This window comes from Microcaecilia unicolor, chromosome 4, assembly GCF_901765095.1.
Source record: "Microcaecilia unicolor chromosome 4, aMicUni1.1, whole genome shotgun sequence".
In the NCBI taxonomy this organism is placed as follows: domain Eukaryota; kingdom Metazoa; phylum Chordata; class Amphibia; order Gymnophiona; family Siphonopidae; genus Microcaecilia; species Microcaecilia unicolor.
The window spans coordinates 89,147,039-89,683,027 of NC_044034.1; the positions used below are offsets into that span (position 1 = coordinate 89,147,039).

Here is a 535,989-nt window from a genome sequence, read left to right on the forward strand (position 1 = left end):
ATAAGATTTTTTTTATAATGGTTAACACAGCATTTAAACAAAATACACAGCAATAGAAAAACCATACATACAGCTGTGTTGTAGATTTATGCCTGTCATTGAAATTGACAATACAAAAATTAAACCACTTAAATTTAAAAGGAAGGAGACTATTAAGCCCAATGAAGCAAACCACTGCAGATCTCCGCAGCAATGTGTGCTGTGTTTTTTCCTTTTTTCTATCCGTGCATACTTAATGTCAGATAACTTGCATGCTGGTAGTTTATTGCATCAGGAGTAAGGGAGGGGGTGTTTTTGTTTTGTTTTTTTTAGCATGTGCATTAGAATTTTGTGCGATGAAACTTAAGTATATTGTTTAATGCACATCTTATTGAGCCCTAAATTGAGAACCCTAACACTAGCCAAGGTGTTCAATTTATGGAGAGTAAGGTTTATGCATCACAGCACCACAACTATCAAATGCTCATATATGAAGTTTGGAAAGTTAGTCTAAGAATGTGAAGAGGTTTAGAATTTGCAGTCACTCAGGGATTTAAGTTTAATATTTTAGCTTTTTTTTCCCTTTCTTTCCTCTCCCCCCCCCCCCCCCCCCCCCCCCCCCCCCCCCACCCCCCCATTTATTTATTTATTACATGTAGGGCTCGTATAGCTCAATGGAGAGTTTCAAAAGGAAGGGTGATAAAAAGGCCCCCTGTACAAGCACCAGAGGTAGCTCAACCCAAGGAAGAGGTGCCAAAAGAACCACCAGTTCAGCCCTTCTGGATCACCCTACTTGAGGAGGATGAGCAAGGGCTATTCACAGAAAAAGTTAATAAGACAATTGCGGAATGCATTAAGCTGATTGACCAGGTATAATTTACCCACTGTTTACATAAGCAGATACAGTAGATGTGTGTCATTTCTGAATCACTATTATGTATACTGTCAAGATTTGAAAACTTTGTGTAGGACTTAGATTGGATGACAAAATGCATGTCATATATCCACACAGCTGTCCCATGCCCATCAATAATTTTTCTTATCCTGCCAGATCACTTCAGATGTGTGAGTTATATTCTCTTGCCAGCAGGTGAAGACACTACTGCTTTCCTAATAGCTGTTCGCAAGTTATCAAATTTAACTGTTTGCAGGGCTTCAGTAAAGAGATCTCTCTTCTCTCTGGCTGAAACTGGAGCAAAAGCCAGTAGCTCCTAGGTAACTTCAAACTCCAGGCCAATCGGAGCCCAGAACAAAAACATCTGAAAATAGCTAGCCACATCACCGCAGGCATTTCCTCTTTGTGCTGCTTATCTGCAATAGCTTAAAGCATAACATACACCTCCTGCTGGCCAAACTAGAGAAATACATTGCAGGAAAATATCAAAACAATTATCACAGGCTTTTAAAAAACCCACTGTCTTGTTACAATTATACAGACTCTATATTCTCTCTGAGTACTTGTGCTCCTCACTCCAGGCCTCAGAGGTGTGCCGCTAGGTCTTGGTGGCCACCAGCACCAGAGGTCTCAACCCTTTTGGAATGAATGAGATATTTTTCTTTTGTGTGTGGTTTGCCTCCATTAGGCTGTTCTACTTTGGTTTTATGTACATATAATGGTTTTTATATTTTCATGATTTTGTAATAAACTTAATTGCTTGTCTCCTGTCAGTTTGTAGTTTTCTATCAGTCCCAACCATGTTCTTCCTCAGGAAGTGAGTCGGAGGGGGGGGGGGGGGGGGGGGGGGGGGGGGGGCAGGATGCCAGGGGCACCATCTCACCATTCACCTCATGCAGCAGATTGCTTAGGCTGCCCCTACGTTAATCAGCTTGGATTTGGAGAAATCTCTATATTGTGATGCATTTTTCTCCTTGCTGGAAGAGTGTATATGTTTTTTGGAGGGGTGGGGGGAGGATTTCCTCTGCATGACCACATTGTATGCATGGTTATGTCCTTGTTCTTTCCTGCTTTCCAGGGATGTCCACAGGAAGAGGTACTTGCCACCTTGGAAAATCTGGTTCAGAGTGTTCCGGATGCAAAAAAACTTGCTAAATACTGGGTGTGTCGTGCACGTCTGGAGCAACAAACTGGTTCCATTGAGAATGTGATTTCAATTTGTGAGAGAGCAGTTCAGGCAGGTGCTCAGGTGAGGCTCTCATCTTTACTTTTGTGAACTTTAGACAGAATATCATCCTTTTTAGGATAATGCATCAAATATTTTAACCAGTAATAAAGCAGCTTTAACAGTGTCTAAAATAGTTTATTGGATGTTTAGACAATCCCATTTTGCCATTAAATATTTTAAATCTTTCCAAGTTAAAACATGAGGATTTTGTCCTAACAACTTCTGATGCATTTTCAGTTAGTTTTGGAGTTTAATACTATATGGTACATACCTATCCTCCTAATAGGCAGAAGAGTGTACTCATTTCCCAGGAGGTGTTTGACCACCTTAAAGTTGTCAGCATAACTAGTTAAGCTGTTTGGTTTCTCCCTAAAACCTAGGCCCATATCTGCAACATTCTACAGTTTGAACAAAGTAACTGGAACAGACCTGCTAATTTCTGTAACAGTGCAAACAATGTGCTTATTGCCTCATTCTCCATTTCATTGCTTTATTAAAAATAATTTAAAAAACCTAAACATGTGAAAATTCAAATCAAAAAGTTTCTTCTGCAGAAGCATGGTATTTATAAAAACCCATTAAACTGAAGGAGACCTGTCACAAAATGCCTAGAGTCCACCTGGGGGAGTTAACCCTGCGGCCATATAAAGGATCTGTCCCAACACTTCTCGGGTCAACTACCACCTTTGCACGTGCTCTACACTGGCATAACCCTTCCCACCTGCCTGCTGGGTCCCACTTGCCTCTGGGCTAGTCTCCCACTCTCAGGTTATTCTCTGGTGATTACTAGGACACTGGAACCACACTCTCAGGGGTCCCACAGTTCCCAGAAATCACCCACAGACCAAAACACAAACCACCAGGATTCTTAGTCCAATAAACTAAAAATGTATTGTCAGGAAATTGAACACTGAACCATATAAAACAGATGGAGAAGTAACAGGCAATAACAGTTTTATAATTGATCCATATTCAGTTACCTATCTAAGTAGTATCTGGGAAGTTTAGGAAATATAGCTTCTCACAGTTTATGAAATGTAACTGCTCACAGGGCCTCAGTAAAGAGGTCTTTCTCTCTCTACTTCCAAACTGAGACTAAAAAATTACCTCACAGCTTAGGTAGGAAAAAGGAAACTGCCAGTTCTGTAACAACTTTAGATACAAAAGACAGTCACATCTGCTGGCCAAAAAGGGACATGCACTTCCTAAAATAATGCAGGTCATAGGCTTGGAAATCCACAGTTTCACCACAAAGACCCTATTGTAAAATGATAAAGCTAGTCTTCATCTTGGGACATTTCTTCTTTCTTTTATGGTTTCCGGCATTTAAGTACAATAAAATAAAAAGAATGCCAGCTTGTAAATGCTAATGTGCATTAAATAGTCATACTGAATTTTGCACACTAAAAGCAGACTGGAAAAGACTAGTCTATGGGTCATTCCATGCCAAGTGGTCTAAAAATAAAAAAAAAACTTCCCACCATCATGTTCTCCAATTTTGTTCAAATTTTATCTGTTGTGCGAGTCAGGTGTTAAACGAAGTTTCCCAAAATTTGAGGTCTCTAACTGCAATAGTTGCAGATCTAGACCCCCTTTTCTGAAAGGTTGTCAGTCCATGAGCGTGCGACATTTACCAAAATGCCATTTTTGGGGTCTAATAAAATCCAAACACATTTAGAAGAATGGCTAAAAAATTCAAATCCTGTACAGTTTTTGATGCTAATTCCGATGAAATACATTTTAACTTATGGATGCAAAATCCAGTCAAACAAGTTGACTCAAAGTGTGCATCAAAATCGGTCGCAACTCATCTTTCTATATAAAAGGCAAAACCAACGTTCTATGAAGCCTCCAGCCGGAAGTGTGAAGGGGGCGAGATATCCGGTTTCCCTATGAGTGTCTGCCCCGCCCTCTCTGTAACACAATCAGTGAAGGAAAACAGCAGAGCACGAAATCAAATCGCTGGCTCTGTAACAGTGAAGGACTCAGAGGGGAGAGAGGCCAGAGGGTAGGGACACAAACACTCCCACATGCACACTGAAGAAAACATTGCTAGCCCCCGTTTCATTTGCATCAGAAATGGGGCTTTTTTACTAGTCGGAACATATTTGGACCAATATTCAGACCGCAACAACTTCCATGCAAACAAAGATACGGACTTGAAATTTTGAACAAGCATTCCTTGTCATCAAGCAGATGAATCCATTATGAGTGGGTTGTGTCCATCAACCAGCAGGAGGAGATAGCACTGAAAAACCATAGTGCCTCATGGCCAGCTAGCTCCATCTGCCTCTTCAGTATTCTCTATCTCCCCAGCAGGGTGGGTGCAGCTTGTTCAAGCTCCTTCAGAAATCTGCCTGGGGTGGCTCCTGTGCTGTTGCCAGTTGTAGCAGGGGTGTTGTGGCTGATGGTGCCCACTTTAAAGGCACATAGGTACGCCCTTTCCCTGCCTTACCCGGCCCCCGATGTGGATGTAGACACACAGGCAAGCCCTGTCCCTGTCTTTGCCCACGCTGTGGATGCAGGCACATAGGTTCGCCCTTTCACTGCCTTTCCCACGCTACTGATCCTCCGGCATGGAAAAAGTTGCCTCTTGCGCTGTTGCCTCTAACTTTCCTCACAGCGTCAACAACAACAAAAAAAAGTCGCTTTGCGCTGTAGCGCTGCGATCCAAGAAAAGACGTTTCCTTCACTTTGTGCAGCGGATCGGAGCTCTGTCGACTCGATCCGGAGAGGTAAGAGCATTTTGAAGCTCCTCCGGGGTGGGCCCGCGTTCGGGGCGATTTTGGCGCAAACTGCCATTTTGAATTTCCCGCCGTTTTCGGCTATGGCTGCGGAGGTTGTAAAGCGCTGTTCCCGTTGTGGCAAGCACAGATCAGCAGCAGGACTCTGTAAATCGTGCTCTTCTGATGTCAGAGCCGGCCTGAGCGAGGTTTCTTCCCGCTCTGTAGAGCTGGCAGCGGGCGCCATTTTGTAACAGCATGGCGCAACCCCCACTGAGGCGGAGGGGTGTGAGCCTGGAGGGGAGCCTCGAATAGAGGCTAATATGAGAGCCATTTCCCCTGGACTGGAACCGGGAGGCCAGGGTGAGCCATTCTCCCCTGAATTTGTTTTACTGCTGCATAAAGCATTTATGTTAAAAAGAGCTCTCCCGCAGGGGTCTCAATCGGCCCGGCTGCCTGTGTCCCCTCCAGTAGAGCCCGGCCTTGAATTACCGTCAGGTGCGTTTTCCCCTGACAGATGGCCGCAGGACAAGCGCAGAAGGGTGGATTCCCCTTCAGAGAGTGGCGCACCCCCGTTACCCCCCCCCCCCCCCCCCCCCCCCCCCCCCCGGTGGTCGGGATGTGAGGAATCTTAGGGGTCTGGAGAGCCAGAGGAAGGTGCAGGAATGCCACTGGATCCGGATGATCCTTCCGCGGTGAGGTTTTCCACCATGATGAGCTGCCAGCGCTGATTTCTACTGTGCTGCAGGCCCTCTCTATCGAAGATCCTGCGAGTGCTGAAGTCTCCTCTGCTAATCAGAGGATGACAAGTACTAAGAAGCCTGCTTGAGCCTTTCCTTTGCATGACTCCATCCAAGAGCTTATTTCAGCTCAATGGGCTGACTCCGAGGAGCCTTTGAAAGTTGCCAGGGCTATGGGGCAATTATACCCTCTAAGTGAGGAGAATTTGGCGCGCCTAGCTGTGCCTAAAGTGGATGCCCTAGTCACAGTTGTGACAAAGAGAACTACCCTCTCGGTTGAAGGAGGAGTTGCCCTGAAGGACATGCAGGACCGACGCCTTGAATCAGCCATAAAGCGGTCCTTTGAGATTTCAGGCCTGTCCTTACGGGCGTCTGCATGCAGCTGTTACGCTGCCCGAGCCTGCCTTGCTTACAACAGGCAGTGGAACAGCCCGGAGATGGAGTGGAGCCCCTTGCGGAGGTGGCACCGCGGATGGAGTCGGCCTTGTCTTTCTTGGCTGGTGCCCTTTATAATCTGGTCAGAGCTTCGGCTAAACAGATGGCTGTGGTGGTGGCGGCTCGCCGCCTGTTGTGGCTACAGCATTGGGCGGCCGACATGGCCTCTAAGCAAAGGTTGGTGAAGTTGCCCTTTCGAGGCCTTCTCCTATTTGGTGAGGAGCTGGAGAACATTGTTAAAGGCATGGGGGATGCTAAACCCCAGCGCTTACTACTACTACTACTACTACTGTTTAGCATTTCTATAGCGCTACAAGGCATATACAGCGCTGCACAAACATAGAAGAAAGACAGTCCCTGCTCAAAGAGCTTACAATCTAATAGACAAAAAATAAATAAAGTAAGCAAATCAAATCAATTAATGTGAACGGGAAGGAAGAGAGGAAATCTTGGCCGTTGCCTTCCTCCAAGGGTCAGGCGGTTCCCTCCTCTTACAGACCTCGCTTCAGAGAAACTCGAAGGTACTGCCCGGGGCGTTCTGCTGGGTTCACGTCTCGTGCCCGTTTTCAGCAGAGGAACTCCTTTCGCTCGGACAAGCGTTCTGCAGCAGCTGGCTCAAGGCCTGGAGTTCAAGGGCAACCCTCTTAATGATGGTGCGCCGGCCCTCTCCTCGCTCCCTGTTATAGAAGAACGACTTTCCCTCTTTCACGAGGAGTGGGCCAAGATTTCCTCAGATCAGTGGGTCTTGGACCTGATCAGAGATGGCTACAGAATAGAATTCAGTGCCTCGATAAGAGATGTTTGTGGAGTCCCGATGCGGTTCTGCCGCCAAACGGGCGGCGGTAGAGGAGACCTTACAAGGCTTGATTCACCTATGGGCGGTGTGCCCGGTGCCTCCGGCCGAGCTTGGCTCTGGCCATTACTCCATTTACTTTGTGGTACTGCGAAAAGGAGGGTCTTTTCGGCCAATTCTAGACTTAAAAGAAGTCAACAAGTCTCTGAGAGTGCGGCATTTTCACATGGAAACCCTGCGCTCCGTCATTGTGGCGGTACAGCCAGGAGAGTTTCTCACGTCTCTGGACCTGAAAGAAGCTTACTTGCACATACCAATTTGGCCCCCGCACCAGAGGTTTCTGCGTTTTGCGGTGATGGGAAAACATTTCCAGTTTTGGGCCTTGCCTTTTGGCCTCGCCACAGCTCCCCGAACCTTTTCAAAGGTAATGGTGGTAGTAGCTGCCTTTCTCAGGCAAGATGGTATCTGGGTTCACCCGTACCTAAACGACTGGCTCATCAGAGCAGACTCTGCAGAAGAGAGTCATCATGTTACAGCCAGAGTGGTCTCAGTACTGCAATCTCTGGGCTGGGTCGTCAATATAGCCAAAAGTCACCTGACCCCATCTCAATCTGTAGAATATTTGGGGGTCCAGTTCGACACAGCCTCGGGGTATGTATACCTACCCGAGCAAAGGCGGTGCAAGCTTCAGAAGCAGGTCCGTCTGCTCCTGAGGATGCCTCACCTGCGAGCTTGGGTCATTGTCCAGCTGTTGGGGTCGATGACGGCCACCTTAGAAGTGGTGCCATGGGCGAGAGCGCACCTGAGACCTCTGCAGTGTTCCCTGCTTCAACGATGGTCTCCAATATCTCAGGATTATCAATGCAGACTCACTTGGCTCCCTGCGGCCCGACTCAGTATAGAGTGATGGCTTTCAGACAGCATGCTGCGGCGAGGAATGCCGCTAGTGCTCCCCAATTGGTGCCTGGTGGTAACAGATGCCAGCCTGAAGGGCTGGGGTGCACATTGCCGGGGAAGGCATGCCGAGGGTGTCTGGACACCTGAGGAGTCAGTGTGGTCCATCAATCGCTTGGAGTTGAAAGCGATATTTCAGGCGCTTCTGGCCTTTCAATTGACCCTGGAAGGATTGGCTGTCAGAGTTCTGTCGGACAACACGACAGCGGTGTCCTACATAAATCGACAAGGAAGGCGGCACTCAGTGTCAAGCACTGGCCGCAGAGGCCGCTCAGATATGCCACTGGGCCGAACTACATCTGCAGTTTCTGTCAGCAGCTCACATTGCCGGTCACAGCAACGTGCAAGCCGATTATCTAAGCAGGAATCAAATCGACCCAGCGGAGTGGGAACTTGCAGACGAAGTATTTCTGCAGATCTGTGCCAAATGGGGGACAACCGTAGCGGATCTTATGGACTCAAGTGCGAATGCCAAAGTCCCGCGCTTTTACAGCAGACGGAGAGATCCTCGTTCGGCGGGGTTGGATGCCCTGGCTCAACCCTGGCCTCAGGGCCTCCTGTATGTGTTCCCTCCGTGGCCCTTGATAGGGCGAGTTCTCCTGTGGATTCGGCTACATCCAGGATAGGTGGTTCTCATCGCCCCGGATTGGCCCAGGAGGCGGACCTGCGGCGGATGCTGGTGGAGGCTCCCTGGCCGTTACCTCTGGTACCGAATCTGTTGTCACAGGGACCGGTAAAAATGGAGGGCACCTGCCGCTTTGGTCTTACGGCATGGCTATTGAGAGGGCTCAATTGAGAGATAAGGGCTATTCTAGTAAACTCATTTCCACTCTCCTACAGGCCCGCAAGTGTTCCATTTCCGTGGCTTATGCCAGGATTTGACGCCAATTTGAGGCTTGGTGCGCTTCTAAAGTGATCACACCCATGCGGGCTTCTGTCTCGCCGATACTTGACTTTTTGCAGGATGGTTTACAAAAAGGCTTGGCCTATAATTCCCGCCCGTGCGTGACCGTTCCCGCTCAGTCTTTTCTTTTCCGCGCTGGAGAGAGCCGTGTTCGTTTCTCTCTCTCTGTCAGCCCCGGAAACCGGACCGCGCCTTAGACGCGAGTTTTCTTCGTTTGTTTTTTCTTCGTTTGTTTTTTCTTTTGTTCTGTTGTCATTAAAAAAAAAAAAAAAAAGAAAAAAACTTTTTTACTCCCCTCATACTTTTAGCGGGGGGAACCTCGTTGTGGTCGATTTATTTTTCGGGTGTGCTTTTTACCGCCACCATCGACGACTTTGACTTCGCCGACGTGATTTTTCCGTCGATCTCCTCGAAGGTCCAGAGTGGATTTAAGAAGTGTGGTCGGTGCGGCCGGCATATCTTGCAGACCGACACTCGCGCTTGGTGCCTCCAGTGCCTCGGGCCGGAGCACGATACCAAGACGTGCACCTTGTGTCTCGGTTTACGGAAACGGACACAGGTGGCGAGGCCGAGGGGGATCTACCTCCTCCTCTTCTGTACCGCCGAGCACCGATGACGGGCACCGGAAGAAGGCTAAAAAGCCCCGTTATCGGTCGCCCATGGCGCATGTGGCTACCAGCGGCTCCAGAGATGACTCGACGCTGAGGAAGCAGCAGCGCCGGGAGGAGCGTTCCCCCTCGGTGGTAGAGGTATCGCTACGTCAGGGCACGAGCACTTCGGTGCCGTCTTCTGGACCCGAGCAGATTCTGGCACCGGCACCTCCACCGGCCCCCTCGCCTTTCCCGACAGCGGGCCTTGACGAGTGCCTCTGAGCCATCCTTCCGGGGATCCTGGAAGGGCTGATGCGCCAGGCCATTGATGGAGGCGCCGGCGTGCTCTAGCCCGGTGCCGAGGCCTTCGACGCCGCTTGCGGTGCCGGTCTCGACCGCCACGCAGGTGGAGTCCCCGTCGACGTTGATGGAGGGAGCTTCATCCCCGCCGGTGCGGGAGTCCACCGCTCGACGACGCCACCGAGAACTCGGTGCCTCGAAGTCGAGCCGGGCCCGGTTGAGGTCTGAGCTCAATTGCGAGGTTCAATTGACCTGGGTTCTTGTTTTGAGTGAGCCTGAGAGCTAGGGATTCCCCAGTCGTGAGAACAAGCAGCCTGCTTGTCCTCGGAGAAAGCGAATGATACATACCTGTAGCAGGTGTTCTCCGAGGACAGCAGGCTGATTGTTCTCACCTACCCTCCCTCCTCCGCTTGGAGTTGCGTTTACTCATTAATTTGCTTGCCATTCAACTGAGCGGGAACGGTCGCGCACGGGCGGGAAGACGGCCGCGCATGCGCGGTGGGCGTGCCCTGCGTGCGGGACCGCCCGCGAAGTTTTGTTCCGGTTGGTGGGGGCTGCCGTGGACGTCAACCCAGTCGTGAGAACAATCAGCCTGCTGTCCTCGGAGAACACCTGCTACAGGTATGTATCATTCGCTTTCAGCACTGCGTGCATGCGTCTGGTAGAGCTAAACAAATGCTAATAATAATAACCTGACCAAATATGTAAAATCTCGCACCAAGCAGGAGAGGTCTTTGTGCTAGAGTGAGAATAACCTGGATCCTACAATGTTCACATTTCATTCTGCACTTTGGTACATTTTACCATTTGCGCTGACAGTGCCAACTTTGAAGAGATCCTGCAGGGTGGTTATAGATGCTGGTTAGTTGCAAATCTGGCAGTATTATGTCCAGCACAAGCATCATGCTTGTTCAAAATTTCAAGTCCATATATTTGTTTGCATGGAAGTTGTTGCGGTCTGAATATTGGTCCAAATATGTTCCGATGAGTTGCGACCAATTTTGAAGCACACTTTGAGTCAACTTGTTTGACTGGATTTTGTATCCACAATGTTAAAATGTATTTCATCGGAATTAGCATCAAAAACTGTACAGGATTTGAGTTTTTTTAGCCATTCTTATAAATGTTTTTGGATTTTATTAGTCCCCAAAAATGGCATTTTGGTAAATGTTGCGCGCTCATGGACTGACAACCTTTCAGAAAAGGGGGTCTAGATCTGCAATTATTGCAGTTAGAGACCTCAAGTTTTGGGAAACTTCGTTTAACACTTGACTCGCGCAACAGATAAAATTTGAACAAAATTGGAGAACATGATGGTGGGAAGGTTTAGACCGCTTGGCATGGAATGACCCCTATTCAACTTACAAAAAATAAGAATCAGATTGGTCTTTCTCCGAGGACAAGCAGGCTGATATTCTCATGTGTGGGTGACGTCACGTCGGTCCCCGGAGGATTTTCAGCAAAAAATTTCTAGAAGTCTCTTCTGGAGCGTGGCGTTCGTACTGCGCATGCGTGCACGTAGTTTGCCGCCCGTCGCGCAATCACGCTCCTCAGTTTCTTCTTTTCCGCGTCTGAGGAGACACGGAGTTCTTTTGAGCGCTTCGCGTTTTTTCTACCTCTCGGAGTGAAGTTTCTTCTCTTTCTTCGGAAGAGCGTTTAATTTGTTCTATAGGAGAAAAAAATTTTTTTTTTACCTTATTTTCTAGTTTTTTTGCCTTTTTGATAAGTTTCCTTTATTTTTCGTTGTGACCGCTATTAGGCCGCTCAGTCGGGTTTTTTCTTTGTGTCTATTTTTCTGACACAATCGCATCTTTTGATTTCGCAAAGGCTATTTTCCCCACCATGTCATCGAAGACGCCCAGCGGCTTCAAACCATGCGCCCGCTGCAACCGGACCATCTCTGGTAATGATCCGCTCTCCTGGTGCCTTCAGTGTCTTGGGCCCGACCATCGCCCGTAGAGCTGTAAGTTGAGTCTTCAGATGAAGAAGCGCACCCAGCTCTCGAGGGAAGCTTAGAGAGAGAAGCTTTTTGGGTCCGGTACCACGGCGTTGACATCGAGGGCTGCGTTGGCGTCGGGAGACCGGGTAAAGGCTGCCAAAAGACCGATGCATGCTGGGAGTAGTGATACATTGAGTGGGTCTCCACCCGCCTCGGCGCCTCCTGCTTTGCAGGCCCCCCGGGACCAACCTGTCTCGGACCTGCCCCGAGGAGACGTGTGGATTCCACGTCTTCCTCACCGGTACCAAGGAGTCTCGATGACGGGCATCTGGCGAAGGTCAAGAAGCACCGTCATCGTTCTCCTTCTCGACATGGTACCGGGAGCTCCGGGTCGTCGAAGCATTCGGCACCCGAGAAGCGTCGACGCCGAGAGGATCGCTCTCCCTCTGTGATGGAGGTGTCGGCGCGACGGTCGTCTGGCAGTCCGGTACCGGCTCCCCAAACCCTGCAGATTCTGCCTCCGAAGCCCACACTGGCACCGCAGCCTTCCTTGACAGCTTCTCTTGATGAGTGCATCAAGGCTGTTTCCCAATTTTATGGAAGCAGTGCTGCACCAATTGCGTCCGGTACCGGCTCCCCAAACCCTGCAGATTCTGCCTCCGAAGCCCACACTGGCACCGCAGCCTTCCTTGACAGCTTCTCTTGATGAGTGCATCAAGGCTGTTTCCTAATTTTATGGAAGCAGTGCTGCACCAATTGCGTCCGGCACCGTTAGTGCCGGATGCTCCTGCGGCACCTAGCCTTTTCCCTGTGGTGAGGTCGCCTTCTCCGGCACCGCTTGTGGTACCGGAGTCGGCAGCCACCCGGGTCGACTCTCCATTGTCGTTGGTGGAGGAAGCTTCACTGGAGTCTTTAAGGGAGTCGACTTCTCGACACCGTCATTGAAGTCGTACTTCCTCGTCGAGACAGGCTCGGATCCGGGCTGCTCTTTCTGAGCTTTTGGCCCTATCTGATGATGATGACAGGCCTGGACTTTTCTCTGCCAAGGACTCTCTATGTCTTCCATCTGATTCAACTCCCTCACCTCAGAAGCAGCTCTCCCCTCTGGAAAGTTAAGTCTTTCTCCTCTTTTGTGCGGGAAATGTCTAAGGCTATTCCTTTCCCTGTGGAGACTGTGGATGAGCCCAGGGCTAAGATGCTCGAGGTCCTGGATTATCCATCTCCACCTAAGTCTTCCACCACAGTTCCTTTTCATGATACACTCAAGGAAGTGCTGATGAGGAATTGGGGGAAGCCTCTTTCATGCCCAACTGTTCCGAAAAAGGCTGAGTCCCAGTACCAGATCCACAGAGAAACCAGTTTCGTCCGGCCTCTGTTGCCTCATGATTCTGCGGTGGTGGATTCTGCTCTCAGAAGGGCCAAAAGTTCTAGGAACTTTGCCTCGGCGCCCCCGGGTTGGGAACACAGAACTTTGGACTCTTTGGGGAGGAAGGCGTATCAGGCTGGCATGCTCGCGTCCAAAATTCAATCATACCAGCTCTACATGAGCATTCATTTGCGGAACTCAGTGAGGCAGCTTGAGAGCTTGGTTGATGCGCTCCTGCCGGAGCAGGCTGAGCCTTTTCGCCAGGTGGTCAGGCAGCAGAAGGCGTGTCGCAAATTCCTGTCTAGGGGTATTTACGACACTTGTGATGTGACATCCAGATTCTCTGCTATGGGTATAGTGATGCGCAGACTCTTATGGCTGCGTGCCTCTAACCTGGAGGAACGAACTCAGCAGAAGATTGCGGATATCCCTTGCTGGGGGGGGGGGGGGGGGGGGGGGGGGAATCATCTTTTTGGTGAGAAAGTTGAAGAGCTGATCATCTCTATCAGCGTGATAACGCTATGGACTCTCTCTCCCGCCGGGCGCCTTCTGCATCTAGGAAATTTTTAGAGGGAAATCAGGTGCTCCCTACGCCTCTAGGGGCCGTAGGTACACCCCTACTTCCCGGCAGCCGGTTCAGGCTCAGCCCCAGTGCGCTCGTTCTCGTCAACAGCGTGCGCCAAAGTAGGCCCCTGCAGCTCCCCAGCAAAAACCAGGGACAGGCTTTTGACTGGCTCCAGTTGAGCATAGCCTCACTACTAGTATCCGTGCCGGACGACTTACCAGTAGGAGGGAGGTTAAAAATTTTTCAGCAAAGGTGGCCTCTTATAACCTCCAACCAGTGGGTTCTTCAAATAGTCCGGTTAGGGATACACCCTCAATCTGGAATCCAAACCTTTAAATTCCCACCGAGAGCTCAATCTTTCCGCTCTCAGCACAGGCAAGTACTTGCAGAGGAACTCTCCACCCTTCTCAGCGCCATTGCGGTCAAGCCCGTTCCACCAGGGCAGGAAGGGCTGGGATTCTATTCCAGGTACTTGTGCAAAAGAAAACAGGGGGATGCGTCCCATCCTAGACCTATGGGGCCTGAACAAATATCTGGTCCGAGAAAAGTTCAGGATGATTTCCCTGGGCACCCTTCTTCCCATGAATCAGGAAAACGATTGGCTATGCTCTCTGGACTTAAAGGATGCTTACACTCACATCTCGATACTTCCAGCTCACCGGAAGTTTGTAATCAATTACCCAAAGTCCCATCTAATGCCAGTTCAAAAATTGGAATTCATAGGGTCTCTGTTGTGCGCAAAGACAGCTTGTGCCTATCTTCCCGAGACAAGAGCGGACAACCTTCTGTCTCTGGTCTCCAGGGTTCAAGCGTCTCAGCAGATCACTGCTCGGCAGATGTTGAGACTGCTAAGGCACATGGCTTCCACGGTTCATGTAACTCCCATGGCACGCCTACACATGAGATCAGCTCAGTGGACCCTAGCTTCCCAGTGGTTTCAAGCTACAGGGGATCTAGAGGATGTGATCCAGCTGTCCACCGACTTTCGGAATTCCCTTCAGTGGTGGACAGTTCGGTCCAATCTGGTTTTGGGGCGCCCGTTCCAAATCCCTCAGCCACAAAAAGTGCTGATGACGGATGCATCCCTCCTAGGGTGGGGAGCGCATGTAGATGGGCTTCATACTCAAGGAGCTTGGTCCCTTCAGGAAAAGCGTATTCAGATCAACCTCCTGGAGTTGCGAGTGATCTGGAACGCCCTAAAGGCTTTCAGAGATCGGCTGTCCAATCAAAATATTCAAATTCAGACAGACAACCAGGTTGCCATGTACTACGTCAACAAGCAGGGGGGCACCGGATCTCGCCCTCTGTGTCAGGAAGCCGTCCAGATGTGGCTGTGGGCTCGCCAATACGGCATGTTTCTCCAAGCCTTTATCTATCAGGCGTAAACAACTGTCTGGCCGACAGACTGAGCAGGATAATGCAACCTCACGAGTGGTCGTTGAACATGACTGTAGCCCGAAAGATCTTCCGAGAGTGGGGCTTCCCCTCGGTGGATCTTTTTGCCACTCAATTCAATCACAAGGTCCCTCAGTTCTGTTCCAGACTACAGGCCCACGGCAGGCTAGCGTCGGATGCCTTTCTTCTTCATTGGGGGACAGGCCTTCTGTACGCGTATCCTCCCATACCTCTGGTGGGGAAGACTTTGCTGAAACTCGAGCAAGACCGAGGGTCCATGATTCTGATTGCGCCGTTTTGGCCCCCTCAGATCTGGTTCCCTCTTCTTCTGGAGTTATCTTCCGAAGAACCGTGGAGATTGGAGTGTTTTCCAACCCTCATTACTCAGAACGAGGGGGCGCTTCTACATCCTAGCCTCCAGTCTCTGGCTCTCACGGCCTGGATGTTAAGAGCTTAGAATTCGCCTCCTTGGGTCTTAGGGTGTCTCCCAAGTCTTGCTTGCTTCCAGGAAAGATTCCACTAAAAGGTGTTACTCTTTTAAATGGAAGAGGTTTGTCGTCTGGTGTGACAGCAGGGCCCTAAATCCTTTTTCTTGACCTACACAGACCCTGCTTGAATACCTTCTACACTTATCAGAGTCTGGTCTCAAAACCAACTCAGTAATAGTTCACCTTAGTGCGATTCGTGCTTATCATCGGGTAGAAGGTAAGCCTATCTCTGGACAGCCTTTAGTTGTTCGATTCATGAGAGGTTTGCTTTTGTCAAAGCCCCCTGTCAAGCCTCCTCCAGTGTCATGGGATCTCAATGTCGTTCTCACCCAGCTGATGAAACCCCCTTTCGAGACACTGAATTCCTGCCACCTGAAGTACTTGACCTGGAAGGTCATTTTCTTGGTGGCTGTTACTTCAGCTCCTAGGGTCAGTGAGCTTCAGGCTCTAGTGGTTCATGCTCCTTATCTTAAATTTCATCATAACAGAGTAGTCCTCCGCGCGCACCCTAGGTTACTGCCGAAGGTGGTGTCTGAGTTCCATCTGAACCAGTCGATTGTCTTGCCAACATTCTTTCCCCGTCCTCATACCCGTCCTGGCGAAAGCAAGCTGCACACTTTGGACTGCAAAAGAGCATTGGCCTTTTACGTGGAGCGGACAAGCCTCCACAGACAGTCCACCCAGTTGTTTGTTTCTTTTAATCCCAACAAGAGGGGAGTTGCTGTCGGGAAACGCACCATATCTAATTGGCTAGCAGATTGCATTTCCTTCACTTATGCCCAAGCTGGGCTGACTTTAGAGGGCCATGTCACGGCTCATAATTTTAGAGCCATGGCTGCGTCAGTGGCTTATCTCAGGTCAGCCACTATTGAAGAGATCTGCAAGGCTGCGACTTGGTCATCAGTCCACACATTCACATCTCATTACTGCCTTCAGCAGGACAGTCGACGCGACAGTCGGTTTGGGCAGTCGGTGCTGCAGAATCTGTTTGGGGTTTAGAATCCAACTCCACCCCCCCCCCCCCCCCCCCCCCAGGCCCATTTTTATTCTGTTCCAGGCTGCACTCTGTTAGCTGTTTCTGGTTTCAGGTCAATCTTTATTATGGCCTCGCCGTTGCGAGGTCCAATTGACCAATGGTTATTATTTTGAGTGAGCCTGGGGGCTAGGGATACCCCACACGTGTGAATATCAGCCTGCTTGTCCTCTGAGAAATCGAAGTTTCTTACCTGAAGCAGGTATTCTGCGAGGACAGCAGGCTGTATATTCTCACAAACCCTCCCACCTCCCCTTTGGAGTTGTCTTTCTTTCTATCTATTGGATTCAGCTGAGGAGCATGACCGCGCGACGGGTGGGAAACTACGTGCACGCACGCACAGTACGAACTCCATGCGCGGTGGAACGCTCCAGAAGAGACTTCTAGAGATTTTTTGCTGAAAATCCTCCGGGGGCCGACGTGACGTCACCCACACGTGAGAATATCCAGCCTGCTGTCCTCGGAGAATACCTGCTTCAGGTAAGAAACTTCGCTTTATTGCATACTAGCTAAAGGAGCCTGTCAAAAATGACACACTGATACAGTCTACTTCCTTGCCCTCCTCCCTCTACATTTGCCATCATCCTGCTGTTCCCCCTTTTTTTTAGCAGCTAGCAGGACCCAGCGCTGCACTACTTTTCAGGCACACCTGCCAGCAGCATAATTAATTACCACAGTAGCAATCACATGCGGTCTACGTTCTACCAGCTACCATTCACTGAGACCAAAATCATATATCTGCAGGTCAACCCCTCAGCTTTCCCTGCTGTGGCTGAAGATAACAGGGGCAGATAGCATGCTGCATATATGCTCTCTGCACATATACAGTGGCCCAACAAACTGGTTATATAAAAATAGCTGTACAGCTTGTAACACTTTTCAGTCTATAAGTAAGTTTTCCCAAGGACAAGCAGTCATGATATTGTCACATGTGGATGATGACATCCATGGAGCCCAGTGTGGACACTGCTATAGTGCACTGTCACTTTTAAAACTTGAGGCAATGCCCCTACTACACATGCACAGGTGTCTTACCCTTCTGACGCTCGAGCGTGGGACCAGCAATCTTGCTTTTTCTGCAGAGCAGAGAGGTTGGGTTTCTAATTAGTGTGTCAAATTTTTCTTTTTTTGGGACACTTTTTTTTTCTTTCATATTTCTTCTTTTTCTCTTAGTTAAATTTACCCTAAATAGGACTATCTCGGGCACTGACCCCTCCCCCCCCCCCCCCCCCCCCCCCCCCCCCCCATAGCTGGTGTGTTTAGTGCTTGGGTCTGGAGCACGGTCCTGTGACCGCTGTCTGCACATGAAAATAAGGACACTTATAACCTGCAGAAAAACAAACTTTGGTTCTGCTTAGAGCATGGCAGGGGACTTGGCACTGGATGCGGAACCTGAATCAATATCAGGTGCACCAATGCTGCATCGGGAATGCTTGGCATCAGACTCTGTACTGTGGCCGTGTAAGGATTCCACGTCCTCACTGTTGATACTGTGTGTTTCGAGGAACCTGCAGCATAATAAAACCTAAGAAGCGTCGGCATCTTCACAAAGGATGTGTCGATGCTACAGTGATCGCTCTCCTTTTCTTCAATTGATTACTCCTCAATGAGAGTATTTGGGGTCCTCGAGGTCTTCCACGTCTAGACAGGCTATGCTTCAGGCTGCCTCCACACCAGTTTCCCAGACGGTACCGACACCTCTGAAGGAGGAAATCCAGGCTATGCTCAAGGAAGAGCTATTGGGGCTACCGTTCGCAGTCTAATCAGACTTGCAGAGTGCTTGGCCAGCCTCAGCCCAGCCCGAGAATACATCGGAGCGGCAGTCACAGAAGAGGTCCCGCACACCAGCTCAGCATCGATTGTCGGGGGCAGCATGAACCTGACGAATGGATGCGTCAACACTGGCATAGGAAGTATTGCCTCAATGCTCTTCCACAAACTTCCCAAGAGGACCTCCCCTGGGAATTTGACCAAGATCTGCAGGACCTCTCAGCTCAGGAGTCCCATGGTATTCTGTCTTGAGCATTCTTTGCCACCTGAAAGACGTAAGTCTCCCCCAGAAAATATAACCTTTCCTGGTTTTGTCTGCGAGATGGCCCAGGCCATACCTTTCAGAGTGGAGACTGAGGAAGAACTCTCCTCCTAGACTATCAACAGCTCAGGTTGCGCCAAAGAAAATTGATACTATGTATAGACAGAAATGCACTGGGTTTGAAAAACCACAATTATTCAGTGTTCCTTAGTTGTGGAATCTGCATTAAAACACAGTCGCAGTGCAAGATCTCATGCTTCTGCTCCTCCAGGCAGAGAAGCTAGAACACTAGACTCTTTTGGCAGGTGAGCATTTCAAGCCTCTGTGTTAATCAACTGTATGTTAGATTATCAGCTTTATTCCTCAATTTATTTAGTCACTAATATAGAGTGCTCTCTCCTTTGCAGACTTCCTTCTTCCTTAAAAAGCCTCTGAGTTTCTTAAACTTCACAGGAAAACTGTATGGCCACAAATATCTGGCAAGGTAGGCCTTTGAAACCTTAGTGTCTTCTCGCATCTCTGCCTTGGGAGTAGCCATTTGATGCCTTTCCTAGCTCAGTCTCTCCAACCTCGAACCTGCAGACCAGGAATGCCTAGCTGATGTTTCTCATCATGGAGACAATTTGTTCGGTGACAAAGTTGAGGAGGTAGCTAATCTGATTTAAAAAAAAAAAAAAACAACATAAAAAAACATAGATACCATTAAAACTCTTTCTATGCCACAGCCTTCTGCTATATCTTCTAGAAGATTTTTGGGAGGGTTTCGGCAATTTTATTACTATACCTCTAAACACCGTTATAATCCTACTGCTGCTCCTCAGTAGCCTAGGTCCCAGTGCTCATGCCCAAGGCAGCAGCAGGCACAGAAATCACAGGCTGCTTCTCAGCATAAACAGCAACCAAGTTTTTTTACTCCTTCCTAGAGTTCATAGCCATCATCTGCTTACCTTGCCAAGCAATCTACTTATGGGAGGCAGGCTGATCCTATTTCGAGAAGTGGCCCCTCATAACGTCTGACCGTTGGGTACTTTGGATCATTCAGCGTGGTTATGCTCTGCTTTAGGAAAGACCTCCTGGCCATCCACCAAAAGAGTCTCGTTTCAACTACCTAAAAAAACAAAACATACTTCGGAGAAGCTCTCTGCCCTCCGGCATCTCGGAGACCTGGTGGAAGGAGGACAATCAACAGGTGTTATCAGGGTACAAATTATATCATAATGATAGAGTGGATCAAATGGGGGGGAGGGGTTGTGCTATAAAGAGGTAATTGAGTCAAACAAAATAAATATTCTACATGAAACAGATGGCAGCGTGGAATCCTTGTGGAAATTTCATATGTGAAGGGAAAGAGTATACCGGTAGGGCTGTATTACCGTCCACCAGGACAGAACAAACAGACGAAATGTTTATAGAAATTAGGAAAGCTGACAAATTGGGCAACATTATAATGGTGATTTCAATTACACTCACACAAGGAATCTAGAATTTAAACCACAAAAAAAAAATATATAGCAAATTCTGCATAGATAATCTGTACCAGAAGAACTGCAAATGTTCTAAAACTGGAGAAAACAACAGAAGATGTGCCCATTCGTAAGGTAAGCCTTCAATATAAGGGTGCTCACTATAATCATCGGTCATTAAAAAATCTCCACTGGTGAATATAGACAAAGTCCTTATGTAGTAATAACTCTTACTGCTACAGAATATAACTTGAAAATAATGCTCATTAACAAGACAACAGTTGCCAGTATACATATTGTTTCACAGTACTTACCTTGGAAAAATCAAAATTGTGTCACTCCTGTCCCGGGTTCCCTGTTTCGCAAGGATGGAGTCAGTCTTCCGGCACTGGGCACTTTTGTAAGTGTCCAGTGCCGGAAGACTGACTCTTTTATGTTTGTAATGTTGCAGTTGATCAAGAAGGCTAAAAGTGAATAGGAAGAAAAATTTGCAGCAGAGACAAAAACTCATAGCAACACTGTTCAGATACATCAGAAGCAGAAAACCTGTGAGGGAATCTGTGGGACCGCTATATCATGAAGGGGCACTCAGAGAGGACAAGGCCATAGCAGAGAAAATGAATGACTGAGGAGGCTCTTAAATAAACTGGATGGGCTGAAGATAGGACCCGAAGTGGTGAACTGGATTAGGAACTGGTTGACGGACAGACGCCAGAGGGTGGTGGTGAATGGAATTCGCTCGGAGGAGCGAAAGGTAAGTAGTGGAGTGCCTCAAGGATCGGTGCTGGGGCCGATTCTGTTCAATATATTTGTGAGTGACATTGCCGAAGGGTTAGAAGGTAAAGTTTGCCTATTTGCGGATGATACTAAGATCTGTAACAGAATGGACACCCCGGAGGGAATGGAAAACATGAAAAAGGACCTACGGAAGCTAGAAGAATGGTCTAAGGTTTGGCAATTAAAATTCAATGCGAAGAAATGCAAAGTGATGCACTTAGGAAGTAGAAATCCACGGGAGACGTATGTGTTAGGCGGGGAGAGTCTGATGGGTACGGACGGAGAGAGGGATCTTGGGGTGATAGTATCTGAGGATTTGAAGGCGACGAAACAGTGTGACAAGGCGGTGGCCGTAGCTAGAAGGTTGTTAGGCTGTATAAAGAGAGGTGTGACCAGCAGAAGAAAGGGGGTGTTGATGCCACTGTATGAGTCGTTGGTGAGGCCCCACCTGGAGTATTGTGTTCAGTTTTGGAGGCCGTATCTTGTTAAGGATGTAAAAAGAATTGAAGCAGTGCAAAGAAAAGCTACGAGAATGGTATAGGATTTGCATTACAAGACGTATGAGGAGAGACTTGCTGAACTAAACATGTATACTCTGGAGGAAAGGAGAAACAGGGGTGATATGATACAGACGTTCAAATATTTGAAAGGTATTAATCCGCAAACGAACCTTTTCCGGAGATGGGAAGGTGGTAGAATGAGAGGACATGAAATGAGATTGAAGGGGGGCAGACTCAAGAAAAATGTCAGGAAGTATTTTTTCACGGAGAGAGTAGTGGATGCTTGGAATGCCCTCCCGCGGGAGGTGGTGGAAATGAAAACGGTAACGGAATTCAAACATGCGTGGGATAAGCATAAAGGAATCCTGTGCCGAAGGAATGGATCCTCAGGAGCTTAGTCAAGATCGGGAGGCGGGGCTGGTGGTTGGGAGGCGGGGGATAGGGCTGGGCAGACTTATACGGTCTGTACCAGAGCCGGTGGTGGGAAGCGGGACTGGTGGTTGGGAGGCGGGGATAGTGCTGGACAGACTTGTACGGTCTGTGCCAGAGCCGGTGGTTGGGAGGCAGGGCTGGTGGTGGGGAGGTGAGGATAGTGCTGGGCAGACTTATACGGTCTGTGCCTGTGCCAGAGCCGGTGATTGGGAGGTGGGGCTGGTGGTTGGGAGGCGGGGATAGTGCAGGGCAGACTTATACGGTCTGTGCCAGAGTCGGTGGTTGGGAGGTGGGGCTGGTGGTTGGGAGTCGGGGATAGTGCGGGGCAGACTTATACGGTCTGTGCCAGAGCCGGTGATTGGGAGGTGGGGCTGGTGGTTGGGAGTCGGGGATAGTGCGGGGCAGACTTATACGGTCTGTGCCCTGAAGAGCACAGGTACAAATCAAAGTAGGGTATACACAAAAAGCAGCAAATATGAGTTATCTTGTTGGGCAGACTGGATGGACCGTGCAGGTCTTTTTCTGCCGTCATCTACTATGTTACTATTTGTTTCGGTCTTTACGGAAGAAGATGTAAGATCTACCTGTACCAGAAATGGTTTTCAAGGGTGACGATGTGGAGGAATTGAAAGAAACCTTGATGATCCTGGAAGACGTACTGAGCCAAATTGACAAGTTAAAGAGTGATAAATCACCTGGACTGGATGGTATACGCCCCAGGGTACTGAAATAATTCAAACATGAAATTGCTGGTCTGTTGTTTGTGATCTGTAACCTGTGAAGTTGTCCGTAACATCTGAAGATTGGAGGGTGGCCAATGTAATGCTGATTTTTAAAGGTTTCAGGGGTGATCGGGAAATTGCAGACTAGTAAGCCTGACTTCAGTGCCAGCCAAAATAGTGGAAACTATTATAAAAAATAAAACTATGGAACACACAAACATGTTTTAATGGGACAGAGTCGGTGTGGATTCAGCCAAGGTAAGTCTTGGCCTCACCAATTTGCTTCATTTCTTTGAAGGCATAAATAAAAGTGTATAAAAGGGGAATTGGTTGATGTAGTATATCGAGATTTTCAGAAAGCTTTTGACAAAGTTCCTCATGAGACTTCTGAGAAAATTAAAAAGTCATGGGATAGGAGGCAATGTCCTGTGGATTAGGTTAGTTAGTTGGACAGAAAACATGTAGGGTAGGTTTAAATGGCCATTTTTCTCAATGGAGAAGGATGAATAGTGGAGTGCCACAGGGATTTGTACTGGGACCGGTGCTGTTTAACATATTTATAAATGATCTGGAAAATGGAACAACAAGCCAGAGAATGTGGTAAAGGCAGTTAGCTTAGCAGAGTTTAAAAAAGGTTTGGACGGCTTTCTAAAAGAAAAGTCCATAGACCATTGTTAAATTGGACGGGGAAAATCCACTATTTCTGAGATAAGCAGTATAAAATGTTTTGTACTTTTTTGAGATCTTGCCAGGTATTTGTGACCTGGATTGGCCACTGTTGGAAACAGGATGCTGGGCTTGATGGACCTTTGGTCTGTCCCAGTATGGCAATACATATGTGCTTATGAGCGAGGTGATTACATTTGCAGATGACAAATTATTCAAAGTTGTCAAAACATGTGGACTGTGAAAAATTGCAGGAAGACCTTAGGAAACTGAAAGACTGGGCATCCAAATGACAGATGAAATTTAATGTGGACAAATGCATAGTAATGCACATTGGGAAGAATAATCCAAATCAGTTACCTGATGCTGGGGTCCATCTTAGCAATCAGCACTCAAGAAAAAGATCTAGGTGTTTTTGTAGACAATACACTGAAATCTTCTGTACAGTGTGTGGCTGCGGCAGCCAAAAAAGCAAATAGGATGCTAGGAATTAAGAAAAGGATGCAAAATAAGACCAAGAATATTATGTCTCTGTATCGCTCCATGGTGCGACCTCACCTTGAGTATTGCATTCAGTTCTGGTCACCGTATTTTAAAAAAGCTATAGCAGAATTAGAAAAGGTTCAAAGAAGAGTTACCAAAATGATAAAGGGGATGGAACTCCTCCCATACGAGGAAAAGCTAGAGGTTAGGGCTCTTCAGTTTGGAAAAGACGGCTGAGGGGGAGATATGATTGAGGACTATAAAATTCTGAGTGGTGTAGAACAGGTAAAAGTTAATCAATTTTTCACTCTTTTCAAAAAGTACAAGGACTAGGGGACGCTTGATGAAATTACATGATAATACTTTTAAAACAGGAGGAAATATTTTTTCATGCAAAGAATAGTTAAGCTCTGGAACTTGCTGCCAGAGATGTGGTAACAGCGGTTAGTGTATCTGGATTTTAAAAAGGTTTGGACAGGTTCCTGAAGGAAAAGTCCACAGTCCGCTATTGAGAGAGGCATGGGGGAAGCCACTGCTTGCCCTGGTTTTGGTAGTATGTAATGTTGCTGCTGTTTGGGTTTCTGCCAGGTACTTGTGACCTGGATTGGCCACTGCTGGAAGCAGGATGCTGGGCTAGGAGGACTGTTGGTCTGACCCAGTATAACTATTCTTATGTTATGCTATAAACCAGTTCCTCTGCCAGAGAGGGCTTGAGGGTTTTACTCCAGGTATTTTCTCAAACCAAAAAAGACAGTGGGAGTTCGACTGATTCTTAAGCTACTGGATTTAAAGAAATACCTGCTCAAAGGAAAATTTCTGCATGTTTTCCCCAGGATCACGTCTTCCCATGATCCAGCTCAACTGGATTTGCTTTCTAGACCTCAGGGAGGCATACAGCCAGAAATCTATTATCCCTGCTTACAGGAAGCTTCTACATTTCTACTGCGGGACTCTGCATTATCAAGAGTCTTGCCAGTTGGCTTGGCCTCAGCACCTTGGGTTTCCACAAAATGCCTGATAATAGTAGCTGTGACACTGTGCAGGTGGGGCATACCTGTCTTCCCCTACCTTGATGACTGATTAATCAGAGTGGCCTCCCAACAGTAGGTGCAGGTGTCCATTGTTTCCACCATACATCTCCTAGAACTCCTTAGCTTTGTGTAAATTACATCTTTAACCTGTTCAAACCTTAGAATTTATCAGGGCACTCCTGGATGCTGTTTATGGTCAAGCTTACCTACCACAATCAAGATTGGAAAATATTGTGCACCTCTCCGCTCAGATCTCCAGTTCCAATCAGATTTCTGCTTGCCAGCTGCTCTGCCTCCTTGGCCACATGACTTCAGCAATCCATGTAACACCATTAGCTTGACTCCATTTCTTAGTACCTCAGTGACCACTCTCCTCTCAGTGGTCTCAAGGCACAGAGGTGCTCTCAGCCTGAATTCAGGTCACTCAGACACTGTGCCACTCTTCTACAGTGGTGGATGGTTCCACAGAATCTAACCTGTGGGCTTCTGTTTCAGCCATATCCACATCAGAAAGTTCTCACTACAGATGTCTCCATGGTAGGTTGGGGTATTCACCTCAGTGGTCTTTGAATGTAAGGTTCATGGTCCCCACAGGAAAGCAAACATTGATCTCCTGGAATGCCCTCAAAACTTTCCAAGACTGCTGCCTCAGCTAGTTCTCATTTGCACGGACAACCAGATAGCGATGTATTACCTGAACATACAAGGGGGAACAGGTTCTTATTTCCTTTGTCAATGGGCAATCCAGATATGGACTTGGGCAAATTCTCGCAAAATCTCTATAAGGGCTATTTACATAGCAGGCAAGCAGAATGCTGTGGCGGACAAATTGAGCTGAATCATTTAACCTCACAAGTTGTCCTTGAGCATGTTGGTGGTTGTCGAATTTTCTAGCAGTGGGGAGCCCCAGCTATAGATCTCTTCATTTCTCCTCAGAACAACAAGCTTCCTCACTTCTGTTTCAGGCTGTACAGGTTTGAAAAGATTTCGGGACTGTTAAGAACTGGTCCCAAGATTTACGTCTTAGCACGGTAAAGTGATACCCCTGCTTGATAATCCTATTGGGCAAAACCTGAAGAAGCCTGTAACAAAGCGAAACGATATGGGCCCCGTTGTTTATTCAATTTAAGACTTATCCAACCAGAGGGGTTATTGCACTACTTCAGTGAAAGCTAAGTTTTGAAGTTTTCTCTGTCGTTTATCTATATTGTATTATCTAACAAATATTCAGCAAAAAGACTGATTGTTTTGATATATTTTCTTAAATGATTTTTTGTTCATAAGCAAACTAATATGGGTAAAACATAGCCCTATGAACGAGATAGGACCGCAGACCATACAATCTCTTGTAGATATTAGTCTTGCAGGTCAGACCTCGGTCAATCCTTGGTCTCTGAGGGCTTTACCTATATTCATTAAGAATTGCAAATCATTTTACCCTTTGGGTTTTCTTATTGCTGCTCTCTAGTATTGTGGTATCAGGCTGTACACTCCCAACCGTGTAGCTCTGGATGCCTTCCTGCTCCATTGGGGAACGGATCTTCTATACGCCTTTCCCCCACTTCCTTTCATTGGGAAAACTCTTCTTAAGCTCTGTCGAGACCAAGGAACCGTTATCTTAATTGCTTCCTATTGGCCCTGACAGATTTGGTTCCCTCTTCTCCTACAGTTATTGTCAAAGGAATCATTGAGGTTGGATCCCTTTCTGACCCTAATAATGCAGAACGAAGGGTCCCTCCTTCGTCCAGTCCCCCCACTCTCTCTAACCCTGACGGTGTGGTTCTTGACGACATAGATTTAACTCCTTTAAATCTTTCAGAAGATGTCTCTAGGCTACTCCTAGGTTCTAGAAAGCCCTCTATGCAGAAATGTTACTGTTTGTAATGGAGAAGATTTTCCCTCTGGTGTTTAGCCAGAGCACTTGATCCTGCTAGATGTTCTCTTCCTTCTGTTATGGAGTACCTACTCCAGCTCTCTAATTCTGGCCTCAAAACAACTCCCATCGGGATCCACTTGAGTGCCATTAGTGGTTTCCACTCAAGAGTTGGTGGTAATCCAGTTTCTGTCCATTCTTTGATAGTTTGATTCATGAAAGGTTTATTTCATACAAAACCACTTATGAAGCTGCCTCCGGTGGTATGGAATTTTAATGTCATCCTCGCAGCTCTCATGAATCCTCCATTTGAACCACTCCGTACCTGTTCTCTAAAGTTCCTTAGTTGGAAAGTACTATTCTTAATAGCACTTATTTCTGCCAGACGAGTAAACAAACTTCAGGCTCTTGTGGCAGACCCACCTTACACCAGGTTCGACCACAACAGAATTGTCCTCCAAACCTACCGTAAATTCCTTCCTAAAGTGGTATCAGAGTTTCACCTTAATCATTCCATTCTACTTCCTATTTTCTTCCTGAAGCCACACTCTCCTCTCATGTTGAAGAAGCAACACTGCATACCTTGGACTGCAAGCATGCGTTAGCATATTATCTGGAACATACTAAACCTCATATGAAGTCCTCCCAGCTTTTTGTATCCTTTGACCCTAACAGATTGGGGATTCCCATCACTAAACATACTATCTCAACTTGGCTGGTTGACTGTATGGTCATGCTGGGCTGACCCTTCATGGCCATGTCATTGTTCGCAATGTAAGAGCCATGGCAACTTCAGTAGCACATTTCTATTCTTCCTCCATTAAAGAAATTTGCAAGGTGGCAACATGGTCTATCCACATCTTCACTGCTCATTGCTGTCTAGAGTAAAATTCCAGGTGGGATAGCTGGTTTGGACAGGCAGTCCTGTGAAAATCTTACTACTTGACTGTCAACTGCGCCCTTTAGTCCTTTCTCTCCCCCCCCCCCCCCCCCCCCAACCCTTACTTTCTACTTCAGTTAGTTATAAAACTTGCCTGCTTGTCCTCGGAGAAATCTGCTATAGGTAACTAACTATGTTTTCTCTGATGACAAGCAGACATCATAATATTGCATCCCTCCTGCCTCCACTTGGAGTTGTTGTCTTAGCTTTTGTACTATAATGCTGGTTCTATGCTCAAGCATCAGGCAAGAAGATACCCTTGCATGCGAGATGGGGCACTGGCAGTGTTCACACTGGGCTCTGTGGATGATGGCAGCTACATATATGCCTGCTGTCCTCGGAGAACACCTGCTTTTTGGGTTTTTCTTTAAACTCGCATGTGTAGTGAGCTTTTTTTTTTTACTACACAAACAACTGAGTTTTTATATTTTATGCTTCAGACTTGGGCTGCCGTAGGAAACTAGGTATTCCTTGTCATCAAGCAGATGAAGCCATTACGTATGGGTTGTGTCCATCAACCAGCAGGGGGAGATAAAGAGCACTCAACTTTTCACAGTGCCTCATGGCCAGCCAGCTCCACTGCCTCTTCAGTATTCTCTATCTCCCCAAGCAGGGTGGCTGCAGCTTCTTCGAGCTCCATCAAAAATCTGCCTGGGGGTGGCTCCTGGCTTGCCAGTTGTTAGCCGGGGTGTTAGAGGCTATAGCAGCTTCACTTTGAAGGCACATAGGTTAGCCCTTTCCCTGCCTTACCCATGCCCCCGTGGATGTGGACATATTAGCTTGCTTTTCCCTGTCCTTTCCCACTCAGTGGATGCAGGCACATTGGTTCGCCTTTCCCTGCCTTTCCCACTCATCTGAGCCTCCGGAGTTCTTATTACCTCTGCTTTCCTCACAGCATTAAAAAAAAAAATGGAACAGAGGTTTTCCTTTCATTCTTCTATGGGACCGGAGCTGTGATACTCGGTCCGGTGAGGTAAGAGTGTTTTCTAACTCCTCCGGGGTGGGCCCGCGATCGGGGCGTTTTTTGCGCGAAACCGCCATTTTGAATTTTCCCGCCGTTTTCGGCGATGGCTGCAGAGAATGTAAAGCGCTGTTCCCGGTGTGGCAAGCGCAAATCAGCAGTGGGGCTATGTAAATCGTGCTGTACAGGTGTAAGAGCCGGCCCGAGCATGGCGAGCGATGATTCTTCCCGCTCAGAGCTGGTAGCGGACGCCATTTTGAATTCTCCGCATGGCGCGGCCTCCGTAGAGACGGAGAGCCCTGAGCTGGGGGGGGGGGGGGGGGGCCTCGAATTGAGGCTATTAAGGGAGCAGCTAGCCCCGGACGGGATCTGGGTGCCCAGGGCGAGTTTTTCTCCCCTGATTTTGTGGTGTTATTGCATAAAGCATACATGCTGAAAAGAGCTCTCCCTCAAGGGTCGTCTGAGGCCCCTTCTATTGTCTCCCCCGGTGGATTCTGGCCTGGGACTGAGGCTATTTTCCCTGATAATTGGCATAAAGAAAAGCGTAGAAGGGCTAATTCCCCTTCAGATTGTGGTGCACCTCCTACTCCCCCCTTCCCCCCCCCCCCCCCCCCCCCCCCCCCCGGTGGTCGGGCTGTGAGGATTCGGAGAGTTCTGGCAGGCCTTCGTGGTCTGAGGAGCCAGAGTCAGGTGCAGAATTACCACAGGATCTGGATGATCCCTCCGCGGTGAGGATTTTCCACTGTGATGAGCTGCCAGCGCTTATTTCAGATGTCCTACAGGTCCTTTCTATTGAAGAGCCTGACAGTGGCACGGCCTCCTCTGTGAATCCTAGGATAGCTAGTAACAAGCCTGCTCGAGCCTTTCCTTTGCATGAATCCATCCAAGAGCTTATTTCCGCTCAGTGGGCTGACCCCGAGGGACCTTTGAATGTTTCCAGGGCTATGGGGCAATTATACCCTCTGCCTGAGGAGCATTTGGCTCGCTTTGCAATGCCTAAAGTAGATGCCCTAGTCACTGTGGTGACAAAGAGAACTACCCTCCCTGTGGAAGGAGGAGTTGCCCTGAAGGATATACAAGACCGTAGGCTGGAAGCAGCACTTAAACGGTCCTTTGAAATTGTAGGTCTTACTGTTCGGGCGTCTGCATGCTGTTGTTATGCTGCTAGAGCCTGCATGGCGTGGTTGCAACAGGCAGTGGAACAGCCCGGAGATGGAGCGGAGCCCTTCTTGGATGTGGCTCCGCGGCTGGAGTCGGCCTTGTCCTTTTTGGCTGATGCCCTTTACGATATTGTCAGAGCTTCAGCTAAACAAATGGCAGTAGCAGTGGTGGCTCGCCGTCTTATTTGGTAAGACATTGGGCAGCGGACATGGCCTCTAAGCAAAGGTTCGTGAAGTTGCCCTTTCAAGGCCTTCTCCTATTTGGTGAGGAGTTGGAAAAAAATTTTTTGTTAAAGGCCTGGGAGATCCTAAACCCCAGCGCTTGCCTGAAGATAGGCCAAGGCCTTCCTCCAAGGGCCAGGCGGTCCACTCCTCTTATAGACCTCGCTTCCGTGAAGCTAGAAGGTCCCGCCCGGGGCGTTCTGCTGGGTTCACTTCTCATGCCCGTTTTTCAGCAGAGGAACTCCTTTCGCTCGGACAAGCATTCCGCAGCCACCGGCTCTAGGCCTGGAGTTCAGGGGCGACCCTCTCAATGATGGTGCGCCAGCCCCCTCCTCGCTTCCTGTCATCAGAGGACGTCTTTCCCTCTTTGCCGAGGAGTGGGCCAATATTTCCTCAGATCAGTGGGTTCTGGACCTGATCAGAGATGGCTACAGAATAGAATTCAACGCCCCAGTAAGAGACGTGTTTGTGGAGTCCCGATGCGGTTCTGCCGCCAAACGGGCGGCGGTAGAGGAGACTTTACAAGGTCTGATTCAGTTAGGGGCCGTGTCCCCGGTACTTCCCGCCGAACACGGCTACGGCCGATACTCCATCTACTTTGTAGTGCCGCGAAAAGGTGGGTCTTTTCGCCCTATTCTGGACTTAAAAGAATTAAACAAGTCTCTGAGAGTGCGGCATTTCCACATGGAAACCCTGCGCTCCGTCATTGCTGCGGTACAGCCAGGAGAGTTTCTCACGTCTCTAGACCTGAAAGAAGCTTACTTGCACATACCAATTTGGCCCCCGCACCAGAAGTTTCTGAGGTTTGCGGTGTTGGGAAAACATTTCCAGTTCCGGGCCTTGCCTTTTGGCCTCGCCACAGCTCCCCGAACCTTTTCGAAGGTAATGGTGGTAGTAGCTGCTTTGCTCAGGCGAGAAGGTATCAGGGTTCACCCATACCTAGACAACTGGCTCATCAGAGCAGACTCTGTAACAGAGAGCTATCAAGCTACAGCCAGAGTGGTCTCAGTAGTTCAGTCTCTAGGCTGGGTCGTCAATATGGCCAAAAGTCACCTGACCCCCTCACAATCTCTAGAATATTTGGGGGCCAGGTTCGACACAGACTCGGGCTATGTATACCTACCCGAGCTAAGGCAGTGCAAGCTTCAGAATCAGGTCCGTCTGCTCCTGAGGATGCCCCACCCACGAGCTTGGGACATTGTCCAGCTGCTGGGATCGATGACAGCCACGTTGGAAGTGGTGCCCTGGGCGAGAGCGCACCTGAGACCTCTACAGTATTCCCTACTTCAAAGATGGTCTCCAGTTTCTCAGGATTATCAATGCAGACTTTCTTGGTTCCCTGTGGCCCGACTCAGTATGGAGTGGTGGCTCTCAGACAGCATGCTGCGGCGAGGAATGCCGCTGGCGCTCCCCGATTGGTGTCTAGTAGTGACAAATGCCAGCCTGAAGGGCTGGGGCGCACATTGCAAGGGGAAGCATGCCCAGGGTCTCTGGACACCTGAGGAGTCGGAGTGGTCCATCAACCGCCTGGAGTTGAAAGCGGTGTTTCAGGCGCTTCTGGCCTTTCAAGTGACCCTGGAAGGATTAGCTGTCAGAGTGATGTCGGACAACACGACAGCAGTGGCCTACATAAATCGACAAGGCGGCACTCGGTGCAGAGCGCAGGCCGAACAGATTTGCCACTGGGCCGAGCTGCATCTTCAGTTTCTGTCGACAGCTCACATTGCAGGTCAGAGCAACGTGCAAGCCGATTATCTAAGCAGGCATCAGATCGATCCAGCCAAATGGGAACTAGCAGACGAAGTATTCCTGCAGATATGTGCCAAATGGGGCAAGCCCGTGATGGATCTTATGGCAACAAGTTCAAATGCCAAAGTCCCGTGCTTCTTCAGCAGACGGAGAGATCCTCGCTCGGCAGGGTTGGATGCCTTGACTCAGCCCTGGCCTTCGGGCCTACTATATGTGTTCCCTCCGTGGCCCTTGATAGGGTGCGTGCTCCTGCGGATTCGGCTGCACCCAGGAGAAGTGGTCCTCATCGCCCCGGATTGGCCCAGGAGGCCTTGGTATGCGGACCTCCAACAGATGCTAGTGGAGGCTCCCCTTCCTTTACCTCTGGTACCAAACCTGTTGTCACAGGGCCCGGTAGCCATTGAGGACGCCTGCTGCTTTGGTCTTATGGCATGGCGATTGAGAGGGCGCAATTGAGGGACAAAGGCTATTCAAACACAGTCATTTCCACTCTCCTGCAGGCCCGCAAGCGTTCCACTTCCGTGGCTTATGCCAGGATTTGGCGCCAGTTTGAGTCTTGGTGTGCTTCAAAAGCGATCACACCCATGCGGGCTCCTGTCTCGCCGATTCTGGATTTTTTGCAGGATGATGTACAAATAGGCTTGGCCTATAATTCCCTGCGGGTGCAAGTGGCAGCGTTGGCCTCCCTTCGTGGTAAGGTTGGAGGCGTGTCTGTAGCTGCTCATCCAGATATGGCACGGTTTCTTAGTGGGGTGCTTCGGCTCCGGCCTTCCGTGCGGGCACCCTGTCCAGCTTGGAACCTGGGGCTAGTTTTGAAGGCCTGCAGGCTTCTCCTTTTGAGCCGCTTCGGCGAGCATCGGAGAAAGATTTGACACTAAATGCCGTTTTTTCTTGTGGCCATTACTTCGGCGAGACGGGTGTCAGAGCTAAACCAGCCTATTTTCTTGCCCTCCTTTGATAAGGAGGAGTTTCCAGAATCTTTTGGGCAGTTGCACCTGTTGGATGTGCGCAGGACGCTGCTGCAGTATGTGCGAGTTACTATCTCTTTCAGGATCTATGATCATCTGTTTGTTTTGCTATCAGGTCCTCGCAGAGGGTCTCCAGCATCTAAAGCCACTATTGCCCGCTGGCTCAAAGAAACTATCTTTTCAGCTTATCTGCTTGCCGGCCGGTGTCCGCCTGTAGCCTTTAAGGCGCATTCTTACCAGAGCGATTTCTTCCTCTTGGGCTGAAACTGGAGCACTCTCTCGTCAAGAGATATGCAGTGCAGCAACATGGGCTTCTAAGCTCTCTTTTGCCTGACATTACAGGCTGGATGTGGCTGCTAGGAGGGATGAGCGTTTTGGAGCACAAGTGCTAGCGCGTGGTGTGACCTGTTCCCACCCTATATAGGGATTGCTTTGTTACATCCCATACTTAATGGCTTCATCTGCTTGATGACAAGGAAGGGAAAATTAGGTTCTTACCTTGGTAATTTTCTTTCCTTTAGTCATAGCAGATGAAGCCATGAGTCCTCCCTGTCTGTATGCTGTGAATCTGTTTCAGGTTCTGTTCTTGTTTCCTGAAGTTCCTTCCTTGGGAGAAAGTTGGAAAACAGTCTTCAGGATTCATGTTCACTTATAGGAGGATGAGTCCATTTCCTCCAGTTTATGTTTTGGGAGGATGAGTTTATTCCCTCCAGGAGGTTGCGTGTATCCCCTCCAGTTATACAATAAGGAGGACGAGTTTATTCCCTCCAGGAGGATGTGTTCATTCCCTCCTTTTGAGTTCATGCCCTTGTTAAGGGGCCATCGTTCGCGGTGAGGAAAGTTCATGTTATTCCCATTGCGGTTTGCCATACTGCTTTGGAAGCTTCAAATACTGAAGAGGCAGTGGAGCTGGCTGGCCATGAGGCACTGTGAAAAGTTGAGTGCTCTCTATCTCCCCCTGCTGGTTGATGGACACAACCCATATGTAATGGCTTCATCTGCTATGACTAAAGGAAAGAAAATTACCAAGGTAAGAACCTAATTTTCCCCATTTAGGTTAGACTGTGGCAAACATAGGCAGTGGAGTGGGGTGGGCACAGGGGCCATGGCCCCAACATAATTTTTCCCAGCTCGGCATTGGCATCCAGACTGCTAGGAGCAGTTGGTTTGTCTGCCCCCCTTCAACTAAAAAGAGATTCTGCCTGGTTTGTATTAAGTTTCAGCCAGTCTAGTGGCACAGTAGTAGTGCTATGCCATATGGAAGGTCCAAGTTGGAGTGTGCAAAGAAACTATTTGCATACCTTTTTTGTTGCCTTTTGATGTGGGCACCAGAAAATATTCAGTTTTGTTAAATTCATTTTCTTTTGGATTTCAGCCAGTAAAAGAGCTGCAGAACACTCTAGCTGATCTTTTAAAGAACAATCTTCTGAAATCTGAATCTGGTAAGTAAAATGTCTGTAGCCTGTTAGAAATAAGGATATGTAACCAGTTGCATGCTTTTATACAGATGTTTTCGCTTTTGAGTATTATCCTACTTTACCAAATTGAAAAACTTTAAACTAGCATCAATACTTTGACTTTTTTTGCCTAGCATTAGCTCCGGGTGTCTTCAAGAGAGACTCTAAGGCCTATGTCATCCACTTATTTTCTCTTTCTGTTGACTCGATAAAAGAAATTGCAACCAATGGAGGATTTGGTTTTCTCCAGAGCCAATATAGCTTTTTGAACTGTATACCATTATAAATAATTTGTACAGGTCATCATTGTGAATGAGAACTGGGCTTATTAAAGCTGCTAAATTTTACATGATTGCTTTCTCAACCAACACATTAGGAGAGTGTGCTGAAGAAGAGAAGAATTTGAATGATGAAGAGAGGGCAGAGGAAGTGAGAGAGCATGAAGTCCAAGAAGATTCAGAGCAGACGTCAAAAGCAAAATCTCAAAGCGGGAGGAGGAGAAGAAAAAGAGGTGGTCAAACCATGGAGCGGAAAGTAGAGTTGAAAGGTGCTAGTAAGAGAAGGGAGGAGGAAGATGTAGTAAAGGACTTCTCAGGCGACCATGTGTCTCCTGAAAAGGAAAATGAAGAATCAAGTGTGATCAAGTTTAGTGTGCATACCACACCGTACTTGCAAAGGTAAGGACTGTTTCTTTCATTAGTGCTTTTGCCTCTCAAAATGCTAAAATGTGAATGTAGTCAAGATGCTAGACCAATACTACTACTACTTAACATTTCTAGAGCGCTACTAGGGTTACGCAGCGCTGTACAATTTAACAAAGAGAGAGAGTCCCTGCTCAAAGAGCTTACAATCTAATAGACAATACACTGTTCTTTTGGCTGACTTAATCCATATTAAACTATTTCTGTTTAGTCACCTTGTGAAAATAGATGACTTGTTTGAGGAGAGGGAGATTTTCTCCTCCCCAGGCTTTTAGATGTCATAGGTCTACATTTAGGTCAGCTAGGGTATTTTTTGGCCCATTAAACCATGTTCATTTCTAGCAACCTCAACAGCCAGCTTATTGCTTCCCAAATCGGCTCTGTAGTCATAGCCAACTGGGTTTTCAGGCTATCCATAATTAACATAAGCGTTGCCATACTGGGGCAGATTGAAGGTCCATCAAACCCAGTATCATCTTTCCAGCAGTAAAAATAAAAGCAGTGTTGACCACATTAAAAAAAAAAAAAAATACAACACATAACAAAAAAACCCTGCAGTTTTTGACATGTATATCCCACATTATCCCAAGCAAACTCAGGTTCAATGTGCCTTATATTTGAAAATATAGTGAGACATAATAATAGTATTCAACTGTATCATGGGAGCAAGAAGATGGGCATTTAAAAGTCTGTCCTTTTAATGATTATGATTACAGCCATATGTATACATGCACACCAGGCATCTATATATTCCATATACAGCAGATATACAGATCAGTAGGAAGGACCCAAAGTAGTTCAAAAAAAGTAAAGTCAGAAACATTGTTTAACCACCCTTAATCCTTAATACTGGTAGCAAGCAATAATGAAATAGTGCTAAGCCCCTAGAACAGCTATCACAAAAGCATGCAAAACTGGGATCTCACACACACAGGGGCAGAGAGAGGAGAGCTGGCCCTTTTTCAGAGCTAATAGGCTACTGCCAAAAGGGAAAACTTACAAGGAGTCAGTCACAGGATACTGCTGCAAATTATAAGTGGGGGGGGGGGGGGGGGGAGCCCCAGCCAGTACACAGTGCTATCTATTACACAGACAATGCAATTAAATACAAATAATAATCATACAAAATATACTTCATAATGCACCTTCCCTCCATGAATATGGGGGCAGAACAGCAAATGCATGACCAAAACATCTGGGCAAGTATTACTGCTGTGCTGCTGACCCAGATATGCAATGCAATTTCAGATCTAATTTCACTGGTGGCAGTAAATATCAACTAGCTGAAATGAACAGTTTCAGATGTTAATAGGGGAAACAAATTATTTCATAGAAAAGGAGTAATACTTTTAAATGCAGTACTTCTGGTAGTATCCAACCAAATCTAAACCAGAGAACATACAGAGTTGGGATTCACCATGTCATGATGCTAGCTCTCCCTAGTCCCTACATCAGCTAGTGCAGAAGAATCTCCATCCAAGCATCACTCGTGAGCAACTGTATACATTCAAGAAAACAGGGCGGCTCCACCATCTATATCTGTGTCAAAGCTAAGGAAATAGTGCTTCCTTCCCACATTGTTATCCAATATCACCCCATTCTATGACTTGAAAATTAACACAGCTCTTGAATTAGCGAGCAGGAAATAAATTTTCTAACTAACAGAGCAATTTCCCCTAAATGAAACAGACACTTCACATTTTAAGAAACATGTGGCTCCCGTGTAAAACCTGAAGTTTCAGCTGGCCAGAAGCCCTGTTTCCTGTGTTTGCAACTACAACAAGAAACCCGGGATCGGGCTGGCACTTTGCCAACCTCTGTCTCTCCTGTCCTGTGGGTTGATCCACGCCATCTGCCGGGTGTTATGGTCGATGTGGAAGAGGCAGCTGTTGTAGTTCTTTGCTTCCTCCCTCCCAGCCAGCAGGCAGCGCCAGTTCTCCCACCAATCCAGATTTGGCTGCTGCGAGAGGGGGAGGGGAAAGCTGGGGCGACTGAATTTGCTGTTGCAAGTGCCGGTATCTGTGGCTGCATTTGCTGGTGCCGGTACCTGTGGCTGCCGCTTAACCACAGCATTGCCCCAGCCACCAGTGCTGCTGCTAAGAGTGGTGCTGCTTCCTTCTGACTGCCTGGCTCAATACAGGCTGCGGGCAGCCCTGAATGCTGCCAGCCTACACTACTATGGATGGGGAGGGGGGAGAAGAGATTTACGTGATCTTGATGAGTGAGTCGTCCTGTGTGAATGGGAATGGTGATGTCATGCTTAGTGGGCGGAGAGGGGACTATGCTCAGGGAGGACTACGGCTAGAGTTAGGAAGGATGGTAAAACAACAGTAAAAAGGTAAGCTTTCGATTTACTGCGGGAGCAGGGGTTATTACCGCTCCTACAGGGCAGGGAATTAACTGCTGTTTGCATCCACGGTAAAAAGCTGGTTTTTGTGTTCCCACAGTTTTTCCACGGTTTATTGTACTTACCCACTCCTGTGTCATTCTCTAGGTGGGTGGAAAATGGTGGGAAAAACCTGGGTGGTACTTGCCACCCTGTAGCAATGCCTATGACTGGGCATTAGCTTGTATGCCTTTCTATGCCTCCCCCACTCATAAGGAGACACCTTCCCCTTGCAATAGAGAGGGGCGTCCCTGTTAGTCATCACATAGAAGCAATGACTTAATATTCCTCTTAAGTAAAGGAAGGATACTTGAGGCCTTTGCTGCACCAGATTCCAATGTATGCAAACTCTATATTTTACCTGGTCATTTGTGTATTTGCTGAAAAATCGGGACAGGTTTGTGAAGCCCTGGCTTAGCTATTTTAGTTACACATGCAAAATGGACCACATCTTATGATACAAAGTAGTTGTTTGCCTAGGAAGTGCTGTACAGTGGTAGCTAGGACGGTCTCCTGGGATTTGAATTCAAAGCCTGAAAAGACCTTTAGTCTACTAGGCCAGTGTAAACTTTGTGATCATCACAAATCTAGCCCTACATTGAAAAAGTAGAAAATCTCAATGTTACCTCAGACTCCCGCCCGTCCCTGCTGGAATCTTACCCATCCCCACAAAAATTTAACCCATCCCTGTAAAATTTAATGGTACATAAAAGAAAATTCCAGTCAGCTCCCTCAGTCTCTGGATTTGAGCCACAGCACTGTAGGCAAGGAAGGACCGGAAGTTGGATCTTGGAACTCTCTGGTGCGCACATGTAAGATTTGTCTCTGATTCACTGGCATTGTGTGCTGAGAGGTCGCCACATGAACACGCCAGTAGGTCAGGTGACATCTGATTCTCGTGCCTGTGTCAGAGCTGAAGTCTGTGCACCAGCCTGGGAGCAAAGAGAATTAATAGTAACATAGTAAGTGACAGCAAATAGACCTGAACAGTCCATCCACTCTGCCCAATAGTCACACTCATTATCAATTCATCATTAAATCAACGAGTGTGATATTATATACTTGATTATGATATTTCTTTCGTGTTTCTGGAACAAAGACCACAGAAGTCTATCTGGCCCTATCCTTATGTTACAACTACTGGAATTGCTGTTGAAGCCCACTCCAGTCTTTTCATTTGTGGGACACAGACCGTAAAAGTCTGTCCAGCACTGTCCTCATATTCCAGCCACTGAAGTTGCTGTCTAAGCCCTTTCCAGCCCATCCTAAACCAGATTGCCATATACGAGACACAGACCATACAAGTCTGCCAGGTATCAGCCCTAGTTCATCACAGCCAGAGTCGCCATCTAAGCGTCACTTCCATATCATCAAGCTGATCAATCCATAGACTGGTGGGTTGTGTCCATCTACCAGCAGGTGGAGATAGAGAGCAAACTTTTGCCTCCCTATATGTGGTCATGTGCTGCCGGAAACTCCCCAGTATGTTCTCTATCTCAGCAGGTGGTGGTCACACACAGCAGCAGCTCTGGCTAGGCCTCCAAGCCTAATCCTTAGGTTTTGTTGAGGCCTGGGGTTGAGGGCTCTTTTGAGCAAGTGCAAACCTGGTGGTGCCAGGTCCCTCCTTTTCTCCCCCCTCCCGCTGGCTCCGTTTAAAAAAAAAAAAAAAAAAAAATTTTAAACGTCTTTAAAGGCGTTTAATTCGACGTTTCTTTAAACGTTCATTGCAGCTACTCACTGGGACACCAGTTCGTTACAGCTCGGAGCGGCAAGCAGGTAATTTTACCTTTTTATGGCGGGCAGGGGGTTCCCCGATTCTTCTCCTCGTGGCATATGGCGTCGGAGGGCGAGGGCGCAAAGGGTCGCTCCCCGGATCGCTGGAGCGCTTCTAGAGGGGATGCGGGGGTTTTACAACCTGATTCGCCCTTGATGGGTGACAGTTTAGTGACCGATGAATGTCCCGGTCGTTCCTCCGGCGTGGCGGTTTTTTCCCGCCATAAACGCCCATCCCCCGCTCCTCGCCTCCGCCATCTTGGCCGGCCACGCGGCTCGGACGGCTTCTTCGTGGGCCGCCCTTGAGGTTGGAGACATTAATGCCATGAACGCCCTTAATTTGGGCGACGGCACAAAGCGGCTAAAGTTAAGCGCCGTTCTTCCCGCGCGGCTCCTTCGCGGAGTTTCGCGCCGGACGCCATTTTGGATGCGTAGCATGTCTCTCCCCCGCTATTGCGAGCGCCGGTTGAGAGTGCGTCTAGGGCTGTTGCCCAGGCTGCGGAAGTGCACAGTCTGGGGGGTTTCTCCCCCGAGTTTGTTTTGCTGCTGCATCAGGCTTTCCTCATGCAAAACGCTGCCCCTGCTCCCTCTTCTGATAAAGAGGTTGAGGTTCCCAGAGGTAAACGCCCTCGGGTTGATTTCCAGGCCTTGGAGGACTTTGTCTCCTCCGATGTAGATGAGGGCAGCGTGTCTGAGGTCTCCCAACGGTCCTTTGCGGATTCCTTGGAGGAGATAGATCCCCGCTCGGATGGAGCGGATGACCCCTCTGCAGCGCGGCTTTTTAGCCCAGAGGATTTGCCCAACCTGTTGTTACAGGCCATGGACACTTTGAAGATTTCCTCTCCGGAGGACGTCTCTCCCTCAGCCCCTGTTGGCTCTGCCATTATGCTGGGGACGAAGCGCCCGCCTAGATCCTTCCACGTGCATGATGCCATGCACACCTTAATTGCGGCTCAATGGGATGTCCCGGAAACGAGCCTTAAAGTGGCTAGGGCTATGTCCCGCCTCTATCCTTTGGCTGTGAGTGAACGTGAGGCCTATCTGTGGCCTACCGTGGATTCTTTAATCACTGCGGTGACTAAGAAAACGGCGTTGCCGGTGGAAGGTGGCACGGCCCTAAAGGACGCCCAAGACAGAAGATTGGAGGCGGCCTTAAGGTCGTCCTTTGAGGCAGCTGCTTTAAGTTTGCAGGCCTCAGTTTGCGGCTCCTATGTGGCCAGGGCGTGCCTGACTAAGGTGCAGCGGGCTTCCCCCTCGGATCTTCCTTGAGGGCTGATTGGCCGGCCCTGGAATCGGGCTTAGCCTATTTGGCAGACTTGCTGTATGATGTCTTGAGAGCCTCAGCTAAAGGCATGGCTCAGACAGTCTCTGCGCGGCGGTGGCTTTGGCTGAAACATTGGTCTGCTGACCACGCCTCTAAATCCCGCCTGGCTAGATTGCCTTTTAAAGGCAAGCTGCTCTTTGGGGTCGAGCTGGACAAAATCGTGACCGATCTCGGCACGTCTAAGGGCAAGAAATTACCAGAGGTCAGGGCTCGGGCTAGTACTCGTCCCGGTACCTCCAGAGGACGGTTGCTGGAAGCCCGTCGGTACCGCCCGGGCAAGTCGGGTGGTTCCTCTGCCCCCTCTTCCTTCAAGAGGAATTTCTCCCCCAAGCAGCATTCCTTTCGCAGAGACCGCCGTCCCGGAGGTGCTCCCTCCGGTCCTCCGCCAGGGTCTCGTACCCAATGACCCAGTGCAGATTGGAGGACGGCTGTCCTCGTTTCTGGGCGAGTGGACCACTATAACTTCAGACGCGTGGGTGCTGGAAGTCATCAGAGACGGCTACAAGCTAGAGTTCTGCCAACCCTTAAGAGACGGGTTTGTACTCTCTCCCTGCAAGTCTCCGGTCAAGCTGTGGCAGTGCAGCAGACCTTGGACAACCTGATCCGCCTGGGTGCGGTCGTTCCGGTGCCAAAAAATCAGATTGGCAAGGGACGTTACTCCATTTACTTTGTGGTTCCAAAGAAAGGAGGTTCTGTCCGGCCTATCCTCGACCTCAAAGGGGTCAATCGGGCCTGGAAAGTGAGGCACTTTCGCATGGAGACTCTCCGCTCTGTTATAGCGGCAGTGAAGGCAGGAGAGTTCTTGGCTTCCTTGGACATCAAGGAAGCGTACCTGCATATTCCCATCTGGCCTCCTCTCCAACGCTTTCTGCGTTTTACAGTCCTGAGACGACACTTCCAGTTCAGAGCCCTCCCTTTCGGGTTGGCTACTGCTCCGCGGACCTTTTCCAAAGTAATGGTGGTCATCGCGGCCTTCCTGCGAAAGGAAGGGGTACAAGTCCATCCTTATCTGGACGACTGGTTGATCCGAGCCCCCTCTTATGCAGAGTGCGGCAAAGCTATGGACCGGGTAGTTGCTCTTGTGAGCTCCCTGGGATGGATCATCAACTGGAAGAAGAGCCAGCTGCGCCCGGCTCAGTCCCTGGAGTATCTGGGAGTTCGATTCGACACCCAAGTGGGCAGAGTGTTCCTGCCAGACAATCGGATTGTCAAGCTTCAGGCTCAGGTGGACTAGTTCCTAGTAGCCTCTCCTATTCGGGCTTGGGACTACGTGCAGCTGTTGGGCTCTATGACGGCCACGATGGAAGTAGTGCCCTGGGCCAGGGCTCATATGAGACCACTACAGCTATCTCTGCTGCTGCGCTGGACTCCGATGTCGGAGGATTATGCTGTGCGCCTTCCCGTGGACCCAGCAGTGCGCAAGGCGCTGAGCTGGTGGACGCAGACAGACAAGTTGTCTGCAGGATTGCCTCTGGTGACCCCGGAGTGGATTGTCGTCACTACAGACGCCTCTTTGATGGGCTGGGGAGCCCACTGCTTGGGAAGGACAGCGCAGGGGCTCTAGTCTCCTGCAGAGGCAAGTGGTCTATCAACCTCCTGGAACTCAGAGCCATTCGGTTGGTGTTATTGGAGTTCATCCCGGTACTGGTGTTGTAGCCTGTACGGGTCCTGTCGGACAATGCCACGGCTGTGGCCTATATCAACCGCCAGGGAGGTACCAAGAGCGCCCCTCTAGCCAAGGAGGCTATGAGTCTTTGGCAGTGGGCGGAAGCGAACCTGGAGCAGCTTTCAGCGGCCCACATTGCCGGAGTCATGAATGTCAAGGCGGACTTTCTCAGTCGCCATACCTTGGAGCCCGGAGAGTGGCAACTATCTGCTCAGGCGTTCTTGGACATCACGAAGCGCTGGGGCCAGCCGAGCCTAGATCTGATGGCGTCATCGGCCAATTGCCAAGTGCCGCGCTTTTTCAGCAGAGGACGGGACCCTCGATCCCTGGGAGTAGATGCTCTTCTCCAACAGTGGCCGACACAAGAGCTCCTCTATGTGTTCCCGCCCTGGCCCATGTTGGGCAGGGTGCTAGACCGGGTGGCAAAGCATCCCGGCAGGGTAATCCTGGTGGGTCCGGATTGGCCCAGACGTCCCTGGTATGCGGACTTGATCAGGCTCTCAGTCGACGATCCTCTGCGGCTGTCAGTGGAGCAGGGCCTGTTACATCAGGGTCCCGTGGTGATGGAGGATCCCTCTCCCTTTGGTCTTACGGCCTGGCTATTGAGCGGCAGCGTCTGAGGAAGAAGGGCTTCTCAGACAAGGTCATCGCCACTATGCTGAGAGCGAGGAAGCGCTCTACTTCTACTGCTTACGCCAGGGTTTGGCGTATCTTTGCAGCATGGTGTGAAGCAGGCTCACTTTCTCCCTTCACTGCTCCAATTTCTTCAGTGTTGGCGTTCCTGCAAGAAGGTCTGGAGAAAGGCCTGTCGCTCAGTTCCCTTAAAGTCCAGGTAGCGGCTCTGGCTTGCTTCAGGGGCCGCCTGAAGGGTGCTTCCCTGGCTTCGCAGCCAGATGTGGTGCGCTTTCTCAAGGGAGTTAATCACCTGCGCCCTCCTCTGCACTCAGTGGTGCCTGCGTGGAATCTCAACCTGGTGCTAAGAGCATTGCAGAAGCCGCCTTTTGAACCCTTGTCGAGGGCATCTCTGAAAGACCTGACGTTGAAAGCAGTCTTTTTGGTGGCTATCACTTCAGCCAGAAGAGTTTCCGAGCTCCAGGCGCTCTCATGTCGAGAGCCTTTTCTGCAGTTCACTGAGGCAGGAGTGACTATTCGCACAGTGCCTTCCTTCCTGCCCAAGATTGTTTCTCGCTTCCATGTGAATCAGCAGCTCTGTCTCCCTTCCTTTCGTAGGGAGGACTACCCAGAGGAGTACTCCGCTCTTGAATATCTGGATGTGAGACAAGTCATCATCAGATACTTGGAAGTGACCAATGATTTCCGGAAATCGGATCATCTGTTTGTCCTGTTTGCAGGTCCTCGTAAGGGTCTGCAGGCTGCTAAGCCTACAGTGGCAAGATGGGTCAAGGAAGCCATTGCAGCGGCTTATGTGGCCGCGGGGAAGGTGCCGCCTATCCAGCTGAAGGCTCACTCCACGAGAGCTCAGGCGGCCTCGATGGCAGAGGCCGGATCCGTCTCCTTGGAAGAGATATGCAAGGCGGCAACGGGGGCTTCGGCTCATACATTCTCCAAGCATTACCGTTTGACTGTGGCTGCACGGGCGGAGGCCCGGTTTGGAGCTTCAGTGTTGAGGTCAGGGATTTCTATGTCCCGCCCTGGGTGAGTACTGCTTCGGTACATCCCACCAGTCTATGGATTGATCAGCTTGATGATATGGAAGGTAAAATTATGTATAATCATACCTGATAATTTTCTTTCCATTAATCATAGCTGATCAATCCATAGCCCCTCCCAGATATCTGTACTGTTTATATTCTGGTTGAATTTTAGGTTCAAGTTTAGCCTTCAGTTACTTCAGGAGGACTTCGTGTTCAAGTTCTTCTTTCACTTGGATTCTTCAAGAGTTGAGACGAGTTTGTGTTACAGTGAGCTGCTGCATTCCTCTCCCCTCCGTTTTACGGGGCTGGATTGAGACATAAATTCTGCCGGCACTCCCTCCCGCTTCGTGCGGCTGTAGGGCAGCTTTGTACCCCTCCCGCTTCGGCGGTGTTAGGGTCAGTCAGCTCCTCCCGCGGTTGCGGTTGCAGGATAAGCCAGATCCCCCCGCATCGGCGGGTGTGGTGTCCCTCCCCCGCTCCGCGGGGATGAGCTGGACGGATTCCCCTCCCCCACTTGTGTGGGGATGAGCTGGGTTAATTCCCCTCCCCCGTTTCGGCGGTGGTGAGCTGGGCAGAGTGTCCCTTCGTGGGTGTAATTCTCTAAGTGCTGAGTCCTGCGGATGGAGCTTTGATATCGACATACTGAGGAGTTTCCGGCAGCACATGACCACATATAGGGAGGCAAAAGTTTGCTCTCTATCTCCACCTGCTGGTAGATGGACACAACCCACCAGTCTATGGATTGATCAGCTATGATTAATGGAAAGAAAATGATCAGGTATGATTATACATAATTTTACCTTGACACATCCACACACATGCAGCCATTTAAGGTTAGGTTTTATATAACTTCCATTTTCTAATTAGAGGTCCTTTGTGTTCATCCCATGCCTTTTTGAATTCCGTCATCATTTGTGACTCTACCACCTCCTTAATGGAAGACTTTCCACATTTGTGCTATTAAAGCAAGGAAGAAGAGGAGGAGACAGCACTCAAAGGACTTGGTATTCGGTAGATGAGAGGCTGGTGAAGGTGTAGCTTATATTTTCACAGGAATCCCGCTGACCTGCTTCCATCCCCGCGAGAACCCCGCAGGAACTGCCTCCGTCCCCGCAGGAACCCCGTTCCCGTGCAGCTCTCTAATTGGGACCTTCAAGGGTTCATTAAGGCCTGCCTTCCTTTATGAGGCTCAAATGGAACAAATCTATTTTTCTGTTGAAGATTACAAGGTCTCCATATGTTCACCGGAGATGGGGTGTGAAAGTTCTTCCTGCCCCTGTCCTCCCACCCCTCACTTCCTCCTCCATAGTTCATTGCACTTCCTTTTATGCACAAATTAAGTACTAGACATACTATAAAAAAATGTTTCATATATAGTATGAAATGACAGAAGCTCAAATTCTAGTTTGGAGAAGGCAGGCAGAAAGAAACTAGTTGGACTTTTAATGTTTCTTTATCTTCTAATCGAAAGGAAGGTTACATAAGTACATAAGTATTGCCATATTGGGAAAGACCAAAGGTCCATCAAACCCAGCATCCTGTTTCCAACAGTGGCCAATCCAGGTCACAAATACCTGGCAAGATCCCAAAAAAGTACAAAACATTTTATGCTGCTTACCCCAGAAATAGTGGATTTTCCCCAAGTCCATTTAATAATGGTCTATGGACTTTTCCTTTAGAAAGCCGTCCAAACGTTTATTAAACTCCGCTAAGCTAACCGCCTTTACCACATTTCTCTGGCAACGAATTCCAGAGTTTAATTACACGTTGAGTGAAGAAGAATTTTCTCCGATTCGTTTTAAATTTACTACATTGTAGCTTCATTGCATGCCCCCTAGTCCTAGGATTTTTGGAAAGCGTAAACAGACACTTCACATCTACCCGTTCCACTCCACTTATTATTTTATAGACCTCTATCATATCTCCCCTCAGCCGCCTTTTCTCCAAGCTGAAGAGCCCTAGCCCCTTTAGCCTTTCCTCATAGGAAGTCGTCCCATCCCCTTTATCATTTTCGTCGCCCTTCTCTGCACCTTTGTAATTCATGGAGCAATACAAGGGCATTATAACATCCTCATTTTTGTTTTCCATTCCTTTCCTAATAATATCTAACATTCTATTTGCTCTCTTAGCCGCAGCAGCACACTGAGCAGGAGGTTTCAAAGTATCATCGACGACGACACCTAGATCCCTTTCTTGATTTGTGACTCCTAACGTGGAACCTTGCATGACGTAGTTATAATTTGGGTTCCTGTTTCCCACATGCATCACCTTGCACTTGCTCTCATTAAACGTCATCTGCCATTTAGACGCCCAATCTCCCAGTCTCGTAAGGTCCTGTTCTAATTTTTCACAATCCTCCCGCGATTTAATGACTTTGAATAACTTTGTGTCATCAGCAAATTTAATTACCTCACTAGTTACTCCCATCTCTAGGTCATTTATAAATATGTTAAAAAGCAACGGTCCGAGCACAGACCCCTGGGGAACCCCACTAACTACCCTTCTCCATTGAGAATACTGACCATTTAACCCTACTCTCTGTTTTATATCTTTTAACCAGTTTTTAATCCACAATAGAACACTACCTCCTATCCCATGACTCTCCAATTTCCTCTGGAGTCTTTCATGAGGTACTTTGTCAAACGCCTTCTGAAAATCCAGATACACAATATCAACCGGCGCACCTTTATCCACATTTATTTATTTTATTTTTGTTACATTTGTACCCCCACCACGTTTGTTCAGCCCTTCAAAGAAATGTAGTAGATTGGTGAGGCAATTTCCCTTCACTCATGTTGACTTTGTCTCATTAATCCATGCTTTTGAATATGCTCTGTAATTTTGTTCTTAATAATAGTCTCTACCATTTTGCCCGGCACCGACGTCAGACTCGCCAGTCTATAATTTTCCGGATCTCCTCTGGATCCTTTTTTACAAATCGGCGTTACATTGGCCACCCTCCAATCTTTCAGTACCATGCTCGATTTTAAGAATAAATTACATATTTCTAACAGTAGCTCCACAAGCTCATTTTTCAGTTCTATCAGTACTCTGGGATGAATACCATCTGGTCCAGGAGATTTGCTACTCTTCAGTTTGTAAAACTGCCCCATTACATCCTCCAGGTTTACAGAGAATTCATTAAGTTTCTCTGACTCGTCAGCTTCGTACCATTTCCAGCACCGGTATCCCACCCAAATCTTTGAAGAAAAGACTAGACGAATTTCATATTCCATATAAAAAGTTTATTTACAATTGTACTGGATACCTTTTATGAGGTATGCAGGAAGCATGTTCAGACAAAGCAGTCAGAATGCTTAAGGTACAGATCTCTCATTGGTCTTATATAGCATTTTTCTTTGGCATCTGACTATACAACATCCCCGTGCAAGTCTCTGAATACCACAACGCTATTACTCATGTGCAGAACATGCTACATCTGTTTTCCCTTAGTGCTCCCCCTGCCAGACTTTCTGGAGCCGTGCCTTTGGCCGATGTTTTAATGCCCTTTTCTCATGCCTCAGGAGATTTAGTGTTGAAACAGCTTGCTCTGCATGTTCTTTGAAGCTTTCCACTTCTATTTTTTATGCTTTTATTCAACATCCTCCCTTTGAGGACTGATTGTTTCAGGCCTCACACATCTGTTTCAGCTCCAGTCTGTTTCCTTACCTCCCTTCTAAATCTCCTCCCCCCCTTGTTTGTGGCATTCAGTTTCTGCACGCTTTTTCAATATTTTTGGCTGACATATTAAAGTTCTATTCATTCTTGATTTCAGTTACCATTATCATTTTAAAAGCATCCTGGCACATCTTTGCAAACATGCTAATACACATGTTACACAGCATTAAACAGATTCAACTGTACTAGGGTACAAAATTTATATCTCTTGAGGTATATAATTTATAGGACAGTGAGCTTCATCAAAGGGGAATACACTGTCATTCATTCTTACTTTTCATTAGCTGATGTGGCATTAAAAATTACACAAATTAAAAGCATATTCCAAGGTGTTAACATTCATTGAATCAGTTGTTACATATCATTGAGTTAAAGTCTTATTGCAGCTTGTTTTATTGCCACACTTTTCTTTGGTGGCTGTGACATTTATACTCATTGTACTTCCTCCTATAGACCAATTACCTGGTACAACATTGTGCGTGGAATTGCACTTTATCAGGGGAATGTTTCCAGTTGTCATACTATTAATTAGACACCAAAATGATGTCTCTGGGTACTTGTCCATAAGCAAGGCTTGCTTATAAATAGTCTCATTTGTCCAATGAAGGTTTCCATCATCCCTTACACAGGTATTATTGGGATAACAGACATGAGTTTATCATTGTAGTCCCATATATCATAGCTGGTAAAGACAAGGATGATGTCAGTCAGTGGGCACATATGATACAATCAGTCAAATTCAACATCTTGGCCGCTGTAACAAGTCTATATGTGTTCATTGTCCATTAACAAACAACAACAAAACAACAACATCCCAATACCATCATGTTTAGGGACATGATGTTTGTTTATTCTTTGTCCATTTCAATATTATTAGTTCGTCGAATATCTGATAAGTGTATCCAAGAAGTATGACCTTCCAGACGGGCAGCGGTCTGAGTAAGGGCTGTGATAGCAAAAGGCCCTACATACACAGGATCCTTCCACGTTTTATGTGTAAAGTTCTTCCGTAGTACTAGATCACCTACTTTAAAAGCACAAACATCATTAGTAATCCCTGCCTGTGATGCTACATTTGTTCGGATCATATCACTTGTCAGGTTCAACATCGGTTGTAGCTTTTGCCAGTACTGAGTTGTATTATCAGTACTTGCTGCCTGCATCGGGAAGAAATGACGTCCTGTCTGAATTTGGAATGGGGACAATTTAGTACGCCCATTAGGTTGGGCCCTTATTGTCATTAATGCTAATGGCAATACATCAAGCCATGTATATAATTTTCCCACCATTTCTTTGAGAGATTTTAGTAAAACTCTCAATTTTGTTTTTAAAATGCCATTGTAGCGCTCCACCAAACCATTGGAGGTGGGGCGATACACTGATACTTTCCTGTGTGTTAAACCCATAATCGTTTCCATTTCTTTCAAAACACTGTTATTAAAATGTGTCCCGTTATCAGAAATTATTCTAGACGGACACCCATGTCTTGGCATAATATGAGTTACCAGGCATTGTATCACCTCATGTGCTGTCTCCCTTTTACATGGAAATGCTTCTATCCACCTTGAGAAAGCATCCACCCAAACTAACAAATATCTTTTTCCCTGCACTGGAACAATCATATCAGTGAAATCAATATACCATTCTTTTGCTGGGCCTTCTGGTATTGGAAGTGTCCCAGGCGATATTTTAGGACCTCGTTTAGGTATGTTAATATTGCATACCATGCAATTTTGCACAACCTGTTGAATCAAGTTATCAATTTTTAAAGTCCAAAATCTTTGCTCAAATTGTTGTTTCATTGTTTCCCTGTTCCAATGCATGGTTGCATGCCACCCAATCAATACCTTAATCGCCTGGCTCATTGGCATGCAAGGTAATCCTTCTTCCTCATTAAACCATTCACTTCCCAATTTCATACATCCTCTCCAACCATTTTTCACTTTCCTGTCCCTCTGGCTGCCACATTTCAATCTTATCTACATTCGTAAGTGGCCCTTCCTGTGTCTGTCTAGTATTATACAAAATCTTTTCACTTTGCTTAACCACCTCCGTTGCTGCTGCATCAGCCATTGCATTACCTTGTGCCTCAAAGGTTGGCCTTTCAGTGTGGGCCGGGGTCCACACAACTGCAGTTTTTCTACCTTCACGTTCCCTTCTTGCCAAAATTTCAAACAGCAATTTCCAATATGTGTAATGTTGTAGATTTTTACCTGCACTGGTTATCATCCCCCTACGCTGCCATTTTAATATATGATACTGTAGTGAACTTGCAACGTAACCACTATCAGTATATATAGTGACATTTTGAGTCATATCAGTGTGTTGTAAGGCCGTAATAACGGCTAAAAGTTCAGCATGCTGTGCAGTCTGGTCAGGAGGGGTTTTATATTGTACTTGCATTATCTTTCTTAGATTCTCATCCACCTGCACGCAGGCAAAGCCTGCAACAGTCCTTTCACAAGCTCCATCTGTAAACCATATTAACCCATCAGATAAGGGTTCAAAAGTAAGACAGTGAAATGTAGGGATTTCTATAGTATCGATCTCACCCTCTTGATCGACAGGAAAAAGCAGATCTATCTTATTTCTCTGTTCTTTAGTTAATGGTATTATTCTTATATCTAGTGGCTGTCAATGCCGTCTGGCTAGGGCTCAACAGCGTTTTAATCGTGTGGTTAGTATGTATTACAATAGGAACAAAAGGCATTTGTGCTCTCCATTTGCCTACTGCTGCCACAATAGCTGTCAATAACTTTGGTATCTCTTTCATTCCCTTTTCCACATGATTAAAAGAGCCTGATAAAAAAGCTACTGGTGCATTTACTTCATTGTTTTGATTAATCATAGCTGCCCAACTATTTCCCATGTCTTTTACCCACAAATGCACAGGTGATTGGATATCTATTACTGCTAAAGGTCCTGGGGATAACAGATCCCTCACAATCTTAGCCAGCACTATCTTATCCTGCTCTTCCAACACAATTAGTGTATTCTTTGGTGTGGCTGCGGGCAGTTTCAAATGTTTATAAAGTCTCATTACTTTTTGTGTATAATTTGGTATCCATTGTCTGCAGTAATTTAACATTCCCAAAACAGCACGTAACTGGGTAACTGTTTGCGGTACCGGAGTCTCATTTAAAATAGATATAACTTCCGGTATAATGACCTTATGTTCTGCTGAAACATTTTGTCCTAAAAAGGTGACAGTAGACTGAGCTATAACACATTTCTCCTTATTACATTTATATCCTAACTCTCCTAATAACAAAAATAATTTTCTAGTCCATTCTAGGCATTCTGCTTCAGTCTCAGCAGACAATAGAATATCATCTACATAGACAAACAATGACACCGTGTGGCCAAATCATACATTTCAGACGTAGCCAGAGTTTTCAAATCGGGATATTTGCCTTCCTCTGTGCTACCTTTCCCCTTTTCTTTTTTTCTTACTCGTTTTGCTTCTCTTTTCTGTTCCCTAGTCCCCACATCGCTGTCCTCATTATCCCCTCCCTTTTCACTTTCTGAATCACTGGGGGGATCATCAAGGGCAGAAAAGCCCTCCCACGGTTTGGGACGCTTTTGTTCCTTCTCCCATCCTTTATCCCTTACAGGGCATAAAGTCTCTCTCCTTGTATTACAGCCAGAATCATAAGGAGGAGGATTATTTCTTTTGTACATTTCTGCCTCTTGTTGTATCCTATCTACATCAGCATGAAAAAGATCTGCTGCTACAGAAAATAAATTCCAAATTGTAAGATGCTTCTCTAAGCTTTTCTTCTTTTTCTTATTCTCTTGTATATATTTCAGGAGAGATAATAATTTTGGACGATCAAACGATCCATACTGAGACCAGTTTGCATCATATTTGACCCATTTCTCATGTATTTTTTCAATCTGTTTTTTTTCTAACGGGAATAATTCTATGACATGCTGCAAAGGGGAGCATTTTTTTTGACTATCTAAATCTAAATACAAAGCATATACAGGAGGCTTTTCTTTCTTATCTGCCCCTTTCCCTTCCATTTTATTCTGACTATTAAAATTTCTCCTATAGAGCCACAACCTACAAAAATATACTAATGCACTTAAACAAAGAAAATATACAAAAAAGAAAACTACAAAGCTAAACAAATATACCACTAATAAGTCCACAATGTAAGCTTACTCACGCGTCTTCTTATTCTCTTTTTAGCAAGCCCAGGAGTCGTCACCTGTATGTCCACGTCAGTAGGTTGATCACTCCCAAATCAGTGGTACACAGTAATCAGGCTTAAACAACGCTTGCTCTCACAATCCAATCCTGTAAAAAACTTCGTTAACAACAAACACTTAATTTGTCATTCGTCTCGCCTTCTCTTTTCCGTGTGCGGCATAAATCTTCACTCCTGGCTGGCTCGCCACTTTGAAGAAAAGACTAGACGAATTTCATATTCCATATAAAAAGTTTATTTACAATTGTACTGGATACCTTTTATGAGGTATGCAGGAAGCATGTTCAGACAAAGCAGTCAGAATGCTTAAGGTACAGATCTCTCATTGGTCTTATATAGCATTTTTCTTTGGCATCTGACTATACAACATCCCCGTGCAAGTCTCTGAATACCACAACGCTATTACTCATGTGCAGAACATGCTACATCTGTTTTCCCTTAGTGCTCCCCCTGCCAGACTTTCTGGAGCCGTGCCTTTGGCCGATGTTTTAATGCCCTTTTCTCATGCCTCAGGAGATTTAGTGTTGAAACAGCTTGCTCTGCATGTTCTTTGAAGCTTTCCACTTCTATTTTTTATGCTTTTATTCAACATCTTCCTCAGTGAAGACCGAAGCAAAGAATTCATTTAATCTCTCTGCTACGACTTTGTCTTCCCTGATCACCCCTTTTACTCCTCGGTCATTTAGCGGTCCAACCGATTCTTTTGCCGGCTTCCTGCTTTTAATATACATAAAAACAATTTTTACTATGTGTTTTTGCCTCCAACGCAATCTTTTTTTCAAAGTCCCTCTTAGCCATCCTTATCAGCACTTTGCATTTGACTTGACATTCCTTATGCTGTTTCTTTAGCTAAAATTGGTTTATAGGAGCGTTGACAGCATACACCATTAGCATTTTTTTATTTTAATTAAAAAATGTATTTTACATTATTGCAGAGGTTCTAGGTGGATTACAATTCTTCATATACATAATACAATAAAAACAAACTAAAACAAATAAAGGCCTCTTAGACCTCTATGCCCTCATACAATCAAAGTTTCATACTCTGATCCTTTTTTTATGGATTTTTTCCTGAATTTCCTTCAATAAAACTCCCATCTCACCTTCCTGATAGTATACAAAATTTCCCTTCAAACCGCTTTATAAGCTTGTAGAAATAAAAATGTCTTCAATTCTGTCTTGAACTCACCCAAACCCTGGATCCCTCTCAACCTCATGGGCAAAGCATTCCACAATTGAGGTACTGCAATATAAAAGGTTGGACTACAATACTTGCCAGATTTAATCACATAATGTGATGGAACTTCTAACAAAAAATGTATTTGCTGACCTCAAAGATTATACAGGCTGATAAAGTTGAAGCTTGGCTGCAAGCATTTTAGATATTTGCCCAGTTTAAACTTAAAAAATTAAGATTCTCTGTACAAACTGTATTCTGTACTTAATGGGTATCCATTCTTAAAAATAGGAGAGAGGTGCTCAAAAAAATGGTTTACAGTCCATCAATACTTTTGCTACTGAGTTTTGGGCCACTTGGTTGGTTCTTCCTAACCCCCAACAATAGACTATCACAATAATCAAAACACAGTGAAATGATACTTTGAATAACCATCTGAAAATTATGCAACTTTAACTGCTCTTTCAGTCTCTTAACTAATCTTATTAATGTTCTGAACATGAGGACTCGTAGTCAATGTAGAGTCTACTATAACCCTTAAATTCTGTAGACTATTAACAGTGGGAATGCCCTCAGTTTCAAAAGCAAATACAGCTGGTACATCAGAACTGAAATAACTGGATAAGATCAGAATCTCTGTCTTGATGACATTCAGCTTTAGGTGATTCGCTTTCATCCAACTCATAAACCACATGTAGAGACTTAATTGATCAAAAGTCATTTTTATTGAATATTACAGGCACCAGAAACAATATTGTCAGCATAAATCCTGAACTGAACACCAAAACAATTCAACAATCTATATAATGGTAAAATTAAAATATTGAATAAAACTGCAGACAGACAAGACCCCTGAGGTACACCAGTTGAAATGTTTACATATTCTGAAATATCTGAACCCTAACTCACACAAAATTCTTTGTTGAAGGAAAGAAGAGAACCAACTCAACATACCTCCATGGTGTAGGGAATTGCAAATGAGATCTTTAAGATTAGTGCCTCAAGAGTTTTTAGTTTATTATTGATGCACAGTTACTAAAACCTGTATTGATTTTTGCCCCTTTGTAGTGTGAAGAAAAGGATTCAGTTTCAGGACAATGATTCTACCATTGGGGAACTTAAATTTTTGACTCCAGTGAGGCGGTCTCAACGTATTGAGCGCAATAGATGTCACCTGCCAAAAATGCTACAAGATCATGATCCTTGTGTGTCTTCAATTGAGGAACTATCGAAGTTGGGAGCTGAAACAGATGCCTTCATCTACAGACGGAACAGTGCACTAAAAGAAATGATCATAGTTGGTAACGAAAGATAAGAGAAACTTTTTTTTTTTTTTTTTTTTTGTAACCTGCACCTTGTATATTATTGTTTTGAAGATGTCTTTGAGCTTTCTTCCAGGGTGTTTCTTGTTGAAGAATTTTATGTTCTTTTAACAATGGTGGTCATAATGACACTTTTTAATTAAATATATATAGAAGTTTTTAAGCTCGTATTTAGTTGGCTGTAAATTAACTGTCTTGCAGCCAGGAAAAAATAATTAACCAATAAAAGCCTTTTATTCTACATATGTGTAATCCCCCATTAAAAATGGGGATTACTAAGTGGATCTGTGATGACTTTCCAGAGTTACTGGGGGGGGGGAGTGGTCTCTGAGGGGTTGGATTAGGATCCAGCCCAAGGGGGTGTGTTGTGGGAGAAGATACAGAGGGAAATGCATCTGGTTGATGATTAAAATAAAAAAAAAAAGTAAGTGAGAAGTGGACCAATAACTCCGTGATTGACAAATGGAGTTTGAGAGTTATAAAATAACATGTTGAGAAAAGTGCAGGGTCTTTGAGGAGAAGAGGGGGTGTCCCAGAGAGGCAAATAACCCAAAGCTAATCCTCAGAGGGAGCTATTGCCAAATACAGCAATAACTGGAACAGGAGGAGTGCTCCAGGTGGGTAAGGGGATCCTAGCCCAGGAGCCAGAGCAGGATAAAGCCTGTATGAAACCAGAGACTGACTCTGATGGAAGAAGGGCAGGCGAAGGAGTCTGGCCCTACAAGGAGAGAGCTTGTGACGGAGAGAACGGCCTTTCATTATTGAGGCCATGGGATGGATAAAGGACAGAAGGTCATGTACATAAGGAAAAATACTTAGCTATCTATGCATGTATTCCTGTGGGAGAATTCAGCCTGGATCTATCCCAGAGAGTTGGAGCTTTGAAGATGAAATGTAACTGCCAACTTCAGAATTTAGTAAACTTGTTTGATATAAAATGCAATCCTTGGTGTGGGGAGTATTCTTTGTGTATGAGTGGTCTATTTACTACTGGACTGGAAAGAGGGGGAAAAAACCCAGTGAGTCTTGCAACCCTACAACCTACTGGATCTTAAACCCAGCCCTGGCCCAAGCTCAAAGTGAAGAATTTGTTTGTGACCCAGGTCTAGGGGTGCCCGACACTGAGATGGAGCTAGTCTGTGCCCCAGAACGCTGTGCTGGGAGTGAGACCCGGGTTACATTACATATGCTTCTGTATTCCCTGTACTTATCAATTGTAAACTTGATGGGTTAACCCAATCTGCTAATTGAAACACTTTGAGATGTTCTGCCTCATCCAAACAGTGGTGTCTTCCCAGTTAAGAGGCAGACTTGGTGAGAGACAATTCACATGAGTCTTTTCACAACAAAGGAACTATCCTATTGCCTGTTTTCATCTTGGCACCCTTACTAAATTAAGCAAAGTCAATTTTGTTGTCCATTAAATTCTGCAAGCCAATATTTTTTCTTCAAAAGTTTGATATCAAATTCTTTATAGTTCAAAAGTGTTCTGTAATTTTCTTCTTTTGACTTATGATTTAACACTTCAACCTTTTAAGCATTTAGGTGGATCACAATCAGTCCAACACATACATTGGTCATGTGTGTAAAATAAGAATAAAACAAATCCTGGTACAGTACAGCCGCCCCCCCCCCCCCCCCCCCCCCCCCCCCACACTATCTCCTCTACTTAATATTTGGTCCTCAAACACCTGACTAAAAATCCAAGTAGAAATTTCAGAAGTGTGTAATCCTTTTTTTTTTTTTCAGGAAAAATATGTGAACCTTGTAGTTCTATTTCTAAGTACATTTTAAACATTGCTTGTACGCCCTCAAGCGTTATGCATTTGTACCTAAACTGCCTTCAGTGTATGGAGTTCTCATCGTGTTTTATCAGGGTATCCTGAATGCCTAACCAGTGTGTGGCCCTCAAGGACTGGAGGCTACCAGTGCCTGCTTACATAAAAACATAGGCCATATCGTCTTTATCTGCCTTCAATTTTCTATCTAGTCTGCCCATCCATGCCATCTACTATCCCTGTCTTACTTCATGGTCTGTTTCTAAGCACAAGCAAATGCTTGGTGCCATAGGGCTGTCAAATTACCCAGTTCCAGGAATGAGATACAAGCCTAGGTTGCTGATAGACGTATCTTAGGGCATTATGGTAGTTGGCAACACCAATTTCATTGGATAAAATTGGGGACTATAAATGCTTCACACTGCTTGGGATGAATGTAAGGTCAAAATAAAAACAATTCCTGGAATGTTAATTTTCTTGTGCCAAGAAATCTGTGTTGTGGTGGGTTGTTTTTTTTTTTAATTTCAGAATTTTCAATAAAATATTCTCAATTAATTGGTTGGAGATACTAGCAATCCATTAACCTCCTGTATACATACTCCATTTGCAATGAAAGGCAAGCCACAACTCTCATTACTGAAGGACCTGCATGGGTGAGGCAGTAAGCGTTATGTTTTATGATATAAGCAAATATCTTGTTTCTGCAGCACGAAATTCAAAATATACTGTAGTTTCCCTTTCTAACATTTTAACAAATTTGAAGACCTTTTTGATAGTCATTTCCTTTTTTCACATAAGCATTAACATTTGTTTTCAGGCTGCAGGCTTGCTTCTACAAAAATAAGCTCTACTTTCTTATTTACTCACGAAAACTTTTTAAGTCTTCTGTGCCAGTGCAGGTATTTCTGCATTCCAGTAAGTGACAGCTCTCTTCAATCCATTTTTATGTATTTTTCTTAATTGCATACACAGCCAAAATACAATAGAACATTACTCACAAGATGTACTGTGACCCTTCAGTACACTGACAATTATAAATACTAATCAAAACTAAAACCTCTCTGTCAAAAAATACTTCGACATTTTTCTTGAGTCTGCCCCCTTTCAACCTCAATTCATGTCCTCTAGTTCTACTGCCTTCCCGTCTCCAGAAAAGGTTCATTTGTGGTTTAATACTTTTCAAATATTTGAATGTCTGTATCATATAACCCATTTCTCTTTTCCTCCACACTGAACTGACTACCTGATTGGGAAATGTGGAGTACATATGCATGCATAAATAAATAAATGTCAGGCTACAGAGGGTTGGGGTGCAGGGTGAAGTAAAGACAGAAACTGGGCATGGGAAATATGGTACTCAAAATAATCTAAATTTATCATTCCCCTCTTATAGGGGTTTACATTCTAAGAAATATTGTATGGCTTTATTCTTTTATCAAGCTTCTCAAACTTGGAATTGTCAATCTTAGTGAAATCTCAGTCACATTATTTAACTTTGCAAGCTGTTAAAGACACATCTATTTAGAAAATATGTGCTTTCTAATTAGTTGTTGCTATGTTTTTCTTTACATTAATTTGATTATATTGTGAAGCTCCCAGTTTTATATTTCAACGGTTTTTATTGATGACTCGTCATACATAACTCACATTCCACATTCTGATTATACATAGATGTTTCCCAAGACAAGTAATTCGTTGAATCCGTACTTTACTAACAGTCATCAAATTTTTATCATTTTATCTCCTCCCCCCCTTCCCTTCCCTCTAAATATTCTTCAACTATTAATTAAGCAAGTTCCATGGAACCTACACAGAAACAGTGCAACCATTATCTCGTGTCAAGTGTTCAATCCCCCCCCCCCCCTTTTTACATTGTTATTCTCACTTCCGCTGTTTGCGAAGCATAGTCTTATAATCATCAATCAGTTTTGTAGACAATCATCAATCATCACCAATTCAGTAATGTCGATAGGTCACCAATTCTTCAATGCCTTAAACAAAAGAATCAAGTCTCCAGGTCTTCCCTAGAGGTTAGTATGTGTCCCATCCTTTAGACATTATTTATATATTCGTCCCATAATATCATTAATATTGATAGAAATTGCAGTCCCCTACTATATTCTTTGCCCCAATGATACCCTTCATCTCAGTAGCTCCCGTAGGCTCCCTTTATATCTCTTCCTTATCCCCCCCCACCCCCTCCCCCCTGATTCACCGCTCATGTCTGATTCCAACCTAATCAATTGCATCCCCTACAGTGTATTAAGGACCAAGCTTCTCCCTCTTTGAGACAAAGAGTCTATATATTTACCCCACAGTTTCAAGAATACAATTTTCCGTTTAGGCCCACGTTTGGCTTCTTTTGCTTCCCACATCATCAACTGATGAACCAGATTTCGCCAATGCCAAAACTCCGGCCCAGTATCAGATGTCCAATGCTGCAAGATACATTTCTTTGCCAGTAAGGTAAGTTTACAAAATAAGAGTGTCCCTTGATGTGCTCCTTCCCCAACCGACCCCGGCAGATTCAGCAACAGCTGCTGGGGCGATCCCACTATCCTATATCCTAATAATGTGGATAAGTAGTTAGATATTTTCCCCCAAAATGCTTTGATTTTCCTACAGCCCCAAAAGCCATGATAAAAGGTGTTTTCTGCATTCCCACAACGCCTACACCTCGATGTCTGTGTTCCTCCAAACTTTGCTAATTGTGCTTGTGACATATAGGCGCGATGGATAAAACGAAAGGCACATTCCCTATATTGCGCACCACCAATCACCCTTGGTATTCCTCTCAACTGCTTATTGATATCCCATGTCGTTAGATTAATTCCCAAATCTTTTTCCCAGCGCTCTTTCAATTGTTTCAGATTCCTAGTCTCTGCACACTCCCACAGCGCCCTATGTAACCCGGAAATGGAAGGGTCTGTTATGGAAATTTTTTCAAAAAAGTGTTTCACCTTAGCTCCCAGGTTCTGCACAAGGCGTTCCTTATTTAATGATCGAATAAAATGTTGCAATTGACAGTATGCAAATATGTCCTTCCAGTGTGCATTATCCGTATCTAACAATTGTTCCCGAGTTTTGATCTCTCCATTTTCATTCAAAACATCTCCTAAGGTGTTCAATCCCCGATCTTCCCAACTTCGAAATACCTGGTTTGTTATACCTGCTTCAAATAACGGGTTCCCTCTAATGCTTACAAGCTCAGTTATGCCTTTTCCTAGTTTCAATTTGTTCCCCATAAACCTCCATGCCCTCCTCAAGGGATACAACAACACGCTTTGCTTGTATCTATCAGGTATCTGAGATTTCTCCAATTGCAACAAGGTTTGCGGTTGGTAAGGTTCAAAGAGTGCTTCTTCTATTTCAAGTGGAGTATGGCAACTGGTTCCAAAAATCCAGTCTCTAATATGCCGTAGTAAGCAAGCCATATTATACAATTGCAAGTCTGGCAATCCTAGCCCTCCTTGTTCCCAGCCTCCCTGTAACCATGTATATTTCACCTTTGCCTTTTTATTTGCCCAGCAAAATTTCCCCACCAACTTGTAAAAGGCATTAAGATCCTTGCGCAGTAAGCATATTGGGATAGTTTGCATCACGTAGAGCCACCTGGGTAGAATTACCATGCGAATCAGACAGATGCGTCCTATTAACGGCAGCTGCAGAATACTCCAACTCTCTAATTGTTGTCTAGTTTGGGCTATTAACAACTTAATATTAGCTGAGTAAAGATCCGCTGTCCTGGGGGTTAACTGTATTCCTAAATATCGGAATGTACCTGTCGCCCATCTAAGGGGAAATCCACCTTGCCAAGCTTCTTTGTAGTCAAAGTTACTAGCCAGTGCCTCGGACTTTTCTAAATTTAATTTAAACCCTGAATAAGTTCCAAATTCTTCAAATATTTCTAGTAGGGCACGTAAAGACTCTACTGGGTTCGTAAGCATGACTAGCAAATCATCGGCAAAAGCGGCTAACTTGAATTCTTGATTATTGATTTTAACCCCTCGCACTGCAGGCATAGAGCAGATATCTCTAAGCAGGGGATCCAAATAGAGAGCAAACAACAAGGGTGAGAGTGGGCATCCCTGTCTAGTACCTCTCTCTATGGCAAATTCCCCGGAGCAGTTATCATTGACCATAATACGTGCTATCGGTTGGGCATATAAAGTTGTGATCGCCTCTACAAACCACCCTGCGAACCCATATGCTTTCAGTGTCTCAAACAGGTACCCCCACTGCACTCGGTCAAAAGCCTTCTCTGCATCGAAGCTGACCATTATTGCAGGTTCTGTTTCCATCCCTATTTTCTCCAAGGCTGCCAAGATCTTTCGTAAGTTTTTTGATACCGATCTCTCTTTAACAAACCCTACCTGCACCTCCTGCACAATATTCGGCAAAATTTTCCCCAATCGTTTAGCTAGTATCTTAGCAAATAATTTCATTTCACAATTCAATAATGATATTGGTCGATAGGACTCTGGCAAAGTTACATCTCTTTTAGGTTTAGGAATTAAAATAATTTGTGCCGTATTTAATTGCCCAGGTAAGTTACCCTCTTCCACCCATTCCGTAAAGACTTCTACTAGAATTGGTTCTATCTCTGCGCCCATCAACTTGTAAAACTCAACTCGCATTCCATCCGGTCCCGGCGCTTTCCCCATTTGGCTATTAGCAATTGCCCAGTGAACCTCCTCAACCGTAATAGGGGCATTTAACTCATTTCGTTCGTTATCTGAGAGTATTGGGTGTTTCACAGCATCCAGGTATAGATTACTCGGTAGACCTGTATCTTCTTCTGCCTGGTATAGTTTCTGGTAAAATTTTTTGAATATGTCTCGTATCTCCTTATCTGTGTGACATATTTTACCTGTTTCATCTTTTAGAGATGTGACTGTTCTCGAAGCTTGCTTACGAGCAATCAGTCGGGCCAGCATCTTCCCTCCCTTACTACCATGTCTGTACAGCTGAAATCTGTAGTAATCCTGAGATTTCTTCTCCCTCTCATGAATGAGAGAGTTCAGGGCCACTTGAGCCGACATAAGATCTGTTTTCAGCTGTACAGTTGGCCTCTCCCCATATATTTTCCTCAATTCCCTAATTTGCCTCTCTAGTCTTAATATTTCTTTATCTCTTGTTTTTTAAAATGGCTAACAAAACTAATGATCTCTCCCCTTATCACTGCCTTGGCAGCTTCCCAGAACATCATGGAGCTCGATGTAGTATGCTCATTGAAACGTTTGTATTCCTCCCAACTTTTCATCAGGTGTTCTCGAAATCCACTGTGATTGGTTAAATAGCTGGGAAATGTCCACTGTCTGTTCTTGTTTCCCCCTCCCTCTGGGTTCCATATCGCCCAGACCTCCGCGTGGTCTGAAATGCCATACGGTCCAATCTGAGTATCTTGTGTTTCTCCCATTAGGGAGTGAGACATCAGCAAATAGTCTATCCTAGACTGCGTATTATGAGCCCTAGACATGTGTGTATAATCTCTCTCCTGTGGGTGAAGGACCCTCCAAACATCTAATAGATCCAACAGGGAGCAAAGATTTGGCAGGCCCTTTGACATCCACCGGGATGGCGTGGGAGTAACAAGTGATTTATCTACCTGTGGATTCCAAACCATATTGAAATCCCCCCCCAGGATCAGCGGGACAGAGCCTTCTTTTGATAGATGTCCCAGCAGTTGCTGATAGAAATTATTATCTATTTGGTTCGGAGCATAGATACTTCCTAATATAATTTGTCTTCTAGCCATCTCTACCTTACAAAAAATGTACCTTCCTTCAGTATCTTTAACAATATTGCTAATATTCCCAGCTACTCCTTTTCGGATCAGAATAACCACTCCACCCTTCCTCCCCTTTGCAGATGACTCAATGTAATCCCCCACCCACCATTTTGCAAGCTTAGCATGTTCTGTGGAGTTCAAATGTGTCTCCTGTAAGAAAGCCACATCTGCTCGAATCCTCTGCAAATATCTTAGAATCTTGGATCTCTTCACAGGGGAACCTATCCCTCCCACATTCCATGTTACTATTTTAATCATAGCTGTCAAAATTTTTATTCCCAATCCATTTTACTATTATTTTATCTCCAGGGAAGCGCCACCCCAGCCCATGGCCCTCCCCACTTCCTTTATGCAACTGTGTGAATTCCCCAGCTTCAGCATGAGCGGATGAATCCCTCCCCCCCTCCCTCCCCTCCCTCTGCATCCCTATCCCCCCCATTTTACCCGTTCCTATGAACCGAGTCACTTTAACGCTTCCTCCAACATTCCCCTATATTCAATACTTATGTATTCATTACTCCTCAAGGTTATCTTATAATCTACCCATTCTATCTCCCCTTGGGGATTTTCCACAACAGCTTACATTCCCACATTCGATTGTCATGTATAATAATCACATATCTATACATTCAACTTTATAACAGTCTTATTATGCAAATCTCATGACTCCCCTATAACATGTATTATAAACAGTTAACTTGTTATATTTTTATCTGTGGATCAAGAATTTCTTATCCCTACGGATTGAGGTACACATCACCAACATAGTTCACCTGTGAGTCATCCTAACCTTCTCAACTCGCTAGTCTGTATTCCCTTGTGTTCCTTGTCCCAAATTTACTACAATGGGGGTTTCAGCTGGGCATCTTTTAACCGTTAACCCAATTGCCAAACCCCAGATATCTGTCAATTATGCCTGATCATATAAACACTCTACCCTTGTGTAGTGTCTCTTTGAACTACTTTATATTCTCTCTCCCATTATATAATGATCCCAGCATTAGTTCTATTTCAATGCCTTGCTGTCCCATTGATTAAAGATTAATCAGGTCATTTTGCCCCTTTAGCATTTCAATAGCCATCTATCAACATGTCTCCCTTATCTATTAACGTTGTCCTTATAGTCTTACACATTACACCCTGCCACATGGACAGGATCCCATTGTAGTTGGCTCTGATGAGCGTCAGCCGCAGAATTGCCATGTGGTGCGGCGTTATTCCTCTTTCTCTTCAGGTGTTATCCTCTTATTGCATTGTCAAAACTCCCCATTCCTTGTGCATTGCCAATCCTCTTGTATCACCACGGGCCACTTGTAACTTCTCATTAGAACTGAACAACAATTGTAATCCAAAATCCAACTGGTAACTTACTCTCCGGATCTACTGTAAATGAGTCCATTAATCAAATGTTCATTCATCTCCACTGCTTAGTATTTGTTTAACAAATTGCTGGGCTTCTTGAACCGAATTGCATATTTTAATATTGGATTGGTGAAAGATTTTCAGCCGTGCCGGGTATAATAAAGCAAATTTTATTTTGTGCTGTATAAGTTGGGAGCACACCGGGGCAAAATTCTTTCTTTGTGCGGCCACCGCCATCGAGTAATCCTGAAAGCATAGGATTTTGTGATTATTGTAGCTCAGCCCCGTTCCTCCTCTTACAGCTTGCATTATTGCGGTTTTCTGCACGAAGTTGAGTAGCCGGCAAATGACGACTCGCGGCCTAGTGGAGTTTGGTCGCATTGGCCCCACTCTGTGTGCCCTCTCAATTATGAGAGGGCCCATCTCTGCTGATAATTTGAGCTCCTTTACAAGCCAAGATTCCAAAAATGACCGAAGTTCTTTGTCTCCTAATTCCTCCGGAAGTCCAACAAAGCGTAAGTTGTTGCGCCGTGACCGATTTTCAAGGTCTTCAATTTTTTCGGCTTGCGTCTCCACCATTTTTATTAATTTGGAGCACTGCTGTTCCATGCTAGTTACTTGGTCCTCCAGGGTTCCCGTTCGCTGTTGGAACGATATCATATCTTGGCTTATCTGTGACATATCATTTTTAAGCCCTTCCAGCTTTACATCCAAGCCCTGCAATTTTTTATCCAATATTGCTTCTAGGGCTGTAGTCACTTCGCCAACAATTTCAGCGGCCCACGCCGAGCTAACCGATGTTCCGGGCGGGCTCGGCGGCGCCGCCATCTTGTCATCTCCTGCCTTAGTTTTTTCTTTGTCTCGACGCAAGGTTTTAGTCGCCATCGCCGCTCCTCAGCCCCCAGCTTTTTTTAAGTCAGATTCTAGCTATGTTTATAGTCTAGTTCAAATCCTCAATCTTTATCTTGAAGGGATTTGTCAGCGGGAAATGTGGAGAAAGCACGGAGCAGTGCGATCAGCAGCCGCTCGTGTGCATCGCGTCACGTGACTCTCCGAAGCTCCCAGTTTTGTAGACTGGTTTGATGTTTAATTGTAATCCACTCGACCTATTTTTTGGTGTTAAGAGGACTATAACGTTAACAGGGACACAGAAGAGGTCCTTACTGGCTCTGGAGGGAACATCCTATATAATAATTCTCACCTCCAACAGGATGTGCCTGGGACCGTGCCTGCCGGAAGTGGTCTGCTAGGCAGGCACGCACTGACCTCAGTAACATCAGTGACAGACAATTTGGCAAAGCAAAACAATCTGAGTGCTGGCCATTAGGACACAGGGTTGATAGGAGAGTTTTAAAAGACTGAAGGAACTGAAAGTGTTAAATGGGGGGAGGGGGGAGTTCTGAAAGACATGAACATTTGGGAAAGGAAAACAATCTGAATGCTGGCCATTAGGACACAGGGTAGATGGGAGAGTTTTAAAAGACTGAAGGAAACGAAAGTGTTAAACTGGAGAGGGGGGGGGAGTTGTGAACGACTGAAACACATGCAAATTTGGGACAGGAAAACAATCTCAATGCTGGCCATTAGCACACAGGGTACATAGCAGAATTTTAAAAGACTGAAGGAACCCCCAAAGTGTTGGGGGGGGGGGGGGGGGGGGGGGCAAGTTCTGAATGAATGAAAGAAATGAAAATTTACGACAGGAACACAATCTGAATGCCGGGCATTTGGACACAGGGTAGATAGGACACTTTAAAAAAAAAAAAAATGAAGGACGTGAATGTGTTACATCTTGGGGGAGGGGGGAGGAGGAAAGTGGTGGGGTATCCGGATACTGGGCGTTAGGGCCACGGGGGTACATAGACTTTTGAAAGCCTTAAGGAACCCAAAGTGTGGGAAGGAGGAGGAAAAGGAGGGGAGGGAACGGGGTGAGGGGCATTAGTAACAGGGGAGGGGGCCCTGCCACACACACTCATTCTCTCACACACACACAGTCACACACCCGCACATTCACTCTGGCTCTCTCAAACATACACACTCCCAGGAAAACCTTGCTAGCGCCCGTTTCATTCGTTCCAGAAATGGGCCTTTTTTTTTACTAGTAAGGACAAGAATGCAGAGGGGCAATACTGGACACAAGGGTAAGGGTTATGATGGATGGGACACAAAGAGATACTGATCATAAGGAGAGGATGAGGAGACATGTTGGACAAGACAGATAGGGACATACAGAAAATATACATGCTGGACATAGAGAGAGTAGAAATATCAAAAGGATAGGAGCCCCTGAAAAGAAAAGCAGAAGAGACCCTTGGACCAAGCCGTGCTCAGACAGCAATAGTGGAAGTATTTTTTTTCTGAATTTATTAATGGTGTGTTGTGAAAGTACATCCTCCCTCTATCTACCCTCCCTTCTTTGGTCTCCACTACCTTGGGCGCAGTGGTGTTATAGGAGGCCCATCTAGTCCTAGTTATGCCACTAACAATTGGAGATTTTATTTTGTGTGTGAGGTACCTACTGTGATGAGTATCTTCTAAGACTATTACTGACCCTTCAGAACATGTATGTGCCCAGTGAATTTATTGCTAAATTCATAACCTGCAAAGTACAAGAAGCTAAGTGGCGGCTATCTTTTGTAAAACCTTTTAATTAAATAGCAGTATGTGAACATTGAGGAGTTTCAGGGGCAACAAAGAGGTGTATCTATATAAATAATTCTCAGCTCTGAAGCTCACTCTGTGCCACTGAAGCCCCCCCCCCCCCCCCCCGTAGTGTTCGTAGGGTCTTGCCACCACTCATAGCCCCGCCCAACCCTGACGTTCTGAAGCCAGGGTTCATGGATTTGGAAGGGTGAAGCCTTCTGTCTATGCCCATCTGTTTCTGCGCTGCCCTCGCGTCACAACGTGATGATGTCGCGAGCGGGCTCCTGCCCTGGCGTCAAAACGTCATGACGTCGAGGGTGGGTAATCAGACGAAACGACACCTCCTCCAACGTTCGTTCGCAAGCTCACTGTGGCTTCACTCAACTTCACACGGCATCTTTACACACACGGAGGAAAAAAAAAACGTCCCAAAACGAACTGTGTTTCAAAGGTAACTTCGTTGCAGGACAAAAGGGAGCATTTGCGAGGTCGCCTTTGCTGCTAAACCACGCTGGCTCTCAGCGGACGATGGAGGCAGGGAGAGGAGAAGGGAGAGGGAGAGGGGGACCCTGGAACTGGGTGGGGGGGGGGAGAGGGACCTTGGCACTGGGTGGGGGGGGGAGAGGCCCACCATGGAACTGGGAGGGAGGCCGGAGGCCCACCCTGCCACTTCGAAGGCGGCCACCCTGGAACAGGGAGGGAGGGCGGACCCTGGAACAGGGAGCCCGGGCGGCCGGGCCACCCTAGAACTGGCAGCGCGGGAGGGACGGGGGAGGGCCACCCTGGAACTTGGAGGGAGGGAGGGAGGCAGGCACTCGGTCACACACACACATTCACTTTCTCTCTATCACACACACTCTTGCACACACTCTGTAAAACATACACACTCCCAGGAAAACCTTGCTAGCGCCTGTTTCATTTGTGTCTGAAACGGGCCTTTTTTCTTAGTGACTTCAGGTAAAATTATGTATCATACCTGATAATTTTCTTTCCATTAATCATAGCAGAGCAAGCCATAGACTGGTGGGTTGTGTCCATCTACCAGCAGGTGGAGATAGAGAGCAATCTTTTGCCTCTCTATATGTGGTCATGTGCTACCAGGAAATCTTCAGTATAGTTGATATCAAAGCTCCATCCGCAGGAATCACCAAACATACAGAATTACACCCACAAAGGGCCACTCCGCCACCCAACCACCGCCGGGGGGGGAGGGCACCCACACCTGCCGACGCGGGGGGAACTGGCATGTCCTACCGCAACTGCGGGAGGAGCTGGCTTAACCCATCACCACCAAAGCGAGAGGGAAACATCTACCCTACTACTTCACGAAGCGGAAGGGAGTACTGGCATAATTTAGTTATGAATCCAACCACCGTCGAAACGGGGGGAAAGAAGCAGCAGCTCACTGTAACAAAGTCGTCCCAACTCCAGGGAAATCCCAAGTGGAAGAACTTGAACTCGAAGTCCTCCTGAACAGGAACTGAAGTCTAAACTTGAACCTGAAATATAACTGAACTAGAACAAACAGTACAGATATCTGGGAGGGACTATGGATTGATCTGCTTGATGATATGGAAGGTAAAATTATGTATCATACCTGATAATTTTCTTTCCATTAATCATAGCAGATCAATCCATAGACTGGTGGGATGTACCCAAGCAGTACTCACCCAGGGCGGGATATGGAAATCCCAGAACGCAACCCTGAAGCCCCAAACTGGGCCTCGGCCCATGCTGCCACGTCCAAGCGATAATGCCGTGAGAAGGTATGAGCCGACACCCAAGTTGCTGATCTGCAAATCTCCTCCAAGGAAACGGACCTGGACTCTGCCATCGAAGCCGCCTATGCTCTAGTAGAATGAGCCTTCAGCTGGATAGGCGGCACCTTCCCTGCGGCCACATAAGCCGCCGCAATCGTTTCCTTGACCCAATGTGCCACGGTAGGCTTAGATGCCTGCAGACCCCTACGGGGGCCCATGAACAGGTGATCCGACTTCCGGAAATCGGTCACTTCCAAGTATCTGATGATAACTCATCTTAACATCCAGGCATCTGAGAGCACGATACTCCTCTGGATAATCCTCCCTACGGAAGGAGGGTAGACAAAGCTGCTGATTCACATGGAAGCGAGAAACAATCTTGGGCAGGAAGGAAGGCACTGGGCGAATAGACACTCCTGCCTCCATGAACCGCAGGAACGGCTTTCTACACGAGAGTGCCTGGAGCTCGGAAGCCCTCCTGGCTGAAGCGATTGCCACCAAAAAGATCGCTTGCAATGTCAGGTCCTTCAGAGACAGCCACGATAATGGCTCAAAGGGAGGCTTCTGCAAGGCCCGCAGCACCAGATTGAGATTCCATGAAGGCACTATCGAGTGCAGAGGAGGGGCGTAGGTGATTAACCCCTTTGAGAAAACGCACCACATCTGGCTGAGAAGCCAGGGAAGCACCCTTCAGGCGACTCCTGAAGCAAGCTAAAGCCGCTACCTGGACCTTAAGAGAGCTGAGTGACAGGCCTTTCTCCAGACCTTCTTGCAGGAACGCCAACACTGAAGCAATTGGCGCCGTGAAGGGCGACAGGGATCCTGCCTCGCACCATGATACAAAGGTACGCCATACCCTGGTGTACGTAGTAGAAGTAGAGCGCTTCCATGCTCTCAGCATAGTGGCGATGACCTTGGCCGAGAAGCCCTTCTTCACCCGCTTCCGCTCAAGAGCCAGGCCGTAAGACCAAAGGGGGAGGTCCTGTGCCACGCTGCTCTACGGGCACTGGGACCACCGCCCCAAGGCGGAGCAAGTTGTCCAGAGTCTGCTGAACTGCTGCCACTTTGAGGGGAGACTTGCAGGGAGAGTTCATGAACCCGTCTCTCAGGGACTGGCAGAACTCCAACTTGTAGCTGTCTCTGATGACTTCTAGAACCCAAGCGTCTAAAGTTACCCTGGTCCACTCACCCAGAAAAGAGGACAGCCTTCCTCCTATCTGCTGTGGGCCATGGACCAGGGCCCCGTCATTGGGTACGAGACCCTGGGGGAGGACCGGAGGAAGAACCTCCTGAGCGGCGGTCTCTGCGAAAGGAATGCTGCTTCGGGGAGAACCTCTGCTTGAAGGAGGAGGAGGAGCCCGACTTGCCCGGGCGATACCGACGGGCTTTTTGAAAACGGCCCTTAGAGGAACCTGGGCGAGCACTGCTGGCCCTTGCCTTGACCTCCGGCAACCTCTTGCCTTTCGAACTGCCGAGATCCGTCACGATCTTGTCCAGCTCATCCCCGAAGGGCAGCTTGCCCTTAAAAGGCAACTTGGCTAAGCGGGATTTGGAGGCATGGTCAGCTGACCAATGCTTAAGCCATAGCCATCGACGGGCAGAGACTGTCTGAGACATACCTTTAGCCGAGGCTCTCAAAACATCATACAGCAAGTCTGCCAAGTAAGCCAAGCCCGACTCCAGAACCGGCCAGTCCGCCCTCAAGGAAGGATCCGAGGGGGAGGCCCGCTGCACCACCGTCAGGCATGCCCTGGCCACATAGGAACCGCAAACCGAGGTCTGCAAACTCAAGGCGGCCGCTTCAAAGGCTAACTTCAAGGCCGCTTCCAGTTTCCTGTCATGTGAATCCTTAAGGCCAGAGCCACCTTCCACCAGCAAAGCTGTCTTTTTTGTCACAGCAATGATTAGAGAGTCCACTGCCGGCCAGCGCAAGGTCTCCTGTTCACCCTCTGCCAGAGGGTACAGACGAGTCATGGCCCTGGCTACCTTGAGGCTCACCTCTGGAGAAGCCCATTGAGCTGAAATTAGAGTTTTCATGGATGTGGAAGGTCCTGGAAGGGAAGCTTGGTTCCCAACATAATAGCGGAACCCGCTGAGGTGAAAGGAGGGCCTTCCTCCGGAGAGGAAATACTCAAGATGCTCATAGCCTGAACTAACAGGTTAGGCAATTCCTCTGAGCGAAAAAGCCGCGCTGCAGAGGGGTCATCTCCCCCATCAGGGCGAGGATCAGCCTCTTCCAAAGAATCCCCAAGGGACCCTTTTGGAGATCTCAGAAATGCTGCCCTCATCTACATCAGAGGAGACAGTCCCCCAAGACCTGAAGGTCCACCTGAGGGCGCTTGATCAGGGAAGCCTCTTCCCCCATCTGACAGGGGAGCAGGAGCAGCGTTTTGCAGTTGAAAGGCCTGATGCAGCAACAAAATAAATGCGGGAGAGAAACCCCCGTTTGTGCACCTCTGCAACCTGGGCCACAGCCCTAGAGGAACTCTCAACCTCCACTCCCTAGAGCGGGGGAGAGGGACGCTGCTCATCCAAAATGGCGTCCGGCGCGTCACTCTGCGAAGGAGCCGTGCGGGAAGCATGGCACTTAAACTTCGCCATCTTCTTACCACTGCCCAACTCAAAGGTGGCCATACCAGGGGCCGTCCGAGCTGCATGGGCGGCCGTTGGAAGGGCGGAGATCGGGGGATGGGCGCCTAAGGCGGGAAAGGCCGCCGATGCCCCAGTGGAGGAAAAACCAGCTGAATCAGCAAAGTCCAGAAGGGCGTCCAAAGAGGGCTTCTCTGCCTCCGTGCCCCGCGCTTCCCCACTAACCGCGGTCCGGGGATAGCTTTTTCGCGCCCTTACCATCCGACGCCATGATCCACTAGGTAAACGTTCGGGGAACCCCCCTACCTGCTAGGAAAAGGTAAAATTACCTGCTTCTTGCTCTGAGCTGCAACGAATTGTGTCCCAGTGAACTGCAACTAAAATCTTTTCTGCTTCAACATTATGCTTTTTTTTTTTTTAGGGAGCCAGCGGGAGGGGGGGAGAAAAGGAGGGACCTGGCACCTCCAGGTTTGCACTTGCTCAGGAAGAGCCTTCAACCCCAGGTACTCAATAAAGCCTAAGTAAATAGGGGTGGAGACCAAGCCAGAGCTGCTGTGACCACACACCTTTTAGATAGCGAGAATACTGAGGATTTCCTGGTAGCACATGACCACATCTAGAGAGGCAAAAAGATTGCTCTCTGTCTTCACCTGCTGGTAGATGGACACAACCCACCAGTCTATGGATTGATCTGCTTGCTGATATGGAATATTAATGAGGGAAACACCGATTTATAAGTTGCAGGGGGGCGCTAGAAACCCTTTCACCAGCCCTGATGGGGCAACATGCTTTATATCACTGAGCGTGCAGGTTTTCAACTTATCACCAGTTTAAGGGGCTGGAGCAGGAGCATGCATGCATGGCATGGGAGGTTAGAGATCAGGGACTGTCTCTTCATGTTCAAGTGTACAGCGCTGCGTACGTCTAGTAGGGCTATAGAAATGACAAATAGTAGAAGGGAAGGAATGGAAAAATAGCTTTGGTATTTTCTGGGATATATACGACAGTGGTAGAAAGATCACGGTGTAGATACTGAACGCTTTTTCATCAGTAGAAAAAAAGTATCTCCTCCCCCACAGGTAAGCAAAATCCCAAGAGTTCTGTGACGGATACATTTGGAATATATATGATTCATTGGGTTAGACTTTTTAATTTGTATATTACGGCTGTAGTAAAATGATAACGGGAGGAGCTCAGTTCCTAATCATATTCCTGCCGCTGTAAAACTTTAGGGCTGTGTGCTTCAGAGTCCAGAGGCTTTAGGACCTGGGAGAAAGAAGAGGGAGGGCAGACGAGCGAGGCTGGCCCTGCTGCTGCTAGTGCTAACCTTTGGCAGTGGTGTGTGTTAAGCAGGGAGCGAGTCCGCGGAATCGGGGAGATGCCAAGGGTAGTCCCGTTCGGTGAGTAGGAAGAATGAATGGCCAAGTGCCAGCCAGCTCGTAGTGTTTGCTTTGGATAAATGCAGCAACATGAGACGGAATTGTGACCAGTGAAATGCTGCACAGATATCTGGCTGATGACTGATCGCAGCTTCCTTTGTTCTCGTCCTAAACTGTGGTGGGTGACTACCGAATAACAGCGCCAGCCTAATCTGGTTTGACGAGGGCAGAGTGTGACATTCAAATCTGCGAGAAGGGAGGCCGGAGGGCACATCTTTCCCTGCTACCCCGGTTTCTCATATGAGCCTTGCCTGGTGAACGATGAGAGAGCACTGTAAAGGCATACATCGGAGCTGCAGGAAAAACATAATCATAGGTAATGTTCATCAGGAATAACAGACCGGTGTTGAGGAACAAAGCTCGCACGAACCCATCTTGGATTCTTCCCCTGAATCCCCTCCTCTAGGCACGTGACCTTAGCAACCAAGGAGGTTAGATTGATCGGCATGACATCAAAAAGCTGAAGTCAATTAGATTAGTCTCCCTTCCCCTCTCCGCGCAGTCGTCATCCCCTCTCACCCCAAGGAGGTTTAATAAACTGAAGTGGAAGTGAGTTTCTCCGAGGACAAGCAGGCTGCTTGTTCTCACTGATGGGTGACGTCCACGGCAGCCCCTCCAATCGGAAACTTCACTAGCAAAGTCCTTTGCTAGCCCTCGCGCGCCCGCGCGCACCGCGCATGCGCGGCCGTCTTCCCGCCCGAAACCGGCTCGAGCCGGCCAGTCTTCTTTTGTCCGCACTCGGTACGGTCGTGTTTTCGCCGTGTCGAGCCCCGGAAAGTCGACCTCGCGCGTCCAATTTGTTTTGAACGTGTTTTTTTTCCTTCGGGAAAGCTTTGTCCTAGTCGGGAAGTGCTCCGGAAACCCCCCGCCGGGTTTCGTGTAAATCCTCCCCGTACTTCCAGCTTTTTTGCCCCGGTAAGTTTTCTTTCGTCGTCGGGGTAGGCCTCTTTTCGGCCTCGGTCGAGATTTTTTCTCCCTCTAAATTTGGTGCTTCAAATTTCGCCATTTCGGCTTTTAATTTCGCCGGCGTGATTTTTCCGCCCATGACATCGAAGCCTTCCAGCGGCTTCAAGAAGTGCACCCAGTGCGCCCGGGTTATCTCGCTCACTGATCGACACTCGTCGTGTCTTCAGTGTCTGGGGGCCGAGCACCGCCCTCAGAACTGCAGTCTGTGTTCCCTGCTTCAAAGGCGGACTCAGGTAGCGAGACTAGCCCAGTGGAACGTGTTGTTCTCGGGCTCTTCGTCGGCATCGGCACCGGGATCTTCGAGTGCATCGACGTCGTCAGCGTCCAGACCATCTTCCTCGGCCGCCCCTGCATCGAGTGCATCGAGGCATCGGGCCTCTGCATCGGCGCCGAGACATCGGATAGCTGCATCGACGTCGGTGGTACCAGGACCTCGTCTGCTGATGTCGTCGGACGGTGGTGCATCGGGTGGAGTGCAGGTGAGGGCTGTCCATTCCCCTGCTGGTGGCGGTGAGCCCTCGGGTGGGTCTCCGCCTACCCTGAGGGCTCCTGCGGTACAGCCCCCCCGAGATCGACCTCCTTCAGTCTCGGCCCCGAGGAAGCGACGGATGGATTCGACGTCCTCCTCGTCGGTGCCGGGGAGCTCCGGTGACATGCTTCGGAAGAAATCGAAGAAGCATCGACATCGGTCTCCTCCCCGTGTCGGCACCGAGAGCTCTGGGTCGCCGAGGGATTCGGCACCCAGCAGGCATCGGCACCGAGAGGACCGCTCACCCTCTGTTCAGGAGGTGTCGATGCGCTCCGCTCTGGACAGCCCGGAACAGCCTCCACGCCCGGAACAGGTACTGACGTCGACGCCTGCATCGACCTCTCAGCCTTTCTCTGCAGCCGCTCTAAACGAGAGCCTCCGGGCCGTTCTCCCAGAGATTCTGGGAGAGCTGTTGCGCCCTACCCCTCCGGTACCGGCGGTGCTTGCGCCACCGGTACCGTCGAGCGTGGCGCCGGCTGGCCCATCGCCCAGGTTGAGGTCCCCGACGTCGGTACCGCGTGCGGTACCGACCGCGGCCACCTCCCAGGAAGGCTCCCCGACTACGTCGGCGGAGGGAGCTTCGCCGATGCGGGCGAGGGAGTCTACCTCTCGACGCCCCCATCGTGGACGGGGTTCCACGGAGTCGAGCAGGGCGAGGTTGCAGACACAGGTCCGTGAACTTGTGTCTGACACCGAGGGTGAGGCCTCGTGGGAGGAAGAGGAAGATCCCAGATATTTCTCTGACGAGGAGTCTGAGGGTCTTCCGTCTGATCCCACTCCCTCTCCTGAGAGACAGCTTTCTCCTCCCGAGAGTCTGTCTTTTGCCTCCTTTGTCCGGGAGATGTCTACGGCCATCCCCTTCCCGGTGGTTGTGGAGGACGAGCCCAGGGCTGAAATGTTTGAGCTCCTGGACTATCCTTCTCCACCTAAGGAAGCGTCCACTGTTCCCTTGCACCATGTCCTGAAGAAGACATTGCTTGCGAACTGGACCAAGCCATTAACTAATCCCCACATTCCCAAGAAGATCGAGTCCCAGTACCGGATCCATGGGGACCCAGAGCTGATGCGCACTCAGTTGCCTCATGACTCTGGAGTTGTGGATTTGGCCCTAAAGAAGGCTAAGAGTTCTAGGGAACATGCTTCGGCGCCCCCGGGCAAGGACGCTAGAACCTTAGACTCCTTTGGGAGGAAGGCCTACCATTCCTCTATGCTCGTGTCCAAGATCCAGTCTTACCAGCTCTACACGAGCATACACATGCGGAATAATGTGCGGCAGTTGGCGGGCTTGGTTGATGCTCTTCCCCCTGAGCAAGCCAAGCCTTTTCAGGAGCTGGCCAGAGGAGTTTATGACACTTTTGATGTTGCGTCCAGGGCCGCTGCTCAAGGTGTGGTGATGCGCAGGCTCTCATGGCTGCGTGCCGCCGACCTGGAGAATAGAATCCAGCAGCGGATTACGGACTTGCCTTGCCGGGCGGATAACATTTTTGGCGAAAAAGTCGAGCAGGTGGTAGAGTCTCTCCACCAGCGGGACACCGCATTCGACAAGTTCGCCCGCCGGCAGCCTTCAGCTTCTACCTCTACAGGTAGACGATTTTTCGGGGGAAGGAAGACTGTTCCCTATACTTCTGGCAAGCGTAGGTACAATCCTCCTTCCCGACAGCCTGCGGCCCAGGCTAAGCCCCAGCGCGCTCGCTCTCGTCAGCAGCGTGCGAATCAGCAAGGCCCCGCGGCTCCCCAGCAAAAGCAAGGGGCGAGCTTTTGACTGGCTCCAGCAGAGCATAGCCGACATCCAAGTGTCAGTGCCGGGCGACCTGCCTGTCGGAGGGAGGTTGAAAGCTTTTCACCAAAGGTGGCCTCTTATAACCTCCGATCAGTGGGTTCTCCAAATAGTCCGGCAAGGATACACCCTCAATTTGGCCTCTCAACCTCCAAATTGTCCACCGGGAGCTCAGTCCTACAGCTTCCAGCACAAGCAGGTACTTGCAGAGGAACTCTCCGCCCTTCTCAGCGCCAATGCGGTCGAGCCCGTGCCATCCGGGCAAGAAGGGCTGGGGTTCTATTCCAGGTACTTCCTTGTGGAAAAGAAAACAGGGGGGATGCGTCCCATCCTAGACCTAAGGGCCCTGAACAAATATCTCGTAAAAGAAAAGTTCAGGATGCTTTCCCTGGGCACCCTTCTCCCCATGATTCAGCAAAACGATTGGCTATGCTCTCTGGACTTGAAGGATGCCTACACACACATCCCGATACTGCCAGCTCACAGACAGTATCTGCGATTTCAGCTGGGCGCACGCCACTTCCAGTACTGTGTGCTACCCTTTGGGCTCGCCTCTGCGCCCAGGGTGTTCACAAAGTGCCTAGCTGTGGTAGCAGCGGCGCTTCGCAGGCTGGGGGTGCACGTGTTCCCATATCTCGACGATTGGCTGGTGAAGAACACATCCGAGGCAGGAGCCCTGCAGTCCATGCAGATGACTATTCGCCTCCTGGAGCTACTGGGGTTTGTGATAAATTACCCAAAGTCCCATCTTCTCCCAGTGCAGAAACTCGAATTCATCGGAGCCCTGCTGGATTCTCGGACGGCTCGCGCCTATCTCCCAGAGGCGAGGGCCAACAACTTGTTGTCCCTCGTCTCGCGGGTGCGAGCGTCCCAGCAGATCACAGCTCGGCAGATGTTGAGATTGCTGGGCCACATGGCTTCCACAGTTCATGTGACTCCCATGGCCCGCCTTCACATGAGATCTGCTCAATGGACCCTAGCCTCCCAGTGGTATCAGGCCGCCGGGGGTCTAGAGGACGTGATCCACCTGTCCACGAGTTTTCTCGAATCCCTGTATTGGTGGACGATTTGCTCCAATTTGACTCTGGGACGTCCCTTCCAAATTCCTCAGCCTCAAAAAGTGCTGACCACGGATGCGTCTCTCCTGGGATGGGGAGCTCATGTCGATGGGCTTCACACCCAAGGAAGGTGGTCCCTCCAAGAAAGCGATCTACAGATCAATCTTCTGGAGTTGCGAGCGATCTGGAACGCTCTGAAGGCTTTCAGAGATCGGCTGTCCCACCAAATTATCCAAATTCAGACAGACAATCAGGTTGCCATGTACTATGTCAACAAGCAGGGGGGCACCGGATCTCGCCCCCTGTGTCAGGAAGCCGTCAGCATGTGGCTCTGGGCTCGCCGTCAAGGCATGGTGCTCCAAGCCACATATCTGGCAGGCGTAAACAACAGTCTGGCCGACAGGTTGAGCAGGATTATGCAACCTCACGAGTGGTCGCTCAATTCCCGTGTGGTGCGACAGATCTTCCAGGCGTGGGGCACCCCCCTGGTGGATCTCTTCGCATCTCAAGTGAACCACAAGGTCCCTCAGTTCTGTTCCAGGCTTCAGGCCCACGGCAGACTGGCGTCGGATGCCTTCCTCCTGGATTGGGGGGAAGGTCTGCTGTATGCTTATCCTCCCATTCCTCTGGTGGGGAAGACTTTGTTGAAACTCAAGCAAGACCGAGGCACCATGATTCTGATTGCTCCCTTTTGGCCGCGTCAGATCTGGTTCCCTCTTCTTCTGGAGTTATCCTCCGAAGAACCGTGGAGATTGGAGTGTTTTCCGACCCTCATCACGCAGGACGAAGGGGCTCTGCTGCATCCCAACCTCCAGTCCCTGGCTCTCACGGCCTGGATGTTGAGGGCGTAGACTTTGCCTCTTTGGGTCTGCCAGAGGGTGTCTCCCGCATCTTGCTTGCTTCCAGGAAAGACTCCACTAAGAGAAGTTACTTCTTTCATTGGAGGAGGTTTGCCGTCTGGTGTGACAGCAAGGCCCTAGATCCTCGCTCTTGTCCTACACAGACCCTGCTTGAATACCTTCTCCACTTGTCTGAGTCTGGTCTGAAGACCAACTCCGTAAGGGTTCACCTTAGTGCAATCAGTGCATACCATTACCAAGTGGAAGGTAAGCCGATCTCAGGACAGCCTTTAGTTGTTCGCTTCATGAGAGGTTTGCTTTTGTCAAAGCCCCCTGTCAAGCCTCCTACAGTGTCATGGGATCTCAATGTCGTTCTCACCCAGCTGATGAAACCTCCTTTCGAGCCACTGAATTCCTGCCATCCGAAGTACTTGACCTGGAAGGTCATTTTCTTGGTGGCAGTTACCTCGGCTCGTAGAGTCAGTGAGCTTCAGGCCCTGGTAGCCCAGGCCCCTTACACCAAATTTCATCACAACAGAGTAGTCCTCCGCACTCACCCTAAGTTTCTGCCAAAGGTTGTGTCGGAGTTCCATCTGAACCAGTCAATTGTCTTGCCAACATTCTTTCCCCGTCCTCATTCCTGCCCTGCTGAACGTCAGCTGCACACATTGGACTGCAAGAGAGCATTGGCCTTCTATCTGGAGCGGACACAGCCCCACAGACAGTCCGCCCAATTGTTTGTTTCTTTTGATCCCAACAAGAGGGGAGTGGCTGTAGGGAAACGCACCATATCCAATTGGCTAGCAGATTGCATTTCCTTCACTTACGCCCAGGCTGGGCTGGCTCTTGAGGGTCATGTCACGGCTCATAATGTTAGAGCCATGGCAGCGTCGGTAGCCCACTTGAAGTCAGCCACCATGGAGGAAATTTGCAAAGCTGCGACGTGGTCATCTGTCCACACATTCACATCTCATTACTGCCTGCAGCAGGATACCCGACGTGACAGTCGGTTCGGGCAGTCAGTTCTTCAGAACCTGTTTGGGCTTTAGGATCCAACTCCACCCCCCGAGGGCCCTGTTTGTTCTGTTCCAGGCTACACTCTCAGTTAGTTGGTAAATTTTTTAGGTCAATCTCAGTTATGTCCTCGCCGTTGCGAGGCCCAATTGACCAATGTTGTTGTTTTGAGTGAGCCTGGGGGCTAGGGATACCCCATCAGTGAGAACAAGCAGCCTGCTTGTCCTCGGAGAAAGCGAATGCTACATACCTGTAGAAGGTATTCTCCGAGGACAGCAGGCTGATTGTTCTCACAAACCCGCCCGCCTCCCCTTTGGAGTTGTGTCTTCCCTTGAAGTGTATTGTCTTGCTACATACTGGACTGGCCGGCTCGAGCCGGTTTCGGGCGGGAAGACGGCCGCGCGAGGGCTAGCAAAGGACTTTGCTAGTGAAGTTTCCGATTGGAGGGGCTGCCGTGGACGTCACCCATCAGTGAGAACAATCAGCCTGCTGTCCTCGGAGAATACCTTCTACAGGTATGTAGCATTCGCTTTATCTAATCCACTGTAAGAAAGGAAGCCAATTAGGACAATCTGTTTCCCTTCCCAGCGCAGCCGTCATCCTCGTTCACTCAAAAAGCAAGCACGTATGAGCTGCTGCATCCACTTGTCGCTTTTTTTTTTTTTTTTTAATTGTTGGTCCATCTGTAAGAAGTCTAAAGCTGTTTCAGTTGGATAGGCAGTGACTTAAAAGGTGGAGTAAATTTTTTTTTTTACTTATTGGACAGCTTTTCAATTTATTCGAAAGCTTCCCATGTGTAGATATAAATATCGTGAAATAACAATTGAATATCACTAAAACAGCTTAAAAAATTATAGCTGATAGACTAAAAACTAAATAAATACACTGTATACAATACAGATGTCCAAATTTCAGTGAGAATATCCTGTTTCTTGATGGGTTCTTCTTAAATGTTGTTGTAATCTGCCTTGGGAAGCATGGTGTTGACGATGGAATATATTAATTAAAAGGAAGTAGAATTAAACTCTCCTTTCATTGGGGCACATGGCATCACATCTTCATCTGTTTTCTAGAAGTTTACCTTTTAGATACACAAATGGATTATTCTGTTGTTTGAGCATGTTTGAGGGACAAGTGGTTTCTAAGTCAAAATATTAAAAATATTTTCAAATCTCTCATTTGTTGAAACATAACTAAATGGGCAATAAGCCCCTAATGCAGACCATTGGTTTTCTTATATTTTGTTCTTGTAATGGCTTATACTGTTCCAGAACTAGACATACAGTGAGACAGAATAATAGAATTCAGTAACATCCAAAACTTTTTTTTTTTTTAATGTTTTAATCATCATTAAAAGCAAAACACGTTGGTTGATAAGCTTCATACAGAACAAGAAAAAACAGTAAACCATCCAACATGGCACAATAAAAACTTTTACAGAGAATATACCCCAAGAACCCTTCCCCTCCCGTACTCCCCTTCCTCCCTATAAGTCCACCTGTTTCCACCTGCCAAAATAACACAACAGATGTACAGGTCAGTAGGACTCAAAGCATTTCATAAGCACTGCCTCCACTGTAATCAAATCTCTCTCATGCATATTCATTGTTAATATCCTGACAAACCTGACTGCCTTGGTAACTCCAGGACCAGGTTATCCAAACTACCATAAGAGACAGACACGGTTGTATAATTAACATTATAATTTTATTTGTACTGGGGTAATAACTGCGAAAATGCTATTAAAAATTATATTACAAAGTATGAAGTTGACTTGGTTACCTTCTGCTGTATATTGACCAGTAGTAAATAATAGAATAAACAATATTAAGTGTATTTTTATAATATTCCACTGCATTCTTCAAAACAGAAGGAGCAAGTTCCCACAAACCATCTTTCCCTTTTGATCTAGGCACAGGAAAAAAAAAAGCTTTCAAATGCTCCCTGGTTTCAACCTAATACATGTTAAATGTGGGATATGAATGTCATAAATAGATAGAAACTCTGAATGTTGCGCACCTGATTCTTGTAACATGATGTCTGTTTTAGTGGCCCATTACCAGGAGAAAAAACTCTCTGCACGAATATAACACGTGCTAGGGTATCCCCGTAACCAGCCCCTCCAACTGACCACTGATTAAGATTTATAACAAATTACTACTCAACCTATGTGCAGGTGCAGCGAAGGGCGACTAAAATGATAGCAGGGATGGGACAACTTCCCTATGAAGAAAGACTAAGGAGGCTAGGGCTTTTCAGCTTGGAGAAGAGACGGCTGAGGGGAGACATGATAGAGGTATATAAAATAATGTGTGGAGTGGAACAGGTGGATGTGAAGCGTCTGTTCACGCTTTCCAAAAATACTAGGACTGGGGGGCATGCGATGAAACTACAGTGTAGTAAATTTAAAACAAATCGTAGAAAAATTTTCTTCACCCAACACATAATTAAACTCTGGAATTCATTGCTGGAGAACGTGGTGAAGTCGGTTAGCTTGGCAGAGTTTAAAAAGGGGTTAGATGGTTTCCTAAAGGACAAGTCCATAAACCACTACTAAATGGACTTGGGAAAAATCCACAATTCCAGGAATAACATGTATAGAATGTTTGTACGTTTGGGAAGCTTGCCAGGTGCCCTTGGCCTGGATTGGCCGCTGTCGTGGACAGGATGCTGGGCTCGATGGACCCGTGGTCTTTTCCCAGTGTGGCATTACTTATTTACTTATGTAAAGTTATTCCGTTATTATACTTCCCCTGTGTACATCCATATGCTGCACAAGCTGGCGTGTTTGAAAATATAAGTGAGATTAAATAAAAATGCTACCAATAATAAAGAACGACAAGATGGATGCAGCAGCTCATAGGTTTGCTAATATTTGAATACAATAATCTCTGTAATATTTGGTCAAATGTTTGGGTCTGAAAATTCCTGAAATATTAAAATTTAAAGAACAGGTTTCTTTGAAACATGTTATTTTGAATTTTATAGTCTTGGAACATCCATTATCTGAGGACAACAAAGCCTTATTTGACTTTTTAATTTCAGCAGCTCAAAAATGTGTAGTTAATCACTGGAAGGATAATACTCACTTATCTATTTACATGTGATGGAACTGGATTCTCATATAGAAAGTATGAACACATACTAGAATACAATTCTCATTCTAATGCCCGATGTTATCGTAAGTGGAAGACTTTGGACACCTTCCTTTCCAATAATGATTAGTCACCAAAGTTCTTTCAATATTCAATCATGCTGATATTTGTACCTAACTTATCTCCTTTTTTCTCATTGCTCATTTGTTTGCTTGCTTGTTATTCATTATTGTATTTGTATTTGTTGTATTTTTATAAATTGGAAATTCTCAATAAATATATAAAAAAAAAAAAGAAAATAATTCAAAATGCCATTCTGGGTAAGAGATTTCAAACTGGAGGGGAACAACTAGTGGGTGAGAGGACAGTGGAATAAATGCAAGATGGGGGTGGTGTGAAGGCAGAAGGGGAAGGGTGTTAGACACTGGGAAGAAGGGTAAGCCAGAGTGGGCAATTCAAGTGTGAAAAAGCGCACCATCACCTGCCCTCATGCACCACACACATACCCCACTCCTTGTAACCCACACCTACCCCACGTATTCAGACACCCCCCTTCGTCAAATTGCTTCTTATGCAATCATGTGCTTAGATATGCCCATCCATTTAGCAAAATGCACTTACTAGCAATGCTTCTAGTTTACACCTTGTTTAAATTTTGAACAAGGAAAAAAGGCAGTGTAATAGTTATTTTTATTTATTGGGATTTATTAACTGCCTTATGACGAGATTCACTTTGGCTTCTAGGTGACAGCAGGGTCTCACTGTGGTATTTACAGGGCTGAAAAACTACTTTAAAGCCTCATGTAATATGATTGCATTAAAAGTGACCATTAGATTTTTAATTCAAATTTGTTTTTACTTTTTGAATAATAAGCTAATTATATGCAAAAATCAGCAAACTAAATATTTGCACTACGGCAGAAGTAAAGCAAAGCAACCAGGTGGTAAACTTTAAGTAATGTGTTAAACCAGAAGTAAAGTTTACTTCCATTTTAACTTTAGCATTAAAATAGTAGTAAAGTTAAAGAAGTTAACTGAATCTTCATTTTAACTTTGGAAACTCACAGCCTTGGGGACTCAAGGAGACACTAGACCAGAGAGCACCTGAAGGACCATCACCAGCAGTACTCACCTGGTCTGGAGAGCTTTCATCCAGCTGCATTTTTCTTCTGCCCTTCTGGAAAATGGTGGTGGTTTGGCTGTTGTTCATGACATTTGCTTAACCTTAGGTGTTATGATTTTTTTTTGTTCAGTATGGGAAGAAGGTCATACAAAGGGCAGTTATGCTCGTTTTAAATACAGTTGTAAAATGAATTGGGAGATACAGTTTGGGTGATTGTTTTTTCCTTTACAGATTGGAATGTTTAGGAGCATGTGAAGTTGCTGCTGCAGGGAAGGGAAACATGGAGGGATACACAGTCCTGAGGGTGATTGGAGAAGGCACGTTTGGGAGAGCTCTTCTAGTCCACCATGAGAGAAGTGGTCAAGATTATGTCATGAAGGAAATAAGGCTCCCCAAGGTATCGTATGTATGTTGGAGTTGGTCCAGAAGGTGGCTGCTAAAGCTTTTGGGGACAGACTTTTAAGATCTAAACCTGTATATTCTGGAGGACAGATGGATAGTGGAGATATGACAGAGACACTGAAATACCTTCGAGGTAGTGCTGTCCGAAAAGTTTTCGATTCAATTTGCTCATATGAATTGATTTTTTTTTTTATTTTATTTGATTCAATTCAGTTCTTTAAGGCTAGAATGGAAATGAGTAGGTCAGGTGTGTGTTATTTATGTGACATCAATAGTGTTATTAACACATTTCACCTGAGTAAGGGACTCCCTGCTCCCTGGCAACCTTTTCCCACAATTGGCTTTAAAATAAACTTCTTGTAAAACTTGCATTATGAGTTATTTGTTAAGAGCTGTGGTGCTCAAACGTAAGCCAGCATTGGATATGCCCGATGGAAAACCAGGCAAGTCCTACCAGAAATACAAAGTTAACCCAGTTCGAGGCAAGAGACCTTTTGGCCAGTCCTGGTTTTAAGCATATATCCCAAAGCAATGTGGGATTTGTAGTCCCTGATTCTACCATTGAAATCATTGCTGTAAGTCCCACAGTGCTTCATGATGAGATTGGCAGAAATCCAGGGCTGGCCTAAAATCTCCCACCTGGAACTGGGTAACTTGGAAGCTCTGTAAAGATATTCTGTACCTGGTGTCATCACAGGAAGCTATCCTGCCACAAATGACAGAAAATCGTGGTACTGGGACCAGATGCAGCTCTGTAAAATGAAAATATGGACCTAAATGAGAGGTAGAAACTGTAAATTCTAACAGGCCTCCATTTCATTACACAGTAAAAGATGGCATTGAGAAACCCGTTGGCCCACCTAATTTGTGCTGACTTTCCACGCACAATTCCTATTCAGCTGGAGCAGTGTTACTGAAAAAGTCTCCAGTTCAACAAGAATTCACACTAATGGTCACATTTTGGAAAGCTCTGTGCACAGAATTATACAGAAGGGGTTCTGGAGTCCCAGTCTTTATCAGAAAGCTTGGCATACATCATACTGCTAAGCATGAATACAGTTTTGTACTTTGATCTTCTCTGGCAGCAAGCAGGAGCAACCAATGAGTGCACTGCTGCCACGGGCCCCATAGCCTTCCCTCTAATGTATTCCCGCCTCTGCAGAAACAGGAAGTCGTGTCACTGGGAAAGCTGTGCATCCGGCGTGAGCAGTGTTGCTACCAGTTTGTGCTCACTGCTGACGAAGAACAACAGTTTTAAAAGGTATGCACGGTGAATCAAGCTAATTAAAAAAAAACAAATTGATTCACCAAAAACAAATCTGCGAATTGATTCAAATCGCAAATTGGATAGCATTACTTCAAGGTACAAATACAAAAGAGGGTAGGCTCAGGAGAAATCTAAGGAAAAATGTCTATGGAAAGCCTAGTGAAGACAAGGACTGTAACTGATTCAAGAAAGCATGGAATGAGCATGGGGCCTCTGAGGGAGAGGACAGGATAGTGGAGCTGAGCAGTTCAATTGGCTGCATGATTTTATTTTCTGTGTTTCTATGTAAGCTGTAAAGATTGAAACTGTAGTTTCTCATGTTTCTGGCCTTGTTGAGTGGCAGCAGTACACTAGTGCTATAGTATAAACCCGTGTAACTGCATCCATGTAAAAGTGGGGTGGAGGAATGACCTAGAAATGTTAAGTAGTAGTAGTGGTGGTTAGAGCACCGAGCTGACGCTCGGAGAAGCCCAGTTCAAATCCTGCTGCTCCTTTTGACCTTGGGCAAGACACTGAACCCTCCATTTTCTCAGGTACAAACTTAGGAACCCTTTTACTAAACTTCAGTAAGCTCTAACACATGCTTACCATAGGCTAAAAAGCACTACAGTGCGCTCAGGCATCCCACAATAGTTTTCGCATTGGCGCACACTTCCCACATGCTAAAAAATATAAAAATACTTTTTATATTTTAACACTGGGGGTGTGTTTGGGGGCAGAGAGTAGGTATGCTCAGTACTAATCTTTTAGCACAGCTACATCACCATGCCAATTAGCACGTGGTTAGTGAGGGAGCCCTTACTGCCTAGAAAATAGATGTCAGTAAGGGCTTCCGTCCTAATGGCCACGTGCTAATTGGGAAATTAGCTCATGGCCATTAATGGGGGAATTAGGAAATGTGTCCATTTTACAGTCATGCTAAAAGTGGCCTCAGCACGTGGGAAACCCATGCACTAGTCATAGCATAGGCCACTTTGTAGCACAGCTTAGTAAAAGGGCTCCTTAGATTGTAAGCTCTCAGGGTACAGGGAAAAATGTGGAGGAGCATTTTCAATATGATGTCTAAATACAGCTTTGGACATTTTGCTACAAATATCTAAATTTCAAGTGAGGAGCATGACAAAACAGTGATTTTAAACCTATAAAAGTGCCGTGATTAAACCTTCACGTGCATTTCTCTAGTTTGGCCAGCAGGTGGTGCATGTTTTATGTTAAAGCTGTTGGAAAAGTGAGTGCCCTCTTTTAGTTTCACTCAGTGAAGAAGTGAATCTACAGTATACTTTTAAAACTTGTTGACTGGGCTCTGATTGGCCTGGAGTTTGAAATTACCCAGCAGTTGCTGGCTGTTGCTTCAGTTTCAGCCCAGGAGGAGAGAGAGAGTGAGAGAGCTCTTTGCTGAAGCCCTGTAAAAAAGCAGTTATATTTGATAACTGGTGAGAACAGCTATATGTCCTGATCTCTCCCAGGTACTTTCTAGGAAGTAAACAAATGTTTAGTGTTGATCCATATTTCAATTACCAGTTATTGTTTGCTGATTACACATTTGTTTTTGTTTATTGTTCAAGTGTGATAATAAACCTGTTTAGTTTGTTGTCTCTGCCTGTCTGGACTGATAAAGAATCCTGGTTGTTTGTGTGTTGGGTGTGTGAGTGCTTTCTGGGAACTGTGGGACCACTGGAAGTGTGGTCCCAGTAACCTAGAATTCACTGGGGATAATATGAGAGCGGGAGACTTTCCCAGAGGTGGTTGTGACCCAGTCGGTGGGAGGAGGGTGCAAGTGTAGAGCACAAGCGGCAGTGCAGGCAGACCTGAGCTGTGCTGGGGATAGACCCTCTAATTGGCTGCAGGGTAACCCCAGGCAGATGGCTAGGCGTTGCATGACAGGGCATATAGCCATTTTCAAAACAGAAAAATGTCTATCACTTTTTTTTTTGAAAATGGCTATTTGCTAGATGTTTTTGTGCTCTATGCATTTATCTTTTTGGTCCATTTTCAGAAAAAAAACGTCCACGTGCAAAATGCACAAAATCAAGCCATTGGGATGTAGGAGGAGCCAGCATTCTTAGTAGACTGGCCACACAGACATCCCAGGAGAGCAGTGGGGCATCCTAGGGGGCACTTCAGTGGATTTCAAATAAAAGCTCCCAGGTACACATGTCACCATTGCTCTCTTCCTTAGTGTCCCTCCGGACTGGTCCAGAATGTGACAGATGGGTTGTGTACACCTTCCAGCAGGTGGAGACTGAGAAAAACGTTGTGACTCTAGCCAGCCAATAAGAGCCCTTGCCAGCTAGAGAAAGATCCAGTAATCTCAGTCTCCAGCAGGTGGAAGGTGGTGAGCCCTTCAGTCTCAGTCTTTTCTATACTTTTTTCTCTTTTGGTTAACTTTTAAGTGTTGGTATGTCATCTGGTCATTTAGAGCACCTTTTTATGCCTTATTCATTATAAAAACAGGTCTAGTGCAAAACATCTTAGTTTTAGTCCTGGATAGTTTTGTTTTGTTCCATTATGGCAGAAAAACATCCTAAGTGTTAGGAACGCCCAAATCCCACCCTTAACATGCCCCGGGGACACCCTCTTGATTTGAACACACTTCTGATGGCCTTCAAAGAAAAAGTCTAAAAATTGATTTTGAAAATACCAACTTGGATGTTTTTGTGAGAAAAATGTCCAGAAGCACACATGCCACTTTGTGGATGTTTTTCTCTTTTGAAAAAGAAGCCCCTTGAGCTGCATTTAAATATTTAAAAAGTTAAATAAGAGAGCCCTTTCTATTCAGTCTGCAGGTGCCATCCAGAATTGCAGGCAGGAAGCTGTTCTTTTAGCTAAAATGAAGCACCCCAATATCGTTGCCTTCTTGGAGTCTTTCGAAGGTATGTACCATAGACCATTTTAGTTTCTCTTGTCTTCAGGTTTCAGAAATTAGACTGTTGTGGGTTTTGTTTGTGTTGTGGGAGTATTAGTGATTGGGCTCAAATTACAGATATTTAATTTACAGTAAGTTTTTTTTTGTATTTTTTAATGTGGTTAGTCTTTTCAAGGAACGTTTTTGAATTTTGCATTATGAGAACCAGGGGAGCCCAGTTCAAATCTCACTGCTGCTCCTTGTGATCTTGGGCAAATCACTTAACCGTTCATTGCCTCAGGTACCAACTCAGGTTGTAAACCCTCCAGGGACCAAAAAGTACCTACTATACCTGAATGTACAACAGTTCAATAGCTTTCAGGTACTAAATAAGAAATTAAGGGCCTCTTTTACCAAGCCACACTAGCGATGCCAGGAATACCTAGTGCGGTTTGGTAAAAGAGGCCTTAAATAAAATAAGTAGGTAAAATAATACATTTGAAAAGGAACATTTTGTTACAATTTCATTTCTGGTAATATGATAAAGAAACTCTGGCATGTGGACTGTGTGCCAGCCTGCTCCTCTTTTTTTATGAGAGGAAGAAGCTGTGACTTTTACTAAGGATTTTCTACATTCAGGTGAAGTCACAGACATTAAATAATCTGTCTTAACCAGTGATTCAGTATACCAGACAGAAAACTGTCTCATCATAGGTCTCTAGTTTGAAAAGTAAGTACTATTCCAGTGGTTCCCAAACCTGGTCCTGGAGGCACCCCAGCCATTTAGGTTTTCAGGATGTCCACAATAAAAATTCATGAGAGAGATTTGCATGTACTGCCTCACACCATGCAAATCTGTCTCATGAATATTCATTGTGGACATCCTGAAAACCTAAATGGCTGGGGTGCCTCCAGGACCAGGCTTGGGAATCACTGTACTATTCTAATTGAAAATGGGTTCTTGTTTTTTTTTTTTTTTTTGGGGGGGGGGGGTTCATACCATCTACTAGATGATAAAAACTACTGAAGAAGTATACAGGACAAAACAGAAAGAACCAAGCCACAACCCTCCCTCATCAGCCTCCCCCCACCTCACTAAACATTAACACTTCCTAGCTGTCCTTCATATACCATACCCCATAATTGAAAACCAACATATCCAAATACCAAAAAAACATTCTCCATACTCATCATAAAAGAAATATTAAAACTAATAAAACTCCCCTTCCTACTTCCAAACAGAGAGACCAGTCTACTCTTCAACACTCACATTGATGAATGTATTTGCTCCTAAATATAAAGTATTTTGCTAGGGACACTTATTTGCACCTCAGCACTAAGATTTTGGTTAACTCTTTCTGATGTGTGTCTGTCTGAGAGAGACCCTATTCCCCCCACAAAACTAAAATAGAAGGGTTGTTCTAGGAGAGCTATAAATGCATCCAGATCTTTCTCTTACAAGTCTTTTAATGTATTCAAAGAATCCTATTCTTTGCTTCTCACGACTACTGCAGACATCTTGGACCTTTTTGCTACTGGGAATTGTTTTCATGGCACCACAGAGTTTTGCTAGGGACTATGGGGTGGCTCCTACTCTTTGAGCATCACTTCACTGGCATGATGTCACTGCAATCATCAGTGGGGACCTGGGAAGTGGGCTTGCAATTTTTGAACAACTTCTTTAAAAGTCAAGTTTGATGGGCCCCGATTTAGCTCTCCTAGTCCATTTTATTTATTTATTTATTTTTTTAAGAAGAAGAGAAGGGAAAATAGGGACCCTCAGCAGATAGACTTTTAGGTTGCATTCTGCATGTCATTGTCAGCCTCAAAACTGTGTACATTCATGCTGTCCAAAGTGCAAATTAAACTCCTGTAGGAAGCAAATTTTAAAGCAGCAGGACCAGCTAGAGCCTGCCAAATGGATGTTTTTTTTGTGTTTTTAATCATTCCGTCTTTATTGAAATTTTATACACACCATTAACTTGGTCAAATACTATCAACTTATATAAAATGTGAACTTGTCAGCATAACACCAAAAGACACCAAGACATCAATTTTTACCCTTCTCTCCCCCCCCCCCCCCCCCCCCCCAGCTTCTAGTTAAGGCCTTTTTACATATTTCACTTATTGCAATCCATAACTAAGAAGTCAATGAGACAAACATGCCAGAGGCAGTTAAAGTAGGAGAACAATAACCATAATTTTATATTAATTTTACACTAAGAGGGAAAAAAAGTAAGGAGAATCTTGCTTCATTCCTTGGTAGGTGGTTTCTCCCTCTCTTCTTTGATTTTTGACTGTTTTGCAGTGTTGTGTCTAAGTAAATGTGACTAGTTACTGTACTTAAGTATAAATTTTGTTACTTTTAAGTACAGGATAACATTTGTTACTTTTACTGAAGTAATAATTTCACCAACATTTACTACTTTTACTCAGTTACATCTGATGTTTGCAGTTAAAAGTAAAAAGTAAATGTGGAAATGAGATGTAAATGATGATTCCACAGTAAACCAAATGAAGCAGCAAAACTGGGAATAGGATTTTGCTATTGCAAACCTCATCACATAAACATTGGATCATCTCATCTTAAATTTTGCTGTTCAGCGAATATAGCCTATAAGAACAGTGGAGTTGCCAGTGTTTGTTGAATTGGTTACTGGTCTTTAGCCAAACAGAACAGTGATGAGTTTTGTCACTTTAAAGTGGAGATGAAACTGGGGCTTTTAGCAATTCTTGGTGAACAGATATATGTCTCTACAATAACAGACTGCTGGTCATTCCATGGGTGACTGTCCATTGGACTGATAGTCTTTAGAGAAAAAGCCTGCTTATCTGGCCTTAAGACTACAGGGTTCCCACACATTTGACATTCTTGCATCAGTTCTCAAAGATATTCCAATAGAGTTTGCCGTCAAACAAAAAATTGTTAGAGAAACTTTGTGAAAGCCTTCTTTGAATTAGACAGCATGACAATGATCATGAAGATGGAAGTGAAGGTGTATGTGTTGAATTAGATAGCACTTCTTCTAATGCAGATAATAATGACAATAATGATGGTAAAGTACATGGAACTCAAGTGTTTCAGAGATTCCCTTGATTCAAATCTGCAGACGCAGTCAGAAGACATCGGTATTAATATTGTAATCTGGCCTGATTTGAAGGAACTTTTTATCAGACTGAACAATCCACTTTCTACTAGTGCTATTGTTGAAAACCTTTTCAGCTATGCTGGATTAATGACTCATAAGTACACTCGCATGAATGACAGTCATTTTCAAAAATGTAGATTTACTAAAAGCAAAGTGGATTGAATTGTAGGGCAGTAAAGTTGTTGGGATAAAAATGTTAACAATAGTTGCATTCATTGTAGTTGCGGTGCTTTTACTTTTTACTCAGAAAGTATTATATTAAGTAATAACTAAATTTTTAAATGTGTTTTTCACTCTATCTTTACTTAAGTGTTAAAATATACATTTATTTTTACTTTTACTTACCGTATTTTTCGGACTATAAGACGCACTTTTTTCCCCCCAAATTTGGGAGGAAAATGGGGAGTGCGTCTTATAGTCAGAAGGTAGAGATTTAGCAGGCCTCCAGCCCTCCGAGTTCGGGATCGCCCTCCCTAGGGTTACCTCCCCTTACTCACGCGATCTTCCCTGGTGGTCTAGTGACGTCGGGGCAGGAAAGAGCCCCCTCTTTCCTGCCCAGCGCGCTGCTCTGCATCCTCCTGTATGCTGCCTGTGAGGCTGTGACGGTCTCGGCAAGATTCAAAATGGCCGCTGAAAATTGAAGTCTCGCGAGGCCACTTCAATTCTCAGTGGCCATTTTGAATCTCGCCGAGACCGTCACAGCCTCACAGGCAGCATACAGGAGGATGCAGAGCAGCGCGCTGGGCAGGAAAGAGGGGGCTCTTTCCTGCCCCGAAGTCACTAGACCACCAGGGAAGATCGCGTGAGTAAGGGGAGAGGTGGTGACAGAGCTGGGGGGGGGGGAGGGGAGGTAACCCTAGGGAGGGCGATCCCGAACTTGGAGGGAGGGATTCGGACAAGACGCACCGGAGCACCTAGGATTTAGAGGAGGGAAAAAGTGTGTCTTATAGTCCGAATATTTTTTTCCTATTTCCCTCCTCTAAAACCTAGGTGCGTCTTATGGTCCAGTGCGTCTTATAGTCCGAAAAACACGGTAAGTATTCTGACCTAGTACTTGGAATAATACTGCTGTTTTGTATTTTCGTTGATGTTGAATTTCCCTGGCCTCAGTTCAGTTCTGTGAACTCAAGGTCTTGGACATTGTGCATCTTTCTCCTAAAATTGCTTAGCCAATCTCTGGAGCTCTCTCTTGTTGTCATTGCACTTCATCCAGTAGAAATTTGACTTTGTAGCACAGAAGGAGAAACATGGCCACAAATGGGAAAAACCGGAGCTGGTTACTGATGGCTATATTTAAAACGAGATGCTAAAAAATACATTTCTCAGAATTGGTAGAAATGACTTTTGAACAAATGTTAGGAGATGCACCAGAGGAAGAAGGGTTAAGGAGCCATATAATGCTTTACTGAGAGGTTAGGAAATGATCTACTATGTTCACTTGTGCAGCATGCATGCAAGGCCTAATTAACTGTGCTAAAGAAACACTAGGCCCCAAGTCTGAAGTGATCTCTCACATTAGTGCTGTTTGCCTGCAGCTGACGGTCACCTCCATATAGTGATGGAGTACTGCGATGGTGGGGACCTCCTGCAGACAGTTAAAAGGCAGGGAGGAAAGCTGTTTCCTGAAGAAAAGGTGAGAGCTAAACTTGGTAACTGGAAAATCTTGATTCCTGATTGTTAAGCATTTAACACTAGTAAAAAAGGCCTGTTTCTGAAAGAAATGAAACGGGCGCTAGCAAGGTTTTCCTCGGAGTGTGTGTATGTTTGAGAGAGTGTGTGTGAGAGTGACTGTGTGACAGTGGCGTAGCCAGAAGGCAATTTTTGGGTGGACCAACAGGTTGGATGGGTGGGCACTAGGGTTACCAACTTTCTGAAAGAGAAAAACCCACCACCTGATGCACCCGTGCTCTGCCTCACCCCATGCTCCACCCCTACTTTGCTCCCAATAACTTCAATGAGGGTAGCAGTGCAGGCCACACTGAAGCTAGAGGGAAGTCCAAAAGACTGCACTCTTCAGTCCCCATTGAGCCATGGTCCCCCAACACATTTATGCTTCTCCTGTATCAGGGTTTTTCAATTCTTTTGTGGCCACAACCCCATAATAGTGGCCAAATAAAATTATGTGACCCCCCCCTGGAGGTGCAGAACAATGTACCATAGACAGCCCACTCAAGTTGTGACCCCAAATGTGGGTTTTGTGACCCCATTTGGTATCCCAACCCACAGTTTCGGAAGCTCTGTCTTATATGGTATTGAAGCCAAATACATTCTGCATCCACAGAACCCCCTGGCCCTTCCCCAACAGTGGATGCAGAGCAGGGCTAGGACACTTCCCCATAAAACTCACCAAATACATATTTGTCTCTTGTGTAATCTCAATAACAGACGTGTAAAGTAATTCAAGCTACTCAGAACCTAGATCAAATCTATCATTCCAGCACTAGCTCCCAAAACAAGGATTCCACCTACGATATTTTAGCGCCCTAAATATTACAGTGATGCCCTAAAATATCAACATCTATTAGGAAAACTGAACAAGCCAAATTACTACAGAATGCTACATAGAAAATTCATACTATAAGAATACCTTGGTCACACACACAGAACACAAATGCCAAATACAGAATAGGTGACCACAAATATAAACATCAATTAAACCGAAATCCCAAGAAGCCAGCCTTTTCATGTAGTACAATACCAGAGAAATAGAAAGAGATGCATTTCCTCCTATACTCATAGGAGCTGACTCTGTGGGTGCTGTGGGTGCTTGAGCACCCCCAATATTGAGAAAATTCCTTGTATGTGTCCAGGGAGGGGTTATTTCCACTGGGCTTAGCACCCCCAATAATTTTGAAAAGTTAGCTCCTATGCCTATACTGTGCAAAAAATAAAGATGACACATGCCAGGGATGGTGTTAGAGGAGTGCAGCTAGAGCAACTGCCCTTGGCCACCTGGCCAGAGAGAGCCCCAAGCCTGCCAAAACTTGAAGAAGGTGCAGCCTGATAATGTGCTCTGGGGTCCCTCCTAGATTTCTGCCCTGGGCCCCAGCCATATCTAACATCACATCTGGCAAGATGTACATTTCAAATCTGACGTATTCTAATCACAAAATAGAAAATAAAAATATTTTTCTACCTTTTGTTGTTTGGTCATTTTTTTTTCTCCAAATAATGTTCATCCCAGGCTCTGGTTTCTGTTAACCACTGACTTCTCTTCTCTCGCTAGGGTCTTCTGTCCATTTGGCATTTCTTTTCTCTTCATGCTCACCATCCATCTTTGTGCCACTATCTTTCCCCATCCAGCTTCTCTCCCCTCCCTCTTTCCCCCCGCCCGCATTTGGCTTGCCTGCCCTCTTTCCTTTTCTCACTTGTTCTGTGTGTTTAGTATTTGACTCCCTGTTCTTTCATCCCTTGCCTTCAGTACCTCTTTCCTTTCCCTTCTCCCAGATTCAGCACCTCTCTTCCTTCCTGCCAGTCAGCCGCCACCTCCCATGAGTACAACACCTTTGTCCCTTCCCTCCAGACCCCCCCCCCCCCACAAGTCCAGTACCCCTCTCCCTTCTCTCCAGCCTACCTCCATGGGTCCAGCACTTTTCTCCCTTGCCTCCAGACCCCCCCACAAGTCCAGTACCCCTCTCCTTTCTTTCCAGCCTACCCCCATGGGTCCAGCACTTCTCTCCCTTCCCTCCAGCCCCTCCCCCAACAGCTCCAGCATCTCTTTCCTTCCAGCCCCTACCCCCACAGCTCCAGCTCCTCTCTCCTTACAGCCCCCCATATGTCCAGGACCCAGCCAGCCACTCCCACAGGGCAGCACTTCTCTCCCTTCCCTCCAGACCCCCCCCCCTAAGTTCAGTACCCCCCCTCCCTTCTCTCCAGCCTACCCCCATGGATCCAGCACTTCCCTCCAGCCCCTCCCCCAACAGCTCCAGCATCTCTTTCCTTCCAGCCCCTACCCCCACAGCTCCAGCTCCTCTCTCCTTACAGCCCCTTCATATGTCCAGGACCCAGCCAGCCACTCCCACAGGGCAGCACTTCTCTCCCTTCCCTCCAGCCCCTCCCCAACAGCTCCAGCATCTCTTTCCCTCCAGCCCCTCCCCCCCACAGCTCCAGCCCCTCTCTCCCTACAGCCCCCCCCCCCATATGTCCAGCACCCAGCCTGCCCCTCCCACAGGGCAGCACTTCTCTCCCTTCTCTCCAGACCCCCCCCCCCCCCCCCCCCCCGCCCGGAAGGTCATCTGTGTCTTTTTCCTTCCTTCTGTTGCTCCTTTCCCTGTGCTCCCACCTCGTTCCGCGAGTCCGGCACTTCAGTTTTCTTTTTCTCCCTGCTTCTGCCGCGGTGCTTCTGGCGTGCACTGCACAGCGATTCACAGATACGAGCTGGCTCCGAGGTTCCCTCTGCCGCGTGCGTCCTGCCCTAACAGGAAGTTGCATCGAAGAGGGCGGGATGCGGAAGAGCGAACCCTGAAGCCCACCCTGTGTGTGTGAATCGCCTGCGCACGCCAGTTAGAAGCACCGCGGCAGAAGCAGGGAGAAAAAAAACCTGAAGTGGCGGAACGAGGTGGGAGCACAGGGAAAGGAGCAACAGAAGGGAGGAAAAAGACACAGATGACCTTCCGGGGGGGGGGGTCTTAAGTTGGAAGCACCGCTACCGAATAAAAAACAAAACAATTGAAGGACTCGCTGTGGGAGCGGAGGGAAGGGAGCGAACCAGCTACGGATGCAACTTGGGGACAGCGAGTCAGTGCACCATTCCTGGGTGGGCCTTGGGCAGAAGTGGGTGGGCCTGAGCCCACCCAGGCCCACCCGTGGCTACGCCCCTGCTGTGTGAGAGAGCGAGAGAGTGAATGTGCGAGTGTGTGTGTGTGTGTGTGAGAGAGTGAGACTGGGTGTGAGTGTGTGTGAGATTGAGAGTGTGTGCCACCCCCCTCCCTCCCTCCCTCCCTTCGAGTTCCAGGGTTGTCCCTTCCCTTCCTTCGAGTTCCAGGGTCGTCCCCTCCCTCCCTTCGAGTTCCAGGGCCCCCCTTCCCTCCCTCCCTCCCTCCCTCCTCCTTTCTCCCTCCCAGTTCCAGGGTCGTCGTCCCTCCCTTCCTCCCTCCCTCCCTTCCAGTTCCAGGCCCCCTCCCTACGAAGTTTGAAAGTCATCTTGACTTACCTCTTTGGGGTTACAGCGGCCGCCAGCAGCAGTAAAAGGTTTGCAGGCTCGGCCTTTTTCTCTCTCTCAGCTGTGGTCCCGCCCTCATTTCCTATTTCTGCAAGGGCAGGACCACAGCTGAGACAGAGAAACAGGCCTAGGCTGCACGCCTTTTACCGCTGCTGGCGGCCGCCGTAACCCTGACTTGGTAAGTGAAGATGGAATGACCGGCACCGATACCTGAGCGGGAAGTGAGAGGGACGTGGGGTTGCGGAGGAGAGTGGCATTGATGCAGAGTCCGATGACAGCGAGACAGAGGCAACCACAGTAACATCTCCTGATGTCAGGCACGCAGGCTTCTACTGGGGGAGAGTGACGTCAGGAGATGGTTATGAATTCAGGTAGCCTCCTCGGAACGTTGGAGGAGCAAATTATTATATTAGATGGAATATACAAAATTGAGTGCTAATGGCCTTTCTTGCTAGTGACTGGGTATTTTTCTGGCTTCCGTATGGATTTGCATATAGAGTAAATGGCACCTTTTTGAAATCCAGTAAATAAAAGTTGTTAGAATTCACAATTCTATAGACTGTTTTGTTTTGGGTTTGTTTGTTTTTTTTTTTGTCAGATTTGAGAGAGATGCCTCCATCTGTGTTAAAAATACTTATTCAAGGTTGCATTGTGCTGTTTTCTTATATTTGGGAGGTGCCAATATCTCTTAAGATATATTTATTCCCATATTTTGGGGGATAACTTAATTGAGAAACTCTCTGTTCTCTTCTGCCTACTACCAGAAAAGAAAATCCCTCTTTATCTTTAGCATTAGAAGCCTTGTGAAGGTAGGTACAACCCCTCTGGATTGTGAAGATTTAATCCTAGATCTAGTAGTGGTTTGAACTTACTTACCAACAGGTTTCTTCTAGAACAATGTACTGCCACCAGAATTCTATATTATTGTGGTAGAAAGAAGGAACAGGACCCTCAATTTTTTTTCTCACCTGTTCATTCAATAGTGTTACTACATTAATGTTCAGCATTTTCTGTTACAGTTATTCTTCAGAGCCCCCCCCCCCCCCATTTTTTTTAACAGATACTTCATTGGTTTGTACAAATGTGCCTTGCTGTGCAACATATTCATGACCAACTAGTGCTGCATAGAGACATCAAGTCCAAGGTACGTAGGGTGCATGGCATGGGCTAAGCTGGATAGAATGAAAGGCTAGGCCTTTCCTGCTTTCCAGCCCTTCCCCCACCTCTCCAAAATGTTTTGGGTTTATATGTTGAATTATGGTACTTTGGCTGTCCTCACTATCTCAATGAGCTCTCCTCTCTGTCCCACAGCATCCCTGATGTTCTAACTTTAGGACACACACATATACTCTCTCTTTTATTTTCTTTGCTCTGTGTATGTTAATTGTTTGGCTTCTGTATTCTCTGCTTCCTTTAGGTCATATGGGTTCATGCCGTGCTTTTTGTTTTTTCAATGTAGAATGTATTTCTCACCCAGAGTGGAACTGTAAAATTGGGAGACTTTGGATCTGCGCGGCTTCTTCGCAGGTACGCAAATCTCCTTGGTAGCATCGACGGTATGGATTAAATGCTGGACTGTTACTGAAAAAGCCCTTTGCTGCTAGTAATGCAGTCAGCTGAATTTCCTTTTGTCCTTGTTCCCACTAGTTCGATGGCCTATGCTCGTACCTATGTTGGAACACCTTATTATGTGCCTCCAGAAATCTGGGAGAACCTGCCTTACAATAACAAAAGGTATATGACCTATGTATGTGTAACGTGGGGGAAGAGGTGAAGAGGGGGATGTGACAGACACCTTCAAAGACCTTTAAGTATAAAGAAGGGAAAAGAAACTGACCTGTTTGGAAGAAGTGAAATATTGTGTCAAAGAAAGTGACGTCAGCCTAGAGCAATGGTTCTCAAACGTGTCTTGGGGGACCACCAGCCAGTTGGGTTTTCAGCATACCTCTAATGAATATGCATGAGAGACATTTGCCTATAATGGAGGTGACAGGCATGCAAATATCTTTTATTCATATTTATTAGGGATATGCTGAAAACCCGACTGGTGGTAGTCCCGCAAGACAGGTTTGAGAACCATCAGCCTAGAGGACAGTAGACCCAGATGCAACTTTAAAATGGAAAGGATGCTGGCTAAACGGAATGGCCTTCTCATGGAGGTGATGAGGACAAACACAGGAACAGAATGTAAGAAAGTATGGAACAAGCACAGAGGATCTGTATAATGGTGGAAACCTGAATGTAAAGCAAGAGATCAGCTAAGGACTTTCAGGTATAAGACCAATAAGGCGTGAGTCGTGATAAGTTTATAGTTAGCCATGATAACAAAGTATTATTTATGAGAGACGTCCATGGGTATACGGAAAGCTTTGAAGACAAAGGGCAGTATTACCACAGATAAAAAGGGTCCTTGAAAGATGTAATCTTTTATTTAAAACCTGACGCGGCCATATTTCGCTCTCAGGGCTGATCAGAGGTATAATGATATAAATCCCAATGTCAAAAACAAGATGATTTTAATAATAGAATAAAACAGCAATATCAAAATGCCCTCATAATGTCTCTCACATAATATTACAGCATGAGTCAGTCTTTCCAAAAGCTTTGAAGACAAGGTATGTCACAGTGTTGAGGGAGATTTCAACATTTTAGACACATTTTTGCATTCATTGTATTTGTGCAAGCAGTTAAGATAACACAGATTTTCATGATGCATTTGTTCCAGTTCAGAGAGGAGTACTGTCCAGTGGGTTTCCATTTGAGACAAGTTAGTGACAGAATGTCTTAGGAGCCTTTTCAATATGCTGCATGAGATTAAAAGATGTGTAAGATCTGTGACTCCAAAGATATTAGCCTAAGAATCTCACAGGAGGACTGATTGCCTGCAAAATATTTATTTGCAAAACCACTTTCATCATCCCTCATACAAGCATCCAAAAAGTGGCACAAAGCGGCGGATGGACATTTTTTTGTCAAAAACGTCCAAACCACTATTTTTGAAACCCATTTTTTAAAAATCTTGTTTATTATCAACCAAATACACCCGTATACAAGCAAAGAAAGAAAGACAAAAACGTTATCAGTACATAGATATGCTTTCTACAAGTGATTTGTGCTTTTACAATCCCCCCTCTGCTTCCCACCCTCCTCCTTTGAAACCCATTTTTAAGATGCTTTTCTATTCAGTTCATCTGCAGTGCATCCAAATCACAATGGAGTGTGTTGGGGGCAGGATTTGGATGTTCCCAGAACTTGGACGTTTTTCTGCTATAACAGAACAAAGCAAAAATGTCCAAGGCTAGAAGTTAGTCCAAAGAAGAGCAGAACACATGTCTTAGTATAATAAATAGGCTTTATTTGTGCCACTCTGTAAAAAAGTCCCGACGGTGCCACATTTTGCCTCACTAGAGGCTGTGGCAGGGGCTAAAACAACTATCGCGGTCCCAAAAGGCACAAACACGCAATAGAGCTAAAATCCAATGAAAGCAGCAACAGTCAGCCTTGCAGCTTGCAGGGTAGATAGAAACACAGCAACCGTCTCCCTCATTCACGAGAACTCAATGATAGCGTCAGATGTTATGGCCAGTCCTATTACAGCAGCAAGCAGGTTCTTGGAGTAGCCTAGTGGTCAGTGCACTGTGGAGAAGGGAACCCAGGTCCCATATCCCACTCTAACTGTTAAACTTGTGGTAGAACGTTTGAGCTGTCTAAAACCCACCAAAAACCTACTGTACCCACATACAGGTGACACCTGCAGCCATAAGGACTATTGTTGTGGTGTACAGTGGGTACAGTAGGTTTTTGGTGGGTTTTGGAGGGTTCCCCATATAATATAAGGGGGTAATGATGAGACGTGTACCTAGGGCCTTTCCTGTGAAGTCCACTGCCGTGCCCCCTAGGCTGCCCCACTGCTCTGCTGAGATGTCTATGTGGTCAGTCTACTAAGTAATGCTGACCCCCCCCCCCCCCCAACACACACACAAGATCCCAATAGCTTTTTGTGTGTTTTTTCCTTGGATGCTGTTTGTTTGTTTGTTTTGAAAATGGTCACAAAAGAAAAACGCACTGAGCAGAAAACATCTACAAATGTCTAGGGAATGGCCATTTTTGAAGCAGAAAGATAGACCTTTTTCAGGTTCAAAAATCACTATGTTCCCCACTTGATTTTTTGAACATTTTCAGCAAAATGTCCAAAATTGGATTTAGACGTCATATTGAAAATGCCCCTTAAAAGTATCAACAGCAAATGGCTGCATAATGACAGTGTCTTCCTCTCAATTTTACTGTACAATGATTCAAGTACAGAACTATGCTATAAAACAGACAGTTTTCCTTTCATGTCCTGCTCTGTAAACTGGAAGTGGCAGGTTTTGTGATATTATTTTATAAGGATACATAAGTGTCTATGTTCTATTTATAAAGCAACCCCCTATTTTAATTTCCTAGTTAGGTCAACTGTTATAAAATTATCTCTAAAGGACTTTGATGTTTCACTTATATATACTGTTGTTTATCAACATTTGCTTATTTCTGATCCGATGAAGAAGGGTTATCTTCGAAAGCTAATCAAAAAAATATATTGTTAGTCCAATAAAAAAAGATATCATCTTATTTTCTTTTCTATGTTTTATTTTATTTCTATTGATTATCTCTAAAGGACAAAAGTAGGCTCCAGTTGATGAGCCTGTTGTACACAGTCTCTACAGATTTCACATTCCTTCTGATCTTCTCAAAGAGTTTTTGCAGAAATCCTGTGCAAATCTTTATACTACTGTGTCTATCTAGGCCCAGTAGGCACTGATCTATTTTTATCTCCATCTAGTGCAGGGGCGTAGCTAGGTGAGGGCATGGGCCCCCCACAGATTAAGCCCTGGCCCCCTCTACTTTGGACCCCCCCTCCCGCTGCCACCCTCCCCTGTCGCCGCCGCCAGGTACCTTTGCTGGAGTCAGAAACAGATCATCAGCGAAGGCGCTGGAGTCGACCGGCGCTGAAGAAGACTTCGGCTGGTGGGGGTTGAGGACCCCCGCCAGCAAAGGTATCTGGCAGCGACGGGGGAGGGTCGGCAGGGGTGGTCGGCGGCGGGAGAGGGGTCCAAAGTGGCTGGGGGAGGTGGGCTAAACTGTGCCCCCCACCTCAGGCTTTGGATCCCCCTCCCACCGAGGTCTGGCTACGCCCCTGATATTCTAGTGAATCCTTCTTCTCTGGTACTGAGCTAAGAGTGAGGGTTCTCTAGGTACCTAGGACTGGAGGAAAACAGATATCTTTATAAAGATGTTTTTCTGAAGCTGATAAAAAAGGGAACAATTGTGTTGATGGTTTCTCTACTCTAACAGGACTTGTGATTTTTAAATCTTCAGTGACATCTGGTCCTTAGGATGTGTTTTATATGAACTCTGCACTCTAAAGCATCCAGTAAGTGTGTCTTAAATCACAAACTAAAATGTTCTCCCACTTTGTTTGCCACTTTTCTGCAACCCCTCTACAAAATATTAATAGCAATGCTCAACTTTTTTTCCTGTTGAATTCACTTCTTGATCTGTCCAAGCTTTCTCCAAGGTACAGTAAAGCAGACATTTCTTTGAATGACAACGAATGTCTTACTGTAGATCGTTCTGCTAAGGTGCTCAGAGTGCCTCTGAGCTCTTAAGCTAACAGTTTATTTTTAAAAAGCATTTTTTAAGCTTAAACATCTTAGGCTTGTTTAATCCTATATTTTTTCTATTGACCATTTTGCTCTTTTAGTGTGATTTCTAATATTTTTGCAGTTGGGTTCTTGCAATTTATTGTATGCTGGTATTTTGACTGAAATAATGAGAAAAATTCAACTTATATAAACTACTGGTACTAAACTGATTTACGGGTCTAGGAAATTTGAGGGGCCCTTTTGCAAAGGTGCGCTGAAAAACGGCCTGCGGTAGTGTAGACGCGTGTTTTGGGTGCGTGCAGAATCATTTTTCAGCGCACCGGTAAAAAATGCCTTTTTAAAATTTTTGCCGAAAATGGACATGTGGCAAAATTAAAATTGCCACGCGTCCATTTTGGATCTGAGACCTTACTGTCAGCCATTGACCTAGCAGTAAGGTCTCACGCGGTAACCAGGGCGGTAATGGTCTACGCGCGTAAAATGCCGATTACCACCCGCGTGCCAGAAAATAAAAATATTTTCCGGCGTGCGTGGCAGACACGTGCCAAAAATGAAATAACCACAAGGGCCACGCGGTAGCCGGGTGGTAACTCAAAATTGATGTGCATTGGGTGGCCGTAGGTGCCTACGAGGCTTAGTAAAAGGGCCTCTGAGAGGGCAACTCTAGTATTGATGAAATTACACTAGCTCCCCTTTGAAGCTAGAATAATATTTAAATTGGCATGTTTTGCACATAAATAAGTTTTGATCAGGTATATGCATATTTAACAGCTAATTACACTGCCAAATCTCAGAAGATCTTGACTGACTGATCGCTACTTGCTAAGTTTCCAACCTCTAGAGGTATTCACTTCTAAAACGTTATTGGCAGTTCTTTTGTGTATTGGACTGTTTTGATTCGGAACAAACTTCCATATCTGTTAAACAACACTCTTATTTTTCCTTTTGTAAAAATTTGAAAATATTTATTTCAGAAATAGTTTGTTCATGTGTGTGCGCTCTATGTGTGCACAAGAGTGTTTTATAAAATCTGTACATAACATTGAAACTCACCCAAACTATATCCCTCAGGAACTCCTACGAGCATTGGCATACTTTTTACATACGTATGTATTTGCATAACTCAAGAGCTTTTTCTGCCTGTAAAACAGGCTTTGCATGTGGAAACAGGTTTATAAAATTACTTCAAATGTGACTCTGTACTATTCAGTAATCTTAAAGTACACATAGCCAGTAGTAACATATAGGGTCACTTAAACAATAATTTAATGGTAATATTTTTATCATAATTGTTTTTGCTGTTCATTTTATATTGTGGCAGCAGATATGTTGACAGAAATAACAGATTACCTTGTGCACATGTTGGCTGTGATGTCATAGATGACATCACATTCGTGTTCCAATTAGATCCCATTTCTTGTGAGGCGGTGTGTCAACATGGCTTCCTGACGTATGTATGTGCACCCTTGGGGAAGAGGTGAGAAGAGAGAGATGTGACAGAGACCTTATGGTCTTTAGCTGCAATACTAGCAGCTATCCACACAGGCAGTCTTCTGCCTGCATGACATCCCTGCATCGGGACCTTTGCTCTGATGCAACAAGAAGTTGTATCAGAGCAAAAATCCTGATACTGGCGGGAGACTGCCTATTTGGATTGCTCCTAGTACAGCTAGAGACTGTAAGAAGTAAGGAGGACTGTGATTGGGGAGGGGAGAAGAAGAGGGAGTGGGAGATGCAGGACTTGCATGGAGGACGGGGGGGGGGGGGGGATTCAAGACAGAGAGACATAAACTGAAGCAGGACTGTCATGGAGATGGGAGGACAGGAGAAATGAAGGAAAAGGCCCTGATGCCAGCAAAAAAATACTGAATTTTATACACATACCCCACATTCTATAAATGGCATTAAAAATTGTGTGTGCAAACTTGGGCATGTGCAGAGTTTAATTGAATAATACGCCAATTAGCACCAATAATTGGGCTTTAACAATAAATTATCGGTGCTAATTGGCATTAATTAAAATTTACCTGCACATTTTTAGGTACAAAAATGAATGGGCTGCAACGCATTTGCAACACCGGTAATTGCTAGCATGATTTAGTAAAAGAGGCTCCTAGTTAACACAACTGAACGTACTGCTGTCTGTAGATGTTCTGCTTGTACATACAATCTACATGTAAGTGACAAATGTTGGCCGCTGTCCTGGGGATTCTGTATAGGTTGCCCAAAGTTGGGTGTGCAAATTTGGCACAAATCCCAAATCCATGTATAAACTAACTAGTTAATGAGCTATTAACTACAGTACTATGTAAGCCACATTGAGCCTGCAAATAGGTGGGAAAATGTGGGATACAAATGTAACATAATATTAATAATTGGTGTTAATTGGCAGTCATTTGGGTTTACATGCAGATCTGCCCTGATCCCTATTCTGTCAAATGTACACTTAAATTTTGTAGTGTGGTCACTCGAAAGGGGGTGTGGACATGGGTGGGTCAGGAGTGTTCCCAGAATTTAGGATGATGTTATAGAATAGAGTCATTTACACGCCGAACTGCCATTAGCTGTGTGCTAAGCTAGTATTCTGTAAAGGATGCTTCGTGCAAAGTGCCCTTTGCAGAATACTAGTTTAGCCAGATCTTTCCGGCACAATTTATAGAATTCTCTCCATAATGTTAGTGCATTTTAAAAAAATGGCTTTGTTCTGCATTTAACATGTAAACTTAGAATATCAGGCCTGTTAAGTTTAATGCTCTATATTCAGATAAGTTGATGAAAAGGAATAACACAGGTCCTTATGCATAGTAACATGGAGAATAAACAAGTGAACTGTCCCCATCTTCTGGCCTTTCCTTTAGATGCTTTTAAATCGATTTTCCTGTTTAGTTCCAGGCAAATGGTTGGAAGAATCTCATTCTTAAGATTTGTCAGGGCTCCTACAGCCCACTTCCAGCACAGTACTCCTATGAGCTGCACTACCTCATGAAACAGATGTTCAAGAGAAGTCCTAAGCACCGTCCTTCAGTGACCACAATCCTCACCCGAGGCCACTTAGCAAGGCTCATCCGAAGATGCATGCCAGCAGAGGTATGGGATCAGGGAGCAGCAGAAACGTTTTTGATTGGAGGGAGGGAACAATCTCACTGCCCCTCCCCCCAAGCCCCTTAATTGCTGATGCCATGTTCAGCAAAATGTTGGGCTTCTTCCTATGTATGGAGCCACAGAGATGATCACAGCTGTCTATTTGTGCAAAGTTTCCTTTAACCAGGGGTTCTCAACCCAGACCTCAGGACACACGTAACCAGTCAGGTTTTCAGGATACGCACAATATGTATGAGGAGCTGGCTTTGTAGATGCTTGGGCACCCCCAATATTGAGCAAACTCCTTGACTATGTCTAGGAAAGAGTAGTCTCCATTGGGTTAACACTCCCAATCATTTTGAAAAGTTGGCTCCTATGACATTTATCTCATGCATATTCATTGTGATATCCTGAAAATCTGACTGGCTATCTGTTTCCCAAGGACTGGGTTGAGATCCCCCTGCTTTAAGCTAATGATTTGTACTTTTCTTAATAACCTCAAAGGGTTCAGTAGGTTGAAATGCTCCTAATGGGCCTATCATCCTAAATAAACTCTACCACTTTAAAAAAAATAATGGGCTTATTGACTGAGAGCACTTGCTGAGTATGTATATAAATTTGGCTGTATAGTTTGGATGTGAAGGAGTAGCCTAGTTAGAGCACCAGACTTGACATCCAGGAGTGCCCGGTTCAAATCCCACTGTTGCTTCTTGTGATCTTGGGCAGGTCACTTAACCTTCCATTGCCTCAGGTTCAAAATTAGATTGTGAGCCCTCCAGGTACAGGGAAATACCTAGTGTACCTGAATATAACTCACCTTGAGCTACTACTGAAAAAGGTGTGAGTAATATCCAAATAAATGTATTTATTTATTCAAAACTTACTATACTGCTTTAACTGGCAGGCAGAGCAAAGCAGTTTATACTTCTAAAAAATCACAAACAATAAAATAGGAAGAAAAAAAAGGAACTACAGTGTGTAATAGGTAATAACACATACCATTCATTATAAAACTGACAAGAATACACAACACATACTTCTAGGAAAAATAATAATAAATGTGTTTTTGACTCATCCCTCCCATTCTTCACAACCCTACAGCCAGGTATAAAATAACCTACTAGACATAGTGGCTGGCAATATGAACTGCCAAACTTGGAGCACAAAACTTTCAGCAGGAAAACCTGTCTAGGGGGAAAAGTAAAAACCAGCTGCTTTTTACATGTGCTGGAAATGCTTTGATTTAATTTTTGTTTTGGGAGGTATGTGACCAAGATCAACCTAGAAAAGCCAAAATGTCCCGATAGTTCCCCAAATTCTATATATAGCGTTCAAAATTGTGTGTGCAAATTTGGGCATCTGCGCAAGCCAATTAGTGCCAATAATCGGGCATAACAATTATTGGTGCTGATTGGCAACAAATTGAATTTACATGCACATCTTCTTAGTCAGGATTCTATAAAGATGCGTATGTAAATTTTTACGTGCAATCTGAAAGGGGTGTGGCCATGGGAGGGGCATGGGCAAATCAGGGGCATTCCTAGAATTTGAATGCCTAGTTTAGATTTACTGCAGGTTTCAGTGGGTGTAAATCCTTGTGCCCAAAATAGGGCGTGGATCAAGGCACTAAGCGCTATTCTATAAACAGTGCCCAACTTGAAGCACCATTTACAGCATAGGGCTTAGTTCTCATTTTTTTGGTGCCTAAATTTGAGTGCCATATACTGAATTTAGCCCAATATGTTTACCATCAAGTATAATGATTGATCAGTAAAGAGAGGCTGTATTTGGCTGGGGTGATGAAAGCTATTTCTTTACAGAACCACAAGTAATGAGAATATGTACTGTACATTTTGGGGGTAAATCTGTAAAGGGCACCTGAAATCTGGGCGCTAAACTAGCATTCTGTAACAGCAAATTTAGGCACTGTCACGTATGCTTGCTCTCTGGCAAATGTAAATGTGAGCACCTAAATGCAGCAGTTAGACGCCTGACAGTATTCAATAAAACACGTGCTGAAATAGTGGAACTCCCATGTAAATACCCCATTTGCAGTTACCTGCTAGAACACATGGAGGGGCATAATCGAAAGGGACGCCCAAGTTTTGCTGAGGACGTCCTCGCAAAACGACCCAATGGAGGGGCGGGGAAACCCATATTATCGAAACAAGATGAACGTCCATCTTTCATTTCGATAATATGGTCGAGGACGCCCAAATCTTGACATTTAGGTTGTCCTTTAGAGATGGTCATCCCTGGACTTGGTCGTTTCTGATTTTCGGCGATAATGGAAACCAAGGACGCCCATCTCAGAAACGATCAAATGCAAGCCCTTTGGTCGTGGGAGGAGCCAGCATTCATAGTGCATTGGTCCCCCTGACATGCCAGGACACCAGCTGGGCACCCTAGGGGGCACTGCAGTGGACTTCATAAATTGCTGCCAGGTACATAGCTCCCTTACCTTGTGTGCTGTACACCACTACTATAGCCCTTACGGATGAAGGAGGGGCACCTAGATGTGGGTACAGTGGGTTTTGGAGGGCTCACATTTACCACCACAAACGTAACGGAGGGGGGGATGGGCCTGGGTCCGCCTGCCTGAAGTGCACTGCAACCACTAAAACTGCTCCAGGGACCTGCATACTGCTGTGATGGACCTGACTATGACATTTGAGGCTGGCATAGAGGCTGGTACAAAATATTATTACAGATTTTTTTTAGGGTGGGAGGGGGTTAGTGACCACTGGGGGAGTAAGGGGAGGTCATCCCCGATTCTCTCCGGTGGTCATCTGGTCAGTTCGGGCACCTTTTTGTGCCTTGGTAGTAAGAAAAACAGGACCAGGTAAAGTCATCCAAGTGCTCGTCAGGGACGCCCATTTTTTTTCCATTATGGGTCGAGGACGCCCATGTGTTAGGCACGCCCAAGCCCTGCCTTCGCTACGCCTCCAACACGCCCCCGGGAACTTTGGTCGTCCCTGCGATGGAAAGCAGTTGGGGACATCCAAAATCAGCTTTTGATTATACCAATTTGGGCGACCCTGTGAGAAGGACGCCCATCTTCCGATTTGTGTCGAAAGATGGGCGTCCTTCTCTTTCGAAAATGAGCCTGTTAGGCACCCAGTTACAGAATAGCTCCTTAAGGTACTATGGAGCTTCAGTGCAGTTGTTCCCCCGTTTTGGTGCTTAATTACCACTAACTTCCAAAAGTTAGGTGCCTGATTGGTGCCTAACTTTTGGTGCACTATATAAAAGTACCCCCACCCCTTTGTGTGTAATGAGATTCTTTTAATTTATTTGTAATTTCTAAAATCTAGGCATGTGTAAATGAACATTTTGAAAGAATGTGGTTCATATAAATAATTTTCATAGCTCTGAAAATCAAAAGTTCATTTTCATCCTCTAGACCAAACCAAACTAACAAGTTATGTCCCCTTACCAGCAGAGGGAAGCTGAACTCTTCCAGTGACAACACTGGTATAAGAAGGGTGAAGCCTGGAACTGGTACAGCAGGATTTCTTCAATGTAGGCTTGGCTCCCCAGGGTACACTCCATGGGCTTGAAGTACAGTCCCTTGACCAATGTTGTCTCTGGCACCCAGGAATCACTCCATGGACCCAAGGGTGAGGGCACACATGAGACCACTCCAGTGGGCCTTATAGACATAGGGAAAGCCACTACTTATCCCTGGGATCAGTAGCATTGAGACTTGCTACTATATGGGATTCTGCAAAGTACTTGTGACCTTGATTGGCCACGGCTGGAAGCAAGATACTGGGTTAGATGAACCATCAGTCTGACATAGTATGGCTGTTCTATGGCTGTTATGTCACGTTGATCTCTCCAGTCACAGAAATTCAAGGTCCAGCTCCTGTTTTCATCATCCCTAAGGGATCATCTAGCTTGGTGGAACCTACCAGCCTACCTTCTAAAAGGAGTACCTATGAACCTCCAATATAATGCAAGCCTATGGGTTGGGAGGCCCATTGCCAGGACTGATTGTGCAGGAGCATTGGTTGATGTAAGAGGCATCATGGACTCTCAACTGCTTGGTGGTGAACGCCATTCACTTAGCTCTACCATGATTCCTTCTGCTGTTGTAAGGAAAGGTGATTTGGGTGATTTCCAACAAAGTGACTGCAGTGGTATGCCTCAGCAAGTAGGGCAAGACCTGAAGTGTTGGAATGCTGCAGGAGATCCGCTGGATTTGCATCTGAGCAGAGCTCAATCTTGTGATTTTTATCAGTTCACAATGTTGGTTGAGAATTTTTCAGGCAAATTTTTTTCAGCAGACATTCTCTGGACCCAGAAGATTGGGAGCTGAATCCCTCAGCCTTTTAGCTCCTGGTGGAACAATAAGGGTCCACACTCTTCAATTTAATGGCAACAAACAGGAATGTGAAATGCCCTCTCTTCTTCAGCCGTAGAAAGGTGCTTATATCAGCAGGGATCAAAACCCTGGCCAGATCGAGAGCCCCTGGGTGTGTTTCTGCTGTGGCCTCTAATTGGTCAAGCCCTGTAGAGAGGGCAAAACACCTGTTTCTAATAAGTTTAGTGGCTCTGGACTGGCCATCCTTGGTACACAGATCTGATTTGTCTGCTGGAAGAGCATGCAGCCTTGTAGTCAAGGGGCCCAACCATCCTGGTTCAGGATCTAGTTGTGCTGGAAGATCTGGGCCCCTTCTGGCTTATGACCTGGCCCTTGAGAGGCAGTACTTGAAATGTAAGGTGTATTTGGCGTCAGTCATTGTTATCTTGATGAAGGCTCACAGAAGTTTTACATCCTTGCCATGTGTCCATGTGTTTGGATTTTTGAGCATTGGTGTTCAGAACAAGGAGTATTTCCATAGTGTGCAGAGATGGTCTCCTTTCTGGGCTTTTGCAAAGAGATCTTGATAAGGGTTTGGCTCTCAACTCCCTCAAGGTTGAAGTTGCAGCTCTGTGTTTTTTTTCAAAGCTAAAGCGAATAGCTTTTGCTTTGTGGCTCAGACGGATGCTGTGTGTTTCTTTCAGGGCATGAAGCATATTTGTCTACTAATACAGGTTGTGCTACTGCAGAAGGACCTTATTTTAGTCCTCAATGTCCTGGCTAATCTGCCTTTTGAGCCCCTGTGGCAGGCTTCTCTCAAGGATCTTTCCTTGAAGGTGATTTTTGTTGCTTGGCTAGGTGAGTGTTTGAGTTGCAGGCCCTTTTGTGTAGGAATCTCTATTTATGAGTCATGGCTGATTTGGTTTCCATCATGAGAATCAGTTGATGTACATTTCTGGCATTCTTTGAGGAGGGGAAATCGGATACAGCTTGGATGCTTTATAAGCTGATGTTTGTAGGAATCTCTGCCCAGAGGGTTGTTTGAGCTATTTTCGAATGAGCTTGAAGCCCCACAGGAACTATCCTCTAGTTGAGAGTATACACTGCCTCTATTGCCACCTTATCCAGTGCACCAGAGAGGACTTAGTGGCTGCTTCTCTCTTGCATGGCCCATGAAACAAAACAAGTAGCCAGTTCCTTGAAGACTGTGTTACTCGGATAATCCTTTTTGGCATTCGACTGTTCTCTCAGCTCTTAGAACCCCAAGTTTTTCTTTTTGTTTATTACAGATCAGCAGACGGTTCTCTTAAAGGGGTTTCCAAAATTTTGTGTGTAACTTGTTTTTCATTGGCATTGGTATGCTGACAAGTTTCAGACTACATCACTCTTTATACCACGGGAAGAGCTCAGCTTCTCTGCCTCCATCTGCTGGTAGGAGGACATAACCATTGATCTGAATTGGTCTAACAAGAATCAAGGAATGGAATTAACAGATAAGACCAAGTTTCCCCTTCCTGTCAAGCGATATAAGTTGTGTTTGAGACAGGACATTACAGGATTTTAAATCCCAGGTACTGAAATAATCCAGATCAAAAGGTGGGATCTATAGTCTCCAAAACTCCTGTACTGTATAGCATCTTGGATTAGGCCTAGTTTGGCCCTTAGTAAGGTATCACAACTATTTAAAAAAAGTCCAGTTGGCTTAGGACCAAGAGCTGCTAGAACTTTCATGTTTCTCAAGGCGGGTCCTCCAAATCAGAGACATGATGAAGGAAGGCACACTGGTCCATTCCATCTGTTCAGGATGCAACATTCTCTTTGATCTAGCATGTCACAAACATGTTATCACTATAACTTAAGAAGATACAGCACATTTCAGAGAAATAGGTTAATAGCCAGTAATAGAACCACAGCCAATTCAATACACAAAGCAAATTATCTATCTATCTATCTATCTATCTATCTATCTATCTATCTATCTATCTATCTATCTATCTATCTATCTATCTATCTATCTATCTCCCTGCAGGTGCTATGGTTAACAAGCACATTTTAAAATATAAATAAACACCAGGCACAATAGGGATATGAAAGCTGAAACAATATATGGGATCAGAATAATATTTCCATCTCCAGCTGTGACTTTCATCAGTAATTTGTGCCACATTGTTGTAAAACTTTTGTCTCTGTTTTAGATCACAGTTGAGATAGAACAACAAGTGAAAAAGGAATTCAGAGGACAAAAGGACAAAATTCAAGTGAAAAAGGGTAATACAGCTTTTATGAGTCTCTTAGAAACAATTAATGCTATCTTCAGTGGGCCAATGATTGCAACAGAGAAGAATCATGTTTGTGATAGCTAACTTAAAGTTGCATTCATTCACATAGCTGAAGAAGGTTGAGCTTAATGAAATTAATTTTTTAGCTGACCCAAATGACCTGTGCTTGAGCACTTAATTATCTGCAGCATCCCAGAGGACATTTTAGAGACCCTGCATACTTCACTCCATGAAGTTCTCTGGCTAGAAATATTTTCAGAACCAAAACAAACACACTCATAAGTAACCTACAAATGGTGCAGACAAAGCAGAAGGAACAGTAGTAGAGGAAAAAGCCTTGGAACTGAAATATGCATGGCTAGCGTTCTATTTTTATTCTATCGTAGGCATAAAAAAACCTCCCACCTCTGGCCATCTTCCACTTTATTACAGAAAAATATTATTATGAAAAATATTTTATTGGATTTTTAACCTTTTTAAAAGATTCATATTTCTATATAATTGTCCAAGATACTGCTACCCTCTTAGAGTTCCTGCATGTTCAGTACTTTCAATATTTTACATGAAAAACTTATCTTATTCATTGTATCATGATACACTTCCTCAGAAGTCAATCAAAATTATAACTCATGATCCCGTTCTGCCAACAAGGCCCTTTTCATGAACAAACTTGCATCGCTTCATCAGGATATGAACGGACCATCAGCATACTGCAATAGAAATATTTTCAGACTTCTAGACAGCTGAAAACTTCAGATGGTTCGTTTTAGCTTGGCAAACTTGAATGATGTCTATGCGGGCCATCTAGGATCCTAGAATCTTCCAGACTTTTTCACAGGAAGTGCCTTCACTAGGCACTGATATGACATCATGTAACCATCATCATGCATGCATAATTTTTTTTATGGTAACTTCCGTGGAGAAATGCACTAGTTCTGATCTGCACCTGTGATTGGGGGAAGATAGGGTTTTTATGGATGCAGAGCATGTTTACGTTTCATTCATAAGAACTCAAAAATCAAAAAATACTGAAGAGCAAAAATATAATATGAAACCAATACTGCTTAATTTACCCTCAGCATTAACCAAGGAAATTGCCTGTAAATCACTTATTAAAGAAAGGAAACCTTAACTGCCAGGGACGCCTACAAAGATGGTCTTCCCTTAAGCAGCTTTTATCACAGGTTTCATCAATCCTCTGAAACAGGCCACAATAGAAAACAACTCCAACTCGGAGAAAAAACTATTGTAGCCAAAAAACAAGAGGAATTCATAAGAGCTTCCATACTGTGTCAGACAAATGGTCCCAGAGGGTCATGTGTGTAGTATGTCACATATGTGAGCATCATCCATCAGGTGTGTCCTGACAGAAAAGAGGTTGAGAACCACTGCCATAAACTAATGTGTATATGAGAGAGAGAGAGAGATTCTGATTTGCTTGGTCTTCTTTTTCCTTTCATATCACCATGTTCTCTGTTTCCCTCAACTAGACAGTCCTTTATATAATTCTCTCTTGCTGAAATTGGCATCCTGTTTTAGATTCAGGCTAAAAAGGACCTTTTGCAGTTGTACTTATCCTTTCTTCTTCCACAGACATTCCCTGTTGAATACGTACCAGCATGGCTGGCATTGATCATTTATGTGTAACTTTCAGAAGGTTTTTATTCTACTTTGCCTTGCCCAGTCAGGGAGTGACAAAACAGAACATGTCTATAAAAGTTTCCAAAAACATGGTGAGGCCAGGCTCAGTACTTTGCAGAATACATGTACCCCACACTTTGTTTAGTTCCCCATGTAACATTTATGTCAGCAGAAGACAAATGACCTGCTTTCATAGTTTAAAATCTCCTGGCGGCTAAGATGACGCTGGTCCACTCTTGGAAGGGCGACTGTAGTCGCTTCAGTGGGAAGCTGGTTTGCTGTTTGTGGGGAGCTGAGGAGACATGATAAGATCATGTCCTTTCTGAGAGGACGGAAACAATACGAGCAGCTATGGGAGCCTGTATCTATGGATCTTATGAACTGATGGTGGTTGGAGGTGACTTTTATTCCTTCTTCCGCCCCCCCCCCCCCCCAGATGACTACTAGGGGTCCTTTTATAAAGGCGCACTGAAAAATGGCTTGCGGTAGTATAGTCACGGGTTTTGGGTGCGCGCCGATCCATTTTTCAGTGCGCCTGTAGAAAAGGCCTTTTTAAAATTTTTGATGAAATTGGACATGCGGCAAAATGAAAATTGCCACGCGTCCATTTTGGGTCTGAGACCTTACCGCCAGTCATTGACCTAGCGGTAAAGACTCACACGGTAGCCAGGCGGTAATGACCTATGCGCGTCAAATGCTACTTGGCACGTGTCTGATATGCACGTTCGAAAATAAAAAATATTTTTTGGACACACGTATCGGATGTGCGCCAGAAATGAAATTACCGCAAGAGCCACATGGTAGCTGGGTGGTAACTCCATTTTGGCGTGCGTAGACGCTTACGCAGCTTAGTAAAAGGGCCCGCTAATCTTCTTTACTGTGTTTAATTTTTTCCTGAAGTTTTTACCTGTGTTTTTTGCTTGTACATGCCTCTAGATTTTGGTGCAGTGAGTTAGGTGGGTGATCTGGGGGGAGGGGGCGCGGTGGATGGTTGGAAGGAATTGGGTATTTTTGTATGGATATACTTGTTTGATTGGATTGTTTTCATATTGGTTTAATACTGAATAAAGATGACAGTTTAAAAATAGTCTAAAATGAGGGGAAACGAGTGTGACTCCAGCCTCTTGGCACCTTTCTCTCCCATCTGTTTTATTACTTTTCATTTCAAGCTATCATATTCTTTGTTTTAGAGACCCTTTTGGTTCCGTAGTCTATGCAGAGTTAGAAATAAACATTTCTGAATGTTTTGGGGGTGGTACTCTAAAGTTCAGGGTCCCCAACATTTCTAGGACCGGCAGGTTCACCCTGCAAGATTTCAGAAAGAAGTAGTGTTTCTAAGGGCGGGTTCTGACTGTCCACTAAATATTTCATGGATAGTCTGCACATGTACTGCTATTAAATGGCTTTATTTTCTTTTTAAATATTTCTGTTTATTGGGGTATCAAGAACATTGAAGTTAAGATTCAGGGAAATCAGCCTTCCTGTTCCTAGAATCCCAAAACCCCATGTTTCCAGAACTTAGACATATTTGCAAAGTCCAACGCTGATTGTTTGAAGCATGTTTAGAAGCAGCATGGTAATGCTTCCCTTTACTACTACTACTACTACTACTTAACATTTCTAAAGCGCTACTAGGGTTACCCAGCGCTGTACAATTTAACATAAAAGGACAGGCCCTGCTCTAAGAGCTTACAATCTAAAGGACAAGTGAGTAGACGATACGATGGGGGCAGTCAATTTGGGGCAGTCCGGATATCCTGAAGGTAAGAGTTAGGTGCCGAAGGCAGCATTGAAGAGGTGGGCTTTAACAGAGACTTGAAGATGGGCAGGGAGGGGGCTTGACGTACTGATATGGAGGGAAACTTATGAAAGCATATACATTTTTTTTGTACAGCACTAAGACTGGCTAATCATTTTATTTGTCTGAAAAGACAGGGAGACTTCTGCAAAAGACACAAATGTCCCAGGACCTAGAAAGCAACACTGGGACAGGGAGCCTCCCAGCACAGTTTTGAATGTTCTGCAAAATGCTTCTCTTCTTGCATCCAGCACAGCAGAGGAGGAGGAAGACAGTGAGGAGACACCAACAGGTAATAATATATTGGAACCCAGGGCTGCGGAGTCTGTACACCAAGTCTTCGACTGTCCGACTCATCTATTTTTCTACTGTCTGACTCCAACACCTACCGATATTAGGCTTTAAATTTTTTGTACTGTATCTAAAGTACTGGTGGAACCAAAAAAGAAAAACAAAATTCACCATAAAGTAGGGAGCCATGCAGCACATCCTGAGATATTACTGGAAGCATGACGGCACGTGCTCATATAGTTTCAGCTTAACTTTTCTGAAGTAGGTAGACGCTTTCTTCAAAACTGTGCGTGCTTGCTATTTAAGGTTTTGTTCTCTTGTATATCCTGGCAGCGTTAAGGTAGAGTGTTCCTCTTTCAGTAACATTTTCCCTACTGATACAGAGTGAAGCACTCACTCAGCTGTGAAGATCTGTTACCCCTGGTAGAATCCAAGGCCCTGAGCTGCCTGTGGCAGCCAGTTATGTTGATTTTTATAATGACATATGCAGAAGTTTGGGACCAAATGGTTTAAATTCTACAGTATTTTCCCAGTGTAAAATGTCTGCTTTGTTGTCCAAACAGAAACCCATAGTCGACAGGCTGTCTGCAGATAAAAATGGCTTGATCCACATTTTGCAGTCTACATAACAGGTTGAATCTCTGATTTAAAGATAACTGGATAATATTAGAGGGTTACCGAAACAGGGTTGTTGTTTTTTTTGTCCGAAAAAGAATCTGTGATTGAAATTCATTGCTCGGCTTTGGCCCAAACTGGACATTCCCCCACCCCAAGTGCCTGCCATCCACCCACTCACCCACCCTTAGCCCTCCCCGAACCTGACTTACACTTGCTGGTGGTCTAGTGGTGTAATTGGGGCAGGAGCAATCCACAGTCACTCCTTCGCATATTGCTCCACTGTCAAAATGGACGATTAGATATTGAAACCATTAGATCTTCTACTGAGCCATCATTGGGAAGGAATCACTAGGGGGCCCTTTTACTAAGCTGCGTAGGCGCCTACACGCAACCAACGTGCATCAATTTGGAGTTACCGCACGACTACTGCGTGGCCCTTGCGGTAATTTCATTTTTGACGCGCGTCTGAAAAATAACTTTTATTTTCTGACACGCGTCAAGTGGCATTCTGCACGTGTAGGTCATTGCCGCCCGGTTAACGCGTGAGACCTTACCGCTAAGTCAATGGCTGGCGGTAAGCTCTCAGACCCAAAATGGATGCACGCCAATTTTGGTTTTGCTGCACATCCATTTTCGGCTAAAATTTTAAAATGGCTTTTTTTTACAGGAACGCTGAAAAATGGATCTGCGTGCGCCCAAACTGCGCGCCTACACTACCGCAGGCCATTTTTCAGTGCATCTTAGTAAAAGGACCCCTTGATGTCTAGTAAATATAGGGTGGAGGGATTGCTTAGTGTACTGTTAAAAGCAGATATCAATACAAGCAAGCCAGTGTGATCTATGTTTATTAGAGCAAACACTTGGAAACTGGTTACAGAGTACAGGAAGTCGATCCCATGTCAGTGTAAAAAAAAAAAAACACAGCCAAAATACAGAAATCCCCACAGCACTCTGAACCCTGTAGTCCTGCTTGTAAAATTCTGAAACCAGAAAACTTAACCCAGCTCACGTGTCAGAGAGGGGCATAATCGAACGTGGACGCCCATCTCCATGGGTGACTATCTCCGAGGACGGGTCCGTGAAGGGGCGGGACATACCGTATTTTCGAAAAAGATGGGCGTCCATCTTTTGTTTCGATAATACGGTTGGTGCTAGGAAATTGCATCGGATTTGGGCGGATTTGAGCTGGGCGGTATCGGTTTTCAGCGATAATGGAAATCGAAGCCGCCCAGCTCAAAAACGAACAACTCCAAGGCATTTGGTCGTGGGAGGGGCCAGGATTCGTAGTGCACAGTTCCTCCCCACACGCCGGGGCACTTGTAAAAAGTAAAAAAAAAAAAATACCTCCCAAGTCCATAGCTCCCTTACCTTGGGTGCTGAGACCCCCAATTCCCCCCCAAAACCCACTCCCCACAACTCTACACCATTACCATAGCACTTATGGGTGAAGGGGAGCACCTAGATGTGGGTACAGTGGGTTTTGGGGGTGGTTTGGAGGGCTCCCATTTACCAGCACAAGAGTAACAGGTAGGGGGGGATGGGCCTGGGCCCACCTGCCTGAAGTCCACTGCACCCACTACCAACTGCTCCAGGGACCTGCATACTGCTGTGATGGAACTGTGACATTTGAGGCTGGCGTAGAGGCTGGAAAAAAAAGTTTTTAAATTTCTTTTTTTTTGTTGGGAGGGGTTTAGTGACCACTGGGGGAGTCATGGGAGGTCATCCCTGATTCCCTCTGGTGGTCATCTGGGCAGTTGGGGCACTTTTTGGGGACTTGTTCGTGAAGAAAAGGGTCCAAAAAAGTGGCCCAAATTCTCGCTACTGCCGCCCTTCTTTTTTCCATTATCGGCCGAGCGCGCCCATCTCTCCTCGGCCGATAAACACGCCCCAGTCCTGCCTTCACCACGCTTCCGACACCCCCCCGTCAACTTTGTTCGTTCCCGCAACAGAATGCAGTTGGAGGCGCCCAAAATCGGCTTTTGATTATACCGATTTGGGCGCCCATGAGAGAAAGGCGCCCATCTCCCGATTTGGGTCGAAATATGGGCGTCTTTCTCTTTCGAAAATAAGCTGGAGAGCCTCTTTTCAGTGTGTTATAACTAGAATGAGTAAAATGGGTATCGATGTCTCTGCTAGGTCTATTCTCTTTTTTTTTAAATTTGAGATGAGCAAATTAGGCATCATTGTTAGTCCTAGCCTCCATAATCTGGAAAGGAGGAGAAATTTTCAAATAAATTCACAAACAAGGAAAAAACACATCACAAATGAATAACATCGCCTCTATACTATACCTGCATTTCCATAGACCTGATCTTAATTTTTAAATAACCCTCTCCCCTTTAAAAGATAACGCAAAAAGAAAAACAAAGCCCTAATCTTGTACATAAGTATTGCCATACTGGGACAGACTGAAGGTCCATGAAGCCCAGCATTCTGTTTCCAGCAGTGGTCAATCCAGGTCACAAGTACTTGGCAAGATCCCAAAACAGTACAATACATTTTATGCTGCTTATATTAGAAATAAGCAGTGGATGTTCTCCAAGTCCATTTTAATAATGGTCTATGGACGTTTCCTTTAGGAAGCCATCCAAACCTTTTTTTAAACCTTGCTAAATAAGATTTTAAGACATTTGTAACATCTGTAAATGTAAGATATCAGATCTGACATCTGTGGACAGGATTCAAAGGCGTAAAAATTGTTGATTCCTATTGTACAATGCCTGCACAAAAAAGGAAGAACCTGCCAGCGCATGAGTTCTGAGATAATACTTGTTGTAAGAGGCTTATAAGTAAACATTTTGGATGTAGAACGCCATGGTTTCCAGTTTGTCATTATGGTGAAAGGTTACATTTTGTATGGCCATTTGATTAATATTAATATATGTGTCAATGTGCTGCTGATTCACAAATGTGTTATTTAGGTAGCTGCATTAGAAAGTACGGTGAAGAAAAGGCCCGGAGGCGTTGGGTCCGGGAGCCCCCAGAAACCTTGCTGAACATATTGGAGAATGCAGACATTAGCTTGGCGTTTCAGACCTACACTGTGTATAAACCAGGTAAATATTCAAGCATGTTCACTTGCAAGTCCAGAGTCTTATGAATAAAATCCCAAAGGATGGATAGACTTTGCTGTTGTTTATTGATAGCTTAAAGAACAAATATCATCCAATGGTACAATTAGTCATCTTTCCAACAAAACCCATTCCATAACCTTGGGTTCTTATTTGGTGCATTTTCCTCTGTTTAAACCACTTGTTCCCCCTCCCTCCCCACTCCAGAAGAAATCCTCGATCAATTAGATGTGACCTATGAGCTTCACTCAAACTGTCATAACATTTCCTCCACTCCCTCAAAAATTCATCCAGAACAGAGACTCTAGCATACCTCATCTGCAAACATGTATTCAGTCTGCTGAGCAGAAAGCTGGTGTAGCGCCAGAGTGATTTAGTTTATTGAACAGCTCACTGTTGGGCAGATGTTGAAGAAAATAGTTGTCCCAAAGCTTTTTTTAGGTAGAGTGCTATAGTTCAAACCTGCAGACTTGTGTCTGTTATGCTTAATGATCACTGAAGATGTGTGATATCTTTGTCCAGATTTTCTTGTTCATTTTCATTTAGGTACTGTCTCTTTTCAGTCCTAAGTTACTAACTTCAAACTCTGTGTTCTTCTATATGCTTTTATTACGGAGGAAAAAGCCTCAACAGACTCCCAGAGCTCAACTATATAGCTACTGTTATGTTGGAGTACTTGCTGTCATCATAGGCTCAAAAAACCTCCTTTACTCCTACTTTTTATTCACAGTCTATTTTTAACCAGACTATTGTCCACATTGAAGGTCAAAAAAACCACTTCCTATATAATAAAAAGCACCTCCAACGTTCTGAAGCTGTCAGCGTGGACAAAAACACTGAAGCATTCGTGCTTCTGTATCCATCTCCTGACACGATGACGTCTCCCACTTCCAGGAGCGTCAGCAGCGACAGTGCCCAATCAAACCATACTAGCGCCAGCAAACTCCAACACAGTAAAAAAAAAAAAAAAACGCCAAAGCACAAAAACGTCTTCAAACGAAGAAAGGAAAGGGGCATCAACATTGCCGGTAACAACGGATTAACCCACACACACACACAGATGCGACAACCCCCCCGCGTAAAATCCATCGCACATCCCAAGTCGCCAGAGGACCACATCAACCGGCCACAGCCACCCTCACCCACCCTCCTCCCCAAAACGCACTCGCAAACCTACCTCTCTTCTCCGACCTTGGAACACCACCCTCCACCTCCTCCTCCTCCCTCCCTCTCTTCAACAACTTGGGGTGTAGCTCAGCTGTTCTGCACATGCATCGCCCCCCCCTCCCAGGCGGACATCACGTACAATGCCAGAGACGGAGGAGGGGCGAAAGGAACAGAGTGCCGGCCGAAAATAAAGGAAGCAGGGAGGGAGCATTTGGAAGAGGGGAGGGAGGGGATGACCGAGACACTTGGAGCTCCAAACAGGCAGCCTAAATGGCTGTGGGGCAGGCACTCCAGTTGCAAAGACAACAGTAGCAGCGGCGGGAGAGAACATTTGCGGCTCCCGCCACTGCCGAAGGAGCTGCGGAATGACAATGTGGAGTGCGAGGAGCAGCGTTAACAGGTAGGCGTTATAAGGATCGAGCTTTATAATATGCATGTGACGGGAATATTCAGTTTAGGAGACTATGGTTCAAAATCTCTTTTGCCTTCATTTTCAGAACTATTTCTTTTTGGATGAAGGCTCTAGTCACAGCAATCTTTTTAAAAGGAGATGGAGGGGGTTGGAAGGAAGGGATGGATGGGGGGGGGGGGAGGTGGGAGGGACCCTGAACGTGGGAGGGTGGGACCCAGAATGTGGGAGGGAGGGAGGGACGGACGGACCCTGAATGGCGGAGGGAGAGGGGACACGACGACCCTGAATGGCGGAGGGAGAAGGGGAAACCCTGGGAGGGAGAGGGGGCCCCTGCCACTGACGCCCACTCTCATTCTCACACACACTCTCACACAGACAGTCTCACTCTATGTCACACACACACACACACTCGCACATTCACTCTGTCTCTCTCACACACACTCTCTCAAACATACACACTCCGAGGAAACCTTGCTAGCGCCCGTTTCATTTGAGTCAGAAATGGGCCTTTTTTACTAGTATCTTTATATTTGATTTATTGCTGCTTCCGTGTACTCTCGTTTCTCTTGTCACTCAGTCTTACTATGCCACGGCCGACTCTGGTCCAGGTTTTGGTGTTCCATACACTTCCTGCTTCAGGGTCCATGATACTGGCGATTCTCTGTCAACAGCAATACAACTTACAATCAATAATTTTTCTCATTTGCCACATATTGAGTTTGCTTAACGTACCTCACTGCTCAATAGTCCGTTCTACCGGAAGTGTCCTATTACTTCCTCTCCTCCTTTCATATGTTGTGTGGTATGACGTCATTTCTGTACTATTCCTACGGTACCTTATTACTTAGAAAAAAGGCTGTTGAGGCTTTTTCCTCCGTAATAAAAGCATATAGAAAAACACAGAGTTTGAAGTTAGTAACTTAGGATTGAAAAGAGATAGTACTTAGTAAGTTTATCCTAAGGAACGCTATACTAAGAGAGTTTAGGCATTTTCATTTAGGGTCCGCTTTAGTAAGGATCTCTGGAAGGATCTGTGTGGGTAAAGCAGAATAAATTGAGCCCTTTGTGATGCTTCACTGTTGTGCTTCAGGCACTGACCTGTGATTTCTGGAAACTTAGGAGCAAACTGTGGAGAAAATGAAAATTACTTCTGTTTGTCAGTGTTTTAAAAATATCTATGTTGTTACTACAGTTACTAACGTACTATCATTAATGCACATTATTATTATTAACTAGGTCGATAAAATAATGCGCATTACTGGTTTAGCATATGCTAATGTGATAGTGCATGTTAGTAACATTTTTGCTGTTACGTAAATTAAACTGAGAGAGACGAGGCTTGGGAAGTTTGACAAAATTCTGCACCCCATTCTGGCCCATCCCAAGCACTCTGTCATTATCTCCATCCTCTCTTTCCTTGTTCTGTCTTATTCCTGCTCCGATACTTACTCATTTGCTCATCCATTTTCCACTATCCCTGATATACCTACTGCTGCTTCTGGCTCCATGTACCTCTCAGTGAGTTTGATCTCTGTGGTGCCTTTACTTCTGTGCCGTTCTCACAAGAACACAACTTCCAAAAACAGCACAGGAGCTTATTATTTCTCTCTGGCTTTTCATTCTACTGATGCCTGATTTCGGAAACTTTTCCTGTGTTTCTCAGCTTACCAAGCGAGTAGACAGCAGCCAGCTTCCTATTGTTCCTTCCCTCCCTTGTTTTTCCCTCTTTTTCATGATAGTAACCTTTCCTTCTCCCGTTTCCCTCTTGTATTCCAATCTGTGTTATGCTATTTTGTGTTGCCCCCTTTCTTCTCCCCTAATTAATTTATACATTGTAAAAGCTTAGGTCTTTTATGCAGGTGTGCTGGTGTTTTTAGCGCGCATCAAAAATAGGCATGCGCTAAACGCCAAAGACACCCATAGGAATACATTGGCGTCTTTAGCGTTTAGCGCTTGCCTATTTTTAATGCGCGCTAAAAATGCCAGCGCACCTACGTAAAAGACCCCCTTAGATTTTTATTTTGAAAGTTTGCAGTATAACAAATAAATTGAACTTGATCTTGATCACTGAAGCTCTAAAATGCTGTGAGCTCTGCAGAGCCCAAAACGGTAGCAGCTCTACTGAGGACGGTACTCATGGTAGGAACAGGAGAGTATGACTGTCAGAGTGGGATAAAAACATACAAACATAGAAAAACAAAGGCAGATAAAGCCCATATGGCCTATCCAGCCTGTCCATCCATGCCATCTTCTATCCTTTTCTCTCTTTTAGAGATCTTATATACTTATTCCAACCTTTCTTGAATTTGGATACAGTGTTCGTCTCCACCACCTCCACTGCGAGGCTGTTCCACGAATTCACCACCCTTTCTGTGAAGAAGTTCCTCAGGTTACTTGAGTCTATCCTCTTTCACCCTCATTCCAGAGCTTCCTTTCAATTGAAAGAGACTCACCTCCTGTGTATTTATGCCATGGAGGTATTTAAACATCTCTATCATATCGCCCCTTTCCCACCTTTCTTCCAAAGTGTACCTATTGAGATAAATCCATCCTCATACACTTTATGACGAAGACCATCGACCATTTTAACATGGTTGGTTAAGTACTGCAGAAAATTAGCAGCTAACCCGCGTAGGTGCCTATGCGCGCCCAACGCACGCTAATTTGGAACTACCGCCCAGCTACCGCATGGCCCGGGCAGTAATCTCATTTTTTATGCCTGTCTTGTATGCGCGCTGGAAAATATATTGTATGCACACTGACAATTACTGCCCGGTTAACATGTGAGACCTTACCACTAAGTGAATTGCTGGCGGTAAGGTATCAGGCCCAAAATGAATGTGCGCCAATTTTAATTTTGCCGCATGTCCATTTTTGGCCATTAAAAAAAAAAGCCTTTTTTGCAGGAGTGCTGAAAAATGGACCTGTGCACGTCCAATACACATGTCTAGAACAGCACAGGCCATTTTTCGGCGGACCTTAGTAAAAGGACCCCCAAGTGATTTAACTGATGAACGGCCAGCTAAATCGCTTTGAATATCGGCCAGTGTATTTTAGAAGATTTGAATAGAAAATCTGAGCCAGCTGATTTAGGTATTGTGGCATTATGACTGTAGCATAGGCGCGTATCTGCGTGGGGCCACGGGGGCCTGGGCCCCCATAGATTTGGCCCTGGACCCCCCTGCCGACGACCCTCTCCACCCCCACCGCCAACCCGCCGTTGCCTATCTTTGCTGGCGGGGGACCCCAACCCCCCTCTCTTCCGTTGCAGCAAAGCTTCCTGTTCTGAGTCTGGACGTCAGACTCAGAATTTGAAACTGAAGGAAGCTTTGCTGCAATGGAAGAGAGGACCTCGGCTGGCGGGGGTTGGGGTCCCCCGCCAGCTTTGCAACGGAAGGACCTCGGCTGGTGGGGGTTGGGGTCCCCCGCCAGCTTTGCAACGGAAGGACCTCGGCTGGCGGGGGTTGGGGTCCCCGCCAGCAAAGGTAGGCGATGGCGGCGGAGGAGGGTTGGCGGCGGGAGGGGGTGGAGAAGGTTGTTGGCGGGAGGGGGTTCCGGCAATGGCGGGGGGGGGGGGGGTCGGTGGCGCCAGGGGGGGGGCTAAAATGTGCCCCCTCACTCTGGCTCTGGCCCCCCTCCCACCGAAGTCCAGATACGCCCCTGCTGTAGCATCATCAATTTTCATTGACTTAACCATTCCTGACAGTGGTGCCAAATTCTCCTGACAGTGGTGTCAAATTCTACACATATAATTAGGTTATTTTTAGTTATTTTAATTATTGGTGAGGGAAGACTTCCCTTGGCTAAATCCATGTTGACTTACTGGGCTAGATGGACCACTGGTCTGACCCAGTATGGCTACTCTTATGTTCTTATGGTTTATTTCAACTTTCTCTACCACCTTTCTTGAGGATATCACAGGGTGGTTCACAATTAAATTACAAATAATTCGAAAATAGAATATGAAAAGGAACACCAAAGATCATAGAAAAGACATCAAAATACATAGATATCAAAATACATAGATAAGGGGGCAAGCACAGATATGAGGAACAAAGTTTCAGAGTTTGCAGCAAGCTAGCTCAGGTACGGAGAAAGTGGATAGTCAGTCGCCACATGTACTAAAGGCTTGGTAGAAGAGGCATGCTTTCACCTGCTTCCTGAAGGAGAGGTAGTCTGGAGTTGGGTGATAAGATCAGAGAAGCTTCTTTGAGGGAGAGATTAGTGAGTTGTGTAAATAATGCATGAAGTTTGACTTTTGCCATTCCCCCAGTTCGTAGAAGGACAGAACTGAACAAAACAAGAGTGAGAATGAGATACACTTCGGGCTGAAAGGCTGGAAGAAACCACTAGATTTTTACATTTTGTTTTAACCGTTTGGCTGCCAAGTTCACTGAGCTTAGACATATCTGAACAATTTCAGATTTCATTAGAATTAATTACACAACGAAGGGATGAAAGAAAAATCGACTGTCTCCTAAGTTTTGACGATGTCTTAAGAGCATTTTCCAGGTTTTCCTTTGAGGATGTTAATGTTGTTTTCCTGTTGTTCTGCAAAGGCTCTGGTGATTGCTTGAAAGGTCCACTTTCTGCTGATACCAAAGCACCAGATGAGACAGATAGTGGTGAAGAAGACCCTGCCATTGATCCAGAGAGATTTGAGCCAAGGTCCGATGAAGAGGACACGTAAGTGCCAAATCAAGCTGCTGGAACAGAGACTGGAGGGTTTTTGTTTTGTACTTACAGTGCATGTGAGTAACAGCATGGTATCTTCCCTTGAAATATGGCAACTTCCAAGTACTACTTCAGTGTATACTGTTACCAGACACTTTAGGTACTAAAAGGAGGGAAGGGGAGAGTACAGAAAGGCAAAATAAAATGCTTACTGGTCAATATTCCACCAGCAGTGGTCACCTGGAGGAAACGGCTAGATTTTTGAATTTTATGTTAACTCTTTGGCTGCCTCCAATCCTGTTAGAGTCCATCTCTTCAATCACCTGGATCCTAAACTCTCCAATCCCTCACCATAGTAGAAGCCCCACCCACAACCTAAAATGCACTCTTTCCTGCCTCCACCTCGACCACCTCAACCACTCCATAACCCCTCTTCACCACTGGGATTTACCCAGGAGAGATTTAGTGGAATGTGGCTGAAGCAGTCCCCTTTCTGTTCCTGCCTCATTGGACCTGGCTCTGAAAATGGTGCCCCTAGTGTTAGTCTTGCAGTAATAATGTTGAGGGTCAGCACCCTAACCAGTTGTACAACAAGACTGGCACTACTACTACTACTACTACTTATCATTTCTATAGCGCTACTAGACGTACGTAGCGCTGTACACTTGAACATGAAGAGACAGTCCCTGCTCGACAGAGCTTACATTCTAATTAGGACAGACAAACAGGACAAACAAGAGATAAGGGAATATTAAGGTGAGGATGATAAAATAAGGGTTCTGAACAAGTGCACTAGGGGTACCTCCATTTTCAGAGCCGGAGTTGATGGGGCAGGATTGGAAAGGGAATCGCTCTAGCTCCATCCTACTAGATACCAGGGATTTCCCAAGATAAGTCCTGGTGGTGGAGGGGTTATGGAGAAGTCCGGGTGGGGAAGGGTGGGTTTTGGGATGTGGGCAGGGGCTTCCATAATAGAGATGCATTTTGTGCTGTTCTATCTAACAGCTTAGCTATGTCGGCACCTGTAGAACTTCTGGCCCTCCCCTGACCAACCTCATGACGCCCCTCTCCGGCCTGGCTCCAAGTTGGCCAATTAGTACCAGTATTTAGCAATATTGCCTGCCCACCCCGCTGAACACAAGTTAAGTGGGCAGGAGCCTCTCCTTCCTGCTTAAATTGCTTTAATATTCAGGCTGTGAAAAGTCAGCAAAGGAAGCAAAAAAAAAAAAAATCGAAACCTAAAAGTTAACTAAGTATGTAGAAAATAGAGGCAAAATGAGGAAAACTGAAAAACATTTTTTCATGCTTTTAAGAAAGCTTGGGTGCTAATGAAAATGTTTAACTTCTACCCTATTACTCTGCTGTAAAATTTATTTGGTAGTGAGTTTATAGTCACCACAACATGGGACACTATTCTATAGAAAATAACACTGCTGTTATGATTACTTTACCTGTTGCTGTTCTGGACATCAGATCTGCCCTGTGATTAACTTTTATGTACTCAGTATTTTTGTTTTTCCTTTCTTGGAGTTTAGTGGGACACATTGAGCTCTTTAACTGTGCTCATGTCGTCAGCATGGGACACACTATTCTGTATAAACAATGGGGTCAATATTTAAAGTATTTTAAGTGGACAGGCAATGCCCCTTGCCCACTTACATTGTGTTCATCAGCATTTAACTGGGCAGTGCCGATATACATCAGTACTCACCAGCCAAGTAAAATCTGGTCATTAGAAAAGGGGCTCGGGGGGTGGTCCTAGGGTGATATTCAGTGCCGATGCCCACATAACTAAGTGGGTAGATAGGACTGCTATGCAGGTACCGGTACTGAGTACTCATCAGCACCCACATAGCTTCTGAGTCATAGCCAGAATCTTATCTGTACTCCTCTCCCTACTCTCCCTCTCTGCCCTCCCCCCAAGCTGAGCAGCCCTACCAGAAGCTTCTCCCGGTAGCCTAAAAGTCTTTTGAAGCAGGAGTGCAGCCTACTCACTCCTACAAAATGGCTGCTGCAGCCTATAGTTGTAGTCTTACGGTACTCTGGGAATGCAAGTGCATGGGTGAATCTCTTCATAAAGGCGGTTATTAAATCCCAATAAATAAATAAATTCCAATACATAAAGTAGGTGCGGACTCTCCATGTGTATATTTTTTCCATAGATAAGCCATTATGCAGTTTTATAAACACTTTTTTCTGCATATAAAACAGACTTTACCTGAGGAAATAGCTTTACAAAATGAGACACTAATTGCATAGCTACTTGATCTACTCTCTTCAGGACTCTCCCATCTTTTGCTGAGTGAGGATTGTGTAATTAGTAAAGAATGAGGAGAATGTGAGATGTCATGGTACACTACTTTGACTAACAGGACTTTCAACAATGTTTTCCAGGGACTTCGAAGAGAAGGATGCGGATCCTCAAGACTGGGTGTCAGACTTGAAGAGAATGGTTGAGATACAATGAATGTTCTACATTTAACTTAAGGAATAAATGTTATAAAATGTGACTGGTTTAAAACAGGAGTGCCTGCCTTCTAGAAACTTATTAAAATGCAGTTTCTCATTCTCTGATGATATTGCTGAGCCCCTGCCAAATCGCAGTTGTTTTTGAAAGATAAGATATGTATAAGTAAATTATTTTCTTGATGAGTTACAGATGTCTTTCTTTTATAAACTGATTTGTCACGGAGAAGCAATGACAGGCAGAAAGTGAGGGTGGAATATTAGATCTTCCTGCCCTCCCCAACTCTGTGAGATTCATTATTTCTTTTTTTTTTTTGGGGGGGGGGGAGGGAGTTCACAAGGTTTGCCATCCTTGGTACATAGGGCATTTTAGAAGGGTTAGATGGCATTTATGTTTGTGCAAAGCTAGATTACACATGTAAATGGATTTGCATGTGTAAGCAGCGATTTTAGAAAAGCCACCATTTATATGTGTATATCCAGAACATGCACAGATTTCAAGGTGGGATCTGGGCATTGTGTGGGCAAACATTTAAAATATACAGTTGGTTCTCCTCCAACATGGATTCTAGATCACATACATTTCTTTTGGCTCTACTATTTCTGCTATTCATCAGTTAAATTGTGGTATTCCCTATGCTTTACTGTTCAATATATTTATTAACCCCTTGGCCATTTTTATTCAGTCTGTGGGACTAAACAACTACTACTTTGCGAATGATGATGTAGAGCTGGTCCACTACATAGATCCTAATCATGCGGTGGCCAAGAAAAGCAAAAAGGATACTAGGAATTATTAGGAAAGGGATGGTGAATAAGACCGAAAATACTATAATGCCTCTGTATCGCTCCATGGTGCCACTGCACCTTGAGTCTTGCGTTCAGTTCTGGTCACCATATCGCAAAAAAGATATAGCGGAATTAGACAAGGTTCAAAGAAGAGCGACCAAAATGATAAAGGGGATGGAACTCCTCCCATATGAGGAAAGGGTAAAGAGGCTAGGGCTATTCAACTTGGAAAAGAGATAGATTAGGGAAAATATGATTGAGGTCTATAAAATCTTGAGTGGTGTAGAACAAATAGAAGTAAATTAATTTTTTACTTGTTCCAAAAGTACAAAGACTAGGGGACACTCACGGAAGTTACATGGAAATACTTTTAAAACAAATAGAAGGAAATATTTTTTCACTCAACGAATAGTTAAGCTCTGGAACTCTTAACAGCGGTTAGTATGTCTGGGTTTAAAGAAGGTTTGCACAGGTTCCTGGAGGAAAAGTCCATAGTTTGCTATTGAGACAGACATGGGGAAGCAACTGCTTGCCCCAGGATTGGTAGGATGGAATGTTGCTACTAATTGGGTTTCTGCCAGGTACTTGTGACCTGACCTGGCTTGGCCACTGTTTGGAAACAGGATACTGGGCTAGATGGACCACTGGTCTGACCCAGTATGGCTACTCTTATGTTCTTATGGTTTATTTCAACTTTCTCTACCACCCTTCTTGAGAATATCACAGGGTGGTTCACAATTAAATTACAAATAATTCGAAAATAGAATATGAAAAGGAACACCAAAGATCATAGAAAAGACCACACTCATTTTAGAGAGAGAAAAAAACCCACCCCCACACACAAACACACACATATATAAGTGAGTCAGTGGATTCTCAACACATCACCACAGGTCGGTAAAAAATCACTAAATGCCTTTTGAAAAAGGTATGTTGTAAGGGCAGTATGAAATTTGAAATAGGAAAGTTCCAGTCACACAAAGAGCAGCAACACATTCCACAGGGATGGGACTAAGTAGGAAAAAGCACTTTTCCACGTCTGATCAAGGAAGATAGTACTAGGTGAAGGAATACTAAAATCTTGGTCATTCAAGGATCGAAGAAGTTTAGGAGGGGCATAAGAAGTGATAAGAGTTGCCAAATACGAGGAGGTACCAGCATGAAGTGCTTTGAAAGCAAGGGTCAAGATTTTAAACTGAATACGAAAGCTATAGGGAGCCAATGGTAAAGAACAAAAAGGGGCGTTATATGCTCAAAATGCTTGGAGTGAGCAAGAACTCAAAGGGCTATATTCTGAACAGTTTGTGTCACAGGGAAGTTGCTGGAAGACCAGCGTAAACAGCATTGCAGTAATCCAGTCGAGAAATTACAAAAGCATAAAGAAACATTTCTTGAGATGATTTATCAAGAAATGGTCGAATAATATGAAACTGACACAAATAATAAAAAAAGGCAACCTTAGTTAATGAAGCAGTCAGTTCTTTGAAGGATAGTTCTTGGTCCAGTATAATATCATGGTATCTTTGAGAAGAGACCAGGTTGATTGGTTGACTATTAATCTGAGGTGAAAGTGAGAGAGCTACAGGCTTCCCTGTAATCCAAATAGCCACCATCTTATTAAGATTAAGTGTAAGCCGATTTTCTTCCAACCAACGAAAATTTGTGAGAGGACGTGCTTTAACTTGGTGAGGTCTGGGGATAAAGAGTCAGTAGGGAAAACTATCATAATGTCATCAAGCATGCAGACTTGTCTTGAACCAGGGTAGCTAAGGGACTAAGAAATATATTGAACAAGAGTGTGGCCAAGGCAGAGCCCTGAGGAAGGAATAGAGAAAGTGTCTGCAACAGAATCCTGAAAGGCGACTGAGAAGGTACGAGAAAATAAAGAAGAAAACCAATGATAAACTGTCCCAGATATAGCCATAAGGGAGAGCCTAGAAAGAAGAAGAGTGTGATCCATGGTATTAAAGGCTGCCATCAGGTCAAGGGAAATCAGAATGGAAATGTCGCCATGCTGAATAGTAGAACAAAGGCCGTTAGAACAGTCAGAATAGTCTCAACTGTGGCAATTACGAAATCCTGATTGGTAGCAATGCAGCAGATGATGTTTATCCAAAAAATCAAAGAGCTTTACCTCTCGCCACTTGAACTCTCAGCAGCCATTTTGAAGCAGTGCCAGGAGCAAGACAAGTTTGCAGCTGCGCCAGATGGAAAACAGGGGGCTCTTTCCTGCCCCGAAGAGGCCACTAGACCACCATGGCACTACAATAAGGTAAAGGAGGGGAGGATAGGACACCCTGAGGCCCGCCTGCTCATCAGCCTGCCCGTTCGTCCGTTTGCAAATCCAGACAAACGGGCAAGCTGGAAAAACCCGCCCGGATACCTGGCAGTGTCCTCAAAAAAGACTTTTGCTTGCCTTGGTCATCTGGTGCTCCATCCAAGCGATTAAGGGCTGGCTCCTGGCAGGCAGGCTCTGCTATCACAACAGTGCAGGAATTGTCCTGGACATGATCAGTCAGACAGACTCTCTCTGCTGGTCCTCCTCTGAGCTCCGACTGACTCATCCAGGGCTGGCAGTGTCAAGCAGGCTCAGCTCAGATGATTTGCAGTTGTGCTGTGTGCAGGGGGCGCATCTTGCTTCCTCTTTGATTCTGCAAGGGTCCTTTCCCGACCTATCCTTTCTGGAACTGGCCAGATCTGAACCGAGTTACACTGACGGCTGGGCTGAGCATGATGAATCCTCCTGCTGTGCTGTGCAGGCAGTGCAGCAGTTACTATACGGTGCCGGGCTCTCAACACTGATACCGTGCTGCCCGCTGCCCACTGATCATGAGGGATGAATACGGGAGACCCTTGTTTACATGTATTTGCATGCAATTAGCGTTCAGAGCCAGCAAGTGCGTTATTACACAGGCTCACCGGCTCTGATCATCAGGTGGGAGCAAACGGGTGCTAGTATGGCGCTATTGGCCTCTAGTGCCCATGTTTGCTTCTGATCATCAGCCCATGAGTGTGGAAATATGGGGAGTAGGAGCTGGTTTGAAACACCTGGAGTCTTTGGGAGACAATTGAAAGGAACAGATTATGGAGCAGATGAGTGACAAAGGAGGGGGAACAAGTCTTAGAAGGAAATATGGGAGGGTAGAAACAGGGGCATAGCCAGACTTTGGCAGGAGGGTGGCCAGAGTCTGAGGTGAGGGGGCACATTTTAGCTCCCCCTGGCACCGCGGACCCCCGCCACCTTTAACCCCCCCGGCGCCTCTCCTGACCCCCCTTCCCGCCGCTGCCAAGCCTCCCCCGAGTCCCCCACCGCCATCAGGTACCTGTGCTGGGGGGGGGGGGGTCCTCAACCCCCGCCAGCCGAAGTCCTCCTCAGCTGGTCTCCGGGCCAGTGCATTGCTGCAGCTGATGTGGAAGCCTAGGATTCTGTTTCTTCTGTGTCAGTCATCCTGACGTCCTGCACGTTGAACATGCAGGAGGTCAGGATGACTCACACAGAAACAGAATCCTAGGCTTCCACATCAGCTGCAGCAACGCGCTGGCCTGGAGACCGGCTGAAGAGGACTTCGGCTGGCGGAGGTTGGGGACCCCCAGCAGCACAGGTACCCGGTGGTGGGGGAGTTTTAGCGGTGGTGGGAAGGGGGGGTCAAAAGGGTAGGCGGGGGCCAGGGCCGAATCTGGGGGGTCCCAGGCCCCACGTAGCTACGCCCCTGGGTAGAAATTAATGGAGGTGGTGAGAGCCTGGATAGAAAGCAAGACATAAGGCAGAATGGGGCGAGGGATGAGGCTGGAAATACGAAAAGGGATGAAAGGAGGGGGGGGGGGGTGAGGGAAGAGGAGGCTGGGGAAGGAATGAGAGGTGGAGAATCTAGGACTAGAAGTAAATGGAGGAAATGGAGAGCTGAGAGGTATAAAGAGGGAAACTGGTTAACAGAGGAGGAATGAAATCTTGCTATACCTAAAATTACAACCAATGAAGGGGGAGGGCAAGCTCAAACAGAAGGATCAATCTCAGTGAGAAGTAAAGGAGGAAGGTAAAGAGACTAAACAAAATGAAAATAAGATCCTGGAAAAGGCCTTAAGAGAAAACCAACAGGAGGAAGTGGTAAAGAGAAATCTAGATCATCTTAGATAGATTGAGGCACAAAAGGAAAAGTTGGTTCATGGCACCACAACCTCTTGGCCTAGGTCTGCAGGGATGCATAGAATTAATAGCATTGATACCTGCCATAGTAACTAGAAGATGATAATTGAGTGAAATGAGTTCTGGCTTAATGTCAAATTCATTATGTTTATGGTGTTTAATTTTGTGGTCTATGCTTGGGGAGAGAGAGAAAAACAGACAGAGATCTTTGCATATAGCAACTGCAATCAGTTGATTCACGGATTGTGGGTTAGTTTGTCCCAATAGTGTTAGGATCAGGGCTTTTTTTGAGGGGGGTACTGAGTACCAGCACCTTTTCCATTGTCTGCTAAAATTGATGGTTCCCAAGTTTAATGAAAGAGCTCAGGCTCTACACACCAAATCTGCCTTGTCATAGATTCTGTGTGACTGGTTGCAGGGGGCCTGGCTGTTGTGGGGTGGGTCCCTCAGAGATCACTCCACCCCCAAGGGTGGCTTGGCATTTGAGTTTCAGCACCTTTTTCATTAGAATACAATAGAAGAGTGGCCTAGTGGTTAGGGTGGTGGACTTTGGTCCTGAGGAACTGAGTTCGATTCCTGGCACAGGCAGCTCCTTGTGACTCTGGGCAAGTCACTTAACCCTCCATTGCTCCATGTAAGCTGCATTGAGCCTGCCATGAGTGGGAAAGTGCGGGGTACAAATGTAACAAAAAAAAAAAAATAATGTTGTGTATTAAGCTTGTATCACTTAAACAAGGCTGCAAATTTGCAACACTCTAAACTAAAATTTAGAGTCTAAAGAGGGGCTGTGCTTGTTTTGTTGCTGCCTTTTTTTTTTTAAGCTGAACTACACGTCCCGGTATGCAGCGGTGCGCCCCCGGCTTCCGGGAAACTCTGCCTCGTCAACAGCCGAAGTAGCCTGCCCTGCCCTCGGACTCTCCAGGTGAAGAGGGCACTGCTGCAGCCCTGGCAGCGCGCGCGCCCATCCGTTCAGAAGCCGAGCGCAGGTCTCCGTTCCACTCGGCCCCTGCATCTCACCGTCGCGCGTCTGTCAGGAAGAGAAAAGCTCGGAAGCGCGTGAGCTGTGTTTGAGCAGCGTTCTGTCTCCATGGTAACGGGGAGGCAGAGGCAGGCGGGCGGGGCCAGAGGGGGTGCGGGAGATTAATCTGTGCTATGTGTCCTGTTGTTAATTGCAAGGTTTTAGCGTATTGCATACATTTAAAGTTCAGATTGAGGTTAATTTTTAGAAATTTTCCTCTTCGCGTAATGTAGGCAATACGGATTCTAGTGGTTGGGAAAATGCAGTACCCTTGGTGCTGCACTGGGAGCAGGATAAGTTCAGCTTTACTTTTATAAGTAGAAACAATGTCTGCCTTTTGCTATTATTGCGTTTTCAATATGTTTGGAGATACAACATCGAAATCTTAAAAGGAGATCGGTTATTTTCATCGGCAGTGTTACAAGCTATTGCAAGTGTTGGACAGGAGTCTTGGAGATCAGATTCATCTGTTTTTCAGGTTAGATTTAATGAGTAGTTTGTCACAGAAATGAATGGAGGAGGATGCTTGGAGAAAAAGATGAGTTAATTTTCACTTCATAGAGAAATAGTGGGAATGAAAGAAAGAAGGCAGGGGAAAGAGTCAGAAAATAGAAGAGACCCAGGGAAAGATTTTCAAGGAGAATATGGAAAAAAAAAAGAGACCAGAACCAATCCCATTAGAATATTTTATTTATTTCTATCCCACATTTTCCCACCTATTTGCAGGCTCAATGTGGCTTACATAGTACCATTAACAGCGTTAGCCAATTCCGGTCTGAAACAAATACCAGGTATGAACAATACAAGGTGATATTGTGGTAGAATGAGGTACATGTATGGTAGGTACAATTGGGGGGGAACTTGGAGAGGAAGAGTCAGGTAATGTCCATTACGGTCTTTGGTTACATTGTGTCGCAGGTATCCAGGTATTTTTATGTTGGGTGGGTGGGGTATGCTCTTCTGAACAGGTCTGTCTTTAGTGCTTTCTGGAAATTTAGATGGTCGAACATAGTTTTTACTGCTTTTGGTAGTGCGTTCCATAGTTGTGCACTTAAATAGGAAAAGCTGGATGCATAGGTGGATTTGTATTTGAGTTCTTTGGTGCTTGGGTAGTGGAGGTTTAGGTATGATAAAAGGATAAAGCAATAAAAGTACAAAAAAAGGAGCATTTTATTTTTAGAGATTACAATATTTATTTATTAGGATTTATTTATCACCTTTTTGAAGAAATTCACTCAAGGGAAGGCCGTGTACATCAAGAATAAGTTAAACATAAGCAATAGACAATTACAGCAGTAAAAATATTCAAATAAAAATACAAAGTATGGCATAGTATGCTACAGTACAGTGCTAACACAATACACAATAAAACATTTTAAATAGCATAGGGTGTAAGCAAAGATGGAACATATAGATAGATAAGATAGAGTAACAGGAGTAAGAAAATGAGGGACTAGTTGTTAAAGAGAGTTGCAAATGAGGTCAGAAAGGTGCTTGAGCATTATCTTGGCTAGGGTAGTAGTGGATAAACATGTCCTGCTATAATATGTGCAGCCAGTGTCATTTACTTCTGTTAAAGGCCTGGTTGAAGAGCCAAGTTTTCACCTGCGTCCTGAAGTAGAGATAGTCTTGTGTTAAGTGAAGCATTTCAGGGAGTACATTCCAGATCATGGGGTCTACTCCAGAGAAGGCTTGCTTGCGGGTATCACATCTTGTGATGTCCTTTGGAGAGGGGGTTAGGGAAACTTCTTGGGATGACCTTAGTGACCTTGAAGGTGTGTAGATGGAGATCCTGTTCTTCAAGTACTCTGGGCCATTTCTTTTAAAGGCCTTGAAGCAGAGGCGTATCTGAACTTCGGCGTTAGGGGGGGGCCAGAGCCAGAGTGAGGGGGCACGTTATAGCCCCCCCTTCGCCGTCGTCATCATTGCCGACCCCCCCCCCCCGCTGCCGTCACCTACCTTTGCTGGCAGGGGACCCCAACCCCCGCCAGCCGAGGTCCGCTTCCTCCTGCCGCTGCCTTTAAAAATATTCCTTCAGCTGGCGGGGGACCCCAACCCCCGCCAGCCGAGCTGAGGTCTTTTAAGTTCTTCTTCGTCCTCCGTGCTGTTCAAAACTGCTGAATCCAGTTTCCGAGTCTGACGTCGCAGCACGTTGTACGTGCAGGTCGTCAGACTCAGAGCACGTACAACGTGCAGCGACGTCAGACTCGGAAACTGGATTCAGCAGCATTATTTTTGTGTACTTGTTTTGCTAAATAATTTTTGATACTTCACCTATGAGTGCTTTTGTTGGAAGACCGATTTACGACCCTACTCTTTTCTTTTCCTGTTGTGTCTACTGTAGAGGTTTGTTCGTTCCTCCACTCCGGTGACTTCTCTCCTCAGAAGTAGAAACAGCAAAACTGACCAAAGGCAACATAAATTAAAAAATCCACCATTCCAGGTTATTTAATTGAACTGAAAAAGGAAAAATCAACAGGAAAGATTCTGAATATAGCTTTCTCTGTTATAACTCACATTAACTAAAACAAATTTTGAGCAATTATTTTTATTTCTCTGTCTTGAGTGTTCTGGACCAGAGACTTAAAACAAATATTACAGTACATTATTGTATCACTCTTTAGTAAAAGGGCCCTATTGTTCCTGATGCTCTGTTGAGACATACTTTACCAAGGGCCCTGTTTACTAAACTGCGTTGTAGGCACGTTAGCATCTTTAACGTGTGTAAACCATGTACGCGCGTTAACCATGTCCATGCCTACAATATCCCTATAGGCACCTACATGGTTAGCACGCATTCTAATTGTAGGAACGTTAAAAATGCTAATGCACCTTAGTAAACAGAGCCCCAAGTCTCTCACTACTAGAGTCCCCCACGTAGACATACCTGAGTCTGTGAATAGAGGAAGGGGACACATGTCATTGTGTGACAATACAAATGCACACTTTTCAGCTTTTTTTTCTGCTATTTGCTATATTACTCCTGCAACAACAACAAAACAAAAAGTGTGTTGAGCTAGATGAGGTACATAGCGATGCTTGGTACAGTACAATATCAAAGGCTTGAGTTTTCCCAAAGTGTATCATATTATTTATCTAAACAGAAAAGTATCTGCTATATGGCAAGTCATTTTGTAGAAAATCTTTAGCATCATATCTATGTTAGTTGAATGTACTAATACATGCTTATTAGGTGTATCATTAGTATTATGCTAAGATTGTATTTTATCTCTGGTATTTGAATTCCAATGCTGTTAAATGTTTATATTTTTGATACTGTTTCACAGTGGTTCTATTATTAGGTTTCAATTTACTGTTTTCAAGTTTACCTTATTTATTATATCTATGTTTAATCTTGGTTATTTTACTATTGTTGCGCTGTTAATAAAATTGTAAGTTTTATATTAAACTGTACCTGCTGTACACCGCCTTGGCTGAAACTTCATAAAGGCTGTTAATAAATCCCAATAAATTAATAAACATCTAACATTGTGCATCTCACATAATTGTGGGATAATGTAATTTTGAAAAGGATACAATATTACGAGCCCAGGGGTAACATGACTGAGTGTTTTTCAGTTTTAAATGCTTGAGTAAATGGACAAAAGTGTGGTTGTAAGGAAACATTGTAAGTGGTTGTTAATTATTGTCTGGTTGAAGCAGCTTTTGTTTTTGCCTTTTTTAAATTTTCAGGTTGTGTTGGAAAGCTGAGTAATAATGGATAATTACGATATTATTAAGATGATAGGAGAAGGATCTTTTGGAAAAGCATTCCTGGTGAAAAGGAAATCTGATAACCATCAATGTGTTATCAAGGAAATCAACTTCACAAAGGTAAACGCAAGGAACTGTATGCAGTGAGTATCGCTGAGAGGAGGTGTATAAAATAGTCTACACTCAATTGACCTAGTTAAAGGTCATTTTCCAACCCACACTAATCCTGAATTCTGAAGTATACCCTAAGCTTGGTCAAAAGATTAAGGGGCCCTTTTACTAAACAGTGGTAAAAGGTAGCCTGCGATGGCGTCGGCCTATGGGATTGCTGTGCGCTGAGGCCACTTTTTACCGCTGCTGGTAGAAAAGCCTCTTTTAGAAAAGGGCCAGTAAATGGCTATGCGGTAATTATTATTATGTGGTAATTATGAAATTCTTGTGTGGCCATTTATTTCTGGTGCCCTTACTGCCTCCTATTTAGGAGAGGGCTCCGGCAGTAATTGGGCAGCGCTGCACACTGTCCAATTACTGCTGGGCACACCCCAAGTGCTAGAAAATACAAATGTAGTTTGTAGCACTGGAAATGGTGCGTGGGAAAACTGAAACTACTGCTGGGCTCCTGATATAAAAAGGATCTATCTATCTGATACTTAAAAGAAAATGGCTGCTAAAATGGCACTTAGGCAGTTATCCATCAGTATTCAGCGCCGGATAGCTGGCTATCCGGTACTAAATATCGCTGGTTAGCAGCTTAAAGATAGCCGGTTATATTGCACAATATAACAGACTATCCGCCGATTTTTAAAGGCAGGCTGGCCAAGTTCGGTGGCCATATTTGGCCACCGCAGTAGGTGGAATAACTTTGGCTGGTCTGACTTCAACGGGCCAGCGCTGAATATCAGCTTGGCCGGTTAAAGTCGGACTGGCCAAAGTTAAATCGGATATTCAGTGCCGGTCACCGGAAACAACCTGGCATTGAATATCCGGGTTTAGTGCAAACCGCGGGCGGTCTGAAAATCGGGTGGTATGTTCCTAACTTTGGGGTCCTTTTACTAAGCTGTGGTAAGCAGTAGCACATGCTTACTACAGCTTAAAAGGGCTTACAACAGGATGCACTCAGGTGTCCTGCAGTAAGTTCCTGATCTGCGCACACAAAACACATGCTAAAAGTTTTAATTTTATCACAGAGGGGGCATGTCTGGGGGCGAAGAGTAGGTGTTTCTGTGCTAATCAGTGCAGCTACATTACCACGCACTAACTGATTAGCACTGGATTAGCGCGTGAAACCTTACTGCCTACAAAATAGATGTTGGTAAGTGCTCACTCACTGATATTTTTTAATGGCTGCCCGCTAATGGCAACATTAGCTCATGCCCATTAATAGGAAAAACAGAAAATCGGCCATTTTACTGCTGTAAAAATGGCCTTAGCACATGGAAAAACCCACATAAGGGAGTTCTAAGGGCAAATTTACCACAGTTTGGTAAAAGGACCCCTTTGAGAGTTATGCTCATAAATTGGCCTCTTTGGAAATTTACTAGGGCTGAGTGCATAACTTTATTCATTAACCCCTGGATTCTATATAGCGTGACTTAAGTTGTGTGCGCAAATCTGGTTGTATTCTGGATTTGTGTGCACATCTTAGGGGGTCTTTTACTAAAGCTTAGCTCGAGCTATCTGCAGCAGGGCCCATAGGAATAAAATGGGCTCTGCTAAAGGTAACTCGAGCTAAGCTTTAGTAAAAGACCTCCTTAATAGTTAACAAGCCAATCAGCACTGTTAATTGCCAGTTAAGCAATTATTGACACTAATTGGCATTAATACGAATTTACATTCACAGCTGTGTAAGCATATTCTATAATGTGATGCGTGTAAATTCTAAATCACATAGTTGAAAAGAGGGCATGGCCATGAGTGTTCCTAAAATCTATATGCTTTGTTATAGAATACACCCGGTCCACGCCTAATTTAGGCATTGGCATTTACGGCAAAATAACTGCGACTACATTTAATTGCATGGATGTGTGCTCGATGTATTCTGTAATCCACATGGAATTTTAGGCTTATTCTATAAAGTATGCCTAGGAGTATTTGTTTTGTGCGGATTTTTCAGGCACCATATATAGAATCTAGTCCTAAACTCCTAAATTTTGGAGCATTAAAAGTGGGTAGTAACAGGGGAAAGATTTAGGGAGAGAAAAAAAGTTGGGAGCTTAACACTGATTTTCAGCACTAGAATCACAAATTTAGGCTCTTAAATCTAAGCAAATGAATGACAGGCCTAAAATTTTGAGCATAACTTTTAAGCTCCTAAATAAAGATGAATTTTCAGCTTAAAACTTTGGTTCATAGGGAGTCCTTTACCAAACTGTGGGAAAAGGGCCCTGCGATGGCAGTGGGGGCCATTTTCCCGTATGCCAGGGCTGTTTTTTCTGCAGCTGGTAAAAGCCCCCCCCCCCCCAAAAAAAAAAAAAAATGGCTACATGGTGAGATAAATCTTACCGCATGGCCATGCAGCGGGGAGTCCTTACCGCCAAAATAATTTACTTCAATAAAGGCTATTAGCCAATTTCTGGTAATCTAATACTAACTATAGTTTGACAATAGCCTATTCTACTCTAAGCAGTAGTACTGCTAGAAATGTAGATTTTTGCTAAATGGAAAAGAGCTCTCAGAAAGCAAAGTGATATACCTTGGTCTAAACACTGTGACAAAACGATGTTTGCAGATTTTGTCAGTGTTTGATTTCTATCATAGGGCTACTAATTCCACAAATTTTTAAGTGTCTTTTTTTCTGCAATTAAATTGTGACAATACTTTAAAAGTCGGGTGCTGTTTGAATCCAGCAAGCTGATCACTGCTTGAACTTTAATAGCTACAGTGGGGGAAATAAGTATTTGATCCCTTGCTGATTTTGTAAGTTTGCCCACTGACAAAGACATGAGCAGCCCATAATTGAAGGGTAGGTTATTGGTAACAGTGAGAGATAGCACATCACAAATTAAATCCGGAAAATCACATTGTGGAAAGTATATGAATTTATTTGCATTCTGCAGAGGGAAATAAGTATTTGATCCCCCACCAACCAGTAAGAGATCTGGCCCCTACAGACCAGGTAGATGCTCCAAATCAACTCGTTACCTGCATGACAGACAGCTGTCGGCAATGGTCACCTGTATGAAAGACACCTGTCCACAGACTCAGTGAATCAGTCAGACTCTAACCTCTACAAAATGGCCAAGAGCAAGGAGCTGTCTAAGGATGTCAGGGACAAGATCATACACCTGCACAAGGCTGGAATGGGCTACAAAACCATCAGTAAGACGCTGGGCGAGAAGGAGACAACTGTTGGTGCCATAGTAAGAAAATGGAAGAAGTACAAAATGACTGTCAATCGACAAAGATCTGGGGCTCCACGCAAAATCTCACCTCGTGGGGTATCCTTGATCATGAGGAAGGTTAGAAATCAGCCTACAACTACAAGGGGGGAACTTGTCAATGATCTCAAGGCAGCTGGGACCACTGTCACCACGAAAACCATTGGTAACACATTACGACATAACAGATTGCAATCCTGCAGTGCCCGCAAGGTCCCCCTGCTCCGGAAGGCACATGTGACGGCCCGTCTGAAGTTTGCCAGTGAACACCTGGATGATGCCGAGAGTGATTGGGAGAAGGTGCTGTGGTCAGATGAGACAAAAATTGAGCTCTTTGGCATGAACTCAACTCGCCGTGTTTGGAGGAAGAGAAATGCTGCCTATGACCCAAAGAACACCGTCCCCACTGTCAAGCATGGAGGTGGAAATGTTATGTTTTGGGGGTGTTTCTCTGCTAAGGGCACAGGACTACTTCACCACATCAATGGGAGAATGGATGGGGCCATGTACCGTACAATTCTGAGTGACAACCTCCTTCCCTCCGCCAGGGCCTTAAAAATGGGTCGTGGCTGGGTCTTCCAGCACGACAATGACCCAAAACATACAGCCAAGGCAACAAAGGAGTGGCTCAGGAAGAAGCACATTAGGGTCATGGAGTGGCCTAGCCAGTCACCAGACCTTAATTCCATTGAAAACTTATGGAGGGAGCTGAAGCTGCGAGTTGCCAAGCGACAGCCCAGAACTCTTAATGATTTAGAGATGATCTGCAAAGAGGAGTGGACCAAAATTCCTCCTGACATGTGTGCAAACCTCATCATCAACTACAGAAGACGTCTGACCGCTGTGCTTGCCAACAAGGGTTTTGCCACCAAGTATTAGGTCTTGTTTGCCAGAGGGATTAAATACTTATTTCCCTCTGCAGAATGCAAATAAATTCATATACTTTCCACAATGTGATTTTTCGGATTTAATTTGTGATGTGCTATCTCTCACTGTTACCAATAACCTACCCTTCAATTATGGGCTGCTCATGTCTTTGTCAGTGGGCAAACTTACAAAATCAGCAAGGGATCAAATACTTATTTCCCCCACTGTAAGTACTTCTATTTCCTGCAGATCAGAGATTTATGAGCTTGTTTCACATTGACTTAAATTCTTTGCAACTTGGTATTTTTACACAGCCATTTTGTTTAATATGACATGGACTTAAAAGTTAAATTCTGGGTCAGATCTTCCATTTCTTGGATTGGCTGTAGATGCCCTGGAGGTAGCATTCATGTACCCAGGGGGCAGGGAACCATAGTTATTGTGCAACGGTGACACCTACTGGCCATCTTTAAGGCCCATAAAGGCAGGGTTCTAAAAGAAGTCCAGGTGCATGTCTCCTGACTGAACATAATGATTGGGCTGTGTGTGTTGGGAGGAAGATATATAATATAGGAAAAATCCAAAGGTTATGGTGAATGTTCATGGTGCCATAGCCCAGTAGAGGCTGGAGCTGTTTCAGCTGGAAGTGCTACGAAGAAGAAAAGCTAGGCCAAATACTCCATGCACAGTACATATATATATATATAGTTGTTGCCCTTGATTAGTTAGCTACTTGAAGTAATTTTGTCTGTTCACCACGCTACTGCACATACTGTATGCATCATGGAAGTATGAGACTCATCCAAGTTCTTCCATCCCTGAAAAATGCATGATGGTTACTACAGATGAAATGTAATCAGACTGAAAACAATGTATTTTTTTTTAGATGCCATTAAAAGAAAAAGAAGCATCTCGTAAGGAGGTTACTCTGTTGGCCAAGATGAAGCACCCAAATATTGTTACTTTCTATGCTTCATTTGAAGGTTTGTTGTCTTGGAACCATTGAAGGCAAATCTGTACTTAATAAGCTAAAGTTATTGGAGACACACAAGACTTCCCTGTTGGATCAACTGATCCTAGGATGGTTTGAAGCTAGCAAGCAGCAAAATAAATGTGAAGGCCAGAGCTGCCACAGATGTCTTTGATCGTATTTCTAATTGTAACTTTCAAGATCCTAAGTAAGATGGATCTCAGTTACTTACAAGACCATCCATTTCAATATTTGCCAGGAGTGTCTGTGCAGCTTCCTTGCCTGACCAGTGGAGACTAGGCTGAGAGCCTTCTTTTTATAGAATTGCCCTCCACATGCTTCTATGCTAATCTATATATATAAAACTCACCCTCAACGTTCTGAAGACAGTGACGTCAGTGAAGCCAAGCCCTGACTTCCTTCAAAAAGGTTCGAAGGTTCATGATGGTGAAGCCACCAAAATCGCTCCGGGCCCCGCCCTCGAGGGCGGAGGAATGGCAGAACAACGAAGGGGTTGGCAGAGAGGGAGGCGGGGGGCGGGAATTGCTACGGGCTCCGCCCTCGCATCAAACGTCATGACGTGGAAGGCGGAGCTATGCCACAACAACAAAGGGATTGGCAGGGGGGGTGTTGCTGACGAAAGCCTTGCTAGCGCCCGTTTCATTTGCTCAGAAACGGGCCTCTTTTACTAGTTTCAAATAAATGTAAAACGTAGAAAAGAAATTTTCTGTACGGTAATTGTGGAGGGCATGCTGGCCACACCCCTAATAATAATTCAACAGGTTTTGCATTAAGTATACATTAATCTTTGCTCCTAACCTGCAGTAAGTGCAAAAATTAACCACACTTTACTAAACCCCTAAGAATATAATTTGTTTTTTAAAAATATTATCATCTTTTGTGGTGTTATTGTTGCACTATGCTTTTAAATTTTTATAATTCTTACCTTTAGGCTTTTATATGCTTGTGATTATTTTATCATGCATATTTTTATACTTTTTTTTTTGCATCCATTTGTTGACTATTTTTCTAAATGCGTTTCTGCCTTGAGCACTTGTTTGGATAGGCAGCTTACAAATACCAGAATTAAATTACTTTTATGTTCAATCATTTTTATTGCAACCATAACAAGAACACAACTCATATCCTATATCTAACATGGTTCTTCCTCAATTTCTAATAACAATACATTGTGGTCACATTGTACAGTTGTCATTTTGTATTATATTCTTCCCTCCCTTCCCCTCCCCCCCCCCCCATACTCCCTTTTCTAATACCTTTATTCCAGTCCTTTCTAAGGCACTTTCCTTTTCCTTTGTCTCTGACCTTAAATGTTCAAAAGATATCCTCTTGCTGTTGGCGTTAAGGTCTGCCAAAAAGCAGCCCATCTCTGCTGAAATTGTTGTCCTCTCGTTGTTTCCATGTTGGTTGTTTCTAATCTTTCCATTCGCATTAAGTGTATCATCTGGGCTCTCCATTGAGGCACCGTGGGTGCCTGTCTTGACAACCACTCCAACAAAATCACCTTTTTTGCTACTATTATGGCCCTTTTCACAAAATCCGTAAACCCTTTAGGTGCCCGTGCTGAAGAGTTTATATGATCGAATAATATCATGCAGTCCAGGTTCCACTGCACTCCCCACATCTGGGAAACTCTTCGTGACAGTATCCTCCAGAACTGGGTTATGTGTGAACATGTCCAAAACATGTGTCCTAGGGTTGCCCCCACCACATTGCATTTTGGGCATTCCCCCGCCGGGGACAACCCCATATGGAAAGCTCTCCGTGGTGCTATATGCATTCTCAGCGCCACCTTATATTGTATTTCCCAGCACCATGTAAAGCTGGTGGACCTTCTCATTGCTTTTATATGATTTGTAAAGCTTTCTATGGGTACCGTGATGCCTAGACCATGCCTGAGCCAATTGTATATAGTTTAGCTCTCTTGCCGTGTCTCTTATATGTCTATGATGTGCTGAAAGAGGGACTTTCTGCTGAGCAGTCAATGAGTATGCTGATGCAATCTCTTCCTGCACATCCTCAGCCAGGTTTTGCCATTTCAGGCTTTCAGTATAATGCTTCAATTGATGGTAATAAAACAAATCTGTGTTTGGTAGTCCATAAGTATGTTGTAAGTCCACAAATGATTGTAGTCGGCCCTCCTCTGTCAAGATCTGGTGTAGATAGCGAATCCCTTTCTGTCTCCATCTCTTAAAGGAATAATACATATCCCCTGGGGGAAAAGCTGGGTTTCCACAAATGGTGAGAAACGGCGTGGCCCTTGCCGAAAACCTGTGTAGTCCACATATCCACCGTCATACTTCCTGGCTGTTGGTAGAATTGATGTGCATACTAGTTCTTGTGGAGCAGGGCCTCCCGTTTCATGAAGTAAGTAGCTAAAGTGTACTTTCCCAGTAAGTTCTAGTTCAATTTGTGTTGCTGTAAAGTCCTGCGATGCTCTATACCAATCTGTGATATGTCTCATTCCACTAGCTATCGTGATTTGTCGTATGCTCAATAACCCCAAACCACCATATTCTGTTGGTGTTTGCAAAACAGTTAGGGGGGTTCTAGGCTTTTTCCCGTTCCATAAAAATTTTTGGAGCTGTCTATTAAGTCGTTTTTCATCCTTGCAGGAAAGGTACAACGGAAGAACCTGAAACACATATAGCCAGCGGGGTATGATTGTCATATTGTACAATGCTATACGGCCCATTAGGGAGAGGGGGTATCTTTGCCATGCCCTCAGACGATCAATTGTGTCACTCATTAATCTGTTCACATTCATTTCATACAACTTAGTCAGATCTTGCATAATGTATACTCCTAAATATTTAAGTGGCTCCCCTTTGTTCAATATTGTGAGTCCCCTTGTCCTTTCACCCGTCGCTTCTCCATGCACTAGTAGTGCCTTTGTTTTCTGTATGTTCATTTGAAATCCTGAATGTTCCCCGTACTCTTGTATTGCGCTTAACAGCCTAGGCAGTGATGTCTGTGTATGTTGTATCAGAACCAGTAAATCATCTGCAAATGCCAACGTCTTTATTGTTCCTCCCCCCAACTCTACCCCTTGAATCCCCTCTGTTTCTTGTATAATTCTAATTAGCGGTTCCAAAGACAAAATGAACAACAGTGGGGACAGGGGACATCCCTGACGTGTACCTCTTGCAATAGGAAATGCCTGTGTTTTGATCCCATTAATGAGTATCGCTGCTGAGGGGTCCGTGTATAGAAGTCGTAAGGCCTGCATAAACCACCCCTCGAAGCCCATCACCCGAAGAACTTTAAATAAGAAGTCCCATCGTAGCTTATCAAAAGCTTTTTCTGCGTCTATACTTACAGCCAGGGACTGGCTATCTTGTATCTGACAAGCCGCCATACCCAGTAATAACCTCCTAACATTCCCCACTATCTGTCGTGTTTTGACAAAGCCCACCTGTTCCACACTGATTAACCGAGGCAGTATCTGTGCTAGTCGGGAAGCCATAATTTTTGCTAGTAATTTAAGGTCCAAGTTTATTAATGATATCGGCCTGTATGAATCTAGGAGGTTCTCCTCCCTACCAGGCTTTTTGAGTACAATGATCAGCGCTTCATTCGACCACTTAGGAAACCGCCCTCTTTCTATTACCTGATCATAATAAGTGACCAAGGGGCCCGTGATCTTATCTTTTAATAATTTATAAAATTCTCCTGTCAGACCATCAGGCCCCGGAGCAGAGTGTAACTTTAATGTTTTCACCCCCTCCTGCAGTTCCTTCCCTGAAATAGGAGCATTTAGCAATTCTAGCTCCTGTTCGGTCAGAGTTGGCAATTTTACCTTTGCTAAATAGTTTTTTAGGGTCGCCCCATCTCCTCCCTCCGGGGCCCCATACAAGTTTGTAAAATGTTGCTGAAAGAGATCCGCTATCTTCGGTGTCTTATGTTGTATGTGACCGTGTCTGTCCTTCATTGCCGTTATCACTCCCTTGTCTCCCCAAGTTTTGACCAATCTAGCTAGCATGGGTCCCACCCTGTTCCCATATCTCTGAAGCTTGTATTTATTATAAATCATCCCTCTCGTTGCCCTTTCATGTAACAGGGAATTTAAGGACACCTGTATCACATGCATGTTCTCTCTATGTGCCTTCGTCGGTGACCTAATTAGTTTCTTCTTTGCTATTATCAATTTCTTTTCTAGGTCCAGGACTGCTTTAGAAATGTTCTTATTTCTTGCATGTATGTATGCCATTACCTCTCCCCTCAGTACCGCTTTCGCTGTTGCCCAAAACAGGGTAGGGTTGTCTTTATGTGATTCATTGAATTTTTCATACTCCTCCCATTTTACTTTTATATATTTCGCAAACTCTGGATTTTTAAACAAGTATGTTGGGAATCTCCATCCCCTCCCCTGCTGCTGATAGTATGGCGCCTCCAGGTCTAGCCATACCATCGCATGATCAGATATGTCTGCCACCCCTATCTCTACTGATCGCACCTCCGGGAACAGCGTGCGTGCCACTAATATATAATCTAGCCTTGAATAGGTCCCATGTGCCCTGGACAAGTGAGTAAAATCTTTCTGGCCCGGATGTAGTGCCCGCCAAGTATCCACTAATTCTAAACTTCTCATAAAATTGGACAAGGTTCTCGCCCTAGGCCCCCCCCTATGTGCCAGGCCTGGCACAGAGCAGTCCTCCACTGGTTGTGCAATCAAATTGAAATCTCCCATTATCATCAGTTTTAATGACCGGTATGGCCTACATAACTGCACCAAGTCATTATAAAAGTTCTGGTCTCCAGTAGTGGGCCCATATAATGCTAACAGTAGTATTTCTCTTCCCTGTAGCCATAAATGGATTAATACGTATTTCCCTTTGGGATCTGACATTAGCAATTCTGTTTTTGCAGCTATTCCTTTACGAATTAGGATTGCCACCCCTCCCTTGCGTCCATCTGCTGGGGAGGCGTGTACCTCCCCCACCCAATTCCTCTGCAGTTTGTTGTGTTCTTCTTCGGACAAGTGTGTTTCTTGCACACATGCTATATCGGTTTGCTTTCTATGTAGAGCGGTTAGAACTTTTGCACGTTTGATAGGTGATGAAATGCCACCTACATTCCATGTTGTAAATCTTACTGTCCTAACCGCCATTCACGATCTCACTATCTCTTTCCCTCGATAAATTATTTTGATGGAGGCCAGGCGCCCAGCCTCGCCCGTCCCCCCTTCGTATCTCCGCTCGTCTCTTTATGTAGGTCATTGTCTCTTGCTGTGTGTTTGTTTTGTGTGCCTGTTGGAAAAGGTTCCATATCTTAAGTGTCTTTGTCTGGATTTGTATTACTCGCTTACCCCCTCCTTCCCTTCCCTGCCCCCTCCCTCCCCCCTTACCTTCCCCTTTATACCCTTCTATTCCCTTTGATGGGATCTCCACTCCCCACAAAACACCCTCTTCTTCTCCCCTCTGCATCGAGGAAATCAGTAATCACCGTGATATTCCCCCCCCCCCCCCGGTCTCCCCCCCCCCCCCGCTTTCTTCATCACACTCATTTCACACTCTTATATATCATGTAACTGTTAACATTTAACTATGCAACTCAGTTTAGTTTACATCAAATTATCATTTAACTAGGCTGTATACCATTTATCATCACCTTATGCATTGTACCGCTCAGATGCTTGCAAGTCCTTTCTCTACTGCTAGTCATTTTTATCAGATATCCAAAATATTAGTTTCTAGGATCTTGCTCGTTATCGCCTTGTGAGGGATCCGCACAATCCAACTATTTGTGCACAACCTGCACTCCAGTTGTTTATGGTCTAAGGCGGCCATCTTCCCTTTGCCTCTCTTCAGCGGTTCTAAGGCACTCTCTCCGGAGATTCTGTTTTGATATGCATCGTGCGCTGAAAGTTGTCAGCTTCCCGGGCCGATGTAAAGGCATGCCATTTCCCTTTGGATAGAATTTTTAACGTTGCCGGGTATATTAGCATAAACTTATCTTTTTTGGCAAACAATGCGCTGCATATTGGGGTAAATTCTTTGCGACATTGTTGCAATGCCAGTGAATAGTCCTGAAAGATTTTGACCGGTTTGCCGTCATAGCACAAACTGTCCCTTTTTTGCTGTGCCCCTCTCAAAATTTCTACTTTATGTATAAAGTTATGTACCTTGGCTATAATTACTCGGGGCCGCATGTTGCCATCTTGCCTTCGCCCTAGCCGATGTGCACGTTCGAAGCATAATTTCCCCATGCTGTCTGTTAGCGCCAAGTCCGCACTCAGCCAACGTTCCAATACTGTGCTCAGTGATTGATCGGGCACTGTTTCAGGGAATCCTACTATTCTTATATTAGCGCGGCGGGACCTATTCTCCAAGTCATCGATAATTTGGCTTTGTTTTTGCACTGTTTTTTGAAGTTCTCGCACTGAGGCCTCCATGGCGTTTTCTCGCTCCTCTGTTTCCGCTACCCGCTTTTCTAGGTCTCCCGTGCGGCGCGCTGTTTCATCCAGTGCTTTCTCTATTATATTCATTTTCTCTGCTAATTGGGCAAACTGAGGCTCCACCACTCCGCGTATTGCCGCCGTGATCTGCTGCATCTGTGACTCACTGAACAGTTGCGGCTCCGGGTCAGGGCTCCGCGCCATCTTGGATTCCGCCTGCCCTCGCATCTTTGCTTGCTCTTTTTTCCCCGCTTTGCTTGACATTCCGGGCTCTGCTCTGGTGACAAAGGAATCCATAAAGCATTCGCTACTCTTGTGTGATGATTTTATTCTTCCTCTTTACATTTCTGCCCCGGGGGTTCACGGAGACCGGGAGAGGGCCCAAGAGCTAGAACAACCTGCTGCCGCTCCCCTCTAAGGCATCACGTGATCTCTGTTTGAAGTTTTTTAATAGTCTGTCATTAAATTACTTTTAAATTAAATTCTAATATATTTTGGTTCAGGGTGACGGTGGTGGCGTGTTATTTATTTATTTATGTTTTACAGTGTCCACTGCAAGTGGAAAAACTTATCTAGGAAGTGCTAATAGAGCACTGTGAAATTCTTGAGGTTTAAAATAGCCTTCTAATTGAGCAATTTCTTTACAGAGAAAAACAAGCTATGTATCGTGATGGAGTACTGTGACGGGGGTGATCTGATGAGAAGAATTAATATGCAGCGTGGCGTGCTGCTTAATGAGGATCAGGTAAAGGCCTGCTTTCTAAAGAATGCTGTATTACAAATGAAAATCAGTGCCTTGAGATGTGGAATACATTAAACTGGACTAACCTTTTCATATTTATAATTGTTTCCTTTTCTCTGGCAGACATCATTCCATTTTAATTATGATGTACTATTCACTGTTAATGTCATTTTTGTGGTAAAACTGCTAGTCTAGGGGCCCTTTTACTAAGCCAAGTAAGCATCTATGCGCACCTAACATGCGCCAAAATGCAGTTACCGCGTGGCTCTTGTGGTAATTTCATTTTTGGCATGCGTCAGATATGCGCAGCCAAAAAATAATTGTTATTTTTGGACGTGCATATCGGACACACCCAGGTCAATACTGCCCGGTTACCGTGTGAGACTTTACCGTTAGGTCAATGGCTGGCGGTAAGGTCGCAGATCCAAAATGAAAGTGCAACAATTTTGATTTTGCCGCAAGTCTATTTTCGGAAAAAAATGTTTAAAAAGCCTTTTTTTTACAGGTGCGCTGAAAAATGGGTCGGCACACACCCAAAACCCGGACCTACACTACCGCAAGCCATTTTTCAGCACACCTTAGTAAAAGGACCCCCTAGTTCTTTACTAAGTAAACCAATATAATTTACAGTGAGTGTTTTCCCCCCAGGTTCAAAATGGTATTAGTGGTGCTGCAAAGTGTTGTAACTAACTCATACTGTGTCCTGTAAACACAATTTAGCATTTCAGAAGAGAAAAACTGCTTTTCTGCAGGTCTGTGTAGTACTGCCTACTCTGTTTATAGGACAGCCTCTAAACTAGCAGCAGGGAGATATTTACTAGGTTCAGTCAAATAAATCAGTTTCCTTAATTATGTCATTTGATATGAGAAATCAGGGTAATACCCCTGATTCCTCCTGATTTGTCGTCTCTTCTGATCCCGTACCATCCTAGTCATTCTTTGAGATCTTTCTCTGCTAATCGTTTTGTCATTCCATCTATGACCCAGGTCTGGCATATCACTTCTCATGGAAAAGCTCTTTGCTGCTGTGCCCCTTCTTTATGGAATCATCTTCCTTCTGATTTAAGATGTATTGTTTCCAGACCTAAATTTAAGAAGGCTTTGAAGACTTGGTTTTTCACAAAGGCTTGTGATTCATTTGTTAATTAGTTTTTTTCCTCTCTTGCTTTCCCTGTGTATTTTTGCTTCATTTGTGTTGTGGTGTATTGTTTGTTTTTAGTCACGTTTTTATCAATTTTGGGTTTGTAAACCACCTTGATGTCCTTATGACAATATGATGGTATAACAAATGTTTAAATAAGTAAGCCCCGATTTTCAGCTGGTGGTGGTCAACGATTTTAAACAAGCCAACTATCGTGGGCTGAATTTGACTCGGTTATTCAATGCAAGGCCTAATCTGGGACCTGGCCTTAAATATCCAACCACTCTATTGCTCCTGAAAGTTATATCTGGCTCCCAGCAATGTTCGGTGCCAGCACCTGGATAGCTCCCTGGGTAAGTTAGCACTGCTATATATATGTGGTCCTACTTGCCAGGATAGTTATCTGACACTGAATATTGGTGGTGCTTGGATAACTTTGGGGATTGCCCTGATTCCGCCCCCGGCACTAACCAGATAGTGCTGTGGTGGTCTCTGCTAATATTTAGTGGTAATATCCAGTTAAGTCTCTCCTGTCCAGTTAAATAGTTATGAATATCTACACTAAGGTGTTATTTCTTTAGGTTTCCCTGACATAGCATCACGAGAAAGTCTGACTCAGCATGTATCTTTAATGCTCTAAGGGCCTCTTTTACTAAGATGCACTAGTGTTTTTAGCGTGTGCTAATATTTAGGGTGCGCTAAACTTTAGAGATGTCCATGCATTATGTTCTTTTCGTTTTTAATCTACTCTATATGTATATAAGAACTGTGTTCTATTATTTATTGTTTTTCATTGTATTATTTCATATACATGTGATATAATTTTGCTCCAATTTGATATTTTAGCAGGATTTGATGTGGTAGATCACACATTGCTACTCAAATGCCTGGATCAGATAGGACTAACAGGGACTGTGCTCAAATGGTTCTGTGAATTCCTTTCAAATCGAAGCTATTCTGTCAAGCAAAACAACCAACTTTCCAACTACTGGTCTTCTAACTGCAGGGTCCTTCAGGGATCTCCCCTCTCACTACCCTGTTCAATCTCTTTATGTCATCCCTTGCCTCAATACACCTGGGTCTTAATGAACTAGTATTATCATACGCGGATGACATCGTGCTTCTCTTACCAGTGACAGCATCAAACAAAGACCCAACTCAGTTGGTAGAGCATGGCATGACTGCTGTCAGCACATGGGCCATGACCAATAAGCTGAAATTGAATGCGCAAAAAACCAAGATCCTATGGTTCCAAAATCAGGGAGTTAAGGTCCCATCATCAATATCTTTGTCCAGTGGTCAAAGCTTTACAGTTGAGTCTGAAACCAGAGTACTAGGGGTCTTGCTTGATTCTTCATTCACCTTGTTTTCCCATCTTAACCAGCTATAGAAGAAAACACTATTCAAAATGAGATAGCTACGTCTAGTCAGATCATTCTTCGACCAAAAGGCCTTTGCACTACTAGTCCAAATGTTAGTCCTACCTCACTTGTATTACTGTAATGGTCTATTTCTTGACATTGTGTCAATATCAGAAAAAACTGCATATCATACAGTTTGCAGCTGCTAGACTACTATATACAGATTAAATAGATATACCAGTGTTTCAACTCATCTCAACAAACTGCACTGGCTCCCCATAGCAGAAAGACTCGGGGTCAAAGCTGCTTGTTTAGTTTGTCAAATCCTACAGGATTTCACCTCTAAACTGCTGACTAACACCGCTTTGCTATGTCTGGTCCAGTCTAACAGACTGAAAGAACAACCGATGCTAGCATCATCATTTCAAAAGACAACTCAATATCGTTCTTGGAGTTAAAATATGAAACACTCTACCTATTGCCATCAGAACAGAAAACAGCTAAGGAAGAGGCTAAAAACCTTTCTCTTCCCAAAGACCGCTTCATAATAATCCATTATCCAGCTTATTTCCGGCCGATAATGGAAAAAAGAAGGGCGCCAGAAGTGATAATTTGGGTCACTTTTTTGTACCCAAAAGTGCCCCAACTGCCCAGATGACCACCGGAGGGAATCGAGGATGATCTCCCCTGACTCCCACAGTGGTCACTAACCCCCTCCCACCAAAAAAAAGAACTTTCAAAACTTTTTTTCCAGCCTGAATGCCAGCCTCAAATGTCATACCCAGCTCCATCACAGCAGTATGCAAGTCCCTGGAGCAGTTGTTAGTGGGTGCAGTGGACTTCAGGCAGGTGGACCCAGGCCCATCCCCCCCTACCTGTTACACTTGTGCTGGTAAATGGGCGCCCTCCAAACCGCCCCCAAACCCACTGTACCCACATCTAGGTTCCCCTCTTCAGCCATAAGTGCTATGGTAATGGCGTAGAGTTGTGGGCAGTGGGTTTTGGGGGGATTTGAGGAGCTCAGTACCCAAGGGAAGGGAGCTATGGACTCCTAGGGTGCCCGGTTGGTGTCCTGGCATGTAAGGGGGACCAGTGCACTATGAATCCTGGCCCCTCCCACAACCAAATGCCTTGGATTTGTTTGTTTTTGAGCTGGGCAGCTTCGGTTTCCATTATCGCTGAAAACCGATACCGCCCAGCTGAAATCCGCCCAAATGCGATGCATTTGCCTGGTACAAACCGTATTATCGAAACAAAAGATGGATGCCCATCTTTTTCAAAAATACGGTCTGTCCCACCCCTTCGCATATCCGTCCTCGGAGATAGGTGCCCATGGAGATGGGCGTTTGCGTTCGATTATGCCCCTCCACGACTTCTACCTTCTAGTACCACCCACTATCCTTTTTTATAATATTTCTGATCTCTTACATTACATCAATGATATCTAATTTTCTCATACCTCACGCTAACACTATCTGCTTTTGTCTCACCTAGATTGTAAACTGCACTGAACCCTGGAAAGGGGATATTAGCAGTACACAAGAACTGATTTGAATTTGAATGTGTAGATTTGTAAAAAAAAAAAAAAAAAGTGCTTGTTTGGGCCAACCCTTTACAGGAGGGATTAAATGAATTCTTGCCTCTTATTCCCCCGCACTTATTTCCTCCTTCAGTCTGAAAATAAATAAGGATTGAGGGCTCTGTTGTTAATCCACCATATTGTATGTATATATATAGGTTTGCAAAATAGTAGCTGCACATGAGTAAATGGAGGAGTAGCCTAATGGTTGGAACAGTGCTGAGAGTCAGGGATTCCCAGTTCAAATCCCTCTGTGGCTCCTTGTAATAATGAGCAAGTCACTTACCCTTCTATTGTGTCAGGTATAAACGTAGATTGTGAGCCTTCTAGGGACAGTGAAATACCTAGGTTACCTGAATGTGACAAAAAAAAACCCCCAAAACAATTACCATTCTGTATTGCAATCACAAACTCTGAACAAAGTCTGGGTATTTGACTGGGGCCAGGGTTTTAAGAATATATTCAGGGTCTTTGTTACTTCTTATTTTTGTAGATTATGTTTCTTTTCTTTGAAGTCACCAAAATTCTGCATGCGGGCAAGGACCCCAATATTGAGTAACACTTATAACTGTGACGGAGAGGCTCCATTTTTTTCCATTGCACTTTTCCTTTGTTGTCCCTCTGGTTTGCTTCCTATAAATTCTACTTGAAACAGCAGTTGCCTTCATGCACTGACGGTGCATTTTTCCTCTCTTGAATGATAGATCCTCGGTTGGTTTGTGCAGATCTCCTTAGGACTGAAGCATATTCATGACAGGAAGGTCTTACACCGGGACATAAAGGCGCAGGTAGTAAACATGAGCCTGATTTCCTAAAGCTTTTCTCCTGTTCCGTGTCTGTTGTTAAATCCAGCACTGTCATCTACAGTTACTAACATGAGCTATCACCATTAACACACATTATTATATTGCAGGTCCTATTTTATCCATTGGGACCTAATTACTTAATGTGTAATTAACACATTAAGTAATTAGGGTAACATTAAGTAATTAGAGTAACGCATGTTAGTAATTCTAGCTCAGTGGTTCTCAACTCAGTCGTCAGGACACACCCAGTCATTCAGATTTTCAGGATACCCACAATGAATATGCACGTGATAAATATGCATTAAAGCCCGACCAAAACCAGGACCTGTGACCGAAATTGGCTGGCTGAAACGGAAGATGAAAACAAAACTGGCCCCAACCCCCTGAACAAAAAGTGCCTCCCCCTCGGCGGCAGCCCCTTCTGAGGTCTACCGTGACCTTGGTGGGTAGTGGGCACAGGAACGAGCCCCACTCACTCCTACACATGGCTGACTCCTTCAAAATGGCTTCCAGGACTTCCAGCGGCAGTCTCACAATACTGCCATGGGCGGTCCCTGCAGCCATATTGAGATTGCTCCTGCTTATGCCGGTTCCAATCTCCAGTCCTGGAAGCCATTTTGAAGGAGAAGTTATACTTGGCAGGAATGAGGGGGCTTCATTCCAGCCCCTGAAAACACCACTAGACCACCACGATTTCGTAAGGTAAGCCTGGGAAGGTCAGGTGGCCCGGGGGCGGAGTAGATTTTCATTTTCAGCCGAAAATTCACTGCCGATTTCAGGCTGGTTTAGGTGCAGAATTCAAAACCAAAATTCGGTCAGCCTCTAATCTGGATACACTGGTGATAAATATTCATGTGGATATCCTGAAAACCTGACTGGCTGGATGTGTCCTGAGGACTGAGTTGAGAACTTCTGCTCTAGTTGCTTGAGGGTACCAGCAGGAAACACCACCTTAACAGATGTTTCTTTCTTTGCAGAACATTTTTCTTTGCAATAATGGAATGTTGGCAAAACTGGGAGACTTTGGCATAGCAAGAGTTTTGAACAAGTAAGAATTCTTTTTGTCCTTTATGGCTCTGTTTTTCTCGTATGCAGAAATTTAATGTTTATTTTTTTAAAATTTGCCTGCATTTTATTGCAGGGTTTATATACTTCAGTTTCAGTTATTCCCTGTGAACCTGAGGCTTTTAAGAGGCGTCAGAAATGTATCAGGGGAATAAGGAGGGAGTCTGGAAGTTATTTGGATTCAATGACAAATACAGTCTTAAATTTTGTTATTTTGTTAATTTTTCATGTGATTGAGCTATATGACTAAGCATATCTACTCTGGACAATGATTTAGAGTTACTCACAGACCTGTACTACCTTTATAATGTAAGAAAACAATGTTGTGTGATAGCGTAAGACAATTTAATTATTGAAAACACGTGCTATTTAAAATGGAGTGCTTATGAAGAAAAAGAACCTATTAATTCCACACAGGGATAGACCAGTATGCTGAGACTCCCTTACTCTTACCCCTTACATTCCTAGAGATGAAGGAAGAATGGGCCTCATAGAAATTGGTTATATATAGAGAGCTTCCATCATAGGCCTCCAGGCCTATTTAACAGCATCAATTGATTTAGCAGTAAGGTCTCATGTACTATCCAGGCGGTAAGCATGCAGCACGTGCCAACTGCCATTTATCACCAGGTAGGTTCCCCGTGGTAGAAAATAGAAAATACTTTCTACTGTATGTTTTTGGCATGTGCCAAATTTGAAATTACCACCCAGGGCTCGCAGTAGTCAGGCAGTAATGCCAATTTGGCAAACGCTGGACGCGCGTAGGCCCTTACATGCCTTTGTAAAAGGGCCCCTATATTTGAATATGTGAGAGTGAACATGCAGATTAAAGGGCATAGTTATCAATGTGGGCTACCATTCAGATATGTTATTTTACCACTTAACTCATGATATTTTAGAACAGGTCCCTTTTATGCAATGAGACCTAATTATTAATAACCCGGGTACGCAGTCATCATTTCATGACATTTTTAACCTGAAATGAAGGGAAAAGAAACAACTTCCTGTGTGCTTAATAGTGTGTGCACACTGTTAATGACATTACTCTTGTAAGGAAAAACAATTAAAAAAAACCCAAATAAAACAAAAAATCCCATAAACAACATGGGAAAACGAAAATCTTTGGCCTGCACACCCCTATAAAATACCTTCCTCCTGTCTTCTGCCCCTTTTGGAGGCGGTAGAGGCAGAGGCATAGCTAGGTGGGTCACCAGCGGAGCGGCTACTCCCCCAAATGTACTTCCAACGGTGATGGTGCCTATATTTGCCACGATCTGTCGTGTTTAAATTAAACACCAGTGCCATCAACTGTCCACTCCCCCCCCACCCCCCCGTACCCTCAACCTGGCTATGCTTCTGGGTAGAGGCATGAGCTATCCTGTTCCACTTGTTTGTATTTTTCATAAGGCACTTGCTCACAGTAACTTTCTTTCTATGGTTACTTTCTCACGGCAGCACAATGGAACTCGCTCGGACATGTGTGGGAACACCATATTACCTTTCTCCTGAGATTTGTGAGAATCAACCCTATAACAATAAAACGTGAGTCTCCGCTTCTTGGTCCTCTCATTACCAACTCTTTTATCCACTGCTGCATGCTACATCTCAGTCTATGGTGCTCATTTTCAAAGCACATGGCTGTCTCAAAAGGCTGAAATGGATGTCCATGTGCTTGAAGCATCCAAATCTCAATCCTGCAAAGGCAGAACAGGCACGTCCAACATTGCAGTACGTCCAAATAGCAAAGGGGGCGAGTTTTGGGTTCGTTTTGGGAAGGACTAGGGAGGGCTAGAAATCCGGATATCCAACAGAAACTACGGAAGGGGAAGAAACATCCATGTCTAAAAAGAAGGACGTCCTTATTTAGACCTGTTTCTGGAACGTCCAGGTTACAGAAAGGTGCTCTGATTGAGCAGCTGTCCACTGGAGGGATTAAGGCATGAGACCACTTTAATCCCCCAGTGGTTGCTGTCCCCTTGAAAGTGACACCAGAAGGGGATACCAGGCTCTATGACAGCTTCAGGGGTTATGGGGATTCTTAATATAGCAGGAAGCAGGTGTGAAGAGTTGCCTAGTGGTTAGGGCAGTGGACTGTAAACCAAGGGACTCGGGTAAAAATCCCACTTCAGTTTTTTTTTTTTTAAATGAGTGCCCTCCAGAAACAGAAAAATACTTACTGTACCTAAATATATAAGACACCTGCAAACCTGAAGGCTATTGAAATGGTGTACATGCCCCCTTCCACATGTTTTAAGTCTGTGCTCAAAGTGCAAAATATTCAGGGTATGAGGGAAGGAGGTGTTCCAGATTCCAAAGGTGTACTCTTCAGCATTGATCTTGTTGTACCTCAAACTGGAATATATTTGTATGAACGTCAAAAATTTTTAAGGATATACTTGTGAGTGGATGAAAAATTAGGGGCATGATTTTATTATAGAATGAAATGATGGTGTCAGAAGACATTATAGAAGTATTTGAGGAATATCAGGGCATATATTTTTGGGATGTTTCAAGTTTTCAACTACCTGTCACCTGGTGAAACTTCCCCCATCATTCCTGACTTCTGTTCTGGGCCTCTCTCTAGCTCATGTAGCCCATGCCAATTGACTGCCAACTATGCTAAGTCTTCCAACCGCCTATGCAGAGCAAGACCACTACTTGGAGTTCAGTGCTTCTTTTTCTCTAACACCCCCATGTGTACAGGCTGACTAGGCAGGAGATAGTTTCTCTCATCCTGTGAAAAGGTGTTTTAGTCACAATTACATAAAAGGATTCTTTTCATGAAAAAAAGGACATTTGCTTAAAAATAAATAAAACCTGGTGGAATCACTTGAAAGAGCACAAAATAGGACTTGCTTTCTTGAAAGATGACTGATTGTAGTCCAATGAGACATTCCTTATAAGTATTTTTAATTTTATTTTAGAAAACTTTTATTCCACCAGACCTAAAACTTACACTTGGCAAAGAAAGGACTTAAAGGGCACAAAAGAATTAAACATATTTGTTTAGTGGCAACTAAGTGTGTTAGAGCCGCTAAATGGAAACAATCTTTGGGCCCAACTTTACAGGAATGGCTTTTGAGATTAAAGGTGGTTTGGAATTTGGAGCATGTGACTGATAGAAGAAATGGACTTTTTGATCCATTGCAGGAGGAATGGATTAATTTGGCTGAGTTGATTATTCATAGAGGGGGAGGGGTTAGGGGGTTGTTTAGTGGGAATTTGTTGAAGAAACAGTGGCAAGTGTCCAGCTATGGTGAAACATTTGGATATTGTGGTGGGAGGGGGAGTTGGGGGGTTCTTGTTAGAATTGTACTGTCTAGTCTTGGCAGGGGTTCCATTGTTGATTTCTCAGACAGTTATATTCTAGCCAGCGATACTTTGATCAGAACTCTTTCCATGCCCTTTTCTTGTCACTACTCGCTACCCGACTCATCTTCTACAATATCATCTTTTTTAGCTGCAATCATTTACTCTTGAAAAAGCTGCAGTCTCTCCAAAATACTGCTTTGAGACTCCTGTGTCACGCCCATCGCCATGATCATATTTCCCCCTTATTCAGGTCCCATCATTGGTTCTCCATCGAGCATCTCAGTCAATGGTGCTCATTTTTGAAGCACTTGGCTGTCTCAAAAGGCTGAAATGGACGTCCCTATGCTTGAAGCATCCAAATCTCAAACCTGCAAAGGCAGAATAGGCACGTCCAACATTGCAGAACGTCCAAATAGCAAGGGGGCGAGTTTTGGACTCCTTTTGGGAAGGACTAGGGAGGGCCAGAAATCTGAACATCCAACAGAAACTCATGATCACTTTTAAGACTTTTAGGCCTGGCTTACCACTGTACCTCTCTTCTCTTACTGGAGCAGAATTCCTACAGGCACACAGAAACATACACAAAAAAAGTAGGGGAAACTGACAGTTATCACTGGAGAACAACTAGAGGGATCCCACACAGGGTCCTCCACGAGGACTCTTCACCCAACAGGAGAATAACCAGAGGGTCCCTACACAGGGTCCCCACAAGGACCCCCCCCCCCATCCTGATAAAGGACTCCACGCCAAAACGCCCAATAGGAGAAAAATCAGAGGGTCCATACAGGGACCCAGTGCATAAACGCTCTATAGGTGAATAACTAGAGGGCATCTAAATAGGATCCACACCAGGACGTCCGATAGACAGTACCCCATGCCTAAATGCATCTCAAAGTGGCAAACCTAAGAACATGGACTTCTTACTACATGAAAATAATATGGATAACTGGGATACCAGTGGCATCACCAAATGAATGGAACAAAATCCCCATACACATCACTGACAAAGGAAGACCCCACTACCAACTGGAAGAACCAACATATAATCCTCACAACAACATAGAGACTAAACCAATAACCAACAACAAAAAGACAAGCCAGAGCAACACACAAGAAGACAAAAACAAAAAGACAAGCCAGAGCAGCACACAACAAGATCCCAACACTAAAACAGTCAGCCCGCACAAACAACTACAGAACATCAAACTCACTGCGATCAGTGATGACACATACACCAAGATACCCATATGATACATAAATACCCAGTCGACAGTCAACAAGACAGCTCTACTGGGAGACTGGATTGAAACGGAAAACCGAGGACTATTGCTCGTAATAGGAAACATGGCTACACCTAGAAAATGACCCAGTACTGCTGGCCTTAAGCCCACCAAGATACAAAACAACACACCTAAACAGAAACAAAAAGAAAGGAGGGGGAGTTGCAATTATATACAAATCCACTTTCACCGTTGAGCATGTCACTAAACATCTATCCCCAATGATTGAAATATTAGCATGCAAAATCACTGACACAACAGTCGTAGGCTAACTATGTATCTCACTGTTCTACTGACCTCCAGGTAGCTAGACAAACACCCAAGATGATTTCATGAACTTCATATCAAACACCTGCACAAACAACAGAATGTCCTATTAATCGGCAACATCAATCTGCACCTAGACAAACAGAATGACAATAACGCCAAAACCCTAATGAACTTTCTAAATCAATGGAACTTCACTATAGAAAAAGGCACCTCATCCCACACAAAAGGCCACCTATTGGACATACTAGCCCACAGACTACCAGCAAACAACTATCACATAATAGAAAACCACAAATGGGAAGAGGTACCATGGTCAAACCACAGCAAGCTAACTTTTACTTTGCAATTGAAAATGAACAGAAAGAAGAGAAAACCAAGATTATCACATGCAGTCACGACCAGAAGAAAAGTGGACAACCACACATTCTGGGGTGCTTCAGAACACTATGGAAACTGAGAATGATCAGACTGTTTTCCAAGACAGTCATTCAGGTTAATAGTACAATTGACGATACTATCACTGTTACAAGAAATTCTACCCACTTCTCCAGCAATTAATATGTTGGAAGAAATGAGTTATTTTGGGGAAAATAGCTCGAGAGCAACTCACTACTGTTTATAATTTAAGAGCAAGCGCTGTATTTATAAGTTTTAGGATATTAATTTCTCCACCAATCACCAAAGGTGATAATTGCAATAAATTAAATATATTAAGTATATATACTCAGAACACACAGAGACCGTATTTTTAGCTTCAAAAAAGGTTGATTTAATATACAATTGCACACGAGAGGTAGGTTTTAAAAGAGGAATCTTTTACAGGTAATCTGTGCATAAAATAGAACAAAGTAGCAGCTAGATCAACTTACAAGTCCTTGTTACAAGCATGCTGTGGTCCAGCTGATTGATGAGCACATGTTGAGGACAGGAGGCATCAGCGGAGCGGACCCCAAAGAGAGCAGCAGTTTCCAAGAGAGGCAGGTTTCCAGAGCGGCAGGTCCCAAGAGAGCGAGCTGGGCTGTTTCCAGGCCTTTTATAATGTTAGCAGAGAAGCATGGTGTGTGCATGTCTTGGATATTTTGCAAGGCATTATGGTTAATGTAGTCTCATGTCTGCACACGACCCCTGAGTTGGTCTCATGTCTTATGACATCACGAGACTTAGTCTGGATTTTGCTGGCAAATGTCTTTTGATGTCCTGTTCAGTCTCTGTGGCAGATACACATTACAAGTCCTTCCTTTCTGCACATGTCTGGAAGCTGATGGGAGGGGCAGGTATACCTTTGACAAGCAAATGTCCTGTTTATGGTCCACCCTTTGAAGTCTTTTGTCTTCAATGGATTCTCCAGACTCTCTGCCTCCTTGCATCCTCTGGTTAGGTCCAATCTTTGTTGTGTTGATAAAGCAGTCTTAAGTCTTTTGTTTTGAGGAATGAGAAAAGGCAAGGTGAGGCCCCAAAGGGAGAGGGAAGGGGGCTTTTGGAATGAGACTATTTTCTCTGCTGCAGTGTTTTTAAAAGATACACAAATATATTGCTGTATATATATCCAGCAAATATGCTACATATTTCAGTAATAAACTGATACCGTTACATTCCCTCTCTTGGCTCCGAGTGAAAATAAATTTTTAATATATTGGAATGAGGAGCCATAAAATGAACTATAAAAGCTAAAATTAAAAAAACAACTCTAACCTAGTACAGACTGGACCGTGCAGGTATTTTCCTGCCGTCATCTACTATGTCACATCACTATGAATCTTGGAATATGTCCTTAGCTGGAATATGACTGTTATAAGCAAAAAGACTCATCATTATTACTTTTGTTTGCTCATGACTTACATTTAGGTAGCTAGGGTTAAGTTTTCTGTGGTCAGTTTCATTAGGCTTCCATTCAGTCAGGTGGCAGAGTATGGCTTTGCTCTGGTTTAAAATAGGATTGCAAGTACACTTTATATGACTTCAGCCACACAAGCGTCATTTTGCTCTATTTCCAGAGACCATCTCCTTTTGTGTCACCTGCTCAGGGGCATAGGCTGCTCCCAAGTTTGTGCCACAGGATATCTTACCCAGTATGCTAGCCAGATCAATAGCATGAGAGTGCACAATTGACCAATTTACACCACCACAATGGGGTGGAACAATCTATTCAGTCATATTTTCAGCGTTTGACATTCCAAGGAAAAATATTCTATGAATGTTTCCTAACACTGTGAATGTTTCCCTATATTCTCTATTTCAGAGGCTAACTGAGGTATTCACAGCAGTGATACATAAGCAAGGGTGTAAATGTGGAGCTATTATACTACTGTTTCATTAGAAACAAGAAAGACATATGTATGCAATTATAATAATTTCCTAGGTTACTATTACACACAAAACAATTATTCCTATCATTCCTATGCAATAATATTTACTTAATCATTGACCAAATTAAAAAAAAACAGAGTCATGGTATAGTGCCATGAACTACCTTTCAGAGAGAAACTTTTTATTTTTCAGAGAGAAACCTTTTATGGGTAATGAGTGTGGTAAAAGGTTACCATATTTATCTGCTTTAGCAGTGTTTAATGTTGCACTTTAATAGACAACACTCATGTGTTTAATGTTGTAAAGAATTTAGAAAAGATATGTTAATTTTGCTTTGCACGCAGCCAATATTTCATTCCAGGGAGAGACATTGTGTGCGTCCTGGCTGTAATGTAGAATAAACTAAAAAGGTCAGAAACATTCCCTGTACTGATTGTACCTAATAGATCATGTAAAGAGAAACCTTCGCTCATATTTTCAAATATATACATGTGAATATATAACCTTAGATAGCAATTAGTAGAACTTATTATACGTGAGCCATAGCTTGAATGATTCTTTTCTATAGCTCGCCTGCCAGTGAAAATGGTCTCTCTTTTTTTTTCCTTTCTAGGACAATGTGAACTAATGGAGGGACTGTTAGTAGGGAGGGTCTATGAATGTCTGTTTATAGTTCTCTGTGTACCCCATAACATAAAACAAACATGTAACATGGAGACCACATGACAAACAAACAAGGAACTCTATTAGGCCTTTAGGTCTCCGATCGTCCATTCCAGATCCAGGATTGAGCTTAACCTGCAAATAAAGCACAAGAACACAAAAGCAACGTACGCGGCATCCATCTTGGGTTTGCCAAAGCATTTTCATTCATTTAGAACACAAAAGCATCATCTGTGGCATCCATCTTGGATTACCACAGCAGTTTCATTTACTATCTCATAAGTAGAACAACATAGATCTGTTTATTTTTAAAATATCCTAGCACCATAAAAATATTAATCTCGTAAGTAGAACAGAATCAGATCTATTTAAAATTAATAAAGCACAAAGAGCACCAAGAGCAGCACCTGCGGCATCCATCTGGATTACCACCGCAGTCTCATTCATTTAGAAATAAGCAACAATTAGCAAAATTATATATGGTTTTTATCTCAAGTAGAACAGCATAGATTCGTTTATTTTTAAAATATAAGTAGAACAGGATCGGATCTATTTATTTAGAAAAGTATCTGAGATAGCCATATATATATTAATTACTAGCACCATTAAATCTTAGATTTAATCTTAGATTTACACTCGAACTCTGAAAAAGACAGAAAAACATATTATACATTAATTTAGCAGGTCACATGGCTCTCCGGTTCTGGTGGGGGGGGGGGGGATCCCTCTCTTGTTCACAGTTCCTTCCCATAACCTTATATCATTGTATGCGAGCAGCAGCGTGCAGTGCAGACAGGCTTTACTTTCTTAAGCTTTAGTTTCTTTTCTATAAAAATAAGCATATCTTGTTAATTCACATTAAAGCACAATATTAAGTTTCAGCTCCAGCGGGAGTTACCTATTATAAGGAGGCATTTTTAAAACTTCTTACCCAGTATTTTAGTTTCAACTCCAGTGGGAGTCACTCATCAGAAAAAAGACATTTCTAAATCCTTAAACAAAATTATATCAAAAACAAATTACAACAGAAGCTATCACAGAGAGACATTTTAAATCTGACTTATTGCAAAGAGACATTACTAAATCTTAAATGTTCAAAAGAACAATAGAAGCTATATTTTTAATTAAAAGAACAATAGACGCAAATTTAAAATTAAAAGAACAATAGAAGCTACATCTTTAATTCTTATCAGTGTTACAAAGGGCCATTGCAAAAACTTTTTCTATTTTCCGGTCCAACATATTTTAAAAATAGCACCTGGATTTCCCTGCCATCTGCAGAGTGGGTCATGCTGTGGAGAAGTCCAGTCTAGGCTGGATGCGTCTCCTCATGTTTCTAGGAATTAATCTGCAGGAAGGGCTGACAGAATGTCAGTTTCTGGTCCAGCAGGACCTGCAGTTATAAGTTTCTGTTTATCTGGTGGCAAATTTCTCTTTTTATTGTTAGCTATCTGCAATATCTGCAAGGCTACATGAGAGTTTAAAATGTCACATGCTTGCTGGCGGTTTTCAGTAGCTACATACTGAGGAGCTGATTTCTTTATTAGAGGTTCCCTTCTATGGGAGCTTAGATCAGAATGCAGCCCAGGTGGTGCATCTGTGTGCTGAGGAGCTGAATCATGAGCATTTAAATTAGACTGCAGAACAGGTTGTGCATATATGTGCTGAGGTTTTGGATGCTGTGAGGGGGTCTGAGAACTAATGGTTCTAGTTAAACCTCCTGCTACAGGTGTGGACTGTGATACTGTTACCACAGCTGAAACATGCATGGCTGTAGCTGTATTTGGGTCTGGAGGAGCACATGGGAGACCCGTAATGGCTGACCCCTGCAAATGTGAATCCTGTACATGATCAATGTTCTCATCTATATGTGGCATCTGCAGTGTTAATTCCCTGATTAAATGCTTCAAGTCTGGAACCTGGCTGGCCTGCATTTCTAAAGCTAAAATTTGGGCTTTCATTTTATTTTCCTGAGCTGCCTGGCTTTGTACCTGCATTCTAAGGGCGTCTAATTGATCATTTAAGCAACTAGCCATTGTGATTAGAAAATCCTTTTCTGTGTTTACCTGCATGCATTCTCTCTCTTTGGCTAGTAATTTGTCGTTCAATTCTGCATGCTCTTTTAAGGCTTTCTCACACATGGCCCACATTAACCAAGTGCATGCAGAAATTCTCTTGCTCCCTTCCTTAATTGAATATAAATCACATTTTGTTTCAGTTACATTATGGGTCCAAGGATTAGGGCCAGAGGATTCTACGCATTGCTTAGGCAAAGTGGGGTTATCTATGTCCTTCTCAAAAGAAACTGCAAAATTGTTTTTTATTTTATGCCAGAGCATGCCTAAAGATTTGATTATGCAATACATAAAATACATGAGTGCATAAGTACCTAAATAAGACCAAACATCCATCCAGCACAGCATTCTAAATATTCTAAATGCCCTGAAAACCTTATCAGTTTATCAATCGGAAATTTAATTAATGAAACCTGACAAAAATATAATTTAAGAACACTGCTATTTCATTCTAATTGCACAGAATACCTGCCCCCGTTCTGCACCAATTAATATGTTACACTTGCTGCCCTCATTCTCCACCAATTAATATGTTACAAGAAATTCTACCCACTTCTCCAGCAATTAATATGTTGGAAGAAATGAGTTATTTTGGGGAAAATAGCTCGAGAGCAACTCGCTACTGTTTATAATTTAAGAGCAAGCGCTGTATTTATAAGTTTTAGGATATTAATTTCTCCACCAATCACCAAAGGTGATAATTGCAATAAATTAAATATATTAAGTATATATACTCAGAACACACAGAGACCGTATTTTTAGCTTCAAAAAAGGTTGATTTAATATACAATTGCACACGAGAGGTAGGTTTTAAAAGAGGAATCTTTTACAGGTAATCTGTGCATAAAATAGAACAAAGTAGCAGCTAGATCAACTTACAAGTCCTTGTTACAAGCATGCTGTGGTCCAGCTGATTGATGAGCACATGTTGAGGACAGGAGGCATCAGCGGAGCGGACCCCAAAGAGAGCAGCAGTTTCCAAGAGAGGCAGGTTTCCAGAGCGGCAGGTCCCAAGAGAGCGAGCTGGGCTGTTTCCAGGCCTTTTATAATGTTAGCAGAGAAGCATGGTGTGTGCATGTCTTGGATATTTTGCAAGGCATTATGGTTAATGTAGTCTCATGTCTGCACACGACCCCTGAGTTGGTCTCATGTCTTATGACATCACGAGACTTAGTCTGGATTTTGCTGGCAAATGTCTTTTGATGTCCTGTTCAGTCTCTGTGGCAGATACACATTACAAGTCCTTCCTTTCTGCACATGTCTGGAAGCTGATGGGAGGGGCAGGTATACCTTTGACAAGCAAATGTCCTGTTTATGGTCCACCCTTTGAAGTCTTTTGTCTTCAATGGATTCTCCAGACTCTCTGCCTCCTTGCATCCTCTGGTTAGGTCCAATCTTTGTTGTGTTGATAAAGCAGTCTTAAGTCTTTTGTTTTGAGGAATGAGAAAAGGCAAGGTGAGGCCCCAAAGGGAGAGGGAAGGGGGCTTTTGGAATGAGACTATTTTCTCTGCTGCAGTGTTTTTAAAAGATACACAAATATATTGCTGTATATATATCCAGCAAATATGCTACATATTTCAGTAATAAACTGATACCGTTACATCACAACTAGACTACTGCAATGCAGTATACGTTGGCTGCAAGGAAAGCACACTGAAATCACTTCAAACTGTCCAAAACAAGGCAGCAAGGCTAATTTTCAAGGTTGAACTACGAAAGAGCCACTCAAAACACTAGACTGGCTACCAATCAAGGCAAGACTGTTCTTCAAAGCAAGCACCATCATGTACAAAACATTATTCAGCCTGTCACCAGAGTACATACTAGACGTGATAGAACTAAAGAAATGCGAACCCAGAAACCAGAAGCTACCTACTTCTCCACCTACCAACTTGCAGAAACATAACCTACAAATCTATCTACATGGCCGGACTTAATTACCTGGATTCCAAATGGAGGAACTCAATGCCAAAGATCACAAGAAGCATCACGAACTATCTTCAATTCAGAAAAGAACTGAAAACATAACTTTTTAAAAATTCTACAACAAATAATTTAGCCATTAATGTCCAGTCTGATTACTAATCACAAACCATCATATAAATCCCAACCGAAATATAAACTGCACTTGTAAACCATCACTTTAAGTCACAACTAAATTGTATAATGTAAACAAATACTGTAACTTAACCAAGATGTAACTTGTTAAGCCACTTTGAACCGAAACTTGATAACAGTGGGATATAAGAATGCATAAATAAATAAAAATTCCATATTCCCCCTGCCGTACTCTTCGCTCTCTAAATGACCATAGACTTGTCTATCCTGGCCCTAGGTGTGCCACTCTGGAATCTACCAGATATCAAGCATTCTTCTTTGCTGTCCCAGCCATGTGGAACTCTTTGCCTCTTACTATTTGTTGTGAGCTATCCCTAAAAAAAATTAAAGGCTTTGGTTAAAACATAGCTCTTCCAACAAGCTTTTCCATCATCATCATCCTAGGTGTTGTGTCAGTTTTTGCTATCTCCTTATTTTCTCTTCCCTCCCTTCTGTTGTTGTAATGTTAATTAATGTCACGTGTGCGAAATTTCTCTTGTTCTTTCCTATCAACCATTGTAGTTCCTTTCTTTACTTTGACTACTGTTTCTATGAGTATTGTACACTGCTTTGAACTGCTCATTGGCAAAGGCAGTATAGCAAGTATCAGTAAATATCTTTGTAATATACATCCTTTGTATGTGCTTTACTGTTCAGGTTTATGAAGGAGGAGTGGGTTTTATATACCACCTTTTTCTGAATAAAAATTGATTGAATAATAAAAAATAAAGCTTATGCTTGGTAGATAACACATTTAATAACTGTGCTCCAGCAGTAATTCGTAAGTGGCATAGCTCATAACTATAAGGGGGGGGCATATATGTGGGCAAAGCATAGGCAGGAAATGGGCATGTCTCTCATTTATGTCTACAATTTATAGAATGCTAAAGATGTGTACACTGCTTGCCACACTTGGGACTGCCCATTTACACCTGCCATAGACCAGGCATAAGTGGATGTGCTTACATTTTGGCCGTTAATACAGATTTACACTAATGTTGTATAACAGAATCTAGGCACCCAGATATCATTGCACTGGATCAGGGCTCCTACATCTTTTTTCTTACATTTGTACCCTGCGCTTTCCCACTCATAGAAGGTTCAATGCGGCTTACATATTATATACAGGTACTTACTTGTGTTGGAATGTATTGTATTTTTACATGCATTGCCTGTCACCTATTATTTCTCTGTGATTACTCTGTGACCTCTGATGTGAATTACTTAGAGAGGTCACACAGCTATGCAACTTCCTGTGGGGGTTAGATGCAGCACATACAGCACATGGAGCACATGGAGCTCATGATCTCTCCTAACCTGAGAGGATCTATGGTGGTGTGAGCATCCATTACCATCTAAGCACATGGAAGGAGCTGATAATACAAATGTATAGTAATATGTATATAAAAGCCTGTCTGATTATAATCTAACTACAAACTGTGAGTAAACAGATGTTTTGTTACTTCAACTTTAAAGTGACTCAGCAGTGAATTATTCAGGGGTGTATGAGAGAGAGATGAAGAAAGAAATTAACATTTCTAAAGCTGAAGCTGTGTGTACTAAAATCTGCTAATTATTTACTACAAATAATCCAACAAAAGGGTTATGGGCCCAGGGCTCAGGAATTGAAAAAGAAGAGAAATATTACCAGGCAGAAAAAAAGGCCACATTTTTCTCTTAAGTTTTAAAGGAAAGATTCAGTCTGTCTCTCTCTCCCCCCACACAGCAGACAGAAGGCTAAGAAAATGGCTGAGGGAAGAAATTCACCATTTTTCTATTCTCTCAAGGTGCCTAGATTAACTGAGTTTAATTATCGGCAGTGGGAATTAAGATTCATATGTCTCCTTCGAGCAAAAAGATTAAATATATGCTTAGACCAAGACAGAACAGCTGAAAATATGGCTGAATGGGACAATGCAAACTATTATGTGAAGTGCATGCTTTTGGAAGCTCTCTCAGAGAAACAAGCCATATTAGTGGAGGGAAAAGATACACCAAAGGACATTTTATATAAACTGAGAACTATGTATGCAACTACATATGCAAAGCAGCAACCAATTTGGTTAGCAGAGTTGAATGAAACCAAATTAAGGGATAAAAGTAAATGTAATGATCACATTATGCATCTTATGTCTTCATTTCAAAAGCTAGAACTTTCTGGAATTCCCATGTGTGATGCATTGAAAAGAGCATTTCTTTTTACCTCACTATCAAAGAAGTTTGATGTTTTTAGGTCTGTAAATGAGGCCATTGAAGGGCAATCTTTTGAACAGGCAACATCAAAACTAAGGCAGGAATGCATAATAAATGATTCTGAGGAGATGTGTTCTCAAAGCAAGTCAGAGAGAAATGAAACAAATTTCTTGGCAAAGAACAGAGGAAGGCGGAGCTATGGGAAAACTCCACCCAAGGGCAAGCTGATTTGCTACTCATGTGGAAAGGAGGGACATGTATCTAAATGGTGTAAGGAAACACAAAACACTCCCTCTAGCTCACCTAAGCCAATGGAACTAAAGAATTTTCAAACCAGGAAATGTATGAAGGACAAAGATAAACACAAGGGCTTTCTAATGGCAGAAAAATCTTTGACTATGGTAAATAATAATTCAAATGAAAGTACTTGGATTTTGGATTCGGGGAGCACATGCCATTTAACCAATTCTAAAGATTTCTTTCAGGAAATGTGTCCAGAGGAAGGTATTCTTAAAACTGCAAACGCAGGGACTGCTAAGATCCAAGCAAAAGGAATTGGATTCTTAAAATGCAAAGTGTCTAATGAAGTTAAAGAAATTCCTGTAAGTGATGTCTTGTATATTCCCCAAGCAGTTTGCAATATGCTTAGTGTATCTACATTAGATAAGAAGGGATTTGTGATTCATTTTGAAAACAGTAAGTGCACAATCTCTAAAAATGATGAAGTGTATGCTGAAGCTTTTATGCATAATGATGTTTATAAGCTGAACATTTCAGGTGAAGCCTCACATATGGCGCAAGTAAGGAAGAATGATGGTAAATGTAGTCTGGAAATCTGGCACCGCCGCCTGGGACATCGTGATTCTAAGGTGATCCAGGATCTTTACAGTAAGCAACTGGCCACCGGCATTCAGATAAGTGCAGATGCTGGTAAAATTGAGAAATGCATAGACTGTGTTACTCAAAAAGGTATGAGACCCTCATTTCCTGCATACACAGGAAATAGGAGTAATAAAGTGCTGGACTTAATACACAGTGACTTATGTGGACCGTTTAATATCCCATCATTGGGAAATAACAGATTTGTGCTAATATTCTTGGATGATTTCTCTAGATATTGTGTGGCCTATTTGCTGAAAGAAAAAAGTCAAGTCACAGACATGCTGAAGAAATACGTAGCCATGGTGAGCAATAAATTTGAAAGAAAACCAAAGGTTCTTCAGACCGACAATGGTGGTGAGTTCACTTCACAAAGCATGCGCACATTTCTAGAACAAGAAGGCATTCAGCATATCACAACAGTAGCTTATACACCAGAGCAAAATTCTGTTGCAGAGAGAAAATTTAGGTCACTTGTGGAAATGACCAGATGTATGTTGTCAGATAGCAATCTCCCTAAAAGACTATGGGGGGAAGCCATTCTCACAGCAGTGTACCTACAAAACAGAATGCCAACTAAAGGCGCTGAGCGCACACCACATGAGACATGGCATGGTAGGAAGCCAAACCTGTCACACATAAGAACATTTGGAAGTACAGCATATGCTCATGTACCAAAGCAAAGAAGGCATAAGCTGGATTCCACAACAGAAAGGGGCATTTTAGTTGGCTATACTCCAGGACACAAAGGATATAGAATTTTGAATCTGAAAACTGGCATTGTTGGCATAAGACATGTTACATATTTTGATGAAAACAAAAGGGTTGATAAAGGCTGGATTATCCCAGATGAGCCTTATCATCCAGAATATGAAACTAGAACCATAATAGACATGCCAGTGTATATAAATGCCATACCAAGGCAGATGTCTGAAAGCAACTCACCTGTATCTAACGAGGAACAGGCAGAGGAAGCAGACACAGAAAGGATCATTGAAGAAGACAGTACAGTTGGAGAAGGGGAATCAATTGGAGAAGGACTCTCAGATTTAGAGGATGCGGAAAGGTCAGACCAACCTGTTGTCAGACGCTCATCCAGGGAAAACAAAGGTGTTCCACCCCCAAGACTGTCTTACCTAACAAAGTCAGCAGAAGCTCAAGAGCCCTTAACATGGGATGAGATTGAGAAAATGCCAGCAGAAGAAGCTGCTGAATGGCATAAAGCTGCACAAGAAGAAATTGATGCATTGGATAAAAATAATACTTGGATTCTTACAAAATTACCTCCTGGCAAGAAAGCTATAGGATGCAAATGGGTATTCAAGTTAAAAAGGAATGCACAAGGAAAAGTGGAAAGGTATAAAGCCAGATTAGTCGCAAAGGGATATCTTCAAAAATATGGAGAAGATTTTGATGAAGTGTTTGCACCTGTAGTGAAACACACGACAATCAGAACACTTCTGAGCATTGCAGTCTCAAAAGGCATGCAAGTCAAACACATTGATGTGAAAACAGCGTTTCTTCACGGAGATATAACTGAAGACTTGTACATGGAACAGCCAACAGGTTTCATAAATACAAAACAAAGACAGCTAGTGTGTAAATTAAACAAAGGTCTTTATGGATTAAAGCAAAGTGCAGAATGTTGGAATGATAAATTGCATGAAATATTGACAAATTTAGGATTTAAGCAAGGTGAAGCAGATAAATGTTTGTACACTAGGTGCACAAATGGACAATATGCATACATTTTGGCTTTTGTTGATGATCTGCTCATTGCAAGCGAAAGTGAGCAAGAGTACAAGGACATTGTAAAGTGTTTAAACCACAATGTTGAGATAAAAGAACTTGGTAATGTGTCATACTATCTTGGTATAGAAATTGAGAAACAAAATGATGGTTCTTATCTTCTAAGCCAGAAGCAGAAAATAAATGAGCTTATTGAAAGTTTAGGTATGCAAGATGCCCAAGTTGTAAGCACTCCCATGATCACTGATTTTCTGAAGGATGAAACAGTAAGAGAACCTTTACCAGATAACATCCAATATAGATCAGCCATAGGTAAGCTTTTATATCTAACTACCACATACAGGGCTGATATAGCAAATGCAGTAGGAATTTTGAGCAGAAGGGTCAGCTCACCTACCAAATCAGATTGGACTGCAGTTAAAAGGATGGTAAGGTATTTAAAGGGTACCATTGATTGTAAATTAAAGGTTTCAGCCAATAGTAATCCAAAACTAATATGTTACTGTGATTCAGATTGGGCAGGGGATCATTCTGATTATAAATCCACAAGTGGATATGTGTTTATGTATGGAAATGTACAAATTTCATGGGCCAGTCATAAACAAAGTATTGTGAGTTTGTCTTCTACAGAAGCTGAATACGTGGCCGTATCGGAAGCGTGCAGAGAACTGATGTGGATTGAAAAACTTTTGCTGGATTTTGGAATAGCTGAAAAGAGACCAATCCAGATAATGGAAGATAATCAGAGCTGCATCCGACTGTCACAGAATGACAAGGTTCAGTCACGCACCAAGCACATCGCAACGAAATACCACAACGTGCGAGAGTTGGCGAAAGAAGGGGTCATCAGTCTACACTATTGTCACACCAGTGAGATGACAGCTGACATCATGACCAAACCGTTACCCAGAGAACATTTTGTGAATTTGCGTATAAAGCTTGGACTTTGTATGAATAAATAATTGCATGACAGTTATGCATGAGAAGGGGTTTGTTGGAATGTATTGTATTTTTACATGCATTGCCTGTCACCTATTATTTCTCTGTGATTACTCTGTGACCTCTGATGTGAATTACTTAGAGAGGTCACACAGCTATGCAACTTCCTGTGGGGGTTAGATGCAGCACATACAGCACATGGAGCACATGGAGCTCATGATCTCTCCTAACCTGAGAGGATCTATGGTGGTGTGAGCATCCATTACCATCTAAGCACATGGAAGGAGCTGATAATACAAATGTATAGTAATATGTATATAAAAGCCTGTCTGATTATAATCTAACTACAAACTGTGAGTAAACAGATGTTTTGTTACTTCAACTTTAAAGTGACTCAGCAGTGAATTATTCAGGGGTGTATGAGAGAGAGATGAAGAAAGAAATTAACATTTCTAAAGCTGAAGCTGTGTGTACTAAAATCTGCTAATTATTTACTACAAATAATCCAACAACTTGTACCTGGGGCAATGGAGGGTTAAGTGACTTGCCCAGAGTCACAAGTAGCTGCCTGTGCCTGCAGTGGGAATCGAACCCAGTTCCCCAGGACCAAAGTCCACCACTCTAACCACTAGGCCACTCCTCCACTCCACTCCACTTTGTGTTCCTTTATAGAATTTCCCCCATTATGCATTAACCTTTTCTGTAAAACCATATAATATGCTTGGGGATGAAGCTTATGGAGGGGTGGGGGGAGGAATGTAGCATTCCAGAATACAGGGCCAATTTCAGAAAAAGAACATCCTATGGCATTGACTGTCAGGGTCAATGATGCATCATTGTACCCTAGGCCTTTGGAGAGTTTTCACAGCATTACAGCAATGTAACACACAGCTGGCATCTCACCTGACAGGAGAGAGCAGTGAGGTCGTTCTCTTGGAGTGGGCAGATCACCTCCACTGATCCCATTTCCTCATGCTTCCCTTCTTTATCTTCTTTTCCTTTCTTCTAAGCTCTCTTTTGCCAGATTTCAGTTTTCCCCTCATTCCTATGATGCTTAGCAACTTGTGCATTAGCTACAAATTTTCATATATCATCTAAATTTTTGACCTTTGGGAATATGGCAAGTCAGCCTGATCTTTTACCAGATATTGGTGTAATGACATGTTCTCTCCTACACCTATTCTATTCAAGACAATTAAATAAATACAGATTGGTTGATGTATTGTATAATGGCAGATCTTCAGATTTAACACATTCTGTTTTCTAAGAAGTCTTACATTTTCCAGTCTTTAGGATGTTGATTGCTTCTCACTAACAGCTTTATTGCTTTCTCTAACAGAGATATTTGGTCTTTGGGCTGCATCTTATATGAACTCTGCACTTTGAAGCATCCTGTGAGTATGCCAGTGGACAGAGTGTTGCGTAATGTGAGACAAAGAAATTTCATAGGGAATAGGAAAGGAAAAGGGAATGGGACTTGATATACCATCTTTCTGTGGTTTTTGCAACTACATTCAAAGCGGTTTACATAGTATATACAGGTACTTATTTGTACCTGGGGCAATGGAGGGTTAAGTGACTTGCCCAGAGTCACAAGGAGCTGCAGTGGAAATTGAACCCAGTTCCCCAGGATCAAAGAATCAAACCCAGTTCTCCAGGATGAAAGTCCGCTGCACTAACCACCAGCCTACTCCTCCACTGAAAACTCTGTGGAACAGAGGTTGTTACCAATTTGTTTGGAGAATTAGACATAGGAGTGGAACAATGCCAAAATTAAAGAATAAGGCTTGCAAATAAAACCAAATAACTATTGGACACCAAAAAGGCACCCGATTAGACATATTTTATTAAGATTATTATAAATAAAATACAAATCAGACATAGGCGTAGACTGGGGGGGCGGGGGGGGCAATGCCCCCCCAAACGACGACAAGGTGCCGCCGTGCCATTAGTTAAAAAAAAAAAAAACACATCCAGGCACGCGCTCCTCTCCATCCGCTTGGCTTCCCTGCCCTCTCTGTCTGCGTCCCGCCTTCCTCTGACGTCAGAGGAAGGCGGGACGCAGACAGAGAGGGCAGGGAAGCCAAGCGGACGGAGAGGAGCGTGTCCGTCTACCCCTCTCTCTTCCTCTCTCCCTCCGGCGCAGGCAGCAGTCTTTTTCAGCGTTCCTGGCAGCGGTAGCGATGTACACGCTGCCTTCGGCCCTGCCCCAAAGCCTTCTCTTCAAGTTCCTGTTCCCGCATAGGTGGGAACAGGAACTTGAAGAGAAAGCTTTGGGGCAGACCGAAGGCAGCGTGTACATCGCTACCGCTGCCAGGAACGCTGAAAAAGCTGAAGACTGTTGCCTGCGCCGGAGGAAGAGAGGGGGTAAACGGAGTCACGATCTTGGACCTCGCGGGGGGGGGGGGGGAGCAGTAGAAGGAAGATGGATGGAACTGGGAGGGGTGGGGAGCAGAGGGAAGATGGATGGTACTGGGAGGGGTGGGGAGCAGAGGGAAGGAGCAAGAGATGGATGGGACTGGGAGGGGTGGGGAGCCAGAGGGATGGACCAGGAGATGGACCAGGAGATGGATGGGATTGGGAGAGGTCAGGCACAGCAGAGGGAAGGAGCAGAAGATGGATGGGACGGAGGGATGGTGAGCAGAGAGAAGAAACAGAAGATGGATGGGACTGGGAGGGGTGGGGAGCAGAGGGAAGGAGCAAGAGATGGTTGGGACTGGGAGGGGTGGGGAGCAGAGGGATGGACCAGGAGATGGATGGGATTGGGAGAGGTCAGGCACAGCAGAGGGAAGGAGCAGAAGATGGATGGGACGGAGGGATGGTGAGCAGAGAGAAGGAACAGAAGATGGATGGGACTGGGAGGGGTGGGGAGCAGAGGGAAGGAGCAAGAGATGGTTGGGACTGGGAGGGGTGGGGAGCAGAGGGAAGGAGCAAGAGATGGATGGGACTGGGAGGGGTGGGGAGCAGAGGGATGGACCAGGAGATGGATGGGATTGGGAGAGGTCAGGCACAGCAGAGGGAAGGAGCAGAAGATGGATGGGACGGAGGGATGGTGAGCAGAGGGAAGGAACAGAAGATGGATGGGACTGGGAGGGGTGGGGAGCAGAGGGAAGGAGCAAGAAATGGATGGGACTGGGAGGGGTGGGGAGCAGAGGGAAGGAGCAAGAGATGGATGGGACTGGGAGGGTGGGGAGCAGAGGGAAGCCTACTGGAAAGAAGACCCTGCATAAAACAGAAGACACTGGGACCAAAGCGAATAGAAAAACTAAATGATCAGACAACAAAGGTAGATAAAAGTATTTTATTCATAATTTATTAATTGAAATGTGTCAGCTTTTTGAAATGTGCATCTGTGATATTTTGCCTGTAAATTTCAATTCCTTCCTCCATATTAGCATATTCATTTGCATATGTATATATGCAAATGATATGCTAATATGCTCCGCCCATTCTTTGCCCCCCCCCCCCCCCAAAAAAATGAAACAGTCAAACTACGCCTATGAAATCAGATTATATTTGCACAGAAATATTATATTTGCATGTCTAGGTTTCTCCTAAATTATCCTTGCAAGTACTACACTAGGACGTATACTGAGTGTTGAGTAATTGCTTTGTAGATCAGATAGTCGGGGAGCTCCTCAGATGATCATTCTGTACCCAAGCTTGTTTTAGTAGAATAACTTCTTCAAAGATCCTTTGTTTTTTTTCTCATGCTTTTTGTGGTTGATATTTCCTATTAATCACAGGTTATGAGCAGGCTTGTTGCATTTTCACCTACAAACATGTCTCCAGTTTGATTTGGGGAGAGCAGCCTTCTGAGCCTGCATGCACTAATGTACTTAGAAGAATTAATCTATGCTCTTTTGATGAAGTCAGTACTTTGTAGTTTTCATCTTGGTTCACAGCAGTTAGCATTAAGGGGATGTGCACAAGCAAAATAAATTTCAATTCATTTTCAGAATTTTCAGATATTTTCTCAGTTTTCAGGTGTTTCTTTTTGTTCATTTTATACCTTTGATTTAATAAAATAATTTTAACACAATTTAAAATGTACTCAAATTGACTTAACTTCCCCCCTGAATTAACAAATTATCAGTGTGGGCTACCGTTAAGACGTATTATTTTACTGTTAACCCCAGTTATTAGTAAGTAGGTCTCATTGTATAAAATTGGTGCTATGCTGAAATAACACAAGTTAGTGATAAAATGACATGTCTTAATGATAGCCCATGCTGATAACTATGCTGCTCATGGGCACTAAAATTAAGGCATGCTAATGAACTGAACACATGCAAATGAATAAACATCCCTATGGGCCATTTGGAAGTCCATTTGGGGGAGCGACCACTCCCATTGCGCCCCCCCCCCAGCTGCGCCTCTGATTCTAGTACAGAGCAAGAGGGGAACGGAGAGGTGGTTACCAAAAGTTTGAATGGAGTGTACAGGGAGGCTGGTAAGGAGTAATGAGAGTGGCCAGGTATGAAGGCACATCAACGTAAAGGGCTTTGTGAGCAATAGTGAGAGCCTTGTGCTGAATGCAGTACGGGACAGAAAGCCAGCGATGTTGCTTCAGTAAGGGAGTGACGTGATTATATCAGAAGGTATGGGCCAGAATTCGGACAGAGGTGTTCTGAATTAACTGAAGCTTCTTCAGAGCGATGGTCAGAAGCCCACTTAGATGATATTACTGTTGTCCAGTTTTGTGGCAACACGGGCATAAAGTAAAGCAGCACAGCTAATAACATCCAAATAAACACAGATAGAGAGGATGAGACGCAGGGAATAGAAACAAAATGGATGACTGAGGAAATCTGAGACTGAAAAGAAAGTGTAGCGTCCAAGACTACTCCAAGATATTTGAAAGAGTCAACCAGTGTGATGGGGGAACAACGCAAGGAAGGGCAACTGAGGGGTTGGACAGGTGGTCTGTCGCCCACAAGGCAACAGTCTTCTGCGGATTGAGAGACAGACGCTGCTGGGAAAGCCAACAGTGTATCCTCTCAATGCAAGCCTTAAAAGAGGAAGAGATTAGGGTTACATGGATCATGGGAGGGAGCTTGTGTGATAATGCCAGTGTTGGTGGCTGAAGCGTGACACTGACTTGAGTGCTGCTCTGGCAGCACATGCTGAGATCCACGCAGGAGACCTTTTTGGCTGGCGGGGCTTGGCATCCCTGCCACCAAAAGTATGTTTTAATGCTGGGGGGGGGGGGGGGGGGGGGGGGGGGTGCAGCTCAAAATGGCCTTCTCGCTACACCCGATACAGATAAGTGTTCTTGAATAACTGGCCCTAAGAATTTTCCTTTAGAAAACTTGGAGCCTGAAGTGTTATAACGTGTGCAGCATGTTTGCTATGGAATTTATTTTATGTGTAGAGTTCAACACGTGGTCACATGATGCTGCCTGACAAATCACACAGCTTGATTATTCTCAGCCATTTTGTAAGGCACCTCTGTGCAGTGCATAATATTTCCTTAATGACTACCTACTCATTCCAAAGTGTAATTCTATCATATGTTTCTTTGAAATGATGGAGAACCTTTTTTTTAAAACTTGGATATCTTAAGGTGCCAAATAACTATAAATACAAAGCTAGGAGTTTACTCAAAGTTAGGAGTTGTAGTTCTTGAGTGCCATATTGAGCATGTTTGCTATAAGCCTGCCATACAGACAAATCTGTTTTAATTAAGTTTTAAATGACTTGTTAATATTAAGCACCACTATTTCAATATCTTCCCATTTGACTGGATCCATTTCTTTTACTCTCAGTTCGAAGCTAAGAGTTTACGTCTGTTGGTACTGAAGATTTGCCAAGGACATTTTGCTGCTATCTCTCCAAAGTATTCTTATGACTTGCGCGTGTTAATTTCCCAGTTGTTCAAAATATCTCCAAGGGATCGGCCGTCTGTGACTTCCATATTAAAGAAACCCTTCCTACAGAGGCGCATAGCCAATCACTTAAGCCCAGAGGTAAGTCTTCTAATCCTTCCAACTGCACTGATTTCAGTTCATAACCTCTGGCTCCTGAAATTCCTTTTCTGTGTACAGGGCCTGCTCAATCCGGTAAGCGCGGCAGGGTGGCGCTGAGCTTTGGAGGCTCCAAAAGCCACTGCAAGCTGCGCTTACCTGTTGTGCCAGGCTAGTTTCTTCTCCCTTCCCTTCCCCATCTACTGCGTGTCATGTATCTCTCTCTGCTGCCCTCTCTTTCCTTGCCCTCCCCCATGCAGCACGTCTCTCCCTCCTTGACTCCCCCCTCCTCCGAGTCTAGTGCTTCTAGCCCTCTCTTCGCCCACAGTTCAGCACCTCTCTCTCTCTCCCTCCCTTCTGGCAGCATCAATGAAGTAAAAAGCAGAGCTGCGTTGACCAGCCCGAGGGACTTCCTTCAGCCATGTCACGCATGTCCGTTAGCATGCCGTAGTAAAAGGACCCGAGTTACTTGATTGTGACTTGGAAGCAATACTTGTTTAATAATTTTCACTGTGGTGATTTTGGATTACACATATATTTATTAGAAGATTGAGAAATATTAATGAAAATGGATTTTTTTCTTGGCCTGCAATTATTGTGAGCTGATTTGATAAGTTATGCTTCTTTTTGACTGAGGTCTTTTTCTGTACTTTTTTCCTTTCTTTTTCTTGGTGTTTAATTGTGCTCTCCTTATCCCAAATTGAATTTTGTTGGGTAATTGAAATCACCCATTATTATACTGTTGGCAAGTTTGCTAGCTTTTCTAATTTCTGTTAACATTTCTTCTCCTGTCTGATCGTTCTGGTCTGGCAGATGGTAGTACAGCCCTACGCGAGTATTCTTTCCCAGAATTTTTACTTTGACTCAATTCCCTCTTTAATATACATTGCAACCCACGTCCTCCAATTTATATCATTGCTATATAATTTATGCCCTGGTAACACAGTGTCCCATTGATTGTCTTCCTTCCATCAAGTCTCTCAGACAGGGGTGTAGTCAGACCTCACGGTGGGAGGGGACCAGAGCCCGAGGTTGGGTGCACATTTTGAGTGCCGCCACACCGCCCCCACCGCCATGCCACGCCTCGCTTCCTTGCCGCATCCCCTCACAAACAAATATCTTTGCTGGCAGGAGTCCCCAACCCTCGCCAGCCGAAGACTTCTTCAGTGCCGGTCGCCGGCGCATCCACGTTTGCTGCCTGCTCCCTGCTCTTCTTTCTTCTTGCTCCTCCTGTGCACACTGACGCTTGACCAGTGCTGAAGAAGGCTTCAGCTGGTGGGGGATGGGGACCTCCGCCAGCCAAACCAGGGGCCCGGATGAAATTTGCAGGGGCCCAGACCCCCGTGGCCTCCAGTAGCTACGCCCCTGCTCTGAGATACCTATTATATCTATCTCTTCAAAGGGGTTTAATTGAGCAGGAGAGGCTGAGCGAGCGAGCCACTGATATTCAGTGGCATTTAACTGGGTAGCGCTGCTGAATATTGCTGCTAACCAGCTGACCGGTTAGATTAGGGGTGTTCTGGGGGTGGAGTTTGGGCAGAACTACAACTTAACTGGTTAGCAGCGATATTTGGTCCACTAACTGATTAAGTAAACACATAAAGATAGGATAGTAAAAAGGCTGCCCTAACTTGGGGGTCCTTTTACTAAGCTACAGTGAGCACTAATGTGTTCCAACGCAGCTTAAAACGCCTTACCGTGGGGCATGCCCAGCACCCCACAATAATTTTAGCATCAGTATGCGTTCTGCATTAATTGGTTAGTGCAGCTAAGAAGAAAAGCCATACTGGGTCAGCACAAAGTGCCTAAGAGGGGCATAATCGAATGCGAACGCCCATCTCCATGGGCGTCTATCTCCGAGAACGGGTACATGAAGGGGCGGGACAAACCATATTTTCAAAAAAAATGAGCGTCCATCTTTTTTCCGATAATACGGTTTGTGCCAGCCAAATGCATTGGATTTGTGTGGATTTGAGCTGGGCGGTATCATTTTTCAGCGATAATGGAAACCAAAGGCGCCCAGCTCAAAAACGACCAAATCCAAGGCATTGGGTCGTGGGAGGGCCAGGATTCGTAGTGCACTGGTCCCCCTCACATGCCAGGACACCAACCGGGCACCCTAGGGGGCACTTGTAACAATTAAAAAAACAAAGTTAACTACCTCTGAAGTCCATAGCTCCCTTCCCTTGGGTGCTGGGCTCCCCAAAACCCACTGCCCACAACTCTACACCATTACCATAGCACTTATGGCTGAAGGGGGGCACCTAGATGTGGGTACAGTGGGTTTTGGGGGCGGTTTGGAGGGCTCCCATTTACCAGCACAAGTGTAACAGTTGGGGGGGGGGGGGGGATGGGCCTGGGTCCACCTGCCTGAAGTGCACTGCACCCACTAACAACTGCTCCAGGGACCTGCATACTGCTGTGATGGAGCTGGGTATGGCATTTGATAGTGGCATACAGGCTGGAAAAAAAAGTTCTTAAAAGTTTGTTATTTTATGGTGGGAGGGGTTTAGTGACCATTGGGGGAGTCAGGGGTGATCATCCCCTATTCCCTCCGGTGGTCATTTAGGGTACTTGTTCGTGAAAAAAAAGGGTCCAAAAAAAGTGACCCAAATTCACGCTAAAAACTCCTTTCTTTATTCGATTATTGGCCGAGTACGCCCATCTTTCCTCGGCCGATAACCACGCCCCAGTCCCGCCTTCACCATGCCTCTGACATGCCCCCGTCAACTTTGGCCGTTTCCGTGACAGATTGCATTTGAAGACGCCCAAAATCAGCTTTCAATTATACTGATTTGGGCACCCACGGGAGAAAGACGCCCATCTCCCGATTTGGGTCGAAATATGGGCATCTTTCTCTTTCGAAAATAAGGCGGTAAGTTTTATCCTCCGCCCTAAATCCATCCCTGTTACCACCTACTTTTTATTCTCTTAAATTTAAGAGTTTAATGAAATTTTGAGTATAAATTTTGGCACTCAGCCCTAGCAAACTTTTAAAGAGGCCAACCTCGGAGTGTAACTCTGAAAGTTAGGGGATATAGCCTTTGGATATTGGGCCCATTGTTCCTGAAGTTGCCTCTAAATGTTCTTTTCATGTCTTGCTAAGCATTCTTCTGCAATGTGTTTTACATTCAGTTGATCCAGGAAGAATTCAGTCATACTGTCATACACAGAAAGAAGCCTGGAACATCTAAGCCTGCTTTTCATTCTCCAGCAGCCCGGCCTGCACATGGTAAGACTTCAGAAGCAAAGGAGGACCAGCTCAGTGGCAGTGTCATTACAAGGCCCCTATTTTTTTTTCTTTTGGGTTTAGCTCACACCTTTTCAGTGGTAGTTCAAGGCAAGTATGACACCCTGAGCAAGGGTTGAGGGTTGGCCTGTGGAATAATACAGCTGGACAAAGGGTTATAAATGAAAACAAGTGTTTAATTGAATCCTGAGGCCTGTTACATTACAGGACCAGGAACAAAAGATAGAACCTCTCTGTAGTTCAATAATCAGTCTTAATTAAGCAGGCCTCAGGCTGGCAAGGCCTGAACACAGTCTGTTGATGTTAGGGTGGCAGATGTACTAAACCTTAATGAGCCTTTAACGACCCTCCAGCAAGGAAATTTTGATCTGTTGCATGCATCAAAGGGCTTTTACAGAGGAAGCTAGCAGCTAATGAAAACGGAATGCAGATGAGCAATTTGTGTACAAACCCCATTGAAACGAGATGCACTAACCTTTTCCGATTGCCTTTACGCAGGAAAAAGGCAGGAAATCTAACGAGAGGTCTGTACCTCTCGTTAGGACAGCTCTGTGCCAGGAAAAATCATAAAGTGAAAAAACAAACAAACTGTGAGCCAATCCCAGCGCATTAGCAGAGCTAAAAGCGCTGTGATTGGTCAAAAGGACGTAGCATTACATATGTCCAAGCTGTGTTTAAGCTTAAAGAAAACGTGTCATAAACCACATCAATGTAGTGTTTGCGTATCCAGAGCATGTTTGAGCCTTACCCAACAAAAATCAAAAAAAGAATTGGGAGGGGGCAAAGGCGCTCGTGAGGAGCGTCCTGTATGGCCGTCCTTGCCCCTCCCCCCCCACTTCCCCCTGCATTATAAATTAAAAAGCAAAACATACCGTTAGCAGCCCCGGAGAGAGACGCGCGACCGAAGCTGGGTGAGGACAGGCATCAGCTTTTCTTCTTGCCCATGCAGCGCCTTCGGACAGAGGAAAGAGGCGCTGCACGGGCCCGGTAAGAGGGAGGGGGGCCCGGTTGAGGGGGGGAATGGCGGTGACGACCCCAAGAGGGGGCGGGCACATGGCGGAGGATGTCGGGAGGCGGAGCTGAGGGGAGACAGAGTAGTGAGGAAGGGAGGGGGGCCGGGGCTGCTAACGGTATGTTTTGCTTTTTAATTTATAATGCAGGGGGAAGCGGGGGGGGGGGGCAAGGACGGCCATACAGGACGCTCCTCACGAGTGCCTTTGCCCCCTCCCAACCTTTTTTTTATTTTTGTTTTGATTTGGGAGCCATGTGCTTGTGTTTTGACTGTTTGTGGCATGCGCAGAGCAGCTAACATAACGCTTGGCTGCTCTGCGCATGATTTAGGGGCCGATTACCGACGTGTATTATGATTCTTTGATACATTGTACTTTTCAATACCGATCCGAGCATGTGTGACTTGTTGTTTTGGTGCATTCTTCGTTTTTTAAAAATCGTTAGGGACTTTAACGATTTAGATTTTTTAACGTTTGCTTGATGCATCTGCCTCTGAGTCTTTCTCAGTTCTTCTCCAGAGTACTAGGATCTGGCTCCAGCCAGACCTTGGAGCAAGGCTTGTCAGTCGCAAACAAGAAGCAAAAGCAGCTTACCTCAGCCAGGTCACAATTCTTAACCATAGGTGGTGGTGGTGGCATACACTGGGGCTTCAATTCCTTTTTCTGTCTGGGCCTCCTTGGTAGACATCGACACACAGTATATTAAAATGTATGCTAAAAGCCTATTAGTTACCCTGCAGGAATACAGGACTGTGCACTGATGTCTATAACAGGAACTCAATGCCAGAAAACTACCGCCAGGTCTGAGGCTGATGTAGAGCCCCCGTGATCAGCATCAGCCCCATCTCCTTCTCCTGTACCCCACTCTGGGCAGAATTTTTATGGCATCTACTGGCCCTCCCAGCTCCTGATGGGACTAGCTCCAGAACCAGGCAGCCTCCCTCCTACCCCCATCTGGACCAATTGGGCTCCTCTTCTCTCCTTCCCACATTAAAATTGTCTCCCTGGTTTTAGTGGCACCCCTCCTCCCCCCAGCCCAACCAGAATTTTAAAAAATAAAGAAAGAAATAAGTGCCTGGTGTTTAGTGGCACACATTCCATCCTGACCCCCTTTCCGGTTCCCCCCCCCCCCCAGACCCCCAAAACTTGAATGAGACAGGAGTGATGCCCACTCGCTCCTGCTTCCGGCACTGGCTGGGGCCAGTCTGTCGTATAAGGGAGATTTTTCAATATATGGCAGACTGGCCCTGCCTAGTGCATCTCAAGATAGGGCAGGGCACCACCATTTTAGAGATGATAGCACCAAAAGCAGGAGCAAGTGGGCATTACTTCTGTCTTTTTTTGAGGTATAGGGGTGTGGGGGGTCCCTACTCCCCACTAGACACCAAAGACTATTTCTATTTAATTCAGGGAGGGCTGAGGTTGAAACTTAATTTTTAGTAGGGAGGGGGTGTGGGCAAAGGGAGATAGGATCAATTTATTTTGCCAGTGGTTTCCTTTGTGTGTATGTGTGTATTCAGAGATCCATGAGTTTCCACCAACTCTCTCTCTCTGTGGACAATTAGAGATGGACAGAATTGATTGAAAGCAGGTTTAAGGGAGAAGTTATCAACATGTGCAACTTGATAAGATGGGTTATTTTACCACAAGTTGTGCTATCTTAGCAGAGGGTCTCCTTGCATAAAATGACACCCTGTGCTAAAATAGCACAAGTTAGTGGTAAAATAACTTGTCAACAGTAGCCTGCGTTGATTAACTTCCCCCCTTAAAGGTGAATTAATATTCCTATAGGGTCATTTTTATTGGCTACTATTGTTTGGGAATGAGAAAGGGACTTGATATACTGCCTTTCTGTGGTTTTTGCAGCTACATTCAAGGCGGTTTACATAGTATATACAGGTAGTTATTTGTTTCTGGGGCAATGGAGGGTTAAGTGACTTGCCCAGGGTCACAAGGAGCCGCAGTGGGAATTGAATCCAGTTCCCCAGGATCAAAGTCCTCTGCACTAACCACTAGGCCACTCCCTTTTTGAAAGCTGCTAAAAAGATTTACAGTTAAACTTTTTTTTTTTTGCTCCTGTTTTATCTGTGGCTGGGGTTATACAGGAAATGCAATACAAGAAAAACAATGTATTTTTCTTTGGGGTCCCTACCTTTGAGACAGACCACTATTCCTCAGATCATTGGAGGTGCTGGTGGTACTGAAGAGTTAGGGGCATGGTGAGGGAAAATTTGTAATCTGATATATAAAGTTCCAAATAAACATAAACTAGATCACCATGTTGGCCAAAGTGGTGTAGCATAGCAGAGGGGAACCAGGGGATTCTGAATTTGTCTGGCAATAGTTTTCAAATTTTCATAGACTGCTATATTGTCCTAGAGGCTGGTCCATTTTTTTTTTACTGCATCTAGGCAAAAGGGCCTTTTTTTTAAGGGGCCGGAAAATGGACGTGCACTAAAATTGAAACCAGTGTGTGTCCATTTTCAGCCAGATTCCTGAAGGAAAAGTCCATTGATCGTTATTAAATTTTGGGTTTTTGCCAGGTTCTTGGGGCCTGGATTGGCCGCTGTCGGAGACCGAGTGCTGGGCTTGATGGACCTTTGGTCTTTTCCCAGCGTGGCAGTGCTTATGTACTTATGTACTTATGTATGACCTTACCGCCACCCATTGAACTAGCGGTAAGGTCTCATGCGTTACTTTGTGTGGTAAGCATGCACCGTACACCAACTGCTGTTTACCCAGGGCCGTGCCTAGGGTCTCTGGCGCCCCCCTGCAGACTATCAGTTGGCGCCCCTACCCCCCGTGAAAATGATCACGCCCACGCCCCCCCCCCCCCCCCCCCCCCCGGTGAAAATGATCGCTCACCACTTGCCACACTGACAGGAATTGTCAGCAATATTCTTAGAAACAAATTGCTATACATTGCAAAATAAGATAGCAGATGTAAATTCTCAAAGTGGACATATTCCAAACGTTATTTAGACAAAAATTAAACTGAACCCCCAAGATGCCAGACTCTGCATACAATGCAACACCACAGAAACAGAAAATGTCCCCTAGTACTGTGCAAAATATAAAGACTGCAGATGTAAATTTGAAAAAAACTAACAAGAACCAATCACCACTTTACAAATTAACAAATAGAAATAAAACAAATATAGAAAATAAAATAATACCATTTTATTGGACTAATACATTTAGCTTTCAGAGGCCAAAACATCCTTCCTGAGGTCAATACAGTATAGTGCTGTTACAGTATCCTATCCTGACCTGAGGAAGGGGGTTTTGTTCTCCGAAAGTTAGTCAAAATGTATTAAAATTAGTCCAATAAAAAGATTACCTATTATAAACATTTATTAACACAGCTACAATACTACTGTATCCTAAAGCAAAAAAATAAAAGTAAATATTTTATTTACAGTTTGTTGTCTCTGGTTTCTGCTTTCCTCATCTTCTTTTCACTGTCTTCCTTCCTTCCATCCAGCATCTGTCTTTGTTCTCTCTCTGCCATCCAGTGTCTGCCCTCTCTGCTGTCCCCTTCATCCAATGTCTGCCCTCTCTCCCTGCTCCTTCCATCTACATCTGCCCTCTATCTCTGCCCCTTCCATCCACCATCTGCCCCTGTCTGCCCTCTCTCTCTCCCCCTTCCATTCACTGTCTGCCCTTTCTATCGCTTCCATCCACTGTCTGCCCTTTCTCTCTGTCCGCTCAATCCACCATTTGCCCTCCCTCTCCCATCCATCAAGGTCCCTCTCACTCCCCCTTCCATCTAGGATCTGTCCCCTCTCTCTGCCCCTTTTTTTCAGCCCCCAGTTCCAGCCCCACTATCCCACCAGTCCCCAGTTTCAGCCCTAGCCCTTTTCTCCCACCAGTCTTGAGCTTCGGCCCCCAGCCACTTCTCCCTGTCCCCTTTCAGCCCCCAGTTTCAAACGCAGCCCTTTTCTCTCACTAGTCCCGAGCTTCAGCCCCAGCCACTTCTCCCTGTCTTCTTTTCAGCCCCCAGTCCCAGTACTAGCCCCCTTATCCCACCTACCCTGCTTTTCAGCCCCCAGTTCCAGCTCCCTTCATCCACATGCCTTGCATTAGGGCCTCCCCTTTCAGCCCCAGACCCCATCTGGGCTCCCCACCCCATCCCCTTCTGCCATCTGGGCTCCCCACCCCATCCCCTTCTGCCATCTGGGCTCCCCTCCCCATCCCCTTCTGCCATCTGGGCTCCCCACCCCATCCCCTTCTGCCATCTGGGCTCCCCTCCCCATCCCCTCCCCTCCCCATCCCCTTCTGTCATCTGGGCTCCCCATCCCCTTCTGCCATCTGGGCTCCCCACCCCATCCCCTTCTGCCATCTGGGCTCCCCACCCCATCCCCTTCTGCCATCTGGGCTCCCCTCCCCATCCCCTTCTGTCATCTGGGCTCCCCATCCCCTTCTGCCATCTGGGCTCCCCACCCCATCCCCACCCCATCCCCTTCTGCCATCTGGGCTCCCCACCCCATCCCCTTCTGCCATCTGGGCTCCCCTCCCCATCCCCTTCTGTCATCTGGGCTCCCCATCCCCTTCTGCCAACTGGGCTCCCCACCCCATCCCCACCCCATCCCCTTCTGCCATCTGGGCTCCCCTCCCCATCCCCTTCTGTCATCTGGGCTCCCCATCCCCTTCTGCCATCTGGGCTCCCTTCCCCATCCCCTTCTGTCATCTGGGCTCCCCATCCCCTTCTGCCATCTGGGCTCCCCACCCCATCCCCTTCTGCCATCTGGGCTCCCCACCCCATCCCCTTCTGCCATCTGGGCTCCCCACCCCATCCCCTTCTGTCATCTGGGCTCCCCATCCCATCCCCTCCCCTCCCCTTCTGCCATCTGGGCACCCCTGATCCGACCCGACTACCAGCTCTGTCGAGATGACAGCGGGTGGGGGGGGGGTGCTCCGCTCCCGCTGCTCCCACCCTACCTTCTTTTAAAAAATAAATCAGTAAAGCGGCGTGGCAGGCAGCACAGCTTCGCGTCTGCCCTGCTTGTAAAACAAGTAGATCTCCTCGTTGGGCCTTCGCTCACTGGGTCCCGCCCTCCTCTGAGGTAACTTCCTATTTCTTCGAGGGCGGGACCCAGTGAGCGAAGGCCCGACGAGGAGATCTACTTGTTTTACAAGCAGGGCAGACGCGAAGCTGCGCTGCCTGCCACGCCGCTTTACTGATTTATTTTTTTTTTAAGAAGGTAGGGTGGGAGCAGCGGGAGCGGAGCACCTCCCACCCGCTGACACCCGGGGCGGACCGCCCCCACCGCGCTCTTGGTTCCCTCAGTGTCCGCTTTCTTCTGACGTCAGAAAAAGGCAGGACACTGAGGGAACCAATGAGTGCAAGGGAAGGGAGACGTCGGCAGCGCTTTCACCGACGCTGCTGCAGCCTGCGACCAGGTAATTTAAAGTCCTCGGCGGCGCGGGGCGAGGGTAAGCACCGCGGTGGCGCCCTCCAGAGGTGGGCGCCCCCCTGCGGCGCTTACCTTGCTTACCGCATCGGCACGGCCCTGTGTTTACCACTGGGTAAGCGGCCTGCGGTAGAAAATTATTTTCTACCGCGGGATTCAGCATGTGCCAAATTCAGAATTACCACCTGGCTCATGCTCTAGCCAGGTGGTAGTGCTGATTTGGCGTGCGCTGTATGCACACAGGTCCTCCTGTGCCTTTGTAAAAGGTCCCCCAAGTTAGGCAGATAAGGAGTACCTAGATGATAAGCCTTAAAAACCAGGCACAAAATTTTGAAACGGAAATGGAAATCAAGCGGTAGCCAATATAGGGAACGAAGTAATGGAGTGCCTGTAGATGCCTTAACTGTTCTTTGGTAATACCTGCGTAGAATTAGCCTTAACTGTTCTTTGGTAATACCTGCGTAGAATTAGCTCATGTCTTTTTTTTTTTTCCAGAAATAGCTTAAAGTGAATTACATTCAGAGATACCAAGTATTTCCATGTCCCTGGAGGGCTCACAATCTAACCTTGTACATGAAGCACTGGAGGGTTAAGTGACTTGCCCAAGATCACAAGGAACAGCAGTGGGATTTGAACCCTGGCTTCCGGTGTGCTCTAACCACCAAGTTACTCCTCCACTGATGTAAAGTGAATAAGCAGAAAGAGTTATCTTATACCCACCCATTGTGTTCCTCTACATTTTTGTCTAATTAGTTCTGAGAGCACAAAGAGGAAGAGAGCGGGCAAACCCTCCCTCAAGACGCAGGCCAGTAGCTCCTGTGAGGAAAAACGAATTGCCACATAGAAATGAATGGAAACCTCCTTCAAGAGCCCAGCCGCCCCCTGCCAAAGTAAGGATGCCTTGTATGCAGTCTTGTGACTGACCAGTCTCAAATACACAGCAGGTTTTAAAGTCTGGTTGGATCCAGCCCTTCGAGAATCACCAGCAGCACCAGGAGGCAAATCTTAATAACATGACATAATGTAACATAACAGTGTAGTTTTAGATACCATCCCAGCCTGGAGCTCAGGATGTTTCACAGTAAGACAAAGGTAACCTAACCATTACAAACTACAGAAAACTAATCAACTGGCTTCCCATTAGCCACCAAATGTTTCTAATACCTAAAAGTATTGGACACGTTACTATGCCACAACTGGGTCCCACCATATTTTTCTGTATTTCCTTTTTCATTTTTTATTATAGCTTGTTGGTCTTTTGTGTATAATAGAAACTCATTTATCCCTGATCTCTTTAGTGTTATGTAATTCATAGATTAGAAAAGAAAATGAAAGATTTCCTTATTCTGAGTGATTGTAGAGTACATGGGACCGGTGATAGAGACATACCTATAAAGGACATAGGGATTCATCTTATAAGTTCTATTGATATCTGCCAAGAAAAATAAGGTTTTCATTATTGAAGAAAGAGAGGTTCAGAAACTCCTTTTTTTCAGGGTGTGGCAGGAGTGGTACCAAGGGTATTAAGTGCCTTAGGCAAACTTTCAACCTATCAAGTCCCGCACTTCAATTAACTTTCAGGTTTTTAATTGTCCCTGCCCCCTCCCCAAAATATTTTGATAATTAGAAGCAACCATCATGATCATCCCACCCAGGGCTGGACCAATATAAATTGCACCGAAAATTATGCGCTGGGAAGATTTACGCTAAACTAGTATTGTGCAAAGGATCAACTTTTACAGAATATTAGCGTAGTGTGGATCTTGTGCCTGTTCGGGCTCGGCACTTATGCCTTCTGAAACCTGGTGTAAATGTTGTGCACAACTAATGGAGTTGGGTGCATAAATGACCATATTCTATAATATGATGCTTAATTTCTGGAAACGCCCCTGACCTACCTATGCCCCTCCCATGGCCACATCTCCTTTTGAGTCATACTATAACATTTAGGTGTGCACTCTATAGGGCAGATCTGTGTATAAACCCAAGTGAGTGCCAATTAACACCAATTATTGATAACAGCTCATTGACTAATTAGTTTGCATGTGGCCCTAGGATCTATGCCTAAATTTGAGCAACCTGTGTAGAATCCAGGGGTAAGTGGCAGAATTTAGAGGGGGGTGCAGCAGCGTGGGACTGGTGCGGCAAACAGCCTGTGCTGCTGGCCACTTGAAAAGTGTGAGCACATGACATGGGGTCTTCAGCACATCCCAGACCCCCTCTAACAGAAAGGGGTGCAGTATGCCTTTGAGCCCTCTGCTCCAGTTTTGGGGCTTTTAAGAAGTACAGCAGCAGAGGAGAGGAGGAAACAGATTTGATTACAAGCGTAAGTGAAAGGAAGATACGAGAGCGATACTAGACACGGTGGAGGGGTAGGGAAGGAAAGAGGAGATGCTGGAGATGGATAAGAGGGCTCAGAATCACAATCACTCACATGGGAAAAACATTCAGCATAAGGGGATCCTTCACATGCTCATCCTCAAATGTGGTATGTATCACTCAATGCAAAAAGTGTGAAGGGTATTGGAGAAACAAGCCAGATGCTAAAGATAAGGCTCAATTTACATAGATAGAATATTAAACATTCCAGTGCCAACCAGGATGCCACCTCTGTGGGGCAGTACTTTACAAAACCAGAACATTGCATCAATGATCTTATGGGAAGAATGCTAAAAGGAAATTTTAAGAAAATTCAGGAACGTAAGACCTTTGAAGTCAACATGATGAAATATTTTGACACCCACCAGACAGGACTTAACAAAGATCTAGGCTTTCTAACCCACTATAAACCATAAAATTCTACTGCTTTTTCACCCCCTTATCCATCTCTCCCTGTCTCTCACCCACCCAACTCTCCCCTGTTTCTCACCTAACCTACCCCTGTCTCTCACCCACCCAACTCTCCCCTGTTTCTCACCTAACCTACCCCTCCCTCTCCCTGTGAGAATGTCTTTGGAATGCTTTTGTGTTTCACTTATATATTCTGAGATTTGTCAACATTTGCTTATCTCTGATCTGAAGAAGAAGGGTTACATTCGAAAGCTAATCAAAAAATTATTAAGTTAGTCCAGTAAAAAAGGTGTCATCTTCTTTTCTCTGTTTTAATTTATTTCTATTTATTACCTTTAAAAATGGACTAACACGGCTACCACACCACTTTACTCAAGATGTCCATATATAAATCGTGGCTTACTAAAATTGCTATTTACGTGTAGAGATGCTTCTAAAATAAGGACCTTTATGTTTTGAATATCTGTCATTAACAAATTTTTCTGAACAAGAAGCCTGTGATGTGCAAGTTCCGTAAGTAACCAATTATGTACACTTAAACATAAACTCACCAAGGGTTCCTTTTACCAAGCTGCCGTAAGCACTAATGCATGCTTACCACAGCTTAAAATGCCATACTGTGCAGCACACTGAGGCATCCTACGATGCTTTACATATGTATATGTGCAACCCACACACTAAAATATATATATAAAAAAAATTTGTAGCCATAGGGGCATGTCTGGGGGCAGAGTGTGGGCATTTCTTTGCTCATCTGTTAGCACATTGGCATTGCTACATGCTGATGAGCACAGGAGTAACACATGAGACCCTACTGCCTACAAAATAGGTGGTGGTATGAGCTCATGCACTAATTTTTGTTAATGGCTTGCACTAATGGGAAATTGTCCATTTTCTGGCCACAGCAAAAAGTGGCCTTAAAGTGTAGGAAAGACCCGTGTAAAGGCCTACTAAGGCCACTTTTTGCCACAGCTTTGTAAAAGGGCCCCAAGTGATGGATTAATCATTTCAAAATGGACAATATCTGGTTTAATTCTTTGGTTAACATCATTTACCTGAACTTTTTACAGTTGCTCATGGGAAAATATTGAGTTACTACGGTGGGACTAGACAAAGATTGGCAGTAGGTGGGCTAGCTAGAGACTGATGCTGTGGAAACAATGGCATTTAGGGAAAGAAAGTATGATAAAATAAATTGCAGCGTCAAGATCACCGTATGGTTGGTTTATAGAGCACGGAGCTAATGATTTACTGCCCTCTGCTATTGTGTTTCCAGTATTGGCGCCCCAGGTTGGAGGCAGCAGAAAGGCCAGCAGTCGCCCAAGTCCATGGGCATTATGACCACTATTATGATCAGCTTAACAACATCCAGAAGCGACAGTATGGACTTGAACATCAACAGGTGTCTCAGATCAGCGACAGAGCTGAGGAATATTATAAGCAGAAAGAAGCTCGCACTCCAGCTCAGTGGTAGTTATACCCCTCTAACCTACTGTAAACCAGGGATGTAGCTACGTGGGGTCACAGGGGCCTGGGCCCCCCCAGATTTGACCCTGTCCCCCGCCGACCCTTTTGACCCCCCCTTCCCACCGCTGCTAACCCTCCCCCGCCGCCGCCATCGGGTACCTGTGCTGGCGGGGTTCCCCAACCCCCGCCAGCCGAAATCCTCTTCAGCCAGTCTCCGGGCCAGTGCGTTGCTGCCTGCAGCTAATGTGGAAGCCTAGGATTCTGTTTATGTCTGAGTCGTTCTGGCGTCCTCCACGTTGACGACTCACACAGAAGAAACAGAATCCTAGGCTTCCACATCAGCTGCAGCAACGTGCTGGCCCGGAGACTGGTTGGGGAGGACTTCGGCTGGCTGGGGTTGAGGATCCCCGTCAGCACAGGTATCTGGTGGTGGCGGGGGACTTGCGGGAGGGTTGGCGCAGCAGGAAGGGGGGATCGAAACGGGAGGGGCTCCGGGGGGGGTCAAAGGTGGCGGGTGGGGTCTGCGGCGCCCGGGGGGGGGGCTAAAATGTGCCCCCTCACCTCGGGCTCTGGCCCCTCCTCCCGCTGAAGTCTGGCTACACCCCTGCTGTAAACATTCAAGTCCCTGACAATTGTCTTTAGGAATGTGGACTCTAGCTCTATCAGCTTCATTCCGCCTCCCAACCCCTGTTCTCTACCATGGGTCCAATATCTTTTTCTACTTTCCTCCTCCCACCCCCTCAAGCCTTTTTCTCCTCTCCTCAGTGATTCTACAAACTTTGCGGTTGCTGACAGCTATTAGAACAGGCCTTCCTAATCTTTAGGCTTTCCATGTACCGTGTCCCTCCCACATGGCATAAGGATGTCCTATCAGAAGGAAAACCCCAGAATTGTCCAGAGGAAGGCCTGTTTTATTTGCTGCCAGCAACCGCAAAGGGGTAGAGTGGAGGAGTGGCCTAGTGGCTAGGGTGGTGGACTTTGGTCCTGGGGAACTGAGGAACTGAGTTCGATTCCCACTTCAGGCACAGGCAGCTCCTTGTGACTCTGGACAAGTCACTTAAGCCTCCATTGCCCCAGGTACAAATAAGTACCTGTATACAATATGTAAGCTGCATTGAGCCTGCCATGAGTGGGAAAGCGTGGGGTACAAATGTAACAAAAAAATAAATAAAATAAAAAGATAGTGAGGCAACGCCTATGACCTTGAGGGGATTCCTGCAGGATCCCCGCAGACTCCATGGCACACATGGGGAACAGCTGTGGCACACTGGTTGAAAAATTCTGGTTCCTTATTGTCTTCTCCAGACCATTCCTGACGAGTGGGTACTATGCACTCCTATCATCAGAGGGAGACTGAGAATTATTGAGCAGTTCTCAGTCTCCGCTCGGTTCTGGAATAGAGACTAGTCCTTTCAGCCTTTTTGGGTAGAGGAGTGTGGTAGCCGTGTTAGTTTTATGTTTTATTTTGTTTGATTTCTATTGATAGCCTTTTTGGGGTAACCAAAGGGGTGGGCGAGACGGAGGTTCCGGGAGCACTGGCCAGCAGAGGTAGGTGTGCTGTGCTTCCAGCGGGGACGCCTCGTTGCGGCCTAGTGGCCGCTCGGTCGGCTAGTTTTTTCGTGGTGTGATTTTAGCCACCATTGCCGACTTTGACTTCGCCGACGCGATTTTTCCGTCGATGTCCTCGAAGGTCCCGAGTGGATTTAAAAAGTGTGGTCGCTGCGGCCGGCCGATCTCGCAGACCGACACCCACGCTTGGTGCCTCCAGTGCCTCGGGCCGGAGCACAATCTCAAGTCGTGCGCGCTGTGTCTCGGTCTCCGGAAACGGACTCAGGTTGCGAGGCAAGTTCTGCGGGACCGTCTTTTTGGAACTTGCGCCGGCCCCTCGACGTCGACCTCGACGGCATCGGTATCGAAGGCCGGATCTTCGGTACCGGTATCGATGCCCGAGACATCGGCACCGATGGCAGCGACCCCAGGAGAACAGGTCCCGTCGGCCCGCCGGTCCGCCGGTGAGAGTGGGGTTGAGAGGCCGCGTGGGCAGTCGGCCCCGGTCACTCCCTCAGCTCGTGAGCCACGGGACCGAACCCTGTCGGACCCGGTACCTCGAGACCGAGGGGGATCGACCTCCTCCTCCTCCATGCCCTCCGGCGCCGGTGACGTGCACCGGAAAAAAGACAAGAAGCGCCGTCACCGGGAGCCCTCGGTGCACCCTGAAGGGGAGTCGACGCCGAAGCGTCATCGCAGAGAGGAGAGATCTCCGTCGGTGGTGGAGGTACCGACGCGTCGGGGTTCCGGCACCTCGGTGCCGTCTCCTGGCCCCCAGCAGCTTCTGGCACCGACACCCTTACCGGCCCCACCGCCTTTCCTGGCAGCGGGCCTGGACGAGTGCCTCAGAGCCATCCTTCCGGGGATCCTGGAAGGGCTGATGCGCCAGGCTGTGCCCCCCGGCGCCGATGACTGTGGCGCCGGCGAGCTCTAGCCCGGCGCCGGGGCTGTCGACACCGCCGCCGCTTGCGGTGCCGGTCTCGACCGCCACGCAGGTGGAGTCCCCGTCGATGTCGATGGAGGGAGCTCCGTCCCCGCCGGCGCGAGAGTCCACCGCTCGACGACACCGAGGCCTCGGTGCCTCGACGTCGAGCCGGGCCCGGTACCGGACTCAGCTACATGAGCTCATGTCCGATACCGAGGATGAGGACTCGTGGGGGGAAGAGGAAGACCCGAGATATTTCTCCTCAGAGGAGTCTACGGGCCTTCCCTCGGACCCCACGCCGTCACCGGAGAGGAAGCTCTCACCTCCTGAGAGTCTCTCCTTTGCCTCCTTTGTGCGGGATATGTCTATAAGCATTCCCTTTCCCGTGGTCTCTGTGGAAGAGCCGAGGGCCGAGATGCTCGAGGTCCTCGACTATCCATCACCACCTAGAGAGTCCTCCACGGTACCGCTGCACAATGTCCTGAAGGAGACGCTGCTTCGGAACTGGGTGCGACCACTAACTAACCCCACCATTCCCAAGAAAGCAGAGTCCCAGTACAGGATCCACTCTGACCCAGAGCTCATGCGGCCCCAGTTGCCCCATGACTCAGCGGTCGTGGATTCTGCTCTCAAGAGGGCACGGAGTTCGAGGGATACCGCCTCGGCGCCCCCGGGGCGGGAGTCTCGCACTCTGGACTCATTTGGGAGGAAGGCCTACCAATCCTCCATGCTCGTGACCCGCATCCAATCTTACCTGCTCTATATGAGCATCCACATGCGGACCAATGTGCAACAGCTGGCGGACCTGGTCGATAAGCTCCCGCCGGAGCAGTCCAGGCCATATCAGGAGGTGGTCAGGCAGCTGAAGGCGTGCAGAAAGTTCCTGTCCAGGGGGATTTTTGACACCTGTGACGTGGCATCTCGTGCTGCGGCCCAAGGTATAGTGATGCGCAGGCTCTCATGGCTGCGTGCCTCTGACCTGGACAACCGCACCCAGCAGAGACTGGCTGACGTCCCTTGCCGGGGGGATAATATTTTTGGCGAGAAGGTCGAGCAGATGGTTGACCAACTGCATCAGCGGGAAACCGCTCTCAACAAGCTCTCCCACCGGGCGCCTTCAGCACCCGCCCCCGCGGGCGGGCGTTTTTCCCGGGCTCGGCAGGCTGCACCCTATTCTTTTGCGAAGCGTAGGTACAACCAGCCGGCCCGAAGGCCTCGTCAGGCACAGGGACAGCCCCAGCGCGCTCGTTCCCGTCAACAGCGTGCGCCTAAGCAGCCCCCTGCGCCTCCACAGCAAAAGCCGGGGACGGGCTTTTGACTGGATCCACGGGAACATAGCCGCCCTACAAGTGTCCGTACCGGACGACCTGCCGGTCGGAGGGAGGTTAAAATTCTTTCACCAAAGGTGGCCTCTCATAACCTCCGACCAGTGGGTTCTCCAAATAGTGCGGTGCGGATACGCCCTGAATTTGACCTCCCTGCCTCCAAATTGTCCTCCGGGAGCTCAGTCTTTCAGCTCCCATCACAAGCAGGTACTTGCAGAGGAACTCTCCGCCCTTCTCAGCGCCAATGCGGTCGAGCCCGTACCACCCGGGCAGGAAGAGCAGGGATTCTATTCCAGGTACTTCCTTGTGGAAAAGAAAACAGGGGGGATGCGTCCCATCCTAGACCTGAGAGGCCTGAACAGATTCCTGGTCAAAGAAAAGTTCAGGATGCTTTCCTTGGGCACCCTTCTGCCAATTATTCAGAAAAACGATTGGCTATGTTCCCTGGATTTAAAGGACGCATACACTCACATCCCGATACTGCCAGCTCACAGACAGTATCTCAGATTCCGCCTGGGCGCACGGCACTTTCAGTATTGTGTGCTGCCCTTTGGGCTCGCCTCTGCCCCACGAGTGTTTACAAAGTGCCTCGTGGTGGTAGCGGCCTACCTACGCAAGCTGGGAGTGCACGTGTTCCCATATCTCGACGATTGGCTGGTCAAGAACACCTCGGAGGCAGGAGCCCTCCTGTCCATGCAGTGCACTATTCAGCTTCTGGAGCTGCTGGGGTTTGTGATAAATTACCCAAAGTCCCATCTCCAGCCAACCCAGTCTCTGGAATTCATAGGAGCTCTGCTGAATACCCAGACGGCTCAGGCCTACCTTCCCGAAGCGAGGGCCACCAATCTCCTGGCCCTGGCTTCGCAGACCAGAGCGTCTCAGCAGATCACAGCTCGGCAGATGTTGAGACTTCTGGGTCATATGGCCTCCACAGTTCATGTGACTCCCATGGCTCGTCTTCACATGAGATCTGCTCAATGGACCCTAGCTTCCCAGTGGTTCCAAGCCACCGGGAATCTAGAGGATGTCATCCGCCTCTCCACCAGTTGCCGCACTTCACTGCTCTGGTGGACCATACGGACCAATTTGACCCTGGGACGTCCATTCCAAATTCCGCAGCCCACGAAAGTGCTGACGACGGATGCATCTCGCCTGGGGTGGGGAGCCCATGTCGATGGGCTTCACACCCAGGGTCTGTGGTCCCTCCAGGAAAAGGATCTGCAGATCAACCTCCTGGAGCTCCGAGCAATCTGGAACGCACTGAAGGCTTTCAGAGATCGGCTGTCCTGCCAAATTATCCAAATTCGGACAGACAATCAGGTTGCAATGTATTACGTCAACAAGCAGGGGGGCACCGGATCTCGCCCCCTGTGTCAGGAAGCCGTCGGTATGTGGCGTTGGGCGTGTCGGTTCGGCATGCTTCTCCAAGCCACGTACCTGGCAGGCGTAAACAACAGTCTGGCCGACAGACTGAGCAGAGTCATGCAACCGCACGAGTGGTCGCTCCATTCCAGAGTGGTACGCAAGATCTTCCGAGAGTGGGGCACCCCCTCGGTGGATCTTTTCGCCTCTCAGACCAACCACAAGCTGCCTCTGTTCTGTTCCAGACTTCAGACACACGGCAGGCTAGCGTCAGATGCCTTTCTCCTTCATTGGGGGACCGGCCTCCTGTATGCTTATCCTCCCATACCTTTGGTGGGGAAGACCTTACTGAAGCTCAAGCAAGACCGCGGCACCATGATTCTGATAGCGCCCTTTTGGCCTCGTCAGATCTGGTTCCCTCTTCTTCTGGAGTTGTCCTCCGAAGAACCGTGGAGATTGGAGTGTTTTCCGACTCTCATTTCGCAGAACGACGGAGCGTTGCTGCACCCCAACCTTCAATCCCTGGCTCTCACGGCCTGGATGTTGAGGGCGTAGACTTCGCTGCGTTGGGTCTGTCTGAGGGTGTCTCCCGGGTCTTGCTTGCCTCTAGGAAGGATTCCACTAAAAAGAGTTACTTTTTCAAGTGGAGGAGGTTTGTCGTTTGGTGTGAGAGCAAGGCCCTAGAACCTCGTTCTTGCCCTGCACAGAACCTGCTTGAATACCTTCTGCACTTATCAGAGTCTGGCCTCAAGACCAACTCAGTAAGGAATCACCTTAGTGCGATTAGTGCTTACCATTATCGTGTGGAAGGTAAAGCCATCTCTGGAGAGCCTTTAGTCGTTCGATTCATGAGAGGCTTGCTTTTGTCAAAGCCCCCTATCAAGCCTCCTACTGTGTCATGGGATCTCAACGTCGTCCTCACCCAGCTGATGAAACCTCCTTTTGAGCCACTGAATACCTGCCATCTGAAGTACTTGACCTGGAAGGTCATTTTCTTGGTGGCAGTTACTTCAGCTCGTAGGGTCAGTGAGCTTCAAGCCCTAGTAGCTCATGCTCCATATACTAAATTTCATCACAACAGAGTAGTGCTCCGCACTCACCCAAAGTTCCTGCCGAAGGTGGTGTCGGAGTTCCATCTTAACCAGTCAATTGTCTTGCCAACATTCTTCCCCAGGCCGCATACCCGCCCTGCTGAACGTCAGTTGCACACATTGGACTGCAAGAGAGCATTGGCCTTCTACTTGGAGCGGACGCAGCCCAACAGACAGTCCGCCCAATTGTTTATTTCTTTCGACCCTAACAGGCTAGGGGTCGCTGTCGGGAAACGCACCATCTCCAATTGGCTAGCAGATTGCATTTCCTTCACTTACGCCCAGGCTGGGCTGACTCTTGAGGGTCATGTCACGGCTCATAGTGTCAGAGCCATGGCAGCGTCGGTGGCCCACTTGAAGTCAGCCACTATTGAAGAGATCTGCAAGGCTGCGACGTGGTCATCTGTCCACACATTCACATCTCATTACTGCCTCCAGCAGGATACCCGACGCGACAGTCGGTTCGGGCAGTCGGTGTTGCAGAATCTGTTTGGGGTGTAAATCCAACTCCACCCTCCAGGACCCGAATTTATTCTGGTCAGGCTGCACTCTCAGTTAGTTGTTCTTCGTAGGTCAATTTCTGTTGTACCCTCGCCGTTGCGAGGTTCAATTGACCTGGGTTATTGTTTTGAGTGAGCCTGAGAGCTAGGGATACCCCAGTCGTGAGAACAAGCAGCCTGCTTGTCCTCGGAGAAAGGGTATGATACATACCTGTAGCAGTTGTTCTCCGAGGACAGCAGGCTGATTGTTCTCACCTACCCTCCCTCCTCCCCTTTGGAGTTGTGTGTTTCATATTTTATTGCTTGTCATTCAACTGGCGGGAGCGGTCGCGCACGGGCGGGAAGGCGGCCGCGCATGCGCGGTGGGCGTGGCCTGCGTGCCGACCGTCCCGCGAAGCTTCTTCCGGTTGGTGGGGGCTGCCGCGGACGTCAACCCAGTCGTGAGAACAATCAGCCTGCTGTCCTCGGAGAACAACTGCTACAGGTATGTATCATACCCTTTACTTCACAAAAGGTTTCATGTTTATCAGAGCCTTTTGTAAAATATTGGATGTTCCAACCTGTACGTCTCAATTCCAATCATCACAACCTGTATAAAATACGCCTTTCTCCTTAAGACTGGATAAATCCTGGCTGACAATTTTTATCTTTATTTTATGTATATAATATTATCACAAGTATATACATTGTGACAAAATAAATAACACAATTGCTCGAATCCAGTAATATAACAACAAGAAATAGAGAGAGGATATACTGTTTATGAAATATCTTCCATTCAGACAAAATTGCAAGGTGCATAAAACAGAGATGCATAGGTGCAGCCACGAATGAGGTAGAAATTTTGCTGCTGGTATAAATTTCAAAAGCTCTTCTGAGTGGTCAATTTCTTTAAATGGGTTAGTTTTCAGCATACCGTGACAGTACCTTCTGTGCCATGATCTCTTCATCTCCCGTTCCCTCCAACTGCTCACCCTAACTGAAACCTGGCTCACCCCCGACGACTCTGCCTTAGTCGCGGCCTTATGCCATGGAGGTTATCTTTTCTCCCACACTCCCCGCCCAGTCAGCCGCGGAGGAGATGTCGGGTTACTACTTTCGCCCGCCTGTAGTTTTCAACCCCTCCCCCTACCGCAGTCTCACTGCTTCTCATCCTTTGAAGTTCACTCCATCTGTCTATTCTACCCGCTGCCACTCAGAGTTGCAGTCATTTACCGCTCCCCTGATAAGTCCCTCCCCTCCTTCCTTACCAACTTCGATGCATGGCTCTCCGTTTTTCTTGAACCCTCATCTCCGTCCCTCATTCTTGGAGACTTTAACATACACGCTGACGACCTATCCGACTCTTACACTTCTCAGTTCCTCACTCTGACATCCTCCTTCAACCTCCAGCTGAGCTCCACCACCCCTACTCACCAAACTGGCCAATGTCTTGACCTCGTCCTCTCCTCTACCTGCTCACCCTCCAACTTTTGCACCTCAGCTCTTCCTCTCTCAGATCATCACCTGATCACCTTCACACTTCATCACCCTCCCCCTCAGTCCCGCCCTACACTAACCACTACTTTCAGGAATCTCCAGACCGTCGACCCTCCCACCTTATCCTCTAGCATCTCTAATCTCCTCCCCTCCATCATGTCCTCCGAGTCTGTTGACAAGGCTGTCTCCGCTTACAATGCCACTGTCTCATCTGCTCTGGACACCCTTGCACCGTCCATCTCCAGCCCTGGTTGACCCCTTGCGTCCAATACCTTCGCTCCTGGGCCTGATCTGCTGAACGCCTCTGGAGGAAATCTCGCACCTATACCGACTTCATTCATTACAAATTCATGCTATCCTACTACTACTACTATTTAACATTTCTAGAGCGCTACAAGGTGTACGCAGCGCTGTACAAACAGAAGAAAGACAGTCCCTGCTCAAAGAGCTTATAATCAAATAGACAAAAAGTAAAGCATTTAAATTTAAAATATTTAAGCAGTCAAGCACAAGAGAACAGTCACAGAAGGACTGAAGATGTTGAAGGGTGGTCAGTGTGATTAGGTGTAACTCTGGTTGGAGTAGTGGAAGAAGGTGATAGAAGAATAGAAATGGGTGAGGTAAAAGTAATGAGTGGGTTGATAGGGAGGTTATATAAGACATGTTGTTGCAGGACTTACCACTATTGTTAGCAGAATCTGTGGTTCTTCAGAAGTCAAACACCACACACCAGAATGAGAGAGAAATCTTCTTTATTTGCCAGCAAACAAAGTAGGACATCAGCTCTAGCTCTCTTCTTCTCTTTCTCAGCTCTCTGTGTCTTGTGGCTTCTGTCTGTCCTCTTCAGCTCTCTTCTTCTCTGCTCCTTCTTCAGCTCTCTTCTTCTCAGCTCCTTCTTCTGACGTAAACTGCTTCTGCTCCCAGTTATATACAGTTTTAAACCCCTCTAGCCCCCCCTTACTTTCCAGATGGTAAGGAATAGATTGATTACCCTGTCTGAACTAATCATCTCTACACATATGTTCAAAACATATCAGTTACATAGGTTTGAGATATTTCCTAAACTGACCTATGACCTGGGGCCTCTCACGCTAGACAATGGGGCACCTATCTCTTGCATTTTATTATTATTCACATAATCCCAGTCATAGCTTAAACTGGGTTCATTTAGGGGCTAAGGGGCCAGTCTTGCTTAATGGCATGCAGTCCTACACTTTGCTATAATCCATCAAGGAAGTAAGTTGACTTTTTCTGACCTCTTTCACCTATTAGCTTCCTTCACAGAACTCGCTAGGACTGTGGATAATTCAAACCAGATAATGACCTTTTCAACTGCAATCTTACTTGAAAGTCAGACACTGATGTAACACTGAATTGAAAAGATATTCTACATAGAATTATTAATTACACAGAATAAAACATATTCTAAAATAAGCAGAAATCAGAATTCCTTATAAGACAAATTCTAAATCTATCAAGAACTTCTTAAATCTAACTATTTTCTTCTAAGCAGCGTTCAATCTAATCCTTTTAAAACTACAATATGCTTGGCTCATAATGGTATCCAGATGTGGTAAACTAATACCTTTGAACTAACATTAACCCCAAAAAGGGACAGTGAAAGTTCCATTTCTCTCTGACCTTTCTAACCTGTAGCCTAGCAAAAGCTAGACATTTGAATAATTAAAACCATATGGCATTCTTCAACTTTACAGAACTGAACCAAATTTTTAACATCATATAATTTCTCTGCCCATGCTGCCTCAATGTCACTCTAGGGGTGGGTGGGTAAAGGGGTAGGGTGGGCGGGACTAAGTCTAAAGCAGGAGAAGGTATTCTCTGCAGCCTATCTGTGAGATGGAAAATGCTCTCTGAAGCTGCTGCTGCTATAAGTTGTTAGTTTTCTCTCCCTGAAAGAGATCCAAGCCACACCCACGAAGTTCAAACTGTCAGTGGGGAGGGGGAGGGGAGGAAATGGCAGTGCTTGATTAACTAATTCCCTCAGCTCCAAGCCTCGTCGTCTCTTCGCCACCCTTAACTCCCTCCTCAAAGTGCCCTCCGCTCCCCCCCTCACTCTCTCCTCAATCACTGGCTGACTACTTCCGCGATAAGGTACAGAAATTTAACCTAGAATTCACTACCAAACCACCTCCTCCTCACCCTTTAACCCACTCCCTCAACCAACCAACCCAGGCCTCCTCCTCCTCTTTTCCTAATATCACCGAAGAGGAAACCGCCCACCTTCTTTCCTCCTCGAAATGCACCATCTGTTCCTCTGACTCCATCCCCACCAACTTACTTAACACCATCTCTCCTACTGTCACCCCCTCCATCTGTCATATCCTCAACCTCTCCCTCTTCACTTCAACTGTCCCCGACACCTTCAAGCATGCTGTAGTCACACCACTCCTCAAAAAAACCATCACTAGACCCTTCCTGTCCCTCCAACTACCGCCCCATCTCCCTCCTACCCTTCCTCTCCAAGATACTTGAACGCGCTGTTCACAGCCGCTACCTTGATTTTCTCTCTTCTCATGCCATCCTCTATCCGTTTCAATCCGGTTTTCGCCCTCTACACTCGACAGAAATGGCACTCACTAAAGTCTGTAATGACCTGTTCCTTGCCAAATCCAAAGGTCACTACTCCATCCTCATTCTCCTCGACCTATCCGCCGCTTTTGACACTGTCAATCATAATCTACTTCTTGCTGCTCTGTCCTCATTTGGGTTCCAGGGCTCTGTCCTCTCCTGGTTCTCCTCTTATCTCTCCCACCGTACCTTCAGCGTACACTCCTATGGATCTTCCTCCACCCCCATCCCGCTCTCTGTTGAAGTTACTCAAGGATCTGGCCTTGGACCCCTTCTTTTTTCACTCTACACCTCTTCCCTGGGCTCGCTGATCTTATCTCATGGTTTCCAATATCATCTCTATGCTGACGACACCCAGCTTTATCTCTCCACACCAGACATCACTGCGGAAACCCAGGCCAAAGTATCGGCCTGCTTATATGACATTGCTGTCTGGATGTCCAACCGCCACCTGAAACTGAACATGGCCAAGACAGAGCTTATTGTCTTTCCACCCAAACCCACTTCTCCTCTCCCTCCACTCTCTATCTCAGTCGATGGCACCCTCATCCTCCCCGTCTCATCTGCACGCAACCTCGGAGTCATCTTCGACTTCTCCCTCTCCTTCTCTGCGCATATCCAGCAGATAGCCAAGACTTCGCTTCTTTCTCTATAACATGAGCAAAATTTGCCCTTTCCTCTCTGAGCACACCACCCGAACTCTCGTCCACTCATTACCTCTCACCTTGACTACTGCAACCTGCTGCTCACTGGCCTCCCACTTAGCCATCTATCCCCCCTTCAATCCGTTCAGAACTCTGCCGCACGCCTTATCTTCCGCATGGACCGTTATGCTCATATCACCCCTCTCCTCAAGTCACTTCACTGGCTTCCGATCAGGTACCGCATACAGTTCAAGCTTCTCCTACTAACCTACAAATGCACTCAATCTGCAGCCCCTCATTACCTCTCTACCCTTATCTCCCCTTACGCTCCTACCCGAAACCTCCGCTCACAGGACAAATCCCTCCTCTCTGTACCCTTCTCCACCACCGCCAACTCCAGGCTCCGCCCTTTCTGCCTCGCCTCTCCCTATGCTTGGAATAAACTTCCTGAGTCCATACGCCAAGCCCCCACCCTGCCCATCTTCAAATTCTTGCTCAAAGCCCACCTCTTCAATGCCGCCTTCGGCACCTAACCATTTTACCTCTATTCAGGAAATTTAGACTGCCCCAATTTGATTGACCGCACTTTTTGTCCATTAGATTGTAAGCTCCTTTGAGCAGGGACTGTCCTTCTTTGTTAAACTGTACAGCGCTGCGTAACCCTAGTAGCGCTTTAGAAGTGTTAAGTAGTAGTAAGTAAGTAGTAAGCAGAGGTACATGATCTCAGTCTCTCAAATTTACTGCTAACGCTTGCATTGTGCCAAAGGGAGCTTCCTTCTGGAGTTCATAAGATGTTACATGTATATGCAATTTATGAAGGTGTGCTTGAAAATTCCTTTTAATCAAGATTGTGGCACCCAAAGCAATGAGAAATATTTCTGTATCTTTCTGCCACATTTTCTTGGTCTTTTCTTGGATTGCATTTCTTGGCATTTGAGGATCTTCTCTCTCACCGCACAATTCACAGAGTAATTGCTTGGGAATGAGGACTCTAAGATCAATGGTGTTCTGGTGTTTTTCTCTTTTACCATTACGTCTGGCTTCCTTGCATCCAGCTTTTTATTGGTTGGGATAGGTCTGTCCCAGGTTACCATATCTGTTCTGAAAATGGTAATTTAGCAATGTGGGGTCATCTTTCAGGCTTTCAGTGTGTAGAACAGAACATAAGTCAGGACCATACTGCCCTGACAAGCTGAAACACAGTAACAGTTGAGAATGTAAATATGAGAAAAGTCCAAAAAACTGATTTCTTTGACCCTGTGATGTAATTCTTGACCAAAGCTAATACAGTACTGTGTCCTGGCTCAACAGAGCTCTCATTTACTAAGAGATACTGGGTTTTGGATTTTTGCTACAGACTTGAAAAATGCATCCAATGTTAAATGTCTTCCATATTAAGAAATATGCAGTAACTACAAGACATCTGGTGAGTTAGTTTAGTTGTGACAAAAATTTGAGGGGTCCTTTTACTAAGGTGCGCTGAAAAATGGCCTGTGGTAGTGTAGACGCGTGTTTTGGGCACGTGCAGAATCATTTTTCAGCGCACCTGCAAAAAAATGCCTTTTTAAAATTTTTGCCGAAAATGTACGTGTATCAAAATGAAAATTGCCAGGCGTCCATTGTGGGTCTGAGACCTTACCACCAGCCATTGATCTAGCGGTAAAGTCTCATGCGGTAACTGGGAGGTAATGATCTACGCGAATCAAATGCCACTTGGCGCTTGCCCATTATGCGCTTCCAAAACTAAAAACGATTTTTCGGACGCGCATATTGGACACATGTCAAAAATGAAATTAACTGCATGAGCCACACGGTAGCCGGGCAGTAACTCCATTTTGGCGCACTTTGGAAATGCGCAGACGCTTATGTAGCTTAGTAAGAGGGCCCCCGAGTAACTGTGTTTTGGATTTTCATGGCAGCATACTGTAGGAAAGTAATTTTATAAATGTACATCTAGTTTCTGTATGCAGCCTTGGCTGGGTTTTTTAAGCGAATGTATGAAAATTATCCCAGGGAAGTACACACCTACAGTTTGGCTCACACAAATTTTGTGGGTCAGTTATTCACATGTTTGACTTTTCAAGTTATTATTATTATTTTTTTATTTGGATTTTTGCTCATACCTTTTCTGTAGTAGCTCAAGGTGAATTTCATTCAGGTACACTAGGTATTTCTCTGTCCCTGGAGGGCTCACAATCTAGATTTGTACCTGAGGCAATGGAGGGTTAAGTGACTTGCCCAAGATCACAAGGTGCAGCAATGGGGTTTGAACTGGCCATCTCTGGACGTCAAGATTGGTGCTCTAACCACTAGGCCATTCCTCCACTGTATTCAGTGAATACTGTTCACCAGCTCTACCTCTGGGACTGCCTCTGCCTAGGTGTGCAGGCGGTACGCACATAAATTTGCTCATATACCGAGGGGTAGTTTTATAAAACCTGTTAGCACGGGTAAAGCACTGTTATATTTGTGGAACTGCTTTTGAAAATGACCCTCCCTTTGACTATGTAGTGAAAGTACAGAAAAGTGTGGCTCTTCTGACCGTTTAACTTGCAGCTGAAGATTTTTATTTTCTACCAGGCCTGCAGATTTTCTTCAAAGACGATGGGAAGCTCAACAATATAAGATAAAAGTGGAAAAGCAAATGGTAAGTTAAGTTTTTTAATGGTTTTTATTCAGAATCAGAATAGCAATACAGCAATCTGTATAATAATATCGCAATACAAAGTTCACAATGAATTAAATGAAAAAAAAAAACGAACAATGACATATGAGTGAACAAAGCTTCATAATGCAGAAGATACAAAAGGAACTTAGGGGTGCTTTTACTAAGGTGCCCTGAAAAATGGCCTGCGGTAATGTAGGCGCGGGTTTTGGGCACGCGCAGAATCATTGTTCAGCACACCTGTAAAACAGGCCTTTTAAAAAATTTTGCCGAAAATGGATGTGTGGCAAAATGAAAAGTGCCACGCCTCCATTTTGGGTCTGAGACCTTACCGCCAGCCATTGATCTAGAGGTAAAGTCTCATGCGGTAACCGGGTGGTAATGACCTACGTGTGCCATAAAATACAAAATATTTTTCGGACGCGCATAGTGGATGCTTGCCAAAAATGAAATTACTGCAAGGGCCATGCGGTAGCCGGGCGGTAACTCAGAATTGGTGCACGTTGTGCGCGTGTAGGTGCTTGCGTGGCTTAGTAAATGGGCCCCTTAGGATCCCGATTTTATAAGCAACTTCTACCACCCAGTCCCTTTTTCCCCCTTGACTCTACATAAATACAGCTACGATAGCCTGTTGCCTGGACTCTTCTGACCCCAGGCCATCTTCCCTACCCTCCCATTAGCAAATGGTAAGTTAAAGCAATGGAATGAAATGTCTACAAATGGAGCAGGCATGAAGGCCTATTTTCAGTAGGTCTTTGAGATTGAGATTGAAACATCCAGGTTGGGACATGCTCGGTTCCCCCTGTGTTTTACAAAAGGCTCTGTCAAAGGTGCAGCCTCTTGTAAACTACCTAGGTGGGTACTGATAAATACACATTATTTGCTGGGACACCAAGCAAGGAGAACGATTGTACAAATCTACACATGACTAAACTAGTGCCTTTACTTGGGACATTATGCAGGTGGGTGTTGGCATACATACATGCATATTCCAGTTTTTCAGCAGACGGGAGAGGTGGTAGAACTAGAGGAAAAATGTCAGGAAGTATTTTTTTCACGGAGAGGGTGGTGGATACTTGGAATGTCTCCTCGTGGGAGGTGATGGATATGAAAGCGGTAACGGAATTCAAAAATGCGTGGGATAAACACAAAGGAATCCTGTTCAGTAGGAGTGGATCCACAGAAGCTTAGCGGAGATTGAGTGGCAACACCGGTAATTGGGAAGCAAAGCTAGTGCTGGGCAGATTTCTACAGTCTGTTCCCTGAAAAAGGCAAGGACAAATCAAGGTCAGGTATACATATAAAGTAGCTCATATGATGAGTTTATATTGTTGGGCAGACTGGATGGACCGTACAGGTCTTTATCTGACGTCATCCACTATGTTACTATGTTACATGTGTACCTGCTGGTGCCTTTGAGTCTTGATATTGGATTTTAAACACCTGCACATACAATAAAGAACAGGTGTGCAATAATTCTTTTCTTCCCAGTTAGTGAGATGGTGGTAGACACCACACAGGTTTGTGTTACTGCCTCCTGGTTCACTGCTGCAGACCCCAGATCTAAACAAGCAGGTCACCAGCACTTATATATCCCCCAGAGAAGGTACTAATGTAAAGTACATGCATACTTTTTTGCCCACCCAAACCACACCCGGAACACACCCACTTGAACAATGGCGTAGCCAGACAGCCAGTTTTGGGTGGGCCTGAGCCCAAAGTGGGTGGGCACAAAATTTTCTCTGCTCTGCCCTACCTCCACCTCAAAATATAAATATTTTAGCTAATGAGGATCCTCAAGCTCAGTCAGCTGAAGACTTTCTCTGAAGGTGGCCAGAACTCTCTCTTACCAAGCTTGGAAGGCAGCAGCAATGACCCTAAGCCACTGATGCTAGCACCCCACACATGCTTAGTTGTCGATGGCTCAAGGATGCTGTTGCCAGAGCTTGGTAGAAGGGAGTTCTGGTCGCCTTTGGAGGAAGTCCTTAGCTGGGGATGTATGGGAATCCTCACCAGCTATACAGCAAGGGTTAGGACTGGTGTTAGACCTGCTTGGGCCCAGGTCAGAAAATAAAGGAGGGCTCTCCTCCCCGATTTCCCTCTCCTCCTTGCCTCCCTTCCAATTTCCCACCTGCCATTACTATCACACCAACAGACCCTCACCAAACAAGGGATCACAAATTAGAAATAAAAATATTTAGACATAAAAACCAACTTTCTAAAATCGAGTTTTGTGACATACATTTGTAAATGCTGGTATTTAAATATGTAAATCACAAATAGGCCTTCTAAAATAAAGTCATAAATCTAGCTTTCTCCCCTAGCTGTGCTGAATACAGTGGAATTATTTTCCAGAGGAATGTAAAAACTCTTCTTTATATTATCTAAATAAGGATGCCAACAAATTTTGTTAGAAGACTAGAAAATAAATTAGGGAGATAGATAGACTGACTGATAGACTGACAAACATTTTCCCAAACAGTTCAGTATGTATGAAACTCTTTCATAATCAAACTGGTTCTGAGAGGCATTTAATGAGGCAGATTGAATTACCTCATAGAGTAGCATATTTCACAGCCTACTGCACACCATTGTTATGGCAATTGCTTCTTTTTTTGTCTATTTAAAATTTCTGAGAACAATTTTCCAGCCACGATTCTTAAACAGCCAGTTCTTTGCTAACAGGTCACAACGGTCTCATAATAATGACCCAGGTCATTTTATACCGGTCGTTAAAACGATGAGGCACTAAAAGAAAAAAAAGCTCTTATTTTAGGATTCTTAACCAAGGCATGATAATACCAAATCTTCCCTCACCCTCCTGGCAGGCCCGCCCAGCAGGTATTCCGATCGCAGGCTCAGCTTCGGCTCGTACACGCTGCCTGCCGGCTGCCGCTTAACAATCTTCTTGCAGCTACTAAGCGGCAGCGCTAATCTAACCCGGAAGCCCCTCCTCTGCAGAGGAGAGGCTTCCGGGTTAGCGCTGCCGCTTAGTAGCTGCAAGGAGATTATTAAGCGGCAGTCGGCAGGCAGCGTGTACGAGCCGAAGCTGAGCCTGCGATCAGAATACCTGCTGGGCGGGCCTGCAAGGAGGGTGAGGGAAGATGGGGTGAAAATTGGGGCACACCACGGGGGAAGGGACGATGATGGGGACCTGAGCCTGCAAGTGCGACCGGAATCGCTGTGCTGCTGCTGGGCAGGCCTGACCCCAAATTGGGTGGAGCCGGGCCCACCCGTGGCTACGCCCCTGCACTTGAATCTCTACATCCTGACCATCTCCACGTGGAAAAAGCAGCTTTCTAAAGTCACCATACACATGTACATTCAATCTATGTGTAAAAATGCCGCTGTTTCCACTTGAAGATGCTTCTAAAATGACTTCCTTAGTCTGTTAGGATGGCACATGGTAACCCCTGATATTGTTATATGGGTATAATGTAACTAAACTCTGGGTCATGGATCTGAACATGACCTCAGGGCTAGATTTAAATAATGGGTACTATAGGCATTGGGAGGGGGGTATCTTCTTTTGCTGCCCTCCCCTGATTGTCCGGGCCCAGATCCTCCATTCTCCCAACCTCCTCATTTAGCTTTGCCACTGAAACTTCATCATGGAGCCTGTGGGCCCCTGCAGACTGATAGGCCCTGTGGTGTCCTGCTCCCTCCTTCTGCACAAGCTTCTTATTACCATGGAAACCTGTGCAAGGGGCGGGGCATCGCAGGGGCTCTCAACCTATGAGAGCTCACAGGTCCTACGTTGAAGTTTATTCTTTATATTCTCTGATTTATACCACCTAATTTGAAAACCATGTCAAGGCAGTATACAATCTGTAACAAAATGACTGAAAGAGAAAAGAACTCCATAACAACAACAGGGAAGCCACAAATAATCAGAGACTCGGTCGAAACAGGGATTGTTCACCATTGCCCTCCCTTAACCATCCCACACTGGAAGAAAGGAGATGTTTGATCCCATGAATATAGTGCCCTAAACCTTTTGTGCGAAAGCTTGGAGCAGAGGGATAAAGGTAGGTTATTGCAAAGTTTGGATGCATGCTACAAAGAAAAAGGTACTATCTTGCTGGAGACAGAGTTGTTGCTACTGTTCAGGTGCAAGACCCAGATGGAGGCATGGCAGTGGTGGCAGCACTTCATCACCTATCAAAATGTAGCACAGAGGCTGCTGCCTACTTGGTTTCTCAACCATTCCATTTTTTTTTTTTTTTATCTGTAGGGGCTGCGTCCTTCCTCTGCTGATCATCATTATAACCAGATCCAGCAGCAGAAAGTGAATCCAGAGCAACCTCTTATAAGAAAGAATGAGGTTAAAGAACAGGTGAGAAGAGGGCTCATCCTTACCTTATATTAATGAATGGATAAACAGTAATTTATCATTGCAACATACTTGTGGTTTTTGAGCTGAGGTCTTAGAAAAGTTATGCTAATATGGCCTGATTAATATTTATTTATTCATTTCATTACATTTCTCTACCACATTTATGAAAACTACTCAAAGTGATTTACACTCAGCAATATATAAACAAAATACAATATTATATAATAGTATAAAACAAAAGTAAAATCAAATACATAATTTATAAAATCCACAAAACCAGTATCAGTAGGTATGCTTAGGGCCCTGTTTACTAAGCTGCGCTTATAGGTGTGCTAATGCTAGAGACACCCATAGGAATAAACGCTAGCGCACCATAGTAAACAGGGTCCTTATTCTAAAAAAAAATGAATTTTTGTGTCTCTGTAATAAACAAGCTGGAGCAGCATGGTGTTGTGAACCCTTATATACCTGTCACAAGGTTGTGCTTTTCGTTCCCTCTGCTTTTAGTAGAGCACCTCGCTCACCTGGGTTCCCAGAATATTTGGTGAAGAGTTTACTAAGAAATGTTCGAAGTCCTAGCAGTAATACAAACATCATTTTAACTGAGTTGTCTGACAAGCTGCAGAGGTACAGGGGACTGGCAGCAAGGCACGTCTTTCAATCTTCATGTTCCTGTAATAATTAGAATTCCTTGTGGAAATGTAGGTGCTCACATGGACAGGTCAGCCTGGCAAGCTGTGCAGAGGACCTGGGAAAGCCCTTATTAGTGATAACTATACATCAAGCTTCCAGTAAGCCTTCACAAAGCGGCGCTTACAACTGTAAATAGCAGTGGTATGCATCTATCAGTCTTCCAAGAAGGTCCGGGTAAAATAGAAATTAAGGCAGATAAAGACCATATGGCCTATCCAGTCTGCCCACCCATACCATCTATTATCCCTTCCTCTCTCATAGAGATCCCAAGTTTTCTTGAATTCAGATACAATCTTCCTCTCCACCACCTCCACCAGGAGGCTGTTCCATGTATCCACTACCCTTTCCATGAAGAAGTATTTCCTTAGATTAACCTTGAGTCTCTTCTCTTTCACCTTCATCCTATGTCCACTCATTCCAGAACTTCCATTCAATTGAAAGAGACTTGCCTCCTGTACATTTATTTCACGGAGGTATTTACCCTTTGTTTAAATGTCTCTATCATATCTCCCCTCTCCTGCCTTTCTTCTGAAGTATATATATTGAGATCTTTAAAATAACCTGCATGGGGTGGCATAAATGAATATGAGGAGGCCAGATATTTAGACAATAGCCTCTCTCATTTTAATGGCTGTGTGGACTATTAAATAATCTAGGTAAGAAGGCATGGAGGAGACTTGGGTGTTGGTCTTTTGAGAATCAAAGAGGCAGGTGAGAAGTCCTGAGCTGATCTGCAAGTTCAGGTATGGATAGTAAAGGCCAGCAGTGTGGCAGATTTTTGGACATGTTAGGGTAAGAAGTGGAGGGTGGCGGTTGAAGGGTCATGTGGAAGACATGGGTGGAGGGTTGTGGGTGCTGGATTTTGGGTATGTCCATCTACCCAAGTTGTTAAAATACAAGAGGAAGAATCTCAACTGTGTAAAGTAGATGAGACAATTGGTCTTTATCTGCCACCATTTACTATTGGGGTTCCTAAATTGATATGTTTGAAAACTGGAGCTGTGCACCTACATTTAGGTGTCTGGTTTTTTTTTTGTTACATTTGTACCCCGCGCTTTCCCACTCCACTGTAAACCTAATTTTAGGCACCTATATATGTGATGGAGGGCCAAAGAGATGTGTTTATGTTGGAGGTATAAGGTTAGATAGACTAGCTCTGATTTTGAGTTGGCTTTCCCTTCTTCAAGATGGTGAAAGTCTGAGGGGGGCAGACATTTGAGACTTTCCCAGGTACCCAGTATTAAAGATTGAGTTGGAAGCAGACACCACCTCTCTTACATGATCTCCTGTCCCTCTCACACTAAATTCAAACGTTAATTCAGGGGTCAAAGAAGCTCTCCAACATCTGGAATCTTCCTACCGTCCTGCTTTCTTAAAAATGTATCTCTATCACTCTTCTGTTTAATTTCTTGTCCTGCCCTAAAAGAAAACCCTCTGATGTAGAGCCAAGAGAAAGATAGATATTTACCTCCTATCTCAGTCTCTGCATTGCTCTGACGTGTTGTTTTGCCGTTCAGTTTATTTGGGTCTATTAGTTGCAGATACCACTGTAAAGAAACATTGCTTCCAGACGCATTCCAAGGCTTGAATGGCAGAGGCGGATGGCACCTGATAGAATAACCAATTTATCGGTTAGTCTATAAGATGCCACCTGCCTCTGTTATTGTTGCTACACCAGACTAACACGGCTACCCCTTTGAAAATTCCACGGTTTGTGTTTTTATTTTTTTAAGATCCTTCTCATTGTTTTAACAGGAATACCTGAAACAGTTAGAACAAATTCGAGAACAGTATCGCCAAGATGTGAAAGAAATGAAAGTCAAAGTATGCACGTCCAAGGTAAGAAACACTGCATTCATATTGCATGTGCTAAAAATAAGCATTTGCTAAATGCTAGAGATTCCTATATATTCCTATGGGCGTCACTAGCGTTTAGTGCATGCTGATGATTAGCGCGTGCTAAAAACGCTAACACGCCTTTGTAAAAGACCCCCTATAATTTTTCTAGCCTGCTGAGTAGCACTGTGGTATGCTGCAGTGTGGTGTTTATGAAAGAAAATAAAAAAGGGACCTTGAAAACTTTTGAAAACAAAGCACAGAATAAGATTTTTAATAAAACTTTGATGAAATATCGCACATCCAGGCTTTAATACATGGCTCGAAACCTGTTGTAAATGTGAAGATTTTAGATATATAGCTGGCTAGAGTAATACAGTATAAGTTCAAAAATCTAGACTTCTTGGGGATTGGTTGGGTCCGGATTTTCTGGATTCTCGGGCAGTATTTCTAAAATTCACATTTAAGAGATGAACAGACAAATTGTGTTGATTTATTCATTAACAAATACAGAACGCTTCATTTATTAAAATGGGTATATTTACAGAAAAAAACATATAAAGAAACTTAAATATTAGGTCTCATTGAATTAGACCACATTAGGAGAGGGGGACGAAGAATCAAAAACTAAGCCTTAATTACACAGATTCAGAGTACTCGTCTGCATCTCAATGTCAATGTCCTCTCTATAGTATTTCCCCTCCCTCCCATTTTCCCTTTTGCTGCTGTCTTCAATCGGCTTCATAAACGCAGCAGTAAAGATGCAGGCACAGGACCATTTCACTGCGTCGTTGCTAGGTTTGCCGGTCCTACCCCCTATGATGTAAAGTTCCTTCGTAATCCACAGATCTCTGACCCAACTGGAAGAATTGGACAGTCACCTGATCAATGATATTTTAAAGGTGACAATGAAGAGAGATGATACTGGGTTACTTGAGTCTACCAGTTGTGGATTGCAGTATTCCTTCTGCGAATCTGGAGAGAAGTAGATCATGTATGCCTTACGAACCCACCAGGGAAGCGCCAACACTGGATCTAATATTTACGAATGGGGAATGTGTCTTATATCTGGGTGGGTGCCCACTTGGGCAGCAATGATCCCCATAAGATATAACATAAACATTGCTATACTACGTCAGACCAAAGGTGTATCCAGCCCAGTATTCTGCTTCCAGGGCACAATTTTGGTATGACATAAAATCTAAGGCGAAGTCCAGTCATACCAAACTCAAAGTTCTGGATTTCAAACACATTGACCAGTAAAATAGAGAAGTACCTAAAGGAGTCGCTGGTGGGGTTTGAGGAGAATAACGGAAGTGGAAATACTATAAGCTAAACTGAAAAGGGCTATAAAAAGAGCAATAGTTCTTTAAATAAAAGAGAAAAAGGAAACCAACATGGTTTTCCAAGGAAATGATTGCAAAGTAAAAGCAAAAGAAGAGCATAGAAAAAATACCGTATAAAGAGAGAAATTAAAATATCAAAAGCACACAGAGGAAAAAATGACTGAAAATCTAAAGCCTGATGACAAGACATTTTTCAGTTATACCGGGGAGAGGAGGAAAGCCAGAGGTGGAATTGCAAGACTCAGATGTGCTGAGGACTGATATTTGGAGAATGATGAGGAAAAAATAGAAATGCTAAACAAATACGTCTGTTACAGGTTCATAGAAGAAAATCCTGGAGAAGGGGCACAGATGATTGACCAAGGTACAGATAGGAACATAGTAAATGGCACACCATTCACAGAAGAAAGTGTTTATGAATAACATGGACAAAGCCATGGGCTCAGGTGAGGTACATTCTGGGATACTGAGAGAGCTCTGAGAAGTTCTGGTGGGTCCCCTAAAGGATGTGTTTAACAGATCCTTACAGACAGAGGAGGTTCTACAGATCTGGAGAAGGGTTGATGGTGGTCCCTGTTCACAAAAGTGGTAACAGAGAAGAGATAGGAAAATGAGTAGTGGACTGTCTCAGGGATCAGTTCTGGGACCAATTCTGTTTAATGTTTTCGTGAATGATACTGCCAAAGAGTTAGAAGGAAAAGTATGTCTTTCTGTGGATGACACAAAACTTTGTAACAGTTTGGACAACACTGGAGGGAGTAGACAACATAAGAAGTGATCTCCAGATTTAGAAGCATGAGTTAGTGCTTGGCAGGAGTGCAGACCGATGCATTTTGAGTGCGAAATCCAAATGAGTTGTATACAATAGTAGGAGAGAGGCAGATGTGCATGGACCAGGAAAGGGAGGTGATCATGTCTGAGGATTTCAAAGTGTTCAAACAATGTAACAAGTCAGTAGCCAAAGCCAGAAGGATATTAAGTTGCATAAAGAGTGGCATAACCAGCAGAAGAAAAGAGATGTCAATGCTTCTGTTCAGGTCATTAGTGAAGCCCCACTTGGAATACGTTATTCAGTTTTGGAGGCCATATCTTGCTAAATATAGAACTTGAAGCAGTTCAGAGGAAGGTGACCAAAATGGTATAGAGTCTGCGCCAGAAGACGTATGAGAAGAGACTTGAAGACCTGAATATGATATCCTAGAAGAAAGGAGAGACAGGGGAGATATGATACAGATGTTTAAATCCTTGAAAGGTATTAATGAACAAATACAACTTTTCAAAGAAGAAGCCATTGAAGCAGAGGACATGAAATTAAGCTGCAAAGAGATAAACTTAAAAGCAGTATTAGGAAATACTTTCACAGAAAGGGTGGTGGATGCTGATTTTCACACTTCAAAAAGAAGTGCAGAGCAGTGTAACCACATGAAAAGTAGAGAGGGTAACCTGCACATTTTGTACAGAGCAGCAGGTATAACACTAGCACCTTCCTGGGCACACTAGATGAACCATACTGGCTTTATCTGCTGTCATTTACTATGTTACCTTACAACAGAATCTCAAATAGTATCTTTAATTGAGCAAGTAAGCTCTCTCCAAAGATTCAAGTATGTAACAATTTTCTTATGGCTGTTGTTCCCTTACATAAATCAAATCAAACAATATTCTGTAACATGTGAGCTGCTGTATTTCCTGTACTTCCCAGGCACTATCTAGTTAGTGATAAAATGTTTAGATAGTTTTATAATTGATCCTTATTCAGTTATGTGTTATTTTCCATCTGTTTTTGTAGTTCAATATTTTTTATGACAATAAACCTTATTTAGTTTATTGACTCTGCTTGTCTGGACTGACTAAGAATCCTAGTGGTTTGTGTGTTGGGTCTGTGAGTGCTTTCTAGAAACTATGGGACCACTGGGAGTGTGGCCCCAGTAACCTAGAAATCACTGGGGATAACTTAAGAACGGGAGACTCGCCCCAGAGGCAGTTGGAACCCAGTCAGTGGGAGGAGGATGCTAATGTAGAGAACATGCCCAGGTGCAGGCGGACCTGAGCTAAGTGGCTGCAGGGTTAGCCCCAGACAAGTGGCTAGGCGTTTTGTGACATTCATCTAGCCCAGTATCCTGCTTCCAACAATGGCCAATTCAGATCAGAAGTACCTGACCAAATCCCAAATTGTAGCAAGATTCATGCTACTGAGCCCAGGGTCAAGCAGTGGCTTCCCTATATCTATCTCAATAGTAGACCGTGGACTTTTCCTCCAGGAACTTGTCCAAACCTTTTTTAAACCCAAGTACACTACCCGCTGATGCCACATCCTCTGGCAATGAGTTCCAGAGCTTAACTATTCGTTGAGTGAAAAAATATTTCCTCCTGTTTGTTTTAAAAGTAGTATCATGTAACTTTCTTAAGTGTCCCCTAGTCTTTGTACTATTTGAAAGAGTAAAAAAAATCAATTTGTTTACCCGTTCTACACCACTCAGTATTTTGTGGATCTCTATCATATCTCCCCTCAGCATTCTCTTTTTCAAGCTGAAGAGACCTAACCTCTTAAGCCTTTCCTCATTTGAAAGGAGTTCCATCCCCCTGATCGTTTTGGTTGTTCTTCTTTGAACCTTTTCTAATTCTGCTATATCTTTTTAAAGATACAGTGACTAGAATTGCACACAATATTCAAGGTATGGTTTTCCACTTAGCCATTTCATTGGCTCTTCCTGGATATTCAGTTTTAGGAAATCTGATATTTACACATGCAGAGCCCTGAGTGATGCAGACATGCCAAGTCTCCTTCAGTGGGAACAGAGGCATAGCCAGGCTTAGTATTTTGGATGGGCCCAGAGGTAAGTTGGATGGGCCCTTCCACATGCAAGTGCCCCCCTCCCCCCCCCCCCCCCCACCATAACAACAAATATCTTCTTGGAGATATTTTTTAAAATACAGATTTTTTTCACCTACCCCACATCTGCACTCATGTCTCTGAACCCCGTCCTTCCCTGGTGTACCTTTCAGGCGTCTTCAGCGCTTGTAGGCTTCCATCTGCCACATCCCGCCCTCACTGACGTCATTATCTGTTTTCTGTCTGGTGGAATGTGGCAGATGGAAGCCTGTGGGGCTGGCGCAACCAGCAAGAATGAATTGCTGCAGGCGCCAAGGACGCCTGTATGGTACACCAGGGATGGGGTTCACAGACGGGAGCAAAGATGTCAGGACGCCGCAGAGGAGAGGGGGGAGAGAGCAGTGTGGTGCCACCGCTGGGTGGGCCTGTTCCCACCCAGGCCTACCCACAGCTATGCCACAGAGTGGAGGGCTATCTCCTATCAAAAATCAGGAAAATTCTGCAGAACATGGGTGACTTGGTAGCTAAGCTGTCAGTTTTTATATTGCCTGCACGCGATCACAAGCAGCTTCAAATCTTACAGCTCATGCTACTAACTGGGTTTCTGCCAGGTACTTGTGACCTGGATTGGCCACTGTTGGAAGCAGGATACTGGGCTAGATAGACCATTGGTCTGACGCAATATGGCTATTCTTATGTTCTTATATTTCTGCTGCAAGATTGAAAACCAGGATGCGTGGCCCATGAGATTTGAAACTGTTCAGGGTTGCAGCTCTAGCAGAGAAGTGTTGCAGAGGGGTGGAGTTGGGGAGGGCCATAGGCAGAATGGGGTGTGGCATGACCTGGGTTGGGAGGTGGGCCTAAAACTGCTCATTTTTGAATATCCTATATAATAATTCTCACCTCCAACGTTCTGACGCTGCCTGGGACCGTGGATCCCTGGAGGTGGTCTGCTTTCGTCGGTAGATCAGAGTGACGTCACTGCTGGAAGAATCAAATGAAGTGCCACTGATTGGCTGCGAGCCAGGCACTACTACTACTACTACTTAGCATTTCTATAGCGCTACTAGGGTTACGCAGCGCTGTACAAGTTAAAACATGGGGAAGGACAGTCCCTGCTCAAGAGAGCTTACAATCTAAAGGTAGGGGGAGGAGTAGGGAAACGCAGGAGAAGCAGCAGCGGCTGGACAGCGTTACTATTGGGGGCTGCGGGTGGCGAGGGGGTTGATGTGTCGGGGGGGAAGGGGCTTGGGTGATGCGCCGAGGGGGGGCAGGGGGGAGAGGAGGGGCGCTGGACATGGGTGGCTGGAGGGGGAGAGGAGAGTCGCTGGACATGGATGGCTCCAAGGGGGGCAGGGAAGAGGGGGGGTAGGGGCCTGGGTGATGCGCCGAGGGGGGGGTCGCTGGACATGGGTGGCTGGAGGGTCGCTGGACATGGATGGCTGCAGGGGGGGGCAGGAGAGGGGGGAGGGGCTTGGGTGATGCACCTAGGGGGGCAGGGGGGAAGAGGAGGGTCGCTGGACATGGGTCGCTGGACATGGGTGGCTGCAGGGGGGACAGGAAAGAGGGGGGTCCTGAGACCAGTCACTCACTCACTCTCTGTCTCTCACATACACTCTCTCTGACACACTCTCTATCTATCACACTCTCTCTGTCACACACACAAAAGTCTCTATCTCTTTGTCGCTCTCTGTCATACACAGTCTCACACACACTCTGTCGCTCTCTCTCATTCTCTCTCTGACACACACACTCCAACTCTCACACACACTCTTTCTGAAACATACACTCCGAGGAAAACCTTGCTAGCGCCCGTTTCATTTCTGACAGAAATGGGCCTTTTTCACTAGTCTCTTTATAAAATAGCTGTTCTTGCTGAATATGCTGCCAAATCCAAGGCTCTGTTTTCAGCAAGTCTTTTGTAAAATATTTTGCTAATTGTAAATGTCCCTTTTCTACCTAGATGCCCTATGGTAAATTGAGTATTTAATCTTTCAGGGGTGCGCATGTGAAAACATTATTTTATTTTGGGTTTCTTTTGTTTCTTTAATGTTATTTTATTTATTTATTAGGATTTATTTACAGCCTTTTTAATGGAATTATTGAAGGAATATGTTTTTAAAACATATTTCAATTTTTTTTTTCATTTTGTTTTAGTTTGCAAATAGAGAAAATGACATGAAAAAGAATTAATTTGATTTCAAAGCGGCTTAAAATGTTCACATTTCCTATGTCATTTCAAACAACTGCACATGCCTGTAATCTTTTTGGCACTGCACTGTTGTTCCTGTTCACCTTCATTGTATTCGAAAGTATTTTGAACAAGATTATTTTCATTTGCTTGTGCAATTCTTACTGTTAAGTATGCTGGATTACGTAATGTCATCCAGTGCCCCTTTTACAAAGGCGCGCTAGCATTTTTAGCGCATACTAAAAAATAACTGTGCGCTAAGTGTTAAAGACACCCATATATTCCTGTGGGCGTCTCTAGCATTTAGCGCATGCTAATCATTAGTGCGCCCTAATTACACTAGTGCACCTTTGTAAAAGACCCCCTCCTAGTTAGGTTGCTCTAAGCAACTATTTTTAAAAAAGCTTCAAACTATTCAAAACACATCTTTACACCTGTCATACACAACTGATAATATAACCGTTGCATTTATAAAAGCCTACTGACTCTCTATATCTGCCAGAATTGTGTTTTACTTTTTATTGTGTGGTATATAAGGTTGTTTTTGGTCTGGTCTCGCAGTACTTTGTTATCCACTTTATATTCTCAACTTTAATTAGACCAGTGAGAATGATAAGTCTATTTGCCTTTCCATCCTTAAAGGGTAAAAAAATAAATAAATAATTAAACTCTTTGAAAACTTACTATCATTTCAAGCAGCAAGATTAGATAAAATTATTATTAATCTTGTACTCTCCTAGAGATTATATATATTTTAGAAAATTGATTAAGCAGCACCACCAAGGGTGAAAGTGAGGAGAGTTCCAAATGACCGAGACAAACCAGGAGTAAGAGCATCCAAGAGTTTGTTTTGCCAAGAAATGCTGATACAAAGACCCTACACGGGCCGGGTTTCGGCACAAAACCTTCCTCAGGGATCTATTTCCTTTCAGATATGTCCAGACCAATGGGTTATATATCCAGCAGATGGAGCTTCATACAGGTCTTTGAGGTCACCGTTAACAACAATTCATACAGGCTGACTGCAGCAACCTCCACAGCTTAGAAAGCAGGCTATGAACCACTGAAGCCCAGGGTTTGAAATTCACTTCTTCCACTGACTTTTTATGACCTGCAAGTTTACTTTACCCTCTATTACCTCAAGCACAACTTAGATTGGGAGTCCATTTGAGCAGGGACATACCTCTTGTACCCGAATATGACTCGCCTTCAGTTCGGATTTGTAAAAGATGAATAATAAATCCAAGAAAACTTTCTTGCCTCTATGATTGCATTCGTGCCCATATAACGTGCAGAAAAAGTCACGTTGTTGATTGCACTCTGTAATTTATTTTAGGAGGTTCCAAAGATGAATCCAGAAGAAACATATGTAGTGAAACAAGGGAATGGGGGACAACCTGCTTTCTCAGACAGACCTGAAAGAGAGGAGTCTGGTCAGGTACCAAGATTTCATTTGGTTGCTGTGAGACAAAGAGGCATATTTTCAAAGCACTTAGATTTATACTTATCGAACTTTGTAAGTCTAAGGGGCTCTTTTACAAAGCTGCATAGGTGCCTACACGTGCCCAATGCACGTGGTTCTTGCGGTAATTTCATTTTTGATGCGCATCCGCTAGGTGCGCCAGAAAATATTTTTATTTTCTGGCATGCTGGCGGTAATCGTCATTCTACGCTCGTAGACAATTACCGTCCAGTTACCAAGTGAAACCTTACCGCTAGGTCAGTGGCTAGCAGTAAGGTCTCAGACCTAAAATGGACGCGTGGCAATTTTCATTTTTTACAGGTGCGCTGAAAAATTGATCTGCGCGTGCCCAAAACACACGTCTACACTACCGTAGGCCATTTTTCAGTGAGACTTTGTAAAAGGGCCCCTAACTGCTTTGAAAATGAGTCCCAAAGTGGCCTAGTGGTTAGAGTAATAGACTGTGAGCCAGGAAACCAGGGCTCAACTCTCATTTTCTCTCTGATATTCCTTGTGGCCTGTCACTATATCTTCTGCTTCTTCATTGTTCACTTATTGTAAGCTGTTTGGGGTAAGAAGTTTATACCAGAATCACTACTAATGCCATGAGCCACATTCAGCATTAGCCATAAAGTTGAACTAAAAATCCAAATGATTATTTTTAATTTAACGAAAAAGTGAGTTCAAATGTAGAGGAGATCCAAGAAACTTTATTGATAATCGGATAACGACCCGACATGGCCGTGTTTTGGCATCAAAGCCTGCATCAGGAGTCAAACAAATCCTTCAAACTTGGAAATTGAGCAGTCAACTAAGGAGTGCCACAGCGGCAATACTCCTTAGTTGACTGCTCAGTTTCCAAGTTTGAAGGATTCACTAGGTCATTGCAGAAAGAATACATTTAATATTGATCTGACATAGAGAGTATAACTCTCAAAAGTTAGACAGAAAAGAATAGAAGCTCTCGATTCTACTTGCTTAGTCATAGAGAAATGTGAATTTGTAGTCACCTATTATATGCTAGGCATAAAAATTGATAACACCTCTGAGAAATGAAAGGTCGTTCAAGGATAAAAAAGATTTTCAGTACTCTAGGCCAGATTCAAGTAATACAACCAACGCTCCTGAAAGAGGTACCTGTTGAGAAACTCATTCATTGTTCACAGCTACACTTAACATCGTCACACTGAGATAGTGAAGTGATACGTGTCAATTAAAACATATACTTCTAAATTTGTGGTGTGATAAGATGATTGAGCTTATGCGGGTGGAAAGTGCAAAGGATGTCCATGGAGAATTTCTTAGATAATGGCTGAAGAGCAGTGAAGACATTAGGTTTTATGGCAGACTGGGGGAGGAAATGGAGAACGTGAGTGTGGTGATGAATAGAATATGAAAGGATGGAAGTGATGAAGGAAAAAGTTGAGGCGGGGGAAATTAAGAAATAAAAAAAAATGACACAGTAGCGGATCACAATGTTTGCTGGTAATTTGGATAATGTAATAATTTTGTAAAACTGTGTTAAGTATTGTGAGGAGTTGTGGAGGGACATTTTTGATAGAACATCCAAGTCCAATTTTGGACATTTTGCAAAAAAACGTCCACATATCTAGTGCCAAATGTGGTTATTTTCAAATCAGAAAAAAATCTATCTTATTGGTTCAAAAATCACCCTATTTTAGACATTTTTGTGCGCAGTGCAGATTTTTTAAGGGCCATTTTCAAACAAAAACCATCCAAGGGAAAAACACACAAAAACAAATCATTGGGATGTCTGGAGGCCATCAGTCTTACTGGACTGGCCATACAGACACCCCAGCAGAGCAGTGCGGCAGCCTAGGGGGTACTACAGTGAACTTCACATAAAAGGTCCCAGGTACACCTCACATCATAACCCCCTTATATTGTATTGGTAAGGCCTCCAGGAATAGCAAAAAAATATTTTACCAAGACTACTATTTTTATTTCAAACCCTACCAATCTCAATTCCCAGGTCTGAGCTGAAGCGTTTACAGTGTGATATATCGGGGTTTATATGAGGGGGGAAAAAACGAGACTACATAGAACAGCGATGTGGAGATCGGTAGAAGCGGAAGGACGGGGAGTTCCAAATTTACTTTGGTATTATTAGGCAGCCCAATTAAAACTGATTTCAGCCTGGAGCCAGGAGATGCTCCCAGTAGTAGCAAATATGGATCAGGAATATGTAAGGGAATATGTTCTGGGGGCAGCTTTGTGGGCCTCCTTGTCCTCCAGGGCCTATGGTCAGCTCACAGATAACCCATTTGTGCAGCATCTTCTGAGATTGTGGAGCTCTCTTCGGACCAGATTTGGGCGGTCAGAACAATCTTCATATGCACGTTAGTTCAGAGCCCGGGTTCAATGCAGGATTTGGGCATCCTGTATTTAAAAGATGGGCAACCCAAGGTCTCATATACTTCAGGGACTTTATAGTTGTGGGTAAGTTGAGATCGTTTGAGGAAGTACGAGAAAAATATGCTATTCCTGCATCTGAGGCTTTTTACTACCTACAGGTTAAGCACTATATGTCTGAAAAGGGATGGTTGAGGGAGGATTTTGAACATTTTGAAAACATCTGGGCCCCTATGGGGAAAATAAAGGGTACTGTCTCTATCTTGTATTTTTATTAGGAGGGCTAAATTCCAGAAATTTATGAAACAATGGGAACAAGACTTTGTGGGGGAACTTACTGAGCATGAGTGGAAAGCTATATTTAGAGAAGTTAAAAAGGCTTCAATATGTGGGCAGACTTATACGGTCTGTGCCAGAGCCGGTGGTTGGGAGGCAGGGATAGTGCTTGGCAGACTTATACGGTCTGTGCCCTGAAAATGACAGATACAAATCATGGTAAGGTATACACAAAAAGTAGCACATATGAGTTTATCTTGTTGGGCAGACTGGATGGACCGTGCAGGTCTTTTTCTGCCGTCATCTACTATGTTATTATGTTCAATATGTGTACTTGTGAAAGAAAATGCATATAAAATATTAACACAATGGTACTACACCCCTGTAAAGCTACACACAATGTTTCCTGCATCTTCCAGTACTTGCTGGCGATGTGGTATAGAAAGGGGAACTTTTCTACACATGTGGTGCTCCTGTGAATTGCTACACATACGGGCAAACCTTTCTCTAGTGACCCAAAATGGTGTTTATTGGGTTTGGGAAACAGAAGGGGCCTGAAGTGGCAGAGACACTTTAAAAGAATGTGCTTGGCAGCGGCCAAGATGGTCATTGCTAACCATTGGAAACGGTCAGAGGGGCCAACCGAAGCTGATTGGCTCTTGAAGTTATCTGTGATTGGAGAGCTGGAAAGACTTACAGATAAGAGATTGGGACTTTACGATCTGACTTCCGACCTATGGACATGTTTTGTAGCGCTAACCCAATGTTCCTAAGGAGAAATTTAATGGGGATGGGTGGGAGTAGGAGGGAGGGGGGAGGGATAATTGTTATGGGGGAGATGGTTTAATAACCTCAGCTTATTGCATATAAGTGTGTTGGATTAAATATGCTAAGTTGTAATTAGCATATACTGTTTGGAAATTTTCCATATATTCAATAAAAATTTAACGTTAAAAAAAAAGAGCTTTGAAAATAGAATTTGGACGTTTTGCGAAAAAAAGTCCATCTGCTGCTTTGTGCTGGTGTTTTTGGATGTTTTTCTGTTTCATGTTTGTGCAATATGTGAGTGTTTATTTGCTTAATGGATCAGTAACATATCAAAACTAGATATTCTTCTTACAGTTAATGCTGTTTCACCTTCAGACCCTAAACACTTGAAACATTACTGTCTGAAAAATAAGCTTGCTGGTCTAGAGATTTTGCCAATGAGATAATTTCCAGCAAATTAGGGCTGCATTTCTGAAGTAGGCTGTGAAAACTGCAAGGCTGTTTATAGCTATTCTGCATGCTGTTTTAAATTCTTTAATGTGTAATTTGTATTTTGTATTTCTTATCTTTTCATTACTTTTTATTCTTTAGGGCTGCATTTTGGTTAAAATTTGTAATCACGATTAATCATGTGATTAAAGGTTTTGGGGTTTTTTCCCCAAGCTGTAGCTCCTTATGACTCTGGGAGTGCAGTGGGGGGAAAAAAGTGAATAATGTACTTTAATTGGGTGACTAATCACAATTAAAATTGTAATCAAAATACAGCCCTACAAATTATTAGTGAAATAATACAACAACACCATTTGCAAAACCAAGAAATCTACTTGTTTCTATTGAGATAGCAAGATGTTCAAATCTGTGCATAACCATGGTACATCAGCACCATGATACCAATTTTAGAAAATTAGTTCTTCTGCATTATGACTCAACAGAATGGATGTCCTATTGCAAAATATTCATGCACTATTACAGTTGAGGGTTTTTGTTTTCTCTCTCTTTCTCTGTCAAGGAAGTTGAGCAGAACTTAAGACAAATCATGTTACATAATCAGGAAGAAGTTAAAGCTCTGGAAAATAAACACAGAGTCAAGGTAATTGTCATCTTAATTCCTTCCCCCTTTTTGCTCTGTATGATACTAGACATGAGTGGAAGGATATTTTAGAAATTAGTTCACAGCATCACACAACCATTTGGCACTTCATTGGAAGAGGGTCTGCTTCACACTTTGGAAAGAGAGAATCGTAGAAACTAGGGCTGTACTGAATATTCATATTTAATTCGATTCAGGCCCTGCCTACATTATTGGTATTTGGCTGAGTAGTGATTGTAATTTGAATACAAATAATCCGGGGCTCCGCTGTACTAAATCCTACCGGAATAAACACTTGATTTCTGATTTCACATTGCTTCTTTTTTTATTTGTTATGTTAAAGCTCAATGCCCATTATTTGTATTCGGTATTTGTATTTTGCCAAATAATATTTTTCATATTTGGCTAAATAGTAAAATATGCTGAAAAATGACAGATAAAGACCATAGGGCCTATCCAGTCTGCCCATCCATGCCATCTACTCTCCCATCCTCTCCCTTAGAGATCCTATGTATTTGTCCCAAGCTTTCTTGAATTCAGATACAGTCTTCGTGTCCACCACCTCAACTGAAAGCCTGTTCCATGCATCCACCACACTTTCCGTTATTTATTTATTAGGATTTATTTACTTCCTTTTTGAAGGAATTCACTAAAGGCGGTGTACAGTAAGAATAGTTCAAACATGAGCAATAGGCAATTACAGCAGTAAAAATATTCAAATAACAATACAAAGTATGGCGTGGAGGGGCATAATCGAACGAAAACGTCTATCTCCATGGGCGTTTATCTCTCAGAACGGGTCCGTGAAGGGGCGGACCAAACCGTATTTTCGAAAAAAATAGACATCCATGTTTTATTCGACAATTTGTGAGCTGGGCGTTTTTGTTTTTCAGCGATAATGGAAAATGAAAGCGCCCAGCTCAAAAACGAATAAATCCAAGGCATTTGTTCGTGGGAGGGGCCAGGATTTGTAGTGCACTGGTCCCCCTCACATGCCAGGACACCAACCGGGCACCCTAGGGGGCACTTTTACAAAAACAAAAAAAAAGGTAAAAGAGGCCCCAGGTGCATGGCACCCTTCCCTTGTGTGTTGAGCCCCCCCAAATCCCCCTCAAAACCCACTGCCCACAAGTCTACACCATTACTATAGCCCTAAGGGGTGAAGGGGGGCACCTACATGTGGGTACAGTGGGTTTGGGGGGGTTGGACGACTAAGCATTAAGCAGCACAATTGTAACAGGTAGGGGGGGATGGGCCTGGGTCCACCTGCCTGAAGTCCACTGCACCCCCTAACAACTGCTCCAGGGACCTGCATACTGCTGCCAGGGAGGTGGGTATGACATTTGAGGGTGAAAATAAAAAGTTGTGAAACATTATTTTTTGTGGTGGGAGGGGGCTAGTGACCACTGGGGGAGTCAGGGGAGGTCATCCCCGATTCCCTCTGGTGGTAATCTGGTCATTTAGGGCACTTTTTGGGGCCTTATTCGTGTAAAAACAGGGTCCAGGAAACGTGCCCTAAATTCTAGCTACAAACGCATACTTTTTTTCCATTATTGGCGAAAGGCGCTCATCTCTGTTTGGGTGATAACCATGCCCCAGTCCCGCCTCCGACACGCCCCCGTCAACTTTGTACGCTTCCGCGATGGAGTGCAGTTGAAAACGTCCAAGTTCGGCTTTCGATTATACCGCGTTATTCGTTTTTGTGAGATAAACGTCCATCTCCCGATTTAGGTCGGAACTTGGGCGTTTTTCTCATTCGATTATAAGCAGGATAGTATACTACTTACAATGTCAACACAATACATAATAGAACATTTTAATTGACAGTAAAGGGTATAAGCAAAAATGGAACATATAGATAGGTAAGAGAGTAAGAAGAGTTAGAGAGTAAGGCAACTAATTTAAAGAAAGTTGCACATGAGGTCAGAGAGATGGTTAAATATTATCTCAGCTAGGGTAGATTACTCCTGAGTCTGTCCCCTTTCACCTTCATCCTATCATTTACGCAGCTGCATTTACACTAGCCATAGACCTGGCATAACAGTGAGCATGTAAATGCATAACTGGGAGCTCCACCCACACGTATATCCCCTTGAACTTATATGCTATAGCATTTACATGCTACCTTATAAAATAGCGGATAACCATGGGTGCTTACCCTTTAAACTGTTGTAAACTTTCAGGGGCCCTTTTACTAAGCTGTGGTAGGTTCGCATGCAGTGCGTGTCCAAATGAGACTACCGCCAAGCCAGCGCATCCTCCTGGCACTAATTTCTAATTTGGCGCGCGCTCATAACACGTGGATGAATTATTTATTTCCTCCTACATGCGTCGATTCCGGTGGTAATCGGCACTTGGTGCGTGCCAACCGGTCACCATGTGTGTAGCGCGTGAGCCTTTACCGCTAGATCAATGGGTGGCGTTAAGGACTCAGGCCGGTTTTGGGCGCAAGCTAGTTTCAGTTTTACCGCAGACCCTTTTCCAGTCCTATTAAAAAAAAACAAAAAACATTTTTTGTAGATGCAATAAAAACTGGCCCGGCGTGCGTCCAATACATGCGCCTACACTACCGCAGGCCACTTTTTACCGTGGCTTAGTAAAAGGGCCCATCAGTAACCTAACCATGTTTTTTTCAACCCCCTTAGCAGGTTAGGTTTTCAGGATTGCCACAATGAACAAATGCATAAGATAAATTTGCATCACTGGAGACCCATAGTATGCAAATGTGTCTTAAGCAGTGGTGTAGCCATGGGTGGAGGGGGCCCCACTTTGGGCTCAGGCCCCTTTAAACTTACAGCACCATATTTATGGTTGGCGGGAATGCTCAAGCCCCACCAGCCAAAGAGATTTGCCACTGGAGCCTCTGCCTGTGCTGCCTGAACAACAGGAAGTCGGCAGGGTGCTTCCACGCATGCTCAAGTTCATGCATTAAACTGAGCGTATGCAGAATTATTGGTGTCGGAGGCTATAGCACCAGCCAGCTTCCTCACTGCTCAGGCAGCACAGGTGGGGGCTCCAGCAGTGAATCTCTTCGACTGGCGCGGGGCTTGTGGCATCATTGTGGCGTCTGTCTTTGGGCACCGTTACACAATCTCTAGATCTATGTACAGCAGAGACACTGTTTTTGTATTTTCATGGATTTCTGATTATGTTAATAGATATTTAACTTTTTTTATTCAGGGCGGAGTCAAATTTGAAATAAATTTAGGCGGTCCCATTATTGAAGAAAACCCCAGCCTTGAATCTGAGGTAATAATCCAGCTCTAATAATAGCAGTCTGGCTTTGTAGCTCAGATCTTGTTTCTGTTGTATATTCATTGTAAGGGCTACTGAGAGACAGAGCTAGGCCTGGGGCAGGGCTCACACTGCTGCCGGCCCCTCCCCCAACTCAGGCCGCCGCTGCCCTGACTTCCCCCCCCATTCGTGCCACCACCGCCCCTGCCCTTGCCCTTCCACACACTCGGGCCGTTGCCGCCACCCTACCTTCCAGCGTCTACTCCTCCTTTGGTCTACGACTCTCCTGCTCCTGGGACCGGGTTATCGCGCTAACACAATCACCTGGGTCCCGACACATAGGAGCAGGAGAGAGGCAGACCCCGGTGCCAGCCCCCCCCCCCCCCCCTTCTCAGTGGCCCTGTTCATTGTTTCCCAGCACACACATTTGGCATCTGGATTCAGCTGAGGCAGTATCTAACAGATCCCAGCCAGCAGGGTTCAAAGCGCTTGAGCAGTTGGTTTTATTTTCTTGCCTTTCACTTTCTCGGCCTTCTCCCAGACAAGGCTTTGCTATTGCAGAGGGATCCAGGCGTCCTCTGAGGATTCAGAGCTGTTTAGACTGTTTAGATTGTTATCATGAGAGCAGTATGTTGCTTTTACTTGCCACTACCTGGAGATTCAGAATTCTGAACAAAGGACTTGAGTGCCTGCAAGGTGGGCCTATGTTTTTAGGGCCCTGCTCTTAATAGCAACGTCATTATCTCATTTCAATGACCTATTTCTTCTGTTAATCATTGCATTCCCCTTTTCCTATTTCTAAATCTCATGCCCAATGCAACAGGTACTGCTGCTAGGCCTGAGGACTGGACAGACGTTCCCTGCAAAATTTCCTGCAGTGCTGTGCTATGGCCATCAGGGGTCACTGCAGTAGAAGCACCTGTCTTCTTACCTCCTCATGCTCACTGTATCTCCTCCATGGTACTTTGCCAGCACCTTCAGACAGCAAATTTGAACACAACTTTCCTCTTGCACAGTGCTACTTTTCGTTTTCATTTATTTCAGGATGTGGATATACTTAATGACACGTTGACTTTTGAAGCTGGCAGGAAGCTGGAAGAGAGAGACTGGCAGAAGCTGTGGGAAGATCAGAGCGACAGAGGTTTGGAAAAAATTCTTTAACAGGCATCAGGTACTTAGGTCAGCAATTTCTGCAAATGTTTGAAAGTGTTCCCTTAAATAAGGGATGCCTGCCTGGATTCACTCTGCATATCCCAAGGCCAAATTATCTGTCCATTCCAGTGTGCAAATCTACTACTACTACTACTAATCATTTCTATAGCACTACTAATGTACACAGTGCTGTACACATTATATGCAGGTACTTTTCTCTGTCCATAGAGGGCTCATAATCTAAGTTTTTGTACCTGGGGCAGTAGAGGGCTAAGTGATTTGCCCAAGGTCACAAGGAGCTGCAGTGGGAATTGAACCCAGGTTACCAGGATCAAAACCTGCTGCACTAACCATTAGGCTACGCCATCATAAACAATCTGCAGTTGTTTAATCACTAGGAAAGGGGAAGGGTAATATCAAAGTAGGTTTATGACAAAACAGCCAATGAATTTCCTTTACATGATCTTATTTTCTTGTAGATATTGGCAACATGGAAGATGACGCTGAGGGAAACAGAAAGCATTGGAAAGCAGGAGCTCCTCAGACTCTCCTTCACTTCTTGGCTGGTGCAGACATTCTCTCTGCATGTCCTACCATGGCTGAGGAGGGGCCCAGTATGAATGCAGAGCCCTCACCGTCAGGTATAGGAAAATCATGGTTTGATTTGTTCAGGTTTAAAGGAGGTCTACTGGTTTTTGTTAAGGAGATATTATATACAGCTATCGTTCCCAGAGAGCAAAACACAATCCAATTCATAACCTCCCCCGAGTACAAATATTAAAGATAAGTACTCAGAAATGAAAGTTACCTTCATATTTTTCAGGTATGCAGGGGTTGAAGATGGTGGGGGGAGTGAAAATTGAGATTTACAATGGAACTTTGTTGTACAATGTTAAGTTAACGAGTGCAGTACATTTTCTTTAGTCACCTGCTATAAAACAGAAGGGGTTGAAATCTGGAGGAGGGAGAGAGAAGTAGTCCAACACCGCCCCCTTCTTCCACCTCAATCTCACTGTTTTTCCTCCTTTGAAGTCCACTCTATCCGCCTTTTCTCTCCTCTGCCTCTTTGAATAGCGGTCATTTATCGTCCCCCTGATAAGTCCCTTTCATCCTTTCTCAGTGATTTTGACGCCTGGCTTGCCTTCTTCCATGATCCTTCCTCCCCCTCTCTCATCCTTGGTGACTTTAATATTCCTGCTAATGATCCTTCCAACTCTTATATTTCCAAGTTACTCGCTTTAACGTCGTCCTTTAATCTCCAACTATGCTCCACCTCCCCCACTCATCAAAATGGTCACTGTCTTGATCTCATCTTCTCCTCCAACTGTTCACCTTCTAGTTTCCTTGCCTCTGATCATCCCTCCTCTGATTACCATCTTATAACTTTCACACTTAAATCTCCTCCCTCCCAGTCCCGTCCTATCCTATCTAATTTATCTAGGAATCTTCACGATATTGACCCTTCATCTCTATCCTCCCATGTTTCAAACCTCCTCTCTACTGTGGCACCATCCACGTCTGTCAACGAGGCTGTTTCTTCTTACAACAATACTCTATCCTCTGCCTTAGACACTCTTGCACCTTTGATGACCCGCCCTGTAAGGTGTACAAAACCCCAACCTTGGCTGACTTCTAATATCCGCTACCTACGTTCCTGTACCCGCTCCGCCGAACGCCTCTGGCGGAAATCTCGGGCCCTTGCTGATTTCTTACACTTTAAGTTCATGCTGACCTCCTTCCAATCTGCTCTTTTACGTGCCAAACAGGATTATTATATCCAACTGACCAACTCTCTTGGCTCTAATCCTCGACTTCTCTTCACCACATTGAACTCTCTCCTCAAGGTGCCCCTCCCCCAACTCCCCCTTCATTATCTCCTCAGACCCTTGCTGAATTCTTTCACAACAAGGTTCAAAGATAAACCTTGCTTTACCTCACCAGCTCTCCCTCCACTAGTCCGTTCCCCTCTCTCTCCTTCCCTCATTCCCTTTCCTCCTTTCCTGAAGTTACTATGAGGAAACTACACTTCTCCTTTCTTCCTCAAAATGTACCACCTGTTCCTCTGATCCCATTCCCACCCACCTTCTTAATGCCATCTCTCCTACTCTTATTCCTTTTATCTGTCACATTCTCAACCTCTCACTTTCCACTGCGACTGTCCCTGCTGCCTTTAAACATGCTGTGGTCACACCTCTCCTTAAGAAGCCTTCACTTGACCCTATTTGTCCCTCTAATTACCGACCCATCTCCCTCCTTCCTTTTCTCTCCAAATTACTTGAGCGTGCTGTTCACCGCCGCTGCCTTGATTTTCTCTCCTCACATGCTATTCTTGACCCATTACAATCTGGTTTTCGCCCTCTCCACTTAACCGAAACTGCGCTTACTAAAGTCTCCAATGACCTATTACTGGCTAAATCCAGAGGTCAATATTCCATCCTCATTCTTCTTGATCTTTCCGCTGCTTTTGACACTGTCGATCACAGCATACTTCTCGATACCCTGTCCTCACTTGGATTCCAGGGCTCTGTCCTTTCCTGGTTCTCTTCCTACCTCTCCCTCCGCACCTTTAGTGTTCACTCTGGTGGATCCTCTTCTACTTCTATCCCTCTGCCTGTCGGCGTACCTCAGGGTTCTGTTCTTGGTCCCCTCCTCTTTTCTATCTACACTTCTTCCCTTGGTTCATTAATCTCATCCCATGGCTTTTCCTACCATCTCTATGCTGATGACTCCCAAATCTACCTTTCTACCCCTGATATCTCACCTTGCATCCAAACCAAAGTTTCAGCGTGCTTGTCTGACATTGCTGCCTGGATGTCTCAACGCCACCTGAAATTAAATATGACCAAAACCGAGCTTCTCATTTTCCCCCCCAAACCCACCTCCCCGCTCCCCCCGTTTTCTATTTCTGTTGATGGCTCTCTCATTCTCCCTGTCTCCTCAGCTCGAAACCTTGGGGTCATCTTTGACTCTTCTCTCTCCTTCTCTACTCATATCCAGCAGACCGCCAAGACCTGTCGTTTCTTTCTTTACAACATCCGTAAAATCCGCCCCTTTCTTTCCGAGCACTCTACCAAAACCCTCATCCACACCCTTGTTACCTCTCGTTTAGACTACTGCAATCTGCTTCTTGCTGGCCTCCCACTTAGTCACCTCTCCTCTCTCCAGTCGGTTCAAAACTCTGCTGCCCGTCTCATCTTCCGCCAGGGTCGCTTTACTCATACTACCCCTCTCCTCAAGACCCTTCACTGGCTCCCTATCCGTTTTCGCATCCTGTTCAAACTTCTTCTACTAACCTATAAATGTATTCACTCTGCTGCTCCCCAGTATCTCTCCACACTCGTCCTTCCCTACACCCCTTCCCGTGCACTCCGCTCCATGGATAAATCCTTCTTATCTGTTCCCTTCTCCACTACTGCCAACTCCAGACTTCGCGCCTTCTGTCTCGCTGCACCCTACGCCTGGAATAAACTTCCTGAGCCCCTACGTCTTGCCCCATCCTTGGCCAACTTTAAATCTAGACTGAAAGCCCACCTCTTTAACATTGCTTTTGACTCGTAACCACTTGTAACCACTCGCCTCCACCTACCCTCCTCTCTTCCTTCCCGTTCACATTAATTGATTTGATTTGCTTACTTTATTTATTTTTTGTCTATTAGATTGTAAGCTCTTTGAGCAGGGACTGTCTTTCTTCTATGTTTGTGCAGCGCTGCGTATGCCTTGTAGCGCTATAGAAATGCTAAATAGTAGTAGTAGTAATAGTAGCTGTGCCCCTGGCGTAGAGGTACACTAGTTTTGACATATATAATGGATCACTTCAGGCTCTATCAGGATTTATTAATATTTGTTTTAGTTTTGTGTTTTTATGATTAATCTTTTTATTAAACACAACAAAGAAATAAAAACATTCACAACAATATTGGTTTATTAGATGTTATTTTATGTAGATGTTTTATTGGTTTATTAGATGTGTTTTTATATACAGTAAGATTTTGTTCATTTCTAAACAGCTTTGAATGGATTGTCCATGAATGATCAATGTTTTCAACTATAAAGCCCCTGAGAACTGGTGTTCTGTAGGGGTTCTGTACTGTCAGCTTTCATATTTAATTTGTTGGTGGCTTCGAGAGCTCAGTGTATGTTATTGGCTTTATGCCGATGAAGTCCAGTTTTTCTTTTTCTTTGACTCGACTATCCATGAAACAACAGTCAAGTTCCAGCATTGCGTTTCTTCTGTTGCATCCTGGATGTCTCATAATAATAGGTTTGCATAGAATATGAACAAGATGGACATTTTTTTTTTTCTTGAGCACTCACTATTCAGGTGTTCCAAGTGTTGTGCTCATGGATAACATCCCAGTAAAAGTCCTAAATGAAGTAAGAGTTTCAAATGTTCTTTTAGATTCTACTCTAACAAAGAAACCCAGATCCGTGCTACAGTTCATTTTTCTGTCTTTAAGCCTAGGATCTTTGGATGTCTCGAACAACTCCTTTTTGTTGAAGATTTTCGGTCAGTTCTTCAGTCTTTAGTGCAAAGTAATGAGAATAATGACCGGATTGTACTTTGTTACCTGTGTTATGCAGGGTGTCAGGTTGGTCTAAGAGAACCTCCAGGAAACAGGAAACAGTGGAATCCAGCAGCCCCAGGGACATTGCTGAATGCACTGGCAGAGGCAGAGCTGACTACAGACTCCCTTTTCCAGGCAGATGTCCTTGGTAATTTTTATCACCTATATAGTAACTAGACATGCAGAGTGTATGTTTATTTGTGTATTTTATTTGTTTTTCAGTGCTTACAGATACTCCTAATGCAGACAGGAGCCGAAACATGGCCATGTTGGTTTATATGATGGTTTTATTTCAATAAAAGTTTATTTGTCGCCATATTGTCAGACTATAGGGGATTACTAAGACGAACATGCAAGAACTCTCCAGACTTTCTCGGGGGAAACAGTTGTCCTTGAGTGGGAGTGAAGTCCAGCCCAGGGGGTGTGGGTATGGGATAAGTTGCAGAGGGAAATGTTTCTAGTTATTGATTATCAATAGAAATCAAACAAAATAAAACATGGAAAAGAAAATAAGATGATACCTTTTTTATTGGACATAACTTAATACATTTCTTGATTAGCTTTCGAAGGTTGCCCTTCTTCCTCAGATCGGAAATAAGCAAATGTGCTTATTTCCGATCTGACGAAGAAGGGCAACCTTCGAAAGCTAATCAAGAAATGTATTAAGTTATGTCCAATAAAAAAGGTATCATCTTATTTTCTTTTCCATGTTTTATTTTGTTTGATTTCTATTGATAACCTTAAGAGTGGACTAACACGGCTACCACACTCCTCTAGTTATTGATTGACAGCAGAGGTGGAGTTTGAAGGTAAGAACATAAGTGCTGCCATACTGGGACAGACTGAAAGTCCATCAAGCCCAGTATCCTGTTTCCAACAGTGGCCAATCCAGGTTACAAGTACCTCGCAAGATCTCAAAACAGTTCAATACATTTTATGCTGCTATAAGCAGTGGATTTTCCCCAAGTCCATTTTAATAATGGTCTATGGACTTTTCCTTTAGTAAGTTATCCAAACATTTTTAAAATCCTGATAAGCTAACTGCTTTTACCATATTCTCTGGTAACGGATTCCAGAGTTTAATTACACATTGAGTGAAGAAATATTTTCTCCGATTTGTTTTAAATTTACTGCTTTGTAGCTTCATTGTGTTCCCCCTAGTCCTAGTATTTTTGGAAAAAGTAAACAAACGATTCACGTCTACCTGTTCCACACCACTCATTATTTTGTAGACCTCTATCATATCTCCCCTCAGCCATCTTTTCTCCAAGCTGAAGAGCCCTAGCCACTTTAGCCTTTCCTCATTAGGAAGTCGCCCCATCCCCTTTATCATTTTCATCACCCTTCTCTGTACTTTTTATAATTCCACTATATCTTTCTTGAGATGTGGTGACCAGAATTGCACACAGTATTCGAGGTGCAATTGCACCATGGAGCAATACAAAGGCATTATAACGTCCTCATTTTGTTTTCCATTCATTTCCTAATAATACCTAGCATTCTATTTGCTTTCTTGGTCGCTGCCGCACACTGAGCAGAGGGTTTCAATGTATCATCAATGTTGAAACCTAGATCTCTTTCCTGGTCGGTGACTCAATGTGGAACCTTGCATCACTTTGCACTTGCTCACATTAAGCATCATCTGCCATTTGGATGCCCAGTTTCCCAGTCTCATAAGGTCCTCTTGTAATTTTTCACAATAGCCTTAAGATTTACCTTACTAGTTACTCCTATCTCTAGATCATTTATAAATATGTTAAAAAGCAGCGGTCTCAGCACAGACCCTTGCGGAACCCCATTATCCACCCTTCTCTGTTGAGAATACGAACCATTTCACCCTACTCTCTGTTTTCTATCTTTTAACTGGTTTTCAATCCACCAATGGAACACTACCTCCTATCCCATGACTCTCCAATTTTCTCTGGAGTCTTTCATGAGGTACTTTGTCAAATGCCTTTTGAAAATCCAGATACAAAATATCAGTCGGCTCACCTTTATCTACATGTTTGTTCACGCCTTCAAAGAACTATAATAGATTGGTAAGGCAAGATTTCCCTTCACTAAATCCATGCTGGCTTTTTGTCTTATTAATCCATGCTTTGGAATATGCTCTGTAATTTTGTTTTTTTATAATAGTCTCTACCATTTTGTTTGTTTGAGCACATAGTCTTTGGTTGCCTTCATCCCCACCAGGACCCTTGGAGGACAGGGGGTATCCTGGAAAGATACCCAAAGACTGAGTTAATGGGGAGTTATTGTCAGCCAAAGGCAGTAAGTGTCTGTGAGGAGTACACTGGGTGGGCAAGGGGAGCCCTGATCTTGAACAGGAACAGGGAAGAGCCAGTTCAAAGCCAGAGGGTGCAGCTCAGTGAAGTGCAAATCTGGATGAAAGGACAGACAGGTAGGTCTGATCCTAGTGGCATTGCTGATGACCACCAATGCTACCAGCACAGCCTTGGATTATACAGAACAAAAAGATGGGTGATGGACTGGAGGAATTGTATATATGTACATATTTCAGGATTGGTATAAGAAATCATTTATTTAGTGGATAAGGCTGTACCAAATAGTCTTGGATGGACAGAAATACCTCTTAAACCAAATGCTAACTGCAGAGGTGTAGCTAGGTTGGGCGCCAGGGGAGCAACTGCTCCCCCAAACAGACTTCGAATGGTACCGGCGCCTATTTTTCAGCAGTCCATCACATCTATGCAGTCTCCGCTCCCCTTGGTGTCACAACCTGGCTACACATCTGGATAACTGTACATAAGGATTTATGGATTTGGATTAACTGCCTGTTGCAGAGTTCAGTAAAGTTTGCATAAAAGATAATTCTTGGCATGGTGAGTATTTCTTGAGAGGGAGAGAGAGTGAAGAGCTTACTCCCAGACTGTTTGAGTGGTACTCAAGATAAAGCCCAGCAACATCCTATGGCCTCCTAGATCTTATCTTGCCCTGGCTTGCGCCGAAGCTCGAATGAGTAAGACCAGGGCTTTTTTTGTGCCGATACGCACCGGTACAGTGTACCGGCACCTTTTTTCAGTCCCCCAAACAGCTGTTTTGAAAAAATGGCGCCTATGCGCCTCGTGACAAATATTTTTTTTGCTCCCTTCCTCCCGATTCTTATTCTTTTCCAGTCTCTTCTGCCCATCTCTCCCATCCGCGTAGTCACTTTTTACTTCCCTGAAGCCTTCTCCCTCATGCGCAGCACTGCACCGGCGATTCCCAGTCAGCCTTCTGCCAGCGTCAGGGCCTCTCCTCAGGCGCGTCCCGCCTACTCTATTGCAACTTCCTGTTTTCCGCAGAGGTGGGACGCGCCTGAGGAGAGGCCCCAATGCTGGCAGAAGGCTGACTGGGAATCACCAGTGCTGCGGTGCTGCACAGGAGGGAGAAGGCTTCAGGGAAGTAAAAAGTGACGACGTAGACAGGAGACACGGGCAGAAGAGAAGGTAAAAGAGGCAATGCTCGGGGGGAGGGGCTGGAGAAGGGAGAAAGCTGCTTGGGGGGGCTGGAGAAGGGAGAAAGCTGCTCGGGGGGGGGGGGGGGGGTGCTGGAGAAGGGAGAAAGCGGCTCCGGGGGGTGCTGGAGAAGGGAGAAAGTGGCTGGGGGGGGGGGCTGGAGAAGGGAGAAAGCGGCCCCGGGGGGGCTGGAGAAGGGAGAAAGTGGCCCCGGGGGGGGGGGCTGGAGAAGGGAGAAAGCAGCCCCGGGGGGGGGGGGGGGCTGGAGAAGGGAGAAAGTGGCCCGGGGGAGGGCTGAAGAAGGGAGATAGCAGCTGGAGAAGGGAGAAAGTCGCCCTGGGGGGGGGGGCTGGAGAAGGGAGAAAGCGGCCCCGGGGGGAGGGCTTGAGAAGGGAGAAAGCGGCCCGGGGGGGGGGGGGCTGGAGAAGGGAGGAAGCTGCCCAGGGAGGTTTAATTGACCGGAGTGGAAGTGAGCCTATCTAGTCCACTTTAACAAGGGAGCCAATTTTAGTAATCTGGCTCCACCTCTCCCTCCCCCCAGCTGTCGTTGCCGTTCAGTTTAAAGCAAGCAAACTTATGATCTGCTGCATACACGTCGTTCTTTATTGTTGGTCCATCTGTAACATGGATGGGAGGGGAGTGCAGGGAAGAGGGGAGACATGCTGGACATGGATGTGAGTGGAGGGCAGGGGAGAGAGGAGAATCGCTGGACATGGAGGGGAGGGCAGGGGAGAGAGGAGACATACTGGACATAAATAGGAGGGGAGGTCAGGGAAGAGAGATTCGCATGGATGGAAGGGGAGGGCAGGGGAGAGGAGAATCATTGGACATGGATGAGAGGGGAGGGAAGGAGAGAGAGGAGAATCGCTGGACATGGATGGCAGGTGAGGACAGGGGACAGAGGAGAATCGCTGGACATGGATGGAGGGGAGGGAAGACAGGAAGGAGATGCTTATGGATGGGAGGGGAGGGCAGGGAAGAGAGGAGAAATGCTGGAAATGGATGGAGAGGAGAGCAGGAGACATGGATGGATGGAGGGGTTTGGGGGGAGAGAGGAGAAATGCTGGACTTTGGATGGCGGAGAGGGGAGAGAGAATTATTGCTTTATATGAATACAGGGGAGGGAAGAGAGGAGAAGTGCTGGACATGGATGGAGGGGGAGGAATGAAAAAAGAAGAAGATGCACATGGATGGAGATGAGGGAAAGGGAAGAGAGGAGAAAAACTGCACATGGATGGAGAAAATAGGCAAAAGCTGGATCCATGTTAAACCTCCTCCAGTCAATTCCACGGAGGAGGACACAGCTTTTACTTATGGATGTAGGGCAAGAAATGAAGAAGAAAGGAGGAAAGTAAAGAAATAAATGGAAAGGAAGCCCTGGAAACGGAGTTAAGAGAACAGATAGAGAGCAGCAGAATCAGAGACTGGGACCAATATGGATAGAAAAACAAAGTCACCAGACAACAAAGTTAGAAAAAATCATTTTATTTTCATTTTAGTGTTTGGAATATGTCCAATTTGAGAATTTACATCTGCTGACATATTTTGCACTGGGTATACTGGAGCTGTAACAGCTTACAGAAATGATTTATAATGAAAAAAAATCACGTTATTTTTTTCTCCTAAACTAGTATAATATTTTCAATGATGTCTGTTTATATGCGCCATGGCTGGTGAAAGGGGTGTGGCTAATGTGGGTGTGGCTATCATAGGGGTGGAGCCATATGTGGTGACCCCCACCCATAATGAGTACCGGCACCTTTTTTCTACAAAAAAAGCACTAAGACTGAACAGTGTGTGAGGAATGAATTGTGGAAAAAGGATTTATTTTTTCTCTCTTTTTGTGGCCCAGGTTGGGCAGAGAACTTTGCTGATCGGTGAGACCCGGGTTATATCTGTCTATTTGGTGCTCCCTTTTATCCACCTCCGTGTTTGTCAGCCTCTATTTTACTCTGATTGAGCATGTAGAGGACATTTTTCAAAGCAAGAGAGATGCAGATGACAGTGTTCTGATTTCATGAGTCATGACCATGCCATTATTGCACGGTAGCAACCATTTCCCCATGTTAGGGGGCATGGCTGCCATCCCCCAAGTGCTTGGAGTACCCCCAGCAGTTAACGTGGAGGTTTAGTAAATAGGCCTCTTAAGTTGCTTATTACAACTCACAGAGCCAATAGAAGTGTTATTATGGATCACCAAAATTAAATTATTTGCTGTAGTTTTCAATGACTTCTAAATTAAAGATGATATATTTCCTTGATGTTTTTAGAATGGCCAATTTGAATTTAGTAAGCCTTTGTTCATTTTCATTTAACAAGATGGGACGCTGTCGCCATGGCCTCCCAGAGTGAGCCCTAATAAGGAAGAGGATGAAACAGATGTGACCTCTGATACTGACGTGGATGAGGAAAGACTGGAACCCAGATCTGATGATGATGACACGTAAGTCAGTGACTGAAAAGCACCGAGATGTCTTATACTCAGACATGGAGAGCTATGTGAAAACTCAGAGCAGTTTATCCCTGCTATAGCTAGTCACATCAAACCTCATTTCCCTGTATGCATTTTTTTTTGCATCAAAATGCATTAACATGATGAGATTTTACAGACCTTCACTGACTCCTTCACTCTTCTCCTGACTCCTCCTGATCATCTCCTTCAAAGGTTCTCTTGCTTTGTTTCTTGTTCACATTGTCCTAATTTTAGATTTCTCTGTCTTCATTTCCTCCTCTTCCTGATTGTTTTCTTACTTCCACTTATCTTCTTCCCAAAGATGTGGCATTACTGACACATTCACTGTCATACTCATTCACAGGTGTGTAGGGTGTCAGGTATACTGAGAAATACAGGATAACAAATAGGGGCTTTTATTTCCTTGATTATACCACCTTTCTGAGGTACAACCAAAGCGGTTTACGTATTGGTGCTCATTTTTAAAGCACATAGACTTGCAAAGTTCTATAGTAATATATGTAATTTTGTAAGTCTGTGTGCTTTGAAAATGAGCCTCATACTTTCTATGTCCCCAGTGGGTCTTAAGTTTTTGTACCTAGGGCAATGGAGGGTTAGATGACTTGCTCAGGTTCACAGGAAGCCAAAATGAGAATTGTGACCCAGCTCCCAGCCCACTGCACGAACCATTAGGCTACTCCTCCACTCCATTTGTAGGTAAGAAAACTTTAGCGCAGTGGTTCTCAACCCAGTCCCTGGGATACACCCGGCCTATCAGGTTCTCAGGATACCCACAATGAATATGCATGAGATAAACTTGCATATAGTACAGGTAATGCATGCAAATTTATCTCATGTATATTCATTGTGGGCATCCTGAAAACCTGACTGGCTAGATATGTCCCAAAGACTGTTGAAAGCCTCTACTGTAGACCAATAATTTTTTTTTTTTTCTGCCCAGCAGTTTTCTCTTTTTGACTTCCAGCCCAATCAGCACCAGCTTTTTCTGGGCTACTGTGTCTTGAGCCTACATCTACAGATACCCAGGGATATTCCCTTTATTTTTACAGTGATGTGAAAAAGCCTCCCCCCACCGATACACACACATCAATTTCCCCATTATTGCATATGTCGTACTTATTTGCCCCCACCCTGTGTGAAGGCTCAGACTCTGCGATCTTGCTCGGGTCCCTGTTGCTCCCACCCTGTGTGAAGGCTCAGACTCTGCGATGAGCGTTCTTGCTCGGGTCTCTTTTGCCCCCACCCTGTGTGAAGGCTCATATTGTAATTTGCTTTAAAAGTTTGATATCCATGCAGAGCAGATGGGCAGACTAGTGGCTAGTGTAGTGGACTGTAAACCAAGGGACCCAGGTTTAAATCCCACTTTAACACTTTTATTTTTGTGAGCCCTCCAGGAACAGAACAATACCTACTGTACCTGAATGTACACCACTTCAATAGCTTTCAGGCTTGCAGGTGTCATATATGTAGGTACAGTAGGTATTTTTATATTTCTGGCGGGCTCACAAATAAAAAAAAAAGAGTCAAAGTGGGTTTTGAATTTGGATCCCTTGGTTTACAGTCCACTGCACTAACCACTAGGCTACTCCTCAGACCTGCTTCCTGCTGTGTTAAGAATGCCCATAATACCTGAAGCTATCATAGAGCCCGGTATCCCCTTCTGTTTTCACTTTCAGGGGACAGCAATCACAGGGGGGGGGGATTAAGGAGGTGCCGTGCCCTAATTTATTTATTTAATTGCATTTGTATCCCACATTTTCCCACCTATTTGCAGGCTCAATGTGGCTTTCAGAGTATAGTTATGACATAATCATCCCATTATATCAGATACATTTAGTGGTGTGCAAAGATTAAGTAAGGGAAGAGAGATGGCAGGTGTTAGTCAGGGTGGGAGGTAAGATAGTTTGTAAGGCTATGGGTTCTCTTTGTAAGCTTTATGGAAGAGATGTGTTTTCAGAGATTTGCGGAAGTTATTTATTTCGTCAATAGCTTTCAGGGATGTAGGTAATGCATTCCACAGCTGCGTGCTCATGTAAGAGAAGGTGGTGGCGTGTATTAGCTTGTATTTTAGTCCTTTGCAGCTGGAGAAGTGCAGATTAAGAAATTTGCGGGATGATCTTATGGCATTTCTGTGGACAGCTGCTTTATCAGAGCATCTATCTATAACCTGGATGTTTCTGAAACAGGTTTAAATAAGGACATCCTTCTTTTTAGACATGGATGTTTCTTCCCTTTCGGTAATTGCTATTGGACATCTAGATTTCAGCCCATTCCTAGTCTCGCACAGAACATGCCCCCTTGCTATTTGGACCTACTACAATGTTGGCCATCCTTATTCTGCCTTTTAAACTACTACTACTATTTAACATTTCTAAAGCGCTACCAGGGGTGCACAGCACTGTACAATTAACAAAGAAGGCCAGTCCCTGCTCAAAGGAGCTTACAATCTAAAGGACAAAAAGTGCAGTCAATCAAGATTAAGGCAGTCTAGATTTCCTGGATAGAGGTACAATGGTTAGGTGCCAAAAGCGACATTGAAGAGGTGGGCTTTGAGCAAGGATTGGGCTCAGGGAGTTTATTTTTAAAATTGGGATTTGGATGTGTCATGCACGTGGACGTCCATTTCAGCCTTTTGAGACATCCATATGCTTTGAAAATGTGCGCCGTAGTAAGATTCAGTATATAGTGAGTTTTAGATTCAACAAGCCTGTCTGCAGTCAGGTCTGGCTGTGTTCGCTCAGCTGAATCTAGTTATCAATTAAATGTGGTCATTTGATTGATTGAATAACTAAGGGGGTAGTTACGTTTTCATATTGGTGATATAGGTATTGGATAACTTTATTCCTTAAATAAAGTAATAATTTAAAAACTGTTATGTGTTTACTTACTCGGGTTCCCCTTGTTCAATGTTACATGTTCAGTGTGATACATATGCAATTATAGGGGAAATCAGGATGGAGTCAACACTTTTTCACATTACTGTATATCCCTTTTCAACTCCCTTAACCCAGTTATTTCAGCAGAAGTCTTGGATAGGACAGTGGTGAAGTGGGGCAGGCACACGGACTCCTTCTGGCACCCTGCAGTTGTGGGTCCTAGGGGTCACTCTTACACAATGAAAGGACTTCCTACTTCCACAGGGGCTGTGAATGTGAAGCACTCCCTGGAGATCGGTGCAGGGATAGAGAATTACATATCCCCTGTTGCTGTGTCTTCTGGCTGCTGAATAACACAACAAAAGATGGATAGAGCTGAAACGAGACCAGAGCTATGCCTGATGTATCCCAAGCAACACAGACTTCACACTGCAAGAATATCACATAAACCTGCTGTACTATAGATCAGATACTGCAAAACGCATATAGATTGCATGCACTAGTATTCCATGAACACTTTTATTTTTAATCTCAGTTTCCTCCTGCTTCATTGTGCTTTCAACTCACTTGGAACCAAGTCTAGGATTCTGCACTATGAACCTTCAATTGCAACTATCTGGAACTTTCCTCCCTCCCCCCCGTGGTGTGCTGGTAAATTTTTAACAACAGGCTCTCTCCCTGGTCCACCTCTGCGTCCCCCCCCCCCCCAAAAAAAAAAAATTTGCAGAGCTGGCTATAGCCGGGGGGGGGGGGGGGGCAATGAATTACTCTCTCCAGGAAAAAAAAATTAAATGATCCCAGGTTCCAATCTAATTCATGTTTAATATGGGATAAAATGCCATAAATAAGTAAATAAATATAAACTTTTAACGTTCAGCACCTGATTCTCAAAGTGGACATATTCCAAACACTATAATGAAAATAAAATTATTTTTTTCTACCTTTGTTGTCTGGTGACTTTGTTTCTCTGATCATGCTGGCCCAGTATCTGATTCTGCTGCTCTCTATCTGTTCCCTTGACTCCATTTCCAGGGCTTCCTTTCCTCTTTTCTTCTTCATTTCTGGTCCTCCGCAGACTTGACTGTACAGTGCATCCAGCTTCTGCCTATTTTCTCCATCCATGTGCAGTTTCTTTCCTCACTTCCTTTTCCCTCATCTAATCTCCTTCCTCTATCTTCCCTCCATGTCCAGCATTTCTTCTCTCTCCCTTCCCTCTCCTCCATCCATGTCCAGAATTTCTCTTGCCCTCCCCTCCATCCATGTCCTGAAACTCTCCTCTCTCCCCTGCCCCCCAATATCCATCCATACCCAGCAATTCTCTTCTCTCCCCTGCCCCTCTACCCATCCATGCCCAGCAATTCTCTTCTTTCCCCTGCCCCCCTCTATCCATTCATGCCCAGCAATTCTCTTCTCTCCCCTGCCCCCTCTACCCATCCATGCCCAGCAATTCTCTTCTCTCCCCTGCCCCTCTACCCATCCATGCCCAGCAATTTTCTTCTTTCCCCTGCCCCCCTCTATCCATTCATGCCCAGCAATTCTCTTCTCTCCCCTGCCCCCTCTACCCATCCATGCCCAGCAATTCTCCTCTCCCCTGCCCCCCTCTATCCATCCATGCCCAGCAATTCTCCTCTCCCATGCCCCCCTCTATCCATTCATGCCCAGCAATTCTCTTCTCTCCCCTGCCTTCCATGCCCAGCAATTCTCTTCTCTTCCCTGTTTGCTTCGTGATGAGTTCGTTCCCTCAGTCCCGTCTTCGCGGAAAAAGGAAATGACGTCATAAGACGGGACTAAGGGAACGAACTCATCACGAAGCAAACAGGGAAGGCTAGCGAGGGGCAGCAGGGCTTTAAATAACGTGGCTGCTTCAACGGAGGTAATAAAAAAAGATGGATGGGAGCAGGAGGGGAGGATGGGGGCGACGGAGACTCGCTGGACATGGATGGGAGCGGAGGTAAGTATGGCCTGTGGTGGCGCCCTCCTGCCATGCTTACCTCGTTCACTGGAGCCGGCTCGTCCTGGAGAACAACCGGCTTGCAAGATCTTGCAAAATGTAACAACCGGCTCTTGCGAGCCGGTGCGAGCCGGCTCCAGCACACCACTGCCTCCCCCCCCATCAAACAAATTTTTAAAAATATATATTTTCTTCCAACTTACATCTGGTCTAGTCTCCATCCAGGGGCTGTGTACTGAAGCTCTTCAAACTCTGCAATCATGGAACCTAAATCTAGTCACTGCTTGATGGTTGTGCATCTCTCCCCCACCATGGCCTTCATCGCCTGGGAAGTGGCGTTCCTAGGCCAGGAATTGAGCTTAGGTCCTCCTGCCTGGTGGTGCCCAGCACTTGCTGCTGAGTCACTGGACCAGCCACAACCTCTTCACTTGATAAAATACATAAAAGGGCTAAAATATCACCTGTGATGCCTGACCCTTCAAGTTTTATATCAGCTGAAACTGTAGTCATTTTATTTGAGTAAATCATAGAGGCTAGAATTTAGATGCTAGGATGTCTTGTAGCAATAGTTCATATGGCTCTGTGCCTTTGTTGTGTACGGAGACTTAAGTGACACTTTGACATTCATGCTAGGGTTTTTTTAGGGGGGGAGAAGGGAGAGTTTGCCCCAATAGTTTTTTTTCTCTTTCAGTTTTGGCACGAGCCTTCATTCACAACTATCCAGACAGTTTTCCTCAATGTTAATAGTTATTTCAGAAACAGTCTGGAGGTTGGGAGCCAAGGGAATGGGATTTGATTTACTGCCTTTCTGTGGTTACAATCAAAGTGGTTTACATATTATATACAGGTACTTATTTTGTACCTGGGGCAATGGAGGGTTAAGTGACTTGCTCAGAGTCATGAGGAGCTGTAGTGGGAATTGAACCTAGTTCCCCTGGTTCTCAGGCTGCTGCACCAGCCCTTGGGCTACTCCTCCACTTCTTGGTGCCAAGCACCAAGGCACCTTCTGGGACCCTGTAACATGGGCTCTAAATCTGGTCACCTTAATAGTGACCATAATTCCTTCCCCTTCTCTACTCCTACCCCCACCCAGAGCTTGTAAATTCTACCTCTGTAATATCCTCAGCCCCAGCTCACCCAGGGTATGCAAATCCTAATCTAGAGATCAGACTAGGCACCCTTCTCATGGCAAATGCACAGCTCTGCCAATGTTGCCCATGTTATTTTTGTTTGTTTTAGATGTCTGCATAGTTTGTGAGTTCAGATTGGGATATTGTAATTTTCCTGTATACAAGTCAATGGTGTCTCCTTAGCCTGTCTTTCAACTGAATGTGGGAAAAGCAGATGTCATATAATGTTCCAGCACAAAATGGCTGGTCCCTACTATCATACAGCCCAGCCTTGAAGTCACGTAACAGAAAAAAAAATGTACCAACTAAAAAAAACAAACCTTTACCGTCCAACCTAACAGGCATTTTCACCTAGCTGGAGGCTAAGGCTTCAGGTATTGAGATTCTATTCTTTATTCTTCCTTCACTTTTAGGAATTTTGAAGAATCTGAAGATGAGTTGAGGAATGATTTGGTTGAATCGCTAGAAGAAATTATCTCCTCTCAAAGAGAGGGAACGCAATCACAGGATGAACAGGAAACTTTCACACAGCCCACCGAAGATGGGGAGAAGCTTCCAGAACAGAGGGTGGAATCAGCACATGAAACACCTGTGAACACCAGTGAGAATGTACAGAATAACCCTGTTTCACCTAGCACCCAGATATGTGCTGTGGAGTAAAGGGTAGGAGTCACACTAAAAGCAAGGCTTAAGGGCACAGTGAACTGAAAAGCTGTATTTCTTTTATGGTGTTCTTTTATTTTAAAACAAAAGCTGCCAGTCTCCTTGGCTAGGCTTTGTGTGAGTAAATGACTTTTAGCAATGCCCATTGGATTCAGTGGACAACTTCAGTGGAGCTTCCGTTCCACCTCTGCCAAGGTTTCTCTTGAACTGTCTGTGGATGGATCCACCTCTTGGCCTCAGCTTAGCCCAGCTACATATAAATGCTCCTGAAGGCTGTGCACTGAGATACCTGCCAAGCTGTAGTCACTGAGGATTGTGTAGAAAACCCTCCTCCACCAAATAAATACAAACGTATTTGAATTTTACTGAAGAATTTAACAGGTTAGGAAAGAATGCTTCTTTTCCATCTCTGTCTTATGTTGCTTCAGTTCAGAAGTTTAAAACATCTTACTTTCCATACAAGGCCTTATTTGCCTTTAGAAGAAAAGGCAGTGAAGGCAAAAAGCGCAAATTGACAGAAGCCTTTTTACATAGTCAAGTGACTGTAATGCTGAATAAGCTGAAGTCAACAGGATCGGCATCTCCACAACACTGACTTTTTTTTCCACCAGCCTATGAGGTAGAGCCCTTTTAGTTTTAAGTTTTAAATGTATTCATTACTTGGACCACTGATTACAATGACTAATTAAAGCAAGGTTTTAGAGAGAGAGAGGGGAATTCTATTATTTTTATAAGAAAGTCACAAGAGAAGGAATGAGATGGGTTGCCATATGTTCCAGACCCCCAAACCATCCTGCAACCCTGCTACATGTCTGAGGTTAAGAAGCTAGAGTGAGAAGACTTCTATTTACATAAAACGTCCTTTAGCTGCAGAAGAAACAGGATTCCTGCTTCCCCACTGCGACATAGCTTTCTGCAAGCTTGAGCTACGTGGTACTAGAAGTTTGGGTTCATCCCACAGTTTCAAGTCTTGCAAGATTTGAAACTGCAAGAACAATCTGAACTTCTGGCACCGAGTGGCTCAAGCTTACAGAGAGCTGAGGTACGATGGAGAAGCAGGAATCCTGCTATAAGCATGGCAAGAATTGCCAAACTTCCGAGGGCCAGAAAAAAAAGCACGGTGGGTCGGACTCTGGCCCACAGGCCTTAGGTTGGATAAGCCTAATCTAGATCATTCTCCTACCCTATGGGCAGTCCAGAACCTAATAGTGTCTGGGACAGCCTGTACTTCAGCAGCAGTGGCCAGCATTTATTTTAATGACTAGTGCTGAAGTTACATTTGACCTGGATAGTCAGCACCAATATTCAGGTATAATGGCCAGAGCCACAATTATCTTTAGGTATCAGCAATATTCAATTTTTTTTTCCTTTTCTAGCTTAGCTAGGTAGTTAGCCAGAATCTTGCCAGTGTATCTGGGTAACTCCTTACTAATGACACTGAAAATAACAGAATGACCCTAGTCACTGCTAATTAACCAGGTACCTGCTACCTGGTACATGTCTTTGAATATTGGAAAATAATAAGAAACCTTTTTTGGGGGAGGAAAAAAGGCCAAAAAAAATGTTGCACTGCTTTAGTATAGGAGAACTTTGAGTTTACATCTGTTTAGCAAAGTGGGAAAAACAAGACTGAGGAAATCAATGCATATGAGATGGGCTATGTATGTTTAGTTTTGTACTAGTTCTGAGCTTTGGTTGAACACTTCCATCCTGGCACTACATGATATCACCCTTTTGTGCCTGGCTTATTCCTACTTGATAAGAGGAGGGGGAAGAAAAAGGGCCCTGGGCTGCTGTAGATCCATGGCTGCAAAACTCAGAAACGGAATCCCCTATTCTCCACAGAACTACCCTGTGTTAGAAGTGGTGGAAGCAGAAAAATGATCCTCTTATCTCTTCTTGCTCTCTATCTTACACCAAATCTTTTTCATTAGGAGGAGGAAGATGAGAGCAGCAGCAGTGCAGTATTTTGGCCACACCATTGTTGTCCTTTGCCGATGGGTACAGAGCATTGCACTTTAACATACTTAACACTCATGTGTTCTGGGATGATATGGCTTGAGGCACCACACTGCAGCTATCTTCCTTCTCTTAACTACATCAATGGGAATATAAGGAAAAGGAGGCGGAGAATGGCACATGGAGAGAAACTAAATCAAGAGAGTGGAGGTACTGCAGGAATGAGAGATCAGAAAGGAGCATAGGGTTTGTGTTCTCTCCTTACCCCACTCTGTTTTGTGCTCCACTTTTCTTCCCTTTGTAGTACTGACTACATAGTAAGTGATGGCAGATAAAGACCTGTATGGTCCATCCACTCTGCCCAACCGGATAAACTCATTACATCATATGTATACCTGATCTTGATTTGTCCTTGCCCTTTTTAAGGCATAGACTGTCGAAGTCTGCCTGGCACTAGACTTGTTCTAAAATTTCTGAAGTTGTTGTCAAAGCCCCTGCAAAGCTTCACCCAGCCCATCCACATCTATTCAGCCTCAATCAGGGCACAGACCATAGAAATCTACCCTGCACTGGCTTTCCTAACTAATCTCTGCTAAACTTCTTTGGGTCCATTCCTTCTAAAGAGGATTCACACATTTTTGAATTCCGTTACCATTTGCATCTCAATCGCTCTCTCAAAAAAGAGCACCAAACTGGATGCAGAAGAAATGTTAGCTTTTTAAGTTACCAGGCAGCCATGTTGCCAGCCCATGGCTCAAAACCCCTGACTTACATTCCCTCGAGTTGCTGAAAGAAGCTTCCTATGCATATACACAAAAACAGCAAACACGGAAGCTAAGGGGAAGACAGGTGGAAATGTAATGTATACCATAAAGCACATCTTCCCAACTTTGAGAGGAAATAGGCTGCACTCTACCAATACCGTCATCCACACTCTTGGCACCTCTCGTTTAGACTACTGCAATCTGCTTCTTGCTGGCCTCCCACTTAGTCACCTCTCCCCTCTCCCCTCTCCAACTGATTCAAAACTCTGCTGCCTGTCTCGTCTTCCGCCAGGGTCGTTTTACTCATACTACCCCTCTCCTCAAGTCGCTTCACTGGCTCCCTATCCGTTTTCGCATCCTGTTCAAACTTCTTCTACTAACCTATAAATGTACTCACTCTGCTGCTCCCCAGTATCTCTCCACACTCGTCCTTCCCTACACCCCTTCCCGTGCACTCCGCTCCATGGATAAATCCTTCTTATCTGTTCCCTTCTTCACTACTGCCAACTCCAGACTTCGCACCTTCTGTCTTGCTCCACCCTACGCCTGGAATAAACTTCCTGAGCCCCTACGTCTTGCCCCATCCTTGGCCACCTTTAAATCTAGACAAAGCCCACCTCTTTAACATTGCTTTTGACTCGTAACCACTTGCCTCCACCTACCCTCCTCTCCTCCTTCCTGTACACATTAATTGATTTGATTACTTTATTTTTTTGTCTATTAGATTGTAAGCTCTTTGAGCAGGGACTGTCTTTCTTCTGTGTTTGTGCAGCACTGCGTACGCCTTGTAGCGCTATAGAAATGCTAAATAGTAGTAGTAGCATATATATACTGTACTGTGTTATTCTCAAACTCATAAGTATTGCCATACTGGGAAAGGCCAAAAGCCCAGCATCCTGTTTCAAACAGTGGCCAATCCAGGTCACAAATACCTGGCAAGATCCCAAAAAAGTACAAAGCATTTTATACTGCTTACCCCAGAACTAGTGGATTTTCTCCAAGTTCATTTAATAATGGTCTATGGACTTTTCCTTTAGGAAGCCATCCAAACCTTTTTAAAACTGCGCTAAGCTAACCGCCTTTACCACATTCTCTGGCAACTCAAATCCTATCCTTTTATGTTTAACATTGTTCTAAGTATTTGAAAATTGTTGATGAAAAAAATATTTTTAATATAATATATACACAATTGGCATAGATTCTAGAACTAGGGATGTGACAGCAGCCTCTCATTACACATATGGATCAAAACCGATTTCCAGTACTGCTGCCGCCCAAGGATATATTTCCAGAAACTCATCCCTGAAAAAAGTTATTCACTAATTCTACAGCTTATTCCATCAATGTACCTGATAACCGCAACGGAGATTAAAATTTATGAAAATGTGGTTTAGAAATAGTTTCCCTCATCTCACTTCATACAAAATATTATTTTACATGGACATATATAAATAATATCTTCTTTCAGAGTGGTATTCTTTTTATATAAATAATTGTTCCACAGCAGACAGAAAATTGGTTTCAAATTCCTGATCTGAAAACCTGTCCACGGACTGGCGAGCATTCTGCCGGATGCATAATCTCTGTTGTGGAGACAGCGAGAGAATTTGAGCGATGGCTGCAGCATAGCTCTCTTCACTATCTGCCAGAAACCCAGTAGCACTGGCCTGATAAGGCACCACGATATCCAGTTTAGGACCTCCAGAATTGTGGGCCAGGATGATCGTCCCAGCTGCCATGCACTCAACAACACCTGCAGAGAAAGAAGAGAGCACACTGTCTTAAGCAAGTCCCTTCATGAGGAAATTCTTCCGTGGTCACTAAATTGCAGTTTACTTTTTAATTTCCTCCAACCTTAAAAAAACTACTAAAAGAATCTGAGGCCGACCCTTATTGACTGAAACTAAGGACCAAATCAGGGGCGTAGCCAGACTTCGGCGGGAGGGGGGGGTCCAGCGCCGAGGGGAGGGGGCACATTTTAGGCCCCCCCCCCGGCGCCCCTGCAGACACCAACAACTTTGACCCCCCTCTCCCGCCGCCAACCTACCATCGCTGTCTGCTACCTTTGCTGGCGGGGGACCCCAACCCCCGCCAGCCGAAGTCTTCCTTCTTCATTTTGTTTCCGAGTCTGACGTCACAGAAACAGAACGAAGCCTTGCGATCTGCAGGGTTGGGGTCCCCCGCCAGCAAAGGTAGAAGATGGCAATGGCAGCGGGAGGGGGGGATTAAGAGGGTCGTCAGCAGGGGGTCCAGGGCCCTGTGGCCCCATAGGAGCTATGCCCCTGGACCAAATAATCCGCTTCAGTCTTGTACAGACATGCCACAGCTGCTCTGAACTGGATTAAGCCAGTGCTGGTTGTTGATTTCCCCTGAAGTTAACTGTGCTAGCTTTTCCCTCTAAAAGCAAGAAAGACTGACATCCTCCTTACTTGGAAGCCCCTATAAGGTTCAAGTTTGGCTAACTCACCTGCAAGTCATTTGTAACTCTTAATTCCTTATGCACCTGTCCAGTACCCATGTTTTAATAATTCCCAAAATAAATGATGTTTCCATAATTTATGTCTTGACTAGATCGTCCCTGGTTGACGGAGCTTACAATCGCTTACATATTTGTATACAGCAGTGCATTTGACTAGTAAGCACTACAGAAAAAAAAAAGTCTGGCTATACTACTGCTCCTTATTTTTTACAAAGCTCTTTTTTAGGGAAATAGGAAACAAACCACTCCATGCTGTTGTGCCTCATTAAACACTGTAGTCCAATATGAATTAGAGATATCCACAATCAATGCAACTGGATGAAATCTTAATATAATAGTCAAAGAAATTTAAAAAAAAACACAACATTTTACAGAAATATAAACTTGTTATTAATCCACCAATCTATCCACAGCATTGTCCAGCATGAAAAATCCTCATCAACTCTTCCAAAAAGGAGAGACAGAAAGTAGAAATCTCACACACACATATAAAAGTGGATATTCTATAACATTCAAACTGCCATATCAGCTTCAAGGGCTTCTTCAGGGAGCATTATACTAAAACCAACATGAACAAATACAAGCAAAATCAATCAATCCAACCAGTATTGTATATTGCAAATTTATAAAAACTTACGATATCACAAGAGAGCACCGCTCATCCCACATACTGGGGCAACAGGGCAAAGATAATGCACGCACCAGTGATTTTTGCATCTTTGCCCTATTGCCCCAGTATATGGGATGAGTATGGCTGTCTTGTGACATCATAAGATTAATTGTTTTACTGATGGTGTTGACATTGTTGCTTGTATTAGTTTTAGCATGATGCTCCCTGAAGGCCATGGTGTGTGAAACCGGTTGGAGCTGATACGGCAGTTTGAATGTTATGGAACATCCACTTTTCCAAAAAAGTAGAGATAGAAAGACGTCTCACACAAATGTGTAAGAGTTTGTGAGAACTTTTCAGGCTGGAGAGACTTTCCATTGTCTTCAGAGAATCCAGAGATGTGGATTAATAAAGAGTTGTTTATATTTCTCTAAAACATTTTTTTTAAAATTTTGATAGAGTAAAATAAAAATATCACCGCACTGGAAAATAATTACAGCCCTTTCTTGGGTTGTTGGTTTCTATTTTTAATTGCTAGACTATTGCATTTTTGACCTGAATATAAAAACCAGATCAAAACTCCCCAAAAGCAAATTTAAATGAACAGGTGAATGGCAATAAGTAAAAATTAAACAGCCATTAAATTATTTTTAAGAGTATTTTTTTAAACATGAACAAGCCATCATATATTGTGTTTAAGCCAGAAAAGATTTAAGGATCATATATATGTGATTTGGCAAAACTTCCATCATGGCTTAAAGCATCATGTGTAATAGATGACACAAAAGATAACTCTTCACCATACTCACTAAAAGCTGTATTTCAGATTTATGATGAAGATTCCTCACTATGTGTGACTAAATTCTGGCTGACTGCAAGACATACACACTTGAGAAACATTGTCATTCTGATGTCAAAACTGGTTGCTTTGTTCATATAAACCACTCTCTAAAAAAAAAAAAAAAAAAAAAAAAAAAAAATGAATCCACGACCAACATACCAGACTTTGCATGATTCATGTGAACATTAGTCAAATACTAGAGGCTGGTAGTGGAATGTCAACTGCCACATGATATTCATAGAAAAGTTACTTATTTGGGCCCATGGACAAAATCAACCCAAGTGTTTAGGCCTGTCCATACTAATTAAACTTTTTAGTTTTGTATTTTGTTTTGCCTCTAAAAGAATTTCAAAGGATAGTAGATGAAATTTCAAACGTGTTGAGAAACTTTGTTACTTTGTTAACAAAGCTGTTCAATTGAACATTCTGAGGGCTGAAAACAGGATTTTGTTACCCACATGTGCAATGACTATGCATGAGATTTATTTACATGCATAAGAATGATTTATGTATTACAGCTATTTGAAAGCCATGGCTGCTTCAGTTCACAAGGAATGGTATTTAAAACTCCTACAACTCAACTGTAAATGGCTCTCAGTTACTAACTGGCTCAAATAAGATCCCTTGGGACTGTGTCCCCACAGGCAGAAGTATCGGAAGAAGAGAACAGAACACATAAGGGACCATCCACAGCCCCTGCTCAGCTTTCCTCAGTGCTTGTCCAATGCCTTCCTGAATTATGATACCATTCTTTCTGTAAAGAAAGATTTCCTTGGGGTGTAGGCTCAATTTTTCATCCTTACTGAAAGGCCCACCTTTGGAGACTTCTTTCCCTGAAAGAGCCCCCCCCCCCCCCCCATCTGTATTTTTATTTGATATGATTTAGCTGAGTAGGTTTTGACTAGTGATAAAGAGAAAACAAGCAGATAAAAGCAGCACAGCCTTGTGACATCACAGGCCATAGTAGCATAGCAGTTTAAGCAACAGTTTTGGTAGCTGTTTAGATTATTACAAAGTTTGCTATTAAACATAAAGGTAAGAGAACATGGATATTGAATTATGTATGGGAAGTTGTATGCTCATCTCAACTAATGAAACAACAACAAAACCCAACTTGGTTTAGTAGAAATATCTTAGCAATCAAGTTTTACTCCTGCCAGAATTCTGTGCAACTGCAGAACACAGAATTTGCGCAGAATTCCCTAGTCACACAAGATCTGCGCTATGCCTGAGGGGAGCTAGCTAACCAGCTGGTTCCCCCTCCGAGTTCATGGTGCTGGCTGGCCAGCTCCTCTGCTACCCCCCTCTTAGCCCATGGTGCTGGCTGGCTGATTGTCCTGCTGCCTCTCTGAGCCTACCTGAGCACAATTTGGTGGTCTAGTGGCCTCTTTGGGGACAGGAAAGAGCCCCACTCTTTCCTGCCCGCTGCTTCTTCAAAAGGGCTATTTGGAAAAAGTGGGGTTCTTTCCTGCCCTGAACAGGTACTCCCGATGCAGCTCTTCCTCCTCCAGTCCTCCTACCTCACGGGTGAGTGCAGGGGCAGCTGAAAAAAAAATACAGATGGCATATGGGAGCAGGGAGGGGGCTGTAATATACTTGAAGGCCCAAATTAGAAACCCAGGTTGCAGGCAAATATATCTGTAATATCTTATCTTTAGAAATGTGAACATATTAGGGCTTTTCTGATCCGGCCTTGGCACTGCATACAGCGTTTGGAATACCAAGCAACTGCCAACACACTGGCAAAAGGAACAGTGGTGCAGAGCACTATTGCCACTGCTACACTTGCGCCATTTCATTAGGCTGGATGTTTCAGGTAACTCTCTAAATGCTGTTCATTGTATGCATAATGTTCATTCATCTTAATTAACTGACCCTCCCAAAATGTTTTTGTTTTGTTTTGTTTTTTAAAGCCAGGGGGTAAACACTCATAGCACATGAAAAAAAAAAACCCAGACGCCCAAATTTTGATCATCAACAACTCTCAAAATCTAGTAGGCTCATGTGAGATTATATTATCACCTCAGCGGTGACTCGTTTCACAAGGGCCACCTTACCCTTGACTCACCTGCCTCTTCATAGGTTCAATTTTATTTAATATATTTATTCTCAAATGTACTAAGTTTTTTGAGCATATGTTCAAACATGTAGCTTTGTAAAATATCAAAAAGCACTTAGTTTAATGATGATGAATATGCTTTAATCTCCGGACCGTTAGCCAGAATATTCATCATTAAGCCAATACTTAACTGTTAGTGGCAAGATTCGGCCTGCTATCTGATTAAGTACACAGATAAGGCAGTGAAAAGGCTGTTCTAACTTTATCCGCTAAAGGGAAATGGGACTTGATATACTGCCTTTCTGAGGTTTTTGCAACTACATTCAAAGTGGTTTACATATATTCAGGTACTTATTTTGTACCAGGGGCAATGGAGGGTTAAGTGACTTGCCCAGAGTCACAAGGAGCTGCAGTGGGAATTGAACTCAGCTCCCCAGGATCAAAGTCCACTGCACTAACCACTAGGCTACCGTACATTGGTCTGAATATCAGCCGGTACACAGTTAGCTTCCAGGTGACTGCTATAACCTAAGTATTCAATGCCGGTGCCTGGACATAGCCCATCATTGACTAGTTGGGCTCAGTTCAGCCCACTGCTAAGAGGCTTAAAAACCACCGATTACCATGGGCTGAATTATTTATTAAATTTGCAGAAAAATCTCTTATTTTGATTTGCATCATGTAGAAGTTGTGTCTCACATAATTAATCCAGTGATGCCTAAACCTTTGCACAAAACTGTAAATATATACGTCATATCATTGACAAGAGCTGCTTCAACATATATAATCCACTTACCAATCCCAAAATGCTCATTCCACATGGTATGTAGACCAATAGTGGCGTCAGCAAGGTACCTCTTGAGCTCTTCAAAGGGAATGTTTATTTTAAATTCAACACTGACACCCAACTCTTTGCAAAGGTTTTTAAGCTGAGATACCCTCTGCTCATCTTCTTTGTTCCGACAGCCTCCAATTAAGATGAGCTTTATCTGTGCCTTCTGCTTGGCACTCTTCTCATTTAGAAAGGTGCTGAATGCTCGGATCTGCAGGGCATGGTCCTTTTCTGGCCTGAACTGACCCACAGATACAATGGAATGCTCAGTCCGAGACTCCTCATTTAGCTCAATATCAAGGAATGTCTGCACATCACAAGGTGGATATACAATACTAGTGCGATCTCCAGCCTTCCACAGGCACAGAATGTGGTTCAGGGTCCATGTAGAATTGACCATGATGATGTCACTACATGAACCAACCCACCCGTATATGTAAGCAAACATATAATAATAGGCCAGTTTCACTTTGCTAAGAATTGGATGGTTGGTAATGAAAGCAGAATTGTTAAAGCGGACATCTTGATTCCGCACCACAGAGAGCATGTCAGCACTTATGGTGGGATAGTGAATGTAACAACCCACACGGCAGTTTCCCAGATACTTAAAGAGAGGAAGTGTGAAAGCATAGCCCATGGAGTCAATGTATATGTCAGGAATACATTTTACAAGGGCCTCCCAGCCAAGGAAGATGGAACCAAGGCTCTGGCCTAGTAAGGTGAAGTGGGGGTAGAGCTGAGCTTCCACTAGGTAGCGCTTCTCTAGGAAAATGAACTTCACAGGTTGAGTCAGCTTTATATTAAATCTTCTGAATGCACCATTGATAATCTGCTCTCCGGTGACATCTTTATCACCCGTGTAAACAACGTAGGTGGCATCTTTGTACCTGTAAAAGATTAAAGAAGTATGACTGAGGCTCTCCTTTCCACAACAGGAAAACTCAATGGCTGTGGAAACAGAGACCTATTTTCAGGTTGCTAGATTCAACAGGTGAAGCACCAGGAAAGCATGTTTAGTTAAACACTTAAAATATTTGCTATTTTAAATTAAAGCATTTGGATGGATGCCATATAAACCTACAGTTTGGCTGATCCTTTTGGATTCCAAACTTCCATCTTCCTTTGTTACTCACAGTGTTACTCTGACCTTTGGGACATATTTCCATATGCATACTGTTCTGTCATGTAAATGGAAAGCTATATAGAAACCTTCTGAGAAATGATTGAACATTTGGTAAGGTTGTATCTTTCAGTTTTTCACTTTTGTGATTACCAAAGTCAGCTAGTTACAGAACCCTAAAACCAATGCAGTCTGATAGCGCTATAAAAATGATTTATAGTAGTAGCAGTAGGTGTAAATTAAAGAAACTTAATGGCAGAAAAGAAAACAACTTGACAGTGTATTAACAAAACACCAGGTGTATGCCAAAAATTCAGGTTTGCACCTCTCTACCTCTTCTCATATCCTCCTCTACCTCTCACCGTTCTATTATGCCCTACACTATGCTTTTCACTTTTCCACCATCCTCTCCTCTCCATTCCCCCCCCCCTTTTCTCCCTAGCCACCTGCTTCTCAACTGTCCTATATATGAAAACTGTGATATCAGCAGGTGTAGTTAGAGAGGTTTATTAACTCAGCAACCATCTGTAAAGGAGGCAATTAAAACTAAAAAGCACTCGCCGTCTCTTCAGTAACATCACCACATCATCGATCGACATGCCCCACCACTGACTGAAGAATCGAGGAGACCAATGCTTTTTCAATGGCATGGTTATTTTAAATTTACTGAAATCCAATTGTGCATACTTTGGCAATATTCCTGTCAGATGTATAAGTGTAACACCCTGCCTCCTGAAACCCTTGGCGTATTGGTGTGTGCCCTCAAGATATTTGAAATTATCGTTTGTAGTCTGACCGAGTGTTCAGAGTCACTCCGCCAAGGGGGAGGGGGGGGAATACATGAAACTAAGTTGCTCCTTCCAAAAAAAAAAAAAAAAAAAAAGACAGTGAAAGAGAGAAATATAACCAAATTTCTTTTTCAAAGGTTAAGGTAAATATTTCTTTTCTGTAACTCAATCAGGTAAGTATTTAATCTTTCTTAGTAACTTAGTACTAAGTAGTAGCCGCTGCATTGATTTTCTCTCCACTCATGCCATCCTCGATCCGCTCCAATCCGGCTTTTGCCCCCTACACTCGACAGAAACGGCACAAAGGTCTGCAATGACCTGTTCCTCGCCAAATCCAAAGGTCACTACTCCATCCTCATCCTCCTTGACCTATCCGCCACTTTTGACACTGTCAATCACAACCTACTTCTTGACACACTGTCCTCCTTTGGGTTCCAGGGCTCTGTCCTCTCCTGGTTCTCCTCCTATCTCTCCCATCGTATCTTCAGAGTACACTCTCATGGTTCGTCCTCCTTCTCCTCTATCCCGCTCTCTGTTGGAGTTCCTCAAGGCTCTGTCCTTGGGCCCCTTCTTTTTTCAATCTACACCTCTTCCTTAGGCTCCCTGATCTCTTCTCATGGTTTCTACTACCATCTTTATGCTGACGACACCCAGCTTTATCTCTCCACACCAGCAATCACTGCGGAAACCCAGGCCAAGGTATCGGCCTGCTTATCCGACATTGCTGCCTGGATGTCCAACCGCCACCTGAAACTGAACATGGCCAAGACTGAACGTATTGTTTTCCCACCCAAACCCACTTCTGCTCTCCCTTCACTCTCTATCTCAGTTGATAACACCCTCATCGTCCCCGTCTCATCTGCCCGCAACCTCGGTGTCATCTTCGACTCCTCCCTCTCCTTCTCTGCGCATATCCAGCAGATAGCCAAGACCTGTCGCTTCTTCCTCTATAACATTAGCAAAATTCGCCCCTTCCTCTCCGAGCACATCACCCGAACTCTCATCCACTCTCTCATTACCTCTCGCCTTGACTACTGCAACCTACTCCTCACCGGCCTCCCACTTAGCCATCTATCCCCCTTTCAGTCCATTCAGAACTCTGCCGCACGTCTTATCTTCCGCCTTAACCGATCTACTCATATCACTCCTCTCCTCAAGTCACTTCACTGGCTTCCGATCAAATACCGCATACAGTTCAAGCTTCTCCTACTCACCTACAAATGCACTCGATCTGCAGCCCCTCCTTACCTCTCTACCCTCATCTCCCCTTACGTCCCTACCCGTAACCTCCGTTCTCAAGACAAATCCCTCCTTTCAGTACCCTTCTCCACCACCGCCAACTCTAGGCTTCGCCCTTTCTGCCTCGCCTCACCCCATGCTTGGAACAAACTCCCTGAGCCCATACGCCGGGCCCCCTCCCTACCCATCTTCAAATCATTGCTCAAAGCCCACCTCTTCAATGTCGCCTTCGGCACCTAATCACTTCATCTCTTCTCAGGAAATCTCATCTACCCCAACTTGACATTTCGTCCTTTAGATTGTAAGCTCTTCTGAGCAGGGACCATCCTTATTCGTTAATTTGTACAGCGCTGCGTAACCCTAGTAGCGCTCTAGAAATGTTAAGTAGTAGTAATATATTTTTCTTTTTCAAATATTTGAACATAAATTTTGTGTGTGTGCTTATAAATATTTACTTATAGATTTCTTTTTGTTCTCTAACAGGATTAACACAAATACCCCTGAACAACTATCAGATAAGTTTATACTTCTCAACCTTAAAATGTATCAATCACCTACCTTTACAAACCCTCATATTTTTATTTCTTGTATTTAATAAGAATTTGATTCTTTGTGGGGGGGGGTTTTCTCGTATTTACAGGATCCCCTTAAGAGAATCCAGCAGATCTTCAGGTATGGCAATTTTCACAGTTACTTATCTGCAGCAGAACAAAATGTTCCCTAGAGAAGAGTCAAAATGCAGTATTCTTTCTTGTGTGGGGGCCCGTAGTACTCTTCAGGGGTAGATTCACTGTTTTCTTCTTCCTTACTTTACAGTCTTCTTCCTAAACCAATCTTAACCTTACCTCCCTATCACTGTTCACAGAACTACAATATGTGACCTTAGATGGTTAATAAAACTGTGTGGACAATTAAGCTAATTCAAATAAAAGTAATTCAAATATTCCCTTTCTTCCCGGCCTACTCTTTATTTTGGTTTCCCTAAACTAAATTGGCAAAAGAAAGGCTGGAGCAGTCACTCTGTCAACACACCCTTTAATATTTCAACACTCACACTCCTGAACATTTACATCATCCCTATTTCCACCATAGGTTCCATCCAACTCAGCAATCTAAACCCCACTTCCCTAAATTGTAGAACCTCCTTTAATTATCATTAGCATCAGCCTCACCCACCAGACCATTCACCTCATCCAAATCCACACCAACTCTTCCTTAAATTGCCTTTAGGCTTCAGTGTATGTCTCTAACTTACTACTTCCCTGTTTAACTCAGGAATTTCCTTCCAACCACTCTCAAACTGCTTCCTCTTTCTTTCTGTGTCAGACACTCTTATAACACATCCTGTCTTCTCAGCTGCTTCTGCCTCTCTCAGCAACTGATCAGCCCGCCATTGCCTAAGCAACGGAACCTCAGCTGGCACACCTGATGTCTCCTGACCAATGGCAGTGGCTCTATTGAACCCACATTTTTGTTTTTACTGATGCTTAGAATCCTGTCTAGCCCAACTGATTCTCCATTTTGGCCTTTAATTCCTTCATAAAAATGATGAAAAAGAACATTTTTCCAAATATTAAAGTGATTTTTTTTTACACTAAACTGCACCAAACTCGCTAACTCAATCATGTTATCACAATGCCCAAAGAATCATAGTTTTACTTTTTAAATCTAGCCATTTTTAGTGAACACCACACATTTCCTATATAATAATTCTCACCACCAACTTTCTAATGTGTCTGCCTGTGTCTGTGGCTCCTTCGGAGTTGCTGAGCTAGGCTCTGTAGCCAGGCTGACGTTACTCACAGCTGATTCCCAGGCAGGGGGAGGAGTAGGGAAACACGAGGAGCAAGTGGCAGGAAGCGGCGCATCAAACAACGACCCTCCTCTCCCCTGCCCCCCCCTCCAGCCACCCATGTCCTGCGACCCTCCGCTCCCCCTGCCCCGCGACCCTCCTCTCCCCCTGCCCCCCTTCCAGCCACCCATGTCCAACGACCCTCCTCTCCCCTGCCCCCCCTGCAGCCACCCATGTCCTGCGACCCTCCTCTCCCCCTGCAGCCACCCATGTCCAGCGACCCTACTCTCCCACTGCCCTCCCTCCAGCCACCCATGTCCAACGATCCTGCTCTCTCACCTGCCCCTCCTTCATCCACCCAGGTTGTGTAACCAATTCTTCGGGGCAGGCAGGAAAGATCCCCGGTCCTGCCTGCCCGCTGCTGACGCTCCCCCACTGCCGGATCGCTGTTCAAAATGGCCACCGAGACTTCTGCTGAAGTCTTGGAGGCTGCCCTTGTAAGTATTGGCGGCCATTTTGAACAGCGATCCGGCAGTGGGGGAGCGTCAGCACCAGCGCCAGCAGCGGGCAGGCAGGACCGGGGATCTTTCCTGCCTGCCCCGAAGAATTGGTTACACAACCTGGGTGGATGAAGGAGGGACAGGTGAGAGAGCAGGGTCGTTGGACATGGGTGGCTGGAGGGGGGGCAGGGGGGAGAGTAGGGTCGCTGGACATGGGTGGCTGCAGGGGGGGCCAGGGGGAGAGGAGGGTCGCAGGACATGGGTGGCTGGAGGGGGGGGGGCAGGGGAGAGGAGGGTCATTGTTTGATGCACCGCTCCCTGCCACTTGCTCCGCGTGTTTCCCTACTCCTCCCCCTGCCTGGGAATCAGCTGTGAGTGACGTCAGCCTGGGTGGCTGGAGGGGGGGCAGGGGAGAGGAGGGTCGCTGGACATGGGTGACTGGAGGGAGGGGGTGAGGGGGTTCTGAGACCAGAGAGGTGGGGGTGGAAGGGGGGCCTCAAACCATAAAGAGGGGGGAGGGGCACACACTCACTCACTGTCTCTCACATACACTGACACACTCTCTGTCTATCACACTCACTCTCTCTCTCTCAAACATACACTCCAAGGAAAACCTTGCTAGCGCCCATTTCATTTCTGACAGAAACGGGCCTTTTTTACTAGTTAATCAATAAAACCCCTTTAAAAATTCCTAAATCAATCCAAACATCCATTAAGAATTAAGTTAACCCTTTGAACTCACTCCATCGAATGTTTGACTTTAAACCCCAGTGACTACCCATTTTAAGCCCCCCTTGAAAAACTACAACTATCTTTTTCCCAAATTTTAACCCCCTCCCCAGTCAATGTTAGGAGACCATCAAAACTCCATAATTACAAAAAAATTGGAAATTTCATTAACCCCTTCCTTTTTATTAATATACGTCCCAAGGTCCACTATTTAAAATTAAACCAAATAAATTTTTGGGCCACCAGACCCCTTACCTGACTCCCTAGAGTCCCCTGACCTGGCAACCACCGTTGGTTCCGGTCCCAAAGGTCCTTAGCAAAAATTGGGACCAAAAATTAAAATAAAATAAAAACCACGAAAATCCCTGAAACTCCAGCTGGGCAGCTCCAAAAATCGAGGCCCAGGCTTCAGCGAGGCCCAACCGGAGCTCCAGGGATAGACTGAGCATTTGCAAACTTTGCACTCACTCAGTCACCCCTCCCTCCCGGCAGGCTAGGCTGAAAACCGGCCAATTTCCTGCTGGGTACCAGTCTGAACAACGTCATTCGCAGCCAGTGTGCCTTCGCGGCTGGACGCGTTTTGACAACGCTCCAACTCCGGAGCGTCCCAGGCCCCCTGACCACCAATGCCAGCTGCGGACTGGCCCAAAAATGGGCCTGAAGAGGCCCAGACCGTCCAGGCAGAAATGAAACAGCCCCGAACATCCGGAACAGCCCTCGAGCCCCCCCCCCCCCAAAAGACAGCTCTGGCCACCGAAGCACCCCTGCCACCCAAAACCACCTGAGATGGCCCGAAGTGGCCATAAGGAAATCTGGAGCCCAGGTACGTTTTCATTTACCCTAAAATAAATATTAACCCTTAGGGTTACATTAGGTCACCAAGGCATCCTTCTTTCTTCACAGTGATTTCACTAAGCTGAATTCTGCATTATAATCCAAGAATCTGCAGTCTTGTTGCAGCTGACCAAACTTGACCTCAGAGCAGCAAGGGAGGCAGAGAAATGGAGCAAATGCAGTCAATATTTCAGCAATTATGAACAGCACCAATACAGCAAATGCATAAGAACATAAATGTTGCCATCAGTGGCGTAGCCAGACAGCCAATTTTGGGTGGGGACAACAGTTTCTATCAGCCTCCACCCTTCCCGGCACCTTCCAACTCAAAATATAAAATACTTTATCTAATGAGGATCCCCAAGGTCTGTCAGCTGAAGACTTCCTCTGAAAGTGGCCAGAACATCCTTGTACCAAGCTTGGCAGGCAGCAGAAACATCCATGAGCCACTGATGCCAGCATCTCAAACATGCTTAGTCGATGGTGGCTCAATGATGCTGCTGCCAACTGCAGAGCTTGGTAGAAAAAAAAAAAAAAAAAAAGAGTTCTTCCTGTCTTTGGAGGTCCACAGCTGGTGATGCTTGGGGGATCCCTACTAGCTACAGCAAGGGTCAGGGCCGGTGTTAAGACATGTTAGGGCCCAGGTCAGAAAATAAAGGAGGCGGGACCCTCTGATCATCTCTCCTCCCTGCCTCCCCTCTGATCTCCCCACCTGCCAGTACTATCCCATCGACATACTCTCATCAAATACCGAACAAGGGATCACAAATTAGAAAAATAAAATACATAGACAAAAATTGAACTGGGAACCCCAAGAAGTTAAACAGCATGTACTATAACTGTGGAGAAATAAAAAGGGAAATGCATTTCCTTTTCTAGTGAACACAATACAAAAGACATTTGCTATGTATATTTCCTAAAGCTAACATATTTCAGTTAATAAATTAAAAATACAATGCTTTTGTCTACCTTTGTTGTCGAAACATTTTATTTTTTCCATCATGTTGGTTCCAGTTTCTCTTTTCCCGTCTGTTCTCTGCTAATCCTCCTTCAAGCAGTTGCTGTCCATTTGTCTTTTCTCCTCTCTCCTGTCTTGTTCCATTCCTAACTACACCTGGCTCTGAAATATTGGTCTTTTCTTTGTGGCTCTTTCTTCAATGCCTCTCTGTTCACTCGAATTTCACCCTCTCTCACCCTTCTCTTTTATACTTTTCAGCCAACTATCAAATTCTATATCCTACTCTCAGTCATTAGCTCTCCCATTCCCCATCTCACTCCTTCCACAGCCTTCCATCCCATTTTATCTTTAATCTACTCCCTATTAACACCTATTTAGTTGGCAGTAAGGGCTCATGTGCTAATCGTGCCTACTCCATGCCTCTCATGTAAAAAACAATTTCTATTTTCTAGCGCAAGGATTGGCGCATGCTGATCACAGCAATACAGCAGGACACCTCAGTGTGCCCCACGGTGGTGTTTTGCTGTGCAGCAGCCCTACTGCCCTTCAGTAAAAAGGCCCCTACAACAGATTTCATGCTGCTTATCCTAGAAATAAGCAATTCCAACCTCACTCATTCTTCCTACCCAAGTGAGATTTCTCTTTCTTCTGCCACTACACAGCAGCATGTAGTAGCAGTAGCATACTGCATAAACTACATAGCAGTATACAGAAATAAAGTTTAAAATAAAAAGTAGAATGCTTTATTTCTGTATACTTTGCTACCTAAAGAGGAAGAGCACTGGTCAGGGCTTTTTACCTAATGAGGTGTGGGCTGATGATGCTCATAACAAAAGCTGGAACGGTTCAAAGTGCTATGAAATGGGTGTCAAAGTATTCTCTGACTGCAGGTAGGGGATGCAAGGGCTCCCGAGTATTCAGCCAATATTTCTAAAGAATATGTGCACTATATACTTGTATAATCAGAGGGGACTGGAGCTGATGACCTGCTCTAAAATGGATAAATCCAAATACTTTGTCATTTGCATTACAGAATGCCCAAGGGAATGCTGCGATTTGATTCTCCAGTTCATTACTGCTGCCTGTGCCAGGTTCATCCAGGACTTTTGCTTTAGAGGTGGAGGTAAACAACCATATCCCAGGGACAGGATATGCCTGATGTTGGATTGCCCAACAACAACCTCGTGTGTCACGAAGATTAACACAGTGAAGACCGTCAAGACACAGGACTGGAGAGCTCAGGGAACCGGCATAAGCTCACAGAGCCTTTACCTCTGGGTTATCAATTCTAATCCAGATCAGGCTGTCAGTGTTTGAAAGTCATTGCCATCTGGATGCCACTGGATGGTTTAAGTGAAGTGAATGGGGAGATCTCAGTCTAGGTTCCAGGGGAAGAGAACTGCACTAACTGGCATTCTTGCTGCTGTCTCAGACAAGGCACACAGAGGTTAGATTACCTGCTCAGTCCTGGAGCAGAAGCACACTGGGACAGTAGTAAGGGAAAGTATGTGCTCTTTCAGGCTGCACCAAAGAGGGCTCTGATTTCCAGTATTGTCAATCTGGCTCCTTTCACAAGCACTAAATTCAATAGAAACTGTCAAATGTCCCATCACCACTGGGCCATATGCTCTTTGTCTTTATATGCAGATCTTGTGACTTTTTTCATTTATACAGTATGCTACACTCACCTAAACCATCCAGTGGCATCCAGATAGCAATGACTTTCAAACACTGACAGCCTGATCTGGATTAGAATTGATAACCCAGAGGTAAAGGCTCTGTGAGCTTGTGCCGCTCTCCTGAGCCATATGAAAAAGTGTCAAAAAGAATTAGATAGTCCGAATCCTCCCCAGCCTCCCCCTCCCCTTGGTATCGTGAACTAAAGTGGGTAGATACCTTTTCTGAAGGGCTCGTAATGCACACCACAGCACTCTCTCCCCTCCACCACCAGCGTCGCAGTATGGATGGAAGAAAGCAACCACTAATGGCCTTTTGCCATCTTTTGTTGTGGCTTTAGACTGTTCTTTCTTCTTCTGTTTTAGCCACAGTTGAATGCCCCAGATTAAGAAAAGACAAACAGCTGTACATACTACTAGTCCTGGGATGAACAAAGAAACCAGCAGCCTAAAACAGAAAGAAAAGGAAATGTATAGTTACTTCATATATTGTGTAAGTCTTCAAAACAAATAATAAAACACCCATAAACAAAGGTAGATTTTGTAATAACTTCAAAATACAGAGGTTTTGTCCATTTACTCCAGTCATCTACCAATTTCTCCATTTCTATATTCAGTTAAACTGATTCAAAATCCAGTTACAGCACAGTCTTGGTTATCTGACATAAACGGGATCGACCTGGTGTTGGATATGTGAAAAGTCAGATAATATGGAAAACAATACATAAACCCTTCAAACAACACATAAAGGAATACAGTTCCTGATTTTGAAAACTTCTTCTAAAACAAAATTTTTTTTAACAGAAATAAATGTGATGATATCACGGGGGGGGGGAGGTCTGTTGAATACACCGGATGGTCGGATTAGCAAAGGTCAGATAATTGAGATGTATTATCTGAGACACCATTTAGATTGTAAACCTTCTGGGCCAGAAAAATACCTACTGTATCCAAATGTAACTGACCTCAAGCTCAAGTTTCAAGAAGGGTGTGTTCAACTTCTGAATAAAATGCCAAGAAATTGCACCAAAAGAGACTTCCACAGACAGATATATTGAATTGGGAACAATGCAATATATGGAATATCTTTTCCCCATTAACCTAAAGTGGGCACTTCCAGCAATCCAAAATGCATTGCTTTTTCTAACTACAAAAATAAAGATCCTTCCTTGATACAACCCTGGTTTAATATTTACACTTCTAGGAAAACACAGTAATGTTCTAAAAATAAGAAGGCTATTTCTAAATGCCCAGGAAGATATTCTTTAACATAATAGATAATTGTTGGCCAGACATGAGAACATATGAAATGATACATTAGATCTACAAATGACAACTATGGTATTTAGCTTTTGATGGTTAAAGTACCACACAATCTCTTTGTACAGTTTATCTTAATACTTTATGATGGTTTCATACAAGGCAGGAGAAGATCCCGATACCATTATGAATACAAATGCAGATTTAAGGATCTCTCCTAGAGCTTCTGTACTCTGCAGCAGATGAAAGCAGTAATGGACTCAAGGTGAGCATCCACTAACTTCACAGACACCTGACTCAGTTAGGAATTACATCACAGGTATCCTGAACAGTAAAGGAATGGTGGATGTGTAGGACACCTGGACCTTTACATAGTAACATAGTAAAAATAAATGCAGGAAAAACACGATTCTTGCACTCTGGTTAGATAAGCATTTAAATTAGGCAACTTCAGGCCTTTGCCATCTTACACTATGATGCCCACATAGAAGGGGTAGCCTACCGGTTGAAGCAGTGGGCTAAGACAAGGAAAACCAGTTCAAATTCCACTGATGCTCCTTGTGACCTTGGGCAAACCACTTAATCCTCCACTACCTCAGCTACAAAATTAAGGGTAAAGATTCAGAATGATTTAACTAGGCAGGGAAGGCTGCTGCTTGTTTGACTCATGATGGGTAGGCCATCTCAGAGTTTCAGCCGCACTTACCCATACCAGTGATATTCAGTACCGGTGGCCTGAATAGCTAACTGGATATAGAGAACTGCAGTGGGGGTACAAATTCTGCCACTTAGCTATGCGGATATGCACTAAATATCAGCTGTACCCACATAATTTCTTGGCATCGTCAAAGGCCGAATACTGAACATCCCTGTCTAAATTAGTTGGCTGGTATCAGCATTTAAAGAAATGCTGACAGTCACCTGTTGAATATTAACCTATTAGATTGTAAGTAATCCTTCTAGGTAGGGTTACCATACGCTCGGTTTTACCCGGACATGTCCTCTTTTTTAAGACACGGCTAGTCATCCGAGCGGGTTTTGCCAGCCTGCCTATTTGTCCGGATTTGTGGCTGGGCGGACAGGTAGGCGGGCATGCTATCCTCCCCTCCTTTACCTTAGTGTGGTGCCCTGGTGATCCAGTGGCCTCTTTGGGGCAGAAAAGAGCCCCCTCTTTTCTGCCCGGCACGTCTGCAGACTATCTTGCTCCCGGCGCCGCTTCAAAATGGCTGCCAAGAGTTCAAGCAGTGACCTGAAGAGACTTCCGCAGAAGAGGGGGCTCTTTCCTGCTCCAAAGAGGCCACTAGACCACCAGGACACTACAAGGCACTACAATAAAATATAGGAGAGGAGTAGTGAATGGAATCATGTGGGTGGAGGGAGGCTAGAAAACTGGGGTGAGGATCTGCATGGGTGGAGAGAGAGGGACTCTGACTTTCTTTGAGGGGTCAAAGTGACAGGGGCAGGGGTGTGACATGGGTGGGGAACGTGCCCTCTTTTTCCATAGGGCAAATAAAGTAACCCTACTTCTAAGGATAGGAATACCTACTGTACCTGCCAACTGAACATAACTCGCTTTAAATCCAAACCCCCTTTGCCTTTACAAGACCAAACGCGAAATGCAAAACCCATTCCTGTCACTTACAAGAATAAACCCGCCAAACGCCACAGCAGCTGCTCACGTAAGCCGATCCGTGAAGGTACCCAGAAGCCTCGTGTGGGCTGCTGGAGTCACACACTCAAGGCCCTCGCCTGTCAAACCCCACACTTACCTCAACAAGGAACACAAGCACATCGCCATCTTTGACAACAATGCTTAACCTTTGTCCCAGGAAGTGATTCATTAGAGCCGGTAACTCACACCGAAGGAGGTTTCCTCCTTGCTCACACCTCTCACGCTGCCTATAGCGTCGGAATCTAACCTCTTTGGTAGGAACCTCATTCACACCAAGGAAGTTTAATAAACTTCCTTTTCATTCACACCAAGGCCTGAGGACGGAGTTAAAGTGATGACGTCACGCGCACCGCAGTCTCAGCATCCTGCCGATTGGCTGCATCCGTTACCTTGGCAAGTGGGCGTGTTTGTCTACTCCAGGGCGAAGTGCGGTTGGTTGAAGAACGAACCAATGAGGTGCTTGAGCCTTTGCAAATTGCAATTATTGTAAGTAATCAATAGAAATCAAACAAAATAAAACATGGAAAAGAAAATAAGATGATACCTTTTTTTATTGGACATAACTTAATACAATTCTTGATTAGCTTTCGAAGGTTGCCCTTCTTCGACGAAGGGCAACCTTCGAAAGCTAATCAAGAATTGTATTAAGTTATGTCCAATAAAAAAAGGTATCATCTTATTTTCTTTTCCTTGTTTTATTTTGTTTGATTTCTATTGATTACCTCTAAAAGTGGACTAACACGGCTACCACACCTCTCTACAATTATTATAAGAATCTTTTGTGAGAGAGAGGTTGGCGTGTTCTTTGTGCGCGCATCTTTGTGAAGGTGTTATGTGGCGTGGATCCAACCTTTAATCACAAGTGCCAGCGGCTACTGTAGTTTATGTGCATGTTCTGGGTAGCAACTGAAATGTGCTGCACTTTTTTGAACGATGGTAATATTTTAAATTTTTGGATTACAACACGGTAAAATCAAGCGTCCAAATAAAGAATGTATCTAAAATGCAACATAGCATGAGAAAAGACAACACAACAGGCATTCTACAAAGGCAGCAAATAAATCTGAAAATATATTGGAAAAAGAGAATATAAACAATGTATACACCTAAAACATCATAGGAGAATTTTAGAGAAGGGGATGAAGGGGGGGGGGGGGGGGGGGGGGGAAAGACCTGCATTTAGGCTAGGAAAGATCATGACTTGATGTTGCTTGGCTCTGGTTCAATCGAGTCCAGAGTCCATGCTCTGCTGAGTGACTACCCTCATGTTACAGAAGCAACAGTACAGTCGGTAGCTGCGACAGCAGGGAAGCTAACGGTAAAATTCATCTACTTTCCTATCATCTTTTAAGTATAGAATAGGCAGCAGAATGGGGTATCAGTTTACTCAACGTAGCAATATCATCAGAGAGAGAGAAAGTTGGGGCTGGATATTGATTGGTTTGGCCCCTCCAACCAAAAAGTTCTGCTGCTCCTGAAATACCGTACGTTTAGATTAAAATTTTACTTCAAATCGAATTGCGCTATTTGAACTGCGTCCTTTGAGTAATGAGCATAAGGTGGTCAGATAGCTTCATGTCATAAGGGGCATGCTGAGCCACACCTGGTATAAACCAATTGCACTGTATGTACATGGAATATCTATTCACATTAGACAAGGAGGTAGCTGGGGGGGATTGATAGCTTTCTGCTTTTCAAACTCTGGTGAAGGATTTCAGTTTGGTTTATTTAGCTTTGAAAGAGTAGTTCGGTTTTATACTCAGAATCCTAGCAGGATCCTTCTGAAGTTTATTGACCAGGGGCAATGGAACATCTTTTTGGTTGGAGAGTCCAAATAAACCAATTTTCAGCCCAACATTCAAGCTGTTTAGATGCTTTGCTGATCCTCTATTGGGTAAAATATTGGTGGGGTATTGGCTTCAGTAGCCCACCCGACCCATTCTGCTACCTATGTTGACTTGAGTGTGAGTTGGAACAGGAGTTATAATAATAGAGGTCATTGTACTTTGAAGGTCAAAGTTTGAACTGCCTGTTGTGAAGCAATACTTGTAAATCAATTTACTTGATTGGTTTCAGTGTGATCAAGATTTTAGGTTCTTTTTTTTTCTGTGTAGGTGAGGGTTCAGGAAAAGAAAGGGGGGTAGGGAGCAGCAATTGATTTTCATCTGCCCCTGAGCTAGAACTTGGTGGTGTTTCAAATAGAACTAAGAAGTAGTGTCAATTGATAACTATTATATATGTAATACAAGTCAGTTTTACATACAATATGTTTAAAATTATTATTTTCAAAGCAACATATTACAATCTCTACACTGGAATATATTGCCTTTTATTTCTGTTTTTCTCTGAGCATATATTTGACATTTTACAGTTCTCTTTCTTTCCTCTCCTAACTAGAGAGTTGCACAGGACGGGACAGAAAGCTAACCTGTCCCTGCTGGAATCTGACCCGTCCCCACTGGTCCACACAAATAATCTCCATCTTTTAGGTTCTTTTTTTTTCTCTCCTTGTTTGTTAAATCGCTTTGAACCTCTGCTTAGAGGGAGTTAGCAGTATACATGAAATACGTCACATCACATCCCCACCTGAACCCATAACCTTCAACAGTACTATTTTTTAAAGATTTTTTGAGTGTTAATGAAAATACAAACACAAACATATGCCACTGACAAGATGGTACTCTGGGGTTTGTTCTGTTAAGTCATCTGCTACATTGAACCAGGGGCTGTAATAGTACCATTTCTCCAGCAGCTTGGAGAAACTCAAAACTGCATCCTGTCCATGGCATGCAGCATCTACTCTTCCCTGAGTAGGGAAAAAAGTTATTCAGGTCCATGTCATACAAAATCTTAATTTGCTGTTCTTCTCCATAGAGGGAAGGAGCAGCACTACAGAAAAGTCGCTTTTCATACTTTATTTAGGAAGTTTTGTTTGCAAAGCAAACAAGGCCTTTTTGCAACTTTGTTAGGCCTGATGTGGGTCACGAAAAGGGGGATGGGGAGTAGCATGAGTAGTCTCAGTCAGAAGATCCCATGCAAGAGGAATAAGTATGATTCCAGTTGCAACAAATTGTAGAGATTATCTCCCAGGTGCAAGCACAGTAGCTTTCAATGCTTTTGAATAAGCTATGGGACACACCTTGATTTTTCGCCCTGGAGGAGGAATAGGAGGAACAGTCCAGTTTACTCTTGGCCAATAAGAAACCTAGACAGAAGGGTACAATCAGAGAAAGGTATACTAAGAGGCAGAGCTTTTAGGGGCCACCTTCCCTAGATAGAGGAAGAGGAGAGGAAGCTTCCAGAAGACACCGAGATGGTGTGGGAGGAGGAGAAGGAAGAGGAGGTGGAAGAAGAAGAAAAACTACTAATGGATACTACTTTTGGACAGTACTGCAGAGCATGATTCTTTCTAAATTAGATTATTGTAATTCGTTATACCTTGGTATGCCATCATCAAGTTTGCAGTCTCCACAAGTGGTTCAAAATGGTGCTGCACAATTGTACTCCGGAGCTTCAAGATATCACCACATATTTAGCCAAATTACGGTGGCTACCAGTTGAGCATTTTTTTTTAATTTGGCCCCATACCTATAGAACAACTTACCACCTAACATTAGAGCAGAACTTTCTCTTTCCTGGTTTAAGTCATTACTGAAGGCCCACTACTTTCAATAGCCTTCAGCATTTCTCCTGATTAGCCTTGCAGCCTTTGGCTGATGTGGGACTGCCAAGTATTGCCTTTAGTGCTGTATGACTCTGCTTGGTATGAATGCATTCTTCCTATTATTATTATTATAGTTCCTTTCTTTATCTGAATGGATCTTATCCTTGTGAGGGGGTTTATAGAACACTGTCCCTCACCCTTTAGAATAGTCTCTCAGGTAGTCTGAGCCACCTTAAAACCACTAGTCCCGCCCAGGGACGAAGTGAGATGAGAGTGGTGGAGCCAAAAGGACAGGAACCAGGAAGTATAAAAGGCAGGGCCAGAGTGGGGTTAAGGATGCCCAGGGAAGGAAGAACTGTAGCCCCAGCATACGCCTTTACAACATGCATATAAATACTGTGACCAATCTGTATTTAAATCAAAAGGAGGCCAACCTTTTGATTTGAAGACTTGGAAGCCTTGTTCTGAGGTATAGCTAGAGCCAGACATGGAAGCATAGAGAGAGAGGTTTACAGACTTTTTTGGGGGCTTGGCTAGGGTTACCATATGGCTCCAGAAAAAGGAGGACGGATTGAGCCAGCCGGGTTTTACTTCCATTGCTTTCCATTGAAAGCAATGGAAGTAAAACCCGGCTGGCGCAATTGCTTTCCATTGAAAGCAATGGAAGTAAAACCCGGCTGGCTCAATCCGTCCTCCTTTTTCTGGAGCCATATGGTAACCCTAGGCTTGGCATAGGGTTACCATTTTTTGTCCTCATAAAAAGAGGACACTTGCCCCGCCCCTTTCACACCCCCTGCCCCACCCCTTTCATGTCCTGCCCCGCCCCTTTCACGCACTCACCCCGCCCCTGATGCATATTGCCCTCCCCCAGTCACCCCCTCCTCCCCATCACCTTCCCTCCCCCGTCATCTCCACTCCCCCCACCCCCGTCACCTCCCCTCCCCCTTCCTCTACTATCCCTGGTGGTCTAGAGGTACCTCCTCGGGGCAGGAAAGAGCCCCCTCTTTCCTGCCTGGAGCTCTGCTGCAGGCTGCACTGCTTCCGGTGAGTCCAGCTCTTGGCGTTTCAAAATGGCCGTCGAGAGTTGAAGTCTCGCGAGGCTGCTTCAACTCTCAGCGGCCATTTTGAAACGCTGAGAGCCAGACTCACAGTATGCAGGGCAGCTAGCAGCAGCGCTCCGGGCAGGAAAGAGGGGGCTCTTTCCTGCCCCGAAGACGAAGAGGTACCTCTAGACCACCAGGGATAGTAGAGTAGAGTAGGGGAGAGGAGTCCCGAGCCAACCAGCCAGCTCGTTTGTCCAGAAATCCGGACAAATGGGCAGGCTGGCCAAATCCGTCCGGATGCCCAGACATGTCCTCAAAAAGAGGACATGTCTGGGTAAATCCGGACGTATGGTAACCCTAGCTTGGCAGTCACATGCCACAGACTGTGGTTTAGCCCTGTCAGCCACAGGCCCATGTTGAGAATTCTCATAGAATTAGAGACTTTATCTGAGCTGTGAAATAACAGGCAAAGTGCTTGCCTTATTTTTCAACCTTGTCTGGCTGTGTTATTTTGAAGGCCTACCCTCAACCCTCGCTCACAGTATCGCATGTGGTGTCAGGAGTGGGATTTGGAGCTTATTCTGCCCAAGAAAGCTAGATCCTTGACCTCTGGGACTCTGGGCCTATTGAAGATACCACGCCGGGACATCAGGCAAAAGGGGTTATCCCTGCCCTAGTTAGGGGGGAATGTATAGTTAGTGCCAAACAGGAGGTTTTATTTTTGTTTTCCTCATGCAGTGTGCATTTCTGGGCGAGGCTGCTACAGGAACACATGGAAAGGCTATCCAGGCCCTAGGGTAAGGCCAGCAGTAGCTGCAGCAAATAGTCCTTTCACACTGACTTTGACGCCTGGCTTTCCTTCTTTCTTGAACCTTCATCTCCTTCTCTTATTCTTGGGGATTTAACATTCGTGCTAATGATCCCTCTGACTCTTATCTTCTCAGTTTCTCGCTGTAACATCCTCTTTCAATCTTTAACTGTGTTCCACTATCCCCACTCACCAGAATGGCCACTGCCTTGATCTTATCTTATCTTCTTCTCAAACTGCTCACTCTCCAGTTTCTGTGTGTCAGCTCTTCCCCTCTCTGACCATCATCTGATAACTTTCACACTTAAACACCCTCTTCCCCAGTCCAATCCAATCTCAACCAATACATTTAGGAATCTTCAGGGTATTGACCCTACCACTCTGTCCTCCAGTGTTTCAAATCTCTGTTACCCAAGTCTGTCAATGAGGCTGTCTCAGAGTTTCAGCTGCATTTACCCATACCAGTGATACTCAGTACCGGTGGCCTGCATAGCTAACTGGATATAGAGGACTGCAGTGGGGGTACAAATTCTGCCAGTTAGCTATGTGGGGGCGTAGCCAGACTTCGGTGGGAGGGGAGTCTAGAACCCGAGGTGAGGGGGCACATTTTAGCCCCCCCCCCATCGCCGCTGACCCCCCCCTCCACTTTCCTCCCCTTTTGATCCCCCCTTCCCGCCGTTACCAACCCTCCCCCACCGTCAGGTACCCAGCTGAAGTCCTCTTCAGCGCCGGGTTCCGGGCCGGCATATTGCTGCAGCTGATCTGGAAGGATTCTGTTCTGAGTGAGTCGTCCTGCACATTCGTATGTGCGCACATAGGAACGTGCAGGATGACTTACTCAGAACAGAAATTCAATGCCAGATACTGCCCGGCATTGAATTTCTGGTTTGCCGCCTACTGTGGGAGGCAGCCCAGCTAACTCCCGTGGTCTGAATATTGGCTCCAGTGTCTTTTTGGACTTATCAACTAGGCATTCTGTTATGAAATCAAGCCCATGATGGGAATGTGGAGGGTAATTGTACAATGGGTTACCTATGCAAGAAGTCCAAAAAGAAACTTATTTTATAAAGATAACATAGATGCCTATTTGCCTTTCAACTTTAGGCTTTTAGAAGCAGCTCCTGTAGCGTGTAAATGCCCAAACACACATCTATACCTGCTTCAGAGCAGGCTAAGTGTATACCCTTACCCTATGCTTGTACTTGTATATTTTAAGAAATTCATGGGTACATCACAATTCTGTCCCTGCTCTGCCCAAACTAATCCCTCAGAAACCCCTACACTCAGGATACTTATTTTAGAAGCTCTATTTGTGTTTTGGACACCTGAAAACCGATATTTAATAGACTTTCATATTGCATGGATGTCAAGTATGCCCATATGGTACAGGGGAGTGGTCTGGGATGTTTTGGGCAGGACTAGGGAGGGGTCAAAAATGGACATCTAGCTCTGATTGTAGAAGGGGAAGGGATGTCTATGTTCAAAAAGATGGACGTCTATAATTAGACCTGGTACCTGGAACATCCAGGTTACAGAAAGGTGCTCTGATTGAGCAGTTCTCCACAGAATGTTGATAAATGAAGTCACAATAGGTATTTTTATGTCCCTGGAGCATTCACAACTAACAAAAATAAAGAAACAGATCTTAGAAAAAGCTGCAGTGGGACTTGAACAGTCAACCGCTGGATTTCTGCTTTGGCTTTTAGTTGGCTGTTTTAACCATTAAGCTATTCTTCCACATGGTTACTTGAGTTTCCATTTTATAATATGGATGTTCCTCTGCTGCCACACAGACATTTGCGTCCCTCATTTTACCCCAGTCATAATTTGGACATTTCAGTTTGTAAAATTATGCTCATGCTGGATGTTTCCAGCACTTGGATGTCCATCTCACATGTATTTTAAAACAAGTTGTATCCTGTACCAAAATACATGTGAGATAGAGGTCCATTTTTGAAGCACTGATTGGCACATCCACATTCTGAGTTGGACGTCCTTTCTAAAAATGTCCCTCTCAGTGTGCTTATAAATACATGCTGTCTTGTTTGTTTATATGCTCGTATACCATGGGTAACTTTACAAACGGCCTTTTCCACATGTAAGACCGCCTTTACTTGTGAACAAATCTTTATGAAATTATTCCCTTGGGTTACTGTTATGTTTTTGCTTGTAATTTTATTTTGCTGTGTTCTGTTTGAATTTCTCTTGCTCCTCTGTCACTGACTCAGAGACTGCATTTGGTTGATTGTAGCAATTGTTTCATCTTTCTTTATGGTCAGGCTGCTCCTGGTCAATGATTTATGGTCATTCCCAATATGATCATGTCACCTTTACTCAAAAGCCTGCACTGGCTACTAGTTTCTGGGTGAATCAATTTTTAGACTGCTTGTACTGTATTTAAAATCTTACAGGGGAATTGTTCTTCTCTTCTTTCACAGTTAATCTTGTTTATCTTGTTGGGCAGACTGGATGGACCGAACACTTCTTTATATGCAGTCATTTACTATGGGGTCCTTTTACTAAGTGCACTGAAAAATAGCTTGCGGTAGTGTAGGCGTGGGTTTTGGGCGCGCGACAATCCATTTTTCAGCACGCCTGTAAAAAAGGCCTTTTTAGTGTGGCAAAATCAAAATTGCTGCATGTCCATTTTGGGTCTGCAACCTTACCACCAGCCATTGACCGAGTGGTAATGTCTTACGCAGTAACTGGACGGTAATGACCTACGCGCGTCAAATGACACTTGGCGCGCATCTGATAAACGCGTCCAAAAAATTTTCAGCCGCGTGTATCAGACATGTGCCAAAAATGAAATTACCATAAGAGCCATGTGGTAGCCAGGCGGTAACTCCATTTTGACACGCGTTGGGCACGCGTAGACACGTACGCGGCTTAGTAAAAGGGGCCCTGTGTTAATAGCTTATCCAGCCTTTCGGAAGAATTCTCGTTTGTACTCTGCTCTTTTACTGGGGTTTCTGTCTGTTAAAAAAGTTTGTTCCAAAAAAGTTCTTGATGGCTCTTTTATTTATCAAGCTGGCAATCTTTGGAATTCTATACCTGAACAAATTCAAACCCTTTTTGGACATTTACAATTTCGTAAAGGATTGAAGACTTATCTTTTGAGTAAATATTTGGATAAATAATATAGTAGGGCTATCAGTATCTTTAATTGTGTGTATTGAACTTTATGTAACCCGCTTAGATTCTTTACTGATTGTAGCGGGATATAAATACCCAGAATAGAATGATGCTTTCTTAGCATACTTCTGTCTCCATGTAAAGTACCTTTCCATGTTTTTTTTATCCATAAAAAACTTAATGGAGACTATAATACATAATAGAATTATGCTGTTATACAATTAAAAATAAAACCACTTCTCCGCAGCACACTACACGGAACAAAAAGCCTTGATACTATTTTCCGCAAGTGTGACTTCAGCTGTGTGTGTGATATTTAAAGCAGATCTAGTTTTAGAAATTCAGGTTAGTGCAGGGCTCAGATTTCATGTATTGTCTGTTAACAATTGTATAATTTTTTTGATCTGGGAAAAGACCAGTGAAAGGCTGAGAAACTAAAGTTAAAATGAGTAAGTATAAGAAAAATCTAAGCAGCAGCTTTTTGTAAAATTTCACCCACTCTCATTCCCTCCTCCTGGGGATTTGGTGTGGGGGGGGGGGGGGGGAGAATGGTCTCTTTTGGCAAATCAATAAATGGAAAATAAAGTTTTTTTTTCTACCTTTGTTGTCTGGTTATTTTATTTTTCTTATTGAGTTGGTCCTAGTCTCAGGTTTCTGCTTTCTTTTAACTGTTTTGCCAGAGTCTCCTTGTCCATTTGGCACTTCTTTTCTCTCCATGTCCATTATACATTTTCTCGCTGCATCCCTATCTATCTGACCAAGCATCACCCCCTCTCTTCCCGCCATGTTGAGCATCTCTCATCTCTGTGTCTCTATTCCTCTCCCCCTACGTGCCAGCCTCTCTTGTTTGTTCGTTCTCTCTCTCTCTCTCTCTCTTTCTCTCTCTTCCTTCCCTCCTGTTTTTCTCTTCTGGCCAGCATCTTTCTTTCCTTGTCCTCCCCCCCCCCAAAGTCCAGCATTCCTTTCCCTCTCCACACCCTCTTTTTTCCTCACCTCCCGCATTGGATCTCTCTTCTCTACCTGTCCAGTACCTCTCCCTTCTTGCCCCCCCTATGCAGTATCTCTCTCCCTCCTTGCCCCTCGATGCAGCACCTTTCCTTCCTTATCCCCCAATGCAACACCTCTCTCCCTCCTTGCTTCCGTGATGCAGCACCTATCTCTCTCTCTTTGTCCCCTTATGCAGCATCTGTCCCTCCTTACCCCCCCCCCCATGCAGCATTTCTCCCTCCTTGGCCTCCTCCAATGCAGCACCTCCCACCTCAGCCCACTTCGATGCAGCACCTCTCTCCCTCCATGCTACCCCCCCCCTCACAAAGCCCTGGTGGTCTAGGGTACTAGGGTGGGCAGCAGCAGTCCTCAGTCACTGCTGTCTGTGCCATCTCCAAAGCTCAACATGATGGCTGTGACCTCTCACGGTAGTCTCAATAGAGTTCACGGCCACCATTTAGAACCGCGGAGCCAGCACAAGAAGCAGTGATTGGGGGAGCATTGCTACTCGATCACAATCCAAAGCCCCCTCTCACAAATTGGGGAAAGCCCTTGAGTCCACAGACTTACCCAAACTGTTCAGGTAGGTCCGGGGACTCAGGGTTTTCCCCAATGCATGAGAGGAGGGGTCTTGGCATGTGAGCTGGAGAATGGGGCCCGATGCATGTGTCTTGGTATGTCTGGATTCTTGGTTATGGGTTCTCTCCTCTTGTTGTTGGGCCCACTTCCCTTTTCCACCTGTGGCCCAAAGAGAATATCCCCAAACCTGCACTTAACTCTCTCTTTCCTGTGGGGTCCAGAGAGGAGGAGTTGTCTATTCACATGAAAAAGGAACTTGCACAAACCATGTGTCAGCCACTTTTATAGTGACTGCAGTAACAGCCATCACACAGACATTTTGCTCTTTTTATTCTTTCCATCCCAATGAAAGTTGGAAAGAATTATGCACTGGGGGTTGATAATGTCTTTCTATCTGGAGGCAAAATAACTTTGTAAAAATTAAACAGAATGAAATGAAATTTGGTATGAGGGGGAAAATGGTGAAAAGGCACATTGAGTTTGAAAAGAATCCATAGTGGAATGTATTGAACTTTTTGGGATCTTGCCAGGTATTTGTGACCTGGATTGGCCACTGTTGGAAACAGGATGCTGGGCTTGATGGACCTTTGGTCTGTCCCAGTATGGCAATACTTATGTACTTACGTGTGTATATATATATACATATACATCAGCCAAATAATAAAATGATTTAAGTTCAGTGCTGTTTAACAAAAGATTTCTGGGAATCTACAAAATACAGTGAATGATTACAAACAAGAGTATTAAAAAAATATAAACATTTGTTTCTATAACATTTACCAGTTTCAGTAAAAATAAATGTTTTTTAACATATGACAGAAGAATAAACTTTCAGGTTCTATTCTGAGAATAAAGGGCAATGTATTCCATAATTTTACAGCTTGATAGGAAAATGTGGACGAAAAAGATGCTTATATTTAATACATTTCTAACAGATGGATAATTCAAGGAATTTTGTTTTACAATTAATAGAGTGTGTGATAAGTTGGTTCATGTAAGATGGAAGTATTAATAATAGAAAATCCTCACAGTTAATTATTCAGTGTAATTTTTTAATTATTTTTCCACACTTAAAATAGAAGTGGATTAAAGAGGAAAAAGCCTCAGTGTGCCCAGACCTATTGAGCGGCATTTTCAATATGATGTCTAAGTCCAACTTTGGATGTTTTGCTATAAACATCCAACATTCAAGTGGGGAATATAGCCATTATCAAAACAGAAAAGCGTCTATCTTTTTTTTTTTTTCTGAAAATGGCTAGTTGCTAGATGTTCTTGTGCTCTGTGCATTTATCTTTTTGGTCCATTAAAAAAAAAAAAGTCCAAGTGAAAAATATACAAAATCAAGCCATTGGGATGTAGGAGGAGCCAGCATCTTAGTAGACTGGCCACACAGACATCCCAGGAGAGCAATGAGGCACCCAAGGGTCACTGCAGTGGACTTCAAATAAATGTTCCCAGGTAAACGTCTCACGGTTGCTCCATTATCATGTCTGCTGACCCATCAAACCCACCCAAAACCCATTACCCCCAATTGTACATCACTAGACTAGCCCTTATGGGTGAAGGGAGCACCTATAGTGGGCACAGTGGGTTCCTGGTGAGTTTTGGAGGGCTCAGGCACAGGAAAACAAAAAAAGATTTTAAGTGCTCCCAGGTTTCAACCTAATTCATATGTAATGTGGGATATTCATGTCATAAATAGATAGTAGATAGATGCTGTGGCCCTTTACCAGGAGAAAAAAAACCCAAACAAACTCTGTGCACGAATATAACAGTGCTAGGGTGTCCCTACAACCACCCCCTCCATATGACTCACTGATTAACATAATTTACTCTACCTATGAAAAGTTATTCCGTTATAACTTATTATACTTCCTCTGAGTACATCCGTATGCTGCACAAGCTGGCATGTTTGAAAATATTAGTGAGATTAGATAAAAATGCAAGCAACAATAAAGAACGACAACGTGGATGAAGCAGTTTATAGGTTTGATTTTGTATTGTGTCTACGCAGAACGACGATTGCGCGGGGAACGGGAAAACAGGGACCGACCCAATTGGCTTCAAACTTTTTGACGTCATCCCCTCTCCTGTTGTTAATCCAACCTCCTTGGTATCATTATAGGGGACAGGGCACCACTGGAGAAGGAAAGCTGTGGGAGTGGTTGTTAGTTAGTAAGTAAGTAAGTGATCTCAGGTATGAGTTTGACGGGGGGAAGGGGAAGGTGCTGTATCGCAGACACGGAGGAGGAGAGTGGCAGATAGAAGGAGAGATGGCAGATCGTGAAGAGGGAGGGGAGACCGATCCCTGGATCCTCCGAACCACAGCCCCGAATGCGCGTGAGGAGGGGTGTGAGACTGTGAGTACAGCCGAATGCGTGTGTCACTTGGTATCTTTGGAGCAGCAGCAGTTTCAAACTTTTCAAATCACGGAGACTGTTCTGAGTGTCTTGAAATACCACGGCCAGACCAAGATGTGGTATAACTCAGAAATGACCATTTTCAGGATCCATAGAAAACCAACGTTACAGAATTCTTCTCGGTGTAGAATGTACAACTGCTTATATTTGATGTTAAAATATTTTAATTTATTCTTTGATGTGCGGAGTGAGACGGTTGTTGTAGTATGGAGCAGTGCATTTTTGCACATTGTATATTACTGGTCTCTAGTGGAGTTTATTTCATATAATTAAAACGGAGCTACTCAAAGTCTCTAGTTCTGGTAGTATAGAAATGCATATCTTGTGTGTGCGTTTACTTTGTTGTGTGAAAATCCGTATTATGTGATCCACAAATAACAGCAGATACCTTTTTTTTTTTTTTAGTTACAATCAGGTGATTTGCTATGATGAATTATTATATAGCTTTTTTTCTGTCTTTCTTGTTTGATGGGGTGATAAAATGTGAAAGGAAAGGTTTCAGTTTCGTCTTTTATAATTAAAGTAAGCGCTTTGGACCGAAATGGGAAACAGTGGAAGACCAGGATAGATATTTGAGAGAGTCATTTTTTTGGACCCGTCTTGAGCATGATTCATGAAAAACTGCCAGCTGGAGCTAGGCACTTAGGACTTCTTTTACCAAACCATGCTAGTGATTCCTGCGCAGCAATGCTGGTGAAGCCCATTCAAAGGAGGTCCTTTTAGTAAGATGTGTTAACAGATAATTGTGTGCTAATGATTAGTGCACGCTAAATGATAAAACACCCATAGGAATATAATCACCTTATCATTTAGCATGCGCTAAATTCATTAGCGTACCTTACTAAAATGACCCCAAAGTGAATGGGCATTGTTTTGCTTTGCCACACCAGGATTGCTAGCGCAGTTTGGTAAAAGAGACCCTTAATGTAGACCCTGGAGTTTTACATTTAATTTTACCCCAACATGTGTGTGAAAATAGCTATGGGAATAATTGTCAGGGGTAGGTAAAAGTAAGACAGGATGGGGGCAGATTTACTTTCTGAAAAAATTAACAGAATGGGATCACACATAGCATGGGGGGGGGGGGGAATGGGGAAAAAGACACATCAAGTTTGAAAATAGGTGCGTTCAGACCAGGGGTTTCAAGAAATAAGGAGATCCCTGAAGATTGGCCTAAGTTATCCAGATAGGAGACTGAATAATGCCACTATCCAGATAAGTTCTGAGACTGTTCTGCCCCAGCACTATTTACATAGTACAGAGGTGGTCTGTAAGGATATTCAGGGGCACTATCCTGACAGTGGCACTGAATATTGGATATTTTGTGATTGCCACAGCCAAGTTTTTTAAAAAAATGTCGAGCATGGCGGCTAAATATTGACCTGATTGCAGTGGCATACCAAGGGTGGGGGCGGTCCTCCCCGGGTGCACGCCGCTGGGGGGGGGGTGCCGCGCGCTGGTCAGCGTCGTTGGTTTCCATGCTCCCTCTGCCCCGGAACAGGTTACTTCCTGTTCCGGGGCAGAGGGAGCATGGAAATCAACGACGCTGACCGGCGCGCGGCACCCCCCCCCCAGCGGTGTGCACCCAGGGGGGTTCTTTCACCGGGGGGGGTCGTACTGCACGGGGGGGGGGGGGGGCGCCGCACCCGGGGGGAACGCCACTGCCTGATTGCTTATTTTTGTATAATTTATTTATTTAATACATTTATATTCCACTTATTTGCAGGCTCAATGCGGCTTATACAATACCGTAGAGGTAGATTCCGGTTCAATAATACAAATACATAGTACAGTAGAAAGCATGTAACAAACATCAGTGTAAAACAACAAGGAAAGAAAAAGAGGGTAGTTATAGAAATCTAGTACGGTTCATATTTTGTGTCGCATGAAGTAGGAAGTTAATTTGGATCGGGGGGGGGGGGGGGGGGAGTAGGCCTTCTTAAACAAGTTGGTTTTCGGTAGTTTCCTGAAGTTAAGATGGTTATGGAACTCAGCAGTTAATATATTTATTTTTTACATGTAGAACTAAGGCACTTAGAGGGTCTTTTACTGAGGCACGCTCACGTTTGTAGCATGCGCTAAAATTGGGGCGCACTAATGTTAGAGACGCCTCTCTAACATTTAGCATGCTCACAATTTTAGCGCATGCTAAAAACGTGAGCGCACCTTAGTGAAAGATGCCCTTATATTTTTATATGTCATAAGTGTACTGAACAGTTATTTCAAATAAATCCAGCACTAGACATTGACCTGCAAGTATATGACAGTTCAGCTGAAAATGAGGGAGTGGAGTTGAAAATAAAAACCATCACCGTGGCAGTCCTTCTTTTTAAAATGCCTTCAGTTCTCAGAAAAAGAAAAAAAAAACAACTGCCAGTGTAATAAATTACTCTATTAACTAGGAGTAAGTAGAGATATCAATTTAAATTTAAACATAAACTTTATAAAATGGAACTATGGTATATCATCATCTGATTGCAGAAGATTAGCCACGTGAAACAACATACTGCTATTTACAAAGTAACATCTCAGATCTAATTTGAAGAAAATGTATTGCTGATTAAGAAAATTCTTCATATCTTTGAACCCTGTATTTGAACCCAAGAGAGAAATTACTTCCAGAAGTTGTTTGGAGTTTTTTTTTTTTTTCAATTTTTCCAAAATTTTCCATTCGAGTGGCCTAGTGGCTAGAGCACCGGTTTTGCAAGCCAGAGGTGGCCGGTTCAAATCCCACTGCTGCTCCTTGTGATCTTGGTCAAGTCACTTAACCCTCCATTGCCTCAGGTACAACCTTAGATTGTGAGCCCTCCTGGGACAGAGAAATATCCAGTGTACCTGATGTAACTCACCATGAGCTACTACTGAAAAAGGTGTGAGCAAAATGGGGGGGGGGGGGGGGAATTCTTAAGCTTCTGATCTTGGGAGAAAATGAGGAAAACTGCCTTTTTCCCCTTTGGATCTCCACTTCTGTAGGTGGAAGGCAAAGATAAGACAGGTGAGACGGAGGAGAAGAGCAAAATGGTAAGAGGGATCAGAGAAGAGGAAGAAAAGAGATTAAGGAAAGAAGGTGATGCTTAATGAAAGGTACTGGAAAGAAATAAGTAGAAGGAAAAACCAATTCCATTCCAAAGTTATGCAATTCAAATAGTTTTCAATTAGTTGTTTACAAAGAAGGAAAGTAGGTGTGGAAAATCTACCAACATCTTAATCATTCTTTATATCATTGGTCTGAAAACCTTCCCTTTTTTTAATGTGAAAAGTAAAAACATTTCAGAATATATTATAAATGGGGGGGGGGGGGGGACTTTTCTCAGAAAGTATGGAAAAAGCTATTTTACCCACCCACTCACCTTGTACGATAAAAAAAAAAAAAAAAAAAAAAAAAAAGCTTCCTTTAGAGGCTGACCAAATTGATAATGCTTCCAAAACTTTCAGCCAAAGTTGAAACTGCAGCCAAAACGTATTGCCTGGTTTCTGCTGAATACAAAACTGAACCCGAAAAGTAAAGTTTTGTTGTGCCCGCTGGGAATTGTCAGAGCTTGCAGTGGGCAGCACTCTGCTAAACCCACAGGAGATTACCCTCCAGTCTCAGGAACTGCAAGCACAGGCTGACAACAAGGAGAGCCATTTTAACAAGGACTTCTCAACAAGTCTGGCATGTTTTGATTCCCAAGTCCATGCAGATGTAATTAAGTATCCTCTGAGAAAGGAACTTTGTGAAAATGCGTAAAAAAAAAAATCATGATAACCAGCTTTTTATGCTTACCCAAACTATGCAAAAGTAATAAGAGAAGGTAGTATTGAAATGTTTCCTGTTTTGTATTTAGTTATAGAACTGATTGAGGACAAGCGTGTTTCTTACCAAAATAGGGTAAAGGAGTCCAGACACTGCTCAAGAACTATATGCTCTGAAAAATTACAATCTAGAGCAATACATTTCTCAAATTATTTTGTAATGTATAAACTTCATTCAATTGTAATATTTCCCTACTAACACTATAAGCTGACCACTACTACTACTACTACTTAACATTTCTAGAGCGCTACTAGGGTTACGCAGCGCTGTACAAGTTAACAAAGAAGGACGGTCCCTGCTTAAAGGACCTTACAATCTAAAGAACGAAATGTCAAGTTGGGGCAGTCTAGATTTCCTGAGTAGAGGTGTAGTGGTTAGGTGCCGAAGGCGACATTGAAGAGGTGGGCTTTGAGCAATGATTTGAAGATGGGCAGGGAGGGGGCCTGGCGTATGGGCTCAGGGAGTCCATTCCACGCATGGGGTGAGGCGAGGCAGAAAGGGCGGAGCCTGGAGTTGGCGGTGGTGGAGAAGGGTACTGAAAGGAGGGATTTGTCCTGAGAGCGGAGATTACAGGTAGGAACGTAAGGGGAGATGAGGGTTGAGAGGTAAGGAGGGGCTACAGATCGAGTGCATTTGTAGGTTAGTAGTAGAAGCTTGAACTGAATGCGGTAACTGATCGGAAGCCAATGAAGTGACTTGAGGAGAGGGGTGATATGAGTGTATCGGTCCAGGCGGAAGATAAGGCGTGCAGCAGAGTTCTGAACGGACTGAAGAGGGGGATAGATGGCTAAGTGGGAGTCCAGTGAGGAGTAGGTTGCAGTAGTCAAGGCGAGAGGTAATGAGAGAGTGAATGAGAGTTCGGGTGGTGTGCTCCAGTACTTGTGCTTGAAAGCAATCACTGCAGGTTCTTTTTCTGCACATCACCAGTAAAATACTGCACCATCATAGCCAACAAAGTTTGGAAATTTCTTTAGAATTAACTAAATAGTATCCAAGCCAGAATATATATAATACTATATTTCACCTCTAAGCAAAACAGCCTTTGCACACAAGGACCTCAGCTAATGAAAACTGAAACTTAAAGCCACATTTCTTTTATAGTGGCTGACTTTTCACCATATTTGGAGTGACAGCTGATGTTATATCTCCACAGAGAGGCTAATTAATAAGGGCCTGAACGTGCACCAAATTGGAGTTATCGTCCGTTACCGCATGGCCCTTGTGGTCATTTCAATTTTGGCGCGTGTCTACAAAATGTTTTATATTTTGTGACGCGCACCAAGTGGCATCTGACATGCGTAAGTCATTACTGCCCATATTCTTTACCGCTAGGTCTATGGCTGGTGGTAAGGTCTCAGACTCAAAATGGATGCGCGGCAATTTTCATTTTGCTGCACATCCATATTCGGTAAAAAGAAAAGAGGCCTTTTTTTACAGGCGTGCTAAAAAATGGATTGGCGCGCACCCAAAACTCTTGCCTACACTACCGCAACCAAACAAAGCAAACACTGGGCCCAGTGTTTGCTTTGTTTGGTTGTTCTTGTATACTGTATTCCCTCTCTTTTGTGACTCTACACTACCGCAAGCCATTTTTCAGCGTGCCTTTGTAAAAGGACCCCTAAGGATCTTATCACCCCAAATTTACAGACTTAAATTCCTGCTAAACGTTTGTGTCAAAAGCATTTATTTGGAGCACTCTATCATAAAAACTACTGTGCAAGATCATAACTGCATTACTTGGAATCACATTACACACACACACACACACACACGCACACTTCCCTCCCCCCCCCCCCCCCCCCCCACACTACTTTACAATCCCTGGTGGTCTAGTGCTGTGGTCCGACAAGGAGGGATATCCAGTCATTCTCGCATGTATCAGCTGTACTCTGAAAAGGGCTGCCACAACCTCTTGCGGCACTGTCTTGAGATTGCAGCTAGACTGTAAGGTCATGGCAACCATGGGCACCTTGTATAAGAGCTTCCACAGCTGCAAGTGCAGCCAGCCTCTACAAGTTAAATAAAATCCAACGGCGACCCACCAATTGTGAACTTTGGGGATCTGAGAGGATTTTCTCTTGGTCTCTCTCTGTGTCTCTCTCTCCAGTGGTTCCCCCCTTCCTAACTCACCTCCTTGCAGACATGGTCTTGGGCTTCTGATATCTTATCTCTTTTCCCTTGATTGTTGCCGGTAGCAGTAGTAATACTATAGTGATTACAGCAGGCTGCCTTGGAGCCTCAGCCTCCTTGTGATGTGTCCCACCTCCTCTGATGCAACTTCCTGTTCCACAGGGGTGGGATGCATCACAGCGTTGCAGGGAAGGTTGAGACAATGAGGCAGCCTGTTGTAATTGCTGCATTGCCACTACTTCTACTGGAAGTGATCAAGGCAAGTGAGAGAGATTGTCTGATTGTGGGAAGGGAGAAAAAGGGAGAATTGCTGGAACTGCACCGCACCGGAGTGGAGTGGAGAAGAGAGATAGATGCGGACTTGTGGCATGGAGAGAGAGAGAAAGGTGCTCTGCTGGACTGGGGGAGGGGCGGTGGTGGAAGGGATGGGATGGGCGGATAGACAAGAGGTGAAGGACCTGGGAGGGGAATTATACATGTGGACCAGCTGGAAGAAGGGAGTGAGATAAAGAGAAACTGGACATGGGGAAGGGAAGAGAGGGGAAGAACTGTTGGAACCAAGGAGGGAGAGAAATTGGACCATGAAGTGCTGGAGGGAATTGAGAGGGAGAGATACTGGCCCCAAAGTAGGGTACAGGAGGAAGAGAGGAGTAAGGGGAGGATCAAGGAGAGAGAGAAGGCATGCTGGGAGCATAGGAACAGGGACACAAAGGGGCAATTCTGGACAGAGGGGGTAGGGACACACAGGGACAATGCTGGACATACAGGGGGATAGAGACATGTGGGAAATACAGGACAGTCCAAGGTAGAATACAGAGGGGAGATGGGGAGGATACGGACACTAAAAAGGCAGATGCTGGATATGAAGAAAAGGATTGGGACAAGGACACAGAGGGGAGATGCTAGACAAGATGGATGATGGACATGGAGAAAGAGGAAGTGTCAAATGTACAGGAGACCCTGCAAAGACAGAAAAGAAACAGAGAAAAAGCAGACAAGAGACATTGGGACCCAAGCAAATCTATATATATAAAATTCACCCTCAACGTTCTATTTGCACTGACGTCATTGAAGCCAGGTTCGTAAGTTCGAAGCTCTGAAGCCACACAAAATCACAGTCTGTGGGCCCCGCCCTCGCATCAAACGTTATGACGTTGAGGGCGGAGCACATTCTCAGCTCCAACGTTGTACTGCACTGTAGCTCTGCTCCGCCCTCGCGTCAAAACGCGATGACGTCGAGGGCGGAGCACGTTACTTCGGCAGGTCAGTGGGGTGGGGGGGCCTTCGGCGGAGGCTGCAGGGGGGCCAGCGACACACGGAGACACAAAGGGACGGAGGGGAGCCTTGCTAGCGCCCGTTTCATTGCGATTTGAAACGGGCCTTCGTTACTAGTAGACAAATAAAATGCTCAGACAACAATTGTAGAAAAAGTATTTTGTTTTGAATTTATTAATTGGAATAAGTTAGCTTTGGGAAATTTACATCTCTTACTTTGCATGCCAATTTCTCTTTCTCTTGTATTGCTGTATGTAGAATCCGACCATGAGGTTTCCAGTTAATATTTTTGCCTTCATATCACTATTACTGGTCTGTGCACCCCTTGTTTTAATATTTGTTGAAGGGAGTGTCTCGGTTTTGCATGTGTGACCAAGGTGCGGTATTCTGCTAGTATGTAATTTCTGTATAGAGATTTGTAGCAGTCCTATCTGTTTTGTTTTCTCACTAGGTAGTGTGTTGGTGTTGTAATGCCTAATATAATATTTACAGTGCTGCCTTTTCACCCATAAGGTCATTGCTCTTTGAGTCCTGAGTGTGATTTGCATAAGCTTGTGCATAGTGCTTTGCAGTGGAGGGGATTGTGTGTTGACCTTACTGAGGTGACATCAAAACTTTAATATAATTTTAAATTGTCATAGCATCAGGTATGATCTGATGGCTGAGAGCAAGTGGGATGTGTAAAAGATAAGAGAAGCAGACTATTTTCAATCTGCTTTTAATTGCTTAGGAAACCTATATATTTCTACTGAAATTTGCACTGTAATTTTCTTGCCCAGGGATGTCGGGGGAGGGGGCACGAGTCCCTTGGGCCTGGCCTCCAAGGGGGGGCCTGGCACCAGGGTCTCTCTTTTTCTCCTGCTCCTGACGGGACCTGGGTGATCGTGTCCTGATGGGAACAGGAGAGAGAAATCTCTGGTGCCGGGCCCCCCATAGAGGCAGGGGAGGAGCAAACGCAGGATTGTCAGGCTTCCCCAGGCCCTGCCAGCAGAAGAAGTCTTTGTCCAGCGCTGTTCTTCACTCTGCCGCATTGCCTGCCCTGTGGCTGCTTTTCCCCTCATGTCACACTTGCTTGGTTTTGATGAGGGGAAAAGCAGCCACAGAGGCAGAGTGAAGAACAGTACTGGAGGAAGGCTTCTTCTGCTGTTGGCTTGGGATCCCTGCCAGCCGAGATATTTGGAGTAGTGGTGAGGGGGAGGGGCGGCTGCAGCAATCCTTGGGGGTGGCAGTGGTGGCCCTGCCCCGGGCCTGGCTCAGTCTCTTGGTGGCCCTGTTCTTGCACTTTATTTTTTGGCATTTGATGCATATTTAATATCTACAAACCGCACCAAAATCGCACAACCACCTGACACAGACATAGATGCCAAAACATGTCCCATGTTGGGTCTCACAATAAAGATCCACCTGCTATCTCAGTTCTGGAGGCCCTTAGTGCTGTTCTTCTTTTTTATTGTCCTGTATTGTGCGCTGTGGCTTCCCTTTCTTTTTGTTGCTTTGTGGTAAAATAACCCAAAATAACTTAACCCACATTGATAACTTCCTCCTTAAACACGAAACTGGTCCAGTACATCAAAATACTTGTCTCTAGGAACAGATAATAGATGTTTCAAGTTGTTTGGATATTTTCTGGGACCTGTTCACCACACTAACTCTTGTTCTATCTGTATAAAAATTTAGTCGAAGACATAGAAAGCGAGTTGGTTCCAGCAAGAGAAGCCTTTTGGTTCCTCGCAGGCCAGTCTATCTCAATTGGAATTGGAAGCATCCACCTCAATGGCTGCCCAGATTTCTTCAGCCACGAGGAGTGCGCCAGTTTTGGGCTCTAATTGTAAGCCTGGAGTCTAGTCAGCATTGGATCCAATGTTGAAGATGCATACGGGATCAGTGTTGTCCTTTTCTGTGCCGAGAGGCCTGGATGCTGAGCGCTGAAGCAATCCTAAGGAGCATCGGTGCTGGTCTTTGTAGCATGTGCAGGAAGTGCTGGGGCATCGGCAGTCCTGAAAGCACTGGCGTCAAGGGGATTGCTGCCTCTCCTGTGTAGAGGTGCCAGTGCACCAATCTCAAGGTGGCCAGATTCCCGCACGCGGGTTGGCCCAGTCAAATCCTCAGGCTATTACTGTACTGGCTCCCCAGGGTACCCCTGATGAATGTACCGGCCCATGATTAGGGAGGAGCTGGTGCAGATGTTTCAGCTGCACACTGCTCAGGCATTGAGGGCGCTTCCACCAATTGCAGCTTAGCCTCAACAACTTCCTGAGGCCCATGCTCTACCTGTAGAGTGCTCTTTGATGTCAGCAACTCACTGATTGCATCAACCCATGCAGTAGTATATTTGGCATCGGGTGAGAAGGTTTCCTTGCAATCTGCGCATGGGACTGTGCATCGGTGTCCTTCAGAGTATGGATGTGGTTCTTCTTTGCACATGCAGGCTCAGATTTCCAATTCCCAGCCTGAGTACTCTGGGGGCTCTCATTTGGACTGTCCATCGGGGTCGGATGAGGATCCACTTTACTTCTTGACAGAAGACTCCTGTGGCATTTTGACAGACTCTCCCCTCAAGACAGGTGTTCTTTGAGGACAGCAGGCCAAGTATTCTCACACGTGGGCAACATCATCCGACAGAACCTGGTGTGAACACTGCCTACCTAGAGCGTATAGCTTAAGAAAGTTCTGGCAGCGCCTCATCGCTTATATGTGGGTGCCTTCCCACCCATTGTGTGAGCACATTTACCTTGGTAAAATGACATAGTTGAAGGAATACAACTCCTAGGGGAGGTGGGAGGGTTTGTGAGAATACCTGCTGTCCTTGGAGAACATCCGTTACAAGTAAGTAACTTTGCTTTCTCCAAGGACAAGCAGGCCAAATGTATTCACATGTGGGACTCCTTAGCTACCAAACTTAGTATATGTAGATTGTGTCATTTAGCAGTCATCAATGCAGAGGAAGCACAAAAACTAAATGGAAGATACAAAAGACATCAAAATTGTGAAAAGGGAGCCTGGTTGACAAGTAGTTAAAACCTCCACAACTGTGAAACATGAATACATATTTGACACCAGAAATTCAAGATATGTGAGCAGGACCAAAACAAAACCAAATATGGCAAAAAGCCTTGGATATCAATAGCAAAAGTGATGCTGCAAGCTATGAAATTATGTAAATGTTTTTTTTTGTGTGTGTGTGTGTTTTAGGATATATTCATTGCTTTATCCCACCCTGCAGTATTTGTTTATTTACAGTATCTAAACGAAAGCAGAGCACAAACTCTGGAATCTTCACCATCTATAATATTATTGCAACACTTTTCAGTATAACGAATTATGGAAAGAACTTCGAAACTTGTCAAAGAATTTGCTTCATAATAAGAGTTCAGCACTGCTTTTTACTTCAGATAGATCTATGGAAAGCACCTGAAAGTGCTGTTTTCTTTAACATCTTACTGTGCCGTGCAGCGGTGCAGAATGAATTTTCCTGAAATAAAAGACTTTACCAAAGCTGCTTAGAGTAATCCCTACTTAATTAAACCTAGGAGTATAGGTACTGCTCCATTTCAATGTGCATGCACGTGCTACTGGTAGCATTATAGGTAAGCATATGTTTGCCTACAGAACAGAAGGTTTCCGTGACACAATATGGAAATAAATACATTGAAGATGAGGCAGTCTTTGTTTTTTTTTCTTCTTGATTCTCTACCAATCTGGATAGATAAGTATGCAAGTTGCCAAAAGTTGTTTTAGAAAGGTTGCATGACTTGTAAACATGTAAGTATCAGCTACATAAGAACATAAGCATTGCCATACCAGGTTAGACCAAAGGTCTATCAACAGTGATCAAATACAGGTCACATATACCTGGCAGAATCCCAAAAAGTAGCAATATTCCATGCTCCTTACCCCTTCCCCCCCCCCCCCCCCCCCCCCCCAGGAATAAGCAGTAGCTTTCCCTAGGTCTATCTTAATAGTTGATGGATTTTTCTTTCAGGAATATATCAAAATCTTTTTTTTTATTTTTTATTATTAAACTCTTCCAGGTTAACTGCTTTTACTACATCCTCTGGCAACAAGTTCCCTTTGCTCTGAGTGAAAAAAATTATTTCTCATATTTATTTTAAACATACTACTTTGTAACTTCATGCTATGTCTCTTAGTCTGTACTTTTTAAAAGAGTAGATAATCTTTTTGCCCTTACCTGTTCCATTTAGGATTTTGTAGATCTGTATTGCCTCTCTCCTCAGCTCTCTCTTCTCCTAGCAGAAGATCCCTAATCTCTTTAAGATTTCCTGATATGAGAATCTTTCCATCTCCTTTTTCATTTTGATCAACCTTTTTCTAATTCTGCTATATCTTTTCTAAAATGTGACAATCAGAACTGCACACAGTACTTCAAGGTGTGGCCTCACCATGGAGCATTAGAAGGTTTTAATTTAGTTAAACATTATTTTGAAATTGCATAAATGAAAACAAATTTTAAAGTTGAAAAGCAATAATAGAATTATGGAATATATGATACCAATCTGAAAATAACAGAAAAAAAAAGAAAATTCAGCCCATATTCTGTTGTTAAAGTCCACAAAGGAGGGCTGAGCATATTAAATAGGAGAACAAGAAGGATAAAAACATAACATTAAGAAGAAAGTTAACATCCAAAACGTAAAGCTAAGTACTACCAATTATAATGTAAAACTATGGTTATTCAATATGAGAGCGATTTGGAGGTATATCAGATTGGACTTGAGGGGTTTTATCACACAGAAACTTATATAAGTGAGAGAGTTAAAAAGATATATATACTTGACATTACTATACCAAATTGTACATTTACAAGGAGATTTCAGAAAGAAATGGGCTCTGATCTGGAGTTCCCTGATCTCAATAACAAAAATTGCTTCCTCCTCGTCTGGATCACTAGTGACATTTGGAAAATCCCAAATCTTATCCTATATAATAATTCTCGCCTCCAACAGGATGTGCCTGGGACCGTGCCTGCCGGAAGTGGTCTGCTATGCAGGCACGCACTGACCTCAGTAACATCAGTGACAGACAATTTGGCAAAGCAAAACAATCTGAGTGCTGGCCATTAGGACACAGGATTGATAGGAGAGTTTTTTAAAAGACTGAAGGAACCAAAAGTGTTCGGGGGGGGGGGGGGGGGGGCAAGTTCTGAATGAATGAAAGAAATGAACATTTATGAGAGGAACACAATCTGAATGCCGGGCATTTGGACACAGGGTACATAGGACACTTTAAAAAAAAAAAATGAATGACGTGAAAGTATTACATCTTGGGGGAGGGGTAAGGAGGAAAGCGGTGGGGTATCCGGATACTGGGCGTTAGGGCCATGGGGGTACAGAGACTTTTGAAAGCCTTAAGGAACCCAAAGTGTGGGAAGGAGGAGGAAAAGGAGGGGAGGGAACGGGGTGAGGGGCATTAGGAACAGGGGAGGGGGCCCTGTCACACACTCTCATTCTCACACACACACTGTCACACAGACAGTCTCACTCTGTCACACACCCGCACATTCACTCTGGCTCTCTCAAACATACACACTCCCAGGAAAACCTTGCTAGCGCCCGTTTCATTCGTTCCAGAAACGGGCCTTTTTTACTAGTTGTCTAAGAAAAGCAAACTCCAATGCCTGAAATAGATCTTCAATATCAAATGTCTCACTTTCGGTAGAAAAAGTTACTATCAAGGTTCATTAGGAAGCAACCTAAGATTAGCCAACACAGTAGAAGTTTCCAGGCTATCTTGATAAACAGCTGAGTTTTGTAAAAGAGACTTTTGTAGAGCCCTTAATATAATTGGAAGAGATTCTTTAATTCCAAAACTTTTAATCAGGTAAGTCTGTAAAGTTTCTCTTAGTGATTGCCTGGTTATTATTCTAAATGTCTCTAATGTTCTTTGTGTTGCCAGCACTTCTGAAGAACTAACTAATTGAAAAGATTCTAACTTTGCAACTCTCATATCTAAACAATCAATTTTCTTGTTACACTATTCATTTTGTAGCACAGTCAGAGACTTTGGTAGACAAAGCTGATATCTGCTTTTTATATTAAATATGTTCCTAATTTTTCATTTAGTAAAGTGATGTGGTAGCCATGTTAGTCCACTTTTAAAGGAAATGAATAGAAATAAAACAAAACCTAGTAAAAAAAAAATAAGACGATACCTTTTTTTATTGGACTAAGTACATTTTTTGATTAGCTTTCGAAGGTAATCCTTCTTCAGATCAGAAATAAGCAAATGTTGACAAATATCATAATATATAAGTGAAACACAAAAGCATTCCAATGATAGTCTCACAGGAAGTGAGTGGGGTGGGTTAGGTGAGAAACGGGGGGGGGGGGGGTGCTGGGTGAATGAGAGACAGGGAGAGATGGATGGTAGATAAGAGGGTGACAAAGCAGTAGAATTTTATGGTTTATAATGGGCTATTAAACCCAGATCTTGTCCTGTTTGGTGGGTGTCAAAAATATTTAATTATTTTAACTTCAAAGGTCTTATGTTCCTGGATTATCTTAGTTTCCTTTTAGTATTCTCACCATAAAATCATTGATGCAGTATTCTGGTCTTGTAAAGTGCTGTCCCACGGAGGTGACATCCTGGTTGTCATTGGCATTTTTCATATGCCTGTGCAGATTACTGTTTAATATACTATCGGCCTTATTTTCGAAAGTGATGGGCGCCCATATTTCGACCCAAATTGGGAGATGGGCGTCCATCTTGCAAAGGCGCCCAAATTGGTATAATCGAAAGCCGATCTTTGGGCGTCTTCAACAACTGCAATCTGTCGCGGAAACAGGCAAAGTTGACGGGGGCATGTCTGAGGCGTGTGGAAAGGCAGTATTGGAGCACGTTTATCGGCCGAGGAGAGATGGGCGCCCTCAGCTGATAATCGGAAAAAAAGCATTTTTAGCGCGAATTTAGGTCACTTTTTTTTAACCCTTTTTTTTCCACAAACAAGTCCCAAAAAGTGCCCTAAATGACCAGATGACCACCGGAGGGAATCGGGGATGACCACCCCTGACTCCCCCAGTGGTCACTAACACCCTCCCAAAAAAACCCCAACTTTAACAACTTTTTTTCCAGCCTGTATGCCAGCCTCAAATGCCATACCCAGCTCCATCACAGCAGTATGCAGGTCCCTGGAGCAGTTGTTAGTGGGTGCAGTGGACGTCAGCCAGGTGGACCCAGGCCCATCTCCCCCTACCTGTTACACTTGTGATGGTAAATGGGAGCCCTCCAAACCACCCCCAAAACCCACTGTACCCACATCTAGGTGCCCCCTTCAGCCATAAGGGCTATGGTAATGGTGTAGAGTTGTGGGCAGTGGGTTTTGGGGGGGATTTGAGGGGCTCAGCAACCAAAGAAAGGGAGCTATGGACTTGGGAGGTATTTTACTTTTTTTTTTTTTTTTTTTTTTAATTGCTACAAGTGCCCCCTAGGGTGCCCGGTTGGTGTCCTGGTATGTGAGGGGGACCAGTGCACTACGAATCTTGGCCCCTCCCACGACCCAATGCCTTGGATTTGTTTGTTTTTGAGCTGGGCGCCTTCGGTTTCCATTATCGCTGAAAAACGAAACCGCCCAGCTCAGATCCGCACAGATCCAATGCATTTGCCTGGCACAAACCGTATTATCGAAAAAAAAGATGGACGCCCATTTTTTTCGTAAATACGGTCTGTCCCACCCCTTCACGTACCCGTTCTCGGACATAGACGCCCATGGAGATGGGCATTCGTGTTTGATTATGCCCCTCTATTTGTACTGTAGTCCTACTACAGTTTATGTAAGCCACATTGAGCCTACAACTAGGGGGGAAATGTGGGATATAAGTGCATTAAATTAAACAAAAAGTTAAACCTTGTCTTTAGCATCTGGCTTGTTTCTCCAGTGTAGCACCCTTCTTCACACTTTTTACATTGAATGATATATATCACATTTGAAGATGAGCATGTGAAAGTTTCCTTTGTATTGGAGAAAAATTTTCTACTGCTTTATCACTCTTATCTGCCATACATCTCTCTCTGTCTATCATCCACCCAGCTCTCCCTGTTTCTCACCTAACCTACCTCTCCATTTTCCTGTGAGACTGTCATTGGAATGCCTCTGTGTTTCACTTTATATTCTGATATTTGTCAACATTTGCTTATTTCCAATCTGAAGAAGGTTATCTTCGAAAGCTAATCAAAAGATGTATTAAGTTAGTTCAATAAAAAAGGTATCATCTTATTTTCTTTTCTAGGTTTTGATTTATTTCTATTTACTAGATACAATAAACTAAAATCTCAAAATTGTATGGCTGTTGGTACAATGGTTAATCTTGCTCTTTTATCGTTTTAGGTCTTGCGGGAAACTGCTTGTGTACAAGAACAAACCATGCCAGAGAAATGTGGCTTCGACAATGCTGCCTATGAGGGTAGTCTAGATAGCTTATACCCTTTACCAGTAGACATGAGCACCACTGTGATCAGTATTGTGGGCATGACATGTCAATCTTGTGTTCAATCCATAGAGGGCAAAATTTTCAAAGTGACTGGCATAGCAAGTGTAAAAGTGTCCCTTGAGAAGAACAGTGCCGTGATAAAGTATCAACAGTCTGTAATCAATCCACAACAGATTTGCCAAGAAATTGAAGACATGGGCTTTGAAGCTAGCATAGAGGAAGACATGCTAACATCAGTATCTCAGAGGACTTCATCTGCCATTGGTGAAGCACTGGTTAAGATGAGAATAGAAGGCATGACATGCCAATCTTGTGTCAACACCATTGAAGGAAAGATTGGGAAGTTACAGGGTGTAGTGAAAATCAGAGTTTCCCTCAGTAGCCAGGAAGCAGTCATTGTTTATCAGCCAAATGTCATTCAAGCACATGATCTCAGGAATCACATAGACGACATGGGATTTGAGGCCACAATTAAGAGCAAACCAGACCCATTAAAGCTTGGAGCAATTGATGTAGAGCGTTTGCAGAGCACAAGCAAAAAGAGCAATCCTTCTGTCCTCAATCATAGCAACAATTACAATATCGAATCAAGGGCAAATACATTAAATAATGTTGTAGCTATAACACTGGGAGTGAAAGGAATGCACTGCAAGTCTTGTGTCCTTAACATCGAAGGAAATATATCTGACCTTCCTGGGGTTCAGTCTGTTAGAGTCTCTCTTGAGAATGAAAATGCCATTGTGCATTTAAATCCTGACATAATGACACCTGCCTCTTTAAAAGAAGCCATTGAGGCCCTTCCACCAGGTGACTTCAAAGTGTCTCTCCCTCTTGCATTGGAAGAAAATCATAGGCTGCCTACCTCAGATAACTTGTCCTCCTCAGCCTTATCCCATGCAGTTGAAAAAAACTTTGAAAAAGAAAGGCAAAGCACAACTTGCATAGCAGTGATCCGCATAGGTGGAATGACCTGCAATTCCTGTGTTCTCTCAATAGAAGGCATGATATCGCAAAGGAAAGGGGTACATTTAATAACAGTATCTTTAGCAGATGGAACTGGGACTGTCCACTACGATCCCACTACAACAGATGCAGAAGAATTACGAGCTGCTGTGGAAGACATGGGATTTGAAGCCTCCCTCATTACTGGTACAGATGAGTACTTAACTATTTTTGGTGTAGTTATTTCTAGTTACTATTTGCTTCTCTGTCTTGTAGATACATTAAGCAAAACACAACATTCAGATTAATTCCAAGTAAAGTCCCAGGGTACTAATTTTTTTTAAATCCTCTTGCTGTACAAACATACCTATTTTTTGATGTTAATTGCTTCTGGTCCTGAAAATCTGGTTCCTGAGAGTTGGATGGTATGTATAGTGAAGGGGTACATGCCACACTTTTTAAGGAACAGAATGTTTGTTTAGAACTAGCAAAACTAAGATCGGACAAAGCTATGGATCTCTATGAGATGCATCCTAGGATATCAATGGAGCTCAGAGAATTTACTACTACTACTTGACATTTCTATAGCGCTACTAGGGTTACGCAGCGCTGTACAATTTAATAAAAGAGGGCAGTCCCTGCTCAAAGGAGCTTACAATCTAGAGGACGAAATGACAAGTTGGGGTAGTCTAGGTTTCTTGAATAGTGGTTAGGTGCCAAAGGCGACACTGAAGAGGTGGGCTTTGAGCAAGGATTTGAAGATGGGCAGGGAAGGGGCCTGGCGTATGGGCTCAGGGAGTTTATTCCAAGCATGGGGTGAGGCGAGGCAGAAAGGGCGGAGCAAGTCCTGTCATTTCTGTGTTTCTCAGGTAAATTGTAAACTCTGTGGATTAGGGACTGTCTCTATATTATATATTTGACAGTTCAGCATATACCTACTATCACTAAAGAAATGCTATTTAGTAGTAGTAGCAGCAGCAGCAGCAGCAGTAATCTTAGTAGTAGGCCTGTTGATCTGTTCAATCAGTTTTTGCAGACAGGATTGATTCCACAGTATTGAAGGGCAGAACTGGTTCATTCATCTGGCAAACTAGGTGGCTGCCAAGTCCCCCAAATTTGGGATGTGGGCAGCCAAAAATTTCTGTTAACCTCTGGGATTATCCACCCACTTTTAAAGCACAGCAATATCGTGGTCTGGCATTTCCTGACTGTTGTGCATAACGAGATCAGCAGCACGGGCATTAGAAATGTTGGCTCATGAGTTTTAAAAATGCTTGTGGCACCAGCTTGGGTCCACTGGCAGAGCTCATCTCAACAGCTTCCAAGTAGAGAAGGAATCCTAGAGCTGCTGCCATTTGAAGGGGAAGAGAAAAAGGGGAATTAATGTTGGGTAAGTATGGGGATTGGAAATCGAGAGGATGCTGGGCAGATAAAGAGAGAGAGGGTGTTGGGCTGGTAGGGAGTAGAAAAAGAGAGCGGTTGGGCAGGTGGGGGGTGTGAGATAGGGATAAAGAGAATGGGTGGTGATGAGAGGATGCTGTGAGGGGAGTGGAGGGTAGAGAAAGAAAGGATGCTGGATATTTGGAAAGGGAGCAAATATGGGTAATGCTGGATGGGGAAAAGAGGAGAGATGTTAAACACTGGATGAAGGAAGGATCATGATGGGCTGGCAGGGTATGAAAAGAGTTAAGGAGATGTGGAAGAGAAGAGGAGGATGTTGTGTAAGGGGGGAGGGTGGAAGAAGATTCCCCTAGGATGCCTAACTACTCTTGTACCAACTCTAAAGAAGGGTGAATGTTACTGCATTTCATAAGAGTGATAGTAGGGAGAATATAGTAAATTACAGGCCAGTTAACTTATCCTCAGTGCTGGGTAAATTAATTGGAAACTGTTCTAAAATAAAGGATTGCAAAATGTTTGACTCCAGTGGAGTGCATAATCTGAGGTGTCGTGATTTACCAAAGAGAGATCACATCAGACAAATTTGATCAATTTCTTTGGGTGACTTGGACAATTACACCAAGGGCATGAGCTGGATGTGGTGCACACAGATTTAAAGTTTTTGATACTGTCCCACATAAAAGCTCATAAATAAACTGAGCAGTCTGGGGGGTAAGCCTCAAGGTAGTAGGGCAGATTAGACATAGAGTAAATGATGGAAAAGAGAGAGAGAGAGTGGTAGTGAATGGAATTTAGTGTGAGAAAAGAAGGGTAATTTGAGTTTCTCAGGCAGGACTGTTAGGAACAGTGCCCTGGGTAATCGGCACCCCACCCCCTTGCCACTGATTCCTCCTTCAGCTGGATATTTGGCATCTTCTCCCACTTTGGGTCACCTGGCTATTTGGCATCTTCTCCCACATTGAGACAGCCTCATGCTGCTTTTAGGCAGCCTGAAGAGTGCGCACAAATATCTGAAAGTGAGGGGAAGAGCCAGAAAGCTTCCTACAGCAGCTGAGTGGTGCAGAATAGGCTCCAAGGAGCACAGACACGCATGTCTGGGGGTAAGTGGAAGATGACAGAATGGGGACAGTGGTGCATAGCTAGCTTCATTCCCTCCGCCCCCCCCCCCCAATCTTCAGCATACCCTCCACTTGACACTCTAGGTGGGTACTCCTCCTACCTGCCCATAGTGATGGCTCTCTCATGAAGGATCTGTTCTGTGGTTTTTGTTAAACATTTTTGAGTGATAGAGGAGTGATTCAAGTGTGGCAAAAAAGTTAAAATGTACATTGAAGACACTGAGGAGCCCTGGGGAAGAGAGAGTCAGTCTGTGAATGGAGGGGAGGGGGGAGGTTAAAATAAAGATGGGAGAAGGGGCTCACTGTAGGTATGAGGGGGAAGGGGGTTCTGTGTGGCTCATGGCTTTTGGGTTGGAAGATGGGGGATGAGCACTAGGTCCTAGAGTGTACGTTTGAGGGTCAGCTTGGTCAAATTAATATTTTGTATGTGCTTTGATATTTCTATGCTATTTTTGATGAGATTCTTCATCTAGTATACATTACTCCTGGCTAAATTTATACAGTTTATAAATGTGCCGGTCAGTATTCAGCTGGCAGCAGTTAACGGTTTTATAAACATTTGTCTTCTGTGGGCAGATTTAGGCCCCAGTATTCAGTGCTGGCGCTATCCAGGTGTTGACATTGAATATTGGTGTCTGGATGCAATCAAGCCGCCAGCTGGGACCCATATAAGACACTTGAGGGATTGGGAGGGGGATTGGAATCGGAACCCACTGGGATGGGAGAGAGGGCAGGACAGTACCTGGAAGTTATTTGGGTGCTGGCTGATATTCAGTGCCAGCACCTGCAAAGCTAACCAGGCAAAGGTAGGACTGCTTTTTATGCGGCCCTACATGCACAGTTAGCTATTTGTGTGCTGGCATTGAATGTTGCCAGCACTTGCATAACTCCCAGTTCCGCCCCCTATAACATCACTGACCTGCCCGTTTGGGACATGAGCAGTGAGTGCCGATATTCAGTAGCACTCTCCAGTTAAATGCCTCTGAATATCAGTGGCTAGGCAGGCACAAGTGATTTAAATGAGAGGAAGCTCTCCTGCCCGTTTTAAATTGCTTTGACTGTCGACCCCATGTATACAAATAATTGCAAACAAAATTTAAGCCAGCCATTTGTACACTCAGGTTTAGCTGTTAAAAACTTTGTTGGCTAGTATTAGCTGAATAAATCTTTTTCCACCCCAACCATTCTTCTGGGGCCGCCCTTTTTTGGTCAACTTAATTTAACTGCGCTGCAGGGTGACATTTTAACCCCATGGGATCTAGCTGGCTAACTGTTTACTTTGACCAGCTAGACAGATCCCTTTGAAAATGTGCTTCTTAGCTTTCATTAAAATAAATTGACAGTATTAACAGATCATCTTTCAGGGCAGAGAAGTCTCTTTGTTAAAGCTCTTAATTAGAAAAACTAAGAATAGAGCAACAGTAAGCTCACCATGCGGATCAGTTGGCAATTAATGAATGGTATGTGGCAGCTTTTGAGGCTTTGCCAGCTTAAAAGGTATTTAAGAGTTCTGGGACAATGGCAGAGTCTGGCTAAGCAGCCGCACAGTATATATACATTGCAGGAAATAATTAGGTTTTTGGCAAGGACAGGTAATGAAATAGGGCAGAGCAAGTAATCCATTCATGAGTAAACATACTACCCATCAGTTCTTCATGTATAGGGGAAACTTAACAATCCTGTGTAATGCAGGAGTGGAGAGGGAGAAGTCTTGGGGGGGGGGGGCTCCTCAGCAAGGGCAGTCAGTAGTTACTGTTTTCAGGATATCTGTCATGAATATTCATCAGTTGTATGGGACAGAGAAATAATTGCATATATGTATGTAAATCACTTTGGTTGTACCACAGAGAAGCAATATATCAAATCAGTGACTCTTTACCCTTATGTAAAAGAACAATTTGGATAACTTGATTTAATTTGAAAACCGGACCTGTTTTTAGTCCTCCAGGAGTGGAGTTCAGAATCCTTGGTTTAAAGCATGTGTTGTTTTTCGCAGCTGTTTCAGAGATCCATTTCATAGGGACAAGATTGCCCTTGCTCACTGGGTTACTGCTTGATGGTTTGAAGGCATTTTCTTCTCTGGCATTCCAACTGCAACACAAAGCACTGCCTTTCCTGCCTTGTTTTTCATTCTGTTTATGAGGAGGAGACACTTGAACTGTAGGGAAAACATATCCAGTGAACCTAGTCTTATAGTGTCTTATGCAAATCCTGGATTTGGCAGCAAACCTAAACCGTAAAAGTTTTTTTTTTTTTTTTTTTTTTTTTTTTACAAGCAAGGGCTTGCCAAGTGCATGAACGGTGCTGGCCAGTTAACAGAGCCCAGTTGATCTCTGCTTAAGGAAGCCTTTAAGTCAACTTGTCTGGTCATACATATTGTATGAGTGCCTTAGAGCTGATTGTGGCATGTTTCATGTCCATCAGAAACCAGCACGGATAAACATAAGAAATGCCATAGAGGCATATTTTCAAAGCACTTTGGGAGGCTAAGTTCCATAGGTTTCTATGGAACTTTGGGAGGCTAAGTGCTTTGAAAATGAGCCTCACAGTGGCTTAGACCAAAGGCCCAGCATCGTCTTTCCAGCAGTGGCCACTCCAGGTCACAAATACTCACAGGATCCCAAACAATACATCTACTCGTTGTTCCTTAGACACAAGGACTAACAGTGATTTCCCAAAACTATGTGGCTGATAATGGTTTATGAACCTTTACTCCAGGAACTTGTGTAAACTCTTTTAGACTATGTTGCATCATGACTCAGCCCAAGGAGGTTTAATGGACAGGAGACGGTGTCGTGTGACAAGGCTGAAGCCATAGCCGCCATCTTGATACACTCAATACAAAGAAAACTATTGGACCATGCCAAGCCACACACATGCAGTCCTTATTTCTAATAAGCGTTTGCTATTGTTTTGGGTGATTCAATATGGCAGCAAGGTTCACCTACTGGCATCAGGCAAGATAATAGGCCAAGCACACGCCCGCCGTCTCCTGTCAATTAAAGACTCAGCCAGAATTCTCTGCCTCCAGCAGGCAGATAGCACCTCCCTGTGCACCTCTGCGACTGTTGCTCTGATGGTCTCTTGCCTTTCCTTTGGAAGGTTCAGTTGAGTTGGAGGGGTGGTAAGCTGAAAAGAGCTTCTTGGGGTGTAAACTTGGTGATTTCAGGTCCCTCCCTTTTCCCCCTGCCATCACAGCTTTTGTCTAACTTTCCATACTGAATTTCTCCTGCCTCCTTTTAAAAAAAAAAAAAGGAGAAACAAATTAGGGTGACTTTGCCCTCTAAGGGTGGGGAAGTTTTTTCATTGCATTGCTCATGTGCCTTTGACCTAAAATAGCCCAACAACCTACTTGGTGAATAGTAGTATTTTAATTTATGGCTGTTGAACTTGCTAAGCGCTGTTCTTAGTGTGGAAGCCAGTGAATAGCATTGGGGTAATACTCTACATAAAGCAGTAGCAGCAGGAATTAAACCTGGCTCCCCAGGTCTACAACTCACTGCACTAACCATTAGGCCACTCCTCCACTCTCATTCTTTCCACAGAAGTGGAGAAGTTTGACTTGTCTAAGGTAGATTCCCTGGTTACAGCTGTTAACAAAACAAAAACCTACTATTCCTGTTGAGGGGGCGAGGGGTCGCAGTCTTACAGATGTTCATGACTGTAAGCTAGAATCATCTTTAAAACTCTCATTTCGGGTGTCAGCTCTCAGTTTGCAAGCCACGATATGTGGTTCTTGTGCTGTGAGAGCATGCGTATCTTGGGCTCAATAACTTGCTTCTCCTCCAGATTTTCTTCCTTTTCTGGAAGCAGATCTACCTTACATAGTGGATGTCTAGTATGATCTGCTTAGAGCTTCAGCCAAACAAATAGCTATGGATATGGTTAAGACACTGGGCAACTGATGTGGCTTCTAAATCCCACTTGGCTAAATTATTGTTATGGTTAAGTTTATTTGATATACCACTATTCAAACATACAGCATAGTGGTTTAAAAACAAATTTGTTCTTTAGAAAGTTGAGACACTCCAATAGCAGACAGGACAAAGGGAAATTAAGGACAGCATCAGGCATTCAAAGATAAAAATGTTGTAATCTGTTATAGTTTAACCTTGGGCATATTTCCACATTCCAGTTTAACCTCTTCACAGGAGATTCCTCTGTTTTGCAGTACTGGGGCAACATTTTCAGTTCAAAGCCATGTCATTTGGCCTCTCCACAGCTCCAAGAACCTTTTCCAAAGTCATTGTTGGGTGGCTGTATTTCTCAAGAAAGAAAGAATACAGACTCCTCTTTATCTAGACCATTGGCTAATTTGAGCACCTTATTAGGAGAGCCTACAACTATCATCCTGAGTCATATCTCTTCTTTCCTCTCTGGATTGGGTAGTGAACTACAGTAAAAGACATTTGACATCATCCCAGTCTCTGGAATACCTGGGAGTCATGTTAGACACAAAAGAGGGGGAGGTTTTCTACCTTTTACCTCAGCAGTTGAAGATTCCAGGACAAATGCCCAGTGATCTTTCTCTACCAATTCCCAGAGCTTGGGACTATGTCCAAGTTTTATGTTTGATGGCAGCCACTCTAGAAATTACATAACATAGTAGATGACGGCAGAAAAAGACCTGCATGGTCCATCCAGTCTGCCCAACAAGATAAACTTATATGTGTATACCTTACCTTGATTTGTACCTGCCTTTTTCAGGGCACAGACCGTACAAGTCTGCCCAGCAGTATTTCCCGCCTCCCAACCACCAGTCCCGCCTCCCATCCCCGGCTCTGGCACAGACCATATAAGTCTGCCCTCCACTATCCTCGCCTCCCAACCACCAACCTCTCTTCCCCCACCTGCTCCGCCACCCAATTTTGGCTAAGCTTCTGAGGATCCATTCCTACTGCATAGGATTCCTTTATGCATATCCCACGCATGTTTGAATTCCGGTACCGTTTTCATCTCCACCACCTCCCGCGGGAGGGCATTCCAAGCATTCATCACCCTCTCCGTGAAAAAAATACTTCCTGACCTCTTTTTTGAGTCTGCCCCCCTTCAATCTCATTTCATGTCCTCTCGTTCTACCACCTTCCCATCTCCGGAAAAGATTTTTTTGTGGATTAATACCTTTCAAGTATTTGAACGTCTGTATCATATCACCCCTGTTCCTCCTTTCCTCCAGGGTATACATGTTCAGGTCAGCAAGTCTCTCTTCATAGTCTTGGAACGCAAATCCCATACCATTCTCGTAGCTTTTCTTTGCACCGCTTCCATTTTTTTAACATCCTTCGCAAGGTACGGCCTCCAAAACTGAACACAATACTCCAGGTGGGGCCTCACCAACGACTTGTACAGAGGCATCAACACTTCCTTTCTTCTGCTGATCACACGTCTCTCTATACAGCCTAGCAACCTTCTCGCTACACTGTTTCGTCGCCTTCAGATCCTCAGACACTATCACCCCAAGATACCTCTCCCCCTCAGTACCTATCAGACTCTCACCGCCTAACACATAAGTCTCTCGTGGGTTTCTACTCCCTAAATGTATCACTTTGCATTTCTTCGCATTGAATTTTAATTGCCAAACCTTAGACCATTCTTCTAGCTTCCTCAGATCCCTTTTCATGCTTTCCACTCCCTCCCGGGTGTCCACTCTGTTGCAAATCTTAGTATCATCCGCAAATAGGCAGAATTTACCTTCGAACCCTTCGGCAATGTCACTCACAAATATATTGAACAGAATCGGCCCCAGCACCGATCCCTGAGGCACTCCACTACTCACCTTTCCCTTCTCCGAGCGAACTCCATTTACCACCACCCTCCGTCGTCTGTCCGTCAACCAGTTCCTAATCCAGTTCACCACTTCGAGACCTATCTTCAGCCCATCTAGTTTATTTAAGAGCCTCCTGTGGGGAACCGTGTCAAAAGCATTTCTAAAATCTAAGTAGATTACGTCTATAGCACGTCGATGATTCAATTCTCCAGTTACCCAATCAAAGAATTCAATGAGATTCGTTTGGCACGATTTCCCTCTGGTAAAACCATGTTGTCTCGGATCTTGCAACTTATTGGCTTCCAGGAAATTCACTATCCTTTCCTTCAGCATCGCTTCCATTACTTTTCCAATAACCGTGTGTTCCAATACAGTGTGTTTTTTGTAAGAAAAAAGGTACCGGTACTTATACAGGGCAACCTTAGGGGTGGGGCTACTATAAATGCTCCACCCCTGATTATAGCCCTGCCCCTACAATAGCCACACCCCTGCAGTAGCCACACCCCCTTTACCAGTCATAGAACATATAAAAATGCATCTTTGAGAATATTACACCAGTCCGTAGAATACCAACACATCTATTACTGGAAAAACGCAACAAACAAGATTTTCCACACAGAAACTACATATCAGCAGAATACAGCACCTCAGTCATATATACACAGAACATAAATAGAGCCTCACCAAATACAAAATTAGTGACCACAAATTTATTTTGTGCAGCTGTTATTATGGATACATAGGTCAACGCATCCCATCATATAGGGCAAGCATAAAAGGGGAAACATGGAACTGAAATGACTACATATAAATCCAGAGTAATTTTGAATACACATACCTTTGGCCATTTTCACAAGAAGCTCCAAAGCTGAGCAATACCTTGAGTTGATTCAGGTGGTTCAATGTCTGAATTTTGCTAACGTTTGTGTCATAGTGTGTCAACTGCACCTTGTTGGCATTTGGTGTCTACTGCAAACTCGCCCAAAAAGTTTCTTGTTTAAAAAAGTGGAGTTAGAGAGTATGTAATTTTTGCCCACTACTCATATTATTGAATATGTCAAACATGTATTTTTTAAAATTGAAAATTCTAAAAGTAAAATATTAATAATTGCTTTGTCACATGAAGCTCCAAATCTGAGTCATACCAGGAATAGGTTCAGTGTCTTTGTTGCTTGCTTCTCGTGTCTATTGCAGAATGATGTCCACGAAGCATCCAAGACTGAACGTATTTTGTTGGATCAAACTGAGTTAGAGGAGGCCCAACTATTTTGATGAACATCAGTGCTGATATTGTGGTTACCAACAAAGATCTTGATGGAGTCACAATAAGGTTCATCTGTGAAAAGCCACGCTCACACTCACTTGAGGAAATTGGAATGGTGTCAAGAGTAAGCTTTTAAAGGCAATAATTTGTCTGGAATTGTTTTTTTTTGGTCAGATATTCTTGGAATCCGCGAATCATCTCCCTTTCATTCAGGTGGAACCTTTTGGATACATTTCTTATTCACTAAATGTTAAATGCTTCTGGATGTCCTCTGGCCACTGTTTGGGATCAAGCACTTTGGCCCATCTAGGTAGATCAGCTTCTTCATCGTCAAGCAGTCTCTCTTTGCTATAAAGAGTTTCAGGTTTTCATAAAATGCATCTGGACAGATTGGAGGGTCGTCTTTCCTATCTTTTTGGTAGAGGGCAGTCCCTTTGAATATGAGACTACTGGCAGCAGTAATTGATGTTTTGTAGTAAGGTCCAGGATTTTGTTTTCTCTCTCCAAAAATTAGAATGAGACTTTTTTTAAAAATTTTGTTGTTTGCTCTGTACAAATCCATATTACATTGTTGTAGATCTAGGTTTAATTCAGCTAGTTTTTGAAGTGCATCACACATTAATCCTAAGTCTAACAAAAAATTCTACAGATGTAATTTTCCTTTGTAGACCTTCATACATGCTTCTGTCTTTACTGTCTTCTTAGCTTCTTCAAAATGAAGCACCAATGCTTCATAGTCCTGCCATACTGCAGAAACAGATCAAAAACTAGATGCTACCCAGCGAGTGCTTAAAATCCAACCAGATTTCAAAAGCTGAATATCTAGTGTATTTGCACACAATTGTAATTCTGTACCATTTTTCGGCGAAGCATGGTACAGCACATATAGCTTATCAATGAATGATTTGAATCTATTTATTCCTGAAACAGCTTTTACAGCATCATGGACTGACAATTCTAATCTGTGATTAGCACAATGCCATATAAGAACTGAAGGAAATTTAGCAATTTCTTAACTCCACCATGAGCCCCCAACATTACATTTGCTCCATTGCAAGCAACAGAAACCAAATAATCCTGCAGGTATTCCTCTGTCATACCAATAGACTTGAGATGATGAAGCAAAGAGCTGAAAATTCCTTTTGCTGTTAATATGGTAATTCAATCAAATCAAGAAATAAATTTACTGGTGCAGGCATTCCGCAATCTGTGATAAATACCCGGACGTATACAATCAATTATTAATGATATTTTACATTTACAATTTTTTGAAACAAGTTTTTTTTCTCATTCCACTACTAATATGATGAACAATGTTGATGCATGCATTTGTAGAGTGAAGTATGTGGCCCATGTCAAGACCATTAAGTTCCTGTACATCTATTTCAGCTTCAAAATTATTAAAGGACTGGTTCTTCTTTACCACTTTGTAAGCTGTGCGAAAGATTTTGGCAGTTCTCTTTCTCACGACCAATAGATTTTATACATGCATTCTCTAGCACCTCTTTGTTGGCTTCTGCCACCAATTTCAAAGTAGCTTTATGAGATGAACTTTCCTCGTGGTCAAATAATTTCTTACGTAGGGATGTTAGCTGCTGCTGTCGTGTTTCACCAAAATAAGTGATTTCATTATTGGCCCACTCTTTTGATATTTTCATTCCCATCTTTTTCTCAACACCAAGAATTCCAACTTTTTGACATGGCTTACAACCAAGTTTTTTTTATTTTGTATAGAGAGCCAATCATATTTTTGGCAAATTCATTATTTTGTTCTAAAGTCCAACAAATAGGCTAATGATTTGTCATTATTTTGTTGTTCAATACAAGACGATGATGAGGCAAGTACTTCAGGCTCATTGATTTCATCTTCATTATCGACTAATTTCCTTTTAGTAGGTATAGGAGACGAAAAGTAACTTGTGATTTTTTTTTTCATTATAAACAATTTCTGTAAGCTGTTACAGCTCCAATACACCCAAAATGACACAAACCAGACTAGCACCCAGACCGGGAAATACTACTACTACTATTTAGCATTTCTATAGCGCTACAAGGCGTACAGCAGAACAGTCTTGTCAAATCTGAAACACATATGAAATCAAAATCTCAGAACCTAACAAACCTCATGTCATAAAGGCACTAAACTCTGATTCTGGACAAAAGGTTCAATTTTTGTTGGACAGTCCATAAAGACACTAACTTCCACTACTTAACAAAATACAATACACTCTATCCATTCCCATATGCCAGCATCATCTTTTCCCTTCAAAAAATATATAAACAGGATGGAGTCAGACCAAAGGCCAACTACTAAAATGGTCAGTCCTCTCTTAGTCATAAAAGGGGTCTTTTTACTAAAGCTTAACTTGAATTATCTGCATCAGGGCTCATTTTATTCTTATGGGTTCTGCTGCAGATAACTTGACCTAAGCTTTAGTAAAAGACCCCCCCCCCCCCAAAGTGTATGGGGACAGAGTTAAAGATCTAATATGTATACTTTGGGTGAAAGGCAGGAGAAACCTACGTGTTCAAGAGGCAAGTCTCTTTCAATTGAAAATAAGTTTTGGAAAGAGGGGGCATAGGACAAAGATGAAAGAGGATAGGCTCAGAAGAAGTAATCTTTGGACAGTGATGTGCTGGAGCCGGCTCACGAGTCAGTTGTTACATTTTTTAACATTTTGTGAGCTGGTTGTTCACGCAGTGCAAGTTGCTCGCTCTGCCTCCCACTCCCTGTTGAGCTCTCCCTCCCCCGAGCCACAGGGTCCTTGCACAGCCACCCTGTTGGTCTAGTGGATTCTTCTGGGCAGGAAAGCTCCCCAGTCATTCCTGCCCGCTGCCGGCGCTGACCTTCCTGCAGCCACATAGCTCTTTAAAAATGGCTGCTGAGACTTCTGCTGAAGTCTTGCCAGACCACCATTGTAAGTCTTGGCAGCCATTTTAAAGAAGATGCGGCTGCAGGAGGGTCAGCACCGGCAGTGGGCAGGAAAGACTGGGGATCTTTCCTGCCCAGAAGAATCCACTAAACCAACAGGGTGGCTGCTTTCAGGTATGTGCAGCCCCCCCCCCCCCCCCCACACACACACAAATTGCAGGGCTGGCTATACCCGGGGAGAGAGCCTGCAGTTTAAAATTTACCAGCACACCACTGCCTGTGGAATTACTTCAATGTGGAAAGGGTAGTAAATTTGTGGAACAGCCTCCCGGTGGAGTTGGTGGAGATTAAAACTGTGTCTGAATTCCAGAAAGCTTGGGACAAGTACACAGGATCTGTAAGGGACGGAAAGGGGGAGTAGAACACAGGATCTGTAAGGGACGGAAAGGGGGAGTAGATGGCATGGATGGGCAGACTGGGTGACTGAGAGAGGACAGAATCTAAGAAAACACAGGATCCTCAGCCCTGTTCTGTTCCAGCTCACAAAACTGGGCATCTAAAACGCAGATGAAATGTTATGTGAGCAATACTGTGATTTTCAGCTCCGCATACAGCAATGATCAAAACAGCAAATAGTACTTCTGGCAGAATTCTGTGCCAAAAACTTAAAAATCATGCACAAAAAATTCAAAATTCTGCACACATTTGCAAATTCTGCAAGTTTATTTGTCATTTTACATAGTTTATGTGGTAAATGATGGCAGATAAAGACCTGTATGGTCCATCCAGTCTGCCCAACAAGATAAATGTATTTTACAATTTATCCAATATTACAGCCCATCACTCTACATCAATACCATCCATATTTTCCCAGCCCCCCTAACATCCACTTTTTTTTTTTACAGCCCCTTCTTCCTTCCACATGCCATCCAATATCAGCCCTACCCAGTGGAACACCCGGGGCGGATCGCCAATGCGCCCCCCCCCCCCCCCAGCGAAATTACACCCTCCCCCGAGTGCATTTTTACCTGCTGGGGGGGTGCCGCGTGCCTGTTGGCCGAGTCCGCTCGTTCCCTCCCTGCTGCTCCCTCTGCCCCGGAACAGGAAGTAACCTGTTCCGTGCAGAGGGAGCAGCAGGGAGGGAACGAGCTGACTCGGCCAACAGGCACGCGGCGTGCACCCGGGGCAGACTGCCCCACCCCCCCCTTGGTACACCACTGGCCCTACCCTACCTCCCAGCCTTATCCATCCGCCATAGTGTGGCATCTCCCCCCCCCCCCCCCCACACTTACTGATATCCCCCTGTCTACACTCATCCAGCATAATTCCAACTTTGTCCCCTTCCCCCACCCCCATTCAGCCCCTCAACCATTCACATTCCTTCTGTTTTTACATTTTAGGACCATTCTTCTTACCTTGGTTATACTGGTGAACTGCAGTCACAGTAGCTGTTGTCAGTCTCTGTGAAGGCAGTAAGTTGTGCTGTGGAGGCACTGCAGCAGAGAATGTACAGGCAGTACCCCGTCAGAAAGAGATCCTCAGGGTTGGCCAGAGCTTGGGGTGGGGTCCGTGCCCACCACAGCAGACACTTGTCCTCTCAAGGAGCCTGGGGGTTGTAAAGGTCTAGGAGCTTAGCAGGGGATGTAGCAGCAGCAGTCTTGCCTTTGCTGGAACCTCGGGGGAGGGCCACCCACAGCAATCCTATCCTCTAAACCCTGGTGCTAAGCTGCTCTTAGGGGGCTGTGCTGGAGGAACTTGCTTGCTGCCCTGAATCAACCTCTCTGATTTGTCGCAGGGGGGGGGGACGGGGGCGTAGCAGCACAAACGGGTGCCCCACTGCCAGTGCTCAGCTATACCCTGCCTGTTGCAGGCATTTTTCTGACTTCGGAGCTGACGGAGGGAGCAGTTCTGCTGGTGAGTACTTGTTGACGGCGTCGGTTCTCTTATTATTATTATTATTATTTATTGCATTTGTATCCCACATTTTCCCACCTATTTGCAGGCTCAATGTGGCTTACAGAGTTTGGTTATGACATAATCATTCCATGTTATCAGATACAATTAGTATTGTACAAAGATTAAGTAAGGGAAGAGAGAAGGAAAGTGTTAGGCAGGATTGAAGGTGGACTTTATTACTGGGTGGATTAGTGAGGTAGTTTTGCGAGGTTATGGGTTCTCTTTGTAGGCCTCGTTGAAGAGATGTGTCTTCAATGATAGCTTTTAGGGCTGTAGGTAATGCATTCCACAACTGCGTGCTCATGTAGGAGAAGGTGGTGGCGTGTATCAGCTTGTATTTTAGTCCTTTGCAGCTGGGGAAGTGCAGATTGAGAAATTTGCGGAATGATCTTATGGCGTTTCTGGGAGGCAAGTCCACAAAGTTTAGCATATAGATTGGGGCGTCTGCGTGAATTATTTTGTGTACAATCGTGCAAATCTTGAACGCAATGCGTTCCTTGAGTGGGAGCCAGTGAAGTTTCTCTCTTAGGGGTTTTGCACTTTCATATTTAGTTTTTCCAAATTTCTGGGCTGTTTTTGAGTTTTTTGATAGTCTGTTCTTTGCAGCCAGCATATAGTGCGTTACAGTAGTCCAGATGACTTATTACCATTGACTGTACCAGGGTACGGAAGATATATCTCAGGAAGAAAGGTTTTACTCTTTTGAGTTTCCACATGGAGTGGAACATCTTTTTCGTTGTGTTCTTCACGTGAGCATCGAGTGTGAGGTTTCGGTCAATGGTAACTCCAAGAATTTTTAGATTTTGTGCAACGGGGAGAGAACAGTATGGTGTGGTTATGGTGGAGTAGTTGTTTTTGTTGTGTTGTGAGGTGAGTACAAGACATTGTGTTTTCTCTGCGTTGAGTTTCAGCTGGAATGCATCCGCCCAGGAGTGCATGATTTGGAGGCTTTGGTTGATGTCGGTGATTTCATTTAGATCATGTTTGAATGGGATGCAAATCGTGACATCGTCTGCATATATGTAGGGATTGAGGTTTTGATTGGCTAGAAGTTTGGCTAATGGTATCATCATTAGGTTGAAGAGAGTAGGTGATAGGGGGGATCCTTGGGGAACTCCACATTCAGGTATCCATGGGGGTGATATGTCCGCATTCGTTGTTACTTGGTATGATCTTGTGGTCAGGAATCCTTTGAACCATTTGAGAACTGTACCTCCTACTCCGAGTATTCTAGTATATGTAATAGTATTCCATGATTAACCATGTCGAAGGCATTGGACATGTTGAATTGTAGGAGGAGTATGTTGTTATCAGTTGCAATTGCTTGTTTGAATGAGTTCATTGCAGATACTGTAACAGGGGGTAGAAAGAGAAAAAAAAATAGAAAAGTTTTTTTTATTTATTTTTACCTGGGAAGGTCCGCCTAGGGGGGCTCCTGGCGTCGATGACTGGGAGCTGAAGAGAAGGGGGGGCGCTGTTGGAGGAGCAGTGCCGTTTTTGAGCTCCCGGGGACGATTGGGCATGGCCCCGGGAGTGGAGAGAGACACTGGGAGCGGGGAGTCCGCTGTTTGGGGCCGGGTTTGGGTCTGGCAGGTTGTTTTGGGCCCGTTGTTGTGTTCGGGGCTGGTCGTCGAATCGAGCGCTGGAGAGGGAGCGCTGGAGAAGGAGCGCTGGAGCGATGCGCTGTGGGCAGCGCGTTGGGGTTTTGCGGGCCGATTTCGGCCGAGGAGGGGGCCGTTTCGTGATTGGAGCCAGAGGAAGATGGCCGGCGATTCGAGGGAGTCGTGCGTGAGCGTGCATGAGGCAGCGCGCCTCATGCACGAATCGGGGGCGCGCGGTTTAGCGAGTAGGCCGAAGCCGGGGCCTAGATTTTGGGCCGGCTTCGGAGCTTTTTTTGTTTTGGTTCCGTTTTCGCGTAGGGACGTCCGGGACCAGAACCCAGGGAAGCCATCGAGTGAGGAGAACATCCCGGATCAGGTAAGGGGTTACTTGACCCAAAATGTTAATTGGTTGATTTTTAATTTACATAAATTGGGTTTTTTATTTTTAAAAAATCGGGGGTTTGACGGATTGGAAATATTTTTACATATTTGGGATCGGGGTATTTTTGTTTATTTTTGGGGTGGGTTAGTTTTTAAATTTAAATATTTTTAGGGGGTATTTTGGAGGGGTGCTAGTTTGAAGGGGTTAATAAAGGGGTAAAATTTTAAATTCGACGTGGCAGGTAGAGGGGAAGGGGATTGAATTTTTAGAGTGGTTTTAAATTATTTTGGGATTTTTGAGGGGGGTTTAGGAGAGATAATTGCGGGCGGACTGTAAAAAGTGGTATTTTTAAATTTTAAAAGCAGGATTTAATAGGGAATGGGAAGTTTAATTGGTGTAGAAATTTTGGGGTGATTCAGATATAGTTTTATAGGGTTTTTATTTAATTTTATTACTTTTCCATTAGTTTCTATGGGGTTAAAATGGGGATTTTGCACTGCTGGCCAGAATTCTGCTGGTCAGCAGTGGAGAGTGGAATGTTGGTTCTAGTCAGGGATTGGCTGGAAGGGTCTTGGAACGCAAGCCAAGGCTGGGTTGGAACGCAAGCCAAGGCTGGTTACCAAGGCAACCGGGGTGTTGCAGTTGGTGAGAGTGAGATTGTTGGTCAGAGAGAGTGGAGGTGTTGAGGAGGTGCTGGTAGTGAGGGGAGGGTTTTAAAGGTAAAAGTTAGGATTTTGGGGGAAATTTCTAGGGATTGTTGGTGAATGAAAGTAAGGTGTGTAAGGAGGGTGTGATTTCTAGTATAAGTTTTAAAATTTTGTTAGGTTTGTATGAACTGGGGTACAGGGTAGGAGTTAAGTGGAATTTGTTAATAAGGGGTTATTGGGGTAATAGTAATAGTAGCTTTAGGTGTATTTGGGTAAGGTTTTAGGGATAAATTTAAGGAATAATTCAAGGGAAGTAGAGTAATAGTTTAAGGAAAATTTACCAATGGGAATTTGAATAACTGTGATTGAGAATTGTGCAAGAGTAATTGTGTGAAAGGGACGGTCAATCTCTCTCTGAATAAGTAGGGAAAAGAAATCAATAGCATAGGCACTGGAAAGTAAGGGCCATTTATTTATATTGATTTTACTTAAATAGAGCCCACAGTTCCGCTGTTGACAGCACTCCCTGATAAAGATTATTAAAAGAAGAAAGTAGGAAGAGTAAGGTTTTCCTTCCAATTATTTTAATTAAGAGAGAGGTGAAGGAGGAAGACCAAAGAAAAAGTGAAGAAAACCAGACAACTCACGAGCTCCAACGCAAGCAAGGCCGGGAAGAAAAAGAAACAAAGCTTCGACAGCTAAGTAACTGTATACACTGAACAAGAAACATAATAGGAAAGAGACATACACAGAAACACATGAAAGAAAATAAAAAAAGAGATACTTACCCAAAGTTCATGGCAAAGAAAAGTGACTGAAAACCTGAAAAGAGAGCAAAGCAAAGAATCAAATTCTTGTCAGACTATACTCACGTGAAGGATACATAATAACATTTACATTTCCTAAGGAACAGATTGCAGAAAAAGACACTTATCTGAATGTGCGCTAGATACAAGTAGATGTTGGTATCTGTAGGAAGATAAAAAGTTATTAGTATATGTTTGGTTATAGAGTTTTAAGCAAAATTTGATTTACTGTACAAGAAAGTTGAGTTTATGTTCGTTTTAAATGCTTTAGTTATTAAATTAAACTTGTTTAAACAACTTGGGAAAATAAGTTTGTTCTCCTTGATCAGAAAAATCCTGAACTTTAGTTTTCATTCCTCTTCCGTCCTTTGAGGGCGGAAGACGAGGATAGTATCCTGCACTAGTCCCCTAATCCTGAGTGTGTTTTCTGACAGCAGCCACGACTATAATATCGCTGATTTGAGACCACATTTCTGGGAATTAACCCTGTCTGGGGGGGGGACTAAGTACAATACTAGTACCGTTTCGGTGCTGTGATTTGACCGAAATCCTGATTGGGACTCGTGCAGAACTGAGTGTTTATTTAGGTAATCAGAGAGTTGTTTTGTCACTATGCTCTCCATGAGTTTGGTTGTGAGCGGAATAGATGCTACTGGGCGATAGTTGTCCCGTGCGATTTGAGGCAGTGCACGAGGCAGGCAGGAGCAGGACCTGGATTCAGAACACGCACGCACCATTGCTCAGGTGACCTCTTCGTTGCTGTCGGGTGTGTGTTGTGGCTGGGCCTGCCTGCCGAAGCTGATAGGGTAAGGGTTGGTGACGTGACAAACTTCAATTCACCCGCCCCCACAGCGGAGCCGTTCAGCAGGAGACTTCGACTTCCGCGAGAGAGTTCTGTCAGCCCGAGAACAAGATTAAAAAGGTGCTGGTACGCCGTACTGGCACAAAGAAAGCGCTGGTTATATAGTAACAGTAGATGATGGCAGATAAAGACCTGTAGGGCCCATCCAGTCTGCCCAATAAGATAAGCTCATAGTATAGGGTATGATGTGATACTACATATGTATACTTGATCTTGATTTGTTTTTGCTATTTTCAGGGCACAGACCATAGAAATCTGCCCAACACTGGCTTTGCTTCCCAATTACTGGTGTTGCCATCTAATAACCACTAAGCTTGTTTGGTTCCATGCCTTCTATCCAGGATTTCTTTGTGTTTATCCCATGCTTTTTTGAATCATGTTGCCATTTACATCACCAAGGTGATAAATAGAAACATACAGAGCAGAACAGTTTCGGTCTTACGTGCACAGTGATTGTGAATGAAACCAGTGGTATTCTGACAAATATTTGCTAATCTCAAACAATACAAAATGCAAATATTATAAGCTTAAAAAAACTTAAGGGAAGATAAAAATGGGTTTTACCCTTAAGGAAAAAATCTAAAGAATATGTAAAAACAAGCAAAAGGAGTGAGTTATGAATGAATTGCTGTAAAAAAAATACAAACAGTAAAGCAAAAAGCTAAAGGAGCCAAAAACATAAAAGTAGTACTTACAGTAATGGCGCTCAGTGAAGGTGTTCTAGCAGCATTCCTTCTGTACTCGCTAAGCAATAGGATCTGCCATAGAGTTACCATGGTTAACATAGACAGGGGTCAGAGGTTGCTCTCCTTTTTTTTTTTTTTTTTTTTTAATATAATAAATGGAAAGCATAAAAACCCCCAAATAAGATAATGATTAAATTGAAAAATTAATCTCAGATGTGGACCTGTTTTTGTGATGCATATCTCAGTGTCGCCTAAACAACTGGAAGCTAAAAAAACATGATTGATCTTCCAAAATAAATGTTACAAAACCAAGGGTGTTTTCTGATTCTAAAGAATGTGTCCACCTAGAAACACTTTTTTGGGCCAAAAATATTGACGGGAGGGGAGAGGTGGCTTATGGGTTCCAGTGGTTTATTTTTTTGCGTTCTAGTGACGCAGGTGACTTCATCAAGTTCAGGAGAGATAATACCGAAGGCTTTTCTACATGGACTCATATCCATGATGTAAAAAAACACTATCAAAATGGTAAAAGAACATGAAAAGGAGGATGGGGGGGGGGGGGGCTGATGGGTCAAAAATGTAAAGTGCCATATTTAAACTATATTAAAACAGGGAAAATAAATTTGTGTGTATGTGTGTATATATATGTATGTACAGTGGTGGAAATAAGTATTTGATCCCTTGCTGATTTTGTAAGTTTGCCCACTGACAAAGACATGAGCAGCCCATAATTGAAGGGTAGGTTATTGGTAACCGTGAGAGATAGCACATCACAAATTAAATCCGGAAAATCACATTGTGGAAAGTATATGAATTTATTTGCATTCTGCAGAGGGAAATAAGTATTTAATCCCTCTGGCAAACAAGACCTAATACTTGGTGGCAAAACCCTTGTTGGCAAGCACAGCGGTCAGACGTCTTCTGTAGTTGATGATGAGGTTTGCACACATGTCAGGAGGAATTTTGGTCCACTCCTCTTTGCAGATCATCTCTAAATCATTAAGAGTTCTGGGCTGTCGCTTGGCAACTCGCAGCTTCAGCTCCCTCCATAAGTTTTCAATGGGATTAAGGTCTGGTGACTGGCTAGGCCACTCCATGACCCTAATGTGCTTCTTCCTGAGCCACTCCTTTGTTGCCTTGGCTGTATGTTTTGGGTCATTGTCGTGCTGGAAGACCCAGCCATGACCCATTTTTAAGGCCCTGGCGGAGGGAAGGAGGTTGTCACTCAGAATTGTACGGTACATGGCCCCATCCATTCTCCCATTGATGCGGTGAAGTAGTCCTGTGCCCTTAGCAGAGAAACACCCCCAAAACATAACATTTCCACCTCCATGCTTGACAGTGGGGACGGTGTTCTTTGGGTCATAGGTAGCATTTCTCTTCCTCCAAACACGGCGAGTTGAGTTCATGCCAAAGAGCTCAATTTTTGTCTCATCTGACCACAGCACCTTCTCCCAATCACTCTCGGCATCATCCAGGTGTTCACTGGCAAACTTCAGACGGGCCGTCACATGTGCCTTCCGGAGCAGGGGGACCTTGCGGGCACTGCAGGATTGCAATCCGTTATGTCGTAATGTGTTACCAATGGTTTTCGTGGTGACAGTGGTCCCAGCTGCCTTGAGATCATTGACAAGTTCCCCCCTTGTAGTTGTAGGCTGATTTCTAACCTTCCTCATGATCAAGGATACCCCACGAGGTGAGATTTTGCGTGGAGCCCCAGATCTTTGTCGATTGACAGTCATTTTGTACTTCTTCCATTTTCTTACTATGGCACCAACAGTTGTCTCCTTCTCGCCCAGCGTCTTACTGATGGTTTTGTAGCCCATTCCAGCCTTGTGCAGGTGTATGATCTTGTCCCTGACATCCTTAGACAGCTCCTTGCTCTTGGCCATTTTGTAGAGGTTAGAGTCTGACTGATTCACTGAGTCTGTGGACAGGTGTCTTTCATACAGGTGACCATTGCCGACAGCTGTCTGTCATGCAGGTAACGAGTTGATTTGGAGCATCTACCTGGTCTGTAGGGGCCAGATCTCTTACTGGTTGGTGGGGGATCAAATACTTATTTCCCTCTGCAGAATGCAAATAAATTCATATACTTTCCACAATGTGATTTTCCGGATTTAATTTGTGATGTGCTATCTCTCACTGTTACCAATAACCTACCCTTCAATTATGGGCTGCTCATGTCTTTGTCAGTGGGCAAACTTACAAAATCAGCAAGGGATCAAATACTTATTTCCACCACTGTATATATGCATATATATATGCATCATTACATAAATACATTATTTCTTAAAAAAAACTATTATGAACATAGATATTAAGATAAACCATATAGAAACAATAAAAAACTTGGGGCCCCTTTTACTAAGCTGTGTAAGGCGCTACGCGTGCCCAATGCGGGCCAAAATGGACTTACCGTCCAACTACAACGTGGCTCTTGCGGTAACTTCATTTTTGGCATGTGTCCGCAAAATATTTATTTTTGGACGCGTAGCGGACGCACGCCATGTGGCATCTGATGCGCGTAGGTCATTCTTTACCGTTAGGACTATGGCTGGCGGTAAGGTCTCGGATCCTAAATGGACATGCAGCAATTTTGATTTTGCCGCACGTCCATTTTCAGCAAAAATAAAAAAGGCATTTTTTGTAGGTGCGCTGAAAAATAATTTTGTGTGTGGCCAAAACCCACGCCTACACTACTGCAGGCCACTTTTTACTGCGCCTTTGTAAAAGGACCCCTTGATGTGTGTATCACATGCTAATATAAAGACAGATAAGTGGACATCCAGTTACAAAAAGAAGCTAAAAATGTGGGATGTCTGTATTCCAGGGGCATAGTTAGGTGGTGCCACGGGGGCATGGGCCCCCACACATTTAGCCCTGGCCCCCTCTACTTTCGACCCTCCCCGCCACCACCTGGTACCCTTGCTGGTGGGGGTCCCCAACCCCCGCCAGCTGAAGTCTTCTTCAGCGCCGGTCTCCGGCGCCTTCGCTGATCTGTTTCTGTGAGTCCTGACTCCTGATGTCAGGAGTCAGGACTCACAGAAACAGATCAGCAAAGGCGCCGGAGACCGGTGCTGAAGACTTCAGCTGTCGGGGGTTGGGGACCCCTGCCAGCAAAGGTACCTGGCGGTGGCGGGAGGGGGGAATTGAAAGTGGTGGTGGAGGGTTGGGGGGGGTCGAAAGTGGCGGAGGGGGGGGTTGGCAGCTGTGGGAGGTGGGCTAACTGTGCCCCCCCCCCACCTCGGGCTCTGGACCCCCCCTCCTGCCAAGGTCTGGCTACACCCCTGCTGTATTCATGTGCATGGTTATGACTTGAAAAGTGCTCTTTTCAATTCTCACAAAAAAGGTTGGAGATCCAGCTCTGCATTCAAGCCATTGGGTTCAGTTACATAAGTACATAAGTACATAAGTAGTGCCATACTGGGAAAGACCAAAGGTCCATCTAGCCCAGCATCCTGTCACCGACAGTGGCCAATCCAGGTCAAGGGCACCTGGTACGCTCCCCAAACGTAAAAACATTCCAGACAAGTTATACCTAAAAATGCGGAATTTTTCCAAGTCCATTTAATAGCGGTCTATGGACTTGTCCTTTAGGAATCTATCTAACCCCTTCTTTTTAAACTCCGTCAAGCTAACCGCCCGTACCACGTTCTCCGGCAACGAATTCCAGAGTCTAATTACACGTTGGGTGAAGAAAAATTTTCTCCGATTCGTTTTAAATTTACCACACTGTAGCTTCAACTCATGCCCTCTAGTCCTAGTATTTTTGGATAGCGTGAACAGTCGCTTCACATCCACCCGATCCATTCCACTCATTATTTTATACACTTCTATCATATCTCCCCTCAGCCGTCTCTTCTCCAAGCTAAAAGTTGTGTTAAGATTGTAAATAAGTCGTCGTCCTTGTAACAAAATCTGATCAATGTCCCTACTGTGCTGTTTTCTGTGTTTTACTAATGATGACATACTGTAAGCCATCTATAGTATGGTTGGATGAGTGCCAGTGTGTGACTAATGGTGCAGAAGTCACACCCTAGAGAGTTACAACTCCTGTGTTTTATAATTCTGGTTTTTATCACGGTACTATGTAAGCCACATTGAGCCTGCAAATAGGTGGGAAAATGTGGAATACAAATGCAACAAATAAATCATGCGCTTTGTATGTCCAAAGTATCAGCCCCATTAGGTATATCTGTGTTATCCAGTCACTAAAAGGTGCATGATATTTCATCATAGTACCAATTGTAACTCCACTTGTTATATATGTAATCATTTGCCCCTGTAAATTACTGTATGTTGGAAAAACAAAGCACACGTATTTATGTAATGACTTGTATTGATATATATTACATATACATAAATGTGCATTATATATATATATATATATATATATATATATATATATATATATATATATATAATTTTATTCATGTGCATGGTCTTTTTCCTGTTTTAATATGGTTTAACATATATGAACAACTTTACATTTTTGAGCCATCAGCCCCTCCCTCCTTTTTATGATCGTCCAGGGGCCCTTTTACTAAGGTGTGCTGAAAAATGGGCTGCGGTAGTGTAGGCACGTGTTTTGGGTGCACGCAGATCCATTTTTTCAGCACGCCTGTAAAAAAGGCCTTTTAAAAATATTTTTGCTGAAAATGGACGTGTGGCAAAATCTAAATTGGCGCATGTCCATTTTGGGTCTGAGACTTTACTACTAGCCATTGACTTAGCGGTAAGGTTTTACGCGGTAACCGTGCGGTAATTGTCTACACACGTAGGATGACTATTACTGCCCGCTTTATGCCACGCGCCAGAAAATAAAAATTATTTTCCGGCGCGCATAGTGGACGTGCGCCAAAAATGAAATTACCACAAGGGCCACACAGTAGCCAGGCAGTAACTCCAAATTGACGAGTGGCTTAGTAAAAGGGCCCCAATGTTTTCATAGTGTTTTTTTTAATAGTGTGGCTATGAATCCGTGGAGAAAAGCCTTCAGTATTATCTCTCTCAAACTTGATGATGTCACCTATGTCATTGGAATGCAAAACTCATGGCCACTGGAATGCATTAAGGCCCCTGTTTACAATACTAACTGTATGTGATACCCTAGAATGACAATGTTAATAAAACTATGTAAGCCACATTGAGTCTGCAAATAGGTGGGAAAATGTGGGATACAAATGCAATAAATAAATAAAGTTGCACTAGCGGCTGGCGTTGTGGTACTGCCAGTACAACTCATTCAGGGCCCTGTATACTAAGGCACGTTAGCATTTTCAGTGCACCTACAATTAGTGCGTGCGCTAACTGTGTAAGCAACTACAGGAATATTGTAGGTGCGTACATGGTTAACGCACGTTAAAATTGTTAACGCCTATAATGCAACTTAGTAAACAGGGCCCTCAGTTTGAATGGGCTGTGTCAGCGTGCCATGTGGCAGCCGCTAGCGTGGCTTTGTACATATAAGTACATAAGTAGTGCCACACTGGGGAAAAACCAAGGGTCCATCGAGCCCAGCATCCTGTCCACAACAGCGGCCAATCCAGGCCAAGGGCACCTGGCGAGCTTCCCAAACGTACAAACATTTTATACATGTTATTCCTGGAATTGTGGATTTTTCCCAAGTCCATTTAGTAGTGGTTTATGGACTTGTCCTTTAGGAAACAGTCTAACCCCTTTTTAAACTCTGCTAAGCTAACCGCCTTCACCACGTTCTCCGGCAACGAATTCCAGAGTTTAATTACGCATTGGGTGAAGAAAACTTTTCTCCGATTTGTTTTAAATTTACCAATAGAAATCAAACAACATAAAACATGGAAAAGAAAATAAGATGATACCTTTTTTATTGGACATAACTTAATACATTTCTTGATTAGCTTTCGAAGGTTGCCCTTCTTCGTCAGATCGGAAATAAGCAAATGTGTTAGCAGATAGTATATATAAGAGAAACATCAAAGCATTACTTTGACAGTCTGACAGAGTGGGAGGGTGGGGGGTATGCATGGGGACATCAAAGCATTTCATTGATATTCTAACAGGATGGGTGTTGGTAGGTGAGAGGAGGGTAATAAACAGAGAAATACAGCTTTATGGTTTATAATGGGTTAGAAAACCCAGATCCTTATTAAGTCCTGTTTGTTGGGTGTCAAAATATTCAATCATTCTTATTTCAAAGGTCTTACGTTCCTGTATTGTTTTAAAATTACCTTTCAGTATTCTTACTGTGAAATCACTGGTGCAGTGTTCTGGTCTTGTGAAGTGTTGGCCCACAGGGGTGGGGGTTTGACTGGCACCTGCTATTTTCATGTGATGTCTGTGCAGATTGAATCTTGTCTTATGCGTCTGACCTGTTTCTCCAATATAGCATCCTTCGTTACATTTTTTACACTGAATGATATATACCACATTGGAAGATGAGCATGTAAAATAGTCCTTTATGTTGAGTATTTTTCCTTTGTGAATGACTGTGGGGTCTTGTGAAATGTTTTGGCATAGTTTGCAGCTGGCTGTGTTACAGGGAAACATGCCCTTTTCTTTTTCCGTCTGTGTTGGAAGTTTACTTCTGATCAGTTTGTGTTTTAAATTTGGTGGCTGTCGGAAGGCCAGCACTGGTGGGGATGGGAATATCTCTTTTAAATTTACTACACTGTAGTTTCATCGCATGCCCCCTAGTCCTAGTATTTTTGGAAAGCATGAACAGATGCTTCACATCCACCTGTTCCACTCCACTCATTATTTTATATACCTCTATCATGTCTCCCCTCAGCCGTCTCTTCTCCAAGTTGAAAAGCCCTAGCCTTAGTCTTTCTAAGTCGTCCCATCCCTGCTATCATTTTAGTCGCCCTTCGCTGCACCTTTTCCAGTTCTACTATATCTTTCTTGAGATGCGGCAACCAGAATTGAACACAATACTCAAGGTGCGGTCGCACCATGGAGCGATACAACGGCATTATAACATTCTCACACCTGCTTTCCATACCTTTCCTAATAATACCCAACATTCTATTCGCTTTCCTAGCCGCAGCAGCACACTGAGCAGAAGGTTTCAGTGTATTATTGACGACAACACCCAGATCCCTTTCTTAGTCCGTAACTCCTAAATACAGGATGTGTGTTTTCTTGCATTCCTGTGTATTTTTTTTCTAAGTTCTCCCCATCAATATTTTTGGTCCTAAAAAGCGTTTCCAGGTGGTCACATTCTCCAGAATCAGAATATACCCTTGTTTTTTTGTAAAATTTGTTATTTTGAAGAACTTATCACGTTTTTTTAGGTGTTTAGGTGAGACTCACTGAGATATGCATCATAGACGGATCCACATCTCTGAGCTTTTCAATTTTATCATCTTACTAGGAAAAAATGCCCGTTTCTGAGTGCAATGAAACGGGCGCTAGCAAGGGGCCCCCTCCCTCCGTCCCTCCGAGCTACTTGCCTTGTTCGCTGTGGCGTTTCCGTTTCGGCCCTCGTCGAGTGTCCTAGCTCCGCCCTTGATGTCATGACGTTTTGACGCGAGGGCGGTGCAGACACTCCAGTGCACACCGGATATCTCGGGCGCCTCAACTTCCGTGGAGGCTTCAGAACGTTGGGGTTGCCTTTTATATAGAGAGATTTGGGGATTTTTAAATGCTTTCTGTTTGTTATATAATAAAAACAAAGAGAGCGACCTCTGACCCCTAAAGGCTGTCTATATGTTAACTGTGGCAACTCTATGGTAGATCCTATTGCTTAGTGAGTAGAGAAGAAATGCTGCTAGAACATCTTCATTGAGTACTGCTACTGTGAGTGCTACTTTTATGTTTTTGGCTCCTTTAGCTTTTTGTATTATTATTTTGTACTTTTTACAGCAATTATTCATAACTCACCCCTTTTGCTTGTTTTTACTTGTTCTTTAAGATGTTTTCTTAAGGATAAAAGCCTTTTAAGGTAAGTGCCCTTTCCAATGTGCGTTTCATTCTCATATCTAGTTTTTATTGTTGAAAAAGCTTTATGTAGCTTTTAAGGATAGGCAGTGACTTAAAAGGTGGAGTAAATTTTTTTTTTACTTATTGGACAGCTTTTCAATTTATTCGAAAACTTCCCATGTGTAGATATAAATATCGTGAAATAACTACTACTACTACTACTACTACTACTACTTAGCATTTCTATAGCGCTACTAGGGTTACGCAGCGCTGTACAAGTTAAAACATGGGGAAGGACAGTCCCTGCTCAAGAGAGCTTACAATCTAAAGGTAACAAACTATGTAGTCAGTGTATCATGAATGGGGAAGGTGGTTAGGCGCCAAAAGCAAGGGAGAAGAGATGGGTTTTGAGTAAGGACTTAAAGATGGGCAGGGAGGGCGCATGGCGTATGGGCTCGGGGAGTCTGTTCCAGGCATAAGGTGATGCGAGGCAGAAGGGACAGAGTCTGGAGTTAGCGGTGGTGGAGAAGGGTACAGATAGGAGTGATTTGTCCTGAGAGCGGAGGTTACGGGTGGGGACATAGGGGGAGAGGAGGGTGGAGAGGTAATGGGGGGCTGCAGATTGAATATCACTAAAACAGCTTAAAAAATTATAGCTGATAGACTAAAAACTAAATAAATACACTGTATACAATACAGATGTCCAAATTTCAGTGAGAATATCCTGTTTCTTGATGGGTTCTTCTTAAATGTTGTTGTAATCTGCCTTGGGAAGCATGGTGTTGACGATGGAATATATTGAAATTAAAAGGAAGTAGAATTAAACTCTCCTTTCATTGGGGCACATGGCATCACATCTTCATCTGTTTTCTATAGATACACAAATGGATTATTCTGTTGTTTGAGCATGTTTCAGGGACAAGTGGTTTCTAAGTCAAAATATTAAAAATATTTTCTGTCAAACAAATCTCTCATTTGTTGAAACATAACTAAATGGGCAATAAGCCCCTAATGCAGACCATTGGTTTTCTTATATTTTGTTCTTGTAATGGCTTATACCGTGCCAGAACTAGACATACAGTGAGACAGAATAATAGAATTCAGTAACATCCAAAACTTATTTTTTTTTATGTTTTAATCATCATTAAAAGCAAAACACGTTGGTTGATAAGCTTCATACAGAACAAGAAAAAACAGTAAACCATCCAACATGGCACAATAAAAACTTTTACAGAGAATATACCCCAAGAACCCTTCCCCTCCCGTACTCTCCTTCCTCCCTATAAGTCCACCTGTTTCCACCTGCCAAAATAACACAACAGATGTACAGATCAGTAGGACTCAAAGCATTTCATAAGCACTGCCTCCACTGTAAGCAAATCTCTCTCATGCATATTCATTGTTAATATCCTGACAAACCTGACTGCCTTGGTAACTCCAGGACCAGGTTATCCAAACTACCATAAGAGACAGACACGGTTGTATAATTAACATTATAATTTTATTTGTATTGGGGTAATAACTGAGAAAATGCTATTAAAAATTATATTACAAAGTATGAAGTTGACTTGGTTACCTTCTGCTGTATATTGACCAGTAGTAAATAATAGAATAAACAATATTAAGTGTATTTTTATAATATTCCACTGCATTCTTCAAAACAGAAGGAGCAAGTTCCCACAAACCATCTTTCCCTTTTGATCTAGGCACAGGAAAAAAAAAGCTTTCAAATGCTCCCTGGTTTCAACCTAATACATGTTAAATGTGGGATATGAATGTCATAAATAGATAGAAACTCTGAATGTTGTGCACCTGATTCTTATAACATGATGTCTGTATTAGTGGCCCATTACCAGGAGAAAAAACTCTCTGCACGAATATAACACGTGCTAGGGTATCCCCGTAACCAGCCCCTCCAACTGACCACTGATTAAGATTTATAACAAATTACTACTCTACCTATGTGCAGGTGCAGCGAAGGGCGACTAAAATGATAGCAGGGATAGGACAACTTCCCTATGAAGAAAGACTAAGGAGGCTAGGGCTTTTCAGCTTGGAGAAGAGACGGCTGAGGGGAGACATGATAGAGGTATATAAAATAATGTGTGGAGTGGAACAGGTGGATGTGAAGCGTCTGTTCACGCTTTCCAAAAATACTAGGACTGGGGGGCATGCGATGAAACTACAGTGTAGTAAATTTAAAACAAATTGGAGAAAAATTTTCTTCACCCAACACATAATTAAACTCTGGAATTCATTGCTGGAGAACGTGGTGAAGTCGGTTAGCTTGGCAGAGTTTAAAAAGGGGTTAGACGGTTTCCTAAAGGACAAGTCCATAAACCACTACTAAATGGACTTGGGAAAAATCCACAATTCCGAGAATAACATGTATAGAATGTTTGAACGTTTGGGAAGCTTGCCAGGTGCCCTTGGCCTGGATTGACAGCTGTCGTGGACAGGATGCTGGGCTCGATGGACCCTTGGTCTTTTCCCAGTGTGGCATTACTTATTTACTTATTTACTTATGTAAAGCTTATGAATTTGCACTTTGTATTGAGATTAGCAAATATTTGTCTGAATACCGCTGGTTGTATTCACAATCACTGTACATGTCAGACTGAAACACCTATTCTTGTTCTGTTTTTTTGCTCTGTAGGTTTCTATTTATCTCCTTAGTAGTATTTTGGTACACACTTCACATGTCAATTAATGGTAACGGTTTAATTTTCTTAATTTGGATCTTCCTTTGGAATGGATTGAAAATCTGTGTTCCAGTTTTCTGTTTTACACTCCCTTCTTTGTTATAATTACTCTTTTTACTGCCTTATTCAGCCACTCATCATCCTGGGTCTTCTCCTCAGGGGTGTAGGTATGTGGGGCCACGGGGGCCTGGGCCCCTGTAAATTTGGTCCTGGACCCCAACCCCCACCAGACGAGGTCCTCTTGCTTCCCGCCGAAGGCTTCGTTCTGTTTCTGACATCCTGCATGTTGTACGTGCAGGACGTCAGACTCACAGAAACAGAACAGAGCCTTGCACATCAAGGCTTCATTCTGTTTCAGTGAGTCTGACATCCTGCACGTGCAGGACGTCAGAAACAGGATGAAGCCTTGCGCGGGAAGCAAGAGGACCTCGGCTGGCAGGGATTGGGGTCCCTTGCCAGCAAAGGTAGGCGGCGGGAGAGGGTTGGCAGCGGGAGGGGGGTCGAGAGGGTCGTTGGCGGGGGGGGGGAGCAAAGTTGGTGGTGGCGGTGGCAGGGGGGCTTGGCCGGCAATGGCGGGGGGGAGGGGGGTCAAAATGTGCCCCCTCACCTGGGCTCTGGACCCCCCTCCCGCCGAAGTCTGGCCACGCCCCTGCTTCTCTCCTATGTGTTATTTTCTTCCTTGTGAAAACAGAAAAGTCTGGACACGATTTCAGCGAATCTGAACTATATTGTCAAGTGGCAAGCTGAACCCTAATAAACAATATATAAACATGTATCCATATACAATGTGATATCAATCTTTCTTTCTTTTTCTCGCAATCTTTTTTACTTTTTTCTTTTTAATCAAAATATGGAGAAAAAAGACCTCATCAGCCCTAGCATGACAATATTCTTATTCAGTGCATCGATCCATTTAATCGTCTGCTTACTTAGGACTCCATTATAATCCTTGGTCTTAAAAAAACTCCACTTTTTTATGATAAGAATATAATACTCAATTGTAATGTTTCAATCGTGATATTTTTCAACAACAATTTCAGCTTAATGTTACTTAGCTTTTGCTCTGCCCTCTCTGTTTCGCTATATATTATATTATATGCTTCATCGGGGGGGCCAAGTAACGGATGGCAAATTACGGTGTCTTTTAACATGGCGTCTCCTGTTCATATGTCGTTCACTACCGGTGCCATATGAGCAGGAGATGCCATGTTAAAAGACACCGTAATTTGCCATCCATTACTTGGCCCCCCTGGTGGACGTGGGGGGCAATTCCACTCCCTTTATTATTTTTGCTGCTCCTCTCTGAACCCTTTCTAATTTCTGCTACATCTTTTTCAGATAAAACCACCAGAACTACATGCAGTACTCGAGGTTCTGTTGCACCATGGATCAACATAGTCATTATGATTTTTGTGTTTTTATTTTCTGTTCCTTTCCTAATTTGGCCACTGAGCTGAGAATTTCAATGTACTGTCTTCAGTGACATCAAGATCTTCTTCCTGCCTTTGTATTACTCCATGGTACGACTGCACCTAGAATATTTTTGGTCACCATATCTCAAAAAAATATATAGCAGATACAGAGAAGGGTAACGAAAATGGTAAAGGGGATGGAACAACTTCCCTATGAGAAGAGGCTAGGGCTGTTCAGCTTGGAGAAGGAGATGATTGTGGGGAGATTAGAGGTCTATAAAATACTAAGGGCCTGATATTCTGCACTGTTTAACCGACCAGGAACAGCTCCAGTCAGTTAAATAGCACTTAGCCAGCTTAGTACTAATATTCAATGCGAGATAGCTGGTTATCTCCGCTGAATATTAGTGCTTAGTGCATAGCGGGTAACCAGCTGTGTCATGTGATATAGCCAGCTACCCATGAATATTCAAGTGCTGGCCAGCTAAATTTAGTGGGCAAATCGGACCGAATAAATAAGTCCTATTTTTGCCTTCTATTAACAACCGGCCAGTGCTGAATATTCAAATAGCCAGTTAAGTTACCGCCTGCCAAATAAAACCCTGGCTATTCAATGCTGGTCACTAGAAATGGCCCGGCATTGAATATCCGGGGTCAGCGCCACCGGCGGCAGCTAATTGTTCTACCTGCTGCCGACTGAATATCAGGGAGAAAGTGGAGTAGAATGGGTAGACGTGAATCGCTTGTTTACTCTTTCCAAAATTACAAGTACTAGGGGACATGCCATTATTAAGATGGATTTGGGAAAATCTATAGCTAATCCTGGGATAAGCAGCATAAAATCTCTTTTACTCTTTATCTTGTCGGGTGCTTGCGATCTGGATTGGCCAATGTTGGAAACAGGACACTGCGCTTGATGGACCTTCGGTCTGTCCCAGCATGACTTATGTTCTTACTAGCCGTTAAGCCCATTAAAACGGGCGAGATTTCCAGCTACCCTCCTCGCCGCCGCCCCCTGCACTGACCTGACAGTGCCTCTCACCTCCGTGTGAAAGCGCTGCAGGCAGCAGCAGATCGCTCTGCTGCTGCCTGCAGCACTTACACAGAGGTGAGAGGTGCTGTCAGGTCAGTGCAGGGGGCCCGATACGGAAGGGGGTGGGAGCGGCGGGGATGGGGGGGAGGGTGGAGGTTGGTGCACACGATGTTCGTTTCCAAGCGGCAGTGGGAGCGTCCGACAGTTCGACTCCGTTTCCCTCTCTGTTCCGCCCTCTGATGTCATCACGTCTTGACGCGAGGGTGGGACAGAGAGGGAAGTCTCTACTGCGCATTTGCAGGTGAGTCGGTCACTTGCCATTTATATGTTTGACTCCTAATACATAACTCAGCATTGTGTGCCCATAATTTGGAATACTCTTCATCCCAATGGATCAGATCAGACTCATGGATTATGCCCATCTACCAGAAGGTGGGGATAGAGAGAATGACAGAGTTCTGCCCGTACTGTACAGTTGCTCTTAGTATCTCTCCATCTCCAGGAAGTAGTAACAGCTAACTTGTGCAGTTCTGTGACTGACTGCTCCTGCTAGCTTCTGGAATATACAGTTTAAAATAAGCTGGGGGAATTAAGCTGGTAGCTTCAGGCTTATTTGGGTATATACTTAGTGGTGCTAGGTTCTTTTCCCATTCCCCCTTGCCATTTTACTTCTCCTGTACCTTAAAAAAAGGCTTTTTTTTTTTTTTTGCCACAGCAGCTCTTTGAACTATAAGGGGTGAAATTCAGGCTATCCAGTGAGCAATCTAGTAACACCAAGTTGGTTTTAGCAAATGACTCGGTCTCCTCAGATTTTCATTGTTTGGGGTGAATACCTCTTTTTAAGATCTTAACAGCAGAGCTGCCAAGAATCAGCAAAACACAGTTCCTGGTGTGGGATTCAGTGAACAGCTGGGCAGTGTACAATATGTATTCAATCAGTTTCTACCACTGAACCCTTGCAGGGTACAGGCTCCCTAATGGACTTTGCACAGCAGGAGGAGGTTTTGGCAGACTCAGACACTTTTTTTTTTTTCTTTGGGTCACATCTCAGCAGTGGCCATCTTGGATCTTTCAACATCCTGCTCTCCTTCACAACCTGCCAAATCCTCAGCATTCCTACCTTTAATACACACAGCCTGTTGCTCCTCCCAACCTTTCTTACCTTTCAGCCTTAGATCAGGGATATATAACAGCTCCATTTTCACTAGAATGTGTGTTGTAATTGCATCAAGCCTCAACCTTTTCCAGATTCAGCTCCTACTCTGTTTTTCAAGGAACAGGTTTCTAGGAGGCATTGGGTAGAAGGTTTCAAAGAGCTGGATGGGCTTTGTTTGGCTTCAGACCATGGTGAGGCTGTACTGTAACATTATGAGTTTAATTGTCAGAATTATTGAAATATGTAGCAGAATTATTGATTGTGCTGGATCAGATACAAACATAAAACAGCTTTAAACACTCATTGAGATCAGCTAGCCTGGCTTTCATCTCCCCCCTCCCTTTCCCTGGGAAACTTCTGATAGCAAAAGCTTGGCTAGGTGGTTACCTAAAGCCATTAACACCTCTACTACTCTTAACAACAGGACTATTCAAATACAAACAAGTAAAGATACTTCAAAGAGATTTTTTTTAAACTTCCTCCCTTCCTCTGATCAAAAAGCCTTCCTGAGGGTGAACAAAGGATCAAAGATAACCAGTAGACACAAGGAGACAGACAGACAGTGGAGGTGTGAATCCACACACCTATTGACAAAAGGAAAGTATAAACAAGAGGCCATTTGCTTGCTAAACCATCTGCTGGCTACCTCAGACAAATCTTATCAGATGTGTATCTGCCACAGAGGTCCAAACAGGAAGCCTTTTGCTTCAATATCCATTTGTCAGCAGAAGTCCAGACAGGAAGTCTTATGATGTCATAAAACATGAGACCAGGTACCATGATTCTTTGCAACTACCCAGGGTCCAGTGCAACCAGGAAGCAAGTGCTGAGATTCATGTGATCATGTCTTCCTGCAACTTGCAATGTATAAAAGGCAGGAGCTGTTCCACACAGACACAGATTTCTTCTCCTCTGCTGCAGCCCTGATCGTCTCCCTGCCACTGCTACAGAGACTCTCCCTCCTCCTGCAACCATGTGCTCATCGCCCAGCTTCTCTCTCTGCTTCAACAACAAATACTTTTTTGTAAGTTACCTTTTGATTTAAACCTGTTACCTTGTTGTTTTAAAGCACAAATTCTCTGTTCCAAGATCCATTTTAAAAGACTACCTCTTGCTGCAACATTGATTACATTAACTGTATTATAAATAAACCCCTTTTGAAGCTAAATATATGGTCTTTTCCTGTTCTTTGCACATGTTCTTAAACCTGGCAATGAGGGTTAATGTAAGTCAATAAATATAGCATTTAATTCCTCTTTAATCTTGCAATTGTAAATCTTATTACTGTATAGGTAATTGGTGGAGAATAATTAAAGGTATAAAATTTCCTTACATTCATTAAAAGCTGAAGCACGTGTTTTTATGCTCTGGGCAATTCCCCCTGTTTTTAAATATTTCTTGTAACAGTACTATCAGTATTGTAACCCGGGTTGCACGCCCCGCTAGCTCGCCTCTGGTTCAGACCCAGAGTCTGACCCGGGCTCACAAGCTAAAGTTCATTACGGTTTCACAGTGTCCACACACACACATGAGAAGTCTGCTGTCCTCGGAGAATACCTGATAAAGGTAAGTAGCTTTTCTTTCCTGATGGTCATGCTGTTTCAGAGGGAAGAAGTATGTCATACATTCAGTGACCACTTCCTTCCGCATCCTTGATCACACTAGGAAGAGGTTTCAGAAGAGTGATCTCCAAGATCTTTCTGCTCCACCAAGTCTTGTTTCTCATAGTGCTGTCTGAAAGGGAGAATCCAAAATCTCTTAAGTTGATGAGCAGTTACTTTTTCACATGGGGTATAGGGGTGATGGATAACTTTGTTCCTTAAGTTTTTAAATTATTATTTGTATTTACTCGGGTTCTTTGTCTAATATTACATTTGATTAAAAATCAGAAACCATTCAGTGTGACATATATGCTGTAATAGAGGAAATCAGGAGAGGGGGGTAAATATTTTTTTCACATAATGGTATGTGAAAAAAATGGTATGGTATTTGCCTTGCAAACCGTACAAGGAGAGGCTTGCTGACCTGAACATGTATACCTTAGAGGAAAGGAGAAACGGGGATGATGTAATACAGACGTTCAAATATTTGAAAGGTATTAATAAGCAAACGAACCTTTTCCGGAGACAGGAAGGTGGTAGAACTAGAGGACATGAATTGAGGTTGAAGGCGGGCAGACTCAGGGCTAATGTCAGGAAGTATTTTTTCACGGAGAAGGTGGTGGATATGTGGAATGCTCTCCCGCAGGAGGTGGTGGAGATGAAAACAGTAATGGAATTCAAACGTGTGGGATAAACACAAAGGAATCCTGTTTAGAAGGAATGGTTCCGCGGAATCTTGGCGGAGATTGGGTGGCGACGCTGGTAATTGGTAAACAAAATGGGAGCTGGGAAGACTTCTACGGTCTACGCCCTGATCATGACTGAATAGATAAGGGATGGGTTGGAGTGTAAATTTAAGGGGCTTCGATGTTAGTTTCAGAACTTAGTAGAAGAACAGTACTAGGCAGACTTCTACGGTCTGTGCCCTGAGAAAGGCAAGGACAAATCAAACTCGGGTATACATATAAAGTATCGCATACCATGTAAAATGAGTTTATCTTGGGCAGACTGGATGACTCGTACTGGTCTTTATCTGCCATCATTTACTATGTTACAGTTACAGTTCGCCAGCCATTGAGCTTGGGAGTGGGTAAATGATCCCGAATTGTAATCTGGGATATTGAGAGATTAGGAGGAACTGTATAGTGGTACTTCTCTCAGTCCAGGAGCAAGAGTCCTCGCTCTCTCACCAAAGAACATACTGCACTCCAGGGATTTCATTTAATGCAAATTAACTTTACTGGCAACTTTTGCAACTGGCGGTGAACACTTCAAACTCTTTCTATTTACAGCATCTTATACTGAATGCTGTTCCACCTGAGACCATTTATGACAGTCCCAGCCTCTCCAATTCACTCTGATATTTATATATTTACATCTTCACCTGTTCATTTGCCCATCCTATTAAGCCAGCAATAATCTCAAGGCTGTTCCTCCTACTCCTTTTATCAATCCAGCTCCCTCAGGCACACACCCTTCTTGACTGTCCTTCTGCCACCAATGCACCTCACAGGTCTGTACTCTGGCCTTGTTCTGGTTTCACTTCCATGCTGGATTCCCCTTGTCCACCTGATGCTTTGTTTTGTTCTCAGCTGTCACTTACAGGGGCAGCAACTACTACTTCCATCCCAAATTTATCCTGCACTCCAGTATCCCCCCAGTATTCCCAAGGGTCCTTGTGAGGGTATAGGCAACCGTTGACCTTATGCTCTTTTCAAACTCCACCCCTGCTGTCATTCACCACAGGGACCCACTTTATTTCTGCAACTTCTCTGCCAACCCCTCCCTTGGGCAGGCCTCTCAAACTCTCTCCAGCCCACTGGCAGGGACCTCCCTCCCCCCAGGGCCTCCAGAAAAATATACCACTGCAGTTCTAGTATTGCCCATATAATGGGGTATTACAGTAGCGTCTTGTTATTTATTATCTGCCACTTTGGAAGAAAGAAAACTTCCCAGTGCTGAAAGGGATGACCCTATAGCTGCCAGACTTTTTTGCAGGGAAGAACTAACTACCTTTATTACTAAAGGCCTGGAAATTTTCATATCTGTTCTTCTCCAGCTGTCGGTTTTACTGTATCAACTTCTATATGTCAGTAATTAAGAAGCCTCCTAAAACCTTTTATATCCATGAAGCAATGTAGAACTTTTTTCAGCACAATGGGATAATCCTGAATCCAGCTTTAGTGGCATGACATGTTGTGTGTCTATCCCATTCTTCATGATGAAGTAGATTCAAGTTGCCTAGAGTGCTGATAGCTGCAGTAACCAAAAGGACCACTCTTCTGGTAGAAGGTGGGGTGGCCCTGAAGGATTTTCATGACCACAAGCTGGAAGCCTTGTTGAAGCTCTCCTTTGAGGTGGCTGCCTTATGTATCCAGGCAACCATTTGTGATTCTTTTGCAAGAAGGCCATGCCTCTCGGTCCATTGAGCTGCTACCTCAGAGACTATGTCCAAATTTCTGCTTTTCTTGGAGGTGGGTTTATTTTCTTTTGCAGGCGTCTTATATAATTTTCTCAGAGTACCTGCTAAAGAAATGGCACTAGCAGTTTCTACTAGAAAATGACTGGTTAAGGCATAGGCAACAAATGCTGCTTCATAATCTAGATTAGCTGGGTTGCCATTTAGGGGCAAGCTCTTGTTTAGTGAGGATTTGGAGAAATTGGTTAAGTACTTAGAAGATTCAAAATCTCAATGTTTGCCCGAGGATAAAGTCAAAGGCCCCATATCAAGCTTCTTGGGCTCGTTTCAGCTTTCATGATACTAAGTGCTTATAGGCTAGGGAAATCTAACTCTAATTTCTTTCAAAGGTCACATGCTGAACACTGGCACTTTTCCTTTCAGGAAGACAAAAATAATTTTTCTTCAGTACCCAGAGCTTCAAATTCCTCCCACTCAACACAGTAATGGGGTTGTGATTCACTCCTTGGCCATGTTCATAAGGGGTCATCTGGTGAATCTTTATGAGGAATGGACCAAAAACCCATCAGACCAGTGGAGTTTATGTAACCCCGCCCCCTGAGACTCTCGGCTTAAAGAAGTGGGTCCCAGAATGCCTGGTGTTAAGTTATAGTCAAACCGAGTGCTTAGGACCACGCTGCCGAGAGCAGAGGGGAAGGTGCACATTTAAACTCAAATTCCACCCTCACACATGACGTATGAGGGGAAAAATTGAATCAATTTCAGTTAGCTTATTTTTCTTTACTTGGTAAAATCAGACACCAATGTTCATAAATGATGTTTATTCATTAAAATAAATGTTTAAAACAGCTAGCATATTAAATGTATTAACCACTTCTTTCTCCTAATCAGTGTATAAGTATACCACCATGGAATCAACAGAATTACTTTCATACCATGTTTTTACAGGATAATTTCAATAACAGATAACTGACTGGCATCAGATAAGTATATTTCTCTTTAGCAACAACCTATAATTTATATTCCCGTTGAACTTTTAACCTTTGTCTTCTTAAAAAAAACTGATTCTTTGTGAATCAATTATGTTCTTCCAGGATCTTCACTGTGCAGGATTTTGGATTCCAATGACTCATCATATTAGTGTGTCTTTCCTGTTAATCAAAAATCACTTAGCTGTGGAAGATTTTATTTGGTCCCTTAGACAGCGAAGAACAAAGCCTTTCTTGCGTGGGGGCCAGGAAACTTCTCGGAAGCCTGCTCTTCAGGATTTTTGTCTTCGCCCTACACCTCACTTAACAAAATAAAACAGGAGGCAACACCCTATCTCCCTATTTGTATAGAATCAATTATTCTATATGACATTTAAAAGTAATCAATAGAAAAACTGTGGGCAAGTCAACTATTTAAAAAAAATTAATTAAAATGTTCTTATCTTCCAGGCCTACACTTACTTTAAGTTCCCTATCTTCACAGGAGTTAACAGGACATCACACTGCTGCACTGTTTCTTACTCAGCCTTTCACAAACAGCACTTCACCCAACATTCCGTCTCACAAAACCCCATATGATCTATGCCCTATCCTCTTTAATATTAGCAGGCATATAGTTTCCCCTCTAACACTGAAATTAAAGTAACTTATTATTATTTTTTTTTTACAATTGTTTCAGTAACAAATCAGACACTGTTTGTCACTGTTTCCCTTTCAATTAAGTTCAACCAAGACACACTGTAACTTTCTCACACTATGAAATAAGTTACTCTTCCTTTTATTTTTTTGTTCAGAATGTTACCTTTAGATTGCAGTCACACATTCCTTCCAACCCCCAATACTCATTCAGTAGACTTTAATCTTACTTCTCCCTATTTGATCACTGCCATTCAGCCCTGTTCACTCTCTCTCCCCAGCAGCTTCAACTCCTCTCAGCAACTGATGACCTTCCAGCCGTTGCCAAGCCAACCGTCCCTCCACTTCGATACCTGACCCTCTCTTATCCAATGAAAATGCTTCTTTAGATCCCTATTTTTCTTCCACTGCATCATGGAATTTTACCTTACCCAACTGAAACTCCATTTTATTTATTCCTTTCCCATAGGAATTAATGAAAAAAAAGGCTATTTACTGAATTTTTAAAGCCAAACTTACACCAAAACATACCAAATTCACTAAATCAAATCTGCTCTAGCATGCCCGCCTTACTATGGCTTTACTTTTAAATTTAATTATTTTTTTATTTATCATTTATATATATATATATATACATTACAAGTTTCAACACTTGACAAGAAAATAATGCAAATGCCTATAATATCACAAGGAAAAAAATATTCACTTATAGGTAATAAATTCCTCATTAACATCATAAAAGTCCACAAATACTGGAGTCCAATGATCCAACTAAGGAGAACACAAAGGAAAATATTTTGAGAAACTTAAATCAAGACAGAAGCATTTACAAGCTAGGTACAACAACTTCTTGAGAAACCTTTTTTTGATATAATAAAGGAGGATAATTGAGAAGGCTCAAAATAAACATATTTTTCAGTTTGATACAAGACCAAGCACTTGCAAGGATACTTTAAATAAAAAGTTGCTCCAAGTTGCAAAGTTTCCTGTTTCAGTTGTAAAAATTTCTGTCTATGTTTTTTTGTCTCACGTGCCAGGTCTGGAAATATACGTACTAAAAGACCTTTAAATAATTTTCCTCTTACTTGAAAAAATTATTTTAATGTCCAGACCTTGTCTGTGAGTAACGCAAATGTTACTAATAAAGTGGATGGTAAAACTTGTTCCGAATCAGATGTTTCCAAAATAGCCGACACATCAAGCGCCTGATTATTCACTTGAGCTTGAGAATTTTTCTCCGTCTTTAAGGGAATGTAAAAGGCCTGTGACACTGGAGGAATACGGTCTTCAGTTATTTCAAAGATTTCTTTATAATAAGTCTTCAACATTTCCCTTGGGGAAATCATAGGATGAAAGGGAAAATTTATAAGACGCAAATTATTGCCTCGTGAAGCATTTTCCAAAAACTCTGACTTCCTCCTCAGGTTCACTAGGTCTTTAATCATCATAGTTTGTACTAATTGTGTCTGTTGAAGTTCCTTTTCCACTTTATTTACCTGTGTTACCAATGATTTTATTTCAGTGTCCATTTCTCTCACTTTCCCTTCAACCACAATTATATCTTCTTTCATTTGCTTTATTTGGGGGCATATCGCCTTACCCAACACTACTATCAACATCCAGAGACTGTCCAAGGTAGCATCCACAGGTTTTCGTTGAAAAAGAGTAAATAAAATATCTGCAGGCTCACCCCTTTGTTGAGATGTCTCCGCCTCAATTACTCCCCGTCCTTCCTCAGTAGATCTCAATGTGGCGTGTGCAGCTAATGCAACCAATTTTGGTGGCATAGCCTCCCACCCTATGGATCCCACTAACACTTCGGAATTCGGGTCCACTGGGGCCGACATCGGTGAACTGCTAAACGCCGGCTGAGGAGGCGGTTCTCTACCGTCAGGACTCAGGGTGGTTTCAAGCCCATTACTCCGTCCGCTATCTCCAGTCGCGGATTGAGTTTGCAGGCCTCTCTCCGACGGAATCGTCGAGCTTGCCGCTCTCTGCATATACTGAGTAATCAGTCCCGTTGAGGTTGGAGTTCTTTGCTGCTGGGAGGCAGCAGCCGCAGCAGCTCTTCCTCTCCTCTTCGGCATAGTAAAAGGAAAAAAAAATTTTTTAGGCAAACGCAGAGGAGCATTCAAATGCGTCTGTCTTAGTCGGCAGCCATCTTGGACTCCAAATTTAATTATTTTTAATGACCGCCCCACAATTACAGTGGGGGAAATAAGTATTTGATCCCTTGCTGATTTTGTAAGTGTGCCCACTGACAAAGACATGAGCAGCCCATAATTGAAGGGTAGGTTATTGGTAACAGTGAGAGATAGCACATTACAAATTAAATCCGGAAAATCACATTGTGGAAAGTATATGAATTTATTTGCATTCTGCAGAGGGAAATAAGTATTTGATCCCCCACCAACCAGTAAGAGATCTGGCCCCTACAGACCAGGTAGATGCTCCAAATCAACTCGTTACCTGCATGACAGACAGCTGTCGGCAATGGTCACCTATATGAAAGACACCTGTCCACAGACTCAGTGAATCAGTCAGACTCTAACCTCTACAAAATGGCCAAGAGCAAGGAGCTGTCTAAGGATGTCAGGGACAAGATCATACACCTGCACAAGGCTGGAATGGGCTACAAAACCATCAGTAAGACGCTGGGCGAGAAGAAGACAACTGTTGGTGCCATAGTAAGAAAATGGAAGAAGTACAAAATGACTGTCAATCGACAAAGATCTGGGGCTCCACGCAAAATCTCACCTCGTGGGGTATCCTTGATCATGTGGAAGGTTAGAAATCAGCCTACAACTACAAGGGGGGAACTTGTCAATGATCTCAAGGCAGCTGGGACCACTGTCACCACGAAAACCATTGGTAACACATTACGACATAACGGATTGCAATCCTGCAGTGCCCGCAAGGTCCCCCTGCTCCGGAAGGCACATGTGACGGCCCGTCTGAAGTTTGCCAGTGAACACCTGGATGATGCCGAGAGTGATTGGGAGAAGGTGCTGTGGTCAGATGAGACAAAAATTGAGCTCTTTGGCATGAACTCAACTCGCCGTGTTTGGAGGAAGAGAAATGCTGCCTATGACCCAAAGAACACCGTCCCCACTGTCAAGCATGGAGGTGGAAATGTTATGTTTTGGGGGTGTTTCTCTGCTAAGGGCACAGGACTACTTCACCGCATCAATGGGAGAATGGATGGGGCCATGTACCATACAATTCTGAGTGACAACCTCCTTCCCTCCGCCAGGGCCTTAAAAATGGGTCGTGGTTGGGTCTTCCAGCACGACAATGACCCAAAACATACAGCTAAGGCAACAAAGGAGTGGCTCAGGAAGAAGCACATTAGGGTCATGGAGTGGCCTAGCCAGTCACCAGACCTTAATCCCATTGAAAACTTATGGAGGGAGCTGAAGCTGCGAGTTGCCAAGCGACAGCCCAGAACTCTTAATGATTTAGAGATGATCTGCAAAGAGGAGTGGACCAAAATTCCTCCTGACATGTGTGCAAACCTCATCATCAACTACAGAAGACGTCTGACCGCTGTGCTTGCCAACAAGGGTTTTGCCACCAAGTATTAGGTCTTGTTTGCCAGAGGGATCAAATACTTATTTCCCTCTGCAGAATGCAAATAAATTCATATACTTTCCACAATGTGATTTTCCGGATTTAATTTGTGATGTGCTATCTCTCACTGTTACCAATAACCTACCCTTCAATTATGGGCTGCTCATGTCTTTGTCAGTGGGCAAACTTACAAAATCAGCAAGGGATCAAATACTTATTTCCCCCACTGTATCTCCCAGAAAACCCCTTTTAAAATCCCGGATTAAATTAAAACAAATATCAAAAGTTAAATTAATCCATTCTGAACCTGTACTGTTGAAGTTATAATTTTAACCCCCCCCCCCCAAAAGACCCCTTTCTAGCCCCTCCCCTGTGAAACCACTATTTAAAATTTTATTTTACAATATCCAATATCTAGGCATTCAGGTCACTGCTAGGATGGAGACTATCTTTCAGGCGAATTACCCCAGAAAGCTGAAGGAATTGTTTGAAGAATTGGATAGATGGGAGGGTATGACACTGTCATGGCTGGGGAGAGTACATGCCATAAAAATGATGCTTCTGCCCAAGTTATTATATCTATTTTTGGCCCTGCCAATACCGATCCCGCGTTCCTTCTTTCAGCAGCTGAACAGGAAAATGTTTGCATACATATGGTGGAAAAGGCCGCCGAGGGTCCGTAGGTCAATGATGTTTCAAACATCGTCCAGGGGAGGTATGGGGGGTCCCAAATTTCCACCTATATTATCAAGCAGCACAATTAAGGGTATTGGCAGATTGGTACCCGGAGAATAATAAGAAGTGGTTACATTGGGAGAGAACATGGATGGGTACGAGACACATGGGAGATATACTCTGGTCCCAGGAGAGCGATATAAGGGGTGCAATCCGCAGGGGCCCGGTGGGATTAAACCATTTACTGTCTACCTGGTTGCAGTTGAGAAGACGGGTATTCCCGGATAGGAAATATCTTTTACGAATGGCGATATGTAGAGCCCCGGGGTTCCCACTGGGAGAATCTGAGAGAGCGTACCAGGAGTGGGCACGTAAGGGGCTGTATAGGTTGGGGCAGGTGTGGGACCAGGGGAAGGTAAAGGAATTTGTGGAGCTGCAGGAAAAGTATGGTTTAGAGGAGAGAGATTTGGTGTATTATCATTGCTTAAGAAACTTCCTCCGCCGGTGTGCCAGGGAGGAGCTGGACCTGGTGGAAACAGTATTAGAGAGAGCAATAAGAGTGGGTGGAGGGAGAGGAAGTGTAACCAGACTCTATAGGGCACTGCTCTTGCTTGAATCTCCACAGGATTTCTATGTGGCTAGATGGGAGCGGGTGCTGCATAAAGCCTTCCCTCCAGATGATTGGATGCATATTTATAGATCTCTGCTGAAACCATCAATCGCACAACCACTAATTGAAAATGGGTATAAAATTCTATACTGGTGGTATTACACGCCGGAAAAACTTAAACAGATATATCCTAGCCTATCAGCAGAATGTTGGCGAGAGTGTGGGACACAAGGGACATTCATACACATATGGTGGGATTGTCCCAAGGTTCGCGAGTTCTGGGCTCAGGTACTACTCATGGTTTATACGATCATTAAGGTGGAGTACCCAGGCCGGGCAGAATACTGCCTGCTCCATCTTAGACCCCCGAAAGTGAAGGCGCACATGCACAAATTGGCTATTCAGTGCTTTGTGGCAGCAAAGATTACACTGGCCCAGGCATGGAAGCAGAAAGACACACCATCATTACAGTTGGTGGCTCGTAAAGTGGATTTTATATACCAGATGTCAAAATTAACAGCCATGAGAAGAGGACAGGTCACGTTGTTTCAGAAAATCTGGCAACCATATGAGCTTGTGAGAGAAGAGCTTCTATCCTCACCTTAGTGCGGGAGGGATGGAAGGGTGGGAGAGGTTGGGGGGATATATGACTGAGCCAATGAAACAATGTTAAGTTAAGCTTATGGAAGATGTATGATGTGTCATGATTATGGTTTGTTTTGCATTATAAAAATCTCAATAAAAATAATTTAAAAAAAAGTAGGGGTACAAGCTAGAGTTTTCACACGCTCTCGCAGATTTTTTTCTTGAAATCTACTTACAAAGCATCATCAAATACGCAGTTCACTTCACGCTGAACTCTGCATCTCAAATAGGAGTGGTACGACCAGTCACTCAACTTGAGTGAGGAATAGGAAGATGCTACATTTACTTTGTAGTACCCAAAACAAGAGGGTCCTTTTATCCGTACTTGATCTCAATCCTGTCAACCGAGCACTCAAGGTTCAGTATTTCAGCATAGAAACCTTGCACTCTGTTATAGCGGAAGTACAGCCTGGTGAGTTTCTGACCTCACTGGATCTCAAGGAGGCCTACTTTTACATAGAGCCCAACCGAAACCAGGATCTTCGGTTTCTGCTGGACTGAATCTGCGACTGAAATTGAGCATTTAGTTTTGGCAGAAACCCAAACTGAAAATGGTCCTGCCCTCCCAACAGCCCCCTCCTGGGCCTACTACTACTACTACTATTTAGCATTTTTATAGTGCTACAAGGCATACGCAGCGCTGCACAAACATAGAAGAAAGACAGTCCCTGCTCAAAGAGCTTACAATCTAATAGACAAAAATAAAGTAATCAAATCAATTAATGTGTACAGGAAGGAGGAGAGGAGGGTAGGTGGAGGCGAGTGGTTACGAGTCAAAAGCAATGTTAAAGAGTTGGGCTTTCAGTCTAGATTTAAAGGCGGCCAAGGATGGGGCAAGACGTAGGGGCTCAGGAAGTTTATTCCAGGCGTAGGGTGCAGCGAGACAGAAGGTGTGAAGTCTAGAGTTGGCAGTAGTGGAGAAGGGAACAGATAAGAAGGATTTATCCATGGAGCGGAGTGCACGGGAAGGGGTGTAGGGAAAGACGAGTGTGGAGAGATACTGGGGAGCAGCAGAGTGAGTACATTTATAGGTTAGTAGAAGAAGTTTGAACAGGATGCGAAAACGGATAGGGAGCCAGTGAAGCGACTTGAGGAGAGAGGGGTAGTATGAGTAAAGCGACCCTGGCGGAAGATGAGACGGGCAGCAGAGTTTTGAACCGATTGGAGAGGGGAGAGGTGACTAAGTGGGAGGCAAGCAAGAAGCAGATTGCAGTAGTCTAAACGAGAGGTGACAAGGGTGTGGATGAGGGTTTTGGGAGAGTGCTCGGAAAGAAAGGGGCAGATTTTACGGATGTTGTAAAGAAAGAAACGACAGGTCTTGGCGATCTGCTGGATATGATCAGAGAAAGAGAGAGAAGAGTCAAAGATGACCTCAAGGTTTCGAGCTGAAGACAGGGAGAATGAGAGAGCCATCAACAGAAATAGAAAACGGGGGGAGCGGGGAGGTGGGTTTGGGGGGAAAAATGAGAAGCTCGGTTTTGGTCATGTTTAATTTCCTTGTCGTTGGTGGGTTGTGGGCGCAGGAGATTGCCACAGGAGGTCCCAGAAACTATTTTGAGTTTGGTGGCTGCTGGGACCTCCTGCAGCAGTCTTGCAATGGTGCTGTGGGAAGACTCAACAGCCATTTCTACAGAGCATTGGCACCAGACAAGAACGATTGGGATTCGTTCTTGCCCCCAAAGAGGTCACTAGGCCACCAGGGCTTCTTCCAGTTTTCAGATAGGCTTGGGGAGGGCCTATGGGTGGGATGGGGAGGAGGAAAGAATTGTGTGTGTGTGTGGGGGGGGGGGGGGGGGGGGGGGGAAATCACACACAGTGATCATGGTGGGGGGGGGGGGGGGTAGTTTAAGTTTCAGCCAAAAATGCACTGACATTTTCGGCCAAAACATGAACCTGGATTTCAGACCAATTTTGATGCTGAATCCAAAACCAAAATTTGGTTGGTCCCTACTTTCACATCCCAATTTGGCCCCCTCATCAGCTCTTTCTGTACTTCTCGATTCAAGGAGATCACTACCAATTTCGAGCAATGCCGTTTGGCCTCTGCAGCAGAAGAACAAATGGCTAGGAATGTAAGGAGGGGCAGCAAGAATATTTCTATGTATATTATTGAAAGGAGGAAGACTGAAAGATGCTGCAAACCACTATGTGGAGAATGATGAGGAAAAAGCAAAAGTGCTAAACAAATACTTCTGTTTTCACAGACGAAAATCCTGGAGAAGGACCACAATTGACTGGCAAAGGTACATATGAGAATGGAGCGGATATAGCACCATTCACGTAAGGAAGAGTTTATGAGCAACTTGAAAATTTGAAGGTGGGCAAAGCCATGAGACCGGACAGGATCTATTCCAGGATATTGAGGGAGCTCAGCGAGGTTCTGACAGGTTGTCTTAAAGATTTGTTTAATAAATCTTTGGAAATGGGAAAGGTTCCATGGGATTAGATAAGAGCAGATGTGGTCCCTCTTCATAAAAGTCGTGACAGAGAAGAAGCTGGAAACTACAAGCCGGTTAGCCTCACTTTGGTTATTAGAAAAGTAATGGAACGATCCTGAAGAAAGGATAGTGAATTTCCTAGAATCCAATAAAGTTGCAAGATCCGAGACAACATGGTTTTACCAAAGGTAAATTGTGCCACATGAATCTCATTGAATTAAACTTGACAGGCTAAAGTTAAGACCCAAAATGGTGAACTGGGTTAGAAACTGGTTGACAGACAGATGCCAGAGGGTGGTGGTTAATGGAATTCATTCGTAGGAAGGAAAGGTGAGTATTGGAGTTCCTCAAGGATTGGTGCTGTGGCTGATTCTGCTCAATATATCTGTGAGTGACATTGCCAAAGGGTTAGAAAGTAAGGTTTGCCTTTTTGCGGATGATACCAAGATTCCCCGGAGGGAGTGGGAAAACATGAAAAAGGATCTGCAGAAGCTAGAAGAATGGTCTAGTATTTGGCAATTAAACTTCAATGCAAAGAAGTGCAAAGTAATGCACTTAGGGAGTAGAAATCCATGGGAGACTTATGTGTTAGGCAATGAGAGCCTGATATGCACAGACAGGGAGAGAGATCTTGGGGTGATAGATCTGAGGATTTGAAGGCGACGAAACAGTGTGACAAGGCGGTGGCCATAGCCAGAAGGATGCTAGGCTGTATAGAGAGAGGTGTAACCAGCAGAAGAAAGGAGGTGTTGATGCCCTTGTACAAGTTGTTGGTGAGACCCCACCTGGAGTATTGTGTTCAGTTTTGGAGGCCGTATCTAGCTAAAGATGTAAGAAGACAAGAACAATATGGAGCTTGCACGAAAAGGCGTATGAGAAGAGACTAGAAGACCTGAATATGTGTACCTTAGAGGAGAGGAGGGACAGAGGAGACATGATACAGACATTTAAATACTTGAAAGGTATTAATATAGAAACAAGTATTTTCAAGAGAAGGGAAAATGGTAAAACTAGAGGACATGAATTGAGGTTGCGGGGTGGTAGACTTAGGAATAATATCAGAAAATTGTTTTTCATGGAGAGGGTGGTCGATGCCTGGGATGCCCTCCCGAGGGAGGTGGTGGAGAAAAAAAAACTGTGATGGAATCAAAAAGGTGTGGGATGAACACAGAGGATCTCTAATTTAGAAAAGGAATGATATGCAACCCTTACATTTGGGTTTTTTTTTTTAAATATAGGTTTGCATTTTAAGTCGTGTTTAGATGGCAACTCTGGCTGCATCAACTAAGGCCACTGCTGGGTTGGCTTGTAAGGTCTGAGTACCATATATAGCAATTCGGTTTAAGATGGGCTGGAGAGAGTTTCAATGGAAACTCCAATTATTTGGAATGTGAGGACAGTGCCGGGCTGACTTTTATGGTCTGTGTCCTGCAAATGACAAGATGGATTCAGATAGGCTGGAGTAAGATTTGACAACAACTCCACTAATTGGAACATAAGAGCAGAGCCAGGTGGACTTCTACAGTGTATGCCCTAGAAACACCAAAGAAAGACCATGATTAAGTATATATCACGATCATTGTTGATTTAATTTTAGATTGATAATGAATATGACTGTTGGGCAGACTGGATGGATGGTTCAGGTCTTTATCTGCCATCACTTACTATGTTACTATCCTGCTTATTTTCAAACGAGAAGGCCGGCCATCTTCCGACACAAATTGGGAGATGGCCGGCCATCTCCTAAACCTGTCCAAATCGGTATGATCGAAAGCCAATTTTGGCCGGCTTCAACTTCTTTTCGTTGCAGGGCCAGCCAAAGTTCAAGGGGATGTGTCGGCTGGGTACCAAAGGCGGGACGGGGGCGTGGTTACGAGATGGCTGGCTTCGGCCGATAATGGAAAAAAGAAGGCCGGCTCTGACGAGCACTTGGCTGGCTTCACTTGGTCCATTTATTTTTAGGACCAAGCCTCAAAAAAGTGCCCCAACTGACCAAATGACCACCAGAGGGAATCGGGGATCACCTCCCCTTACTCCCCCAGTGGTCACCAACCCCCTCCCACCCAAAAAAAAAAATTTAAAACATTTTTTTGCCAGCCTCAAATGTCATACCCAGCTCCATGACAGCATTTTGCAGGTCCCTGGAGCAGTTTTTACTGGGTACTGCAGTGGACTTCAGGCAGGTGGACCCAGGCCCCCCCCACCTGTTACACTTGTGGTGGTAAATGGGAGCTCTCCAAAACCCACTGTACCCACATGTAGGTGCCCCCTTCACCCATAAGGGCTATGGTAGTGGTGTATAGTTGTGGGTTTGGGGGGCTCAGCACCCAAGGTAAGGGAGCTATGCACCTGGGAGCAATTTGTGAAGTCCACTGCAGTGCCCCCTAGGGTGCCCGGTTGGTGTCCTGGCATGTGAGGGGGACCACTGCACTATAAATGCTGGCTCCTCCCACGACCAAATGGCTTGGATTTGGCCGGGTTTGAGATGGCCGGCATTAGTTTCCATTTTTGGCGGAAACCAATGGCGGCAATCTCTAACGTTAGCCATCTAACGCCAGCCCAAATGTTAAGATTTGACCGGCCCCGACCGTATTATCGAAACAAATGAATAAATAATTATATTAATACTTTTAAGCGACTATTAAGACTCAATTTCCTAGAAATGAAGAAAAATTAGCGCATCAAGCGTACTAAATATATCATACTTTGACCTGAGTAAATGGCTACTTAATGGTGGCATTGCAAAACAAAAACATATCAATGTTGTAGAGCACAATTTTCTCTCTCAGATGATACTGTTCACAAGCTGATTCAGGCAGACTCTTTTTTAATAATTGGCTTTGAACTTTGGTATATTTTACCATTTGCGCTGACAGTGACAACTTTGAAGAGATCCTGCAGGGCAGTTATAGATGCTGGTTAGTTACAAATCTGGCAGTATTATGTCCAGCACAAGCATAATGCTTGCTCAAAATTTCAAGTCCGTATCTTTGTTTGCATGGAAGTTGTTGCGGTCTGAATATTGGTCCAAATATGTTCCGATGAGTCGTGACCAATTTTGTTTGACTGGATTTTGCATCCATAATGTTAAAATGTATTTCATTGGAATTAGCATAAAAAACTGTACAGGATTTGAATTTTTTAGCCATTCTTATAAATGTGTTTGGATTTTATTACACCCCTAAAATGGCATTTTGGTAAATTTCGTGCACTCATGGACTGACAACCTTTCAGAAAAGGGGGTCTAGATCTGCAACTATTGCAGTTAGAGACCTCAAATTTTAGGAAACTTTGTTTAACACCTGACTCATGCAACAGATAAAATTTGAACAAAATTGGAGACATGATGGTGGTAAGGTTTAGACCACTTGGCATGGAATGACCCTTTTGTGTATTTTGCTGGTAGGTCTATGAGGTCTGACATATATATCGGGGCCTCGCCATGAATAATTTTATGAACCAGGGTGCAGGTTTTGAATGTAATTCGATCTTTTAGAGGGAGCCAATGTAATTTTTTTTGAGAGGTTTGGCGCTTTTGTATTTCGCTTTACCAAATATGAGTCTGGCTGCAGTGCTTTGGGCAGTTTGGAGTTTCTTAATAATTTGTGCTTTGCAACCGGCATAGATGGAATTGCAGTAATCCAGATGGCTCAACACCATTGACTGCACCAAATTGTGGAATACCTCCCTTGGGAAGAATGGTTTTATTCATTTGAGTTTCCACATTGCGTGGAACATTTACTTTGTTACATTTTTTGTGTGACTTTCTAATGTGAGATTGTGATCAATTGTGACTCCCAGCAGTTTCAAAGTGTCTGAAACAGGAAGAGTAAGGTTTGGGGTATTTATATTGGTATGATTAATCTTGTTAAATTGCAATGAAAGAATAAGGCATTGAGTCTTTTCTGCGTTAAGCTTTAGTTGGAAAGCATCCGCCCATGAGTTCATTATTTGGAAGCTGTGATTGATTTTATTTGTGATTTCTGTTAAATCATTTTAAATGTGATTTAGATCGTGACATTGTCTGCATAGATGTATGGATTGAGGCCTTGGTTGAATAGTGACTTAGTCAGTGGAGCCATCATTAGGTTGAAGAGAGTTGGTGAAAGCGGCGATCCCTGAGGCACTCCACATTCAGGTTTCCATGATGATGATGTAGTTAACTTTGATGTCACTTGGTATGTTCTTGCAGTTAGGAAGCCATTAATCCATTTCAGCACATTTCCTCCAATACTGAAATATTCTAGAATGTTCAATAGAATATTATGATTGACCCTGTCGAACGCGCTGGACATATCAAATTGTAAGAGGAGAACCTTGTTGCCAGCTGCAATTATTTGTTTAAATTTAGTTGAGTGTTATTAGCACTGTTTCGGTGCTATGATTAGCACGAAATCCTGATTGAGATACATGTAGAATTGAGAAATTGTTTAGGTAATTGGTAAGTTGTTTGGTAACTAAACTTTCCATTAACGTAACTACAAGAGGGATGGATGCAACCAGGCAGTAATTAGTTATATCGTTTAATTTTTTCTTTAGGTCTTTAGGTATTGGGGTAAGTATATTTCCTTTATCCATTGGGAAATTTAAGTAGGAGGTGAGATCTGTTGTGAAACGTTGAGGGGCAGATTTTATTAGGTAACTAGGGCATGAGTCCAGTTTGCAATGGGACTTGGGCGAATCTGTTGATCGCTTGGGTGACGGTTTCCTCCATCAGTAAATCGAAGCTTGTCTAGATTCGGTCTGCTGGATATTCATCGATAATTGGATCCAAACAGTTAATGAATTTTTCATAGTCATTGTTGTTAAGTGGTAAGGTGGATCGTAGTTTATAATTTTCTCATTGAAGTAAGTAGCCAGATCATCTGCTGATGGGGTATCTGTATTAATTGTAGTAACCGGTGAGGTGTCCAAAAGTTTGTGTACGAGTTGGAATAATTTATGTATATGCCAAGGCAGGGCGCTTTTTCAGCCATAGATGGGAGACATCATCACAAGGGATGGTTTATGGTATGATCCTTGAGAGGTGGCACCTAGTATGAGGGGTTTGTTCCCCTCCCATGATCTCTACCCTGCTCAAAGCCCATAAGTCCTACACCTCCCTGGCTTTTGTCCATTTATGGCAAGTGTTTGGGTCCTGGTGTGCTCAACACTCGTCTCCCTGGAAGGCATGGATTCCTAACATTCCAGGGTTTTTTCCAGCAGGGATTTGAGCAGGGTCTGGCACTTCACTCTTTCAAGGTTCAGCTGACAGCCATTTCAAGCTTTGGGGGCAGACATTTGGGGTCTCCCTTTCTATGTGGGGGGACATTGTTGAAAGAGGTTGCTCATTTGCATCCACCAATGCTACCTTCTCTTCCCTCTTGGGATCTGAATTTGGTGCTTTCAATGCTCTTGGGGGTCTCCTTTATGAGCCCCCTGAGGGCAGCCTTGGTTAAGGACCTTACCTTAAAGGCAGTCTTTCTGGTCACGATCGCATTGGCCTGGAGAGTGTTGGAGCTCCAGGCTCTTTCATGCCAGGACCCTTACCTTTCCTTTTTGAAGGATTCAGTGACTATTTGCACCATTGCTTCCTTTATGCCCAAGGTGATTTCTTCATTTCATTTTAAGTAGAGGAGTGTGGTAGCCGTGTTAGTCCACTCTTAAGGTTATCAATAGAAATCAAACAAAATAAAACATGGAAAAGAAAATAAGATGATACCTTGTTACATGATACGCGACCCCCGGCATCAAGAAATGTATTAAGTTATGTCCAATAAAAAAGGTGGTATCTTATTTTCTTTTCCATGTTTTATTTTGTTTGATTTCTATTCATTTCATTTGAATCCCCTTTGTGGAGGGGAACATGGCATGAAGGCTTCATAAGCTGGACATCTGTAGGGGGGTTCTCTGTAACTTGCAGGTTTCTTTCTTGGACCATCTCTTTGTCCTGTTTCATGGACCCTGGAGGCTATTGTAAGGTGTGTCAAGCCACCTACATTTGTAGGAATAAGGCAGTGCCTTCCGGGATTCGAGCTCAAGCGACTTCCTGGGTGGAGGCCCAGACAGTTTCCCCAGAGGATGTCTGTAGGGTGGTCATCACTGCATTCTTTTGTGAAACGTCACAGGCTTGATGTGTAAGTCAGAGCTTGTTCGGACATTGCTAGAGCAATTATTCAGGGGGCTTTGTCTTATTGAGTCAGCTTGTTCAGGACAGTATGGCTCAGATGACTAGGAATGTGAAATTGTCATACCTATTAATTTTCTTTCCTTTAGTCAGGCCGTACTGTCCTGTGACCCGCCCACAGAAGACTTGGCCCTGGTCTTTTGGCTGATCTGCTTTCTCTCCAGGAAAATAAAACAAAATAAGGAAAAAAAAGATGAGTGCCACGGATGTGATGTTGAAGCTCATATTCCAAATAAGGCGGCAGTGCTTAAAGAGGCATGGGTGTACTGTACTGGAGGGACCTTCTGCTGCTTTGGCTGATGCATACTGGAGTTTTCCACTGAGCACCAGCAGGTTATACCAGTGAGCTCAATGGAAAAGATCAGTTTTCCCTACTTCCATTTGCTGGTAGAAGGGGATAACACCCGCTTGTTCAGGATGGTGTGGCCTGAACTAAAGTTAAGGAAATTTACAGGTATGGCATAATTTCACATTTCCCTGTAGCTATAAAGGACTTCAGATCATTCTGTGTCAATAGAAAAAAATCTTAATTGAATAGAATCCCAAGTCATTGGGTCCCTTCTTAGGTTTATTCTAGTAGGACTTAATGAATATCTATTGTCTAATTCTATTTATCTGTTTATAAGCTATATTTATTGTTATATTGTATTTTCTGTTCTAGATGCTACCTCTAGTGACCAACTTGGTTCTAAGGATCCCATCATAAAATCCAAAATTCAGCAATCATCACTCCAAAGGATAAACAGTGTTATTTCTAAATCATCTCAGCAGGATTACATTTTAGAGTTCCTTCCAAACAAAGCGCACCCAGATTCTCCTGCTTCTCCCACAGCAGTGGCCACAGAGAAATGTTTTATACAAATCACAGGCATGACATGTGCTTCCTGCGTTTCAAATATTGAAAGAAATCTTAAAAGAAAAGATGGTAAGCTGTCTCCTTTTTCACGCACAATATATTTGCACAATAAAAGAAAATAGGGTCTGTACCCAGTGGCAGTCAGTGTTTTTATAACTGCAGACCATCGCTGGTTAATTTAGACCTGAATATACACTGCTGGGCACTATCTGTGCACTGATGCTGAACATCCAGGTCAGTGGCAGTATCTGGAAGTTATGCAGGTATGGCTGATATTTAGGGGTCTTTTTACCAAGCGGCAGTAAAAGGGGCCCTGCAGTGGCATCAGCGTGCGGGCTTGTTGTGCGCTGAGGCCCCCTTTTTACCACCTCCAATAAAAGTTGTTTTGTTTTTTACTGAAAGGAAATGGCTGTGTGCTAAGCCAAGACATTGGCGTTTGGCCATTTCCTGGGGGAGCCCTTACCGCCTCCTATTTAGGAGGCAGTAGGGTCTCTGGTTTCGGCAATGTGGCAGTACAGCTACTGCCACTTAGTAAAAGGGTCCCCTAGTGATGTACCTGCATAGCTGACTGGGCAAAGATAGGACTGCTGTTTATGTGGTCCTATTTGCCTAGTTAGCTGCATGTGCATCGTCACTGAATATCGATGGTTTCTGCATAACTCCTGGCTCTGCCTATATTCTGTACCTGGATTGCTCCATCACTACCTGTACAGTGATGTGGTGGTCAGAAATGATATTACATATTAACATAGAGGCTGATATTCAGACCACAGGAGTTAGACTGGCTAACTCCCACAGTCGGCGCAAAGCGCGGATAGTCAATGCCGTGCAGTTTCCAGTGACCAGCATTGAATATCCGATTTATTTTTGGCTGGTTTGAAGATAACCAGCTATGGTGATATTCAGTCATAGCCGGTTATCGTCAGACTGGCCAAAGATGTACCACTGATTGATGCGGCCAAATATGGCTGCTAAACCTGGTTTAAAAATTGCCAGATAGCTGGTTATATCGAGTGATAACCAGCTAGCCGCTAACCAGGGATAATCAGTGGGGGATAGCAGGTTATCCCTCGCTGAATATTGGCAGATAGCCAGTTAAGCTCAATTTGTATTGTTTGAATATTTTTACTGCTGTAAATGCCTATTGCTCATGTTTGATCTATTCTTACTGTACTCCACCTTGAGTGCATTCCTTCAAAAAGGCGGTAATAAAATTCTTGCCACACTGTCCTCATTTGGGTTCCAGGGCTCTGTCCTATCCTGGTTCTCCTCTTATCTCTCCCACCATACCTTCAGAGTACACTCTCATAGTTCTTCCTTCACCCCCATCCCGCTCTCTGTTGGAGTTCCTCAGGGATCCGTCCTTGGACCCCTCCTTTTTTCAATCTACACCTCTTCCTTAGGCTCCCTGATCTCATCTCATGGTTTCCAATATCATCTTTATGCCGACGACACCCAGCTTTATCTCTCCACACCAGACATCACTGCGGAAACCCAGGCCAAAGTATCGGCCTGCTTATCCGACATTGCTGCCTGGATGTCCAACCGCCACCTGAAACTGAACATGGCCAAGACCGAGCTTATTGTCTGCCCACTCAAACCCACTTCTCCTCTCCCTCCACTCTCTATCTCAGTTGATAACACCCTCATCCTCCCCGTCTCATCTGCCCGCAACCTCGGAGTCATCTTCGACTCCTCCCTCTCCTTCTCTGCGCATATCCAGCAGATAACCAAGACCTGTCGCTTCTTCCTCTATAACATTAGCAAAATTCGCCCTTTCCTCTCTGAGCACACCACCCGAACTCTCATCCACTCTCTCATTATCTCTCACCTTGACTACTGCAATCTACTCCTCACTGGCCTCCCACTTAGCCATCTATCCCCCCTTCAGTCCATTCAGAACTCTGCTGCACGTCTTATCTTCTGCCTGGACCAATATACTCATATCACCCCTCTCCTCAAGTCACTTCACTGGCTTCCAATTAGATACCGCATACAGTTCAAGCTTCTCCTACTAACCTACAAATGCACTCAATCTGCGGCCCCCTCCCTACTTCTCTACCCTCATCTCCCCCTACGTTCCTACCTGTAACCTCTGCTCTCAAGACCAATCCCTCCTTTCACCCTTCTCCACCACTGCCAACTCCAGGCTCTGCCCTTTCTGCTTCACCTCACCCCATGCTTGGAATAAACTCCCTGAGCCCATTCGCCAGGCCCCCTCCCTGCCCATCTTCAAATCCTTGCTCAAAGCCCACCTCTTCAATGTCGCCTTCGGCACCTAACTTCCATACCTTTATCCAGGAAATCTAGACTGCCTCAACTTGACATTTTGTCCTTTAGATTGCAAGCTCCTTTGATCAGGGACTATCCTTCCTTGTTAAACTGTACAGCGCTGCGTAACCCTAGTAGCGCTCTAGAAATGTTAAGTAGTAGTAGTAGTAATCTTGATTTGTCCTTGCCATTTTCAGGGCATAGACTGTAGAAGTCTGCCTGGTACTGTCCTTGTTCTAAAACTTCTGAAATTGTCATCGAAGACCCTGAAAAGCTACTTTCCAACCCATCCAAATCTATTCAGCCACAATCAGCTGTACCGTCCTGTTAAATGCCACTGAATATCCCTTCCTGCTCAGTGAGACTTAACTGGACAGGAACCTGTTTTTCCCCGTTAAATTATTTTGAATATCAAGCCCAATGTTTTTCCTTTATGTAATACTCTTGTAATTCTCTATGTGGTTTATCTGTAATGGGTCCTTCCAGACTCATCTTATCTTCCATGTTTTCTGTCTACTGCTGTATCCCTTATCCTGCTCTTAGCTTTAGCCTGATTTTCCTTCGCCTTCTGTGCTTGTTCCATGTCTTTCAATCTGCTATAATTCCACCTCTGATATTAAGATATAGTTGCATTACTCCAGGAGCTGCCCTCCTCTAGTCTTATATCACTTCCCGTTGTTCTTGTATTTCTCTGTCAATAAACAGGATTATCAGAGATGCTAAGTTACTTAGTTCTGGGCTGAAGACTTTTAGGCCTGTCCTGGTTTTGAACTTACATCCCAAAGCAGTGTGGGATTTGTAGTGCCTGACCCTGCCCATTGAAATCAGTGCTGCAAGTCCCATAATGCCTCGGGACGGAGTGTTCAGAAATACAGGATTGTCTGGAACTGGTCACTTGGCACTTCTGGATTGAGTCATGCACACACCGTTGGATAGAGCTGAGATGGTACGGCTAGGGCACGGGGTTCTCAACCAAGTCCTTGGGACACTTAGACGGTCAGGTTTTCAGGATACCCACAATGGAGGCAGTGCATGCAAATTTATCTCGTACGTGTTCATTGTGGGTATCCTGAAAACCTGACTGGGTAGGTGTGTTCCGAGCACAGGGTTGAGAACCCCTTGGCTAGTTTAAAGTTCTGAGCATGCACAGCTATTCCCATGTGCAGCAGCCCCCTCAAGTCTCTTCAGTTTTGTTTTTGTTTTTTTCTGCTCTGCCAAACAGATGTGGAAACAAAGCTCTTCCTATTTTTTCATTCAAGAGTCATCTCTTGTTTTCTGAAATTTTTCAATGCTTTTCTTTTAGTTTGTATTATTTTTCTGAAAAAACATTTAAGAATTGTTTTAATTTGTTGTTTTTATTTTTGACACAGTGGTGCCATAGCACCGGCAAAGCCAGGCTTCATACCCTGCTCAACCTGTGGGAGACGGGTAACCAACAGTGACACCCAGAGGCTCTATGTTGTTCTGGGAGGGGTGGTAATGGAGTGATTATGACTGTTTAATTGTCAAAATCTCAGTGATGGTCTTAGGGACCTGAAAATTAATTGAGGGAATGCTACTCTTGCACCAGGCCTGACTGAGCCGTAGAACAGACCATTGAATTCATTTAAGTATTTATATACTGCTTAGACCTAAGCAGTTCACAGTTTTCTTTTTACAGGTACTGGGACTGTCCCTAGTAGGCTCACAGTCTATGTAGTACATTGTACCACTGTTGTACCTGGGGCAATGAAGGGTTAGTCAGCTTGCCCAGGGTCACACAGAGCTGCATAGGGAATTGAACTTGGTTCCCCAGGATCTCAACCCACTGCTGACCATCAGGCAGCAGCGGGAATTGAACCTAGTTCCCCAGGTTCACACCCCGCTACACTAACCATTAGGCCATTCCTCCACTCCTAAGTGCTTTTCCAAATCTGAGATTAGGGTGTGTTACATTCAGATACAGCATGCTATTGTAGTATACAGGCATAAGCCTAAAGATGTGTTAGGCATATTGAATAGCTTATCACTGTTTTAGTAACAGTTCTTGACAGTATGGCTAATTTCCTTTCAGATGTAACTCTGTGTCTACTATTGCAGGTATCATTTCCGTGCTGGTTGGACTAATAGCAGGTAAAGCAGAAGTAAAGTACAACTCGGACAACATTCAGCCACTTGAAATAGCACAGCTGATTGAAAACCTAGGATTTGGGGCGGCTGTCTTGGAAGATTCCCCAGCTTCAGATGGCAACATAGAACTCCTTGTGAGTACAGAGCATGCCAAGTAACTTTCTGGCTGTTATTCAAAGCAATTTAAGTGGACAGAAGAGGCTCCTGCCCGCTTAAATTGCCTGTTGCCGCCTAACCCCTGTTATTCAGTAGCCCTAAAGTGGGCAGTGGTGCTGAATATAGTTTCTGACAGGCCCCAGAAAAAATGGGTAGGTCAGGAGTGGCATAGGGGGCGATGTTAGGGAGGAGCCCGGTGTGATGCAGTACAGGCAATATTCAGTGCTGGCACCCGCATAGCTAAGCGGGCAATTTAGGACAGCTCAAAAGCTGTCCTAATTCGACTAGCTTAGCTATGCAGTCGCTGGCACTGAATATTGGTCGGAACCCACATAACTTTTTTTTTTTTTTTTTTGCTTTAGTTGTGGTAAGTTATTCCATACATGAGAGGCCTGGAATGAAAAAGAGGGCATGAAAACTTTTTTTTTTTTTAATTTAACTTCTTTAAATGATGAGCATACAAGGTCTATCCCGATGGAATGAACAGTCTAGTTAAGTTAAGAATAGCCATACTGGGTCAGACCATCTAGCCCAGTATCCTGCTTCCAGCAGTTGCCAATCCTGGTCACAAGTACCTGGCAGAAACCCAAATAGGAGCAACATTCCATTCTGCCAAACCCAGGGCAAGCAGTGGCTTCCCCCATGTCTAGCTCAAAAGCGGACTATGGACTTTTCCTCCAGAAACTTGTCCAAACCTTTTTTAAACCCAGGTACACTAACTGCTATTACTACATCCTCTGGCAGTGAGTTCCAGAGCTTCACTATTCTTTGCATGAAAATCTTTTCCTCATATTTGTTTTAAAAGTATCAGATGAATGAGAAACCAATGCCAGATCTTAAACTAACTATAACACAACACTTACCCAACTTATTCAGAATAGATCTTTTCACTGCTTGACCAAACCCTCTTATCTTCCTTGACTTCTTTGTAACACCAATTGTATTCTTTAACCTGATATGGCGATGCTATAACAGGTCTTTGTAAGCCACATTGAGCCTGCAAATAGGTGGGAAAATGTAGGATACAAGTGCAATAAATAAATAAAAATAATACAACAGGCTTGCCAATGACACACAATTAAACTTACTCCTGAAAATCACACGAGCCACTGTGTTTTGAAACAATTATAGACGATTTTTAATTTCACCGAAATACCCAAGTATAAAACATTACAATAATCCAGTTAAGCTAAGATAAAAACCCTGTACCAAGAGTCTAAACTGATTCTCATGACAATAGAATCGAACAGATTGTAATTGTCTTAGCTTCAAAAAAAACCTTCCTAAAATTCTAGGCGGTTTACAAACTAAAACATGTATATAATCATTATTAAACATATATGGCAGTACCTTTTAGACAATATGATGAGAGCAACAACATTCACATTGAATTTTGCCATCCCTGTATAGTCTTATCAAGTTTCAAGTTTATTTAAAGTTTGATATACTACCCTTTAGCTGGGCCTTCACGGGGGTTTACAAATTAAGGGGCACGTTTACAAAACAGCGGTAAGTTCAATGCAGGCTTACCGCTCGTTAAAAAGGAAGTACCGCAGGGCTACGACAGCGTGCTGGGGGTATGACAGCAGCGTGGCGGTAGTTCCCATCCCCAGCGCGCTGTCATATCTGGCGTTACAAAAATATTTTAATTTTTGTAGCACCGGTGTGTACCTGGTGGTAATCGGGCAGTTCTCTACGGGGCTAGCGCGGGAGCCCTTACCGCCACCTCAGTGAGTGGCGGTAAGGTCTCCTCCCTGAAATGGCCGTGTGGCAAGTGTTTCACTTGCCGCGCTGCCATTTCTTGACGAAAAGAAAGACCTGCCTTTTATCCGCTGTGGTAAAAGGGGGCCTCGGCGCACGTCAGAAACATGCGCCGACACCAGCGCAGGCCCCCTTTTTGCTGCAGCTTGGTAAAAGGGGCCCTAAATTTAATTAGAGTAAGTTACAGTCAGAGAAGAAGAGGGAAACTGTGAGCTTTCATTGTGACTTATTTAGAGGGTTTATATTTTTGGGTTATAGTTTTCCCAGTGCTCTGTGACATTTGGCAGCATGCATTTTTAGCAGTAACGTTATTTTAAGGTGTCATTATTCAAAGATACTTATTTGATTAATAGGTGCTGCCACCAGATAAGTGCCAGCCAATGGAATATTTAGTGGCACTACTGGATAGAGCTGCTGAATATTTGTTCTGACTGTCTTGGCACTATTTGGATAGTGCTGGGGGAGGGGGGGCAGAACCAGAAGTTACCTAGTTACAAGAAATATTCAGTCCACTAACCAAATAACTATCTGGATAAAATTAGGACAGCAAAAGGACTGTCCTATCTTTATCTGATTACCTAACCAGTTAGTGGCTTGAATATTGCCGCTAACTGAATAGCATCACCAATCCCTGATGAATCTGGATATTCAGTGCCGGCTAGTATCTGGCTACAGGTAACATACATACATACATAGTAAATGATGGCAGATAAAGACCTGAACGGTCCATCCAGTGGCGGTCATTTTTTTAAAAATTAATGACCGCTGTGTTTAAATATCTGGAGTCGATAGTTTGTAAAAGCCCATGTCCTGAATAACTGGGGACCCCATCATAAAAGCAGCTTTGATGGGGGTGTGCACATATAGAAATATTTCTGGCTGCCATTTTGTTGAGCAGCTGTGCAGCAGCACTGCTAATATTCCATTCCCGCAATTCCCAATGCTGTTTCGGGCATCCTCTAGTGTGCTGGGTTTGCAGGATATATGCAGTGAATATTCATGAGATTTGTGTGTGTTGCCTCTGTTGCACACAGGTGTCTCATTAATATTCATTTGAGTAACCTGAAAAAGCCTGACTGGCTGGGATTCTTCCAGGGCAGGTTTGAGAACCTCCTGTTCTAGTTCATAGGGAAAGGGATGGGATTTGACATACCTTCTTTTTATGATTACAATCATATTATATACAGATACTTATTTTGTACCTGGAGCAATGGAGGAGGGTTAAGTGACTTGCCCAGAGACACAAGGAGCTGCTGTGGGAATTAAACCCTGTTTCTCAGGTTCTCAGGCCACAGCACTAATATTAAGCTACTTCACTAAATATTTCACAAGCAAAGTAGTCACGCTATGTTACATTCTGTTACACTCCTACTTGGCGGTTCAGTTGAGGGGCAGCCATCTTGAGAGGTGCATTTGATCAGTCCCTGAGGACGGCCATCTTGGAAGGTTCAGTTGAGGGGCGGCCATCTTGAGAGGTGCATTTGATCAGTCCCTGAGGACGGCCATCTTGGAAGGTTCAGTTGAGGGGCGGCCATCTTGAGAGGGGCATTTGATCAGTGTCTGAGGACAGCCAGCTTGGAGCTGGGCAGCCCCAGGAAGGAAGTCCATATTTGGGCTTGACGTCTCAGGTGGGGGCAGCCATCTTGAAGACAGCTGTGGCAGGGATCTCCTGATGAGAGGCCTATTTAAGAACTGAGCACAGTCATCAGTTTGCTGCGACTTCTAGTGCTTAGAGGTCGTGGTCTACGCCTGTGGTCTAGAGCCGGCTATCTTTGTTCCTGTGTACCAGACCCTGGATTGTTGCCTGACTACGCGCTGTGTTGCTGCCTGCCTAGACCTCGGACTGTTTCTCTGACTATTCGCTGCGCTGCTGATTCCTTTGTTCCTGGACGGGGTCTGCTCTCCCTGCCTGTCAGGTCAGTGGCCGTGCAACACCGCCAGTTCCGAAAGTCCTGGTGGCCGCTTGCACCTGGGGGCTCAACTCCCGGGGAACGGCGGTCGCTTCCCAGGTGAAGCTAGGGGTTGTCTGGCTGCCTGACAGAGTGCGGTGTCACTCCATCTTCACCGTGCTCAGTCGGGGTACAAGGGCTCACATTCCCAGACATAACCCACTAATCCACCAGTGGCGTAGCTATGGGGGGGCACGGGGGCTTGCCCCCCAAATTGGCTCTGGGGCCCCTGGTTTGGCTGGTGGGGGTCCCCAACCCCAACTCCTGCCAGCTGAAGCATTTATCTGTCCTGTGCTGGTCTTGCACTTACCTCCTCTTCTGTTTCCAGTTGTGCCATGCGTGCTCTCGTTTGGGCTCTGCCCCCCCCCCCCCCCTCCTGCTGAGGTCTGGCTACCCTTTAGATTGTAAGCTCCTTTGAGCAGGGACTGTCCTTCTTTGTTAAACTGTACAGCGCTGCGTAACCCTAGTAACGCTTTAGAAATGTTTAGTAGTAGTACGCCAATCCACTGGGATATATAGTGTGTCCCTGGTCCCCTCTAGACAGTCCTGAATGCCGGCTAAGCGCTTCGAGTAAGAGACCTGGACCAGGCCTACAAATGGTAAAGTCTCTTTTGAGCTGGGCCAGGTTAAATCTCAGTAGGCCAGGTAGTTTTGCCACCACCTTTTCCACTTAAATACAGTCCCAGGAAAAAGAATCCACTCACTCTTCAGGCCACTTTTAATAAATTATGAACTTTACTAATACCAAAACCAACAGAAACTTTCAACAGGTATTGTTTAAACAGTCATTAACTTTCAATCCCTCAGGGTCCGTTTGAGGCAATAAACAGATGATCCCTCAGATTCAGTCTCATTCAATGTCCACTTGACTCTTAGCTCGTCAGCTCATCCCACCTGGCAGGGTAATCCAGGGCTGCAGCTTGTCTGTTCCTTCACCAGGCAAACATCCCACTGGGCTTTGCCCCAGCTGCCGGACTGTATCCCTGTCTGTCCTTCTTCCCTGGGAGTGTGGTTTCTCTCACCCATGTCTAGCCTTAAAAGGCTTCCTCCCTGTTCCACTCTCAGGGATGTATTCTCTCTCTTCCTTCCCCAGAGCCTCCTCACTGCAACATCTGCTTCTCAGGAGAAGTCAGTTTCCACTTGCAGGCCCTGCTTATTGTGCTGGGCAGGATACCCCCTCTCTCTACGAGTCTTGGCATGGGTTCGAGCAACCAAAGACCTTGGAGCCAATATTCAGACTGTGGGAGTTAGGCTGGCTGACCCTCGTGGTCAGCTTTGATCCCGAATATTCAATGCCGGGCCATTTCCGGTGACCAGCATTGAATATCCAGTTTATTTTTGGGTGGTTTAAAGATAGCCGGCTATCTTTAAACTGGCCAAAGATATTCCACTGTTTGTTGCGGCCAAATATGGCTGCTAAACCTGGTTTAAAAGTCGGCGGATAGCTGGTTATATTGCCCAATACAAGCTGCTAGCCGCTAACCAGGGATATTCAGTGGGAGGTAGCCGGTTATTCCCTGCTGAATATCTGTGGGTAGCTTGTTAAGTGCTATTTAACCAGTCAGCAGCTTTTCTGACCAGTTAAATAGTGCTGAATATCGGGCGGCTTGTGCTTAAAATGGCAGACACTTTTATTTCTCTTCATTCCTCCCCCCCCCCCCCCCCATTACATCTCACTGTCAGTCATTACAGTATCAGTTTTTCCCCTTGCCTATTACAGTACCAGCGGTATACCCTGGCACAACTACCACATGCCGATTGGCTGGTATACATATCCACTCCAGCCAATAACCACTCCCATTACTCCTCTCAGCCCCTGGCCAGGAGCCAGGTATAATTCAGTAATACCCTGGGGGATCTCACCTGGACTTCACTCCATTACCAGCTCTCCCCTGGAGTTACAATAGAAATAAATATGGAAACATAAGTTATAAGCAAAACCTTTGTTTTATTTTATCCAGTGCCATTAGCCTTTATTCTGTTAAGGGGTCCTTTTATTAAGGTGCACTGAAAAATGGCCTTCGCTGGTGTAGACATGTGTATTGGACGTGCGCAGGTCCATTTTCAGCGCACCTGCAAAAAAGGCGTTTCTTTTTTGGGCTGAAAATGGACGTTTGACAAAATAAAAAAATTGGCGTGTGTCCATTTTGGGCCTAAGACCTTACCGCCACCCATTGACTTAGTGGTAAAGTCTCATGTATTAACTGGGTGGTAATTGTCAGCGTGTGTACTCTGCCAATTACAGCCCGGTTAGCGCCGCACGCTAGAAATTTTCCGGCACACATAGTGGACGTGCGTGAAAAATGAAATTACCGCCCGAGCCATGTGGTAGATCCAAATTGGTGCACGGGAGCGCATAGGTGCCTACGCAGCTTAGTAAAAGGGCCCCTAAGTCAGTCCAAGCGAGAGCCTTGACCAAGAACTTTTTTGTTGAGCCTTATTCTATGAGTTGTGTAATGGGCAATGTTCAAACTCTGTACTAGGAAAAAGATGGCACAAAAGTTTTTATCTATGAGCTTTGCACCATTTCTCAAAGTGAAAATATGCATGTGCATCACTTTTGAATCTTGGCCTGGGTACATGCAACCAGTTGCATCTGCTGGAAAAGTGGGCACAAAATTTGAAAGTAGCTTCTACATGTGTATTTTCTGTCCCCAGCAATGCCTCTTCTCAATACAGCTAAAAATGCAAATTAAGATGTGTACTTTTATCTGCATCAAAAGAGAGTAGTTTTCAGAAAAGCTATTTATGTGGGGAAAATCTGTGTAAATCACTTTGAAAATGGCCCTTTCTAAGATTAGGCAAAAATCTCGTATCACTTTTTCTGAATGATGTTTAACTTGCTGAAGTTTTTCTGTGAAAGCTTTCTCCCTTCCCACGTTGGCAGGAAATTACTGCCATGATCAAAAGATATACTGTTTGAAAATTGTACTAGCAAATTGACTTTATAAGCTTTTGAATATTTTTTTTTCTGCTCTTTCAATCTGGCCTTGTACCTTTGGTGCACAGCGGGCAGCCATAGTGGGACTAATGTAGGCAGCTGAAATATGTGGGCTTTTGTAATGAAATAAAAGCATGGTAAAAGAAAACACCGTGTTCAGAGAGCAGCAGCTTATGAACTCTTTCAGTAACTGTATAACTGCACACAGGTAAAAAGTAGATATCCAATGAGGCTGTCTACTCAGATTTTCAGCTGTGCCATCTGTTTAATATGAGGTCCTAACTTAAACTGCTAGTTAGGATAAGGTATCCATCCAAAGGGAGGCTCAGAGGGGAGCCCTACAAAGCAGGGAGATCCTTGTTGGTGGGCCAGATGCTTTTCCGAGGGGGGACAGGGAGAGGAGGGAGAATTGGATTTGAGGGACCAGATGCTCTTTGGCGAGGAGGATGGAAGGGGGATGGCAAGGATCTTGGTGGGGGAGGTGAGAAGGGAGATCACAGCACTCCAGGCTGCTATCATGAAGTTAGGTGGGTGCTGGACGATATTCAGTGCCACATGTTACTAACCGTGCAGAGTTAGGATTGACATTTATGCGGTCCAACATGTCTGATTAGCAATGTGGGCACTGGCACCGATATTGCAATACCCACATAACTCCTGGCTCCTCCCCGACTCTACCCCCTGAATGTTCCTCTTGTGCCCAGACTTAAAATGGCTGGTTAGTACTGATAGCACAAAAGGTCACCAAAATGTGACGGAGCAAAAAAAACCCCCTGTGAACGTAGAGGATGTCCAAGAGAGTATGGTAAATGGATGGCTTTCTGAAAAAAAAAAAATCAGGGAATCAAAAAGTCTGTTGCACAAAATATTTATTGTTATAAAATCAATTTGAAGACTCGACACGTACCCTCTAGGAGGTAAGAGCAGTGCACCCGGGGGGGGGGGGGGAGATGATGTGCCGGGGGGGGGGCGCTTCATCTGGGGGGGGGAGGTGCTGCGCCGTGCCGATCCGCCCCGGGTGGCAGCTGACCAAGGAAAACCACTGCCTCACAGCTGCTCCTCATTTGTACATGTGCTATGCCATACCTGTTCAGTGTTTGTTAAAGCAAGTTCAGGCATAGCTTAGTGGCCAAAACTGTGGGGTCATTCAGCTGGCAGCGGTCAGCATTTTTATGGGCTCTGGTGACAGTATCTCCAGATTTTCAATGCAGAGCCATATTTGGCATCAGCATTGAATATCTGACATACATAGCTAGATAATGCTTATCTGTTTAAGGGGCCCTTTTACAAAGACACGGTAGGCTCTACGTGCGTGCAGTGCATGCCAAAATGAGACTACTACCAGGCTAGTGTGCCCCCTGGCAGTAATTTCAGATTTGGCGTGCACCCATAATGCCGGGACAAATAATTTTTTATTTCCTACCGCACGCGGTATTTCCGGTGTTAATCAGCAGTTGGCGCGTGTCGACAGGTCACAGTGCGTGTAGCGCATGAGCCCTTACCGCTAGGTCAATGGGTGCCAGTAAGGTCTCAGGCTGTAAATGGACGCATGCTGGTTTCAATTTTAGCGCACTTCCATTTGCCGGCCCCTTACAAAAGGCCCTTTTTCCTAGACGCAGTAAAAAAAAATGGCCACACCCAAAAGACGTGCAGACCACTTTTTACTGCAGCTTAGTAAAAGGGCCCCTAAGTGCGATATTAGTACTGCTGCTAATAATCATTTATATAGCGCTACTAGATGTACGCAGCGCTGTACATATATGCAGGTACTTTCTCTGTCCCTAGAGGGCTCACAATCTAAGTTTTTTTGGTACCTGGGGCAATGGAGGGTTAAGTGACTTGATATTCAGAACTTAACTGGATACGTTAAACCAGATAAAATTAGGATTATGATTTATGTAGTCCTATTTATCTGGTTAAGTGCTGAATATTGGCACTTAATTGGATAAATGCCGACTCTGCCCCCGGACCGCCCACAAAATAGCTGATTTCAGCTTAGGTGCTAATTGGGTATATTCAGCAGCACTGCCTGGTAAAGTGCCGTTGAATATACCCGGTTAACCCCAGACAAACAATTTAAATCAGCTTGAATATTGACCCCTTTCTGTTTAGTATTTGATTAATGCCGCTGAAAATTCAGGGATGGCCCCAGTTAATGCCACTTTCCTGGGGGCAGCAATACATGCTACCTTTGAATGTCAGCCAATGTGGTATTAATAAATTTTGTTCTGCTTCAGGTTACTGGGATGACGTGTGCTTCTTGTGTGCACAACATTGAATCCAGACTAATGAGGACCAATGGGATCTTATATGCATCTGTAGCACTCGCCACTTGTAAAGCTCATGTACAATTTGATCCTGAAGTCATTGGCCCTCGGGACATCATTAGGATTATTGAAGTAAGTGGTGGGATAAATGTATGACACTGTAATACATAATCCTGCAAAGGCATCACTTATCTGCAACTGCTGATTTCTGGGAGTGTTCTCCATACAATATAAGGGGGTAATGGTGAGATGTGAACTTGGGACCTTTTATGTAAAGTTCACTGCAGTGCTCCCTAAGGTGCCCCACTGCTCTTCTGGGATGTCTGCATGGCCAGTGTACTAAAAATGCTGCCCCCCATCCATCCCAATGGCTTGTTTTTGTACGTTTTTCCCTTGGACTTTTTTTTTTTTTTTTTTTTTGCAAAAATTGTCCTAAAAGATAGACTCACTGAGCACAAAATGTCTAACAAAAGGCCATTTTTGAAGCAAAAAGTTGAACTTTTTTTTTTTGATTTGAAAATGGCCATGTTCACTACTGGATTTATGTTGATGTCATCGAAAATACCTCTCCACACTTTTTGAAAGAGTAAACAACCAATTTGGGTTCATATTTTCTACTCCACTCGTTATTTTATAGATTTCTATCATATTTTCCCTCAGCTGTTCTCCAAGCTGAAGAGCCCTAATCTCCTTTAGCCTTTCCTCATTGTGGAATTCCTTTTATCATTTGGTTACCATCTGGCCTGTCAAGTTGGCACCATGATGTGCTACTCTGGCGCATACTTCTATCAGGCGGCCTGAGGAAGTTATTGAGTTACTGTTTTGTTCATTGTGTAACTCTTCTAATATTCAGTTCTCTGACAAACATCTCCCTTATGAAGAGAGGTTAAACAGGTTATGGCTTTTCAGTTTGAAGAAAAGATGACAGAGGGATTAAGACAGAAGTTCATAAAATTATAAATAGGTGGAATGGTTAAATAAGAAATGGTTGCTTAACTTGTTAAACACCACATAAACAAGAGATCTAAATGAAACTAACGAACCAATAGATTAAAAACAAATTGTAGAAAGTTTTTTTGTAAGCTGTGGAATCTGTTGCTGGAGAATGTGATCAAGGTGACCAACGTGACAAGATTCAAAAGAGGATTGGACAAGTTCTAAGTAATAGCCAGGGAGACTTGGGACAGCCTTTATTTATCCCTGGAAATAAACTATGAAAAATAGATCTACTTTTTAGGATCTGCTGGATACTTGCAACCTGGACTGGCCACTGTCCAAGACACAATACTAGGTTGATGGACCTTGGTGTAAATCAGCATAGTTTTTCTTATGTAGATCTAACCCAAGCATGGTGTTATCTATACCTTCTCCAGAAGGGTTTATTGCTTCTATCCTCAAAAATATTTGGTTGTTTTCAGGGGATTATAGCAATCTTTTTTTTTTTTTTTTTTTTTCAAAAGAAGCAGTTGGTGTTCATATTCAGAGCCACTGAGTCAATGTAATAAGGCATTTTTTTAAAGAGATTAGTGTTCAGTATTCTAGCAAATTAGATTTGCTTGTATTCTAATTGAATATTGTAGAATAGAACAGAATTATTCAATGATCTGAAAGATTATCAAAGCTTGGCATTTCCCAATGGTACAAAGGAAATGCGTGAGAGGGAGCTTCTGTGGTTGAGTGAAGCTGAATTGGTCAGGTTACCTCAAGTTGCTTGTGGGGTTACAGGTAATTGATAGCAATTTTTAGTTTGCTTTAGTCTGCTTAGTTTGTTTTCTTTTTTTATGATTGAATGTTTTATGTATTGTATTAAACTCTGTACATTGCTTTGATTTGGATCTTGGGAAGATGGTTTATAAATGAATAAATAAAACTGAATGAAATGTGTGAAAACACAAAATGGTTTTATTCTTTGTCCTTCTTTTAATAAAAGGGGCTTGGTTTTCAAGCTGCCTTAGCCAAGAGGGATCCAGCTGCTCATCACTTGGACCACAAAGTGGAAATCAAACAGTGAGTACTAAGCTCATTTCCTGAACAGATAGAAAATATTTCATTTCCTATCATCCTTACCAGGACCTGTGGGTTATGCCTATTGACCAGCAAATGGAGACAGAGACTAAAGACATAGGTTCTACCCTATAAGGGCATTGAGCAGCTTCAGATCTTCAGTATTTCTGTCTCCAGCAGATGGTGATGGGCAGACCATGCATCTCCTGAACAGGTAACAGAGGAGCTCTTGAATTGGTTGGAGGACCAAGTTTTAGTTGAGCAGGGGATATTTCTTTTGGTGATCTCACTCTCCAGATTGCTATTAAAAAAAAAAAAAATAAATAAAAAATAAAAAGATCAATTGCAAAGAGCGAAGGGGAAATCCCAGAAATCTGGATCTCTCTCTCTCCCCCAGCCTTCCCTCCAGCTGCCTGCCTGTGTATTTATTTCTCAACAAGGCAAATATAAGGCAGTTTCAGGAAATGAAGGAAGAAATCTTCAAGCCAACAGGATTTCTTTCTTTCTTTCTTTTTTTTTAATTCTTTCTTTTTTTTAAACCATACAAATTAAAAATTTTAATGAAGTTGACAATTTGAGGAGGGAAAGATTTCTGAGGATAACGTTGACTACAACTGGATCTTCAATTGTGATTTGGAAGGGTCTCCCATATTTTTTACTCACCATCAGGGGAGCTCAAAAGGGGGTGTTTAAACCAGAGCAGCATGGAACATCTGTTCTGTCTAGGCTGTAGCAATGACCTATTTATTTTCAGGCCAGTGCTCTTGAGGTAATCGGTGGATTCGTGGCACTAGAGGCCCAGTGGAGCACATCAGCCGCTGCTCCCGGCGGAGCGTAAGTGGAGCGTGGTGGAATGGTGTCATTCGTTTGGCACTATATCCTCTCTTGGTTGGGAGTGCAGAGCCAGCCTGGTAGGGAGAGGAAGCTGTAGTTTGAGACAGAATGCATGCTCCCTTCTTGGTCCGACTCAAACTTGCGGCTGAAGTGCAGACTGCAGATGAGGATCTGCCATTTTGTTGTGGGGCTTATCACATAGAACACTAGATTTGGGCTCTATACCAGGGGATGTTGTAACCTTGGCATACATTTTCCATGGTTCAACTGCTGGTGCTCCTATTCTACTTACTGCTTTGTGATTGGTCAGACTTCCCTGGAGCAGGTGAGTCCATTGTCTCCAGTGTTGGCCTTTGGCTTCTTGAAGCAGTCCCATGGATAATGTTTAGGAAAAATATATATATTTTTTGTTTACAGTTCAGGATATAAAGCCCACTGCTTCTCAAGGTAGTTGTCTTTAGATCCTGAATGATGAGATCTCTTTTTCAAGAGAGTCTGCTCCAGTTTCTGACTGGCATGAATCTTCTTCCTTCCGCAACAGGGTGAGCACCCTCCAGAGGAGGGAGATGTCCCTATGGTAGTCTGCATTTTTTTGGAGAGGGCATCCTGACTTATCTTCAGAACCCTGAAGTTGAGTTTGTGGTCACTCCAGTTCATGAGACACTGGTAGCAGGAGATCCCATCCTAATAGAAGCCAAGATATTCCTCAAGAGATTCCAGTTCCTCAGATAATCCAGGCTGAGTTGGGCACCTTGTCCAAGCCATACTTCTGACTTCCTTAACAAAAACATAGCCTGAAGCAACCCAAGATATCTTGGTGACGGCTGCACCAAAAAAGACTAAAAGTCCAGTGTATACAGGCTCAACCTTGTATGATAGGCAGGAGCACAAACAGACATGAATTTGCAGGTGTAATTGTGGACCCTCATTTGTATGCATCTATGAGACATATCTGTGGAAAATGAGCTCTAAGACTCTGTGGGTTTTTTTGCACCTTGACAGAGTATGCCTTACATAGCGTATGCCCTCTATTTTGATCACAGCTTCTACAGAGGGGTGGCAGTTTGTCTCTGTGAGATGGCTAGTTTGGTTCTGTAATTAGTCAGCCAATTTGGCCTCCAAGTCTCATCTAAGTAGATTTCCTTACAAAGGTAAATTGACTTTTTGGGAGGCCCAGAGAAAGCTGGCTATAGACATGGGGGCAGGTCTAGGAGTCAAACTCTTTTTTACAATATTCTGCATTTAGTCATGGCAATATATCATCTTGCAGACAGGAAAGGGTCTGCCAAGGGTACCTCCCTCAGAGGTTTCCCAAACCTTCCAATGAGGTACTGCAGGTCCATTTTTAGATGGAACAGGTGGATGGGTGTCTAACCTGTTTCCAGGATAAGTAGATCTCAATCTCGTCAAACCAATAGATCTTGCATGTATTAAGCCATGGATAATTACTAGACTTCTGCATTTCCCTTGTTGGGTGCTGGCCAAGATAGTTTCTGGCCAGGTTTCTTTGCTAAACCTCTTGCAGCTTGGGCCAGTTCTACTGGCACTTCATAGAGATTGGGACCGGAAGATAATTCTGTTTTATTGTGCTAAAGTAGGAAGGCATTTTTCATCCAATTTTAGATCTCAGAAATGTATTTCACTCCTTGAGGATCTATTCCACTTCAACAGTGTACATAAGAGTTTACAGTCCTCTTAAGTCTTAGTGTACAGATATGGAAATTTATTCTTTAGCTTTTTTCTGTTAATCAGATTTTCGCATTTCTGAAAGATGGTCTTCACCAGAGTTGACCTCTGCTTCTTTTGAAGTTCAGGCAGCAATGTTGTTTTACATCGGAGAGTGAGTGCAAAAAAAGTGTCAATATCAGTTCCACTCGGACGGTGTTTTTTTCTTGAAAGTGTCCTTCAGTCTTGCTTTTTTTTAACATGTGTATCAGGTCTTGTGGCTCCCTTTTTTATCACAGTTCAATATGGACAGAACTTTTAAGATGCTTTTATTGCTTGATGTGCATCCAGTTCTCCTGGGATATTTTGATGTGTTTTATGAGTTGTAAATATCGGCAGAATGCTGGTTTCTTTTTGGAAATGTTAGAAAAAAAGGGGGAGAAGCAAAGCAACATAAAAAGCTACTGCTGTTTGTTGGCTTAAAGAAATGATGGCCTCAACATGTTTCTGGAAAGTAGCAGCCTCCTTTAGACGAAAGGCTCAATCCATTAGAAGAATCTCATCTTTTTGGGTGACGTCATTTGCAGTGGCACCAGTTGAAATCTGTAGAGCTACAACCTTGTCATGACTTTACATTTGCTAAATACTACTGGTCTGAGATTACAGCTTACAGAGATGTACTGTTTGGGCCAAAGTATTTAGAGCACTGATTGGCCTATTCTTCTTGAGGATTGCTTTGCTATATCCCACAGTTTCTGGACTGGTCTGATAAGGGTGCTAAGAAAGGAGAAATTATGTCTGTCTTGATCTGTAGTTCTACCAGACAAATCCAGAGTCCTGTCCAAAATGTTATAGTTTCTGGAAAAGTCATAGCTTCTATAACAAGATTCTTTTCTCTTATTTCCTATTTTTGTTTTATGAATTCAATAATTCATACATTTTCATGTCTACATAATTCTGCAAGTCAGGTGGATGTAGAATTAGCTGCTCACCATTGCTTTATTTGAAATACTGAAGCCTGAGGCTGCATGGTGCCCCTATAGGGTAGAGCCCACAAGGCTTTTACTGTCTGTCTCTACCTGCTGGTTGATAAGCATAACCCAGGGGTCCTGGATTGATCAGGTTGGACTAAAGGAGAGAAAATTATCAGGTGACATATAATTTCTTCTTATCAGTCATGCGTATCATTTCACCAAGACTAATCGCCAAAAACAGTTTATGATCATCAAAATACATAATCATAAATGAGTAACCTTTCATATTCAGTTCAAACCAGGAATGTGATCAGCAGAGAATCTGGTGTATCTGAGGTTACCCTTTATTTGATTAGTGTGAATTTGATTTGGCAGGATAACCTAAAAAAGTAGCCAATTTCCCTGTAACAGTACTACTGCGTTGAAAAGAGCTGGAATTTAATGTTCCAGTTTTGCTTCAGTTTTATTCAGAGAGAATGTTTCATTGTTTTATGCAATTGATCAATAGCTTGGTAGAGGAATGTGTGAGTTCTTTTACCTGCACACTAGGAAGCAGCTCTGAGCAGGCCAGGTGTGTAAAGTTTTTCTTTCTTTTGGTTCTCAGGTGGAGGAAATCCTTTCTGTTTAGTCTGATTTTTGGCATCCCTGTCATAGCTTTAATGATCTATATGTTAATTGCAAATAGTCATGAACAACAGTCCATGGTGCTGGAAAAAAATATTACACCTGGATTATCTATATTAAATCTTCTCTTCTTCATTCTCTGCACCTTTGTCCAGGTAAGTGTACATTCCAGGAAGTATTATTTTACTTCTTTTTTTCTTCCAGTTACTTAGTTTTTATTTATTTGGATATATTTATTTACCTCCTGATATTCTAAACTAACCGGCCAGGAATGGCTTGTGGCTCATTAAATAGCGTGTAAATGCCTAACCGGGGATATTCAGCTTGGTGCTGTAATAGGACTGACCACAACATCTTAAGCTGTCGTAGAGGCTGGTATATACTGTTTCATTTATATCTTTGTGGCGGGGCGTAGCTATGGGTGGGCCTGGGTGGGCCCAGGCTCACCCAGTCAGCACTCAGAAAATCGTGGGGGGTGCTCCGCACCCCCGCTGCTCTCACCCAAAGGGCTGCTGGCGCTGCAGTCCCCACCTGCCTACCAGCTCCGTAGACAGACGACAGCCCTGGCTCTTCTGCCACCACCCTGCCTTTAAAAAAAGATCTATGAAGCAGCGTCACAGGCAGCGCCTCGCGTCTGCCCTGCGTGTAAAAGAAGTAAATCGCCTTGTCGTTGTCCGGGCTTCCTTCACTATTTCTGCGAGGGCGGGACACAGGGAAGGCCGGACGAGGAGGAGACGGTTTGCTTCTTTTACACGAAGGGCAGACGCGAGGCGTTGCCTGCGATACCGCTTCACAGTTGTTTTTTTTAAAGGCAGGGTGGTGGCAGGAGAAGGGCCAGGGCTGTCATCTGTCCACGGAGCTGGTAGGCAGGTCGGGTCGGGGGGGGGGGCTCAGATGGGAGAGGGGGACTGGGGTGGGGTCTCAGATGGGAGAAGGAGAATGGGGTGGGGTGCTCAGATGGGAGAAGGGCTGGAACTGGGGTCTGAGAAGGGGCCAGGAGGGAAAATGGGGGCCATGCCTGGGGCTGGTGGGAAATGGAGTATGCCTGGGACAGGTGGGTGAATGGATCTGGGGCTGAAAAGGGGGGGCCCTAACGCAAGGCATGTGGATGAAGGGGGCTGGAACTGGGGGCTGAAAAGGAGGGTAGGTGGGATAAGGGGGCTAGGACTGGAACTGGGGGCTGAAAAGGGGCAGGGGCTGGAACTGTGGGGACTGGGGGCTGAAAAGGGGACAGGGAGAAGTGGCTGGGGGCTGAAGCTTGGGACTGGTGGGAGAAAAGGGCTGGGGCTGAAACTGGGGACTGGTGGGATAGTGGAGTTAAAACTGGGGGCTGAAAAGGGGGGCAGGTGGGAGATGTGGTCTGGGGCTAGAACTAGGGGCAGGTGGGATAAGGGGGCTGAAAAAAAGGGGCAGAGAGAGAAGGGACAGATCCTGAATGGAAGGGGGAGCGACAGGGAGGGCAGACCCTGGGCCTGGATGGATGGGAGAGAGAGGGCAGACAGTGGATGGAAGGGATAGAAAGGCAGACAGTGAATGGAAGGGGGAGAGAGAGAGGGCAGACAGGGGCAGATGGATGGATGGAAGGGGCAGGGAGAGAGGGCAGACATTGGATGGAGGGGACAGCAGAGAGGGCAGACACTGGATGGCAGAGAAAGAACGAAGTCAGATGCTGGATGGAAGGAAGACAGTGAAAAGAGAAGATGAGGAAAGCAGAAACCAGAGACAACAAACTATAAGTAAAATATATATTGTTTTTTTTGCTTTAGGATAAAGTAGTATTGTAGCTGTGTTAATAAATGTTTATAATAGAACATGTAAATCAGGTAATCTTTTTATTGGACTAATTTTAATACATTTTGACTGACTTTCGGAGAACAAAACCCCCTTCCTCAGGTCAGGATAGGATACTGTAACAGCACTATACTGTATTGACCGGAGGAAGAAGGTTTTGGCCTCTGGACAGCTAAATGTATTAGTCCAATAAAATGGTATTTTATTTTCTATATTTGTTTTATTTCTATTTGTTAATTTGTAAAGTGGTGATTGGTATTTGTTAGTTTTTTCAAATTTACATCTGCTGTCTTCATATTTTGCACAGTACTAGGGGACATTTTCTGTTTCTGTGGTGTTGTATTGTATGCAGAGTCTGGCATCTTGGGGGTTCAGTTTAATTTTTGTCTAAATAGAAAGTTTATGATTACTTATTCTATAGTGGATTAGGGTGTATCTGTGTTTGTGAAAAAGACATGGCTTTCAATTGGCATTGACTGTGCAGGATCGACGATCTGTACTATTCTGTCTGGTTTTGTTTTACAATAGGTGAATTGATGTTCTAGTGCTCACTGTAGTGTTTAAGATGCTTTCCTTTTCCTTGTGTGACTCGTAGAAATGTCTGCTTATGGTATGGTAGAATTGCTCTATAGGTCCTGAGTGTTTTGTATTCTCAGTATGCCTAGTACTGGTGGTTTTAAGGTTTGCAAAATAGGTTCTGAATATGTATGTAGTTTATGTTGCTGTAGGACAGCTGTTGGGCAGACTGTTTGTTTATTAAAAATTATTTAGGATCCCCCCCAAAAACTACTCACACCTATATATGCATAGTGCCCACCCATATTAGCTCTGGTCTGGCTACGCCACTGCTTTGTGGGATAGGAGGGGGGTCAGTGACCACTGAAGGAGTAAGGGGGTGTCATTCCTTTTATTCCTGCAGAAGTCATCTGGTCATTTAGGGCACTTTTTTGTGGCTTATTTGTTAATAAATATACAATCCCCAAAATGTACCTCTGGTAATACAAGTAATACAAAAGATAAACAAACCAGGGTAGTGCAGGAACTAAACACTACGCAAACCCCTAAAGGTATCCAGGATATGGATGGAGAGCTCAAAGGCCCGCCCCTTTCAAACAAATGAAATAATATAATCTACAAAAAGTTACAAAAATTATTTGTGTGAAGAGGAGAGATTCTCAGAGGCTAAACTCACTCAAGTAGACAGCCCACAACATAGGCTTGTTCTAATGGGTGGATAGGTTTCTCTATCATTGAGTCTCTCCTGAAATTAATTGGTGCACCCAAGAGCTCCCTTATTTTCTGTAATCCTAAGACTCAGTAATGAAACAAAAATATTAGTTACCCGTGAAAACTTAGCGGGCTTAAGCTCTCAAAGTGGAGGAGTGGCCTAGTGGTTAGGGTGGTGGACTTTGGTCCTGGGGAACTGAGTTCAATTCCTGGCACAGGCAGCTCCTTGTGACTCTGGGCAAGTCACTTAACCCTCCATTGCCTGCCGCATTGAGCCTGCCATGAGTGGGAAAGCGCGGGGTACAAATGTAACAAAAAAAAAATCCATGCCCTAATACGAATCCCACCTAAAGGAGTGTTCCCTACTAATTTTTTTTTTTTTTTTTTTTACTAAAGAATGCATACACTAATTAAATACTCTGTGCCCAATAATCATCAAAATACATAAATGACTCTCCAACCTTAAGCTGAGCTTAAAGTATATCAATTTCAATGTCTAACCACAGATATTATAAGGAAGCATAACATGTCATATATGCTAGGCAGGGTAAACGTTCTTTTAACAAATAATCTGACATGCTTAAATTATACTTTCTAATGGCTGAAAAGATGAAAAAAGGCGCGCTTATCTCTACGCTGCTGGGTGTGTGCACTACACCTAGCATCTGCTGTTGACTCCAGTGTTGATCAGTATTCTCTCCACCGTCACTGCTGTATCTTGGTAAAACTCCGCTGTTGGCAGTATACCGTCTGTGAACGACTCTGCGGGGTTTCGAAACGTTTCTTCATCAGGGACCTGGTTTTTTGCTGCCTGTTCCTGTGAATGAACACATACATACTGCGCCAAATTTTCTGAAAACTTATTCTGAGTCTTAGGATTACAGAGCATAAGGGAGCTCTTGGGTGCTTACGGGTGCACCAATTAATTTCAAGAGAGACTCAATGATAGAGAAACCTATCCACCCATTAGGACAAGCCTACGTTGTGGTTATTCAGAAGAAACTATTTCCACTTCAAGCCAGAAAAGATACACTTCCATCACCTATATGAGAATGTGGTGTACTTTTGAAGCACAGTGTTCAACTAGATCACTATGTTCTTTTAAATCATTCATCCCTTTGATTCTGGCATTTCTTCAGGAAGAGTACAAAAAAGGTTCAGCTGTTGCTTCTTTAAAGGTGCAAATGATGGCTTTTGCTTTTTTTTTTTGGTTGTTATCAGGGGCTTCTTTAGCCATTCATCCTAACATGCTTCTGTTTTGAAAGGAGTGATGTGTCTTAGGCCTCCTTTACGCATCATTTTTCCGCACTAGAATTAAACTTAGTCCTCAAGGCTTTAGGATAATCTCCATTTGAGCCCTTGAAAAGAGCCATCCTAAAGGACCTTACCCTGAAAAAAGTCTTCTTTTCTCAGTATATCTTCTGCTTGTAGAGTTTGGGAATTGCAGGATAAAAGGGTCTCTATCAGAACCATACCCGTTCTTTCTTCTGAAAGTGGTGTTTCTTTTCATCTCTATCAAATTTACTTTCTTCCGTCATTTAAGATTGTGAAGGAGATTTCAGACTATTGATTCTTAACATTCACTGAATGCTTATGAAGTACTTGGAGGTGACCTATGAGTTTCCTGTTTTGGACAGATTGTTTTATTTATTTATTTGTAGCATTTGTATCCCACATTTCCCCACCAATTTGCAGGCTCAACGTGGCTTACATTTGCCGTAATGGCGATTGCCATTTCCGGGTAACAGAGTTACAAAAGACATTGCATTAAGGTGCACACATACATGGTAAAGAAGAATACATTATGGTATTGCATATAGGTTCCTGAGTGATAAATTGGATTGTTCATCTTTTCTGTTAAAAAAAAAAAAAAAAAAAAAAGGGAGAGTGGCTTGTAAGGCTACTATTCTGAGATGGCTTAAGAAGGTAATTTCTTCTGCTTATATTCTTAAGAGTAAACAGATTCCAGAAGGATTGAGCACATTCCACAAGAGTAACAACCACACCTTGGGCAGCATTGCATGCAGTTTCCCCAAATGAGATATAAAGTTTCCAGCTTGGACCTTATTCCATACTTTTACAAAGCGTTATAGGATTGGTGCAGCTGCTAGAGCAGACTCAAAAGTTTGAGGCCACTGTACAGAGGTTTCAGATTGCCACCCTTTTTAAGGAGTTCATTGCTACATTTCACAGGTCCTGGAATGGTCTGATGAGGATGCTAAGGAAGGAGACATAGCTAGGTCTTCCTTGTTACTTTTTTTTTTCCTTTGGTCCTATGAGACTAGTCCCAAGTTTCCTTTCTGCTATACAGCAACCAGGTTATTCAACATGCTGTTTTATCTTTATTTCTTTGTTGTTCACTGACTGTTGACAGTTTAGAGAAAAAAAGAAAAACAAGAGAGAAAGTCAGCCAGTAGGGTGTGCATCTAAATTTGCAAATACATGAAAGAAAAGAACATTTGTTTTTACATGACAGGTGAAAAGGCTTCACCATTATTTTATTGGAATACTGAGGAACTGCACCATGCCCTGATAGTCTAGGGTTCACAACTCTTTCTTCTCTGTCTCCATCTGTTGGTCAATAGGCATAACCCACAGAAACTGGGCTGGTCTGGCAGGACTAAAGGAAACAGTAGGTAAGACCTAGTTTTCCTTATGCAGACAGTACCCAATGCTGACTGCATAAGCGGATCTGAATATTACCCCTTATGATTTTAAACACAGCCCCTAGTCTCTTATAATTTACAGCTCCAGGAAAGGCTGCAGAATTTGACTCTCACTGCACAACTGAGATTTTGTTGCATGAGGTTAGGTGCTGGGTCAAGCAGGAGCAGTGTTGGTACTGGCTCTTGCATTTCTCACTCTCCACTCCAGCTACTAATCCTGATCCAAACTTGATAGCCTAAAAACAGCATTAGCAGTATAATCTTGGGACACTTTCTCTTCCCCTGCACCTGACCTCAGGCCTGCACTTTTAGTTATGCAGTGCAAAGTGCATCAATTTGATACTCCAGCTTGGGCTGCAGTAGCAGGGATAGGGGCCCTAGGTGCCCAAGCAATTAAGGAGCCCTTAGCAATGCTGATGTTGGTACTGCTAGTTCTTTAGGGGGTAATTTAAAAACCGCTTTCTCATACACTGACAGGAATGCCCATACTTTTATGGGACTTGGGTTTAGGCATGTTCAGGGGCATGGTTTTGGTAAAGCATGGGTGAAGTCAATATTTACTAAGCTGCCGTAAACACTAACATGTGCTTACGGCAGCAAAAAAATGGCTTACTATTGGGTGTGCAGAGGAGTCCTGTGCTAATTTTTGAATGTGTGTGTGCACTACCTATGCATTGGGGGCAGGTATGGAAGTGGTAAGTATGCATGCTCTGCACTAATCAGCACAGCTACATTGCCACATGCTGATTAGGGCATGGGAAAATTAGGGAATGGTCATTAATAGGGAAAATGCAAAAATAGTCCATTTTACCCTGGCGGTAAAAATGACCTTAGTGCGTGGGGATGACTCGCGTAAGGATGCACTAAGGCCACTTTTTACCACAGTTTGGTAAAAGGGCCCCAAAGTATGTTGTATTAATTGTGTGGTAAAATAATGAAATCAAATATCCAACAAACTTATATCCATATTAGCAGTTATTATTAGATCATCATTAAAAATTTGGTGGAAAAAATAGTTTTTAAAATTTGTTTTGCACCATATAAACACCAATATACATAAATAATGTTAAGGGAAGGAGGTTCAAAATCAAATTAATCGCTCATTCAGACATCCCAACCCAGGACAATAATTTATGCAGTACAGATTTCATTGTCAGCTCAGTCCTTATATATTGTCCATTTTTGTTGCATAGCTGCACTTAGTTCCCCTTTTACAAAGTGGCAGTAAGCCCAATTCGAGCTTACCGCTAGCTAAAAAGGAAATACTGCCGGGCTACTGCAGCAGCCTAGCAGTAGTTCCCACCCCCAGCGTGCTATCATATCAGGCACTACAAAAATATTTTAATTTTTGTAGTGCCGGTGTGTACCTGGCAGTAATGCGGAAACTATTAACCCAGGTTGGGATGTTTAAATGATCAGTTTAGCTGATTTTGAGCCTCCATCCCTTTACTTAATGTTATGTATATTGCAGTGGCATAGCCATGGGTGGGCCTGAGCCCACCCACTTTGGACTGTGGCCCACCCAAAATTCTAGTCCCTTTGTTATTTTAGCCCCATCTGCTGCAAAGGTCCACTATTCCCTCTAAGCTGAACAAGAGTCCTCTATCTACAGTCCTGCCGGGGGGGGGGGGGGGTGTGTGCTGTTTCACTATCACATTTTCAATAGTGAGGGATAGGCAAGCTCTGCAGGACTCCAGGGAACCTGCCTCTTCCTAGTGATTGAAAACCCAATATTGAATCACCACCCCCTACTGGCAGCAATGCAGTTGGAAGACTCCTGCTTAGCTTAGAGGGAACTGTGCAGAGGTCTTCCAGCGGCAAGAACAGTTCCCTTTCCTACTGTCACGTTGGCTTCCCCCTGCCGCACATGCTCAGTTTTTTCGTGCATATGCGAAAACCAAGTATGCACGGGGGTAGGGGAGGGCAGTGGCAGCTCATGCACAGTGCCGCCGGCTGGAGCAAGGAGAGAGAGCTGTTCAAACCTCTGGAGGACCTCTGTAGCTGGTGGGGCTTGGGGATCCCCATTAGCTTGGGTATTTAATGTATTTTTGTTGGCACCAAGGGGAAGAGGGAGGATGTAATCTGTACCCTCCTAGTTTGCCCAGTGGCCCATACAAAATTTGAGGCCTCTGGTATATTGGTGTTTGTGTGCTCCCAAAGTTCATTTTACCTGTGATTTCTGTGGGATTAGTGCTGGTATTTTATCAAGACGTCCAGACCCAAAATAGTAGCTTGCTTGTCTTCACACATAGGTGACCTGTTTTAAAATTGTCTCACACTTGTATAACTGTAATAATGCCCATAGGGTATGAATGAACTCAACATTTTTATTAAGAGATGTTTCCTAAAATTAATTCCCTTTCATGCAGGATTAAGTACCACGTCGTCTTGTCTCTTTTATTGACAGATTTTTGGAGGATGGTATTTTTATGTTCAAGCCTATAAATCACTGAAGCACAAAGCAGCCAACATGGATGTTCTGATTGTTCTGGCCACCACCATTGCTTACATATACTCTGTTGTGATCTTAATAGTGGCCATGATTGAAAAGGCTGAGCAGAGCCCCGTCACGTTCTTTGACACGCCACCCATGCTCTTTATGTTCATTGCTTTGGGAAGATGGCTGGAACATATAGCCAAGGTAAGCAATGAACTGCAGTAATATGCACTCTCGAGTCAATATTCACTTGGGATTGTCACCATATATATATATTTTAACATAAGGCATGCCATCCATCCGGATAGTGGTCAGCACTGAATATCTGGATTCAGCAGTGACCACTGGCATTAGCTTGCTAATGGCAATATTCGAGGGGAGGAGGGGTAGGTACTAAGATACGCTATGGCAATAGTGCATATTATTTGCTCTTAACGTGTTAAATGGCATTCAATAATGCACATTAATTGTATGTTACTGTGGGACATATAGAAATGAGCTGCAAAACACCTCATCACTATGTAAAGCAGCTTGCATTGAACACCATAAGCTATCTTATTCCTGGAAAAATAAAGCCAGGTCAAACTGTTATTAATTTTCCTGCCTTGGAGCATATCTTAATAGACCGGGTCTGCGAAAAAGCAGCAGCTCCCTCCTCTCTCTAGAGATACACCAGTCCCCCCACCTGAAGAGTGGAGGAGTAGCCTAGTGGTTAGAGCACCAGTCTTGATATCCAGAGATGGCTGGTTTGAATCCCACTGCTGCTGCTTGTGATCTTGGGCAAGTCACTTAACCCTCCATTGCTGAAAAATTAGATTATGTAACTCACCTTGAGCAACTACTGAAAAAGTGTGAGCAAAATCCAAATAAATACCTACTATCCCCTCTGAAGACACCCTCACACCATCCCCAGAAGACAGTTTTCCTGACAACCAAGCCCCACCCCCAAAACAAGGTCCCAGACCCTTTAGCCCTGAAGGAGCCCCCCCCAATACCCTTGTAGGTCCCTCCTGAACCTGTTTTCTTGGTGGTGTAGGACAGTGTTTCCTAACTTGAAGCCAAGTACCTCCTAAGTCAAATTTCACAGAGTACCCTCCAAGCTTTGATCATCTCTGGCAAATGACATTCCAAAAACTGACATTTTCTAAACATGAAATAGAGTGGAGTTAAGGAGTAGCCTTTTCTTGGGTTGATGGATGAGAATGTTTATGGTGTGTTGTGTTTCTTGGAATGGATGGATTCTGTTCTATTTTGTAATGGAGTTCTTTTCTTTTGCTATTAATGTTTGATGATATTTTTTTAAACCGCTGTGATCTATTATTTTAGATAAGCGGTATAGTAAGTTGAACAATAAACATAAACATAGCCTAATGGTTAATGCAGTGGGCTGAGAACCCTTGTAGCTCCTTGCGATCCTGGACAAGTCGCTTGACCTTCTATTGCTCCAAACTACAAATACTTAGATTGTGAACACACTAAGGACAGAGAAAGTACCTGCATATAATAAATGTAAACAGGTGGTATATCAAATCCATGACCCTTTACTGGTTACATTTTCTACCATTGTTGTCTGGTTATTTCATTTTTCTAATCTTGTTGGTCTCTGTGTCTGGTTTGTGCTCTTTTCTGTCTTCTCTCAACATTTTTGCCAAGGCCTTCTGTCCATTTGACATTTCTTCTCTCTTGTCCATCGTCCATCTTCCTTTTCTGTGTTCCTATCATTTCCCATGTTCAACATTTCACCTCTTTGTGTACGCTGTCTTCCTCCAACTTGAAGCATCTCTCGTGTGTGTGTGTGTGTATATATATATATATATATCCCCAGCCATGCAACATGTCCTCTCCATATGTGTGTGTGTGTTTCTCTTCCCAGCCATGCTGCATCTGCTCTCTGTGGGTGTTCTCTCCCCCCCCCAACCATACTGCTTCTCCTCTGTGTTTGTATATGTGTGCATGTCCTCTCTTCCCAGATTGCAGAAAGGACAGCAGATCACATGTGGTATATAAAACATTTGTTTATTAAGGGAATTAGAAGATCGCATATTAAAATGGACCTACATTTTGCCCAATTCTGGGCTGGGTCAGGGTAACTATTAATTGAAAATAAATTAATACATAAAACATAAATATAAAATTGAAATTATATATAAAATCATAACACAAAAAATTGTAGGTAGAAAATGGGTTACATTAACATTTACCCTAATATAGCCCCATATTGAGCGAAACGTGACCGTATTGGGCAATCTTAATGTGAGATCTTCCAATTCCCTTAATAAATTAACTTTTTATCTATTATGTGTGATCTGTTGTCCTTTCTGCATCCTTGTCAACCTGTAGGCCTTGGTAACCTCTTTTGTTTTTGTTGTCTCTCTCTCTATCCCTAGCCATACTGTATCTCCTCTCTGCAGGTGTGGACTAACCAGCTATGCAGCATCTCCTCTGTGTGTGTTTGTATCTCTCTTTCTCTGTCCAGCCATGTAGCATCTCCTCTGTGTGTGTGTTTTTGTCTGTCTCTCTCTTTCCACAGCCATGTAGTATTTCCTCTCTCTTTCTCTCTCTCTCCCCCAGCCATGTAGCATCACCTGTGTGTGTGTGTGTCTCCCCCTCCCTATTCATGCAGCATCTTCTCTGTGTGTCCACAGAGATAGAGGGATGATGCTGGACGGCATGGGGAAAAGACAGAGGAGAGATGCTATGGGGGGGAACAGAAAAGGGAGGAGATGCTGTGGGAGGGGGCAGAAACAGGAGATGCTGCAGGGGGGGACAATCAGAGAGGAGATGCTATGAGGGGGGGAACAGAGGAGATGCTGTGGGAAAGGAGAAATAGAGAAGGAGATACTGCAGGGAGAGGGAGAAACAGTGGAGATGTTGCAGAGAGGGGGAACAGAGGAGATGCTGTAGGAAAGGAAAAGGGAATACTGCAGGGAAAGGAGAAACAGAGTGGAGATGCTACAGAGGGGCAGAGACAGAGAGGAGATGCTGCATGGCTGGGGAGAGACACGCGCACACAGATAGAGGAGATGCTGCATGAATGTGGGGAGAGAGACATACACAGAGAGGAGATGCTGCATGAATCTCTGTGTGTGTGTTTGTTCCCCCCACCCTTGCAGCATCTTCTTTGTGTGTGTGCACCTGTCCCCTCATTGTGTTTGTCCCCCCATTCATGCAGCATCTCCTCTGTGTGTGTGTCTCTCCCCCCGTTGATGCAGCATCTCCTCTCGGTGTCTCTCTCTCCCCCCATTCATGCAGCATCTCCTCAGTGGGGAGGGGGGGGGCGTTTGAATTTGGAGAGTAGGTGTGCCCTGCGCTAATCAGGTAGTATGGGTAAACTGCTGCTCACTGCCCAATTAGAGCAGGGTTAGTGTGGGAGTCCTTACTGTTTAGTAAATGTCTGGTGGAAGGGCTCACAAAGCTAATTGGGAAATTAGTGCATGGCCATGAAAGGGGAAAAATAGAAATTGCGGCCATTTTACTGCCACTCTGAAAGTCTCATCATTATATGGGAAACCCACACACTAAAAAGAGTGCAGGCCACATTTTAGCACGGCTTAGTAAAAGGGCCCCTAAAATTCTAGAAGGGCAGTGAAAAGAATGGTTAAGCACTGGGTTTGATTTAGTTAGAAGTTGGATTTAGTCTGGTTATTTCAATCAGTTTATCTCTGTCATTTTGTAGAGCAAAACATCAGAAGCACTTTCTAAATTAATCTCTCTCCAAGCTACAGAGGCAACTATTGTAATACTTGGACCAGACCACTCTATCCTCAGGTACTCAGTAGTTATTTATTGCTGCTGTTTGACTATTTTGGCCCCTAACCTTGTGCATCATTGTTTCCCTGCTCTTTCCTCCCCTCCCATCTCCCTTCTTTGATCCTTCCATCCCCTGTTCCTTCGTTTCCTGTACGGCTCCTTCTCCCTACTCCTCACTGCTGCAGTGAAAATAGTGCTGCTTCTCACCCAGCCTGAAGCGTTTCTCTGTATCAGGAAGTTCTGATACAGATGCTGTATTTTTGTGCTATTATTATGAACTGCATGGGGCCCATGCCTAGGGATATAGCAGTATACAACAAATATATTGGTATTGGTACTGGGCTGGTTCTGTAATGAAATTAGCTTCCCACCCCTCAAAAGCCCCTTTTCAGAACCCCCCCATGCCTCCAAATCCCCTTCTTACAAATCTCATCATTCCTACAGTCCCTCCCCCCCCCAGCACCTACAGGGATATTCCTGAGTGGCTAGTGAGGGGAGAAGGGGGACAGGAGCAATCCCCATTTGCTCCTGCCCCATCAGCATCTGGGTTCAAAATGGCACCCAAAGCCCCTTAGCATTAGTCTCACAGTTCTAACACTGGGGATTAAGTTGCCAAACAGGACAATAGCAGGCATAAACTAAAAGGACCGTGCCAGTGCAGTCACTGCTGGATATATATATTCAGTGTAACTAGTTATATGGATAGCAGCACTATAATACCTAGTAAGCCAGGCACTGGGACCAACACTTAAGATAGTTATGATGCCATCTGAAAATTTACCCCTCCGTATTAAAATCAAAATGGCAGTTCAAGCCTGCCTGAAGTTAAAGGAGGCACAGCCTGCAGGCAGGCTTTTGGGCCTGTTCCACAGTTATTAACTTGCACTCCATCATGCCTTAATAGTGGCCCTTAGTCACCTGTTCACTACCTATGTTATTTCATTCATTCCCATAATTGAAACTCTCAATCCCTTATTTGTCCTGTTTGTCTTGAACAGATTGAAAGCTCTGTTGAGCAGGGTCTGTCTTACCTGTTTGTGCACAGCGTTGCATTGCCAGTAGTACTATAGAAATGATGAGAAGTAGTAGTAGCATCTTTCACATAGACCTGCCTGTATTGTATGTTGCAGAGAAGAACAGGTGGCAGTAGACTTGGTTCAGCGAGGAGATGTAGTAAAGGTGGTCCCTGGTGGCAAGTTTCCTGTTGATGGAAAAGTCATTGAAGGCAACTCTATGGCGGATGAGTCTCTCATCACAGGTTAGTGTCTTTACTTGGCACGACTGGATACATTGTGTTTAAAAACTGAGTGCCTGAATCCGAGAAAAGCCCTGAGGAAGATCTCCTCAGGGTTCCTCCACCAGTGAGATGAACTAAACCTGTGAGACTATCACAAACATAAAACATCTTCCTTGGAATCTCTAGTGAGATCAGTTCTAGGCTCTTCTTACCTGGCCCAGAAATAGTATTCATTAACTACAATCCCTATTCTGTAACTACAATCCCTATTCTGTATCTCCTTTTGATATAAGTACTTTTTTTTTCACCTAAAACACTCATACTTTTTGTAAATACAGAAGTATGCCTGATTTGCTTCCTGCCCTAACCTCACCTCTGGGCATGCCTCACCCCAAAAGCGGAGGAAACTACGTACGTTTAGGCACTGTGAGTGTACTTTTTACTTGCATATTGAGTAGGCAATTTTCAGAGAGCTGATTGACATAGGGAAATGCTTTTTGTTTGCAGAATCACTTTGAAAATTGCACTGTTAGTGAAAGTAGTAGACATTGTGCAGCTAGTAGACATTCAGGCTCATTTTCAAAAGAGAAAAGCGTCCAAACAGTGACATAAGTCTGCATTTGGACATTTATCTCACAAGAACGTCCAAATCCTGTATTTTCAAAACCTCTTTTTAGATGTTTTTCTCTGAAGTCCGTCAGAAGGACGTCTAAATCTCAAGGGGGTATGTCAGGGGCGTGTTCAAGGTGGGACTTGGGCACTCCTAAGACTTGGACGTCTTTCAGCAATAATGGAACAAAACAAAGATGTCCAAGACTAAAACTTAGGTGTTTTGAGCTAGACCTGTTTTTATAACGAATAGCTGCAGTGGGAATTGAACCCACTTCCCCAGGATCAAAGCCTGCTGCACTAACCACTAGGCTACTCCTCTACTCCACACAAGAGGTGCCCCAGATGACCAATGGAAGGAATCGGGGATCACCTCCCCTTACTCCCCCAGTGGTCACTATCCCCTTCCCACCCCAAGAAAATGTGATTAAAAAATATTACTTGCCAGCCTCTATGCCGGCCTCAGATGTTATACTCAGGTCAGTTAGAATAGCATGCAGGTCCCTGGAGTAGTCTAGTAGTGGTGTGGTGCACTGCAGACAGGTGGACCCAGGCTTCTACCTCCCCCTACTTGTTACAGTTGTTACCCACCAGAAACCCACAGTACCCACATATTGGTTCTCCCTTCACCTGTAAGGTGTACAGTTGAAGGTAGTGGGTTTTGGGTGGCTCAGCAGATAAGGGAGCAATGGTGAGATGTGTACCTGGGAGCATTTTATGAAGTCCACTGCAGTGCCCCCAAGGATGCCCTATTGCTTTCCTGGGATGTCACTTTTCCACTATTGTACCTGATGCCAAGCTTTCTATTTTTTTTTATATAACATCTGAGCCTTGTGTCTATTGTTTATCATTAGATTTGGCCTTTGAATTCGGATCTGTAGTTGAAAAGTAGGTCTCATTACATATATCTAAATAACAGAGTGCTATTTTTCCATACTTCATAGCAAGAGTGTACAGTCCCTAATTAACTGTCCCAATGCAACTGAAGCTTTTACCTCCTCAGTGCATGAAAATGGTTTCATCCCTGTGTGGATTCTCTGTTGCTACGTGAGGCTTTCTGTCCAACCAAAGCTTTTACCACACTCAGGACATGTAAATGGTTTCACTCCTGTGTGTATTCTCTGGTGCATTGTGAGGTTTACCTTCTGACCAAAGCTTTTACCAGACTCTATACATGCAAATGGCTTCTCTCCCGTATGGACCTTCTGATGCACTTTGAGATTTACATTACAACCAAAGCTTTTACTGCACTTTGAGATTTACATTACAATCAAAGCTTTTACTACACTTAGAATATGTGAGTGGTTTCACTTTATTGTGGATTTTCTGGTGTATTTTGTATGTTTTGCATTTGGTTGTATTTGTTTGAAAATGGACCAAAAAAATAAAACATCCAAATCACAAAACATTTTTCCAAACAGCATTTTCAAAAGGAAAAGAGACTTTTTTTTTTTTTTGTAGAAAATGACATTTCCTGTTCTGATTTTGGAGTTTTTACAAAAAACGTCCAAATTCAGACTTGGATGTCATATCCAAAAATGTCCCTTGTGCATTTGACTTGCCCAAAGTCACAAGGAGCAGCAGTGGGAATTGAACCCATGTTGCTAGATCAAAGCCTGTTGCACTAACCATTAAGCCACTCCTTCTCTGTTTTAGACTTCTAGCATTTGGACGTCTTTTGTTCAAAACTAGGCCGCTTAATTTGCTGATCTGCCAAAACCTGCTTGGGCCATGGACAAGGTAGCCCACCTGTGACCTATAGAATAAGGAACCCATTGTTGCATTTGGTTATTAAATGCTTCAATAGTGTTCACTCCCACTGTTTGTTTCTTTTCAGGAGAACCTATGCCAGTCACTAAAAAGCCTGGAAGCATGGTGATTGCCGGGTCCATAAATGCACATGGCTCAGTTCTTGTTGAGGCAACTCATGTTGGCTCTGAAACCACTCTGTCCCAAATTGTGAAATTAGTGGAAGAAGCTCAAATGTCAAAGGTAAAAATAGGCGCTCAACCAAGTATGTTCATAATAACTTTGTTTGATGTACTTCTTAGCAACTTTCTGCCTGTGGCATGCCTATCTGAGTGATGGCTGTGCCAGAGATCTCGCAGATGCAGTGATCATTGTTCCAAGAGGGAGTCAGTCATCATAAAACAGTAACACCTATTGGGCTTAGAGCCCTGGTTAAAAAAACAAAATGCCCTTGCAAAGATTGGGACTATGGGAAGGAGAAAGAAAAAAAAAAAAAGACATTGAAAGTTTAGAGGGCAAATAAAGGACGTATTAATTTTGTTTGTGACTCAATAGGAGCATCATGATTTCTTTCATCCACTAAATTAAAAGTAATAACAGATTTAACAAAACAAATCTGTAACCTCTGCTTAGTGCCTTCTTCACTTCGAGATCCATGGAGGGTGGTGGTTGGGGGGGAAGGGTGAAGGAAAAGACACTCATTACCTTCTGGGCATGTGGGATGGTGAGAGGATTCTCTTCAACTACAATCCCCAATATTCAGTGGATATGCTCTTTCTTTCAGTAGTCAAAGCACTTAATCCACTGAGGGTGCGATTAAGTCTAGGTTTTAACTTAATAAAAAGTAAATTAGCTTTTCCTTTTAATCCTTTTAGACCAGTGTAGACCAATGGGATTCTGCTCAGCTACCAGCAAATGGAGGTAGAGAACAAGATACTTTCCAGTGACATCACCAGCATAAATAGTAGTACAGCCTGGAGCTTGTCAGTATTTCTGTACCTCCAATAGATACTGCAGGTTGGATTGATGCAGCTGGATTCTTTCTATTAGTCCTGTATCCCAGGTCTGTAGTCTATGGCCTGGTGGGCTAGTGGTAGAGTCGCTTGGCCTGGTTGTCTCCCAGGGATCGGTCCATGGTCCTTACCCTAGTCGAATTTGGAGAAGGGTTTTTTCTCTCCAGTGTCCCAAACCTTAGTCCATCGGCTTTTGGCTGTTGGGATGGGCTGGCACAGGTCCCAAGGTAACCTGCCAGCAGGCATGTGCACCCTGATGGGCCTCTTTCCCTCCCTTTCGTAGCAGAGCTTCCTCAAAACCAAAACAAAAGGGGGTGGAAACATGGTATAGCCCTGTATTACAGAGCCAGGACTGTCTGGATAATAAAGCTTATTGGGAAAAAACCCCCCAAAACATAGGAACCTTTGCACTGTGATAGTTCAGAGCAGGTCCAGAATATGAGGCTATAGACTTGGTTTCAGGGACTTGAAGTTCATGGGCTGCCTATATCCTTTCTCCAGAGAGTATTTAGATAACTCTTGTGGCTGCCTAAAATGGACATCACCAAAAAGCAGGTGACTGCTGAGGTCTTTTTCCTCCTGTTAAATAAATAAAAAAGCAAATATAATAAATACATAAAAAAGCAAACAATCTAAATATCTGTTAAGAAAAATAATCAACATTTAAAAGCTGAAAAAGCTGCCATTTTCATTACCAAAGGTGGTATTGGTTTTTTTGCTGAAGCAACTGGGGTACCTATGATATTCATGGAGGAGTGGCCTAGTGGTTAGGGTGGTGGACTTTGGTCCTGGGGAACTGAGGAACTGAGTTCGATTCCCACTTCAGGCACAGGCAGCTCCTTGTGACTCTGGGCAAGTCACTTAACCCTCCATTGCCCCATGTAAGCCACATTGAGCCTGCCATGAGTGGGAAAGCGCGGGGTACAAATGTAACAAAAATAAAATAAATATATTAATATAGGGGCAATGGACGTCACATCCCATCATGTGGTTTACACTACTCGCTGCAATCTTAGATTGCGACATCACAGGAAGTGACAATATGGATGCTGCCATCTTGGATTTGTGCAACGTACACTTGCTGCCATCTTGGGAAAGGGGCATGGTCTGGACAGAGTTATAATGTCACTTTCTGTGACATCACCAAAAGGGGCATTGTGTAGGGTGGAGTTATGACATTACTTCCAATCATGTCATCAAAAGGTGTCACGTCTGTGGCCGTGACCACCCTCAGACTTACCTCATTTCTGGGGGCCAGCAGCTCTGCTGGCTTCTGTCTGTCTTTGTGTTAGTCTTGTCTCTGGCTCTGTGTGCTGATTACTTCACTAGACCTCACCTGTGTGTGCTATGCCTCTCTGGGGAGCCAGCATCTAAGATGGCTGCCACCGGCTCTGTGCCAGCTTCCAAGATGACTGCTGCTTGTCTTTCCTGTGGGCTCACTTCCTATGTGTGTCAAGCCTCTCTTTGGGGTCAGTGTACTTCCTGCTTCTGTCCTGCTGCTGGTGACTCATCAATGAGAGCCTTCATAAGGAAGGGCTGTGCTTGCAGTCAGGGCCTTTGCATAGGTGTTATGCTCTTAGGCCAGGTCAGGTTAGTAAGTGTCTGCTGCACTACTGCTTAGCCTCTCTCTGGGTTCCAGCCCAGTTTCTTTCTGTGTCTGTGTCTCTGTTGTCCTTCCGTGGGGGGTATTCCCTGCCACTGTCTGTCTGTGGACTGTGGGTCCTTCCTGGCTTACCCTGTGTTTGGGGTGAAGCCTCTGCTCCTGGCTTACCCTGTATTTGGGGTGAAGCCTCTGCTCCTGGCTTACCCTGTGTTGGGGTGAAGCCTCTGTTCCTGGCTTACCCTGGGTTGGGGTGAAGCCTTTGTCCGGGTTTGTTCTCTGTCTGTATCTGAAGCCTCAGCCTTTGTGAGTTCCCCAGTCAGTGTGTGGAACGGCTGTGGCTTCAGACCCTTGGCCTGTTCTTCCTGGTTACTCTGTTTGCTGTGCTGCCTGCCCAAGACCTTTGGCCTGTTATTCCTGGTTTGCTCTCTTTACCTTGAACCCTGCCTTGTCTAGCCTATGTGCCTACCCTGCTTGTATATCCTGAGGGTATATCCTGAATCCTGTATCTGTCTGGCTAGTGTGTTTTCCTGGGTGATTATTCCTGTATCCTGTCTCCACCTAGCTAGAGGGTTTACCCTGTGGGTATTCCCGGATCCCCGTTCTGCCTAGTGTGTTGCTGCCCTAGTCCTTGCTCCTGCTAGCTTCTGTACGCCTTGTGTTCCTTGGTCTGTCTTCTGGGTCTTGCTAGTGGCTGTGCAGCAGCACACTGTCTGAGTCTAGTTCTGTGCCCTGTTGCCCTCGTGTATCCCAGACCCAGGGTGGGTCCTCTGGATCTTCAGTTCCTGCCTTATCCTGCAAGTCCTGCCGGCCGCTTGCACTTCGGAGCTCAACTCCGGAGGAACGGTGGCTAGGTGCAGGTGAAGCTGTTCCTGTCTCATCTGTTCTAGTTGCCTGCCTTGTACTACTCCAGTCCAGAGTTCCAGTTCTGCTCTTCTGTGTTTCCAGTCCCGAGGTGGTCTCGCCTGCCGCTCCTCGGCAGTGGCCCAAGGGCTCACGAACTCCAGGCCTGCCTCGAGGACCTGACAGAATGCCAAGGCCCTCGAGAATGCAACAAAGGTTGGGGTAGGAGGGGTGTGGTTTGGGCAGAGAATGGGTATGGCTTGCACAGATAGTTGGCAGGGTTCAGTCAGAATCTCAATTCTGATTGGCTGATAACCTGGAAGTGGGCTTGGGACCTGTCAAAATCAATTATGCAAATTTGGTTTGGCAAAAGGGTGGGTGAACTTTACTACTGCTGGCTGTAGCAGTTAAAGATAATCTGTATATTCAAATAATCCAAATTGTGAGCGGTGCTGAGTAGTTGGATAAAGCGGGAAATGTTGCAGCTTCTGGATAGTGGCAATATTCAAACCACTGACTGGATAGTTATCCAGACAAAAACTTTTTTGACATAACTTATCCGGATAGTTATCCGGATAGCTTTGGATAGCAGGTTACCGCTCTCTGAATAACTTCTTCCTCCACTCACTCTCCACCACTATACTAGATATGCTGAGGTCTGGAAGGATATTCAATGGCATTATCCCTGTAGTGCTACTGAAGATCCATGGATAGCTCCTTTCAGCTCAAATACCAGACAATTGCAGCCGTTATCTGGATATGTGCATTCAAGTATTGGTTCCATAGTCTTTGTTTTTTATTTATGAGAAATTTACTATACCACTCATCCAAGCAAGTTGTTTCTTAGCAGTTTACAGAAGAACATTGATAAGTACTTTGGCTAGGTGAAAAACTCAGCAACGAAAAAATATAAATAACATGAAACAAGTTATTACATGTTGAAATCATTTGGCTCACTCCTCTGGAACCTCTAGTCTTTTCCCCACCTCTGAATCATTAATCTTTTCTATAAAACTCTGGACTTTCTCATGTCTGACTGAAGCAGTGAAACCCAACAAAAGAAAAAAGAATGCGCCCCTACGTGAGTCTAACAGCCAAAACAGCAAAGTAGGGTAATATGAATAGTCTTCCAAAAAAAGACTCGGAGGATGGAAATGGAGGTGAATCTTTATTGAAGCATCAGTGTGCACTCCTACTCAGGCAGATGGGTCTTCGCTTATTTTTCATCACTACTCTCACCTATGGATTCTCCAACTTCTGAAAACTGTTAAGACATTCTTCAAACACCAAATTCCAAACTCCTTCACGTCTACATCCTTTCGGTTCTTTGAACCAGTTGAGAATGTTTGTGTAGACAAAGTACCAAAGAATCTCCTTTCTTCTCCTAAGGATTTCTGTACCACTTGGGGCTGGAAAACACCCCAAAATACTCAGGGCACTCATTACCTTTATTCATCAGTCTCTTTGACTCTCTGACTTGAGTGCTGACCCTACTCAGGAAGGCTTTTAGAGCAAACTACAACTCTTTCAATTTTTTTGGACTTCTTCAATCCTACAACCTTGTACTCAGGACCTCACTGATTCTGGTCACTGCATTCTTTATCTGGATGGAAAGAAGGGATACTCCTCCACTATTTGCTGTTTGGTTGGTTTGGTACTCAGGACCCAACTCTAATTAGGCCGAGAACTCCTCGTTAGTTCTGTGCTTACTGCAAGAGTGGCAGAAAAAATGAACAAAGACAAAAATTCCTCACACTCACTTGTTTTTTTTTAGTCTTGCATGATATCTCATTTATCTGTCTCCTCCTATGATATTCCTAAGTGGGAAGCTATCTGCACAAAACCACATAATATACCCAACTGCTGGTGGCACCTAAAGATAATTAGCATCAGCTATCGAGTTTGTGTCTGAGACCAAAATACAATCCAAAGATTGTAAGGTGCTTCTATTGCTATCCCTTACACATATATTCTTTCTTATCTGTTTTCTTTTTTGCAGTTAATATTTTTCAGTTAACATTTTTTTATCTTGTTAAAATAAATTGTATATTTTTTCTCATTTCTAGGCACCAATCCAACAACTGGCAGACAGGATCAGCGGCTATTTTGTTCCATTTATCATCATAATTTCAACAGTGACTTTGATAGTCTGGATCATAATTGGCTTTGTCAATTTTGAGATTATTATGAAATACTTCCCTGTAAGTAATCTCAGCTGTACTACACCATTTTCTTGAAAAGTGTGTCCTAAACATAGAAAAGTATAGGCAGATAAAGACCATATGGCCTATCCAGTCTGCCCATCCATGCCATCTGCTCTCCTTTTCACTCTCTTTAGAGATCCTATGTACTTGTCCCAAGCTCTCTTGAATTCAGATACTGTTTTCGTTTCCACCACTTACCCAGGAGGCCATTCCACAAATTCACAACCCTTTCTGTGAAGAAGTTTTTCCTCAGGTTACTTCTAAGTTTATCCCCTTTCACCTTCTTCCTATGCTTCCTTTCAATTGAAAGAGACTCGCCTCCTGTGCATTTATGCCACGTAGGGGTCTGTTTTGTAAGATTTTTGTTAAAAATAGTGACAGTTTTCAGACTACTGCACTGGGACAAAGTACTACTACTACTACTATTTAGCATTTCTATAGCGCTACAAGGCATACGCAGCGCTGTACAAACATAGAAGAAAGACAGTCCCTGCTCAAAGAGCTTACAATCTAATAGACAAAAAATAAATAAAGTAAGCAAATCAAATCAATTAATGTGAACGGGAAGGAAGAGAGGAGGGTAGGTGGAGGCGAGTGGTTACAAGTGGTTACGAGTCAAAAGCAATGTTAAAGAGGTGGGTTTTCAGTCTAGATTTAAAGGTGGCCAAGGATGGGGCAAGACGTAGGGGCTCAGGAAGTTTATTCCAGGCGTAGGATGCAGCGAGACAGAAGGCGCGAAGTCTGGAGTTGGCAGTAGTGGAGAAGGGAACAGATAAGAAGGATTTATCCATGGAGCGGAGTGCATGGGAAGGGGTGTAGGGAAGGACGAGTGTGGAGAGATACTGGGGAGCAGCAGAGTGAGTACATTTATAGGTTAGTAGAAGAAGTTTGAACAGGATGCGAAAACGGATAGGGAGCCAGTGAAGGGTCTTGAGGAGAGGGGTAGTATGAGTAAAGCGACCCTGGCGGAAGATGAGACGGGCAGCAGAGTTTTGAACTGACTGGAGTCTGTGTGTACTTCTTACCTTTTGGGTTTTGCTCCAGTTTTCCAAATGAAAGTGCATATATACTTTCATTTTAAAACTTTTCATAGGTACAGTGTACTTGTGGAGATTGCACCTGTTTTGTATGGAAAATTACATGTGAATTATTGGTTAGTTTATTTGATACACCAACTATAAAGATGTTATCTAAGTGGTTTCCAATATTTAAAAACCTAATTATGAAGATTTAGAAATGGAGTCTACATGAGTTATTTCCCTGTCCTGAACAGAATCTGGTTGATAGTCAAACTGATTTAACAGACTAGAAACAGCTGCTCACTGGTTAAATCACTTGTTCAGGGCTCTCTGCCAATTTTCAGTGGCACTTAACTGGCTATCGCCACTGAAAATAGCAGTTGGTGCGTAAGTGAAAGACAATTTTGGGGGCATTCCAGAGGCGGAATCAGCAGTTGGCCGGGTAACTGCATAAATGGGACCGCATTAAACACAGTCCTATCTTTTTGCGGTAAACAACAGCTGCTTAAGTTTTAAATATTGACTTAAACAGCTAAGCACTAGCTGGCTCCTCATAAATTAGATGTTCAATACCGAAGCCCAAACATAGCCCATCACTGAATAATGCCAGCAGCAGTCAGCAAAACGCTCACCTCTGCCAGTGTCCTCTTTGTTGTGTATGACAAGGAAAAGTAGTATATTAAATGCATTAGAATGATGTGGCTTCTACAATGCACATATGTGGACCTGATTTATTGGTGTAAAACACTTTGGGCACTGTTTATTAAGGTGTGCTAGTGTTTTTAGCATGGTCTAAAATTAGCACACGCTAAACACTAGAGACACCCATATATTCATATGGGTGTCTCTAATGTTAACTCATGCTAATTTTTAGCACACGCTAAAAATGCTAGTGCGCCTATAGCTCGGCTTTGTAAACAGGGCCCTTTATTTTAAGTTATTTTCAACAGATTTTCCATTGAAGCCATGGTTGAAAAATTAGTGCATATACGATGAAGTAGCATCTCCAATAGAAAATGTAAAAAGAAAACGCTAACAATGAGATCTTACAGTAGAAAAAAGATCAAATTAATTATACAAACGAAAACCTGGTCAATAAGGAGGGGAGATTTAGAAGATATTTCTCCAATTAATATATGCTCATACTTCAACAGAAAGCAAAGAAAAAATACACATCAAGTAAGTCTTGCCTTGCATACTTATATGAAGAGACTGTGTCCCACTGGGTTCCAATTAGCTTGTAAGATACACACACAAAAGATACCACCAAAAAGTAAAATTATATTCTTGGTCAAGAAATTTTAACCCACAAGCAACACCAAAAGGTATTATAACCTTACTGATTAATTAGAAGAGTCACTAAATGCACATTACATGGGGATAATGGTCCTTTTAATAGAAGTGATTTTTTTGAATGAAATAATACATTCCTGACCTTTTGGAACCAGGATGATACTGGCTGTTCCCAGTATGCCTCAGTAGTGTGTCTTTCAGCCTCTTGCATATGTTCTACTGATTAGGTTTAAGTTCAAACCACTCCAAAGTACATCCTAGCATTAGGACAACTGGATTAACAGGTAATGAACAAGAGGTAATCTGATGTATCTGTGAGATGATTTTAGACCAGAAAATTTGGATTATGGGGCAAGCCAACTTGCATGTGAAAAAAGGGAGCCTTTCCCACCATTTTCAGCAATGAAGGGGTTTTAAAATTGCTACATTATTTTTCCAGGTCCATTTTTGAAAGTAATACCCTTCTTATAGTCTTGTGCTGTCTTGCATATCTTTTATTGAATATATTTTTGTCTCATACTGATTTTGTTTTTTATTTTCAGAGTCACAGTAAAAATATCTCCCAAGCAGAAGTGATCATAAGGGTTGCATTTCAGACTTCCATTACAGTTCTCTCTATTGCATGCCCTTGTGCCCTAGGCTTGGCCACACCTACCGCTGTGATGGTTGGCACAGGAGTTGCTGCACAGAATGGCATTCTGATCAAAGGTGGCGAGCCACTGGAAATGGCACACAAGGTTCATAACACATACTTCAGTTATTCTCTGTTTATGTTGACATAGAACATACTAGTTTGGTTTTCAACATGTCTCTATTTGGGAAGAAGGGACAACACGCTTATGAAGTACAGTAATAGGGATCAACAAGAAACAGAAGAACAAAGTAACTCACAGGGCACAAAGGTAAAAGACACAGCGAAGGTGACAACAAAAGAAAAATAAACTAGATTAAGTAGGTACATTTATTTATTTGCTGCATTTGTATCCCACATTTTCCCACCTCTTTGCAGGCTCAATGTGGCTTACGTTATGCCGCAATGACAATCGTCATTAACGGAATGAGATGAACAGAGTATTGTTACAATTAATGTAGAAAGATATCAAGAAAATTAGAAGAAATAATTAATACATATCAGATATGCAAAATGTAAAATAAGGTATAGCGATAAATGATAACAGTTTGGTTAAGGTAACCAAATGAAGGAGTTCTAATACAGATGTGATGGTGAGTCTTGTCATATGCTGTCATCTATGTGGATATTTGATCAGAACACTGTACTGTAAATAAGTACAACTTTAATAAAAACATCCAAAGACTCGTCGCAAATCATGTTTTGGCCACACAGCATAAATCAGGAGTCTTAAGGATGAATTCAAATGCTGTACTTCACAAATCTCATGCTATAATCTAAAGTACCTTTTAAACCAAACGAGATAATGCACTGGTTGTTGTCTCATGGCTTATGCCTCATTTGTACCAACCTTGTATGCATGGACATTTACACCAGCCATAGTGTGGTGTAAATGCTCACACCTAGATTGCAAAAGAACATAGATTATAAGATTTTATAACCTGTGTGCGTAAGTGTGAGCCATGCCCATGCTCCACCCATACTCTGGCCATGCGAATGCCCACTTGCATTTATGTGCATTCTTGCCACCTAGAGTACATGCACACATTTACACCAACTTTGGAGCGTATTACTAGTGGGGCTAATAAGGAGAGCCTATTTTATAAAAGCACTCAAGTGCATATGTTGCCTTTGTAACATAGGCACCTTTTTGGACTTCACATTTTCAGACAGTCCAAGCACATGGCATGTTCAGAGAGCTGCTAGCAATGGCAGTGTTCTAGTTCAGCAATAGAATCTTCCTTGGAAGAAGCATAGGTTGCTTTATGATGCAATACAATTTGGTCTGGAATGCATGGACTTTTGTGTTTCTTGTTCTGTGTTCTTATTGAAAAGCCACGTTGTAATAGCTGGTAGTAGCCTAATGCTCTAGTCGTTTGGAAAACACCTTTTTAAAGAAATGCTTATAGGTGTGGGATTTGTGTAGTTTTATTAATCTCTGATTCAGGTTTACCAAATCATCCAAGCTCCTCTGCACGTTATAAGCCAGTTTTGTTGCAAGTGATGGACATGTCGGCTTTCTAGTAATGCATCTGTGTGTAAAGTCTCTGGGTATTTTCTACCCACAGACTTTATATCGATTTTCAGTAGGAAAAATTTCCCTTTGAAAATTATGCCAGCAAAAGGAGGTGCACAGATCTGCCCCGATTTGTGCAGTTACTTTTCCCATGTAAACTTATGCTCATGCTACTGTTCCTCCAGGAATTTCTCCCCTATCTGTGTTTAAATCTTATGCACGTGGTAGAACGCCATATATAAATATACCCATAGATAGAGTGGGCAGTTTTTGTAGACTGCATGAAATTGTCACATTCTTAAAACACCTGAAGGACAAAAGTAATACAGTAAGAAAAAAAGCAGTCTGCTAGATGAAAATTAAGGAAATATTTATTATAACCACACCAAAAAAAATTGTGCATCCACAAAACAAATTACTTTGTTTATAGAAATCAAAATCGCAAAGGCATATGTGCAATATTCTCAAGAGTAGAAAAAAATGTATGGCAAGATCAAGCTGAAAATAAAACTAATGTTTTTTCCTGCAGATCAGAACCGTGATGTTTGATAAAACGGGGACCATCACCCATGGTGTTCCTAAAGTCACGAGAGTCCTCTTTCTAATGGACACGACCAGGATGCCTCTAAGGAGAGTCCTTGCTGTGGTTGGCACTGCAGAGGCCAGCAGTGAACATCCTTTAGGGATGGCTGTCACAAAATATTGCAAAGAGGTATTTAAACAAATGGGTTTTTTCTTTTTGATCTGGCAGTTTCCTCCTGCCCCTTCTGTCAGAACCAGGGCTGGGATCTGGCATCATAAGCCTTCATTTGCAACTAACCAGGGATTTTTTTCCGCTATCTTATATTCACCACTCAATATACCTAGTTTGGTCATTGTCGTGATGGTCCTTTGGCCTGGAGCCATGCACCGGTGCTCGTTCCAGAACCCTGCAAGCATGGACTTTTGAATTTGGCCAGCAATTGTCACCCTTAAGCAGAGATCATGATGTGTCCTTACTCTCTCCCCCCCTCCCCACCCCACTGCAGGGGCTGTAAATATTGCCTCAAAAATTTGAACAGAGAGGACTTTCCTTGTGACAGTGCACAGCACTGGTCACCTGAGCCATCAAGCTAGTCTATAAAGTGGTATTTTTTATTCTCACTTGATTTTAAGTAGCAGTGTAAGATGGAGCACACAGTAGGACTACAGAGAAAGCTGCTGGAATCAGAGAAGGGAGAGCTTTAGTTGTGTAGAATGTTGCTGATCTTAAATGTGAACTGGAGCAATTGTGTTTGTAGGTTGTACAATATCCAAAACCATTTAACCAGCCAGGAACGGCATCTGGCTGGTTAAATGGCACTTAACCGGTTATCCAGCTATATTCAGTGGAGGATTTCCCCTGCTGAATATGCCTAGTTGGCGCCTAGGAGATAACCAGGTATATCGTGCAATATAGCTGGCTATCCCTGAATATTCAATCCATATCTGGCTATTGTAAGTAGCCATATTGGACTGCTTAAATTGCTAGTATATCTTTAGCTGAGTTAAAGTTAACTGGTTATCTTTGAAAATTGATTTAGCCAGTTAACTTTAAACCAGTTTTACTTGGGTTCAGGCAAAGTTTGTTTTTAGCCCATTTTTGAATTGATGTTAGACAGGTAGTCATTTTATTCAGGGCTGTGGGTAAGTCAGGTTCAGTGGGTATGAGTAACTGCACGTCATCCACATAGATGTAGAACTGAGTGTCCATTGACCGAATCAGCTTGTCTAGTGGCTTGAGGTAGATATTGAATAGAAAAGGTGACAGTATCAATTCATGTGGTACCCCACAGGTGCCCATGGTGGTGATGAGGTGCTGCTGAACACTTATGGACTGTTGCCTGTCTGATGGGTAAGATCTGAACAAGGCAACTACTGTTCCACTGATACCTGTTTCTGCCAGTTGTGCTAGCATAATATCATGATCCACAGTGTCAAAAGCTGTTGAGAAATCTAGCAGTACTAACACCGAGGCAAATTCCCTGTCTCGGTTTCTATGAAGATCATCTAGTAGGGATACAAGGACTGTGTTTGTTCCATAACCAGGTCTGAATCCAGATTGACATGGATCTATCTAGTTTCTCTCTTCTAGCCAATCACTGAGTTGACTGTTTCCCTAACAATGGGGTGTTGGATACTGGCTAGTAATTTTCAAATTTGTCCTGGTCAAGGTTGTTCTTTATTAGCAAAGGACGCACCACTGCCCTTTTTAATGCTGTTGGTAGTTGCCCATTAGAAAGAGAGGAGTTCGTGATTTTTGTGGCGCCTTCTATGAGGCCCCTGCTTGCCTGCTGCACTATCTTTGATGGGTGGGGGTTGAAGGAGCTGGTAGTTGGTCAAAAGTTTGATTTCTTAGGATTTTGTCAAGGCCCTCCTCTGTTATTGGGTTAAGAGTCCCATATGCAGGGCTTTTTTTGAGGGGGTACTTGGGAGTACTGAGTACCGGCACCTTTTCTATTCTCTGTTAAAATTGACCCATGGTCCCCAAGTTTTAATGAAAGAGCTCAGGCCCTACACACCAATTCTGCCTTGTTATAGATTCTTTGACTGGTTGCAGGTAGGGTTACCATATGGCTCCAGAAAAAGGACGGATTGAGCCAGCCGGGTTTTACTTCCATTGCTTTCAATGGAAGTAATTGTGCCAGCCGGGTTTTACTTCCATTGCTTTCAATGGAAAGCAATGGAAGTAAAACCCGGCTGGCTCAATCCGTCCTCCTTTTTCTGGAGCCATATGGTAACCCAAGTTGCAGGGGGCCCGACTATTGTGGGGTGGGGCCCTCAGTGATCACCCCACCCCTGAAGGGTGACCTGGCATTTGAGTACCGGCACCTTTTTTACTAGAAAAAATGCACTGCCCATATGTCTGTGTCAGGAGGGGGCAAGTTTGTGCACTCTAGGTTAGCTGATTAGAGACTGGGTGGGACTGCCTGTAAATCCTGGCGGAGACTTTTAATGGCAAAGTATGCAGCAAAATCATTGCAGTACAGTTGTGACTGGGCAGTCTGGCTCTGTTGTGGGGGGTTTCAGTAGGCTGTTTACTATGCTGAACAGGTGTATCTAAGAGTGTATGTAAGAGTAAAGAAATAGCATATTTCCCAGAATGGTTTTCTGAATTGATGAGAGAGAGATTTTTTCATATTATTGATAGTAGAAAACGGTCATATGGGCAGAATGGAAAGAGGGAGGGCAGAGGAGGAGAGAGCTGGAGAAGAAGACCAGCATCTACTTCCAAACCTCTGCAGTCATGGTGGACAGAGTTTGTCATTTAGCCTTTGTCGCTGTCTTTTCAGGAGCTTGGCACAGAAACACTAGGATACTGCACAGATTTTCAAGCAGTCCCAGGCTGTGGGATTAGCTGTAAAGTCCGTAATGTTGAAAGTGTTCTTGCTCAGAGTGAGCAGAGCTTGAACGAGCAGAACTCATTTCTGAGTGGTGTTATCAACTCTTCTTTGCAAGACAACTCATTGATCATTCTCCCAGAGTCTGACGGTATGTCCATTACTTCCTTCTTTCTCTCCTTTAAATTGCTTATCATATGACATTACCAAGGCATTTCTATATAAGGCTATTTTAGTAAAAATGATATTAACAGCAATTGAAAGTAAAGTTTTCTGTAAGAGGGTGTACTGGCATTGATGCATGTAAAGTACAAGACTAGTGCACATGATTAGTTGTAAAGTCAGAATTGCGTTACTACTGATACTAATCATTTATTTATTTATTTATTGCATTTGTATCCCACATTTTCCCACCTCTTGGTGGGTTCAGTGTAGCTTACATTGGTAAATTGGTTACAGAAAACAAGTTTATAATGTATGTGAATCTACTAAACAATTCAAAAATTGGGTGTGGAAATAATTAATCAATTACAATATACACAAAATTTTCCACAAACAACAAATATATTTTTTCATATGTGCTCAACATAAAGTAGCAGTCATCACAACATTTACTTTGAAATAGGAAGGAAAAAGGCCTCAAAGAGCTCCAGGACATAATCAATCATCTAGAGCTAAACAGAGCGAAAGATCAACTCTTCATCATTGACCACCAAAAAACCTTCCAGGATTACAACAAATTGTATAGCCGTAACCCATCTCTTTTCTTCATTTGCACCAAACAAAATTTTTTGTCGTTAATAACTTATACTGATGATGCTAGTTGGCTATTCTAATCTGAAGTAAAGCCAAAAATGGGCAAAAACATGCAGTCAGACTGCTGCAATATGTCGTACAACTGAGAAATACCAACACTTATCTTTTCTGTAGTATTAGTTAACAGCGATGGAATCTCATTGTGCTGCATTAAGCGATCTGCACCCTTTAGATGTCCCCAAGCTTGTAAATGTTACCCTGTTGCCAAGACCCAAAGCCACAGCGCGAAATGCAGGCCTTCGTTGGCTTGGGGACGTCTAAAGGGTGCAGATCGCTCGATGCAGCATGATGAGATTCCATCACTGTTAACTAATACTACAGAAAAGAGCTATATGGGTCTGGGAGTTGGGATTTTGTGTGGATGTGAGAAGTGTGCTTGGGGCTGATGAATGTTTTGGGATTAAGGGAAGGGGAGAGTCGCAGCTGAGAGTGTCTTGGTTGGGCGGTGGGTTCCATTGGAGGGAGAGGACGAAGGCTGGGATGGTCTCGCTTTCTGAAGACTTTAATTTTGATGAGAGTTTTCCATTTCTATGTCCCCTAGGCTGCTAAGAGTTGTAACTTGGAATGTAGGGGGTATTCACTCCCCCATAAAGAGATGTAAGGTTTTACAGTACCTCCAGCATCTTAAAGTAGGATGTGGCATTATTACAGGAGACTCACCTCTCTGACTTGGAGTATGCCAAATTGGTTAAATGGTGGGTGGGAGAGTGCATAGCAATGCTGGCTGTGGGGCGGAAGAGGGGAGTGGCCATCTTATTTCGCAAAGGTTTAACCATACAGATTAGCAAGGTGGTCACTGACCCGTGGGGGAGCGTTTTGTTCTTTGCCATGCGGTGATTGCTCATCGAGCAGTAACTGTGGGTAGTATATATGCCCCTAACCAATTGGACTGTGTATTTTATAAGAAACTTGTAGACATTCTTTGTAGGGAAGATTCCGTCCCCTCAATCTTGGGGGGAGACTTTAATATGGTTTGAGACCCACAATTGGAAAATCCTGCCCCCCTCGGGAGGTAAGACCTGGGACTGCAAAAGGTCTGCCGCAGTTTAGCTCTCTGCTGGACCTTCTGGATGTGTGGAGGATTCTACATCCCGCGGAAAGAGATTACACATATTTGTCTCGAGCGCATGCAACTCAATCAAGGATAGACTATTTACTGGTCTCCAGGTCGCTGTTTTTGGATGTGGTGGATGTGCGGATTGGCCCGTATGTGATCTCGGATCATGCTGCGGTCTGGTTGGATTGGAATCCGGGGGGTCAGGGACCCTCTCGTAAAGCTTGGGCCTTCCCATGTTATTTCTATCAGGATGTGAAATTTAAAGAGAATCTATTGGCGAGCTGAGCTGATTACAGGCACTTTAATCAATCTTCTGAGTTGGATATAGCCCTTTTTTGGGAGGCAGCAAAGGCAGTCCTGAGAGGGTCTGTTATTAGCTATGCTAGTCATCGTAGAAGAGCTAGGGACGGAGAAATTCTTCACTTGGAGAGGCAAATTTTGATCTTACATCAAAGGTTTGGGACTCGTCTGACTGCGTCTCTTAAAGACGAGTTATTATCTGCACAGACTGCCTTAAATTCTTTAATTCATGATCGCGCGATCAAGTCCCAAAGTTTTTATAGATATCAATTGTATAAATATGGTAATAAGAATGGGAAATTATTAGCCAGATAGCGCGGAAGCAAGCATCTAGAGCTATTGTCTCCCTTCGGGATTCCTCGGGCGGGATGGTGCACTCGGATGAGGCCATTTGTGACACTTTCAAATCTTTTTATCAGACCACATACTCCTCGGGAATCAGATGACCTTTCAAGTCGTCTTTATTTGGAAGGCCTGGATCTTTCTAGCATTGCTCCATCAGATAGAGAAGTCTTGAACGCACCTATTCATCCTGATGAGGTCTACGGGGCGATCGGTGGTAGTCCATTGGGTAAGTCCTCTGGTCCAGATGGGCTTTGGGCCGAGTTTTACAAGCTGCTGGGGGAAGCAGTTGTCTAACCCTTAACAAAAGTCTGTAATGCATGGGTGACCGAGAGCTCATTGCCAAATTATTTGAACCTGGCGCAGGTTGTGGTCCTGCCCAAGTCAGGTCGGGACCCAACTTTGCCGGCATCATATCGACCAATTTCCCTTTTGAACTATGAGGTGAAGCTTTTTGCAAAAATCTTGGCTAATCGGTTGGGTCGGGTACTGTCCTCTCTTATCCATGGATCACAAGTGGGGTTTGTTAAGAATCATTCTATAGCTAAAAATCTTAGACGTATAATGGCCGCCTTGGAGTTTGTGAAAATACATCAGCAGCCTTCCTTAATGGTGAGTTTTGATGCCGAGAAGGCTTTTGATCGTGTTCGGTGGGAATTTTTGTTCGACACTTTAGAATCATATGGTTTTGCAGGACGGTTTATTGCAGTGCTTAAGGTTTTGTATGCGTCGCCTCGGGCAACGGTAATGGTAAACGATCGAATTTCCAAAGAATTTTTGATTAGGTGTGGGACTAGGCAGGAATGCCCATTGTCACCATTACTTTTTGTCAGTGCTTTTTTTGTAGAAAAAAAGGTGCCGGTACTCATTATGGGCGGGGTCACCACATATGCCTCCACCCCTATGATAGCCACACCCACATTAACCACACCCCCTATACCAGCCATGGCGCATATAAACAGACATCATTGAAAATATTATAGTACTATAGGAGAAAAAAATAACGTGATTTTTTTTCATGATAAATAATCTCTGTAAGCTCTTACAGCTCCAGTATACCCAGTGCAAAATAAGACAGCCAATGTAAATTCTCAAATTGGACATATTACAAACACTAAAATGAAAATAAAATGATTTTTTTCTACCTTTGTTGTCTGGTGACTGTTTTTCTTTCCATATTGGTCCCAGTCTGTGATTCTGTTTTCCTTTGTTTTCGCTTAACTCTTCTGTGCCATTTGTCATTTTTGTCTCCTTTTTCTTTGCTTTCTTCAATATTTTTCAGGCTCTCTCTCTGTCCAGATTTAATTCATTCTTACTATCCATTCTTTAATTTCCTTCATCTACCTGTGGCTTTTCATCTTTTCCTCACCCTTGTTCTCCCCATGCCCCTTCCTCTTATTCTCCAGTCTTTCTCTATTCCCCTTTTCCATCCAGCAGCTCTGCTGTGTCTCCCCTATTTCTTTCTGCATTCTTCCATCCAGCGTCTTCCCTCTTTCTCTCCCCATCCTTCCGTTTTCCCTCTCTCTCTCCCCATCCTTCCATCTGTTTTTCCCCCTCTCTCTCCCCATCCTTCCATCTGTTTTTTCCCCCTCTCTCTCCCCATCCTTCCATCTGTTTTTCCCCCTCTCTCTCCCCATCCTTCCATCTGTTTTTCCCCCTCTCTCTCCCCATCCTTCCATCTGTGTTTTCCCTCTCTCCCCAATCCTTCCATCTGTGTTTTCCCTCTCTCCCCAATCCTTCCATCTGTGTTTTCCCTCTCTCTCCCCAATCCTTCCCTCTGTTGGTTTCCCTCTCTCTCCCCAATCCTTCCCTCTGTTGGTTTCCCTCTCTCTCCCCAATCCTTCCCTCTGTTGGTTTCCCTCTCTCTCCCCATCCTTCCATCTGTTTTTTCCCTCTCTCCCCATCCTTCCATCTGTTTTCCCTCTCTCTCCCCATCCTTCCATCTGTTTTTCCCTCTCTCCCCCAATCCTTCCATCTGTGTTTTCCCTCTCCCCAATCCTTCCATCTATTTTTCCCTCTCTCTCCCCATCCTTCCCTCTGTTGGTTTCCCTCTCTCTCCCCAATCCTTCCCTCTGTTGGTTTCCCTCTCTCTCCCCAATCCTTCCCTCTGTTGGTTTCCCTCTTTCCCTCTCTCCCCAATCCTTCCTTCTGTTGGTTTTCCTCTCTCCGCAATCCTTCCCTCTGTTGGTTTCCCTCTTTCTCTCCCCAATCCTTCCCCCCCCCCCCCCCCGCGACACTCCGGGCGAGTCCTGCACTTAGTTTTGGTTTTTTTTAAGACTCAGAACGTGCGAACGATGCAGCCGGCAGCGATTTGAAAGAGGCTGTCTGGGCTGGCGTCTGCGTCGGAGCTTCCCTCACCCTCTGCGAGTCCCGCCTTTGTTGTTACAACTTCCTGTTTCGCGGGACTCGCAGAGGGTGAGGGAAGCTCCGACGCAGACGCCTGCCAGCCCAGACAGCCTCTTTCAATCGCTGCTGGCTGCATTGTTCGCGCGTTCTGAGTCTTTAAAAAAAAAAACTAAGTGCAGGACTGGCCTGAGTGTCGCGGGGGGGGGGGGGGGGGGCGGGGCGGGCAAAAAAAGGTGCCGGTACGCCATACCGTTGCGTACCGGCACAAAAAAAGCACTGCTTTTTGTCCTCTATTTAGATCCCCTTGTGGGGGATATTCATTCAAATGTGGATGTAAAAGGGGTAGATATCGATGGGGAAAGCTTTAAGTTGGCAACATTCGCTGATGATCTCTTGGTGGTTCTCACTAATCTGCAGGCTTTGCTGGGGGCAAGTGGCTCTATTAGAATGAAATAACTATTAGCAAAACATCAACTTAATGTTAAGCAGTTCTTTCAGGCAGAGCATGGAACTCGAGTATCAGTTGGATCACCACTGCTCTATCCACTCCTTGAATTTTTGCATGAGTTGCTCCTCAAAGACTGCCATCGACAAAGGTGGGGGTATCCACAGAAGGAGTGGCATCTCTTCCTGATTCACATGAGGAGTATCAGAAACAGAGTCCTGGGTCAGTAGAGCCTGGCACACCCTCTCCATTGTCATGGAGGATTAATGGTCCTCAAGTTGATGGCACTTCAAGGACACCAGTGCTTCGGTGCCATGCTTCGATGGAGAATGATTCTGCACATGCATCATGCCCTCTTGTTGCAAAGATGAGGTCAAATCCTTCCTCTTCTTTGGTCAGGAATTGGATGATGATCACTCCTGGTGGGCTCTACCAATAGTCAATGTCAAGGGTGACTGGGATACTCTTGATGTTGATGTGTATCTAGCATCTGATGCAGCTCTTAGACCAAGGAGATTGATGTTTCCAATGCTGATGTTGATCAACCAATCTTATTATTGAAAAGTTTTTCTCTGTTTTTCTCTACCATGAATCCCTCTGTGAACAAAGAAAACAATGGGATGGATCATGGCCAGGTCCCAGGAACTGCAGGCACCATGAGTGGGTATCTGTAATGGATATGGTCTTGTTGCACCAAAAACACCTTTCAAAGCTGCTGGGGGTCTTCTTTTGGGACATTTTGTCTGGAAAAATAGCTGCAACGAAATCGTATGACTTGATAGTAACCAAAATACCTCCACAGAGAACTCAAGTCTATATAAAGGGGCCTACACTGAGCGGACACACACACAAAAAAAAACCCCTTAAAAATTCAACAAAAACCTAAGACACTATTGGGTAAACGCAAAAGACCATGTAACAGTGACAGGACATGACAGGGCTTGCAGATTCTTAACCAAAATAATGTGAAGCATGCTGGGGTACTGTTTCCTGTGCTAGGCTCTGTTAATGTCACTCATGTGTGAGAATTCACAGTCTTGCTTGTACTCAGAGAAAAGGGTATATTTCTTTTATTATAGTCGTGTCCTTGTACATCTTGTAATGAACCGATTCATTAGTAAATATGACAGAGAACAGAAAGGGCACAAACTTCCGTCAATCAACCCAAACCCAAATATTTAACGCACCTTCCGATACTAAATTAAATCCACTAACCAACCAACCACTATCAGGACACGTGATAATCTCATCAATCCATACAATTTCTTTTTTTTTCCATTTATTTTTATTCAAATTATATATTACACAACTCTTAGAGAGATAATACAAGAAATTGGAAAACCTTAACTTAAAGAAATATTCATTGTTATCAATAACAGAAATCTCTTCCCCACTTTCGACCACTATAATTAGGTAAATTACTACTACTGATACTCACTGCTGGCACCAGCCCCACAGCCTTCCCTCTGATGTACTCCCGCCTATGCAAAAACAGGAAGTTGCGTCAGAGGGAAGGCTGTGGGGCCAGCATGAGCAGTGAGTATCAGTCACTGCTCGCTGCCTTCGAAGATCTGCTGTTTAGAAGGTACACATGGGGGGTGGGATGAGAGACATGTGGGCAGGAAAGGGAGAGAACGAATCACCTGTGGGGCAGGGTTCTTCTGCTCACCCACCTTGAGCCCAGACTCATCCAAAATTAGGTATCTGGCTACACCCCTGCATTGTTTCCTGGTTTAACTTCGTATGTTCCTTAAACATTGGCTCATTCTGTTTTCTAAGTGAATATTGTTTGAGTGGTGTATTTGTTTATATGCTGTCTTTGAATGGCAGGTGCTGCTGCATCTCCTATATACTCTGTTCTGATTGGAAATCGAGAATGGATGAGGCGCAATGGTTTACAGGTTTCTAATGATGTTGATGACGCCATGACTAATCATGAGATGAAAGGACAAACAGCCATTCTGGTGGCAATTGATGGTAATATATTCTTGACAGGAGTATTCATGTGAAACATACAGAAGAACTTACAAATATTAACTTATTGGTTCTTAAGTGGAAATAATGAATATCTCTTGTAATAAAATAATGAGGATGAACATTATTTTTGTAACTTTATTCTAGAAAGTTACTCCAAGTGTGTGCACTAAGGGCAAATTCTGAAATGGCAGTTAAGTGCTCAATTGGCATTATAGAAGACTGGCATAAGTCCGCAGTTACGTGGGTAACCTTAGGTGTGAACACATATGCTAACTCTATGATAGGTGTAAATGCTCATGCCTAAATGTGGCAGTTACATACGAATCTGACAGTGTTCTACAAGCTTAGCACATAAGTCTTTGGCATGCCCTGCCCCACCCATGCGCTTTCCATATCCACACCCCTCTTGCAGTTATGCATGTACCTACAAATTAGGACCAATTAGTGCCAATTCACTGACAATTGCTACTTAGAGCCAGTTCTTACCTAATTAGGCAGTTAAATTGCGTGTGTTAACTGCTACTAATATATAACCTATGCACACAATTGAGTGCTTAAGACAAAAACATTTACAGGATTTTTCACGGGGGGTGCGTCTCCAGCCCCTCGTGTGGCCCCCGCACTTCTCCCCTGTCCGTACCTTCAGATCATTCCACTCCAGTCTTGCCTGGGCAGCAGCAGCAGTACTCATAGGTTGCTTTTTCCTGCACCTGGACTTACTCTCACTCTGAATCATCCAACCCTTCACAAACCAAGAAGTCATGTCAGAAGGGGAGGGATGGTTCAGAGTAAGAGAAAATTCTGGCATAGGCAGTCTTTGAGTGGTGCTGCTGCTGCCTGGGTGAAGACTGGAGAAGAAGTGATTTGAAAGCTTGCAGGGGGGTGGGATTGCAGAGCTTTGCCAGGAAGGGAAGTGAGAGATGTTAGACAGTTTATCTGCAGTCTCCCTTGGGAAACCTGGATGTTGAAAATTACAGTTGCTCCAAGGCATGTCTAAGTGCCTTCTGTAGGGGTAGCTGTAAAGCTCCCTGCATCTCCAGATGGGTTCCCACCCTAATGGCCAGCTTCCCCAACCTACTTGAAGGCATCCAACCCTCCCTCAACTGTACCATCAAAGAAGACACTTCACCCCCCCTCCCCAAGAAAAAAGACTCGGAGCAACCTTGAAACCTCTTCCATCCTGCAAGTAAAGATACCCGGAGTAACCCTGAACCCCCTTGCCAGAAAAGAAACCCAGAACCCCGCCATCTCCTGGTGTCCAGTGGGGCAGGAATGATGCCCACTTGCACTTGCCTTGGATCCTCTGTCTGTTCATAATGGCCACCGAGACCTCTAACAATAATATAGCAGTATTATTGCTAGGGTTCACGCTTCTGTGGGTTGGGGAAGCTGGCACTGGGATGAGGGCTACTTGGTTGAGGGTGGAGACACCAATACTGGGATCGAGGTCCTTTTCAAATGGAGCAGTGATTTTAGAAGTTGCTCCCACATCTGTGTATGGGGGGGGGGCATGATTTTTCTCCAGCTTTCTAAAATTGCTGCTCCTGAACATGGAGGGGCTTGGATGTGCCACCCTGCTTCTATTTTACAAGAGGCTTTATGTTTGACAGGGCCTCTTGTTATCGAATGAGGGGAATAGTACAAGTTCTCTTTCCGTGATACCTTTGTTTAATATAGCACCCATCCTCAGTATAGCACCTCCCTCAGGTAAGGGAGAATATTCACGGCCAAGGCAGAGGGGTAGATGGCAGAATTACCCAAGACCCTCCGCCGGCTTCTTGGCCTATGTAGAGACTTAGTAAATGGAGTGAATTCTCGTCTGTAATGGGTTAGACAGTGTCCAAATTTCCCAAGTCAAGCCCCAGCTTTTCTGCAATGTGTAGTGGGGTGAATTGAGTCCAGGCAGAACTTGCTGAAAGTAAAAACTGGCAAGTGATGCACTTTATGAGAGAAAAGAACATCCAACCTTTACTACTGGCATTACTTATGAACTATATACAAAATCAATAATGTACTTGAATAATTACAGAAAGAAAATCAAGTTAGTGTACATGAACAGATTTAAGCAAGATGAATGAGCAGGTTCAGAGTGTGTGCCCTGCAGTCCTTCCACTCTACTCTGTGTATAGCTAAAACAAGAAAACCACCAAGTTAAAGTCTGTCTGTGTGAGCACAAGTGTTAAACCAGCAGAAGTGACCACATAATACATATATTTATTATTTTATTTACTTATTAGGATTTATTTACCGCCTTTTTGAAAGAATTCACTCAAGGCGGTGTACAGTAAGAATAGATCAAACATGAGCAATAGGCAATTACAGCAGTAAAAATATTCAAATAACAATACAAAGTATGGCATGGTATACTACTTACAATGTCAACACATTCAGTGCCTCTGATGGTATATGTATTAATTTAAACACAGGCATTAGCATTTAACGTGGTCACCACCACTGCTGAATATTTTTCAACGAAATAAAAGTCTGAGCACAAAAGTACCCAGTCAAAGAAGCTTCTGTTCAGGATAACTCCTGCCAATACTTTCCCAAAGGACACAGTTGATGGTATTTTTGGTAAAAGCTACAGTACAGAGGTTACAAAGGCCATGACTGGTGGGATATCACTCAGGCTTACATTTTCTGTTTTCTTGGCCAAGGGAAGGTGATCTCCCTTGCCTTGAGTCTATCTCCAACAACATTACCTCCTCTGAGTTTCGTGGACTTCAGCTTTGTTCTCCTGGCTTTAGGACATTAGCTGGTTCTTCCAGTTTTTTGCTTTCATAGATTCCCCTATCTCTCCCAGCATTTTGACCATGTTGATAGTTCTTGCTGTTTAATCTGGGAATACATGGATTGCTGCTGCTCCATTCAACAGGGGGAATAGGATGTTCCTCCAAAGCCCAAAGAAGCCATGAAACTAAGCAGACAAGTCAACCCTTGTGCCACTCATGGGATATCCTCCATCTCTCCTAGGCTTCAGCTTCCACTCAACAAATAAACCAGTTTGGAAGAGTGTATCACCAGTGTATCAATATATGGGTCACCCTTACTTTCAGATTTTCAGAGTAGCAGAGCAGCAGTGGAGGTCCTTCATTGTGGGCTCACACATCAGCCATCTTGGTTCTATCACATTTTCAATGTCTTTAATGTTTGATTCTTTTCATGGGTAGGTGTACTGTGTGGAATGATCGCAATTGCAGACACTGTGAAGGAGGAGGCAGCGCTGGCGGTCCACACATTAAAAACTATGGGTGTGGATGTGGTGCTAATAACTGGGGACAACAGAAAAACAGCCAAAGCTATTGCTACCCAGGTACTCTTCTTTTGAAATCTATGAGTTGGAAACAGCTGGTCCTAAGGGAGGATCCTGACATACAAAGAGTGAGTGACCACTGGAAATCTGATGCTGTCATTAGCTACTGTGTTTTGATTCCAGTTAATTATTCCATTGTTTAAAGGATCCAGCTCTTCAGGGCCTCCTCCTGCTTATAGGGGACAGCCACAATGAACTGAACCTTAACTCAGCAGATGTTGAAAAAACGCAATGACTTGATCATGTCTCCAATCTCATATTCAGAGTATGCAGCAAGACTACGTGAGGGTAATAATCAAAGTCCTTGCTACGGATAAAACTTTGTTTTACCCATGGGAATGGACATTGTACTCTTTCCAACCCAGCATATTGTTGGAGAGAAAGTTGTATATAAAGGGCCTCTGTGTATCTATCTGTTTGTCTGTCTATCTGAAGACAAAATAAGTCTCTGAAAATTTAACAAAATGGGACCAAATTTGGTGTGGGGCAAAAAGCAGTAAAAAAAGACACATTGAGTTCTAGATTGGACCAGGGGTCCCCCCCCCCCCCCCAAAAAAAAAATATGGCTCAGTGGATTTCTATAGGAGAAACAGTTAGGGAATTGCTCTTTTTAAACTGGCTCTTCTCTACTTTCTCAGTCACACAAACCCTATACAGAAGCACACACCATAGACACAGATACACAAATACATTTTATTTATTTATTGGCATTTATTACATAGATATGCAAACAAAACACACACAGTCACAGATCACACACACACACACACACACATATTTAAATTTTTGGCCTGTCCAAACCACACCTATACCATCTCCTCATCCCAGGGATGAGTATTTTATGTTCTATTCAGTAATGAAAATTCACTTTGCCCTTATCCAGACACACACTCTGCTGCTTTGGATGGGTTTGCACTGCTCAGGTGTGAAACAATAGTCCTCTGTAATACCATGGAAAATGTATGACAGCTTTAATTTTGCTTAATTTGGGATGTGATATAAATATAACTACCAAAATCAGTCTCTAGAAATGAATCATAATAATTTAACTACGTTAAATGCCCCATTTTGCATAGAATGTTGAGGTAGAAAATGGGACAACTGAGTTGTGACATTCACAATTCCACCAATATTTTACCAAAGGCTCTGCTGGCAAATACGCACATTTGCTCCCACGTACAGCAGCAGCCATTTCATAGAACTACATGTACACAAAAAGAGCAGCACTACTGGATTGATCTGGATGCCCCCAGGCTCATAGTTCCACCGGTGTGACTGTCAGGCGGGCTAATATACTTAAGGGCCCATGAACGATGGTCATCAGTTGGCTTACAAGACTCACTAGCAGGGAAGGGAGGAGTGGGGGTGGGGACTTGAAGACATTTGTTAATATTCAGTTGTTGCCATAATTGCATGATGTGTGATGGTTATTTGAATTTAAAACTTTAATAAAAATAACTGAAAAAAAATATAAAAAGAGCAGCACTGCTTGGCATCTTCCATATAGAAGTGCTTGCAATTATAGGTGGAAGTGTTAATTTTCTATACTCTCAGGCAGTGGCATAGCTACGTGGGGCCTGGGCCCCCCTAGATTTGGCCCTGGACCCCCCTGCTGACGACCCTCTCGACCCCCCCCCCCTCCTGCCATCGCCGTCGCCTGCTTTTGCTGGCGGGGGACCCAACCCCCGCCAGCCGAGATCCTCTTCTTTTCGCAAAAGGCTTCCTTCTGTTTCTGACGTCCTGCACGTACAACGTGCAGGACGTCAGAAACAGAAGGAAGACTTTTGCGGAAAGAAGAGGACCTCAGCTGGCGGGGGTTGGGGTCCCCCGCCAGCAAAGGTAGGCGACGACGGGTTGGCGGCAGCAGGGGGGGTCCAGAGGGTCGTCGGCAAGGGGGGGGGCAAAGTTGGTGGCGGGGGGGGGGGCTAAAATGTGCTCCTTCACCTCGGGCTCTGGACTCCTCTCCCGCCAAAGTCTGGCTACGCCCTTGCTCTCAGGTATAAGTACTGGCACCTATGGGGTCAATATCCAAACTGATTTTAGTGGACAGGACAAGCTCCTACCCGCTTAAATATTGCTCAGCAGGATGGCTGCCGATAATCAGTGGTATTTAACTGAGCAGGCTCTAACTGGCCATATTGAAAGTGGGCAGGAGAGGGGCATTGCAGACGGCTGAGTCGGGAAGTTATGCAGGTGCTGGCAATATTCAGTGCATAAATAGCAGTCTTAACTTTGCCCAGTTAGCTATGCATGTACCATCACTGATGTTGGCCGGCACCCATATAGCTGTCAGTAACATAGTAACATAGTAGATGACGGCAGAAAAAGACCTGCACGGTCCATCCAGTCTGCCCAACAAGATAAACTCATATGTGCTACTTTTTGTGTATACCTTGATTTCTACTTGTCCTCTTCAGGGCACACACCGTATAAGTCTGCCCAGCATTATCCCCGCCTTCCACCACTGGCTCTGGCACAGACCGTATAAGTCTTCCCAGCACTTTCCCTGCCTCCCAACCACCAGCCCCGCCTCCCACCACCGGCTCTGCCACCCAATCTCGGCTAAGCTCCTGAGGATCCATTCCTTCTGAACAGGATTCCTTTATGTTTATCCCACGCATGTTTGAATTCCGTTATGGCCTGAAGCTCATTGCCCCTCCCCCTCTCCCATAACAAGGCCCAGTTCCCCTTCCCATTCCTGCCCTGAGCCACAGAAGCCCCCATCTGGGCCTACCTGGTGGCCCATGGTTGTTCCTTTATGACAATGGACAGTGCAACCTCTAATGGTAGTATTATGCTAGTACTGCAAAACTACCACTAGAGGTCATGGGGGCCACTTTCGTAGAGGAACTGCAAAGGGCTTGAGCAAGTGGATTCCGCTCCTGTCCCGTGGATCACCAGGGGTAGTAGGTAGGCCCGGGGGGGGGGGGGGTTCTGGCCCAGCGTACAATATCATGGCCTAATTTTGCCTGTAATGGTCAGTGTTACAAAAAGACCCCACTGAGCATTGCTAGCTGACTATTGGCCAGTATATGTATAGGGGCCTCACTTCAGATGTTGTATGACTATATGTGATATATTTGTTTTTAATGTATTTTGTTGTGTTTTATTTGATTTTATTATGTATGTGATTTTATAATCCACTAGGAACTGTGGACTCTGCGGAATAAAAATACTTTTAATTAAATAAATATAAGTTTAGTTATTTAAGGAGACAAGCCCCAAAAGATAGTTTTACAAATTTTCAAGGAAAAAAAAGTTGAGGGAAGGGGTTTGTTTAATCACAGATACCCCTTCATTCACTTGTTTCAAGCCCTGGCTGAAACAAGCACTTTGATAAGACATATGCTTGCCTTGGAGGTAGAGCAAAAACTGATTGGGAGATTTATGTGCATTCCAGTTGTAAGATGGGAGATATGTCATTTTTTGGCCCCAATCATATGCCCTCTTTGAATGTATGTTCCAGGCTTCTAAACATGGAAATAGCGGCATTTACGTGTATAGATGAGCTACACATGATCTGCCAAATACTCGGTGTTGGTGGAGTGGCCTAGTGGTTAGGGTGGTGGACTTTGGTCCTGGGGAACTGAGGAACTGAGTTCAATTCCCGGCACAGGCAGCTCCTTGTGACTCTGGGCAAGTCACTTAACCCTCCATTGCCTGCCACATTGAGCCTGCCATGAGTGGGAAAAAGCGCAGGGTACAAATGTACCTATGCTTTTAGTGATAGGATTTATTTCTTTTTCTTACAGGTTGGCATCAAAAAAGTCTTTGCAGAGGTCCTTCCTTCTCACAAGGTTGCAAAAGTTGAAGAACTCCAGAGCAAGGGGAATAGGGTCGCCATGGTAGGGGACGGTGTCAACGACTCACCTGCCCTGGCCAGAGCAGACATTGGCATTGCCATTGGGACTGGTACTGATGTAGCCATTGAAGCAGCTGATGTGGTTCTGATTCGTGTATGTTCAACACTGCAGACTAATCCTTGCATGACCTGAACAGGGTGGAAAAGTGTGGGCTGTGTTGTTGTTCTGTTTTTTTTTCTTTAAATGGAGAATGAGCATATGGATGACCGTGAATTTTCCATTCTGCAGAACGATCTACTGGATGTAGTTGCAAGTATCCATCTATCGAAAAGGACAGTCCGAAGAATACGATTAAATTTTGTCTTTGCACTGATATATAATCTGCTTGGTGTGCCCATAGCTGCAGGTAGGTAATCTTTTTCAAATTGAGCAGGAGCTGACGTTTACAACAAAATTCATATATCTGGGTGCTTTATAATCAATATATTTGGGACAAAATTCAGCTGCAGCAGGGAACATTTTTTTAAAGCCTGGCTATGACATTTAAAGTTCACATCTAGTTAGGTGGTAACATGTTGAATATATATGGAGAGCACTGACCATGACTGCTATATAGATAGTGGCAATATTCAGTGGTTTTTCTGTCTTAATTTAGACTGTGTAGCTGTATGGATTAGTGCCTGAATATCACCACTGTCTGCATAGCTAGGCAAAATTCTCTTGCTGCTCCCTGGCACTTCTCCTAATTTACGTGCCCTATTTTACCCTTAGTGCTCAAAATTGCGCATGCAAGTTATAGAATACTGGCAGTTATGTGCATAATTAAATTAGATACTAATTGGTATTAATCAATTGGTTGTAATTGGAGTTAATTGGCAGTGATTTGCAGTTACACCTGTAATTAAAATTTTAAATTAGATGCTAATTGGCATTAACAGTCAATTGACTGCAATTGGAGTTAATTGGCAGTAATTTGCAATTACATGTGCAACTACACCTAGGGGCCTTTTTATAGAGCAGCGGTAAGCCCAACACAAGCTTACCGCTCGCTCTTCCGGAACTACCGCCGGCCCAGTGCAGCTGCCAGCAGTAGTCCCACCCTGAGCGCGCACCATTTCCGGGGGAAAAAGAAACCTCCCAGAAATGGCTTGTGTGGCGGTAACCTGGCATCACCACATGCTGCCCGGTTACCGCTGGGTTAGCTCGGGAGCCCTTATCGCCACTTCAGTGGGTGGCGGTAAGAGCTCCCTATCGCATGGCTACACAGTAAGAGTTCTCTTACCGTATGGCCATGTATGTCTGCAAATAGGTGGGAAAATATGGGGTACAAATGTGACAAACAAATAAATGATTTACACACACATTTTGCTAGGCATCTGTACTATAATAAAAAGCACCTCCAATGTTCTGAAGCTGACTCCATGGCTTCACTGAAGTGAAGGGTTCGTAAGGTTCGTCAGATTCGTCAGTCTGTCACCATCTCTCTCGGCCCCATCCTCGCGTCAAAACATGATGATGTTGAGGACGGCGGACCTATCAGAGGTGTGAGGGCGGGGCCGAGAGAGTTGCAGGTGCGTTTTATTACACTACACAGCTCCATAATTTTGCAGTTAAACATCGCAGAGTGGAGAAAGGGGGGGCAATGACCCTGCAACTGGGAGGGAGGGAGAGAGGGGGGCAATGACCCTGGAACTTGGAGGGGGGCGGACGGACCCAGGAACTGGGAGGGAGGGGGGGTGACCTGAAACTGGGAGGGAGGGATGGGGTCGGGGCCACCCTGGAACTGGGAGGGAGGGGGGGCCCTGGCACACACTCTCATTCTCACACACACACACACTCGCACCCAGACTCTCTCTATCACACACTCACTCTCACACACACTCTGTAAAACACACACACTCCGAGGAAAACCTTACTAGCGCCCATTTCATTTCTGTCAGGAACGGGCCTTTTTTCCTAGTATTCTATAAAAAGTGCACGGGGAAAAATTCCTGTACACCTTGCAGTGGAATTGTTTAACTGTAGATCCACTCACTCTTTCACCCTCCAAAATAAAATACAAGTTTGGTGGGGGGAAGATGACAGTCAAACATATGGTCTTATTGGCTGAAATCTCTGGTGTGTAAGTACAATTGGGGCCCCTTGTTTCCTTATTTTGCTTTCTGAGTATGTTTAAAGACCAGATCCTTTTCAGGATTTTGTTTCATTTAAAGGTTCAGTGTCATCCAAAAATAAAACTACATAGGGGGCAATGTTCAGCCCACAGTGGTCAGTGTTTTTTTAAAATGCGGACTGCTGCAGGCTGAATTAGACCCAGATGTTCTGAGCTGGGGCTAATCTGGCTACCGGCAATGAATATCCAGGATTTTGCGGGCCTACAGTCATCATCTGGATCTGGCCAACATTCAGTGCCACGAAAGACACAGAGAAGGAGACAAAAAGTATTACAGGATGATGTACTATGTGTTAGAATCTTTTATTGACATCCAAAACTCGACACAGGCTGTGTTTCGGCTACTAAGCCTGCATCAGGAATATAAAAAATACATAAATTTATAAATATACATAAGCATAAAATTATAAATTCATATAAAAATAAGATCGAAGATAAAAGTATATACATAGTCATACAGTAAAAATCACTTACTATGTTTCAGGGGCGTATCTGCGTGGGGACTCAGGGGCCTGGGCCCCCGCAGATTTCGCCCTGGACCCCCCTACCGCTGCCAACCCTCCCCCTCCGTTGCTCGCCTACCTTCGCTGGCGGGGGACCCCAACCCCCGCCAGCCGAGGTCCGCGTCCTCCTGCCCCTGCCGGCTGCCTTTAAAGAATTCCGTCAGCTGGCGGGGGACCCCCAACCCCCGCCAGCCAAGCCGAGGTCCTTTCATTTTTCCACCGAAGCTGGCGCTGACGAAAGTTTCTTTTGAGTCTGACGTCGCTGCACGTTGTATGTGCAGGACGTCAGACTCAGAAACAGAATGAAGCTGTTTCTGAGTCTGACGTCCTGCACGTACAACGTGCAGCGACGTCAGACTCAAAAGAAACTTTCTTCGGCGCCAGCTTCGGTGGAAAAATGAAAGGACCTCGGCTTGGCTGGCGGGGGTTGGGGGTCCCCCGCCAGCTGACGGAATTCTTTAAAGGCAGCCGGCAGGGGCAGGAGGACGCGGACCTCGGCTGGCGGGGGTTGGGGTCCCCCGCCAGCGAAGGTAGGTGAGCAACGGAGGGGGAGGGTTGGCAATGGCAGCGGCTGGGGGGAGGGGGATCGGCAATGGCGGCGGCAGGGGGGGGGCTATAATGTGCCCCCTCACTCTGGCCCTGGCCCCCCCTACCGCCGCAGTTCAGATACACCCCTGCTATGTTTACATATCTAGCATGTATCTTCTGCATAGAAACTTTCATGATATATACCGTGATGTCAATGTTATTCCAAGGTACATTTCTGTCTGCTTTTTATGTCACATTAGCATGTATATAAGGAAAGGTTTTTTTCTATATTCATCCTGGTTGTTTTTGAGCAATCTCAACAGAATAGTTATAGTTAATTTGTCTTGTCTTCCCTATACATTTTGTTAAATCTTGTTAGGTTTTGTTAAATTTAATTTTTTAAAAAGCTTTTTACTGTATTATGTATATACTTTTTTATTAATAAATGTCATTCATTGAGAGCATAAGTACCATGCCGGTGTACTGGGCTCAGTCCCTTGCCTCGGCTTTCACTCCCTTACCTTGGCTTTCACTCCCTAGATTGGTTGGTGATGGAGATGCTGCAGAGGAAGTGTTCACAGCTCACCTCCCATCTTTTCCCCGGGTTGGGAGGGACTCTTACCCATTGCTCAACAGTGACATCCAGTGGTTGGAATGATGATACCAGTGTATGAGGTTCTAGAGAGAATTATGATCTGTGGCTCCTACTCAAGGCCATCACTGCACTGGCTGAGTTAAAGAAGCTTATAAATATACTTGTGGTTATAACTGAAGTTTCATAGCACTGTATCTCAATAGAGGCTGGTTCTGAATGAGCTGGAAGCCTGAAAGTTTCTCTTCTCCTTTGCCTTCTCCCCCCACCCCCCAAAAAAAGTTGATATAAAGCATCACTTTGTATAAATACAGTAGATGAACTCAATGTGTTGTGTGAAGTCTTGGCCCTTCATCTCTTCAGCAGTCCCAGTTAGTCCATGCATAACAGGGATTTGTGCATGGAAATGACCTTTTTTGAAAATTGCCCATACTACGGACTCCTTTTACTAAGCTGCAGTGAGCACTAGCATGTTCTTGCAGCAAGTTAAAAGAGCTTACTGTGGGATATGCCGAGGTGTCCCGTGGTAATTCTGTAATGTGCGTGTGCAAACCACATGCTGAAAAAAAAATTTTCTGCAGAGGGGGCATGTCTGGAGTGGAGAGTAGGCATTTCTGTGCTAATCAGTGCAGCTACATTACTATGCGTTATCTAGGTAGCGCAAGATTAAAGTTTGAGCACTTACCAGTTACAAAATAGTTGATGGTAAGTGCTCACGTGCTAATTTTTGTTAATGGCTGAGTGCTGATGGCAGCATTAGCAAATGGCCATTAAATCAGAAAGTGGAAAATGGGACATTTTTCAGCAGTACTGAAAATGGCCATAGCGTGCAGGAAAGACCTGCGACAGGGCACTCTGGGGCCCTTTTACTAAGCCACATAAGCGTGTACACATGCCCAGTGCACGCCAATTCTGAGTTATTGCCCGGCTACCGCGTGGCCCATGCATTAATTTCATTTTTGGCGTGCGCCCGATTTGTGCGTCCAAAAATATTTTTATTTTCTGGCGCACGTAGACCATTACCGCCCGGTTAAAGCATGAGTCTTTACCACTAAGTCATTGGCTGGCAGTAAGGTCTCGGACCCAAAATGGACGCGCGCCAATTTTCATTTGGCTGCACGCCCATTTTCGGTCAAAAGTTTTAAAACGGCGTTTTTTACAGGTGCGCTGAAAAATGATTCTGCGAGTGCCCAAAACACATGCCTACACTGCCACAGCCCATTTTTCAGCACCTTAGTAAAAGGACCCCTCTAAGGCCACTTTTTCCTTTAGCTTTACAAAAGGAGCCCTATGTAGGTGTAAATTAATGCATATTATTCCACTGCACACACTGAGAGGACGCGTTCCTAGTGGCAGGGTTAGGGCAGTATAGGTACTTAGGTGCTTATTACTGTAATTTCATAAGTTTACATAGATAAAGTACTCACACACATAGCAGGTGCAAATTTGTGTATGCACCTTTCCAAAGTCAATTTTCAAAAGGAAAATCTTTTCCTTTGAAAATTAGTATAGGTAGAAGCTACCACAGTCTGTAAACTCTGAAAAAATGGCCCCATAAGAGAACAAAAACTTACCAGAAACTTGGTTTTATTTTTTTTTTCATATAATTGTATCAGTTGTGTTGTTAACCTGGTGAAAAAAACCCCCACACAGATCGTGGATTAGACAATGCAGTCACTTTCAGATCTGCTGAACCTAAAGAAATGTATTACAAGAGAAGAAACATTTTGCATCCCTGGTATGCCTCCACACTGAGTAACGGGGTGCAGCACACCTGAAAGATGTAATTAAACCCAATTATTGCCAGCTCCCTCAGAAATTCACAAAGCTGTTGTGAGTTTGTATCTTAGCAACTCTCCTTTGTTAGGTCTGTTGCCTAAAATGAGTTGAGAGCTAACAGAGCAGTTGTGAAAAGATAATTTTTATAAGGCTTACAGTATGCTTTTGTGTCTACCGAACTCCCTTTTCAGGAAATAACAGTTTGGAAACTTTGTGTCTGAATATTTATGAGCCTGTAAATTGACTTCGTTTTCTTTTGTCATGTTTTCTTAATTTACTGGGCTACCAGGGCACTAACTCCCTTTCTGCTCATCACTTCTCATTCCTGCTAGGTGTATTCATGCCTGTGGGCCTGGTCCTGCAGCCTTGGATGGGTTCAGCTGCAATGGCAGCTTCCTCAGTCTCAGTGGTGCTTTCTTCACTCCAACTGAAATGGTAAGTAGGCAAAGTGCTCATCTTTGAGAACATGAACAAATGCATGGAACTTAAAGAATACACGGTTTCTGTTTTGCCCTGAAGTAGCCGTCTTGGCGAAACTAGTTGGCTGGATCTTTTCTTGCACTACACGCTGTTCTTAACTTAAGTCATGTTTGATTTTGAGTTACCAGTCAATTGTTCGTTGCACTGCATAGAGCCAGAATGGCCAACAGGAGGCTTTTTTATGCCGGTGAGGTAACTACCCAGTAAATCCTATCTTGCTTGCAAGAAGGTGGGGTTCTGAGGCTTTTTCCTCCTGTATTTAAGTTTTACTACCTCTGCTTTAGGTTTTATTGAAAATTTACAGTACAGCTTGCCTGTTTCACAGAGAAATGATTCAGACCTGTAAATGAGACATGCACAATTGCAGCCCTCATGTGTTCTCTTCAGATGAGTGGATCTGAGATACAGAATTTCCTTAGCATCCTCACCAGGCAGTCCAGAGCCTGTGAATTGTGTCCGTCAACCAGTGGATAGAGATAGAGAAGTAAAAAAGTCCTGTGTGCTTTGCCCTATAAGGGTACCATGCAGTGTGAGCTCATCGGTATTTCTCTGTCTCCAGCAGATGGATGACAGGTTAACCATGGTGTGGCAAATAGTATTATTTGTCAGTTTGCAGAGTTTAAGCGCCGATTATTGAGCATGTTATTCATTCTGCATTGAGAGGACTGGTTTGTTTTGCTGTTGTGGCTAACCTGAACAGGTTTGGATTTTTCAGGCAAATTTAACACTGCTATTATTTGTGTGACTCAGGGTCTGTTGAGGCCACAGCACAGGACTCTATTTACAACCAAGCCTGAGCGCCTCGGGTAATTACTGATACTCTTATTGATCCCATCTCACTATGTGGAGCTGACCAGGAGCCCAGTAGGGAGGCTCTCCACTGGTGTTGTGCAAAAGACAAATATTTTCTCTGCAACTAGCACTCCTGTCATGCTTGCTTAACAAGCGCATGAAAGGGATCTGTACGCTAAGTGCATTCAATTCTGGTCACCCTATCTGAAAAAAGATATAGCGGAATTAGAAAAGGTTCAACGAAGAGCAACCAAAATGATAAAGGGGTTGGAACTTCTCCCGTATGAGGAAAGGCTAAAGAGGTTAGGGCTCTTCAGCTTGGAAAAGAAGTGGCTTGGGGGGGTGGGGGATAAGATTGAGGTCTATAAAATCCTGAGTGGTGTAGAACAGGTAGAAGCGAATTGATTTTCACTCTTTCAAAAGTACAAAGATCAGGGGACACTCAATGAAATTACTTGGAAATAGTTTTAAAACAAATAGGAGGAAATATTTTTTACTCAAAGATGAGTTAAGCTCTGGAACTGTTTGCCGGAGGATGTGGTAACATTGGCTAGCGTATCTGGGTTTAAAAGAGGTTTGGACAAGTTCGTGGAGGAAAAGTCCATAGTCTGCTATGGAGGTGGACATGGGGGGAAGTCACTGCTTGCCTTGGGATTAGTAGCATGGAATGTTGCTACTAATTGGGTTTCTGCCAGGTTTTTGTGTGCTCTCTCCTGCCCTCCTCATCTCACTCCCTGCTCTGTTGTACCAGCACCTTTGTACTGTCTGGGAGCTCTCAATTTTGTTGGCTGCTTCCTGGTGCACTTGTGGATTTATAAATTGCTACTTGAATCTGCAGCATCAGCTGGCATTCCTCTCATCTACCAGGACGGAGCTCATCTAGTCATCTAGTTGGCATCTCTACGTGCCATCTCTCTTTGCCCATGGCTGATTGAAGCCTTCTCCCCCTGCCTCTAGTGCACAGCTATTCAAACACTGGATTTACTCCCTGACCCTCTTCTGTCTTTTTCACAGTTCCCTCATTGAAGAAGTCATGCTCTCGTCCTTCTCAATACAAATTCTTTATCTGTTTGCCTTGATTTACTCCGCCTTTACTACCACTGAGCAATCTTATGCTCGCATTCCAATCATCGTCGGTCATCGGAGACTTTCATCTCGTATACAACCTCTCTCCTCGGCACCTTTTGATCAGCTGTCTGCACCAGTCGCATCTAAGTCCTGCATTGACAAGCCATGTCACCGCACAATCCTTCCACTCGAAAGAGAGAACCCAGTGCCATTTCATTCATTCAGAGTTGGGTATATCAATGCTAGATCCGTTGTGAATAAACCTGAATTGATCTCTGACTGGATCACCTCCGAGGATCTTGATATGCTGTTCATCACTGAAACCTGGATTAGAACACCCAAAGACCCCATCATGCTAGATCTCTGCCCGAAAGGTTATAAAATCTTCCACTGGGACAGGAAAGATAGAAGAGGAGGTGGGTTAGCTCTAATTTATCGCTTCTACCTCACAGTTGAACCTAGTTCGGAGCTTCTATCTGCTTCACTGGAAATCGCAGCAATCAACGTTCATCATTCTTCTCTTCATGGTCATCTAGTCTGTGTGCTGTTTTATAGACCCCCGGTTCCTTGGTCTAGCAGCCAATCTGAGCTTCTGGATTTTATCTCACACATCTGCTTGGCTACTCCAAACATACTCCTATTGGGCGACCTCAATCTCCACTTAGATTGCTGTACTTCGCCGGATACTATTCAGTTCTTAGACTTTCTTTGACTTTGGGACCTCGACTGTCCTTCCCCTGGCCCTTCTCATTGTAAAGGGCACTCTCTGGATCTCCTCTCCTTTAAATTTTCGGAAGACCAAATTTTTTCCCTGCACGATATTAGATGGGTCGAAACCTCCTGGTCTGATCATTACAAACTACAGTTCTCCTTGCGTTGGCAATCTTCAGGCCTCCCCCAGACTCACATGGTCCACCAGTACTACACTAGAGGCATCTCTGACCCCTGTCTATTCTGGAAGTCTTTCTATGCTGATGACAGTGTTACAACCCAACTCGCCTAACAATCTCTCTGACTGGGAAAATAAATGCAAGTCTGTGCTTGATTCTATTGCGCCTCTTCATCTCAAACATCATATATCCGTAACTCGACACCCTGGTTCTCTGCTGATCTTAGAGCATTGAAGACAGAGACAAGAAGACTTGAAAGAGCATGGTGTAAGCGGCAGTCTGATCTTGCCCTGAAGGCATGGAAAAACTGTCACCACAAATATAAATATGCAATTCAGCAAGCAAAGCGTACTTACTTTACTTCTAAGTTACAGTCTGTTGGCCATGACATAAAAAGGGTGTATCAGCTATTAAACTCCTTCCTCGATACCCGTAAGCTAGAAGTCTCCAGTGTTGGCCTTCCGTCTGCCACCCAACTTGCAACCTACTTTAGGGAGAAAATCTTAACCTTACGGGCTTCAACTGTTAGTTGTTAGTTGTTGTTGTTGTTAATTACCGCCCAGTGGCTTCTATTCCATTGTTTACCAAATTATTGGAGAGTATGGTTAACACACAGCTCAATGACTTCTTGGCTTCCCATGGTATCCTTCATCCCTCGCAGTCGGGTTTCCGTGCACAATATAGTACAGAGACGGTGCTAGTCACCCTCCTATCAAACTTTAAACGAGATTTATCCATTGGACGGAAGGTACTTCTGCTTCAATTCGACATGTCAAGTGCCTTCGATATGGTGGACCATGATCTGTTACTTCATCTATTAGACTCATTTGGCATAGGAGGATCTGTTCTACACTGGTTTGAGGGTTTCTTGACCACTAGGACTTACCAGGTCACAGCGAATTCCACCTTCTCTGCGGCTTGGAAGGCCTCTTGCGGAGTACCACAGGGCCCCCCCCTTTCGCCTACCTTATTCAACATTATGCTGATGCCCCTAGCCTCGGCTCTAGCAAAGCTGGACTTTAATCCTTTCATCTATGCTGACGATATTACCATCTCCATCCCCTTCCGTACCACCATATCGGAAATCGCCAATCGCATCGAATCTCGCTTCTCCACTATTGAACATTGGGCTCAGGTATTTCGCTTTAAACTAAACAAGGAAAAAACCCAATGTCTCATACTCTCGTCCCCCCGTGTCCAAATATCCGATACAATGCTTCCTTTAAAGGGCTCCTCTCTTCCGATTACCAACAGTCTGCGGCTTTTGGGAGTGCACATGGACACGCACCTCCAGCTTGGATAATCATGTGCATTTGGTCTCCAAAAGAATGTTTCATGCCATGTGGCGGCTACGACGCATACGATGCCTCCTTACCAGAGATCTATTTTGTACACTGGTGCATTGGCTAGTCCTCTCTCACCTGGATTACTGTAGTGGAATTTACGTGGGCTGCAAGGCCTCTTTACTGCAAAAGTTTGACTGTCCAAAACACTGCCGCGAGACTGATTCTTGGAGAACGTCGATTTGCACATGCTGCGCCTCTGCGCTTCAGACTCCATTGGCTACCTGTAGAGGAGCGTATTACTTTTAAGCTCTGCTCCTTAACCCACAAAATCATCTATGGGTTTGCGCCGGACTACATGCTCCCCTTGATCGACCTCCCACCCAGGAATGCCATGCCTGCTGCACGATCATATCTTCATCTACACTTCCCGAACTGTAAGGGAGTCAAGTACAAGAGGATTTTCACCTCTTCTTTCTGCTACTGGTGCCCTAAATCCTGGAACGCTCTCCCGCAGCACCTCAAAACACAAATGGACCACAGCCTCTTCATGAAGCTGCTGAAGACTTATTTCTTCGCCAAAACTTACTCCCCTAGCCATTCTGCTGATTGATGTGCCCCTCATGCTCCCCACCCTGCTTAGATTTCCTCTGCCAATCACTACTCCCCCATTTATCCTTTGTCTTTTTTGTCATATTCTCTTTATTGTATATTTTCATAACTTGCTGTACACCACATTGTGCCTGCATGAGTGGGAAAATGTGGGATATAAATGAACCGTAAATAAATACTTGTTACCTGGATTGGGCACTGTTGGAAGCAGGATAGCTGGGCTAGATGGACCATTGTATTTCTATGTAATTTCATTGAGTATCCTTCTACATCACTCAGGATTTTATAGACCTCAATCATATCTCCCCTCAGCCATCTCTTTTCCAAACTGAAGAGCCCTAATCTCTTTAGTCTTTCCTCCTATGGGAGGCGTTCTATCCCCTTTATCATTTTGGTCGCTGTTCTTTGAACTTTTTCCGTTATATCTTTTTTGAGATATGGCAACCAGAACTGAACAAGCATCATAACCAAGACAGTAGAATATCTACTAACGTTTTCTTATCCTTTTCAAAAAGTTACACCAGGTTTACTTTTGATCTTACTATAACTACTGAATAAGACAATGGCATTCTCAAGGGTACTAATTTACATATTTTAGGACTTATATATTTAGGACAGTATAAGGCACGTGTTCTTGCATGCCTACTAAGTAGTTACACCTCCAGCAGACGTCTGCATTGTTCTTATTCACATTACCAGATTTTACTAGAGTTCACACTGCTGTATGTGCACAGAAATATAGTGACTGTAAATTTAGGACAGAAGTTAATGTCTGGGCGATGTCTCCAAATGGGTTAATGTTGCACGTACCATGAGAGTAATGAATGTCACTTGTATGCCAGGGTATGTGGAGAATGATCTCAGATTTATTGCTAATGCTTGCTTTAGTAATTGCATTGCGCCAAAGAGAGCTTCCTTCTGGAGTTCATGAGATGTAATATGTTAGCAGTCTCCTTGACATTCCATATAGCGGAGCAGTAGTTCCTGACTGCCTGATTTCTTGAAGGCCTGCACCCCCATTCTTAGTAGCTAAATAAAATAGCGACTATATTTCAGAAACTTTATGAGTTCCATAAACTATTACAGATTTTTTTTTTTAGAGTGACACAGATCAGAAGAAAAGGAACTTGTAATTTTGCCTTGAGGATGTTCAGTGCTTCATTTGTAAAAACTTAAAATGATTTATATCCAGTAAGACATATTTGGCTTTAAACATCTTAAAGTAAAAAAGGAAGCTACAGACATAATATCACCGATACACTGGATATCTTTGCTTGCCTATTCCTCCCAATAAAAACAAGTCTGCACTGTAGAGGCGATGAGTAGGAATCTGACCAATTTTTTAGTGACTATTGATTCCTGATAGGCTGCATATATAATCTTGGTAGCGCTTTTGGAATTATATGTGTATTCCCATTGTAAAATGGGAAAAACATAAAAGGGGCCCCTTTATCAAACAGTGGTAAAAAGTGGTTTTAGAGTGCCCTTACACGGGTCATTCCCATGCACCAAGGCCATTTTTACAGCTGGAGTAAAATGGCTGATTTTCTGAACTTTTTAATAGTGGCCACGCGCTAATGTTTACACTAGTGTGTGCTACTCTGTATTTGATCACTGTTATAATTATTCAAGCATATTTGGTATCTTCAGACCGTCAGAGGCGGTACTCCATTTACTGGCGGTACACCATTAACAGTTCTCATATGGTGAATATTTCCCACCTTTCTCGTCATCAGTCTTTAGTATAAAATACCTATACGTATTTGTACTATATTTTCTTTAAATACTTTTTAATATTCAGTTTCTTCTACCATTTACTACTTAGACAAAATGTAATCATTACTTAGCTATTAAATGATCTTGATGTCTTGTCGGACTAGATACCGAGGCTGCATATTGACACGTTTTGCTTCATAAGACTTTTTCAAGGTATGCCCCTTTCTGTCTCAAAAAGAGTATCAAGTGTTTCAACCCCTTCAGCCAAGAACATTAGTGTGTGGCCATTAGCTCATGAGCCCCTACCGCTATCTATTTTGTACAGTGCTTTTTTTGTAGAAAAAAAGGTGCCGGTACTCATTATGGGCGGGGTCACCACATATGGCTCCACCCCTGGTAGCCACACCCACATTAACCACACCCCCTATACCAGCCATGGCGCATATAAACAGACATCATTGAAAATATTACAGTACTATAGGAGAAAAAAATAACGTGATTTGCTAAGTAGTAGTAGTAGTATACCCAGTGCAAAATAAGACAGCCAATGTAAATTCTCAAATTAGACATATTACAAACACTAAAATGAAAATAAAATGATTTTTTTCTACCTTTGTTGTCTGGTGACTGTTTTTCTTTCCATATTGGTCCCAGTCTGTGATTCTCCTTTCCTTTGTTTTCGCTTAACTCTTCTGTGCCATTTGACATTTTTGTCTCCTTTTTCTTTGCTTTCTTCAATATTTTTCAGGCTCTCTCTCTGTCCAGATTTAATTCATTCTTACTATCCATTCTTTAATTTCCTTCATCTACCTGTGGCTTTTCATCTTTTCCTCACCCTTGTTCTCCCCATGCCCCTTCCTCTTATTCTCCAGTCTTTCTCTATTCCTCTTTTCCATCCAGCAGCTCTGCTTTCTCTCCCCATCCTTCCAGTGTCTCCCCTATTTCTTTCTGCATTCTTCCATCCAGCATCTTCCTCTTTCTCTCCCTATCCTTCCGTTTTCCCTCTCTCTCTCCCCATCCTTCCATCTGTTTTTCCCCCTCTCTCTCCCCATCCTTCCGTTTTCCCTCTCTTTCCTCATCCTTCCATCTGTTTTTCCCTCTCTCCCCAATCCTTCCATCTGTGTTTTTCCCTCTCTCCCCATCCTTCCATCTGTTTTTTCCCTCTCTCCCCATCCTTCCATCTGTTTTTCCCTCTCTCCCCAATCCTTCCATCTGTGTTTTTCCCTCTCTCCCCAATCCTTCCATCTGTTTTTCCCTCTCTCTCCCCAATCCTTCCCTCTGTTGTTTTCCCTCTTTCTCTCACTCCCCAATCCTTCCCTCTGTTGTTTTCCCTCTTTCTCTCACTCCCCAATCCTTCCTCTGTTGGTTTCCCTCTTTCTCTCTCTCCCCAATCCTTCCCTCTGTTGTTTTCCCTCTTTCTCTCTCTCCCCAATCCTTCCCTCTGTTGGTTTCCCTCTTTCTCTCTCTCCCCATCCTTCCATTGGTTTTCCCCTCTCTCCCCAATCCTTCCATCTGTTTTTCTCCTCTCTCCCCAATCCTTCCCTCTGTTGTTTTCCCTCTTTCTCTCTCTCCCCAATCCTTCCCTCTGTTGGTTTCCCTCTCTCTCTCTCTCCCCAATCCTTCCCTCTGTTGTTTTCCCTCTCCCTCTCTCCCCAATCCTTCCATCTGTTTTTCTCCTCTCTCCCCAATCCTTCCCTCTGTTGGTTTCCCTCTTTCTCTCTCCCCCCAATCCTTCCTTCTGTTGGATTCCCTCTCCCTGCCAAGTTTGGCGCGAACGGCGCGAAGTCGCGACGCACGCGGCACCAGCCCCTATTTCCGGCCGCTGCTGCTTCTCCTGTTGAGCAGCAGCGGCCGCTACACAAAGAAAAAGAAGATTAAAAAAAAATAAAACTTCAAACCTGGCTGAAACGCGGCACCCCGGCACTGTAGACAGCCATTAGGCATTGGCTGTTGCCCCACAGCCGCTCCTCCTCTTGCCTCTACGTCACTGCCCCTGGAGGAAGACCCCGGAGGAGCGCAGTGACGTAGAGGCAAGAGGAGGAGCGGCTGCGGGGCAACAGCCAATGCCTAATGGCTGTCTACAGTGCCGGGGTGCCGCGTTTCTTTCAGCCAGGTTTGAAGTTTTTTTAAAAAATCTTTTTCTTTGTGTAGCGGCCGCTGCTGCTCAACAGGAGAAGCAGCAGCGGCCGGAAATGGGGGCTGGCACTGCGACTGCGTGCGGGACATGGACTCACTGGGCGGGGGGAGCAAAAAAAAAAGGTGCCGGTACGCCGTACCGTTGCGTACCGGCACAAAAAAAGCACTGATTTTGTAGATGATGGGACTCACGCGCTAAACCTGTGCTAATTGGTTAGCGTGTAGCAATGTAGCTGTACTAACCGATTCGTGCAGAACAAGCCCACTCTCCACCCACAAACACGCCCCCTGTGCCAAAAAAAAAAAAAATTTAGCGCATGGGTAGCACCGTTCTTTCTAAGCTGAGCAGGAATCCTCCAACTGCATTGCTGCCAGTAGGGGGCAGTGCTCCAATATTGTGTTTTCAATTGCTAGGGACAGGCAGGTTCCCTGAAGTTGTGCAGAGCTTGCCTGACCCTCGCTATTGAAAATGTGATAGTGAAACAGCACCCTCCACTGGCAGGACTGTAGGTGGAAGACTTCTGCTCAGCTTAGAGGGAACAGCGATGGGTAGCATGAGCACATGGCAAAATTACTGCAGGACACCTTAGTATGACCAGCAGTACGCCATTCTATGCCGCAGTAAGCATGTGTTAGTGCTTACCACAGCCCCACAATTTCTTGACCTGCTCAACCCCGCCCCCCCCCAAGTCTATAAATTCTAGACTATCTCCATGTATAAATAGCATTCTGAAATCACAATTTATACATATTTATTTATTTTATTTATTAGGATTTATTTAACTGCATTTTTGAAGGAATTCACTCAAGGTGGTGTACAGTAAGAATAAATCAAACATGAGCAATAGGCAATTACAGCAGTAAAAATATTCAAATAATACTAAGTATGGCTTGGTATACTACTTACAATGTCAACACAATACGTAATAGAACATTTTAATTGACAGTGAAGGGTATAAGCAAAGATGGAACATATAGGTAGGGGAGTGAGAGGAGTTAGAAAATAAGGTTACTAATTTAAAGAGAGGTGCACATGAGGTCAGAGAGCTGGTTAAATATGATCCCAGCTAGAGTAGGAGTGGATAATCATGTCCTGCTGCAGTATGTGCGTATATGCAATCTAAATGCCACTGTTTACAGGTGGATATGTTGTGCAAGGCTTCAGAAGTGAACTTTAAGGTTATACACATTTTAATCACAAAGAAGGGCCTGGATACCATAGTGAGAACAAACTGCAATCTCAGAGGTCTCTAGAGCCAATGTTATAGGGAGTGGGAACAGAGGGCATCCTTGCCTAGTATTCCATTCCATAGAAAAGGCCTGTGAGAGAAATTTATTAACAAAAAACTTAGCAGATGGATTGGAATTTAAAATTTGAATTTACTCCCAAAGTCAAACCGTTATAGGGCTCTGAACATATACTCCCTCAAAACATAATCAAATGCTTTTTCCTCATCCGGTGTAAAGTGGTGTGGTAACTTGTTCGTCCATTTTTAAAGGTACTAAATAGAAATAAATGAAAACGTAGAAAAGAAAATAAGATGATATCTTTTTTTTATTGGACTAACTTAATACATCTTTTGATTAGCTTTCGAAGGCAACCCTTCTTGAGATCAGAAAAAGAAGATCTGAAGAAGGGTTACATTCAAAAGCTAATCAAAAGATGTATTAGGTTAGTCCAATAAAAAAGGTATCTTATAGAAAATGTTTTCATTGATTTCTATTTATTATCCTCATCCAGTGAAACTGCCACAGCCAGAGGGAAAACAGCATTAGCTCCTTGAAGGTGACAAAACAACCTAGTATCATCCACCAAGTATCTATTTATTGAAAAACCCTACTTGATTTGGATGAATCAGACTATGGATTACGTCTCCTAGTCTGGAGACCAATATAGTTCCATAAGTTTTGCCATTAAAATTTATCAAAGGGATGGGTTGATAGTTTAAACAGAATTGGTGTCACGTTTTGGGGTGAGTGAGCCTTTGAACCACGGTGAATCAGTACTGCTGGCCCGCCAAGGGGACAGACAGACTGTAGCAAGTGGTAGGTGAGTCCCTGCAGGGGGAATTGCTCCACTAGAGGCATCGAAGGAAGCAGGAAGCTGGACCCAGAACTGGAAGCAGAAACTGTGCAGGAACTAAGTTTTTTGTGCTGGAACTGGAACCAGGACTGGAAGCAGAAGTAGAGCTGGACGCAAGAACCAGGGCGACCTGTTACAAGGCAAAAATGCAGAAAGCATTGACTGCAGAAGAAGGTCCAGGATGGTGACGTCAGCGAGGGGCAGGCCCGAGCACGATAAGCGTCGACCCAAATTCATCCTCCCCCAAACGAGCACACAGCCTTCGGCAGGCAGGAGGAGGGAGCATTGCGGAGGGCAGTGGAGTGCATCACACGGGGCCCCGACTTGGAGGTAGGTTGGGGGCAACTGTGACAATTAGGAGTCCATCCCTGGCGTCTCCAAGAGAATAATTGCATCAGAAAAAGCACCAGGAGCTATTCTTGCTCCAATTAAAGCTTGAAGTAGTTGTAAAGGAAATGGCAGATGTAAGCTGTACAGTAAATCCATCTCCTTCTAGAGCTTTCTGATCCTTAAGTACTACTACTACTACTACTATTTAGCATTTCTATAGCGCTACAAGGCATACGCAGCGCTGCACAAACATAGAAGAAAGACAGTCCCTGCTCAAAGAGCTTACAATCTAATAGACAAAAAATAAAAAATAAGCAAATCAAATCAATTAATGTGAACGGGAAGGAAGAGAGGAGGGTAGGTGGAGGCGAGTGGTTACGAGTCAAAGGCAATGTTAAAGAGGTGGGCTTTCAGTCTAGATTTAAAGGTGGCCAAGGATGGGGCAAGACGTAGGGGCTCAGGAAGTTTATTCCAGGCATAGGGTGCAGCGAGACAGAAGGCGCGAAGTCTGGAGTTGGCAGTAGTGGAGAAGGGAACAGATAAGAAGGATTTATCCATGGAGCGGAGTGCACGGGAAGGGGTGTAGGGAAGGACGAGTGTGGAGAGATACTGGGGAGCAGCAGAGTGAATACATTTATAGGTTAGTAGCAGAAGTTTGAACAGGATGCGAAAACGGATAGGGAGCCAGTGAAGGGTCTTGAGGAGAGGGGTAGTATGAGTAAAGCGACCCTGGTGGAAGATGAGACGGGCAGCAGAGTTTTGAACCGACTGGAGAGGGGAGAGGTGACTAAGTGGGAGGCCAGCAAGAAGCAGATTGCAGTAGTCTAAACGAGAGGTGACAAGGGTGTGGATGAGGGTTTTGGTAGAGTGCTCGGAAAGAAAGGGGCGGATTTTACGGATGTTGTAAAGAAAGAAACGACAGGTCTTGGCGGTCTGCTGGATATGAGCAGAGAAGGAGAGAGAAGAGTCAAAGATGACCCCAAGGTTTCGAGCTGAGGAGACAGGGAGAATGAGAGAGCCATCAACAGAAATAGAAAACGGGGGGGAGTGGGGAGGTGGGTTTGGGTTGCAGTTTTAAGGGGGGGGGGAGTTATCAACATGGGCTACTGTTAAGACATGCTATTTTACTGTTGTTAGTAACTAGGTCCCATTGCATAAAATAGGACCTGTGCTAAAATAGCACAAGTTAGAGGTAAAATAAAATGTCTTAACAGTAGCCCATTAATCTCTTCCAATGATACAGTCAGACTTTCATTCACCAAAAGATGGGGTAGAGCTTTAAAAAAAACCAAAACAATCTAATCCATTCCCAGCATTTGTAGAAGGCAGAGTAAAAATCATGACATTACTTGTATAATATTTTCTGGTTTGCTTACTAAATGACCGTCCCCAGACTGCAGCACGGATATTTTACATGCACTGACATGGTTTTTAAATAAATAAGTAGCTAGCTGCCTACTTGCCTTATTATTTTCAGGGTAATATTTCACATTTATTGTAGCTATGGATCCCTGTACCATCTTACTCATTATGATGTTAGATTTAAGCCTGGGTTGATTCAGTTTCATTAATTCAGGCTGATTAAATTGCGATGTGTTGTTTCAAATTTTGAATCTTACTATGCAGATCTGAGAGGTACTTACTAGCTGCCTGTATAGTCCTAGCAGAAATGCTTTAATATGTAAAAGGCTCTTGATCCTTAATGCTTGTTGTGAAAAACTCATACTAGGCCTTTTTAATATGTTTAGTAAACTCTGGGTTTTCAGGTAGTCACAGATTGAGCCTTCAAGTCGAATGTCCTTTCACATAAGCATTTGCATGTAAGGTCATTGTATCATGCACATGATCATAGATTTCAATTGGTTCTGTTTGAGTTTGTACCATAGGTTACTTCTTTTTGTCAAAGGACTTATTCTATTCAATCTGTGAACAGGAATTGTGTGGGGCTGAGAACAGGCATTTTTTTCTTTCAGCAAGATGAGCAAGAACTAGCCCACAGTTCTTAATTAAATTCTGTAAGGACACAAGAGCTTTAGAAGGATGCATTTCAGTGTCAGATTTATAAACCAGTGTACTAGCTAAGAACAAATTAAATCTCTCCCATTATGACAGTGGAAGCCCTCATTTTAGACAGTATTAATGAGGCAACAAAACTCAGGCGAGTCAATATATGGGGCATAAATGTCTAACAAAATTACTTCTTGCTGGGCAAATTTAATTCTGACCTTGGCACTCATTTTTGAAGCAGATGGATATCACAAAATGGCCAAAATAAAATGTCCATCTGCCCTAAATTTCCAAATCCAATTTTCAAAAGGCAGAATTTGGACAATTTACACCACGTTTTGTCCAAATAACAAGGGGGCAGGTTTGAGTGGGACTAGGGTGGGCCCAAAATTAGGACACCTTTCAGCAATAATGGAATGGGAAGAAACGTCCCAAGGCATAAAAGGAGGACATTTTTATCTAGACCCGTTTCATTTAAATGCAGGGTACGAAATGTTGCCCTGATTGAGCAGCTGACCACTGGAGGAGTGAAGGCATGACCCCCCCCCCCTTTAATCTCCCAGTGGTTACTGACCCTCTCCCACCCAACTAACTGAAAGTGACGGTGAATACCAGGCTGTATGACAGCTTCAGGTATTATGGCCATTCCTAATAGAGCTACAAGCAAGTGTAAGGAGTAGCCTAGTGGTCAGTGCAGTGGACTTTGATCAATGGGACCCAGGTGTAACTCTCACTTTAACTCTTTTATTTCTGTACAAATATGTGAGCCCTCTTGGAACATAGAAATACCTACTGTACCTGAATTTATAAGACACCTGCAAGCATGATGGCTATTTTAGTGGTGTACCTTTAGATACAGTAGGTTTTTAATCTGTTCCTGGAGGGCTCACAATAACATATAAAGGAATTAAGGTGGGATTTGTGCCTGGGGTCCATTGTTTAAAGTCCACTACATTGACTAATAGGCTGCTCCCTGCTCTACAGGGATGTCTTTGTGGCCATTTTAGTACAAATGATACCAGATAGGCGGTTTTTGTCTTCTTTTTTGGCTTTCATATTTTGGATGTTTCATTTTGGAAATTTGTCATTTCATTTTAGACATGTTCAGCACAAGAATGTCCTCTTCACATATTTTCATACAGGGAATCCTGATGTTTTTCCTGTTTGAAAATGGCTGTCACGTGGACTTTTTTGGGGCCATTATGAGCAGGACTTCCCAATTCTGACTTGGGCTTTCTCTCAAAAATGTCCCTCCAGCCTTATTTCCCTTCCTCATCATAAACTTGAAACATGATCAGGTGGTCCAGTGAGTTACTGAATAAAATGGTTGCACCATTATTCTTCCCTAATACTGGTGAGATAATCCATTCCGTCACTCATTCTCCATGCAGTTTTTCACATTTAGGAAAACCATGGTGATTTTCTTGCAAGAATATCACTCCAGGTTCAATTTTTTTTTTAAGTAATTTAAATGTTCACCCTTTTAATGAAGTAATTCAAGCCTTTGACATTTATTTAGCAGTAAAATTTTATAACCTATTGTAGCCATTAATACAGTCTTAAAGAGCAGTCCTGTAGCACCATAAAGCTAGGAACACCCCCCAGTACAACTGTCACATGGAAAAAGTAATTAATAAGGTTAATGCACACAGATATTCAACATAGATTAGGGGTTCTCAACCCAGTCCTCGAGACACACCTAGCCAGTCAGGTTTTCAGGTTATCCACAATGAATATGCATGAATGCATTTCCATACAAGGAAGCTAATGCATGCAAATTTCCAAGTGGGGGGGGAGGGGTGTACACGGAGCAGAGCATGGGTGGGACATAGATAGGATTCCCACTTGTCATGTAACTTACAGTATAAGAGCAGCTGCCTAAGGGGCCCTTTTACTAAGATGTGCCGAAAAATGGGCAGCGGTAGTGTAGGTGCGTGTTTTGGGCACGCAGATCCATTTTTCAGCATGCCTGTAAAAAAGGCCTTTTTGCCAAAAATGGATGTCCCGCAAAATTGGCGCGCGTGTCCATTTTGGGTCTGAGACCTTACCACCAGCTATTGACTTAGCGGTAAGGTCTCACGCGGTAACTGTGTGGTAATCATCGACGCGCTGTGTGCCAGAAAATAAAAATTATTTTCCGGCATGCATAGCAGACGGTAGTCGGGTGGTAACTCCAAATTGACACGTATTGGGCATACGTAGGCGCCTACAAGGCTTAGCAAAAGGGTCCCTTAATGTTAGGTGTGTATGTACCCAGTTACTTTGGTATTCTATGAAGGAAGTAGTCACCAACTTTACAGAAAAGGCTCCTACCATGCATGCACCCTCTGGGCACCTAATTGGAAGCGCCCAGTTATAGAATTACCCCTATTTATAAATAGTGCTTAAAACTGTGTGCCCAATTTGCATGTGGATTTTAATTGCGTAAGGAGCCTGTTAATGCCAATAATTGGGCCCTAAGAATCAATTATTGGCACTAATTGGCAACAGTGGAGGAGTGGCCTAGTGGTTAGAGCATCGGTCTTGCAATCCAGAGGTGGCCGGTTCAAATCCCACTGCTGCTCCTTGTGATCTTGGGCAAGTCACTTAACCCTCCATTGCCTCAGGGACAAACTTAGATTTTGAGCCCTCCTGGGACAGAGAAATATCCAGTGTACCTGAATGTAACTCACCTTGAGCTACTACTGAAAAAGGTGTGAGCAAATCTAAAATAAATAAATAAACAATTTGGATTTATACACACACCTTGCTAAGTACTATTTTATAAAGATGCTCTCGTAAATTCTCTAGCAAGTATCTGAAAAGGGGGTGCGGCAATGGGAGGGGCATCGGTGAGTCAGGGGCATTCGCTAAAGATGCAAGCACTATTATAAACTTTGGGGGGATCCACGTCTAATTTAGGTATGGGAATTTACCCCAAGGTTCAGTTGGTGTAAATCCTCTCTCCTAGAAGATGGACGCTGATCCCGGCGGTATGTACGATTCTGCAAACAGCACCCAACACGGAGCACCAGTTCTAGAATTGCACTCAGCACACGTTTTTTTTTTTCAGCGCCCAAATTTGGAAGCTATTTACTGAATTTAGTCCATTATGCTTAGAAGTCATACCAGTGCTCAAAAAAGCCTGCATAAAACACCAATAGTGTGGCCAAACAAACTGTAAGTGAATTCTCCAACAAAAGGTATCTCCCTTTCCCGTTCTGAATCCTCCTGACATCAGCAAGTAGTTGCTGATAGATTTTCCTGTTCTAGAAGCTTAATCTAATCCCCTAGCTCTTCAGACACTCTAGTTCTATTGTGGAGGGTGACCTAAACAGTTTAAGGTAAAACAAGCCATTCTCAGTAGAGGTTTGTATTCATGAATACACATTCAGTTCATATGGGTGCCTAAAATATTGAAGTGCACGGAAATCGCTTGTGTGCACATATACCTATGAATTAACATATATGCAAATACTTTGTGCACGTAAAAAAGTTCTTGTTTTAAAAAAAGATCTGCCAGTGTAGAGCCTTTTCCAACGTACATACTGGAATGCAGGTGTATTTGCTGGCACATGCAATGGGAGCAGCCATTTTTACAAATCTGTGGGGCCCTTTTACTAAGCCATGGTAAAAAGTGGGCTGCGCTAGTTTTGACGTGTGAAATTGTAGCATGCTGAGCCATTTTTTTACTGCGGCGGGAAAAAGGCTTTTAAAAAAATGGGGCAGTAAATGGCACTAATGTTAAAATTAGCGCATGGATATTTACTACCTTTAGAAGGCGGTAAGGGCTGACGCGCTACTCATGTGGTAATCGGGCAGCGAAAGGCAATGTGGCCGCGCTGCCGATTATCACCGGGAATGCCTCCCATGGTAAAAAATAGAAAATTATTTTCTACCTTGGGAAATTGTGTGCACTAACTTGAACTACCACTGGGCACCCACGGTAGGGTCAATTTGGCAATGCTACCCATGCGGGAGCCCTACTGCGGCTTATTAAAAGGGTCTTTTTATGCTGGAAAAATCAATGGAGGAAACTTAACACATGTATGTGAGCCAGCTTGCAAACCTATAAATGTGCTACTAATTAACTATAGAGCCTGCAATCTTTATTAGTGTTAATGTGGAGGGGAAATAATGGGAGGTTGTCATGAAACGCCCAGCTACCTGCCTGGGTTTACCCCACGGCCACTTAGAGGGTCTATCCCCAGCACAGCTCAGGTCCGCCTGTACCTGCTGCTTGTGCTCTACGCTAGCACCCTCCTCCCACCAACTGGGTCACAACCGCCTCTGGGCGAGTCTCCCGCTTTCCAGTTATCCCCAGTGATTTCTAGGTTACTGGAGCCACGCTCCCAAGGGTCCCACAGTTCCCAGAAAGCACTCACAGACCCAACACACAAACCACCAGGATTCTTTATCAGTCCAGACAGACAGAACAAACAGACAATTGTGTTTATTCTGCATAATGGGGGAATGGATGGGTTGTGCAGTTTACTGGCCTTAATTATTATTATTAGCATTTGTATAGCGCTACCAGATGCACGCAGTGCTGATTAATAAAAAAAATATGTTTCCCCATTCTGTGCTCATGGAAAAACGTATATTAAGTAAGGCCCTTTATCTGCCAACAGTTTTTGTATTTCTGTGTTTTGAGATGTATTCAAAATAATAAATAATAATAATAATTTGCATCTAACTAGCATTTATTAGTTCAACAGTGGGATTTGAAGGTTCTAGGTAAAGCTCATTATGGGGTCCTTTTAACAAGCTGCGGAAAAAAGGGCCCAGTGCTGGTGGTGGAGGCCGTTTTTCCCGCGCCAGAGCCTTTTTTACCGCAGCGGGTAAAAAAAGCCCCCAGACAGACATGGCCATGCAGCAAGAGAACTCTTACCACGTGGCCATGTGGTGGGGAGCCCTTACCGTCACCCATTGTGGTTGCGATAAGGGCTCCCATGCTAACCCGGTAATAACTGATTACTACTGGGTTACCGCTGCGCAAGCCATTTCCATGGGTTTTCTTTTTCCCCGGAAATGGCTCGCGCTCAGGGAGGACTACCGGCAGCAGCTGTGTTGGGCTGGCGGTAGTCCTGGAAGAGCGAGCTGTAAGCCCACATTGGGCTTACCGCTGCTTTGTAAAAGGGTCCCTATATAATCAGGTGCAGATGGACTGCACTTACCCTTGTCTGTCCCTGACCAGCAGGGGATGCCCAAGCTGTGAGGCACCATCAGATACCTTCTCCCTTCTTCCCACCTGTTGCACTAAAGCACACCGCCATCATACAGTCTTTCAGATCAAAGAATAATATATTCAATTGTATGTGAAATATATTCATAACCAGTTTAAAATTCTTGTAATCATTTTTTTTTCCTAGTTACCGGAAACCAGATGCTGAAAGATATGAAGCCAGAGCACAGGGGTGCATGAAACCACTTACTCCTTCCCAAATAAGTGTCCACATTGGTATGGATGACAGGCGACGGAACCTATCTAAGCCAAGCACCTGGGATCAGATCAGCCAAGTGTCTTTTTCCTCTCTTCCATTAGACAAGCAGGCCAGAAATAATGTCTTCACATATGACAGTCATGACAAATGGTCACTGCAAACCAATAACACAATCGAGGATCAATACATGTGAAATCTTGTACAAAGATTTCTTCATGCTAAAAAGGAAGAGGATCCCAAAGAGATGGAAGTACTTCCTTTACTGCTGAGCTGTATCCTCTATCTGCTATACAGAGTGGCTCATGAGTGCATATGCTGTATTTAGGGCCAGTCCAACCACTAGGCAAGACTAGGCAGTCACCTTGAGCAGCAACTTCAAGGAGGGGAGTGGGGGGGGCAGCAAAACACTACTGCAATCAATGCAGAACAATAGGTCCTGATATCCAGAGAGACTCAAAGAACCATCATCACATACATTAACTGGTATTTTAAAGGATGCTTGTGTTATGTTCATAATTGTTGAGTTTAATTATCTTAGTGGGAGGGGGAGACAGCAGGCTAGGAGCCTAAAAGTTAATTGGGGGAGGGATATAAGGCTGAAGGTTTGCCTAGAGCACCTACCATTCTTGCACCAGCTCTGACCATATTCTTTGGATCCTACTGATGTATCGACTTATAGGCCAATTTCTTATTTACCTTTTATAACGAAGATAATTGAAAAGACTGTTCACGAGGAATTAACCGAGTTTCTTGAGATGCATCAGCTTTTAGATAAGTATCATCAGTTTGGGTTTCGATCAAATCATGACACAGAGACCTTGCTTATCTCTATGTCGGCTTTGATAAGGGTGCTTCTTTTTTGTTGGTATGCTTGGATATTTCAGCTGCCTTCGATTGTATCAACCATAATATATTGTTGCAGGGACTTAAAGCATTAGGTTTAGGTGGAACAGTACTGCAATGGTTTTCAACATTCTTCACCTCCTAGGCAGTTCTGTGTATGGAATGGATTTGGTCGTTCTTCATTTCTAAGGAATGTGGAATGTCACAAGGATCTGCCTTGTCTGCTACATTGTTTAATACTGTTTGTGACCTCTTTGTATTTTATTAGGAGGGCTTTGTGTTAAATATATATATATATATATATATATATATATATATATATATATATATATATATATATATATATATACACACACACACACACATACATACTGACGATATTCAATTCTTTTTTTTTTTAATGAAAGATTCTCATTCTGATACCTTGAAATTTTTATGTTTATTTTTAAGTACTGTTGATCAGTGGATGAAGGCTAATAAGCTGAAACTGAATATGACTAAGACACATGTAATGTTATCATGTTATCCTAGTCCAAATTTTCCTACATCCTTTACTATTGATTAATGTGGAGATTACTTTTGTTCAGAAAATTTGCACTTTAGGGTTGATTCTTGATTCCGCCTTAAATATGAGAGATCCAAGTGAGAAAAATGATTGGCATTATTTTTTCCAGGCTTAGACTGGTGAGACATCAGAATTTCAGGTTGGTGATTGAGTATAGTTAGTCCATGTCTTTATTAAAGTAATAGGTTGCTATTGGGACTGCCAAAGAAAATACTGAGATCACTTTAAATTGCACAAAACGCCATTTTGAATAGACTGTCAAGATCTGGCCATATATCACCAGTACTTATGCAGTTGCATTGGTTACCTGTGGAATATAGAATCCGTTATAAAATGTTATTGCTTATGTTTAAAGTGTTAGCATTTCACCAACTATCTCAGCTAGTTTGCGAATACATCAACCTTCAGGCTGTTACATTACATTTTGGCTGATTAGGCTTGAGGAATATACAGCAATGATTTTCTGTGTAGCAGGACCAAAGCTGTGGAATAAATTACCACTTCAGGTTTGCACTATGAGATCAATGCTTGTCTTTAAAAAAGCTTTAAAAACCATCCTTTTACAACAAGTATTTGATGTTGAACTCACTTGTGGTTAAGATTTAAGGTTTGGATGTGGAACCTGTTGGATGTTATGATTAGCAGTTTATTTTAATTTGTTTTAATTGTTGTTTGACTTTTATGATGTTTGACTGTGTTTGTATTTTGTTATTTTGTCTATGTTTGAATTGTTTATATTAATTTTGTAATCCACCTAGAATTTGTGAGATAATGTGGAATATGTTTGTTACAATAAACAATATTGCTAGATGGAGATTTGTGATCATTCGTGATCTATTCAGGAGGAAATGAAACGGAAGCCAGTGAGTTTGCCTTCACCTCTTCCTGAATGAAAGAAGAAATTCTTCTGTCAGTCATAACAAGTCAGTGCACCCAGGCTTGCTCAGAACCATACAGGGCAGAAATAATTCAGTTTATAAAACAAATATGAATCAGTGGAATTGGGTGAACCATTGGGCCCATGGCCTGAGCAGTATTTTGCCTCACACAGTCTCAACATCTAGAACATTTGGGGGTGGGGCCAGAAATTGATTTTTTTGCCCCCTCCACAGTGGCGTACCGAGGGTGGGGCGGTGGGGGTGGTCCGTCCCCAGGTGCATGCTGCAGGAGGGGCGCAGGGAGCAGCTGCGTGGCTGCCAGCTCTGCCGGTTCCCTGCTCCCTCTTCTGTTACTTCCTGCAATTTCTCTTCAATGGATGCACAACTGCTGTACAAAATATATTTGTTTAAATGCCATGTGCATATTGAAATAACTCATTTTTTTTGTATGAGGTTTTTTTTTAGTGAGTGTCCATTTTTTTTAGTGCCCAATAAAGGTCTGTGAATGCAATTCTATAACTGGGCATCTCCATTTAGGTACGCAGTGAGACTCTGTTCTATAGCAGCGTCCGGGCGCTCAGATTCCAGTATAGAATTCTAGCGTAAACTGGTATTAGGACACCTTACTTTTATGTACCGCAATCACACCAGCCATGGACCTGGGATAACCGCAGTCATGTAAATCTGACAGAGACATTCGTAACTTACGGGAGTGGCAGAAAGACACTTAGGTGGGTACATTTAAGTGACCCCCATTTATACCAGCTGTATGGCAGGTGTAAATGAGTGCACCTAAATGTACACTAATATTGGGTGCCCAAATATACACTCCTCTATGTCACTTGGGTGACAAGTGTCATACAGAATAGGCTGTCGCCCTTCTGCACCCAACTAAAGTGGTTAACAAGCTAATTAGTGTCATTAATTGGGTGATGACACCAACTTGGATATAGGCACCCATCTTACTACACACTATTCTATAATGCTGGGCACCCAAATCCCATAGTGTGTAACCCAAAAGGGGATGTGGCCATGGGAGGTGCATGGGTGAGTTAGGGGCGTTCCTAAAATTTGCATGCAGTGATATAGAATAGCAGGGATGTGCATTCAAACTGGGCGTCAGGAATTAAACCTGGTTTCATCAGGCGTAAGACCTGGCACACACATTTGGGTGCTAAAATCGGTATTTGGTGCTATTCTGTAATGGGTGCTTGTCTTTGAGAGTCCATTATAGAATAACATTGAGTGCCGATTTTTCAGCACCATTGACTGAATCTAGTCCTTTTGCTGCGTATGCAGCCTTTAGAGAATAGTACTTAAATGCTTTCACGGGCAAGTGTACTGTTGAGAATGTGGCCTATGGGCTAGTAAATATGAAGGCCCTCTACAGATTTACAGGCGTTGAGATATTAAATACATTTCTCTTACTGTGGGTCAAAAACACATTTCCCTGCATGGCTCAGGCCAAAACAATTAAACAATTACCTCAGAAAACCCCCCTTTTCCCTGAGGAGAGGGACTCCACTACTGTATAATTATGTTCCCGACTATGTGTGCATCAAAGAGGGGGCCAGTGTTCCATCAGCACTATATTTATGGCTGGAAGAGTGTGGTAAGAAGGAATATATGGACAGGTGAAGAGACCCTGGCCCTAAGGTGAGGGAGAAAAAATGGAACCGGAAAACAAACTGGTTCCTGAGGATGTGACCTTTTCCTCAGGATTATGACCCTTACTTTGTATAACTGTAATAAAAAGCTTCTAACAAAGAATGTGCCCAATGAGGACTCAGGAAATGCATCTTTTATGTGCCTTCTCAATCATGTAAAAAAGACAATGACATATTACAGAACTAGCTTTTTTGTACTCTGAGCTGAGAGAAGATACTATATAAGGAGCCAGGGACTTAGTAGGTGTTCCACCTGCAGTTTTATCCTTTGCTTATGAATCCAATTTCCCCCTGCTTATTCTTGCTAAGAAACTAATTTCTGCTTTGCTGCTAATTTTGTAAGAATAAACATTTGCTAATGGCAGGGGCATAGCCAGACAACAGATTGTGGGTGGGCCTAGGCAAGAAGTGGGTGGGCACCAAGTGTTCTTCCCCCCCCCCCCCCCCCCCCAAAAAAAAAATATCTAAGCTGGCAGGAAAACGCTTCTTTCCACCTTGGCAGTCTGCAAAGGCATGCGCTGAAAACTGAGCATGCGCAGGTTCCGGTATTGTTGAGAGTAGCGTTCTTGTTACCATTAGGCAGAAGTCTTCAGCTGGCGGAGCTTGGGATCTCCACCCGCTACCGCTAAACTTGTGCTACTGTTGGGTGGGCCTAAGCCCTAAGTAGGTGGGCCCTGGCCCACCCAGGCCCACCTGTGGCTACGCCACTGGCTAATGGGATAAGATTATTTTGTTTGTAGTTTTCTTTTTTTGTTATTGTTGTGGTTGCCCAGGCTGGTGTTCCAAGCAGGGCCGCAGAGAGACTGGGCCGAGCCCGGGGCAAGGCCACCCCAGCCCCCCCCCCCCCCCCCCGAGGTCGCCGCCACCGCTCCCCCCCCCCCCCGAGGTCACTGCGGCTGCCACTCCCCCTTCCATCTGCCCCCCTCCGTCCGCCACCGGGCCTTGCCCCCTGCATTGAAATCACAGCGCCTCTCACCTCTGTGTGAAAGTGCTGCAGTCAGGGCAGCAAATCACCTCCCTTCGGCCCTCCTTCCCTCCTTGTGTCCCGCTCTCGTGGAAGTTATGTCAGATGAGGGCGGGACACAGGGAGAGAAGGAGGCCCGAAGGGAGGCAATGTGCTGCCTGCAGCGCTTTCACACGAGGTGAGAGGTGCTGTGATTTCAATGCAGGGGGCTCGGCCCAGTGGCAGACGGTTGACGACGGAGGGCGGGTGGGACTGCGACACTGGACCCCCTTGGAGGCCCAGGGAATTTTGCCCCCTCCTCTCAGCAGCTATGGTTCCAAGAGAGTGCAGCTGAAGGTATATATTTTTGGACCCAGCCCCGACAGTTCCGAACAGTACCCTGTGGGGGGCAATTTGACAACCGGGCACCTCCATTTATGTGCCCTGATCATGCAGGATGAGAACCTATTCAGTATGGACACTTGTACCCAACTGTCCATTTAGAATAATAGTGTACATTTAGGTACCCCCCCCCCCCCCCATTTACATCTGCCATAAAATGAAGGTGGGCAACTTAAGAGTATTCTGTAAGTTGCCCACCTAAATGTCTGCTCCACCGATGACATGCCCATGTGAACACCCCCTTGAAAATGCATGCCATGCCATCGGAGCACCTATTGTAGAATTCTACTTAGGCACCCAAATGATATTTTAGTGGTAAGTGTACACTTGGTGCCCCTTTTATAAAGTGGTGGTAGAGCTACCACTGCTTTGCCGTTAAGAGCCTGGTGCTAGTTCCCACTCCCCTCCCCCAGCATGCACCATTTCTGGCACTACAAAAATGTTTTGTATTTTTTTTTTTGTAGTGCTGGGGCTTACCCAGTAGTAATTGGGCTGCGCTGCTCGGTTATTGCTGGGTTAGCGCAGGATCCCTTACCGCCACCTAAATAGGTGGCAGTAAGGGCTCCTCTTGGAAATGGCTGCTCACCAATCCCTGTGAGTAGTGCATGGCCATTTCCTTTTTTAAACACAGGCTTTTAACCGCTGCAGTAAGCACGTTGAAAACACGCTCCAACGCTACCGCAGGCCTCCTTTTACTGCAGCATGGTAATAGGGCCCCTTAGGCACCTAAATATCAGTATTCTGTATGTTTAGACACACAGTTGGTAGGTAAAAGTGACTTGTTACAGAATTTCTCTTTACATGTGGAAGAGCTTGTATTCTGTCTGTGTACAAGGGATGTATAAATGTGGGCACCCCAGTTATTGAATTGCCCTTTTGATACATTTTTCCATAGCAAGAGTTTTTATTAAATTTTTAACAAGAACACAGTACAAAAGTAGTTCAAGAGCACAGTCAAAAGATTAAGCATTCATTCCAGTATGAACAATACTGAACAGGAATTTAAAAAAAAAAAAAACACAGCTCCACTTTCAGAAGCAGCATTCTTAACAATCAGCATCAGTGTTACATTCCAGGTCATATTAATCCTTTGCTTCAAATACATAATGGATACTCATGTTTACAGGGAAGTCACTTAACCGCTCATTGCCCCAGGCACAATGAGCCCACCAGGAACAGAGAAAGTACCTACCGTATTTTTCGGACTATAAGACGCACTTTTTTCCCCCCAAATTTGGGAGGAAAATGGGGGGTGCGTCTTATAGTCCGAAGGTAGCAAGTTCCGAGTTCGGGATCGCCATCGCCCTCCCCCCGAGTTCGGGATCGCCCTCCCCTACTCACGTCACGCGATGTTCCCTGGTGGTCTAGTGACGTCGGGGCAGGAAAGAGCCCCCTCTTTCCTGCCCAGCGCGCTGCTCTCCGTCCTCCTGTATGCTGCCTGATGGTCTCGGCGAGATTCAAAATGGCCGCCGAGACTTCAATTCTCGGTGGCCATTTTGAATCTCGCCGAGACCGTCAGGCAGCATACAGGAGGACGGAGAGCAGCGCGCTGGGCAGGAAAGAGGGGGCTCTTTCCTGCCCCGACGTCACTAGAGCACCAGGGAACATCGCGTGACATGAGTAGGGGAAGGGCGATCCCGAACTCGGACAAGACTCACCTGACCACCTAGATTTTAGAGGAGGGAAAAAGGAAAAAATTTTTTTTCCTATTTCCCTCCTCTAAAACCTAGGTGCGTCTTATGGTCCGGTGCGTCTTATAGTCCGAAAAATACCTGTTTTGGTTGTACCACCTTATATCAAATGCATTTCCCTTACCAGCGTTGGTAGCTGGCTGACTACTTCTATATTGTTGGCCAGGGATTGGCACTTGTCAGAAAATTCCCATACCTAGATGCACCAACTTTGTCTTCACCTATATAAGACCATTGTTCAATGGGCTTTCCACCTCATTTTCCCTTCAGAGCTATGGCTTCTGTATAAAACCAGTTCACAGTAATAAAAAAAAGCACAACAGTTCTCTCCTGTATGTTTATGGCACTTAGATTCATGAGTTTATATGTATTTTAATGTTTGGATGTGTTTTAGATTATGCATGTTTTTTCTGTAACCCGCTTTGATTTTATAGCGGGATATAAATCCATGAAATAAATAAATAAAATATGCAAGAAACCAGCAATAGATGGGTGCAGAAACAGACAGAAGTGCCAGCAGCGAGATTGAATTGTTGTTAATCAGCATTAAACTGGAGAACAAAGAAATCCTCTGTCGGGGCAAGTGCATCCCAACATATATCATACAGATAGTCCTTTAGATGGTCACAATCTTGTAGCATCAGTAGCTGAGAGAAAAACATGTCCAGGGTTATTAGTTTTGACACCAGCCACAGTACTCGTAATTGAAGTACTCTGTCTCTACCACAATGAAAACAAATGAAATTTCTTATTTCCAGGTCTTTTTGAGCAGGATTTAAAGGCTTCTTCGCTAGACTCAGGAGATGAGGGAGAAAATTAGAAAAGGAAATAAGTAGCATCTGTTAGTTCTTTTTTTCTGAAGGAAAAAGGTTTAGGAGATGTGGTGTATTTGTCCCACTAATAACTTTAGGTGTTGGGATGGATGTGTACTATAGATCTAATGGTAGTCAACTTAAGGGGTTGTCATGTGAGTATCGGATGTTATGGAACCAATATTTAGATACCAGGCCTCTCTGTAAAGCCAGGTGGATAATCATAAAGCTCAGTACTTAGGCAAAACTACTGAATCTAAAATTAGAAATGCTAATGTGCAGTCATGGGATAGGAGGTGAGGTTCTGGTGTGGATTAGGAATTGGTCATTGGACAGAAAACAGAGGGTAGGGTTAAATGGTAACTTCTCTCAATAGAGGAGGGTGAACAGTGGAGTGCCGCAGGGATCTGTACTGGGACCGGTAATTAACTTATTTATAAATTATATGGAAATTGGAATGATGAGTGAGGTGATCAAATCTGCAGATGATACAAAACTATTCAAGGTTGTTAAACACGTGCGGACTGTGAAATATTGCAGGAAGACCTTAGGAAATTGGAAGACTGGGCATCCAGATGACAGATGACATTTAATGTGGACAAATGCAAGGTGATGCACATTGGCAAGAATAATCCGAATCATAGTTACCTGATGCTAGGGTCCACCTTGGGGGTCAGCACTCAAGAAAAAGATCTGGATGTTGTTGTAGATAATATGCTGAAATCTGCTCTGTGTGCAGTGGTGGCCAAAAACAAACAGAATGCTAGGAATTAATAGGAACGGGATGGTAAATAAGACTGAAAATACTATAATGCCTTTGTATTGCTCCATGGTGCATCCACGCCTTGACTATTGCATTCAGTTCTGGTCGACGTATCTCAAAAAAGATGTAGCGGAATTAGAAAAGGTTAAAAGAAGAGTGACCAAAATGATAAAGGGGATGGAACTCCTCTCGTATGAGGAAAGGCTAAAGAAGTTGGGGCTCTTCAGCTTGGAAAGGAGACGGATGAGGGGAGATATGATTGAGGTCTACTAAATCCTGAGTGGTGTAGAACGAGAAGTAAATCAATTTTTTACTCATTCCAAAAGTACACAGACTAGGGGACACTCGAGGAAGTTATATGGAAATACTTTAAAAATAAATAGGAGGAAATATTTCTTCACTCAACGAATAGTTAAGCTCTAGAACTCTTTTCCGGAGGATGTCATAACAGCAGTTAGCGTATCTGGATTTAAAAATGTTTTGGACAAATTCCTGCAGGACAAGTCCATAGTCTGTTATTGAGACAGACATGGGAAGCAACTGTTTGCCTAGAGATTTGTAGTATGGAGTGTTGCCACAATTTGGTTTTCTGCCAGGTACTTGTGACCTGGCTTGGCTACTGTTTGGAAAACAGGATACCGGGCTAGATGGACCATTGGTCTGACCCAGTATGAGTACTCTTATGTTTTTATGTTCACCTAAAGCAGGGTTCTTAACCCAGTCCTTGGGACATGCCCAGGAAGTCAGGTTTTCAGGATATCCACAATGAATATGCATGAGATACAGTGGTGGAAATAAGTATTTGATCCCTTGCTGATTTTGTAAGTTTGCCCACTGACAAAGACATGAGCAGCCCATAATTGAAGGGTAGGTTATTGGTAACAGTGAGAGATAGCACATCACAAATTAAATCCGGAAAATCACATTGTGGAAAGTATATGAATTTATTTGCATTCTGCAGAGGGAAATAAGTATTTGATCCCCCACCAACCAGTAAGAGATCTGGCCCCTACAGACCAGGTAGATGCTCCAAATCAACTCGTTACCTGCATGACAGACAGCTGTCGGCAATGGTCACCTGTATGAAAGACACCTGTCCACAGACTCAGTGAATCAGTCAGACTCTAACCTCTACAAAATGGCCAAGAGCAAGGAGCTGTCTAAGGATGTCAGGGACAAGATCATACACCTGCACAAGGCTGGAATGGGCTACAAAACCATCAGTAAGACGCTGGGCGAGAAGGAGACAACTGTTGGTGCCATAGTAAGAAAATGGAAGAAGTACAAAATGACTGTCAATCGACAAAGATCTGGGGCTCCACGCAAAATCTCACCTCGTGGGGTATCCTTGATCATGAGGAAGGTTAGAAATCAGCCTACAACTACAAGGGGGGAACTTGTCAATGATCTCAAGGCAGCTGGGACCACTGTCACCACGAAAACCATTGGTAACACATTACGACATAACGGATTGCAATCCTGCAGTGCCCGCAAGGTCCCCCTGCTCCGGAAGGCACATGTGACGGCCCGTCTGAAGTTTGCCAGTGAACACCTGGATGATGCCGAGAGTGATTGGGAGAAGGTGCTGTGGTCAGATGAGACAAAAATTGAGCTCTTTGGCATGAACTCAACTCGCCGTGTTTGGAGGAAGAGAAATGCTGCCTATGACCCAAAGAACACTGTCCCCACTGTCAAGCATGGAGGTGGAAATGTTATGTTTTGGGGGTGTTTCTCTGCTAAGGGCACAGGACTACTTCACCGCATCAATGGGAGAATGGATGGGGCCATGTACCGTACAATTCTGAGTGACAACCTCCTTCCCTCCGCCAGGGCCTTAAAAATGGGTCGTGGCTGGGTCTTCCAGCACGACAATGACCCAAAACATACAGCCAAGGCAACAAAGGAGTGGCTCAGGAAGAAGCACATTAGGGTCATGGAGTGGCCTAGCCAGTCACCAGACCTTAATCCCATTGAAAACTTATGGAGGGAGCTGAAGCTGCGAGTTGCCAAGCGACAGCCCAGAACTCTTAATGATTTAGAGATGATCTGCAAAGAGGAGTGGACCAAAATTCCTCCTGACATGTGTGCAAACCTCATCATCAACTACAGAAGACGTCTGACCGCTGTGCTTGCCAACAAGGGTTTTGCCACCAAGTATTAGGTCTTGTTTGCCAGAGGGATTAAATACTTATTTCCCTCTGCAGAATGCAAATAAATTCATATACTTTCCACAATGTGATTTTCCGGATTTAATTTGTGATGTGCTATCTCTCACTGTTACCAATAACCTACCCTTCAATTATGGGCTGCTCATGTCTTTGTCAGTGGGCAAACTTACAAAATCAGCAAGGGATCAAATACTTATTTCCACCACTGTAAATTTGCATGCAGTACCTCCATTGTATGTGAATCTGTCTAATGCATGTTTATTGACTGGCTGGGTATGTCCTGAGGACTGGGTTGAGAACTACTGCCCTAAACAGATAGAAGCTATCTGGATATGTTTTGGCCGTGCTCTGGACCCCTCCCCTCTTTCCGGCTTCTCATTTTAGATAGATAACTTTTAGCCAGACATTGAGTTGTGCTTCTGTAAGAGATCTGTTTGGTGAGCCCAAATTTTTAACATGCTAACTGCGTAAATACTTTTGAACATCAATGTCAGTATTTTGTATCACCTCTCAGTTTTGGCTCTGATGCAAGAGCATTAACTCTGGTGTTCTCATCAAAGTCTTCTTCTTGCTAACTTCTGTGTTACATCTATTAGCATAAGCAGTTGTCTTATAGATCTCCAGATGTGGCTTTTCAGTTTGATGGTTTTAGCTGGATTAGTTTTCCCATACCAGTGTGAATATTTTTATAGGAGCTTTTGCCACAAATGTGTCTCCTGACAGATGCATGTATCGTTCTTCCAAAGGACATTATGAAGGTGAAAGGACAAAAATTGGCCTGTGGTTTCAGTTTCAACATACACAGTTCCTCATGCATTCCTGGGAATTAATCTTGTACCAGCTTCTAAAAGCTATTATTTTACAGTTCTGTAGATGTGGTACTTATTCTAGACTACTGGCATTAATAATTTGTATACAATTGTACATTGACTTTTAATTTTTCAGCATTTGTAAATTATGAACCTGTATGCATGAATTAAAATTATTTATATAACTCTAAATAATTAACATCTAAAATGTACAATAAACCTTCTAGTCATTTTATTAGGTTATTATTTGCTGTTCTTGGCCCACATAGGTTTTGAATAAACAATTTATGTTTTTCATAGTTTTGATTATTTCAGCAAGGCATATATTTGCACAGACAACTAAACCCAGTTTTAAATAGTTAAATGTGATATTTCTGCTGTTTGTGCAAATATTCCCTTTTCCAAGCTTGCCCAAAACTGTAGGAGACAACCTGCTGGTGTACTTTGGAGCCCCCTTCTAAGCTTCTACCCTGGGCCCAGCATGTGTAATAACCAGCCCTGACGACTGATGCTATGAGTGGGGAGAAAATAAGAAAACCAACAAACAGAGCACCAAAGGTAAAATGAAAGGGTCTCAATGGATAGGGGAAGATAGAGCTCAAGGCTTAAAATGGAGGAAAAATGAAAACAGGTACTAAATAGTAATTTTAGGTAAAATACCTTAATTAGCCCCCCCTCCCATAAAGATGTTGTAAAAGCAAAACAGATTAAGAGCTATTCCTCGTACCTTCCTCCTGACTCCTCTTTGGTCTCTGGGTAGGAACCTTCCTCTTCTTCCTCTCCAGCTTCCCTAAAGAAAAACTAACTTCATCCTTAAGTATATTAGCACTTAGTTTAAGCACTATTCTGGAGTCCTTGCTCCAAAGCACACAGCTCTGTACCACAAACCACCCCAACTCCTTTTTCTCTTTAATTGTAGAGAGGTGTAGCCTCTAGGAAATCCAAACTAAGGTATATGCTTACCTGCTTCCTTAAGAGATGAGCTGAAACAATAGACTAAGCAGTAAACATATCCTGGGCTGATAGGTGAAGGATGCGTCTGGGAGACATGTTTCTTCTGTTCAACTCTTGGTTCCCTCAAATGAGCAGCAGGGAAGCATCTGGGTAGAGAGCCAGGTTCCTTGCATTGGTTTAAGTTGATTCCCCCTTTGCCCCACTGAAGGAAAGTAGATTACCTCTTCCCTGGGTACCACCGGTTCATCTGTTGTTGACTCTTCTTTTCTCCTCACAGAGCTCCCAGGATCTCTGCTTCTTCCTCTTTTGGTTCAGCTTACAGCTGGGTCAAGTGTGGTGATCTCATTTGTGGACTGCTGCCTGATTGATTTGGGTACATCACTTCAAATGCAGAACCTTGCACTGTGCAGTTACTCCTAATGGGTTACCACAGTTCCTACTGCTCTCTGGACTCTCAGGTGGACGACATTAGCTCCTGCATCCCAGTGTAGCCCGGAACTCACACCCTGCTAGTTCAGCTCCAGTTCCAACTCGGAGTCCCACCCGGGCCCACAAACAAATTTCCTTTCATGATGTCACCAGGGACCACACACACTGCTTACAGTTCCAATTTGCCTTCAGTCAAGCTGGGGAGTGGGTCAATGGTCTGGCACAGAGATCTGGAGTGTTGGGAGTTTGCCAGGTCCTTTATAGTGCTACTTCTGTCAGTCAGGGAGCACCCGCTCCACTCTCTTTCCAATAATCACACTGCACTCCAGTCGTTTTTCAGATTGCAACAGAACTTTACTGGAATTTATGCAACCAGTAGGTGAACACTACATCAGTGGCGTTCCTAGGCTGGCTGACACCAGGGGCGGATTGCCGATGCACCCCCCCCCCCTGGTGAAATTACACCACCGGGTGCAGCGAGACCCCCCCCCGGGTGCATTTTTACCTGCTGGGGGGAGTGCCGCACGCCTGTCAGCTCCGAGTCCACTCGTTCCCTGCTGCTCCCTCTGCCCCGGAACAGGAAGTAACCTGTTCTGCGCAGAGGGAGCAGCAGGGAGGGAACGAGCGGACTCGGCCAACAGGCACGTGGCACCCCCCAGCGGCGTGCACCCGGGGCGGACCGCCCCCACCGCCCCCCCCTTGGTACGCCACTGCTCTCCATAACTTGTTTTAAATATATATATATATATATATATACACACCATTCCACCACAAGTCGTGATGAATTTATCTACTTTTCTTCACTCTTTGGAGGTTTAAATTCTGTACATATCTACACAGACCCCTGTCCTCAGTGCTGGCCCAAGGAAAGATGCCATCTGAGGCAAAGCTAATATGCCACCCCCCAGGCCAAGATGCCGTTTCCCCCCCCCCCCCCCCAAGGCGGCATTTACCTCATCATATTCCAAACCTGGCAGCAGCATTTCCCATACACTGCCCTGCCGCTGGCACCCGCCTCTTCCCTTTACTGTGGCTGCCTGAGCCTCTGATGAAACAGGAAGTTACATCAGAAAAGAGGCCTTAGTAAAGGAAAGAGGTGGTTGCTAGCAGTGGTAGGGTAGCGTATGGGAATCGCTGCCACTGCTGTGATTGAAGTGTCACCGTGAGGAAAAACGCCATGAAGGGGAAGATGCTGCTCCCTGAGATGCTGCTCAGGTGGTCTAATGGATGGGCCGCCCCTGCCTGTCCTTTATCCATCCTGTTATTTATTTATTTTATTTATTTGTAGCATTTATACCCCGCTGTTTCCTGCTCGATAGCAGGTTCAGTGCGGCTTACAATATAGGTACAAAGTATCATAGAGATAACACAATGTATGGGTACAAAGTATCACAGAGGTAACATAATGTATGGGTAAAGGATATCATAGAGATAACACAATTGTATTAGAGAAGGACAAGAGGAAGAGATTTGGGGGAAGGATTGAGGTATGGTTAATGTTAATGTTGTGGATTAGGTTCGTAAATTAAGCTGGGTTGTTTGGATAGGCTTGTTTGAAGAGGTATGTTTTCAGCAGCTTTCGGAAGGGCAGATCTTCATTGGTTGTTCGGATGTATATTGGTATGGCGTTCCAGAGTTGGCTGCCTATAACGAAGAAGTTGGATGCGTAATAGGTTTTGTATTTGAGACCTTTGCAATTGGGAAGGTGAAGATTGAGATATGTCCGAGAAGATTTGGACCCGTTTCTGGCTGGGAGGTCGATCAAATTGGTCATGTAACTTGGAGATTCTCCGTGGAGGATCTTGTGGATCAGTGTGTGGGCTTTGAAGTTTATTCGTTCTTTGATAGGGAGCCAGTGAAGTTTTTCACGGAGTGGTGTTGCGCTTTCAAATCGTGATTTACCAAAAATGAGTCTGGCTGCTGTGTTTTGGGCGGTTTAGAGTTTTTTCAGGATTTGGGCTTTGCAACCAATGAAGATGCTGTTGCAGTAGTCAGCGTGGGTGAGTATTGTGGATTGTACCAGATTGCAGAAAGTTTTTGGGGGGAGGAATGGTTTTACTCTTTTCAGTACCCACATCATGTTGAACATCTTATCTTCTTCGTCATGGCTTTTGCGTGAGTTTCAAGAGTTAGGTGGTTGTCTAACGTTACTCCTAGGATTTGGGGATTGTAATGTCGGAGGTAATCAGGGTGTTTGGGAGTAGATTGGAGTGTCTTGATGAGAGGATTAAGCATTGAGTTTTTTCTTTATTCAATTTCATTTTGAAGGCATTGGCCCAGGCGGCTAAGATGTTCATGCCAGTGATTATTTCTGCAAGGTTGGATTGGAAAGGGATGAAAATGGTGATGTCATCTGCATGGATGAAGGGGTTTAGACCAGCTTTGGATAGGGATTTAGCCAGAGGACTCATCATAAGATTGAAGAGGATCGGGGATAGAGGCGATCCTTGGGGGACTCCGCATTGTGAGGACCACGCAGATGATACAGATGAGGTTGATTTGACTTGATAGGATCTGGTGGTGATGAAACTTTTTATCCATTTAATGATGTTTCCGCTGATTCCTAGTTTGTCTAGTAGTTTTGTGAGAATTTCGTGGTTTACCATGTCAAATGCACTGGATAGATCGAACTGCAGAAGAAGTATGTTGTTGCCAAATGAAATTTCTTGTTTGAATTTGGAGATTAGGGTGAGTAGTACTGTTTCAGTCAGCAATAACCCCAAAGCTAATTCTCCTAAACCTAATACCAATCCATTTCTTTCAGGCACAGACCCTTTAGGCTGTCCGTCTTCCAGCAGTGCACGTCTCAGGGCTACACTCCGGCCTTGGACAGGCTCCCCCTGTCCTGGTCACACTTACAGGCTGGACTCCCCTCATCCACCTGAAGCTCAGTCTCCTTTCCATAGGGGCAGCAACTCTCCTTTATTCAGCCTGAATTTTATCTCTTACACTCCAGGATCCCCAATACTTCCAAGGTCCTGGTGGAAATACAGTCAACCAAAGACCTCATATATCTCACTCCAGACTCTTTTATGACTTCCCAGATTCCACCCCTGCTGTCACTCTCAACAGGGAAACCATCTCTGCAACTTCTCTGCCAACTCCTCCCCTGGGCAGGCGTCCAAATTCAACCTCCAGCCCTCTGGCAGGGACCTCCTCCACCCCCCCCCCCCCCCCAGGGCCTCTGGAAAAGTCAATTACTGTAGGGTCTAGTAATACTCATATCATGGGGCATTACACTAGGCTCTTTTTAGTAACTCCTCCAGGTATGTGACTTCTAGATGCTACCGTTTAGACACCAGGACAGTTCAAGTCCCTAAATGGTGGCATCTAAATGTTCTGCTCTGACTCCTCCTGCCTATTGATGGACAGGCATGACCAGCCTCCATTATCTCATGTTGTGTTCTAAATTTAACTGAGGAGCAGGCTTTCCAGAATGTTCTCCAAAGACACAAGTTCAGGTATATTAGGCTGTTGCTATCCTGCTCACTGGAAAGACCTGAGCAGACACACATTTCTGAGGGTCTTGCTATAAGTATATCATCAAGCAGTAACTGAAGAGCAATGCATAAAAGATGCAGCATATTAGGAAGTAGTAGAAATGGCCTTCCATAGCAGGAATCATATTTTATGAGGAGCGCTGCATATGGTAGGATCTAGCCTCTTCGTACAGTATGAGAGCTGTTAAAAATACCTGAAGATGAATTGAAAGCTTGCATGCAAACTGTAGGAGTTGCTTCTTCGGAGGGCTAACAGCATTTTTCATGAACCCCTGCAATGCGGCAATAAAGTGGAGAGACAAAAGGAAAAGCAGCCTGCTCACTTGGAAGAACTTTATTAAATACATACTGTCATTGATTTTAAAAAGACTACAGAGGCGATATAATTACAGTGATTATGTAATATGCACACCGCTCAGTTCCCTTTATCTTGTTTTCTCCCTCTGTAAGGCGGAGCAATAAAGAAAAAGCTGCTGCTTGAACATTTAACTAATGTTGTATTATGTGTAAAACAAAGCCTCCTTGATGCAGAGTTTAATTGCTTTGTTTAGAACTAATGTACCGCATTAGCATTTACTTGGTGGAAGGAGAATATTTTTGGTAATTCTCATTAATCTGTATATATATTTTTTTTGGTCCAATCCATATCTCTTTAAGTGTCAGCTACAAGCCACAATGCTACCATGATTAACAAAGCATAATGGCTATCATGAATAAAACCCCTAAATCAGCCTTAAGTGTAAAATGAACTGATAAGTGTGTTTAGCGGTTCCAGGCACTGTATTGGAAACAAAAAAAGATAGAAACTCTGGATAAGGATAATTAGAAAATAACAACCCAGCTTTAGAAATATATTAAGTTTGCAAAGAAAAATTCTGCATAGGCTGAAATCTCAGAGGCTGTGCACAACACTCAGCTAATTGAAAACAGATCCCAGGCCAGGCCCCCTGGCTCAGTGGCTAATGCTGCACACTGTGATATGGAAGGTTTCTGGTTTGATTCACATCTTGGATCTTCTGCACCACAGGCTGGCTGGGTTTGGGGATGCCACAGACAGTTATAGCAAGTTATAACAGCACCCTGTGTGACTTGCCCACCCCACCCCCAAAGTACAACTATCTCCCTCTTCTGAGTCCTCCCCAGAAGAACCCAACCCCCCCTCCAAATGATTCCCCCAGACTTATCTGAAGGATGCCCTGGTGATCCAGGGTACTGCAGGCAACAGTCTATTGCTAGAGGTCATAGCCATCATTTTGAACCTGGAGCCTTTGCCGATGCCTTCCTTGTGAGCAGTTCCAAGACATGCTTAGGGAGGATCTGGCACAGATGTTGCAGACCGCTCAAGCATTGAGGGCACCTGCGCAAGCTGCAGTCAGTATCAGATTCTTAATGAGGCTCCATCCATGCCTGTGTAGAGATCCTCAGTGCCGGCACCTCGCCACATACAGTACTGCTCTCGACTTTGGGGAGGAAGCTTCCCTGGAGTCAGTAGGGCTGTACCTCAGCGATCTTTGGGGCATGAACATGGTTCCTTCAAGCCAAGGTGGGCACAGACTCGCTCAGCTCGGTCTCAATATGGTGAGCAGTCTGAATAGGACAGTTCATGGAACTCAGAAGAGAACCCTCATTAATTCTTGATGGAGGAGTCTTAACAGGTACATTCTGATCACTCCCCACCTCAAGCGAGATGTAAATCTCTACCTGAGGGTCACTCTTTCACTGGTTTTGTCAGGGAGATGGCCTCTGCCATACCATTTAAGTTAGAGTTGGAGGAAGAGCCCAGGACGAGATGTTAACCATCCTGGACTATGAGTCTCCTCCTAAGGAAGGAGTCTTACACCCTATCCTTAAGGATGCACTGATGAAAAACTGAGAATCTCCCTTCTCACTGCAGGTTGCACCTAAGAAGGCTTCTGGATTCAAGAGGCCTCAACTGCCTCACAACTCTCTGGTGGTGGAATCAAACTTCAAACGAGCTAGGAGCTCTAGGACTCATGCCTCGAAGTCCCCAGCTAGAGAAGCTTGGATACTAGACTCATTTGGGAGGAAAGGTATTTGGGGCTCAATGATCATTGCCCGCATCCGGTCCTATCAGCTCTACACAAGCCTTTACTTGTAATCTTTGGTCCACAGTAGTCTTGTGGATTCTCTCCCACAGGAGCAGGCCACAGAGCTTCACCAGTTGGCCAGTAAGCAGCAGAAGTGCAGAATGTATCTGGCTGAGGTGCATATGATTCTTTCGACATAGCGTCCAGACTCTCCGCCATGGGTGTGGAGACGGGCAGACTATCATGGCAGAAGCAAAAAGTAGGGAGAGTAGGCTCTTCTCAACCAATGGAGGAGATGTGTAAATGGAAAAAGAGTCTTTATTGCAAAATGAAAGAAATGACTCAACACAGCAGCCGTATTTCAGTGCCCAAGCGCCTGCCTCAGGAGTCTACAAAATATATAATTATATGAAATGTACAATAAAACATGAAAAAACATATATGTAAAAAAGATGTCACATATGAATAATATGGTATATGTAAAACAAATAACGTACAAAACAATTAATACATAAATATAAACATGTAAAAGATACGTGTATATAAATATAAAAAGTATATACAAACATGAGACATATATATATATATATATATATAAACAATGTTGTATCTTAAAACAGATTAATCAGATAAATGTGTTGTAGATTAAAATATAAGAGTAAAAAAAGAATGAATGTTGAACATTATAACAATTTGATTAAATAAAATAATTAAATAAATATAGCATATTTTAAAGTGGTGTAAACGAAATTAGAGGATTATCAAATTCTTCTCCTAAGACAGTGCACTATTTATAAGCAATTGGTGATTTTTATGATCTCCAAGTTCATTTACATAATTGTAGAGGGTTTACACATTTTTGGAATCTTTATGTTTCCTAGTTGTTTTTTTAGATCAAATTCATTTTTGTCTTGTGAAATTGTATTAGATGTAAATAATGAGGGCGTTTTCTTTTTCTTTATAGGGTTAGATTGATATCTTTTGTGTATAGTGATTTTATAAGGATATCTCTTTTTATAATCAGCCATATATCATAAGGTCAGTTGATATTTGTTTCTCATTTACACCACTTTAAAATATACTATATTTATTTAATTATTTTATTTAATCAAATTGTTATAATGTACAACATTCATTCTTTTTTTACTCTTATATTTTAATCTACAACACATTTATCTGATTAATCTGTTGTAAGATACAACATTGTTTATATATATGTCTCATGTTTGTATATACTTTTTATATTTATATACACGTCTTTTACATGTTTATATTTATGTATTAATTGTTTTGTACGTTATTTGTTTTACATATACCATATTATTCATATGTGACATCTTTTTTACATATATGTTTTTTCATGTTTTATTGTACATTTCATACAATTATATATTTTGTAGATTCCTGAGGCAGGCGCTTGGGCGCTGAAACACAGCTGCTATGTCAAGTCGTTTCTTTTATTTTGCAATAAAGACTCTTTTTCCATTTACACGTCTCCTCCACTGGTTGAGAAGAGCCTACTCTCCCTACCTTTTGCTTCTGCATCCTTCTGACGTAGGGAACTAGCGCACCTCCACCCTAGCGTGGTTCTCTTTGATTCAGACTCTCATGGCTGCATATCTCTGACCTGGAACCAACAGTTCAAGAGAGGTTAGCGGACATTCCATGCCAAGATGGCAATATGTTTGGAGATAAAGTGGAAGAGGTTGCTGACCTCATTAGGAAACATACTGATACCATCCAAACCCTGTCTCAACACCCTTCAGCTTTGCTGAAATCCAAGTAGACACCATACAGCAAATGTCCTTAATCTAGTTTTCTGGTCACCCAGTCAAATCAGGTGTGTTTTGCCATTATTTTTCTTTCATAAAACCATGTTGCTTCAGAACTAGCAACCTATTGGATTCTAGAAAGTACACCACGTTTTCCTTCAGCAATGTGTTTTATTACTTTTCCAACTACTGAGTTAAGACTGTCTAATCTGTAGTTTCCCACCTCTTCTCTGTTATTACTTTTGTGAAGAGGGACCGCCTTCACACTTCTCCAATCTCATGGAACTTCTCCAGTCTCCAATGATGCATTAAACAAATCTATATGAGAATCTGCCAGAACCTCTCTGAGCTCTCTCAATACCCTGGGATGACTCTTGTCAAAGAAATGTGCTAACCTTTAGTAAATGAGTCCCTTGATAAGTTAGACACCTAGATATGCCTAAATGAAAATCTCTTCCCACTCCACTGAGCATCTAAACTTGGGTACCTTCAATTACATTTCTACTCCCCCACCCCCTCCATACTGAACTAGGTACCAAAAAATGTACAGAACCAGGGGTAGAGTCAGGGCTGGGGAAATAAGTAATGTCCTTAGCACTGATCTCCAGCTCTAGGTACCCAACATGTATCTAAGGAGGTCATTTTAGAAGGACTGCATGGCATTTGAACATGGAAATAGTAGGTTTATATATGTAAATGACCTCACATATGTAAATAGTGATTTTTTAAAAAAACTATTACCTATGTAGATATACTTGTGGGACCCACAGTTTTGAAAAGGGTATGTTCTAGATGTGGTTTGAATGTTGGGTGTTATTAGGAAGGGTATGGAGTCCAGGTGTGTGGATGTTATAATGCCGTTGTATCGCTCCATGGTGCGACCGCACCTGGAGTATTGTGTTCAGTACTGGTCTCCGTATCTCAAAAAAGATATAGTAGAATTGGAAAAGGTACAGCGAAGGGCGACGAAAATGATAGTGGGGATGGGACGACTTTCCTATGAAGAGAGGCTGAGAAGGCTAGGGCTTTTTAGCTTGGAGAAGAGACGGCTGAGGGGAGATATGATAGAAGTGTATAAAATAATGAGTGGAATGGATCGGGTGGATGTGAAGCGACTGTTCACGCTATCCAAAAATACTAGGACTAGAGGGCATGAGTTGAAGCTACAGTGTGGTAAATTTAAAACGAATCGGAGAAAATTTTTCTTCACCCAACGTGTAATTAGACTCTGGAATTCGTTGCCGGAGAACGTGGTACGGGCGGTTAGCTTGACGGAGTTTAAAAAGGGGTTAGATAGATTCCTAAAGGACAAGTCCATAGACCGCTATTAAATGGACTTGGAAAAATTCCGCATTTTTAGGTATAACTTGTCTGGAATGTTTTTATGTTTGGGGAGCGTGCCAGGTGCCCTTGACCTGGATTGGCCACTGTCGGTGACAGGATGCTGGGCTAGATGGACCTTTGGTCTTTCCCAGTATGGCACTACTTATGTACTTATGTACTAATTGCTCCCTCCCCCCTTAGACATCCAGTTTTGTGAAACCTTGCAATATTGTTGTATATTGTTGTTACATTTGTACCCTGCACTTTCCCACTCATGGCAGGCTCTATGCGGCAGGCAATTGAGGGTTAAGTGACTTGCCCAGAGTCACAAGGAGCTGCCTGTGCCGGGAATCGAACTCAGTTCCTCAGGACCAAAGTCCACTACCCTAACCACTAGACCACTCCTCCACCCATGAGTGCTCCTACTTACATATTCAAAGCCTTAAGTAATGTAGCTTTTTCTCTGACTATTTTTTGGGGGATGTTTTTAGTGGCTGTTCCTGTGGTACATTGCACCAAATACATAGGCTTTTCAGTGTCCTTATAGATATTTTACAAAACGCTCCGTACTCAAGGGAGACTTTAAAAAAATACACTTCACACTGTGAACATCCCGATTTTAACATCCCTTTTCCTACCTAGATAATATATGCAAAATTGGACTTTAAATGTAGGAAAATAAGTAGTAGACCGTATTTAAGAACCTCTATTATGTGTTAAAAAAATAGGCATCTTGCTGATGTACCAGTGCTACAAAGTGCCTTCCTATGAAGTGACAAGAGGATCATTCTAGGTCCCTGCTCCACATTAATGCCAGTCAAATTAATAAAAGGGTGGTCTATAATGGGGGGAAACAGCCCAATAGCAGTAGATCCTCAAGAATTGGAGGGAAGTATAAAAGCAAGAGTGTAGGGAGGGACCTTGCTCTTCCTTCCCTAGAGGGGATCCATTAAAGAGGAAAATTCAGTGAACAGAGTGATGGGTTTCACTCTCTGGGGCTCATCAGGATCTTTGTCATCTACCTAATAGACTAAGGAGAAGTGAGAAGGGAAAGGCCAGGAGTGGGGCCTGTTCCCATAGAAGGAGAAAGGAGAGGGATGAGAGTCTCAGCCACGGATGAACCCTGGAGCACAAAAGTGCCTTTTAGAGGAGGGGTCGTTGGGGAGATCCTGTCCAGTCCTCAAAGAAAAGTAAGGAGAGTCAAGCTATTGCTAGATCTATAATCCAAGTCATGGAAAGGATTGGAGTTTAGGAGTGGAGGAGCTACAATGCAAAAGACCTGAGCGATAGGAAGTAGACCTCAAGCCCTGGGTGTAAATCATTCCTGCCTAGTTCAGAGAGGTGGAGCATGTGATGAGGAGTCCTAGGAACTGGGAGGGGGTCAGTGACCACTGGGGAAGGAAAGGGAGTTATGTCTTAATCCCTCCAGTGACCATTTAGAGCACCTTTTGGTCACTTGGTCATGATTGAAACAGGTCTAGCCAAAAGCGTCTTAATTTTGGCCCTAGATATTTTAATTTTGTTCCATTGGGAAGGACAAGAATCAGATGTTGCCTTGATGACCGGCTGTGGATTGCCACAGATACCAGTTGTCACCTCCGTTTTTTAATTTGTATTTGAGTTGGGTAGCCCATATAATAGAGTGCTTTTGATTGTCTTGCCACGTATTTGCTGATGATATTCAAGTATGAGTGGAAATTAGTGGAAATCAGAGCGATTTGTTGTCATCCTTACATATATGTCTACAAGAGGTATTGCAGTGGTTTAAGAAGGCTGAACGTAAGCTCAGTTTGGAAAAATCATATTCAGTGTGGATTACCAGCACTCAGCTTGTATTTACTATTTTATTTATTTTATTTTATTTTATTTTATTTGTATCCCACATTATTCCACCTATTTGCAGGCTCAATGTGGCTTACAGAGTTTTGTTAACATTGTCATTGCAAGGTGACATATACATTTAATGTTGTGTAGAGGTTAAATTAGGGTAGAAGAAGAAGGAGGGGAGTGATTTAGGTAGTTATAGTAGATGAGTTATCTTAATTGAGTGGATTGTCGTGTGGATTATTGTGGCTATTAGTTCTCATTGTATGCCTTACTGAAGAGATATGTCTTAAGAGATTTGCAGAAGATAGTTGTTTCGCTGATTGTTCTCAGGTCCATAGGTAGTGCATTCCACACTTGCGTGCCCAGATACAAGAAAGTGGTCGCATGCATCTGCTTGTACTTTAGTCCTTTACAACTGGGGAACTGCAGGTCAAGAAATTTGCGGGATGATCTTGTGGCATTTCTTGGAGGCAAGTCTACGAGGTTTAGCATGTAGATTGGGGCGTCTGTGTGAATGATTTTGTGTACTATCGTGTAGATCTTGAATGTAATGCGTTCTCTAAGTGGGAGCCAGTGAAGTTTCTCTCTATCAGTATCTATCAGTATCTATCAGGAGCATAGCCAGACACCCGATTTTGGAAGAACAGAAGTCACTTACTGCACTCCCCCCACCCTCCCAGTACCTTTAAATCCTTTTAGGTGTTCATCGGCAGTGAACAGCAACTCATTCCCCTTACTGGTGCCGGTTCCGAACCTTCCGTCTGACGCCACATCTTGGTCCTGTGAACAGGAAGTTGCAACACAGGGAAGACTCGGACCGGCGCAAACAGGGGGAATGTGTTACTGTTCACTGCCAGCAAAGAACTAAAGGATTTAAAGGTACCGGAGGGAGGGGGAGGGTTGTAGAGTTAAGTGACCCCCTGATCTCTTGGAGAAAAAGATGCTGGAGTCTTCACGTGGTGGGGCTTGGGATTCCCACCAGCCACATCGCTGCTGTGCTGCTGCTGGGTGGGCCTGCGTACATCTGGGCCCACCCTTGGCTATGCCACTGCTATCTAATGATGGCTATACTTTGACAAAGAATAAGGTTGTAAAAAATCTGGATGTCTGATTGGATGAGGATTTGTCCTTAAGTAGTAGGTTCTGTAAAGGCACCCAAATATAGAAGCCCAGAAACTGAGAGCTCAGTGCTAATTCTACAAAGGCAATTATGCATGTAATTGTTGTTATAGAATTCCGACTAAGTCCGCATTTATGTGTGTGCATTTGGTGCCCCCACTTTTGCCAGATCAAAGGCAAATGTAAATGTAGGCACCTAAATGTGGCAGATGTTCTATAAACCAAACATGCATGAGAGAGATTTTTATACCAAGGAGGCAGTGCATGAAAATCTATCTCATGCATATGCATTGTGGATATCCTCAGGGCTGGTCTTAGGCAGTGGCAACAGAAGTGTTCACACAGGGCTTTGTGCTTCCAGGAGCCCAGCGACGCTCTCTTCCGCTCCCTGCTATTGCCACTACTACTACTACTACTATTTAGCATTTATATAGCGCTACAAAGCGTACATTGCGCTGCACAAACATAGAAGAAAGACAGTCCCTGCTCAAAGAGCTTACAATCTAATAGACAAAAATAATAAAGTAAGCAAATCAATTAATGTGTAGAGGAGAGAGGAGGGTAGGTAGAAGCGAGAGGTACAAGTAGTTACAAGTCAAAAGCAATGTTGAAGAGGTGGGCTTTCAATCTAGATTTGAAGATGGTCAAGGATGGGGCAAGACATAGGGGCTCAGGAAGTTTATTCCAGGTGTAGGGTGCAGCGAGACAGAAGGAGTGAAGGCTGGAGTTGGCAGTAGTGGAGAAGGGAACAGATAAGAAGGATTTATCCATGGATCGGAGCGCACAAGAAGGGGAGTAGGGAAGGACGAGTGTGGAGAGATACTGGGGAGCAGCAGAGTGAATACATTTATAGGTTAGTAGAAGAAGTTTAAACAGGATGCGAAAACGGATAGGGAGCCAATGAAGCGACCTGAGGAGAGGGGTAGTATGAGTAAAGCGACCCTGGCGGAAAACGAGACGGGCAGCAGAGTTTTGAACCGACTGGAGAGGGGAGAGGTGACTAAGTGGGAGACCAGCAAGAAGTAGATTGCAGTAGTCTAAACGAGAGGTGACAAGGGTGTGAATGAGGGTTTTGGTAGAGTGTTCAGAAAGAAAGGGGCGGATTTTACGGATGTTGTAAATAAAGAAACGACAGGTCTTGGCAATCTGCTGGATATGAGTAGAGAAGGAGAGAGAGAGGAGTCAAAGATGACCCCAAGGTTACGAGCTGAAGAGACAGGGAGAATGAGAGAGCCATCAACAGAAATAGAAAACGAGGGGAGCGGGGAGGCGGGTTTGGGGGGAAAAATGAGAAGCTCGGTTTTGGTCATGCTTAATTTCAGGTCATGTTTAATTTCAGGTGCCGCAATCTGACTACTTGCCTCTCCTCCCGCGAGCTGCAGGGTGCTCTCCCGGCACATACCTGAAGCCACCCTGGTGGTCTAGTGGAGTCTTCGGTACAGAAAAGATCCCCCATCTTTCCTGCCTGCTGCCGGCGCGGTGCTGACCCTCTTCCTGCTTCATTGTTCTTTAAAAAAGGCTGCTGAGACATACAACAGCGGCCTCATGACTGCTGTTGGAAGTCTCGGCAGCCATTTTAAAGAAGATGCAGCAGCAAGAGAGTCAGCGCCAGCAGCGGGCAGGAAAGACTGGGGATTTTTCTTCCAGGGTGGCTTTAGGTATGTGCTGGGAGGACACTCTGCAGCTTGGGGGACCGGGGGAGTGGGGAGGAGGTAGGTGGGTGGGAGGGGAGGATACTGTAAAAAAAAAAATCAAAGTAATATCTGTTTCCCCTTCTCATGCAGCCGGATCCCTGTACACTCAAGCTGCTGCATCCACGTTGTCTTTCGTTATTGTTGGTGGAATTTTTATTTAATCTCACTTAAGATTTTCAAACATGCCGGCTTGTGCATACAGATTATACACACAGAGGATGTATAAATATGTGAGAAAATGTGGGATACAAATGTAATAAATAAATAAAATAATAAGTAGAGTAGTAATTTGTTATAAATCATAATCAGTGTGTCATTTGGAGGGGCTGGTTAAAGGGACACCCTAGTACTATTATATTCGTGCAGAGATTTTTTTTTCTCCTGGTAAAGGGCCACTAAACAGACATCATGTTATGAGAATCAGGTGCTCAACACTCAGAGTTTCTATCTATTTATTTAATTACTTATTTATGGCATTTTATCCCACATTAAACATGAATTAGATTGAAACCTGGGAGCATTTAAAATCTTTTTTTTCCTGTGTCTACATCAAAAGAAGAAAAGATGGCATATGGGAACTTGCTCCTTTTGCTTTGTGGAATGCAGTGGTGTATTATAAAAATGCACCTGCCTTTTTTTTTATTACTGCTGTTTCACAGAGAAGGCATTGATTAATGAGAGAAGGGTTTTCTTCGTGTAGACTTCTCCAGAGTCAGTCTAAATGTGCCAACATTGTCCAGTTCAGCACACTATTAGCAGCCAAGTTCATACAAAGTTAACTATTACCTGTTACGCCTCTCCGGTAACATGTAAGCCACATTGAGCCTACAAATAGGTGAGAAAATGTGGGATATAAATGTAACAAATAAAAATAAATAAAAATGTTCAGTGGAAAATAAATCTGTTGGCTCAGACTGCTTGCTATTTGAATATTCAATCACTGTTTCATCATTGCTACCAAGTATTACATATTAAGGGGATTTATTTTAATTCTTATCCAGTCCTTACATGTACGTGGTTTTGCTTTTTAAACCCAAAGGTTTCCTGTGATAGCATTGTGTAAATTTGAATTAGTTTTTCTGTACAAGTTTTGTTTGATTTGTCTTTATTTGAAATAAAAAAAATGTTTAAAACACATCTTGTCAACAAGGGGTGGGGCTAGGTGGGACAAGGCCCTGGATATCCTGAAAACTAGAATGGCTAAGTGTGCCATAGGACCAAGGAAATAACTGCTCAAGAAAACAACAAAGATAGATGTAACTGGGTGGGTTCCAATCCCCACTTTGGTTACTGGGCTGTTAACAGTCAATGATCACAAAAGGTATAGTGGGTCACCTGTAGTGAAGCACTTACTGATCAGAGCTAACTAGACCCTCTGAGGAACAGTATGGCTTTAACACAGTGTTTACTATGCAGATTACTGCTATTCACTTTGTACTAGAGAATGACATGGGGACAGGGACCTGCAGTAACTGTGGCAACAGGGACAGAGCCCGCGGCGATGGGGCAGGAACAGATCCGATGGGGACAGGGTGGGGATGGGTACAGATCCTGTGAGAATGGGGACAAACTTTCTCCCTGTGTCATTTTCTTCTTTTAAGCCTGTTAATGAACTGGACTGTTATTTATGTTTGAGTGATGCAGACGATGATATTTTGATTTTTTGGAAAAACAAGCAAACATACTGGCCACAACTAGCAAAATTTGCATGGGGGATGCTGTACATTCCTGCTACCAGCACATCTAAGAAGGCATCTTCTATTGCAGAAGGACTGTGGAAGATAGGAGATCTAGACTAAATCCTGAGATAGTTGATGACTTATTATTCATCCACAGATTTTAAAAATCATAACAATGCTTCATAGGGCATATTTCTCCCCAGCTAGGGTATACAGCATGGGTTGTATTTTGTACTCCTGGACATTTTAACAGGGTACAATAAGATTCCTTGGGGTAGTAGAAGTCAGCTATTGTTGGGGTTGGAAGGGTAGAGGGTGGTGGTGGTGGGGTTATTATAGTTGCTCATTGTTATTATTGTTTTTTTTACTTGTGATTTAAAACCAATTGCGCAGCATATTGTTCCTTTTTATACTTTAATAAAAATATTTAAATATAAAATCATAAGTGTTTGAGGATTCTGAAGATAGAGCCCATGGGGATAGGGCTGGGACAGGGACAGAACCTGCGGGGATGGGGCGGGGGCAGAGACAGGGCCCACAGGGACGGTATGGGAATGGAGACAGAGCCTGCGGGGACGGGGCAGGGATGGAGACAGAACCCATGGGGAAGGGACGGGGACAGGGACAAACTTTGTTCCTATGCCATTCTCTACTTTGTACTTCTGACAAAAATTACTATTAACCCAAAAAGATCATACTGAAAGTTTACTGGTCATTCCACCACCTGTGTTTATTTATAGTAGAAAGTTAATGACAAGAATCCAATCCACAGGCAATTCTGAGTAAGTAATATGTAACAGCTTCTCACAAGAGTAGAGAAGTGGCCTAATGGTTAGAGCGGCAAGCAGAGAACTAGGCATCCAAGGTTCAAATCACATCACAGCTCCTTGAGATCTTGGACAAGTTACCTAACCCTCCATTGCCTCAGGCCCAAACTTAGAATGTAAGCCCTCTGCAGACAGAGAAATACCTACTACACCTAAATGTAACTCACCTTTGAACTAAAACTGTGAGCCAAATAAAAAAAAAGATGATAGCAGCAATACATAATAATTCTGACAGGATTATACTCTTGATGTGATTTGTTTGAGGTTTTGGCAACACAAATTTGAACACAGCATTTTACTCCAGTCATGGCACTATTACCTCACTCATCTTCACGTGCAGTGGAGCGTCCTGGGATAACACAGCAGTGGGTGTTTCAGAACTAGCAATAAAGACACACTAAATTGAGCTGGTGCACAGGAACCATGCTATATTATAACTAAAGGTTAAAGGACACAATAATCAGAAAATAGGAAAAGGGTGAGATATAACAATGAGCCACTAGGTGGCAGCAGTATACATTATCTGTTATGTCTCCCTTTTATGAGTTGTGCATAACATTGTAGCATAAATGTCCTACAGATCAAGTCACTTTGAGTGCTGGCCACTGCAAATGTGGAAAGAGCTTTCCTGTGCATGTTGTTGCTGGTCCCTGTCTAGCATTGATGGGCTGTTATCCAACCTGGCAGACGTACTTGGTACTGTACTTTTGACAGGTGTGCTCACTGGCTTTGGATTCTCATTGCTTCTGTTCTGTGCAGTTCCTGTGCTCTCCATGCTTGGGAGTATAGTGGAGTAGGAGAGTATGTTTTCTTTCAAGCTGTGTATGTGCTGTCCTTTTGAAGCTGGCTGCTGAGGCATTTGCAGATTCATACTATTGCAGCAATAGAGAGTTCCTTAAATGCCCACCAGGTATGAGTGTGGTACGGTACCCAACCATCAACAGTTCTTACGATTTCTCGGCAACAGTTTCATACCAACTAAGTCCCTAATGTTCAATTCAGGAAAGTTTCTTGCAGATATGTCATGTCTTAACTTAAAAACTTGCCTCTTGTGTCAAAGTTTTCTTGTGAATATGGATATCAGGATCCACTGGTAGCTTAAGGGTTAAGTGAGACAGAAATAAAAAAAAAAATAAGAAGAGATAGGCTTTTCCTTTTATCAGCTAGAGTTGTTTTTGTGTACCATGCTGAGGACTGAGCAAAAAGAAAAGAGATACAGACTGAGAGAAAAGATATGTTTTGTTTTCTGTCTTATCATGAAAGACAGTAGATAAGTTGAGAATTTGCTGTAATTAGCAGTAGCCCATAGAAGCCTCATTATCTGAAAAGCTATAAAAAAATATACTCTGTTGAGCAATAGCCAAGATAGAGCAAATTGCAGTTACATAAGGATCTGTGTGTTCTGTAATTTTTTTTCTCTTGCTTACTGGTATTCTAATGGACTTTCACTTGCAAAGATTTGTTTTATATTTATTTTATAATGACATATCAGGTTCAAGTAGCTTGCTGGATATTGGCAGAGATGTCTTTAGCCTTCTTGACATCAGGCACTGCACTGGGCTGCTGTGTTTGTCCTCCGTTGGTATATTCCTTCAATGCAGTATAGCTTTCCATGGATCTTCACCATCCCTTTTTTGATTTCTTGCATAAGTTCTTCATTATCTTCACCACAGATTCAGATTTGCCATTAGCTTCTGGGCGTCTTGCTGAGATCACTTGATCTGGTTGGCCATAACGTGCAAATTGTATATTGCAACACTTGACTGTGGCTTCAACAGACAAGACTGGGAACAGTTCATGGTTCCAGAAATCTGAATAGTGATACACCAAAAGGAACTCTTTCCCAACAAAGTTAACTAAGACCATGCTGACAATCTGCCAAGGTCACACTGTATGTGACATCAATGTTTCCTTCTGCCGCTCATACATCTTCATCGTAGCTGGAACAAGTGCTCAGAAAGTCTTTGATCTCCCTTTGAAGGCTAGTAAAGGCTATCACGGGCCATCTGGGAACACACTTCATCATGAATGTGGCTTGAATATAACCTGGCTGATATTCACCCGCAGTGGTCAGTGTTTTTTTAAATGCTAACTGCCGTGAACAGATTTAGCCACAGATATTCAATGCTGAGCCATTTCTGGGCACCAGCATTGAAGATCCAAGGCTAAATAAAATTGAGGAAGCTGCCAAGGCTTATGTTGATCCCAGATGAATATCATCCTGGACCTACCTAAGATGTTCTCTACTCCTCTGAATCCCTTCTTCCTCCCCCGTGACCCTGATCCCCCTCCTTCTCACCCCAAGCATAATTTAAGTTGACCCCAGGTCCCCACCTTTCCCCATAGGCCCCTTGGGCTTACCTGTATATACCTGGTGGTCCAGTAGGATCCTATGGGCAACAGCGATGCCCACTTGCTTCTACCTTTTGTGACAACTGTTGTAAAATGGCTACCACACCTCTAGCAGCTGCCTCGGGCTGACTTTAAAAAGTGCAGGGTGGGAGGGAAAGGAATCGCGGGAGGAAGGGGCAGCAGGACAGTTAATGCCACAACTCAGAAGCCAACCAGACACCGGCCAATAGTCATACCACTGCCCAGTTAGCTTTTCAGCTAAAGCTAGGACAGCCTTTTTGTTTTCCTAACTTTAGCTGCTTACTTAACTGGTTAACAGTCTGCATATGACTGCTAACCAGTAAGGTCCCGGCTCCTCCCATGCTCTGCCCTAGTTACACCCACAGACCACTCCTACACTAACTGGATAGTGGAGGGGCAACCTTTGGAGGAATTCAGTGACACTATGAGGTTGTGTCAATTAATATTGGCACTTAGGAAGTCAGAAGCGATTTCATCAGGCATGGTCACTCTGAATATTGGTTTTAGCATCTCTGATAGCAGTTATTTGAGTATAGAATAAAACGCTATTCTGTATGCTGGTTTCATCCCTGAATGGCCAGTACTTCCTATTTTCAGCTGATGTTTTCTCCTTCGAGTTTGGCCATCCATCCAGGACTACAGAAAGTCCAGAGGATAGCATGAGCACCCCAGAATATAGCTTTGGCTTGTGCCGCTTGGCTGCAGAGGTGCTCTTGGTGCCAAATTCAATTTATTCTTTAGCACATTACATTAGATCAGGGGTGTCCAACCTCGGCCTTCGCCAAGTTGGGTTTTCAGGATTTCCCCAATGAATATGCATGAGATCTATTTGCATGCAATGAGGCAGTGGTTTTCTCAGGAAGGATTTTCCCAACTCAAATTTCCCGCCAAAATTTCATTCCTTCCTGAGGAAACCACCCATCTCAAACCCCAGCCAATCAGGTCTGAGAACCCACTATATATAACAAGAAACTGCAGACTTCACAGCATACCCTGAAGAAAGCCATAGCACAATGGCTGAAACGTCAGCAGGCAAAAATATCGGCACCCAAATTTTGGCATGGAAATGGGCTCTAACCACTATTGTAGAATAGCACTGTGTGCCGATTTTTTCTGAAGTATCAGTGTCACTTATAGAATGCCCTCCAAAATGACTTAGTCCCTTCAGAATATAGCAATATGGCTTCTATGTCATGCATGAAGGTATGAGTATGTCACAGCACCACTAATTTGCCATCAGTGACTTCCTGTACAGATCAGAATAAAATTCAAGCTCTTGGTCCTGGAGCATAAAGCTCTACATTCTGGTACTCTGTCCAGCCTAGCCTCTTCGATTACCCCTTATCTGCTCTCACATCCACTTCAACCATCCCAGAATCATCTTCTAGTTCTTCCTACACTGTCACACACATTATGAAAGGGAGAAGGGTCAGGATCCTTTGGGGAGCCCTGTGCCAAAGACATTTCATAAGAAAGGAAAATAGGTAAACAGGCAGCGCTTAACATTGGCATAGAGTTTTCCCCTAGCTCAGCGTAAGAGAAAGAGTGGAGATGGGGTCACTTCCACCTCAGACACATGCCCCAAGATTAGGTTCTTTACTGGCCCCTGAGAATCAAAGTTAGAGATATTCTCCTGTCATAGTATAAACTAATTCTTGCCTTAAACCCGAGATGGAGGAGGGAGAGATCCAGAAGACACCCAAACAGAACTCATGGTCTATGAGTTACAACCCCAAGCTACAGAGCCCTCATTGGACTGTGAATCAGAACTAGACATTCTTAGAGAAGACTAAGTGGATTGAAATTAAGATAAGTGGATGATTTTGGAAATGTGTAGTTTTATGGTTATAGCAGACACTAAGTGGGATGCTTCAACTAGCAGGCGTTTGTTATTGTGGTTGAAAGGGGAAGAGGGTGAAGTCTCTGGGTCTTACTATGAGTCATTGCAGGAGTCTGTCAGCAGGCAAAAAATGATTCTATTACTAATGCTCTAATAAGAAGTGGACCTTTTGGGGTTTCCTATGTTTTGTTCCCAGACACTGTAGCCTAAGAAGAGTTAACAGATTTCCTAATATATTTTTCTTTTTTGGACTGAAGGGCATTTTCGATATGACATCTAAATATGACTTTGGACGTTTTGTAAAAAATGTCCAAAAAACAATTAGCGAACATGACTATTTTAAAAGCTAAAAAACATCTATCTTTTTTCTTTGAAAATGGCTATTTCCTAGATGTTTTGTGCTTAGTGCATCTATCTTTTGGGACCAATTTTGAAAACAAAAATGTCCAAGTGAAAAACGTACAAAATCAAGCCATTAGGAGGAGCCAACATTCTTAGTAGACTGGCCACACAGACATCCCAGCAGAGCAGTGGGAAACCCTAGGGGACACTACAGTGGACTTCAAATAAAAGGTCCCAGGTACACATCTCACTCTTACTCCCTTATATTACATAAGTACATAAGTAATGCCACACCGGGAAAAGACCAAGGGTCCATCGAGCCCAGCATCCTGTCCCTGACAGCAGCCAATCCAGGTCAAGGGCACCTGGCAAGCTACCCAAACGTACAAACATTTTATACAAGTTATTCCCGAAATTGTGGATTTTTCCCAAGTCCATTTAGTAGCGGTCTATGGACTTGTCCTTTAGGAAACCGTCCAACCCCTATTGTATGGTGAGCCCTCCAAAACCTACCAAAAACTTACTGTACCCAACTATACACCACTACAATAGCTCTTATTACTGCAGGTTTCACCTATATGTGAATACTGTAGGTTTTTGGTGGGTTTGGGGGGGGGGGGGCTGACAATTTCCACCATAAGTGTAACAGTTGGAGTGGATTATGGGCATGGGTCCCCCTTCTCCAAAGTGTACTGCACTGATCACTAGGCTACTCTAGGGACCTGATTGTTGCTCTAATAGTTGTTTATGAACAACTTGAAAAATTGAAGGTGGACAAAGCAATGGGACCAGACAGGATCCATCCCAGGTTCTGGCGGGTCCGCTTAAAGATTTGTTTAATAAATCCTTGAAAATGGGAGAGGTTCCTTGGGATTGGAGAAGAGTGGATGTGGTCCCTCTTCACAAAAGTGGTGACAGAGAAGAAGCTGGAAATGCATCAAAACTCTTAATCTTCCATAAACAACCAAGCCTTCTTTTACTGCCCAATGAGTTCAACACAGAAATGCAAGAAACTCATTTCCCCCACTGCCACCCACTCCATACACTTAGAGGGGCATAATCAAAAGGGGCACCTAAGTTTTCCTGAGAACATCCTTGCAGGACGTCCCGGCGAAGGGACGGGGAAACCTGTATTATCGAAACAAGATGGGCATCCATCTTTCGTTTCGATAATACGGTCGGGGACACCTAAATCGCGAAATTTAGGTCGATCTTAGAGATGGTTGTTCCCATTTTTCGGCGATAATGGAGACCGAGGACGCCCATCTCAGAAACGACCAAATCCAAGCCATTTGGTCATGGGAGGAGCCAGCATTCATAGTGCACTGGTCCCCCTGACATGCCAAGACATCAACCAGGCACCCTAGGGGGCACTGCAGTGGACTTCAGAAATTGCTCCCAGGTGCATAGCTCCCTTACCTTGTGTGCTGAGCCCCCCAAACTTCCCCCAAAACCCACTCCCCACAACGGTACACCACTACCATAGCCCTAAAGAGTGAAGGGGGCACCTACATGTGGGTACAGTGGGTTTCTGGTGGGTTTTGAAGTGCTCACATTTACCACCACAAGTGTAACAGGTAGGGGGGGATGGGCCTAGGTCCGCCTGCCTGAAGTGCACTGCACCCACTAAAACTGCTCCAGGGACCTGCATACTGCTGTCATGGAGCTGGGTATGATATTTGTGGCTGACAAAAAATATTTTTTAAAGTTTTTTTGAGGATGGGAGGGGGTTAGTGACCACTGGGGGAGTAAGGGGAGGTCATCCCCAATTCCCTCCAGTGGTCATCTGGTCAATTCGGGCACCTTTTTGAGGCTTGGTCTTATCAAAAAATGGACCAAGTAAAGTCGCCCAAGTGCTCATCAGGGACGTCCTTCTTTTTCCATTATGGGTCGAGGATGCCCATGTGTTAGGCACGCCCAAGTTCCTCCTTCGCTACGCTTCCGACACACCGCCGTAAGCTTTGGTCGTCCCCGTGACGGAAAGCAGTTGAGGACGCCCAAAATCGGCTTACGATTATGCTGATTTGGGCGACCCCGGGGAGAAGGACGCCTATCTCCCGATTTGTGTCAAAAGATGGGCGCCCTTCTCTTTCGAAAATAAGCCTGAAAGAATCCCCCAGGCAATGCCTCAACTTCAGCCACTGGAAATAGTGGTGAGGCTCCAGATGACTCTGTGCTCAAATCTTCAAAAGATTGGAAATTACTCTCCTGGAATAACTGGCTCACATACCAAATTCCCCTTACCTGCCACTCAGAACAATTTATGGCCCTATCTCCCACCTTAACCGCTAACATGTTCCACAAGGAAACACAATCAGAAGGCAGCCACAACAATCCCAGTCCCTGTGTGACAAACCTCAACACCGAGGGCACTGCCTGTAGATGAAGAGATTGAGGCACCACCTGCTTGACCTGCTGCCGCTCAACTAACAACCACCTAGGAAGCTCATCACCACCATCGGGTAAATACTAGGACACTGCAGCCACCAAGAATGAAAATGATACAACCTGAATTCCGGTAAATTCATGTCCCTATGCTCCTTAAGCAACTTCAACTTCCACATTGTAATCCTGGGAGGCTTGCCCCTCCAAAGGAAACCTCCAAGACTTCGTAAAAAGCATCCAGAAATGGTAAGGGCACCATAATCAGAATGTAGTTAATCTTGGGCACCACCACCATCTTAATCGCCTCCAACCTCCCCCACCAGGACAGGTACAATGGAGACTACTTGTTAGAGAGCTCAGCCACCATTCAAGAAGCATTTTCTGATTCAACTCCAATGGGCTATCTACTGTAGAACCAAACCAGACTCGTAAATATTTCAGCTTTGCAGGGGCCCACTCCAAAGAGAGACCTCCCAAATTTTGCCAATGCACATGCACAGAGAGGCATAACCACCAATTTCCACCAATTCAACTTGTAACCAGAAATTCCCGAGAATTCCCCCACCAAGTGAATAACCTTGGTAGAGACCGCACCAGCAAATAAAACAAGACATCTGCAAAGGCAGACAACTTCCAGTCAACCGCCCCACTGCTCACAACCAAGATGTCTCTATCCACATGAACTGCAATGGCCAGAGGCTCCAATGCCAAACTAAACAGCAATGGAGACAGTGGATACCCCCTGCTTTGTTCCCTGAAAAAGAGGGAAGGCATCTGACAGGACCTCGTTGACAAGCACCCGAGTCAGCGGGGATAACAAGCCCACCATCTGAATAAACTACTGACAAATTCCAAACCAATCCAAAACCCTAAACATAAAAGCCCACTATATCCTATCAAAGGCTTTCTCCGCATCTAATGGCAGCACTACAAGCTCTGGTTGACTAGGGGCTAGAGAAAGAACATTCCAAAAAGTAAGCAAATTATCTATAGGATACCTTCCTGTGATAAAGCCACTCTGATCCCGATGCACCAATCTAGACATATACCTAGAAAGCCTCACCTACAAGATTTTCACATAAACTTTATAATCCGCATTAATTAGAGAAATGGGCCTGTAATTCTCCACTTTAGAATGATCACGCCCTGGCTTAGGGATTACCACAATCAGCAACTCTTCAAAAGTCCTTTCAACACCATCCCTCGACAACAATGCCCGATAATACTGCCCCAAATAAGGGGCTATCGAGTCTTGGAAGGCCAAATAAAACTCCACTGTCAGATCATCTGGCCCTAGCACCTTCCCTCATGACAGTGCCCGGAAGGCCTCCCGGATAGGAGCCTCAAGCTCCCTCATCTGCTGCGCCATGAGCACAGGATGCTCCAACTGGCTCAAAAACACATCCACAGCCTCCCCAGAAAACACAACCTCTGAGGCATACAACATCTCATCAAAGGCTTGGAACTCTGCGACAATGTCTGTCTCACTAGCATGCACCCTCCCTGACTCATCCACCACCTGAGACACCCACTCTTTACAACTCCACCCCTTCAGGTACTACACCAGAAGTGCCCTGCTTTGCTATTTTCTGAATATAAAGCCCTACACATATAGATTGACTGCCCCGCCTCCTTACTCAACCGGGCGCTGTAAGCATAATTGGCTTTTTGCAACTGAGCGTATGTGTCAGCCCAGAAGGCCTCCACACAACACTGCTCTAGCTGTCAAATTTCCTCCTCCATCCTCCCCAACTCTTGCCTCCTCTCCCTCGCTTTTTCAATTTTATAGAAATCAATGACTCCCCAAATTGTGGCCTTAAAGGCCTCCCACCACACCAGCAGGTCCCATGAAAAATAACTTTCTGTGGCGGACAATATTACCTCAGTGAATGCCACATCCTGCAACAACATTGCTGGAAACTGCCAAAAGGGCCATGACATATGAGGAAAAAAAATCCTCCCAGCAGTATGATACAGCTGCATGATTGAAAAAAACAATCCCATGAATGACACAATTCTGCAAGTGTGGCAAAAGAGCCAATGACACTAAAAAATATTTAATTCGTGACTAGGAGCGATGAACTGTCAAGTAAAAAGTGAAGGCCCTTTCAGTGGGGTATTGCACATGCCAAGTATACTCCAGGGCTAGCTTTGCCTCAATGGAAGCAATGACACCGCTGGACCTGGTCCTCCGCGAGACCCTACTGACTGCCTACCCAAAACAGTATCTTGCACTTGGTTAAAATCCCCTCCCATTACCACATAATCAGCCTCAACCCCTGCAATCTGTGTGGTCAATCCCTGAAGAAAACCTGGAGAGTCCACATTTGGTGCATATACATTAACCATTACAAAGGTCGCCCCCCCTGGAGTTTACACTTCATACATACCCAGGGCCTCTCCCTGTCAGAAGCCTGCAAAATGACTTCATAGAGCAGGTGCTTCCACATCAAAACTAATACCACGTTACATTTCTCCATGGTAGGAGAGAAAGCAATAACCCTAAAATGTTCATCACCAAACCCCTTGGAATCCCTGTAGGACAAATGAGTTTCTTGCAGAAATGCACAGTCAGCATTTAAGTGCTTTAGATACACAAGTAACTTTTTTTGCCTTGAGTGGATTATTCAGCCCCTTGGACATTTAAGCTAACCCACTTCATACCACAGGAGGAGTGGCCTAGTGGTTAGGGTGGTGGACTTTGGTCCTGGGGAACTAAGGAACTGAGTTTGATTCCCACTTCAGGCACAGGCAGCTCCTTGTGACTCTGGGCAAGTCACTTAACCCTCCATTGCCCCCATGTAAGCCGCATTGAGCCTGCCATGAGTGGGAAAGCGTGGGGTACAAATGTAACAAAAATAAAATAACTCTATTTCCAAACACACCACAGACTAATGCTTACCCTCTCAAATGGCCTCTCAACTAGAGAGTTGTATGGGGACAGAAATCTTACTCATCCCCACTGGAATCTTACCTTTCCCCATCCATTCCCATAAGAATTTAACCTGTCCCTACTCAGTCCCACGAGAATTTAATAGTACATTAAAAAAAAAATTCCAGTCGTCTTTCTCAGTCTCTCTCTGGGTTTGAGCTGCAGCACTACTGCAGACAAGGAAGAAATGGAAGTTGGAACACTCTGGTGCCCACATGTAAGATTTGTCTCTGATTCACTGGCACTATGTGCTGAGAGGTCGCCACATGCATGTGCCAGTAGGTCAGGTGACATCTGATGCTTGTGCCTGTGTCAGAGCTGAGGTCTGAGCATCAGCCCGGGAGCAGAGAGGATTAACAGTAACATAGTAAGTGACGGCAGATAAAAACCTGAACAGTCTATCCAATCTGCCCAATAGTCACACTCATTATCAATTCATAATTAAATCAACAATGAACATGATATTATATACTTGATTATGTCTTTCTTTGGCATTTCTGGGACATAGACCATAGAAGTCCGCCCGGCCCTATCCTTATGTTCTAACTGCTGGAGTAGCCATCAAAGCCCACTCCAGCCTATTTGCCTTTTCATTTCCGGGACACAGACCGTAAAAATCTGTCCAGCACTGCCCTCATGTTCCAGTCACTAAAGTTGCTGTCTAATCCCTTTCCAGCCCATCCTAAACCAGATTGCCATATATGAGGCACAGACCATATAAGTCTGTCCAGTAACGGTCCTAGTTCATCACAGCTGGAGTCGCAATCTAAGTGCCACTCGACACATCCAAACACATGCGGCCATTTAAATTTAGTTTTTTTTATAGCTTCCATTTTCTAATTAGAGATCCTCTGTGTTCATCCCATGCCTTTTTGAATTCCATCACCATCTGTGTGTCTACCACCTCCTTAATGGAGACTTTCCGCATCTGTGCTGTTAAAGCAAGGAGGAGGAGACAGAACTCAAAGAACTTGGTATTGGGTAGGTGAGAGGCAGAACTTGGTACTCGGTAGGTGAGAGGCTGGCACAAGTCCAGTGTACACTTCCATGGGAACCCCGCAGGAATTGTTTCTGTCCCCACGGGAAGCACGCAGGAATTATTTCGGTCTGCTTCCATCCCCACGGGATCCCCTCAGAACTGCTTCTGTCCCAGCGTGAACCCCGTTCCCGTGCAAGTCTCCACTCTCAACCTCCCAGCACTAGAAACATCCCAGCCCACACCTCTATATTGCTTTGCATCCCCCTAAAACAACCCTCACCCCAAAACCAACCCCCACTCTCCACCCCATCAGCAAGCATAGCACTAGCCTACCTTTCCTGACAACTGACCAAAACGACCCCCCCCCCCCCAGAAACAAGAAATATATTTGCATTCTGATCCCCTCAAGCAACTCACTCATTAAATTCCACACCCTCCATGTTGCCTAGCAACAACCACAGATTCCTCCTCAAATCACCCCATTGGTAGGTTCTAAACCACAACTCAAGCACCCGCCACACCCCCTGGCGTGGCGGTTTTCAAACACAAACCCCCACACTCATAGGGCACCAGACCCGAACCCCCAGACCCGAAAATTAAAAAGAAACCAGCTAGAAAAGTGCCCTACAGACCTCAGTCATTGTCTCCCAAAGGTCTCCTGCATGCCAGAAAGATGGACCATGGAAGACTGTCAACCCTGTAATATCACCTGAAACTTCATTGTACAGTGCTGATTCAAAGAAGGGGAAGGACCCACAGCAGGCTTGACCTCACTGATCCCTTTACACTAAAGTAAGAATTTGCTTTGCAAGATGTGCAGGAAATAAAATCGTTGGGCAAAGCTGCACTGTGTTACTTTAGGTAAACAAATGGATTTTCTTTTCCACGCTTTTATGCAAGACTTAATTAAGCCCTAGTTTTCAGTCTTCATTACCCCAAAACAGGAGGATGAGGAGTGTTTTCAAAGCACTCTTCTGACTGTTAGAGACGGACAGCTGACCAGCACCCAAGATCTGAGTGAATAAGTTGGATGATTAGGTCTAACAACCAACTGCATGGGGTTTGATAATCCACCCTGTTATACGAATTGCCACTTTTCATAATTCATAGTCAACTATTCCGTGACAACTGAGACTAAATGCAAATCTCTCTCCTTTTTTTTTTTTTTTAAATTGTGACAGCGGTGTGATCGTCTGCCAAACACATTGTCTTCTTCGAAAACAGAGATTGGTATTTAAAAAAAAAACCCGACTAGGCGTTATTGGGTTCAGATTTGTGGCAAGCAACTCAAGAGAGAATAAAGTTTTGTGCAGTTATTAGTCTTCAGTTTGAGAGAACGTGAGAGGGATACTCGGAAGCAGCAAGGAGGAGATAGGCAAAAGAACGACCTCCTCCAACACTCAGATCTATGGACAAGACCGATTTAAAGTGGAATCTTATCTAGCATGCTTTGATATAACGATACATAAAAGGCAGCGCGTAAAAACCACACAGGCAGCAGCTGTAACTGCCTACAACCCCCTTGATGAATGAATTTAAAGAAAAGAATTGTTCTGGAGCTCCTTACCTCCTGTGCTGCCCCCTGCTGGTAGTGCGAAAACCCTGCCCGTGTCGGGAATTTTGCCAAATTGTGAGGTATCCTGTGCGTGGGAGTGGGAAACAGAGACCATCAGCTACTCTTGCCTTAACAGAGAAAGAGGAAAGAACTCGTCGCAGAGAGCGTGAGGAAGATGGATTTAAAAGAAATGAAGTTTAATCGACAGCTAAGAAGCTGAACTCTAAAATCGGAATTTCTGAAAACATTGTGCCTCCCAGCATAAACCGTTTTATTTGCATGCCTGAATAATATTGAAGACAGTCTGTTTCTCTGCTGTTTGGGCTACCTTAAAAAGGTAAGTTGAAAACATCATAAAATCTTGACAGATAAAGTTTATTCTGACATTTCTACCGAACGATTTACAGGACAAATGCACACAGTGTGTGATTGTTTAATCTAGTTCAAGGAAAATTCCTGTTTTGAAAATGACAGGAATTCTGCACTGAAAAAGTGTTTAAAAACCAAGGACAGTCTTGAAAAGATATTTCCATCACCTCTTTATTGCTTTATAAATAATCCGTGTAAATGTTCCCTAGTTCTGATCAAGGGAGTGCTAAGTAGAAACACAATTTGTCTGTCTTGTGCCTAAGTATGTAAATTAAGCTATCGGACCTCTTCAAACGGGGCAGCCCAAGCGTTACTGCAGGTGGTGTCTTGTGTTCATGCCTTTTTTTTCCCAAGCGATATAAGAACTTTTAAGTCACTGTGTAGACTGCGTGATAAAAGCAGGACTGAACCATCCTGTCCCTGGTGACCTGGAGTTAGTTGCTCACTCTGCCATAAATGTTTTAATGAAAGGCTTAGTGGTTAGAAGATACACTGTTCTGATTGATAAGATATCTCTTATTTTTAAGACTGTCCACAGGTGCAGATTATGGCTGCTTCTGTCACAAGAATTTCATAAACCAAATCTGGCTGTGCATGGACTCTTAACTAGTAAGCGTAAGCCACATGCTCTGCAATGACTGTTTCTGATTTCAAATAAATATCTTTTATTCTTATTTTAAAAAGCAGCTGACGATCTGCAGTATGCAGCTCAGCTGCACTGAAACCTGTGGAGCAGTAGCTGTAGTCAAGTCATTCAATGGTAAATTACTCCCGACGCTATAGTTAGACTGTTACAAGTGTTTCACGCCAGGGTTATGGTCTGAGCTGCAGAGCAAAAGCAAGTCAAAGCTGGCGGGGGCTGGGCACACTGCGGAAGGGTTGCATCAGATCCTGAGGAGGGAGATAATATGGCCAACTGCACTCTCACCCTTTCTTTTGGAACTGAGAAAAAAATATAACTCTCCTCTCTCTCTAACCCCTCCCCCAAATTTACAGTAGCTCTCAAAGACTTCCGGATATGCTGTCCGAGTTGGAAGGGAAAATGGGGGATAAAGAAAAGAAAAAGATTTTTGTACAAAAAAAAAAGGGAAAAGTAGGGTGCTCAGCTAACATAGAAGGTGTTTTGCCCACCCATTCACCAGATTGCCTGTGCCTGTACTGCTCTAGCTTAGGATATCTCCGGTCTGTTAGGCAAGCTTGGCCACTTGAAGGTGCGCCTGCCTTATCCTTTTTGCTTTTAACTGAAGACTGTTCTTCCACCCTTGTTAGGTGACCTGACATCTCCTCTGATTGGACCTGACAGCATTCCAAGGTGCCAGAGCTGCTCCATGATGGCTGACTCTGCCAACTCTTCCTACCAGCTCAAAAGCAGCACTGTAGACCTCATATAACACAGCTAGATATAACACAGGATTGCTTATAACATGATCAAGGGGTTGGACCCCATTTTAATTTGCTATTACATATTACACTGTAGATGCAGTCATAGGGTTACCATATTTTGTCCCCCCAAAAGGAGGACACATGCCCCGCCCCCTTCTCACCCCGCCCGCCCCCTGTCACACCCTCACTCCACCCCCTGTCACATTTTCCCCTCCCCTCTGTCACATACCCCGTCGCCCCCCCCCCCTGTCACCCCCTCCCCTTAACTTACTACTGCCCTGGTGGTCTAGTGACATCGGGGCAGGAAAAAGCCCCCTATTTCCTGCCCGGAGTGCTGCCCTGCATGCATCCTTCCTGTTGGTGATCTCGGCACCGATTCAAAATGGCCGCTGAGAGTTGAAGTCTTGCGAGGTCACTTCAACTCTTGGCAGCCATTTTGAATCAGCGCCGAGGATCAGCAACAGGAAGGATGCATGCAGGGCAGCGCTCCGGGCAGGAAAGAGGAGGCTCTTTCCTGCCCCAAAGGCGGAAGAGGTCACTAGGCCACCAGGGCACTAGTAAGGGAGGGGAGGCTAGCAATCTGCCCGTTTGTCCGGATTTCTGGACAAACGGACAGGGTGGCGGACGTCCACACAAAATCAAACAAATCCCTCAGAGTGAAATATCCAGCAGGAGCAATACACAACAATTTTCACTCAATAAAACACAGGAAAACATGTTTTTTGACCTTCATAGAACATACAAGCTCAGCAAGAAAATCTTAGCTCCATAGCTACTCTGATCATTGGTCCATATACAGAAAACCAAAACTTAAGTGCACCATCCGCAGAATTTTTTTTTACTGCTGAGCTCAGTCTCTCCCTCAGCACTTGCAGCTCAGCCCCTTTTTCTTGCAGCTAGAGTAGTCTTCCCAAAGGTTGGATCCTACCAAAGTCTCTGTACTGGAAGGGGGGGGGGGGGGAAATTGAGGTGCTACAGAGGGCTAGACTCTTGACAAATACCCAGACACTTTAGCCTCCTTTTAGCTTCAAGACTGTTAATTTACAAGTCTGTAGAATCCTGAAAATACCCAGACAGTTGAAAATCCTAGCATCTAAAACCCTTGAGCACAACTGATAGGGCTCCCCTAATTCTTTGGTCCCTAGGTACATGCCTAGTTTGCCTGGAAGTACCAGAAGCATCATGTTAGGGACTGTACTTTGTGGCTCTGGAGGGCAGAAGGCAGGCACCCCTCTTCCCCCTTATCGAAATTCCACATTCCTTGAGAAATATAATACTGGCCTCCTTCTCTCAACTCCAAACCCTCTAAGAAAATATTTCTGGGGATTCACTGACCAAACCCTGAGTTGCTGTATCTCATTATAATTTTCCTTGAACTCAGAAGGCAAATAATTCAATCCAGCCTCCAACAGCTAAGGATAGTGAATCTGAAAAAAATAATGGGGTCAATATTTAGAACGATTTAACCAGAAAGGAGAGGCCCCTGCCCGGTTAAATTGCAGGCTAAACCAGGATTTTTTGTTGCACTTAACTGCACAGTACCACTGAAAATCCAGTGTGACCATGCGGCGCTCACTGGTTAGTGCCGGGGTGGCTGAGGGTGGAGTGGGGAGGACCCACCAGCAATATTTAGACTAGTGTCTGCGTAAGTAACCAGGCATGTAGGGCTACACTAAGGGGTCCTTTTACCAAGCTGCGCTGTGATTAGTACATGGGTTTGCTGCATGCTCTGGCCTCTTTCTAGCCTGACTGACAAAATGGCCATGGTCAGGTTTTTTCCTAATGGTCATGTGCTAATTTCCCCATTAGCGCATGGCCATTAGCACGGGTAACCCTTACTGTCACCTATTTAGGAGACAGTAAGGGTTTCCTCGCTACTCCTGCGCTAATTAGGTAGCAAGTGTAATGTGCCTATGCTACCCAATTAGCGTAGGCACACATACTCTCTGCCCCCCCAGACACACCCCCACAACCAAAAATATATTTTTTTAACCACAGAAGTAACGTGTGCTGATGGCCAGACTATCACGGGATGCCTCAGCACATCCTGCGGTAGTGCCCTTTTGCTGTGCGGTAGGCCTGCGTTAGGCCTACTGCTCCTTAGTAAAAGGTCCCCAAAAGGCAACCCTACCTTTGCCCAGTTAGCTATATGGGTACAGCACTGAATTTCGACTATACCCACATAACTTCTGTGCCCAGATAGGGTCAGGACCAAATATTCAAATTTAAATTAGCTGACGTATTCGCAAGAGATAGCCAACACTATAACATCTATGTTCATGTCTTCAAGCTCTGAAGGATATGTTTTAGCATGCTATTGACTTTCATTGGAATAAAAAGACTTTTTAAGAGAAAAAGGTGGAAAATAATTATCAATTTTATTACCAGTTTAGAAAGAATCTCTTTGCTAAGTGCAGCAGGGAGAATTGACATCAGATGAGTGCGTTCCATGTGAAATTTTAATGGAATTTCTATGTGTTTTTTTTTACAAGCACAACAGAAGACAGGTCACAATGTCAGCCAGTTTGGAGAAAGCTTGTCACCAATGCATTTCCATAATTGCCAGCAATGGTAAGTTCCTTTTCCAGCTACAGCATGCAATTTACAATTTACTGTCATTAGGAATGGTAATATAAACTCTGTGTGTTCATATACAGAAGTTTATGGGAGATCAGCAAATAAGAAAGGAACTGACCCTCCTTTGGCATTTGAGCTTACGTTTCTTCACATTTTCATGAGCTCAAATTCACAATGCCGCCATAATAGTGAGGTGCCAATCCCTGATTCCCTGCCGGCTCTTCCAGCATGCCAGATTAGTCTGAAATGCTAGTTTCCTAGGTTGATATTGAATGGCACATATATGCATGACTGCAATACTGTACAGAAACATTTCATTAAAGGGGGGGGGGCCTGGAGGGAACAGTTAGGGCTGATAGAATGGAAAAGGTAACAGATACGCAAAATAATCACTTTGTCAGTGAAGGGGAGGAAAGGTTAAGATTAGAACAATATTGACAAGGGCTAAGGGGAAAGGGGGAGGGGGCTTGGGTAGGAGTAGGGAGAAGGGGAAGTGGGAGAGGGCTCGGGTAGGAGTGGGGGGCAGGATTGAGGGAAGACGGAGGCAAAGTGGGGAGACAAGGGGTGGGGGGATATGAGGGCAAATAGTAACTTAAGAGAAGGATAGGTGAGGGATATGAACTTGGTGTATGTTTGTAAAAGAATATTGAAGTTGTGTGTTGTACTATGGAAAAATTCAAGATAAGAAAGTTTTCTGAACTTCAAATGCACTAAACGTGCAGCAGCACTTGCAATCCAGATAAGTGGTGCTGACCAGGGCCATCCACCGATTTTCAGCGGCTCTATCCTGGAAAAAGGTAGGACAGAAAAAAGGTATTTGGGTAGTAGGCTCAATATTTATGTATTTATTTTGTTTCATAAGCTTGATATACCACTAGGTCCTGGGCAAAGGCATAAACCCCGGAGTTCTGTATATCATGCTTCGATTTCTATGTGGAAATCGAAGCATATTCCATAACAATGCGCACAACTTAATTAGTTAACAAGCTAATCAGTGCTGATAATTGGATGTTAACAAGCATTATCAGCACTAATGCGCATTACTTGCTAAGCGTATTCTGTAACGTGGTGCGCATAAATTCTAAGTCACATAGTTGAAAAGTGGGCGTGGTTATGAGAGCGTAATGGATGTTTCTAAAATCTATATTTATTTGTTACATTTGTACCCCACATTTTCCCACCTATTTGCAAGCTCAATGTGGCTTACATAGTACCGTAATGGCATTCGCCAGTTCAGTTGATAACAAATACAGGTTGTAATGTGGTCTGATGAGGTAGGTGTGTATCAGGCAACAGGAGGGTCGAAGGGAATGTAGATTATATATTGTCCAGTAAGATCATTGGTTATGCTGTGTTGCTGGGTTTGAGGATTTAAGGTGGGTTGGTGGGGTAAGCCTTTTTGAAGAGGTTGGTTTTTAGAGATTTCCTGAAGTTTAAATGGTGATGGATTGTTTTCACAGCTTTTGGGAGTGCATTCCATAGTTGTGCACGTATGTAGGAGAAGTAGGATGTGTAAGTTGTTTTGTATTTAAGTCCTTTGCAATTAGGGTAGTGTAGGTTTAGGTATGATCGAAATCATATGGAAATTTATATGGAAATCGAGGCTATCTTGAACCAGTATCAGCTCACCTTACATTAGGGTAAATTCAGATTATTGCCAATTAGCGCCATTAATTAATTGCTAGCACCCAATTATTGGCACTGTCTCGTTATTCAATTGAATTGTACACACATATCGGGAGCATGGCTAAATTTGTACGCACAGTTTTGAGTGCCATTTATAGAATTTGGGATTAGCCCCTTGCTATTTAAAACCATTTAACCAGCCAGGAACGGCTGCCCTTTTGATATTCAAAGTTTCTAGATTTGAAAGGGCGTCTCCACTATTAATCAGACTGGTGCCCAATAAAGACGAGGTCCATTTCAAAACCTGTACCTTTGTATATAAAATACGTTACGAAATGATGCACAAAATGCTACCATAGGCACCAGAGACGATTTAATTCTGCATTTCCTTAACTGGAAGAATATCAGGTACAAATCTATATTTACTCGCGGCTTTTCCTATTAGGCACAAAATGGTAGAACTCTCTTCCAAGAGAAATAAGACATAATGATAACTACCTGTCCTTCTGTAAATCCCTAAAAACTTTCCTGTTCATAAAGTTGTTATCTCAAGACAGGGGCGTAGCCAGACTTCGGCGGGAGGGGGGTCCAGAGCTTGAGGTGAGAGGGCCCATTTTAGCCCCCCCTGACACTACCAACCCCCCCCCCCCCACCACCATTTTTAACCCGCCACCAGCACCTTTGAGCACCCCCGGCACCAACCCTTTTCGACCCCCTCTTCCCGCCATTGCCAACCTTCCCCCACCGCCACCGTCAGGTACCTTTGCTGGCGGGGTCCCCTGCCAGCAAAGGTATCCGACGGTGGTGGTGGTGGTGGCGGTGGCGGCGGGGGAGGGTTGGCGGCAGGTGGGGGGGCCAGGACCAAATCTACGAGGGCCCATGCCCCTGTGGCCCCACATAGCTACGCCCCTTTCTCAAGATATTAATGAATTTCCATTGGCCATCACAACACTGCACTAGTTGTAAAATTGCCCCCTCGCTTTGTAATCTTCAGGCCTCACTCATTATAATTCAGCTTTTGTAATCTATGCAAGCCACATTGAACTGAAATTGTTTTTGGATAATGTGGGTTATAAGAACCAATAAATAAATAAATGGCACTTAATTGGCTATCAGGCAATATTCAGCAGGAGATGACTGGTTACCTCCCACTGAACACTCACGATGAGCAGTTAGGAGATTCTGTATTTGGCCCCTAAAAAATTGGTGCTGAAATCAGTGCCGACTAAGCGTATTCTATATTAGATTTAGGCGCCGATTATAGAATATGTGTAGTTTGATATTTCAGCTCTGATATCTGCGCCCATCCAATTATGCCAACGAAAACCTGCTGTAAATCTCAGCACGCAGATTTAGACACACTGGGCCATATTCTATGACTAGGTGCCTAAATTTTGGAACGCCCATGAAATGCCCATTTCCCCGCCCATAACCATGCCCCTTTTTGGCTCCGCGCGCTAGAAGTTTGGCACACATCGTTGCAGAATACGCTTAGCGAGTTGTGCACCTAAATTCTAATCAGTGCCAATTAGTGCTCATTATTGCTTGTTAAGTGCTGATATCACCAGCAACGTTTGGTGGCCAAATTAGGCTGCTAAAATAATAGGCCTATCTTTGACTGGTTTAAAGGTAACCGGCAAGTGCTGAATATCGGCTTGGCCACTTAAATTTAAACCAGACAAAAAAAACACCCAGATATTCAATGCCGGTCACCGGAAATGGCCCAGCATAGAATATTTGGGCTGACCACCGACAGTGGGATTTAGCCGGGCTCCCTCCCATGGTCTGAATATCGGCCCTTAGGTGTCCACAGTTACTCTAGCCATAGAGATGGTAAAAATGCAGGTGCCCAAACGTGCAAGGGCATTTGTAACAGAGTATTCTGTAAGTTGCATGTGTAGGTGGCAGCCCTGCCCACGATCAGGGCCACCAAGGGGGGGGGGGGGGGCAGGGGGGACAAAATTCTCCGGGCCCAGGCCTCCAAGGGGGGTCTGGCACCGAGGTCTCTCTCTCTCTCCTGCTCCTGATGGAACCCGGGTGATTGCGTCCCAACAGGAGCAGGAGAGAGAAAACTCCGGTGCCGGGCCCCACTTGCATTGCCTGCCAAGTGGCTGCTGAGCCCTCAGGCCGCACTTACTCAGTTTTGAAACAGAGCATGCTCTACGGGTGAGAGAAAAGCAGCTGCAGGGTCAGGCAAAGCAGGCAGAGGAAAGAGCAGTGCTGGAGGAAGACCTCTTCTGCTGGCAGGGCCTCAGAATCTTCACCAGCCAAAGTACTTGCAGTTCTGGCGGCGATCCTTGGGGGGGGGGGGGGGGCGGGAGGGGGCGTCGGCCCTGCCCCAGGCCCTGCTCAGTCTTTCAGAGGCCCTGCCCACAATCTGTCCATGTGATATTCAGGGGCATAGCCAGACCTTGAAGTGGGAGGCGATCCAGAGCCCAAAATGAGGGGGCACATTTTGGCCCTCCCCCGCCACAACGCCACATACCTTGGCTGGTAGGAGTCCCCAGCCCCTGCCAGCTGAAGCGTTTCTCCAGCGATGGTTTCCTTACATTGTCTGCCCTGCTTCCCCTCAAATTGCGCATGCTCGATTTTAAATGAAATAGAGCATGCGCAACACTGTCGCGCATGCTCAGTTTCACTAAAACTGAACATGAACGCGATGAGAGAAACAGGGCAGGCAATGTAAGGAGAGCAGCACTGGAGAAACGCTTTAGCTGGCGGGGGATTGGGGACCCCCGCCAGCCAAATCAAGGGCTCTGGATCTATTTGGGGGGGGGCAGGCCCCCATGGCCCCCGTAGCTACGCCACTGGTGATATTTATATGCTATGCCACTTATGTGCCCTTACAGAATAGCCTGTAGGAGTTCTGCTGCTGTTATGTGTGTAAGAGTACACTTGCCTGCAAAAATGCTGGTTTTCTGTATATTTGAGACCAAATTCTATAAATACCGTGTTTCCCCGAAAATAAGACACTGTCTTATATTAATTTTTGCCCCCCAAAATGCACTAGGTCTTATTTTCAGGGGAAACATCGGGGTTGGATCGGGGTGGCCCGCCCACCCTCCGTCGCTCCCGGAACTAAACTTAAACACCTCCTTTCACCTTCGCAGCAAGCAGCAGCAGGGCAGGCCACTCCTTCCTTCCGTGTATCGCCCTCGCCTGACGTAACGTCCGCGAGGGCGGGGCACGGAAGGAAGGAGAGGTCTGCCCTGTTGCTGCTTGCTGCAAAGGTGAAAGGAGGCATTTAAGGTTAGTTCCGGGAGTGACGGTGGGTGGAGGGGGGGCCCGGCGACCTCGGGTGGGGGGGGGCGGCCCGGGGGCGGCTTTGTCCGGCTCTCGGCGGCCCTGCTTTAAAACAAAAATTTGCTAGGTCTTACTTTCGGGGGAGGCCTTATATCTACCAATTCAGGAAAACCTCTACTAGGTCTTATTTTCGGGGGATGTCTTACTTTCGGGGAAACAGGGTAGTACTGAAAAATCAGTGCCAAAAAATAATGCATTAAGCACTATTGTATAAACAGCTCTGAGAGTTAGACACCATTTATAGAATACACTTAGCACCTAACTTTACATCTAGTGTAAGTCTTCGTGTCTAAATTATGTGCAGATCTCCATTATTCTATAACAGCACGCATAAATGCTGATCCACCCATGACCCTCCCGTGGCCGCACCCCCTTTTTGGAGCTGCACAGCGTCCATGACTAAAAATGCACATGTAAATTTCAATGAATGCCAATTAGTGCAGATAATCGATTATTAGCTCCCAATTATCAGCGCTAATTGGTTCGTTTTTCAATTAAATTTCGTGAGCAAATTGGGTATGCGTCCAAATTTGCACACGTAATTTTAAGCGCCATTTATAGAATTTCAGGGTCGGTGTGCCCATGTGGATACCCCAATATATAGAATTGCCCTTTATCTGGATCCCCTGTGCTGACTGCCTGGATGTTTTTTTTTCTACCGTGGCTGGTGTGTAAAAAACACTGACTGTAACAGCTGAATATCAGCACGAACATATGTGAAAGTATTCTGAAGTTTAGATTAGAGAAACCCTGCAACTTTCTAGTTAGCACACGTATGGCTTTCCCATTGTTTATAACTTTCTACAGTTCCCCACATATGAATTTCAACCATTCCTTATTGCCTGCAAAAATGTATTCTCTCCTTTACCCTGAAGAAACAAAGGCTGCAGACTCCAAGAAGTTTCATTTCATTTCATGCCATCTTGGCTGCTTTTTTGTTTCCAAATGTTGGAACCCTAAGTTCTAATGCGTGCTTACTGCAGGGTAAAAAGCACTTCCGCACTCAGGTGTCCCGTGGTAGTTTTGGGATTGGCGCGTGCTTCCCAAGTAGAATTTAATTTTTAGTGCCGGGGGCAAGTATGGTGGCGGAGAGTAGCAATGTACTGTGGTTTTGTAAGAAGATTCTTATATCCATTTATTTATGTTTATCTTTAAGGAGATTGTCCATTTTACAATTTATAATTCTACTCCTGAATGCCGAAACACGTTGGGCTGACGAACTAATAGAAAAAGTACTTTGGACTTAGAGTTTCCACTACTTATAAGGCTGTTTTGATTCCTTAAAGGATTTTAAGAAACAATTACTGGCTCATCATACTTGAAAGGTATTATAAGTACATAAGTACGAAAGCGCCAAACCCCTCTGAGAAAAACTGCACTGGCTCCCAATCAAAGAACGTATTGCTTTCAAAATCAGCACCCTGGTTCAAAAGAATATCTACAGCGAAGCCCCGGGATACATGACAGACATCATAGACCTACCAAACAGAAACACAACCGGATCAACACGAACATACCTAAATCTCCACTACCCAAGCTGCAAAGGACTCAAATACATATCAACCTATGCATCCAGCTTTTCCTACATAAGCACACAACTACAGAACGCATTACCAAAAGCCGAGAAAACAACTTATGATCACCTAAACTTCCGGAAATCATTAAAAACTAACCTGTTCAAAAAGGCATACCCTACCAACCCAACTTAAATGCCTGTACCCTGCAACACAACGAAACCAAAGCTCGTAATGGACATATAATAACTCTTCCTTTCTACGATTCTGTAATGTGTCTGTACACACAAACCTTATTCTACCACAACATTAATGTATTTGTTCATACTGGAATTGGCGAACACTTCTACGGTACTATATAAGCCACATTGAGCCTACAAATAGGTGGGAAAATGTGGGATACAAATGTAACAAATAAATAAATACATCACTGTGCGCTATCCGATTAGCACATGGTCAGCGCGTTACCCCTAGAAAATAGGTGCTGGTAAGTGCTCATTTGCTAATGGCCATGCACTAATGGGGCAATTAGCATGTGGTCATTAATAGGGAAAATGGAAAATGGGGTCGTTTTACCGCCATGCTGAACGTGGCCTCAGTGCGCAGGAAAGCCCCTTGCTGGGAACAGCGCTTAGTAAAAGGGCCCCTTTGTTTCATTGGTCCTTTTTCATGTTGTCTTTTTAGTGCACGATATTTGAAAAAACCACACACATTATTTGCAAAATTTAAAAAATAATTGTTTTTTCTCAGAATATTTTTGGTTTGTTTTCCAAACAAAACAAGACAAGGCTGTTTCACTGTATTTTTCATTTCTTTTTGACATGAATGCAGGCTCCCTAGGAGAAACTGTCGCTCTGTGCTGCTGTTCGGGGGGGCTGCTGGCTGGGTGCGGTTTCGGACTGGGTCTGGCGTCGCTGCTGCGCGTTGTGCGTGCAGGACGTCAGACTCATGTGCGGCGTGCGGCGGCGGCGTCGGACTCGGTCCGGGGCTGCATTCGGCTGGCGGCTTCTTTGGGCGGCGGCGCGGAGTGGCGGAGGACGAGTCCCGATGAGCTTGGAGGGCCTCGCGGCGGCGGGGGGGGGGCGGGCCTCGGCTGGTGGGGGTTGGGGTCCCCCGCCGGCGGGGGTGCCCACGGCGGCAGGGGGGGGGGTCGGAAATGGCGGCGGCTAGGGGGGGGGCTATAATGTGCCCCCTCACTCTGGCTTCGGCCCCCGCTACCGCCGACTTTCAGATACGCCCCTGTCCTATAGTATATCTCCTATCAAACTGAGCTCTCTTTTTCATCAAGCACTGCCATTTCCTCCCCTCACCCTCCCCACTGACAGTTTGAACTTCGTGGGTGTGGCTTGGATCTCTTTCAGGGAGAGAAAACTAACAACTTATAGCAGCAGCTTCAGAGAGCATTTTCCATCTCACAGATAGGCTGCAGAGAATACCTTCTCCTGCTTTAGACTTAATCCCACCCACCCTACCCCTCTACCCACCCACCCCTAGAGTGACATGTCTTATATAACCTCCCTATCAACCCACTCATTACTTTACCTCACCCATTTCTATTCTTCTATCACCTTCTCCCACTACTCCAACCAGAGTTACACCTAATCACACTCACCACCCTTCAACATCTTCTGTCCTTCTGTGACTGTTCTCTTGTGCTTGACTGCTTAAATATTTTAAATTTAAATGCTTTACTTTTTGTCTATTAGATTGTAAGCTCTTTGAGCAGGGACTGTCTTTCTTCTGTGTTTGTACAGCGCTGCGTACACTTTGTAGCGCTCTAGAAATGTTAAATAGTAGTAGTAGAAACCTTTTCTTCACCACTTTTTTCAGACTGCCTGTCTATCTTCCTCCATCCACTCATCAATATTCTTGAACACATCCTTCATTTCCAGGTATTTGGCTTCCTGCCCTTACATGCTCTTCTAGATTATTTTCTGTTTGTGTGATTGCTCAACCTATTGGTCCATCCTATTTACTTCTAACTCCAAAGCAAGCATCCTTAACACCTGTTCGTATTTTCTTAATCCACTGTATATGGCACAACTGGTCACTCTCATTGTCTCTCAGACTCTGCCCTACCCCTGTTCAAATGTTTCAATGTCATGCATCACCTCTGTCTCTCTTTTCTCTTTTCAAGTCTGTCATTTCTCAAATGTGTAGCCAAGTGCCAGTGAAGCAGTGTTGCTCATCTGTTCTCTGAAGACAGCAGTTCACCAGTCACACGCATGGGTTGACATTATTTTGATGGGAATAACTCAGACACATTTTCCAGAGCTGGCCATCTAATACTTGGCTATCTCTCAGAGGATGCACAATGATTCTTACACTCCCACAGCCAGGCAGTGGACCTCAATTCTGAAATTAAGCTGATGAGCTCAGGTGAAGAAGGGCAGGAGAAATGTTGTGTTATGAACTGCTGGCTTCTGAAAACATCTGTTACAGATAAGCAACTTTAGTTTCTTTGAAGACAAACAATTCACCATAATCATATGCATGGACTTCTTAGCCAAGGGTTATCTTCAAAAAAAGGAAACACACTCCCTACGTACAAACAAGGATAATGCCAAAAAAGTAGAGGTGGACCAAAGAAACCTTGCAACTAAATGGGTTTGAGAAATAGTCTTTAATAAGCACCACAGCTGTAAACTGACCTGACATGGGACCATGTTTCAGTAGGTATACCGCCTTCCTCAGGGGTCACAACACTGTATTGCAGCAAAGGTACTGTTCTCCAAACAGAGAGAGTCAAATAATACCAATCAACTACCTACATCAAGCAAACACCATAACGATCCTCTCAAAGCTTATAGTGTGTCAGACATAGCTGGGAGGACAGGCTAAAAAAATTGAGTAAATAATAAATCAATAAAATTCCGGTAGTATTTTGGAAAAGGATCTGCCAGCATTGAGTGCATGTGTATGTTACAAGCTGTGTGTGGTGGGATCAACCAATTTACAATCGTCAGTGTCTAAAGCATTAATGGAAGCAACTCATTAATATACACCTCTTAGTACTAACACGTGTAAGCAGATGCTCTAAGACCCTACACGTCTACAAGCTTCCAATTCAGTACAGTGCCCACATTTAGTCAGCACTATCGATTTGGGAGTGGGAGGGATACACTGGGCTATTAAGAAGGTAACACTACATTACATTGCATTACAATTGTTCTTATATTCTGCAAACATCCTGCATATTCTTTATGGATTACAAATTAAAGAGAACCAGGCAGCCCCTAAGAGCCAACAATATAGGTTAGAGAAGGATGGAATAAAACCAACTAAACATCCAGATATTTCTTGAAGAGAAAAGTTTTCAGTGCCTTCATAAAAAGTAAATAATCCTGTATCTTTCTAATTTGAATGGGAAGTGCATTCCAAATGGCAGGGGCTTGATAAGCAAAACTTAAGGAAAAAAATTAGTTTATATCTCAGCTTGCTAGGATTTGGGAAATGTAACAGCATACAATCCCGAAGATGTCTTTCTTTAGGTGAATTCTGAATCCACTCAGACAGATATGCAGGTGCTAATCCATAAAGGATTTAAAAAACCCGTCATACATACTTTAACATGAATCCGAGCTTCAACTGGTAGCCAATGTAGGTCTTTCAGTAGTGGAGTAACTGTGTCATATTTATAGGCTGAAAATATTAGCTGTGCAGCAGTGTTTTGAATTGTCTGAATTTTCTTAATTAAATTCTGGCAACTGGTTTATATAATATTGCTGTAATCTAGTACCAACAGAAGCATGCTTTGAACCACAAATCTAGAAACGGAGGTATCTAACAGACTACAAATTCTCCTTAGTTTTTTCAACAGGAGAAAAGATTTCCTGACCAGCATATAAACTGGATAGTGTTATCTCTAGAATTCTGATGTTATTCTCAAACAAAAAATTCTGACCACTTAATGTTAGGATATTATCATTCCACAGGCTATCACCCTATACTAATAACAGAAATTTAGTAAACTTTCCTAATCCCTCCTGTAGGACTTTTACAAAACCTATATTTACCCATGAGCAGCTATAACTCCCAACATTGATCTCTGTGATTGTAGACATGAATTCCGATTCTGAAATGCGGAATACACATATTTTTTTTCATCCCGCCCTAGTCACACCCTTTTGCCCTACGCATGTATTGCAGATTTACACATGTAAATTCCAGCTTTCTAAAATCGGGGTCTCAACTTATATTCAATATACATACATAAATTCCACTATTTACACATGTAAACCTCGATTAAGCCTTATTGTACAGGCCCACCCTCAACCATCGCTCACGGTATCACACTGCACTAACTGATTAGCACAGAAATGCTCATTCTCTGCCCCCAGACATGCCCCCTCCACGATAAAATTAAAAATATATTTTAGTGCACAGTTTGTGTGCTGAGGTCAGGAAATTACTGCAGGACACTTGACCGCACCCTGCGGTAAGCCGTTTTAAGCTGTGGTAAGCGTGCAGTACTGCTTACTGCAGCTTAATAAAAGGACCCCTTAGTTAATAGGTCCTTGGAAATGAAACACATCTGACATTTTTCCTTGTGTCTTTCTCTTTCTCCATCTTCTGCTCTTCTCTTCTTGAATTCGGTCTTTCAGAGCATTCAGTCTGAGGATTATTTCTGACCTGGGTTTATTATTCACCTCTCAGAAATTGTGGCACACTAATTTTGTAACATTTTTAAGGGGTCTGTTTATCATCAGAATGCAACATGTGTGAAAGCACTTTATTAGTAAACAGGGCCCCACTGCAAATAATGGGAGCACTTGGAAATAATCCCCCTGATTCTGCAAAGGTCGCCAAAAATGATTCTCACAAATTTAGGTACATTCCCAATTTACACATTCAGTTTAATTGCATAACAAGCCAATTAGTGCCAAAAATTGGTTTTTTAACAAAAAATTAGTGGCACCAATTATTTATTTATTTTTATTTATTTGTTGCATTTTCCCACCTATTTGCAGGCTCAATGTGGCTTACGTTGTTCCGTCATGGCAAACGCCATTCCAGAGTGAGAGATCCAAGTGGTATTACATAGAGAACATGAATGACAAAATAAAATTAAGCAAACAGGTATAAAAGAGATCACATTATAATGCGTTAAAGTTCATATGAAGGATTGTTGCAGTATGCCTTGTTGAACAGGCAAGTTTTCAGTGATTTCCGAAAGTTGGTTAGGTCGCGCTGGTTTTTCACGTCAAGTGGTAATGCATTCCATAGCTGTGTGCCTCTGTAGGAAAAGCTGGATGCATGTGTTAATTTGTATTTTAGTCCTTTGCAGCTGGGGAAATGGAGATTTAGGAATGTGCGTGCTGATCTTTTAGTATTCCTGGGTGGCAAGTCTATGAGGTCTGACATGTAAACTGGGTCATCACCGTAAATGATTTTATGAACCAAGGTGCAGACCTTGAACGTAATACGTTCTTTGAGTGGAAGCCAATGCAGTTTTTCTCTTAGGGGTTTGGCACTCTCGTATTTTGTCTTACCAAATATGAATCTGGCTGCAGTATTTTGGGCTGTTTGAATCTTCTTGATGATTTACTTGGGACCAATGCGCGTAAAATTTAAACCCGTTCCAGCAAAAGGGGGTGTGAAAATAGGAGGGTCATGGGTCTGAATGGGGGCGTGTCTTTGAGTTACATGCATAATTACAGGATAATGGTGCTCCATGTGTAAATTTGGGCATGAGCATTTGCACCACATTTTTATTGGTGCAAATAGCTGCGCCTAAATTTACGCGTGACTTTCCGCTTAAGCATGTATTCAATAAACCACGCTGAACTTTAGGCACGTCTTGTAGAATACTGCTTAAGCAGGTTTTTTTGGCGCTGATTTTTTAAGTGCCATTTTAAAAATTTACCTCAGTATGCATTACTGAGTGTCACAGCTAGACAAATAGACCTCTAAGAATCGATCCTCATTTCCCCTGCTAGAATTATTTTTCTTTTCTTCTCATTCTTTACTTTTGGGGGGGGGGGAGGGGGAAATAGGACCAGTATTATAATGCACAGAGAAGTTACTCTACATACTTTGCTCCTATATCATACCTGTTAAAAATCCCACTGCTTATGCATTTTTATTTAGGTAAGAAGTCATTGGTGGAAGGCTGTTTTACTTTTAATAAGGACATAATCAATGATGCAAACTTTATTACTACTGATAAAATTCATTACTGGGTAAGGCTTCCAATCACAAGATCTTTTTTTTTTCCTCTTTCCTGAAGTTTGCTTTCTTTTCGCACTTGTTGGCTTTCTCACATTGCCGCTGTCCATGGCGTTTACAGGTAAGGTATCCAACAAAAAGAGATGGCCTTTGTTCTTTTCTGAACAGCATAAGTTACAAAACAGTGGATCTTATTAAAAAATAATATTTTTCTCTTCTGTGCCTTTGGGGTAAAATTATATTGAATAATACCAGGAAAGTGCATTGATATTCTTTTTGTAATAAAGAGTAGGTCACTTACAATCAGGCAGTTTATAAATTTATCAATTAAAAAAACACTTTAATTTATAAACTGCTTGGTTTTGAATGATCTACTGTTTATTACAAAAAGAATGTCAATGCACTTTCCTGGCATTATTCAATAGACATTTTCTCCAAAGGCACAGAAAAGGAAAATATTATAAGCAAAACCAAAGAGACACATATTTGGTTTTGGTAGACTATTGCAATCGGGTTTCAAGCTTCCATGTCTGGAAGGGAAAGCGAAGGAGATAGATGCCAGTCCCTGTTCCATTATGCTTGTAAAGGGTGGGAATTGCCCTCCCTGAAGCGGTGGGAATTGACCTAGGTGGTAGTTTTCCAGATGGGAGTTGGTGGGTGGGAACTGTCCAGATGAGAACTGACCTAGAACCACGCAGTGTATATATGGATGGGCGTAAATCATTTCTTTTTCATAATTAAAAACAGTTTTAGAGAAATACTTTTTTCCGGGATGAGATCCCTACCAGACACACATATTTGTTTCCAAAAAATTATACTCCTAACTATGTCACACATCACAATCTGGTATTGCCACCCCATTGCTAGATCTACCAAAAGCCAGTAAGCAGTTGTAGAAACCTGAACTGAAAGTTCTCCATGTCTTGTTTTTCCCTTATCATTATTTTCTATATGTATCAGGTTAATGGGAGCCTGTCCCTCAGCTACCAATCACTCTAAACTAGTGGGTCCAAGCTCTGTCCTAGTCAGGTCGGGATATCCACAATTAATATTCATGAGATAGATTTGCTTCTATTGCATCAAGATTTATCTCGTACATATTTGCTGTGGATATTCTCAAAACTTGAGTGGCTAGGGAGTCCCCCCAGGGCCGCCGAGAGACTGAACCGGGCCCAGAGCAGGGCCACCGCCCCTCCAGATCGTGTCCGCCGCTCCCCCCCGGGGTCACGGCCGCCCCCTCAATCATCACCACTGCCCCCTCCCCCCAGATTGCTGCCAATTTAAATACCTTGTTGGCTGGCAGGGATCCCAAGGCCCTACCAGCAGAAGACATCTTCCTCCAGCGCTGCTCTTCTGCTGATTGCCTGCCCCTGCGGCTGCTTGACCTCTCAGGGCATGCTCAGTTTCAAAACCGAGCATGCGCGCCTCAGAGGAAAAGCAGACGCTCAACTGGACAGGTCCTCCCCTGCCTCCAAGGGCTCCCAGCTGCGGCACCAGAATTTTCTTTCTCCTGCTCCTGTCAGGGCGCAATCAATTAGGTCCCGAATGGAGCAGGAGAGAGAGACCCCAGTGCCAGGCCCCCCTTGGAGGCCCGGGCCAGGGGAATTTTGCACCCCCTCTCAGCAGCCCTGGGTCCCCCAGGACAGGTTTGGGAACTACTGCTCTGAACTGACTCTGCTAGTACATGGCACTGTGAACATTTTAAAATCTTGTGGGTCATCATTTCATATCTGTTAAGCTCCTGCATCATAAAAGCAGCAACTAGAAAATGCCAGACCACAAATCTTAAAAATGCTTACAGTATCAACACAGGCTGTGTAGAGTGATCAGCCACAGAAGACAGGCTTCTGTCACTTAGTTAAACTGGCTGATGCCTGCTTGGGAGGGAAAGAGAAGGGAAAAAGAGGTTGAGTGGGAGAAAAGTGGCAAGGGATGGATGCAGGGAAAGGGGAACAGAAGAATGGATGCAGGAGAAGGGGGCCAAAGCAGCAGGGTGAATAGATGAAGGGAAAAGGATGAAGAGGCAGGGGAAAGAGATACAGAGGATGTGGAGAAAGGAGAAGGGGGAATGGATGTAGGGGAAAGAAGGAATACATAAATATACAGGAATGGGGGAAAAGGCAGAGGGGACGGATGCAGGGATATATATGTAGAGGAAGAGGGGAAGGATACTGGAAAGGGGGGAGAAGAGACAAGGGCAAATTCTTGGAAAGAGAAGAAGAAAGGCAAAGGAAAGATGTGAGGGGAAGGGAAGGGAGAGGAAAGAAGCAGGAGAAAGATACTGTGGATAAAGAATTAACAGCTGTTGTGTGGACTTAGTGATTTCAGGGCCCCTGAATCTCTAGCTAGTATTATTTGGAGCTTCAAGTCTTCCGCTGTGTAGAGATGTTTAGTGTTATTTGTATCTCAAAGACCTGTAATTCCCATTTTCTCATGATTTGTAGCAATAACTGTTAAATATTTTGACCCTTAGGAATGAAGTTTATGGAAGATTGCCCAGTTCAGCCTCTGATCCCCTTATATTTGCTGGTAGGAGGGGTGGTCGGAAGTTTTAAGGTAACCTACATAATCTCTGAAAACATTCTCCTTGGTGTGTGCTAATTGTGACTTGTGGGTCCATCTTCCATTTACAAAACTGAAGGAAAAAAATAACATGCAAAGCTTTCCCCCCCCCCTTTTTTTTTTTGTTTGCAACCCACTTCAATAAAGAATTAGGGATGTGCATTCATTTGAAATTCATTTGTAGTTTCATATTATTTCTAGCCAAAATGACAGAAATAAACCCTGCAACACTTCAATAAAGGATTAGTGATGTGCATTTGTTTGAAATCCTTGTTCATTTCATATTGTTACTAACCAGGAATAAATCATGAAATGACAGGTTTCTTTCGTGTCAGCTGTTTTTCCTATTCAGAGATATCAGGCACTAGAACTAGCCAACCTTGAACTTATGACCTTCGGGTTGGAAAGCAACTGCCTTTCTGGTTCTTTCTCTTGAGCCAATTTGTGTCCTGTATTTCTGGTAATCTTAGTTCCTATTTCATGATTGCCTTTTTGCTTTCAGTAATCCTCATGTGCCCTTTTGTGCAGGATGCACTTCATGGAGGTACAACAACATTAAAATTTACCTTGATCAATCCTAGTTATTGTCTTGTTCTAGTCTAGTATTCAAGCCTCAAGAGTCATTGCTAGGGACTCTGTGACAGAATGAACCAGCTAAATTAAAGATACTGAAAGTCTGACTCAGCCCTCTAAATAGGAAAGTTGATAGGAAAAACTCAGCTAAATTTCAGTGTAAACACAATTTCTTTCTATGAATCTCAGCATTTATCATGCACAAGGCAGCCTTAAACCTATTTGAGAGGCAGCCACCTTCAGGAAGAGCTATACCACGCCTACACTACCGCAAGCCATTTTTTAGCGCACCTTAGTAAAGGACCCCTAAAACATGATGAAAAACATCTTGTCATTGCACCTAATGACCACTATAGGGCAGCAAACGTACACACATGATCTCATTTTACATACACTAGATTTCTTTTCTCAGCAGAAAATGATTATGAAAATTGAAAATTACAGCTAATTTGTTGACATTGGAATACCAAATATGACCTGTCATATTGAATCAGACTCCTATTTTCTAATGTAATTGTTGCTCCCTGGAAAGGCACTAAAGTACTTAGAGAGTACTAGTGCCTAGTATTTGTGTAGAGTACATTTGGCTCAAATTTTTATTAAAATGAATGTGTGAAATGAACTAAAAAAGTCCAAAAATCTGGGGAAAAGCCCAAATGAACCAAAAACAAACTGAAAATGTTTATGCTATGCCCATCTTTACTTCATGATGCTAGAGATTTTATATAAAGTCCTTTACAGAAGAGTCACATAATTATTCTCCTACCCCCAGTTGCAACTAGTATCTACATTGGGAGGATAAAAGTCTTCCACCAGGATTTGAGATCGACTTGCATCATAAGTGCATGAATCAGAGAGCAGAGCTTTTGAAATAGAACAAAAGCCTGTTGTATTTTTGTGACTGAAAACCCTTCTGTGCAAGTGGTGGCAGGATGGCATTCTCAAAGTGAGAAGGCAAAGGGTCTAATAAAAAAAGATGATTCCTTTTCCTGTTAATGTTCTTTACCAAAAACTCTCATACTATATGTTCATATGGTTTCTCATCACAAACTCGGGCTGTTGAGAGTATATTATCTCACTGTCATAATGTCATCCATGGGCCCCTTAAAGCTCCACAACTGCTGAAACATTTATCTTAATTTCTCTTAACTGCACCAACTTCAATATTCTTGTTATAAGTTTCTCTTCTCTTCATGAATCCCGACACAGTAACTGCATTTCGCAAAAGCGTTGTCAGGGGTTCAACTATAAAATGCAGATTAACATCATGAGACACATATACTTTCTCCCCCAAAAAATCCTCTCCATTATTCTGCCAAATTTTTAACATACCTGAGAACAATTGTATTTGTTTTACCAACTGTGTAAACAGCGTGGGCTTCCCGGTGCCGAGAGAAAAAAACGGCGTCTGCCTTCTTAGGACACCTGTGCATGCGCATTTACTCTGTGCTCTTATAAATTTTCCAGTTTGTCCTTTATTATCTGCTGAGATCTTGTTAAAGAAATATTTCAAATAAATATTGGCTTTGTCAAATGCTGATTCTATTTTGAATTCTAAATGTTTTTACTTGCCAAACAAAGCACTGAAATCTCAGTGAAATGGAGAGTGTGATGTTTTGTCATGACAAACTAATTTGATGGAAAATTTGACTACATTTTTAGAGACCGCTCATGATTATATTACTCAAGGCTCCACCCTACAGGTTTCTATTGGATGTAGACAAATTTCTGGTTTTGAAAGCTTATTTTAAGAAAAAAAGATTTTCTTTTCTGTGGAGCAAAACTTCAAATATTTCCTGATGTTTCTAGAGCCACTCAGGCTGGACGTAAGCAGTTTCTACAGTTTAAATCTAGAGTATTGGCTTTGGGAGTTAAGTTTTTCTTAAAGTTTCCATCCAAATGTTTAATTTCTCTTTCTGAAACTCAATATGTATTCCTTGAACCAGATCAGCTGGAGAGGTTTCTGTTAGATAAGGAAATTAAGTAGTTACTAGAGTGCCTGAACTGGAAGAACCAAGAAAATGAGCTGTATTGAAACTGCTAGGCTACAAATATAGTAATTATTAGGGGGTGGGAACATGGTAGGAAAAGGAGATAAGGGGAGTGAAAGACCATTGAACTATTGTTATTGTCACCAATTACTGTAAAGCCATGCATTGCTCTGCCACAAAGATACTTCTCAATCTTGGTCCAGCATCGCTGTACTTGCTTGGGTCACAGGCAGCATCTGCAATGCAAGCAGGCTATCTGTGCCAGCCTTGAGAGCCTTCCTGCATCTACAGAAACAGGAAGTTGCATCAGAGAAGGTGAGACACAGCTGTAGGAAGGCTCTCAGGGCTGGCAAAGAAAGCCTGTTTGCATTGCAGATGCTGCCCAAGACTCGGGTAAGTACAGCGATACCAGACCAATTAACTCAAGTTTACATTTTTTTTTTCATAAGTACATAAGTACATAAGTAGTGCCATACTGGGAAAGACCAAAGGTCCATCTAGCCCAGCATCCTGTCACCGACAGTGGCCAATCCAGGTCAAGGGCACCTGGCACGCTCCCCAAACGTAAAAACATTCCAGACAAGTTATACCTAAAAATGCGGAATTTTTCCAAGTCCATTTAATAGCGGTCTATGGACTTGTCCTTTAGGAATCTATCTAACCCCTTTTTAAACTCCGTCAAGCTAACCGCCCGTACCACGTTCTCCGGCAACGAATTCCAGAGTCTAATTACACGTTGGGTGAAGAAAAATTTTCTCCGATTCGTTTTAAATTTACCACACTGTAGCTTCAACTCATGCCCTCTAGTCCTAGTATTTTTGGATAGCGTGAACAGTCGCTTCACATCCACCCGATCCATTCCACTCATTATTTTATACACTTCTATCATATCTCCCCTCAGCCGTCTCTTCTCCAAGCTGAAAAGCCCTAGCCTTCTCAGCCTCTCTTCGTAGGAAAGTCGTCCCATCCCCACTATCATTTTCGTCGCCCTTCGCTGTACCTTTTCCAATTCTACTATATCTTTTTTGAGATACGGAGACCAGTACTGAACACAATACTCCAGGTGCGGTCGCACCATGGAGCGATACAACGGCATTATAACATCCGCACACCTGGACTCCATACCCTTCCTAATAACACCCAACATTCTATTCGCTTTCCTAGCCGCAGCAGCACACTGAGCAGAAGGTTTCAGCGTATCATCGACGACGACACCCAGATCCCTTTCTTGATCCGTAACTCCTAACGCGGAACCTTGCAAGACATAGCTATAATTCGGGTTCCTCTTACCCACATGCATCACTTTGCACTTGTCAACATTGAACTTCATCTGCCACTTGCACGCCCATTCTCCCAGTCTCGCAAGGTCCTCCTGTAATCGTTCACATTCCTCCTGCGACTTGACGACCCTGAATAATTTTGTGTCATCGGCGAATTTAATTACCTCACTAGTTATTCCCATCTCTAGGTCATTTATAAATACATTAAAAAGCAACGGACCCAGCACAGACCCCTGCGGGACCCCACTAACTACCCTCCTTTTCAAAATACGTTGATTGATTTTTGATACGTAGAGATACCAAAAATAAAAAGGAAACATTAAAGAACCAGAAACATATCAATCACATGAGTATCGAAGTTAGGTAGAATAAGAATAATATAGTCAGCAAGTGGGATTAACCAAAAGAGATATGCAGGTATCCCATGATTGAAAAGGGAGATTGTTATGATGAAAGGTGTGAGTCCAGTTTCTTCCATTTAAGATGTCTTCTGCAGAGATAAACATTTTTAATCGTGAGATTAATTGTAATTACAAATTTTAATTATCCAACAGCCCTACTTTTCAGCTTAAAATGGAAAATCCTATTCATTTCTGATTAAAAGTGCATTCTTAGCATGAAAACAAAACGATCTAAAAACTACTCCCTAAGTTCCAAAGCTTTTAGTTCCTTTCAACCACATTTAAAGCTAATCATCTTCTCTCACTGTCTCTGCTGTGTACAGGTCATCCTTCTGTTGTACGACTCCACCAGAATGCGTCAGCTACTCTCCAAGTCGGTTGTGATTGACGACGATGACGATGATGAATATCCATGGAGACTGAATGCCCATAAATACTACATCCACCTGACGCTCAGCCTCTTCCTCTCCATCTGGTTCATACTGGGCAATTACTGGGTGTTTTCAGTTTATCCACCTAATTTCATTCCACCTTTCCACCAGCCCCAAGATTACTGCGATAAAACCCTGTACATCTTTGCCCTTGGTGTTCTAGTATTGAGCCATGTGGTGTTGTTTCTGGTGCTGTTGTGCAGCTGTGTTTTGTATTGGTTTTCCAAGCAGATTTATGGTGCAGTGGAGCAGGACTGAGAGCTCTATTTTCTCCCTTTCAAGCCTGCAGGTCTGAGAGTCTCATGTTAGCATTAATCCACATTACCTGTCCAAAAACCCTGCCTTGAAAAGCCAAAGGGTTCAAAGATAGACAGAAATTGAGATGAAGAATGCATAACACACATAAGGTTAGATTTTATATGGAGCCCCAAAAAAATCAGTGCCAAAAAAAGCACTTTTCTATAAGCCATGCTTAAAGTTAGGTGAGGTTTATAGAATAGTGCTTATGCTTGGGAATCACACCTTACTTTAGGCGCAGCCATTTGCTCCAACTGAAACGTGGTGCAAATGTATACTCCTACATTAGGCACATATCACCCGTTATTCTATAACAACGTATGTTAATTTTAGGAATGCCCCTTTACGCCATGACCCTCCCATTTCCACACCCCCTTTTTCAGATCATTCGTAAATTTTAGGTACAGATCCTATGCCTAAATTTGCACATCTAAATGCCAATAAATCTAATCAGTGCCAATAGTTGCTTGTTAAAAAGCCAATTATTGGTGTTCAATGCCTTGTTGTTCAGTTAAATTGCACACACACCCAAATTTGTGCATGCAATTTGTGGTGACTTTTATAGAATTAGGTGATGTGGAGGGGCATTTTCGAATGGAACGTCCAAGTTGCAATTTGGATGTCCTTGGAAAACGGCGAAATCTAGGGGCAAGGAAACCCGTAATTTCAAAACAAGATAGACGTCTATCTTTCATTTTGAAAATACTGTCAGGGACGTCCAAATCCTTAAATTTCGCCGTCCCTAGATTTGAACGTCCCTAGATATGGACGTTTCTGATTTTCGGTGATTTTTGAAACCAAAGACATCCATGTCAGAAATGACCAAATGCAAGCCATTTGGTCATAGGAGTCAGCATTTGTAGTGCACTGGTCCCCCTGACATGCCAGGACACCAACTGGGCACCCTAGGGAGCACTGCAGTGGACTTCATAAATTGCTCCCAGGTACATAGCTCCCTTACCTTGTGTGTTGAGCCCCCCAAAACCCACTGCCCACAACTGTACACCACTACCAAAGCCCTAAGGGGTGAAGGGGGCACCTAGATGTGGGGTACAGTGGGTTTGTTGTGAGTTTTGGAGGGCTCGCTGTTTCCTCCACAAATGGAACAGGTGGGGAGGATGGGGCTGGGTCCGCCTGTCTGAAGTGCACTGCACCCACTAAAACTGCTCCAGGGACCTGCATACTTCTGTCACAGACCTGAGTATGACATCTGAGGCTGGCACGACAAATTTTGAAAGATGTTTTGTGAGGGTGGGAGGGTGTTATTAACCACTGGGGGAGTAAGGGAAGGTCATCCCTGATTCTCTTCAGTGGTCACCTGGTAATTTTGGGCACCTTTTTGTGCCTTAGTCATAAGAAAAACAGGTCCGGGTGAAAACGTCCAAGTGTTCATCAGGGACGTCCTTGTTTTTTTTTTTATTATGGGTCAAGGACGTCCAAATGTTAGACACGCCCAAGTCCCACCTTTGCCACGCCTCCAACATGCCCCTTGAACTTTGGCCGTCCTTGCGACAGAGTGCAGTTGGGGACGTCCTAAATCGGCTTTCGATTATACCGATTTGGATATCCCTGGGAGAAGGACATCCATCTTCCGATTTATGTCGAAAGATGGACATCCTCTTTCGAAAATGAGCCCAAAAGGGTACATACAACTCCATTGTTTAAGGAAGTCCTGTATAGTTGGGGTTTGGGTGCAAACGGGAACCCATATTTAGAAAAGTGTTGTGAATTTCTGTTCTGATAGATGGTTCTCTGCCCCTTCTTTTTGAGTTAACATTGAAGATCATGCTTACTGTGTCAAATGAGCTCTCAATACAAGGCAACCTCCAGGCATATCATCCCTTTTTCTTGCACGTCTGGTTTTTGAAATACAGCAATCTGTTTGTAGTGTACTCCCATATTCCTCAAGAGTTTCATAAGGGAAAATGGATTTTATTTTACAAACATAAAAATGTAGTACACACACACAAATTTTGTTTAACCTATTTCCTCCCTGAATACACAAAAGTAGAATCCATTTTAGGGAAATAATAGCAAATTGGCATTTATTCTATATTTTGAAATAAAATGTTTTCAGGTCACCTTTGAGTACTTTTCTGGTGGTAATTTGGTATTTGATAATTTCACTGATTAGTAAAGTGTTAATTGAACAGATGTATTCAGCTCTTAGGTGTTAATTTCACAAGCATCTTTGCCTGTAATTATTTTATTTTATTATATCATGGTTTTCTTGGAGATGGTAGCATGCCTTCTCTTACCAGAATGCAGTAGAATGTGATAGGGTTAAAGTAAAACAGGACCCACTTGGTCTCAACCCAGTCCTCAGGATATACCCAGCCAGTCAGGGTTTTAGGATACCCACAATGAATATGCATGAGATAAATTTGCATGCATTACCTCCATTGTATGCAGATCTATCTCATACATTTTCATTATGGGTTTCCTGCAAACCTAACTAACTGGGTGTGTCCCAAGGACTAAGCTGAGAACCCCTGCTCTAAAGGTAAACCTGAATGCCACTAAAGATATGACACTTTTGTATTTTAAGATGACCATTATTTCACCCCAAAAAGGTGTGAATTTTGCAATCAGGCATCCTAAGAAGTGAGAAGACTATGCATGTCCGGTGTAAAGGTGATTGCGGCATGAGATGACACTTTTGAACTTGTCTTGTAGACTTTTCTCCATCCCCTCCCTAGCTCTTAAGTTACACAGAGGAACAGTTGGGTTCTTGCTATGCAGAGAAGGGGGAAAAAGCAATCTCTCCAACTTCAAATCTTGAGGCCTGGCACCAGGGCTGCCAAGAGACAAAGCCAGGCCTGAGACAACCCCCCCCCCCCCCCCCCCCACATGCTCCCCAGGCCTACCCCGCTCCCCGGCACCTGCTTACTTACCTGTCTCCTGCATTCCTATTCCCTCCCCCCCCCCCTACCCGGACTGCTAACTTTGTCTCCTGCTGCGCTCTGCTGCACAGGTCTTTCTTCCTGCTGCGTGATGTGTCCAAACAGGAAGTACTTCACACAGGAGGCAGGAAGAAGGACCTGTGGCAGGCAGAGCAGAGTTAACACGATAACGCAATAACTGTGCTCTGCGACACACAGGAGCAGAAGAGACCAATCAGCCATCTGAGCCATGCCAGTGCCGGTCAGGCCCTCCTTGGAGGTCGGACCCTGGGGAATTTTGCCCCCCCCCCCCAAGCCCCCTCTTGGTGGCCCTGCCTGTTGATTAATGAAAACAAAGACAAAACACTCAGTTTCAAAAAAAGCTCTTATACCAGTGGCGTAGCCATGGGTGGGCCAGGGCCCACCCTTTTTGGACTCTGGCCCACCCAAAATTGTACAGTCTTGCTATGGCTTGCAGAGGTCCTCAAACCCCATCAGCTGAAGATTTTCTCCTCAGGCAGCCAGTGCTCTTTCAAACGGCAGCTGGCAGCACTTGCCTCGAGCTGAAACCAACACCAGCCCCTCTTCACATGCTTAGTTTTCATACATGCGCAGCCTGCTGGCCGTGGCATCAGCTCAAGGAAAGTGCTGCTGGCTTGTTTGGAAGAGTGCTGTCTAAGCAGGAGGAAATCTTCAGCTGGCGGAGGGATGAAGAGCAGAGCAGAGCAGAGGGGGGCTAGGGACGGGGGAAGGGCATGATTTCCATGCCCACCCACCTTGGACTCAGGCCCACCCAAAATTGGCTGTCTGGCTACGCCCCTGTTTTATACACTTCTATAACATCATCTTTTCTCTGCCCATGACCTTCCAAGATGGGGAAGCCATTTGCATATACTTGCCATCTTATACTGCACACAGCCACTAGGGCCAGGGCTAACATGCAGCACAGAAACGCATTATACCACTAGACACTGAGTGAACCATGCAGCTTTCTTAAAGACTGCTGTGTGTACTGCCTACTAAAACTTGTTGTCATGGGGCAGTGACACCTGCGGTTAAACTGTAATATCTATCCTTTGAAATCTGTTCACATTGAAATTTAGGACTAGATTCTATATATGACACTGTAAAAATCAGCACCACAAAAAATACACCTAGGTGTATTCTATAAACCGTGCCTAACTTTAGACATTTATAGATTATGCCTAGGGCCTGTTAGCGTGACTAACTCTAGCTGCGGGAATTTGCGCCAAGTAAAACTTGGTATAAATGCCAACAACTAAGGCACGGAATGAGTATATTCTGTAACAGCATACATAATGTTTAGAAATGCCCACAATCTGCCCATTCCATGCCCATGGCCATGCACCCTTTACAGCAGCATGCATTAGAATTTAAGAGCATCACTTTATAGAATATGTGTAGCAAATTGTGTGTGTAAATTCTAATTAAAGCCAATTAGTATCAATAATTGCATGTTAATTGGCAATTATCAGCGCTGATTGGCTTGTTAAGATAATTAAATTATATGACCTGAATTGCATGAGCAACACGAGTCACATTATATAGAATCTGGGATTTAGTGCTTTGGTATATTATTACGCTAGGTTTCAAATTCATTATTCTTTACAAATCATTGCTTCCATTCAAATTGGCCCCTTCCTTCAACCTTCCAGGTCAAAGATACACACTGAGACAACACAAACTCAGACACACACACATGGATTATAAATGATTCCATGAGCCATACTCTGCATGCTTTTCCCACTTTTTCCCCTTTATTTTACTCCCTCTTTTAACCAGGGTCGTAGCTAGGTGGGGCCACGTGGGCATGGGCCCCCACAGATTAAGCCCTGGCCCCCTCTACATTTGACCCCCCCCAGCCACCACCGCCAGGTACCTTTGCTGGGGGGTCCCCAACCCCCGCCAGCCGAAGAGTCTTCTTCAGCGCTGGTCGACTCCGGCGCCTTTGTTGATGATCTGTTTCTGACTCCTTATGTCCTGCATGCACGTCCTGCACAGGGCTACATACAGGACATACATGCAGGACGTCAGGAGTTAGAAACAGATCATCAGCGAAGACGCCAGAGTCGACCAGTGCTGAAGAAGACTCTTTGGCTGGTGGAGGTTGGGGACCCCCACCAGAAAAGGTACATGGCGGCAACGGGGGACGGTTGGCGGCAGCGGCGGTGGGGGGGGGGGGGGTCGGCGGCAGCGAGGGGGGTCCAAAGTGGCAGGGGGGTTGGCGGCTGGGGGAGGTGGGCTAAACAGTGCCCCCCCCACCTCAGGCTCTGGACCCCCCTCCCACCGAGGTCTGGCTAAGCCCCTGCTTTTAACTGGACAGGCCACAAATCTAAAAGAAGGGGGAGTCTTGAATTTCTTTATGCATATTTCCTTTACAATTGTGGTACTGGTTCTGCAATTGTTTTTTTGGTATCCAAGCAATATGGACCAGATTCTATTTATGGTGCCTGAAAAAATCAGCTCTGAAAAAAATTTACGCCTAGGCGTATTCTATGAACCGATTCTAAATCTAGGCACAGTTTATAGAATACGCCTAGCAGCCATGATAGCATCTAACTTCAGGTGTGGCCATTTACACCAAGTAAAACTTGGTGTAAATTCTGACACCTAAGTTAGATATGGAACAGTATATTCTATAACCCTGCATGTAGTTTTTCAGAACACCCGTTACCCACCCATTCCATACCCATAGCCACGTCCCCCTTTCAGCAGCACACATTAGAATATACACGGACCGCTTCTTCTACTAACCTATAAATGTACTCACTCTGCTGCTCCCCAGTATCTCTCCACACTCGTCCTTCCCTACACCCCTTCCCGTGCACTCCGCTCCATGGATAAATCCTTCTTATCTGTTCCCTTCTCCACTATTGCCAACTCCAAACTTCGCACCTTCTGTCTCGCTGCACCCTACGCCTGGAATAAACTTCCTGAGCCCCTACGTCTTGCCCCATCCTTGGCCACCTTTAAATGTAGACTGAAAGCCCACCTCTTTAACATTGCTTTTGACTTGTAACCACTCGCCTCCACCTACCCTCCTCTCTTCCTTCCCGCTCACATTAATTGATTTGATTACTTTATTTTTTGTCTATTAGATTGTAAGCTCTTTGAGCAGGGACTGTCTTTCTTCTATGTTTGTGTAGCGCTGCGTATGCCTTGTAGCCCTATAGAAATGCTAAATAGTAGTAGTAGTAGTAGAATGTGCTTAGCAAGCAGTGCGCGTAAATTCTATTTAATGCCAATTACAGCTGATAATTGCTTGTTCACATGCCCTACCCAGACCTATCTGATCAATCAGTAACTATCCTTCTGGAAATCACTAAAACCCCATCTGTTCAAGCAAGCATACCCAAATGACCCAAAATAATCTTATGAACCCACCTACCCAACAAATATCCAGGAGACAATGACAATAACCCAAATTACTTCTTCCACTAAATTCCCTTAAGCTTATCCTGTGTACCATCCCCCCTCCCGCCTCCACCACCCCTTCTCCTGTGCTCACACCACTCCTACTCCCTTCTCCTTTGCCCATCTCCACCTACCTATCTCCTCTTTTATTATTCTGCTATAATTATATTTTCTCTATCTATACTCTGTAATCCCTATTACTATGTAAGCCGCATTGAACCTGCTATGAGTGGGAAAGCGCGGGGTACAAATGTAATAATAATAATAATAATTATCTGCACTGATTAGCTCATTAATCAATTAAGTTTTTTTTTATTTAGTTCACACCTTTTTCAGTAGTAGCTCAAGGTGAATTACATTCAGGTGCACTAGGTATGTCTCTGTACCTGTAGGGCTCACAATCTAATTTTGTACCTGAGGCAATGGAGGGTTAAGTGACTTGGCCAAGATCACAAGGAGCAGCAGTGGGATTTGAACCGGCCACCTCTGGATTTCAAGGCTGGTGCTCTAATACTAGGCTACTCCTCCACTCTACATTATGTATGTTGTTATAGAATATTTATTTATTTATTTATTGTGAACACTTATACTCCACACAATTCCACTAAAGCAGGCTCCATGTGGCTTACAACATACAGGAAAAGAATAACATTGTAAGGTAGCGGAGGGGGAGGGTGGGAATCAGTAGGAAAAAAGGGCGGGGGACTGCAGGAGGTCAAGCAGCAGAGGAGTAAGCTCAATCACAAAGGTAGGTCTTCAGGGACTATAGCATGATATATAGAATCCAGGGGTATATTTTAGAAAATATTAGCAGAGGTTTTCAAATATTTATAGGAACTGGGGCTGTACATTTAAAACAACAACTTTGGGTCTCTTGTATACCAAGGCAATGTATATGTTCAGCCCCTGGAGCTTTGTTACTGGCTCCCTCCAGCAGCACAGGTATGGCTTCTAAAATTAAGGACGGGCCTTTCCCCTAATTGTGCCACAGTTATAGAATAGAAAATGATGTACAATTTAGAAAGCTGGCTCCAGCTTTGTATCATGTTATATTTATACTGCCCATGCTGCTCGTTGATAGATATTTTATGTAGCCAGAACTACTGAAAAAATTATGACACAGTCTAAAGCTATCCAGGCATAAGAAAATGTGACTCGTTGCACTATAGTCAAGCAGGTGCAGAAAGAAGGAGGCAGAGGTTGAACGAGGGAATATTTCAGATGTCAGCCTCTACTGGTGCTGCTTTCCTACAAGTCACATTGAAGCTGGCAGACTCTCCCATCCTCTGCTGGCCTGTGAGATGGTTCCTGAGCATGAGGGAGAGAGGGGTGCATGGCAGTGGCATAGCCAGAAGGCAATTTTTGGGTGGGCCAACAGGTTGGATGGGTGGGCACTAGTTGTGTGCTAGTAAATGTTTAACAACAGGCTCCCCAGTCCACCTCTGCGCCTCCCCTCAAAATTGCAGAGCTGGCCATAGCCGGGGAGAGAGCCGGGGGGGGGGGGGGGGGGGAATGCATTACTCTCTCCAGGAAAAACAAAATTAAATGATCCCAGGTTCCAATCTAATTCATGTTTAATGTGGGATAAAATGCCATAAATAAGTAAAAAACAAAAAGGCACACAACTGCTTACAAAACAGTAGATAAAAAACAACAAAGCAGTGGAATCAAATGCATTTATTGGAACAATACCCGACGTGGCCACGTTTTGCCCTCAGGCTGCATCAGGGGTACAAACTATCAAAAGTGTATATAAATATATCATATACACTAATAGTGGGATGAGAACCGTTATTTCAAAAATCTAGTTCCACTTATCTGCTACTTCCAACTGATCTGATATATTTATATACACTTTTGATAGTTTGTACCCCTGACTCAGCCTGAGGGCGAAACATGGCCACGTCGGGTATTGTTCCAATAAATGCATTTGATTCCACTGCTTTGTCATAAATAAGTAAATAAATATAAACTTTTAATGTTTAGCACCTGATACTCAAAGTGGACATATGCCAAACACTATAATGAAAATAAAATGATTTTTTGTACCTTTGTTGTCTGGTGACTTTGTTTTTCTGATCATGCTGGCCCAGTATCCGATTCTGCTGCTATCTGTCCTCTTAACTCTGTTTCCATGGCTTCCTTTCCATTTATTTCTTTACTTTCCGTCTTTCTTCTTCATTTCTTGTCCTACATCCGTAAGTAAACGCTGGGTCCTCCGCAGGCTTGACTGTCCAGTGGATCCAGCTTCTGCCTATTTTCTTCATCCATGTGCAGTTTTTCTCCTCTCTTCCTTTTCCCTTATCTCATCTCCTACCTCACTCTTCCCTTCCCTCCATCCATGTCCAGCATTTCTTCTGTCTCCCTTCCCTCTCCTCCATCCATGTCCAGCAACCTTCTTCTCTCCCCAGCCCTCCCCTCCATCCACCCATGTCCAGCAACTCTCCTCTCCCCTGATCCCCCTCCAGCCACCCATACCCAGCGATTCTCTCCTCTCCCCTGCCCCCTCTCCAGCCACCCATACCCAGCAATTCTCTCCTCTCCCCTGCCTTCCCTCCAGCCACCCATACCCACCAATTCTCTCCTCTCCCCTGCCCCCCCTCCAGCCACCCATATCCATTGATTGTCCTCTCTCCCCTAATTACCTCCGTCGAAGCGGCCGCGTTATTGAAAGCCCTGCCCACCTCTAGCCTTCCCTTTGAGTTCGTTCCCTCAGAGTCCTACTTTCACGGAAAGAGGAAATGACGTCAGAAGGCGGGACTCTGAGGGAACAAACGAAGGGAAGGCTCGATGGGCAGGGCTTTCGATGACGCGGCCACTTCGATGGAGGTAAAAAAAAGATTTAAACCCCGAGCAAGGGGATGTTGGGTGGGTGGGCCTGCAGGGAAAGTGGCTGGGCCTTGGTCCATCTAGGCCCGCCAGTGGCTACGCCCCTCTCTGAAGATGCATAGGGAATCTTGGGCGGGTGGGGTGGGGGGTTGATTATTCCTCTCCTATTCTCTGCAGGCTGCCTTGGGGGAGGGGAGCAAGAATGGTTCTCAAACCTGTCCTGGAGGACTACCAGCCAGTCAGGTTTTCAGAATATCCCTAATGAGAGGCAGGGGGGTCTGTGTAGTCTACGTGGATGTGCAGAGGAAAAATTTTGCCCATTTATTTTAAGGGCGTTCGGGGGCAGGGTGGGAAGGAAAGATACATAGGGTGTGGTTAAGAATAAGAGTATGAAACTGGCAATTTGTATTTTACAGAGTAGAGGTTGTCATTAGTGTTCCTTGGTATAATCACCATTTTTCCTTAGGTATTTGAAGAAATCTGTATGCATCCTTATTTCACTTGTAGCTAGCTTTCTTTTTCGTCAATGCTTATTGCCTTAAATTTACAAGAAAGCAGCATTTCTGAGAATTAGCCTGTCCAAATATTGCATTTGGAAAAACAAAATTGACAATCTAATATGGGGAAAAAGAATAGGAACTGGTCCCTCTGATATTTAAATGATGTAATGACATTCACCAAAAAAAACCCAACTAGTTTTAGGGGCCCTCTGGACTTTTTGCACACTGCCTGCAGCTGTACATGAAATTGTTTTCTGCTTCTGCAATTAGCACACTGCAGGTGTACTACCTTAAGAGCCATTAAGCCACACTTAGAAGAGAAATTGACACTGGTGCAAGAATTCCAAATTTTGCCATGAAAAATGTCAGAAAAATAAAGCTGTAAAGTGAATTATTTATAAAACGCCTGTAGCTAGACTGGTCCATTAGCTCAATGTAAAATAACTGATCAAGGCCCTGCTTAGAACCAATTACTACAAAGTTACCTAATGACCAACAATGTAGAAATAAATATCAGAACTCATAAATCTTTTTTCTTTCATGATTCATTAGATTTCATCTAGGTGGGATGGTGCATGGAACCTGCCTTCAAATTTTGTATTGGGCACAGACACGATGCCTGGACTCTGCTCGGCTACGAAAATATTTATATCATGCCGGGACTGGTCCAGCACTAGGCAAATTAGATAGCTGCCTAGGGTAGCACAAGTGTAGGGATGGCAGTCTCTCTCATTCTCCCCTGTCTGCAGTCTGGCATCTCACCTTCCACTCCATTCTTGCAAGCCAGTAATCCCCCCCCCCCCCCCCCCGTGTAGCTTCAAATGTGTGGATACTTCTAAATATTGTTGGCAGTGGCATGCATGAATTGCTGCCTGCCACTGTCAGCAACATATAGAAGTAATATCAAGTTTGAAGGTACACCAAGGGGGAACTTACTGAAGCATGGGGAAAGGGGAATGAAGAGAGAGAGGCTGTGGTGGGCAGGAGAGGAGAGAAGAGAAGAAAGGGAGAGATGTTGGATCACAGAGAGAGGAGGGAGAAATAGATGCTGGACAGGGAGGGAGAAAATGGAGACAAGAGAGGGGAACCGACAGGGGGGATTCTGATATGAATTGAAGTAGGAAAAGTTGGGGAGATACTGACCATGATGGGAAGACGAGATAGCATTCCATGTCCCCCCTCCCTAAGCTACAAATTTGAGGAGAAAGAAATTGAATGGGAGGAGGGTTGGGAGAGGGAAGAGACAGAGACTGAAATGGGGGGAGGGCTAGAGAGGTGCTGTACCTAATAAATTTGTTATAAATGCAGACTTTATATTAATTTTGAAAAAATTAATGAATGAGGGTAGGGAGTGGGGGTCACCTGCAGGAGTGCAGGATGGGAGAGTGAGTGTACACCGTAGGTTATACAATGGGAAGGGTGGCATGGTGAAGGTTTGCCTAGGGCCATGATGGTGAACCTATGACACGCGTGTCAGTACTGACACGCTTAGCCATTTTCGGTGACACGCGGCCGCATGTGGCCGCATACAGAGAAGCAGCGGCGTTCCCCGGGGCGGATCGCCGATGCGTCCCCCCCCCAGGTGCAGCACGACCTCCCCCCCCGGCGAAATCACCCCCCCCCCGGTGCATGTTTACCCGCTGGGGGGGTGCCGTGTGCGCTCCTATTGGCTCCCTCCCTGCTGCTCCCTCTGCCCCGGCTCCTGCACGGCCGTTAGGGGATCTTTGACCTCACTTCCGGCCGGCGGAGCAGAGAGCAGCAGAATGCCGTGGGGGACGCATCTCTGAGGGCCCTGTGATCACCATTACCAGCAACCATCATCCAATCTACTGTTCTGGGGTGTCGTGGATTTGTAATTGACCATCATTACTGAGATAGGCGAGGGGGAGGCTGGGAGAGGCGAGGGCATGTGCTATGGGTGCCGTTTCCCGCCATTAGAAATAGCGGCAGCCATCTTAATTTACATAAGGTGGTCAGTTAGGCTAGTTAACCCCTAATTGCCTGCAGGGCTAACAGGCTATCTATAATTCTATCTTCTGTCACTGCCCCCCTGATGGAGAACCCAAAAAATAAAAAACCAAGGTTAAGTAAAGGAAGTGGTAGTAGCAGTAACCGACCCTTTCAAGAGACATGGACCGAGATGTATGGCATTATAGAAAAAAATGGCAGATCATTTTGCGTTCTATGTACTGAAACGGTAGTAAGCAGAACGTGGAATATAAATAGACATTTTGAAACTAATCATTCCCAGCTCTTGAAAAAAAGTGAGGATGAAAGGAAGGAATACATTTCCAGGCAGCTACACTTTTATAAGAGCCAATCTAAGTCCATCCTTAAATTTGTAAAAGGTTCTACAAATTTAACATCTGCAAGTTTGAGCATTGCTCACTCCATAGCTCAGCATGGAAAAGCACTCAGTGAGGGAGAATTTATTAAAGAAACTCTCCTAAGATGTGCACCAGTTCTATTTCACGATATGCAGAATAAAGATGCAATTATTAAGAGAATATCTGAGTTACCAGGAAATTTGGAGTGCCTGGATCCGATTACCAGACACTTTTAGCACCCTGAAAAATATAGCAATGGCTTTACTCTCAATTTTTCCCTCTACGTAGTTTTGTGAAACCTTATTCTCAGCGTTAAATAATATCAAAACCAACAAAAGAAACAGATTGAAAGATGAAGTTAGTAGTGCTTGCTTGGGCTTGAAGTGTACAAAATACCAACCTTCAATTGAAGATTTAGCCAATGAAATTCAGCAACAAAAAAGTCACTAATAGGCAGATTAGTTAAAGAATTCCCCCTCCCCCTCACTTATCTTAGTTCACGGCACCCCACACAAGTTAAATAATATCAAGACCAACAAAAGAAACCGACTGACAGATGAACAAAGAAGTCACTAAGCAGGTAAGTTAAATAAATAGGTTTTGGTTTATTAAATACAGTTATATATTACAATTATACATTTTTGTTATTTAAACTATAAATATCGCGAAATTATGGTTTTTTTTCTCGAAGTGACACACCACCCAAGTTATGCTCTGTTTTTTGGCGAATTTTGACACACCAAGCTCAAAAGGTTGCCCATCACTGGCCTAGGGCATCAGCTACCTTTGGCCTGGCACTGCCCTGATGGGAGACAGAATAAAATAAAACATGTTGATTGTTGATTTAGCTCTGAGCACTGCCTGGCAGGTTTCCACAAGCTACAAGTGCAAAGAAAGAAATCACAAATATTGGCACACTGAGTCATACCACAGGAATACACCGGTAAAGGTAGAAATATTTCTGTCCTTATGAAAATCCCACAGTACTGTTTGGACCTCTTTTGTGATTGGGTTTACAGAGACCTTCCTCTAGGGAGCCTCAGCTAATAGCAACCCAGCTGTAACTGTCTCAGAGGGAGATTGTGCCTGCAACTGGGTACAGCTGTGCACTGCATCTGTGTGCATAGAAAAGATTGCAGGAGGGGAAAACAAACACAGTAAACAACATGATGCAACAGTGCAAAAACAGCCTCCTGCAGTTCCAGCTGCTGACCCTCTTCATTTCTCTATTTTAGATCGAAAACCTGTCTCCACATATTTACCATTGGCCAGGACGCAGCCATTTGGCTAGAGCGAAGAAAAAGTTAGTTTGACTGCTGGAAGAGATTGCTGAGAGGTTTAAACTGAAATGCACCTCACTTCAGATTTTCTTCTAATTCAGGCTGCAATACACAAAGCATCTCTGTGTTCTACCTTTGAAGCTTTATTTCTTTTAAAGTGAGAAACCTTGTATCAGTGGCCTAGTTCTTCTGCAGTACAAAGGAAGCAGCAGAAAACAGTTGTAGAAGAGTTCACTTACACCATTCGATGTAGTGTTTTAGGGCTGCTGGAAATGTCTGTGCTATCAAAGTAGGCACAATTTCTGTCATTTACACTAGTCCTATATAATAAAATGCACCTCCAACATTCTGAAGCTGACTGCATGGCTGAGGCATTCCTGCTCTCTGTATCCATCTCCTGAATTGGCATCACGTACTTCCAGGTTCATCACAAGCAGAAGTGACCAACCACACGAGGTTTCTCAGCTTCAGAATGTTGGAGGTGCATTCTATTAAATAGGATTGGTCAGTTCCTTGAAGCACAGCCAGAGCTCAGGGTCCTGCATAGTAACGCTCAGACACCAGAGAGAAAGAGGGGCGGGGCCTGATACCAGAGAGGGGGGTATCTCTGTCACACACACTCTCTCTCTCACAGTCAATGTCTGTCTCTCTCTCACTCTCACACACTGTCTCTCACACCCTCTATGTCTCACATTGTATCACATTCACTCTCTATGTGTCACACAGTCTCTCACACACTCTATTGGTCTCATACACTCAGTCTCACAGAGAGTCTGTGTCTCACACACACACTCTCTCTCTCGCACACACTATATCTGTGTGAAACACACTCTCTCTCTCACACTGTGTCTCACATATGCACTTGCACACACTCTCATTCTCTCACACACACACACTCGCACCCAGACTCACTCTCTCTTTCACACACACACACACACTCACACATTCACTCTCTCTCTCACACACAGTCAACTCTCACATACAATGCAGAAAAAACTCAATGCCTGATACTTACCTCCCAATACAACACAAATGAATTCACCGCTATAAACACACCAAAACTAAATCTTCCAATTTCAGAAACTTTAAAAATCATTGGAATCACAATTGACCGCCACCTAACACTCGAAAATCACGCAAACAACACAACCAAAAAGATGTTCCCAAGATCCGTCTTCCGCAGCCTAGTGCAATCACTCGTACTTAGCCATTTGGATTACTGCAACTCACTATACTCAGGTTGTAAAGAGCAAATACTGAAGAAACTTCAAACAGCCCAGAACACAGCTGCCAGACTCATTTTCGGGAAACCAAAATACGAAAGCGCGAAACCCTTACGAGAGAAGCTACACTGGCTCCCACTCAAGGAACGCATCACTTTTAAAGTATGCACACTAGTGCACAAAATCATTCACGGTGAAGCCCCAGCCTACATGTCTGACTTAATAGATCTACCACCCAGAAACGCTAAAAGATCATCCCGAACTTTCCTTAACTTCCCTAATTGCAAAGGCATAAAATACAAAGTGATGCACGCATCAACCTTTTCTTATATGAGCACACAATTCTGGAACAAACTTCCACATAACCTGAAGGCGACCTACGAGCTGACCAACTTCTGCAAACTATTGAAGACTCATCTCTTTGAAAGAATCTATCGAAAGGATCAAAACACATGAAGTCCACGCACACTGTTAGTAATACATCAATACATTCTCAACTGTACTCTCATTTTAACACACTTAAACCTTAATCTACAGGTAAAAATGCTATACCCGAATGTTTTTGCGCTATTGTTCTATAGTCCTATTAGTATCCGTTGTTCTTCCTTTGTTCCATTGTACTATTCTCTTAACGATACGTAGACTTTGTTTTAAACTCAATGCCTCACAATGTAACCACAATCGAGCTGTAACAAATTGTACTTCCATCAATACAATGTATTGTAAGCCACACTGAGCCCGCAAATAGGTGGGAAAATGTGGGATACAAATACAATAAAATAAATAAATAAATACAGACGTTCAAATATTTGAAAGGTATTAATCCGCAAACAAACCTTTTCTGGAGATGGGAAGATGGTAGAACGAGAGGACATGAAATGAGATTGAAGGGGGGCAGACTCAAGAAAAATGTCAGGAAGTATTTTTTCACGGAGAGAGTAGTGGATGCTTGGAATGCCCTCCCGCGGGAGGTGGTGGAAATGAAAACGGTAACGGAATTCAAACATGCGTGGGATAAGCATAAAGGAATCCTGTGCCGAAGGAATGGATCCTCAGGAGCTTAGTCAAGATCGGGAGGCGGGGATAGTGCTGGGCAGACTTATACGGTCTGTGCCAGAGCCGGTGGTGGGAAGCGGGACTGGTGGTTGGGAGGCGGGGATAGTGCTTGACAGACTTGTATGGTCTGTGCCAGAGCCGGTGGTTGGGAGGCAGGGCTGGTGGTTGGGAGGTGAGGATAGTGCTGGGCAGACTTATACGGTCTGTGCCAGAGCCGGTGATTGGGAGGAGGGGCTGGTGGTTGGGAGGCGGGGATAGTGCTGGGCAGACTTATACGGTCTGTGCCCTGAAGAACACAGGTACAAATCAAAGTAGGGTATACACAAAAAGCAGCAAATATGAGTTATCTTGTTGGGCAGACTGGATGGACCGTGCAGGTCTTTTTCTGCCGTCATCTACTATGTTACTATGTTTTTGTTTTACTTTGGTTGGTGTGCCCTTGATCCCTCTTTCTCTTTTGCTTTCTTGCTGTACCATGATTACCAGAAGGGAATTACAGTAGGCCAACCCATAGCATAGTGAGCCCAGAGGTTTGCCCTCCCCAAGAGTCTGCAGAGAGTGGGTTGGATAGCCTGGTGGTGGGATGGAACTTTGCAAATATAGTTATCAGCTGCTCAAAGGCTGCCCTGGTGTTTGGGACAACTTCATGGAGGTGTATTGACAATGGGACTCCCATGCACAAGTTACTGGCTTTGGATTTTGGAACAGTAATGTCTGTGGAGCCAGTATGTCCAGTCTAATGGTTATCATGAAGAGATAATGATAGATGAGGAGTGAGGATTTGAACTTGTTTGTGATGATAAAGTTCTCAGGTGGGGGAAGGGATGTTTTGAGGGTTAGCAGAATGGAGTAGGTCTTAAGATAAGGCAGGGTTGAGGTAGTATAGCTTTTTGATAGGGGTATGCATGGGGGGGGGGATATAGAGCAGGTCTAGGCAGGATAAATGATCTCTTCTCAAGAGAGGAGCTATGGTGGACAACTAAAAGAAGACCTGGAGCAAGCCACTGCTTTTCTAGAGGTAAGCAGCATCATAGGCGGTCGGTGGCCCAACTGTTTGGGGAGGCTAAAGGGGGCGGGGTTAGGGGGTGGGACCAGGGGTGGAGCTTAAATCCATAATTGTCTAACACGCAGAAAAAAATAAATAAATAAAAATAAAAGTCACAATTAATACCTTTTATTAAATTTAGATATTAGATATGTATCATATGTCAACGAATAAAGTGGTTGCTCAAAGCATATTCTAACCACAATTGCTCAACTGCAAAACACTATGCACAACTTTGTCCAAAAACACACTCAGCACCTTACTGTACCATAAATGTTACACTAGGCAGAACCTAATACACCAATATACCACCCATATGGAAAATGCAGACTGTCAACAATATGAAACAAGGGATCATATCATCACAATTCTCATGTAGAGCCACAAAACACCCTAAATTCATGTTTAATGTGGGATAAAATGCCATAAATAAGTAAATAAATATAAACTTTTAATGTTGAGCACCTGATTCTCAAAGTGGACATATTCCAAACACTATAATGAAAATAAAATGATCTTTTCTACCTTTGTTGTCTGGTGACTTTTTCTGATCATGCTGGCCCAGTATCCATTCTGCTGCTATCTGTCCTCAGTGCAGGTCAGGAAGTCACCCTCCTTAAATATCTCCCTGGCAACCCAGAACACCTCCAGCCAACCCCCCCTGCTTTCCCAGCAGTAAGGTAAACAAACCATAAACCAATTTCTACAACTGCTAGAGGGCTTTCACTGCAGCTCCTGCTGTGAGGATGGAGGTAAATCAACAATTTAATCCCCTCAGAGCAGCTGGACTCCACAGCTGATCCATTCTGCTGCAGCAGGGGGGAAGCTTAGCCTCTCCAAGCCTCTTATACTGGGCGCCTATGAGCAGCATGGGCACTATCTACTTTTTAGGATCCTGCAAGGTACTTGACCTGGATTCGATGTAGAACTTGAGTTCCATATGATCACCTTGAAATTTTCTGTTTTGATTTCTTAAATTTTTTCTCCTCTTTAAAATTAGTGCTGCATCAAGGAAAATGTTTCTTTGTTTCTTTGATAATTGATTTTTGTTATGGCCTTTCTTTTTCTATCAACTATAATACTTGGCTGCTAACTTTTTTAAACTGTAAAAATAAAATAATTTGATTATAACTAAAATGTTTTCTATTCAAAGTGAAATATATTCAAGTTAGCACAATGTAATGACTGTATATTTCTACATTAGGGTTTTGTCTGAAGTGAGCTTTAGAAATATGACAGATATGGAACCAGTGATCTGTCAGATGGGAAGGATCCCATGACCTTTAGTTCCTGGGAGCCCAGATCAGTCTGACTCTGGCCATGATAACAAGACTTTCACATGATATAGTGACACTGCCATAGGTAGGTGCACCATGACAGCTGTCTACCTCATTAGTTGCTCCAGAGGTGCTGGGAGCTTAGCCCTGATTGAGACCTTATGTTTAACCCCACAAAATAAAATCAAAACAAGAAGAGATCAAGATGCAAAACTCATGGAGCAAATTGCCATGCATCTTTTCAGGGCACCATCTTGCCTCCTACCCTTCATACGATCATGTGAAGAATATGCCCGACTCAAACGGAAACGGGTACAATAGCTGAGTGAATGGGTCCGATTTCTGGAGGCTAGAATAGCAGACCCGGAGGAGGAGATGCAGACAGAAGTTTATAGAGGAGGCCTACAAGGACATAGTAAAGAAGTCCAGTCTCCAGTCTGGCAACCTCTGTGCTGCAACAGAGGATAAAGGTCTCCTGAAGGGAGAGCATCACTGTGGAGAGGCAGGTAGTGATTCTGTAGCCAGGACCTGCCCCCTCCAGGGGATGCAACATCCTCTTGCACCGAGGATGTGTTTCTAAGGGCTTCTGCACAGGAGGGAATGGTTAGGATTGCCATTGTAGTTGGAGATTTGATCATTAGACATGTAGACAGCTAGGTGGCTGGTGAATGTGAGGAACACTTGGTCACTTGCCTGCCTGGTGTGAAGGTGGTGGACCTCATGCGGCACCTAGATAAGATTTTAGACAGTGCTGGGTTGGAGCCTGCTGTCTTGGCTCACTTGGGTACCAATGACATAGAAACAAGTGGGAGGGAGGTTTTGGAAGCCAAATTTAGGCTCAGGTAGAAAGCTAAAATCCAGAACCGCCAGGGTAACATTTTCAGAAGGGCTCCCCGTTCCATATGCAGTGCCCAAGAGACAGGCAGAGCTCCAGAATCTCAATGCACGGGTGAGGTGATAGTACAGGGAAGAAGGTTTTAGATTTGTTAGGAACTGGGCAAGATTCTGTTACTATCTGTACTGTTATACTGACTAGATAGAGAATTATATGATAATTTTGGACCTTGTATCTCTTGATGCAGATTCACTCCCAGACTACTGATATTGCTACTGGTGTCCCTGCACTCAGGTCACATGACCCACACCTTATAGGTCAAGCTCAAAATTCACTCCCAGAACCTACCGCTATTGCTACCGACATCCCTGCCTCGGGTAACATGACCCATGTGTCATAGGTCAAGCTCAAAGTCTGCTATTTATTCTCTGCCTTCAGCGGCAACACTCTCTGTACTGTTATACTGACTAGATAAGAGAATTGTATGGTTAGTTTGGCTTTGTATCTCTCATTGCAGATTCACTCCCTGGACTACTGATATCGCTTCTGGTGTCCTTGCACTTGGGTCATGTAACCCACGCTTCATAGGTAAAGCTCAAAGCAAGTCTGCTATTTATTCTCTGCCTTCAGCGACAAAGAAGCGTGCTCCTTAGGGTGAGTGACGAAAGGACAAGCACCATTTAACTAGTAAATTTGACATTTAATACCTCTTAATGTGATTCTTATATAACTTAATGCGATTCATATATATCAAACCTTAGCAGATGCCTCAGCCAAATTTCCCCATCTTCTTGTAATGGATGATTTTAATACTCATGTGGACTCCTTGGGGCATCCTCACTCCGCATATCTATCTTCTTTGATTTCAGATTTAGGCCTGGTACAGCATGTTCTATTTCCAACTCACTCAGCTGGTCGTACTCTTGACTTGATTATGTCACCTCATCATTTTCCGTTTAATCTTTCTTCACTAAGCTCTTACCGATAACTTGGTCTAATCATCATTATCTTTCTTTTACGCTTTCAATTTCTACACCGGTTTCTGATTCTGCTACTAAAGATTTCTGGTCTAGATGTCTTGGGAGGATAGATCCTCTTATTCTTCCTTCCATGCGCAACTATCTTCCAACTAATTTCCAGATTTACCTTTAGATGAGCAGGTAGATACATGGAATACTGCCTTACAGGAAGCAACTGACAATATTGCTCCACTTACTTTGATAAAGCATCGGAAATCAGCTCACCAACCTTGGTTCCATGCCAATCTAAAACTTTGCCAACTACAAGTTAGGAGAATGGAACACCAATGACGCACAAACAAATCAGAGTCTTCTAAGAAGAAAGCGAGAATGCACCACATTATGTATCGCAGTTGCGAGCCACTAAATGATCATTTTACTCCAAACAAATTCAGCAAGCATCTAGCTCTGTGAAGGAATTATTTAGAGTCTTTAACTCTCTTACTACCTCCCCTTCACTAGCAGTCCCTAGGGTTCAGTTACCATCAAATGTATTAGCCAACTATTTTTCTTCTAAAATTGTGTCACTTCAGTTAAATTTTCCACCTCTTTACCTCAGATACCTGTCCCGTCTGCCAGAACTCAATCTGCTACCTGGTCGTCTTTCAATCTTCCCTCCTTGGAATCTTTTTCAAAATAGTGAAACACATACATAGCACCTTCTGTTCCCTGGATCCTATCCCTTCTAGCTGGCTAAAACAACCATCCATAGGGTTACTCTCTTGTCTTCATTCCATTCTCACCAATAGTCTAACATTCGGTAGTCTACCAGTTCCACCAAAGTCAGCTCTTATTAAGTCTATTGTGAAAAAATTAAGATCTTGACCCTATGCAGGCCAAAAACTACCATCTAGTCTCAAGTTCACCCTTCCTTTCTAAAGTTTTGGAATCAATTGTCCTTGATCAGCTTTCTATCTTTATTGAGTATACAAATGCGTTACATCTTCGTCAATCTGGATTCCATGCTAGTTTCAGTACAGAAACAGTGCTTACTGCTTTACTAAGTGAACTGCATAGTAACTTGGAAAAGGGTAAAATTGCTTTGTTAGTCTCACTTGACCTGGCTGCAGCTTTTGATCTTTTTAACCACAATCTTCTATTATATCATCTCTCTTCACTTGGTATTTCGGGTGTGGTTCTAGACTGGTTTGCTTCTTTTCTTGGACAACGATCCTTTCAGGCAATTTAGTCTTTATCAGTCTCCATCCCTTCAACCCCTAACATGTGGTGTCCCTCAGGGGTCGATACTTTCCCCAATCTTGTTAGTCCTTTAGCTTCACTTATTCAGTCTAGGGGGATTAATTCATACTCTTATGCAGACGATTTTCTTTTAGTATACCACATGGACTTAAATTCAACTGATTTACAACCCCAGATCTGTTTAGAACATGTGGCAGAGTGACTTAAATAACATTGTTTGATTTTGAACACCGACAAAACGGTATCCTGTTGGGCTACTGGCTCACTCTCCATCAACTGTTATTCCTTTTTTGTTTGGTAAAAATAATGTTCCTGGTCCCATCTTTCCAGTACCTTGGAGTCATTCTGGATTCTGCTCTGTCCATTGGTCCTAAAATTTCTCAGGTTGTCAAAACAGGTTTATTTTTCCTACGTAAGCTGCAGTCAATCTGCAGTTTATTAGCTTTTGATACACTTTGCTGTTTGTTTTATGCCTTCCTTCATTCCAGATATGACTACTGTAATGTTGTCTATGCAGGAATTATAAAAGCTTACCTTAAAAGATTGCAATCCTTACAAAATACTGCAGCTTGTATACTCTGTTGCACATCCTGTTTCGATCACACCTCACCACTTCTCCATTGACTTCTTTGGTTACCTGTTAATTTCAGAATTAAATTCAAAATCTTAATTTTAATCCATAAGGTTCTCCACAATGGTTCCCCTGCCTACCTTGCTTCCCTGGTGGTCCCCTATATCCCCTCTCGTACTTTATGCTTGCTGAAAGACAATAGATTAGTTCTCCTACATCCTTCAAAAGCTAGATGGGAATCCACTAGGTCCAAAGCATTTTATTTTACCTTACCAGTATTATGGAATTCCTTACCGCAGCACCTTTGGCTTGAAACATCTTATATGTCCTTTTGTGCTTTACTGAACACTCATCTTTTCCAGCAGGCTTTCGGTGTCCAGGACAGGGTTGGCTCTGCAGTGGAAGATCAAGGCTAATAGATTTTTTTTAAACCTGTAGTTTGTCTTCTCTTGTCTCTGTATGCATGTATCATCTATTTTTCTTGCGTGATGTGGAGGTGTATTTTCAAAGCACTTAGACTTATAAAGTTACTTAGAGGGGCATAATTGAAAGGGGCGCCCAAGTTTTCCTGAGGACAACCTTGCAGGACATCCCAGTGAAGGGGCGGGGAAACCCGTATTATTGAAACAAGATGGGTGTCCATCTTTCGTTTCGATAATACGGTCGGGGACGCCCAAATCTCAAAATTTAGGTCGATCTTAGAGATGGTCGTCCCTGATTTTTGGCGATAATGGAAACTGAGGATGCCCATCTCAGAAACGACCAAATCCAAGCCATTTGGTCATGGGAGAAGCCAGCATTTGTAGTGCACTGGTCCCCCTGACATGCCAAGACACCAACCGGGCACCCTAGGGGGCACTGCAGTGGACTTCAGAAATTGCTCCCAGGTGCATAGCTCCCTTACTTTGTGTGTTGAGCCCCCCAAACCCCACAACTGTACACCACTACCATAGCCCTTATGGGTGAAGGGGGTCACCTAGATGTGGGTACAGTGGGTTTCAAACACTCATCAGAGGGCACATGAGGGACAGTCAAAAGGCAGGGCTTTGAAAGTTGACACAGGAAAAGGAGCCAGGCGTAGAGCATTGTATGCAGAACCCAGATGAATAACAGGATAAAGAACAAGGAATAAAATTAGTGGTCTAAGGGGAAACAGATGGTGGGAACATGATTTCTTGACAATTTCAAAGGCTTGAGTAGCATAATATATGACCTCCAAAAAAGGGTATAAAGGTAGAGAGGGAAAACTAAGAAATTGAGACAGTTTCATATAGTACTTATGTATAGCAGAGCTGATCTCCAATGAGAAAAGATATATTCTGAATTGTACTCACTTGTGCTAAGTAAATAAAAAAGATTTGAATTTTCTCAAACATAGTCTTTTATCACTCTAAATTAAGGGTGGCTGGTACATATTATTTTGGGGTGGTGGTAAAAAGACAAACACTGGTGGGTTTTGAAGGGCTCACATTTACCACCACAAGTATAACAGGTGGGGGGGGGGGGGGGGGGGCCTGAATGAATTATTTTATCTTTAGGAGTTGTGCCCTTGTCAGAAATGTATAAGAGACCTTCCCAGTGATCTGGATCCAATCTTGAACTCTCATCACCTAGAGATACTTCCAGCATGTGAACTCCACTGTACTCCTCTAATCATCTCCTCCCTGCTCATTGCTCCGAGGGACACTTCACAGCATGCCCTGCCAGCTGTTCATCTGCCAACCTGCACTGGCATCACAGAAGAGGCAGGAGAAATTCTCAAACACAGGTTGTATAAATACAAGTTCTGTTGTGCTAACGGTTAATAAGCAGGTGGTCCAATTTAGGGGCCTAGGGCATGTGTGCATTTACCTTGACTCATTTTCTTGATAAGAACATTTGTTTATTGCTCTGCGTTACCTAGCTCTTACATTCTAATTATTTGTTTCATTTCTGGTAGTCTTGTTTGTAAATAAGTCAGCTTCTATTTTTATAATCTTTGGGACCTTATGTCATTGTTTGTTAGTGTATCTAGGAGCTAAGAATATGGAGCCACTAGCCCTAATTCCAGCATGCTAAATAAATAAACCTTACATTGTCCCTTAGGGTGAGATACTTCTGTTTTGTTCCAACTCATCACTCATTAAACCCCTGAAGTGGATTTTCTGTTTCTGTAAAGCTATCAAACATACAAGACTTTACACAGGCATTAATACTGAATTATTTATTGCATAAGGTACATACAGACATATATATACATATCTCATATATCATGAAAAGACAATGTAAGGTTTCTGGTGATATGACAAAATTAAGATTGTTACCTAAATATGAGCATATACAGCTTACGGAATGATAAAATATATTACACAAATACAGACAATTAAACATTGACATTTTAACAATCTATCTAAAATCTGGTCCCTCTTAAAATTGAACACATTCTTTTGTCAACAATGAAGAAAATCTTTGTCATTAAATAGAAACTGTAATTATAGCAGCTTCATTCCAGTAACAAGGAATGGGACACACCACTTTCCTGAAATCTGTTTGACCTGTACAGAATGTATCCTGAAAGAAATTTTATTCATGAGAAATTGGAGAAATGATTTCATATATAAAATAGACACATACATTTTGTTTACCTAGGTTGAAGTCTTTTTCTCAACCAGAAGGTTGGACCATAATACCACCATGTGCCTGTCAGGGGTGCCCATGGGTGATGTGGGGCCATGTGCAAAAAAAACCAACTTGCTCAATGGAAGGGCCTGCACTGGTGCCTTTAAGACTCCTTCCCTCATTTGTGAACACAAGGTGGTCAATACAAAGAACAAGAGTTAGAGATCTGATTAGTACAGTCATCAGCCTGACTATTCTGTAGTTGGAGTAGTTCCTCACCAAATCCAGCTGTAATGAACTGAACCTGTATTAACACCGGTAGACTGTGTTCTGTAATTAAACAGGACCCAGGGTTGCATAAACTGTCCTCCTTTCCCAATTTGATCAAAATAGAAAGAAAAAAAAGTGCAACAGGGGCAATGCATTAAAAACACAAGGCTAAAAAAACAGATTACTGAACAATGAGTCGAACATCTAAATCCATCACAAAATTCCACATTTTCAATGATCAGTTTAGAACAGGAACAGGCCTTGACCTTTTTAGCATTAAGCACATCAGAAAGCGACCTTTTGACCAGCATTTTGGTATGTGCCACCAACACATAGGAATTTCAATATATTCCTATTTGGGCTCACAGGTCCAAGTCTGATTCTGAAGGCTCTCTGAATTTTCCACAATTTTATCTAAGATCAACAATCAAACCAGTGTCTTCAATGAGCAGTAATATCAAAGTATTTTATATGTCAATTTATAGATTTAGATGCAAGAAAATTCGTGAGTAATAACACTGAGATTATATTAAGAAAATGTACTAGTAAACTAATTACATTTTTTTTAACCAGAACTACTCCTGATGTCAGAATATTTATTATTTACAGAGACTATATAGAGTTGGCTATGAGGTCCAATATGGCTCCAGCATATGCTAATATTTTATGAACAGATTTGACAATGTAATTTGAGAGACTGTGTAACATAACATGAAATGATCATCTTTGTATTTGTTTTGTGATTCCAAACAAGTGTGGGTCAAATTTCTTCAGTACTTTAAAATCAATGCATAACACAATGAAATTCACAACGAAGGCTAATCAATCCAGTGCTCTTTGGATATACTAGTCAAAGGCAGTAGTACACATTAAGGACAACATACATCAGGCCAACAAATGAGAATAATGTATTGTAAGAATAAGGTCACCACCCCACCTCCATTTCTAGTACACCTGAGCTTCGATATAGTACCCAGTCTTCTGAGGTTAGGGAAATTCTGGAAAACTGTGTGCATGGAAGTGATCAATGACAGGTGATGAGAAGACGTGAGCCTTCGGTGAAATCACGGTATCACATTTCATTTAGACAAGTGAAAAGGGCAAACAGGTTTCATAGGCTGAAACAAAAAATTCCATTCATTTTGAGTTACCACCAAGCCAATGCAATGAAAACCATTTTTTTTTTTGTTTCTTTTGTTTTTAAAACAAAGTTAGAAGTTAGCATGCATCACAATGTGGCCAAATATTTACAAAGAAAATTCTTCTTTAACCGTCTGCCTGTATGAGAGGTAGAAACTTGAGGACCGACTCAAAAAACAGGTTTTAAAAACGAAATGATTACTCCACATGCCCTGATGTTGCACAACCTAGAAAACATCCTGTGTTTACACTGTTCTAGTAATTATTAGGAAGTGTATTGGAATGATACGTCACCAACTCAGGCAAAAATTGCCATTAGGGATTTTAGAGCTTGCCTGTTAAAATGGCCAAGTAGTAAAGCATGTTAGGAAAACAAGCAGACCATACAGTCCTTGAAGTGCCAGAGCACTGATCAATCAGTTCATGGTCTATAATCTGCTAATGCTCAGGTTATATCAGGCACCCTTTTACTAAAGCTTTGCACAAAGGACCCCCCCAAATCAATTATATTTCTGCTGAAAAAAGTAGGACTTATCCCAGAGTGATAAATAATACTGCTTCCTCCAAGTACACACTTTCTGGCTATATCAACTAAGAACAATGTCAAGAATAATGGAGAAAAGAATTTGTGTAGTTTTCTGGAAATTTGTTCACTGTCTCTATCAAGGAACAAGTTTTTCATCCATGGCCTGAAGGTGGACTTCTTGGTCACCTGGATGGGTGCTAATTAAGAGAATGGCACGGGCAGAAAGTTTGTCCCTGTCCTCACCATGTGGGTTCTGTCTCCATCCCCACCCCATCCCCGCAGGCTCTGTCCTCATCTGCAGAAGCCTCGAAAACTTATGATTTTATATTTAAATCTTTTTATTAAAAGTATAAAAAGGAACAAAATGCTGCGCAACTGTGTTTATAAATCACAAATAGAAATCAATAATAACAACGAACTATAACAACACCCCCCATCATAACCTCTACCCTTCCAACCCCAACAAATAGCAGACTTCTACTACCTCAAAGAATCCTAATCCACCCTGTTAAAATGTCCAGGGGTACAAAATACAACCCGCTCTGTATGCCCTAGAGGGGGAGAAATATGCCCTATAAAGCACTGTTATGATTTTTTTTAATCTGTGGATGAATAAGTCATCAACAATCTCAGTATTCAGTCTCTCTCTCTCCTGTATTCCACAGTCCCTCCTGCAAGAACATAGTAAATGACAACAGATAAGGACCTGTACAGTCCATCCAGTCTGCCCAACAAGATAAACTCATTTTACATAGTATGTGATACTTTATATGTATACCCGAGTTTGATTTGTCCTTGCCACTCTCAGGGCACAGACCGTAGAAGTCTGCCCAGTACTGTTCTTGTACTAAGTTCTGAAGCTAACATTAAAGCCCCTTAAAATTTACACTCCAGCCCATCCCTATCTATTCAGTCACGATCAGGGCATAGACCGTAGAAGTCTGCCCAGCTCCCGTTTTGTTTCCAATTACCGGCGTTGCCACCCAATCTCTGCTAAGATTCCACGGAACCATTCCTTCTAAACAGGATTCCTTTGTGTTTATCCCACACGTTTGAATTCCATTACCGTTTTCATCTCCACCACCTCCCGCGGGAGGGCATTCCACATATCCACCACCCTCTCCGTGAAAAAATACTTCCTGACATTAGTCCTGAGTCTGCCCCCACTTCAACCTCAATTCATGACCTCTAGTTCTACCACCTTCTAGAGGTCATGAATTGAGGTTGAAGGGGGGCAGACTCAGGACTAATGTCAGGAAGTATTTTTTCACGGACAGGGTGGTGGATATGTGGAATGTCAGGAAGTATTTTTTTTACGGAGAGGGTGGTGGATATGTGGAAGAAAAAATGTTTTCTCAGAAGATGTGCTGTTAGCAGGAATGTACAGGATCCCCTATGCAAATTTTGCCAGTTGTGGCCAGCATGTTTGCTTATTTTTCCAAAAAATCAAAATAACGTTGTCTGCATCACTCAAACATAAATAAAAGGTCCAGTTCATTAACAGGCTTCAAAGTAGAGAATGACATAGGGACAATGTTCGTCCCCATCCCCTCAGGCTCTGTCTCGCCCCGTCCCTGCGAGTATCCATCCCCTTTTCCAGGGATTTTTTACTCACACTAAGTAGGGGTGTATTTAAAAAAAAACAAATTCAAAGACACATTTTGAACAGGATAATTTTAGTATGGTTTGAATGTAATGAGAAATGCTTATTTTCTTGAGATGTGATGGGGGTGAGGAAACAGTCGAATTTCTCTCAGCGGATCTATGGGAAATCCAAGGCAGATCTAAATAATAATCTAAAGTGAATCAGTCAAAATCCCTAGAGCATCTTCTCATATTCATTGCAAATGTTGACACAAGTTTGGGGCTTTTCCCTTTAAAAAAGGTTCCTCAAAACTGGTTTGACTAACATGAAATTTTTACAGACTCAATGAACTGGATGGTGAACTCTGGCCTGTTTCTTGTGATTAGTGACCATTTCACCATGACAGTAAGAACAAAATCAAGGTCTTCATTTACATAAGATACCTGTGTGATATAACTTGAATTTAGTGATCATTTGTGAAATAAGGCCTCAATAGGAATCACATGTTTGAAGGCAGAGTGTTTGGAGATGAGGATCCCTTTATTCTTAAAAACCACTGCTAACATAACTGAAAGGCAATTTTATTAGGTCGGTGATAACTCTATGAAATATAAACATGGGTCCCAACTACAATCCTATGGATGAAGTAGTAGATCCCCTCTACAAAGTCAAAATTCACTAACAGGTATGTTTACTAAGACGCGTTAGTGTTTTTTAAGGCGCATTAAACACTACTGCGCCAATACATTCCTATGACCAACCACAGGGAAAAGTCACAATAATTAGTCACATACAAACTATCACCACTATTTGACTAATATAATTTTCTTAATGTCTGAACATATTACCATCACATCATTGAGTGCATTTACTTATACAATCTTTATTATGAAAATCACAAGAGGACTCATGTAAATATCACAGAAGAATGATATTTACCTGAGTTCTCTTCAGTGAATACTTGTTACTTTATTGGATGCCCAAGACTAGAACCACCATTGCAGCTAGCACTCTAGAAGGCCAAGTGTGGAATTGACTTTGAACCTGAGCTGAACTCAATTACAGTGCTCTTGTGAGCAGTGGTGTATGAGGCACAATGATGGTATCTTGAGGAAGGCTTGCACTACTTTTGCTTGGGCTCGATTCCCCTGGTCTATGATTAGATGACCATGTCAGCATTATGCTCTGAGGCGATGAAACAACTTTGTGTAACTATATGTCATTCATCAGAGACACAGAATCGTACTTTCTCGATTGCTGGTGATTATGGAATCACCTTCCCAAATACACTTTGTTCTAATCAGTAACAGTTTAAGAAACTTTTCAAAAATGTTATTACTTTCTGAAAGCTTTTTTGAATGATTGATTTTGATCTTTCCGACAGTTCTACTTAGTAAGACAGCAGCTAATAAGAAAGTTAGTGATATGATGTGAATATCACTGTATTATTGAATCTATTGTATCTGTCCTGATTTTATGTTTTTCTGTAACCTGCTTTGGTATTAAAGTGGGATATAAATCTATGAAATAACTGAATAATATAAGAATAAGCTTATTTGCTTGTACCTGCATTTTTAAGAAAGCTCACTGGAATGTTAAGGTCTTTCCAAAAGCACGTTTATTAAAACATTTACTATACTGCCTAATGAGATTAACATACCAGGCGGTTTATAGGCTAATTAAAACAGTAGGAAAGGAACGCCTAAAGAGTAACAAAGTGTAAAATAAAAGAAAACCAATCTGGATCCCCTCAGCAGGCAGGTGTCTCTATAATCGTTAGTCCAAAGGCCTTCAACAAAAGGTGGGTTTTTAGACCCATCTTTAACTTGTGACATGAAGGCACGTTGCTTTGTTATTGGACCTTGGGTTAACCAATTTTATGAATGGTTTTAGCAAGATACCACAGATCTATTCATGATTAGAGAAGCCAAGAGTAATTGTTTTTTTTTCTTAGAATTGTACAACCTTCCTTTTTATACCACATCCAATTTCCTCTTGATGCTCCTAAACTCTACTATTGCCACTGATCTTGGAAGAGTAATCGCCTCTGTTATTTTGGATCCAGGTTGTAGTGCCAAAGCTGCTTGTAGAGAACCCATTCACCTCAACTGGCTCTAAATACTTTTGTTTCCATAGACAAGAAATGCTACAGATTCCCCAAACTGTAAAGCTACCATCCAACCATGGTGCCAGTCACAACCTAATACCCTTGTGCTTTAAGATAATCTCTGCTAACATGTCTTATTTTCAAAAGAACTATCCCACAGATCACGTGATGAATGTGCAAAACAAGTTGGCCCACCATTCTATGAACAAACAGATTTTCTTCAGTATTTTTGATTCCTGTAATAAAACTAGTGTTTTTTGTTGTTGTTGCCTGCCTGGCACTTTTTGTAATAAAGGGGGCAGTATCAACATTCACCTTTTAAATTCATGCATCAGCAGCTACATGGTACCCCTTTCTGTCTGGACATCAGCAACTGACTATTCATGATCTAGCAAAAGTGCCAAGTGTTTAATTTAAAATATAGTAAAAGAATGCTATATAGAATGCAAAGGTGATAACCTCACTCCCTCATTTGTCCAGTTAGGAAAATGAACATTAAAAATATACAGCTTCCTTGCCATACTTTGTAAAATGTTACTTGTTGTTATGTTGTGAGCTCTTGCTTATATTTGTATCAAAAAGAAATTAAACTAGAAAAATATACAGTTTCCTGCAAGATTGTATGAAAAAGGAAATGCAAAATTGGTTTTCCTTTCTTTGTGTACCCATTGCACCAAACTGTTAAACTCCAAATAAGATAAAGGAAGAAAAAATATACAACCAACCAACAACAAAAAAACAACCAACAACCCCCCCCCCCCCATATGATTGCAGATACTCACTGTCAGGCTTATTTTCGAAAGAGAAGGGCACCCATCTTTCGACACAAATCGGGAGATGGGCGTCCTTCTCTCAGGGTCGCCCAAATCGGTATAATCGAAAAACTGATTTTGGGCGTCCCCAACTGCTTCCCGTCGCGGGGACGACCAACGTTCCTGGGGGCGTGTCAGTGGCGTAATGAAGGCGGGACTGGGGCGTGACTAACAGATGGGCATTCTCGAGCGATAATGGAAAAAAAGAAGGGCGTCCCTGATGAGCACTTAGCCAACTTTACTTGGTCCATTTTTTCTTACAACCAAGCCTCAAAAAGGTGCGCAAACTGACCACATGACCACCGGAGGGAATCGGGGATGACCTCCCCTGACTCCCCCAGTGGTGACTAACCCCTCCCACCCTGAAAAAAAAAAACAACTTTAAAAACTTTTTTTTCCAGCCTGAAATGTCATACTCAGGTCCATCGTAGCAGTATGCAGGTCCCTGGGAGGGGAGGTATGTGTGTGTCAGCAGAGGCATAGCAAAGAACGTCATCAACTGCTGTTGCAGAGATGGAGGCATAGCGAAGGGCGTCCTTCACCCGTACTCTTAAAAAAAAAAAAAAAAAAGAAGTCCCTGACTAGAACTTGGATGTTTTCACCTGGACTTGTATTTTTCTAAGGTTGTAGATGGCAATTTATTTCAGGTTGTAGACAGCTATTATACACACAGCTTGTCTGCATGTATGAAGCCGTCTTTGGCATGTGCAGAGCAACCACACATAATATTTGGCTGCTCTGCACTGGCTTCCCCTCCTTAAGAAGGAAATCGTGTGCAAATGAGCAAACAGTGAGCAGCTGATTTGCATGCAATTTCCTTCATGCATGCCCGTTCCTTTCCGAATCGCTAAGGGATCGGTATGGGAAGGGCTTTTTCCGTTCAGTTAGTGCATT

The 535,989-nt window shown here is 44.1% G+C and overlaps 6 protein-coding genes across 19 annotated transcripts in view; 5 read left to right on the forward strand and 1 right to left on the reverse strand.

Annotated features, from left to right (window-relative positions):
- CKAP2 (cytoskeleton associated protein 2) overlaps window positions 1-54,602 on the forward strand; it is a 106,375-nt gene extending 51,773 nt beyond the window's left edge. For all 4 annotated transcript variants that reach the window (XM_030200432.1, XM_030200431.1, XM_030200430.1 and 1 more), the window contains exons 4-8: window positions 639-849; window positions 1,953-2,123; window positions 33,682-33,748; window positions 34,140-34,440; window positions 53,406-54,602. In XM_030200432.1, the coding sequence (XP_030056292.1) occupies window positions 639-849; window positions 1,953-2,123; window positions 33,682-33,748; window positions 34,140-34,440; window positions 53,406-53,652 (997 nt within the window). In that variant the 3' untranslated portion in view covers window positions 53,653-54,602. The remainder of the gene's footprint in view (window positions 1-638; window positions 850-1,952; window positions 2,124-33,681; window positions 33,749-34,139; window positions 34,441-53,405) is intronic.
- A 16,290-nt stretch (window positions 54,603-70,892) lies between these two features.
- Window positions 70,893-125,885, forward strand: NEK3 (NIMA related kinase 3). Of its 4 annotated transcripts, XM_030199406.1 has the most exons (16): window positions 70,893-70,982; window positions 71,162-71,337; window positions 81,367-81,528; window positions 81,654-81,819; window positions 85,871-85,964; window positions 90,621-90,718; window positions 95,307-95,390; window positions 95,706-95,773; window positions 95,894-95,980; window positions 99,605-99,659; window positions 102,778-102,978; window positions 109,474-109,546; window positions 113,130-113,288; window positions 116,827-116,961; window positions 123,115-123,241; window positions 125,624-125,885. In XM_030199406.1, exons 4-16 carry the CDS (start codon window positions 81,703-81,705, stop codon window positions 125,694-125,696), a joined length of 1,371 nt encoding a protein of 456 aa, XP_030055266.1. In that variant the 5' UTR covers window positions 70,893-70,982; window positions 71,162-71,337; window positions 81,367-81,528; window positions 81,654-81,702; the 3' UTR covers window positions 125,697-125,885. The 4 variants fall into 4 exon arrangements, with proteins under 4 accessions (XP_030055266.1, XP_030055267.1, XP_030055268.1 ...); XM_030199407.1 differs by lacking the exon at window positions 81,367-81,528; XM_030199408.1 differs by lacking the exon at window positions 71,162-71,337 and having other exon boundaries at window positions 70,898-70,982.
- A 5,607-nt stretch (window positions 125,886-131,492) lies between these two features.
- Window positions 131,493-248,498, forward strand: NEK5 (NIMA related kinase 5). 4 transcript variants are annotated; one of them, XM_030200437.1, is made up of 23 exons: window positions 131,493-131,550; window positions 135,340-135,480; window positions 140,491-140,587; window positions 147,640-147,737; window positions 152,520-152,603; window positions 153,599-153,669; window positions 155,142-155,228; window positions 172,790-172,844; window positions 177,219-177,419; window positions 180,552-180,648; window positions 187,844-187,980; window positions 191,157-191,350; window positions 205,391-205,457; window positions 209,710-209,811; window positions 212,260-212,343; window positions 220,047-220,148; window positions 224,599-224,679; window positions 227,860-227,928; window positions 228,958-229,054; window positions 229,545-229,706; window positions 233,647-233,778; window positions 239,408-239,531; window positions 245,932-248,498. In XM_030200437.1, the coding sequence occupies exons 2-23, from the start codon at window positions 135,364-135,366 to the stop codon at window positions 246,176-246,178; spliced, it is 2,505 nt and encodes an 834-aa protein (XP_030056297.1). In that variant the 5' UTR covers window positions 131,493-131,550; window positions 135,340-135,363; the 3' UTR covers window positions 246,179-248,498. The 4 variants fall into 4 exon arrangements, with proteins under 4 accessions (XP_030056297.1, XP_030056296.1, XP_030056298.1 ...); XM_030200436.1 differs by lacking the exon at window positions 131,493-131,550 and adding an exon at window positions 131,556-131,718; XM_030200438.1 differs by lacking the exons at window positions 131,493-131,550; window positions 227,860-227,928 and adding an exon at window positions 131,556-131,718.
- A 1,474-nt stretch (window positions 248,499-249,972) lies between these two features.
- ALG11 (ALG11 alpha-1,2-mannosyltransferase) lies at window positions 249,973-268,639 on the reverse strand. 3 transcript variants are annotated; one of them, XM_030200440.1, is made up of 4 exons: window positions 268,391-268,638; window positions 265,582-265,809; window positions 255,690-256,612; window positions 249,973-250,657 (listed from the first exon to the last, which is right to left on the reverse strand). In XM_030200440.1, exons 1-4 carry the CDS (start codon window positions 268,417-268,419, stop codon window positions 250,386-250,388), a joined length of 1,452 nt encoding a protein of 483 aa, XP_030056300.1. In that variant the 5' UTR covers window positions 268,420-268,638; the 3' UTR covers window positions 249,973-250,385. The 3 variants fall into 3 exon arrangements, with proteins under 3 accessions (XP_030056300.1, XP_030056302.1, XP_030056301.1); XM_030200441.1 differs by lacking the exon at window positions 249,973-250,657 and adding an exon at window positions 252,781-252,941 and having other exon boundaries at window positions 268,391-268,639; XM_030200442.1 differs by lacking the exons at window positions 265,582-265,809; window positions 268,391-268,638 and adding an exon at window positions 263,697-263,967.
- A 935-nt stretch (window positions 268,640-269,574) lies between these two features.
- Window positions 269,575-439,690, forward strand: ATP7B (ATPase copper transporting beta). Of its 2 annotated transcripts, none has more exons than XM_030200444.1 (21): window positions 269,575-269,611; window positions 296,472-297,723; window positions 351,497-351,760; window positions 356,042-356,205; window positions 365,116-365,277; window positions 367,076-367,152; window positions 371,227-371,401; window positions 379,338-379,571; window positions 383,044-383,135; window positions 384,248-384,375; window positions 386,801-386,955; window positions 392,235-392,369; window positions 395,227-395,421; window positions 397,361-397,543; window positions 400,143-400,341; window positions 407,327-407,473; window positions 410,644-410,786; window positions 414,539-414,742; window positions 414,878-414,995; window positions 420,497-420,599; window positions 438,913-439,690. In XM_030200444.1, the coding sequence occupies exons 2-21, from the start codon at window positions 296,508-296,510 to the stop codon at window positions 439,175-439,177; spliced, it is 4,359 nt and encodes a 1,452-aa protein (XP_030056304.1). In that variant the 5' UTR covers window positions 269,575-269,611; window positions 296,472-296,507; the 3' UTR covers window positions 439,178-439,690. The 2 variants fall into 2 exon arrangements, with proteins under 2 accessions (XP_030056304.1, XP_030056303.1); XM_030200443.1 differs by lacking the exon at window positions 269,575-269,611 and adding an exon at window positions 280,678-280,869.
- Window positions 439,691-480,189: 40,499 nt separating this feature from the next.
- Window positions 480,190-504,719, forward strand: TMEM272 (transmembrane protein 272). 2 transcript variants are annotated; one of them, XM_030199409.1, is made up of 5 exons: window positions 480,190-480,440; window positions 484,348-484,426; window positions 497,105-497,164; window positions 499,517-499,599; window positions 504,174-504,719. In XM_030199409.1, the coding sequence occupies exons 2-5, from the start codon at window positions 484,369-484,371 to the stop codon at window positions 504,537-504,539; spliced, it is 567 nt and encodes a 188-aa protein (XP_030055269.1). In that variant the 5' UTR covers window positions 480,190-480,440; window positions 484,348-484,368; the 3' UTR covers window positions 504,540-504,719. The 2 variants fall into 2 exon arrangements, with proteins under 2 accessions (XP_030055269.1, XP_030055270.1); XM_030199410.1 differs by lacking the exon at window positions 480,190-480,440 and adding an exon at window positions 481,012-481,081.
- The last annotated feature ends 31,270 nt before the right edge of the window (window positions 504,720-535,989 follow it).

Excerpts from the sequence above, each read along its gene's own strand:
- NEK3 (XM_030199406.1), top strand. The coding sequence starts at position 81,703 with ATGGAGGGATACACAGTCCTGAGGGTGATTGGAGAAGGCACGTTTGGG. Across the intron at positions 95,981-99,604 it reads CTGCCTTACAATAACAAAAG|TGACATCTGGTCCTTAGGAT; the intron begins GTATATGACCTA and ends TTAAATCTTCAG. Across the intron at positions 113,289-116,826 it reads CAGTGAGGAGACACCAACAG|GTAGCTGCATTAGAAAGTAC; the intron begins GTAATAATATAT and ends TGTGTTATTTAG.
- NEK5 (XM_030200437.1), top strand. The coding sequence starts at position 135,364 with ATGGATAATTACGATATTATTAAGATGATAGGAGAAGGATCTTTTGGA. Across the intron at positions 187,981-191,156 it reads CCCAGCCGCCCCCTGCCAAA|TATTGGCGCCCCAGGTTGGA; the intron begins GTAAGGATGCCT and ends TTGTGTTTCCAG. Across the intron at positions 205,458-209,709 it reads TAAAAGTGGAAAAGCAAATG|GGGCTGCGTCCTTCCTCTGC; the intron begins GTAAGTTAAGTT and ends TTTTATCTGTAG.
- ALG11 (XM_030200440.1), bottom strand. The coding sequence starts at position 268,419 with ATGGCGATGTGCTTGTGTTCCTTGTTGAG. Across the intron at positions 265,810-268,390 it reads TGCTTGTGTTCCTTGTTGAG|GCTGCTGGTTTCTTTGTTCA; the intron begins GTAAGTGTGGGG and ends TTTCTGTTTTAG. Across the intron at positions 256,613-265,581 it reads TTACGAGCCCTTCAGAAAAG|GTACAAAGATGCCACCTACG; the intron begins GTATCTACCCAC and ends AATCTTTTACAG.
- ATP7B (XM_030200443.1), top strand. The coding sequence starts at position 280,783 with ATGGCAGATCGTGAAGAGGGAGGGGAGACCGATCCCTGGATCCTCCGA. Across the intron at positions 280,870-296,471 it reads GTGAGGAGGGGTGTGAGACT|GTCTTGCGGGAAACTGCTTG; the intron begins GTGAGTACAGCC and ends TTATCGTTTTAG. Across the intron at positions 395,422-397,360 it reads CACTGGAAATGGCACACAAG|ATCAGAACCGTGATGTTTGA; the intron begins GTTCATAACACA and ends TTTTTCCTGCAG.
- TMEM272 (XM_030199409.1), top strand. The coding sequence starts at position 484,369 with ATGTCAGCCAGTTTGGAGAAAGCTTGTCACCAATGCATTTCCATAATT. Across the intron at positions 497,165-499,516 it reads GCTGTCCATGGCGTTTACAG|GAATGAAGTTTATGGAAGAT; the intron begins GTAAGGTATCCA and ends TTTGACCCTTAG. Across the intron at positions 499,600-504,173 it reads GGGTGGTCGGAAGTTTTAAG|GTCATCCTTCTGTTGTACGA; the intron begins GTAACCTACATA and ends TGCTGTGTACAG.